Source organism: Schistocerca serialis, chromosome 1 (genome assembly GCF_023864345.2).
Source record: "Schistocerca serialis cubense isolate TAMUIC-IGC-003099 chromosome 1, iqSchSeri2.2, whole genome shotgun sequence".
Classification (NCBI taxonomy): domain Eukaryota; kingdom Metazoa; phylum Arthropoda; class Insecta; order Orthoptera; family Acrididae; genus Schistocerca; species Schistocerca serialis.
The window spans coordinates 717,896,614-718,302,847 of record NC_064638.1 but is presented as its reverse complement, the minus strand read 5'-3'; the positions used below and the strand labels follow the sequence as shown (position 1 = coordinate 718,302,847).

At 42.7% G+C, this 406,234-nt stretch overlaps 1 protein-coding gene and 1 non-coding gene across 5 annotated transcripts; both read left to right on the top strand.

Annotated features, from left to right (window-relative positions):
• The first annotated feature begins 4,599 nt into the window (after positions 1 to 4,599).
• Positions 4,600 to 4,674, top strand: Trnat-ugu (transfer RNA threonine (anticodon UGU)). Its single transcript has one exon. It is a non-coding gene; the product is annotated as a tRNA-Thr (tRNA).
• Positions 4,675 to 24,459: 19,785 nt separating this feature from the next.
• On the top strand, positions 24,460 to 346,711 carry LOC126481220 (proton-coupled amino acid transporter-like protein pathetic). 4 transcript variants are annotated; one of them, XM_050104836.1, is made up of 11 exons: positions 24,460 to 24,562; positions 104,734 to 104,810; positions 173,200 to 173,255; positions 209,000 to 209,094; positions 283,018 to 283,140; positions 300,169 to 300,441; positions 309,633 to 309,717; positions 322,359 to 322,634; positions 324,639 to 324,817; positions 330,290 to 330,456; positions 345,953 to 346,711. In XM_050104836.1, the coding sequence occupies exons 3-11, from the start codon at positions 173,244 to 173,246 to the stop codon at positions 346,207 to 346,209; spliced, it is 1,467 nt and encodes a 488-aa protein (XP_049960793.1). In that variant the 5' UTR covers positions 24,460 to 24,562; positions 104,734 to 104,810; positions 173,200 to 173,243; the 3' UTR covers positions 346,210 to 346,711. The 4 variants fall into 4 exon arrangements, with proteins under 4 accessions (XP_049960793.1, XP_049960785.1, XP_049960801.1 ...); XM_050104828.1 differs by lacking the exon at positions 104,734 to 104,810 and having other exon boundaries at positions 24,463 to 24,562; XM_050104844.1 differs by lacking the exons at positions 24,460 to 24,562; positions 104,734 to 104,810 and adding an exon at positions 147,081 to 147,171.
• Positions 346,712 to 406,234: the final 59,523 nt, after the last annotated feature.

Below are 406,234 nucleotides of genomic sequence, written 5' to 3'. Positions count from 1 at the left end.
TCCACTATTAGTTATCTTTTCGCATCAATAAACCAAGAGCACAATATCTGTACTGAAAATGTTTTAAAAAATCTGCAAGAAATTAGCAAAGTCTGCTCCTATTAGTAAATATACGCCCTCAAAAGGAAGAGATTTCCCAAAGGACTGGGGTTCACAATCTACTGTACAGCGTTCATGTACAGTCGTGGACAAAACGAGCGAGACCCCTCGCCTTTTCGTTATGCTGATCCGCACAGCTTTAAAGTCTGCTACACAGCATAACAGGCAAGGCGACGAAGTGCTACCAACATACTATGCACAAGCATGAAATTGAAAAACTATCCGAACTCTGTCAGACTGTTTTCAATCATGTCTAAGACTATATTAATGCTGATTAGTGTGTTAAACACAACACGTAAATATAAGATATAAATGAAAGAAGAAACGCTAATTAGTATGAACTGTACTAATAAAAATGAATTTCAGCTTATCGAGATAACATAACTGTTTTAGTAAGACAAAGTACCCCACATCGTTACGAATGCACATTCGGCCGCGAAACGGTCTGTGTCCACGTTCAGACCAGTCATACTGGATTTCTGTTGCGTAAATTTTCTTTACATAAACAGCCTTATCTTTAGATTGCGTTCACATAGAAGCTCACTTTTTTACATCACCAAGGGACCGTATACGCAGGAAGTGCGATACATTCCCGCTTATTATGTCTACCCGTACTCGAGGTAAACGGGTTTTAACGGTTGGTAGAAAGATAGACGGTCAAGAAAGTGAGACTTATAGGGTTCCATTTTTGCCGATTTAGGTGACTAAATCCGAACAACGAAAATACCTACGATAGTTACTGAAGATCAGGGCCGCAGAAATAATTCCCCCTACTCTTTATTTAAAATGTTCTAGTTGCAGTCGATACATCAACATATTAATCGTAGCTACGCTTTCGATCCAAATTACGTTTACAGGAAAGCAAATAAAACCCATTTGCCTATACACGTGATAATTCAGATCCTAGTATTAATGCCACCACATTTTAGAAGTGCAAGCATTCCCATAGCTTAAGAAACACTTCGGCTAATGAACGTTTCCTGGGTGTGGCGAGTTTAATGGAGAATTCGAAACATTGTAGAATACGTTTGGCAGCTATGTCGCCGCTTATTTCCTGGGGTGGTGCAGAATTATCCTACTACATTTACTCGCTAATAACAGTATTTGGTCTTTCGATAAACATCCCTAATGCCTCTGAGCACTATGGGACTTAACTACTGTGGTCATCAGTCCCCTAGAACTTAGAACTACTTAAACCTAACTAACCTAAGGACATCACACACATCCATGGCCGAGACAGGATTCGAACCTGCGACCGTAGCAGTCGCGCGGTTCCGGACTGCGCGCCTAGAACCGCTAGACCACCGCGGCCGGCAAACAAATGGTTCAAATGGCTCTGAGCACTATGGGACTCAACTGCTGAGGTCATTAGTCCCCTAGAACTTAGAACTAGTTAAACCTAACTAACCTAAGGACATCACAAACATCCATGCCCGAGGCAGGATTCGAACCTGCGACCGTAGCGGTCTTGCGGTTCCAGACTGCAGCGCCTTTAACCGCACGGCCACTTCGGCCGGCCGGCAAACATCCCTAATGATTGTCACATAAGCGGAGACATAAAGATAGAAAATTCATGTTTTTGAGTCCAGAAAGCTCTATGCAACAGAAACTGCAGATCATTTTGCCATTTTCGTTGCGAAATTTCCTGCTTATTCGTGTCTGGGGTAATAATAGAGGGCTGTTTGCCTGGGTTGTCTGCTAACTTAGTGAAAGATGTTTGCTACTGCAAAGGAGGTCTGGTTTGTTTTCGGTTCTAATCTCGATGGAGGCAGATAGACTATCAATAAAGCAATTTTAAGAATTTCTCGGTCCCCCAATACGTTTTTTTTTTTTTTTTGCTACGTTTATTCTGTACCGGTGCCCTGTGGATGTCAATATGAAACTCTTGTAGAATTTCATACTTGTTACTGCCTACTTTTTCCGCTTCCGTCAATAATTGAATTTATTTTTAACTGAATTTCGTTATGAATCTTCACGCATTGCTAAATTTGCACACTTTAATGGTAGGTCAGCAACGGTAATCCAGTATGACTGGTCTGAACATTGACACAGACCGTTTCGCGGCCGAATGTGCATAACATTTTGCTAATTCGTATCGATCTGGGGTACTTTGCCTTGCTAAAACAGTTATGTTATCTCGATAAGCTGAAATTCACTTTTGTTAGTACAGTTCATACTAGTTAGCCTTTCTTCTTTCATTTATATCTTATAATTACGCGTTGTGTTTAACAAACTAATCAGCATTAATATAGTCTTAGACATGATTGAAAACAGTCTGACAAAGTTCGGATAGTTTTTCAATTTCACGCCTGTGCATAGTATGTTGGTAGCACTTCGTCGCCTTGCCTGTTATGCTGTGTAGCAGACTTTAAAGCTATGCGGATCAGCATAACGAAAAGGCGAGGGGTCTCGCTCGTTTTGTCCACGACTGTACACTGAGATGACAACAGTCATGGCATAGCGACATGCACATATCCAGACGGTGGCAGCATCGCATACACAAGATATAAAAAGGCAGCGCATTGGCGGAGCTGTCATTTGTACTCAGGTCATTCAATGGGAAAAGGTTCCCCACGTTATTATGGCTACACAACAGGAACTAGTAGACTTTAAACGTGGAATGCTAATTGCGGCTGGACGTCTGGAACATTACATTTCGGAAATTGTTGGGAATTCAATATTCAGAGATACACAGTGTCAAGTGTATGTCGAGAATGCCACATTTCAGGCATTACCGCTCATCACGGGCTATGGAGTGGCCGGCGGCCTCCACTTAACGACCGAGAGCAGTGGCGTCTGCGTAGAGTTGTCAGTGCTAACAGACAAGCAACAAGGCGTGAAATAACCGCAGAAAACAACGTGGGACGTACGGCGAACGTATCATCCATGAGGACAGTGCGGCGAAATTTGGAGTTAATGAGCTACGGCAGCAGACGACCGACGCGAGTGCCTTTGCGAACACCACGATATCGCCTGCAGCGTCTCTCCTGTGCACGTGACCATTTCGTCTGGAAAACCGTCGCTTGGTCAGATGAGTCCGATTTCAATTGGTAAGAGACGATGGTAGGGTTCGAGTGTGGTGCAGACCCCATGAAGCGATGGGCCTAAGTTGTCAACAAGGCACTGTGCAAGCTGGTGGTGGCTCCCTAATGGTGTGCGCTGTTTTTACATGGAGTAGACTGGGTCCTCTGGTCCAACTGAACGGATCATTGACTGGAATTAGTCATGTTCGTCTGCTTGGAGACGATCTGCAGCCATTTATGGACTTCACGTTCCCAAACAATGATGGAATTTTTATGGATGACGATGCGCCATATCACGGGACGCAATTGTTCGCGAATGGTTTGAAGAACATTCTGGACAGTTCGAGCGACATGAATCCCATCCAAAATTTATGGGACATAATCGAGGGGTCACTTCGTGAACAAAATCTTGCACCTTCAACACTTTTGCAATTATTACGGGTATAGAGACAGCATGACTCAATTTTTCTGAAAGGGACTTCAACAACTTGTTGAATCTGTATCGCGTAGATCTGCAGCACTACGCCGGGTGAGCAGAAGTCCGACACGATGTTAGGAGGCACCCCATGACTTTTGTCAACTCAGTGTAAATCCACATTTGCAATCGCTGCAGTATCAGAGTCAGTTTCACGATTTTCATGAGGCAGTTCGTTACGCACGAGCAAACAATCAACCCTGTCTGCTGCATCTGTACTGGATGTTTCACTCACTGGTCCACTTGACACTGTGTTACACAGACTGTGTTACCATCAGTTGCTGTAGTAGTGTTGAATAAGGTGGACGGCTGCGACTGTTAAAAATCTTCGTTCAAACACACCACCGATTTTGCAAACTATATTGCATCATCGGGTGTTTATAGTCAATCCATAGAAGTGATTTGTTTTACATCCGGAAAAGCACATTCCCCGACATTCTCTTCAAGATGGGGAATCTGATTTTTCCGGCTTTTAAACAGATTGTTTCTATGGATTGACTATTAACAACTGATGATATCAATATAGTTTGCGAGAAAATGAAAATTAAATGGACACCCTAGCTGCAAACAGGCGTTGATGTACTTCATTGGGGACATGTTGAAAATGTGTGCCCCGACCAGGATTCGAACCCGGGACCTCCTGCTTACATGGCAGACGCTCTATCCATCTCAGCCAGCGCAGGCACAGAGAAAAGGCCGTCTGGAGGGACCTATCCCTTGCATGCTCCCCGTGAGATCCACATTCCCAAAATGTCCACACGACTACATTCGTAGTGCGCCTAATAGATGTTTGCCCATAATACTCATTACTCGTGGCAGATTAATCTACCAAGTCCCGTACGAGTTCGGGCATAGCGTATGCGTTTTGCACAAGAAGTAATGAGTATTATGGGCAAACATCTATTAGGCGCACTACGAATGTAGTGGTGTGGACATGTTGGGAATGTGGATCTCACGGGGAGCGTGCAAGGGATAGGTCCCTGCAGACGCACTGACCTCTGTGCCTGCGGTGGCTCAGATGGATAGAGCGTCTGCCATGTAAGCAGGAGATCCCGGGTTCGAATCCTGGTCGGGGCACACATTTTCAACATGTCCCCAATGAAGTACATCAACGCCTGTTTGCAGCTAGGGTGTCCATTTAATTATCATTTTCATTTTTTAGCAAAGCTGCATGGTCATCCACGGTAACTGTTCCTTCGGGAACAGATACTACCGTCATATATAATATAGTTTGCAAAACTGGTCGTGTCTTTGAATAATGGCTTTTAACAGTCGCAATGGTCCTTCTCATTCAACACGGAATATTTCGACTGTGGATGCCCTGCATACAAAGCGTCATACTGAAGTACTGTTTCAAGCTGTAGAAACAGCAGTTGTGTCATCTGCATCAGGGTCTCCATCAAATGCTGAGTCTTCTACGTAACCCCTCTACGTAACCCCTTCCCAGCAGTTCATTACACAATCAACTAGAACTTTATTTGTAACAGAATATGCCATCTCTATGAAATCATTCTTGCAGATATAAAGAAATATTCACGAATGTCCGCGTGTTCCCTCTAACTATAAAGAACAACCGAAAATAGATAAATAATACGCCTGTTACATTCAAAGTGTGTGCATAAACAGTTTCAGTCATGTTGTATATTTTCAATAATCATCCAACACTTGCACTGTCAGCGTAAATAATTTATATTACATCAGCGGCTAAAATTTTGGGATAATTTGTTTTACAACATTATCTGCAATCTTGATCTTTCATTAGAAGAAGCATTGCACAGCATTTAATCAGTAAAATTGAATGTAACTAGGAACTGAATTCATGACAATTTGTTTGCTTACATGCACTGAGCGGAAGAAAACTAACTAATATGCTTAGCTTGGAAACGACTCCCGTATTGAATTTACATTTTATACCGCAGAAAGTGTTACAATGAAATGAACTTATCATCTTTCAAAAATGGTTCAAATGGCTCTGAGCACTAAGGGACTTAACATCTGAGGTCATCAGTCCCCTAGAACTTAGAACTACTTAAACCCATCTAACCTAGGGACAACACACACATCCAAACCCGAGGCAGGATTCGAACCTGTGACTGTAGCGCCTAGAACCGTTCGGCCACATCGGTCGGCTATCATCTTTCACATCTGAAGAGTAAATTCATGTTTCACATCAGAAGAGTAAATCCACAGGTGACAAATGCTAGCTGAATGCAAAACCAGCTCTGACGACGAGTGCCTGAAGGGCCAGCGGTAAATACTCATGCCGTAACTTGCTTCCCTGATATCTCAAGTCTGCCGACAGAAACGTGCATGGTTCCCATACTTAACAGAGAAATTATTCCGAATATGTTACGGTAACACCAATAAAATCGATTGTTTTTTACAAATAAAGTAACAAAAAGCAATTAAGTTCAGTGATATAAATATTTCTCAATGTCACCTAAAGGTGTAAGTGAGTACTTTATTACGAAATTTATTCCATTTTTTATGTTCACGATACACAAATAGCATCATTACTGATTTAGACTTCTTAGGAATTTATCAACAAATGATCTGTTTTAATAGAAAGAGGAGGACAGTAGAACACTCTGAAACCAAATTACAAATCAGAAAAATTTCTATACACAACTACACGCACTTGAATACGTTACACAGTAACTCGTCAGCTGATCACGTCTGGGGAGGCATTTGCAGTGTGAACATCTCTGCACTCTGATTATTGGAATCGAAGGCTACAGTCGGCTTTCTAGAAGTATTTTCTGATGTGTCACGACACCTGTTCTCCCGGTTCTTTGTCTTTTCCTTCGTTAGCGTTCCTTTCTCTGGTAGATCACGCTTGTTTAACTTAATAGCTTGATTCAACAGTTCTTTCATTCTGGTTGTTTAGTGTACGCTTGCGACCGCCAGCTACCAGTTTGCTACTACCGGATCATGTCAACAAGCGGGCGTCAACTAGTGTGTCTCTAGTGTACGTGTAGTTTGTCTACATCACTAGTTAAGTTTTCATTTTGAGATTGTTTTGTCCCACGATCAGTTTTATACGGTGAATATTTTTTGTTCTGTCCGTCGGTGTAATCAGATGGATGAGCACTCCAAAACACATCACCACTATGTAGGTATGAAAACATAATGTATTTATATACAGTGCATTCGATGTACATAATACATAAATTTATATCCATAAGTTTCTTTACACTCTCTCCCTCCCCCCCCCCCCTCTCTCTCTCTCTCTCTCTCTCTGCTATTTTGATAGGTTCGTGAAGTTCTCACTCGCTTCGTGTTACGTTCGTTGAGATCTCACTGCAGTGTCGTTCATACACTTGGTGTGATCCGACAGCAGTGAGATGATAGAGCTCTGAGTGCGGCAGTTTAGAAGAACGCGCTGACCAATCAGAACCTCAGGCAGTGACGTGATGCGAATTCGGCGTCTACGCAAGGGAGATGACGACAATATTATAGAAAGGGAAGAAGACATAGATGAAGACGAGAAGAGAGGTATGATTCTACGTCATGAATCTGACACAGCACTGAAAAACCTAAGTCGAAACAAAGCCCCTGGAGTAACTGACATTCCGTCAGAACTATTGACACCCTTGGGAGAGCCAGCCATGAAAAAATTGTGCCGGTGTGCAACATGTACGAGACAGGTGAAATACCCTCGGACTTCAAGAAGAATGATATTTTCTACGAGGAATTAGAAACGGTTTTAGACAATGTACCAAGTGAACATTACAAAATTATCCTTGGAGATTTTAATGCGAAAATAGGGAAAGAAGCAGCCTTCATGGGGACCATCGGAAAGCACAGTTTACATGATGTGAGCAGTGATAACGGCACTAGGCTGGTTAGCTTTGCGACTGCAAAAGGCTTGTTTATAAGTAGTACTGATTTCGACAGGAAGAGAATATATAAAGGAACCTGGGTGTCTCCAGATGGGAAAACAGTGAACCAAATTGACCACCTAATTGTAGAGAAGAGAATAAAGAAGTGGATACAAAATGTTAGAACGGCAAGAGGTGCGGAATGTGGATCAGACCACTTCCTTGTCAGAGGAAGGATGAAAACAATATGGAGAGCCAGGAAGCACAAAAGAATGCAAAGAGTCACTCGATATGACCATGAGAGTTTGACTGAAGATAATATAAGAAGAACTTTCAAGATAGCACTAACAAACCGTTTTGAGGCTTTGAATGAAGAGGAAGGAGATACTGTGGTAGATCAGAACTGGAAGGCGATTGCAGAGACCATTAAAGAAACAGCCCAAGAAGTAATCCCAAAGCGAACTAGGGGAAAAAGAGTGTGATTCAATGAGGAGTGTGAGGGAGCTATCAGGGAGAGACAACGGGCCAAACTACTGTGGATACAAAGCAATATGCAAGAAGAAGAAAAATCGAAGTTTGAAGAAACACGACGGCAGACCCAAGCCACATTGAGGAAAGCAAAGAGAAAATATGTTAAAAGTATCATGGAGGAAGCTGAACAAGACTTTCATGGAAATAGGTATAAAGAACTTTATAGAAAAGTGAAAAGTTTTAAAGGAGGGACATACCATCAACACAGATTTATAAAAGATGCCAATCGAAGAATGTTAACAGAAGATCAAAAAACTGGAAGAAGATGGATGGAATACTTCAGAGAATCACTAAACTCTGATGAACCAACCGAACTATTTGAGTTTGATGAACCAGTAACAGTAGACCCATAATATCCTCCACCCACCATTGAAGAGATAAGGAACGAGATTAAAAACCTTAAGAATGGTAAAAATCCAGGTGAGGACTGTATTCCTGCTGAACTTCTCAAGGCTGGAGACGAAATCCTCTGTTTCAAAATCCACAAGCTAATCGAGCAAATTTGGGTAAAACATGAAATACCAGAGGAATGGAAGGTAGCTGTGATATGCCCCATATATAAAAAGAAAGACAAATCCGTATGTGACAACTACAGGGGCATAGCGCTACTCAACACCTGTTATAAGATCTTCTCCAACTGCCTATTAGAACGAATAAAACCTATAGCAACAGACATAATTGGAGAATACCAAGGAGGTTTCCAGGCAGGGCGATCAACCACGGACCAGATTTTTGTCCTAAAACAGGTCTGTGAAAAAATGTACGAATACGGACGAGAGATACATCTCCTGTTTGTAGACTTCAAGAAGGCTTACGACAGTATACATAGACCTAGCCTGATTAGAACTATGACAGAGTTTGGTATACCAAAGAAGTTGGTCAAACTGATAGAGGTATGCCTAAATGACACAAAACTTGAGGTTAAGGTAGGCAATCAAATGACAGAAAGCTTACAAGTTGTAACAGGATTACGCCAAGGAGATGGGCTATCACCTGTCCTCTTCAACCTGGCACTTGAGAAGGTAATGCGGGATTTCAACAAAGAAATCATCAAGGGCATTCAAATTGGTAATGAACACATTACATATCTGGCCTATGCAGACGACATTGCACTATTAGCATGCACACAAGAAGATCTGAAGAGAAGTATCCAGACCTTGGAGTTATTGGCAACTAGGATCGGTCTACAAATTAGCTCTGAAAAGACAGAGTATATGACCATAGGAAGAAAGATCCAGAACTCTCAAGATTTAATTGTGAACAACACCAGGTATAAACATGTGAAAGAGTTCAAATACCTTGGATCATTTTTTACAGAAGTAACATCAACTGATGCAGAGATAAAACCACGACTGCAGGCGGGAAACAGATACTATCACTCTCTAGACCCTATATTAAAATGTAGAAGTGTCTCGCAACAACTAAAGCTACGGTTGTATAAGACACTAATAATGCCAGTAGTACTTTATGGTTCGCAAACCTGGAGCACTCGAAAACAAGACCTTAAGCGACTGCTAACATTTGAAAGGAAAGTCCTCAGGAAAATATTTGGACCAGTCAGAGATCAGACTACTGGAGAATGGAGAAGACGCCATAACACTGAATTAGAAGAGCTGTACAAGGAGCCTAACATCTTGGGAGTGATGAGAAGACTGCAATGGGCTGGACATGTTGTTAGAATGGAGGCAACAAGATGACCCAAAATCACAATGGACTGGATCTCGTCAGGCTGCAGACCAGTGGGAAGACCTAGAAAGAGGTGGATCGATGGAGTGAGAGAAGACCTGTTGCAGCTGGGAGTCACGGAAAGCTGGAGACAGATAGCAGAAGACAGAGACAGATGGAGAGCTCTAACTGTGGCGGCGCGCGGTCCTCTGGGCCTGATCGCGTGAATGATAATGATGAATGATGATGACTTCAAGAAGAATGTAATAATTACAACTGCAAAGCAAACAGTCATGGTTGAAAAGTACTACCACGAATTCTTTACAAAAGAATGGAAAAACTGGTAGAAGCCGAAGTCAGGGAAGATCAGTTTGGATCCCAAAGGTAAGACAAAGATAATGGAATGCAGTCGTATTAAATCCGTCGAATGTAGATTTAAGTGTTCGGTAGTCTTTTCTGAGGGCATCTGTGTGGAAGTGAAATATAGATGATAAACAATGTAGACAAGAAGACAGTAGAAGCTTTTGAAATGTGGTGCTACAGAAGAATGCTGAAGATTAGATGGCTTGATAGCGTTAACTAGTGAGGAAATACTCAATAGAATTGGAGAGAAAAGAAATTTGCGCACAACTTGACTAAAAGAAGGGATTGGTTGGTAGAACACATTCTGAGACATCAAGAGATCATCAGTTTAGTACTGGAAGCAACTGTGGGGAGGGTAGCGGGTAAAAATCGTAGAGAGAAACCAAGAGATGAATGCAGTAAGCAGTCTGAGAAGGATGTAAGCTGCAGTAGGTATTCGGAGATGAAGAAGCTGTCGCAAGAAAGAGTAGTGCGGAAGGCTGCATCAAATCTAACCTCGAACTGAAGACAACAACAACAACAACATTTCTGATTTGAGAGTTACCTCTTTATGTTATTACGTAGTTGACTGAAGCCATGAGTTCTAACACTCAGAGCACAGAATAGATGGTTATAGAAGTTGTAAGCTGCCACTCTTTAGAAACTAAACAAGTGTTCATGCAAGATTATGATCCTGGTCTATGCCCTGAAATATCCCTACTGACAATGAATATACGCGATCTGACTTAGGAATTGAATGAGGAGATAGGGAAGCTTATATAAAGCGTAACGAAAGGGGAAGTTACCCGGAAGTAGTACAGTTGAGTATTCACCTAGAACATCAATGGCAAACCTCACACTACACGTCCTTAACCTTAAGGACTACACTACTACCTAATAGCCTGAAAAAGTTTGTATGGTAAAAGCAATCATTTTCTGTAACGTTATCTCTGCAGTCGTACATCTCGAACTCCTTCAGTGTCACCTTATCTGCATTGCTACAGTTTCCTACGAAAAATAAAATGGAAGAGTGGCATGCATGTGAAATGTAGCCCCTGACCAAAAATGAAGTGTAAGTGAATGAAGAATGTTTTGCATGTAACAGAGCTAAGGAACTCAAACATGAAGGCAAGGCACGTGTGGTTGAATTAGGTAAAAAAGAAAGTGTGTTAGATAATTTAATTCGCGAAGTCAAAATGTACGAGAAACCCAATATAATGAGTAAACATATCAGGGGTACAAACATAATTACATAAAATTTAGTGAAAATAATCTCACAAGACTTTCAGATGAATACTTGTAAGAGAAGCTGTTTGTAAGTCACTTGAACTTACAGATCGTTAACGCATAGAAAGATATGAATCACCCTTTATTCTGAAGCAACTGAAAACGAGAAAAGAGCCAGTATTATGCACGGCAAGACCACATGCGTAAGCTAACGCCAAAAGAAAACAATTTCACTTAACTGCAGTACTATTGTGGTTTCGAATCATGTGAATGGAACACTGCTGCTCGGTGCTATCTCAGCATTAGGTTGAGAGTTTCTGGTCGAATGCGCCTATATCAAATACACAAGACAGTTGTATGAATACTTGAGCTTCAGTGTGCCGGCCAAGTCGAGAGACGAGACGAAAGTGCCTGCATGAGGCAACCAACCCCACTATGTGCGCCTAGCAGCCTGGTCGGCCAGCCCCCGTCTAAGCTCTAACCTTGCGGTAAGAGATCCCTGGTCTTTTCTGTTTAGCAAAAACGTACTTTTCTCGTAGATAGGGACTACTAGTGACCGATCGCCTTTGCAACAAGTGCCTTACGCATAGCGCGGGTGAGCGAAGCGTGAAAGGCACTCGCTACTCGCTACGAAACGGCAGTCTTAGTTTGCTCTGTAACATAATTTCCTAGAACTTTACCGTTACTCTTTACCTTTTTAAATGGATCGATCGATGATGACTTGCTAGGAAGTCAAAACCGGTAGTGCTGCCATTTGTGTGAGACGAGACTGAAAAACAGAATAAAAGAATTCTCTTTATACGGCGGTGATGGGTTGCCCTTAAGTGGTAGGCGCAGTTTGTGTTATGTTATTAACCACAGGTAGCCAGCCGTGAAAGAGTGCTCATTTTAAAGTGCACAAATGGGTGTTGATACGTGGTTTCCTGATATTTATTTAGAGGTTGTTTCCATTGACGAGAGTGTCATGTGAGATTTCATACGAGGAGCGCTCAATAAGTAAGGCAACACATTTTTTTCTGAAAGCAGGTTGATTTTATTCATGATTACAATACACCATGTTATTCCCCACTCTTTTGGCTACAAAAACATATTTTTCAACGCAATCTCCGTTGAATGAGACGGCCTTACCCCACCTCTGGGAGACTTGTATGCCCGCATGGTACCACTTTACTGTCGACGATGGAGCCAACATCTTGCTGCATCAATAATCTCCCCATCACCCACGTACTGCTCCCCGCGGAGTGTATCCTTCATTCGGCTAAACAGATGGAAGTCGGATGGTGAGAGATCTTGGCTGTAGAGTGGATGAGGAAGAACAGTCCAATGAAGTTCTGTGAGCTCCTTACTGTTGCCCAGACTTGTGTGAGGACTTGAGTCATGGAGAAGGAGAAGTTCGTTTGCATTTTTGTGGCGAAGAACGCGCTGAAGTCGTTTCTTCAGTTCCCTGAGGGAAGGACAATATATTTCAGAAATGATCATGAAACCATGAGCGCAGACATTGTAAGTAGGCTGTTTAGGTTTTTATGTTGGTAACGTCACCTAGCGTTCTGTATGAAAATCACTGGCTGTGCTGTGTCCAGTCTGTGGCTGGTGGGCATTGTTGAAATAGTCGGTATTGTAGTGTTGGGCAGTTGGCTGTTAGCAGCGCGTAGCGTTGCGCAGTTGGAGGTGAGCCCCCAGCAGTGGTAGATGTGGGGAGAAAGATGGCGGAGTTTTGAGAGCGGATGATCTGGACGTGTATCCATCAGAGACAGTAAATTTGTAAGACTGGATGTCATGACTTTTGAACACTATTAAGGTAAATACATTGTTTGTTCTTTATCAAAATCTTTCATTTGCTAACTATGCCTATCAGTAGTTAGTGCCTTCAATAGTTAGAAGCTTTTATTTAGCTGGCAGTAGTGGCGCTCGCTGTATTGCAGTAATTCGAGTAACGAAGATTTTTGTTAGGTAAATGATTTGTGAAAGGTATAGGTTAATGTTAGTCAGGGCCATTCTTTTGTAGGGATTATTGAAAGTCATACTGCGTTACGCTAAATATATTGTGTCAGTTTAGTGATGATCAGAATAAGTAAAGAGAGGAATGTCTGAGTACGTTCACTGTTTGAAAATAAAATAAAGCAAGGGGTTTACCAGCACAGTAATTCAAAAAATTTTCTAAGGGGACGTTTCAACATCAAACAGAGTCCCGGAAGACCGTCGCAGTTAATTTACCGGCCGAGGGTGCGGCTTTGAACTTTTTCTTCGGAGGACAGATAGTATGACCATCACTCCATGGATTGCCGTTTTGTGTCCAGTTCGAAGTAATGAACCATTTGTGTCCAGTTCGAAGTAATGAACCAGTGTTTCATCGCCTGTGACGATGTCCGACAAACATTGTCATGGTCATCCTCGTAACGCGCAAGCAATTACCTATAGACGGTCGTCTGTGGTTCTTTATGGTCTTCAATAAGGCGGCGAGGAACCCAGGGGGCACGCGCCTTTGAGTAACCCAGCTGGTGGACGACTGTTTCAGCACTACCAACAGAGACATCCAGCGGAGCAGCGAGGTGTCTCTTTGTGATCCTTCTATCACCTCGAATGAGAGTTTTTTGATGCAATAATTTACCAACAGCCGTATGTATTGTAGAAATTTATTTTATGAACTTTTTACTTGCTACCAGTTTCGGCATTATATTTGTGCCATCTTGAGGCCCTACACGTCATAGTCGTAAAATCGCAAACATATTGGCTAACCGCCTCTGTCTGTGTCGCCTGGCCACCAAGAGCTGTTGCACAACGATTTGATTCACGGATCCAGTTATATGGCTCCTTCCGTGCATAGCGATTTTACGACTATGACGTGTGGGGCCTGAAGATGGCATCAATGTAATGCCGTAACTGGTAGCACGTAAGAAGTTCATAAAATAAATTTCTACAATACATACGGGTGTTCATAAATTATTGCATCAAGAAATACATGACAGCCGTTGTCCCATGGTCCACAATGGATCAACAAAGATCGAATGAGAGTGTCGCCACTTTCCAACATTGCAGGAGTAACCGTTGTTTGCGGCCAGCCGGCACGCGGGAGATGGTTGGTTCAAATGGCTCTGAGCACTATGGGACTCAACTTCAGAGGTCATTAGTCCCCTAGAACTTAGAACTAGTTAAACCTAACTAACCTAGGGACATCACACATATCCATGCCCGAGGCAGGATTCGAACCTGCGACCGTAGCGGTCTCGCGGTTCCAGACTGCAGCGCCTAGAACCGCACGGCCACACGGGAGATCGAAGAGGTTTGCGCGACACTGTTCGATGATGACAGGCGCCTCGCCGAACGACTCACCGTGTGTTTGTTCACTGCTAGATCTCCGTAGACATTCTGCAAGCGCCGATGAATATTGCGATGCTCTTGTTTCCCGCCAAAAGAAACTCAATGAAGTTCTCTCTGCTTGGAACGCAACTGGGTTGCAGACCCTATTTTGAACGCTACGTATAGCGGCACCTCCTATCGGAACTTCATGAAACTAGAGGGGCTGATGTCTCATAACAACTCCCGCATTTTTTCAACCGAAACTGGCCGAGAAAAAAAAAACGTATTCCATTACTAATAGAACGCGCCACGTACATACAGCGTGAATCACGTTAAGCTGTGACACTCCTATTTCGTGAGAGGGTCAAAATATCGAAACGAGGTTTTCAACAATTGTAGTACGGATATCGGCACGTAATTGTACTATACTGCAAATCGTGTAACCTCTTGAAACGACAGAAATATTGAAACAAATACTATTTGATCGAACTACATAGCTACTTTTTAGTGGAGCCAGAAAGCTCTTTAACAAGAGAATAGTGATGTAACGCTTACTGATACTGGCATTGAAACTTTTCGCAAAAGCAGCCAAGAAATGAGCTAAAATTGAAAGACAAGGCGAAAGGACTCAGGTATTGCGGTGTAACATCTACAGGTATGGATCTCATACCAGACCCAGGCTGTGTATTTAACCTTTCCACTCACCCTCCATCTGCGTCGTATAAAGTAGGGCCAAAAGGAAACTCTATTTTTTCACCATAGTAGCGTAGGCCTACAGTCTTGCTCTATATGAAACGATGGAATTTTCACGCCTTGCCACATACTTTCATTGTGTTTCAAGGATACTTTTGTGAAATAGTTCACGCCAACATCGACTAGCGTTACATCACTGCACTCGTCTTTTTAAGAGCTTTCCAACACTGCTAAAAAGTATATCGATTCACTTAAAAAACTGTATTTGCTTCAATGTCTCGGTTGGTTAGAATTACGAATATAGACTGTGTAACTACATTAGGTATCCCCCTGAGTACTATCATCTATCGGAAACCTCGTTTCAGTATCTTGAACGGATCAGGAAACAAAAGGGGTGTTGCGTCTTATGCGATTCACTCACTCTATGTGCCAAAATGTGTTCACATCCATTCGTGCAACTGAAAATCAGCACACGCTCGAAACTGACTAAAAGAGCTTGGTAAAGTATTCATTTAAACTAACGGCCTGGTAGAAATCATCATGTTCTTTAATATACACTCCTGGAAATGGAAAAAAGAACACATTGACACCGGTGTGTCAGACCCACCATACTTGCTCCGGACACTGCGAGAGGGCTGTACAAGCAATGATCACACGCACGGCACAGCGGACACACCAGGAACCGCGGTGTTGGCCGTCGAATGGCGCTAGCTGCGCAGCATTTGTGCACCGCCGCCGTCAGTGCCAGCCAGTTTGCCGTGGCATACGGAGCTCCATCGCAGTCTTTAACACTGGTAGCATGCCGCGACAGCGTGGACGTGAACCGTATGTGCAGTTGACGGACTTTGAGCGAGGGCGTATAGTGGGCATGCGGGAGGCCGGGTGGACGTACCGCCGAATTGCTCAACACGTGGGGCGTGAGGTCTCCACAGTACATCGATGTTGTCGCCAGTGGTCGGCGGAAGGTGCACGTGCCCGTCGACCTGGGACCGGACCGCAGCGACGCACGGATGCGCGCCAAGACCGTAGGATCCTACGCAGTGCCGTAGGGGACCGCACCGCCACTTCCCAGCAAATTAGGGAGACTGTTGCTCCTGGGGTATCGGCGAGGACCATTCGCAACCGTCTCCATGAAGCTGGGCTACGGTCCCGCACACCGTTAGGCCGTCTTCCGCTCACGCCCCAACATCGTGCAGCCCGCCTCCAGTGGTGTCGCGACAGGCGTGAATGGAGGGACGAATGGAGACGTGTCGTCTTCAGTGATGAGAGTCGCTTCTGCCTTGGTGCCAATGATGGTCGTATGCGTGTTTGGCGCCGTGCAGGTGAGCGCCACAATCAGGACTGCATACGACCGAGGCACACAGGGCCAACACCCGGCATCATGGTGTGGGGAGCGATCTCCTACACTGGCCGTACACCACTGGTGATCGTCGAGGGGACACTGAATAGTGCACGGTACATCCAAACCGTCATCGAACCCATCGCTCTACCATTCCTAGACCGGCAAGGGAACTTGCTGTTCCAACAGGACAATGCACGTCCGCATGTATCCCGTGCCCCCTACGTGCTCTAGAAGGTGTAAGTCAACTACCCTGGCCAGCAAGATCTCCGGATCTGTCCCCCATTGAGCATGTTTGGGACTGGATGAAGCGTCGTCTCACGCGGTCTGCACGTCCAGCACGAACGCTGGTCCAACTGAGGCGCCAGGTGGAAATGGCATGGCAAGCCGTCCCACAGGACTACATCCAGCATCTCTACGATCGTCTCCATGGGAGAATAGCAGCCTGCATTGCTGCGAAAGGTGGATATACACTGTACTAGTGCCGACATTGTGCATGCTCTGTTGCCTGTGTCTATGTGCCTGTGGTTCTGTCAGTGTGATCATGTGATGTATCTGACCCCAGGAATGTGTCAATAAAGTTTCCCCTTCCTGGGACAATGAATTCACGGTGTTCTTATTTCAATTTCCAGGAGTGTACATGTAACGACATTCAGTCCGCCTCCATTGCCGACGTCACTAACGCACCTATGAAAACAAAAGTAGTGCAATGGCGTTCATATCCTCAGTAAACAGTTTTAATTCTGACGGTGGATTAAAGATCAATCATCTGCGATTTGACGGCGTACAGTTCCTGGTCGCGTAAAAATCTCCTGGATTAAACTATCAACATACGTAGAAATTTATCCACGGGGAAAAAAAGAGTCTAAAATCGCCATTTTTTAGATAAATGAGCCGGTTTGTTTCGAGACGTGCCGTCCAACTACAATTAAATTTTATAGGTGACACAAAAAAATTATGTCTTCCCAGAGAATTGATAGTTATCCGCTCAATATTTGTTATTGGTAGATTAATTTTGATACTTAAAAAGAAAGTATGATTTCATTAGCATCTTCAAAGTACACGTTTTGTGTTATTAAGGTGATAATGCCTGTGACACATTTTTGAAGTTGATCTGAAATTGCATCCTTATATATCTATATCTGTCATGTATCCAATAAAATGATCAATGAGTTAGTAAATAAAGCAGCTAGCTTTCAAGGGTGTTCAGGGGACGCTGCAGTCATGGACTGTGCGGCTGGTCCCGGCGGAGGTTCGAGATCTCCCTCGGGCATGGTTGTGTGTGTTTGTCCTTAGGATAATTTAGGTTAAGTAGTGTGTAAGCTTAGGGGCTGATGACCTTAGCAATTAGCAGTTAAGTCCCATAAGATTTCACACACATTTGAACACTTTTTGTTCAGGGGGGTGGGGGAGGGGGATAGCGTTAGCTGGGGTTGGGGTGGGAGGGGGGAGGGCCTATCTTGCCCTTCCCTCCTCCCTTGTGATCGTCTACGGGGTAAGCTGTTAAGATGTGAATCTCTCTCCAATGTCCTTCTGCATAAACCGATTTCTCAAAACCGTTCTCGTTGGTCATGTTGTAAGATGACCACATCCTCGCAAACCCCAGATGTCACCTCGCGTTTCTGTTAAGTTGCAGATGATTAAAATTTTTTATATGTAAATGAGTATCTGAATTTTCCCCTAAACTCATTATCCCTTTGACGTAGCTGTTTGATTATAAAGTGACGTAAGTAAAAAGTGTTGTTCATAAGTGTATTCATCTCCTCTGACGCTCGCGTGAAAAACCCATGTTTTGTTGTTCCGAATCTCTGCGTGCTGTTCCCGTGTTCACAGCGTGTAATACAGGCAGAGACACCTGGCTGAAGGGGTGCCATGACAACGTGAGTCGGACGGTAGCAGCGAAGGGACAGAGTTGGATGTGGATATGTGGATGCTATGGGAGTGTGTGCGAAGAACTGATGATATTATCATTTGTCATGGGATGTCGAGGTGTCGAGGGTGCAAGGAAGACGCGAAATAAGTACACAAATTATTTCCATACTCCGCAAAGTGTCTGACTTGACTGTTCAAGGTTGTTCAGTCTGTACTCGACTTCCATCTTAAAGTTGGTCCCGATAAGCAAAGTAAACAATAATAATTTATAACTCAAGAAAACAAGTAACTGTGGATTTCTTCTTTAATTTAATCTCCTTACCACGAAAAATACTGCAACGGAAGTTTCCAGCGATCTCACCATGAAAGGATTCGACGCCATGACGCAGGTTTAACAGAGCACATTATTGGCGTCGCAAACCATCATTTTAAGCGTAGAAGACAGACCAAGACCCACACTAACATAAACATTCTTCTACTGCAGTACGTAGTACATCCAAAAGTTATGCAATTAATTAGCTATACATGAACTGTAGAACGAACTTCACATCTCAGAACTGCAGTTGTAGTATTGTGTAAACACTCCTAATCAAACCTGGAAATCCAGATTTTGCTGCCGAATTTCAGCTTTTACTGTAGCTTTTATCATCATGTAACGCACTAACGCACCTGAATCGTCACTGGGTTGTCAGCTTGCTACTTGTTTTTTAAAATACTTGTTAATGAGGACAAACAAAGCGATTTTATGTAGGGTGCAGGAAAGGAAGAAACATAGGACTGGTCAGGAAGATACGCATTTCCTTTATTCGTTTGAACAGAAGCACATTTTATCTTTATTAGGCGGAAAAAAGGATACGCAACTTCTAATAAATTTCAAGAAACTTTTAATAGCCTAGCTCGTGTTCAGTACTATTTATTCCTGATGACCGGTTTCAACAGTTAAGATTATCTTTATAAAACTGGATGTTGTACGTCTGTTCCATTATGGCTATACCACACATGCCATGTTGACACTATAGTACAGTGTATGTAGCACAATCCACACAGATTCATTAAAAATAGCAACAGACTAGTCACAGATAAAAATAATACAGTTAAAAAGCACCTTGTGTAACTATGGATGTCCACACATATACATAACTGAAGTTTGCTAGATGCTGAATTGCGCAATAGGGCAGATATTTACGTTTTCTTGACGAGTTAAGTAGATAGTAGATTCACATTATTTGAAGTAAACAATTCTACTGACTGACAGTAATGCACAGATACAGCATGCAAATAATTGCTATCTCGACTATTAAAAGTGTCTTCAAAGCAAGTATAGATCGCTGCTTTAAACCTCTAATTACGTGAAATTTCAGTGTAATAAATATGCTGAATACCCCAAATCGAACTGTTTGGCAACAAGTAGTATATTATGTATCTGGCTTATAGCTAATCTCTCTTGTAATGGCAAAGGCTCTCGTAAACAGTCTATGGCTGGAGACAAATATTTGCAGCGCACAAAAATAGGAACGTGTGTTCATGTACTCAGAAGTTTCGTGGCCATTTTAAATATCCAAAACACTGGAGCGCTATAATGTTCCACTAATGGTTACCCAGCACTTTTTTCCACAGCGAGCTTGATCTATGTGTGTTCAGTAAAGCATTTCCGCATGCAGTAATTGACTAGGACAAGAGCCGCGCGGGATTAGCCGAGCGGTCTCAGGCGCTGCAGTCCTGGACTGTGCGGCTGGTCCCGGTGGAAGTTCGAGTTCTCCCTCGGGCATGGGTGTGTGTGTTTGCCCTTAGGATAATTTAGGGTAAGTAGCGTGTAAGCTTAGGGACTGATGACCTTAGCAGTTAAGTCCCATAAGATTTCACACACATTTGAACATTTTTGAACTAGGACAAGATTTTCAAAGGATAAGATTTTGAAACATATTTCCTTGTACAGACTCCCTCTTCTTCCCATTTAGCATTGATTGACACCTATAAGGAAATCATGCTCATTTACTAAAAATATCACTCTCACATCGTGCAGAACAAACACGAAAAGCAGATTTAGAGACACCATTCGTGTAGAACAACTGACGATGTAAAAACCAATATTTGATAGGCCTAATATAACTGTTGCAGGCCGAATACATAAACACGACAGCAAAATTCTGTTTCAGAGCTTCGATTTTTGTCTTTCGAAAGTTGTGTCGCAATTAAACCTAGTGTATGAAGCACTATTTATAGTGATCGAAACGTTGGTTGGGAACATTAGCTTGATGAAAAACAGTTGGACACTGAACAAACAAGGGTGGAAAAAGTGAAGGGTCGTCGCTTTGTCGAAGTGATCCAGTAAAACACCTGAAAACCAGAATCAAACTGGCCAGATCTGTAGTCGTTACGCCAGCTCGCATGTCAGTGTTTCTCGAATGAGGCAGCCTGTGAGCAGTACTGGTTTTCATCTTGTCCCATTTCCATTACCAATAACAGAGATACCACATCAGCACGTGCAGGCATTTAAAGTAATGATGAGCACAACACATCTGACACATAAGCCGCATAACCCCTCAAAATCTCATCAAGTCATGAGCAGTGGATGTGATTGTGAGCGACGTGGAAGATAAAGTAGCAAAACTGTAGCTTCCAGTTATGAATATTTCAGGAAACCTCACGAAAGAGGTACGTGCTATCTACTATCAAGCAGCTAAGCATTGCACGGTGGCTTCTGGAGAGTATACACTACTTGGAACAAAAAGCACCGAGTCCATTGCATTGAACTTTGCTAGAACGCCTTTTACAAGTTTTAATAATTTTTATAGTAATTGCTAGTTCATTTTTCTGGAGATTAATCACGTCAAAATTTGCGAAGACGCAGCTAAGTTTTCAAACTCAGGCTTTAAACTGTACAGTTGTTACCTGAGCTCAATGAAATTTGTCAGTTTTGAAACCTTCTTTTCCTGAGTTACAGTCAGTGTGTAAAACTGTAATTTGAGCTCAATTTCATAGGCGTTGTTATCAAGCTGTTAAGCTTTTGTTCTTGTAGCCTGGTGTGATTAGAAACTGTAATATGAGGTAACGGCATGTGACGTTTAATTGTGAGGAAAACTGATTTTGAGCTTCATTATTAACACCCAGTCCTCGAGTAATAAATTAATTTTTGGCAAAATGTGTAAAGTAATTCCAGCTCAGCATCTTAGCACTTCCTCCCCGCTCCCACCACTACACGAGTATTGCTTTGTTGTTTTCCCACTTGCAATGCCACATATTCACAATGGTGACTCCGCAAAGCGTTTTGTGTTCTGCTGTTTGCTAAGAGTGAATCTACAAATTCAATTCTACGTGCGTTTCGTTTAAAGTTTAGTTGTGATCCTCCATATGGCAAAAACATGTGCTCACTGCACAGTGAGTTCAAAAAGACTGCATGTCTGTGTAAAGGGAAAAGTACGGTGTGGTGTCACCGCCAGACACCACACTTGCTAGGTGGTAGCCTTTAAATCGGCCGCGGTCCGTTAGTATACGTCGGACCCGCGTGTCGCCACTATCAGTGATTGCAGACCGAGCGCCGCCACACGGCAGGTCTAGAGAGACTTAGAGAGACTTCCTAGCACTCGCCCCAGTTGTACAGCCGACTTTGCTAGCGATGGTTTACTGACAAATTACGCTCTCATTTGCCGAGAAGATAGTTAGCATAGCCTTCAGCTACGTCATTTGCTACGACCTAGCAAGGCGCCATTATCATTTGCTATTTATCTTGTGAAGCATGTACCGTCAGACTGATGTTTACCAATTATGGATTAAAGTTAAGTATTCCAGAAGCTACGTACTTTTTTACTAGACTCAACTCCTTTAACTGTTCCAGACCTCACGCCAGCCTGCGTGAGCTTAAACGCGTGCCTTTCGGCTACCTCCTAGTGGCTTGGCTGTCTTGCCAAGTCACAACATACGGGACGACCGAAGGTGTCTGAAGAGGATGTTAACAGTTACAAAATATCTTATCTTCGCAGTTCTAAGAAGTCTATTGCCAAAGATGACAATGTCGGAGGTTTTAAAAAAACCTCTACACATGCGTCCATACGTTTACAGTTGGTAGCCTTACATGCTTTAAAGCCAGATGAGTTCGCACGTAAGTGTCGCAAGAGGAAGATGACTTTCTTGATCCTGTGGTATTCAGTGATGAGGCACCTTTTCTTCTGAGTGGGAACGAAAATAGCCACAATGTTCGTGTATGGGAGTCAGAACGTCCTTATGAACCTATACAATATCAAACAGATCCCCTAAAAATAAACTTTTCTGTGCCGTGTCCCGACGTTTTCGGGGAGACTTACCTGAATATGTTTCAGGAATAGCTCTTTTCCCAGGTAATAGGTGAACATGAAAAATTTATTTGGCAATAAGGTGAACCGTTCCCCATTGGCATCTCTTTGTACAAGAGTGGTTTAACGTCGATGTCCCTGATCGTTGCACTGGTCGTAATGGTCAATATGACAGAGCTCTTTTTCTCCCGGTTTCCAAGTTCATCTGATCTTACGCTATGTGATTTTTTTCCTTTGGTGCTTTATAAGAGATCGTATCGACGTTCCATCACTACCTGATGATTTCCCAGAACTGAGCACAGAACTGAAGAGGCTATTGCTATTGCTTCCACTACTGCAGACTTGTTAACCAAAGTGTGGGAAGAATTGGATTTTAGCTTGAATGTGTGCCATATGAGTAAAGGTGCACGTAACTAAACATTTGTAGCCGGCCGCTGTGGCCTAGCTGTTCTAGGCGATTTAGTCCGGAACCGCGCTGCTGCTACGGTCGCAGGTTCGAATCCTGCCTCGGGCATGGATGTGTGTGATGTCCTTAGGTTAGTTAAGTTTAAGCAGTTCTAAGTCTAGGGGACTGATGACCTCAGATGTTAAGTCCCATAGTGCTTAGAGCCATTTGAACCATTTTTTTAAACATTTGTAAGAAAAGCTAGGTTATTTTTCCTTCAACGTGATGTATGAATCGTTGTAAACAGTCTAAAGTAAAGTGCTATACCACTGAAACTGGTACAGTCTTTTATGGACACCTTCTACGTAGAAAGATTGAAAAAAAAGTGCTCTCTTTCACTGTTTAAAGATAATTTATTTTCATTTTACCAGTTTCTGACCGTTTTGCCCATCTTCAGATGAAGTCTGGGTTAGTAAAAATGTGACCACGTGGTTGTGTGTTGGCGAAGCCAGCGAATGTCAAAGCAAAAAACCTGTGGAATGTGATAGTTTGTGATTTGGCCAAGCCAACGAATGTGAAAGCAAAGATCTACCTGAAGTTTTTTTGGCTCGGAAGAAATACCTACACATCCCAACTCCGCACAAGTATCACTTCGCACAATCATCACAAACTTCAAGCATTCCGCCTCTTCGTTTCATTGTGTTATTTATTTGAAGCCTTTCTCATTAGTTCGTTGCAAGACATCTTGTTTCGTTACTCGATGAGTCCCACTAGATCTTCAAAAATCGCCCGTAGTACATTTCAGCTTGTAATCTTTTCGTTTGTGGCTTCCCATTGTCCATGATTCGCACCCCGTCGACTAATAAATCAATCATGCGTGCGAACAGTTCTCACCCGATCCTCAGTGGTTCAATGGACGCTCATTTCCGCTCTCGGTCAGGTAAAGTCGGTCAAGCGCACCTAACCCATGGACGTGAACCTTACACCTTCAGGTCGTTAGACAGTCGCAAAAATGGCAAAGAAAAATTGTCAGTTCGTGCACCAGCTGGTGACACTGCTTGCAATTTGGCGGAGTACTTTCGCGAGTTCGCAGCCCTTTCCGCACCAGACTCGCGGGCAACAAGTGTCCCAGAGTGCTCAGCTCTCACCATTCATCGTTGCTCGACCGCCAAACGAAAGGGCGCGGCCCGACCTAATTCAGCGGGCCGCCTCGGCTCGTACGAGCGCGCCACGCTATTTTCGCACGTGCGTGCTCACGTGGAGGACAGACCCGCAATTCACGCTGCCTTTTTACGTTGCGCCGCGCGGCACAACCGGACGCCTTCGGGCAACGTCGGGCGACTTCGTACGGCGTCGGCACCGGCGCCGATCAGAGGCGCCGCTGGAGGGGCGCACACCTCAGAGCGGCGCGCCGCAGCGCCGAACACGCAGACACACACGTGGGCGCCTGCCGACCGGACGCTACGGCACGTGGCCGCTGCTGCAACATCCACCCGGCTCACAGGTGAGTAGCGCAGCTGCTTCCGTCTCTGTAGTGCTCTACGAGATCAGATTCACTAGAAAGGCGCCGGGAAGTTAGTAGCTGCCTTTTTCGGTGACTTGCGCCGAGTCCACGTTTTTGTAATGCCGCATTTTTCGTGCTGTCGCGACCGATGTGGCAGTTCCGTGCAGAAAGCTGATCGCGCAGAGTTCTTTCCGCACGTGTTAGGGCAGATTTCCAGTTCTCGTCGCGCCACAGACTATTTCAGTGCTGAAGGCTCCACGCTGCTCTGTCTCGTGCCACAGCGGCGCTTCCTTCTGTAACATTTGCCACGACTGTTTCCCTACGGTCTTAGCAAGTCGATCATATCACAAGGAAACCGTTATCTGTATGAAAAGAAAAACGGTAGTCTGATATCTGCATAGCCATTTTGCCTTACCTATTCTGGCGCTGTTGAAGCGACTACAATGCGTTCTTTGTTACCACTTGTGACCCATCGTATCGCAGAAAACATCGTCTGTAGTCCAAAAGTAATATTTTATTACCCGGAGACATAAAAAATCGCTTTCATGGTTACTGAAATGTGACTCCTGTGCTTAAGTTTATAAGACTAGTACAAGACTTATTGTCAAAAAAATCTAATAAACTCAAAGAGTAACACTAGAAAAGAAAATTCAATACAAAACTCTCATTGTCTTGCCAGTGAAAATGTGCACTTTGAGTGAAATGAAACATGTGCAGACTCAGAAAACGCTGAATTACAATGAAAGAAGAGCTCTTTATGTGTGATTAACTTTCTTGTATACATCAAATGCAGTGCGCAACAATGCGGCGAACCACGGCCAAAGAAAAAAAAACGAAGAAACCAAAATCGAATCTTGCAAGTGTACCATTTCCATAGTATGAACATTCGCAGTCGAGTGGTTACAATTTAAACAGCTGGCCATTATCTAGTTTCGTTACTTTTGACTGATAAGGTCAAATGTATAAACCGCATCAGATATCACGCAGACAGCTGTGATCCAAAACTGCAGATTTCTGATAGTGCTTGGCAGATCCGTTGTTTAGATTTTTTTCAAGGAGCAGATAGTATAAGTTCCTAATGAATGTGATTGTACTGCCCCATTCTCCTGCGAATCGTGTAGCTAGTCGTACTGGAAATTTATGTTACACATAATTCGTGTACTTTTTTTGTCGGCAAAAATTCCTATTTCTTGTCTGTATAAAACCGCTGAGGAGTCGACAACCACATGGAGGCGATCTTTCAGAGAATTCCTTGGGCAGAAGTTTCCTAGAACATAGTCAAGTATTTGGTGGTCAATACTGTGTGGGTCATTCATGTTTTGCTACAGCGTGAGATAGGAAACGCTGACCTAGAACAACGTGTTGCTCCGTGACAGTGCGGGTGTGCTGACGTCATAGATAAAGCATGTCACGGAGTGCCATAGCACTGACGTTAATGCGGAATAAATTGTCGAGCCAGCATATTTCGTCGCACAATTGCTGAACTTTTTTTTATGTACAGATATGAATTCAAAAGGACGTCATTCGGCTTAGCAAACTTCCATAGTGGACGGAATAGAGCAAAAGCGCATGAAACATCGGTACATAAAATTACTAGACGTTACTAGGAATTCACTCTGAAACGTTAGATAAGGAGAAGAGAATCGAGTACACCGATTTGTACCCACCATTTTAGTTATATTTCGTCTGATTAGTATCTAGCGTTTCAAGACACAGTGTTCGTAGATATTTAAATAGAAAAGTACACTGCGGAAAAAAGAAATATTTTTTGTGGAAGGCTACAGATGTTCTTCAAACTTCCACTGGTGATTTCAGCTTGCACTACTTATCCTAAACGGGAATCAAAATATCCCAATTTCTGTTCGGTTTTAACCATTCTAAGACATCGAATCTTCAAGTGTAGATGTTTGTTTGTGCTATATCAGGCATGGATGACTATGCATAATGCTATTGCCAATAATTTGACGAGACCTGTCTTGTCGCGCTAGTTGGAAGCATTGCATTTAATACTTGCACGGAATTCATTTCAATACCGGAAAATCTTGAGTTTAATACAAACAACAGTATGAGAAAAACGACAGCCATTCACCATAGAAAAGAAGGTTATATTAGCAGATGGACCCGTAAATAACGCGTGGGGAGTCACTAGCTTGGCTTACATAGTTACGTCATTTTTGAGAAATCATCGTACATACAATACGCATAGAATGGAATGATTTTATTGGGTACTGCGAATACGAGTAGATCACGCCTGCACAACTAATCAGTGACAAATGAAAATTTGTGCTGGACCGGGACTCGAACCCGGATCACCCGCTTCACGCCTGCGCACGCCTTAACCACTTCTTTTTTTTTTAAGATCTGTTTTTAGCAACGTGAATCAGATCTGTTTTCCACGAACAGTGTACCGGGAAACGAGTGAATGTAGCGAGATTTCGTTCGTACATACATACATTAATCCTTGTTCCATAGATCATGAATACGAAATTTCGTAATGATGTGAAAAATACCACTTCAACATAAATTTTCTTTATACAAAATAATTAATTTTTTTTACAGTTACCATTTCATGTGTGTTCCGCATGGTGCGAAAAATATTTGTTTTGCCTTTTTCTACGATAAGTAGATTGCGAGAACGTCCGCGAATAGACGACTAGTAAAGATTACCCAATAATATACTTTGGGTGTGTTATTGTACCACGCATCACGATAAAAGTAACTTCAACATATTATAATATAGCCGCGCGGGGTAACCATGCGGCCTCAGGCGCCTTGTGACGGTCAGGTCGGCTCCCTCCGTCGGAGGTTCGAGTCCTCCCTCAGGCATGGGTGTGTGTATTGTCCTTAGCGGAAGTTAGTTTAAGTCAGATTAAGTAGTGCGTAAACTTGGGGACCGATGACCTCAGCAGTTTGGTCCCATAAGAATTTGCCAGAAATTTCCAAATTATGATAATGCTTATCTGGTTGTTAATCACCCCCCCCCCCCTATTTTTTACTCTAAAGGAAGAAAAGATGAAGAAAATTATTAGGCTTATCAGATACACCGAAAAAAATATCGAATGAAAGAATCCCACACCGTAACATCGAACACGGAAGAGCGTTTTTTTTTTTTCGCGGGCAATTTTGGCTATCCGAGCACGCCTCCAGGACCGACCTAAACCTTCATACATCACTGAGTGTTCATGTGCTGCACTTTCACATTTTCGTGATTCTCACACAAGGAGACATTTTATTATTATTGTCGCTGCCAGTCTAGGCAAGTAGTACTATTTGCAGTGTGTGTTTTCCGATGTACTATGCTCGCTTGTCTGAAGGAACACACACTGCTACCATCGGCAGTTACTTGAAATAGAAGCTACATATTCGCACTTCCGACTATATTTCTTCCATTTCATATAGCTGTCGACCGTTGCAGTGTCTGTCCCTTTAGACATGCATGCAATTCCGAAGGATATTGCACAGTACACTGAAACGCAGCCGGCTGGACTGGCCGAACGGTTCTAGGCGCTACAGTCTGGAACCGCGCGACCGCTACGGTCGCAGGTTCGAATCCTGCCTCGGGCATGGATCTGTGTGATGTCCTTAGGTTAGTTAGGTTTAAGTCGTTCTAAGTTCTAGGGGACTGATGACCTCAGAAGTTAAGTCCCATAGTGCTCAGAGCCATTTGAACCATTTTTGAACCGAAACACACACACACACACACACATACACACACACACACACACATACACACACACACACACACACACACGGAGAGGGAGAGAGAGAGAGAGAGAGAGAGAGAGAGAAGAGAGACAGAGACATTGCAAATAGCAATAAGCGTGGGAACTACGCTATTCAACACGATAACTGTTTGCTCTTGGGTTTCTTCAGAAACGTAATAACACCGAGCAAAATCGGTTTTTCACTAGAAGTTGAGGCATAGCCTGCTGCATAGGAACACAAATATTAATTCACGTTTTGTCGTCACTCGAGCCTGAACTGTTTGTAAATGAAGTGATTCTCGGGCATGTTCCATTGCCTATCGTGTCGGACTGATCAAGTCCGGAGAGTCTCGATACATTTGAACGTGAGCAGTGGCAGCGCCGAAAGTTGACTCCTCCGGTTGCAGGAGGGGTGTGCGCCGCCTTTAGCAGTAGCGAGCGACCTAGCCTCGGCCGCCACGTAACGCCGCCCCGAAACCAGGTCGCGGCGTGGCGCGGCGCAGCTTTGAAAGCGGCGTCGACAGTTGCGTCACACCGCTGCCGCCGTCCTCCGATTCAGCGGCGCTCTATATTTACTCGTATGCTAGCACGGTGGCCGCACGCCGGTTGGACTCGGAGCACATGCAGCGAGCCCGCGCCACGACGCCAGCGCCTCCAGTGGCCGGGTACGCAGCCCTCTGACCTCCCACCCCTCTCATCAGAATTCAGCACAAGTTGCTTCCGGTATCTTTATCGCCGCACGCACTCTGGCAGAGTAGATGCTAATGGTGCCTGACGAACAGCACGCACAAACGAATTTGCCGTTCCGTCGGCAGATACTCGGGTGCATCGCCACCAGCGCCCCTGACGGCCGAGCGCGGCACAACTCTCCTGCGTGCCGATCTCGTGGGGGGGCAAGCGCTGCGAAGTGCCGCCGCTGCGAGAAACGGACGAAGGTTAGAGCACCGAAGGGCAGCGTGTTTGTTTGTCATTCACTGGTTACTGTGCAACACTGCGTGTTGATGCGAAAGGCAGCGTTTCCTCCTGCCTCAATCAGAATTCGGCACAGTTTGTTGGTTGTGTGTCGCGTACTTTTGCAAACCAAAGCGTTTCTCCTGGGATTTCAGACTCATCCAGCTCAACAATTCACAACTGCAAGATCTTACTACGCTAAAATTTTTGTTACTCTGCGTCAGTTCATCCTTGACACTTCTTACTATCTTAAAAGGCGCATCTTCAAGTTTAATTGGTGGTCCTCAAGCTCAGCTCTTAAACACTGTCAACAATTTTCCTAAATTATTCTCTACACTTGTTTATACACTCACGGTAAAAAAAAAGTAGAAACACCAAAATATGGTTAATGTAGAGAAATGAAATTTCGGGATTACGTATCATAACATACACACGTAACATAAGTAAGTGATTAATATTGCTAGATCACAGCATAATCTAAGTGCGAAATATGCCATTGCAAATGTGAAATGCTGGTACATTAATAACCCGTGTAACCGCCAGAATGTTGAATGCAAGCATGCAAACGTGCATGCATTGTGTTGTACAGATGCCGAATGTCAGTTTGAGGGATTGAGTTCCACGTCTGCCGGCCGCAGTGGCCGAGCGGTTCTAGGCGCTTCAGTCCGGAACCGCGCTGCTGCTATGGTCGCAGGTTCGAATCTTGCCCCGGGCATGGATCTGTGAGATGTCCTTAGGTTAGTTAGTGTTAATAATATTTATAACGTCATAACGTTACTATATTGCTGTGAAATGAGTCTTAAGATTTTGCTTTTGACTGGGCGCTAAACCAAAGAATACGGCTCAAAGATTTTACGTAGTATGTTCGTTTTAGAAACTGTTATTGCTGGAAATTAGAACTAGCAACTTAATGATTAATATAAACTTTGTTAGCAAACAGTAGCAACATTCACACGAGGCTTAACCCAAGGCAGGGTCTCATAAAGAAGACACAGAAATGAGCAAATGTAGCTATTTCAGTAAATTACTAGTTAAAATTTACACCAACGAACAGAAATTTAGAAAAGAGGATTGTCACACGTAAAGAAATGGTTGCCAAGGTGAGCAGTGCTTGTCGGTTGTTCAGTTTTTCACTGTGCTGTAACTTCTTGGCTGCTCTATTAAGGATATTATAGAAATAATAGAATAACAATATTGTATCCAGATACTAGCTCATTTGCATGGTGTTGCTCGGTTAACAATGTATCCCAGTAGAATAAGGAGATTAAGAAGTAATCAACTGTGACCATAGTGATAAAATCGTAATTGGTTCAAATGGCTCTGAGCACTATGGGACTTAACAGCTGAGGTCTTCAGTCCCGTAGAACTTAGAACTACTTAAACCTAACTAACCTAAGGACATCACACACATCCAAGCCCGAGACAGGATTCGAACCTGCGACCGTAGCGGTCGCGCGGTTCCAGACTGAAGCGCCTAGAACCGCTCGGCCACTCCGGCCGGCTAAAATCGTAGTAATTTTATTTACATATTTTCAGAAGTTAAAGTAAACAAATAATAAAGCAACATATTTTTGAAATATTAATGCAATACAAAAACTTCACAATAAATGATTTTTTTTTAATTTCTCCTCCAGAAGTAAGTCATGGATGAATTCTTCCGTGAGCATGCAACGTAGAGTTGTCTATGGAGAAAATACAGAGGTATCAAATCCAGTCTGTAGTATTTGGTAGACAGCTGCTGTGTTTGCTGATCGTGACTGAGATCGAAACTCTCACTGACAACTGGTATGTCTCAAGGTTAAAGAGGAGCTCCACCAGCGTTAATGGTATCTGTGTGATAAAAAATTTTACCATTTTCTTTTTCCGAGAAAATGGTCGCTTTAGCTATTTTGCCCAGCGACTTCCTTACACACCGCGTTGTGATATTGCAATTTTTGGGCGATTCAAGGTTACGCTGTACCGTAAGTAAATACCCCAGCTTCAAGTAAAATAGTATGGGGTGCCGACTAAGTGGGATCTTGCTCGTCGAGTACCTTCTAGATCGATCTAAGAGTTACGTTGTTCCGTAAAGGAGAGGTTTGTGTTCGATGAGCATCCAGTTCCACCTTCAGGGCTGCTAGAGGCGTTTTATACCCACAGTACTTATTTCAGACACATTATGGCACAAGTTTTGTCGAAGTAGGTTCTTGAGTTCGAGTTATGCTGAAAAATACACATTGTTGAATGTTTTCATTACTGAAAAGTTCCACTTACCTGAATAAACCATTTTTCCCGATAGCATTGTCGCACAAGTGTTATGTTGCAGTGACTGCAGGAGAGCACTTGTGAAATTTAGAAAAGTGAAACACAACTTTAGCAAGTAGAATAGTGTGTCGGTCCTCGAGTTCTGCTAGGATCTATACGTACAGGCTGAAACAGAAATCCGTTGACAAAATTTCGGAGACTGTTCTTGAATATTCTGCGAGTATTTTGGTGTGAGCGTCTTGCGATCTGTGGCGGCTCGTTACAGAGTAATTGCAACCCGTCTGATTTCTTACCCTCTATTCATCTTAGCATCTGTAGGGTCATGCAGTTAATTTAAGAACTGTAGCAGTGACAATCTCTCAAGACTTTGATAACGTCGTAATTTACACAATATGAAATCGAAATTTAGACTCACCGTTCTCAGTATGTCACTTAGCAGTACGATTGTGAATACAGGTCTGAAGACTATGGCTACCTCCACAAGGAATCTAACCATCATCTTAGGCAAAAAAGAGGTGCCATGAAAACCTTAGTGGACAGAGCCAACAAAATCTGCGAGCCGGCTTACTTACAAGATGAACTGAATCACCTTCGGTCTGCCTTCATGAAAAACGGATATACCAGCAAGGAAATTGATCGAGCCCTCCATCAAAGAAGAAAAGAAACGAGAAGTCCAGAGCAACAACGGTCACCTACGGGAAAAGTTTTCCTGCCGTTCATTAATAAGGTCACGGACCTTATCGGGAAAGTTCTGGCCAAGTATGGGACCGAAACAATCTTCAGACCCACCAAGAAGATTGAGGAATATTTAAGAACTGCAAAAGACGCCCGACATCCCCTAGCAACACCTGGGGTATACAAAATTCCATGCAGTTGTGGAGAAGTATATATTGGAACAACGAAAATAAGTGTAAACACTCGCTTAGCCGAACATAAAAGAAATTGTCGCTGAAGACACGTCGAAAAATCGCCCGTAGCTGAGCATGTTTTTCGAGATGGGAATCACGAAATTAAATTTAATGAGACAAGCGTTCTAGCACGAATATCCCATTATCACGCGCTCATGTATAGAGAAGCAATAGAAATTTGCAAACACCATAACAATTTCAATAGAAAAGAGGAAGTTTTAAAGTTGGACAAAATATGAATGTTGCGCCAGCAGAATGACAATCGATTACTCTTAATCGAGAATGATGACGCCTTCCAAAGATAGGCATACCGTCGGTATCAGGTGACGAATGATGATGCCCTCTATAAATGCGAGAATACCTGGAGCCTCAGCGGTAGTAGTCGGACGACCTTAGAAGATGTCTCCCGCAGATGGAGACGAAACGTCAGGTGGAAATTTTATACATCGACCAAGGCCTCTTCAGCACGGAAGTTTCAACTGAAGACAACACCGACCGTGAAAACCTACATTGTATGATTATTCTCTGAAAGTTAGCTGCGAATTTTGGAAATTGATATGCATAAAATATAAACGCTGCCACTGAAATGTGTTTTATTTTTATTTTATTTTATTTTATTTTATTTTTTTTTTGGAAGGAGGGGGACTGTCATGACACCCCATGTCTCTCTCGCCCTCTCCTCCCTCTCCCCCCGCCGCCACTTAGACCCGGGCGTGGCGTTGTCCCAGTACTTTACACGTGCGCTTTACTTACTATTGAGTGTGTGGTAAATGGGTCGATAGTGCCGTCTCGCAGAACGCACAGTTGGGGCTGCAGCGGTGGGCCTCGACCCGGCGGAAGCACAGCCGGTGAGTGAGGGGCGTCCTCGTGCCGCTGGTCCCTGACCCCGTCACGCCGGCCGCCCGCGGCAGCGGCTCGGCGGCGCCACGTGGTCTGCAGTCTGGTGCCGCCTGCTGTTCTGGCGGAGCGCGGCTCCGGCCATAGCATAGCGCTAGCTGCGGTACCCAGTCCCGCCTCGGGCGTGGGCGTGGCCCTTACTCTCGGCGTGGTCTCTAGACACACTATTCCAATGACTGTAAATAAGGAGATGTTGTAGTCAACAGCCTGACGACTGCTCATTACTGCGTCAGTATCTCTCGTGCAATGCTTTTCGCACCTGCGCTACTTCTGCAACCTGTATACATTTTAACATACACTGAACAGCCAGAACATTATGACCACCTACCTAATAGCCGGTATGTCCAGCTTTGCCACCGATAACAGCGGCGCCGTGTCGCTGGAGGGAGTTGGCACCACATCTGCACAAACCGTCACCTAATCCCTGTAAATTGCGGGGAGAGGGCCGATGAGTTCTGACGCAACGTTCAATCACATCACAGATGTGTTCCACAGGGTTCACGTCTGGCGAGATGGGGGCCAGCACATCAACTGGAACTCGCCACTGCGTTCCTCGGACCACACCATCACACTCCTGGCCTTGTGACAGAGCACATTATGATCCTGAAAAATATCACTACCGGCAGGTAACATGGTCGTCATGAAGGGGGTGTACGTGGTTTGCAACTAGTGTACGATACTCCTTGGCCGTCACCGTGCTTGCACCAGCTTCACTGCCGGCCGAAGTGGCCGCGCGGTTCTGGCGCTACAGTCTGGAACCGCGAGACCGCTACGGTCGCAGGTTCGAATCCTGCCTCGGGCATGGATGTGTGTGATGTCCTTAGGTTAGTTAGGTTTAACTAGTTCTAAGTTCTAGGGGACTGATGACCTCAGCAGTTGAGTCCCATAGTGCTCAGAGCTATTTGAACCATTTTTTGAACGAGCTTCACTGAACTCATGGGAACCCACGTGAATGTTCCCCAGAGCATAATGGAGCCGCCGCCAGCTTGTTTCCTTACCGCAGTACAAGTGCCAATCGTGTGATGAAGAAGGTATCGGGATTCATCAGAGCATGCAACGCTCTGCAACTGCGCCAACGCCCAGCTCCGATGGTCACCTACCCGTTTCAGTCACAGTTGCCGATGTCGTCGTGGTAACACGCGTGGGTCGTCGGGTGTGGAGGACCTTCGTTAGGAGTGTTCGGTGCACTGAGCCTGATTTTATTGGGCTACGTTCCGTTCCTTCCGTTTTCCTTTACTGACAGACTTATCTTAAGCCTACCTATTTTCAAGATGCCATCTATTCCGATCAATTGATCTTCCAGTACTTCGCTGTTTCTGACAGAATGGCAATGTTATCTGCAAACCGTACAGTTCGTAATTCGCCTACCTGAACCTTAGTTCGGCCGGCCGGAGTGGCCGAGCGGTTCTAGGCGCTACAGTCTGGAACTGTGCGACTGCTACGGTCGCAGGTTCGAATCCTGCCTCTGCATGGATGTGCGTGATGTCCTTAGGTTAGTCCTAGGTTCTAGGGTACTGATGACCTCCGATGTTAAGTCCCATAGTGCTCAGTGCCATTTGAACCCTAGTTCCCTTCTCAAACTTCTCCTTAGTTTCCTTTACTGCTTGCTCATTCTACAGACTGAATAACAACCCTCACTCGCTTCTTAATTTCTGCCTTTCTTTCTTTCTTTCTTGCCCTTCAGATGTTATAACTGCAATTTTGTTTCTCTTGTAGATAGCCTTTCACTTCCTGTATTTTATTCTTAAGAACTTCATAATTCCAAAGAATGTATTCCAGTCAGCATTTCTAAATATTTTTCTTAATGTCCACAAAGCATTTCCTCCTACTTACAATTATATTCGGTCAACAAACTTCTCTTGTTCAGACGCCTGTCTTACTATTGCATTTATATCCTCCTTATTTCGGTCACCGTCAGTTAGTCTGCCGAAGTAGTAATATGTGGTAAGAACGAATGACATGGCAGAATGGTCTACCAGTCAAATGACACTTTTCGCAATATATATTGGCATTATGATACGTATCTCAAAGGTCTGCTGTCAGTAATGTGCAGTTTGTAAGTAGATGGTTCAAAAGGCTCTAAGAACTATGGGACTTAAAATCTGAGGTCACCAGTCCCGTAGACTTAGAACTACTTAAACCTAACTAACCTAAGGATAAAACACATACGTCCATGTCCGAGGCATGATTCGAAACTGCGACCGTAGCAGCTGCGCGGTTCCGCCTAGAACCGCTCGGCCACAGCGGCCGGCTTCTAAGTAGAGTTTTGACAAAAGCGTCGTAAACCAGTAATGTTAACGAAACATATCTCTTTTTGCACTGCAAATTGTTAGCACTGACATTTGCGATTTCATAATTAGGGCGCTTTTTAACACACGTGTCAGGAATATGTACAGGTTCAGATAGAAGTAGGGCGATATTTAAACGACGGAGGACATTTTGGACTACATCAGGGACCTACCATAGTGCTTTCTTTTGCTTTGGGACGAAGCATACTGCTGTAATATACCAGGATCATTCAGAAAGTAATTTTTCTTTGTAGCGTACACAGAAGGAATAGGAAAATTGCTGGAAACGTTTACTGAAAGTAAAAATGCATTTAATGGGCTGCTTCTCAGCGGATTCACCACGGCAAGTAAGAAACTTACCGTACTATGGGATCAACATTTTCACTCGTGTGTCATGGAAGTCTGCAGCTTGCTGTTAGTAGCGATGTGTCCGAGCAAGGATTTCTTCACATGTAGTGGAAGACACGAATCAATGACAGAGACGTTAGTAGTATAGGATGGTTGGTTATACGCTTCTCAGTGCAAAGCTAGTAGCAACGCTGAGCCATTTGTCGTGGGTCATCACAATTCATGCACAGAAAATGCATGTTACATTTATCATGATGGGCGAATCTGCGGGAAATGTTTCTTGAGTTCCGTAATGGCAAGAAATAATGCACTGACTCAACTGCTCGACAGACTTATCACTCACTCCTGATGGGTGGCTGCCCACTCTGCTCTTCGTCGGCGATATTTACTCAGCTTTATTAAATTTTCAGCTTCATTAATGCAACAGGCGTCTTGTACAGTAGATACAGCTTACGATAAGTTCGAGTTTTGGTATGCTTATAAACTTTTTCATAGCCCTAACCTCGGATTTGGGGAGGGAAAGAATCAATCACCGTTTTCTGTAGCTGCAGCGCGGACATCACGTGCGATTTGGGAGTGTCAGATGTCCCATATGTTAGTCGCGCCTAAAATATATCTCATACACACTCGCCTTGCACAATGCATGGCCTACTAAGTCTCCACCTTGTGGAATACAATCACAGATATTAAAAAATCTCATTGATGATAATAATTAGGGTCAAAGATATAGAAAATTGACGTTCTTTTACAGTGGACACAATAAACGCCCCTTTGTCAACGTATCCGCTTACATATGAATTTTTCTGAGGGACCGCGAGTAATGAACACCGTTAAAGTAGTGATCCTCAAACTCCGGCCCGAGTCAAACGTTCGTGCGGTCCGCGGTCCTCAGACGTATTTTATAATAATATGCTTCTAGCAACTAACAGCAGAATCCAATACTGTCAATTAACGCTATCATCTTCTTAAGAGTGTATTTTTTCTGCTTAGTAGCAAACAAAAATGGTTACAAAGACTGTAATATTTTAAGATACTCTCAATTGTAATTGACGTTGGTGGACTAGGCCGTGAGCTAAGTAAAGTTTGCCGCTTACGTCAGCATAGCCACTGAGTGGTTAATAGAAGTAAGAGGGGGAATATTTTATTGTTTGTCTTCCAATGCCGACAACTCAAGAGCATGTGCACCTAGTACCGATCAGTTGCTGTGGTATGAATGTCAAACGGAAGTAACACGAATTCGTAAATGCGCATTACAGAGACAGTCATCATCAATTTTGGAACATTGCACCAGGAAACAGCGACCTAATAATATTGTAATTATTTAGTAAACACAACAACGTTCTCAACGCCAGCACGTCAGGGATTCCTAGCACTACTACCAAGGAATATAGATCTGATGATGATCTGAATAATAGATCAAAACCGGTCATCAACAAATAAAGAGCAACAACTTATACGCGACCACAATTCTGTTTACTAAATAAACAGATCAAAAAAAGTTTTGCATCACCTCGGTTCCGAGAGTTCCGGAAACCTGTACAGAAAATTGGAATAAAGATCAACGTAAACATCATTACCGCCCTTTTTATCGCTCATGAAAACTACACACTCCATACCACTAATACCCAGTAGCACGTCCTCTTGCATTGAAGCATGCCTGTATTCGTCGTGGCATACTATCCACAAGTTCATCAAGGCACTGTTTGTCCAGATTATCCCACTCCTCAACGGCGATTGGGAGTAGGTCCCCCAGAGTGAGTGGTGGATCACTCGTCCATAAACAGCCCTCTTCAATCGTTCGAGAGGATTCATGTCTGGAGAACATGCTGGCCACTCTAGTCGAGCGATGTCGTTATCCTGAAGGAAGTCATTCACAAGATGTGCACGACGGCGTGAATTTTCGTCCATGAAGACGAATGCCTCGCCAATACGCTGCCGATATCGTTGCGCTATCTGTCGGAGGATGGCGTTCACGTATCGTACTGCCGTTACGGCGCCTTCCATGACCACCATCAGCGTACGTCGGCCCCACATAATGCCACTCCAAAACAGCAAGGGAACTCCACCTTGCTGCGCTCGCTGAACAGTGTGTGTAAGGCGTTCAGCCTGACCGGGTTGTCTCCAAACACGTCTCCGACGACTGTCTGGTTGAAGGCACATGCGACACTCATCGGTGAAGAGAACGTGATGCCAATCCTGAGCGGTCCATTCGGCCTGTTGTTGGGCCCACCTGTAACGCGCTGCATGGTGCCATGGTTGCAAAGATGGACCTCGCCATGGACGTCGGGAGTGAAGCTGCGCACAGTTTGGGTCGTAACACTACGTCCTGTGAGTGCACGAAAAACATTATTCAACATGGTGGCGTTGCTGTCAGGGATCCTCCGAGCCATAATCCATAGGTAGCGGTCATCCACTGCAGTAGCCCTTGGGCGGCCTGAGCGGGTAATGTCATCGACAGCTCCTGTCTCTCTGTATCTCCTGCATGTCCGAATAACATCGCTTTGGTTCACTCCGAGACACCTGGACACTTCCCTAGCTGAAAGTCCTTCCTGGCACAAAGTAACAATGCGGACGCGATTGAACTAGACATTGTTGAAGTACAGACAGCATGGGCCAACTATATCCTTCCTGGTGGAAAGAGTGGAACTGATCGGCTGTCGGACCCACTCCGTCTAATAGGGGTTGCTCATACATGGTTGTTTTCATCTCTGGGCGGGTTTAGTGACATCTCTGAACAGTCAAAGGGACTGTGTCTGTAATGTGTCTGTAATACAATATCCACAGTCAACTTCTATCTTCAGGAGTTCTGGGAACCGGGGTGATGCAGAACTTTTTTTGATGTGTGTGAATGAAATTAAGGCAGTTATAACACAACGCAACGAGCAAAACGAAAAATGACATTCAAAACATTAAGTAGATATTCGTGATCTTGCGTCATAGTGTAATTTCTGTTTTAACTAATACAACATTCTAAACTATGTAGGTTAGTAGTTAATAGTGAGATCGGTAGGGGAAGGTGAGGTAATGTGGCCAGGACGGGAAAAATGGCCATTGCATATTTTGTGCCATGAACAGCGCTGCTGCCTTGAAAGAAGTGGTCAGATTAATTCTAATATACGTCGCCATTGTTAGCTCTACTGACAGTAGAGGCTTGTTCCGTAATTTTTTTAGTAAGAATTTTTATGTTTTTGAGTCACATGACGCAAGGTAAGTCGTTGGTATTGTTCTTGTTACCTCACTTGTATGGAGAGTACAAGCTTTTTGCAGTATCAATGTTTAAACAACGCCTTTTGTCCTGAAAATATAGTTACTTGTTATTTATTTCAGTTTAAAAGTTTATTTGGTATACCACTAATGCCGACATGCCGTCCTATCGGGAAAGTGGCCACACTACTCGTCGAGCAAAAGTGGCCAAGGTGTCACCTCAATACGAGTTAGTTACTTCCAAACGCGTAATACAACATACAAAAGTGGCTTCCAAACCCTTTTATACACAAACCCTTTTACATAAATTCACCATTCTATCCCTTTATGATAATTTTGAATTAATTAAGTTACAATATTTAATCTGTTCTGTTATATTTGGCCCAGTAAAAAAGTTCCGATTGAAAACGGTCTGCTGCTGTCGCTTGGTATTCTTTCAGATACTAGAGCGTGAAGATGTCTGGAAAATGGGTTGGAAATCAGAAAAACAAACATGGGATCCTGCTACATTGGCACTGTACCCGTTTCGGTACAAAAAAACTGGTCACTATGTAAGCCTTCAGAGAAATGCATGTAGTTCCAATACATTATTTTCTTTTTCACTTAAAAGTATATGATGTTATATGTTATTATATTTAGTTTTGAAATGTGTAAGTGGTAAGCTTTTATCAATAACTATGGTTTGGTGAAAAATGTATTTATGTCTGAGTGGCAAGTGGTCACTTTACACCGGCCCCTCCCTTTCCTATGGGGCCCGGGGTATCACCTAAAATGTCAATATTGGCTCTTAAACAGAAACGTTTGACGACCACTGGTCCAAAGAGTTCCGTAATAGGAGTTACGAATTTTTTATTCATGACTGTAACGTTTTTCGGCAAGTGTTACAAAACTGCATCATCGGTCTGCAGAAGTGCTCATGTGTCCTACAGGGTTTATCTTGAATCCTTCAAAGTTGACAAATGTGAACGATATCGCGTATATATTCCCGAATCATCGAAGGAACAACAAACGAAGAAAGGACGCTGGAAAAAGTTGGCGTTAATTAACTGTAATGCGTAATGCTTGTCACGCTATTCCAGATTTTTTTCTTCGGTCTTGGAGTAGCCTCTAAAACAGCCAGGAACAAAGACAAATTACAACAAATTTAAATAATAATAATGAAGTAAAATTTTTTGTACTCTGTATTTGTGCAGTTCACTGCCCGGTACCACATTGTTTCTGGTGAGTGGGATCTTAGGGAAGTGCAACGACTGAGGAGAGCGAAAATAGAGATTTTTTGGTCGTCACTGTGCGTTGCAGCACTACCAGTGCGACACCAGTTCCTCACTTTTCGCGATTCTGCTAGCCTTGCAGTGACGGTGCAGAACTCGTGCTGACGTCATACAGCTGCTGCGCGGGCGATGGTAAACGTGACGTAGGTTACGGCCTGTTTAAACATACACACCTCCGCTGAGAGGCAACACGAAAACACGTGCACTGTGTTGCGCTCAGTGTGGCAACAGAAAATAACGACACACATACACGTATTCATTGACTTTCATTAACGACCGTAGAGGACTGCGCTTCCTGTGAGGTTGACGTGGCGCTCGAACGCCTTGGTCGAGTCTTTTGTATGATTTAGTGAACACTCAATTTTAGGGCAGTTGACTTCATTGATTTGACCACTAAACAGTTTGGTCGCAAAAAAACACCGTATATACTGACGTCGGACATAATAATATGTACCCTATACGAAAAAAAATTCTAGAGCTAGTTTCCTGACTTATCTTTAAAGTATTGGAATTTTCATTTGCGTTTCCCTTCTTTGATATCTCTTACGTTTGTGAACGTTGTAGATAACTGCTGATCTGTCATGATGTTGGAACGACCGAATTTCCAATGAGGACAAATTTTCGGTGCCCGCGAAGTTGATGCGTGGGTGGCAACAATAACATGTCCATGTACTCAGACCATAGTGAAACAAAAACTAAAGTCACTAACACAGACAAGAGGTAATTAAAAATAGTTGCTACCTAAATTACGAAGAGCCGTGCCACTGTACTGTACGACTACTGAGTACTCTCACATGACAACTAAAAGACAGCTGAGAACTCCACAAACAAAAAGCGAAAATACATGTAAGTAATTATAATTATTATATCTTTAGAAATAGTAACCAGCCACAAGTAAGACAGAAAACATTTGTGTAACACATCACCATAACCGAACTGGTATTTAAAAAATCTGTCTTCTGATGAATGGTACACGTTTTTTTTTTTTTTTTTCTTGAAGCCTACTTTTGCTGCCAGTTAGTAGCGTAGTATCCTTCGCTGAACAAAATATGTCACATTTCTAAATGAGCAATCAATGGAAATGCGCTGTAAAAAGGAATCATGTCGTCAATGGTGTGTTTGATGACAATTCAGTTTTACAGGTAACTTATATGGCGTATATTTCTGAGTGACACACTCGTATATTTCGAATGCACCACCCTGATTTCTTTGGCACCAAATGTTGTTAAATAGTCTCACGACACCTGCTCCTACTTCACATGACGAAAGAGAACAGCAATTCCTGTCTTTGGCAATACGGAGCCATCTGAATATGGATTTTCAGTCTGAAGCAGGTTATGGTGACTCTGAAATAATAGTTTTAAATCTTACTTATGTCTTTTTTTTTATAACCTATAGGCGTTAAAACTAAAAGCTAATGGTAGAGATGCAATTTCCAAAACTCTTGTACATTATATGAGGTAAAAGAAGATTCTTTTATCGCGCAAGATTCACAAAATGTAGACTACTAATTGTGGAAACATGTGCTATAATCGTTGATTTTACGTTTGGTCTGTGTTAACGTGTTTATTAAAGGAAGCTTGCACTCTTAACGACACGCATGGTGCATTAAACATTTCTGGATGGTCTTGTTCATTCATTTCGCACTAACACTGTTTCCACCTGGGAATTGTACGCTTCAACGTGACTCTGGCCCCGTTCAATCTGCTCGGAATAACACGAATTTCGTTTTATTGACGATGAGATAATACTGATTCCCTTATATCCTCAAATCATTTGATTATGATATTATTGAGATATTCAGGTTCGTATACGGGAAACAATTGACTACTTTTTATCGTGCAAGAAACTTTAAGCATAGCTTTGAGAGGAATTATGTGCAGACTCACTGTGCATACTTCTGAGTTTATAAGCATGGATCCCGTGGAGGGTCAATTTGTTTGGGGCTTCCATAGCATGTTAGGTGGCTGTTTATACTTTTTCCGCTCGTGTATCCTTTTCTTTTCTATCTTTTCACGATTGGTAGATTGATTCTAACACCTTATATTTACTTTATTTTTCTGCGGATACGTGTCTGTGTTACTGGTACAGCGACGTAGAATACATCATAACCGTGCCATAACATATTAAACCAAGTAAAATAGAATAGTGAAACGTGAGACTGTAATATTGAAAACGACAACAACAATGAAAATAAACATACATATGAGAACGTACCTCATTTAGCACATTTTAATAGTGGCCGAGGAAGGGTGAAGAAAGAAGCTACTTGCACAGTCCTGAGACTGCCTGTGCTTGAAGTTGCAAACTCTTTCTGCCTGCAAAATAGGAAGAGTGTAGAACAAGTACGTAGAGCTTAATGATGAAGTGAGTTGGCGTAATCACTACATTTTTCGTTAACGGTACCCATGATGACAAATAGCAGAGTGGTGGACAATATAATTGAGTAACTCGTTGGACTTACGTATTCTTCCGCTGTCTATTTTGCAGCTAGAGATGGTAGCCTACGCCATACGTGTTCTACTTTGTATTTCCAGAAGTACCATCAGTGGTTGATTTTTGTCAACGCCTGTCTGTCAAAGTTCCTGTTACACTATACAGTCGTAGAGCTGAGATTAGATATGCTCATCGGTGATATAACGATCAGTCATTACAAAAGAAGAGCAGACAGTTTGGCAGTAGAGTAAATCTATCCGATTGTAGAAAATCATCGCGAATGTTACGTTTGAAAATAAAGTTCGAATTTTGTATGATGTTATTAAACATTGTAGATTCCACTTGTGCAACATGATGACATAAGCTCAACGAATTACGCAAATGAGGAGCAAAATATAAAAAATATACCAAAACATATTTTAATTTCCAGTATGATGGCAAGCACCTCGATAGGCGAAAAAGATGCGCGTTGTGATGTAAAAGTATCACTGTAAAAACTGTTCACTAAGTTCGGATATCCCTCCACTGACTGTCAACTACATCAGCAAAAACATCTGTTCTGTAATGGATATTCGACCAACAGAGTATTTGATACTCCACGTTCTACTATCTACCTCAGTGACGTTCTTCTGTACCCTTTGCGATCCACATCGACCACATTATATTATATTGAAGTTTTAAGGAAGGCACTTGGCCAGTGACGTAATGTAATACATAAGATGCTTTTTTCCTAAGATTTGCTAACTAACGTTTTTCGTAAGAAGGAAGTATTCAACGTGTTTATCATCTTGTTAGTCCGGCTTCTCAAAGATCTCAGGTTTGGTCGCCCTGGCGTGCAGGACACAACACAATTTTGGCCTCTAGCAAGAAGCTGCAGATCGGAAAATTGGCATTGTATATTCCTGTTAATCTTATGTTCTCCGACAACAACAGGATTCCTACAGCGGAGAAATAAAGAACATATCATGTTTTATAGACCATACATATGGTACTAAAGTCAGCTTTTGGGTTTATAATGCATTACTATCTTTTTCATTTGTCAAAACACAGATGCAACAGCTGTGAAAAAACGTTGCTTATCGTACAGTCTTCCTGTTGAGAAGGAACGTATGTTTTTACACTGTAATATCAATGCGTTGGTGATAGTTGCCGTAGTGCAAAGTATAAGATGATAAGGGCTGTGGGAGTACTGATTAAATAACTTTACATGATGGAATTACGAACATACTGAATATTGACACTTTATTAACTATAATTTGCACAGTTTTGTAGGAAGGTATCGTAGGGATCCCCCACGCCCAGGCTGGAAACCCCCTACTGTTTCATTAGGATGGAGGCTGTGGAATCTGTGTGGCATCGTCAGACACAATAAAACAAGGTAAAATATTACTTCTCTTATTCCTCAGACTACATTTTGTCGCCATGTCTTCCGTGGCAGCTGGTGGTTTCGTTAGCTGGAGTGGAATTTTCTGAATCCAGGCGCAGACTCAAGGCCTGCAAAGATCCTTGCATCAGCCCCAAGCGCAGGCTGGTGACTTAGTGCGTGCTGGGTCGCCCACCCCTTGGTTCAGAAGGCGCTTCCCGTCGGCTGGTCTGCTACGGATCAGGCTGTGACCACGGTACGAGTGTGTTTGGCCCACATGCCATCTCTTGAGAATAATCTATCCCTGCCCGGTCACGGACTAGGTTGTTCCATGAGGTGCACTGCGATGTTGGAGGCCATGCAAGTATTGCAAGTACTATACAATAATTTTGTCAACTGTGTGGGCATACAGGTTCCAGGATTATTGTACACATTGTAACATATTATAGGCCTTCTCTTAGTACAGTTTTGAACATCTCAATTTTGAACTAGAAGCAGTTAACATGCCATCCACTTTCTCAGCACCTATGACCAATACAGGAGAAGTCAGCTATTTTTCGCTGGTAAAGTCGTCTAATCATAGATTGTCAGTAGGGAGGACGAAAATTTTTCTAAGTCCCTACAGCGCAGCATTCCTCAAGCACTTGGAAGTATCAACACGAACCAGCTGCTACGTGTAAACGTTTCGACATGGCTAGCAGCTCACCAAGACTGCGACATCAACACTTGTCTATGGGTGTAAGCGAGCTCAGTGGAAAAGCGTAAGACAAGTGCAGATCAGTCTGCCTCCATTACTGTCGTAACATTATGTAAGAAGCACTAGGTAGGATAAAACAATACCTATCAGGGGTTTGACAAAGCAGTTGTGATACTAAAACAAGTTGTAACCACAGACGACTGCAGACCAGCATCCAGTATTGAAGCCGCCACTGATGAATAGTCCACGAGTCTACCGACACCACTCCAGTTCAGGGCACCAGCTGCTCTGAAACCAGCATCGTTTAGGTCAGACAGCCTACTGAACCGGTGACCCAGGATCAGCATTCAACGAGTCGTCAGCGGTCTCCCGTTTTGCTGTTATTGGCTTAATCAATTTGTTTTAGTATCTTAACTGCTTCGTCAAACCCCTGATAGGTATTGTTTTATCCTACCTAGTGCTTCTTACATAATGTTACGACAGTAATGGAGGCTGGTTGGTCTCCACTTGTCTTACACTTTTCCGCTGAGCACGCTTGCATTCATACACAGTCGAATTGAAGTCGCGTCTTTGGCGACCTACTAACCGTGTCGAAATGTTTACTTCTGGCAGCTGGCACGAGTCGATACTTCCGTGTGCTTGAGCAATGCTGGGCAGAGAAAAATATTCTGCTCCTATTCCCTTACAATCTTGATGCGTAACAGTATGTACTTATGGATGAAAGTGGGCTCAGTATCGGCCACCCGTTAAGCATACTCACAAAAGGATAATATGTGCAAGGAGCCATGTCTGCTCGTCCCACTAATATTCGTTTCTTGTTCTGTACATCCATTTCCTCCATACTGACTAACTAAGGCTAGATGACCCACTGCTAGCGAAAAGCAACTGACTGCTCCTGTACAGGGCTAAAAAAAAAAAAAAAAAAAAAAAAAAAAAAAAAAAAAAAAAAAAAAAAAAGTGGTTCAAATGACTCTGAGCACTATGGGACTAAACTTCTAAGGTCATCAGTCCCCTAGAACTTAGAACTACTGAAACCTAATTAACCTAAGGACATCACACACATCCATGCCCGATGCAGGATTTGAACCTGCGACCGTAGCGGTCGCGCGGTTCCAGACCGTAGCGCCTAGAACCGCTCGGCCACCCCGGCCGGCTTCTGTACAGGACATAGGTGCTGAGTAAGTGGATGGCATGTTATGTGCTTCTAGTGCAATGTTCAGTTGTTAGAAACTGTATGCGGAGAAGATGTATAATGCATTACATCGTGTATAATAGTCCTAGAGCATGTATGCCCACACAGTTGTCAAAATTATTTTATAGTGCTTGCAAGTTCGAGCAGGTGCTGACATTCAGCTGCATTTTTGTAGTGGTACGAAAGGAAACTTGCAAAAGTCCCTAGGCCACCCAGAATTAATAGGCTATGGCTAGACACGCACACTCATACACCGTTAACGATATATGTGCTTTAGATAATGTTATATAATGTGCAGCGAAACATTAATTCAATGGAGCACTCGCACGTTTTAAAACTGTTACGTCGCTCCCCCATAGTTTCAGGCCGTTTCTGAGGATCGGTTCGTGATGTGAATGACTCGCTGTTTAGCAACGTTGTGGCGTTATGCAACGGCTCCTGTTGGCCAGAAAGTAGGTTTGTCAAAACCTGTTTGCCTTCCCTTCTCAAACTGACAGACGTGTGTCAGCCATGCTCATTTACGGCACCGAAAGGTAGGTGACGGCAGGAGAAGAAAAGGGGAGAGAGCCGCACCAGATCACAGGAAGTAACAAGTGCCGAGCTGTTGCTCTCCTCTGCGTGATTCTGAAAACGCCTTTTATGAAAATCGGACATTAGTACTCGAAACAAATGTCCATAATCTACAAAATCGATGCTTTCTGGTTATTAATGACTAATAATTTCTTTCCCTCTCTGTTCACTGAAATATTATCTTCATCATGATAGACAAGAAGTCATTGAGGAGATCTGCTACCATGTTGGCATATTTTATTTTTAATTTCTCATGACGCATTTTGGGTTACCCCCTCATTGGACACAGTATCTTATCACAATCATTCCATTCTCACATAAGTGCCCAACATCAGGTTTGGCACAGATGTTGTAATGGCATGATTATAAGTGAAAAGATACTGTGATCGACGTTAAAGAGCAGATGATGGGGTAACCTGAAACGCATCATGAAGTCAAAAATAAAGGAAAAAAGATTTTAGGCGACCAACACAAACGTACAATCGCCCGTGCTAGAAATACATACAGCGTGTCCCAGGAGGAATGGTCAGTATTGAGGGATACGACAAGGACGACCATTCGAAGCTAAGAAGTCTAGTAAACATGGGCTCTAAAAGGCATACACAAGAACTACTAGCGCCTCTTCATCATCGATAGTGTGAAACAAATCTCTTCTATTCCAAGCTCTTTGCTTTTCATATTTTGGGAGAAAGTATTACAGACCAAAACAACAAAAGACCGTCTAGTGAACGTGGTCTCCAAAAGGCATACCTTAAGAGTTATGAGCACTTGTTCAGTAGAAGAGATATTTCACAGTAGCAAAGATGAACAAGTCCTAATAGCTCTTTAAATATTCACTGTAGAAATTAAGTTTACTGGACATTTTTTCCTTGTTTTGGTACATACTACTACCTCTCAAAATATGCAAAGAAAAGAGCTTGCAGTAGAAGAGCTTCGTTTAACAGTATCGAAAATGAAGTGCTCATAGCTCTTAAGGCATGTACTTTAGAGCCCATGTTTACTTAACATTTTTGCTTCGAATGATCGTTCTTGTTGTGGTGTCACCGCCAGACACCACACTTGCTAGGTGGTAGCCTTTAAATCGGCCGCGGTCCGGTAGTATGCGTCGGACCCGCGTGTCGCCACTATCAGTGATTGCAGACCGAGCGCCGCCACACGGCAGGTCTAGAGAGACTTCCTAGCACTCGCCCCAGCTGTACAGCCGACTTAGCAATGGTTCACTGATAAATTACGTTCTCATTTGCCGAGACGATAGTTAGCATAGCCGTCAGCTACGTCATTTGCTACGACCTAGCAAGGCGCCATTATCAATTGCTATTTATCTTGTGATGCATGTACCGTCAGACCGATGTTCACCAATTATGGATTAAAGTTAAGTATTCCAGCAGCTACGTACTTTTCTTGCTAGTATAACTCCTTTAACTGTTCCAGACCTCACGCCAGCCTGCGTGAGCTTAAACGCGTGCCTTTCGGCTACCCGTCACTGTGGATTGGCTGTCTTGCCAGTCCACAACACTTGTCATACCTCTGAATAGTGACATTGTCCTGGGACACCCTGTATACATATAAACAACCTCGACGTTGAATATGTCAATTGTGTCAAACTGGTAACTGCAATTTGACTACAAAGATTCCAAGTTCATCCGAGCGGTTCTAGGCACTTCGGTCTGGAACCGCCCGACCACTACGGTCGCAGGTTCGAATCCTGCCTCGGTCATGGATGTGTGTGATGTCCTTAGGTTAGTTAGGTTTAAGTAGTTCTGTTAAGTCCCATAGTGCTCAGAGCCATTTGAACCATTTCAAGTTGGTGGTCACACAAAAATTGTTCATTAGTTAAGCTGGATCGACACTTTAGTCATTTTCATTAGCCCAGTGAGACGAAAAACAATATGCGAAATCAGTTTACACAGTAACAAAAATTAATAAACACCTAACTACACTTCAAAATTCAGTGACCATAGCGTCGTACACGGTATAGCCGATAAGCAATACTGATGTGCGTTCACTGACTGACAACCTTCGAAGTGAGCTCACGGACGCTCTGTGCCTGCAACATGGGCAATACGATCTGATTATTACATGGTAAAGCCTGTTTCAAAAGTATCCTCGGGAATAACAAGTATCATCAAATTGAAACTGAGATAACATCATGGTCAACTCGTGTTTGATTGCCAATGCTGTTATCGTGGATAAAATTATCTGAATCAGATTTGACCTTGTCGTCACTAATTTGATACACAATGGTCATTTCAGTCGTCAAATGGTTCAGATGGCTCTAAGCACTATGGGAGTTAACATCTGAGGTCATCAGTCCCCTAGACTTAGAACTACTTAAACCTAACTAACCTAAGGACATCACACACATCCATGCCCGAGGCAGGATTCGAACCTGCGACCATAGCAGCAGCGCGGTTCCGGACTGTAGCGCCTACAACCGCTCGGAAACAGAGGCCGGCATTTCAGTCGTCATTACTGTTTTCACATAGGGATGCAAAGGCGGCGTCTGACTCGTCTGTCGTTCAATCCGAGCCTGTGCTCCGTCTCTTAGTTATATTATCGCTTACGGGGCGGCTAACCTTAATTTCATTTCACTTTTGATGCTTTTTTTGAATTGCAAATCGTCCTGTTTTCCGGGGCAACAGCATGATGGAAATTGGTCTGTGGGACTCGTGATACTGTTCTGGGGAAGGACACTGCACACTTCACTTGGCATCGCTGCCCTCTGCATGTAAAGCGGCAACAGAGGCAGGGAGTGTGTGGACACCTCGAAGAAGGCTTATCTCCCTCCACACTGACCTGCCGGAATTACGGCGAATAAGTTCTTCTCACGAATGAAATCCAGCCATGCGCTCTGAAGACCTGCTTCATTTATTAATAATTGAAAATCGGTTGAAGGAACACAAATAAGAAGACTTTACATCTTACTGGCCGTTTGCTCTCTTCGTTATTTGTTGCTCTTTCACAAGAAACTGGACACGATTTTCTGTTCTAAGCATTGCATGGATATTCCACTCCTATACTGGTAGTTCAGTCCCGCACAACTGGCAAATCTTACTTAAAATGATCAATGATCCCCACCTCTCTCTTTCTCTCGTATATATATATATATATATATATATATATATATATATATATATATATATATATATATGTGTGTGTGTGTGTGTGTCGTTTGTGTGGTGACGAGAGCCCGTACGTGTGACATCGATCGTCAGTTTGAATGTTTGATTCGATCTACATTTGAACTAATCATCTGAAGGCTAGACGCTCAAAGATGGTGCAATACAGCTATCACTGCCAAATTAGCTATCAAGACGAACAATTTTTGACTAAGAGAAAGAAACAATGGGCTTTAAGTCGCATGCGCGCTCATACACACACGCTGCAGGGACACGTCGTTAGGACAGTCAATTTTAATATTGTACAAATTCTGTTTCCTTGTCATACAGTATCTAGACGAACTGGAAGGGAGTCAAGAAGCGAAGGCTCGAGTGTAATATTACGACAAGATTGTTAAGAGACGATGGGCAGGTTCTGATTGGAGACAGGTCTCAAGTGAATTACGCAACCCAAAGAATACCTAAATCAGGAACATTGTTCCCTGATCCAGTATTCTGATACAATGCCACGTGTTGTGCAGGCCTGCGATAATTAAGAAAGGCGTTGGTTGGTGATTAAGCGAACGGATACGATGATGAACACTAGAGGAAACGAAACTGTGCAGATTTTCCGATTGATTTGTCCTCGTTATCCATACTCGTGTAGCGCAGCATACGTTTAACCTGTTGAATGTATTGATTTGACAAGCTCTTATTGTCTATGCTTGTTGCCTGCGTCATATTTTTTTCTCGTTCTGGAACAATGTGGAACAAACTCCATCCTGCCATCCAATTTTGTGAGCTTTAATTGCTTCCCTGAATCACTGACGGAGGCTTTTGATAAAAGATCACTGCAAATATCCTGCCCCACCCAAGTGAAATCTCAGCTTGGGTTCTGACTAACGACCTTATCGTCGACAAGACTATAAAATCCTTTCGTTTTTCCTTGTGTTAGTTGTCTTTCGTTAACTCTCATAATTATTAGTGTGTTGCAAGGTGGAACAGGAAACTACAGAATGCTCTGACAATAAAATCATATGACTGGATGCACCGCTGATTAATTGTGTAATACTTTGTTACAAAAAGGTGTGAGCGTAACATTTGTAAAGTATTTCTTAGTGCTATCGTACTGTCGAAACTTTCAACCCACAGAGATTTCGCAATAACTCTGCTGCCTCATGAAGACCAGTAGGCTTTTAAGATGGCGCTGTGTGTGTGTGTGTGTGTGTGTGTGTGTGTGTGTGTGTGTGTGTGTGTGTGTGTGCATGTAATCAAGGCTTGGGATAAAGAAGTGGAAAGAGAAACTGCTGACAGCCGATGTGAAAATAAAATTAATTTTGGCCTCAAATAGAACCTAGCAGTTCTCTCCAGTAACATAATGCGCAACAAAATTAAAGGGTCACATTTTTGAAACTTCGTCATTTATACTCCCATTGCGACGCAGAAGTTCAAAATTTTGGTCAACTGTGCCTACACTTTTTCTCTCTAATGGTGCAAGAGCTTGGCGCCCTGTGACGTGTCGACAAAAAAATGACGAGGTCAGAACCGTGACAGAGTTTAAATCTTATGGCTAGCTGACGAAATCATGTCACATTGTCATAAAATTTCTCCAGAGTTCTGCGAAACGTTGCTTTGCACATTTTACACCATGGGAAGGTCGCAAGATCTCCCTTTATCCACAACTCATTCTTCTCTTGATGTCTCTGCAATGGAGGTCAGAACCACGATGCCCAGCACTTTAAAAATGTCTCTGTACACAGGCACCCATCCACCGAACCCTGTCTGCCAGCTGTACAGGCAACCTTTTCGACACTGGAGGCAGCTGTCAATATGCAAAATCAGAGGGGTGTCGAAAGGGTTGCCTATACCGTCGGCTGATAGGGCTCGGTCAATGGGTGTCTCCATAAAGCCATTTTTAAAGCGCCCAGAAAGGCGTGCAGGTGGACTGAGAGCGTCACCAGGCTGGGGTCTTAGAAGGACTCTTTGCCGTTTTATTAATACACATGTCAATGTCGCAAACCCCCACCACCCTCTACCTCTGTGGAAACGCTACAGAAGGACAAGTAAAATAAAAAAAATGAGGAATGAAAAAGCAAAACACCCTTTCTGCTTCGGATAGTGTTCAAATTTCGTCGAATGGTCCTGAACGGTCCTTAGTGTTTCCACCTTGTATACCAGGGGAAAAATGCAGTCGGGCTACACTCAAAAGCAGTCCGATCACGTTCAGCGGCGTTGCATCCCCGTCATGCCCTTTGAGAACATTTGAATCGTCCGGGGGTTTTATCAGTGTCATAGATTGTCAGACTGTCAACCTGTTACTCGTCGTACTGCAAACTGTCTTTTTCGAAGACGATGCGTGTGAAAATGAACGCCCCAAGGGAAGGGGTGCTTTCAGTCAGGCGCTCTATAACATCCCCTGAGCTCTTTTCGGATAGATTCTCAGCGGCAATATGTCCGAAATTATTTCCCATGATTTGATACGTTCACAGTGGTGTTATGCATAATTGTGGTAACATTTGATACTGTGTGACATTTTTTCACCTTAGACCTCACATGAACTTCTGAGTTCTGGCCTGTTTTGGTCGACATCTTGCTGTGTGAGGCGTCGCCGAGCATGAGGATGATGCCGTAGGGCGCCACGCTATTCCACCATTACAGAGGTAGGTTTTAGGCACCTTCGAGCCAAATTTCGAATTTATGCGTCGCAACGGGAGAAAATGACAGAGTTTCTAAAAACAGGTACTTTAAGTTTGTTGCACAGAATAGAAAAGAAGCGATTTACTTCCTACAGAAACGTCATGGTATTTCAGCCATTACTGGATGCCAAATCTTACACGTAGAAATTCAGTACACGGAGAAAACTCCCTTTTAGTAGCTCAGTTGGGTAAAACATCTCAGGTACCTTAATTCACATAACTAGAGCAAATCTCCTAACCTTCAAATATATTATACTAGAACTGACATGTGATTCCATTTTCACGCAATTTGGGTGTATAGATCCTGAGAAATCAGTACCCAGAACAACCACCTTTGGCCGTAATAACGGCCTTGATACGCCTAGATATTGAGTCAAACAGAGCTTGCATGGCGCGTACTGGTACTGCCCATGCAGCTCCAATACGATACCACAGTTCATCAAGAGTAGTGACTGGCGTATTGCTCGGCCACCATTGACCAGACGTTTTCAATTGGTGAGAGATCTGGAGAATGTGCTGGCCAGGGCAGCAATCGAATATTTTCTGTATCCAGAAAGGTCCATACAGGACCTGCAACATGCGGTCGTGCATTATTCTGCTGAAATGTAGGGTTTCGCAGGTATCGAATGGAGGGTAGAGCCACGGGCCGTAAAATATCTGAAATGTAACGTCCACTGTTCAAAGTGCCGTCAATGCGAACAAGAGGTGACCGAGACGTGTAACCAATCACACCCCATACCATCACGCCGGGTGATACGCCAGTATGGCGATGACGAATACACACTTCCAATATGCGCTCACCGCGATATCGCCAAACACGGATGCGACCATCATGATGCTGTAAACAGAACCTGGATTCATCCGAAAAAATGACGTTTTGCCATTCGTGCACCCAGGTTCGTCGTTGAGTACACCATCGCAGGCGCTCCTGTCTGTGATGCAGCGTCAAGGGTAACCGCGGCCATGGTCTCCGAGCTGATAGTCCATGCTGCTGCAAACGTCGTCGAACTGTTCGTGCAGATGGTTGTTGTCTTGCAAAATGGTTCAAATGGCTCTGAGCACTATGCGACTTAACTACTGAGGTCATCAGTCGCCTAGAACTTAGAACTAATTAAACCTAACTAACCTAAGGACATCACACACATCCATGCCCGAGGCAGGATTTGAACCTGCGACCGTAGCGTCGCTCGGCTCCAGACTGCAGCGCCTAGAACCGCACGGCCACTCCGGCCGGCCTGTTGTCTTGCAAACGTCCCCATCTGTTGACTCAGGGATCGAGACGTGGCTGCACGATCCGTTACAGCCACGCGGATAAGATGCCTGTCATCTCGACTGCTAGTGATACGAGGCCGTTGGGATCCAGCACGGCGTTCCATATTACCCTCCTGCACCCACCGATTCCGTATTCTGCTAACAGTCATTGGATCTCGACCGACGCGAGCAGCTATGTTGCGATACGATAAACCGCAATCGCGATAGGCTACAATCCGACCTTTATCAAAGTCGGAAATGTGATGGTACACATTTCTCCTCCTTACACGAGGCATCACTACAACGTTTCACCAGGCAACGCCGGTCAACTGCTGTTTGTGTATGAGAAATCGGTTGGAAACTGTCCTCATGTCAGAACTTTGTAGGTGTCGCCACCGGCGCCAACCATGTGTGAATGCTCTGAAAAGGTAATCATTTTCATATCACAGCATCTTCTTCCTGTCGGTTAAATTTCGCGTCTGTAGCACGTCATCTTCGTGGTGTAGCAATTTAATGGCCAGTAGCGTATGTTAGTAACAAAAATTCACAGAACCACCTGGTACAGAAATAACAAAAAATCAGTATCCTGAAATGAAAAACAAAACACTGCTACACAGTAAGCAAATGGCAAGTGTTATACGCATCGGTAACCTTGGTCATTGGAGGTAGGACTTCACTTCAACACGTAGAAAAACAAAAAGAGTTATTCCAACGATGATTTTTGCGCCAGTTTGCACCGTGGAATTTAGGTAGAAAAGTACGTGGATGCTAAAAAAGGAAAAGATAATAATGTTGAAGCGTCACAGGCAGTGGCTGTTGAGGCTCAGGGCGCCTGTCGCTACCTCTTCCCGCGCTTGACTGCACGTGGCCAGCGTACGCCCCCTTCCTGGTGACGGCTGTACGGACAGGGGCCTCTGCCATTGGCCTGGCTTTGCTGTACAGCGCACGGGGCAGCGGACATCCTGGTGGGGGCTGACCGCTTCCGGCCACCGTGCCCTGCCTCACAGGAACCGCGCTCGGCGAGAGGCCTTCATGTCTTCGTGGACGGGTAACTTTCGCACTTCCTCTACAGCGTCCCGTCCGTATTTAGAAACACAAATACACTGACTGTTAAAAAATTGCAACACCAAGAAATAACATAGAGTAATGAAATTTCGGGGATACATTTGCCTAGGTATCATATTTAAGTAACTATCACTGCAAGATCACAGGTCGATGTAAGAGTGAGATAACCCATTGCAAAAGTGAAATGCTGGTACATTAATAACGCGTATAACCGCCAGAGTGTTGAAAGCAAGTGTGCAGACGTGCATACATTGTGTAATATAGGTGCCGGATATCAGTTCGTGGGACTGAGTTTCACGCCTGTTGCACTTGGTCAGTCAGTACAGGGATGGTTAACAGTGTTTGTAGATGACGCTGGAGTTGTCGGCCGATGATGTCCCATATCTGCTCCATTAGTGACAAATGTGATAACTGAGTAGGCCAAGCCAACATGTCGACACTCTGTAGAGTATGTTGGGTTACAACAGCCGTATGTGGGCGAACGTTATACTGCTGGACAACACCCCCTGGAATGCTGTTCATGCCGGCCAGAGTGGCCGAATGGTTCTAGGCGCTACAGTCTGGAACCGCGTGACCGCTACGGTCGCAGGTTCGAATCCTGCCTCGGGCATGGATGTGTGTGATGTCCTTAGTTAGGTTTAAGTAGTTCTAAGTTCTAGGGGACTAATGACCTCAGAAGTTAAGTCCCATAGTCACACAATGAAGGCTTTCACGACCGGATGGTACTGTTGTTGATAATTCTTCCGGGTTATATGGCCGTGGTCCATGGAATTCTTCTATTCCTAACGTTTCGTCCAATACTACGTTGGACATCCTCAGAGGTATGGCTGGTCCTGCTGAGTCCTGCCGACTGACGAGTCGGGCGCCGGAGAGCGGCCTAAATACCGAGGAAAGTGGGCGTGGTCTAGCTTGCACATAGTAGCAGAGAGAAAACTAGTCAAAGATAAAATGTAACTATCGATAATAGTCCGTCACAGATAAAAATCACTTATCGATTCTGTAACGCCACTGTCCATACCTCGCTTAATTTCAAGGCCTCTTCTTTTCTATTAAAATTATCTTCATGTTTATAAATTTCGATAGCCTCCCTATACAGTCGTGGATAATAGTTCGTGGTAACACTTAAAACTATAGTTTCAGAAAACTTAACTACATGGTCACCTGACTGAAGTGCATGTTCCGCAACGGTCGATTTATCTATTTTTCCCAGTCGGCAAAGACTTTTATGCTCCTTTACCCTCGTATTCACACTTCTTTTCGTAGTACCAATATAGACTTTGCCACAAGTACATGGAATTTTATACACACCGCTAGATGATAATGGTGGCCTTCTATCTTTAACAGAACGAAGTACTTGTCCTATTTTTCTGGTAGGTTTGAATACCGGTTTCACTTTATGTTTCAGCAAAATTTTGCCGATTCGATCTGCAACCTTACTAATGAAAGGTAAAGACACCGTGTTCTTCCATTGTGCTCAGAGCCATTTGAATGCTGTTCATGAATAGGAGCATAACAGGTCGAATCACCAGACTGAGGAATAAATTTGCAGTCAGGGTGCGTGGCATGCGCACGAGAGTGTATCTGTTGTCACACATAATCGCATCCCAGGTGTAGGTCAAATGTGTCTAGCACGCAGACAGGTTGGTTGCAGCCTCTCAACCGATCTCCTTCTAATCAACACACGACCATCACTGGCACGGGGCAGAATCGTCTCTCATCATGAAACGCAGCAGATCTCCGCACTGCCCTCCACTGAGCTCTCGCCTGACAGGACTGAGTCGCAAGTGGCGGTGGTTTGGGGTCACTGGAATGCACGCTACAGGGAGTCTGGCTCGGAGCTGTCCTTGAAGTAACCGATTTTTAACAATTCGTTGTGTCATTGTGGTGCAAACTGCAGCTCAAATTGCTGCTGCAGATGCAGTACTATTCGCCAGAGTCGTATGCAGAACACGACGGTCTTCCCTCTCGGTTTGCCACGTAGGCATCCGGAGTATCGGTATTCTTGCGATCGTACATTCTCGTTACCATCGCTGCCAGCAACCATACCAAGTCTTTCTGTAATATCGCAGAAGGAACATCCAGCTTCTCGCAGCCATATTGTACGACCTCGTTCAAACTCGGTAAGTTGTTGATAATTGTGCCTTTGTCGCTTTAAAGGCATTGTTGACTAACATCAACTCGTCACATCCAATCTCTAAGGTAACTGACACTCACGACCGTTACAGCGATCATACCTGATTTGATCCTCATGGTGGAGCTACAATCGCCACTCTCACGCGACTGGCGCGAAATTGGAACAGGTGTCATGTTTCAGATATATAAACACGTCTACCAACTTTCTTCTTTGTCGCACACCTCCTTCTTGGTGTAGCGATTTTTTTCGACAGTGTACACCCATCCTGTTAGCTCTGTACAATTCAACAAAGTAGTACAGTTTTATGGGAAATACCGTTTAGCAATAGGAATTTAATCTAAGGGAGAGGAACAACAAAACACGTCAGCCAGGGATGAACAAACGCTCTACTTAAAATTTCGGCCAACTCCGCTTGTAGGCCTATGCTGAGGACCACTGTGGTTTCTAACATACGTAAAGCCTCATATGTCGGAAGTGTAGTATCATTTGAGTCACAAAACAATTAGGTAAAGGGAGAAAATTCTGTACAGGGAGCTGGTAGGTGGAAATTCATCGAGGTGTGGCGCTCCGGAACATTCTCTTAAACATTCGACTGGTTTAAAATGTTCAAATGTGTGTGAATTCCTAAAGGACCAAACTGCTTAGGTCATCGGTCCCTAGACTTACACACTACTTAAACTAACTTATGCTAAGAACAACACACACACCATACCCGAGGGAGGACTCGAACGTGCGGCGGGAGGGGCCGCGCAGTCAGTGACATGACGCCTCAAACCGCGCCGCCACTCCGCGCGGCCGACAGGTTTCGAATAAGATGTTCTAAAAGGACAGAGTATAACTTTTTTTCTTATTGTGGTATTCATGATGGATATTAGCGATCCCTGTGACTTTTCTTCAGTAGGAAAAATGCAAAAAAATATCGTAAGAAATCAGAAATGCTTTTTAAGAGCTGTCCAGTAGTAAACAACTTTGACGATGTTGTTTATATGATGAGAAGTGGTTGACTACATTTAGCAGTTGCCATTGGAGGAAGGGTGATCACGGTGAATTTCTTCATACGCAACGGTCAACTTTTCTTAAATTCGTATGTTTTCCTCTCTTTTTTGATACTGTTTGATCACTCGTCACATGTGATTTTACTAAACTAATGATGCTGTAGCTATTAATTTGCGCTGTATTAAGTAACATGAATATTGGCATAACTTTTTTACAAAAGGAGTCATGGAAGTTCTTCGAGTCACATTTTTCGATATATGTATCTAATATTTGATGGTGCCCTCTGAAATGACTGGAAATTAACAAGGTTCGTACTTTCTCATTCAATTTATTGTCAAGCACAACTCCCAAGTGTTTCAAGACGTGGATGTCCAAAGGAACCAAACAGACGCAGAAGTGACACACTGACAGAATGGACTAAACGGTCTCTTTTCTGAGCCACAAAGAGAACCCGCTCTAGAAACGGGAATGGACGGTTCTGTGGCATTCGCTGACAAGGTCAGATGGTTCAGTGCGATCGTCGTAAGAAGCTGACGCGGCTGGTGTTAGCGATCGTTCAAACACTCATATGTAAAGGTCCGATTTCACGGTCAAGTCAAAATAGACTAATATCATAAGGCCGAAGGTGACCAAGCCGACCACGTATTTTGATATCAGAAGACAGTCAGCCTTCGGAAAAGTTCATTTGACATATGGTGTTTCTAGCAGCGTGACATTTGTGTGCTACGGACGTGTAAGTGGCTAGTTACTTGTTAGGACGAGTAGCAGCCGATAAGCCACTATCGTACCGAGAGATGCTAGGTGGCTGGCTCAAATGGCATACTGGACGAAGCTGTGGGACTGTGGAATCGTGTGAAGATGTTTTGTGTGGAGATGGATAACGGTAGACCACGTCCAGCTCTGATGGAAGCGCGTCGAGTTGAAAAATATTTAAATTTTGTCCCTCCCCCCTCCCCCCCCCCCCCCCAACACACACACACACCATACACTTTTTCTAATGCACTCGTCCGCAGCTCGTGGTCTAGTGTAGCGGCTGGCGCTGCTGCTTTGATTCGATTCCAGGCCGGGCTGGGGATTTTCTGTGCCCGGGAATGGGTGTTTGTGTTGTCCTAATCATTTGATCATCATCATTATCCTCATTCGTGACAATCCGTAACACCGTGCATGGAGCAGACCCTCCGGGTTGTCAGTACTGCATCTCCCTGTAGTTTTATCCCTAGAGAAGTGGCTCTGAGCACTGTGGGACTTAGCTGCTGTGGTCATCAGTCCCCTAGAACTTAGAACTACTTAAACCTAACTAACCTAAGGACATCACACACATCCATGCCCGAGGCAGGATTCGAACCTGCGACCGTAGCGGTCGCCCGGTTCCAGACTGTAGCGCCTAGAACCGCACGGCCACTCCAGCCGGCCTTCCGAAACGACTACGGTGCAATTCCTTCACTAATCACCATCAGCTACAACACTACAGTACCTGCGTTAATCACCTCTTTGTCATGTAGACTTGTTTGGCCACACTGGAAGTTCCTGTTCAACTAACCACTGTGTCGTATGATGTTTTACGCTGTTGCTGTACACTACAGCCGATTCAGTGTGGATGGGTACAGCGTAGTTCCCCTTCAAACGCAGACAACGTATTACTGCACCGTACTCCACTTTATCGATGGGCTGCACCATTTTACTTTTGCCATACTAACGGCATGCTACGGTCGGTGGCGCCAAGATTTCTGTGTGTACCAGCAAAGGCGCCCATACGATAGTTTGTAGGAGGCGGGGAAGGGGATAGAACTGGAGTATGGAGTATTTTCAATATTTTGGGAGACGAATCACGACTTGTAAGAAGTCATGAAAGTTCCAACTCCGACTCTGTTAAAAACCTACCTAATACCGACTTTAAATCATTTTCTTGAAAGAAAAGCTTCTGACTACACTATTTTTTTTTTTTCTCTTCCTGAGAGCTAGAGGGAGAGGCCTATTGTCCGCGGGCATTGCCCTTGTGTGCCAGGACCGCAGAGATGTACCTGAAAATAAACCAAAAATTAATTACGTAACTTTATTTTTTGAAGCGATAGTGAAAACTGTATGGCTACAACCTATATTTTTTATCCAGACACTTTCGTACACATATCTATTTATCAGACATACATAACTGTTCTGTAACATGTTCATGGTGAACAAATCCGCCACAACTGTAAAATACTTTTATGAGCCGACGTGTTACGTGACGGAAGTCGCTATACACTACCAGCGTTTCGGTGTCATAGCCTCAGCATCAGGTGTATCGGAAATCTAGCAGCACTACTACTACTGCTGCTACTGCTACTACTTCTGCTGGTGCTGCTGCTAGATTTCAGATACAACAGATGAGGGTGCTAAGGTTCCGTAACCGTGGTAGTGTATAGCGACTTCTGTCTCACTCTTTTTCTTAAAATAGGCAAAATTTTCGCGTCCGAAAAGTTGCTTACTGTGGAACAGCCAGGCACAATGATTTGCGCAGCGGAACTAGCAGCACAATGGGGGCCGACAACACCAGGCTTGCGCAGTGGGGTGTCTAAGATGAAAGAATGAAAGTATTAACAAGAAAATATTTTGTCGAAGACAGTTCTAATAGAAATAAATGCAGTTAGCTACTTTCACTCTACAATATTTCTTCCTCTGTTGCTAACCGTAGCATGGCAGTTATCTTCGACTCTCTAGTCTGCGATCACAGTTTTCGCGAATATCAGTCTGGCAGTAATATTTATAACTGACAGCCTGCATTGTTTCGGGGACCTAAATTTTAGAAAAAACAGTACGTTATTGCTTTATACGCTTGCGTCTGCATTTGTGAAGCTGCTGCTACAGACGAATTTAGCTTCCATCCTCTCGCCACAACGCTATCATAAGAAAAGATGTTTGTGTGCTGTATTTCTGTCAACTGAGAAAATGCAATAGTAATGCAAGGGTTCATAAAACCTGCTGTCGTCGTGAATTTATGGTGTGGAATAAATCATCAATGCTTTCTTGCGGCTAGTGTAAATATGAAAAGGAGTTACCGACAAACACAATTGCGTAATCGTGGAATGTGCTGTTCGCAGCGTCTCATAACCATCACGCCTCGTGTAGACAGCTTTTCTTCCCGGAATAGTTAGTGAGATGTATGTAAACAAACGTCGTTGCGTTGTTTTGGCTGGGGAATATGCATCGAAATGAGCAAGCAGTGCGTTACGACCATAGAGTGGACCTGTTCTCAGTGTTTTCAGTACAGTCGTACTGAATGACATTTATTTTCAGTTCCTTTGAAAGTGTAAATACACACAATTTAAATAAATTAATTTCAGTGGTAGTCATGGCATAAAAATTCTATGCTGCTGCTTTTAAAAAAATGAGATAAAAATAGCCAGTACTTTGTTTCGATTAATGTAGAAACATTGCGAAACAGCGTAGACATGTACTGCATTAATTACTCGAAAGGAGACTGCCATTGTCCCTACTAAGAAACATTCCGAAACTCGCCTTAAGTAATACTGGGAAACAATGGAAAGTGTTGGTCACGGTGACCTCTTTACCAAATGAGATTGCATTGTCTTAACCACCGAATTATTTCACTCGGTTTTTTTTACGCACAGAGGCGCAATAGACACCTGCAGACTTGGAATGATGACATTTTCTCTGTTACGGTATCTGACCTGTCATCTTGTAAGTGGAAAAATATGGGAGGCGTGTAGTGTTTATAAGAAATAAATATGCAGATTAACCTAACAAATGGTTACTGGAATCGTTAATCAATCTGTAAACGAGCATCACTCCTGAGGAACTTCAGACTGCCATTGATGAAGACACTGCTCGGCAGATGGAGGACAAGGAATCGCAAAAGCGCCACGAATTCATTCACTTTCTACACATCAGTTTTACTGCGAATGCGGACTTGTTAAAATCGATCGCGAACATTTTCACATATGCAAACTGTCTGCACCACGAGGCTCTCCCGCTGCTCACACTTTTTACGAGCAGAAGCAAGTTGTGTGTTACCCAAATCTTGTAGCCGGACGTGAAAAATAAGAAGCTGTCTCTCTCACACTCCATATCTCTCTCTCCCTCTTTCTGTTTCTCCTACCCCACAATTCTCTAGCTCTCTACGAAAAATGCTCTTGCTCAACGCTTGAAAGGTTGTGTCACATTTGAGGGTTTTTAGGAACCATTACAGAGCAGTAATGGACGATTTCCTGGTGAACAGTACGAATATAACGTGTTCTTAGCAATCTTTGTTGATAAGACAGCAGCATTAGTTATAAAAAGACAGAGAGGCGTGGCGTGCTCAGCGAAGGCCACGGCCAGCTGTGAGGCAACGCCCAGATGACGGTTCGCATGTTGGCCAGCTGCAGCTCGGCCTCGTGGTTGCGATACATCCCCCCAGCTCCTTCGTCCTGAACCGGTGCCATATTAACCAGCATGCCACTGAACGCGGGCATAACTGTCTGAAAGCTGTCGTTACAGTATAATAAAAGCATTTTGGTCTTCTACGATAAGAACTCTTAGTGATTCTTCCTGGCGGATTAAAAATGTGTGCTAGACCGAGACTCGAACTCGGCACTTGCCCGCAAAAGGCAAAGGTCCCGAGTTCGGGTCTCGGTCTAGCACACATTTTTAATCCACCAGGAAGTTTCATATCAGCGCACACTGCGCTGCAGAGTGAAAATCTCACTCTGGAAGAACTTTGTCTTCATCTCAGTTTGTCAGTGAGAAGAACCTAACAGCGGTAACACTTAATCTACCGCTGCTCTTTAGCCAAGGGATTAACACAAAGCACAAAAACTTTTTTTATTTAATAATTCTAAAAATACATCCGATAATTTTAAATTTTAAACACAAATGAGTCGGTTGATGGTAAGCACATCCGCCACAGCTGTGAAATACTTCCATTGACCGACGTTTTGCTGAGAACAGGGGGAAACTTAACATCAGAATTGGTGATAAAGTACAGAAAGTTAAGGAATTCTGCTACCTAGGTAACAAAATAACCCATGACAGATGGAGTAGGGAAGACATAGGAAGCAGACTAGCTCTAGCAAAAATAGCATTCCTGGCCAAGGGAAGTCTGGTAGTAACAAACATAGATCGTAATTTGCGGAAGAAATTTCTGAGAATGTACAACTGGTGTACAGCATTATCTGGCAGTGAGTCATGGACTATAGGAAAACCAGAAAATAAGAGTATCGAAGTATTTGAGATGTGGTGCTACAGAATAATATTGAAAATTAGGTGGACTAATAGGATAAGAAATGAGGAGTTTCTTTGGAGAATTGGCGAAAAAACGAAATGTGGAAAACACTGAAAAGAAGAAGGGACAGGATGATAGGGCATCTGTTAAGACTCCCAACATGCTACTGCAGGCGGGTGTAAAATGAATGTGCGCAACGGAAATACTGACCGCGAGAATGAAGATTTGGCCCTGTTTGACTACCCCCTGAAACAGGTTTTAGGATCTCTTAATGCTGATTATATCCTCCTTCTTGCAGTTTAACATATAAATTACAACATAAACATAAATGAATGATTAAGGGAATTGGTAACTACCAAATGATAAATGCTGTCTCCACTTACACGTTTATTGTAGATTAAAACCCCTTTATATTACAAATGTTTATGTATCAATGTCCAATGGACATAAAGGGATACGTGATGACTGGGTGTTGTGTGATGTCCTTAGGTTAGTTAGGTTTAAGTAGTTCTAAGTTCTAGGGGACTGATGACCATAGATGTTAAGTCCCATAGTGCTCAGAGCCATTTGAACCATTTGAACATAAAGGGATACAGATGAATTTCCTAACTAATACGATTGATCAATTGTCCTAATCTGGCCCTTTTATGGCCACGCGATCTAATATGAGTAACGCGAGACGACTGACATCACCTACGTACCAAATACTAGATGACATTACTTTCAAAGATGATCTGTAGTGGTATGCAACCTCGGTGGAAATAAAATTTACGTGGTCACAGCTGTTTAGCTTTATGGACCTCATAAGCCAAAGCAAATAGCAATATCACCGTATGCACTGCGTCCGGTGCGTCGGAGTGATGGTTCTTGTACTCGTCTGCGATGACGGAAGAACTCCAGCCACAAAAATTATATAAAAAAACTCATTCAAACACTAGGACGGGCAAGACGGTTCTCTGACTAATACACTCCTGGAAATTGAAATAAGAACACCGTGAATTCATTGTCCCAGGAAGGGGAAACTTTATTGACACATTCCTGGGGTCAGATACATCACATGATCACACTGACAGAACCACAGGCACATAGACACAGGCAACAGAGCATGCACAATGTCGGCACTAGTACAGTGTATATCCACCTTTCGCAGCAATGCAGGCTGCTATTCTCTCATGGAGACGATCGTAGAGATGCTGGACGTAGTCCTGTGGAACGGCTTGCCATGCCATTTCCACCTGGCGCCTCAGTTGGACCAGCGTTCGTGCTGGACGTGCAGACCGCGTGAGACGACGCTTCATCCAGTCCCAAACATGCTCAATGGGGGACAGATCCGGAGATCTTGCTGGCCAGGGTAGTTGACTTACACCTTCTAGAGCACGTTGGGTGGCACGGGATACATGCGGACGTGCATTGTCCTGTTGGAACAGCAAGTTCCCTTGCCGGTCTAGGAATGGTAGAACGATGGGTTCGATGACGGTTTGGATGTACCGTGCACTATTCAGTGTCCCCTCGACGATCACCAGTGGTGTACGGCCAGTGTAGGAGATCGCTCCCCACACCATGATGCCGGGTGTTGGCCCTGTGTGCCTCGGTCGTATGCAGTCCTGATTGTGGCGCTCACCTGCACGGCGCCAAACACGCATACGACCATCATTGGCACCAAGGCAGAAGCGACTCTCATCGCTGAAGACGACACGTCTCCATTCGTCCCTCCATTCACGCCTGTCGCGACACCATTGGAGGCGGGCTGCACGATGTTGGGGCGTGAGCGGAAGACGGCCAAACGGTGTGCGGGACCGTAGCCCAGCTTCATGGAGACGGTTGCGAATGGTCCTCGCCGATACCCCAGGAGCAACAGTGTCGCTAATTTGCTGGGAAGTGGCGGTGCGGTCCCCTACGGCACTGCGTAGGATCCTACAGTCTTGGCGTGCATCTGTGCGTCGCTGCGGTCCGGTCCCAGGTCGACGGGCACGTACACCTTCCGCCGACCACTGGCGACAACATCGATGTACTGTGGAGACCTCACGCCCCACGTGTTGAGCAATTCGGCGGTACGTCCACCCGGCCTCCCGCATGCCCACTATATGCCCTCGCTGAAAGTCCGTCAACTGCACATACGGTTCACGTCCACGCTGTCGCGGCATGCTACCAGTGTTAAAGACTGCGATGGAGCTCCGTATGCCACGGCAAACTGGCTGACACTGACGGCGGCGGTGCACAAATGCTGCGCAGCTAGCGCCATTCGACGGCCAACACCGCGGTTCCTGGTGTGTCCGCTGTGCCGTGCGTGTGATCATTGCTTGTACAGCCCTCTCGCAGTGTCCGGAGCAAGTATGGTGGGTCTGACACACTGGTGTCAATGTGTTCTTTTTTCCATTTCCAGGAGTGTATAATCTAATACTGTATTCTCCTCTCTGTGTTCTACAGATGAGAAACGCGAACTCCCAGCCACAAGGACGGAGTTCAGATGACGTTTCAACGTGAGTATAGGCAGAAGTGCTCTCAAGTCACTGAACGCTGCGTACACAATGACTCCCAACGAGGCGAAGTCCAGAATCGTATAAGTTCGCGACAGTACAGTGCCTAACCGTTCTAATTATAAAATCTCCTGAGAGCAAAGACAGCAAGTCCATCTGTACCAACAAAAGCTGATATTGAGCGACCGTCCAACATAGGCGCTCAAAACGGAAGATCTCTTCTCTCCACCGCTGACTTCCCAGCAAAGCTCGGCTCCTCTCCCTAGTAACTTAGAAGGCGAATCATATTCTCGAAACTACGAAATATTCTCCCTCTCTACAGATTCTCCCGAACGCCGACCAACCATCTTTTAGTCTTTTGTCGTCCAGCGCGGAAAGTTTGCGAGGAAATACCTATACTCACACAATGGTAAGCTTCTCAGTGTAAAAAATCCTCGGAAATAACCTAGCCTGCGATTTCTGAGGTAACGCTTCCTCGTTCCTCTCTGCTGCGTCCAAGATTTTCAGATTTTCCGAAATATTACGCAGTTATCCTTCTGGCCATACTACAAGACCGGCCGGCCACCGCTGTATTGTGCTTCCGCGCTCAGGTGCCCAGACCGTCTGTCTTGGCACTTCCTGTGTGAAGCACGACCAACACACCTATCTGGGCTTTTACACCCAGGGCTTGAGTTACGCCTGGCGTTTCATTTCCACTGGCGTGGCAATCATTCATTACGGCATTTTGATAATAAAGACACTCGTCACCTTTCATGCAATAAGCGTTAACAACTATTTACAAGGTGTACGTGATAATGTCAGTCTTCTTTAATTATTCATATATACAATATACAACCTCTCAAATGATACCTAACTGCAGTTGTAAATAACGGCAAAGTATGTAGATGAGTGCCTGTAAGATGCGAAATTATAGCCACGTTACAAGACATCAGGGAATAACCTTCATTGTACTAGAGGAAACTGTAGAGGATAAAAACTGTATGGGAAGACAGAGATTGAAATACATCCAGCAAATAATTGAGGATGAAGGTAGCAAGTGCTACTCTGAGAGGAAAAGGTTGGCACAGGAAAGGAATTAGTGGCGGGCAGCATCAAACCAGTAGCAAGTGCTACTCTGAGAGGAAAAGGTTGGCACAGGAAAGGAATTAGTGGCGGGCAGCATCAAACCAGTCAAAAGACTGATATATCACTGTGCTTCACTTTAACCAGCTGTACTTTGACAGGTGTCAAGAAAATGATTATGCGAAACAGTCCCCTGAATCACGGTAGCAGCTTCTATATGATCTTGTCGACTGCCCTGCTTGTTTCTTGATAATTATTAACGAATATCACAACTCCCACGCGATTTGTATTTATTTACAGACCCGCACTGTACTTCTTAGCTCGATGTCGATGCGCTCAATGGATGCTAGCTTTAGATGTCTTCCACTGCTGTACAATTTCATCAGCAGTAATCTTATTTGGCAAGAAATCCTCCTTGCCCCATAGGTTGCTGACAGGTGAATTGAATTAAAGGTAAATAGCAATTGTGACTAAATCCGGTTTTCTCTGCTGTTTTATCTACCAGTATTCCTCTCCTCTCAGCGCCGATCTAAAACTAGACCACCACAGATACATCGTGAAACGATTGTCTTGCATCTTCAGCAACCGAGATCGATTAGAAGTGAGTTTGGTCACCAAAAACAAACCCTTAATTCTGTGCCTATAATGTTCCATCTTCACACCCAGCTTCCAGATTTGACCTGCGGATGGAACACTACTATCCATTAGATCACGACAAATATCAAGCTCTTCCAACGCCTTCTCGATTATCGGAAGTGCCTATTTCTTGTTCCTCCTTGGGTGACGCTACCAGTGGTTCCGACTGGACCTACTGCACCGGCACCAACATTTCCGAAACAGTAGTCTAGGGTTTAGCCCCTCTAATTGTAATTTCATGCATCAGTTTCTTCTTACGGATCAACCTTGCTTCCATCTTGTGAGTTTAAATAGCTTCACAATGACGCGATCAAATCGGCTACACTAGTAACCTTACCGCCTTTGACAGTAGCGAACAGTCATAACACTAACGCTGCAACCACTCCCACTATCCATTCTTGAGTGGAGGGCTGGGGAAGTATCTCTGTTACCTTAAGAACCATCGTATCAACACCCGAATGATCGGCCAGAGTCGACAACTAACTTGGGCCACAAGGGCACACAGTAATTGCAAATACGGAAGCCTGAAGGAAATACCTCGTCCACAGCACTCTAAAACTGTCATCACCACGTCTTCCGACCCCGACGGATTTCAATCGACAAATCACGGGCGATTTCGTAATTGCTGATATAATCTCCGTTGAGTGCACCGCATACTACTGCGGCCTTAACAGAAATGGTAAATATTGGTAACAGCTCCCTTCAGTTCACAACAGCTATGAGTACCACCAATATCAACCTGCAGCCTCGCTAATCAACTCAAAAGCAGCTAGTGTGATCTGCGCAGCAATTAAATCCACATTAATATATAACAAGCAAAATCTGCAGCAACGTCAGTCATGTCAACAGCTGCGTAGTTAATCTGTGCAGCATTTAAACTACATGAAAATTTGGTCAACAACTCAACAACTGCCCAGAAGATCCTTGCAACACTTAAAACCATATTCGTATTTGCATACAAGTCCAAAGCCACACAAGACAACAGTCAAAGAACTGCCTACGAGGAATGGAAGGGCCAGCACAAAGCCTCCAGGTGCCCCACAGCACAAACAACGAAGCACACATTTGCCAACCACCTCCTCCTACGTGTCGACCCCGGAGCTCTACACGTCCGTTGCCCTAACCAAGAGCACATCACCTGTTTACCTTGCGCTCGACCGACTGAACCAGCAGATCTTTCAAACTAAACTTCTAGCATGCCCGAGCCGAAAGGCGAGAGATACGCTCCCGGCAAGTGCCGTATGGTACAACTGCTACACACTTTCTGTTTCAGTCTCTCTCTCTCTTCTGTTTTTATTCAACAAATAAACTCACGCCGACAGTCAGTAGTACCGTAACATCTTTAGTTGCTTGTATTATGTTATGTCATTACAATAAGCTTTCATGTCACACGTATTGTTCTAAAACTCGACGTATTTATTGGCCTCGCACCTTAGGCCAAAAACGTTGCCCCAACGTTACAAGAGCCGTAGCATAAAAATACGTCGCATTTAATGTCTTGGATAAAGTTAACGCAATTAAATAATTTATTTTGTACACCTGAGGATGGCAAAATTCTAGCGAAACTTGTCATGAGAATTTATTTGGTGAGCAAAAAGTAACAGCTGCAGAATGTGCGCTGTTTTATTTAAAGTCATAATTGCAGTCTAAGACTATAGAAAAGCTGAAGCCAAAATTATTTTCGTCGCTGAAGGCCACAGAGACGCGTTGTTTACTTTTGACACGTGTTTCCTCCTACTGCATATGTTCTTGGCTCGAACGCAACAGTTCGTCCGCGCCACAGAGATACTAGACCTTAAGATGAGGTGACGCAGAATGTAGCAAATGACGTCCATGGGTAGTTGTCTGTTTCCTGCACTGCACAGAGTTGTAAGACATGTTAGGCACTCCAGGTTCAACATACGTCCCGGTGAAGGCATCTAGTGGACTGGCACACTTGTTTGTGTTGGTACATAAACGATTTGCTCCCCATAACTTAAGGATCGTACGTTAATAAACGGAATTCGAACTATGCTAGCAGTGCTGCGCAAACTTTTTATTGTAAACGTGGTTAATAACCAATTCCAAAACAACACTACGTTTCTCGTCAAATTGTGTGGAAAAATTCCAACATAATGTTTCTCGTTTAGTTGTGTGAGAAAATTCATTCTTTAGAGCAGCGTTTCTTATCTTTTCGACAAGTGGAACGCTTTTTGATGTCCACTTTCATCGTGGAACCGCTGGTTTGTTCCCGCAGTACAATGTTATTCGCTGTCATTGGCGCATTCGTTCCGATTATCCAAATTAGTGAGCGCAGGCGAAGGTTAGTTATACTATCTTTTTTAATTTCGCAGAGGAGATCATTTTTATTGGTTTTTGTAAATTACTTTCTTGGATACTATGGAAAGAATCACGTAATTTTTTGCGGAACCGTTGAAAATAATGACGGAAGTTTCGTGAAGTTGTTGAATGATCTCACAATTTAAGAAATGCTGCTTTACAGGAGCGTGATTATTCCTCACCTAAACACGGCAGTCTTTGCGATCATCAGCGGCATGGTTACATTCGCATATCGAGCAGGGCATAGACGTAACTCTGTATACAACCTACAGTTGTTGTTGTTGTTGTTGTGGTCTTCAGTCGGAAGACTGGTTTGTTGTTTCACATTTTCTCTAGCACCACATTTGAAAAGCTTCTATTCTCATCTTGTCTCAATGTTTATCGTCCACGATTCATTTCCATTACAAGGCTACTCTCCAGAGCAATACCTTCAGAAAAGCCTTCCTAACAACAAATTTCTCTTCTTCAGAAACGCTTTCCTTGCCATTGCCGATCTACATTTTATATCCTTTCTACTTCGGCCTTCATCAGTTATTTTACTGCCCAAATAACAAAACTCATCAACTACTTTTAGTGTCTCATTTTAAGATGTAATTCCGACAATATCACCCGATTTAAGTCAGTTACATATAAAAAAAATCGGAAAACACTCTCACATTTTTGGTGGGGACTATTTCCCCAGAATTAAATTAAAAAAAGTCTCATGTTCCAGTTCTAAGCAAGGGGTTACTCTGGTTGTAATGCGGATTCGGAAAGGGAAATCCCCTCCGAGTTATTCCCAACTGGGACTCCTGCCGCGCACCAACTCGTCCGGTATTTGGGTGAAGTGTACCTGATTGTGCAGTGGATCATAAGTCGAAAGGTCTGCTTTACCTTTAGGGCTAGAGAATGAGTCGGAGAAAAATAGAATACTCAGCTTGATACTTTAATGACTGTGAGGTTAAAAGCTATACCTGTACAGGGCGAGCCAGGAAGAACTGTAGATATTTAGGGATATGACAAAAACGATCTTTCGAGGTTAAAAAAATTCTAGTGAACAAGGGCTGTAAAATGTAAACCTTAAGAACTACGAGCCCTTTTTTTTTATCTTCGATACTGGGAAACAAATCTCTTCTGCTGCAGGCTCTTTCCTTATTGTGGTGGTTCAAATGGTTCAAATGGCTCTGAGCACTATGGGACTTAACATCTATGGTCATCAGTCCCCTAGAACTTAGAACTACTTAAACCTAACTAACCTAAGGACATCACACAACACCCAGTCATCACGAGGCAGAGAAAATCCCCCTGATTGTGGTGGTATGGTCAAAAACAAGGAAAAAATGTCGAGTAAACATAAGCTCTAAAATGCGTATTTTGAGCTAAGAAGACTTGTTCATCTTCGCCATTATAAAACACATCTATTCTAGTGATAGGTACCTATAACTCTGACGATATGAGTCCGCAGCTCGTGGTCTCGCGGTAGTATTCTCGCTTCCCGAGAACGGGGTCTCGGGTTCGATTCCTGCCGAGGTCAGGGAATTTGCACCCGCCTCGAGATGAGTGGGTGTTTGTGTTGTCATCAAAGAAAATGGTTCAAATGGCTCTGAGCACTATGGGACTCAACTGCTGTGGTCATCAGTCCCCTAGAACTTAGAACTACTTAAACCTAACTAACCTAAGGACATCACACACATCCATGCCCGAGGCAGGATTCGAACCTGCGACCGTAGCAGTCGCACGGTTCCGGACTGCGTGCCTAGAACCGCGAGACCACCGCGGCCGGCTGTGTTGTCATCATCATTCATGAAAGTGGCGAAATTGGGCTGTGCAAAGGTTAGGAATTTGTATGGGCGCTGATAACCGCGCAGTTGAGCGCCCCTCAAATCAAACATCATCATCATTGACTTACGGTATGCACTTGCTTTTTTTTTGAATTGTCGTTCCTGACGCTCATCGATGTGCAAACGTGTGAAGGAGGCTGGCAACCATGCCACGGAGACGCACTCGTGCTTCCTACAGCCAACTGAACGAGTCTGAAAGGGGTCAAATTGTGGCCTTCCCAGTGGCGGGATGGTTCTCTCGGAGAATTGCCACACAAGTTGGACGTCCTGCGTCTGGTGTGCAGCGGATGCTGGTATCAGTGGTCACATGAACATTCTCACACCCGTAGACGAGGTTCTGGACATCCACGCAGCACAGAGACCCTCCAAGATCTTTGTATTGTAATGGGCAGCAGTGGCAGATCGTACAGCTACCACAGCACAGATAAGAGAGCTTGTGAGCCCAGACGTGTCGACACGAACTGTTGCGAACCGGTTATTAGCACTGGGACTATGGGCACACACACGTCCGGACTGGTGCCGGCAGAGGGTCACTTGGAAGACGGAATGGCGCGCCGTGGTCTTCAGCGATGAAAGCAGATTCTGCCTGCACGCAAGTGACGGTCGTTTGCGCGTACGACGTTGGCCTGGTGGCAGCGTCTCGTACAGTGCATTCGTCCGAGACACACTGGCTCCACCCCAGCTCTTATGGTCTGGGGTAAGATAAGCTGCAACCCTCGTTCACTTGTGGTGTTTCTGGAGGCGAAGCTAACCAGCGCTCGGTACGTGCAGAGTGTTGTTACACATGTTCCTTTGCCATTCTGGCAGCAGTAAGGTGATGTATGGTTTCAACGGGATGATGCTCACCCACATACTACCCGTGAAACTCAGCATCCTCCGCAAGACGTGCAGCAGCTTCCCTGGCCAGCACTATCTCTGGAATTGTCACCAGTAGTGGAAATGTGGGATATGGTGGGACGAGAAGTGATTCGTGCAACCCGTCAACCAACAACTATTACAGAACTACGTGCAGACGTCGAGCAGGCTTGGCATAACTTATCCCAGGACATTATTCGCCATCTGTACGACTTACTGGATGCAAGAGTCAGCTCGCGCAGCGCCACCTGTGCAGGTTACCCCACATACTAATATCAGTGTTTCAGCATGGGCCAAAACCTGGCACCTCAGAACCGCCTATGGCTCAAATGGCTCTGAGCCCTATGCGACTTAACTTCTGAGGTCATCAGTCGCCTAGAACTAATTAAACCTAACTAACCTAAGGACATCACATACATCCATGCCCGAGGCAGGATTCGAACCTGCGACCGTAACGGTCGCTCGGCTTCAGACTGTAGCGCCTAGAACCGCACGGCCACTCCGGCCGGCGAACTACCTATGCTATTGATCTGTAAATGTAATCATTTCATGTACTCCATATGCACTGTTGCAACAATATGTCTAGAGTGAAATGGAAAGCACTAAAAGGATGTACTAATTTTTTCCGGCAGTGTGTAAGGACGCCATTAGAATTGTAACTCCAGGGATGATAGCACTTTATCAATAATTTACTTATTGTGAATGTGCTGTATAGTACCAAGAATACCTGATAAAATTTGTAGGTAATTTGGGGGTATACAGTGCGAGAACTTTAGTATACAGATTTGCGAAGTCTGACAGCAACAATGGTTCTAATGCAGCAACGTTCGTTCCCCTCGGATTCTCCACGCACGGGAACATCCACTGTGATGCTGTTCGAGGAACAAGGACTCATTTGAAAAGTCGACATGGTGCCACTCATGTGTCCGGTGTCGTCGTTGGCTGCAGCACTTTCTGCGTGCTTCTCTGCTGTCGCGTCAAGGAATCACTACACAACGGCCGCCGTGCTGACGGTCTGTGCTGCAGCGGACGTTGTCGCGCTGTCCGCGTCGGTATTGCATTGCTACAAAAAAGCCCGTTTGCTGATTCTAGGTACGTGGCGTGGCCGTACGATACTGCACGTCCGAGCGAACCGTGGATCTGTCCTCTCGCGCGCTAGTCGTGAGACCAATGGCTGTCCCGAACGTATACATTCAATATTCGTGAAGCAGCTGTGAAATCCCGAGCAACGCGAGCACCTATATAGCGAAACGATAAGCCGTAATCTGGATAGGCCTCGGCGTTGCTGCTGTCGCATACCCTTAAGTGCTGGTAGACGTTTCTCCTTCTTACGCGAGGCAACACAGTATCATTTCACAAACGAACAACAATCAAATGCGATTTCTATTGGAGAAACCCGCTGCGTAATGTTTGTTTATATATCAAACTAGTTTAGCGCCCTCTGCTTCGCTAGAGTTGAATGTATAGTATGCACATTTTTTCGTTTTCTTTAATCGAATTTTTATGTTATTCACAAACTACAAGGTCTTCTAAACTTTTCATTATAATTAAGGCCATTTAAGGTCTTTTCCGAATGTACTTCCGGCCAAAAAGCGACTCTGGCAGCTGGAGACGGAGGTCCCTGTTAATCCTGCCTTTTGAGTTCTTGTGGTGATATTTCCATAGAAATTTCACCCCCTAACACATATTTCTTTAGAAGTCAAATACAAATTGTCATAGCTTTAAAAATGTTTTAATATAACGAAATGTTTTCATAAAAGTTTTCATTCTCTATTTCATCCCCTTAGGCTTTGAATTTCCAGTTAACAGTGCAACACGTATTTTTTTAGTTTCTAACCAAACAGAGATTTAATTTCAAATATTTTTTTGTAACGAAATATTTCCATAAAAACTTTCATCCCCTATTTTACCCCTTTGGGACTTGAATTTCCAAAAACAATGAAAGATGTATATTTTTATTTCTAACCGAGAAGCCAAATACAGATTTTCTTAGATTTAGTAAAATATACTTTCGTAATGAAATATGTTCATAAAAATTTTCATCCGGCCTCTGCCGCCGAAGGTTCGAGTCCTCCCTTGGGCATGGGTGAGTGTGTTGTTCTTAGCATAAGTTAGTTTAACTAGTACGTAAGTCTAGGGACCGATGACCTTAGCAGTTTGGTCCCTTAGGAATTCACACACATTTGAATATTTTTTAAATTTTGATCTCCTATTTTTCCCCCTTAGAAATTGAATTTCCAAAAACACTTAAACAGTTATTTTTTTATTTCCAACCGAGAACCCAAATAAGCATTTTCGTAGATGAAGCTTTAAAAATGCGTTATTAGGACTTTAATAATGATTTGTTTAAAAAATCAGCCCCATGGGGTTTAAATTTCTAAGACTGCTGAAACATGCACGTCTTTATTTTTGACCAAAAAACCAGATACTAGTTTCATAGTTCTAGCTTCAAAATTCCATTAATAGCGTCATATTAAAAAAAAGTTTCATTCCCCACTTCACCCCCTTAGGGGTGGAATTTCGAAAAATTTCTTGTTAAACGATACGTACATTATAAGATTAGCACACTCTCCAAATCTCAAATTTCTGTCCTTAGCGCTTTCGGCTGGGCGATAATGAGGCAGTCAGTCAGGGTCTACATATAGAGATGTACGTAACCGTTTGGTCCTCCTCCTTTGTGCGGATGTGTTGAAACGCTAATCATTCGCATCTACTCGACAAAGAGGTGTGACTCCGGAAGAGAGGTTGCCGCAGTTGCAGCGCTAGAGAATTTACAAATCAAAGCATTAGGGCGTGTTTTCTCTGTGCGCTTGGCGCTTCCGGAGACGAGATGAAAATAGCGCAGAGAGTCAAGGGCGAGCACAACCGTGGGAGGCCGCGACAATGCGCCGACGCCCGGCTCTATATACAGTACGTGCGCACGCGTTACCGCCAGCTTCAAAATACACTTGGAGGGCATTCCTCGCTGCACTTGCCGTACGGCCCCCGCCGCGCTCACCCCTCTCCGCCAGCTGCTTCGAGGACAACGGCCCGCTAACTCTATCCGTACACCCAAGTACTAAACCGTGGCGTTGCTACAAACCACGCTGAGAGGTTCAAGGAAGAAGGAAAGAGCTTAATCCTTCTTCGCCATCAAGGTCATTACAGACTCCGCTCTAAATCACTTGAGCATGGACGAGAGCTGCAATCGGCCGTGGCGTTACTGGACGTACCGTCGCTTTCTCAGACTGAATCACTTAAGCGGAAAGAATATACAAATTAGAACGGGCCGATATTAATGCAGTACGTTAACCATAGCTCCTCCTCGCTTTGTCAAAGGATAGGTATATAGCGCTAATAGTAGCAAACCTGCTTTGGAACATGCGTTTTTGTTGAATGTGAAACTTGGTAGGTGTACGAGCGTGGTTCAAGTGGGAAGGCACCAGTAACTCTGAAAGACAGTTTACAGGGGGTTTGAATATGATTCCTCCGACTACTCAAGATTACGAGAATTTTAACTTACGCATCGAAACTAAAAGTTTACCTTGACACCAACTGCCTTAATCCGATGAAAAAATTTCTGTCACCGTCTGTTTGGAGCGCAGCATTGTATGATAGTGAGTCATGGACTGTCCGAAAACCGTAAAAAACAGAATCGAAACGCTTGATATACGCTGCTGTAGAAGGATGCTGAAAATTGGGTAAAATGATAAAGCATGAGGAGGTTCTGAGTGGAATCAGCTAATAAAGGAACACGTGGAAAACACTAACAAGGAGAAGAGACAGGATGCTATGGCATGTGTTGTGACATCATGAAATGACCTCTGTGGTACTAGAGGGAGGAGAAATTACGGGGGATGTACATTTGGTGCACAGTATTACCTGGTTGTGAGACATGGACCATAGGAAAACCAGAAAATAAGAGAATCGAGGAAATGAGACACTTAAAGTGGTAAAGGAGTTTTGCTATTTGGGGAGCAAAATAACTGATGTAGTCGAAGTAGAGAGGATATCAAATGTAGACTGGCAATGGCAAGGAAAGCGTTTCTGAAGAAGAGAGATTTGTTAAAATCGAGTATTGATTTAAGTGTCAGGAAGTCGTTTCTGAAAGTATACGTATGGAGTGTAGCCACGTATGGAAGTGAAACATGGACGATAAATAGTTTGGGAAAGAAGAGAATAGAAGCTTTCGAAATGTGGTGCTACAGAAGAATGCTGAAGATTAGATGGGTAGATCATATAACTAATAAGGAGGTTTGAATAGGATTGGGGAGAAGAGAAGTTTACGGCACAGCTTGACTAGAAGAAGGGATCGGTTGGTAGGACATGTTCTGAGGCATCAAAGGATTACCAATTTAGTATTGGAGGGCAGCGTGGAGGGTAAAAATCGTAGAGGGAGACCAAGAGATGAATACACTAAACAGATTCAGAAGGATGTAGGTTGCAGTAGGTACTGGGAGATGAAGAAGCTTTCACAGGATAGAGTAGCATGGAGAGCTGCATCAAACCAGTCTCAGGACTGAAGACCACAACAACAACAACAAGAGAATCGAAGCATATGAGATTTGGTGCTACAGGTGGACTAATTGGATAAGGAATGAGGAGGTTCTTTGGAGAATTGGCGAAAAAAGGAAATGTGGAAAACACTGACAAGAAAAGGGACAGGATGATAGGACATCTGTTAAGACATCAGGGAATAACCTTCATTGTACTAGTGGGAACTGTAGAGGATAAAAACTCTAGGGGAAGACAGAGATTGGAATACAACCAACAAGTAATTGAGGGCATAGGCTGCAAGTGCTACTCTGAAATGAAGAGGCTGGTACTAAGAGAGAAATTAGTGACGGGCTGCATAGAACCAGTCAGAAGACTGATGACTCAAACAATTTGAAAAAAGTCTTTTTTGAAAAAAACTTCCTTTTTATTCAACGCTTAATTGTGGTGATATAGCATATGTACTCACTGATTTAAACATAATTACGGTATTTGCAAAAGTTTGTTCCATGACCAGACTAAGGCAACAGTCCTACACATAAGAAATCTGCGTGTAGCCTCTATACCTAATCAGGAGGGAGTGCTGGAACGTCTGTCGCATTAAACAACAACCGTTCAGCCAACATCGTTTTCACTGATCAGTAAATACAGTAACCTGAGCATGCTGGGTCAACTCTCAGGTCACGATCATCCAATACCTCCCACACGAACCTTGTTGACAATACACGGGGTAGCCGCGCGGTTTTGGGCGCCTTGCCACGGTTCGCGCGGCTCTCCCCGTCGGAGGTTCGAGTACTCCCTCGGGCATGGGTGTGTGTTGTCCTTAGCATGAGTTAGTTTAAGTTAGATTAAGTAGTGTGTAAACCTACGGACCGATGGCCTCAGCAGTTTGGTCCGGTAGGAACTTGCCACAAATTTCCAATTTCCAACTGGTCCGCCCCGACAGCCGACTCGTCAGCGCGACGGACTGTCATGCCAAGAAGCCTGGGTCGGAGATTTTCTTCGCTCAGGGACTGGATGTTGTGTTGTCCTCATCATCATCATCTCATTCCCAGCAACACTCAAGTCGCCGAAGTGGCGTCATCTAGAAAGACTTGCATCATGCGACCGGTCTACCCGACAGGAAGCCCTAGCCACACGACATTTCATTTCATTTTCCAACAATTAATCGAGCAACAACGATTTTCAATCCGTTTGGATAACTGAAGCAGGGTTTGAGATACAGAGCTTCTGAGATCTGTACTCTGTCTGCAATGAAAGGCATCTATATAACTAGAAAATTTTTCTCAATATTGGCTCTATAGACGGAAGCCAGTCCAATGTGAGCAAATGCATCGCGCAGTAAGCCAGCAGCAACGGCTGCCCTCACTTCGCCGTCTCGGCGCGCTGCAAGCGATCGAAGTCATCACGGTCAAGTAGGCACCTTTTTTTCTATAACAGCTCAGCCGTAAATATTTTATCAGTCCCACTGTCACATTTTAACCCCGAGTGACCTAATTTTTTTGCCTATCCCAACTGTTTGTGGTACGTCTGACATCTCTACATTTCTTTATACAATTATGTAGTTCGTTCCACCATTCGGAAACATGCTTTTTCGACTGCTTCTCGTCTATCCGCTCTCCTCACTCAACTTATATTTCTAGAAAACGTCTTATGGTCTTTGACTTTGGTTAATTGAATTAAATATTCTTAGAAAACAGGGAAACTTTTATTAACTGGCGCAGTGTTCAGTAGTTACTAAGGATCATCCTTGAACGAATGTAATCACGCTGTTATCCGTTGTGTATCGATCACATTTTCCCGTTGCGTAAGAAGAGCAAGATAATTGTTACTACTGAGCATGTGCCAGCAATCCACGTCAAGCCATCATCCACTCGTATATCTGCCTGCATTTTTATCTTATCGCTGATGTAATTGGAAATACTCGACAGCTACAGCTTGTCCCTGGCGTACACGACAGACTCGTAACAAGCTTGTTCCCGTATCGCGTAAATTAATCGCGGTAACGACTCTGGAGCAGAATAAATGGATTATACCGACTCATCACTCACATCGCTGGTTATTTGTCACTTCTACAAGCCAAATACAGCCCTGGAGGAAGTGGATACTTATTCCCATGTAGATATTTGAACATCTTTATTTGCTGCTTACTTATACTGTGAATTTGATTTACAGATGTACGTACATGGTAGAAAACACGAGAGAATAACCCAGGGGGTTGGCGCTCATGTGTTGGCGGTGCTGGATTCAAAATCTGACTAGCTATTCTGATTCACTGTCAATGCCACTCTACGTTTAACACGCTACCTTCAGCTGCCTAACCTGAACAATTAATTGTGCTTGGCGTTTCAGTCAAACTTCGCAGGAGGCAGCGGCACGAGTCCAAAACTTGTCGACTCTTTATCACACAACTGGTCACACGCAGGCAGAGCTCTACAATAAAGCTCTGCAACTTTAAACTTGGTCGGGTTGTTGAAGCACAGAAAGTTGTGTAGCAGTGTCACTATGTCGGGCATATCTATAGCAGCACCGGCTGAAGATGATATCTGCGCAGAAGACTCGAGATCAGACGACATTGCTGAAGAGCACGACTGGTTTTAGCGATCAGGACCTCCGAACATTGCGAGATTGTGAGGAAAAGAATGAATAGTTAAGGCTGCACAAGTTACGTGAGGACTCATTTAGCGCCTGGAACAATTTGATCCTGAAATCCGAGTCCAATGAAAGCTACAAAAAAAACTTCTGATTTCGTGTAGCAGAATCCATCTTTCGATCTCCAGCAAGCACGCCGTAATTCCCCACAAACTGTATAGATATGTCGTTTGGGCCAGTGATAACGTCATTATGTGAGGTATACTCCCAAAGTGAGATTACGTATCAGATATATTTACTGACCCACAATATGCAGGCATCTATGTAATGACGGCGAATGCAGTACGTTTAATTCCTTTCGTACTTTGTTTCTTACCAAAGAGAAGTTGCAAGTAAAGTGTATACGGGCGTGTAAAGTGATAATGTGTGATGTAATGTGTGATGTTCTCCAAGAATGACGTTGGTTCATAAAGTGGCAGTGCACCTACACTAAAACAAGAGTGTTCAGGCTACGTTCACAAATACGTGTACAAACTAAAACACTTCCTTTGCCGTTTCTCAACAGCGTTCTTGAAATTTATCAAGTATTTCTGTCTTAAAGCAAGATCCTCAAAGTGATTTCCTCCTCCACCGCCACCATCACAGACGGAACTACTTGCTGCACTGCTAGTACAAGCAAGTACGGTGGCACTTGACCCGTAGGCAGCCAGTTTGTATCAGAAATCTGAAATCAATTTTCATTACTTTAGCTGGAAAGGGACAGAGAGATGGTACAATATAGTGTCTGACTTCCAGACTATGTGCCAATATCCTCGGTTAAACCCTAAATACGGCTCACAGTGTCTCATAAAATGAGGCATATGATGTTAATGGTGACTCGTCGTTGGCACGGGGATATTAAATTCGACGTCACCCTTAGTGTTATTTGAAAAGAATAAGGTAAATGCAGGCACTAGCTCTTCATCTACGTCCTGGCTATCATTTCGTACTCAACCATGACAATACAAACACAGCAGAAAACTGTAACATGCTGAAGCTAAGCATGCTCCTAGAGTAGACCTGCCATAACTTAACTTACCGACCCCGGACAAAGACTTCGAAAACCTCGGATATTTGGATCAAATTGGATCATTTTTCGGGACACATACAGTCTGTCTACGAGAAGTTGTACGATGATTATTAGCACGCGTACAAATAAATAAACAGGCAAGAACTACAAATAAAACCACGAAAATTTAAAAAATCTCAAAAAATATAAATGACAAACTTATGCAAGTCCTTCTACTGCAGTACCGGAGACTGTTTGCCGCAACGATGTGTGAAGAAATTCGAGCGCAGGCGAAGGTTTAGTGGCGATCGTTCTTCACGCGAACCATTCGCTATTGGACCAGGAAAGGGCGTAAGTTAAAGTGGTACACAAAGTACCCTCCGCCACACACCAAAAGTTGTGCTTACAACCGACCGCGCGGTGCACGCGATAGTCGATTGTCGGACTTCTCACTGTCCTCAATAAAGAAGTATGAGAAATACACTGACGGAAAACAATCGCACCACCAAATAATAATGTAGAGTAATGTAATTTCGGAACACATTTGTCTAGGTAACAAATTTAAATGATTAATATTGCAAGATCACAGGTTAATGTAAGCACGAGATAAGACATTGCAAATGTGAAATGCAGTAATAACCGATGCAAACGCAAATAGGTTGAATGCAAGCATGCAAACATGCACGCATTTCGTTGTACAGGTACTGGATGTCATTTTCCGGGATAGAGTTCCACGCTTATTGCACTTCGTCAGTACAGGGACTGTTAATGCTGGTTGTGGATGATTACGTCCCATATATGCTCCACTGGAGACAGATCTGGTCATCGAGCAGGCCAAGGCAACATATCCACTCTCTGTAGCGCATGTTGGGTTACAACAGCGGTATATGAGAGAGCATTATCCTATTGGAAATCACCCGCTGGAATGCAGTTCGTGAATGACAGCACAACAGGGCAAATCGCCAGATTGACGTACAAATTTGCAGTCAGGGTGCGTGGGATAACCACGAGAAAACTCCTGCTGTCATAGGAAATCGCACCCCAGACCGTAGATCCAGGTGTAGACCCAGGTTGGGTGCATATCCTCAACTGGCCTCCTATCATCACACGACCATCACTAGCACCGAGGCAGAACCAGCTTTCATCAGAAAACACAACGGACCTCCATCCTGCCCTTCAGTGAGTTCTCGCTTGACACCACTGAAGTTGGAAATGACGGTGGTTTGGGATAAGTGGAACGCATGCTACAGGGGGTTTGGCTCGGAGCTGTCCTTGAAGTAATCGATTTGTGACAGTTCGTTGTGCCATAGTGGTGCCAACTGCTGCTCAAATTGCCTCTGCAGATGCAGTACGATGCGCTATGGCCATACGCTGAACGCGATGGTCCTCCCTCTGGGTTTGCCACGTGGCCGTCCGTAGTCCGTTCTTCTTGCGACCGCGCATTCTCGTCAGCCCCGCCACCAGCAAGCATGTACAGTGGCTACATTACTGCCAACTCTTTCTCGCAATATCACAGAGGGCACATTCAGCTTCTCGTAGCCCTATTACGCTACCTCGTTCAGACGCAGTGAGGTGTTGATAATGACGTCGTAGTCGCCTTTAAGGCGTTCTTGACTTACATCAATTCACCTAATCTCAAAGGTAACCAACAGCGTCTGTCCGCCTGCTTAGCTGAGTGCTAACTTGCTTGCCTACCATGCCGCGGGCCCGGGTTCGGGATTTTCTCCGCCAGTGGACTGGGTGTTGTGTTGTCCTCGTCCTCATCTCATCCTCACCGACGCACAAGTCGCCCAGTGTACCGTCACCTGAAATAAGACTCGCTCCCGGCGGCCAGACTTCCCCGGACGGGGCTTCCCGGCCAACATTGCCACACGACCATTTCATTTAATTACAACGTGTATAAAAGCAAACCTGATCTCATCCTCACAGTGGCACTACTAGCGCTACTGTTTTCCAACTGGGGCGAAATTTAAACAGCTATCATCTCTGAGATGTAACAACACACTTGCCAACTTTCGTTTATGTCGCACAGCTCCTTGGTGCTGCGAGTTAGTAACTTTTAACAAAGATTTATTAAAGTCTATTTATAGATGATATCGAATTTGTCTATGCAGCAGAAAGGTCCGAGTTCACCCCGGACGGTTGAATAAAATCTCCGGCAGGACGCCCCCGGACGCCTTCAGAATTAGGACGAGTGGGGGAAACCCTGGTGTATTGCAACTCTGGTCTGGACCAACAACGACCAATAACTGATAACCAAACTAACCATTCCGCGAGTCGGTTGTGTTGAATAACTGGAACTGCGCGCTCAACAGAACAAGGCTAGAACAAAACCAAACTGTAGTATTTCATTTTATTTTTGCTGTATTATACTACATCTCTTCTGTCATATTTTGGAAATAAATTGTTGTGTTCAGTTTTCCTAAGAAAACTGGTACTTGTGTACGTTACTGCTACTTCTCCGTTTTCGATTTGTGCTGAGCATGCAAACACTACACTCTGCTATCTCTAAAACACTTAATATGGATAACACGATTCGAAACATTTATTAACGTAATATACAATGTTTAACTTGGAGTGCTGACGGCTGCGTGGCACTTAAAGTCCTATCCTCTAACTAACATAATACACTGAAAGTTAATTCTCTACTCCAGGAGTCTCCAAATTAATACACCAAGAGGGCCACATATCAAGTTTTGAATCTCAGTGGAGGCCAGATAATATATTTTTTCAGAATTTAAACAATAAAACTATAACAAAATATATAGTTGTTTAGCACAACACAATATTCAGTGAAAACTCAGGTACACTTCGTTACTCGTTAGCACACTTAGTGAGAGGTACAAAATTTGTCTTTTTAATTCAAAATGTTCTCGAACAGTGGCTCTAACTTATTCTGCTGTGTGAGTAAAATATCTGGTAAATGTTCGTCATTAAACTTACTCTCCGCACAGGGACTGGGTGCTGTGTTGTCTTCATCATCATTTCATCAAATCCGGCGCGCAGGTCGCCCAATGTGGCGTCGAATGTAATAAGACCTGCACCAAGGCGGCCGGACCTGCTTCGCAAGGGGCCTCCCGGCCAATGACGCCGAACGCACATTTCCCTTTTTCCTTAATATTGTCCTTCATGGTGTCAATCTTGTAGATCAATGTCTTCCATTTGCAGTGCTGCCCGAACATCTTCCACTTCGCAAGAAAAGGGTTGGTGGGAAGCATGGACTTCCTTGGAATGCGCATCTAAATTTGATAACCTGGGAGAGAACTCTTTCTTCAGATCACCAAGAAGTTCCACTGAAAAAAGAGTGGGCAACGTGGACCAAGTTCACCTTCCAACGATACTGGGAATTGGTGAGGTTTGAGAAAATTTTCTATTTGACGTTGTGTCCAAGAAGTACCAGTTTTTGTTGGAAAACTTTAACATGTGTGTTAAGGTGACCAATAATATTGCCCTCCTCATGAAGATTTTTATTCAATTCATTGAGCGACGTCAACAGATAAAGCTAGTTTCCAAAGCCGTTCTTTGTCAAACAGGGCTTTCAAAGGATTTTTTTTCCTCATTCAGGAATATAGCAGTCTCAGTTCTAACCACTTTTCTGCCGTGAGGTAGATCACGTGATAAAGATCCTAATTCTTCTAGGAAAGACCTAAACTAGCAGAGTTTCAGTCCATGACATCTAAAGAAATTGACAACAGATATTATACGCTTCATTACACAGGACATACCCTCTGAATTTGAGAAAAGCACTTTCTGCTTAATAGCGCAATGTATTGTCAAGAGTTTGGTAACACCACTGGCTTCGCATTCTGGGTTTAGTCTTCCATCGAAACCCGCATTTTTGCCACATATTTTTCTCCGCCAATCTGTTCCAACACAATTCAGCTGAGAAAGAGGGAGGTTGCACCTTTCAGCTAAAGTTAACTGTACCCTTTGAAAAATATTCTCACTTCTTGTTGCACCGTGGGAGGACATTAGATCTGATAGTTCTTCGGTAACTTAGAGTTACACGAGCAGGAAGAATCGCCCGTTACTTTAAAAAACTTTCGTTCAATCGCGGGGCGGATTCAGTGCCTTCGTGGGCCGGATGTGTCCCGCGGACCGTATTTTGTAGATCCCTGACTTCTAATCTATGGATTTCCCTTTGGACTGCTGTCTATGACAATTATTGTGTTCAGTCTTTGCATTTGTATTTCAGTAGACACTCGGCGTTTAACTGACCGACGTATACGCTATTACGGCGGCAACTGTTGATCTGATTACGGTTCACTGGAACGATAACACGGATCAACTGGTGAACCGCAACTGCGGCATTGAAGGAACTGGCTGAGTGTGGTCGCGCGTCTCCACTTAACCGCGACCAGCGGAGTAATCTTCCACCTGGCATATCGCTGACGAAAGCAGAACTCGTTTCCGCTTTCAGCGTCCCCTGTAGCGGCTGGCATTACAATCGGCGGATGGATCTGACGTCATGAAGGACCCGTAACGGAAGCATAAATTAGTTCCAGAATGTGAGCGCCATCTTGAAGACGATTGGTCGGAACTTTGAGGAACCTGGCGGTAGTGTGTGTCTGCTTGATGGCGCCCTCTGGTGCTGTCGCTGGGTACCTCACGACTGCGGACACAGCACTGTACATTCGTACCGGTTAAAGGGGGTGTTTCGGGCGCCGTCTTCGCATTTGGATGCAGCACTGCAATCGACTATAATGTGAGTTACGAATTCTTTCAAACATCCCCGGATCGTCTTGTAAATCTTGACAACACTACTCTGGTTCTTCAACCGTAGCAGCGGGAGTGCTGTACACTTCAGTTTTGAGATGATTTCAGATATAAAAGTCGACAGAATTGAGGTCTGATGTTCTTGGAGTCCAGTATACAATAGGACCATATTGACACGTAAGATGTCTTCTTGAATTAGTAGCAGAAAGTGCTGTGCCCAATCATTCACCTACCACGTATCCAGAACATCGGCCATGGGTGAAATTTGACCCCAATTAGATCGGGACTTACACGAAAAGTTTACATTTCAAACACCTTTGCCCGCATCTCGTGGTCGTGCGGTAGCGTTCTCGCTTCCCACGCCCGGGTTCCCGGGTTCGATTCCCGGCGGGGTCAGGGATTTTCTCTGCCTCGTGATGGCTGGGTGTTGTGTGCTGTCCTTAGGTTAGTTAGGTTTAAGTAGTTCTAAGTTCTAGGGGACTGATGACCACGGATGTTAAGTCCCATAGTGCTCAGAGCCATTTGAACCATTTGAACCAAACACCTTTTCACTAAATTGGACGATATGTTCATCCTGAAGCCAGTGCCGGCTCGTAAACATACATTCGCAGTTATCTCGCAAACGGCTCGACATTCGACCCGTGTTCACTGCGACGTTTCTAAAATCGGCAGTCTTGTGATAACGAGAGAGATGGGAAAAGTAAATAAACTGTTTATTATTTCAAAAGTAATCGCCATAACTGTTAATACATTTATCCTATTGTGAAACAAGACGGTGAATGCCTTCGTGGAAAAGTATTTACGGTTCTAAAGCGACTGTCTACACTACGCTTGTTCGTCCTCTGCTTGACTATTGCTGTACGTATGGGCTTCTTACCCGACAGGATTGACAGAGGATATTGAAAAAGTCCAAAGAAAAACGGCTCTTTCTACACTACTGCGAATTAGGAGAGAAAGCGTCACGGATATGATAATCGTTTAAACAAAGGCGATCTTCGTCGCGAAATTGGATTTAACAACTTTCACCTCTAAATTTGACAATATTTTACTGTCGACAGTGTACACAGGGAGAAAATATCACAGTAATAAAATAAGATAAAGCAGAGCTCGTACGGAAAGATTTGAGTATTCGTTTTTCCCGCGCGTTGTTCGAGAGCGAAACAGTAGACAAATAGTTTGAAAGTGGTCCGAAGAACCTTCTGCTAGGCACTTAAGTGTGAATTGTAGAATAATGATGTAGATGCCTGCGAAACCATGATTGAACGGAGGCGCGCACCCCTTCGTCCCAAGCAAATCGACGGCCACGAATGTATTACGTCGAGGCTCCAAAAATATGGAAATCGCATGGGGACGGATCTGGAATGTACGGATGTGTAAGGATTTCCAGCGCAACCTCTGCAGCGTAGTCGAAACAAACTTGGCAACATGTGGGCACTCCCCATGCGATTTCCATTTTCGATTTCCATATTTTTGGAGCCCTGAAAACAGACATTCGTGGCCGTCGACTTGCTTCGGACGAAGATGTGCACGTCTGGGTACAATAATGGTTCTGTAGGCAACCATACACATTCTTCCATGAAGTTTAGTTCCTTTTTCCCATCGGTTTCGTTCTCATTTGATTGCCCCTTATACTTCTACTTGATATATCTTTAACCGCGTCAGTCTCTCATTATTCGCCTGTATACATCTTATACTTGGCAGCAGATCGTAGTCAGGCACTCACTTCCACAACGCTTATTGACGAGCATGGGGCTAACGTGGCATGTGGGACTGTAGTCTGTTTCTCAGTGCTCGCGACTGGCAGGCAGTGCAAATAATTGTCGAGAGAACAAGCAGTCCCCTGCTATGGTTACGCTGTCAGCTAACAGGTTGCTCCGCTCTGGACAAGAGCCGTGGCCGCAGTCTCGCGCACTGGAGCGCGCAGCTGCAGACGCTGCAGTCCCGCCTGGAGCTGGAGGCGTCTGGAGCGCCGTTCACACGGAAGCCGACACGTGGCGCGGCGCTACAAAGGCGACGACAAGTCGCGAGTCCACGTGGCGGCCGGTCCGGCCGGATGCTTACGTCACGCGGGGACAGGCCCACAAAGAGGCACAGTTCACCAGCGGGACGCATCTCGCAGCGACGGAATGGACTGACAATTAGGCACATTGACCGCCGGGTTACGCATGGCACGCTGTGTAGTAGCCGGCTCTTAAGCCGTCACCACACGGGACGTGTTTCTGATCTCCAGGCACGCCAGACGTGGTTCACATCGTGGTCGGTTCGCACTTAGCAACGAGATGGTGCATCAAACGGTACGTTCTCCTCACCGTGATTTGGGACGGCAGCGATCTTTTGGGGCAGTCGTCTGGCACGCTAATCACACAGTTTCTTTGTAAAATTAACGCGCTTAAAATTGAGACGTTAGCTCTATTAAAACTCATATTTCCTCCCCTGTCGACAGACTAATCATATGGTTCTGTTTGTAGTATCTTAGATAAAAAAATCAATATAACTAAATTTAAGGTAAAACGGAAAGTTCCACGTCCAGTCAGTGAGAACACTGGCTTTTAAAACTTCCAGTACAAATAGTGCGATACTAATTAACAACAATCGCTCACATAAGATAAAAATTATTTCATCATTCTCACTTTTCACTAAAACCCAAAGTTCATTCTTACTAGATCACTGCTTCTGTTCAGTAGTGGCATTTCTAGAACATGTGAAATACAAGATCTGACACAAGAAGGTGCAAAATATAGTGTGTGTGTGTGTGTGTGTGTGTGTGTGTCTGGATTCATGTGTGTACATGCATGTTTTTGCTATTATGTGTCTTACAAACTGAAAACGTTTTTGGATGAACAATGAACAATGAACCGAATGGCAGTCGAATCAGGCGGTGATGTAGAAGGCAATCTTCCAGTTCATTGGTCCATATTTTCTGGAAATCACTCCTGAAAGGGGGCTCTCTTATATATGCGTAACACTGAATATTAACAGAATGTTTTACACATGCGAAGATGAAACAAATATATAATTGGATATAGCAAGTTGTGACTTCATAAGTCTACGTCTTTATTCATTACATTATGAGGAACTTTCGTAACCTGCGAACACGTCTTTCGTCTTATGATCTCCTGGTTTTAACCGCTGATATGTAATTAACTGACATTTAATTAAATTTAGTGTAGGAAGAACTACGTATTTTTCATTAATCTTCAAATCATCATTGCCTTGAAACAGGATGATATCATGACACACAAGTTATAATACGAAAACATGCAAATATGAAAAGTCTTTAACAACCAATATGATGTTTTTTGACATTTCATTATATCAAATCGTACCAATATCGACGCGTTCTCGAGTAATCCTCAGTGTCCTGGTGCTTTGAAATAGCATATATTCGTAGGACTCACCAACTACGAGCTTAAACAATAACTGACGAAATCCAATATGGCGTCTCCCAAGTTCCACTTGTTATTAGGAACGTTATCTTGCAGCTCGTTGTCCACGTTCCTCCCCACTAAGCAAAAACTTGACTTATTCATTCTTTTAAACTATTGAATGCTGAGGAACGTAAAATTTCGCATTGTGACGTAATAAAACTTGAACAAATTCTCGTCCACGAACGCTTTCTCGACTTGTGTGAGGACGGCTTTAGAACAAGCGAGACCAGTCTAGCGTGCTGTGTTGTTGTCCTTGTGGTTACTTCTCAAGTAACTATTGCTCTATTTTAATTGCAGCTACAAGCTGCGTTAGTCGCTAGCGTTAACGTGAGTTGCAGTTAGCCAAAAGCGCGGGTTAAAGACGTGACCTTGGTTGTAAAGTCAATTCTCTTTTTCTGTGACATGTCCATTTTGCTTCTTGGCAGTGGATATGGCCGTGGTAAGCCCGTTGTCATAGACACAGAGCAAGAGACGACTCTGAGCCGTTAAAATTTTTACATGTCGAGTCACACGATAAGGTCAGTTGACAAAATACGAGTCGCCACCTTGACAGAACTCGTACCAGGTGATCATGTGACCCTCCACCAACGACGAAATTCATGGCAGTGAAGCCAGGTTTTCGTGCTGGAATCAATGGACTAATACGCGTCTACGATGTGGAGACACGACGAATGGCAGAAAGGAGCTATCAATTCAGGATGTGGCCCTGAATAAATTCGCCCGATTTGTTGGTGTACCAAAACAGGATGTTCGACATGTCTACAAGGCATGGTGTACCACTCGCAGGTATGTAACACGGCCCAGGAACAGCGCTAACCGGTAGCGAGGGGGGACGAGTGTCACACTCTGTCAAGTGTCAGTCAGTCTCAAACACGACAGGTGATGCTGCTGTCAGTGGACGCAGGTCCACCTCAACCCGTCTCCGAGCGAACATTGTGAATCCTCCAAGACGACAGCTGTGTTCACAGGGCTGCTCACAAACGTTCTGATCTGACGAACATTCAGGCACTTTGTCACATTTCGACTTGACCGGTAATTCACCAAATCTTAATGTCATAGAAAATATGCGGAACTATGTGGAAGAGCAAGTGAAACGTAGCTGTCAACAACCTCAAAATGTGGTAGTTGTACGGAATATATGCGGTAATTACCAACGAGTAGCTTTAGCTGGATATGGCGTACACGGGGAAAACTGTGCCCTACCTTCCTCAACAAATTAAGGCTATTATTAAGGCTGCAGGTGGTGCTGCACGGTATTAGCGTGATGTTTCCGTGGGGTGACTATCTTTTGTCCAGTGTGGTTACTCTCATGTAATTTGCACAGGTGAATGAAACCCTAGTCCGCCTATAGAGATTTAAATTTCTTGTGATTTCTCTAGCTTGTTAAATCGATTTTTAGGATGATGCCTCCCTCAAGGCCGTGAATCTTTTTCACAGCCTTGCGCGCTGAGCATGTCTCGTTATTTTAATGGCAGGATGTGAAACTCCGACCTAGCTTCCTTTTCCCATGTAGAGTAAGCAGCAAAATCAGAGAAACCACTTAATGCTTGAAAAGGTGATGTATAGTCAGATATGGCAGTCTGACTCCACGGTACGCTTTATCCCTTTCTAGTTGTTGTACCCTGCACATTCCAGAACTCAGCCCCGGGAGCTAACTTTCAGACGTATACCATCGCCTCTTCTAGGCTTCTATTTCTCATAACTGAACACCCCCACAAGCCTTTCAGCCAACGACGGCAGCAGGCCATCATTCTTTGGTTAGCATCAAGATACAAGACAAGATACATACCAGCGCTACCTTTGTGCTCTAACAGGTAAAATCCTAAACAATTCTTCTTCTTATTGAGCATCAATCTTGCTCTTAGCGTCCGCTTTACACTTGCATAGAAAGTTAATACGATACCCTTCGTCAGAATGCCAACTGGTCTGGCCTTCAGTCCCATCCATTAAGAGTGCGTGCGTTGCAGCTGTTCTAATAAAGTTCCCAGGCTCCTTTAATGAGTTGCCGAAGTATTGTATACGCCACACCGACATGATCGTTCTGCACAAGGACAACCTCAGTTTCATTTCTTCCCTCATACGTAAAACCTGGTGCTTCTGTTATTTCATCATTCGTTGCTTGTTTTAAGAACGCATACTGCGTTACATTAAAACGAATAATACAATTGTTCACATCATCAATTGATATATGTATATCTGGCTTTCATACTTTTCACTGCAATCATGCGGCAGTGAGGAGTTTCTTTCCAAACCTAACAAATTACGGTTTAAGCAAGTATAAACAAATTTTGTTTCGCTGTTTTTCTCCGCGTTGAGGTTAACTTGTAGATTATTCCCGCACTTCGATATTATGCTGTGGCGCTAGTGGATATCTTCGTTGACTATCGACGCAGTGGTTCCAGGTTTTCTGGGGTAGAACTGACTGTCAAAGACTCCATTCAATCTGCGTCTCAATATGAGAATCTGTTTGGAAAAAAGTAATCATATTAACGTAAAAACGGTGAAGTGAGATCAAATAGAAACGCGTGAACTAGGCAGGGTGGTATTAAAATTAACTCACGAATTCTACTCCACTGGCAAACGAAAGGAAAATTCTACACACATAAAAAAAAGTGTTGCATCACCACGGTTCCCAGAACTCCTGAAGATAGACGTTGACTGTGGACATTGTATCACAGATACAGTCCCTTTGACTGTTCAAAGATGTCACTAAGCCCGCCCAAAGATGTAAACAACCATGTTTGACCAGCACTTATTAGACGGAGGGGGTCCGACAACCGATCAGTTCCAGCCATTCCACCAGGAAGGAAGTACCCGAGTCGTGTCGTCTGTAGTTCAACCATGCCTAGACGGTCAACACAGCGGTTCGATCGCGTCCGCATTGTTACTTTGGGCCAGGAAGGGCTCTCAACAAGGGAAGTGTCCAGGCGTCTCGGAATGAACCAAAGCGATGTTTTTCGGACATGGAGGAGATACAGAGAAACAGGAACTCTTAATGGCATGCCTCGCTGAGGCCGCCCAAAGGCTGGTACTGCAGTTGATGACCGCTACCTACGCATTATGGTTCGGAGGCACCCTGACAGCAACGTCACCATATTGAATAATGCTTTTCGTGCAGCCACAGGACGTCGTGTTAAGACTCAAACTGTGCGCAATAGGCTGTATGATAGGCCTCGTCCATGGAGAGGTCCATCTTTGCAACCACGACACCATGCAGCGCAGTGCAGATGGGCCCAACAACATGCCGAATGGACCGCTCAGGATTGGCATCACGTTCTGTTCACCGGTGAGTGTCGCACATGCCTTCAACCAGACAGTCTACGGAGATGTGTTTTGAGGCAACCCTGTCAGTCTGAACGCCTTAGACACATTGTCCAGCGAGTGCAGCAAGGTGGAGGTTCCCTGCTGTTTTGGGGTGGCATTATGTGGGGCCGACGTACGCCGCTTGTGGTTATGGAAAGCACTGTAACGGCTGTACGATACGTGAATGCCATCCTCCGACCGATAATGCTACCATATCGGCAGCATATTGGCGAGACATTCGTCTTCACGGACAACAATACGCGCCGCCATCGTGCACATCTTGTGAATGTCTTCCTTCAGGATAACGACGTCTCTCGACTAGAGTGGCCAGCATGTTCTCCAGACATGAACCCTATCGAACATGCCTGGGATAGATTGAAAAGGGCTGTTTATGGATGGCGTGACCCACCAACCACTCTGAGGGATCTACGCCGAATCGCCGTTGAGGAGTGGAACAATCTGTACCAACAGAGGCTTGATGAACTTGTGGATAGTATGCCACGACGAATACAGACACGCATCAATGCAAGAGGACGTGGTACTGGGTATTAGAGGTACCGGTGTGTACATCAGTCTGGACTACCACCTCTAAAAGTCTCGCTGTATGGTGGTACAACATGCAATGTTGTTTCATGAGCAACAAAAAGGACGAAAATGACGTTTATGTTTGATCTCTATTCCAATTCTGTGTACAGGTTCCGGAACTCTCGGAACCGAGGTGATTCAAAACTTTTTTTGATGTGTGTATTATAACGTCCTGTGCATGCCGAGTTGTTTAGAGACGGATTCTGCACTCGTAGCTCATAAAGTTAGGCGTTTTTGAGCGAATCAGTTCGAAGTGATGACACTGTGCTGTTCATGGTGTCACACTGCATTTATCTCCAGCTCTGGCCCAGTAGCATGTTAAATTATGCACACTCGAAACAAAACTCTTCCAAGTAGATTAGTAATACCGCGGTCAATCATGGCAAACGTAGCAGTAGTAGTAGATACCTATTGCACTCGAAATACATGAAGGTTCGATGTACGAATCACGAAAATTCCGTTGTTATTGTGAGAGTTTCAAAACAATAAGAAAACTGAAACGACCCGGCTACGATTGTTAAAGTGTACATACCGGAAATAATGAAGAGGTAACGGAACCATTAAACCGAAGGGACAGGGTATTTAAAGCAGGAACTGGATTAGTGTTAAGTAAAATAAAGAGCGAAGCGATAAGAGAGTAAGTGTAACGGGGACTGCAAGTGATCAACGCGTGAAACGAAGAGCGACAGCTGATCCTCAAATAAGCAAATTTAGCTTTAATAGTGGAAAAAGTCAGATTGAAAATTATCGGAATAATCATATTTATGTGTAACTGAAACCATGAATTGACAAAACTTTCTTCCACAGATTATTAAATATTGTTAGTTAGTATTTGAATTTTACTATTTTGGACTACCGTAAAAAGTAGAAAAGTCCTAGAAAAGAGAAGCACAAATCTCATGGAGTTGTCTGTTCAGCACCAGAACGTCCAAAACTGGTCAGAGAACTCCAGTGGGAGACGCCACAAGAAAAGCGATGCGCTACACGTGAAAACCTGCTCTACAAATTCCAAAACGGTCTTGCAGGGCGAATCAATAAAATAGCCATGGAAGAGAAACAGGGAAAGTCCGGATTGTATAGAGGTATATTAAAAATAGTGGCGAGATTTACAAATTGAAGAAATTGAACGCAGACATTCAACTGTACCATGACTTGGAGAGTACACGTATAGATTAGGTGTAGAGTATTAGGGAGGGTTTGTGTACTTAGCGTTGACAATATTAGCACAAGGTGAGAAGCATAGCAGCCGTAAAAAGTAATATAAAGGGTTAACCAGACCTCCAGTGACGAGCCTTCAAGGTGGCAGCATGGACGAAAACTTGGGGTCTAAAATGTGTGTCTTAAGATCTATGAACACTGCTTCATCTTCGATACTGTAAACATATTTCTTCTACTGCGAGCTCTTTTCTTTTTACGTCGTGGTAGTAGGGCCGAAAACAAGAAACAATGTCCAAAAACATGGGCTCTAAAGTGCATACCTTATAGGCTACAAGCGTTTGTTCAGTAGAAGAGATGTGTTTCACAGTATCAAAGATGAACAAGTGGTCATAGCTTTTAAGATATGCACGCCAGAGTCCATGTTAAATGTCATATTTTCCTTGGTTTGGTCCATACTGTTGAATATTTGTCGCTGGAGTTCAGGTTCATCCTGTATAATCTGTGAAAAAGTTTGTGATGGCGGCACTTACTGGTCAGGGCTCGTGGCAGAGGAGACTCACAGCGCGCTACGTCCTTAACCCCAGCGCAGAAGAGGAGGGAAGAGAGCGGAGCGTCGCGGTACGAGGCTTTCTCTCTCTGCCTGACGCATCTCACCCTGCACCGCTTTGCTCCTCTGTTTCCGTCCGTTCTATGGAGTAAACAACCCTACTCTAATCTAATACAGTAACACAGCTACCGCTTGATATGGGTGGCGGGAGGGAAGGAGGAAAGTCCGACGGCAACTCCTCAGGGTGCGTCAGCCATGCAAGTTCCTCGCCTCTCCGAATTCGCCTGCATACCACACTGTTGCTCATCCGCTTCTGGAACGCCTTTTCTTCAGTCGTCCAGTGACAACAAGGCCATTTGGGATCTGAGTGCGGTATGCGCTGGAGTGGGGAAAGTAGAACCCCAAATCCAAGGATTTAACCATCTGCCACCGTGGTTACTGCAGAGGAATGTAGTAGATTTAGATTTAGAGCAGTACAGGAGGTGTTGCACTCCCGCGTATGTTTTCAGTACGTTATTAAAGGACATGTTAACTGACCACCACGACTCTGCAGTTGTCTTTACGGATGTGCCTAAATGGGGCCTTCTGTTAGTCGCTCTGTTGTTTTCCCTGATTGTATCTCCAAGGTCCGACTGTCTCGAGACTTTACTGTCAACAATGCAGAATTATATGCGATCTTTCGGGCACTGGTTTAGATGACACATGATTCGATTATTAAAATTTCTGCTCATGTTCTCCGAGTGATTTTCACTCTATGCAACGATTGCATCCATCAGATAAAGTAGTGCAGGAATACGTAGGATGTCCTCCAAATACAACGCCTGGGGAAGGAGGTGTCTTTTTGCTGGGTGCCAGGGCACATGGGTATTGTGGGGAATGAAAAGGTAGGTGTAGTAACCAAGGAGACGCGTTGCAACCCTCAGTTAGTTCGGTGTGCCATCCCCTGCTTTCTATCGCCTCGCTGTTGAGATAAAGAGTCTTATGTCGATGGCAGGATGAACGGCTGATACTGACAGACAGTACGCCACCTCTAGTGAAGCCCACATCGCTGCCGTGGCGCACTTCCTTCCACCCACGTCGACGGGACGAGGTCCTCCTTAGTCGTCTTCGCATCGGCCACAGCCGTATAACGCATGGCTTCTTGCTCTAGTGAGAGCACCCTCCAATGTGTGGTGCTTGTGGCGTACATATTTCATTAGGCTATGTTTTATTTTCAGACCAGGGGGTGGCCCTAGATCTGCCGACAGATCTGCCTTCTATATTAAGTGCCTTTCCATCGAGTATGGTTAGAGTCGTAAAGTTTTGTGGGTTCTCCAACATTTTCCCATGAGTTTAGGGATATATGTTGAAAGGACTCATGTATTTTGTAAGTGGTCCACAAGTTACCTTTCCCTGTGTAATTGTTTTAGCTGCTCTGTCGTTTTACTTGTGTGTGTTCCCTGGTGTAGAACCAGTCACCCTTTCTCCGTTGTCTTAAGGCGTGTGAGACTGATTGTGTGAGAGAGTCCGAGTGAGGTGGGAGTGTCTGCAAAAGAGTCTTTTTGTAGGTTTACATCCTCACTGTGTAAATCAATTTTAACGATTTCACATTTTGTTTCCTTTAAAAATCTGTCAGAGCGCTGGTAATCACGCCGTTGAGCGCCCATAAGGTCGAAATACACACACACACAGGAAAGGAGAACGAAATAAAAGTCGTGCGTAGGCTGTTAAGATGTCACAACAAATCAGTTAAGCGAAAAAAATTCTCATGTGAGGTCCTCTTTATTTTCAAAGCAATGTTAACAAAGCACATCGATGAAATCACAAAATTGTGTGTTTTCGTGTGACGCACGATACCTATGTACCGACAATTTCCAAGCACTTTTGGCGCTCTGTAATGTCCGCAAAAGAGAAATCGAAAATGAACGCAAGAATGAAGTAACTCATAGCATCACTTTTTAATTTTTTTTTATTTGGCGCTCATTTGGCAATCATACAGCCACACGAATTCTAACATCACAGCTCTTACTGCTGCACATCCATTTTGAGGGGACCGCAGGTTGGGGTCTGATAGGCTTGATTCAGCCACTCGCTGTCATACCTCCACACCGTCTGCCTTCGGCAGTAAGGGTGTTCTATAGTAGTTTTAAAGCTGAGTTTGACTCCATAGAATCCATCAGCTACGCAATTTGAGACCTTCAACATCCTTTTTTGTATGTCGTGTCATCTATACGGGAGGAATTCGGAACTCAGGCAGAGCTGCGACTTGATGTATGCTAACTATTGTGGCTCCTGAAATGGCATTTGATATTACCGATAACGCTCGAGAACTAACATTCTAGCAAGATGGGAATTCTACACATACATAACTTCAACAAATTTGACAACAAGCCCCAGTAATTCTTTTATGCACGCGAATCTTTGCCAGACTGGATTTATTACTAAAATTCATTTACAGATCGCATAAATTTTTTTTATGGACTCAGAACAATGTGGCGCAGTGCTTATCACACTGGACCCGCAGTCGGGAGGAGCCTCCTAGCATTCAGATTTAGGTTTTTCATGATTTCCCTGAATCGCTCCAGGCAGAAACCAAGATGGTTCCATTGAAACGGCATGGCCGATTTGCTTCCCCATCCTTAATGAAACAATCCCAGCTTGTCCTGATAATGCCGCCGTCGGGATTTGTTCTTTAATCATAGTGATTTGTTAAAATTATGACAGTGAAAGCATCGTACTACCCAACGTCATGTTATAAAAAAAAACTTCAAATACATGTCGTAATAATATTTCATTTTTATGTGCACGTATTGATAATCTGAAAATAGAAGGAAATAAAACGTTTATGACAATAGGAAGGTTGACGTAGGTTTGCTGGTCCCCTCGGGGAAAAAATCAACCTACCCACACACTAACCCTCGTTTTAGCGTCGCCCCCGGAACAAATCTACACCGAGAAATTTTATCATCCCGAAAAACTTTTTTGGCTGTTACGTATATGATCCTCATCCATACGATGTTATACATTGTTACAATGACTGGCGAATCTTTTGGATTTTGGGCACAAGATCATGGACTCCAGGGAATATCTGCAAGATGCAGGTGTGAGATGTGCGCTGCAAGATGGAGGTGTGAGATGTACCACTACCTTGCAGCTAAGAGGGCTCACTTTGGTGGGAAAGTACCGTTAACTCGTAAAAAAGCGAAAGATGTCGAGATATTTTGATGTCTTTGAAGCTACCAGATAAGTCGGAAAGCTAATTCTCTGCTTTTGCATCTCTAACTCTGCTCAGGACATCACTTCGAAAGTGTGCTTATTTAAATGTATGTTACAATCTTGACTGTGTCGTTACATGCTCCGTCTCTAAGTACCTCGTTGTCAACTGAACCCCTGTTCTTCCTTCCTTACTTTATTTGTTTCGCTTCGTGGACAAAATGGCTCAAATGGCTCTGAGCACCAAGGGACTTAACTGCTGAGGTCATCAGTCCCCTAGAACTTAGAACTACTTAAACCTAACTAACCTAAGGACATCACACACATCCATTCCCGAGGCAGGATTCGAACCTGCGACCGTAGCAGTCGCTCGGTTCCAGACTGTAGCACCTAGAACCGCTCGGCCACTCCGGCCGTCGCTTCGTGGACATTCTCCGATATAACTACAGTGCTCCCGAGTCTGCAGAGTTTTGCAGTAGTTCACTATTGTAACTGTAAAACTTTGTGAAGAAATTTAGCATGTCGCCACAGAAGAAAATGAACATCAGGTCAGAGCAAGCGATAAAAGTGAAATTTAGTGGAGTTACTCGGATCTTGAACTGGTTATAGGCCATAGCATAGGGTGAAACACTACTGAGAAAATTTACATAACAAGTATTTGCAGCTGGCTTCACAATGATTCTACTGCCGCCATTGGAGATAGCGCGTGAGCGACAGCGAAGACAAGTACGAGAAATTAGGGCACTTACGGAGGCATATAGACAGTCGTTCTTCTCTCACTCCACTTGCGAGTGGAACAGGAAAGAAAATTTTTAACTAGTAGATGTGTAGATGTAGATAGGTAAACGGAGCTTCATTACAAATGTAAATGACATTGCCAGCATTAGGATTGCTGTGTGCAGCACAGTGAACACACTACGTCAGTCCCGAAGTCTCAGTACTCTCTGTCTGAGTTGTTTTTGGAGAGAAGCGAAACTAATTAGAATGAATCTTTCACTCCGCAGCGGAATTTGCTGTGTTAAGAAACTTCCTGACAGATTAAAACTGTGTTCCAGGCAGGAACTCGAACCCGGGACCTCCGGTTCCGCGGGCATTGCTCTCACCAGAAAGAAGTAGAAGGGTACTGAGCCTACGGCACCGAGTACCGGTCCTGTAGATAGTTTTAATCTGCCAGAAAGCTACAGGCAAAACTATGATTGCCCGTGCGGACTCCTTGTACTGTTTGCACTACAAGGATATTGACGCTAGATGTTGATGAACATAACGACAAATTCATTCCCGACAAGTAAACAGATACCGAGGTAATCTGTCGGGCTACAAAAAACCCGCTCATGTGTGCAAAGACTTGGCTGGATCGTCGTTCCGGCTATCCACAACGAGAACCGGATCCGTAGAACCTCCTCCTTTCTCGGACGAGCTACCGCCCAAGTGCCCCTCATTCAGAGCTCGTTTCGGAGTGCGCTCAGCGTGCTACAGGCAGTGCTAAACGGCGTCTGAATTACGGGCGAGCCGGCTTGTTCTGCCGTATCCAGACTCCCCAAGGCCGCCGGTGGGAGTCGAATCTTGTCTGCGACTCGTTGCCTTTCCCGCGTAGCTGGACAGAGCCTCAATGGACTACGCACCTTGCTGCACTAACAGCTTCATTTAACCTGACCGGAGATATTCCCTCTTGGCATGAAAAATGATTTGTTTAACGTCTGTAAAGCAGGTTCTTTCACGTTATTGCGCAGCAGACAATTTAGTTCTATATAGCAACTCAAGAGAAAATTGCATGTCGCCTCTGATGGAAAATTTTGCGTCCTGTTTTCCTCTCAGTTTTAGCGCTCTGTAGGTGGTTTTTTGAATGCGAAAACTTATTATTAAAGAAACTGACTTTTCAGCTCATTTGGCTTCTCTTTCAATCTCAGTCTGTGTGATACATGGTATGTTGCAACACGTTTTCTGTGAAAAAGCCCAATACACACAAAATTTAAACCTACTTTATGCCAATCATTAGTTTTTATGTATACAATATGCGCTCACACAGCAGATATCAGGCTGTAACACACAAGTTGAAGTTGTTCTCAAGCCAAAGATTAGTTTGAACACCACAGTGCTTTACTAGGCATGTTCCTGCTGCACGTGGATGTCCCCGCCTCCCTCAGTCATTTTTACGGACTTACAAGCCTCCGGAGATGTGTAGGAACACGCTAGGCAGTACTGACCCTATGACTTATCTCAGAAAACAAGTCAAGGAAAGGCAAATCTACGATTATAGCATTTGCAGTCTTGGGAAAGCTTTTGACAATGTTGAATGGAACACTCTGTTTGAAATTCTGAAGGTCGCAGGGATAAAACACAGTGGGCGAAAGGCTATTAACGACTGGTACTGAAATCAGACGGCAGTTATGAGAGTCGAGGGGCATGAATGGAAGCGGTGGTTGAGAACGGAGTGAAACAGAGTTGTAGCCTATCTTTGATGTTATTCAATCTGTACACTGAGCAAGCAGTAAAGGATATCAAAGAAAAATTTGGAGTAGGGAATAAAGTTGAGAGAGAAGAAACAAAAACTTTAGGGTTGCCAATGACATTGTAATTCTCAAATGTTCAAATGTGTGTGAATTCCTAAGGGACCAAACTGCTGAGGTCATCGGTTCCTAGACTTACACACTACTTAAACAAACTTATGCTAAGAGCCACACACACACACACACACACACACACACACACACACACACACACACACACGCCCGATGGAGGACTCGAACCTCCGGCGGGAGTGGTCGCGCAATCCCACTGTAAGTCTGTCAGTGACACCAAAAGACTTGGAAGATCATCTGAACGGAATGGACAGTGTCTTGAAAGGAGGATATAAGATGAACAGCAACAAAAGCAAAAGAAGGGTAATGGAATGTAGTCGAATTAAACCAGGTGATAGTGAGGGAATTAGATTAGGAAATGAGACACTTAAAGTTTGAGGTTTGGTATTTTGGCAGCAAAATAAATAATGAGAGGTGATAAAACGTAGACTGGCAATGGCAAGGAAAGCGTTTTTTAAGAAGAGAAGTTTGTTACCATAAAATATAGATTTCAGGCTTAGGTAGTTTTTTTCTTAAGATTTTCCTGGAGTGTATGGAAGTCAAACATGGACATTAAACAGTTTAGACAAGAAGAAAATAGAAGTTTTGAAACGCGACGGTACTTAAGAATGCTGAAAATTAGATTGTTAGAGCACTTAACTAATGAGAGTATTGAACAGAACTGGAAAGTAAAGAAATTTGTGGCATAACCTAGTTCGAAGAAAGGATCGGTTGTTAGAACACATTCTAAGACGTCAGGGGATCAGCAATCTATTATTGAAGTGAAGTGTGAGGGGTGGAAATCGTAGAGGGAGACCAAGACATAAATACAGTAAGCACATTCAGAAGGATGTAAGTTGCAATAGTTATACGAGATGAAGACCGTTGCACAGGATAGAGTAGCGTGTAGAGCTGAGTCTAATCAGTCTTCGGACTGAAGACCACAACAATAACAGTCAGCCAGCCAGCCATACGGGGACCAACGATGTTAGGTGGATTCCTAACAACAAGGCAACTTGAATTTACAAACATAAAATCTTAGTTAGTTGGTTGATTAGTATACGTTCTCTCTAGATTAGTATATGAAACCTACGTTACTTGGGAATCCAAAATTGACTGCATTTGAAAAATTTATAAAGTAGTTCAGCATTTAATTACTAATGTAAAATATTGGTAATTGCCGTACTCTCAAGGCGCAAAGTGATGGATTCTTAGGTCTGAAGGAAGCGAAATTACAGTCTCCCGTCTCTTCGACGACCATATCATTAGAGATGGAGCACAAGCTCGCGTTGGGGAAGAAAATCATCCGTGTTCTTTTTTCAAACGAACCAACCAGACTTTGCCTGAAGTTATTTAGATAAACTAAACGGGATGGCAGGATGCGGTTTGAACTGCTGTCCCTCAGTATGCCCGTCCAGTGTCTTCGCCACTGCGCCAGCTTACTCGATTTCTTAGTTTCACAGGTTGGATAAAATGTAATGGTAACACTGTTATAATTCATCAGTGTCTTCACCACTGTGGCAGCTTACTCGGTTTGTTAGTTAGACAGGCTGGATAAAAAGTAGTGGCAACACGGTTATAATTCATACCGCAATTTATTGAGAGTCGTTCACCGTATTGCATGCCCTCAATATAATCGCCCCGCATCTCAGCTACCTTTCCACATACAGATGGAAGGCGGCGTATATCGTCAGCCCATACATCTCTGTCGATGTCTCGCAAGCACCGCCCTATAGCACTGATGATATCTTCTCTTGTGTTTTTGGCGAACGTGTCGCTTGGATGCTGATCTGATGTATACGGTGGATGTTCCAGTACCTGACGCCCCCACGTACGCAGCAGATCCTACGCGGGGTCTGCCGTGTGGCATCGTGCATTGTCACGAAGAATAATAGGATGCAGTGCCAGAACGTGCGGTTGCTTTCTTCTCAGTGCGGGACGAGAGCGATAATGTAAGAAACTGCAGTACTAGGCTGTAGTGATCGTGTGCCCCTGCGGCGCAGCGTGATGCAGAAAGCCCAATAATGCAATTCCTTACATTACCTTCGTCTCCCACTGAGAAGAAAGTGACAACAGTTACTGACACTGCAACCCGTCATCCTTCATCACAATGCACGATGCCACAGAGTGAAACCCGTGCAGGAGCTCCTGCGTACGAGGGGTGGGAGATACTGGAACATTCACCGTGAGTCCGTGCAATTACGATCTGTTCGCCAAAATGGAGGAACCTCTTCGTGGCACGAGTTACACCACACGAGAAGACCTCATCCACGCCAATAGGGCGGTCCTTGTGACATTGACAGAGATGGACGTGCTGACGATGTACAGCAGCTTCCATCTGAGTGGGAGGAGGTGATCGAGATGCGGAGCGATTATACTAAGGGCATATAATACAGCGAACGTCTGTCGGTAAAGGCTGGTACAAGTTACAGCAGTGTTGCCCCTACTTTTTATCCAACATACGTACTTCGGTGCGTGCTTAGCTGTAATCGCCGTCACTTTAGCACGGCCAGCGACGAATCACACACTCGATACAGCATAGGCCGTCCTGAAATCACGCAGTCGACAGAGGACGCCGCAGCAAAAGAACCGAAAAGTTGCTGCATTTGGAATTCAGATGCTGCAGCTCATACGGCGGCTTTCTGCAAACTGCACTGTTGTAAGATTGCCAGAACTAAGGACCATTACTTCACGCATGAGTTTCGCCACGACAATTGGTCTTTTTCCAGCAATACATACCACTGCCTGAAGACGATACGCTGGCGCTTAGACGAAATCCCCCTCGTGCTTTACGTCACCATCCCATCTAACGCACGAGATCCTCTGCAATTATTACTACGACTGGAAAGACTGAAACAGTACATATTTTATGCTCACCGTATATCTTCATTTTCCAGATTATATGAATTAAGAACCAAAAGGTGACGCCAAAACTCTTAATAAACATCTTTTGGAAGAAACTGAAACAAGTGTTCTGCGAAAAGAGCAGCTCTCCAAGACCACATGACGGTCAAAAACCACACCACAATTAAATTTCCAACAGGGAATATTCGATTATACACTCCTGGAAATTGAAATAAGAACACCGTGAATTCATTGTACCAGGAAGGGGAAACTTTATTGACACATTCCTGGGGTCAGATACATCACATGATCACACTGACAGAACCACAGGCACATAGACACAGGCAACAGAGCATGCACAATGTCGGCACTAGTACAGTGTATATCCGCCTTTCGCAGCAATGCAGGCTGCTATTCTCCCATGGAGACGATCGTAGAGATGCTGGATGTAGTCCTGTGGAACGGCTTGCCATGCCATTTCCACCTGGCGCCTCAGTTGGACCAGCGTTCGTGCTGGACGTGCAGACCGCGTGAGACGACGCTTCATCCTGTCCCAAACATGCTCAATGGGGGACAGATCCGGAGATCTTGCTGGCCAGGGTAGTTGACTTACACCTTCTAGAGCACGTTGGGTGGCACGGGATACATGCGGACGTGCATTGTCCTGTTGGAACAGCAAGTTCCCTTGCCGGTCTAGGAATGGTAGAACGATGGGTTCGATGACGGTTTGGATGTACCGTGCACTATTCAGTGTCCCCTCGACGATCACCAGTGGTGTACGGCCAGTGTAGGAGATCGCTCCCCACACCATGATGCCGGGTGTTGGCCCTGTGTGCCTCGGTCGTTTGCAGTCCCGATTGTGGCGCTCACCTGCACGGCGCCAAACACGCATACGACCATCATTGGCACCAAGGCAGAAGCGACTCTCATCGCTGAAGACGACACGTCTCCATTCGTCCCTCCATTCACGCCTGTCGCGACACCACTGCAGGCGGGCTGCACGATGTTGGGGCGTGAGCGGAAGACGGCCTAACGGTGTGCGGGACCGTAGCCCAGCTTCATGGAGACGGTTGCGAATGGTCCTCGCCGATACCCCAGGAGCAACAGTGTCCCTAATTTGCTGGGAAGTGGCGGTGCGGTCCCCTACGGCACTGCGTAGGATCCTACGGTCTTGGCGCGCATCCGTGCGTCGCTGCGGTCCGGTCCCAGGTCGACGGGCACGTGCACCTTCCGCCGACCACTGGCGACAACATCGATGTACTGTGGAGACCTCACGCCCCACGTGTTGAGCAATTCGGCGGTACGTCCACCCGGCCTCCCGCATGCCCACTATACGCCCTCGCTCAAAGTCCGTCAACTGCACATACGGTTCACGTCCACGCTGTCGCGGCATGCTACCAGTGTTAAAGACTGCGATGGAGCTCCGTATGCCACGGCAAACTGGCTGACACTGACGGCGGCGGTGCACAAATGCTGCGCAGCTAGCGCCATTCGACGGCCAACACCGCGGTTCCTGGTGTGTCCGCTGTGCCGTGCGTGTGATCATTGCTTGTACAGCCCTCTCGCAGTGTCCGGAGCAAGTATGGTGGGTCTGACACACCGGTGTCAATGTGTTCTTTTTTCCATTTCCAGGAGTGTATGTACGTATCACTATAAGATTGTCGTGTCATCAACCCAACGTACCAGGATAAAAATTTTTAATTTAGAAATTCCTCAGCGTTGTTTATAACAGCTGCACCCTAGTTGAGTACATTCCATCACAACCACAGGTGGAAACACAAGCGGCCAAAGACACTGCTAGCTAGGGCATAACCACCTATGGTAAACTAACATACGCAAACAGCGACAAACGCCGGTAAGCCCCTGCACATCAGCAACACTGACTGGCAACTACCAGCTGCTATTAGAGCCAACCAACAGGCCACAGCAGGGACACCGACGAGCTCGCCCACAGACGCACGAACAATCTGCCAACACTCCCTCACACTGTGCCTCCGGTATATGACCTATCGGACACAAGACCGATAACAAACCTACTGTTGCAGGTTGCAGGACGCTGAACGAGGACTCTGTACCAGCACCCAGCGCCAGCCGCCGAGCAGCACAAACGCACAACGTCAAGGTATCGACATGCATGATACCCACTACTAACAAAGCCTATCCTTACACAACCTATCGCAGGCAGCAAGACAACCGCTACTGCTCTTGCCGCCCGACCTAACTTTCGCAGAGGTTTTTTTCCCTTGGCTCTTGCTTTGGCACTTTTTTTCCTCTGCCCTTCAAACCGCTACCCTTCGTCAGATTTCGACCAATCTATCTCCAGATGAGCGCGTATTAATGGTTAATCCTAACCAGACGTACGCAGACATCGCAGTACCCACATCCTGCGACACCTCACTTTAGTGAATACTAACCCTTATGCAGAGATGGCAGTAGACCTTTTGTGTTGGCCATCATGCCGGTGTGGGCGTGGAGGGGCTCCACCTCTTTTTTTAAAAAAAAATTGGGTACATTCCTCACGAGAAATGTTTTAAGCGCTTCAGTGGGTGGCAGTAGACTGATGAGGTCTCTGTTTCATACGAAGGATGTTGCCACATGGGTTTCACGTCCCCGTCTAGTACTGGGATTTTGGACCTATGTAGTCTAGATAATTTTGACACGTTTCACCCACTAGCGGACAGTAACTCTCGCAGATACTGATTTCCTAGTCTTCAACAATGGTAGATTATAATATCGGCGGTTCACCGTCAAACAACCATCTTCATGTTATTCGGATTAATAGGCCCTATACAGATGGCACACTCTGAGTGTGCCATCTCTTTGTATAATGAGACTAATATCCATAATACGTCGTTAATTTGTATCCAATCAAATCGCGTTTTTTGTTCCTAGAAGGCAGAACTGATACAAATCGCACGATATTATGAGTTCAATGAGTATATGACTTAAGTTTCTTACAATAGCCGGAAAATTCTGACATTCTTACTGCAGTTGTCCTTATCGACAGGGAAGCGCCACACTTAGTGTTGTCAGTGGCTAATGGTGCATGTGCATTGTGTTCACTTTCAATAGTGACTCTTGTTTATCAGATGTTCTTGAATCTGAATCACCAAGGGCGGAAGGAAGGTAACGGTTTAAAGTCCCGCCGACAAACAGACGAAACACAAGCTCGTATTGGACCATAGTTTGTAAGGAAATGTGTCACGTTCTTTACAAATGAAGAATATTGGCATTCACCTTAATCGATCTGGTGTACCACACAAAACATACACTGAGGTGACAAAAGTCAAGGAATACCTCCTAATAGCCTGTCGGACCTCCTTCTGGCAGGCGTACTGCCGCATCTCGACGTGGCTTGGACTCAACAGCTCGTTGGAAGTCCCCTGCAGAAATACTGAACCATGCTGCCATTTTAGCCATTCTTAATTGCGAAAGTGTTGCCGGTGCAGCACTTTGTGCACTAACTGACATGTCGATTATGTAATATTAATGTTCGGTGGGATTCATGTCGGGAGTGCGTAAATCATTCGCTCGAACTGTCCGGAATGTTCTTCAAACCAACCGTGAACAATTGTGCCGCGATTGCAAGGCGCATTGTCATCCAAAATAATTCAATCATTGTTTCGGAGCATTCAATCTGCGAATGGCTGCAAATGTTCTCGAAGCAGTCGAACATAATCATTTCCAGTAAGTGATCGGTTGAGACCTGCAGCCAGTCCATTCCATGTAAACACAGTCCACACTATTATAGAGCCACCACCAGCTTGCACAGTGCCTTGTTGACAACTTGGGTTTGCGCCACGCTCGAACCCTACCATCAGCTCTTACCAGCTAGAATCGGGACTCATCTAACCAAGCTACGGTTTTCCAGTCGTCTGGAGTCCAACCGACAAGGTCGCGATAGCAGGAGAGGTACTGTAGGCGATGTCGTGCTGTTAGCAAAGGCACTCGCTTCGGTCGCCTGCTGCCATAGCCTATTAACGCCAAATGTCAATGCACCGTCTTAATCCATACGGTCGTCGTACGTCCCAGATTGATTTCTTCGGTTATTTCTGTAGTGTCGCTTGTCTGTTAACACTGACAACTCTGCGCTAACGCTGTTGTTCTCGGTCGGTAAGTGAACGCCTTCAGTCTCTGCGTTGTCAGTGGTGTGAGGTAATGCTTGAATTTGTATTCTAGGCACACTGTTGACACTGTGGATCTCGGAATATCGAATTCCCTAATGATTTCCGAAATGGAATGTCCAATAGGTCTTGCTCCAGATAGTATTCCGCCTTCAAAGTCTGTTAATTCCCCTCGTGCGGCCTTACCCAGTCGGAAACCTTCTCACGTGAATCACTTGAGTACAAATGACAGCTCCACCGATGCACTGCCCTTTTATACCTTGTGTACGCGATGCTACCGCCATCTGTATGCGTGCACATCGCTGTGCCATGAGTTTTGTCACCTCAGTGTAAACCTGGGTGACCTGACGACTGCTTGTTGCCTGCACTTCGAGCACGGGAGTGGATGTTTCGTCAATACCGTCCTCCGCAGACAAGGACTTTAACGCGCGCTGGTGCGAAAATGGTTCAAATGGCTCTAAGCACCATGGGACTTAACATCAGTCCCTTAGACTTAGAACTACTTAAACTTAACTAATCTAAAGACATCACACACATCCCTGCCCGAGGCAGGATTCGAACCTGCGACCGTAGTAGCCGCGCAAGGTTTCGGACTGAGGCACCTAGAACCGCTCGGCCACAGCGGCCGGCCGCGCTGGTGGGCTGGGCCTCCATGCGGAGGTAGCCGATCGATATATAGCGGCAGAAAAAGAGTCAGCAGAATTAATGTGTGTGGGAGGTGGCTCCACATGGGTGATGGCCTGCAGACCTGATGCCTCTACCGTGACTTAAGGCGAAAACTCTCCGAAGTGTACGTTACGTTTTCTGCTGTCCAGTCGAGTTGTCGATCGTTTCCACGCAAATATTTCCATGACTAGCCTAGCCATCTTCGCCAAAGCCCAGTGACCTGGGCTAAATCGCAAACTTCCCGCAGTGCGTCATGGCATGGAGGCATCCGTCGGATGCGGCCGACAAGCTCAGCGATCTCCTTCGTCGCTATTCGAAAGAGAGGGTTCCGAACGTCACCGGATTTCAGCTCTGTTATTTCTCCTAAAATGCTGCAGGCACTCACCGCGATCATCTGTGTCTAGCAGTAAGATTTACAAATTCGTGGAAAAAGGTGCCAATGTACGTAGAAAAATTACGAATCTTCATTGCGGTTGAGAATACTTTTTATGTTTCTTTGTGACATAGATTATTAGATTCGTTTCTTGCTTCGAGTTGTTTCCTTCTAAATCGTTGAAACGCTATCATGCGGATTCAGCAGAAGGTGGTCCAGTCACATTAATGTGACCACATGTCAATAGCGTGAATAAACACCTTTTGCAGCGCGTAAGTGCAGGAAGAGAGGGAGCGAGGTTCTGGAAGACACCGACAGGGACGTAGAGCCATGCCGACTTCAGCGCAGTGTCCAGCTGCGCTGGGTTTCTCGGTTGAGCATCCGTGGCGCGAACAGCCCGATCTACGTGGGCCTATAGATTCTGGACTGGATTTAAATCCGGGAAGTTCGGTTGCCAGGGGATTACCGCAAACTCATCCTGGTGCTCCACCAGCCACGCTCGTACACCGCGAGGTGTGTGGCACGTTGCATTGTCCTGCGGTAAATGCCGTTCTGTCGAGGAAAAAAAAACAGCATGTTGTGGTGGACAGGATCCCCGAGAGCAGATATGCATACTTGTGTAGATCCATAGTGCCTTTCAGAATGACGAGATTACCCAGGGAGTATGACAACAACATTCCCAACACCATAACGCTCCATCATCCGGTTTGGAACCTTCCGACAATTGTTGCAGGGTCGTACTCGCACTGACACGTGTTCGATGGGGGGGGGGGGGGGGGCGCTAAAACGTGATTCATATGAAAATGCCACCTGCTGGCACTCCGTGGACGTCTAGTTGCGCCTTTGGAGTGCAAATTCAGTCTTCGTTGCCGTTGAACAGCAGTCAGCTTGGGTGAACAAACCACGCGCCTATTACAGAGGCCCATAAGAGCAACGTTGGGTGAATTCTGGTTGAGGACACGCTACTGGTAGCCCTTTGGTTCATTTGGGAGGTCAGTTGCTCAACCGTTGCACGTCTTTTCGCCTGTACACACCTCCACAGCCTTGGTTTGTTCAACCCTGTCATTTATGGCCCTTGGTGCACCACAGTCGCCTCAGCGCCAGTTTTGGATAGCACCATTTTGCCGTGCACGATATACTTTAACCACGGCTGCACGCGAACAGGTTACAAACTTCGGAAATGCTTGTACACTTGGCCCGAGAGCCAATGAACATCCTCTTCTGGACGTCGGATAAATCGCTCCTTTTCCGCATTACGATAACGACTGAACTATTTTCCACGTCCCACTGACACACGTTATACACACTCCACTGTCGGTGCTGGTCCCTGCCGCCTGTGAGTGGTCATTGCACGTCGAAGTCGAACACAGACGGTGGCCACATTAATGTGACTGGACCGAGTATGTACAATATAAGTTATTGAGCTACTCGGTAACGATGCAGGCTCCATGAGGTTACTGGGTTGGGTTGTTTTGGGGAAGGAGACCAGACAGCGAGGTCATCGGTCTCATCGGATTAGGGAAGGACGGGAAAGGAAGTCCGCCGTGCCCTTTTAAAAGAACCATCCCGGCATTTGTCTGGAGCGATTTAGGGAAATCACGGAAAACCTAAATCAGGATGGCCGGACGCGGGATTGAACCGTCGTCCTCCCGAATGCGAGTCCTTGGGCGGAGTAAAGATCGCAGAGAATGACAGTAATGGAGAGCATCTTGCGGAGAGGTGAAGCTTAGAGCCGGCGCAAGAGGTGCGCTCGTATAACGAGAGCATTAAGTGGCGTACTGCCGAAGGCTGGATTGAATCCCAGTACATGAAATATGAAATATAATTTTGTCATGTCAGAAATGTTCATGAGCAATATGGTTTATAATTCTGAAACATAAAATGTAACCACTGCGCCACCTCGCTCGGTCATGAGGTTATTCGCGGATGATCCATCCTATTGACGGTAGCGAACCAAGAGGATTCGAGCAAAATGCAGGAAGACCTGCAGCAGATCGCCGACTGACGCAGGGACTGGCAGTAATAATGTAACACATTGCGCACAGATGAAGAAATCCACTGGTATTCATTAGCAATAAATCACTGGAAATAGTAACTTCTGTAAAATACCTGGGAGTAAACATCCGGCGCGACCTAAAGAAGAGTGACAAGTGAAAGTAGATGCCGTATTGGGAGAGTCTTAAGAAAAAGAAGTGGCTTGTAAAACACACCTTCGACCGATTCTTGACTACTGTTCACAAGACAGACTTACCATTTACAATTAATAGAAGTGACAGAAGAAGATCCAACGAAGAGCGGCGCTTTTCGTCACGAGATCGTTTACTTGGCGCGTAAGCGCTACGGAGATGTTCAACAAACTCCAGTGCCAGACGGATGTGGTGTATCACGAAGAGGTTTACCGCTGATATTCCGAAAGATTACAATCCAACAGGAATCGGGCAACATAATTATTACATCCTCCAACATACGTCCTGCGAAATGATTACTATGAGAGAGCCAGAGGAAATAGAGCTCAAACGGAGATTTCGACAATTATTCTTCCGTCGCGCCATTCGTAATTGGAACAGGAAAGGTGGGAACAAATGCTGGTAACAGAAGTACCTTCCGTCACGCACCTAATGTGGCTTGAGGAGTATACGTAGAAGTAATTGAAACCAGAATTCATACTGTCTTTTAGGACAGCATCAAATTTCTAAGAGAATGTTGTGGGCGTCTATTATACGTGTTGTGTGAGACATTAGGAGAAAAATATGACAGTTCGGGAGGTGCCGTGGTTTTGGCGGAGTAAAGATTGCGGAGAATGACAGTAATGGAGAGCATCTTGCGGAGAGGTGAAGCTTAGAGCCGGCGCACGAGAGCATTCAGTGGCGTACTGCCGAAGGTGCGACGGAATGCCAATTATCATGCAAATGCCGTCTCGTTTGCTTGCTTCTGTCTCCTTTACGCGTATTAAGCTGACGCCTCAAACAGCGCATTCAGTTCAGCTATCGACTGGTGAGAAACAGGTTAGTAGGGCTTGCCTAGTGGCGAGATCCTGTTTCAGGCGCCCCGCCAACGATCGATGTCAGCCAAGTCGCTGGCGATACCGTGAATCACGTGGGCGGTGCCGAGTTTTGTGCTAGCTGCTGATCTCGTGTCATTTCCATAGTCGTTTATGACAGCGTAGGTATTAGACTGCAGTCAACGCGCTCTAGTCACGAACATACACTTTGAACAGCCGCTCGATGGTGAACTGTTGGAGGCAGGCGGTGGAAAACTTGTTTCCTTAGCACAGTTCTGCCGATTTCTGTGTATGTGACAACGGCGCCTTGTTACGCTTCCCCTTTGTCATTTTTATCGCAAAATGTAAACTTGGGCGAAACTTTCTCGAGATAAACCGCCGGCATTCACTCACGTTCGGCGCCATCCTACCACAAACACCGCTAGTCACTATAAACTCATTTAGTGTGAACGAAGTCAACTGTGCTCTACTGCTTGTCCGAAACCATATCACTTACCGAAGAAACACAGCAGTAGATGTCCTTTTTATGGGGTCTTTTAAAATGTTTTCATTTCCTTCACATAATAGGAAAAAAAACAGCCCAATACAAAGAATAGAATCGTCTTGGCACGATAAGGCAAACCAAAGCAAACTTCCGCATTGTGGCCCAGACAGGCCAATCGAGACCGACCGACCACCGTGTCACCCTGTGCCACTGGCATCATTTGGATAGGGGAGTGAGGTCATCACACCGCTCTCCGGCCGTTGTCGGACTCGTTGACCGTGGAGGCGCAACTAATCCGTCGAGTAGCTTCCCAATTGCCCTCAAAAGGCTGAGTGCACCCCTTCCCGTCCTCTCAACAAGGAAAAAATCGTTGATATTACTGGGAATCGAACCCAGGTCCTCCGCTTAGCAGCTGGACGCATAGACCAAACAACTACGGCGACGGACACTGAAAAGGGATTGATACCAGTAAACACTGATTTTGTTATAGTGGGACGTGTCGCACAGTAGAGTTAGTCTAGAGCCAGTCTGGTAAGCGACTCTTTCAAACAACTGCGATGCATATATTTTATTCGGAACTAGCGAACGCTACAATGCTTCGCAGTTGGTAAACATCTATGGGAGTTGGATATAAATTCTTATCTCCTTCTCTCCTCCTCTCTCTATCCCTCACCTGCTGCCCACGCCTTTTGCGCATCTCCTTCTCGTCCCCCTGTCTCCCTTCATCACTCCCCCCCCCCTCCCCCCCCCCCGCTCCTTTTATCCCAGACTCTCTACCCATCTCTTCCTCCCTCATCTCTCTGTCCATATCCTCCCTCCCCTGATTTATATCTATTTCTTCCCCTTTCTCTGTCCAGTTCCTCATACCCCTACCTCTGACCATATATACAGTATTGTTACTGCAAACGGAACATTGATTGGGAATAGAAGTCAAAATGAATGGGCCAATCGGTTGGAATCATTAGTTCACGAGGTATGAGAAAGACCTTTCCAGCTGCTGCGTCTGTGAGGGTAGTAGCTTTAATGATACTATTTCACATTGTTTTAATCTACGAACAGGTAGGATTTAAAGTTAGCCATATACACAACTTTCCGCTTTTCTGTTAAACATGACTGCAAAAAGGAAAACAAAACCGCACATTTTCACAGCACAGCTTAGCGTGTTCTTTCTCGCAGCCAGGTTAACAGAAAATGTTTATTGTATAATAAGTCTGTATCTCCAGTGGTTGTCGGATGGCCAGTTGGTCGAAAGGGGATTCATCCATTCTAATCTTTCCTTCAGTTTGTGTTAATTGAAAACAAAACCAAATTAGAACGAATCGATTCAGCCCTTGCAATACACCGAAGTTATGATCACCACCGATAACACACTGAAATACTGCTATCAATTGTATTCTTTTTTGCAAAACATCAATATTCAATACGAATTTGTTGTTATGAAAAGGAAAAGCATGCGACAGCAGAAGTGTCAAACTGAACGCACATTTCTTTCTCATGAAAATATGTAACAGCAGAACTGCCAAACGAACGTCACATTTCTTTCACTGAAATTTTCATACAAATGATTTTTTTGCATACAGATGAAAACTGGTAATACCGTGCCAGAATGAATTTATTTCGAAAACTTTACCGCCAAAGAAAATTTATTCAGATTTAGCGAATGTTTATAAGCAGTATACGTTTTTATTTCCTACAGAAAAAAATTGATGAATTCAGATGTAACCGTACTTCTCTAGAAGATGGGCCACATAAAGGAAGTTGCAAAAGTTCTACTACTGATGAAAATATCGGGAAAGTGTATAGTTTTGGGTTGGGCGATCGGCGATTGAAAATGTACGAAATAACTGACAGCGTAGGCGTGTCGGGAGAACGAGCGCGGTTCATTTTACACGGAGAATTAAATATGTAAGATCTCGGCGCAAGGTGAGGGCAGCAGTAGCCGAATGCTGGGTAAAATCAAACACAGAAACGAATTATCGAGTAATTTTTGGAGTGTATTAAAAAGAGAACAAGGATTTCGTGTATCGATCGTGTATTGGACGAGTCGTGACTCCATCACGATAGAAACGAAACAGCCATAAATGTATTTGGTCGTCACCGGAGAGTAAAAAGTGACGAAGTCGATTTAATTTTTCGCAAAATTTATTGCCAGTTTTCTTTCTAGAATGTGAAAATGATGGTTCTTAACGATGATTTCGCAAAGGTTTTATGTGACCTTTGCTCTTGGTAGCTCCCGATATGCCATCTCTTGCTTAGGTCAGCGTATAGTATAAGCTGTAAATATGGCTTGAAAAGTAGGCTGTGACCACTGAAAAGTGTTTATATTTAAAAATGCTCACAAAATTGTTCAGTCTTCTAGTAGAAGCCTCACTGAAACGTTGACTTCTAGAATGTTTTGACGTGGTTATCGGGCAAGCAATATTTATGGCCAGCTGATAATGACTACAGTTGAAATTGATATAGCCAATAAACAGTTGCATGAGTATTGACTGAAATATAATTTCTAGTTATTATGTTATTGTTGACATGTGTAATCAAAACATTCACGTAACTTGGAGCTTAAACATTTTTCTTACACCCATCCTTCTTAACAAACATAAATCCACATGATTAGGTGGGTGAAATCCGCCGAAACGTATAGTGGAAAGTTTAATATCATAAATAAGAGTGGTTAAAGCAATTTAAGTTTTCGGTTAATATTCATAACGGTCACTGCGAAGCTTAACCCAAAATGTCCGCATTTAAAACAATAACTGCTATATACTACGCAAGTCTTCTGGTCAAACTGAATGAAAATGTTGCTGGGAAGAGGTAGGAAAACACAAATTTGTCTTCATCGGGACACTGCATTACTGCACCTGCCCGAAAAGGTGTTTTGCCAGTGGAATATCCGAAGGGTTTGGAGGAGGAATTGTTGGAACATGCATCCTCTTCATCAAATATGGCAACATCTGATTCTCTCCTGAAGAAACCTCACACTTAAAGAAATTTGTGGACGTAAGGCATCGTTGATGGTTAGTTTGCAGACCTCTGACGAAGGAAAAACATTGGAAAATGTGCATTGGCCTATATGGTTCTACGTCAAAACACAGTGCTTTTTTTTACTGTTTCATTTTCCCCTATTTTTTAATTCTTATCTTGAAAACAGGCAAAGCAGTAGACTGCCCTGCTGTATACCGAAACGAAAGGAGGCGAAATCGTCGGCTACCCAAACGGCCTCTAGGGTGGAAGAGGATATCAGTTATGAATTAGTTGAAGTGACTTAGAGCAGTGTCTCTCAACCGCCGTGTCACGTCACGTTGGTGTGTCGCGGATACATGTCAGGTGTGTTGCGAGATTTGTAATGTCTTCTAATCTTCCGCAGATAAAATATCTAAAACGTAAAAGATTTATCGCCACATCGTTTGTTGGAGTAATAAATATGTAAGATTTGTATTACGTTTACGACTTTTCTTCCTCCGTTTTTTTTCTCGAAGTTCGAGGCTTCATAGCAAAAAAATTACAAAAAATTTACGATTCAAAGTATTAGCCATCATTGGCTACAACTTTCTCCAGTCTTTAGGGCAGCATACGAATCCCGCGGCCGATGAACTACTGGGCGTCTTTTGAGGACATCCATGAATTGATCAAATTTTGCACTTGTTAACATGACCGGAAGTGCTGGTCAGCCAGGTCCTGTGCCGCTGACCGAAAATGGAGTAAGAGGGAGGAATGTCTGGAGAATACAGCGGATGGGGCAGGACTTCCTGTTTCAACGTTTGTAAGTGTGTTTTGACGGGTTTTGCGATTCGAGGCCGAGCACTGTCATGTTGTAAAATCACCTTTTCATGTCTGTCGCTGTACTGTGGCCGTTTGTCTTTCAGTGCTCGGCTCGGATGCATCAATTGCTTTCGGTAACGTTCCCCTGTGATTGTTCCCGTCGGTTTCAGTAGCTTCGAAAACATTACCTCTTCTACCGCCATGCCGGTCTTCGACGTCAAAATCACTGTTCTTGAAGCGTTGAAAAATTTTCTGCGCATTCTTTCACCAACAAGCGCTTCATCGTAGGTCGTACCCAATATTTTATGAGCCTCAGCGCCACGCGGTATTAGCCGAGCGGTCTGAGGCGCTGCAGTCATGGACTGTGATGCTGGTCCCGGCGGAGGTTCGAGTCCTCCCTCGGGCGTGGGTGTGTGTGTTTGTCCTTAGGATAATTTAGGTTAAGTAGTGTGTAAGCTTAGGGACTGATGACCTTAGCAGTCAAGTCCCTTACGATTTCACACACATTTGAATATTTATGAGCCTCAGCCGCAGGTTTCCTCATGCTAAAGTAGAAAATTCGAACTTCTGCAAATAACGAGAATTGGGCTCGTAAGCTGACATTCAATCGACAATAACTTTATGATTCAGTCACAAATCGACTAATATTATAATGGCGTTATGTTTACAAATGTCCGCAGCTCGTGGTCGTGCGGTAGCGTTCTCGCTTCCCGGGTTCGATTCCCGGCGGGGTCAGGGATTTTCTCTGCCTCGTGATGACTGGGTGTTGTGTGATATCCTTAGGTTAGTTAGGTTTAAGTAGTTCTAAGTTCTAGGGGACTGATGGCCATAGATGTTAGGTCCCATAGTGCTCAGAGCCATTTGAACCAGAAGAAAAATGTTAAGAAACGGTTTTTTAGAGAATCCACGGAAAACCTAACTCACTATTTCTGTAAGTCTATCTTTGTACAAAATGGTTGATGAACTTCTGCTGTTCAACATAAAACGTAGAATTAAAAATACCTTCAGCCGTCTATACAGATGACTGAAGGTGTATTTAATTTTACATTCTAACTGAATTCGGTCAGGCGGAAATTTGAGCCCTGTTCGCCTGTACACACTGAAATGCTTCGTGCGCTTCCCTGGAGAGACAGACAGCGGTTTTTGATTAGAGCTCTGCATTTTGCCAAAAATTTCTCCACTCCGCTCAACTTCAATAGGAACATAGCGCTGGCAGAATGCAAACACTTACTCTTATGTCCCGGAACTGTCAGTTGCAGTCTGGGCTTTCAAGACGCTTGTGAAGAACTCCTCGGCAAACTGGCGCGCTGGCCGAGCACCAAGTCGCTTTGCATCGACGGTCGCTGCGGCTCCCGCGATCACCTAGACGACGCAGTCCGCCTCGGCATGAGCGCATGCATGCGGAGCCCTTTTAAAGTACAGAGCAACCACGAACGAGATTTCAAGTTTTTAAATTGACTGAAAATTGACCTACCACTGGATTCCAAGCTTCCTTGTGTTTCTCTGTCCAACCATATTGCACAATAAATTGTCCAAAGAGATTAAACGGATTACAAAAACGAACTTAAGAAAGGCATTTACAAAGGACCTAATCTACAATAAATTCTGTACGATGAAAGATTACTTAAATACCACAGAAATGTAACACAAGTAAATAATAATTATAACCATAATAATAGTAATCATCATTCATTCCACATTACACTTTACAACTATGATACCTTTCTTTTATTTTCTAGAAAATCTTACTCCACAGCTCTAGAACAGATAATACTAAAATTTCATCCTGTTCCTGAGGTCAACATCTCATTCGTTATGGGGGGGGGGGGATACTGAATTAATTTTTCGGACAAGCAACGGCAAGTTGTGGTACACAAAATGGAAACCAATCATCGTTGAAATTTTGCTGATATCAGTCGACAGTGTGTGTAATAACGTTTGTATAGTGTCTGTAGAGTGTATGGTGATGGGTACAGAGAACCGAACGTGTAACAGTGTGGCACTAGCTTAGGTCCATTATAAAATAAGTTGCAAAACAGTCTTGTACATTAGAGATAAACCGAATGAAGTTCCATTCTTTTGAACTGACTGATCCTGTATTCAGAATAATCGTCGTCTTTGCCTTTGTGCAGCATCCCGCATTGGTGCAGGGTCGGCACGGTTAGGAACAGATTTGGCATGCTTAATTTAAGATGTGGCCGGATGCCCTTCCTGTCGCCACCTAGATACCCCCCGAGACGGAATATGTGTCTGCGAGTAGTCAAAGTGAGCCATTTCTAAATGTCTGCGAATCGTGTAACCGAGACGTGGCTTGGGTACCAGCCCGGTATTCACCTCGTGGTATGTGGGAAAGCCCCCAACAATAGCTTGGGGAAAGCGCCGAACAATAGCTTCTAGGCTGGCCAGCACACTGACCCTCGTCGTTAATCTACCAGGCGGGTTCGATCTGCGGCCGGCGCATCTCCCAGTCCGGGAAGCGGCGCTTTAACACGCACAGCTGTCCGAGCAAATGTGTGTGTGTGAAATCTTATGGGACTTAACTGCTAAGGTCATCCGTCCCTAAGCTCACACACTACTTAACCTAAATTATCCTAAGGACAAACACACACACCCATGCCCGAGGGAGGACTCGAACCTCCGCCGAGACCAGCCGTACAGTCTCTGACTGCAGCGCCTAGACCGCTCGGCTAATCCCGCGCGGCAACTGTACGAGCGGGTTTTGCATTCGGGAGAATGGAGGCTCCAATTCAGCCATCCTAATTTAGGTTTCTTTTGGTTTCCCTAAATTACTTCAGGCAAACGCCGGGATGCATTTGAAGCTGACCGCCGAACGATTCTATTGCCGCCAACATACAGAAATTACGGATCATAGGAGACATACAGGTAGTCGTTTTTTCCTCGCTCTATTTGCGAGTGGAACAGTAAAGGAAATGACTAGTAGTGGTACTTGGTACCCTGCGCCACGCACCGTACGGTGGCTTGCGGAGTATGTATGTAGATGTGGATGTAGATGTAATACAGAGAAAAATAATGATACATACATCAAAAGTGTAAATATGGCAAATCGGAATAACATTAAGAAGAATGGAGAAGGAAAAAGTTGATATTGCGCAATAAAATATAATCTAGTACGCTTCTGAAATTGAGCTGAACCATATTACTAGTGTTTACAGAGGCGCTTCGAATCGAATAAAAAACAAGTTCTGAAATTGACAAAATCTACTTATCTGCAAACAGATGTTTCACAGTACACTTAACAACATTAAGTAACAGATTCGGTCTCCTTGCCGATAACTGTTTCTTCACAAGTCATCGGTGTTAATGTCAATTTGTGTTGCCGTGAAAGCATAAATCTTCAAAATGGTTCAAATGGCTCTGAGCACTATGGGACTCAACTGTTGTTGTGCGAGATTTTACACCTAAGCGTATTTCAAGCCAAACGTGTTCAAAGCAGACAAGATGAATACGAACCATCTCTGCTTGTTGAATAAAGAGGAAGAATTTTGGGATAGCGTAGCTATTGCTTAAAAATGATTTAAAATACAATGAACAGCTTCGTGAAGGATAGAAATTTGAAAAGTAGGAGGGGAAGTAGTGAGAGAGTTGTAAGGGCGCACCATGATTAGTGACGGTGATCTCAGTTGGTGAGAGCGTTGCCCTCGAAAGGCAACGTTCCGAGATACAGTCACGGTTTGGCACAAAGTTTCTTTTTTAGACCTCTTGCATTAACAATTTGTAATCTCTCCACTACATTCGTCTATGTCTGAATTTTATCCGAACTTAACCTCCCATTCTATAAAATCTACGTGTTACTTTGTTATTATGTACCCACTAACTGTTATCCAACTCTTATGCTAATCTTTAAGCAAACAAAACCTTATTTGTACTGAACAGCAGCTGATCTGAATGCGGCTTGTTTTTCTATTAAATGCGCAACTGAAGTCAATTATCTGGCCCTAATCAAAATTTCCAATTACCTGGGGTCTTGACAACATTGTTGAAGATTTCTCGAAAGCACAACAGCAAACAGCAAGCAGACAGCGGCGAAGATATGTCTCTACTCCTAAATAAAACTTCCAAAATGTACTCAACTCTTTCATACCACATGGTACAATGTGGTAATGCGTAATAACAAACAGTGGGATAGGAAGAGTAAATATTACTATGAACTGATATCCCAACACAACGATTTTAGAATGAAATATGTATTCAAAAAGTCGGGGTAAAACTTCTCGAGATCTTCATACATAACGTAAGTCTGAACAACACTATGCTTAACAAAGTAAACAGTGATTTAGAAAGGGTATAATATTAACAGAGAATTTCTATAAAAATGAAACAACTTAATTAATACGTTAATCCTTAACTCAGGGAAGGGGGGTGGTCTTTCTATCAGCTCTGAGCACGTTAACTAGCTGACAATAATTATTCTAACGAACTAGCTGCGCAGTGCTGCAGGCTTACTTCACACTCCTTCCTTTCAAAAAATTAATAACTTTATTGAAAATGTATATTCTCTTCGCTTTCTATATATATATATCTTATTTATCCTTGCTATCCTTTACAATCAATCTTTCTTCATCTAACAGAGACAATCACAAGTCCAAACAGCACTACTAAATACTTTCATTTGTGTCCGACTTATTACCGGGTATCCACTTCTTGCAGAAACTGGGGAATGCTGACATGGTCCCTTGTGGACAGCTGTCGAAACAGGTCCGTCACAGATGTAGGTTGGCGAATCCATGCTCTGATCAAGGCTTTAAGAAACCTTTCGGTGTTGTCTGTCATAGCGTAATCCTAGTATCACATAGTTGGGATCTGCAATCTCAGTTGGGTGGACTTCGCAGTACGCAGATGGTCGAGGCACACAGCTTTTATCGGTCGATAAGTCTTAAAATAACGTACAGTCCGCTGCGAGGTTATAAATTCTTTCTAGCAACAACCAGCAACGCCTCGGCTGGGGATAAGCCTGTTCGCCGCAACACTATTTTTTCCGAGGGTGATAATTTAGCTAGATACGAAGGAGAACTAGTGTGAAGTTTCGAAAGTAGGAGGCAGGTACAGACAGGAAGGAAGCTATGGAGATGGTCCGTGAGTCGTAGCCGGACGGCTCATTCCGTAAGAGCAATGCCTGCACAAAGGCAGGGATAGATAATCGAGTACCGGTGTGACACAGTTTTTTAACCTGCCAGGAAGTTTTGAAACAGCGCACGTTCCGCTGCAGAGTGAAAAATTCGTTGCGGACATAATAGTAATAGGCAGCTGACCACAAAGCGCCGTTTAGTACTCAGCTTTCTTCCCGCAGCGGCAACAGAAAAGCGTTTGGTGTCCAGCGTTGGCACTCATCACTCAGTCACGCCGTTCGCCCACGCTTTGGCGCTGCGTCGGCGTGTGTGTGTGGACGGAGCTGACTGTATCTGCCGGCGATAGCGCGCCGTAGCGCAGGTGCTGACCTGCCTCTGAGAGACCGGGGCAGCGATAGGCGGTCGGAAGCGATGGGCCAGCTATCGATGCTCTGCCGCTCACCCGATTTTTGACGCTCTCTCCAGTCAACTGCTTTCCTCTCTCTCAACGTTGGTACAACTCAAGGTCTCTGTGTTTTAGTCAGGGAATAAACGAAAAGCGAAAATGTCTAACGCTATAGGTGCTATTTTTTCACAAAACACATTTTCAATTGTTATTGCCCTCTCGGTACTTTGTTTCATGTTGCTGGACGTGTTCCAAAAGAACATTCATTACTAGACGGTGCATGGTCTTCGTGCCAAGCAGTGCCTCCCCCTGGAGTTCGAAGTGCTAAGCGACTTCTCCACTTAGTTGATGCATAGTTTGTGTGGAAACAAGAGTGCATATGAGCTTTGTTTTGTATCAACGAAACATCTCGTAATGGACGGAGATGATTTTGGTTTCAGAAATAGTCTTTTTAATTTAAAACCTTCAATTTGACACTAAATATGCCTAAGAAACTTGTCATCTGGTATGACAATTGTGGTGACTAAAAGAAAAATAGCACGGTTGTGTTTTAATGACGTGTCTGGTACGGCTGGGAAGGCTTGAAGAGATAAAATACTAGCTCTCGGTAAGAGAGATTTTGCAATTATAGAGAAACAGATAAAGGTAATCACGGCCTTTTTTGACACCGTTCTGACTTCTCTGACTGCTGAAACAATGCCTTCAATGGAGGCTTGTAAGATCTCCAAATGCAGCGTGTTCAAAGTGTCTAATACTCTACCATATTAAATAGCTACTAAAAATTTTTCTGTGAAACAGATGAACGAAAAAAGTCAATGTATTCAAAAGAGGGAAGTCCATGGCTGATGTGTATCATGCCGTACTTTATCTGCAAGACTAGCCATGACTACCAGTTCCAAAATAGAAAGACGTGTTGACAATGTTGACATGTATTCCTCAACAGCACAGGGAGCTCTACAGTAAATTTTGCAACATCTGTTCCCTTGAGTGGAGTTGTGTAAGAAATAGAAGTCAGTACTGAGAGGTCTTTTCCCTAAATTTAATTTTATTATTTTCTTCTAAAAACGTTAAAGATATGAGAAATGGATTTTGTTGACTATAGTTCAAATAGTTAAAACATTAGTGCTGTGTTTCTGTACTTGTGTTATCACAAGTAAAATGTAGTCTCTCAGTATTAATAACACTTAAAACAAAAGCTTTCTTATTGGCCTTTATAACAAGTCAGACCCCTGGCATGACACATACAACGTTTTTAATAAATTATTTATTTCTTAAATTCTCTCACTTTTGCAGTGATTATGTGAGCAGCTTAATTCTGTGGTATCAGAATACTTTCTAAATTTTTGGGATGCAAATAAGTTACGTACAAAAAGAGAGAAATTGGCTCCTCTGAAAAATGTGAGATTGGTTACTTAAAACTTTTGACGTCTCTACTCTTCAAATATCGAAATGAGATAAAGAGAGAGTGGCCGGCCGAGGTGGTTGAGCGGCTCTAGGCGCTACAGTCTGGAACCGAGCGACCGCTACGGTCGCAGGTTCGAATCCTGCCTCGGGCATGGATGTGTGTGATGTCCTTAGGTTAGTTAGGTTTAAGTAGTTCTAAGTTCTAGGGGACTGATGAACACAGATGTTAAGTCAAATAGTGCTCAGAGCCATTTGAACAATTTTTTAAAGAGAGAGTGTATGGCACGGTTGGCTGGGAAATCCGAGAGGTTGACAGTTATGGAAACGATCGTTGATACCTTGCTTCCGCAAAATGTGAGCATTATGTCTTGACCATACATGTTGAATGTAAGAGACTGTGATAAGTATATCTACCGAGGCCAACGACAAAGACAGGCCGCGGCGCGTACGTCACGAAGGTAGGCCGAGCTCGCTCAGCTCAGCAGCCAAACTGCGCTTCTACACCTGTTAACACGTAACTAGAACTGTTAAGTACAAACGAGAATTGTATCTTCCACTGGAAGCCACTATTATGGAGTCTTACTGTTATTGATAGGAAGTCCACAAGCACACTGATAGTTTATTACGGCTATACTGGTGTATAATAAAATTAGAATCATACTAAAATGATTGTTTGTTGCATAAGACGCCACATCTTGCATGACACGAGGACTGTTAGCCAGAAGAAACATTTATGTCGAAAATTGATCTTAAATTTTTTTGTACGACTAGTAGTCAGTAAGACGTCATAATGGCACACTCCAGTAGAAATTACAGTTATCGTTAGTACGTACAACCCAGTTGCGAGTTAACAGGTTTAAAAACGCATTCTGTCTGCTGTGATGAGCGAGCGAGCGAGCTAGCTCAGCCTATCTTCGCGACGTACGCGCCGCGGCCTGTCTTTCTCGTAGGCCTCGATATCTACAGTGTGGCGTCATATTTGTGTTGTATAATGACGAGAGAAATGGAGGGGAGGCGGAGGGGCTGTGTGAAATCCAGTGTCGACACAAAGCATACTCCTCTAGAATAGCACCAGGACAGGCGGATCAGCATCAACAATGTCACAAAAATGGCTCTGAGCACTATGGGACTCAACTGCTGTGGTCATCAGTCCCCTAGAACTTAGAACTAATTAAACCTAACTAACCTAAGGACATCACACACATCCATGCCCGAGGCAGGATTCGAACCTGCGACCGTAGCAGCAGCGCGGCTCCGGACTGGAGCGCCTAGAACTGCACGACCACCACGGCCGGCAACAACAATGTCACATGGGGGTTTGGATTTTATCAATTGAAGACATAAATCCTCTATATGAGTCCGCGATAATTTTATTTCTAGCACTTTCATTTTCACAAATCCGTCTTGATCACATAGATTTCTTTACTCTTTGTGACCGGTTTCGGTTTATCGCCATCTTCAGATCGTTAAAATATTCGGATATAAATCATCGTCAACTTGAGGATGATTTATATCAGAATATTTTAACGATCTGAAGATGGCGATAAGCCGAAACCGCTTATAAAGTGTGAAGAAACCTATGTGATCAAGACGGACTTGTGAAAATAAAAGTTTTGAATATGGTTCAAATGGCTCTGAGCACTATGGGACTTAACTTCTGAGGTAATCAGTCCCCTAGAACTTAGACCTACTTAAACCTAACTAACCTAAGGACATCATACACATCCATGCCCGAGGCAGGATTCGAACCTGCGACCGTAGCGGTCGCTCGGTTCCAGACTGTAGCGCCTAGAACCGCTCGGCCACACCGGCAATAAAAGTTTTGATTTTAATTTAAGACATTGATGCCAAGTCTGGTAGTCAGGAACTTCATGCCTTCACTTCTTGTCTTGCCCGCCAAATACTAGCAGTGAGAATTTCTGCTGCCATCAAATATTCGAACAGGCTACCTCAGAGCCGATTGTCATGTGTGTGCGTGTCCTACCATGGATGAAGTGAGTGCCACCCCACCACCACCACTCCGCCTACAAGCCACAAGTGGCCCATCAGGATCATCCCACCACTCCTCAGAGGAGGATGCGGATAGGAGGGGCATGGGGTCAGCACACCGCTCTCCCGGTCGTTATGATGGTATTCTTGACCGAAGCCGCTACTATTCGGTCGAGTAGCTCCTCAATTGCCATCACGAGGCTGAGTGCACCCCGAAAAATGGCAACAGCGCATGGCGGCCTGAATGGTCACCCATCCAAGTGCCGACCACGCCCGACATCGCTTAACTTCGGTGATCTCATGGGAACCGGTGCATCCACTGCGGCTGTCGCCTATGTTCTTTCTTCTCTGCCTGTTCGTCGATTCTGAGGCAGTTGCGCGATTCCTGCTTGAAAAAAATGATGGGAAATCCTACAACCCACCGAGAAAAATACGTGAAACCATCCGGAAATCGTGTTCAGGTGAAGCAGCGCATTTTGGTGAGCGTGCTGTAAGAATCTGACTTGGTTCAAGTACTCGCCTAAACAAACAGTCCCAAAATGTAGTTCTCTGCTATGGCCGTCCTTGTTACGTCTCGTTGTTATGCCGAGAAAGTGCAATGGTGACACATATCAAAATATATGAATACATGTAAGCGCCTTTCAAACGAATATTAATTTCATTTTGACTGCGCCGATGACCGCGCAGTTGAGCGCCCCACAAACCAAACGTCATCATCATTTTGACTTGCGATACCGTTGCCTAAAACAATTGGGATGAAATACAGATTGATTTCGAACTCTACAGCCCAATTTTACAGAGCTTTATCGAGGTTGTTTGTTGACCTTTTGATATAAGGGACCATTTGTCTGCAGAGGTCCAACGCACAGTGATTTTTTCAGTTTCTTATCCCAAACAGTCTCTGTGACTGTATTAAACTGAAGATGCACAGAAGGGCAAATACTAAGTGATGTCTTTTGACAAAACAGTCAGATGTCCTCTTCCCTCTCTCGCTGTCCCTGCCTCCCCCAACTCCCCCCTCCCCCTCCATCCCTCCTCCGCCCCCCTCCACCCCCCCCCCCCCCGAACTGGCGTGAACCGTGTCAACTATGGTGCACCGTGATGTATGGAGCAACGGATGACGAAACTAAAAAGAAAAATTTAAAAAGAAACTGTGAGAATGCAACAAACATGTTAGCCCACAGTACTCATAACGATATGTGACTACTTTGTGCTGGAGCTATTCATAGCATTGACCGCAAAAATGGCAAAATGGGAATCAGGGTAAAAATGAAAGAAAGAAGGAATGACCTTGTATGTAACAGGTCGCTGTAGGCCGTGCCGATCACATCAAGCTTTAAACAAATAACAGTGACCAAGTTCTGAAAGTTCTTCGCTAGAGTTTCGACATAGTCTGAACAGGTGTATCACAGTTACGATTCTAACGAATCGAGAACCTATCCAGACTTGAATACAAGAAGAGTTTGGTGTCAGTGTATCTTCCAGACGTCATACATGGATTGTACAGAAAAGAGTCAATTTCGAACTACACTTGGCGAGACTTGAGCTTCGTTTGACTTAATAATCATGTACGGTGAAGCTACGCATAAGCTTCAATGAACAACCGCCTAAAAATTTATCAGAGGAACGGAAACAAGTCAGAAACCTCGTATTCCACCCTAACCCAGTAGTCGCACACTTACCCAGGGAGCTGACCTTCCGCCTCCGAAGGCGCATACCGCTGATGAAATCAGAATAGTGTCGATCTTCTTCGTAAAGAAAATAGGTTAAGTGTAATTTCGATATCAGACCAGTTTTCAGGTAACGAATATAGATACGCTTCAAATGTGATTTATTCAGTCTCTAAACTGCATTTTGCATCAGGTGATAGCCAACTTCATTTGTGCTCTGCCATTGTTACGGAATTCGTCGGAGCCACCATAACTGATTGAGTGCCGAAGAAGTTTGCCTCGCTGAGCTGAGCTCGATCCAAACCCCAGTAATTCAAAAGAATTGGGGAACGGCCTACAGACGCTTGTGGCAATAATGAACTATATCCTTCAGAACATGTATCATTGTATATTACTAAGTATGTGGTCGTATCAAACGGAGACTGCTCCAAATATTATATTGGCCAATGGATAAGGAAACATGAGAATTGCGCGAAAAAAGTAGCATGTTCAAGTCGTGAATGTGGTGCGTATGTTACCCAAGATGAGGGGGCTGGAGAAAATGGAAGAAACAGATAATAGCAGTGGAACTGGAGGTAACAGCACTCGAAATGAAACGGCAACAATATCTGTGACAGCGTCGATAACGCCGTTGATGAAGACCAGGAGATCAGTTATTGTTTCATTTCATCTGAATAATAGTTACCTCTCTTCCGGAAATAGCTACTGTAGTATCATCGATACTACCTTTCAGCTTATTGTCAGAAAAGTGCTGCTGGTTTAATTTGAGCTTATTAGAATTTTGACTTTAACAGCTGGAACTGCCGACTGATGGGTCGTATCAGAGTACGAAATATAGACATCCTTCTAGAGACAAATATGCTTGATTATCTATTGATGCCTTCTACTACGCTCTTTTATAAGTTATTAATAACAGGTGGCGTCAACAGATAAGTCTGCGATAGCCGTTTCAGATTCCTCAAATTCGAAACTGACCATGGTATTCTTGTGTAGAACTTTTAAAGGTAGCATGTAGTTTTAAATTCTCAATAGGTGTACTACAGCAATGCTTTTTAAAAGATACTTTACAGATAAAGTAATTCTTACTCCTGCATTCACTTAATGATCTGAACGTTGTGTTCCGGTAACTAGATGAGTTTTGTGATATTTGTGCACATAGGACAGTCTCAGTTACGAAAGCACGTAGTAGGACGTTATTGATAGAGGTCTGAGACTCGAAGTACCGCAAAGGCAGGAGATTAATCCACACGATACTATCAGCCTTAGGATCACCGTACCTGTTTTCTGAGGCTTGACAGAAGCCGTGCCGAGACCTGTTGCAGAGTTCAAACGTAGCAGCCCAAACTGTTTGCAGACAGCTCGCTAATGTTTCGCTTACACATCTGAGCCGTCTACCACACTGCCGGCCGCTAATCCATCTTGTCTCGTTGTTTATGCAGCCGCGGAATCTGACGTCAGGCACACGAAGGTCACCAAAGACAAGCGCGTCAGGATACTGAGCAGAAAGAGCGTGCAAAACGTAGTAGTTCTTTTGTCGTTTTTTTATCCATATCGAATTATTTTCACACGAACTACCCTCTGACCATGCGGTGGAGCATCCAATATATTTGACACACACTGAATTGGCAAAAGTCTTGGAATTGCAAAGTGCGAATAAGTAAGTGATGCCGATATCTCGTGAGAGAGGCATAAATAAAGTCCGTTATTCTTTTTCCAATTTGTCTATTTTTTGTGCTGTGAAACAACGTGCACGGTTTTATCAACACACGACAAGATTTGTCATTTAGCAGTCTTCGTAATTAGTTCAAGCTCGAAGGCTACAGATATTGAGCAACCTTGTCGCCTGATTTGCAGCTTGATTAGGAACACACTCATTTTTGTTCCACCAAGATGATTGCTTCATGGATACTAACAGAAATCCAGAGCACGGAACGGGGGATATACCCCGATCAGGCACTTTAATCCTCACTTCGCTGTAGTCAAAGATTATGGTAGAGAATTCTATATATGAGTAGATACAGCGTCATCCAAGATTGTTTGGATCTAAATATCAGAGCGTGGGATCAACTCACCCAGTTCACAAGCTGCTCGTGTTCCAGCATATCCATGTCAATATACTGTAGCTGTATTCGTAAAACCCCGCCAATTGTGTGTAAAAATGACTTTGATTGAAACCATACATATTTACGAGGGTACTGAGCCACTTAAAATCTGTGAACTCTAAGAATGGAGCTACCGCTTTCGACTCACTAAAACTTGATTTTATACATGGTTGTCCTACTTTTACTAATAAAATATGTATTCTGTGAAAGCCTGTACAGGGGTATTCCACTATTACTGTTACACCCTTCTATGGTTTGTAGAGGGAACTTAGGAGATGAAGTTTGATAAGCAACCTATTTCCAGAAATATACCTTTTGGATGTAAAATTAGTTTGAAGATCGGATCACTTTCAAACCATCTGCTTCACGTAATGGTAGAGCTGCACACCGCATGCATCGAGTAAGTTTTCCGGATCGCGTTAAGTCCATCACAGACCATTTTCACCCAACTACAACGACTGCAAGAGGTTAGTACGTTCGCGACGCTCACGAGGGTTTGTGGACCGTGTGTACGCAAGCGTGCTTCCCAGATACACCTTGTGCAACGAATAGCAGAGCTGCCTTATGGAGCAGCTCCTGTACGGTACACAGGACAGAGCACACAGGCCATAGCTCATTGTCTTCTCCGTGTGCGTACCGTCAAGCGGGAGATTTGAATGTGATCCGGTCTTCAAACTTACTTTATATCCAAATTATACATTTTCTGACGTGGGCTCTTAATCAAAATTTTATCTTTTAAGTTCGCTCTACAACCGAGACTGTAACAGACATTGTGAAACATCCAGTAGAGTCGTTTTCAACTTTCAAGGTACAGTACAATATACTGATTCAGGCACTCTGCAAATTTTGCTGTTTGACTCAAGGTATACGGAAACAATTTTTTTTTTACAAATTATCTTAGCTTAGCAGCGAATTATACTCTGAACATGGGAAGCGGTCACTGTAAAAGATCTAACCTTACATAACTGATTTGATCGGCTTCAGTGAGATTATTGGTGAATCTTGTAGCTATGGAATTGTCGTGATAGTTCCTTACTCGGCATTAATCCATTACCAAAAGAAACTCAGTTGTTTTTGCTAGGATTTCAGATTCAGGGGACACACTGGTCATAATATTCAAGTGGTACTCACATTTTGCAATTTGTGCAAGGCCTCGGAATAGAATAAAAAAGTTGGAGGATTTCGTCATTATGTCTTCTAGCCATGGATGATCAGTTCCTAATGACGTACAGGTCAATATCTCCGCCCATACAGAATTCTTCTCACATCTTCAGTCAGGCAGAATGATACTGTGTGTTTCACGCACAAATGTGGAGTGAGTGCGAGCCGCATGCTTCTTTTTCGAGATGTAAACGTTGCAGTTGTCAGGCTCAACACTGTACAAGAGAACGACTCAAGGCTCCATTCTATGTGGCACACTCACGAAACCCCTCTTTTCACTGTTTTCGGGCTGTAAGTCTGCAAGCAACAAGCGACTTTCGCGAAGACTGTTATGTGTGGTTCTTTTATGTTGGGTTACAATCTGCTTCTTGCTCGAAACACAAAGCCGGAAGAAGTGGATATAGTTGCTCTTGGATAAACTTATCCTACTTAAGTTCCACTTAAGTCTGTCCTATCAGGCTTGCCATGGCAGGAATTTCAGTAAACGACACTTTATGTGTCACTCATGTTGATAAGACATTAGCATGTAACGTAAATGAGATATGTCTCCACTTAACATCGACTTGGTCAGCTGACATATTCATGTGAACAGAACGAGCCCTATGCTCTTCTTGTCGTAGTGATGGGCGGCCGTGCTCCAAGCTCTCCCACGTAAAATATTAATTCCAGCTTTAAGAAATCGGTGTAGCTGGAAGCTACTACTAATAGAAATGTCCTAATTTCCAATTAAGGCAAGCAGGGTAATTCACCTGGGCGTTCTTAATGGTGATAACGGGAAGTACGTGTACTCTTTGTGGAACTAAGCATATTGTCGTGATAACGTCACTATCTGATCGAAAGTTTCCTCACACACATTAGCGGACGTTGAAACACGTATGTAACATAGCAGCGATGGCGAGGCATTGTAGCATCTGTGACCAGAGAGTTTGCGCTTGACCGCGCGAGTGTTGCGAGCGGTTCTCAGTCAGTCAGTTAGTCGTTGCGAGTCTGTAGCTCAGTTTAGTTGCAGAGCAGTACTCTGTCAGTAGTCGTCGCGTGCTGTATGCTAATAGTCGTCATGCAGAGCGGTCGGTCAGTAGTAGCAGCCCAGTGCGGTTGTGTGATGTAGGCGGTCGGCAACACTGGTCAAGATGGTGAATAAGGTATACTATTAATTAATATAATCATTAGATAATGAAAAAATTTATTTATTGTAATTATTCTCCAACAAGTTCCCCAATAATAATTTTTATTTCAAAAGCATTTTTTTTTTTCAAAAATTTAATTTTTTATTGAACTAAAGATTTCGTTGCACTTCCCATTTCACTCCACTTCTTTTGAAGAAACATTTCACTAGAATCACAAAAAAAGAGAATATTATTATTTGCAATGCAGTTCCTCCAAGCGGTGCGCAACAACAAGAGCAGAAATGTGACATCCATTTATTCTGAGGTAAGACTTTAACTCTGATTGTTTTACACAGGGCCAAAGACCGATGTTTCGGTTTAATTGAATTTCCTTATCACTGAATGGACTTTAATTTTTTTTGAAGGATTTACATTCGAGTCAGATTGCGAATTTCACATTTTTGTTGCCATTGTCAGTACATTTCATTGTGGGCAGGTTACGCATAGCGCAATGTCTATTGGCATTCATAAATAATGTTTCTGTCTTGTAAATTTTTGTGGGGAGGTTACACTCGGCTCCCATTTCTATATAATATTGTCATTACATTTCTTTTAAATTTCGGTGGGGAGGTTACAACGTTAATGTGGAGTGCACCCGCGCTTAGCCTTTATGGCGGTTGAACTCTGCTGCTGACACTTTCAGTGAGGCGTCTGAATGTCTGTGGAGGAAGGCAGTCCATTCTTCATCAAAAGCCGAAACCAGAGACGTTACTGATGTTGGACGCTAGGTCTGGAGCGAAGTCGACGTTCGAACGTATCCAGAAGGCGTTCCATTGGGTTCAAGTCCCGATTCTGGGCAGGTCAGTCCATTTCAGGAATGTTATTGTCTAGAAACCATTACCTCACAGATACTGTTTCATGACAGGCTGTATTCTCAAGCTAATACAAACGGCCATCGACTCCGAAATGCTCCTCTGCTGTACGCAGTACACATTGCTGTAGAATGTTTTTGTGGTATTCCTCATTTAGCGTGTTCTTAAACGCAGTGAGGGAACTATACCGCAACCACGGAACACTCTCCCATACCGTAACACCACCACCCCTATACTTCACCGTTGGCGCTACAAATGTCAGACAGCGTTCTCCAGACCTTGGACAAAACCGAACCCTCCCATTGCATTACCCCTTACCACAGGGTATAGCCTGATCCGTCACTCCAAATAAGTCGATTGCAGTCACCCAGTGCTCAGTGGCGTCTCTTTTACACCATCTCAAGTGTCGCTTAACACTGACTTCAGAAACGTGTGGCTTACGAGGAGCTGCTCCACCGCTGTACCCGGTTCTTTTTAATCCTCTACATACAGTCATTGTGCTAGCCAGACTGCCGCTAGCACTTTCGAACTCGCGAGTGATTCCTTCCGCTGATTTCATGCGATTTTTTTTTTTACAACCGCCCTCCGCAATGTTCTACGGCCCCTGTCCATGAATACATGAGGTCTACCTGGTCTTCGTTCGGCTGTTGTTGAATATTCACATTTCCATTTCACAATTATATCACCATCATTTGGCAGCTTTAGGAGGGCTGAAATGTCCATGTTGGGCGTTTTACTCAGGTTCGAAGGCACTAAAGTCTAATGTCAGACCCATTCTGCTGTTGCGCTTCTCTAGTGACAATGCAGTACTGCCTGCCTCCTTCTATACTGCCGTGTCCACCTGTCGTGACATCTAGTGGTCAGTTCCGCATGAGGTTTCCGGATACTCTCGATCAAACAGCGTACTTTACGAAAGAGGGTCGGCAGTTTGGCGTAACGAAAGAACGGCGAGCGCATGTTGTCACGGCAACTGCGTCAACATTTGCTGCGTCGGCGTGGCGCGGCATCCCACGTCGGAGCGCCGAGCGGCAGCCTGTGGCGGCGGCCGTGGCGTGGCGTGGCGTGGGCGCGACCTGTCCGCACGTGGGCCGCGGTGGGCGGCGAGCGGCGCGCAGCAGGTAGCATGCACCGGCGTGGGCGGCGGGGCCTCGCCAACCGACTCGCGGTTCAGCCTTTGCGCAGGTCACTTCAGCTGCTCCAACTGCTTCCAGTCCTAGCCAACGACGGTAACGGCACACCGGCAAATACGCCGGAGTGCCACACCCCAGTGACTTTTGTAAATTGGGAGAAATCAGAAGAATTAGCGCTGACTCGGGAAAATACAGAACATGACTCCAGTGTTGAGTGTACCTACTGTTATTTCAGTACCGCTCACAAAATTACCTGTAGCAAACCGGTGGCGCTACAGCAGGCTTGCGTCATCTGAATGCAGAAGATGGACCGGTGTTTGAAAGCAGGAAGGGTTCTGGTATACTGAGAGCAAGAAGCGTCATTTGTGTTGGTCATGTGGATCGATTGGTGTCGAGTCGTCGTTTACAGGACGAACTGCGACGGATGGGCACTGGCCTATTACAGGCAAGTCAATTGCAGGTGGCTAAGTTTTAGTCCTTATGTTGATCCTAAATCGTGGCTTCACTTTCTGACCACGGGTTAGTTATTCAGAAGCTTCGCTCAGGAGGGATGGGAGAAACGATATCCGTCGATAACCTATATTTACTTACATTCTGTCGAACAAGCAGGACCACGACCTCATTCCAACTCGCTTGCACGTACTGCAGCCACAGGAAAGTAATATCAGTACTGTGCGCAGAATCCATCAAGACGGTAGTGAATATGCGGTCAGTCAGCTATACATCCGGAATGAATTTTCACTCTAGAGCACAGTGTGCGCTAGTATGATACTTCGTGACAAGTTAAAACTGTGTGCCATACCGGGAATCGTACTCGGAGCCTTTACCTTTCGCGGACAAGAGCTCTGCCCGTGAAAGATAAAGATCCCGAGTTTAAGTCCCGGTCTGGCACGCATTGTTAATCTATCAGGAGTTTTCATGTGTGAATCATTCGTCACAGAAGGAAGCCGTTTTCAGCAGGGACGACTTGTTCGTTCAGTGGTTCGTCAGCCGTGCGCTGTTGCCTACACGAGTGAGTCCCTGGTCAGCATCCCTACAGACGTTACGATAGTCGGGTCAGTATCAGAGCCAGTATCGGGCCGATTGTACACACAAGTATATGATCCAATATTGGGGACGAGGAGAGGATTGGTAGGATGGCGGGGCGACTGTCCACAAATTTCTGTTTCATAATGGCTCTGAGCACTATGCGGCTAAACTTCTGTGGTCATCAGTCCCCTAGAACTTAGAACTACTTAAACCCAACTAACCTAAGGACATCACACACATCCATGCCAGAGGCAGGATTCGAACCTGCGACCGTAGCGGTCACGCGGTTCCAGACTGAAACGTGTTTCATAATGTTCGCATTTTTATGAATTAATTAAATGACCTAAAAACAGCTCTAGTAGCTTTTGAGAACTTTATCGCGTCGACTACCGGTTTCAGGCTTTATATTAGGTCATTTATTATTTACTTTGCCTTCCTTGCATCAACTGAAACGGGCTGTAATCAATTTAACTTTTTTAGTTGCTGCATTGCTGGTATTTTAACATCGTCTCCAGGTTTACCTACTGTCATGCCATAAATGTAACAATTTGGTTAACAAGTTCATTTCTTTTAGCTTATCAACCTCACCAAATTATTTATTCCTGCCCCAGTTTCCACTCGAACTCGCCTTTGTATGGGACGTTAAAACGCCAATATTTTAATGAATTGATACGTATTGCATGTATCGTTTGAGTAGGTTTACCAGATATTCGGAAAATTCTGGACATGCCTGGCGTCCTGGAGGTACTTAACAAAATCTCGCATGTCCAATATTTTGTGGTATTTTATTGTTGTTGTTACTGTCATCAGTATTATTGAATTCACAGAAAGGCATCCTGGATATTGTTGGAGCAAAACTGTTATCTCACTCGCCGCCTCACCAGTCGCTGCCGTTCCTTTGAGTTACCTGCATTGCACACGCCTCAAAAGATAGGCAGGAGTCGGGCCGATCCGGTTAGTCGTGAGATTTTGCTATCGCGACCATCTCATAGCGGGATGCTCATCATCCATTCGGTGACTAGCTTATACGCGTCATCATATTGCGGTGCAACGTTTGTCGGATCACATCTGCAACAAAAGCAAGCAGTCTACGCTACACTTAGGCTTTGTGTAACCTACTGTGAAGTGCGTCTGACCAGGCAGGTGTGGGAGACCTCCCTGACGTAGAGCAAGAGAGTCATTACGCGTACTGGTTCATGCAGAGCGAGTGCGTTATTAGCTGAACTGAGAAAACAGTGACGGCTTTGTGCTGTAACGTGTCTGCTGAGCCCCGGCCTCGTACATTACTGAGATATGTGCGGCTGAAGTGCGAGACGGCGAACCGCATACGGTGACACCTACGACCTGGCCATGATGTTCATCCTCCAAGGCGCAGAGGTGACTACTCTCTTACACACGGCGCTTGAGGCATGCTTTCTTTTAAAAGAAGAGGGCACCCAATATTTCCATGATCTGTGTGGTGACTTGCACTTTACTCTGAGTATTGACACACAAAAATTCAAACAACATAAAGTTACTGCCTTTCTTCCCAGTTCTTTACAAAAGAACAGTTCGTAAGTCCCACATGCTGCCTATAACAGGCAAGTTCTAGTTCTGAAGCTTTTCATACATTTTCAGACAGTTTTTTATGCAACTGTCAACTTGAGTATTGGTTTATGTTACAACAGGAAGCCGACCGCTGTGGCCGAGCGGTTCTAGGCGCTTCAGTCCGGAACCGCGCTGCTGCAGGTTCGAATCCTGCCTCGGGCATGGATGTGTGTGATGTCCTTAGGTTAGTTAGGTTTAAGTAGTTCTAAGTCTAGGGGACTGATGACCTCAGATATTCAGTCCCGTAGTGGCTAGAGCCATTTTACAACAGGAACTGTAACATTAAGAATGGCAATTATGACAGTTGTGGTGCGTACAGGACTCGTGGCAAGGCATCGACAAGATATAGTAGTGGTGAGTAAAAAATTAATATCCAGTTTGTGTGGTATCCCCAAGCATTGAAGAGGACTGTAACAAAGTTACACGGATTGCAAATGCGGTGACAGAAAAACATATATTCTCTGAAACCCTTTTTTAGTAAACAAAACACACCTCGAGCTACACAAACGAAAATTTCCGGTTGAATGTAAAACCAATGATAATCGCCAGTAACACATTAATTCTACGCAAATTGATCCGTGATCAAACAGCAGCGCCGGTTCTAACTCGAAAAAAAGTTGGCACATCCTTCACCTCGCTTCCGACAATTGAACTGATATCTATATAGCGTAAGCACAGAGAAATTTCTGCGTCCGACTGACTAATACTCGGCACTTCTATGCGAACTAATTTTTGCTCTAGTCTGTTGATTTTCATGTCATCAGCTGTTCTGCTTCGTCGTATATTTGTAGTATATTTCACCTCCCACTAATATTAATTAAAGGATCTTAAGTAACAATCTATCTCGATTGCTTCTGAGCTGCCGGCCGTGGTAGCCGAGCGGCTCTAGGCGCTTCAATCTGGAACCGCGCGACCGCTACGGTCGCAGGTTCGAATCCTGACTCGGGCATGGCTGTGTGTGATGTCCTTAGGTTAGTTAGGTGTAAGTAGTTCTAAGTTCTAGGGGACTGATGACCTCAAATGTTAAGTCCCATAGTGCTCAGAGCCATTTTTTGCTTCTGAGCTGCCAACAAAGCATATGAAAAACGAGTGTTGAATCCACTATTTGTCGCGCCTCAGCTTGTTGACGTTATCAAAATCGAAGTGTTAAAGGCAAAGGGAACAAATGGGAAGAATTTTTAGAAATAATTACAACACTGCGCGTGTGTGAAAAGGAACGTCCTCATTTAAAAGAACAACGATTCTACGACTGACAGAAGCTAAACGCATAATGTATTCGCAGTTGCGAGTATGCATAACCATCAGCTGTATAATGGAATGACGACAATGAAAATTTGTGGCGGGCCGGGACTCGAACCTGGTTTTCCCAGTTACCGCGAGCGGTCGCCTTACAATTTGACTAGCCGAGCTTGACTCGCTGCCATACCCAAACTTCCGTATATCGTCAAGAACCTGTACTCGTACATACATTATATATAATATACTCTCTTACAGGAAAGACATTTTGCTTGAAAGTCGCTTGCCCAGTGACGGCGGATAAATACGATATTTCATTGCCTGCACGTCCTAATAAACTTTGCATCGTAATCCAGAAGAGCGCAGGCGCTGCAATATTGTATGAATTCGAACACATTGAGATCACATCGAATTTTCTAATTTTAAATTGCCAAAAGTCTTTGTACTAGTAGGATTTATTACGTATAGATAAACAAAACTGTGCAATTCATAATGAAGATTTATATCATCTATTTAACTATACATTTTGGAGACCAAATTTACTGGAGAATGCTTCAATTACAGCTGCGAGAAAACGACAGTGTTATGAATGGGAATTTGTCGCAGCGTTTCGTCCTATTCATTTGGCACAGATATTTGCTTTATTGGAATACAATGTAATTTTATCTATCAGATCTCTTAAGAGACACCAAATCTTCAGATTACACATGTAATTTTAGAACGTAAACATTACGCAAACTCTTAATTTAAGCAGAAATAAAAAAGCACTCTCAGGTTGCAGATGAGGTCCTGTAGACGCAATGCACAATAGGCCCGTAATGACAAAGGAAGGTAGCAGGTGCTGTATTCAACGTTAACGAAAAATTATTTCAAAGCAATATTTAAAAATTAACATGTTCCAATAGGTAACATTTCTATATTTCGAATATTGCAGAATGAAAGAAAACCAGTTGACAATGTCGAGGTTTCCTCGAAATTAGTTTGGGGGGAACAAAGTGTTCGGATCGAGGCGGACCCACAACTCCCACATTTTTTACTTACCACAGCTGTTCAGTACTTGATATTCTCACAGAATAAAGCTCAACTATAACACTGAACAAATTAGTTGTGGTGAATCATACAACTGTCATTTATTAAGTAGGTGCTTAATTTTGTATCGTTTTTCCATAAGTTTAATAAACACAACAGATACACGTAATACAGACTTCACTATTTACATCAGTCTGTCAACGCTGGCGTAACTTTTCGATTCCGCGAGTGAGGAAATCAGGTGGTTTTGAGGCGAAGAACTCGTCGAGGCATGTTTCGAGTGCATTTACGTCCGAAAAGGAAGTTCCTTCAAGGTTGTTCGATAGAAAACGGAAAAGGTGAAAGTCTGAGGGCACAAGATCAGGTGAATAAAGTGGGTGCGGATGACTCCCCAACCCCACTACTGTGTAATATTTCTTGTCAGTCTAGCAGAATGCGGCTCGGTGTTATCATGGAGTAGCATCACTTCATGCAGTCTTCCAGGCCGTTGTTCTTGGATTGCGTCCGCAAGACGTCTCAGTTGTTAGCAATAAATGTCAGCAGTGACTGTTCCACATCAGAGAAACAATTCATAGTGCTCCGCACCGTCGCTGTTCCACCAGATGCATAACATTATCTCTTGTGAATGCCATAACATTATCTCCTGTGAATGCGCCAAGTTAGTATACGGGGAGTTGGTGTTTGGTCTTAACCATTCCTTTCTTTTACTTGTGTTAGCATAAAAACACCATTTCTCATCACCAGTAACGATACAGAATAGGAATGGTCGGTGTTGTTCACGAGCCAATTGATGACGAGCAAACAGAAATGCACATATTTCCATCCGCTGATATTTATGAGTTTGGCTTAGAGCATGAGGTACCCACACACACGATTACTGAATTTTCCCCATTGGGTGCAAATATCACACGATGATGGAATGATCACGGTTCATCAAATTTGCCATTTCTGGAATACACTGATGTGGATCATTGTGGATCGATACCCTTAAACGATCTTCATCAAAACCCAAACATCATCCTAAACGTGGAGAGTCACTAACGTCAAAACGATCCTCCTTAAAACAAGAAACGAGTTTCTTTCCGTGTTCTGTCCAATGGCATTACCCCCATACACAGCGCAATGTTTCTGGGCGCCTCCGCTGCTGTCACCCCTCTGTAGGACAGAAACAGAAGAATACATCGGAGTATGTACGATTTCTCCACTTGGAACTCCATTTTGTAGCGTCCATAGCGCCGCTCAGTATCTCAAAATGACAAAATGTCAATGTGTAAACTCATACAGTAACAATGGTCAAAATGACAATGTGTAAGCCCAAAAAGTATGAGTGAACTACAAATAAAAAATGACAATCGATAAATAAACCCATAGTAACTGGAATACCAACATGCAAACGAAAAACGCTACGAAATTATGCACCACTCTAATAATTAGGTTCAATTGTCAATGCTTGTATAAGAAGGTTCCACAGGAAGAAGTTTGACAATGGAGCATTTAACGATCGTAGATTCTCTACGTAGCAAATGAGTTAAGACTGACGTACCAAGAAACACGTCTGCCTTATCCCTCCCACGCGCGAATGACGAAGCAAAAGATCCTTTAAACTTAGACGTCCGTCTGGTAATTTCGTTTCCTTATATATTCCTTGATACCGCAGCGGATTACCACTTAAGAGAAGCTTATGACGCCATCATGCATATGCTACCGGTGCGTGAGTTTCCTGCTGTGTCGATTGGCGTCTTTCTTGCTTAGATGAGCAGAATTGAGATCCGGATACTTGACCAAATAACCAGCTCATATTAGTAACATATTTATTTCTGTCATACTGCACTCGTCACACTTACACCCGTATTTCTACATATATGACCATTCTTTGTGGTAGGGCGTGCTGGGGAACGGATGTTTGAAAATTCACCGCCGTGCTCGAACTGACGCCTCGTACTTCTTCAGATAACGGCGGTAGGCCTCCCCGAAATCACGCAGCTGGCACCGAATTACGTTCTGTTATATTCTTGTCCTAAATGCCATTGGTTCCAAAGTCCTTTTTCTATAAAAACAGGCAGAGAGAAGAGTGCCTCAGTTGTACCTGCCCATCAAATACCAGAACAGATCCTTCGAGCTCTGTCTTGTGTGTGGTTGCTAGCAACAACATATTTTTCAACGCTGTAAGAGCATAGATATGTCATTTGCAATCTAATGTAGAAAATGTTAGGACAGCACTCTACAGATACATAATTAAATATTTATGATTACACCAAACGTAGCATACTCATTCAAAACTTCCGTGACGTAAGATGAAGTAACAAAGGAAGTTTGAAAGTGTAACGTCCTGTCAACGACACAGCTGCATAGAGACGAAACATTATGCTTGGGCGGAACAAGGCGGGTAATGGAATCGCCCGTGTCCTTTCCGATGGAACCATACCAACGTTCACTTTAATTAATTTAGAGAAACCACGGAAAACGTAAATCTAGATGGCTGGAAGGGAATTTACCCGCCGCTCTTTCAGATTACGAATGAACGCTCTTAATCACTGCTCCCTCTCAGTTCGCCCGATGGTGGAGTACGGTACAAAAGTAGAGATGGTGAATAGGAATACCACTGTACTCAGTGTTTACGTTGTTAGTGTGCTTGAACGAGGTTGTCCGTCTACAGCACGGCGCGACGAGGAACTGTGGGACAGTGATTCGTTACTAACCGGTGACATACTGAACCATAAATGGATCCGGTTTCAATCTCTAGAATAAGCGCCATCCATGTTTAGACAGACGCTCTATGTTGCTTGTTAGGGGACCAAGTTGTGCGAAATTGGCTGTATTAAGAGACGACGACTGTATCCTGCGGGTCCCGTTTCACATAATAGCCGGTTGAACACGATACCTGGAAAACAGCTACAATGATAAGTTGACCATGCGCTGTTGGAAATTGCCTAGATGGAGTGGAAGTGCTTCTTCTCCGGTGACCCACATATCGATCCAGAGTTCAGCCATGCGTACACACACACACACACACACACACACACACACGCACTCGTCACACACACAGATAAGACAATGTTGGAGAGCTGTGCTAACATAATTTCTCGCAATCTCTCTCACAGAAAGCCAGGGTCTTGTGACAAATGAATGTCGTGCCGCAGACATATCTGTGACTGAACATGTTTGCCAAGGGCGTCGCCTACAGGCGTTGCTCCAGCTGAGGAGGGGAACAGGTAGACCAGTGCCAGAGTCGGGTGGAGACTTAGAGCAGCCAGTTTCCGTTGTTTTTATTCCATTTACCATCACGCGATGCCTATTGTTGTACAAGGACGGAAACCATTCGATGCAGGGTCGTAATGTGGCGGGGAAAATAATGCAAGGAAATATCAAAGAAGTAAGTCTAGATGGAAACGTTACTTTTATTTTTGAAATTTTTGGTTAAATTGTGGGAGGTTAAATGCAGGGAAAACATATCGATTATGGTGCAGGAGCTACGGAATGTGCACTACTATTCTAAAGTACTGCACGCCCTTGATTGCAATGATGTTCTTTTGTCAGTCACACATTTACGTAGAAATGTGTATGTGTCTGTTTTTGGCGGGGGGGGGGGGGGGGGGGGGGGAAGGCCTCGCGACAATGCCTAGCAACAATGTGATCGATTATTGCCTCAAAAGTGCTCCGTGTTAAATGAGGTTTGGCTTTCGCTAGCTATGATATGGAAGTAGTGCTGTATTTTTTAAAAATTTTCGTCCTCAGCGCGTGTGCACTTTCCATCATGGTGAAAGCTTGTGAAGGAGAAAAAGTGCATCGAGTCCTACACAACGAAGGCCTAAACAACACTGAAGTTGCGAAGAGAGTAAACTGTCCGAGGTCAGCTGTGAGTCGAAATCTGCAGAAGCTGAAAATGGAAAATTTACGGCCGCGCGGGATTAGCCGAGCGGTCTTAGGCACTGCAGTCATGGACCGTGCGGCTGGTCCCGGAGGAGGTTCGAGTCCTCCCTCGGGCATGGGTGTGTGTGTTTGTCCTTACGATAATTTAGGTTAAGTAGTGTGTAAGCTTAGCGACTGATGACCTTAGCAGTTAAGTCTCATAAGATTTCACACACATTTCAACATTTTTGAAAATTTACGACGAAGCGGACGTCCACGCAATTCTTCGTCCTGGGAGGACACAATACATTGTCGACAATGCCGGAAAAACAGGAGTCCTACGTCAGTTGAACTGCCAGAAGAATGATAAGAGAAAACAGCAGTTGATTCCAGCTCATCAGTTGTTAGGAAAAGATTCTGTGCAATGGGAATGTTGGCTAGAGTCGCCAGGAAGAAGACGTTTTTAATTGCTTCAAAGAGGAAAAGGAGACTGGCTTAGGACAGATTGCACGTAAACTGGACAAAAGAACCTTGGAAAATTGTAGTATTTTCAGGTGAGAGCCCATTTTCCACGGTGCGTGACAGACAACAGCCCGACAGGTATGAATACAATGAAAAATTGTATCCTGAGTGCCGTAGCGAACCATGAAACGTGCTCCATCGGTAATGATAAACATGCCAAGGTGTCGCGAGACTACTCTTTATTCAGGGAACAATAACCGTGATCAATAAAGAGTTGTGATTCCGCGATGCGCAGTGGATTTTCCTACAAGACCTGGCTCCATGCCACATAAAAAAAAGTGAGTTTTTGGTTATTCTATCTTGGCAATACAATTTCAATTGTTACTGCAGTTACATATCCTTGAAATCTATCATTTCAGATTCGTTCTTCATGACTGAACTGGGTATCAGAAAACGTCCGTGGCCGGAAAATTCGGTATTGAGAATTTGTGGCGACTAGTTGGGAGATGGGTTCAGAAGAAGAAGCCTGCGGCCGGCCGCGGTGGTCTAGCGGTTCTAGGCGCTCAGTCCGGAACCGCGCGACTGCTGCGGTCGCAGGTTCGAATCCTGCCTCGGGCATGGATGTGTGTGATGTCCTTAGGTTAGTTAGGTTTAAGTAGTTCTAAGTTCTAGGGCACTGATGACCACAGATGTTAAGTCCCATAGTGCTCAGAGCCATTTGAATCATTTTGAAGCCTGCGATAAAACAGGAGCTGCTGAAGGGGCCTGTGAAAGTATGGCACCATGAAGCTAACATTAGTACCATTAGAAAATTGATCGACTCCCCGCCCCATTAGCTGAATGGTCAGCGCGTTGGATTGCCATGCACGGGGGCCCGGGTTCGATTCCCGGCTGGGGAAGGAGATTTTCTCCCCTCAGGACTGGGTGTTGTGCTGTCCTCATCGTCATTTCACCCCCACTGTCGACGCGCAGGTCGCCCAATGTGGCGTCGCACTCAATAAGACCTGCGCTTGGCGGCCGAACTTCCCGACTGGGAACTCCCGGCCACTGACGCCGTAAGCTCATTTCCATTGATCGACTCCGTGCCCAACAGGGTGAAGGCTGTTGTAAGGACCAAGGAAGGTCCAACAAAACACTAAGTTCATTTAAAGTGTGACTACTGAGTAATGTACTTGTGATACACAATATTTTACACTACGGCCAAATTAAATGGAAATTTCATCAAAATATTTGATATTTAATTTCGATATCATCAATGACATGGCACGTCATTGGACAGATACAGTATTCATTCTCACTTGTAGGCGATCCAGCTTTCATAATTATTTGAAATTTGAGAGACAAATGGATTTTTAGAGGTTCTGCACTAAAATTCTGTACGCATGTGCAATACTTTAGAACAGTAGTGTACATGGTGGAGGTATAAATGAAAATTTGTCTCTTACAATAACAGTCGGATTTCAACGCATCAAAAGGAAATGATCGCCTGAACAGTACGTACCAAAGAAACGTAGACATCCCAACACTCTTCTGATCATACAAAAGAAATGCTGAAAGAGGTCAGAAGTGGCTAGACAAAAAATGACATTAATAAGCGGATGGTTATAGCTACGTGCCGTGAAGTACTGATTGCTATTGTGGCAAAACATACTGCTGTCTAGCGTTCTCGCTTCCCACACCCGGGTTCCCGGGTTCGATTCCCGGCGGGGTCAGGGATTTTCTCTGCCTCGTGATGGCTGGGTGTTGTGTGATGTCATTAGGTTAGTTAGGTTTAAGTAGTTCTAAGTTCTAGGGGACTGATGACCATAGATGTTAAGTCCCATAGTGCTCAGAGCCATTTGAACCATACTGCTGTCAACAATATTCGCATTATGAGGCAAACTACAAATTGTATATACGAGAGGAAGGTTCTGAAAATACCAGAAAACTGCTACGAAATCTGTGTCACCGCAACAGCTGAAGTTTCCCAGAAGGCGCCCGCCGCAGCCGTGATAACAGTTCGCGTGCCACGGCGGCCCGCAAGCGGAGACCGGCTGACTCAGGGACTCTGCGTATGCAGTCTCGCAAGTTTCACCGCTTCCCGCAACCCCGCTCTTCTGTCTCATCATTATCAGCACCCCGAGCGCATGGTCATCCATGAATCGTTACGGTAGTCATACATACTCGAAATCAAGTGTCATATTGTGTACACACTGTCGAAAATGGGAATTAATTTATAACCACTGCTGTTAGTGTTTCTTCCGTGACTGTATTACTTTCGTAAAATAAAGACGAACCGCCTTCAGTCACAATAGTCACTGTATTTCAATAAACGTTCAGTCTGGTCCTGGTAAGATTACAACTAACCTAAATCTGAAAAAAATCAATGTAGACTGTCAAAGCACCTGAAGATGAGCCCTAGTGCTCGACTGAAGGTAGTTATTCTTTATTTTACGAAAATGAAAATTTTTGCATCTTGAGCGCTTTGACTCCGAAAGCTACGAAATATGCTCCAGTATTTCCGTGCCAGTAAAACAGGTTAGTTAAAATTTAGTCAAAACACGAGACTGACTTCAGTATTTTCAGTACAGGAAAAAGCCATTCCTACACATACAGAATGGTGCGAGTGCATTATGGCTGCTCAGTGTGTCCACCGTTTCTGACTCTTTTCAGACAGCGATCGCCGCGCGGGATTAGCCGAGCGGTCTAACGCGCTGCAGTCATGGACTGTGGGGCTGGTCCCGGCGGAGGTTCGAGTCGTCCCTAGGGCATGGGTGTGCGTGTTTGTCCTTAGGATAATTTGGGTTAAGTAGTGTATAAGCTTAGGGACTGATGACATTAGCAGTTGAGTCCCATAAGATTTCACACACATTTGAACATTTTGAACAGACAGAGATCGCAACACAGCGTGCACAGATGCGCCCGTGCAGTTTCCCACCATTTACGAACTTTCTTAGAAAAGTCGAATCTTTGGCATGAGGGTCATGAGAGCATCACACCGACATATCGCACAGTTGGCTGTACTACGAAGACTGGAGAGCGAGTGCTGGTGGGATGGAGTCAGAACTACAATGTGGCAAGTGCAGTAGGATTGAACTTTCCAGAAGGTCTACACCACAAGTAGGTCGTAGAATTGTCCAATTGGTTCTGACAAATAGACGGATGACAACAGATGACATCTGGGTAAAGCTTACACAGGCAGAATGTCACAACGAACCATTGGAAACGAAGCTGAGTTCAGATCTTTAGTTGCTGTGCGTCGTTTACCATGCCACAGGTAACACATAACTTGCATGGTGTACAGCCAGAGTCAACTGGAACACTGAGTGGCCGTCTGTGGTGTTCGGCGATGAGTTCGCTTGTGTTTCTGGCGTCCGTTCTACGACAACGTGTTCGTAGACGACCTTGTGAAAGGTCACAGAAATCAGTGATTCTCGAGACTCTCATGTGTCCGACTCTGGGAATCGTGGTGTGCGGCGCTACTCGATACAACAGGACCGACTTGGTAGCAGTTGCAGGAAGGTTGGATGCTCGACAGAATGTAGAAAGAATAGTGAACACTGTTGTCGTTGCCTTCACGAGCAGAGCACGAAACGGTATATTCTAGCAAGATAACGCAAGATCTCACAACACTGTTCACATCACGAACTCCGTGAAGAGTGTACGGATCACTAACAGACGTGGCTGGTTCCTGATGTCACTCGTAGAACATACCTGCGGGGCTGTGGGAAGATATATACTTGCATACCAGCCCACAGCCATCAAGATTCATGAAGTGACATAGCATGCCTTTCTCGCATGCTAAGAAATTCCTCTAGATGAATTCGGAGGCTGCTTGCTTCCATTCCATTACGAAAAAAAAGTGTTTTTGTGCCCTCGGGGTCACAACTCATAGTGGTGTTGATGATGGACGTTAGTTCCGTGCCGGCCGGTGCGACCGTGCGGTTCTAGGCGCAACTGTCTGGAACGGAGCGACCGCTACGGTCGCAGGTTCGAATCCTGCCTCGGGCATGAATGTGTGTGATGTCCTTAGGTTAGTTAGGTTTAATTAGTTGTAAGTTATAGGCGACTGATGATCTCAGAAGTTAAGTCGCATAGTGCTCAGAGCCATTTGAACCACTTCTGTTAGTTCCGTTTAGAACGAAAGATTAATACTCGTTATGTGAATAACATCTTCAAAACTCTTGATAAATATCGCAGTGGTGCTTGATGGTGCAACACTTTCTACTTTCGTCAGCGTATTACGCCCATCCAGTAAGACTTTGAGTAGTCAACAGGTTCCCTATTTCGACGTTAGATTCCGGTGTTAACCCCTTTCATGACTTGGTCAACTGTTTAGGAGCTGCTCGAACAGTGTTTGAACACTTAGCGAAGTGTATAGTGTTTCGGACTTACTTTATTTGATGTCTGCTTCGATAGAAGTATTCAGGATTTGTGACTGCACACATTCTGAGATGTAGATCACTTAATGGATGAAACTTTCGACATTTTGCTTAAATACAATATAATAAAATGACTTTAGATTAAAAAGAATTATTGTAATACAGAGATCATAAAATAAAATAACCTAAGTAAGTGTCATCCGTCTGAAGTGCAAGTGATGGCAGCGAGTGTGCGTGCGTGTGCGTGCGCGCGCGTGTGTGTGTGTGTGTTTGTGTGTGTGTGTGTGTGTGTGTGTGTGTGTGTTTGTGTGTGTGTGTGTGTGTGTGTGTGTGTGTGTGTGTGTGTGGTGTAAGAGTTTAGAGTCATGTTTGTGAGCCGGCCGGAGTGGCCCCAGCGGTTCTAGGCGCTTCAGTCTGGAACCGCGCGACCGCTACGGTCGCAGGTTCGAATCCTGCCCCGGGCATGGATGTGTGTCATGTCCTTAGGTTAGTTAGTTTGAAGTAGTTCTAAGTTCTAGGGGACTGATGACCTCAGATGTTAAGTCCCATAGTGCTCAAAGCCATTTGAACCATTTTTTTTTTTTCATGTTTGTGTTGTTGATGACAACGAGAGAAAGGGTGAGAGTGAAAGTCGGTACCGCCACATAGGCTGTTCCTTTAGAATAGCACCATGTGGCGCGCCGAGCACAAGTACCCATCGACACTAGCTCATGCACTCATTGCATCTGACCCTGCTCCGGACATAGGTGCCAAGGCATGGTTCAAATGGCTCTGAGCACTATGAGAGTTAACTTATGAGGTCATCAGTCCCCTAGGACTTAGAACTACTTTAACCTAACTAACGTAAGGACATCGCACACATCCATGCCCGAGGCAGGATTCGTACCTGCGACCGTAGCGGTCGCTCCGTTCCAGACGGTAGCGCCTAGAACCGCTCGGCCACTCCGGCTGGCTGCCAAGGCATGGTGATCGGTAACAGTACGTCGCAACCCTTTCCCCCTTGTCGGATTTACCATTTGAACAGGCGAATCACAGTCGAGCGCCACCTTAAAGCCGTGGATTAGCGACCTCGTCTAGGGGGTGGATTATGAAGATGATAATATGAAGCAACAGAATCCGTTTTCATTTTGTGGGAAAGATGGAATGCCGACATGTACATGAAAGCAGAGTTGCAGTCTTACATTAGACTAGACCACATTCCTCGTTTTCGCTGCTGTTGCGGTCCTACTGATAAGGCAGTGTAAATAGTTACGTGCGTTTGGCTGTGTGAGGTTAGGTGGGGTGGGGTGAGGTACGCCCGTGAGGTGACATTCCGTGCTGCGCCACCTGTCTGCGGTCGCAGTTTGCTGTCGACCCTGTTTCTCTCGCTGCATATTTATTGCTCCGTCAGTTGACATACTCATATTGTTTGTTATCTGCCTCCTCCGAGCCGTTTTCCTCGTTAGTCGCGCCTCCTCTGAGGCAGTTTGGTTCCAGCAGTCGCTGGGAACACGAACGTTAAATAACACTTCAGCCACAGACGGTATTATGGTCATTCGGCCGTAATTTCTGACGGAATTCGCGCACGGAGTAGCCAGGTGTTCGTTAAGACTCATTTTTTCGCTGCCGTTCATTGAGGTAAGGAATACTCCCCGCTTTTCTTCGACAGTACCTGTTAGAAGCAATTAATCTTTTTGCCTCTGTCATAGCACTTTCCTTGGCTTGCTTCGAAACATAATTGAATGCAAAAGGAATTGTTAGAGATTTGGACAAAATGACTACTTGCGGTAGTGAACGTATAACGACGGATATCGCCCGAATTCTGAGACCCAATGCTGTGATCGTAATAAGTCGGTGACAATACGAAAATGTGGCAGTAATGCTCGGTGAACACAAGGGGAATCTGTGGAAGAAATACGACGTAGTTCTCTCGAAAAGCTCTTGGGTAAATTTAGCCTCCATTTGAAGATGGCTGTGCGGTGATTATGCTACAATCACCGTGTATCTCGCGTAGGGACCTTGAGAAAGGTCAGAGACAGTAGGGCGTCTGCAGAGGCATACAGACAGTCGTTTTTTCGCTCAATCCTCGGACGGAATAGGGAAGAACATTGAAGATACTGGATCGACGCACCCTCCGCCATACCCTCTACAATGGCTTACGGAGTATTTATGTAAACGTAGAAAACTAACTTCAAAATCTGACATTTAACATTATATTCGGCAGCTGTCTTCACCCCAGTCCAAGCGTCCTCTAACTACGTCCAGAGTCTGATGCTATTTCAGAGAACAGTGTCGTCAGCGATCCGCCGACGTCGCAGAGTCTATGAATTTGAGGACGTAGGTGACGCAGTTGTAGTGATTACTGAAATTTTGCACCCCGATTCCCTGTTTATAGCGAGCATTCGCTTTAACCGTTTGGCGCCCTTGTCACACCTCTAGGCTTGACACAAATTTTCGTTATCACCAGACACTTTACACTGACACCATTTCGTATCATTGCACCTAAGTGATTTATAGCCATTCATCCATTCATTCCATTTCAACACATTTAATTCCCTCCATTTTAAGTGAAGCAGTCTTTTTCATATACGCTTTTCATAACAAAAAAACTTCTATAACTATAAAGATTTATCAACAGCAGCCCTCGAGCAAACATGATTGTAGCCCTGGTGTCTGGAACGCGGAGAGCACTACAGAAAGTTAATATAAATCCGGACCAATGACTTTATATTAGAGTCTGAGTGAGAGCAAGCCGTAACTCCCTTCTACTAGTATCTGTTTTTTGCTAACATAATGATAGGGCCGGCCGTTTTGTGGCCGAGCGGTTCTAGGCGCTTCAGTCTGGAACCGCACTGCCGCTAGAGTCGCAGGTTCGAATCGTGCCTCGGGCATGGATGTGTGTGATGTCCTTAGGTTAGTTAGGTTTAAGTAGTTCTAATTCTAGGGGACTGATGACCTCAGATGTTAAGTCCCATAGTGCTTAGAGCCATTTTGAATAATGATAAGCTTTCGACACTACATTGTTTGTAATTCATAATACGCGTTCATATTTGTCTCAAACTACATGACATTATTACATAAAAACAGAAGAGACATTGGCAAAACAACTGAAAGTTAAAAGGGCTTCATCAGTTGTGGTGAACGACTTGCTCAATGATGCGAATTTAATAAACATTGTCTGTCCAAAAAATTCCGAGACTGATGATTTTATTTGTAGCGTATAAGCAAAGTCAGTTGGGAGCAGCCAGTCTTAAGTAGTAGAAGTGCGACTGTGATGTGTCAACGTTTGTTGTGTCACAGATCGCAATGGGGCAACATCTCTAAGTTAACTATTCAAGGCACTCTCCAGAATGTTCTCAAGAAGAGAATAGTGTGTGTAAAGTTTGGCTTGTGCACCATGAATTCCGAACAAAAACAACGACGCTTGGACGCCTGCCCCGACATGATTGGAATGAAAAACGCGGACAGCTCTTTTCTGTCAAAACTCTTCACGGCTGATGAGACTTGAACTTATCGACATGAATCCAACTTAAAACGATGAAGTGCAGAAACTCACTTGAAGGGCCAACGCTTTGACGACATTCAAGCTAATGTGAAGCACGACTTGAACAGCGTCCAAAAGAAGAATTTTTCTGACAATTTCACTTTATTGTATAAATACTCTATGCATTGTACTGAAGTGCGGGGAGAATATGTCTCAAGTTTCCGAACCACCAACAATGATTCCCTATTTTTTATTAATTCGTCTCGAAAGTTTTTGGACTGACGGGGTATGTGTTATTCATGGAATATTTCTTCGGCACTAGAAAGAACATAGACACATTACAAACTGAAATACACAGTATTAATGTTGCACAATATTTACTTTATACCTCGCTCTGAAACGGCTTTTTAGCTTTCTAGGCCAGCATTAGCCACGACTGAAGAGATGTTAACACAACAGAGACAGCTTCTAACTGTACATAGATTGTCATTTTCAAAGATATGTGACTGTTTTACGCCCATATACACAAATTACGATGCCTCATTTTATGTGGGTACAAAACAAGAAATATTCTGTAATAACGCATTATGTGATTTAAACTCTAAAGATATGAAGATGAATTCCTAAACCCACTGACTGACTGACGTAAAAGTATTGTACGAAACAGGTGGTGCAGATATTGGTTAAGATCGCTCAGCTATACACAAACTGGTAAACTGTCAATGAGCATATTGATAAGGATCCTCCCGACCAGCTGTGCGTGTTAAAGCACCACTTCAGGGACAGGAAGATACCCAGGCGTCGGATCGAACCACCCGGCGGATTAACATCGAGGGCCGGTGTGCCGGTCAGTCTTCACGTGATTTTTAGGCGGTTTTCCACATCCTACTAGGTGAATACCGAGCTTGTACCAAAGTCCCGGTCAACCACGATATTATTGCCCTGGTCGTTATCGGAAGCACGCGGTGACGTTACAGAAAACAAGTAGAGTGGCGGCTAAGAAAAACACATTCCACTATCAATGCTTTCAGGTATGTTGTATATATATTATCAACACCAATTACACCGTAACTCAAGGTAAGCCGACCGAAGCACCCTCACACTCAGGTGCAATAATACTGTGGTCAACTACTACACGAGTTGCAAACATTTACTAAACTTTCGCTTACTTTCTTGTGAATTACACTACCCACAGAGACAGCTGGGTTACTCTTATTCCGTCCTGGCAGGGGCGAGAAGAGGGAGGTAACGGGATGGCTACAGGAAGGGCATCCGGCCACCCCTTAAACTAACCACGCCAAATCCGTTAATAGCCGTGCCAACTCCGCGCCGATGCAGGACAAAGGCACAAGAAAAAAAAAACTTACTGATAACCATATCGAAATAGACACAAAGAAGTTATGGAGAAATAAATGTAATATTACGTTCAAAGATTAGAAGTACAGGAATATAAGGCTCAAAACCCAACTGAGTATTGGCACAGACCACCATTTTACGAGTATATCTACAAAACGTTTTTCTTCATCATAAAAAAAACATGCCTAGTATAAATAGTATATCTGTCCACCATTTATCACAACGCATTGACTCCTTCCTCTCTTCTGCCCCCCTTCGTTTTGCCTGTTCATCACTTCCACCAGTAATTTTGTGCATACAAGAGCCATTTGAAAAATCCTGCACATTGCGCTTGCTTGATCGTTACGGTGGCGTGTTCAAGTTGAAATTCATGTCAGTTTAGAGCAACATTTTAGGTATCACGGTTGCATATGTGGTTGCTGGTTCGCTTGGCTGCGCCGTGAGTAATTCAGTTGTAAAATGGAAGCTGAAACCGAGTTAGGTTTATAGCGAAATACGGGAAAGAGTGTCATTGAAATGATACAGGATTTGGGCTGGACATCATTAAAAGAAAGGCGTTTTTCATTGCGACGGAATCTTCTCTCGAAATTCCAATCACCAGCTTTCTCCTCCGAAGGCGAAAATATTTTGTTGACACCAACCTACATAGGGAGAAACGATCACCATGATACAATAAGGAAAATCAGAGCTCGTTCTTTCCGCGCGCTATACGAGATTGGAATAATAGAGAATTGTGAAGGTGGTTGGATGAACATTCTGCCAGGTACTTAAATGCGATTTGCAGAGTATCCATGTAGATGTAGATGAGGTCGGATTACATGTAGCGACCAGCGTTCCTACATTAAAATCGAATCCTAATGTGGAAAGAAACCTACGGAAATTTTCAACGCTTTGAGGGAGGTGTGTGGGAATAGTGTAGTGGGTCGTAGCACAATATCACGGTGATCTTCTCGTTTCCGTGAAGGTAGGGTAAGCACAGAGCACAATCCAAGAAGTGAAAGACCGTCAACTTCAACAGACGACATCTATTATATTATTGTTAATGGCATTCTGAGAGAGGATCAACGACAATCATGTGAGAAAATTGCATAGGAGGCCAGAAGCAGCTTCTGCAAAATGTTTTGAGACAGAAAATTAGCAAAGAAGGCCTGATGCGAGTAAACAGACAGCTCAACAGTGAGGGTGCCCTATCCGGAACACAGAAGATTCCAAAACATTGGGAAGCTGTAATAAACAAGAATGAAGATTATATTGAAGCCATGGAAATGTATTCAGTAAAATAATTATTTTCTTTAATTCTACCTTACAGTATGCAGAAGTTTTGGAATGGCCCTCGTTTAATATAGAAGTCGGTGACGGTAATCACATGGTGTTTTGTGGAGGTGAACGGCAATATCATCAATCATATGGTATACTGGTTTGGTGGCGTTAGCGCTTCCAGTGCCGTCAAGCAAGTCTGAATGACGAATAACGAAACGGCAGACCACCTCTCTATGAGGAACCGCAAATCTCAAGAGAAGTGGAGGCCCTGGTGTCAGAAGACCGACGTATCACGTAGCAGAAGAGGTGGAAATCCTTCACGGATCAGTTTTCAACATGTTACACGACATTATGAACATAACAAACCCCTCCGCCCGCTGGGTTCAACTGTTCATAACCCACTGAAACAGCCCTCTGGATGGAGACTGCAGTGGAGGAAATGTCGCAATTCGCAGCTGCATTAGGGAAATCCAGATGGCTTCTCTATCCGTCTAAGACAAAGGAGTAAAGCGAGCACTGGAAACATGTTGATTCATCACCGCCGAAAAAGACGAAGTCCCAACATCGGACAAGGTGATGCTTAGCTTTTTTTGGGACTGCCACGGCTATGCACGTAAGGGATAAACCGTCCCTGGCGAATACCACCTGACGAGGTTACGGGAGGATGTAAATGGGAAGCGTCGTAGAAAGTTGCCAGAGATGGTACTGTTGCTCCAGAACGCTCTAGCTCTATTCCCCACAGGACACGGCCACACGTGCTGCATGTTTGGGCCATCGATTGCCTCACCTCCCTTGTGATCCTGCCATGGCATCCAGTGGCTTCCTTCTCTTTCCTCGGAAGAATAAAACACTGCGTGGCAGACATTCTCACAAAGGCGACGACGTGATTTTCGAGGTGGAACGTGTCCTCAATAGCCACATTGCAGACTGCTACAACCAAGGCCGGGGTCACGTCTTTAATCGTTTGGGAAAAAAATATGTCGCAACGACGAGTGAATATGTAGAGAAGGATTATCATTATCACCAATATCGTACTCGCAGATTGAGTTTTTTCGAGGTTAAAATTGAAACTTAATGAGTGCCCCTCATATGATTGTTACATTCCATCAACATTGCGGAGAAACTGGCGCACAGTCTAGATTCGATAAGTTTACGTCCCACCTACCATACTCTGATCGAGTAAATATTACCAGTAAAACTTTCTTCTACCGCTGAGATTCGAAACGGCTACCTCCAAGTCGACCAGCAGTGCTGAAACGTGCGTCAGTGTGCGCAGTTACGTAGGTCGGTACTCCTCACGGATCGATGGGTCCATCAGATTGCGTAATACGACGTTTTTAATGTAAACGACCAACGTCTTGCCCGTCAAAGGGTATCGCCAGATAGGGCAGGCTGCAGATATGGTTTCCATGGTAACAGCAGCAGATAGCCCGCGTGGCCCCGGCGCTGGCCGGCCAGTCCCCCAGGGCGGGCAGTGGCGGCTGGCGGCTGTGCAGTTTACCGCCACATCTCAGAGGCGCCGACACTCTGCCCCTCACTGGTCAGTTCTTTCGCTCTCTGTTGACTTCCAGCTGTCTGCCCTGCGAAAGCCGTTGGCCGTCATCTCCTAAATGTCGCTGACAGGGCTACTTTTTTTAAATAATATACGGGCTGTTCTAGGAGGATAGTCGATACTCAGGGATATGACAGGACCGATCATTCGAAGCAAAACAGTCTAGTAAATATGGCTTCTAAAATACATACCTTAAACGCTACAGTATCTTCGATACTGTGAAACAAATCTCTTCAACTGTAATCTCTTTGCTTTCAATATTTTGGGAGAAGGGAGTACGGACAAAAACAAGGAAAAAATGTCCAATAAACATGGGCTGTATAGCCCATATTTTAAGAGCTACGGCCACTTCTTCACTAGAGGAAACGTGTTTCGCAGTAGGAAAGACGAACAACTGCTCATATCTCTTAATGTATGCATATCAGAGCTCATGTTTACTAGAATTTTGTACTTCGAATGATCGTTCCTGCCATATCCCTGAATGTTGACCATTGCTCGTGGGACACCCTAAGTTTAGTCTAGCAAAGTTTCATGAAAATAAACCATCTTTTTCCATTTGTAGTGCACATTTTACTGGAACTTGCCGACACGCTTTTACTTCATTTACTGATTATTTAAGTGAACATATATAATTGTTGAAATATCGGAAGTCTATCACCTGCAGATTACAAGTGAACAACCGCGCTGTGTCAATTTCTTTTATTTTCTAAATCCAGCAGGAGCTGTCCTGAAACCGGCCGACACTTACTCAGTTGGCACACTGTATTGTAAACTGTAAGTACTGACAGTGTCGTACTTCTCCGAGTGCTCGGGTGAAAAGGAAGAGTCGTACAGCATGTTGGCTGGAAGAGTGTGGACAGTTGTTCAGCCGCTTAATCGTGAAGAATCTCTTCCTTCGGACGCAGTGGCTCTATTCCTTCTCACCGCGTTGAAGGCGAAAAGAGAGAGTGTAGGCTAAATCCATTTCTATCACCTAACACCAGCGGGCCAACCACGTCCGGTATCCACGTCCTGCGACGGATCACTTTCAACAATGAGAGTTTTGGGTGAACTTGGACACTGACGTACGATCGGATTGTCGAGAAATCTACTTCGCCATATCTCGTGCACTTGCCGGCCAAATACCAGTGTTGTTAATGTCGTCGTGGCGTCGCTACCTCCAGATCAATGATACTCCACTGCAGTGCTTTGTTTATCTAACTTAGGCGAATAATGCTTAGCAGTTCGACGGTAAAAGGTGAGTTAAAAAGCCCCGCAATTAATATAACGCCAACTACTTTCTATTTTTCTTTCTTAAAATTTTCGTACGTGATAACTATTTGTGATGTGATCACACACGTTCACGACGACTATTCAAATGATAGTTTTTGGGCACCAGCGTTAGCACCTCCTGCTGGCTTGACTAGTGTGAGGCTTTCGTTAGCCTCCAGGTCAACTAAAACTCCTATTCTTTTCTAACTGATCGCATCGCGAATTCAACTGACCCCCAAGGCCGGTGATATCGCTGCGCATACTGCATCCACGCAGATGTTCTTGTGACCTTGCTGGTGCCTTGCAGTATTAACACAACGATGATTACGACTTCAGTGAGATAACGACATTAATTCGTTTGCTTCTGACTAGCAATGATAAAGCCGTTTACATTAGTCGTCAAATACCTTTGCAAGTTGAAATTAATTCTTCTTTTCTTGCTTCAGTCGCCTAATGCTGCAACATTCGGATTTTATCACGGATTTAGCCTTATTTTTGTATTCGTTTCCCAACTTGTTCAAATTCATATTCTCTTCAAATTTCGTTACACAACGACTTCCGAATCATCCAGTTTACTACACCTGCGAGTGTGTCCTCGTTTGTACGGAGCTGCACTCATTACGTTTTTAATCGGAAAGGTCATAATGCGTTTCATGACGCTATGATAACTTATCATTGCACTCTAAGGGCCAATCAGGCCGTTTAGCTACAGGGAAACATTAGTATAACCCATTCTTACTTTCGGGAGAAACAAGACGAAACGAACTCTGTAGGTTCATCTTGTCAAGCAGCATAGAGTTACTGGTGTTGGAAACGAAGGTACTGTCACCATTACAAGAGCCTTTCGGTAATAACTGGATGTAATTCCAACTGTGGAAAGCCTTCTTCCTGCTCGCATTTATCAACAGATGCGAAATTCGTGCACTCGTTGCTTCCGACACTGCAGCGACAAACTTTCTAAACTATTATGAGCGGACTGTGTCAATAGTTATACACTCATGTTCAGAAAAAAAACAGAACACCTTGAACGACTGGAGATAGGGCGTTCACATTTACAGGAATGTACATTAGCATGTTGTGCAGAAATGATTAGCACTTCAGTCACCGCGCTTCAGCATGTGTCCTGTTACCTAGTAAGCACAGGGTCCGCCATGGGTCCTGACAACTTGTTCCACGCGTGATGGCGACGACGCGTATAAGGTTCGAATAGCTCCCTGTCGTATAGCCATCCTTGCCGCATTTACCTGGTTCCAAACTTTATCTGTGGTGGTTGGCACTGGGTCACAGCGTCGCACCTGTCATTTCACCATATCCCACACATTATCGATCGGCGACATGCGTAGTGATCTGGCGTGTTCGTACAGCAACATGTGGTCGTGCATTGTCTTGCTGAAAAATGGCGTCTGGGGTTTTGTGCAAAAAGGATATGGCTATGGGTCGCAGGATGTCATTCGCGTAGGTCATACTGGTCACAGTGCCCTGGTCTCGCACCAGCTGTGATTTGTGGTTGTACCCAATAGCACCGCGCACCATAAGGCCTCGAGTTGACACTGTGTGAGTCACTGTGGTGCCACTCCCCCTGTCGGCGTCGAACCAAAATGCGTCCATTATTTTCAGACAAACAGAACATGGATTCGTCCGAACACAGTATCTGATGCCATTCTGTCCGCAGTGACGTCATTCCATACAGCATTGCCGTCTAGCATGTTTCTATACGTTCGTCAAAGGTAGGCGGGCCCGCCCGGTTGGCTGTGCGGTCTAACGCACGGTTTTCCGGGCGTGAAGGAGCACCTGGTCCGCGGCACGAATTCGCCCGGCGGATTTGCGTCGAGGTCCGGTGAGCCGGCCAGTCTGTGGATGGTTTTTTGGCGGTTTTCCATCTGCCTCGTCAAATGCGGGCTGTTCCCTTTATTCCGCCTCAGCTACACTATCGGCGATTGCTGTGCAAACAAGTTCTCCACGTACGCGTTCACCACCATTACTCTACCACACAAACATAGTGGTTACACTCGTCTGGTGTGAGACGTTCCCTGGGGGATCCACCGGGGGCTGAACCGCACAATAACCCTGGGTTCGGTGTGGGGCGGCGGAGGGGTGAAGTGGACTGCGGTAGTCGTCGTGGGGTTGTGGACCACTGCGGCTGCGGCGGGGACGGAGCCTCTCCGTCTTTTCTAGGTCCCCGGTTAACATAACGTAACATAATATAAGGTAGGCGGAGAAGTGACTGACTCGCACCTAACCTATGCCGCAATAAACGGCGACGGACTGTCACGTCTAATAGTGTACGATGTCTTACACTGTTCCACTGTTGCACCAGAGCCAAGGAGCACGCAGATCTGTCCTGCAGTGCCATTCGGATGACGTGTCGATCTTCTCGTGGGGTGGTGCGACCTGACCCGTCTCGCACATGTTCTACGACCCTCCGCTAACCATTCTGCACACACCCGGCTGCACTGCCGAAACACTTCGTCCCACACGAGTAGCAATTTCCCGGCTGGATGCATGACATGGTGTCATGCTAACAATGCGCCCTCTTTCAAACTCACTGATTTGACGGTACGGTTCGCGCATATGTCTGCGAGGCATCCTGCGTGTCTCCTCGAGTCACATCGATCGCTTACCTTCGGTTTATAGCGACAACGAGAGCCGCAGTCACATTTTACCCCTAAGTTGGTTCAAATGGCTCTGAGCACTATGGGACTTAACTGCTGTGGTCATCAGTCCCCTAGAACTTAGAACTACTTAAACCTAACTAACCTAAGGACATCACACACATTCATGCCTGAGGCAGGATTCGAACCTGCGACCGTAGCGGTCGCGCGGTTCCAGACTGTAGCGCCTAGAACCGCATGGCCACTCCGGCCGGTCCCCTAAGTTGTGTCACGCCATAATATTGATATTGCTCTTGAACCGGCGGACCGACATGGTTCAAATGCTATTCATTTCTGCGGACCATAATAATGTACATGCCCTGTGAGTACGAACGTCCTATCCGTAGTCGTTAAAGGTGTTCGTCTTTTTCTGAACATGAGTGTATAAAGACGTAAAAATGAACACCAGGAAAAGAAGCTCAGTGTGTAGGATATGAAAAGTACATATGAAGCGCGAACCTGTTACTTCTGAACAGTCTCTTGACTTTTGCAATAGACTCACTTGGACTTTACTGTCGTCAAAGACGTTATCCACGACGATAAACAATGCGGTTGGGAGGAAGACTTACGATCGCAAGAATGTTGCCTGCATCGGCGTTCTGGATTAAATCACAAATATTTGCGTAGCATCTTACGAAGAGGGAACATGGTATCGTTATTTTTGTCCTGTCTGTTAAAATGTTGGTCAGTCATGTGTTATGCGAGTGAAGTAAGCAACGTACAGGTATAATGTCAACACGACATGCGTCGCCACTGTCGTACAAGAAAGTTTCATGATGAATACGCACGTGGATTTCCCATTTTACGCCAGCACTATACGACCATTTTTGTTGAGGTTGAGAAAAACCATAATCTTCGTTAATCTGTGACTTATTTCCAAGGACTGATACATGTTTGTTGAGGTCAACAGAATCAAAACGACTTCCGCATACAACAACTGCGCGGTGGGTGGTTTTCTCGCAAGCGCAACATACAGCAGAATACATACATCTCAGACCTGTGAAGATCACTCGGGCAAGTTATTGTGTGAATCAGCGGTTCTAAGACGTGTTCGAATGTCCAAGACATGAGATGAGTGAGGTGGTGAGAGAAGCGACTAATAAGGAAGCAAATGAGTAACTTCGTAAACTGAATTACTGCTGCAATTGAAGAGAACAGATGTAGCACGATGACGACACTTGCGATTTCATGATGCGGTAAGAAACATCGTTACCAGATGGTTGTCACAAACAAAGCTTAATACTCGTAAATATTCGATAAGCTCAATGATACTTGTTTTGAAAGAGTGTAGAAAAATAATGCATCGTATGATGGGGCATGTACAACAAATGTAATTCTTATTGCTATGTCTCCGTGTATTGTTTTTTTGTATTTTTTTGCTTTCCCTGTTTTCTTCCATTACATGGGTCAGGTGTCTGTCCCACACGTGCACTCTCCAGGCCACTTTCCGGCGTGTGGCGGAGGGCACGTATCGCACTAATACCACCCTCCCTCCCTCCTTACATTTCAATTCGCAATTGATACTCAGGAAGAAAGACTATCGATTCCCTTTTGTATGGAACCAAATTTCTTTCCTTGCAGCGTCGTGATCAGCACGTGAGATGTTATGATGGAGGAAGTAGTGCGTTTGTTGGCTCATTTTGTAATGTGTATGCTTGTAATTTTGTTAGTCTATGCGGTACACAGTGTCTTTCTCGTAAAGTGTGCCTCTGCATTTTGTTGATCATCTCAGCGACACAAATCCTTCACGAGTCGTGCAGCTCTTCTTTGAAGCACTTTTATCTCTCCATTAATGTGCACCCCGATAGCTGAATGGTCATCATGATGGACTGCCGTCCTAAGGGGCCCGGGTTCGATTCCGGGCTGGGTCGGGGATTTTCTCCGCTCATGGACTGGGTGTTGTGTTGTCTTCATCATCATTTCATCCCCATCTGGCGCGCATGTCGCCCAATGTGGCGTCGAATGTACCTGCACCAAGGTGGCCGGACCTGCCCCGTAAAGGGCCTCCCGGTCATTGACGCCAAACGTTCATTTCCATTTTCTCCATTAATCCAACTTGGTAGAGGTCCCCGGCTAGGAATAATACCCAAGAATTGTGCGTGATTCTTCCATTAAATCTGATTCTGGCACGTGCTTTCCTCGTGGCTGCACTTGTATGCACACTATCTGGTCAAAAGTATCCGGACACCCCTGTATAATGCGGAATTAACCGTTAGACGTCCCAAGAGTGGCACTCACCGGTACAAAAGAAGGCGGGAAGTACTGTGTCGTCAATAGAAAAGCAGTAAGAGCAGAATGGATAGGTCAGGAGCGCTCATTGACTTCAAACGTGAACCAGTCATTGGATGCCAGCTAGGACAATGACTGCGTAATGAATTAGAAATAATGCGGTACAGTGGTCGAACAGCTCCTCATAAGTCACAGATTTCTCCAGTCAGTACTAAACGACGGTTGAGATGATGTAAAGGGCGACGACACTGTACAGTGGGTGACTAAAAAGGAGTAGTCTGGAGTGGTGAGTCAAGCTGTACGCTGTGGTAATCCGATGAAAGGATCTGAGTTTCCCTGGAGAACGTTACCTCCCGTCGTATGTAGACCCAACAGTGAAGTACAGAGGAGACGCTATCACGGTAGAGGGTGTTTTTAGAGGTCAGGATGGGGCTCCTTATTGCTCTAAAGTAAATGCTAAATATGAAAGAATGTGAATACATTGTACAGCATCGTGCAATTCATGTAGTAGAGAAAGAGTTCTGAGACGATGACTGAGTCAGCTTGACACTGCACAAGCAGCATCTGTGAGGCAGTAGTTTGTGGACAATAATATTCCTGAAATGTTCTGGTCTGCCCGGAGTCTGCACCTGTGCCCAGTGGCCTTGGGGTGAGATAGAACGTCGATTTCGCTCCAGCATTATTGCCTTCTCTGGTTTAGGCTCTTGACAAAGAATGGGCTGCAATTCCTCCAGACATTCACACGCCTCACTGAAAGTGTTCCCAGTACAGTTGAAGCCATCATAAAGGCGCGTGGTGGACACACTCAGTGGTAAAGTACTACACCAATAGATATCTGGATGCTTTTGGTCAGGTAGTGCATTTGGCACACCTTGAATAGCGCCGGGCAGGTACTTATCGATACTAGACCTTCCTGATTGATATCTCTAATAGCAACGACGGGAACAGAGCGCTACGCTTAGAAATGTCTCTTTTTTGCGCTGCAGAATAAATTATTTCTTAGAGATGCACTGAAGGTATCGCCTCATTTTTTAAGTTTCGTAGGTGGTTTCACATACGCGCTATTGCCTTTGGTATTCTAATTCGGCCATTGACTGCAGTTAATCCGATACCTGGCTGAAGGAAAACGCCGTGCATAGTAATTCGCCATGTATTTAAAGTTTAATGAAGGTACACCAAAACATTTCTGAGTGTATGTCTAGGCCTATCACGTCAGCCAGAACACATTGGGAGCAAGCTATGTGCCAGATTGATGATGGTATGGTATGGAACTGGAGACCTAGAAACGACAGAGAGGCTTCGTCCCCGCCGTAGCCCGCAGTGGTACACAACCCCACAACAGGCTACAGCAGTCCACTCACACCACCGCCGCCGCACACCGAACCCAGGGTTATTGTATGGTTCGGCCCTCAGTGGATACGGATTCGTGCCGAGGACTGGCATGCCTTCCTGCCCGGAAAGCAGTGCGTTAGATCGCACGGCTAACCGTGCGGGCTGATTGATGATACACTTACTACATTTAACAAATGCCGGACATATAACTTCTGAATCACTGCCGTTTAAAAAGACATACCGCACTGTGTTAAAGAAATATGAATAGTGCAAAAGAATATCAGAACTATCTATTTTTAACAGAAGGTGGCATTTGCCTCTTCTGCTGTATTTATTTTATTGGTACAGAGTAGTTTTTAGACCATTTCAACGGATTTTCTGTATAAACATTACCACAGCGGGTAGAAATGCAATTATATGACTGTAACTTATCAGAAAGATAATTACCTGCAGTATAAATTTGCATTAAAATTGCCGGCCGCGGTGGTCTCGCGGTTCTAGGCGCGCAGTCAAGAACCGTGCGACTGCTACGGTCGCAGGTTCGAATCATGCCTCGGGCATGGATGTGTGTGATGTCCTTAGGTTAGTTAGGTTTAAGTAGTTCTAAGTTCTAGTGGACTGATGACCACAGCAGTTGAGTCCCATAGTGCTCAGAGCCATTTGAATCAATTTTTTGCATTAAAATTGCACCGCCTTTAAATTTACGTGTTCTGTTCCTTTTGGTTCACACATTTGCTCTGTCATTACCGTCTCATAGATGCAAAAAGTTTTCTTAAATACAAAACAGAATAGGGGAAGACAGGGGAGGGGAGGAGAGTTGATTAAGATTTTAGCTGCCACATTTCTGGTGGCGGCAATCAAGATATAAATGAATTCGAGTGATAAAATATTTAGAGCTATTATCTTAGTTTTCTGTGGCGCTCTTCAGTAATTGAGTGAGAAGATTACGACACAAGTTGCGTTCGTTTGAACTTTTCATATATGATCTGTACTTTTTTGGAGAGGAAAAGGCGTTCGTGTTTCCCTGCTCTTGTACGTGCCAGATAACCGGCACTGAACAGCTTGATAAGCCGGTATCTCCGGCGATAACATTTCATTTCGTCGTTTTCATGGTCATTCGTGTGCCGGACCTAAAAATGAAACGATAAAATAGTGCAAGGTTATTTTTTCTGCAGTCAATCCGTTTATTCATAGAGCATGCGACATATTCGGATTGCGTGAATTATTCAATTCTCAAGTTCATACTTTAAGGTATTATAGCCTGCATGTTACATTTACGCACACAATTGGCTATGAGATTGTTTCATAGCAAAACGTAAATATTCCCGCAAACGCACAAACACACACACACACACACACACACACACACACACACACACACACACACACGCTCGCGCTCGAGGTCTTTTGTCCAGAATTATTTTAGTGTTTTTACAAAGTTACTTCCCAAGGTCCGTAAACAGAAAGGAAACATAATTGCCTGGAAGTACTTGCTTTTGGTCGCTTAACACTATTTATTTTAGAAAATCCACAACTTGAAGACGACAATGATGTCTTTAAAAACGTTTTCTATGACTATGAACCCCAGCCACCAAAAAAAGTAATTAAACGTACTAGATCAGACAAAGTATCACTGAGCAGTAAGTTCAGTACCGGAACTAAGAAGCTTATTAGAAAATGGTTCAAACGGCTCTGAGCACTTTGGGACTTAACTTCTGAGGTCATCAGTCCCCCAGAACTTAGAACTATTTAAACCTAATTAACCTAAGGACATCACACACATCCATGCCCGAGGCAGGATTCGAACCTGCGACCGTAGCGGTCACGCGGTTCCCGACTGTAGCGCCTAGAACCACTCGACCACACCGGCCGGCAACTTATTAGGTTGTGAGATCTACTCTTATCCTCTTGAGAGATAAGCTTCTACCTTCTGGAATTACAACTAGTCATTTGTACCTTTTTGTCGCTATGAAGATGTTTACCGAACAAAAATTCCTCCGTATGCTCAAACATAAGGAAATTGTTAGTGAGAAGGTCATTGCTACTGTAAAACAAATGATCAGCCACTTTCCAGTACAACTGCTGCAGAAAATGTGTTGTGCGCTGTGGCCTATCTGATTTCTGCAAGAAATATTTGCTGGCTTCCGTCACCACAAGGCCGCGGTTCTCCAGAATACTCTACCATACCTGCTCTTTGACCACCTCATTCATAAAAGACGGATATTGTGAGGGTATGAGATTTTCCAGATATTTTGTAGCTAAAGTCTTTGGAAATAATTCATTTAGTTGATTGAAGTTGAGGTCTCATACGAATTCTGAATATAACTGAACGACCTTTATTAGCAGAAGATATTTTCGTTTGCAGTTTGTTAAAAATGAGTTGTACCTAAATGATTAACCTCTGAACAGGTTTTGTAATTAAAAGCATAATAAAAGTCTTCCCATAAATCGGAGTTGATGAGTCCTGGTTTCAGCGGAAATTGAGTTCCTCTACAGACATAAGAAGAATTATCAGAGTCGGAGGTTCGCAGACTTCTTGAAGCTGAAGGCGAGCGACGAGGTAATTTATAAATTAACTCAACCCTCGCAACATCCGTTGTACTCTTTGGCACACGCTATTTTACGCTATTCAGAAAATTGTCTGCACTATTAAGGGATTGTGAGGTTTTTCTGTTTGAGTACACCCCTTCCACCTCTTGGACAGATCTGATATAGAATTTCGATCGGTGATATGTTCCTCACTGGGGAAAGCTTTATCGCTTATTTAATCTTGCAATTACTGAGAGAAAGAATAAAGGTCAGTGTTACCAGCTGCTCCTATGGCGATAATGAGAAAAATCCAGAAGTGCCAACTGTTTCTGTGATAGCCGCATGGTCGGCCGCGGTGGCCGTGCGGTTCTAGGCGCTCCAGTCCGCAGCCGCGCTGCTGCTACGGTCGCAGGCTCGAATCCTGCCTCGGGCATGGCGGCAGCGCGTTGGGCCATCGATTCGACGAGTCATCCAAAGTGTTGTCGAATCATCCTGGCCCGTGACTGCTCAACCGGTCCCACAACTCACGAAGATTGTGTTAGCTGAGTCTCCAGCCACCTCTTGGTAGAACAACATAATAATAAATGAAAATCACTATACAGCGTCTGCTCTACAGGATCAAATTATTCAGGTTAACCGGTTTTCGGCTTACAAGGCCATCAGACTTTATCTGAGAATCGTCGTCAAATAAAGTACAATGTTTGTAAATAATACTGGAAAAAATGTTACTCGCCTAGACTGAGGCACAAACACACAATAAACGTCATCTTCGACAGTGCGGTGGTAATATAATTGTTTACTTTTTAAATTGTGTTACGACCACACTGTCAAAGGGACATTTAGTGTGTGTTTGTGTCTCAGTCTAGAAGAGTGACATATTTTTCCAGTCTTCTTTACAAACATTGTAATTTCTTTGACAACGATTGCCTTTTAAGGTCTGATGATGGCCTTGGAAGCCGAAAACCGGTTAATCTGAGTAATAACATACGCAGTATAGTGCTTTTCATTTTATAACCGAGGCTGATTAGAGTCGAGTCCGAGCAGCGTACATCTCTCTCGATACCGTCCCAGGTATATTCAACAGAATCTTAAGAGAAGCATTGTTACAACGACGCAGTCTTTGTTTTGGTACCTTCAGAGGGTCAGAGTTGCGTCGACGCTTGGGGCACCTCAAGGGAGTCCACCTATGAAGAGTTTCTGGAATAATTACGACACAATTCGCGACCGATGGGGCGTTGAAATGTCCTGATTATGTAGAGGTCTCCTGAAGGGTGCCGCAGAGGAGCAAACGGATCCATAGGGCCGGATACGTTCCTGTGCCGCTCACCGATCAGGGGCGGTGGCGGACGTAACGGAGGCCCCATTTCATCGTCTGTAAACATTCCCCAAATTACCTCTCCGCCTGCTTGAATAGTGCCTAGTTGGAAAGTGTGACGCATAGACTGATTTAGTTTTTGATGTGCTTGGGCCGTGCCATCAGCATTTGTGGATATGTAACGTGACTCTCCATACTTCGGGCGGTGTTCCTACAGTCGTGCTAAAGTCAGTACCCTGTGAAACGAGACAGACAGGCACACGTATGGAGCGGTGACTTCTGAACCCACAGTGAGGAGCTGTTTCTGGGTGGCATGGTTGTTGTCCGACACTGAATTTTCAAGTGTTTTGTTATACTGTCGCTAGTCTATCGGCCGCCACAGTTCGCCATAATCGACGGCGCACCTGTCGTCAACACGTTCGTACTATTGACACTGGAGATATCTAGAAAGATAGGAGAGGGGATGGCCATGCTTTATGAAACCAAAGTATTCTTGGTAGGCGCTTCACATCATGGCATTTGAAAAGACAAGTACTTCCAATATCTCAGCGATGCGGTGATATCACACGTTATTACCCATCATGTACACAACTGTCGCACCGACGACCCGTATGAGTGTGAAGACATCCCAGTCGTGAAACCCGAAACTGGCAATTTACTGTGGCAGCAAGGGAGCTCTCTTCGTCTAACGCAACAGCTATCTCCAACTCAGTTAAGAACATGTTTCCAATTGGAGCCCTTATGTCACTGTCACTTTACTGGGACCTGGCTGAAAAGAACACAATTGTTCAACTCTTCTCACTACCGTCGAATGAGCAACGAATAGTGCAAATATTGATAAGTATTTATATCGGGGTGCCAACAGGTAAGTATTACAAAGAAACTGAAACGGGAAGTGATGATCTGTGAAAGTCTTTGGCTCCCAAAGCGTCTGAGAGCCTTGACTTCTTACTGGAAACCGATGCTCTCAGTATGTGGCTCAAATATCATTCCCTTTTGTTACTAACAATGTCGCTACTGGCCTTTCCTTACAGAGAATCTGGTCACGAGTTTCTACTTTCATTCACAGTTTTAAGAATAAAAGGTATGTAGTAGGTTACACGAAACAAATACAAAAAGAAAAAAATCCCGTACCTCTCATCAGCGCTGCACAGGCAGAGATTTTGCACTCGTCACTGATGCGATACAGCTTACGTGTACGTTTCTATCTTATCAGGCTTGTCCGACATGACAGATGAGCGTATTTAGATTCGAGTTACATGGAAGTGCTCCACAAAAAGCCGCAATAAAAGGGTCCTCTAGCGTAATGAATACAAATCACCTTATCAGCAAAATCACGTGGTCGTATGTAGTAAGAACAACTTTTATACAGAATGATTCCGAATTGCTACAAGCACCCGGCATTTTTTTAAGGTCTTATGACTGCAGAGTATGTGTTTATAAACAGCGCTAGAGTAGCAGATAACTCCAAGATGCAGAAAGATTGCATTGTCAGGTGCATTTAATACAGCTGGACGGATACTTTATTTCTCAGATACAATATTAAGAGCAAAATGCTCTACATTCGGGGTAAATAGTGCTTAGTTTGTAAATAGCAGTTTCCATATTGAAATATGACAGTATATTAATATGAATAAGACATATCTTTCAAGAAGACAAATCTCAATGAAATACTCCAAAATATGCAACTAATCAAAGTCGTAATTTGTTTTAATGGATTTTTCAGAGCTTAGCGGTTTCAAGTAGAGTGACTGACTTGTTCTGCAAATTGAGTACTATATTCTGTTCCTTGCGTCATTAGCTGTCTTCCCCGTTCACTACGTCTAGTGTAACCTCTGTGTGCCAGTCCCTAATGTCGTTAAATATGAATAGCTTATTTAACTCTTCTATTCTTAATCGTATTCCCCAAATTGTTTTGCCGGCCGCGGTGGTCTAGTGGTTCTAGGCGCGCAGTCCGGAACCGCGGGACTGCTACGGTCGCAGGTTCGAATCCTGCCATGGGCATGGATGTGTGTGATGTCCTTAGGTTAGTTAGGTTTAAGTAGTTCTAAGTTCTAGGGGACTGATGACCACAGAAGTTAAGTTCCATAGTGCTCAGAGCCATTTTAACCATTTGAACCCAAATTGTTTAATCGTTAATTTTGTGCTGGCTTTTGTGCGGCTCTTCATAGTCTCTCGGCCTATACAAAAAACCTTCAAATTTCTTCTATAACGCCTTGTTTGCTTCAGTTCTTCCACGTCTTACAATCCCACAGCTCACATCTCACTACCGTACAACGTTACACTCAGACTATAATTTTAAAAGAAGTTTCTAGTTCCTAGACCACTACTTTGAAAGTCAGTATGCATCTTTTAGTTCAATATTAACTTCGATGCGTGTACCTAACAAGCGAATTGTTGCAGTGGCTAAGCCTCGTATAGAAAGGCTACGAAGGATTAGTCTGGTTTTCCGCATTGTTTCTTACGGTCTGGGCCGAAGCTGCCGAGCGAGGTTCTCAGCAGTTAAGAGGACCAGAGTGCAAATCTTCGTCCAGCCATCTAGATCCAGGTTTCCTGCGGTTTCTCTAAAATCACGTAGGTGAATAGGGCGATAACTTGGACAGTTCCTCAAATAAAGTTGCTGATGGTATATTCCCTGTCGCTGCGTAATACGAACTTATTCCCCGTCTCTAATAACCTCGACGTAGAGGCAGTCCAGTCTTCAACACTCCTTTTGCTGTTGTAGTTGTTTACGTTACTGCACATCTCTCACATTGTCTCCATCATCAAGATACGTAAACAAAGGGTCAATAAAGAAGTATAACAAATCAGTCGATGATAAGAATTTTTCTACTTTGTGAATTGATGTCAGCTTCATTAACACAGTCTGTAGTATAATACTGCTCGTATGTTCGAAGTTTTTATTTTGGTTTTGCTTTCGGAGACTACTGTAGAAAGCTGAAATCCAAATGTTTATAATATTATATTTAAACAACAAAACCGCTATAGTGATAGATGGCAATGCAGCGTATATAGGTCTTAGGCTTATGTAAAGATTCGCGGGTGCGCACCGTACCGTTATTGTGTGTGTGTGTGTGTGTATGTGTGTGTGTGTGTGTGTGTGTGTGGATGGGTGATCGGGTGGTTTGATGGGAGGAAGAGGTTGGTTCACACTTGCGTGTGTTTTGTATGATTAGAGTATCTTTCTTATTTTCTCTGTAATACACGGTACCATACCGTTGTGTCGTCCATTTTCGTCTGTGATTTGGAAACTGCGACTGTTCCTAATATGAAAGATTGGTTGAAACGGTTTTCTGTACCAGGCGCTTCTATTTTATCCCATTACGTGTTTGAATCTCAGGACTGTTTTTTATTTTGTTCCGAGTTTCTATGGTACTGAGTGATACAAATGTGTATTTATAATGGCGCTCCAGTTTTCTTTCGCCAGAACATCTTCGAAACGAAGATTAAGAGAGATAATTGGCTACATTCAGTAAAATGAATTGTAATGTAATGCATGATCCACTTGAAGATGAGGGCGTAAGCCCTCGTAACGCGTCATGGAAGAAATTAAAAGTGATTGAATCAGATAATTCCTTTAACTTGTCTTTTACACAGTACTGTCATAATAAGTGTACATTTAGGCTTCCAAACTTATTCAGACTGCTACCTCTATTTTCTGTCACCTTTACTGACACAAAATTACGTCATTAGGCTAATATGACTTGATAAGCTGTAACAGATGCACGTAATAATCACCTTGCACAAAAATGAAACAGAAGCAATCCGGCTATAAGATATCATCTTCATTATATTGTGAAGAATATACGTGTGTCAAGTCTGCAGCAAAGAAAAAATAAGGAAGGAAAACTTGGCTCTCTTCAAACCAGCATCAGATGCTGATTCTGGAACCACAATATAGTATATCTGCAAATGAGTATGATTATGTAAACGTTCCTCCTGTTATTTGGATGACTTTATCTGACAATTTACGTTAGTATGTGTGCCCTAAAGGCGTGGCGTAACTGCATAATGTAGAACACGCAATCCCCAAGAGCTAGGTTCAGATGTTGGTCGAGCAATTTAGTTATCCAGAATTCACTAAATCACTTCAGGCGTATGCCGGAATTATTGTTTCAACAATGTGGCGCAGGGTTTGAGATACTGACACACAGTGTGGTTTTCCAGACTCAGCTCAGGCGAATGGAATATTGATTTCCTCGAAACGGCCTCGACCTAAAGCCTTCCCCATCCTTAACTAGTCCTAGCTTGTGCTTCCTTTCCTAATGACCTTAGTATTGATAACACGTAAGCCTCCAATATTCCTTTCATTTGTCAATACTGAACTTATTGAATAAAGATGTCTCATTAAAAACTGGTTCCGTTACTCCCAGCCCAGAGGAAACGATGTTCGTTTGTACGCAAAAAATGATGGTGTTTGTTGCGCTTAAAATGGTGACCACTTAATGCGGCTTTTGAATCAATCTCAGCTACATGCTGTCCTTAGCTTACATTTTTCATCAAGTACAAAATGGTACTTTTTTTCTCACCACAGCTATTTGTATCGTCATAAACAGTGTCATGACTAAGACCGATTTAGTATATAAACATACATTTCCAAATATGTTAACGTTAATAAGACTATCAACGTATCTTTCCTGCGACTAAACTTAAAGTTGTCCTCAAGCCAAACGTTGGTTTGAACACCACATTACTTCACTTGGCATTTTCCTGTTGGAGGTGGCATGTCCTTGGCTTCACGCAACCCTTCCGCTCCATACCTACCACCCACGCAGTTAAATTATAATTTAGTGTGGTCTCCGAATCAGGTTGAAACTCGTAACTTCTTACCAAAAAACAAAAGTTTTAAAGTAATCGGAAGTTAGTTGCCTAAATAGTCACAAAGTCCTGAACTTATATAAGTAAAATGCTTTAATATCCGGACTGACTAATGGGTGCTACTGTAAAACCGTATGCTCCAGATTTCCACAATTTCCTATGTCTGTTGGTTTACTAAAGGAACCCAAGAGAATTCCGAAGCATATACATCTACATCTGCATTTATACTCCACAAGCCACCCAACGGTGTGTGGCAGAGGGCACTTTACGTGCCACTGTCATTACCTCCCTTTCCTGTTCCAGTCGCGTATGGTTCGCGGGAAGAACGACTGTCTGAAAGCCTCCGTGCGCGCTCTGATCTCTCTAATTTCACATTCGTGATCTCCTCGGGAGGTATAAGTAGGGGGAAGCAATATATTCGATACCTCATCCAGAAACGCACCCTCTCGAAACCTGGCGAGCAAGCTACACCGCGATGCAGAGCGCCTCTCTTGCGGAGTCTGCCACTTGAGTTTGCTAAACATCTCCGTAACGCTATCACGGTTGCCAAATAACCCTGTGACGAAACGCGCCGCTCTTCTTTGGATCTTCTCTATCTCCTCCGTCAACCCGATCTGGTACGGATCCCACACTGATGAGCAATACTCAAGTATAGGTCGAACGAGTGTTTTGTAAGCCACCTCCTTTGTTGATGGACTACGAGGGCAGTTCAATAAGTAATGCAACACATTTTTTTTCTCGGACAATTTTGGTTGAAAAAACCGGAAATTTCTTGTGGAATATTTTCAAACATTCCCGCTTCGTCTCGTATAGTTTCATTGACTTCCGACAGGTGGCAGCGCTGTACGGAGATGTTAAAATGGCGTCTGTAACGGATGTGCGTTGCAAACAACGGGCAGTGATCGAGTTTCTTTTGGCGGAAAACCAGGGCATCTCAGATATTCATAGGCGCTTGCAGAATGTCTACGGTGATCTGGCAGTGGACAAAAGCACGGTGAGTCGTTGGGCAAAGCGTGTGTCATCATCGCCGCAAGGTCAAGCAAGACTGTCTGATCTCCCGCGTGCGGGCCGGCCGTGCACAGCTGTGACTCCTGCAATGGCGGAGCGTGCGAACACACTCGTTCGAGATGATCGACGGATCACCATCAAACAACTCAGTGCTCAACTTGACATCTCTGTTGGTAGTGCTGTCACAATTGTTCACCAGTTGGGATATTCAAAGGTTTGTTCCCGCTGGGTCCCTCGTTGTCTAACCGAACACCATAAAGAGCAAAGGAGAACCATCTGTGCGGAATTGCATGCTCGTCATGTGGCTGAGGGTGACAATTTCTTGTCAAAGATTGTTACAGGCGATGAAACATGGGTTCATCACTTCGAACCTGAAATAAAACGGCAATCAATGGAGTGGCGCCACACCCACTCCCCTACCAAGAAAAAGTTTAAAGCCATACCCTCAGCCGGTAAAGTCATGGTTACAGTCTTCTGGGACGCTGAAGGGGTTATTCTGTTCGATGTCCTTCCCCATGGTCAAACGATCAACTCCGAAGTGTATTGTGCTACTCTTCAGAAACTGAAGAAACGACTTCAGCGTGTTCGTAGGCACAAAAATCTGAACGAACTTCTCCTTCTTCATGACAACGCAAGACCTCACACAAGTCTTCGCACCCGAGAGGAGCTCACAAAACTTCAGTGGACTATTCTTCCTCATGCACCCTACAGCCCCGATCTCGCACCGTCGGATTTCCATACGTTTGGCCCAATGAAGGACGCAATCCGTGGGAGGCACTACGCGGATGATGAAGAAGTTATTGATGCAGTACGACGTTGGCTCCGACATCGACCAGTGGAATGGTACCGTGCAGGCATACAGGCCCTCATTTCAAGGTGGCGTAAGGCCGTAGCATTGAATGGAGATTACGTTGAAAAATAGTGTTGTGTAGCTAAAAGATTGGGGAATAACCTGGTGTATTTCAATGCTGCATAAAACAACCCCTGTTTCAGAAAAAAATGTGTTGCATTACTTATTGAACTGCCCTCGTACATTTTCTAAGGACTCTCCCAATGAATCTCAACCTGGTACCCGCTTTACCAACAATTAATTTTATATGATCGTTCCACTTCAAATCGTTCCGCACGCATACTCCCAGATATTTTACAGAAGTAACTGCTACCAGTGTTTGTTCCGCTATCATATAATCATACAATAAAGGATCCTTCTTTCTATGTATTCGCAATATATTACATTTGTCTATGTTAAGGGTCAGTTGCCACTCCCTGCACCAAGTGCCTATCCGCTGCAGATCTTCCTGCATTTCGCTACAATTTTCTAATGCTACAACTTCTCTGTATACTACAGCATCATCCGCGAAAAGCTGCATGGGACTTCCGACACTATCTACTAGGTCATTTATATATATTGTGAAAAGCAATGGTCCCATAACACTCCCCTGTGGCACGCCAGAGGTTACTTTAACGTCTGTAGACGTCTCTCCATTGATAACAACATGCTGTGTTCTGTTTGCTAAAAACTCTTCAATCCAGCCACACAGCTGGTCTGATATTCCGTAGGCTCTTACTTTGTTTATCAGGCGACAGTGCGGAACTGTATCGAACGCCTTCGGAAGTCAAGAAAAATAGCATCTACCTGGGAGCCTGTATCTAATATTTTCTGGGTCTCATGAACAAATAAAGCGAGTTGGGTCTCACACGATCGCTGTTTCCGGAATCCATGTTGATTCCTACATAGTAGATTCTGGGTTTCCAAAAACGACATGATACTATGAAACTCTACACTGCGAATGCACAATGGCACTAACGATTCATATTTCACAAATAAATCTGCGATATAAAAATTTTAATTGAGACAGAAAACTGTTGAATTAACGGAGTAAAATATAAGAAACGTGGTGCTACAGAGTAGGAACACATAATATTAATAAAAATGATGAATGAAGAATGTTTACAAAAGTTTAAACAACGAAATAATATTAGTTAGTCATTGGACTTTCCAGTTCCTTGTTAGTATCATGAAGATATTCTTTGTCGATTGATGCCGAAGTATAAAACACACTGGTTTGTACATATTTTCTTTCTTTTTTTAAAACAATTTGAACGAAAAAATCAGCTTAAAAGAGGGTATATTTTTTAGTACTTTTACAAAGGTCATTCAGCGAAAGCAGAAAAAAACTGCAAAATCTTTAATGTGGTTTGCAAATGAAACACACGTATGTCCCCATATTCTGCCGCTGACACAAACTAGCACTTGTGCCTGTAGTATACTCGTTATATTACACTAGCGCTGTGAATAAAATCTGTATTCCGGAGTAACGCAGACTTCATTGCTGTTTCTTGGTCTTAGCTGTGAATCTTCGAACCACGTCATGGCTCCTTTGTCGAGTTAATCTAGGTAATAACGTTTCAGCCCGATATTTCAGTAGTTTTGTGTGTTGGTGGTGTAATACATGTGTCAGCGTTGGTGTCATAAGTTCATCAGTGATAGATCTAAAGTTTTTTTTTGGGGGGGGGGGGGGGGGGGAGGGAATATGAGTGTTAATGATTAGGCTAATTGTTCCTTGGAATGCATTTATGTTACACCCATTATTCATGCTAGTAACATCCGCTTACGAGACAGAACTCAATATATTCTGAGACCACAATAGATTCCAATGATGGAATTCAAAACTGTGTTCCATCTTCCCCGTGTTGCGGTTCACACACTCTGTTGCGGAAATACTTAAAAAGCAGAGAAAATAAATGACCTTCGCAAATATCACGTACCTTTCGGTTCACATGTCTTTCAACAGCTTTCTCAATGTTATCTGCTAGATATAATTGATAATTAGTTAATTTCCTAAACCAATAACTAACATTATTCTTCTTCCTATTTCAGAACCTGTAATTCATCACTGAAGGTCATTTGAACACCGCTTCAGCATGGACAAAGAGGTGAGTTTGTATTTGTTACATTATCCAACATCCATGTCTATATACATACTCCACAAGCAAACGTACAGCGCGTGGTGGAGGGTACCCTGTGCCACTACAGTCATTTCCTTTCCTGTTACACTCGCAAATAGAGCGAGGGAAGAAGACTGTCTGTATGCCTCCGTAAGGGCCTATTTTCTCGTATCTTACCTTCTTGGTCCTTACTCGCTACGTACGTCGCTTGCAGTAGAATCGCTCGGCAGTCAGCTTCAAATGCCGGTTCTCTAAATTTTCTCAGCAGTGTTTCTCGAAAAGAACGTCGTTTTCCCCCCAGGGTTTCCTATCTGAGTTCCCGAAGCATCTCCGTAACACTTACATGTTGTTCGAACCTACCGGTAACAGATCCAGCAACCCGCCTCTGAATTGCTTCGATGTCTTCCTTCAAACCGACCTGGTACAGATCCCAAACATTCGAGCAGTACTCAAGAATAGGTTGCGTCAGAGTCCTATACGCGGTCTCCTTTACAGGTGAACCATTATTTCCTAAAATTCTCCCAATGAACCGAAATCGACCATTCGCCTTCCCTACCACAGTTCTCATATGCTGGTTCCATTTCATATCCTTCGTGAAACTCGGAATACTGATCTTTACTACGAGAAATGTGCTGATAGACTGAAGTTTCGAAAAAAATGAACGGCGCTGTCGACATCCAGAATATAAGAAAGAACAGAGTCCATCTCCGATTGGATGAGGACGGGAAGGGCTTCGATCGAGGTCTTATTTTAAGGGGCCATCCGGGCATTTGCCTGAAGAGACTCGGTTCAATGGCTTGATGGGATGAGTCTGTTGGACGAGAATGGAAAATTCATGGTACGACTTCGGGTTCTCTGTACGGTTCTAATCTGCCAGGAAGCCCAGTTTGTCAATTGAACACAAACAAAAGTTACCATCAGTAATATTCAACATACGTCAATTTCATTGTCGTCTTTGAATAAGACTAAAAAATCTAGTGAGACTTTTGCCAGTTCTTATTGACTCACAACGTGCACTAACTCAGATAGTAAGGTAGTGTGTAAGATGAAACTGTGGGTCGCTGTATGCAAGGCGGTACTCTTAAATTTACGTTTTTAAAACTCTTTCTTTTGCAAAACACAATGTTTTTTCCTTTGTTTAAGTCCTTACGCAAACATATTAGGACGTCTATGAGTCATCTTAGTAAGACTCGTTTTATTTCTGAAAGTACATTAATTTTAGAGATGGGATTGTACAGGCTGGACTGCATTTACGCGTTTTCTGTCTTGACAGTATGTCATGTTTTCCGTGGTGGTTTTTTTGTGGGTTATAATTATATTCACTGTTTTCAACACTTTTTGCTTTAAACTCATCTGATATCCCAAGTTTATATACAGGAAAACGATATTTAGCACAATTTGTCTTCCCACTTATGTTAACCGCTGAAGATTACACGTAGATGTCCATACATTTTTATATTTATATTTAGATTACTAGCCTTTTCCCCATTGCTTTGCCCATACATGCGTTTGAGACATATATTGAATACACCTCCTCGTCCCCCTGTCTGTGTCTATCTCTTCCTCCCTCTGTCTGACCACCTCATCCTCCCAGCTTTCTCTGTCTCCTCCTCCTCCTCACTCTCTCTGGCTCTTCATTTATTTATTTATTTACACGTCTAGTTCCGTAGGACCAAATTGAGGAGCAAATCTTCAAGGTCATGGAACGTGTCAGTACATGAAATTACAAAAAAGTAAAAACAGATAAAATAAAATCTTTACGAACCAAAAAGAAGTCAAGCCATAAGTAAACACAATCAACAATATAACATAAGAATCAAGTTAATTTTTCAAGGAATTCCTCGACAGAATAGATAGAGTGACTCATGACGAAACTCTTCAGTTTCCATTTGAAAGCGCATGAATTACTGCAAAGTTTTTTGAATTCTTGTGGTAGCTTATTGAAAATGGATGCAGCAGTGTACTGCACATCTTTCTGCAGCACAAGAGTTAAGGAAGTGCGATCCAAATGCAGATTGGATTTCTGCTGAGAATTAACTGAGTGAAAGCTGCTAATTCTTGGGAATGAGCTGATATTCTTAACAAGAAACGACATTAAAGAATATATATATATTGAGAAGCCAATATCAAAATACCCTGGGGTCGACAAGAGGTTCGCGAACTTACACCATTTATTGCCCGAACTGCCCGTTTCTGAGCCAAAAATATCCTTTTCGAATGGGAAGAGTTACCTCAAAATATAATACCATACGACATAAGCGAATGAAAATAAGCAAAGTAGACTAATTTTCGTGTCGAACGATAACTTACTTCAGTACCGTTTGAATAGTAAAAATTGCAGCATTAAGTATTTGAACAAGATCCTGAACGTGGGCTTCCCACGACAGTTTACTATCTATCTGAAAACCTAAAAATTTCAACTGTTCAGTTTCATTAATCATTCTGTGAAATTAAAACGTCGGGTTTAGTTGAACTGTGTTTTAGAAACTGTAAAAATTGAGTCTTACCGTTATTTAGCATGAGTGGCCCCGACGCTGATCGCTGGGGCAACCCCCCCCCCCCCCCCCATTTGACCGTACCCCACTCAGACCCCACATCGCAGCCACTGTGAATAATGACCTTTTACAGTCTGTTGTTCTGTTGTTAAAGTAAGAGGTGAACCAATTGTGAGCTACTCCCCGTATCCTGTAATGGTCCAACTTCTGAAGCAATATTTTGTGGTTTACACAATCAAACGCCTTAGTTAAATCAAAAAATATGCCTAGCGTTCGAAACCTTTTGTTTATTATATCTAGTATCTCACAGAGAAAAGAGAATATAGCATTTTCAGTTGTTAAACCGCTTCTAAAGTCGAACTGTACATTTGATAGCAAATTATGTGATATAAAATGATCAATTATCCTTACAAAACAGCCTTTTGAATAACTTTAGCAAACACAGATGGCTTAGAAATAGGTCTAAATTTGTCTACATTATCCCCTTCTCCTTTTTTATAAAGCGGCTTTGCTATTGAGTACTTTAATCGTTCAGGAAACCACCCATTCTTAAAGGAAAAAATTACAAATATGTCTAAGTACAGGGCTAACAAGAGCAGTATAGTACTTTAATATTGTTCATGAGAGTCCTTAGTCCTTAGTGATTTAATTATTGACTCAATCTCCCCATTTTCAGTATCGCAGAGGCGCATTTCAGACATCAATCTCGGAAAGGCATTTTCCGAGAGAGTTGTATGATTCCTCGTAAGAACTAAATTTTTATTTAACTCACCAGAAATACTCAGAAAATGATTGTTAAATGCCGTACATATATCTGACTCAACAGAAACAGAAATATTTTTCTACGAACTGGCTTTATACCGTCCGTCGACCTTGTGCTGCTGGCCACACACTTCCTTCACAACTGACCTTATGGTCTTAATTTTCTCCTGTGAATAAGCTATTCTATTTGCGTACCACATACTCTTTGCCTTCCTAATAACATTTTTAAGCACCTTTCAATACTGTTTGTAATGGGTTACTTTAGCTTGATTGTGAGTACTTCTAACATTTTGATATAATTCCCACTTTGTTCTACATGATATCCTTATCCCACTACTCAGCCACCCAGGCAGCCTTTTATTGCTGGTATCCCATTTAGAACGTTCCAATGGAAAGTAACTCTCAAAGAGCATGAGAAATGCGTTAAGGAAAGCATTATATTTGTCATCTATGTTATCGGCACTACAAACATCCTGCCACTCTTGTTCCTTAACGAGGTTTAAAAAGCTGCCTATTGCCGTTGGATCAGCTTTCCTACATAGTTTGTAATTATCAGTGACATTTGTTTGAGTACAAAAGCCTTTTAGTGTTAAAATTTGTGCATTGCGGTCTGAAAGGACATTCATCCTCTTACTAACAGGATGCCCATTTAGTAATGGAGAATGAATAAAAATATTGTCTATTGCTGTGCTGCTGTTCCCCTGCTCCATAGTTGGAAGAAACAGTCGGTATCGGATCATATGAGTTTCGGAGATCTACCAAAATCCTTTTTCTTACGCAATCATACACAAAATTAATATTGAAGTCACCACATATAACTAATTTTTGGTACTGCCTATAAGTGAACCAAGAACCCTATCTAGCTTCAGCAGAAATCCTCTGAAGTTAGAGTTAGGGGTCCTATAAACAACAATAATTTGAAGTCTGGTTTCACTAAATTCAACTGCCCTGCACAACATTCAAATATCTATTCAGTACACTGCCATGATACGTCTATGGACTCAAACAGAATACTGTTTTTTACATTCATGGCCACTCCCCCACTCTGCAAGGAACTCTTTGAAACACAGCCAGCAAATCTGCATCCTGGTAAAGGAAGCCTCTGAATTGTCAAATTATTTAAGTGGTGCTCTGATATACCAATAATGTCAGAGTCAACATCTATAAGCAGTTCACTAACTTTATCTCTAATACTTCTTATATTTTGATGAAATATGCTAATTCCTTCTCTACTTGGTAACGTGACGTCCTCTGAAGGTGATTTCTTAGTTAGACTGACTTCCTTTAAGCAGTTATACCTATCAGCTGCCTTCAGTCTAAAAAGGGTTCAGCTCTAACGCCAACTACCACAGGAATTTTTCCTCCCCCCTCTCTTTGTCAGACTCCTCCACCCCCTTTCTCTAACCATATCTTCCTCTCCCCTTCCTCTGACCATATCCTCCTACTTCTCTCTGTTTCCATCTCTGTCTCCCCCTCTTCCTTTTCCATCTGCCCACTACGCCTCTTACCTTCCACCTTCCTCACGCCTCTCCCGCTCCTCCCCTTTCTATGTGCATTTTCTCCTCCGCCTTGCTCTGCTCACCCTGTCCTCTATCCATTTCAACCTGTCCCCAGCCAGCCTGTTCAGCACATAGTCTATATTTCAATAACGCAGGCAGATACTACTTCAACACACCTGTCATGCAGGGCAGACTTCACATCAGGGGCTTGGAAATCATTTATTTGTCGCTGATACACGGACCGTCATACAAACTAGGACGACCCTATTCAAACTCAACACGCTTGTAATGCAGAGCAGCCTATACGTGAGGCCCCAGAAAACTATGTTGCCCTAACATGTGGTCTGCCCTGGCAAGCAGCTTGAGTTGGCAGGCTGATTCTGTTCCCACACAACATGCATGACATGTAGGCAAGCATGTATGCTAGTAAATCACGTTATTGCCCATATCTCTGCCCCTATTAGAGCTAGGAGGTTACAAAACCCGCACTGCTGATACTCATGTGCCAAATTTAGTTGATATCGATCCACAGGTTTGGGAGGCGATTCCAGACATACACACATATACATTTAGATTTTATAGGTGTCCAAAATTAAAGCAACAAACGAAATTTTTCAAGGTTCCTTTCTTTGCCTCAAAACAGTATAAACAGGTGATAGTAAAGTAGAAAAAATGAAATGAACATAATCAGCTGTAACATGCATAACGGTAGACAAAAATGTTCTTCGTTTTTTCCCACCTCAACGGATTTTCACACACATTCTGACAACTGGTTGATGTGCTCAGTATGGCGTGTGGCCACCTCTGGCACTAGTACAGGCCTGACAACGACGGGACATGCATCTCATGTTGAGGCGGTAACGTCCATTCTTCCTGCAACACTGCCCGAAAGTCTTGGAGAGCGGTTGGTGGGTGCTGACGTGGTCACCCTGTCTCCCTAGTGCATACCAGACATTCTCTATGGGATTCATGTGTGCAGTATCTTCCGTTTCCAAAATAACATCAACCACCTGTGCTCTATGAGGTCAAGCATTATCGCCCATTAAAACGAAGTCTGGGCCTGCAGAACTTCGCAACAACCTTGCGTGAGATCCTAAGATCTCCTCACTGTACCTGACAGCAATTAAATCTTGCTGATCCACCCATACAACTTCATGAAGAGGCGCTCGAGTGGCCAACATAATTCCTGCCCACACCATTAGTGACCCTCCACGATATCGGTCTCCTTTCACAATGTTTGGATCCTGAAATCATGTTTCACGGGCACGGATGCGAATCCTCGAGAATCACTCTCCAGACCAAATTGGGACTCAGCCTTGAAAAGAACATTGGCCCACCATTCGACCGTCCAGGTGGCATGTTGATGGCTGCACGCTAGATGTTCCCTTCTGTGAAGACGCGCCGGAGGTAAACAACAGCAAATCTCCAACAGTAAAAGCAACTCTGCTGAAGCCTTCTGTAAACCGTTCGCCTACATACAACACATCCAGGGGATGCTGCGAGATCAGATGCCAGTTGCACTGCAGTACTAAGGCCTTGCCGTCGTGCCCTTACAGCCAAATAACGGTCCACTGTTTCTGACGTCACACGTGTTCGGCCCTGTCCTGGTCTCCAGGATACAGTTTCGGTCTCTATACACTGTCGCCTCATCCGAGAAACAGCAGAATGATTCACATTAAGCCATCGGGCAACATCAGTTTGCGACTCTCCTGCTTCTATTCTTCCTATGGCCCTCAACTGCAGATAGTCTGTAAGCATCTTCTTTGTGTCATACTGCACTGTCTGTGACTGTGTACACAGCGATTGCGAATGTGGGTTCAAAATGGCTCTGAGCACTATGGGACTTAACATCTGAGGTCATCAGTCCCCTAGAACTTAGAACTACTTAAACCTAACTAACCTAAGGACATCACACACATCCATGCCCGTGGCAGGATTCGAACCTCCGACCGTAGCGGTCGCGTGTTTCCAGACTGTAGCGCCTAGAACCGCTCGGCCACCCCGGCCGGCTGCGGATGTGGGGCTACCCTGCAAACACTACCCTGCATGATGGGTGCCTTGACGTCATTGCTGGTTGTCCGTTGATCGAAGTGCCTTCTTCTGTGCAGAAAACGATCGTAACGTCATTTATTGATGGTTTGTATGATTATATCGTGAATTAGACACAGGATAACAGTTTGTTTCTTACATAAATCTTCCTGATCTGGAGAAGATCAAGTTTTGAATATGCAAATTCCATTTGCAAACATGAAACAGCAGTAACAAAAACTTCCAACGACAGAATATTCAGTGTTTCCTACTCGTGCCATTGTTTTTGGTACAACGAAACGTCGACAGTATGTAATGAAAAAAGTCTAATGTGTAGCTGTTTCTCCTTGCGTTGTTTTCAAAAACCTGCAGCAGTCACAGAAACTAGGAGATTATGTACTAATATATTCCCAGAGCTTTGTCTAACGCAACGGAAATGCATTAGATTGCTGGTAAATAAACATTTTTCGATGCTTTCATTCCTTCATAGTTTTCCAGGATGGGATATGCCTCTGTTCTGAATATTTCGAACATTTGATTTTGATTTTTGTACTTTGTCCGTCATATTTCTGTAATAAACACGTTAAAAATTATGTTCCACTTGACAATACTAGTATAGTATTATTATATCACTAACAGCTTGCCCAACGTACCCCACTTTCTTATTCATTCTATGTTTACCTGTTTTTAAAATGTATGAATACAGTATACAAATAATAAAATAATTCATTTCACAAATTCATTGTAGCAAATCTAACTGAAAACTTGTTTACGTACAATATTTTTAGTTCTGTCTTCTGGAGCAAGAGCGAATAAATTCTTGCATGAACACACTCTTGAGAAAGCAACATAATGAACTCGTGAGAGAAACATCGTTCGTTTTTGGTTATTTATATCTGTACCCCTCCTCCCCCCTCGCTGTCTTGATTGGCACACCACCCTCACCACAAAGGGAGAAATGTCATCACAGCTGTCACAAGACTGTTGAGCAACCTCGAAACCTTCAAATCTGACACTAATGTTAATTCTTCCCGATTACTTCTACGAGCCTTCTTCTTCTCACTTTACACCACTCCCAACAGTGCTGGGACTATCCTATACACACACTATTTTCTCTAGACAGTAAATCACTTTTGTACTAAGTCTGATCGAAATTTCTCCTGGAGTTTCAGACTTAAGTTTACATGTTACCATTTCCTGCCCCTAAATCCAACCCTATTCCCAAGAGTTCTACTGGTGTGCTAGCCCCACGGTGTTTTTTTTCTGTATAGTAAGCCATATGAGTATTAAATGTGGTTGAAATTGCTCAGATAATTCCAGAATCATGCTCAAAACGTCACCCTTCATATCTGACCCCCACCTCTAGGGGTTAAATGTCATTGGGACCGACACCAATCAGTCCAGCAATCCGCAAACCTATGTATGCGACACTACTATAACTTTTCCTTCTGATTATCTTTATATGCCACTTCCGTCACACCCCCATTCCTTGTAGAGCAAGGGGTGTTTTACTCTCACAGGACATTTTTCGAGACAGAATGTTATATGTGCGCTAGGTTCGGGTGACAGTGTTCGTAGCATTCCAGAGACTTGGTTCCTTGTTACCTCTTTCCCATCCTCGCCCCAAACAATAAGGTTGTTACACGTGACTCACTCCATAGTGGCGGTCATCTGGTACGAAGTCATACCTGTAACAAACTTGCGTTAAATTGCTGAAGGCATTCCAGAGCTGTGCAGCAGAAGACACACACACACACACACACACACACACACACACACACACACCGACGCTTACCTGCTTACATACAATTAGTTACTTATAACTTCAAATCGCTGACGATTTCAGACAACAGCTCTACTAAACGTTTAGTAACCATTTGTGGGAGGGGGGGGGGGCAGGTCAGGTGATAATTCTTTCTAGCGTCCACTAAAGGCGCAGTTTTGTTGACGTGCCCCTCCTTTAATTCGACTAAGTTCAAACAAGTGCACAAAGTAAACAAACTTTTTGTTTCACTTATCAGCTGAGATGCGTCTTCTGGTCTCTTAGGTATTGTGCACGAGGAATTTTCGCCTCCGCTGGTAGGTTCCCCAGACCGTCTGAAGCACTTCCTGTAACCCAGGATAGGCGCGGCAGTTGTCTGTCAGCTTCACACTTCGTTAGACAGTAATTACACCTAATTTCTCGGCAGACGTATTTCCAACAAACAGAACACGTTAACTTAATGGCGCTCCATGTCAATGACCGAGACATATGGCTGAACCCTCGAGCAACTACCGAAACAATCAAAGTGCATGGCTGACAAGTTCCTGCTGATAAGAAACTTACAAGAATTGAACAAAACGGTTTTCAGTTGATACTACAGAACTATTCATTTGATGCTCTTTTCCTGTATTTTTTTATGTACTACTCGGCAAATTAGTGACTGTAATGCAGTTGATAAGCGTTTTGTTTTTCCACCAGCCTCTACAAAACTAACAGACACCTTTTCTTCTTTCCTCCAGTCCTTTCATTTTCAAAGCTTTGGCTTGGAATCCACACATAGACAGTCGTAAGCCCATGTCACCCACGCCAAAGATCTTCACTCAAAATCCGTAACACCGTGCATGGAGCAGAACCTCCAAGTTGTCAGTACTGCTCCTCTCTGTAGTTTTATCTCTGGAGAGTAGCAGCAAGGACGATGTACCTCCTGTGAGTAGGAAATGCCACTCACTCCTTACCTGCCGAGTTTCCTGGTTTCTGAGGTTCTACAGTCGTGTATGTAGATTTCATAAAGTTGTCATGTGGACGCAGGATATATAGAGTTCAGTCTGAGGTTGCTAGTAAAATTTATGGAATACTTTGGTAAATAATTATTGTTTTGCGCGTGAAGTGGAATTCATTTGAGGCAATGTTCTGTGTATCAGAAGTGTCAAGTTGCACTACAGTTTGGTTTGTCCAGTAAATAACTGGTAGGGCGAACCGGCCACCAGTTGGAAGAGCGCAAGGAAATACCTCCCCCAGCAGGACTATGCCTAGTGAAGCACTGTTAGCCATGTCCGAAAGAACAGAACAAATTCATATAGCTCATTCACCTCGCTGGGAAATGAACAATCTTCAGTGCGGGTGCACATTTACATTCGACCTCCGGCAGGGGTTTAAAATTAGCGAGCATGGACGACATGGACGGGGACCGCCGGTAAGTGGCTCTAGGTGGGATTGTGAGTCGGCTGGGGAGCGTGACGAGACAGTCTGCGCATTTGCGATCAACTGTGTCCGGGTGGCGCAGTGCTTAACACAACTGCCCAGTAAGCAGGAGATCCCAGGTTCGAGTCCCGGTCCGGCACACATTTTCACTCGTCGTCGCTGATTCCACACAAAGTCCCGAAGCAGCTGATATCAGTAGTTTCTTCCATTTCCTTTCCTTTCTCCATCTCCCTCTTCAATTTACATAATAAACACCGTTAGTGTTCGAACCGAGTTTAGCGCTCACTACAGCTGTGCTCTACCCTTCCAAAACGAGCTACCAGGCGCACAGATTTTTTAGTTGGGGCGCCAGTTGTTTTGACTCAGAGCAGACATCGCTCGCAGGTCAGAAATCAACATCCAACGCATAGTTCGCCTATAATTATCAGACACTTGTCTCTGTTGCACATGGACCTGAACTCCAAAAAAACTCTATTTGAGTAACACGCTTTAATGTTCGTTTTAAAAAATCTGAATATTTAAGCGAAATTTTCACGATCTTAACAACCGTCCACACTATAATAACCAACAAACCCAAAGCAAATTTATCAAGTAGAAAACGAAAGCCAGCCGTTGTGACCGAGCGGTTCTAGGCCCTTCAGTCCAGAACCGCGCTGCTGCTACGGCCGCAGGTTCGAATCCTGCATGGATGTGTGTGATGTCCTTAGGTTAGTTAGGTTTAAGTAGTTCTAAGTCTAGGGGACTGATGACCTTAGATGTTAAGTCCCTTACTGCCCAGATCCATTTGAACCATTTGAACCAGAATACGAAAGGAGACAGTTACTTGAGAAAAGAAACATTTCACCATACGGTAGGGTAGAAAAAAATAGGTTCACACTCTAATGCACCTATACATTACTTTTACCTTTACATTTTTCAGAAGCATGGACTCACTGCCGATAGCAGCCATTTGTTGAAACGTATGTAGGGCGAAAAAATTATAGTGTTTTTCACAAAGGCGGGCTACATATCGAACATTCCACACGAATCATCAGTAGCGTGAATTAACGTATCGCTCCATCCTTCAGTTGAAAAACGCCCCAAGTTTAAAAAACTAGATCGAAAATGAATAGCAAGTCTCCTCGAAAACGCGTCCAGGTTTGAAGAGTTGTATGATCGTATCACCGAACGAACGGATGAGATGCGCGATCGCCCATTCGTGACATCAGCAGTTGAGCGAGCTGCCACGACGGGCACTCTCCTCCGTGACGTCAAGCAAGACCTGCAGGGCGCGAGGCAACTTTCCCGTCACGATCCCGATCCCAGATGCGCCGCTTCCCCACTCATCTGCTTGCATCACCACCTGTAATATGTGCGCTTCTCTCGCATCGCTCTTCCGGGGAGGCAGCAGAGAGATACAGCCGTGAAAGTTTGGCATCGGAGGAGGTTTCGCATCGTGAGGCTCCACCTTGATAAGTCGCAGTCTGTCTGCGTGTTTATTTAGATGTTTCTCTGCTACAAGGTCGGCATCACTACTAAACGAACTGGACAATCGCCTAGAAATTTTGGCAAACACAATTTTTTTTTTTTTTTTTTTGCAATATTACCTCATGACCAGCATACTATAAAAGTGTACATCCTACGGCCAAGCGATAGGAATGGCAGCTACCGCTGAAACAAATAGTTTTCTGTTATATCATATTTCCCTCCCAGTATAACCTGCCGCTGAAAATAATCTACACTACTGGCTATTAAAATTGTTACACCAAGAAGAATTGCAGATGATAAACGGGTATTCATTAGACAAATATATTATACTAGAATTGACATGTGATTACATTTTCAACCAATTTGGGTGCACAGATCCTGAAAAATCAGTGCCCATAACAACCACCTCTGTCCGTAATACCGGCCTTGATACGCCTGGGCATTCAGTCAAACAGAGCTTGGATGGCGTGTACAGGTACAGCAGCCCATGCAGCTTCAACACGATACCACAGTTCATCAGGAGTAGTCACTGGCGTATTGCGACGAGCCAGTTGCTCGGCCACCATTGACCAGACGTTTTCAATTGGTGAGAGATCTGGAGAATGTGCTGGACAGGGCAGCAGTCGAACATTTTCTGTATCCAGAAATGCCCGTACAGGATCTGCAACATGCGGTCGCGCATTATCCTGCTGAAATGTAGGGTTTCGCAGGGATCGAATGAAGGGTAGAGCCACGGGTCGTCCTACACATCTGAAATGTAACGTCCACTGTTGAAAGTGCCGTCAGTGCGAACAAGAGGTGACCGAGACGTGTAACCAATGGCACCCCATACCATCATGCCGGGTGAAATGCCAGTACGGCGATGACGAATACACGCTTCCAATGTGCGTTCACCGCGATGTCGCCAAACACGGCTGCGACCATCATTATGCTGTAAAGAGAACCTGGATTCATCCGAAAAAATGACGTTTTACCATTCGTGTACCCAGGTTCGTCGTTGAGTACACCATCGCAGGCACTCCTGTCTGTGATGCAGCGTCAAGGGTAAACGCAGCTACGGTTTCCGAGCTGATAGTCCATGCTGCTGCAAACGTCGTCGAACTTCTCGTGCAGATGGTTGTTATCTTGCAAACGTCCCCATCTGTTGACTCAAGGATCGAGACGTGGCTGCACGATCCGTTACAGCCATGCGGATAAGACGCCTTCATCTCGACTGCTAGTGATACGAGGCCGTTGGGATCCAGCACGGCGTTCCGTATTACCCTCCCGAACCCACCGATTCCATATTCTGCTATCAGTCATTGGATCTCGACCAACGCGAACAGCAATGTCGCGATACGATATACCGCAATCGCGATAGGCTACAATCCGACCTTTATCAAAGTCGGAAACGTGATGGTGCGCATTTCTGCTCCTTACACGAGGCATCACAACAACGTTTCACCAGGCAACGCCGGTCAACTGCTGTTTGTGTATGAGAAATCGGTTGGAAACTTTCATGTCAGCACGTTGTAGGTGTCGCCACCGGCGCCAACTTTGTATGAATGCTCTGAAAAGCTGATCATTTGCATGTCACAGCATCTTCTTCCTGTCGGTTAAATTTCGCGTCTGTAGCACGTCATCTTCGTGGTGTAGCAATTTTAATGGCCAGTAGTGTATTTCTTAAGTAGCCGATTTTCAGTTTTTTATTCATGTTATTTCCTGTAAAAAACGTATAAATCGAACTAAGGAAGATTTTAACACGTACTCAGTCTCAAGATACACAGAATGAAAATGCTTAATTAAATAGGCAAATAAACGAAGACCTGGTCTGTTCGCCGTTCGCTGCTCTTCTCGATCGGGGATCACGCCACTGTATGGCATTACAAATAGTCACTGGTAAAGCGTGCAAACTGAGTTTGAAGAACTCTATTTCTAATGTTAATTTATCAGTTTTCATGGGCTACAAGCAGATTAAGGAATATTGTGTACTGACAGGCAACAGCTCAGCTGCTTTCTATTTTTATTGTATACTTTGAATGAATTGCCTTTAAGTTTTTAATTTGTTAGTGTTTCCATAATTTCCTTTCTGTTTTATCATTCCGAAGAAATAGCAGACAAATCTGTAATGCGTTTTATTTCACTGCTACGTCACTTCGTTAAAACATTTCAGATTAGGGTTGGTAACATTCCGCAATACAACGTATTGTCGGCAACGACAGCGAGCAACTGCCGTGTAGAGCATGTGTGAGTAAATCTTGCACACTGCACATACACGCGTACCTATTTTTATCAAAATGGTTCAAATGGCTCTGAGCACCATGGGACTTAACATCTGAGGTCATCAGTCCCCTAGAACTTAGAACTACTGAAACCTAACTAACCTAAGGACATCACACACATCCATGCCCGACGTAGGATTCGAAACTGCGACCGTAGCGGTCGCGCGGTTCCAGAATGAAGCGCCTAGAACCGCTCGGCCACACCGGCCGGCCCTATTTTTATCCCGTATGTTTGTTGCTCGTCTTTGTCAGCATTGTTATTAAAATGGCACTGAGCACTTTTCCCGTTTTCCATAATAACTCAATACCGTATTTCGAACCAATGCAAATTCTGCGAATAAAAATTACTCCTTTCTTTAAAAAAAATTTAAAAACGAAAAATTTTACCACAGCTGCTAAGGCTAATTTTTATTTCGTCTTTTTACTCGGTTGATACTAAAAAATAACTGTTATAACTGTGACCAAACAAATACCAAAAACTATCTGTTACCCAGAACTAAAATACCGGTATCGGTTTTACCCTGTCGCTTCTTTCCATCGACACCTAGCAACAACCACACACAGACAACATGAGTGAGTGTGACTCACGCTGTCAACAATACCCCGGTAAAAGCCCAAACAAATTGGAAACAGGATTCCTGATTTGATTGTAGCCCTAGACCTACTTGTTCAGTAGGACATCTGCAGTTGCAACTGCGGACGGACGCTTTGACTGATTATTATTACTTTTTTTTATCTAATCAGTCGCAGCCCTCCACTATCGATGACATATTTGTCCAGAACGGTCTGTTAGGGCTTCCGACAACTTCAATAGCAAGCGACATGATAGTAAAAACTTTTATAGACTACAAGGTGCGTGGTTCCTCGTCTAGCGTTTAGCGTCGCTGCCTGTAGCTTCCGAGGTCTAGGATTCGATTCCCGACCGGACACGAGATTTTTTCGCTCGGGAACTGGGTGTTTGTGTTGTTCTAATCATTTAATTTCATCTTCATGGACACGTAAGTCGCCGAAACGGTGTCAAACAGAAAGACTTGCACCAGGCGGTCCAACAACCCATATGGCGTCTCCCGGCCCATAATGCCACCATTATAGAATAAAAGTACGATTAGCTCGATGACTCCCTTCAAGTCATTCGTGGTAAATTGATTATGTGGCGATACGGGATTTCAATACCTCCATTCTCTCTCTGTTCTTCTCCTCATTGTTTTCGACAATAAAAAGGTAACTTTACGCTCTAAACGCGTTCATATTAACGATAAAGACTTGATACTTTTTAGAAACGAAAGTTGCGAAAGGCCGGGACTATATTAAAGTGATAAGTGTGCAGGCACTCCATGAGTTTATAAGAGCGCGGGCAAACTACTACGCCTCGGGGAAACAGAGAGAGAGAGAGATTGCACATCATGTTTGAAGATAGTGTCGCATAAATACCAGTGCTACAGGCGAATTAAACAGGCTTTATTACTACCACGATCCAACGAAGTTATGAAACAAGAAATGGGCGTTTGATGGTGAGCGTTCACTGTCGCTGTCCGGATGTCACACAGAAATAACGCGCGTCTGTAACGACACGACGTCGACGATTTCCTTGAAGTTACAAAGGAAAATGCGCAGTTTTCTGTTGTGTGATAAAAGGAACTTTGCGACACAGGAATTTTACTTGCAAAAACGTCGAGGTTTAGTTTGATAACGATCTGTACTTAAGTAAACATGTGAGACAGATACAAAACTGGGTAAAATAATCCAAACTGTCTCACATACTTAATTGTCAGCTCACGAACAGGGCTATGGAGATAAACCCGGATAGAACTTGGTACATAAATTATAAAATGTGGGAGGATAAACCATTTTTTCCTTTTTACAGCACTCATTTTTTTTATGAGGAAAGGTTCCTAAGTAGATGTCGATACTATTTGGGTAGTTTCTTTGAAACGTAGCTCTGTTTGAGTCCAGTGGGATGCAAAACTGAAAAGAATCTTTTGCTTTGCACTGCAAAAAAATGTTCACATGTGTGTGAAATCTTATGGGACTTAACTGCTAAGGTCATCAGTCCCTAAGCTTACACACTACTTAACCTAAATTATCCTAAGGACAAACACACGCACCCATGCCCGAGGGAGGACTCGAGCCTCCGCCGGGACCAGCCGCACAGTCCATGAATGCAGCGCCTGAGACCGCTCGGCTAATCCCGCGCGGCTTTGCAGTGCAAGACAGCTGCGGTCATAGGCGCCCAGACTCAAAAATTCCTCCACGCTATTCAGTGATCAGTGTACGAGGTGCATTCAAGTTCTAAGGCCTCCGATTTTTTTTTCTCCGGACTGGAAAGAGATAGAAACATGCGCATTGTTTTAAAATGAGGCCGCGTTCATTGTCAATGCGTCCCAGAGATGGCAGCACCGTACGGCAGATGGAATTTTACCGCCCGCGGCGAGAATGAGAACTGTTTTAAATACTTAAAATGGCGACGTTTTCCTTACTTGAACAGCGTGCAATCATTCGTTTTCTGAATTTGCGTGGTGTGAAACCAATTGAAATTCATCGACAGTTGAAGGAGACATGTGGTGATGAGAGTTATGGATGTGTCGAAAGTGCGTTCGTGGGTGCGACAGTTTAATGAAGGCAGAACATCGTGTGACAACAAACCGAAACAACCTCGGGCTCGCACAAGCCGGTCTGACGACATGATCGAGAAAGTGGAGAGAATTGTTTTGGGGGATCGCCGAATGAATGTTGAATTGATCGCCTCCAGAGTTGGCATTTCTGTGGGTTCTGTGCACACAATCCTGCATGACGACCTGAAAATGCGAAAAGTGTCATCCAGGTGGGTGCATCGAATGCTGACGGACCACCACATGGCTGCCCGTGTGGCATGTTGCCAAACAATGTTGACATGCAACGACAGCATGAATGGGACTTTCTTTTTGTCGGTTGTGACAATGGATGAGACGTGGATGCCATTTTTCAATCTAGAAACAAAGCGCCAGTCAGCTCAATGGAAGCACACAGATTCACCGCCACCAAAAAAATTTCGGGTAACTGCCAGTGCTGAAAAAATGATGGTGCTCATGTTCTGGGACAGCGAGGGCGTAATCCTTACCCATTGCGTTCCAAAGGACACTACAGTAACAGGTGCATCCTACGAAAATGTTTTGAAGAACAAATTCCTTCCTGCACTGCAACAAAAACGTCCGGGAAGGGCTGCGTGTGTGCTGTTTCACCAAGACAACGCACCCGCACATCGAGCTAACGTTACGCAACAGTTTCTTCGTGATAACAACTTTGAAGTGATTCCTCATGCTCCCTACTCACCTGACCTCGCTCCTAGTGACTTTTGGCTTTTTCCAACAATGACAGACACTCTCCGTGGCCGCACATTCACCAGCCGTGCTGCTATTGCCTCAGCGATTTTCCAGTGGCCAAAACAGTCTCCTAAAGAAGCCTTCGCCGCTGCCATGGCGTCACCGTTGTGAAAAATGTGTACGTCTGCAGGGCGATTATGCCGAGAAGTAACGCCAGTTTCATCGATTTCGGGTGAGTAGTTAATTAGAAAAAAAAATAGGAGACTTTAGAACTTGAATGCACCTCGTACAACACCATCCCATATTAGTCAATAAATCCATTTTAGACTTAAAGGGCTACGTTTCCACGAATTACTAAATAATGTAAAACACAAATTACATTGATATTGGCATAACACATGAATAAATTAGATCTCTGTATCTTAGGTTATCAGAATAATTTCTAAATAGGCAAAATAAACACACACAAACTCTCTCTCTTTATCTCTCTCTCTCTCTCTCTCTCTCTCTCTCTCACACGCACACGCACACGCACACACACACACACACACACACACACACACACACAGAAACTGACCGATTATATTTTAATGCTAAGAATGCTACTACGAGCAAAGTATAAATGTTTATATTTATTGCTGCAAGAAGCAACAGTGCATTCGAGGGTCCTTCTTGTTCATTTTAACGAACTTCACAAGTAACCATTCTGATTCCTATCCATGTCGAGGAAAGCATGTGGTTGACGTACTGCATCTTACCACAGTCGCAGTGTGGCGATGGTACGGCAGAAATACTATGAAGATGTCGGTAGCAGCCATGGATGAATTTGTTTGGCACTGCTCACTATGGAGCGCCTCTTGTTATTTTCGCCACTGGAGCTACGTTTCATGTCTCACTTTTCACTGTCCTATTGTGCCTTCTGTATAATGGGATGTACTTGTACGTACGATGCCCCATTGTTTATTCATCGGTCTCTCACTCCTTGTTCCACTCGGTGCTAGCCATGTCTGTGACTACAGCATTTAGAATGATTCTCTCTTGTGTTTCTTTCTTAGCTACGTTTTAGTCATTTTGTCAGCCTTCTCATTCCCCACCTTGACAATACAAATCACAGCTATGTACCGTTTCTTGGTAGTTCTGATATAGTAACAAAATGGCTCTGAGCACTGTGGGACTTAACATCTGTGGTCATCAGTCCCCTAGAACTTAGAACTACTTAAACCTAACTAACCTAAGGACATCACACACATCCATGCCCGAGGCAGGATTCGAACCTGCGACCGTAGCAGTCGCGCGGATCCGGACTGAGCGCTTAGAACCGCTAGATCACCGCGGCCGGCGATGATATAGTAACAGCTATTTCGTATGGTAGATAGTTGTTCTCTTTGTACTTGCCAATTTATGTTATTGTTTGCAACGTGGAGAGCGAATGAACTATTACTAATATGTTATCGACCTAGATCGTCATATTGTATCTCTGCGGTCTTTCGACGGCCAACAGTTCCGCAGCGTAAACTGATACATCTGTAGACAGCTGGAATAGGCATCTCTTTTAATTTTTACTATATTCATAGGCACAGCCAACAGAGTCTCATATTTGAATCCATCAGTATACAAAAAACACACAGGACTTGGCCATTATTGGAGAATATATTCTAAATTGATGTTATTAATTACTTAATTATATTCAGAGTCTCTCTACACATTGCTTTCCTACGATGTACGTCCACATACACGTACACCTTTCACAGGCCACCGTATGACGCGTGGCAGAGGCTACCCTCTACCACTACCAGTCGTTTCCTTTCCTGATCCACTCGCAAACAGAGCGAGTCTGTATGACTCAGTACGAACCCAATTTTCTCTTTTCTTATCATCGTACGTACGATAGCAACAGCAAAATCGTTCTGCAGCCAGTATCAAATGCCGGTTCTAGAAATATTCTCAGTAGTGTATCTCGAAAATAACTTCATCTTCCCTGCAGGGATTTCCAATTGAGTTCATGAAACTTCTCCGTAATACTCGCGATATAATGGAACGTACCGGTAACACATACAGCAGTCCGCCCCTGAACTGCTTCGATATCTTCCCTTAACCCGACTTCCCAAACACTCGAGAAGTTCTAATGTCCTACAGGCTGCCTCCTTAACAGAAGAACCAGACTATCCTAAAATTAGCTCAATAAACCGAAGTCGACCATTCGTCTTCCGTACTACACTTCTTTCGTGCTCGTTCCATTTCATATCGTTTTGCAACGTTATGCCTAGGTGTTCAATCGTCGTGACTTTGTCATGCAGCACACTACTAATGCCGTATTCGAAGATTATGCGGTTGTTTTTCCCATTCATCTGCATTAAGTTACTTTTTTCTTCCTTTTGAGGAACCTGCCATTCAGCACACTAACTAGAAATTTTGACTGTCAACTTGTATCCTCCGACAGTCGCTTAACGACATCATTCCGTACACCACAGTGTCGTCTACAGACAGCAGCAGGTCGCTGCAACCCTGCCTGTCAGATTATTTATATATATGAGAATGAGCGTAGTTCTATCACACTTCCCTGGAGCACTCCGATGAACACTCGCCGTCGAGGGGAACGTACAGGGTTGTATTACTTAAGAAGTTCTCGAACCAATCACATATTTGCGAAACTAAACCGTATGCTATTGCCTTCGTTAGTCTGCAGTGGGTCACCGTGTCAAACGCTTCCCGGAAATTTAGGAACATGGAATCTGCCTGTTGCCCTTCATCCATAGTTCGAAAGATACCGTGCGAGAACAGAGCAAGCTGAGCTTCGCACGACCGATGCTTTCTGTATCCGTGTTGATTTGTGAACAGAAGCTTTTCCGTTTCGAGGAAATTATTTATATTCGAACTGGGAATACGTTCAAGAATTTTGCGTGTCCGTTCTTTTACTCTTCTTACATACAGGAGTCACCAGCGATTTTTTCCAGTCGCTTGGGACTTTGCGCTGGTCGAGAGATTCGCGATAAATGCAAGCTAAGTAAGGGGCCAACGCCTTAGAGTATTCTCTGTAAAACCGAACTGATTTCCCATTCCACCTGGTGATTTAACTATTTTCAGCTGTTTCTCTACGCCAAGAATTGTTATTACTATGTACTTCACGCGGCTGTCTGTGCGACGGTCACTCGATGGTAAGCTTGTACGGTACTTCTGTGTGAATGATTTCTTAAAACGAAAATGGAAAACTTCATATTTCCTTTTGTTGTCTTCTATTGCCACATCAGACTGACCAGCAAGTGACTGGATAAAAACATTCGACGCGCTTAGCGATTTCACAGACGAGCAGAATTTTCTCGGATTCTCGGCAAGATCTTTTGCTAGCATCGACCTTTTTTATTATCTGTCGTCATTTGTACGTTCTTTTTTGAACCCAGCGTGCACCAGTCTCTGCCTCCTTAGTATTTTACGAATTTTGTTAGTAAGCCATGGTAGGTTGCTTCTGTCCTTAATCCATTTCTCGGCACGTAACTCTCCAAAACGCGATTTACAGTCCGTTTAAGCTTTGCCCACAATTCTTCTGTGTCCATCATATTGGACCTAAATGATGTCCATTCATTATCTAACAGAGATACTAACAACTACTTATTTGCTCTTCTTAGCAAAAATTCTCTCCTAGCCTCTTATGGATTTATTAATTTTAAGATCGATCATCACTGTGATGCTATGATCACAAATCCCTCTCACTATACTGACACCATCGATAAGGTCAGACCTGTTTGTAGCTACAAGGTCTAAAATACTTCTATTGCATGTGGGCTGTCGAACTAACTGCTCAAGACAGTTTTCGGAAAACTTGTTAACAAGACACCCTATCCGTATCACCTGCAATGAATCCATAGACGTCCCAGTCTATACACGGCAGATTAAAGACGCCTCCAACTAACATTACATGATCTGTGTACTTCCACGCTACTGAGGATGGACTTCTTGGAATTATTCTGAAACAGTCAAGGGCTGGTAAAAAACATCACATAATTGAATTCGCCTAGACCTGTTACTTGCATCCATGTAACTTCACAGTCAGACTCAATTTCGACCTTGAAAGACACAATATTTTTGTCGACTGAAATGAACACTCCCCCACCTATGGCGTCTAATTTGTCTTTACTGTATACATTCCATACCTCGCTAATTGTTGCATAACTTTCTACTTCGGATTTCAGCCCGCTCTCGGTTCCGAGAATAAATTGAGCTCGACAGCTTTCCTGGAAGGCAGTAAACTCAGGAAATTTGTTACGATTACTTCGACAGTTTATTATTAAAATTTTGAAAGTCGAAGTGTCTTTACTTTGTACGCGGTCAGATTTCGCTCTCTTCGACTGGTGAGCATTCATCAAAGGACCTCGAACTAGCGCCTAGATTAAAAACAACCTCAGTGCATTCCACAAGTGCTCTGCTATCCAAGTAGCTGCGTCCTTCACCAGATAACGCAGGACCAGAAATATGCAGCCAAAACCATGACAGAATCAATGTAAATGCAGCCAAAACCATGACAGAATCAATGTAGCCTTTGGTTGAGATCCTCTACTCGGCTTCGAACCAAAGGCCCCGTTCTGGGAACGATACTGCAATTTGCAAGATTTGCTTGTACCCCGCAAAAGAGGCCAGCAGTCCTCACCACCTCTGCCAGCCGCCCATACGAACTGAGGATGGCCTCAGAATCCAAGCGACAGGCGTCGTCACTAGCGCCAACACGAGCCACAACTCGCAGACGACTGCACCCTACACGCACGAGAGCCGCAGGCAGGGCCTCCTCCACATCCCCGACGAATTTTTTTTTTCCGGTCCTAGACGCTATTTCCCTAACTGGCTCCATAATACCTCTAACATTGGAGCTCCTGATAACTAGCAAACCCTTCTCTGCGTCTGCCAGCTCAGATCCTGCTGGTGGAGCGGCCATCTGTCCACTCACGTGGTTCGAGTAAGGCCAGCCGTCCAGCTTCCGCATCAATTGTCCGCCTCGAGGGACATGAAAGCGTTACCACTAGCCACTCACATTACTGTGAGGGCTGGTCCTCGCTTAGGTACACTGCAAGGTGCCTCGAAAGCAGAGCCTGTAGCAAAACAAGCGACACGTGCAGTGGCCCATGCGACACGCCAGATACTCCGCCACTGCAACACCTCGAGGCAGCAACCTGAAGACGGCTGACCGTGACCAAAAGCGTGTTATAGTATCCGCAAAATGTGGCCAGCTCCATCTGTATCTACACGGAGTGTACACGCCCCACCCATCGCAGCACTCCTAGCTTAGGAATTACTTATAAAAGCCCACAGAGAAAGTTAAATATGTAACTTGCTACCGTTGTGGTGGTCACAAACGGAGGCTTATCCATTACTGAGCTGCATAGCTGGCCGTTTAAAAGACATGACAACTGTGCCACGGACTGCGAAAATATATACTTTAAAGCTACTAAGACGCTAGATTACACCTCTTAAGCTTCAGTCTGGAACCACGTGGCTGCTACGGTCGTAGGTTCGAATCCTGCCTCGGGCATGGATGTGTTTGATGTCATTAGGATGGTTAGGTTTACGTAGTTCTAAGTCTAGGGGTCTGATGACCTCAGATGTTAAGTCCCATAGTGCTTAGAGTCGTTTGGACACCTCTTAAATACAAAAAATGCAAGAGCTTAAGAATTAAACTGATAAAAAACACGGATTAAGTCAAATATGTAACTTGCTCCTCTGCTGGTGTGTCACAGGTGGTAGCTGGGACCGAATGTACCGGGACTATAGAAGTTTATTTCCTGCACGACTTCTAACACATTCTGCCTGACAAAAAGTGAAGTACTTCTTACATGCACACGCCATCTCTGTGACACCAGAACGGCCACCAGAGTGCGTTAGTGTTATTCAGGTTTAACGCTATTACCAACTTGAGGCCGTGTATAAGGAGCGTGCATAGTCTGAGCTACTGAGTGACCACTTTTCAGGACACAGGGATGCCACGTAATCGGGAGAGATAGCGTTATCAGCAAGTGTCAGAGTCTGAAAGGGGTCGCATTGTGGGCGTGGGTTTGGCTAGCCGGTGGAATCGCGTAACATCTAGATCTGTGGTGCGCTTGGATGTGACAGTCCCCAGTGCTGGACAGCATGGGAACGTGAGGGCAGGTATACTCATCAACATTCCATCTGACCACTTTTGACCACCATGAGGGAGGATCGCCATATCGTCCACTAAGCACATCGTAAAGCCCTCACATATGTGTCGTACCGCACCATTGGTCAGAGACTAGCAGCAACTGGATTAGGAAGTTACCGTCCAACGCGTAGGCTACCGTTAGCACCAACGGCTGCATTTGCAGTGATGCCGCGTCCGAGAAGTATGGGCTGAAGATGAATGGCGTCTCATTCTGTTCAGCTATGAGCTGTGGTTCTACAGTAGCCTGGATGACCATCGTCGGTGAGTATTACGGCGACCTGGCAGGCGTCCCATTTTTCCAATGTTTCGGAGAGGCACTCCTGATGTAGGAAGCCATTGGGCATGACTTCAGGTCACGGCTGATAGTGTCTGAGGGAACTGTGACGGCATATCGTACGTCAATGACATCCTGAGTCCCCAATAGTTATCTCTCATGCGACAGTATCATGATGCCAGTTTTCAATAGGACAATGCTTGTCCACACATGGTACATGTCTCTAAGAACTATGTACATCGTATTGAGGTCCTGCCTTGGCCAGGCAGATCCACAGATCTGTCCCAATAGAACAAGTGTGGGACCGTCTAGGACGTGAACCTCCTCCCAGTGCCACATCCAGGATATCAAGGACCAGTTACAACAGTTGTTGGCCAGCTTGTCTTAGGAGAAGATACAACGTCTTTATGTCACCTTTCCCGACTGAATCAGTGAGTGCATCCAGGCTGGAGGAGCTGCAACGGCACAGTGATAAGTGGGCTCGTACTGCCAAGTTCTTTGTAAATTTGATTCGATTTTGAAATCACTGGAATAACAGCACATACCCTCTCAACCCATGAAGTTTCAATCCGCTTCTTTCTCCTCTTCTGCATGCTTCACTGTTTTGTCAGGTAGTGTATTTCAAATACTCTCTATAGGGCATTTATTCCAAACCACATCTGAATGACCCCATTGGTAAAGGATGACGCGGCGGTCGGTTCGCCCCACTTGGTCCGTCTGGGCCAAAACGCGGAACTTGCTTTGTTATACGGCATTTGGTAAGCACCTACTAGTACGGATTCAGTCGCTGTGGTTCTGCGTCATGAGTACATGCTTATGACGACTTACTAGATGTTATAAGTATGTCGAAACAGTTGTAGCCAATGTCGAAAGTTAAGTATTGTTTCATCCAAATTATCTAGTCACATATGTACCGACTTTAATGAGCCTTTTATTTCAGATTTTATTTCACATGAAGTAAGTGGTGCTTTCATACGTTGCTTTCCTTTCCGCATTTTGCTCATGTAGGACGCTAGCAGCCTCCGGTAATTGTAGTCCACTGGCGTGGAAGCAAGTGCGCTGTCGTCCGTAGCTAAACGTCACTCCTGAAGGAAACTATAAAAGCTTCAACGTAAATTTGCTCGTAACGACAAACATTACGCTCTAATCGTTAATTTGCTGGAGATACAGAACAGGTCATAAGGACCATATTTTCACCATTCGCAAAGATGCCAGATCATGCAAACAGTCACAGAATTCCTGTCTAGTATATGAAGTATGCATTGCACTCTCCGCCGCACAGTACTGCTGTTACTGTCTCTAAACATGGACTGATTAAATAAGATCAAATGAGATATAATCGAATTACCGGCGAGAGCGAAGAGTAAAAGAATTAGAATAAGGACGTATCTTTTACTGCAGCAGAACATTGCTCTGTGGAAACTTAAGTACACACTTTATTGTAAATAAGAAAATTAAAAACAGTATTACATAAATTGAAGTATATGAAGGAGAATGGTAGCACTAGTTTTAAAAATAAACGGGCTCTATGTATCAACGTTCCCAAATTCTGATCGAAAGGTACACATCTATGAAGAGTCACAGAAACAGACAAGTGACAGCAAACACCATTATAAGAATGTAATGGGGGATTTTAATGCGAAAGTAGGACATAAACTAAAAACTGATTCTTCAATGAGAAATTTCATAAACGACAACAGAAACAACGAAGGTCTTACGTTAGCAGAATTTATCAAGAAGAAATTATGTTCACAATAAATTCTGTCAGAAGGAGAATACAGCTGGAAAAAAAACAAAAAGGGAATGGACTATAAAATAATTTACAGTATATAACGGTCCTAAAACACTTTTAAACTGCGAGTGGTCGCGGATTTCGAGTAAAAGTAGATTCAAAGCGAGAAAGAATCAGATTCTTCAGACGTTAACTCAAAAACGAATATTATGAAAATATATTTAAAAATAATGATATACGCCAGATTAAATTAAGCATAAAGTTTAACCCCTTATAAAAAAGAAGGTTAAATAGATACGGATGAAAGAGACAATTATTTAAGAATAGTAATTATGTAAACAGCAAACGTGTTGCATATACGGAGAAAGAAAAAGGAAAGAAAATCTCAAACGAAGATAGAAACTATTAAAGAGAATGTGAGATTTTCAAGCAAACGATAGTACGAACATGATATACCACACCCAGTTAAACAAAAATTTTCGGAAATGTCTTCTAGAGGATGTAAGAAGATAAAATGAAAACTTGATAACATAAATATGCGGAAAGATTCCAGTTGTTTCACTAAACGACTGCCGAAAAAACACTATAAAAGTTAAAACCATGAAACATCTCGGAGTATGCATTCGGAACGATCTGAAGTGGAATAACCGCATAAAATATTAAACGTGATTCACTGGAAGAAACCTCGGAAGTGTAGTCTATCCACAAAAACGAGACTTTTGAGCTAATAGATGGGTTTAATAAGAAGTTTTCTTCCCGGAATCATCCGTGACTGGAACAGGAAAGGAGAAGAGATAGTGGTACATGAAATACCATCCGCCATAAATCGTAGGGTGGCTTGCCAAGTAGAGGCGTAGGTGTAGAGATGAGTCAGAAACGCATTGATGACGAGATGGTTAGAGATGGACATCACTAGAGGTGTGTAGAAAGAAAAGGCGTCTGTAAAAGACTGGATAAAGTTGGAGGGAAAGTAATGCAAAAGGAATTGGAAAAATGCGTTTTCAGAAGATATGCAGAGGATGATATCGCCCAAAACAAGAACAGTGCTATAACTGCTCTATATCCTCAGAAAATAAATGAAAAAAAATGTAAAACAACTATAGACATCTCAGCCTCCTCTCCGCAGTGTCAAAGATATTCACTAAAATTACCGCAGCCCCATATAAAGAAACAACAGGACTTGCTCAGGTGAAGGAACAAGCTAGCTTTCAGGAATCGGCGTAGCACAGTGGACCATCATCGTGTCATTGACATAATTGTAGAATGGAGGGACTAGAATGAGTGTGATAGATTTCGAGAAAGACAAGAAATCAAATAAGTGGACCAGCAAATAGGATGAAATGGAAGACATCATTACGACTTCAGTGAAAATTAAAGAGCCTCCATCAGCTTGAACATTCCCGTGCTGAGATGCAGGGACCGTGGATTCAAGAGGTTGTCTCCATACCCGTACACGTCCATCCGGTTGGTACTACTTGAAACGAGTCTCGTCCGAGCACGCGATACGTTTCCAGTCATCAACAGTCCAATGTCGGTGTCGACGGGCCCAGGCGACGCGTAAAGCCTTGTATCGTGCAGTCATCAAGTGTACACGAGTGGGCCTTCGGCTCCGAAAGCCTATATCGATGATGTTTCGTTGAATGGTTCGCTCGCTGACACTTGTTGACGGCCCAGCATTGAAATCTGTAGCAATTTGCGGAAGGGTTGCAATTCTGTCACATTGAACGATTCTCTTCAGTCGTCTTTGGTCCCGCTCTTGCTGGATCTTTTTCCGGCCGCGGCGATGTCGGAGATTTGCTGTTTTACCGGATTCCTAATATTCACGGTACACTCGTGAAATAGTCGTACGGGAAGATCCCCACTTTACCGCTACCTCGGAGATGCTGTGTCCCATCGCTGGTGCGCCGAGTATAACACTACGTCCAAACTCACTAAATTCTTGATAACCTGCCATTATAGCAGCAGTAACCGATCAAACAACTGCGCCAGACACTTGTCTTACATAGGCGTTGCCGACCACAGCGCTGTATTCTGTATGTTTACATGTCTCTATATTTGAATACGCATGCCATTACCAGTTTCTGTGACTCTTCAGTGTAGAATCAATGTATAAAAATGTAATTAAAATAAGTGAACATATAACAATAAATGCGTAATTTAGTATCCATTAATGCATACATAAAAAGGCGAAATCGGTGTATTGGTGTTCCAGCCAGAAGCCAAAATAAAGTTTACAGAGTTACACGTATATTGACAGAAAACACTTTTAGTATGTAACAGTTTTGCGGAGGTAAGGACCACTGTCTGCAATAAAGTACAAAATGTAATATATCTAAGGCTAGAAATACACCAGATGAGTTAATGTACAGTTCAAGATAAACAGCAAATATTAGCATCTGTCAAATCTTGTGGCCATGCACAATGCGCAACTTACTATTCGAAGGTTGTGAGCGTACCCTTAAAAGTGATTCAGATCGTACCGTTCAGCGCACATTGTTGAACGCAGGTCTCCGCAGTACACGACCCTACGCGTTCCCATACTGACTCGACAGTCCCGTCAATTACGATTGCAGAGGGCACGGGATCGTCGCGATTGCACAGTGGATCAATGGAAACGTCTCGCCCCGTCGAATGAATCGTAACGGCTGCCCGAAACATACACCACCCCAGTACACAGCTCAATAGGAGCAGTATTACGCTATGGAGGACAGTCACTTGGACCTCCATGGGACCTGCGGTAATAGTCGAAGTCACCATGGTAGCTGTGAGCTAGTGAACGTTACTGTTGACTACCTGCATCTGTTTTTGCTGGGTTCTCCCGCGACGGCGATAGCATCTTCCGGCAGCACAACTGTCCTTGCCACAAGGTCGAAATCATAGTACAGTGATTTAAGGTGCATGATAGTGAACTCACGTTAATGTCTTGCCCAACACATTCTCCTGTTCTGAAACAGATGGAGCACTTCTGGGACGCTAATGGATGCCAGCCCACAAACCACCAGCTCATAACCTACCAGAAATGTTGCAATACGAGTATACCTTTAGAAACCTATCGAGAACTTGTCTAATCCATGCCACGCAGAATTGCTGTAATATTCCAATCCAGAGGTGGCCCATGACACACTAATTAGTAGGTAAGTTTCAATTCATTAGTGTACTCTAATTTATTTCGAGAATATTTTTGGTTGGTACACTTAGAAGACACAAGTATTCGTCTCCGTATCTGAATACTCTTAGTCGACGTGGAACACATACAGTAACAGCACATTTAACACCCACATCAGTGCCAATGCACGAGTCGGGACCGGGATCCACGATCAACACATTAGCTGAGATCTCGGAAGCAGGCAACAACTGGGCGATAACATTTCGTATGGTTCAAATGGCTCTGAGCACTATGGGACTTAACTTCCGAGGTCATCAGTCCCCTATAACTTGGAACTACTTAAACGTAACTAATCTAAGGACATCACATACATCCATGCCCGGGACAGGATTCGAACCTGCGATCGTAGCGGTCGCGCGGTTTCAGACTGTAGTGCCTAGAACCGCTTGGCCACTCCGGCCGGCCACTTCGTATGGTTGTAGCTCATTGGTTGAGTTAAGGTATCAGACAACATATCAAAATCTTTTGGTTCCGATCTTCTCTGATTCGAATTATTTTTCTTTTCCTTGATAGTTTCGTTCTGTCGGTGGTTTGCGCCATCGTTTGCATTCCACATCAAACTATAATTTTCACAAGAGACTTAAAATCAAATCTGGGGACCTCTTAATAAGCACGGAATAGGAATTCACCAACCGTGAAAGCAAAATAAAGCATGGTGAAGGAAGTCAAAATACTCGATAGAGTATGTATTAGTGAAATCATTCTTTCTGTACTTTATTTTTAGTCATTCCACCTAATTACAACCAGAAATAAATTTCTTTATTTTAATTACAACAAAAATTCGTAGTTTTCAGTAAAGAAGAGTAGGGAGGATGTAACTTACGATCTAGCAATTTGACTACGTAACAAAAACGAATTATGTTATTAGATGAAATAATCGCAGTAAATACTGTTTTTTGCTACAAGAGGCTACTTAATATGCCACATGTTCTCCAAAATTAACAACAGTTCGAGCTCCACAATCTACCATAAATTGTAGCAATAGTGCTTCAAGAGAACGTAATTTTAGACTTATGTGCAAATAAGAATAAGTAAATACTGTGTGTAATCTTTTTTCATTGAGGCACCATATTTCGAGAAATCAAAATTTTCATTTAATTCTGTTATGTCTGTAATGGCAGTAGGTAGCCCAGAGAGAATGAGCCTGCAACAAGACAACTTTGTAACAGTCAGCCACATCGCCGTTGCCGTACACGCTACGCGCTACGTCATAAAGCAATTTATTCGGGATGGATCGTTCTGCTTGCCGAAATGATTAACACGCTATAGGAGATCTGCTCGCAAAAAGATTCGTGCATCTGTGCTAAACACGTTTTTTTTTTTTTTTTTTTTTTTTTTTTTTTTTTTTTTTTTTTTTTTTTTTTTTTTTTTTTTAACAAGACGACGTAAATAAGAACCGAACAGACTGTTACGCATCTCTGCATTTTTACTTGCCCTTCCCCCTCCCACTGACTCTCAATCTCAACGTCCTTCCTCATTTCGCTTCTTCTGTCAGTCGGATGATATTTGTCTCTAACACAGGTCGCTGTTATTTTCGGTTTTTTTTTCTCCTTCCCTTAAGTAAGCTTGTACAGGCAAAGTGAATGTCATATGCCACGTGCGACTGAGTGAAGCGACGCAGTGGTTACTGTATGGCACTCGAGAGGACGGGTCGTCATCTCCCTGTCCCGTCACCCAGATTTATGGTTTTCTGCAGTTTTTCTATTCCTTTTCTCACATTACTTTCTCATGAGCGTGCACCACGGACTCCAGTCGACAGATCGGAAAATTCATACAATGTTGACACACTATTCTACGCTTACCCACTGATCTCTGTGATCCAATATTAACACCGATAACGATATGTTATTATCAGCGACTTAACAGAACGACTCAAATTTATAGCACTTGACCTGCTGCCAATCACCAGCGATAATCAATCTGCACCTATGTTACAGATATTCCGTTCGCTGTACGAGTATAAATTGTGTGTGTGTATTTTAGTGTTATCTCTACGATTGTAATTTTTATTTTCTAAATTTGTATTACCTGGTTAGCGTAATGTAAAACACGTAGGATGGCTGATTTAATATAAGAGGGGGTTGACGGTCCTAATTTCACAAGGGTAAATAAATAAGCAAATAAATATTTTGATCGGTATTTATATACTTCTTTGTAATGTTTCTTTCTAATGTTTTTTTTCTTATAAACTACTATAGTAGATTCAATTTTCTAAACATTTTAACGTCTCCCGTGTCTACTACCATTAACAAAATCATTTATCTGGAGCTGCTAATGTGAAGACATTATTTATCGTATATTCGCCTTTTCTTCGATCCTCCTAAAAAGCACCTCAGAATTACAACAAATCCAAGTAGTCCCACTAACTGGAGGCCATGTCTGTTTCCGTCACTGAGTAACTGAACTTTAAAAGTAATTCGATCAAAGAGGCGAACAAGAAACAGACTGAAGAGCTGCGTCTGTGACGATTACTTAATAACTGGCTATAATGTTATGCATTGATGTAAGTAGGATGATTTACATGCCGATTCACTGTAGACGTCACTGCCCCCTCTGTAGAGGGTATGTCGATGCCATTGCTTTGTGCATCTGTCGCTAACAGACCATCTCCTCTTCTCCCTTCTATCAGTCCTCCTCCTCCCCCATCCTTTGTCAATCTCGTCCTTCTTCTCTCTGTCCATCTCCTCCTCATCCCCCTCTCTCTGTCAACCTCGTCAACGCACCTCTGTCTATCTCCTACTCTCCCCATGGATATGTTCATTCTTTCCCATTCCCTGTCTTTCTATCTACCTACTCATTCCCCTACCTCTGACCGTCTCCTCTTCCCCCCTCTCTCCGTCCATCTCCTCATTCTCCTCTCTATCTTTCTCTCAATCTCCTCACCCCTCTCTCACTGCCAATCCCCACATCCCCCCCGCTCTCTGTCCATCTCCCACTCGACCCCTCGTTCTTTCCATCTCTTCCCATACTGTCTCTCTCTGTTTACCTCCTCCTGCACCTCCTTGTGACTATCTCCTCCTTCTTCTCTCTCTATCCATCTCCTCCTTCCCCTCTCTCTGTCCATCTGCTCCATCTCCCCCACTCTCTGTCGATCTCCCCCCTCCCCCAACTGTCTCTGCCTATACTCTCCTTCTCCCCTCTCTCTTTCCATCTCCTCCTTATCCTTTCGTTCTGTCCAACAATTCCCACCCTCAGTCTCTCTCTGTAGATTGCTTCCTTCCTCAAGTGTCTGTCCATCTCTTCCTAACCCTCTCTCAGTCAATCTCTTCCTCTCCTCTCTATTTCCATCTCGACCTTCCCTCTTTCTATCCTTATATTCCTCCTCCACCCTCTGTCTATCCATATCCTCCTCCTCTCCCCTCTCTCTGACGACATCCTATGTATATCCACTCCAAGGGTGCTAGGTGGCTCTTACCACTACACTGATTTTTTCCGTACTATAAGTGGTATGTGTACCACTTTTAGTTGAACTCAATAAGAGATGTGGAAAACACACACACACGCACACACACACACACACACACACACACACACACAAACATACCTGCATACATACATACACTACTGGACATTAAAACTGCTACACCACGAAGATGACGTGCTACAGACGCGAAATTTAACCGACAGGAAGAAGATGCTGTGATATGCAAATGATTAGCTTTTCAGAGCATTCACACAAGGTTGACGCCGGTGGCGACACCTACAACGTGTTGACATGAGGAAAGTTTCCAACCGATTTCTCATACACAAACAGCAGTTGACCGGCGTTGTCTGGTGAAACGTTGTTGTGATGCCTCGTGCAAGGAGAAGAAATGCGTATGATCACGTTTCCGATTTTGATGATGGTCGGATTGTAGCCTATCGCGATTGCGGTTTATCGTATCGCAACATTGCTGCTCGCGTTGGTCGAGATCCAATGGCTGTTAGCAGAATATGGAATCGGTGGGTTCGGGAGGGTAATACGGAACGCCGTGCTGGATCCCAACGGCCTCGTATCTCTAGCAGTCGAGATGACAGGCATCTTATCCGCATGGCTGTAACGGATCGTGCAGCCACGTCTCGATCCCTGAGTCAACAGATGGGGACGTTTGCAAGACAACAGCCATCTGCACGAGAAGTTCGACGACGTTTGCAGCAGCATGGACTACCAGCTCGGAGACCGTGGCTGCGTTTACCCTTGACGCTGCATCACAGACAGGAGCGCCTGCGATGGTGTAATCAACGACGAACCTGGGTGCACGAATGGTAAAACGTCATTTTTTCGGATGAATCCGGTTCTGTTTACAGCATCATGATGGTCGCATCCGTGTTTGGCGACATCGCCGTGAACACACATTAGAAGCGTGTATTCGTCATCGCCATACTGGCGTATCACCCGGCGTGATGGTATGGGGTGCCACTGGTTACACGTGTCGGTCACCTCTTTTGGCATTGACGGCACTTTGAACAGTGGACGTTACATTTCAGATGTGTTACAGCCCGTGGCTCTACCCTTCATTCGATCCCTGCGAAACCCTACATTTCAGAAGGATAATGCACGACCGCATTTTGCAGGTCCTGTGCGGGCCTTTCTGGATCCAGAAAATGTTCGACTGCTGCCCTGTCCAGCACATTCTCCAAATCTCTCACCAATTGAAAACATCTGGTCAATGGTGGCCGAGCAACTGGCTCGTCACAATATGCCAGCCATTACCCCTGATGAACTGAGGTATCGTGTTGAAGCTGTGTCGACAGCTGTACCTGTACGCGCCATCCAAGCTCTGTTTGACTGAATGCCCAGGCGTATCAAGGCCGTTATTACTGCTAGAGGAGGTTGTTCTGGATACTGATTTCTCAGGATCTATGCACCCAAATTGCGTTAAAATGTAATAACATGTCAGATCTAGTAAAATATATTTGTCCAATGAATACCCGTTTATCATCTGCATTTCTTCCTGGTGTAGCAATTTTAATGGCCTGTAGTGTATATACTTACAAACATTCATCTTTGTTTTCTTGCGAGCCTTGTATTTTGTTATTGTGTCTCTGAATTTTCTTTCCCTGCCAAACTGGGCTCTAATATCTCCTAGTAATACTTTTACGTGCTTCGTGGGGATTTTGATCATTTCTTTCAGATCTTCCCAGAATTCTTCTATCATCTGCAGATTTTTCTTCTTATAATTATTTGTGGAACATCTACGTTGCTAAGTGCATAGTAGTTTTTTATCAGATCGTATCGTGAGTGTTGCTGTTTTTTGTGAAAATGAGGTGAAAGCTATTACAAAGTCCTGTTTCTGCCTGAAATGTTTATGGCTGGTTTCCTATGATGTATTCTGTAGTTTTGTGAGTCAAAGTGATTCTCATCTGAGAATCGAATTTCCTGCATTTTCAGTATGTTAATACTGGATTGATTTACGCTGTTTGCCAGCTATTAATTTTGTGTGTTCGGTGTCCTTGCTAAGAATCAATATGCGCATTTTCTCTGCGGTTTCTACAGATATTTGCGACTTGGAGTTACCCCAAACAAATATTGCCCATCACGTCTTTAATGCGACGCCTACTTTCGATGGAAAGCGTCAGTTTATTTTGCGTTACAAACAAAATGATTTTTAAAGAGAAATTTTACGATACCTTTCGACAGAACTGTTCCGAATTAGTCTTGTGCAAGAACGGGACCAACGATGATTGAAGAGAATCATTCAACGTGACAGAAATGCAGCCCTTCCGCAAATTGCTGCAGATTTCAATGCTAGGCCATCAACAAGTGTCAGCGTGCGAACCATTCAACGAAACATCATCGATACGGCCTTTTGGAGCCAAAGACTCACTCGTGTACCCTTGATGGGTGCACGATACAAAGCTTTACGCCTCGCCTGGGCCCGTCAATACAGACGTTGTACTGTTGGTGAGTGGAAACATGTTGCATGGCCGGACGTGTCGCGTTTCAAATTGGATCGATCGGATGGACGAGTACGCGTATAGAGACAACCTCATGAATCCGCGGACCTTGCATGTCAGCAGGGGACTATTCCAGCTGGTGGAGGCTCTGTAATGGCATGGGACGTGTGCAGTTGGAGTGATATGGAACACGTGATACGTGTAGATACGACTCTGAGAGGTGACACGTACATAAGCATCCTGTCACATTACCTGCACTCATTTAAGTCCATTGCGCATTCCGACGGGCTTGGGCAGTTCCAGCAGGACAATGCGACATTGCAGGCGTCCTGAATTGCTACATAGTAGCTCCAGGAATACTCTCCTGAGTTCAAACAATTCCGCTGGCCACCAGCAGGATTCATGGTGTCAGTTCCATTCAGCACCACTTTAGACATTAGTCGACTCCATGCCACGTCGTGTAGCGGCACTTTTGCGTGCTCGCGGGGGCACTACACGATATTAGGCAGGTGTACCAAGTTTTTTGCTCTTCAGTGCATATGGCACTACAGTGTGTCGAAGCTATAGGCACCGGCGCGTACAGCCTCTCTGAAGCATCGGTGGATGACTTTTCCGTACAGGGGTTCTTATCCTCATTTTGTTCCTCAACACAGCGTCTACAGCTCCTCGAAGTTAGTCGAAGCCACCTTGTACAGTGTTGTTAGAAACAGTCTGAAAAGCGTGTAAGGGTCTTACAGGGTAGGTTGTGCTGAGAAATCACAATTAAGAAAATAATTCAGTACGTTGTGCCGTTTCCGTCTTAATTAGCATTGACGTTAGCCAATCAGATCCTTGCGCGAGAAAATTACAGCGACCAGCCAGATACAATTAGTGTTAGCTATTCTCGTAGCGTAGATGATAGTGCACAAGACTGCTCGTCTTTGGCCCGACCGTTACTACCGTCCCATTCCAATTTTGTATCGCTCTCTTGTTCGGTTTTAGGAAACCAAAGGCGGGTCGCTTGAATCTGCGCGCGCAATGGCGTGATTTGCTGACTTTAGTGCTTATTAACTCGGAAACGGCACAACGTATCGAATTCTTTCTTGACAATTACTTCTTAGCACAACACTCCCTGCAACACCCTTACAAGCTTCTTAGACTCTCTGTGACAACGATGTATGGAAAATCTTAATTGGCAGACGCTTGACGACATGCGTCGTTTATCCCGTGAAAGCCTACTTACAAATTTCAGGAAGCAGTATTACGTCAGGACGCTACAGATACTCTTCAGCTCACTAAGTATCTCTCTAGCAGGTGCCGCATAGACAAGATTAAACTATACAGTGCTCACAGTGGCATTGAAGCAGTCATTCCCCCATACACAATTGCAACGGTGAAAAACGCCAACAGGTTGTAGCGGTAAATACTGTCTCCCACGCACTATACAGCTGTTTGCCTAGTATATACGTAGATGTGCATAAAATGGTAAATTCCTTTGTTTTTTATATATTGGTGATAAAATGGTGTCCCATCACTTTCTTTGCAGGGCATAGTGGCCAACAACCACACTTCCGCCATGGAGATGGAAGAGTTCCTGCCGAAGGACGGCTCCGACATGAAGGACAACGCGTACACTGGCAAGTGAGTACATCTGCCACCGTGACACCGTGTTCGCCTTCTCCGCCTCGCCTCATTCCTGCTGGTTGCAAAGTCTCTTCACAAGTCCATAAAATGCCACATATCCCTCAATGTTCAGCTCTTTCCCCACAATTAACTCAGAAGGAACGCAATCGTCTCGGTATTTCTCGAATCCGAGGTTTAAGATATTCTTGTCTTACACGCCACGTCATTCTTTTAGCTTTGTGCAAAACTCTTGCATTGTTGTGTAAACTAAGAAGAGCATCATGTAGCAAGAGCATAGCAAGTACACCCTGTTTCGGTTAATCACGTACAGTACCAGGGTCAAAAATTGTCCCACCTAATATACTGAGAGAAGATGCTGCCGAAGTAGAAACGACATAAGAGACGACAAAGACAACTCATTCGTAAGAGTGACCAGCAAATAGATAAACCTAAACTTTGTTCATTCTGCAGCTTATTAATAAGAATACGTCTGTCAGGAAATTGATAAGCTACAGGGATTTAGAAATGAGTAACTGAGAGACAGTACCCTATCATTCGACTAAAGGAAATGTTACGTCCAGGACACAATCTGCTTTTTTCCATATAGAAACTTTATGTTGTTATGAAGGATGTCGAAGCACAGGAAGAGAATCGTAGTGTGACACAAATGAAACTGACAACAGAGATGTAGATGGCTCCTACCTTGAGATTTTCAACAATAAAGGACGTAAACATCTCTGTCAGTATCAGCATGATTTATCCGGTTCCTCCTCTGATCGATTAAATGAAATTCAATAATGTGCTTAGCACTTAGTCTGTTCCGGAGCCGGCGCTGGGTTTCTGTGAATCATTACTTTCGAAAATGTTGCATGTGAGACAACCTGTAATGAAAATGAAAATATTAAAAATGCGCCAACACACTAAAAGTCAGAGGGATGGTCAGGTGTGTGCTGTACGGTTTAGTAATAACTAAGCGTCACAAATTTAACAAGAGCTGGATGCACAATCTGGAACGGGAAACGTGTAATGGTTGATGTGTATGAAATACTTACTAGCGTAGGTACAGAAACTTATGGACGATTTACTGCGTTTCCTTTTTCTTACCATTGGTTACTGGAGTGCACAAGGCAGAAGGGAAACTGCTTTTAAGAATACATTTTGGTAATGCCGATGCCATTACCGGAATAGTAGTACAGTCAGTGGTAACTGAATCAGATACAGCTACTGTACTGAGTCACGGTGAACGAAGTTGCTCGACCTGTCTCGGCGCGACAGTAGGCTCCAGTTCTGGCTGTCAGGGCATGGGACACGCTATCTCTGAGCTCTTGTAAAAAATGGTTCAAATGCCTCTGAGCACTATGGGACTTGACTTCTGAGGTCATCAGTCCCCTAGAACTTAGAACTACTGAAACCTAACTAACCTAAGGACATCACACACACCCATGCCCGAGGCAGGATTCGAACCTGCGACCGTAGCGATCGCGCGGCTCCAGACTGTAGCGCCTAGAACCGCTCGGCCACTTTGGCCGGCTGAGCTCTTGCAGACACTGGCTCTTCTACCATTACGAAGGAACCGTGGTCCTTACAGTTATTTTGGCATTAAGCAAATACGGTGAACGTTTTAACGACGGACCAAGATACACTTTTTTCGTTTATGTACACTTTATCCCGTTTAAGAGGGCATATTTTTGGTTCAAATGGTTCAAATGGCTCTGAGCACTATGGGACTAAACATCTATGGTCATCAGTTCCCTAGAACTTAGAACTACTTAAACCTAACTAACCTAAGGACATCAGACACATCCATGCCCGAGGCAGGATTCGAACCTGCGACCGTAGCAGTCGCGCGGTTCCGGACTGAGCGCCTAGAACCGCTAGACCATCGCGGCCGGCGGGCATATTTTTCTTTTGATATCTAGTCATTAATTTTTGAAGACATTACCACTACATAAACGTAACATCTGGTTAGCTCTGTGATAACGCCAAGGACCATCTTATGCCGACTGAGTTGTCGCTTCGTCTTTCGACAAATCTTCTGAACCGCAGCCATTACATCTTTGTCCAGATTGTTGCATTGGCTCCACGGTTGTTCACACAAGGCTCGGATTGCCTGTAATAGGTATCTTAACCGACCCACTCCTATCAGTACAAATCCTGTAAAAATGTATAATATTATTTTTGTTCCATCAATCTTCTGATTTCGGTGATGCGGCCCGCCATAAATTTCTCCCCTGTGCCGACCTCTTCACCTCACAGTAACGCTTGCGAACATTATCCTCAATTATTTGCAGCATATTTTCCAATATCTCTTTTTCCTAACTGTTATTACCCTTGATAGCTCTCTCAAGTACCATGGAAGTTATTCGTTCATGTCCTGTCTTCTTGTCCGTTACTCTGGTCAGTGTTTTTCATATGTTCCCGTATTTGTCGATTCTGCAAAAAAACTCGTCATTTTTTATCTTATCAGTCCAACTAATTTTTAACATCTTTCTACAGCGCCACACCTCAAACACTTCGATTCTTTTCTTTTCCGGTTTACCCACAGTCCATGATACTCTACCATATAATTTTTCGCTCAAACGTACCTTCTCAGAATTTCTTCCTCAAATTAGGGATTATGCTTAATACTAGTAGACTTCTTTTGGCTAGTAATGCTCCATTCGCCTGTGCTGGCATACTTTTGATATGCTCCTTGCTTCGTATGTCACGTGTTTTTGCTTCCAAGGTAGCACAATTCCTTACGTTCATCCACTCCGTGGTCATCAGTTTTGATGTTAAATTTATTGCTAATGTCATTTCTGCTACTCTTGATTACTCTCGTCTTTTGTCGGGTAACTTTCAATACATATTCAGTACAAATTATACCGTTCACTCCATTCAACAGGACCTGTAATAATTCTTCCCTTTCACTGACAAAAGCAATGTCGTCAGAGTATCTTATCGTTGACATCTTTTCACCCTGAATTTTACTCACACTCCTGAACATTTCTTTTATATCCGTTATTGCTTCTCCGTGGTGTATAATGAACAGCAGGAGCGAAAGACTACATTCCTGTATTATATTCTTCCTAATTTGAGGACTTTCTTCTTGGTCTTACTTTCTTATTTTTCCATCCTGTTTCTTGTACATATTGTATATTACCCGTCTTTCCTTGTACGTTACATGAACTTTCTTGATAATTTCGAATGTCTTGCATCATTTTAAAGTTATTTGAAATTAAATAACTGCGAGTTACGCTTCTTTGGAAAGCGTATTCTAAGTCTTTTTGTTTTCTCTGCAGCACCTACCATCTTGGGTCATATTAAACACAGTTTTAATACAATTGGATCTCTAATCGGTAAACAGTGTATGAACATAGGTGTCAATTATTATCTGAAAATGTTTCACTCAGTCTACAAGTCTGTGAGTTAGACGGTCTATTCATGTCAGAGAAAAGTTTGAGGTCGTCTGAGAGCTGTTTCTAGATGTGAATCTTAAGCTCGTGGCGTATATTCCGAACGTAACCCTTCTAAACAACCGAGTCCCACAGTCCAAGAAAAGATAAAGAAATAGACATAGATATGATTTGTTCACTTTGCGGGACTTAGGTTGCAGATCATGTTTCTGAACAAAATTCACAGTTCCATATATTTCATGCGATCAAGTTCAGAACAAATCTTCAGTTTGTTCACTTTTATACATCTTCCAAACCTTACAAAATGTGTTACATAATTGCATTGAGTAAAGGTCCCAGGCTTGCCTCCCTACTTCTGCCCAATATCATCACTTGAAACAGACTCCCTTATGACTACTACCTCTCTCTACGCACGAACTTCAGAGTTACCAAAGCATACAACGGTACTGCGTTTCAACAAGTCACAGACTTTCATTAATTTCGATATATTCTAACGGAGATAATATTTACTTAGAAAATAATTTTTAACTCATGAGCATATTTTGTAAAATATAGTTTGTTAGGCAATTTTTGAATATAATTTTATATAACGGATTTTTAATAACTTATGTTTGCTGGAGATAAGTTTAGTTGCTGATATATTGTATAGAAAGCAAGACAGTTAACATAAGATAATTAATGTTTTCGGATAAAAAGCGAAAATATGAAGGAACAGATAATCAAAAAATGTAACGAAAAAAATAAAAATAAAATTTCAAATATAGTTCCCCAAACATCAAAATGGCTCCGCAAACAAACGCAGAGAAAATATGTTTTGTAAATGCTAAAAAACATCGCAAGGATAATGGTTGTATCGGGATGTTCATTAGACACAGCTGCATAGTTGCCCACTATGGCACAGGAGGTACCAAAGTACAGATCCATTTTAGCTTACATACTGTAAAATTTCGTTTCGAACGGTTCAATTGTGCTCAAAATGTGATCTTCGATGAAAGTGCTCAGCGTGTCCACACGCCATAGGTAGACACGAATACCTCGCACGCCGCTTAGCTTACTCCTCCGGTGGTAACAGTCTGTAGTAACTCTCAGACAAACCACCAGCTAAAAATAGACTCTGCCTGGCGTCTGAGAAGCGTCAAGGCCCCGTCCTACTCGACGACGGGGTTTGAATTGCAAACACTGACGCAGAGTAGCGTTTCCTCGAACACTTTTTGTTCATTGTGAACAGCAGTACGGCGCTGCAGGTGCAGTAGTTTGCAGGACGCGTCTTCAGAGCTTTGCACTCTTACTGACGAATCTGAACGCACGAGCGCCCTCACCCAGGTAGCATTACATACTTTCTCTGTGTCCGGTGTAGACAAGTCGTAGTTCATTTCTTTCCCCACTCAGCTATTGACAGCATGATTCTCTGGAACGCTTCCTCCACTACTGGCACGGCATAAAAGAGGGAAAGCACCTACAATGGCGTGTTCTTCATCTGGTGTCGAGCCAGTCACTCTTCGTTTGAAATGAGACAGAATATGAAGGGAGATGTGGGTGCACCCGAATATAAGCTTCGTTTCCATCCAAAGTAAACGTCGTTCAGAGCTTAACATCTCATCAACAGCGGTATCATACGAGACGAAGCCACGTTCAACTGGGATAGGATTTTACCGAGTAAGGTGGATCAATGGATAAGGCCATGGAAATGTATTTTTTAGCAGTGGTGGCAGGCTCTCTAGGGGTCACACATTACTCATGGTTTTCCTGACATTTCAGACGTTCATAGTGGTCGGAAGTAAAGAGATACTGTTCTTCTTTTATGTGACTGTAGGCTTTCCCGGCGTAAACTATTGATGAAGGTTTCTCGGGCCTCCAGCCGGGTCTCTTCGCCAGAAGATGGGTAGTATGACACTTCCCGAAACGTCGCGAGATATCAACGCTACCACCCGGCTGGAGACCCGAGAAACCTTCATCAATGTTCTTCTTTTGTTCGTCCGTAGAGTAGCCAGCTTACATGGGTTGGTTCAAATGGCTCTGAGCACTACAGGACTTAACTGCTGTGGTCATCAGTTCCCTAAAACTTAGAACTACTTAAACCTAGCTAACCTAAGGACATCACACACACTCATGCCCGAGGCAGGATTCGAACCTGCGACCGTAGCGGTCGCGCGGTTCCAGACTGTAGCGCCTAGAACCGCTCGGCCACTCCGGCCGGCGCTTACATGGGAACTCTCGTTTTACTTGGCGTGACTTTGTTTCTTGGCCAAAGAGACTTGGCCTTAAGAGGTTCATTTCACAAAACTGCGGAACCAAATAATGGAAATTTCCTCCGAATATTAGAGCTCTCAAGTCACTGAGATCCCGAGTCACTGTGATCCAGTTCTCGCAAAATAAACTAGCAAGGTCAGAGATGGACAAGATGCTGGAAATCTTTTAGCAGTACGTTATGATGCTATCGACTGATACTCAGGATGGATTTATTTCTAGTTGTGGCAATCTGCAGATTGCGTAGTAGAAATAAAGCTACTAGCATAAATATCCAATAACTCCATGTGATGTATGTAAACATGTGTATGCATACGTACACTTCATTTTCAAATGCACTATAAAACTAGAAACCATAGACACATCGGAAATAAACAACACATAATACCTCAGCTCAATGATACAAGTTATATGCTCCCTTCTCCTTTGGAGATTATATGGGTTAATTAATGATTATTATGTTACAATCCTCTTGTTGTAGTTGACCGTGTATGTCGAGACTTCGTTCATTATTAAATGCAATGGTGTGGTACTAACTGAAGGGGAAGCATTAGGAACTGGTAAAATTTAATTAATTTCCTTTATCACACAGCTCAAACTTAAACACACTATTATTCAAACTGTGTGCCACTGCTATTAAACATATAGATAAATCCTTCGCTACGCAATCGCCTTTGGCTCACGCAGCCTACACTTTCCACGGGCTCTGAACAACTGCCTCTGCTTGCGACTCTGCGCCACTGGGCATTGTCGCCCTCCAAAGAACAACCACTTACAGATACTACACACCAGTACCCTCACAATGTCTCAACTGTGTACTGTATGCAAACCATTGTGAAAAATATTTGACAATAATCACTTATTTTACAAATGTTTTGTACCAAAATTTTCTCGAAAGGTTAACATGTAACAATTCTGCAGAAGGAAAATAAACAAATAAACACATTGAACATAGTACAAAAAGTGCTGAAACCTCTATGGGTGGAAAACAAAACGACAAGGGTGTCTTGTGTAAAGCGGAATTTCTCTCCAATTATCTTAGCAAGCACGGAAATAAGAAGAACTGGATCATTCATAAGATTCAAAACAGAAAAGCGGTAAGTGCCCAATTCGGCAAGTCCATGGGGTGGAAACAGGTGACACACGGCAAAGAAAAGTTCGCCTTCGGAAGCAAACCGCCAGTGAGCTAGCGCGCCGCCACTAATGAGGTCGACGTCGACGCGACGTGGATTCAGAGCTTCCTGTTTTGGACCGTGGTGACTCAGCGCGCCCCCGCGGCTCACACCGCGCACGTGAGCCAGGAGAGCACCGTCTGTCTGTTCGTGGCGTTGGGGTCGCCTGGCAGGGCGCACTGCCACCGGTAGGCATTCGCGCCCGGCGAATCTCGCCAACACGTCCACGGGGCTCTGCCCGACGTCTGTGTCGTTCGCCCGTTCCACAACAGGGCGATTCGAAGCAGTTGCCACTTGACAGCTGACGGGATGGTCTGCCTCCGCCGCCGGAACACCAAAGGCAGCCTTCACCCGGCGCAGAAAGTTCGCCTTCTTAAAACACCCAGCGCGTCTCTCGCCACATTCAAAATGAAAAACAAATTTTTGACATATGTAGAGCCACGATAAAGGTATACAATATTTGCGAATTTCAAAATTTTACTGATTTTTGCAGTGGATTGAGATTTAGAACTTCCTTCTTGTACGACTTTTACACTCCATCCGAACATGTCTCGGAAGTCCTAACGACCGACCGTCGTGTCATCCTCAGATTATAAGCGTCACTGCGTGCGGGTATGGAGGGGCAGGTGGTCAGCGCACCGCTCTCCCCGCCGTTGAGCCGGCCGGTGTGGCCGAGCGGTTCTAGGCGCTTCAGTCTGGAACCGCGTGACCGCTACGGTCGCAGGTTCGAATCCTGCCTCGAGCATGGATGTGTGTGATGTCCTTAGGTTAGTTAGGTTTAAATAGTTCTAAGTTCTAGGGGACTGATGACCTCAGAAGTTAAGTCCCATAGTGCTCAGAGCCATTTGATTATTTTAAAACATTTGAAGCAGGCCTTCGAGAAAAATGGCTACTCACGGGAAGAGGTAAAGAGAATTTTGCGACCAAGGAACAGAAGATGCCCAGCGCAGTCCTGGACGAAACGTCAGAAACAGAAGGGTACTTGGACCATGACCTCACATCCCGAAAGGTTTACCAGCAGCTGTGTCATCCGGTCGTGAAAGCCTTCAGTCTATGCACACCAATATTGCTGTTGTTTTGATAAAAACAACTTTACGAGTAAAGCCCTGCTCACCTTGTCCAGAACTTGCTACGCGACCACCGTTGCGTTGTTCTTCGGAGCGTTGCTGGGCAAGAACAATATGTACCGTGTTGATGTGGCGGGAAAAAATTTGCATTGATGTTGGAAAACGGTCGATACATTCGATAATAGTGCGATAAAATGAATTCTAACAATAATAATGATAATAGTGATATGGATAAAAGAATAATAATAATAAAGTTAAAACATAAACATTCATTGGTTTGTAAAACTAAACATTCACTGATATGTAAAACTACGAACTCTTGAAGAGCTAACTGGTCAGAATGAGAACGCCTTCCACAGTCTGTATGACAACACTGAGCTGTATACGCAAGTTTGTTCGAATGTTCCAGGTGAACTTCAACGCTGTACTGTTTATGATGAAAGAAGCAGTTTGAATATTGCACTATTTATGATGAAAGAAACAGTTTGAATATAAAAAGAAATGATGTGTACTGTAATTTGTTGCTAGGTCGGTATCGTGCTGAAATGATTAAAAATCAACATAAATTACATAATAAATATGTAGTGACTTTTGCACCATTTAGAGCATCATGAAGGCGGTACGGAACAGACGTCAAATTGGGATGACATGCGTTACGTACTTGCTTATGCAAATAATTACATTTCAGTGTACCCACAAAATGAAGTAAAAATCGTGTGGCATGTTTGGCTGGAAGACCCCGAAGGACAGGTTCAGCCGCTAGAATTGGAAAGGTGTTTTCTACCCTTCGCGAAGTGTGAGCGTTACGTGTTGTTTTAAGTGGAACTGTTAAGTGTATTTGACTCTAATGGTCGTGTGTGTAGTATGAATCCGAGTAGGTGTCGGATAACGATGGGAGAATGATTGAGGTGTAACCCAGTGCCCGCACATAGACTACTTCTCTCGAATAGCACCAAAGCTCCCGCCGACTTAATGTCCTTCTCCAATAGACGGCTCTCTATCAAGAGCGTCGCATGCCCTCACTTCACACAACACTGGGGAGAGGTTAATAAGTTCATGCAGGGCATTTGCGCCAAGACTGGTGATCGGGGACATCACGCAACCACCCTCCTGTCCCCTCTGCTTTGAAGGTAAAGGGAAAAGTGCGGACAGCGCGGCCTATCTGGCAGTCACCCGTCAAGTGTTGGCGACGCCTGACAGTGCTTAACTTCGGTGATCTGACGGAAAGCGGTATACCTATTGCGTCACGACCGTTGGCACCGCACGAAGTTGTTAGAAGTAACGCCATCTATATTCCTTGTATAAGGGAGTTGCATCTGAATGTTGGCTGTTTATGAGAAGATCGTGCTACGCCTCGTGTAAGAAAATGAAACGCTGGCCAGCACGTGTCGGAATTCGGCGGTGCAGAATCATGGCCTATCGCGACTGCCGTTTATCGTTCCGCAATATCACTGTCTGCGTTAGTCTGGAACCCACAGCTGTCATGTGAATATGGAATCAATGGGTTCAGAAGATAAGCACGCGACTAGCGCCCAAGAGGACATTTATGTTGACCACTCTGTCGTGCAGGATTCTACAGCCATGTCACGTCCCTCGAGTAAGGAAATGCCTTTTTATGCAGCAAACGGGAAGTACGAGTGTAACATCTGGAGCACCACGCTCTGTCAACCCAACGAGCATTTTCGTGGCTACCCTAGACGCGGAAGCCGATAGAGGTGCGTCGACAGTGGTGCGCCCAACCACAACGCAGTACACCTGAGTGGTATCATGACTTTCCAGACGAGTCCCACTTCTGTGCACAGCATCACGACCTACGTATACGTGTGTGGAGACTCCCAGGAAAACACACATTGCCAGATTGCATTCGTCATCATCATACGTGCCCAGCACCTGGCGTGAGTGTATGGGCTGCCACTGGGCACACAATACTGACACCTCTTTTTGATACAGTTGGTAATTTGGACAAGAACCGTTACATTTCTGGCGCATTGACGCCGGTGACTGTGCCACATCTTCGAGGTGTCTGTAGCGTTATCTTTCAATAATATAACGAAAAACAGCATGATGCCCGTCCTGCCCTTATCGATATCGATACAAAATATGTCCGACTGTTTCCCTGGCCACCACGTTCTCCAGATCCCTCAAACAACTGAAAACATCTGCTGATGGGTTGCCTAGAGTCTGACACACCACTACTCGCCAGCCATTACCATTGAACAACTCTGGCATACAATGGAAGCAGCATGGAACGGCGTTCCTGCGTCTGTTGACCAAGATTAGTTCAACTCCACCCCCAGCTTGCTTATGGCCAGGAGTGACATCACTCTGTACTTAATTTTCCTCCTGCCCCCTCTCTCCGTAGCCGGCCACTGTGGCCAAGCGGTTCTAGGCGCTTCAGTCTGGAACCGCGCGACCGCTACGGTCGCAGGTTCAAATCCTGCCTCCGGCATGGATGTATGTGATGTCCTTAGTTTAGTTAGGTTTAAGTAGTTCTAAGTTCTAAGGTACTGATGACCTCAGTCTTAAGTCCCATAATGCTCAGAGCCATTTGAACCATTCGAACCTCTCTCCATCCGAACAGGCCTCGGGAGGCTGCTGCGTTATTCTCAGCCGATAGGCGTCACTGGATGCAGTTATGGAGGGGCATGTGGTCAGCACACCGCTCTCGTGGCCGTTGTTAGTTTTCGTAACAGGAGGCGCTACTTCTCAATCAAGTAGCTCCTCAAGTGATCTCACAACGGCTGAGTGCACCTCGCTTCTTAACAGCACTTGGCAGACCCGGACGTTCACCCATCCTAGTGCCAGCAAAGCCCGACAGCGCTTAACTTCGGTGATCTGATGGGAACCGCTGTTACCACTGCGACAAGGCCATTAGCACAATTTCCTACGCTGTATACTCTCTAATCACCTACAAATTTAATCATGTATTATTCTTACTACAACGTACAAGTACAATAAGTGATATTCGATACTTGCTATGCTTCCAAGCGTTGTAACTTCAATGGCGAGAGGCGTACTTTGACTCGGGCTTCCAGTGAGACTGAAGCACTCGCAGCGCCACCGTCTCTGTAATTGGCAGAACCTGTCGTTAGTTCCGCCAGCCACGGCCATCTTCTCTGTTTTCTCGGTGGCTGGACCTACTCTTCACAATCACGCCGTGTCATTGTTACACCCACTCGTGTTCTGACTCTAAGGTGGCAGCTCTTTGAACTCGAGCCGACCAAAAATTAGGCCGCAGTACTGTTGTTGCAAGTCACACAAAATCTAGTGTGAAGTAGCGTTTAAATTTAGATGTCCCATTATACGACTTTCTAATAGCGAAGTCTGTCGTGGCTAGCTAATGCATACGTGACAGTACGCAGCGTGAAAACAGAGTCCTGCATGCAGACGTGGACTTTGACTTCTAGTGGAAATAGGTCCTTTATCATCCCAGCTTTAAAGCCAAACTCAGTATTAATGGCACGGTGCACTTTAATATTATCACCGCCTTCCAGGCGCTAATGAAACTATAGAGGCAGGTTTGTGGAACTCTGTAGAGCTTTGTTCTTCCTTTTTGTATATACCACGCAGAGTCCACAACTATGTAATAGTAGCGTACAAATCTTTGAAAAGATTTATACAAATCATTGTGGAAGTGTTACTTTCTGTTATTGAGTCGTTCTCCTACTTTCTCTTGTCTTCATGCTTGTTTCAGATCAGCTCACTGTTCCACTTTCTTAAAAAAAAATGTATGTATTTAAAACGATAAGTAAAGGAAAAAACACTTTCATCAGGAGGAAATGACAGGTAACAAACAAGTTTTTTTTACCAAGTGACTAAGCGAATACGACGCCTTATTAAGTTGTGTCTCCTAACTGAAACATCGCGCCGGCCGCTGTGACCGAGCGTTTCAGTCCGAAACCGCGCTGCTGCTACGGTCACAGGTTCGAATCCTGCCTCGGGCATGGATGTGTGTGATGTCCTTAGGTTAGTTAGGTTTAAGTAGTTCTCAGTCTATGGGACTGATGACTTCAGATGTTAAGTCCCATAGTGCTTGGAGCCATTTGAACAATTTTTGAAACATCGCATACGGGACTACTTATTACGCAAAGCGTTTAGGAATTCATTGCATATTCGGGCTTACACACATACTATATCATTGTGTATGACGGAGAGTGCACTTTCTTCCACGTGTGCTAAACGGGGAAACTGTCATCTATATGGTAATGCATTCATACAGCTTCTGAGTGTTTTTTTTTTGTTTTTTGTTTTTTTTTTTTTTTTTCGTCGTAATCCTTCCACAGTGTATACGCAGCGGTGATTAATCTGTTCTTAGAATTATGTTTTATACGCCCATAGGATTTTGAAATCATACAACGGTAGCCATGACCTCGTTCTTGTAATTTTTCTGTTGGGTATCTCCGCAACACTCAGACAGCGTTTACACAATCCAGAAACTAAACGGGCTGTTATCTGCACGCCTCCAATTTCTTTATTCAATTCGACTTAGACAGACAACCGGTATTTGATAAACGTAAGATACTTGTTTCCTAGATAGGATATGTCCCTCATCATTTTTGAAATTGACAACAAAGAAGCATTTGTGTTTCCCACTACACGTTTTCATATAATTTTCCAATCTCGTCACTGTACATGGTCAAGCGATCAGCTTTCAGTCTACTTAAGCCAATATTGTGCGTTTACTTGTATCTGGGACTGTTTCCAGTCAGTATACGAAGCAGCAAATCACCTAAAATTTCACATTAACTCTTTCTAGATCCAGTCTCTCTGTAAACGTGCTAGTGGCATTGCAAATAAACTATTCATGCTGAGTATTTACATGATGAACGAATAAAGTTTCGAAAATGATGTAGCAGAACATACCTAATGAAATCAGGCAACAAATTTCGATCAGGAAACAACCCAGTCAAAACTACATATCCATGAGGAACGGGCAACCTGGTTTAGGTCTCCATAGTTTTCTTTAATCATGACAAGGAGCTTGAGAACTTGAGCACCAAAACCTGCGTTTATAGCTATTTTGCACATTTTGTGAACAGGGAGTACTGGGTATCGATTTTGTTCTGGGATTACCTCCATACAAAATAGTAAATGTTGTTAAAAAAGTGATTATTGTATTACTATTCAATGGGCATTCGTTCATTTGGGACACTTTGCAGCACCGGTAGTTGAGGTTGTGAAATATTAGTTTCGGCTGTAATGCCACTCAGAACTGCCTTCACATTCCATTCAAGCGATTTAACGCCCTGACAATGCTTACCCTTAAAGCCAGGGTTGAGTTTGATGCAGAGTATGAAGTCTGCTGGCGCCAAATCAGGCGAATGTTGGGGTTGTTCGATGACTGCTATGTATCTTTAGGCCAAAAATCCGACATACAATAACGCTACTGGTGAGCTGGAAACAATAACAAAGCTTCTGGACACCCTTACCATCCATGGGATGTTTTGGGTTTCTTCAAACTCATACTGAACTGATACGTCTGTGTCTTCCGTGAAGTAGAATGCGATTTCGGTTTTCAGAGATTTTCTTATTCTGGGGAGGGCCGTGGGGTGTCGCTGCCCTTGCCAGTGGCAAGATATGTCCTTGGAGAAGAAAGTAAGGGCACAGAGAGAAATACCTATATACAATTAACGAAATCATGACTGGTGTAACATCGCCACAGCCAAAAACTTCCCATTCTTCATTCCAGCATGGGGATGCAGGAGATGTCCAACGCATGTATGGCGCTAGCCAGTACTAGCAACCCCTTGGGCCGCATTACAGGATTCATTTGTCCACTTTCGAGGGTGCTGGAGGCCAGCTGCGGAAACCACAGCTGTAACAATGATCGTCACGTACATAATGTAAGAATTTTCAAAAGAAAAAAAGTAAAAAATAAATAGAATTATCTGGTGAAGCAAGAGCTAAACCCTATTACTTGTCATTAAATAAGCGGCTTCCAAAGGAAAGAGACTTCTGCGCTTACATCTACATCTACACTCTGCGAACCACTGTAGAGCGCATGACAGAGGGTACATTCCACTGTATCGGTTATTAGGGCTTTTTCTCGTTACATTCACTTCTGTAACGTGAAAAAAATGATTGTTCAAATGTCTGTGCGCGTGCTGTAATTAATCTCATCTTATCCTCTCATTTAAAGTCAGTTCTTGAAACTTGTTTAGCAGACTTTCTCGGATTAATTGCCGCCTATTTTTAAGGGTCTGGCACTTCAGTTCTTGCAGAACCTCAGTGAAACTCCTCCGGGGTCAAACAAACCTGTGGCCGTCCATGCCGCCCTTCTCTGTATACGTTCAATATCCCCTGTTATTCCTATTTGGCACGGGTCCCACACACTAACTTGAACAATAGTCTGTATGGTTCGGACGAGCGGTCTGTAAGCAGTCTGCTTTGTAGAATGACTGCATTTCCCTAGTATTCTACCAATAAACCGAAGTCTGCTATCTGCTTTACCCACGACTGAGTCTACGTGAACGTTCCACGTCATATCCCTACCTGGTGTTACACCCAAGTATTTGCGTGAGCTTACCGATTCCGTCTGTGACTCAGTAATACTAAACCTGCGTAGTACACGGCTTCGGTTGCCACAGCAGGCGTCGTCTCGCCAATACAATGATCCACAAGTGACGTACGGGCGAGACTGGAGACAGCTGGCAATGACTGCCCTCCGACCCGCGGCCGTGCTGCGCAGAATTAGAGGTGGTTGCCGCAACCTGTAATTTTCAGCCACGCTAACGGGGCCGCAACACACGAGGCGAGGACACCGCCTGGCAGCGTCTCGGCATTCGTGCTGGTGACGGGCTCGCGAGCCATGTCCCCCGCTCAAGGAGCCCCGCTCCCTGTCTCCCCGCTCCACCACAGCATAACGCCAAAGACAACACGGCTGCTACTGCACTGCCTGCTAACCACATTATTTATTCTGTCGTGACATTCGTCCTACCTGTGAGACGATCGGTTCCTCAACTCCCTTACGGTTTATGATGGGGGTGGGGGGGGGGGTGCTTTGCACTGTCACTTCCCCCTTTTTTCTGACCCAGTTGCGAATAGTGCGCGGGAAGAACAACTGTTGGCAGACCTCCGTGAGAGCTCGAATGTCTCTGACATAACAAACCTTCGTGGTCTTTCCGCGGGTTATTCATAGGAGGAAGCGATATATTGGTTGACTCTGCTCGCAAAGTATGTTCTCGGTTTTTTTCCAGTAAACCACGCAGTAATACACAAACCCTCTCTTGTAACACCAGCCACTGGAGTTACGAGGACATTTTATTTTATTTTTTCAGCCACCGATCGGACGCGAAATCCGGTGAAGCTTTTTGCAGATGGGCCGGCCGCTGTGGCCGAGCGGTTCTAGGCGCTACAGTCTGGAACCGCGCGACCGCTACGGTCGCAGGTTCGAATCCTGCCTCAGGCATTACCTCATAACGGTCGCTTGTTTTGCGTATGCGATCAATGTCTCACCAGATTCCGCTAAAAATCAGAAACGGTGAACCGTCTAGAAACTTCGTGAGGAAGTATAAGGGGCCAGGTAACCCACGGAACGCCGCGCGGGATTAGCCGAGCCACAGTCGTGGACTGTGCGGCTGGTCCCGGCGGAGGTTCGAGTCCTCCCTCGGGCAAGGGTGTGTGTGTTTGTCCTTAGGATAATTTAGGTTAAGTAGTGTGTAAGCTTAGGGACTGATGACATTAGCAGTTAAATCCCATAAGATTTCACACACATTTGAACATAACCCACGGAACAGTTTCGTTCTACATAGTTATCCTCCTGTCACTTAAGAATAAACAGTATTTATGGGAAAACTGAAATTGCCAATGTTTTAATTCAGGTTTTATTTCAAAACTGTTGATTTGTAATGTGAAACAATGGGATGTTGTAGTAAAAATAAGGAAAGCATACAGATGTATCATATAGCGCTGGAGAATGCAGTTCCCCCAACAAAAAGGTAAAATAATAAAATTAACGTAAAACAAAAATATGTCAAAAATCGTTTCAATAATTCGTCGGACTTAAATGAAATATTTTTCCGTTATTCATAGACAACTTTCGCTTTTACCAGTAATAACTGGAAACTCTTGCTTTTGATCATGATGAAGAACGTTCTGTTCAGGACAAAATAACAACACTAATTGCTTATATCTTTTTATGTTTGTCCACTTAAACTATAATGGCATCAAAATTAATTTCTTTGGTTACATAAAAGCGCAGAAGTTACGCGATCAACTAATTAACTAATTTTATCACTTATAAAACGCAGTTTGTATTCCGGAATTATACAAAATACACAATGGAGTAGCACTGAATGATGTGCAAATCTATGTGAAGAGAGAGAGAGAGAGAAGGAGAGAAAGAAAGACAAGTTGTCGACTCGCAGTTTCTCTCTAACACATTCCTTTACGTTTCATCCCTACCAATTCTATCAATCCTATTGGTAATACTACTATACACTACGTCGTTTATGCAGTGTACCAAAACTACCACATAGTATTTTCGGTCGACCGCAACTCTACTTAGAACAGTAAAGTCTCCCACCAAGTGCGCAGTGCCTGCGGAGAGATTTCGCCTGATTATTTACACAAAGCGCTGGCTTCTAAGACACCATTTTGGCACAGACGAGCTGCAGACCAGCATACGGAAGTGGCGAAAACCACAGGCGGCTGCCTTCAACGATGAAGGTATTGGAAAGTTGGTACCACGCTACAATAAATGTCGAAGTCGGAGCTGCGACAGTGTTGTGAAGTATAAAACGTTGCAAATAACAAAATTTTGATATTCACTGCAGTTTCCATTTCACAACTGATCGGAGATTGAAATAGAAAATAGCCTTCTGTCACGCTTACTGAACGAACACGTGACGAAACATGGTGTTCAGTCCTTTGTGGTACTGGTCTCAGACTGATGAACAATATTCAGGTATCGGTAGATCGAGGGTCTCCGTCGTGGGTGGGCTGCTTCCTGAGGATTCTACCAGCCAATCTTAGCGTGACATTTGCCTTTCATGCGATTAGTTCCCGGCCAATTGACTGCCTATATATTTAACTCTATGACAGATCAAACCAAAACAGCGAAGGTTACACTGAATTTTGGCAAGGATTACCGAATGTATTTGAACTGAAACTATCCGAAATTTGCGAGTTTCTGTTAATGCATAAAATTTACTGTTACTAAAATGCGATCTGTCTCAGCTACTACATGCGGTCGTCTTCAGACCTATTAATGAAAAAAAAAGACGCGAAAATTAACAAACAAAGCTAATGGAATCCATCTAAGTCTATACAAACTCTTAGGGAAAAATACCGCGCCTTTCGTATGCAGTGATGACTCCAGCCTCAGCAGCCAAAGTAGCGTCCCACGCCCCTGCGGCGGCCCTTGATTAGGAGGTAGCCGTTTCGAGTCCTGGTGACGCACAAAATTTCCTACGATCGTATTAACCGGTAAGGTAAGGGAAGGACGTTGTGTTCAGGTTCTAAATACCAGACTCTGCACCAGTGCCCTAGGTTACATTCCACACCTCTCCACAGTGATTCACAGAGTCAGGGTTAATGACACTGTCGATAGTGGTCCAGCGGCACTAGCTTCGTCTCCCGGTAAGTCTTCTGTTTATCGTCCGTACAACTGATAGCTCTTCATATACTTCTGCAAAACTGCGTCTAGTTATTTAATCGAATTAACAAAGCCCAGTATTATATTTTTACGCATATGAAGTACGCCGTTAAATATATACTTAATCGGACAGAGCAACGAATAAACAAAAAAAAAAAAAAAAAAAAAAGAGAAATGGCTGGCAGACCACTTTCAAATAACACACTACTGGCCATTAACATTGCTACACCAAGAAGAAATGCAGATGATAAACGGGTATTCATTGGACAAGTATATTATACTAGAACTGACATGTGATTACATTTTCACGTAAATTGGGTGGATAGATCCTGAGAAATCAGTACCCAGAACAACCACCTCTGGCCGTAATAACGGCCTTGATACGCCTGGGCATTGAGTCAAACAGAGCTTGGATGGCGTGTACAGGTACAGCTGCCCATGCAGCTTCAACACGATACCTCAGTTCATCAAGAGTAGTGACTGGAGTATTGTGACGAGCCAGTTGCTCGGCCACCATTGACCAGACGTTTTCAGTTCGTGAGAGATCTGGAGAATGTGCTGGCCAGGGCAGCAGTCGAACATTTTCTGTATCGATAAAGGCCCGTACAGGACCTGAGACATGCGATAGTGCATTATCCTGCTGAAATGTAGGGTTTCGCAGGGATCGAATGAAGGGTAGAGCCACGGGTCGTAACACATCTGAAATGTAACGTCCACTGTTCAAAGTGCCGTCAATGCGAACAAGAGGTGACCGAGACGTGTAACCAGTGGCACCCCATACCATCACGCTGGATGATAACGCCAGTATGACGATGACAAATACACGCTTCCAATGTGCGTTCACCACGATGTTGCCAAACACGGAAGCGACCATCATGATGCTGTGAACAGAAACTGGATTCATCCCAAAAAATGACGTTTTGTCTTTCGTGCACCCACGTTCGTCGTTGAGTACACCATCGCAGGCGCTCCTGTCTGTGATGCAGCGTCAAGGGTAACCGCAGGCATGGCCTCCGAGCTGACAGTCCATGCTGCTGCATACGTCATCGAACTGTTCGTACAGATGGTTGTTGTCTTGCAAACGTCCCCATCTGTTGACTCAAGAATCGAGACGTGGCTGCACGATCCGTTACAGCCATGCGGGTAAGACGCTTTCATCTCGACTGCTAGTGATACGAGGCCGTTGGGATCCAGAACGGCGTTCCGCATTACCCTCCTGAACCCACCGATTCCATATTCTGCTAACAGTTATTGGATCTCGACCAACGCGAGCAGCAATGTCGCGATACGATAAACCGCAATCGCGATAGGCTACAATCCGACCTTTATCAAAGTCGGAAACGTGGTGGTACACATTTCTCCTCCTTACACGAGACATCACAACAACGTTTCACCAGGCAACGCCGGTCAACTGCTGTTTGTGTATGAGAAATCGATTGGAAAGTTTCCTCATGTCAGCACGTTGTAGGTGTCGCCGCCGGCACCAACCTTGTGTGAATGCTCTGAAAAGCTAATCATTTGCATATCACAGCATCTTCTTCCTGTCGGTTAAATTTGGCGTCTGTAGCACGTCATCTTCGTGGTGTAGCAATTTTAATGGCCAGTAGTGTAGATAAAGCAGCTGTTCTTGTAGTTGGACAGGTGAAAGCATGGTTGCGAAACCGGCTTAAGACTTCTTCAGACGAAGCAAGTGCTGCAATTCAGCTCGTAAAAGCAAATTACGTCCAGCGTTCCGCGGAAGTGACATAGCAGCTGACGCAACAACAACGAACGAAATGAGAGGCGCCACTCGCGCCCATATGGCGTGCATCCACACGTCGACGCCAGTGCCTCAGGAATGTCTAAAGGCCGTACCACTGATTAGCCATCTGTCTGCGAGTAGGCATCACGGAATATCGAGAACGTTGAACCATACCACTACTGGACTGAGCAAACCCCCAGAAATTTGGGTCATATGCGGCACAAAACTCAGTGTCGCGTTGCTTTATTAGAAGAGATAGGAATCGAAACAGAAAATAGCGAAACACTGTCGTAAAAACGTTGATTTTTATCTTCAAACGTTACTTCACAAAGTAAAATCAAGGAATCATTCAAAAACAACGACCCTGCTAAGATGGATCGTATAGTGGTGTTAAAAAGTAGTTTAAATTGCTATAACTGAATAAGGCGCCAAGGCCAGATGGAATCTTTGTCAATTTCGATACAGAATTTGCGAAAGAGGCAGCTTCGTTTTTGACCATAATGTACTGCAGATCCCATGACAGAAACATTTTTCCCGTGACTGAAAAATAGCACAGGTCACACCTATCTATAAAAAAGCAATTAGAACTGATCCACAGAACTACCGTCCTTATCTTTAACGACTACCAGGAGCAAAATGATAGAACTTCTCATGGGTTCAAACATTATGACCTACATAGAGCAAATAACCTTCTCCATAGAAGTTAACATGGGTTCCGAAAACATTGATAAAGCGAAATTCGCCTCGCGCACTTCACACATGATATCCTCAGTGATATGGACGAAGGAAACCAGGTTGATTTGGTGTTTCTAGACTCCCCGAAAGTTATTGATTCGCTACCGCATCGACACATTCAAAAGAAATAACGCCCCTACTGGACATTTAACCAGGTTTTAACCAGAATTTTCTGACAGGAGCGAAGTAGCATGTTTTTTTATCTGGACGGAAAGTCATCTACGGATACTAAAGTAATGTCTGGTGCGATGTGCCTCAGTGGAGTATAATAGGACCATTGCTGTCCATGTTATATGTTAATAATTTAGGAGTTACTTGTAATCTCATACTTTTTCCAGATACACTATCTGATCTGTGGGGAAGGCGAACCAAACACTGTGGTTTGTTGGCAGAACACTCAGAAGATGCAACAGATCTGCTAAAGAGACTGCCTACACTACGCTTGTTCGACCTCTGATAGAGTATTGCTGCGCGGTATGGAAACCTTACAAGACGGGATTGACGGAAGACATCGAGAAAGTTCAGAGCAGGGCAACTCGTTTTGTATTACCGCAAAATAGAGGGAGTGTCACGGACGTGATGTACGAGTTAGGATGGCTATCATTAAGACATAGGAGTTTTTTTTCTGGGGTGATATCTCTTCACAGAATTTCAGTCACCAACTTTTTCCTCTGAATGCGAAAATATTTTGTTGACTCCCACCTACATGGGGAGAAAGATTTAAGTGTCACGGAAAGATTTAGATGCTCATTTTTCTCCCGTGCTATTCGAGAGTGAAACAGTCGAGAAATGGCCTGAAAGTTCGCAAAAGAGAGAAAAGAGATGGCGTACAAAATACCTGTACGACTCACACTGGGAAATAGCTCAAGTGTATAGGATGCATATTAGGTCTATCTAACACAGGGTATAAACCACGTAACAAGAAGGGCGGTGCAAATGGCCGCATGCTTGTTCGACTGGCGCGATAATGTAACAGAAATATTGAATAACGTTACAAATGAAAATAATTTGTAATATAACACGTTTTTAAATCTGGCTAGCCCTGTACAGATCCCTATCCCACACAGATAGTCTTGAAAATTTGTGCTTGTGAATCTGTTATAGGTACGACAACACTTGTAAGATTTATAATGGAAACCGTGGAGCACATGCTATACATAACTTATGCCTGAATAGTTGACCCCCTAACCATTATCTAATACACCTCACGTATTTTTTTCCACGTCTTACAAGTATTATCACAGCTATTAAAAATTTATAACCACATATTTTCACTTCTATCTCTATGGGGCTAGGAGAAATTATTTTGTACTTTTTAATTCAATTTAAATAGGCCTTACATTAAAAACTTATTTTTATTTAACTAATTACTTTCTGGTTGTAAGTCTTGTGTGCGAAATTTCTCAATCGATTCTGGCGAAATTGTACTTTTTATTTAAATAATTAACACACACACAAAATGGTTCAAATGGCTCTGAGTACTATGCGACTTAACTTCTGAGGTCATCAGTCGCCTAGAACTTAGAACTAATTAAACCTAACTAACCTAAGGACATCACACACATCCATGCCCGAGGCAGGATTCGAACCTGCGACCGTAGCGGTCGCTCGGCTCCAGACTGTAGCGCCTAGAACCGCACGGCCACTCTGGCCGGTACACACACACACACACACACACACACACACACACACACACACACACACACACACACACACACAAACAAGCTTTTTTACCCACAGCCTTGTCCACGTATGTATATAAAGATAATATTGAACTGTCATCCAGTTCTGAGCTATGTTTGAAATTCAAGTCTCTAGCTTATCGGAAAGTTAGTTTAATATTTACTGCAAAATTTTTAGCTAACACACAAACAGACAAGAAAGCGACGTAATGTAAACGTCTTAAAATCTTACCTGGCAGACGCTCGAAGAAAGCCTTCGTGCATCTCCCGCGAACCTGCTTGGAGCATTTCAGGACCCATCTTTCAAGGCAGAAGCTACCAACATTCTTCAGCCACCTACATAGCTATCCCATAAAGGTCGCGCGGGATATGTCTAGCAAATAACAGATCGCGCAGAGGCGCTACAGCCACACTCTTCGCACGCACCTTCCGTGGACAGAGCGGGGAGATATCTTAATGTTAGGCTCACTCTATGCCCAACACCTCACAAGGATCCGCACAGTATAGACACAAAGTAGGTCGCTGTACAAGCCGTACCTGTGCGTAACTGACACCGTTGTTTATCTTAGCTCCGTGAAAGAGACGTACCTCGCACGGGCGCCGCAGTATGATCATGTATACAGCACCGCATTGGGGTCGCGTAATGCAAGCGCCCCCCCCCCCCCCCCCCCCCCGCCCCCACCGTTATTACGTAGTGATCGCCGTAAGAGGCAGTGAAGGTTCCCTATCCAGGTCAACTGATTCTCATCTCTGCTACGTAAATTCATTACGAAATCGCAATGTGCCTTCCATATGGCGCCTACAGCTCTCTACACTGCACACGTCGGTGTGGCTGAGGCACATCAAACCACATGACTTGCAAAAGTGGCGAAACAGAAGCAAATCTTCGCCCTCAAGTCCTGCAGAGTAAGTCGCAGCTTTTCAGCGCCAGATGAGTTACGCCATTCCACTTCCAAACTCTTCTGATCATAGGGAAACAAACATGGGAACTGGCACGTTTCCGTTGTGAACTAAGCCACGATGGAAGAGATGTTTAGTGAAAGACGACGGAAGGATCAGGGATGCGTGTAAGAACAGGAGAACAGGTTCAAATGGCTCTGAGCACATCTGTGGTCATCAGTCCCCTAGAACTTAGAACTACTTAAACCTAACTAACCTAAGGACATCACACACATCCATGCCCGAGGCAGGATTCGAAACTGCGACCGCAGCTGTCGCGCTGTTCCAGACTAATCGAATTAATAAAGCCCAGTATTATATTTTTACGCATATGAAGTATGCCGTTTAATATACACTTAATCGGACAGAGCAACGAATAAACAAAAAGAATTGGATGGCTGACCAGTTTCTTCGTTACACTTCGTTGTTCTGCAAACAATCGGTTAATCATGACACGTGAGTATGATGTTCATCCTGTTCTTATGTACCGCCTCATTATAAGGTTGTTAAACTTTGCCGTTAATTGACATCAACAGGAGATCTCCTTTTTGCTATACATACACGCAGAAATCGATGTTCCGCCGAATTTGCGCGTCTTTTATTGGCGCCGCAGGACATCGGTCCACAGACCGCCACACTGGTGCTAGAGTCGGCCTGTATCCGTCATTACGTGAATTAAGTGACCCCTGACGAGGAGCTGCTGCAGAGAGTTTAACTGTCATTCCATCTGAAGTACGACCTACTAAGTTCACATATCACTGCGAAGTGTCTCGCTTCCCGCGGTATTGTATACTTGGAATAATCACACCATAAGGAGTACACTGATACGCGGTAAGATTAGGGAGCTGAACCAAAATACGGAAACAATAAGAAAACACCAAAACTACAGCGCATTATAATGCCTAATACAGTGTAGGAAAAATGCCAGCATTTAAAACAGCTCCCAGTCGTTTAGGAAGGGGTATACGCAGGTCACGTATGCTTTTGAAGGGAATCTTGTACCTTTCTTCCTGTAGCAAGCTCAGGTAACGATTGTGGAGATGGATAGCTAACGCGCACTCTTCTCTCCGAAGTAGACCACAAAGGCTCAATAACAGTGAGATCCGGTAACTGTGATGGGCGGCGGAGGGGTCTGTCGCCTTGGAACACTGCATCGCCAACATTGTACCATGGGATGGAGCCGATCAGTCAAAACAGTCACACAATTCTTGGCAGTAATGCGACCTTGCAGAGTGACAGCGCAGCCCATGGAATGACACGATATGGTTGCCCAAATCATCACCGAACTTCCGCCATGTTTCCATCTTGGTGCGTAAAATCGGCCGATAGTTGGAAACTGTGTGAGATAAGACTCATCCGACTAAATGATATTATTAGATTGATTTGATTCATAAACCAGGTTTCATCACTGTGACAGTCAGTTTTACAGTGACTTATTCTTGGTCAGTGCTCATCAGTGTCCGTTCGTAACGCTCACTCAACATACACTTTCTTCCGCGTTGTGACTTAGCGGATGGCGTTTTTCTGCTTTCCCTGTATGCGGCGTAAAAATCGGTCATTGTGTCTCTTGAAACACGAAAGACTTCGCCTACGTTGGTTAGGGGAACACCCACCTTACTAGCACCAACAATTTGCCCACGTTGGAATGCAGAGAGGTCCAACACAACAAGCTCACAACTCAGCAGGACACTGTTCCGACTGCAGCTGACACTTGCAACGTATTGAGGACATTGCGCAGATGCCGTTCACGGTCGAATGCAACAGTGCAACCTGCAGGTTTGGCTAGCATCTCGCATTTACGTTCAAGCATACATTTCAGGCCTAGTTTCCATATTTTTGACCACATCCTGTAAGTATATCTGCAGAAGGACTCGAAAATACTTACAAAGGGTGGTGCAGGATTTCAATGAACGATTGATTTTTTTTATAAATTCAAGAAATACATTTTCTTTACAAGAACATACTTCCCACATTAAAGCTTCCTTTATTTCTGTACAGAACCTACTCTATTACTCAATCATTTGTCATATTTGTCCACGGGCTTTAGAATTCTTGCGTCACAGTCCGCTATTCATTAAGTCAGTTGTTCACCGTATTCTTCAACTCAGCACTTCCCAGACGCATCCCTCCCTCCAACGCTTTGAGACCCATAAATGGTGAAAATCGCTAGGAGCAACGTACGGGCTGTTGGGGTTGGTGAGCAAAAATTTCCCATCCAGCAGTAGTGTAAGGTCGGGCATTGCGTGCTAGCATTCCATGCATAAGATTTAGGGCTGCCTCACAATTGTTTTCTTAGGGTGCCACAATATCGATATGCATTGATCGTGACGTCTTATGGAACGAAAACTGCCAGTAAAACGCCCCTACGAGCCCAAAGAGCCGTCTCTATGAGTTTTCGTACTTGCAGTTTGTTTGACTTTTCTTTTCTTTTGGAGCGAGGAAGGATGATGCCATTCGAGTGATTGGTGCTTCGTCTGCTGATTAAGTGAGACGCCTGTGTCAAGATACGTACGAAGACCATGCTCCGTTGCCCCGTCCGAATAGGCCTTGCAAGGCCCAACGGTACCGACTGATCGCCGTGTCATCTTCGGCCGACAGGCGTAAAAAAAAAAAAAGGTTCAAATGGCTGTGAGCACTATGGGACTTAACATCTGAGGTTATCAGTCCCCTAGCACTTAGAACTACTTAAACCTAACTAACCTAAGGACATCACACACATCCATGCCCGAAGCAGGATTCGAACCTTCGACCGTAGCGGTCGCGCGGTTCCAGACTGAAGCGCCGCATACCGTTCTCCCGACCTTTGTCAGTTTTCGTGACCGGAGCCGTTTCTTCTCTGTCAAGTAGCTCGTCAGTGGCCTCAAAATGGTTGGGTACATCCTGCTTGACAACAGCGCTCGGCAGACCCTGATGGTCACCCTTCCAAGTGCTAGCCAAGCCGTACAGCACTCAACTTCGGCGATGTGACGGGAACCCATGTTATCAGTGCGACACGGCTGTTTCCTACTGAGACCATAACGGACACATATTAGAGAGGAACGAAAGGAGAAAGCCTAGACTTCAGCGACGTAACAGAGGCGGAGCACTGGATGAGTTGAAAAAGGTGAACGAAGGAATTGGCCTTGATCTTGTCGAAAGAACCACCCTGGCCTCCGTCTCAAATTCTTAGAAGAAATTTAGAGAGAGACTTGAAGTAGGTTGACCCATGGAGAGTTTGAACCCCTACTCCTTTCGAAAGCGTAACCAGCGCCTTTAACTTCTGCCTCACCACTTCCCAGGCTATCTCGTATTTGTGACGAGCGGGGTTCAAGTACGCATACGACCACACTCAGACAGCTTTCGTACCTAATTTCCAGTGCGAATGAACGTTACTACCTGATATTTAATCTAAATTGCAGAACACATCCTTTTAAACACTCGACTTGTGTTTAAGTGTCTATGTTAGATTACCCATACTAACATATTAGTTTATATTTCTAGCAGTTTTAAATAATTTTTAAAAAAGGAAGGAAAAGGAGATAATTAGAAATTCAACACGAACTCAGATGGAAGAAGACAGGGAAAGAAATCGTCCTTGACTTTTTAATTCTACATAAAGGCATTCGCCTGAAATGGTTTCAGGCAAGTCACGCATTACTCCACGTGACCATTCAAGAATATGATGGCCGTTCCTACAGAATAAGAGTCTTAAGTCTGCGTCATTTCGTTCGGTTTAAAAATATAGGCCACGTGGTGATGAGGAGTCAGATATGCTCTTGTAAAAACAAACATCGTCACTCATGTTCGTTACGAGTATTTCGCAGAACTTTAAACTAAACCACAAACATAATTTTTGGATACAGAAAAGGAGCGAGACAATAGACAAACTGACTCCATTAACCAGATATTACATTCTTTTTTCCTTTTTCCTGCCCTTATCCCGTTTCTTCATGAGATCGGCATGTTAATCTGGCAATGTTGTGGTAAAGGGTCGGAAGGTTGCCCTTTCTCTCGCCGCCTCGTTCGAAGACTACAATATTTACGACGAAAGATTATAGGACTCACTTACAACATATTTAGGACGCTGACCTTTTCACTGTTCTTAAGATAGTGTTATTTTATGGCTCTGTGTGACGCAATTCGGAACCGTAAATGGCGCTCCTAGACGAGACAGCGCTGCGCGCGGAATGCTTAATTAACCGTCTTGTTTCTTGCACTCAGACCGGCAACAACTGGTGTACTGGCCGAGGAGCCTAACGAATAATGCTGTGATATGAAATGTAAAGCCGTCTGGTCTGATAATGAAAGGCTGAATGTATCAAATACACATTTTAAGCTGCGCTTTCTTTCCAGACGTAACCCGTGGTACTGATACTGATACCTATGATATTTTGTCAAGTAACCGCGTTATAGGAGGACTGTAACTGTTATTTAATACAGAAAGTTGATGGCACAGCAGTGACTGGCCTCAATTTGCCTTTGATTTACTTTATTAAAAAGATGCTATTCGCAGCTCCAAACTGATTCAATCACCTTCAGACTACTTGCACGCTTTTATCACAACACTGGGTCTTTGGGTTAAATATGAGTCACCCTAGGATGGCTGAGATATTTGTGTTGTTGTCAAACGGCCGGCCGAGGTGGCCGAGCGGTTCTAGGCGCTACAGTCTGGAACCGTGCGACCGCTACGGTGGCAGGTTCGAATCCTGCCTCGGGCATGGATGTGTTGTGACGTCCTTAGGTTAGTTAGGTTTAAGTAGTTCTACGTTCTAGGGGACCGATACCCTCAGAAGTTAAGTCCCATAGTGCTCAGAGCCATTTGAACCATTTTGTTGTCTAACGAACTTGGATAGGAATCAAGACATCAGTGACAGTATGTGTATACGCCCTAAAGACCAGCATAAATGTTTTTCTTTCAAGAAAGCGGACAAAAAAATTTCTGCTGGTGATTTCCCGTAAGTTGCATTCTAACACGATCTTATAGTGCAGCCATCATTTTCTTTAAAACAACGTCCACATGTTTTGATAAAAGCATGTAAGCCGTCAATTCGAATCCCATAATTGTTTTTTTCTTTTTCTTTTTTAGTAAAAGAAGTTGCTGTTGTTGTTGTCTATCATCAACATTCTATGGAGATATACTTGGGAGTGGTAACTTTGACATCGATCTTCGAATGTCCAGGAAGATGTGCGCCTTAATTGTCATATGTATTCGCTTCATAGCACACGACATGTTAAGAGAAGGATGAAATTCTGAACTTCGTATTATGGGACCTAATTTGAAGAAACAGAATAGCTATTGTATGAAGTAATAAATCCTATAAGCAATACAATTTACAATTATTGCTCTAAAATGTATCTGATTGAAAATACAGAACAATTAGGTACAAACACTGTAAAGCTAGTTGCAAGAATTGCTCAACCAAACTTTTTTACACACTAATAGGATTTTTTTAACTTCGCTGAGTTTAAAGGACATGTTTTACTAGTGTAGGAAGGCGTCTTTTCAGAGTTCAAAATCATCACAGTGATAGCCTGCAAAAAGTTACATGCAATTGTACAAGAACAATAGGGAATTTGTTTTCGCACGCTCCCAGTTCACAAAAATAAATAACCGGCATTGTAGAAATCAAGGATGAGAATATTTGTAATACACTCACAACCTAGATTTGCCTTTTTTTAATTTCAAATGGTTTCATAAGTACGTTTTTGCTTCAGAGACGTTGAATCCACTAATAAGACTTCATTACAAGAATTAAATTTCCATCGCGAACTAGAGCAGGTAAAAAGAACAGTGGAGTAAAAGATCCCGAAGGCATTCCAGGAGAGTGTAAGAACAGTAGTAGTAACAGCAGAAGAACTGGAGGAGCGTTTAAGAGCAAAATAATAACAGCAGTGCTTACCACTTAACATTCTAAAAAAAGTGACTATGAAGTAAAGAGATAGATAAATAAACTACGAACCTACAAAAATAAAGTGGGATAATAAAAGAGGAAATTCGAAAAAATGAGCTTCGGTTGGAACTGATTTAAATCACTTTTGTAAGATGTCGCCACTGTTGCTTAACTTTCTATATCGAAGAGGCAATCAGGAAAGTGAAAGAAGTTTCAGGACATTATTAAATGTGCAAGATGAACTAACAAATTTCTCAGTTGCCACAGACCTTCAAATCGGAAACAAGCAACATGCAGAAATATTACAAGGGATGATGCTGACTAAATATAACATATATAACAGGAAAAACAAGTGTTTAAGTGCTACAGAAAGTAAAATAACGACCTACCGAAATTTCAGCAGGTATGCAGGGTGTCCGTATATTAGTTGTACAACTTAAGAAATTATACCTTTAAAACTGTGCTAGGCATCAAGGTTTTCAACATGTGATTAGATAACTCATTAAGTTTTGTGTCCTTATTCATACACACCCTTGTGCACACCATTAGTGGCACGGATAATGTATAGTAGGAATTCCGTTTCTCTCCACGTACTATTCGAAATCTCTATGGTGACATGTTCAGATGCATTACGAATGCTGCCTTCAAGTCCTGTAGGTCCCCAACTTTGGTTCGATACAGCAGATCCTTTACATAACCCCGCAGGAAGAAGTACAGTGACGGGAGGTCAGTGTGAGGTTGTCTGTATGAATCAGACCACACAATGAGTTTTTTCCTGTGCGTCCACATTTTATTAGGTTTTGAGGATCAATTTTGAGTCTAAACTGCGGTACCTGGAAGGTAAAAAAAACTTTGTGAGTTATCTTATTACATGCTGAAAAAAAAAAAGGTTCGAGATGGCTCTGAGCACTATGGGACTCAACATCTGAGGTCATAAGTCCCCTAGAACTTAGATCTACTTAAACCTAACTAACCTGAGGACATCACACACATCCATGCCCGAGGCAGGATTCGAACCTGCGACCGTAGCAGTCACACGGTTCCGGACTTCGCACCTAGAACCGCTCGGCCACACAAGCTGAAATCTATTTGTTATTATCTAGTATAGTTTCAAAGTTATTAAAGACTTAAATTATACAGATGATTTATGTACACCTCGTAGTTTAATAAGTGAAATATATTCTGCTATCTAAGAAACCAGATTATACACAAGGCTGAAGTAAAGATGAAATCGGAAGATCGGTACAGGTTAACAAAATTTTCTTCAACAAAACTGCTTTACTGGCTTAAACCATTATAGAGAACTAAGGAAGAAGTTCCAGAGATTGTATACCTTGAGCACATCATTGCATTTAAATGAAACGAAAACCGTAGAAAAGCCACAAAAAAGCAAAAAATTGGGAGCATTAGAAATCCAATTCCATTGATTTCTTTTTAAAATATTGATTGGAGAGCTTAAGTATGAAATGAGGAGGCACTAGGAAAAATAAGTGAGGACAGATCTGCGGAAAATAAGTGAGGAAAGAAGTCTGCAGGACTTTCTTAGGAGCAGAGGGAAAGAATTGGTGGGACATGGGCGAAGATATCCTGAAATAGTTAATTCTGCACTAAGATATGTAGCAGAGGGTAGAAAATGAAAAGAGCACAAACAGATTAGATAACGTAAAGCACGTTATAAAAATGTTTGTCGCTATAGTTACGCAAAAATAGAAAAAACGTGTAAGAAGACGAAGACAAGGAAAATAACATCGCACCACGTGAACGTCTGAAGACAAAAAAATATAGTTTAAAATTACTGATTCTTTCGATTTTTCTGGCAAAATACATAATTTGCAAGCTTATGTACAATTTGAGTGGATGCAGGTTGTTTCTGTAACTTGGGCAGCCACGGCAAATCATATCATGCGGACACAGTCAAAGCAGCGTCAGTGGAGTAATGTGTAAACACAGGTGAAGCAGAAAGACCAAGCCATAAAGCAGGAACGCTTCGGTATCTCTTGTCTGACGAGACTTTACCACTGAGCAGTGTGTGCGCTGGTTGTTTCCACAGATGTGACATGATTCTCCAAGCAAGTTGGGGCTGGGGTTCAGCGTTGTTCACATTGGTAGAGCGTACGTACAGTGCGCTTGTAAGTTTTTTTTTTGTTTCTATAACTCTTAAACTTGAGTTGCAACGTTGTAAACACTATAGCTTTTTTGACCAGTGGCTGTATAGTTGAATTAGTGTCTGGATTTCGCACCATCATTTCTTGCTATCAATGCGTTTATACTAATGGATAAATGTTGCCCATACTTGACTATATGCTTTAGTAAAAAAGTTGTTTGTTGTGACTGCGGAGGACGGTCCTTCGCTGATCGCGCAATCATAAATGCCGCAGGTAATGATGAGTAGCGCAAGTGACACCGTTATAAGCGGAACGACTGACTGACTGCCGTGTTGTTACGAGCATAGAACACAGCTGCATTTCCTTTCTCTTTGCAGCTTACAATGTTTCGATGGCAGTTATTTTCTATGCAGATTTTCGCCGTATGTGACCACTCAACTACCTTCTGCTGGTCCAGTTAAGGACAGTAATGATAATCACATGCATTAAACTGATGTTACTTTCTCTTCAGTATCATCGGCCTTGAAGAGAAGCATGACCTAATAATTATTGAACACAATTAATGCTTTCAATATGTCTCTTTGCAGGTCGCCTAACATAATTAAAATAAAGGCACAAGTCGTTGCTTTATTGCACCTCATCCGCAAGCTTTTCCCTCGGCATGTTTTACTCGTCGTCAGTAAACATACTACCTCAAACATAAAGCCATAATGCCTGTCGATGTAAGCGTTTTCTGTGATCACTTTCTACGCTTCCACTGCGAATAATGAAAAGGAAAACCACCACTGCGCAAGTGAAAGCAGTTTTACTTCGAAATGTAGTCGAGTTTAGTTTCTTTTACGGGTACGACTACAGTCAGTATACAAAGGAATAGATTTTTGTGGCTGGCAGAAGGCAGGTTGCTGAGTCACTTGAAGTCGCTTGTTTTTAAGGAGAGAGGCAGTGAGAATGAAAAACAAAAGAGTTAACACCTTACACTATCAACACCACATACATGAGCAGATACTATTAAAAAATGACAGCATAAACAGTGCACTCCACAAGCAGAGGACTGCAGATGCTTTGCATCTGTCAGAGATATAATATTTGGATGGAGGAGCTGTGGTTTATTTTAGAGTAACTTCTTTGATCTTTGAAATGTTTGATCATGAATATTCAGTGGAGAGAATATGAGCACAATTGACTACCGTGATGCGCGCGAACTAGATTTATCCCGTGCAAGTTTACTCGAAAGTAATCCATGGAAGTGTTGTCAAGTGAAATAGAATTGAAGTGTTGCTTCAAAAATTGGACGTGACGGGAAGGTCGCGTCAGACATTTAATTATTTTTTTCAGGCACTTCGGATGCGATTTCATCATTGAAACTTCGGGAACTTATTGTCTATGCGTTCCACTAGTAAGCCAACGGCCTTGTCGCAGTGGTAACATCGGTTCCCGTCAGATCACCAAAGTTAAGCTGGGCTAGCAGGGTCACCATCTGGTCTGACGAGCGCTCTTGGCTAAAGGGATGCTCTCGGGCCTTGTGAGGTAAACTGAGGAGCTACTTGATTGAGAAGTAGCGGCTCAGATCTCGTAAGCTGACAAAGGCCGGGAGTGGGGTGCGTTGACCACATGCCCCTCCATATCCGCATCCAGTGACGCCTGTGGGTTGAGGATGACACGGCGGCCGATCGGTACCGTTGGGACTTCGTGGTCGGCTCGGGCGGCGTTTGGTTTAGTTTTTTTATTTTGATAATGAATAAAAAATAAATTGAAAATTGACATTTTCGGTCAATTTCATGGACGTCCCCCTTTAATACACCGCCTCCAGCCTTGGTAATACCTTCCGTTCGGCGAGAAAGAGTGGCCACAAGTTTGCCGGCCGCGGTGGTCTCGTGGTTCTAGGCGCGCAGTCCGGAACCGTGCGACTGCTACGATCGCAGGTTCGAATCCTGCCTCGGGCATGGATGTGTGTGATGTCCTTAGGTTAGTTAGGTTTAAGTAGTTCTAAGTTCTAGGGGACTGATGACCACAGCAGTTGAGTCCCATAGTGCTCAGAGCCATTTGAACCATTTTTTGGCCACAAGTTTCTTCAGATATTCCATATTTAGGTGAAGCCACTCGTTGACGGTTAGATCCAGCAGAACTACCAAACTGCACGGATGTTGATGGCTATGTTTCGCCCGCTGTTCCAAATAGTCCTAAACATTTTCTATGCGATTAAGTTCGGCTGACTTAGCGGCCCAGTCGAGTGCAGTACGGTGTATGACCGTTCGTCAGATCAGGCTTATAAACATGCCTGTTGCCATCCTGGAAGACATGTATCTCCACAGCATACTCGTCATGGAGATGTAGAACAACGAGGACCACTTGTTCGCCAAAAATGTTGAAATAAACATCCTGTTTCGTATTAACGGCAACCTGAATGACTAGGTCCAAGTCGTAATACATTTTAAAAAATTAATAAAAAAAACAGAGCATCGTAGAACCAACTCCCACCTGAAGTACAGCTCAAATGGTTCAAATGGCTCTGAGCACTATGGGACTTAACATCTGACGTCATCAGTCCCCTAGGACTTAGAACTACTTAAACCTAAGTAACCTAAGGACATCACACATATTCATGCCCGAGGCAGGATTCGAACCTGCGACCGTAGCAGTCGCGCGGTTCCGGAATAAAGCGCCTAGGACTGCTCGGTCACCGCGGCCAGCTGAAGTACCGCCTCCACACACTGCAGGTTAAATGCCTCATTGGTAAGGCGGTGCACTTGAGGCCTTGCATCATTTGAAGAGAGAAAAAACCAAAATCGTTACTCGTCGGACCATACTACACGCCTCCAGTTAGCTGTCGTCCAGTTTCTGTATTGTCTGATCCACTGAAGACACTGCAGTTTTTTGTTCGGCTGTAATGGCCTTTCGATGTGTTCACGTTTATTACATGAAGTTCCTTACGCAATGTTCACTCAGAAACTGGTCTAGGTCGACTTGCAGTCACTGACATCAGTAAGTGCTGTCGGTTTTGAAACTCATTGTCGTTGACAAGGCGTCTCACTAGTATCTATTTCTATGGGTTGGTGTATAACTTTGTACCGTTTTTCCACAAGTTTAATAAACACAACACATACAAGTGACAGAGACTTTAGTAATCAATAATATATTCTCCTTCACTATTTACAACAGTTTGTTAGCGCTTTCCGATTCCACGACTATAGAAATCACATGGTTTTGAGGCGAAGAACTCTTCGAGCCATATTCGAAGTGCATTTTCATCTGGAAAGGAAGTTCCTTGAAGGTTGTTCGACAAAGAGCGGGAAAGGTGAAAATCTGAGCGCGCAAAACCAGCTGAATAACGTAGGTGCGGGACGACTTCCCAACCCAACTACTGTATAGTTTTTTTGCCAGTCTAGCTGACTTCGGGCAGGCGTTATCGTGGAGTAGCATGACTTCACGCAAACTTCCTGGTCGTTTTCTTCGGCTACATCATCAAGACGTTTCACTTGTTGGCAATAAATGTCAGCAGTGATGGCTACACCTCGGAGAAGCAATTCGTAGTACACCACAACGTCGCTTGTCCACCGTATGCATAGAATTATCTTTTGTGCACATGCGCAGGTCTTTGTATGGGGAGTTGCTGCTTTGTTTGGACACAGTCATCCGTTTGTTTTCCTTATTTTAGCATAAAGACATCTTTTCTCGTCACCAGTAAAGATATAGGATATGTGTGGTCGATATTGTTTACGAGCTACTTGATGACGAGCAATCAGAGATGCAGATGTGGCCACTCGCTTATTTTTGTGACTTTCGCTTAGAGTATGAGGTACCGACACACCCGATTTTTGAACTTTCCACATTGCAAGCAAATGTCGCACGCTGGTAGAATGACCATAGTTCTGACGCGGATCATTGTGGACTAATGCGTTTAAACTATCTTCATCAAACCCCGAAGACCTTCCTGAACACGGGGAGTCGCTACTGTCAAAACGATCCTAATTTTTCTTGCCGTGTTCTGTTCAGTGGCATTATCCTCATACACAATGCAAATGTTTCTAGCTGCCTCCGCTGCTCTTACCCCTCAACTGATCTCAAACAGAGGACTACGTCGAAAATGTTCCGATTTCTCCATTTGACACTCCATTTTCTAGCATCCGCCGCTCCATTGACTATCTTCAGGTGAGAGAATGGTGACATGTAAACTCAAATACACTATTGGTTATTAAAATTGCTACACCAAGAAAAATGCAGATGATAAACGGGTATTCATTGGACAAATATATTATACTAGAACTGACATGTGATTACATTTTCACGCAATTTGGGTGCATAGACCTTAGAAATCAGTACCCAGAACAACCACCTCTGTCCGTAATAACGGCCTTGATACGCCTGGGCATTGAGTCAAACAGAGCTTGGATGGCGTGTACAGGTACAGCTGCCCATGCAGCTTCAACACAACACCACAGTTCATCAAGAGTAGTGATTGGCGTATTGTGACGAGCCAGTTGCTCGGCCACCAGTCACCAGACGTTTTCAATTGATGAGAGATCTGGAGAATGTGCTGGCCAGGGTAGCAGTCGAACATTTTCTGTATCCAGAAAGGCCCGTACAGGACCTGCAACATGCGGTCGTGCATTACCCTGCTGAAATGTAGAGTTTCACAGGGATCGAATGAACGGTAGAGCCACGGGTCGTAACACATCTAAAATGTAGCGTCCACTGTTCAAAGTGCCGTCATTGCGAACAAGAGGTGACCGAAACGTGTAATCAGTGGCACACCATACCATCACGCAGGGCGATGACGAATACACGCTTCCAATGTGCGTTCACCGCGAAATCGCCAAACACGGATGCGACCATCATGATGCTGTAAACAGAAACTGGATTCATCCGCAAAAACGACGTTTTGCCATTCGTGCACCCAGGGTCGCCTATGAGTAAACCATCGCAGGTGCTCCTGTCTGTGATGCGGCGTCAAGGGTAACCGCAGCCATGGTCTCCGAGCTGATAGTCCATGCTGCTGCTAACGTCGTCGAAATGTTCGTGCAGATGGTTGTTGTCTTGCAAACGTCCCCATCTATTGGCTCATGGATCGAGACGTGGCTGCACGATCCGTTACAGTTATGCGGATAAAATGCCTGTCATCTCGACTGTTAGTGATACGAGGCTGTTGGGATCCAGCACGGCGTTCCGTATTACTCTCCTGAACCCACAGATTCCATATTCTGCTAACAGTCATTGGATCTCGACCAACGCGAGCAGCAATGTCGCTATGCGATTAACCGCAATCGCGATAGGCTTCAATCCGACCTTTATCAAAGTCGGAAACGTGATGGTACGCATTTCACCTCCTTACTCGGGGCATCAGAAAAACGTTTCACCAAGCAACGCCGGTCAACTGCTGTTTGTGTATGAGAAATCGGTTGGAAACTTTCCTCATGTCAGCACGTTGTAGGTGTGGCCATCGGCGCCATCCTTGTGTGAATGCTCTGAAAAGCTAATCATTTGCATATCACAGCATCTTCTTCCTGTCGGTTAAATTTCGCGCCTGTAGCTCGTCATCTTTGTGGTGTAGCAATTTTAATGAGTTACGGCGTCGAGAAAAACAGGGTCGGATCCAGGAGTTTGCTAAATTTTTATCCATCTTCCCCTTTTGTAACAGATTCTGGGGCCAGGAGTCACATTATATTCGTCCTTGTGCGAAGTTAACACGCAACATTTTGTGGTTCCTGTATTTACACTTGCGTATTACGAAAATAGTCACTTTTAGTGACACAGCGCATTAAATATTCCGGCAAAACACATCATTTTTAGTATGGTCTGTTCGCCTAAAGTATCGAGAAATGTACGTCAACGTTAAATGGGTGGCGGCAGTGCTCCGAGAACTGAAGTTAAAGCTCAGAATCGAACATATGTAGCTTGACACGTGTTGTTGGCTGCTCAACACATCTGAGGAGGCACAATAGTTACTGACGACCAACGTAATCTGAAGAGAGACTGCCATTAACACTGTGGTTATTAGCTATCGGAGACATTTACATTAGTGATTGTTTCGCATGTCAGTAGCTGAGCTAGTTTCTGATGTCTGCAGCGATATACGTGAAACACCTCAAATACGTCATTGAAGTAACTTACATAAACAGTCTCGACTGCAAGAAACTTTTATTTTTGTGGTTGCCGGTTTCTGTCAGCTACTAACCATCTTCAGACCTCATATCTTGGTAGGCGGTGGCGGTGAACGGAGCATGCGTTATGAACTCCACGAACGTCAATTGTTCGTGGAGTTCGTAACGCGTGCTCCGTTCACCGCCACCGCCTACCAGCGTGGTATGAGATCTGAAGATGGTTAGTAACTGGCCGAAACCGGCAACCACAAAAATAAAAGTTTCTTGCAGTCGAGACTTTTTAAGTTCACTAAAAGTACTAAGGATAATCGCAGTTCCAATGGTTCAAATGGCTCTGAGCACTATGGGACTCGACTGCTGAGGTCATTAGTCCCCTAGAACTTAGAACTAGTTAAACCTAACTAACCTAAGGACATCACAAACATCCATGCCCGAGGCAGGATTCGAACCTGCGACTGTAGCGGTCTTGCGGTTCCAGACTGCAGCGCCTTTAACCGCACGGCCACTTCGGCCGGCCAATCGCAGTTCTCCACGAGCAATATTCTCAAAAATTAAAGTAACTTACGTATAAGGAATGTAATGTCAATCAAATGTGATTAATAAAATGTGAAATAGGCATACGACGTGTCACATAGGTTACTTGATAACATCTGCTACATAGTTTCTTAGAGGGCAGATAACTTTGCTTTGGATAAACCATTTTATTTATCATAACAAATCTCATACATAACAGTGATACATCAGCCGTATAGTTACAGATATCATGAATGTATGCAACGACAATATATTCGCACTTGTGTACTTTCACGGAAATTGATTTGTGATTTTCCTTTCGAATAAAAGTATGCGCTTATTTGCCCCGTTTCTGCCTGGTGCAAGCAAGTAAATGGAAGTTTTCGTCTTTCTTACGTCGCCGGTTCGACCAAATTGCTGTGAATGAAAAGTTTAGATGCTGTTTCTGCAATTTCTGTTCACCCACGGGACAAGGTGGTGTCAATGTCGCGCTCAGCTCATTCGAACTGTGCGGCTGGCCACGTACAAATCATTCTGTCGTCATTTCCGGGTATCCGGAGCCGCAGCGTGTCACCTCGGCCGGTAAGGACTCAGCAGAAGCCGCGGGCCAGGTCTCGAGCCGACAATCGCCATTCGCCGGCGCAGCAGCTTGAGCGGAAGGGCGGCCGATGACCTCTGCGGCCACAGTGCGCCCGCTTCCGGAAACGTTCTTTTTCAGCTCCGCTGACGACGCAGGGGCCCGAGTCGGCACTGCAATGAAAATGTGCCATACGAATTTGTAGCCCGGCTAACACACCGTGGCAGACTTCGCTGAGTCGTGTGTGGCAGCGCTCGCTACGTATGCGGAGATGCGCTCTAGCGGCGAACAACCGTATCAGTTGCCCTCACGCGCAATGCCGGGCGCGGCTCGCACAGGTTGCACACCTGAGTCGCCGCTTGCGTGCCGCCGTCACTGTTCTTGTCGTAGGTGGCATATCAGTGACAGCGGATCTCCAAATGACGAGTCTTCTGAGGGTGATGATTCATAAAAATATCCGTTGTGTTATTAAAAAAGTATTTAATAAAATGTGTGCAAATAGTATATACGATTCTTTTTCTTTTCTCAGAATAAAAACAGTCCTGGTTGAGAAGTTATTTAATATCAATGACACATTTCATCCTTTTGAGGCATTATCAGATTGTCTACAAAGAAAAGAAAGTGTTCAATTACAAACAAGCAGCGGAAGGGGCATGGACTTATCTTGTACGAGTACACAGGTAAAATGAACTAAAAGAAACAGAAACTTACATAAAAGTAGGTCAATATGTAACCCATCCGTCATAAAGCCACATAAAAACGAAAATGGATGCAACAGTAACTGGATATGTAATCCATCAGTCATTAAGGTGTATAAAATATCAGTGACGGGTGGTTTACATATCCAGTTACCGTTGCGTCCATTTTCCATTTTATATGGCTTTCTGAACTTTCACGTAAGTTTTTATTACTTTAAGCTCATTTGAGCCGCGTAGTCGTACAAGATATGTCCATGTCCCTTGTCCTGTTTGTTTCTAATTGATTGTTTCTTGTTTTTATAGACAAGCTGATAATGCCCCAAAAGGGTGAAACGAATCATTGATATTAAATAACTTCGCAACCAGTACTGCTTTTATTCCTAAATAATGTGAAACTGGTTGCTGTAGGACCCTGCCACAATTAATTGAGTAAACTGTAGTTATTTAAATTCGATGAAGACTATCATGCCCCTACGGCGTGCACCTGCAATAGGCTTTAGAAAACTTCTCTTTCAGGCAGTCGCGAAGTACCTTACCGAAGTTACGTCGCACATCGTTATACCAGCAAATGTCGTCATTGGTAGTGTAAATGAATTATTTTTACAATTTTAACATGTAGGTAAGAGTAACTATTATCCCTCTTGTGGAACTGGATTTTTAATATTGTTCTTAACCAAACGTGTTTCACATAATTGCTTTAGGAATCTTCAGTGGTTCTTAGTTCTCCTATACCTGGTTGGGCAAAACGACCAGTTGGAATCTAGCAAAATTTTCCAGATAACCACAGGTCGGAAGTGCACTGTGCACGGCCATAAAACGGCACCCAATCAGCGACGAGCCAACGAAAGTACGTACATTTGAATTAACTTGCCCAGTTAATACTTGTTACGCTAAAGAGCCCTGTTACACTTAAATTAGCTGAAGATAATAGTTTCAACTGAATAGTCAAACCTAGGCAAATTTTAAATCCGTGTACAAGGCTGGTCGCGTCAGATGCGAAGTTTCTGCAATGTTTGCTGGGTGAAGCTAGACATTAAACTGACTACGCTAAAAGCAAAGTAATGCCATTAAGTTGTTAATGGCAATTAACTCGTTAACTGTAGAAGGAGCAATGGAGTAAGATAATCAACCTTTGCTATTGTGAGGTGTAATGTTATTAATAATGAAATGTACATGCTACATGTTTTAATATTTACTAATATTCAGAGAGTATGAATGAAGTTATCTTCCAACGAGTACAATACGTCACTAAGTATTAACTAAGAAAATGATGAAAAAAAAAACAGAAATTATATTGTAAACTCTTTTTTTTCTTAAATCACATTTTTTACTGGAAATGCTCGAAATTCCTGCTTTCAGCATCGCCACAAAGCTGACATCGTCGAAGACATGACAGCATCAGTCGAACGAAACCGCACTGCTGGATACCTAACAGGCCGTTCAGGTACCTGACGAAGTTTCGCGCTTGTCTCTAATTGTCTGTCTCTAATGGCCGTAGCTCCATTAAGCCGTCTCCCTCATTAATATTTATTACTACGCAATACTTGTATGTAAAGTGTCGGTTATTGTGAGTTTGTAATTACCTTAATCAAAAGCTGTGTGCTATGTGCTGGATTCGACCAGATGTCTTGATCAACACAGGTAACCGACTGTAAATGCCGTTATAACAGACTTTCTTTCTGCAAGTACCAAGTTTCGGTTGTTTTATACTATTTCTAACCCTTAAGAGTAAGAGGGCAAATGACACGAAACTTGCAGTCTTCGCTTTTACCGTTTAGTCGCCTCTCAGGACTTCAGCAAAATGTCAGTTTTCTAACTTTACGGGAAATAAGGTATGATTTGCCAACATTTATTAAAGTTATCAAATAACATGACCTCTTCCCTCGTTACCTACAACCGGTCGTACATGTCTTTCTGTTTGCACCGTATTTTTCATTACCAATCCTGAAAGCAATTCTAACCTTAAACACAACTGCCCAACGGTTCTGTGGCCAGACTCGGAACATTTTGAGTCTCAGCATTCCCTGTGGTATTCGTAGTATGTTTTCATTTGTTGTTTCTTTTCGTTTCTAGTATGACATCCCCATGCCGAAGACGTTCCCGTGAATTTGTCCAACTTCCAAACTGTCATTAGAACGGGAAGGAAGTCAAAGAGAGAAACGGTTTCAGCCTACTGCAACTTCCACACAGCTCGAGACATCTCCGTCCAGTGCCGCAACACCTATCTTAATCTCTACAGTCCCGTGGGTACAAATACGGGAACTTATAGGTTTCACTTCGTAAAACTAATAAACAGTTTTCACCAACTCACAACCTACAGTGCACCTTCGTGTAGGTGCGCAGGTACACTTTGCCACTAGATCACACCACGTGAGCTGGTAAAAACCGTTCATTAATTTTACGAAGTGGAACCTCGACGTCTTCATATCGCATCCCAGCAAGGGAAGTGGCAAGTTGCAAAACGGCATCTTTAGTTCATGTCAATGAAACATACGTGTGAAGTGCCCCAACGTGCACGTGAAATGTAATGGAATTTACAGCCAAGAATACTTAATTGGAATTTAAAGGAAGCTTATAGTATTTCAATACAAATTTTAGAGAATTAATTTTTTAAGTCGACTTTTCTCAAGTACTTTTTAGTTATGTTGCTGCTCTTGCGGGGGTGCGATATGTCTACCCACGTACTGAAGAGGATAAAGGAACAAATTAATCCAAGCGCCGATATATTAGTTAAAATTATATCAAAAGGTTTCTGGTATTTCTGAATGGTGCAGAAGTGAAAGGAAGTTTCGAGTGGAACGTCTCGTTGGCGACATCGGATGCGTAATACGGGCTCTACTGGACGAGGGTGATGGAGAAAATCGCCTATGGTCTTGTTGAAGGATCCTTTCCGGCATTTATTTATGAAGGAATCCACAACGGCCTTACAACAGGAACGAACTTGAAAATCGCTCCTTCAGTGCGTTAAATGGTGCGCCACCGCAATGGGTGAGAGAACATGTTACTCAGTCGATGTTTTTATTTCCCTTCATGGTCAAAAACGCATAAACAGATTATCTAAAAAAAATTAAACATATAAAATGCGAGGTTTTGAAATTATTAAAAAGGCTACTGAACGTTGAATATTTTAAGTAAAATATTGGTTGAATATTTTAAGTAAAATATTGGTGTGTGTTCCTTTTTTGCTAATACAGACAGCTGTTAAAAGTTTTGTTAAAAACAGAATACTTTACTGCAGGCAAAAGAAATAATCAATAGATAAGAAGGCTGCTTAGAAGAAGAAAGTTTTGGAAATCATTTGGGATGGAAGTGCTTAGGAGGAGTGCAGCAAACCAAGCGTCTGGAAATGGAAAGCACTAAACTGTAACTAAAAGCTGAAGGACCTGCCGTTACAATAAACAGTCCGCTCTTGAGAGAAAAATGTCAGGCGTTTAGTATGGTAGGATGTGCGTATATGCACAGAGGGAGCAGTGGACGCTGGAGTGACAGGAAGTGAAGAACAGTTACGGGTGCCGGTAAGGCTATAATAGAAACGGAGGAAAGGTATATGGGAAGATGGAGGAGAAAGCGGAAAAGGGGTACGAAGACATGGAGAGAGAAAGTTCAAAAAATGTTCAAATGTGTGTAAAGTCTTATGGGACTTAAGTGCTAAGGTCATCAGTCCCTAAGCTTACACACTACCTAACCTAAATTATCCTAAGGACAAATACACACCCCCATGCCCGAGGAAGGACTCGAACCTCCGCCGGGACCAGCTGCACAGTCCATGACTGCAGCATCTTAGACCGCTTGGCTAATCCCACGCGGCAAGAGAAAGTAAGGGAGCCAGAATTGAAGTTGGTAGGATGGGTGAATGAGTGGACGGATTTCATTGTCTGGGAGACGCAGAAGATTGAAATTTCGTTAGGAGAGGTTGTAGAAATTGTGCAGCTGTAGGGTTTGTGGAATACGTCGGTATAGGAGCAGCATTGTACAGGGAATGCAAATTAGATTAAAACAATAGGATCATTGGAGTCGAGTTTGCGGAGGGTGTAGATCGCTCGAAGATGTTCAGTGTGAGTGAGGAGAGGTGAAAATTCGATGAGTTTGTAAAGAATCCACTTGGGGGAAGATAAACAGTTGCGAAGAGGAAGCCGGAGTGCATAAAGATCAAGTATTTGGAATGACTATTACATATATTCACGCATGATTGGCTGAGAGATCCCAAGGGGCAGGTTCGACCGCCTAATTGGCGTACACTGGCACCTTTCCTTCGTGGAAGTGTGAGATTTGTGTGTTAAGTGTACCTGGTACAAGTATATGACTGTAATATGTGTGTGTGTGTGTGTGTGTGTGTGTGTGTGTGTGTGTGATGACATTTCTGCGTTGTACGATGATGAGAGAAGGGAGGTCGTGAAACCCTTTGCCGGCACATAGCTTACTCCTCGCGTATAGAACCAAGGGACACGCCAAGTTTAACGTCGCCATCCGACGGACGGATGGATCACAACCAACTGCGTCACATGACCTCACTCCATGAGATACTGTAGAGGTGTTTGTTACTTAATCCAGGACAATGAAGCAAAGTCTGATCATCAGAAACTTTACGCTAGCACCTCCCCTCCCCTTTCGCCGAGAGGCAGAGGGAAAATTGCGAACATCACGTGACGTATACTGGCGGTTTCCAATCCAAATGCCGGCCATTCCCGGCGTTACTTAACTTCAGATCAGTCTCCTGGCTGGTTTGACGCGGCCCGCCACGAATTCCTCTCCTGTGCCACCCTCTTCATCTCAGAGTAGCATTTGCAAGCTACGTACTCACTTATTTGCTGCATGTATTCCAATCTCTGTCTGCCTCTACAGTTTTTGCCCTCTATAGCTCCCTCTAGTACCATGGAAGTCAGTCCTTGATGTCTTAACAAATGTCCTATTATCGTGTCCCTTCTCCTTATCAGTGTTTCCCACACATTTCTTTCCTCTCCGATCCTGCGCAGAGGCCGGCCGTTGTGGCCGAGCGGTTCTAGGCGCTTCAGTCTGGAACCGCGCGGCCGATACGGTCGCAGGTTAGAATCCTGCCTCGGGCATGGATGTGTGTGATGTCCTTAGGTTAGTTAGGTTTAAGTAGTTCTAAGTTCTAGGGGACTGATGACCTCAGATATTAAGTCCCATAGTGCTCAGAGCCATTTTTGATTCTGCGCAGAACCTCCTCATTCCTAACCTTATCAGTCCACCTAATTTTCAACATTCATCTGTAGCACTACATCTCAAATGCTTCGATTCTCTTCTGTTCCGGTTTACCCACAGTCCATGTTTCGCTACCATACAATTCTGTACTCCAGACGTACATTCTCAGAACTTTCTTCCACAGATTAAGGCCTATGTGTCATACTAGTAGACTTCTCTTGGCCAGGAATACCCTTTTTCCATTGCTAGTCTGCCTTTAATGTCCTCCCTGCTCCGCCCGTCATTGGTTATTTTACTGCCTAGGTAGCAGAATTCCTTAACTTCACATACCTCGTGACCACCAGTCCTAATGTTAACTTTCTCGCTGTTCTCATTTCTGCTATTTCTCATTACTTTCAACTTTCTTAGATTTACTGTCAATCCATATTCTGTATCAGTGATATCCTTTCACCTAGAATTTTAGTTCCACTCCTGAACCTTTCTTTTATTCCAATCACTGTTTCTTCGATGTACAGATTGAACAGTAGGAGGGAAAGACTACATCCCTGTCGTACTCCCTTTTTAACCCTAGCGCTTCGTTGTTGGTCGTCCACTCTAATATTGCCTCTTGGGTCTTGTACGTATTGTACATTGCCCGTCTATCCCTGCAGCTTACCCCAGTTTTTCTCAGAATTTCGAACATCTTGCACCATTTCACATTGTCGAACGCTTTTTCCAGGTCGACAAATTCTGTAAACGTGTCTTGATTTCTCTTTAGTTCTGCTTCCATTGTCAACTGCAACGTCAGAACTGCCTCTCTCAAGCCTTTACCTTTCCTAAAGCCAAACTGATCGACTTCTAACAAATCCTCAATTTTCTTTTCCATTCTTCTGTGTATTATTCTTGTCAGCAACTTGGATGCATGAGCTGTTAAGCTGATTGTGCGATGATTCATGCACTTGTCAGCTATTGCAGATTTCGGAATTGTGTGGATAATATTTTTCCGAAAGTCAGACGGTATGTCGCCAGACACATACATTCTGCACATCAAAGTGAATAGTCGTTTTTTGCCACTTCCCCCGATGATTTTAGAAATTCTGATGGAATGTTATCGATTCCTTCTGCCTTGTTTGATCTTAAGTTGTCCGAAGCTTTTTTTTTAAATTCTGATTCTAATACTGGATCCCCTATCTCTTCTAAATCGACTCCTGTTTCTTCTTCTTCTATCACAGCCGGCAGATGTGACCGAGCGGTTCTAGGCACTTCAGTCTGGAAACGTGCGACCGCTACGGTCGCAGGTTTGAATCCTGCGTCGGGCACGGATGTGTGTGATGTCCTTAGGTTAGTTAGGTTCAACTAGTTCTAAGTTCTAGGGGACTGATGACCACAGACTTTAAGTCCCATAGTGCTCAGAGCCATTTGAACCATTTGAACCTTCAATCACATCAGACAAATCTTCTCCCTCATAGAGGCTTTCAGTGTATTCTTTCCACCTATCTGCTCTCTTCTCAGTATTTAACGGTAAACGGTATAGTCAAGGAGTCAAGGACGTTGGCGTTTTGTAGGTGTGGAATATAATGGGGGTGTGTCCTGTCTGTGGTACCCAGGGTGGTTTTTATTCAGGGAAGTGCAGAGACTGCGTGTGGAGCCCAGCAGATGTCGTCCTGCCTCAGTGAGCGTGAGCTCTGGTGCTTCACGCATACTGTCCACCAAAGCACGTAAAACTTTGACGAGGTGACATGTTGCATCTTCGTAAGCCAGACAGCAGCAATAATTTCTCTAATCCGGCGGAATAATCACACGAATCAGTGCGATTACCGGCAACGTGACAGAAAGCTATCTCCAGTCCGCCTGCTGCGCCCTCTGCAATACGTGCTTCACACCAAGGCTATACCCGCATACACGTTTCTCCCGCTCTAGTAAACGCATCCGTTCTGCTCTACTCGCGTTTCCCCTCACGCAGACATGGTTTGGTGAGTCCATAGGACAATAATCTATCTTACACTCGAGTTAGGAATACATTTTTCAGCTTCATGTAAGTATTGTGTCGAAGAGTTATTGATTTTCGTTGTTTAAACGACACAAAGAATTTATTGTTATAATTTGAAGAATTGGCTGCTGAGTCTTTGCTATTATATTTTATTATAAAAAAAGTTACATAAATGAAGACCACCAACAGTGTTTTCTAAAACTCTTGCAGACTTAATTTCGCTTTAAGTGTCATGAGCGAATGGTATTAATAAAAGAAGTTCCGGTCACTAACATAATTGTTGTAGTTTTCGAAATATGTTATTTATATTTATTTGATATCAGAGTAAACAATTTTATCAGACAGCAGACATTAACACAACAGCAATATTTAAACCACTTTAATACGCAGCCTTCGACTTCTCTCTCTCTCTCTCAGACCAAGCACAAGAGACACTCATGAATATAAGAAGAGATCGTAAACAGCCTACATACCTTCCCTTCTTTCTTTCTGTGCCCCCTTTCCCCCTTAGACACGCATGAATATAAGCAGAGATCGTAAACAGCCTACATACCTTTCCTTCTCTCTCTCTCTCTCTCTCTCTCTCTCTCTCTCTCTCTCTCTCTCTCTCTTTCCCCCTTGCTACTCCGTTCCACACACAGCGCCAAGTACAAAGTGCTTGAAATCATGAAATCACGTTAACTGGAAGTATAATAATTAGTACTTGCTGCTGAAACCATAAATAAGACAAGAACGTGTGAACACACCCGTTATTCCACGCAATATCAGTGGAGAGATTGTATAGGAAAAAACTCTAAATGCAAAATCACTGATTCATGTACAAGAAAATATAGACTTAAAAATCGACAAAACCAAGGCAAACACTTCTGCAGCCTCCTGAAGTGCTTTGTTTTGAGGTTTTCTGGACGGTCAGCTGTCAGTTACTTTCTGATAAGAAGACTGCGTAAATATATCCTTATGCCCTTACATAAAGTTATCACGTTATGTAATAGTGAATAACCGTACATCAAGCTCTGTGTCGCTTCAAGGAGACAAGCCATATATCTACACAGTATGTCAACTTTGCTTTATGCAAATTGTTTCTTTGGCTCTTATTTAAACAAACAAAAACGACAAAAAACTTAAAATAGTCAAATGTTCTTTGGAGTGTAGAGTGATGATAGTATTATCATCATTTTAGAGAAATAAAGGTAAAATATTTGTTTCACAAAAATAGGCAATTCGTACATGTGGCGCAGGTTCTCTAGCTATTTTTCGGCAGCTCTTTAAGTGGGTTTATTTTATGCTTGTGTTCGACACTTTTTTTTCTTAAAAAATGTTTTTCTACAAATCTTTATTAACAAAAAAGTACGTATCTTAAATACTATTTAAATTATTATTTTACCGGTAAATTGAGGAGGTTATGCAGCAAAAAACTGCGATCAAAATACCTCTGCGCTTATTGCGGAACTGAAAGGTACGCACGATTGCGGGTAAAGTGTCGGTCTGCAATAATATTAAACTTATGTATATTATCAGAATTTAGTTCTCTGTGGCATGAATCTCGAAAAACAAATTTCCTGAAGTGGCTTTCAAAATGGCTGCAAGTTGGAAACGTAGGTTCTGAAAATCGACCAATTTTGTTGCCTTTACATGTAAATAAATAACGAAAATTACGAAAAATATTTTGTTTTTGTTCTAGATTTACGCCGAACATACAAGTTTCTATTTTATCAAAACCAAAACGGCATCCAATTTTACCGAATAGTTTGTTTTGAACCGTGCGAACCAGTTTAAAAACGTTATCTCAATAAATATGCTATTAAAGTTTTGAGTTCTATTTTTGTGTATAAAACTTTAAAATATTCAGCTTACCAGTAATTTAATATTCCTGTGTCATACTGTAAACCTCCCTCTTCTTCGAAGATCTCATTTTCTACAGCACGAGTCTCTCTCCAGCCGCAACTCAACCCGCGACGCTGCTCTGGAACGAGTGTCGGAGCGAACGCTTGAGGCGTTTATCGTCCCTTTTCGTGGCGAATGGGCAAGCCTTGGTGCTATTAGCGTCTGCCACGGCTTTCATGTTATGCAGGACACGCGCCAGATTGTTAGCAATTTGGACGGCTTTTACACTCTAAACAATGTGTTTTGGAGCATAGGTGCAAATTAGTGATCTGAATGCTTCATTGTTGTTCTGCGTAGACAGACTGCAGGGTATCTCTCCATTAAATTGTCCCCAGTCAGATGTTTGTACACATCAGCAGTAGCTTCAATAACGTCGCTTCTCAGTGATTATGATCAGAAGTATCCAGTGTTCCGCTCATCTCAGTTTGCTTCCATTCACACCAACTTTCAGAACAGTAATCGTGCTGCGTATTGTCATTCGTTGAACTCCTCTGATAAAGTGTCTCCCTAACCGCTTTTTTCATCTCACTTTTGCATATTTGAGACACCTGGTGGACAATTGCAACATCTATGTTGATATTTTCTTCGACCTAGAACGTTTACAGAGAAAGAGGTATCCATCGGAATTGTAAATGGCTGCAAGCACCGAGAGCGGCTAGAGTGGGCGTGTGCGTGCTTCCTCTGAAACGTGATTTTTCAGGTATAAAGAATAATTTTCAGACGATGTACTTTTGATCACATACTCTTAAGACAGTTAGGAGTCAAAATATTCGAAAAAGAACGGTTTTTTGAAACCTCGATTCTGGAAAGCTGTTAAACAGTTTGGCGTACCAACAGCCTTAGAATCAATGAAATACGTGCACAGCAAACAATGCACACTTCAGAAAAACGTGTAGGATGTAGGGTCTACACCATAGTCCACAGTACAATTTAGTGATCCACAGCGGTGAGAAACGGGAACGTCTATCAACATTCTACATTACAACGCATCTACGTTGAATGTAGTCTATTCCAGCAAGGCTGGAAATGCTTCCTTTCTGGCCACGTAAATCCATAAACCAAAACTATTTTCATTGCGGTTGCCAGACCCACGAAGGACAGTGTGTCAACTTTCAATGTTGAAAATGTAAATGACATCATAGATGGTCAAGAATTTTAGATACTGTATTTCATGCCTCATAATATATCGATCTGACACCTTCGACTGCACCTCATTCGTGTTATTGAGTCTGCGATGTTCCCGCCACACGTTGCAGCATTACCGGCAGCAGAATTCCGAACACGAATTACCGCTGACAATGCTTCCTGAGCCAATCTCAGCAAAGCTGCCGGTAGTTGTTAATCTTGCTACAAACATTGATTTTATTTCGGTGCTAGGGATCTTAATAATAATGAAGGTTTTTAATGCAGCAGGGTGTTGCCGTAAAAAAGACTGCAATGGTATTTCGCTCCGGCCATTATAATTCACTCTTTATGTTATTCCTCTAAATCATCTCAGAGAAATTCTGGAGCTGTTCCTTTCACATAGCGCACTGCCAATTTTTTTTCAGCATATGAACGACTGAACAAGTTCTCCGTTTCTAATGACGTAGTTACAACTGTAGGCTTGTCTGTCTCTTTATTGTATACCTCCGTTTCCATTTTACACCCCTGTCCTGGTACTGAAGATTTCGAACGGTACAGGAGACTCCTTGAGTCCCAACAATATGAAAAAATATAATTTAAAAATTTTTCTTATAACTAACCTTTATTACCGTAGCAAACAAACAATACAAGAAGAAACTACCAAAAGTAAACAATTTTAAGGAAGTGGTTTCACTATGGAACCACTAGGTCATACAGTTTTCAACCACCCATCATTTCATGTGTTATATTTGAAAGAAAATTTGCATTTTAACTAGATATATTCCCACATCTCGAAACGTCCATGAACTCATAAGGTCTAAAACAAATCATAGTCCTAAATTATATGCAAAAATGGGCATAGAATTCAATAAATTTTGTATCAAAACTACATGCTGCCACTCATAAAGGCAGTAGTATAAATTCAGATTTACTGTACAGTAACTTTATATATACTCGTACTTACCTTCATTGTCAGAGATCTCCTCAACGCACACTCCCCCCCCCCCCCCAAAAAAAAAGAAAGAGGGGTTTCACAATCTCCTACAGTCACATAGTACAATCACTGTGCCAACTGTCGCTTTGAATGCTATGAGCGAAGTACTTCAGTGTACCACTAGATGCCTCTGTCTTGCAACAGAATCGTTGGTTTCATGCTAAAGGCACTGGTACTTTAAAAAAAAATATATAATAAAATGGTGATTTCAGGCAGAAATCACTAGTACTCAAAGGATTAATAGTACCAGGTGGTTTTCTTTCCTTCCTAGATTTTCTTAAAGTTGTTCATTTTTGGCGCAAAAGTTAAGGTAATTTAAGGTGTCTAACAAATCAAAGATAGATTTGAACACGTATATGCAAGCTCTTTGAAGGTGCCATGGTTGAATTTTCTTAGGCACACCTATAAAAACGTATCGCGAAATATCTAAAATGCTTTCACGAGTCGAACACCCAATGGGAACGACCAAATACACATACTACAATGTGTGCAGTTCTTCTTTGACCAATTTCTTGTTATCCCAACTAAAAGTGCACCCCATATCAAGAAGAGGCAGCCACTCGATCGCGGATCATACGAGTGTACGCCAAGGTGCTTCTTTCGTTGAAGTCACTCCTCAGATTTCTCCCAAAGAGTCAGAGTCTAACACTCACTTCTCTACCATCATTCAGGTTGGTTGTTTGGACAACATGGTTATGGATTAACAGCGATTAATATAAATTAACTTAGTATTAAGAAAACGCGATTAAGATTGTTTTCTTAATACTAAATTCAGGTTGGTGTTCGCCACTCGTATCCTCTGTTCCGTGCAGTTACCTCATCCTTCTAGACTAACGATATTCTGTTCACACAACCTCGCCACAGATGTATTACGAAAGATGCTGGTGATTGATATCCTCGTTATATCACCGCCACACATTTATCAGGCGGGTTAACGACCTGTGGGCCCGTCGTTCGTGTACACTAACAAGATCACGGCCTACTTTGGAGCTGCCCTCAAAATCATCGCGGCTTAAATGAACGTATTCCCTCACGTGCACTGTGGCCGCAAGGTCTCGTCTAATTGAAGTCAACTGCTCATAGGGTTACGACAATAATTGCCCCCGTGGAATCGACACGCCTCCAATCAAGAGCATTTTGTATTCACGTCGTATACGCTATTTAAAGAAACTGTTTCAACCATCTGTCTCACTCTAAAGCTGCAAGCAAAATACTTGCAACAGGCACAGGAGTATGGAAGGAAATTGTGATGTTGAGAAGAGGGCAGTTTGTTCATTGGTATGATTGTTAGATATTGTGTAAGAGACTGTACGAAGAGAGCAACCTTTGACATTTAGAAAGCTCCAGCATGAAATGTCAGAAGTGGATACAATGCAATTTGTGCAACGACGCAGAGTAAAGGGAATAAATTCGCCAAAGTTTGCAGGAGTGCAGTGCAGCGAGGAGGTCAGCAGCTCAGTATTCGTCATGAAAAAACTAGCTTCTTGATCTTTTCACCAGATGGTGAAACACCACTCTGCACTGCGATTGCGTTGTACACCTTTTTAGTGAGGAAATCGTCTGAAGAGAATAGACGATTCTACGTAAATCGTTTAAAAATTACCTATCCAGAAAAGAATCATGCCTCCGTAGAGCAATTATCGAAGAGAGAGAGAGAGAGAGAGAGAGAGAGAGAGAGAGAGAACTGTAGGTATTGGATGTCTAAGATACCTCTATGTACAGAAAAAGTCAGCTACAAATAGACGCCACGCGACGTACATATGGAAGTCCAAATAAGTCGCGCCTATCCTTAACACAATAGCACTTAAAGTAAAAAGATGTAATTGCGCTTTGCATAGCAGAACTGCCAAACTCATCTGATGCTTGATATATCGACACTCTAAAATGACTCATTCATAGGACATGTCTCAATATATACGCGATTCAGATATACAATTCAAACAGAATGCTGAGTCACACGCTCAGAATTAATCATATGACTGAAAATGGCCAAAGGTGTGAATGGAGTAAATCTTCTAGGACAATATAAATTACATTTACATGCTGCTGTCCTTTCCATTGCTCATTTCTAAAGTACTGCAAAATAATAGACATTATCAAAACACATCCTGTATTGTGAACGCAGAATATGAACAAGTACAGAAAAAAAAATGGCTCTGAGCACTATGGGACTCAACATCTTAGGTCATAAGTCCCCTAGAACTTAGAACTGCTTAAACCTAACTAACCTAAGGACATCACACACACCCATGCCTGAGGCAGGATTCGAACCTGCGACCGTAGCAGTCCCGCGGTTCCGGACTGCAGCGCCAGAACCGCTAGACCACCGCGGCCGGCCAAGTACAGATCACCGAGTCGTATGAAAGAATGCCGGTATGAGCATGCCGGTACCATTGCTGCGCGAACAGTTCAGTGATAGGGTTTTTCTCATCAAAACTAACAGCAATCCCCACCGATAACAATACCCCAGGATACATGTCGAAGTCGCGAGCAGAAGATGCACAGACAGAGAAAGTATATGACGTTATTGAACGTGTAATTCAGCACGTAAAGGGAGATGAAAACCTAATAGCCTTGGGGGATGGAAATGCTGTTGTAGGGGGAAGAGTAGAAGAAAGCGATACGGGAGAATATGGATTTCGTAATACGAATGAGAGAGGACAAAGGCTAAATAAGTTCTGCATTAAATTCCAGCAAGTAATAGCGAATTCCCTGTTCAAGGATCACAAGACGGGGCGATTTCAGTTAGATTACGTCATGGTCAGACAGAGATTCCGAAATCAGATGTTGGATTGCAAGGGATACCCAGGAGCAGATATAAACTCATAACATTTTAGTAGGCTGAAATTTAAGACTAGTCAAGAAGAATCATTGCGCAAAAGAATGGGATACGGAAGCGCTGAGGAATGAAGTTCTCTGAGGCTTAAGATACCGCGATAATGAAAAGCTCAGCAGGCAGCTCAGTTGAAGAGGAATGGACATCTCTAAAAAGGGTAATCGCAGAAGTTGGAAAGAAAAATGTAGGTACTGGGAAGGCAACTGCGAATAAACCATGGACAGCAGAAGAAATACTTCAGCTGAGCGACGAAAGAATGAAGTACAAAAATGTTTAGGGAAATTCAGGGATACAGAAATACAAATCACTTAGGAATGAACTAAATAGGAACTGCAGGGAAGCTAAGGTGAAATGTCTACATGAAAAATATGAAGAAATCGAAAAGTTGGAAGATCCTTTGATGAAATTAAAAGCAAGGGGGTAACATTAAGTGTTCCACAGGAATTCCACTGTTAAATGAAGAGTTCAAATGGTTCAAATGGCTCTGAGCACTATGGGACTCAACTTCTGAGGTCATCAGTCCCCTAGAACTTAGAACTAGTTAAACCTAACTAACCTAAGGACATCACACACATCCATGCCCGAGGCAGGATTCGAACCTGCGACCGTAGCGGTCGCGCGGTTCCAGACTGCAGCGCCTAGAACCGCACGGCCACTTCGGCTGGCTAAATGAAGAGGAGGGAGTGGATAGATGGAAAGAATGCATTGAAGGTCTCTGTGAGGGGGAGGATTTCTCTGATGACGTGATAGAAGAAGAAACAGGAGTAGGCAGGGAAGAAAAAAATGGTTCAAATGGCTCTGAGCACTATGGGACTTAACATCTATGGTCATCAGTCCCCTAGAACTTAGAACTAATTAAGCCTAACTAACCTAAGGACAGCACACAACACCCAGCCATCATGAGGCAGAGAAAATCCCTGACCCCGCCGGGAATCGAACCCGGGAACCCGGGCGTGGGAAGCGAGAACGCTACCGCACGACCACGAGATTCGGGCAGGCAGGGAAGAGATAAGTGACACAGTATTAGAATCAGAACTTAAAAGAGCTTTGGAAGACTTTCAGGGTTTGGTGAACATCTTTTAAACGCATTAATCCACAATGATCCACGTCACCGTATTCGAGAACTGGCAAATGTGACGCACTATGATTGTTCTACCAGCGTGCGACATTTGCATACAATGGGGGAGACTCAAAAGCCAAAATCACAAAAATCAGCGAATGACCAAATATGCACCTCTGCTTACTCATCATCAATTTTCTCGTGAAGAATACCGACCATTTCTATCCTGTATCGTTACTGGTGATGAGAAATGGTGTCTTTATGCTAATATAAGGAAAAGAAAGGAATGGCTGAGCACAAACAAAGACTTGCGCGCATCCGGAAAGGATAATGCATCTGGTGGAACAGCGACGGTGTGGTGTACTACGAATTCCTTCCCCGAGGTGTAACCATCACTACTGACATTTATTGTCAACAATTGAGACGTCTTGCAGACGCAACCCAAGAACAACGACTTGGAGACTGCGTGAAGTGATGCTACTCCACGATAACACTTGCCCGAATTCTGCTGTAGACTGACAAAAAACACTATACAGGAGTTGTGTTGAGAAGTCATTCCGCACCTATCTTATTCACCTGATCTTGCGCGCTCGGATTTCACCTTTCCCGCTCTCTATCGAGCAGCCTTCAAGCAACTTCCTTTCCGGATGACAACGCGCTTCGGACATCGCTCGCCGAGTACTTCGCCTCGAAACTAAGTGATTACTACAGTCACGGAATCAAAAAGTTGCCCCAGCGTTGGCAGACTGTTGTAAATAGTGTTGGATAATATATTATTGATGACTAAAATCTCGTTATGTGTATCTGTTGTGCTTATTAAACTTACAGAAAGACGCTACGAAGCTGCGCATCTGCAATCCTGGCATACAGCGAAATCCCCGCGCCACCATTACTGTAGCAAGCCGATAGAGGAGCTAAAACAAGAAGGGTGCATTGATACAGTGGATATGGACCGCGCAACATTGATTTGGATCTCTAGCGCTGTGATACGGGGATGTCAGTGTGTCCAACCCTTTTAATCGTATAGCGATATACAGGGTGAAATGTCTCAATATTTGTTCTGGATGTTGGGGTTGATCGTTTGATTACACTTCATGAACAATCTTAAAAAAAATCGCATCGTAACATAACAAAAAAATCTACAGATGTTTCAGTTTCTCAGTATATGTTATTACATAGCAGTAATCGTAGAGGAGAGTAATCTCCATGTTTTTGTTTTTGGGTATTATCAGTTGCTGGAAGCCAAGTTCTAGTATCTTCCTGCGTTTATGAAATACGTAGCGTATTCACGTTCCGCGGTACCCCTTGTATACCAACTGAGAGCCTTGTGATCGTCAGCGACTCCGCAGTTGTAGCTAGTGTTTTACGTACTTCAAAATTATGCATAGTACGACATGTGTGGGTAGCTCTCCAGGTTACAAACCCTGCGATTCTACGACGGAGAACGCAGAGCTCTAGAGGCCTGCCATCCTGTTTACGGAGGCGTCTCGCGTAATTTGAGTGCTCCGCGTAATTCAATATTGAACGGCTCTGTGCGTACGCGCATTCCGCGGCGTCACGCAACCCAAACTCGATTGACTCTGCGCGCTTAAATGGCAGCAAGCCTGCCTCCATCTCGTAAACCAATGACTGACCTGACCTCTGCCTTCGTACCCGGAAGCGCTTTAATTTCTTCGTCGTCACGTTGTTAGTTTCTCAGATGCGGATGGCGTGTTCTTGACCGTGTTTATTGACTGGTTAATTGGTTTCCAGATGCGCTTTTAGGTGCTTGTCGGATCTGCCTCTGTGCTAGTGGAACTATTTACATTGTTTGTGAACGTGTAATCAGGTATTTAACCTCAAACAATATGTTTATAGCTTATAAGGAGGAACACTCCTGCAATAGGTTTTTAATCGCGACAGCTTTGGTGTAGATACTACGAAAGGGACGTGATCAGACAAAATTTTAATAGCAATGAGACTGAATAATTGGCAAGTGTCAAACCTCAACACACGACGCAAATAAAGTAATGACAATCCTGCAATAACATTAGATAGATAACTATCGTTAAGCAGAAATACCTTAAATTAAAACTACTGAAAGCTTTAGTTTACAAAATGTAGAAATTACACGCCTGTCTCAACCAAAACAGACAGACATATAGGCAGCCAAATGCAGAAATAAAGCAAAAGTTTGTAAATATTAACCGAATGTGAGACTTCCGGCAATTTAAAACATTGTTTTCTGGACTGTGGCTCAGCCTGGGCGCTTGCCTTTCGCAGGCAATCCTTTTACCGACTGATTCATTCTCACAGCTTCACTTCTGTCAGTACTTGTTCGCTAAAATGTATGCCCCGCCCTCCTCACTCTCTCTCTCTCTCTCTCTCTCTCTCTCTCTCTCATATAAAGGGCAGTAAAATTAAATCGAGACAAATGGAAAAAAAGTAAACTGTTTATTATTTCCACAGTAATCACCATAGCTCCACAACTGTTACATTTATTCCATTGTGAGACAAGACGGTCAATACTTTCGTGGAAAAAATGTTTGCGGTTGACTACGGAACCATGATTGTAGCCAGGAGTGCATATCTCGTCTGCAGTAAATCGACCCCCACTAATATCTTTCTTCAGGGCTCCAAAAATATGGAAATCGCATGGGGAGAGATCGGGACTGTGTGGAGGATGTGCAAGGGTTTCCCACTGAAATTTCTACAGCGCTCACGTGTTGCAAAGTTCGGTGAAATCTCATCGTCCAGGACCAGCGAATACTAAAGAATACTTAGTGTTGCCGGGAGGCGTCGTCGAATATTTTGTCTGTAACGCACTGAGGATGGTGCAATGGCAGTGCAATATTTTTGAATCGGAACATGAAAGAAGATACCGTTTCGCTCAGAACTGTGCGACCACAAAGGACTTTACTGTTATGGCAATGGAGACCTACAGTAATTAACTCAAAAAATTTCAAACAGGTGTTCTTTAGAAAGCAGATTGTTCCTGTGGCAGATGACTTCCTTTTGCTATAATCACTCAGTTAGGATCCCACTGTAATGATGCTGCACGTCAAATTGACAGTTTTTGTTTCATCTTGATGTTGAAGCTCTTTCGTCTGTGTTTGCTTTAACAATAACATGATTTTTTGAGTGAGGTCCGCCTTTAGCAAAACACAATTTAGTTTTTTGTCCCAGACATGTTTCACTGCAGTTGTAGCATCGTCAGTGGGTTTTTTATTATTATGGCTGCTAAACATGAGGAATGTTCTTTACTGTTTAAATACATATAAATATTAGTTTCTAAATCGTAATTACAGGTTTTTGAAGAGCAAATGTTCAAATGTGTGTGAAATCGTATGGGACTTAACTGCTAAGGCCATCAGTCCCTAAGCTTACACACTACTTAACCTAAATTAGCCTAAGGACAAAAACACACACCCATGCTTCAGGTAGGACTCGAACCTCCGCCGAGACCAGCCGCACAGTTTTTTGAAGAGCACATAAAATTGTGTATTCATACCTTCTTACCACATGGTGTGGTTTACCTGCTGTATTACGTTTTGACAGTGACTGTTTTTCTTTACAGTTTGTCACCTGCAATTATATACAAGTTAATGTAGGCAAAACATTTACGCAAAAATTACGATTTCTAAACTGCAATGGCTATGTTTGAGATTAATAAGTCGTGTGAAAGGTTGTGTGTGTAAGGTTGTGTGCGTATCTATTTACATTATGTTTCACTTATGGTTTCTTTTTTCGTCATCTTCTTCATTGTCAAGTTCTATGTATTGCGTTGTCACTGTCACTGTTTACCAGCTGTAATAACAAGATGGCGGACAGTGGAACAGTAGAAGGTGTGAAAACAAGATGGCAGACAGTGGAACAGTTGAAGATGTCATTGGCAGTTGTTTTGAATTTCTCAGAGATGTGTGTGTTGTGTGTGTGTGAAAAGAAAGAAAGAAAAAGAGAGAGAGAGAGAGAGAGAGAGAGAGAGAGAGAGAGAGAGAGAGAGAGAGAGGGAGGGAGGGAGAGAGAGGGGGGGAGGGAGGTAGAGAGTAGGACTGAGGATTTATCGTTGTTATTATAATTATATTTATTTATTTACCTATAGTTTCATGTGTATGTATGTGTCTGTGTGTACGTGTGTGTGTGTGTGTGTGTGTGTGTGTGTGTGTGTGCTGGGGGGAGTTCCATAGGTTGGTATTATCTAATAATTCTTTGAGGGCTTGTTTCGTTTATCCCAACCCCTTGTTTCGTTTATCAGAGAGTAATTTAGTAATTTTACTACCACATTCTAGTTTTTAAGAGCAGACGCCACTAATGTGTACTGGTGTGCAAGACTTAAGGACGAAAATAACTTTCACATGATGTGTCAGTGCAACGTAACGCAGCTCGATGCAACTTGGATCATACATGAAAAGAACTATACTGTATAGTGAAGAAGGTAAGTGATAGAAGCAAAAAATCAGACGAAAAGAAATGAAACTTTTATTCAAAGACGATAATTACAATGAAACCACTGCGATTTATGATTGTTCCCTGGACGTTGGAAAGAGCGACACGTGGTCTCAATCACGGATGGCTGTACGCGCTCTGCAACGTGATCTCATGCTGGGCACAAGGTTGGTAAGGAGTTATTGTGGCAGTGCGTTCCATACCTCCGACAGCGCTGTTGACAACTACTGGCGCTTGTGGACGTGCCGCAATACGTCTCACCAAAGCATCCCCAACCCGCTCGTAGGGATTTTAGTCGGGGAACGGTCAATCCAGTCCACTCGCCGAATATCTTCCCTTTCCAAGAGCTTATCTATCTTCGCATTTCAGTGCGATCGTGCATCGTCAACCACAGAAATGAAGTCAGGGCCGAATGCACCCCTAAAAAGACAAACATGCGGAAGGACTACGGTGTCAAATGACGTTGACCGGTGAATGTACCACGTTGAAATATCTAGAGGTCAGTACGCCCATGCGACATTAGGCCTACCCACTCCGTAATAACTAGGCCATCAAAACGATCATATTCAAAAAGTTGGGCGTACTCTCATGTGGCGAGAGTAGTGCTCCCAGTAACATCGTTCATGATTCAGGTGTTATGGTGTGGGAACGCATAATATTGCACGGGCATATATACCTTCAGATATCTGAAACAGTACATTTGCCAGTCAGCGTTATTGTGAACCTGTACTCCTTTCCCGTGTGCGACTCTTGAGACGTGCGTTCGGCCCTGACCACATTTTTATAGAAAAAATGCGCGACCACATTGAACTGCGCAGGTGCAGGAGCTCTTGGAATATGAGGATATTCGGCGCATGGACTGGCCTGCCCGTTTCCCATCGAGGACGTGTGGGATGCGTCGGGGCGACATACGTCCTCATACTCTGACGATCCTCCACCAGTTGTCAATAGCTCTGGTGAAGGAACAGTACGCCATATCACAAGAACTCCTTGCCAGCTTTATGGCCAGCGTGAAATCACGTTGCTGAGCATGCACTGCCGTACGTGGCGATCATACACCCAACTAAGAACCATGTCCTGCGTTTCTTAATGTTCAGAGGACCTTCATAAATCGCGGTGACTTCAGTGTTATTCTTGTCTTTGAATAAAAGTGTCATTTCTGTCCGTCTCATTGCGTATTTACGAGGCGTGTTTTTTTAAGTAAGTACCGTTTTGAAATTAAAAAAAGATGTGCTAAGATATCTCAATAATTTTATTTTACATGAAAGCCTGTACCTTAATCTACGCACTGACGCCATTAAAATCTGATTCTTCCTTGTGTAGGTTGTGTACTGAGTGTTTAAGATGCCTCCCATAATCGTGAGTCCCGCCGACTGTGAAGTAAGGGCTGTTATAAGATTTCTTAGTGCTAAAGGCCTAAAAGCGATCGATATTCACCGTGAGATCTGTGCAGTTTACGAAGAAAACATTATGAGTGATGGAATGGTAAGAAAGTGGGTGAGAGCATTTAAAGATGGCAGCACAAATGTGCATGATGAACAACGGAGTGGGCGTCCTTCGGTCGTTAATGAAAGTTTGGTGCAAGAAGTGGACAATAAGATGAGAGAAAACAGACGCTTTACGATTTCCTCCTTGCCGGATGACTTTCCTAATGTTTCTCGTAGTGTTTTGTATGGCATTGTGATAGAGCACTTGAATTATCGAAAATTGTGCGCACATTGGGTACCGAAAATGTTGACAGATGCGCACAAAACCAAACGTTTAGACAGTGCATTGACTTTCCTTGAGCAGTACCACAACGACGGTGATGATTTCTTAAGCCAAATTGTTACGGGCGATGAAACATGGGCGGTCTACGTCACACCAGAATCAAAGCAACAGTCCAAGGAAGTTGAGCAAGGGCATCGTTTTGCTGCAAGACTATGCCCGTCCGCATGTGGCGAATCAGACCAAATATCTCATCACATCTTTTCGCTGGGAAACTCTAGATCGTCCTCCGCACAGCCCCGATCTTGCGCCCAGTGACTACCATCTGTTCCTGCACTTGAAGAAACACCTGAGCGGTCAGCGTCTTGAAGACGATGACGAAGTCAAAACAGTGGTGATGAAGTGGTTAACAAGTCAGGCGGCAGACTTCTATGAGAAAGGTATTCAAAAACTGGTACAACGTTATGACAAGTGCCTCAATATTGACGGAAATTATGTAGAAAGGTAGATTAAGGTACAGGCTTTCAAGTAAAAATAAAATTATTGAGATATCTTAGCACGTCTTGTTTTAAATTTCAAAACGGTACTTACTTAAAAAACACGCCTCGTATTTCAGTTATCGTGTATACTGCACTGTACTATATTGCAGCAGTTTTTTCTATGTATGGTTCAACGTTCACCGACCTAGTTTACGTGGCAGTGACACATAAGTTGCGGACACTAGTATAATATAGTGCCATGATCTAGTGATGAATGTACTAAAGAGCTTATAGAATGCATTATCAGATTTATGCAAGGTGATGGTTCAAATGGCTCTGAGCACTATGGGACTTAACTTCTGAGGTCATCAGTCCCCTAGAGCTTAGAACTACTTAAACCTAACTAAACTAAGGACATCACACACATCCATGCCCGAGGCAGGATTCGAACCTGCGACCGTAGCGGTCGCGCGGTTCCAGACTGAAGCGCCTAGAACCCCTCGGCCACATGGCCGGCTGCAAGGTGATTCATAGTTCCTATTACACAGTTATAGGTGTTCTAGACGGGTCTCAGAACAGCAATATTTGGTAGTAACCCATGTCTGGAAATGCACCTTTTGGGAGATAAACGGCATTGAACGATGGAAGGTAATACAGATTGATATAGACTGTGCTTTGTCTCGTGGTGTCTTCTGTGACCTAAAGCCACGTGTCATCAGAGAATAACCCAATGAACTGAAGTGCATATACATCAGTTGGCACTGACTAACCGAGAAAGCCAGCGCTTTACAAAATGGCAGACTACTTGTTTTCCTAGTATACGGACGTGTTGCTCATCTACGGTGAAAGTGGACGAAATGGTCAGTTAGGACAACGCCTGTATCACGAACGATTTCGGGTCGTCCCTGTCCACCACATGCCAATTTTGCGAGATTGGAACAACGGCTTCGGGAAACCGGCACTTTCAAGGCTAATACGGGCGATTGCGGTCGTGGCCGGACGCGCCGCACTGTTTACGTGGAAGACGACGTCCTCCAACTGGTCGACCAGAACCCGCCGACGAGTGCCAGCAACATCGCAAGTTTCGTGGATGTATCCCAGAGCAGCTTCTGGCAAGTTCACCATAAACAGCAACTTCACCCATCCCTCCTCCAATGGGCGCAGGTAATGTGTCCAACTGATTTAGCGCAGATAACTATACATGGTGCCTACACCATTTCAACGACTTTCCTCGGATTATTCTTTTCATAGATCAAGCGCATTTTACAAAAGATGGTCTGCTCAATTGTCCTAAAGCCACATTTGGTATGAGGAAAACCCTCATGCCACACATCCCTACATAATTCAACATCGTTTCGATATTAACGTGTGAGCTTGTAACATCCACGGTCGTCTGATTGGCCCGTGTATTCTACCGCCTCCTCTAAGGGATCACAACTACTTGGCCTTCCTGCAGGATGTACTAGTGCAGCAATTGGGGGATGTGCCATTGCATACCCGTCGGACGATGTGGTTCCAGCATGATGGCGCGCCGGCCCACTTTTCACGTAGCGTCCGTCAGCACCTTCACCAAACATTCGCGGCCAGGTCGATAGGTTGCTGTGGTCCGATTCGTTGTTCACCACTATCGCCCGACTTTAACACCTGTGGATGTTTCCTGTGGGACTACCAGACGAGTATTGTTTACGAGGCTCCTGTGAAGTCACAGGAACATCTCCTTGCCCGTCTAATGGCTACAGCGGAGGTCGTTCGGGACACTGCAGGACTTTTGGACGGTGTGCGTGTGAATAGTGTTCATAGGTACACTTTGTGCACCGAAACTCGTGGTCGCCACTTCGAGCATATGTCGTAGTTCAGGCAGATACAATTTGGTTGATGCACACGCAGTGTACCTTTTACCATTCTTTCAAAGTCGTTTATCTTACAAACGCCGCATTTTCGTTCACGGGTTTACTACCAAATACTGCTGTTCATATCCTTTTCTATGACACGTATAACCGTGTAATAGGAATTCTGTACCATCCTGATTTGAGGTTATGTAAGGTGTGAAGTTTAGTACACACAGATCCCACCTCTGTCAGGAACAATGGCTCTAACCTGACAGGGCATCAAGTCGAACTGATCTTGGAAAACAGACACGAGTACGACATTATATGCTGCTTCATTTCTACAGCAGACACACCAGTGTGGCTGTTGAGTGTGGTGTACCAGTCAGTGGGCAACCCGTGTTCAGACATTTGCTTTGGGTAACAAAAAATGTTCAAATGTGTGTGAATTCCTATGGAACCAAACTGCTCAGGTCATCGGTCCCTAGACTTACACACTACTTAAACTAACTTACACTAAAGACAAGACACACACCCATGCCCGAGGGAGGACTCGAACCTCCGGCGTGAGTGGCCGCCCGATTCGTGACATGGCGCCTCTAACCGAGCGGCCTTTGGGTAACAGATCTGGTGAACGTTTGGCCAGAACACCAGTTGAACTCCTTCAGTGTCGAGATGGATCAATGGGCAACATTTGGTCTTGCACTATCTCGTTGAGCCGGCCGGGGTGGCCGAGCGGTTCTAGGCGCTACAGTCTGGAACCGCGCGACCACTACGGTCGCAGGCTCGAATCCTGCCTCGGGCATGGATGTGTGTGATGTCCTTAGGTTAGTTAGGTTTAAGTAGTTCTAAGTTCTATGGGACTGATGATCTCAGAAGTTAAGTCCCATAGTGCTCAGAGCCATTTGAACCATTTGAACTATCTCGTTGAAACAAAATGTCGTGGAGACCTCAAAGATAGGACATGGCCATCAGCCTTAATACATCAGAAATGCAATGGCTGCTGTCGAGTTTACTAGCTATGCAAACTGGAGGTACTCGTATTGTGTACCCAGTGGCATACCCAGTCCAGTTTACTGGCCATGCAAACTGGAGATGAACGTGTTGTCTACCTGATGGCACCCCTCAACCATCACGTCAGATGCTGGTCTGTTACGATTATGACAAAGACAATCTGCCATCGTTCTCCTTGGTGCCCCCGCACACTGCCATATCCTTTGTAAAGCTGAATGCAGAACCAGAATTCATGTGAAAATCTGACATGTTGCCACTTCTGCGTCCAATACTGTCGCTGCTGGGTCACTGAGATCCTATATGGCACTGAGTATGGCCTCCTGACTACACTGATTTCATGTCCACGTGACAGTTACGGTATCCCGTCCAATACAAGCAGCAACATCACAGAAAAATAAACTGCAGTCTCGTTATGCCACAATCCTGCCCTGCATAATACTGACGCATTGTGGTAGACATTTCTCTTTATGTGACGCAAACAACCAACACTGAGATGCGATTCTGTATGAGAAACACAATTTGTAATCTTTTCTTATGTACAGAAATGTTGCTTCAAGCCGGCCGGAGTGGTCGTGTGGTTCTAGGCGCTACAATCTGGAGCCGAGCGACCGCTACGGTCGCAGGTTCGAATCCTGCCTCAGGCATGAATGTGTGTGATGTCCTTAGGTTAGTTAGGTTTAATTAATTCTAAGTTCTAGGCGACTGATGACCTCAGAAGTTAAGTCGCATAGTGCTCAGAGCCATTTGAACCATTTTTGTTGCTTCAAACTTCTAGGGGCTGTATAGGGTGTTTTGAGGAACAAATCAAGGATAGGAATCCCTGTCTGTAATCGCCATACAACGATGCTACTGAGCGTCGAAGTTACGGGCGCCGTCGCCTGCCACTAGGCTAGTTCTTGTGCAACAAACGTGAGTTTGTACGCTGAGGGACCGTAAGCGGAACGTTTCGCAATGTTGTTTGTTATTCAGTGATCGTGACTGATTTCCACGATTGCCAGTGGAGAAAATCGAGCTAGCTTCTGCGAAGACAGACGTTGTCTCCTCTGAATTCCGATGCTGTGCTGCTTCAGTAGATTACAGTTTCGGACGCAAGTTTCCAGCCGAAGTTTATTTTTCTGCTGTATACCGAGAAACTCTGGAGATTTTAGAGGGTTTCAGGAGAAAATAAACTGCAGATCCAGTTTGCATGAACATGCTGTGAGACGATGCGGCCATTTGGATGCACTTACGGAAAATTTTCGTATATCTTGACCACACTTTCATGATACGTTTCGACTTTCCATCATCTTCAAAGGCGGTGTTATGTCGGTCATATGAACAATTTTATGTGACTGACATAACACTGCCTTTGGAAATGACGTAATGTCGCAGCGCGTGATGCTGTTGGAAAAATAAAAGTGTGGTCAAAGCATAAGGAAAGTTATCAAAACTGCAAATGGAAACCCTTGTCTGAAACAGTTATTCACCGAGGCAACAGAGCATCTAATTCATAGGAGACAAGATCTGTCTATACAGCAGCTAGCTTTTTTTTCTCCACTGGCGATCGTGGCAATCAGTTGCCATAAACAACATTGCTAGTCGTTCCGCCAACATTTTGTCAGTATACAATGTCACGTTTGCTGTCGAAGGCGTAGCTAGTGGCGGGTGCCTGTGGCTTTATCTCCGACGGTCTATAGCGTCATTGGATGACGTTTCCGGGCACGACTTACTGTCCTCGATTTGTTCCTCAGGACACCCTGTATAGCTCCCGGGAAGTCTGTCGCGACATTTCTGGAATACTCTGAACACAAGGAGTGATCAAAAAGTTTCCGTCTCAGGACGTTGCTGCAGCGTGTGTGGAATCCAGCGCGACTCCGATGTAGGTACACAGGGTGTTCATTTTAACTGAAGACATTGAAAAATCTCAAAAACTACACATCGGATCAAAAAAAGTTAGAATTCCAATTTGTTTGTCCCCGAAATGGACATCTAACGTTGCGACACACTCGACTCGCCATCCCAACCCGTGCGTGGGTAGCAGGGGGCAACTTTGAAATCATCAATGGACCCTTTTTTATTTTTGCAGATTACGATTCTACGGAAAGTCTGCACACGTTTTGTCTGAAGCATTTCCTTCGTGCCGCCAGAGATGGCGCTATAATCCAGGTCCGCTTTCTCGTCTCAAGTAGTGCTTTCTCTTCCCTTCCCCGCCTCCCACTTGACCTACGTTGTCCCTCTTCAGTGTCTAGACAAGTCGACGCGCCGGTAAGTTCCTGTTTCATCCTTAGAGGGTGGTCGGGAACGGCCTGAAAAGCTTGCAAGGGAATTGCAGAGTAGGCTGTGCTGAGAAATAATTGTTAAGAAAAAAATTGGGTATATGGCGCCGTTTCTGAGTCACTTAGCACTGAAGTTAGCCACTCAGGCCGCTGCGCGTGGAAATTCAAGCGTCCCGCCTGTGACGGTGTCACCAAACGTGTTCTTCATTTGGTTTCCTAAAACCGAACATGAGAGCATACAAAGACTGGACACGGGGCCGTAGCAGGGATCGAGCCCGAGCCAAGGGCTGACCAGCCCCGTGAGCCATCACATCATCTGCACTATGAGAGCGACTGACAGCAATTGTATCGGCGGGCCGCTTGAATTTGCGCGCACAGCGGCCTGATCATGTAACTTCAGTGTTAATTAGCTTGGAAACGGTACAGCGTGTCGAATTTTCTGTTAGCAATTATTTCTCAGTACAACCGACCTGCAAGTTGAAATGATATGTGTGTGAATTCCTATGGGACCAAACTGCTGAAGTCATCGGTCCTTAGACTTAACCACTACTTAAACTAACTTATGCTAAGAGCAACGCACACACACCCATGCCCGAAGGACGACTCGAGCCTCCGGCGGGAGGAGCTGCGCGATCCGTGATATGGCGCCTTATACTACCTGCAAAGCTCTTCAGACTTTTTCTGTCCACCCTGGCCAAAAAGTACGGTTCATAAATACCTTCTGGTTCCAGAAGACGACTGCGCGAAAACTACAATACATACAGAGAGACACATACCAGTGAATAGAGTACCTCCTGTTTTAAACTCACAATACGGTGCTCAGTATGGTCACGGTTTGTGACACGGCGAATACCGATACGAGCGTGCAATTGAAGAAGGTATTGCGCCTGAGTGACACGGCAAATCTCAATATGAGTGTGCAATTAACTGAAGTTGCTGACATTAACTGCCCAAGAAGATGCGACAGCACCCCACTTCGGAAGTCTGTTCATTGGGTCGCCTATCTGCTGGTGGAAACTTATTCGATGTGACAGTATCAGGTGGATGATTTGTCTGTATGTTCTAACACGCCTGTCCCCCATGGCGCGTATTACGAATCGAAACTTTGAAAAATGCTACATCTAACGATGTGTGTAATTTTTCTGTATGTTTTGTAGTTTTTGTGCAGTCGTCTTCTGAAACCCAATAGATATCTGTGAATAACCTTGTACATACTCCTAGCCATTAAAATTGCAACATCATGACGAGAACATGCAACAAACGTCGAATTAGTATGAATTGTACTACATTCTTGAACATGAAAATGAATGCATTTCAGCGCAACTGCATAAAGTAGTTAGGACTAACGCCATCCATATGTATAAGGGGCGATCAAAAAGTTTCAGTTCGAAGGCCTCACCAACACCTTGCCTACATGTCGTTGTGTTTATACATGGTGTTCGGTTTAAATGAAGACATTGAAATATCTCGAAAACTACATATCGGATCAAAAAAAGTATAATTTCAATTTGTTTGTCTCGGAGGGGGGCACCTAATGATACCGCACTCGACCTCCACCACACCCCCTACGTGGGTGGCATGGGGCAACTTTGAAATCTTCAATGGGAACCCCATTTTTTATTGCAGATTACGGTTCTACGGAAAAATCTATATACGTTTTGTCTGACGCATTTTCTTCGCTTTGCCACAGATGGCGCTGTAATCAGAGGCACAGAAAGGATACACAATCGCAATTTACGACATGCTACTCAATAGCCTTTGAATACCTAATGTCACGAGGGACCCCATTTCCCTGCTGCGAGAACAGGACAGGCGAGTATTTCGCGACTTAAAATCGGAAACCCAATTCGCAACGTTTCATTCCTCCGACGTGTCGAACAGGGGAACTACTCGCCACTGTGGCTGTGGCTCGAGGCGAACACTACTCTACTTTTCCAGTCAGAGCAAGAGTTCAAACGTAGTACCACCAACTTCAATACACTTAGCACTCCGTGGTCGCTCTTCAAACGACCGTACGCAGGACAGAAGCGTATCAGCAGGAATGTCAGCGCAGGCGTTTCTGATGCAGTTGACCATGTCTCCACGGCCTGTGGGCACTTACTGGTACACCTTATCTTTTAAATAATCCCACAGAAAGAAATCTGGTGACGTCAAATCCGGCTACCTACCGGGCCAATTAATAGGGCCACCTATGCCGATCCACCGAACAGTATAAACAAGGTCTAATACATCCTGTGCTTCAATTACGTAATGCGCTGGACAACCGTCATGCTGAAACCACGTACGTTGTCGAACGTCCAGGGCAATACGCTGCAGTAGTACCGGTAGTTCCTGTTCCAAAAACGTTCGATATCTGCGTCCATTCAACGCGCCGTCGGTAAAATATGTTCCCCATGATGCCACATCATACATTAACCGACCAAAGGCGTTCATGGTCATCTTGCCGTAACCGGTAGGGACTGTCTACGTTTCAGTAATGCATACTATGCCGGTTAACGCTACCATGGTTTGTGAATGTAGACTCATCGGAAAATAACACCTCGGCAAAGAACGTGACGGTCATTTGCATTCGTTGACCTTCCCAATCACATAACACCGCCCGGTTATGGAAAGCGACGCCACGAAGTTCTTCATGTAGTGGCACGTGGTAAGGAAGGTACTTATGACGTTGCACTATTGTGACAATACTACCTACGGACGTAGAGCAATCGCAGTGTAATTGCTGAGCGCTTATCCCTGAGTTGTGGTCCTCTGCCGCTGGTACAGCTATTTAATTCATTTCTCCTGTAACACGTTTTCTTCCTTTCATTTTGCTGTTCTGTACGCTGCACTCTTACCTAAAGGGGTTCACAACTTTGAACGAACGAGAGCGATATTTCTCTGGAAAGCGCTTGGCATGCAAGGCAGCAGCACCCTCAACATTTCTGCTACGTCCTTCGTAAATCACTATCATTTCAGTTTTTTCTTCTACGGTTGCAACGTCCTTTGTCAACTTGCACATCTATCCTCCAGATGACATGTAGCTGTGCAAGCAGTAAACAATGCGCAAGTATTGTAATGTTTAGAATCCGCTGTCTGCTCTACGTCTGCGCAATACATGAGCTCCGGTCGCAGTATCCTGTCTGTTATGATACGTCGTAGTTCGCTACGCGGCCACAATGGCGCTTCGAGTAGTTTCCTGTTCGATATGTCGAAGCAATGCAACGTTGCGAATGGGATTTCCTATTAGAAGTTATGAAATACTGGCCCGTCCTACCTTCGTAGCATGGAAATGAGGTCCCAAGTGCCACTGGATCTTCAACGGGCATTGAGTAGCATGTCGAAAATTATGATTGTGTAACCATTTCTATTCCTCCGACAACAACCATCTGCCCAAACAGTTCGACGACGTTTGCAGCAGCATGGACTATCAGCTCGGAGACCATGGCTGCGGTTACCCTTGACGCTGCATCACAGACAGGAGCGTCTGCGATGGTGTACTCAACGCCGAACCTGGGTTCACGAATGGCAAAACGTCATTTTTTCGGATGAATCCAGGTTCTGTTTACAGCATCATGATGGTCGCATCCATGTTTGGTGACATCGCGGTGAACGCACATTGGAAGCGTGTATTCGTCATCGCCATACTGGCGTATCACCCGGCGTAATGGTATGGGGTGCCATTGGTTACATGTCTCGGTCACCTCTTGTTCACTTTGACGGCACTTTGAACAGTGGACGTTACATTTCAGATGTGTTACGACCCGTGGCTCTTCCCTTCATTCGATCCCTGCGAAACCCTACATTTCAGCAGGATAATGCACGGCGGCATGTTGCGGGTCCTGTATGGGCCTTTCTGGATACAGAAAATGTTCGACTGCTGCCCTGGCCAGCACATTTTCCAGATCTCTCACCAACTGAAAATGTCTGGTCAATGGTGGCTCAGCAACTGCCTCGTCACAATACGCCAGCCACTACTGTTGATGAACTGTGGTATCGTGTTGAAGCTGCATGGGCAGCTGTACCTGTACACGCCATCCAAGCTCTGTTTGACTCAGTGCCCAAGCGTATCAAGGCCGTTATTACGGCCAGAGGTAGTTGTTCTGGGTACTGATTTCTCAGGATCTATGCACCCAAATTGCGTGAAAATGTAATCACATGTCAGTTCTCGTATAATATATTTGTCCAATGAATACCCGTTTATCATCTGCATTTCTTCTTGGTGTAGCAATTTTAATGGCCAGTAGCGTATGTAGTACTTGTCGATTTGCGCTCCCTCCGTTAAACAGCATATTCTACATAGGATGGACAATTCTGATAGTAGACTACCAATTGAAACAAGTTGCTTGCGAAGGTTATTTGAGAAAGTTAAGCAAATGGAAAATCTGACGACCTGTATGGAAGGATACACATTATATGCATCTGATACCATGTTCTGGTAGACCGTTAGGGCCCTAGCCCAAACTACGTGCAAAGCCAGCTTGAAAGAAATGTGGGAGTAATGTTTCTTCCAGAAAATCTTGGAAATGAAAAAGAAAGGATTATTAATTCAGATAGAGCGTACTCCAGTCTGATACAGATTTGGATCTCACCCATCATCTCCAACGAAGTCAAAATAAAATCATTTAATGCTACAATACTTCCATTGTCGTTATGTGGAACTAAGAAGCTGAGAAACTATTAACATAGCGGTTCTAGGCGCGCAGTCCGGAACCGCGCAGCTACTACGGTCGCAGGTTCGAATCCTGCCTCGGGCATGGGTGTGTGTGATGTCCTTAGGTTAGTTAGGTTTAAGTAGTTCTAAGTTCTTGGGGACTGATGACCACAGATGTTAAGTCCCATAGTGCTCAGAGCCATTTGAACCATTTTTTGAACTATTAACATCCGAGTGCGGTTTCTTGAAGGGTCTTCGCTCTAGAGTAAGATACTGTTGGCTGTTTAAGAAAGGAGAACCAACAATTGTTTCGAAGTGATGCGACAACCAAATATTGGCTATAATACGGACAGGAGAGAGTTATCTTGGACAGAATATGTTGCTTGCATGTTTGAACACTTTAGAACTAACTTTTTCACGGTGGGATGGTTAGAGGGAATATTCCTGATTGTCCAACCCCAGAAACTATACGTGGAACAAGTACACTATCAGTGTCAGCTGGAAATTCAAAGACAAACAAATGGAACCAACTCAACAGTGGGTTTACTGGAGGCAGCATGTGAGGTTGGTACACTACCTTCAATATCGATTACGTCGAGAAGACGATGATATTAGGGAACTAATTACAACAGTACAATGATTACAGGTGTTAAAGAGACCGGAGATCGCTGAAGCAAAACACACTCAGGTTCCGTGTCATGTGACCATCATCTGAGGTCATTCTGATCCTTCCAGAATGTTCCTTTATTCGTGAATATTCGAAATCAACACTGGCTGTCTAACAGATGCATCGCTACCTGTTTTCTAGCAGCTTCTTACTATACCGCGACTTACGTTTAATATTCTCTTCTAGTTGGTATCCTCTGTTCGCTGTTGTACGGAGCTTGTAGCTGATAAGTTCGTGTACCATGGAACATTTTTAAGTTGGAAAGTAATGGATATATCAGAACAAGACAAACAAGTTGAGTGAGTTCTTGTTGTCGAGCGTCGTGATAGCCCTGGACCTCCCACATTTTTCTCGTGGCAAGAAGTAGCTGTTCAGTGTATGCGATTCCGTTCCCCCGACCTGTAAGTGACAGGAAAATTTGAGACTTCATTAACAATGTGACCTTCTCAAGCACATGCCCAACTTCCTCAAAAAGTGGAGTAATTTCCTCATCACATTGCACCTGTCTCGGTACATGGTCAGACTTAAACGCTTACAGTAACTCCAGCCGATAAGGGTTGAAGATTTTTTCTGAATACGTTGTGTACTGTCATATCAATGCGAGAGATCTGTTTCCAATGTGCTGAGTCAAAAGCTACACTTTTTGCTGCAGTGTGTGCGCACTTACACATACGCACACACACATAGCTCTTAAACATATTTCAAAACAACTCGATTCGTCGTGCCAAGCCAAGGTGACTTTTGCGGCATGAAGTTAAAAGTAATAGCGTATAGATTCTTTCTTGGGTATACAATGCTGTATAATCTGGTCTGTCAGTTGGATACTCAGAAAGGAGCTCATCTATGAACCAAACTACAAGTAGAATGTTTATATTTTGACATCGTTACCAAAAATACTCACTTCAGTCAACAACAGGCAACAGCTGTTTGAGATCGGTACAGCATTTTTTTTAAATATTTGTTGTCACAGTCCCAGCTGCATTTCGCAGCTTCTTACAAGTGAGATTGGTACAATAAATAATTTAAATGTATATACAGTTGCAGTATGTCTCTGATAAAATGTTGGCCATAATTCGGCTAATTTTATTGAACAGTTCTGAAAAAATTCGGATTATTGGGTAAGCCCGCTTGTGAAAACCCTCGCGCACGTACGCATGCACACGCACACACGCACGCACGCACACACGCACACACACACACACACACACACACACACACACACACACACACAGAGCTGTGGAACATGGTTCAGAGCGACTTGATTCGTCGTCCCAAGCTAATGGTTTTTTACGAGGCGTTTTCAAGTTCTAAGGCCTCCGATTTTTTTTCTTCAGACTGGAAAAAGATAGAAACATGCGCATTGTTTTAAAATGAGGCCGCATTCATTGTCAATACATCCCAGAGATGGCAGCACCGTACGGCAGATGGAATTTTACCGCCAGCGGCGAGAATGAGAACTGTTTTAAATACTTAAAATGGCGACGTTTTCCTTACTTGAACAGTGTGCAATCATTCGTTTTCTGAATTTGCGTGGTGTGAAACCAATTGAAATTCATCGACAGTTGAAGGAGACATGTGGTGATGGAGTTATGGATGTGTCGAAAGTGCGTTCGTGGGTGCGACAGTTTAATGAAGGCAGAACATCGTGTGACAACAAACCGAAACAACCTCGGGCTCGCACAAGCCGGTCTGATGACATGATCGAGAAAGTGGAGAGAATTGTTTTGGGGGATCGCCGAATGACTTTTAAACAGATCCCCTCCAGAGTTGGCATTTCTGTGGGTTCTGTGCACACAATCCTGCATGACGACCTGAAAATGCAAAAAGTGTCATCCAGATGGGTGCCACAAATGCTGACGGACGACCAAATGGCTGCCCATGTGGCATGTTGCCAAGCAATGTTGACGTGCAACGACAGCATGAATGGGACTTTCTTTTCGTCGGTTGTGACAATGGATGAGACGTGGATGCCATTTTTCAATCCAAAAACAAAGCACTAGTCAGCTCAATGGAAGCACACAGATTCACCGCCACCAAAAAAATTTCGGGTAACCGCCAGTGCTGAAAAAATGATGGTGTCCATGTTCTGGGACAGCGAGGGCGTAATCCTTACCCATTGCGTTCCAAAGGGCACTACGGTAACAGGTGCATCCTACGAAAATGTTTTGTAGAACAAATTCCTTCCTGCACTGCAACAAAAACGTCTGGGAAGGGCTGCGCGTGTGCTGTTTCACCAAGACAACGCACCCGCACATCGAGCTAATGTTACGCAACAGTTTCTTCGTGATAACTTTGAAGTGATTCCTCATGTTCCATACTCACCTGACCTGGTTCCTAGTGACTTTTTCCAACAAGGAAAGACACCCTCCGTGGCCGCACATTCACCAGCCGTGCTGCTATTGCCTCAGCGATTTTCCAGTGGTCAAAACAGACCCCTAAAGAAGCCTTCGCCGCTGCCATGGAATCATGGCGTCAGCGTCGTGAAAAATGTGTACGTCTGCAGGGCGATTACGTCGAGAAGTAACGCCAGTTTCATCGATTTCGGGTGAGTAGTTAATTAGAAAAAAAATCGGAGGCCTTAGAACTTGAATGCACCTCGTACTTAAAGCTGTAGGAGCTTTGCTTGCGATGACAAAGCAGCTGTCTAGGCAGGTACCACTTATCCAGAACCATGAGCTCGGGGTGTGCCTTGCTTTCGCTGCTGAGCTGGGTTCTTTCTGATATCCACCAGTTCTTAGCTCCCTCAGAATGCTACATAATTACTCTCGGACATCAGACAGTAGCGCTGCGCGTGCACTTTTTTCTACTTTTCATTCAATTCCTTCGTCCTGAAAGAAAGAGAGAGAGAGAGAGAGAGAGAGAGAGAGAGAGAGAGAGAGAGAGAGAGAGAGAGAGGTACTGATGTATAAGTATGATCCTAAATTGAAAATATCTTTCAGCTCAGTCTTAACAATATAAACATGTTTTAGTAGTAGTAGTAGCAGCAGCTTTATTCATTCGTAGATCTCTTTTTACAAGGATATAGGACATGTCAAAGTATTTGCAAGTTTAGACCAATTTAAAATAAGCTAATACGTATACACATATATTTAAGACTTCTAGTTAAAAACAATCATTAGATTTACTCTTGGTATACAATACTTTTTTTTACAAATAACTTATTAAATAATGTAGTGCCACACTGTTCACTCATATCTCACTATCAGTCACTGCACACACTACACACACGTTGTTTCATAACACTTCACTCACTACACACACACACACACACACACACACACAAACACAAACACACCGGTGATCTCTGGGTCATTTTCTGTACCGCAACTTCCCATTTGCTATCTTGAAAAACTGGCTCAGCATCCTTCCATAATGAGTTAATGAGTGAGATGTTGAGCTCAGAAAGAGGAAGAATTGTCAGTATTTCCTTAGAGAAAGATATGGGGATTGACGTTCGGCTCCTGTTGCAGGTATAAAGTGACGGTCGCGCCGGCTGCCCCGAAAGATGTGGAGGCGTCGGAACCGCTTTCGCCGGACGGTCGGCTCCCACCTTGGGACCCTCTCACCGACCGTAAGATTGCTGGCGCCACAAGGTGAGTACGGTTGAAACCTGGTACCAAAGGAGGTTTACGAAAGTGGTAGACCAGCTGGCAGATACAAGTGAATACTAGGTATCTTGATTCAAGCTACGCGAGGAAACTCTGAAAGCTACAGTATTTCAGTGTAAGTGACGAGGGGCAATGACGACGATTAAAGTATGTCTCGTTGATGTCTGTGTCATTAAAGACCCAGCACTACTTCAGATGGAACAGAACTCTTCAAGGAAGCAACCCAGCATTTTCCTGTAGGTGATTTACCAAGTCAGAAGGCGCACTAAGATGCAGAACTCCTGGTCAGGAGGAACAGGGTTGAAATCCTACTCAAGGCCGCTTCTACCATTAGGGAAGATTATGCAGCCGATAGGGCGGCAAAATTTTAGGGGCGCCAAAGATTAATTTCAAATCAAACAGAAAAAAATTGAGCAAATGAGGAGAAAAAATGAAAAAGAGGAAAAATTAAAACACCGAATTGTTTTCAGAAGCATAAGGAACATTACTTAAGCCTTTCAACACTAAAGCATTTTCCATAATGTGAGAAAAGGTAACTGTTGTTAAGTTTTATTTTTAAAAACTCATTTTTAAATAGGTACTGATGTGTAAGTATCGTCCAAAACTGAAAATATATTTCACATTAATCTTAACAATACCAATGTTTTCCATAGTGCGTACACAGAGAAGAAGGGTGCTTTATGACCACCACAAAAAAATTTAAAAATACAAATATCGTTAATTGTTGTTGAGTTTATGCACAACATACTCTTTAAAGATGTATTAATGTGTAAGGAGGATTCTGAACTTCAAAATATGAATGTGGCATTTGTTGCAAGTCACATTCACTACGAGGACTTAAATTTTTGGGTTACGTTTTACTAAAAAATTCAAAACAATTACGGAATCTGGCATAAGAAATCGTTAAAAATAAGAAACAGTTTTTTTCAAAATTTTAAACTGTGATGTACATGACAAGTTTACAATATTTTTAAACATGCGGGCGTGAAGTACCCATTCTCTTCCCCCTTGGGTATTGCTTTGGCATGTCTCCCATTATAGTATAATTTCTAAATTCAAGGAAAAATTCATTCGCACCAGAAAATAGTTCCACACCTATATTAGTCCATTTTCTTATTGTTAAACAAACTAAATAATTGATGCTGAATTTGGTTGTACTGGTATATTCAGTTGAGTTCCAGCTTAAAATGTTAAGCACATTCTTCCTATTTCAGTTATTTTCGGAAATTTCAAAAACTGGGGACAAAAAATAAGAAATTGAGGACATTTATTTCCTCAATAAGTTTTAAGGGAATTGAGGACAAAATATGAAAATTGAGGACTGTTCCCAGAAAATGAGGACGTCTGATCACCTTAGTTTAATGATTAAAAATATAATAAAAGATTCGCATTTTTGTGCCATTGATTGTTAGCGGTGGTGGAGGGGCGCGGGTGACATGGGGATACTGATGGTACTGAAAATGAGAGGACGTCATTTTTTCGATTCCCGTAGGGCGTTAAAACACCTAGAAACTGCCCTGATCCTACTCCGGGCTTTCACATTTAGGGTTACGTGCTTTCCCTAAGTCGATTAAGGTGATGGTTCCTTTGTAAAAGACGTGGGCGTTTTCTGACCCTGTTATTGTTTTACTTGATGTTGTGTTTTATCTGTAATGGCCTCGTTATCGACCAGATGGAAACGAAGTAAATTTTTCCATGGATTCAAAATTTTCGTTTGAAACATCGATATTTTTCACCACACCTGTGATCAAATATTTCTCTCCATTAATTGAAGTCTTTGATGTCGACCTAAAAGTGAGGAAACAGTCCATTGAGAATCACAGAGACACTACTCTCTTTTCCACTCATCTCTAGGAACGTTGGGGTGTTGTGAAAATTGTCTTCTGTCATTCCTGTTGCTGCTTTTCCAGTGACGGTTTATGAAACACTCTGCATGGCCTCCAAAATCATACGAAAAAGGAAAGTACGCTTATTCAAAGATAAACAATGCGGCCTCTGTACTCTTCCATTTTTGGACAATTACGTACGTTTAGCAGTACAACAATATTCTTTCTCCGTCGCAAAGCATTTTTATTAAAATATGAGCGGCTAGCAGTGCCTCATGCACACCCATCAGATATGCAAGGGACGTTCAATAAGTAATGAAACACATTTTTTTCTCGGCCAATGTCGGTTGAAAAAAACCTCGATTTTGTTGTGGGACTTCGTGGAATATACCCACTTCAGCCCCTTTAGTTTCATGAAGTTCCTATGTAAACTTCAGGATGGCGTCTGTAACAAAGGTGCGTTCCAAGTAGAGAGCTGTTATTGAGTTTCTTTTGGTGCAAAATCAGAGCATCTCAGATATTAATAAGCGTTTGCGGATTGCCTACGAGGATCTGGCAGTGAACAAAAGCACGGTGAGTCATTGGGCAAAGCATCTGTCACCATCACAACCAGGTTGCGCAACACTGTTTGATCTCCTGCATGCTGGTCAGCTACCTACAATTGTGACTCCTGGAATGTTAGTGCGTCTGGACAGTCTCATTTGAGCTGATAAGCGGATCACAAACAAACATTTCACTGCACTACTGGACATGTCTGTTGGTAATGCTGACAAACTCATCCACCAGATGGAGTACTCAAAGTTTTGTGTCTGCTTGGTTCCTCAGCTCCTAAAATAAGACCATAAAGAGCAACAAAGGACCATCAGTGTCCCAATGAAGGGTGAACTCCATGGGAAGCAGTGTGGGGATGATGGGAAGCAGTGTGGGGATGATGGGAAGGTTAGCGATACAGCAAGATGTTGGCTCTGACATCGACCAGTAGAGTGTTACCATGTGGACATACTGGCCATCCCAGTAAGGTGGCGTGAGGTCATTGCACTGCATGGGATTATGTTGAGAAACAGATTTTTGTAGCCAAAAGAGTGGGGAATAACATGTTGTATTGGGATTCTGAATAAAACCAATCTGCAACAGGAAAAAAGTGTGTTGCACTACTTATTGAATGCCCCTCGTAAAATGCTTCACCACAAATAATGCAATGTGAACTACAATATCATAAGTGATAGCGCCTTGAGGAAGCTATCAAATTGGATGCTCATCAATGCTTCTAGAATGCTGCACAACCAGCTTCCTGTGTTCTGACACTGTGGCAGCAGCCACGTTATGACCACTGATGCATCTATTCTAAAGCCATCAAGCCATCTAAAAGGATTACTTGTCTGCTGGTGAAATGAGGAGGGCTATTCCGCTGTTTGGGGTAGGCATACAGCTCTAAAATGGTTAGAACACTGACTAATTGCAGAAAACCTTGTGGCATAGAAGGATGTAAGAGCAAAATCTGAAAGAACTATTGAGGAGAGCAAACGGATATCATAGTTTGATATTTCTTGAAAACCCTTGAAGTTCCCACTAAATCCACTTTGATACAGCAAATTATCAAGAAGATTGCTGGGAGAGGGGGAGGTGGACACATATTGGTGCAATGTGCAATGGAACTATTCAGCTGAGGTCTGCAGATATTGCACAGGCAGTGGTGAAATACTGCAGATACATGACTGCCATGATCAGCTAGGCTCCGGCCCTTAGGTAGCAAAGAGTCATGGAAGAGTGGTGTAATTAGGACCTTTGTTTTAACAACAAGAAATTTTCAAATTGCTTCTCTTGGCAGCAGAATTCAGCACTGTCTGCTGGTCATTATATGGCTGGGTACAGTCCATTACACCATGTTGGGGCACATTATGAGCCAGAGTGGAAAGGATTATTGTTTAAACACCTTTATGCACTCTGTAATTAGCCTACCCTTTACTTTATATGTCTTAAAGGAGTGGTACATAGGGAGCCATAGTATATTCCTAGATTCTGCTTGCAAGAATGTTCCTTAAAACATTGGGTAGTTGGTTTATGTCTTCAAGTCTCTACCACTTCAGTGTTTTCCATGGTTTATTTAAAGAATCAAACTCCCATACACAAGACAGCTTTGAGCTTAAGGTTTTTTGGAACTTGCTAAGTGCTCTCATTTTCAAATACTAGGTGGGTATAGTCTAGGTAATTTGCACTCCATTTTTAGAAAAGCTAGTTTTTCATGCAAGTCAATGTTCATGACATATCTCCTGAACTTTGTGTTGTACAGTGGTATAATTGTGCTGGTACGTTCTGTGGATCTATGCAGATACTGTTTGCAAAATGTCTTGTGAATAGAGTTAGTGATAAAAATGAAACAAATTAAAATGTCATACCTGATGCTGAACTTTTACAGCATACACAGTGAAAATAAAGTATGTGCCTAACTTTTTTCTTTCAATATTTTGTGGGGGATGTCAGAGAGAAAAATTTTCAAAAAGCTTTGAAATTATGCATCAAGTTTATTCGAAGTTCCTAAGTGCTCCCAATCTAAAATACTGGACAGTTTGTGCTCTGTGAGTTACATTGCCACAAGACATATCCATAGTTTCTAATTTTAATACTTGATTTATTGTGTTAAGCCTGTAATGTCAGATCATGTCTTAGTGAATAGATTATGACACCAATTGTAATTTTTAAATTTGGTCAATAATTACATGACATACTTAAAAGGCTGGCCGCGGTGGCCGTGCGGTTCTAGGCACTTCAACCCGGAACCGCGTGACTGCTACGGTCGCAGGTTCAAATCCTGCCTCGGGCATGGGTGTGTGTGATGTCATTAGGTTAGTTAGGTTTAAGTAGTTCTAAGTTCTAGGGGACTGATGACCTCAGATGTTGAGTCCCATAGTGCTCAGAGCCATTTGAACCTACTTAAAATCAAATTTTTCTTTCCCCGGAAGTTGTTAGATAGCCAACCCGTAACTGTGACCTGGTGACTTAGCCATTTAGTAACATACTAAGTATCTATGGCCAGAGGACTTATGTGCCGTTGCACCTTTTCCTCATGAATCAGTCAATCTATTCCTATCAAAATCTCTACATTAGTTCCTGGCATTATCCTTTCCACACTCACAGACAAATCTTTGTGGGGGCCTTAATTTATTAATATGTCTAGATGTGTAGGTATAGATGGAATGCACAAATGTTTTGCAAGCAGTTTCCTTTGTCATCTAGCTGCATTTTCCCAGTATCCTACCAAAGAAAAAAATCTGCCACCAACTTTACCCACAACTGAGCCCATGTTATTGTTTCATTTCATATCCTTGCAGATATTGCACTAAGGATATGGTTTGGATTGTGGATGTTTCACTTCTTAAGTGATAAGAGGCAATTTCCTCATGGCAAGCCATGCATCCTGCACTCTCCCCAATCGTTAGTTTGCCATATTATTGCTAACCCTCCATTGGAGTTAATTTCTGTCAATTGTCTGACAGTAACAAGGCCTTCAGTGATCTTTTCATCCCATGACTTATTGGCATTAGATCTCATTCTGAGTGAGAGTGGAGCTGCTCACAACTGATTGTTGAAGAGGCTGGAGTTTGTGTTAGATTTACTGTTGCACAAGTGGAAACATTTCCACATTACATTTTTAGGTCCATGTTTGTTCAGATGTTAAACAAACATCATAACAATGTCATAGCACATACTGAGAAATTTACATGAAGTGGTATCATAGGCTGCTCAGCTGCATTCCCCATGATGAATCTCAAGATGCATTCACTTTCACATCATGATCTGTAAATTCCATCATGAAGTAGAGATCCTTCAGAGATTAAGAATGAGTCAAGGTATAATTAACAGGCATAAGCACACATACCTGGAAACTTCTGTAAAATACAGGGTTTTTCAGAAAGAATCATCCAATTAAAAAAAATCATAACTATTGTGTTACTTGAGATACATGCATGAACAACATGCTGTTGGAAGGAGCAAACTCTTGATTTCCACGTGGTTGCTGCTAGGTAGCAGCGGAGTGTGCCCACTTTAGTTCTAGTAAAAATGGTGTTGGGACAACATAAAGTGTTTTGTGTTCTATATTTTGCACAGTGTGGGTCAGTAATAACTGTTCAGCACAACTTTCGTACTAGGAATGGTGTGGATCTACCTACAGCACAGAGCATTAGACAATGGGATGAAAAATTCTGAGAAACAGATTGTTTGTGTACAGGCAAATTGCTGGGCCATACTTGAGCGTCTATAGAGACATTCACTGCATCCTCCATAGTTTCATAAGGAGCCCGCAGAAATCTATTTGCCATGCAGCTCGACAGTTCAGCATGCCACCTATGTCCATCTGGCATCTGTTGCACTGACATTTACACATAAAACCATACAAAATTCAGCTACTGCAAGCTCTTCATGAAGGTGACAAACAACAACATATGGAGTTCTGTTCAAAATGGCTCTGAGCACTATGGGACTCAACTGCTGAGGTCATTAGTCCCCTAGAACTTAGAACTAGTTAAACCTAACTAACCTAAGGACATCACAAACATCCATGCCCGAGGCAGGATTCGAACCTGCGACCGTAGCGGTCTTGCGGTTCCAGACTGCAGCGCCTTTAACCGCACGGCCACTTCGGCCGGCATGGAGTTCTGTAATTCTGTTCTTAGCAAGATGGAGGATGACAGTTATCTTCCAAGCTTAGTGTTTAGTGACGAGGCAACATTCCATTTAAACAAAAAGATGAACTGTCATAATGTGAGAATATCGGGTATGGAACAACCACATGAAGCTTTACAACATGAGAGGAGCTCTCCAAAATTTAATGTGTTTTGTGCAGTTTCACGGGAAAATGTGTGTAGTCCATTTTTATTTGTCAAAAATTCTGCTACAGGAAGCACGTATCTCAAAATACTTGAGCACTTTCTTTTCCCACAGTTGGAGACTGATTCAAATGACTTTGTTTACCAACAGGATAGAGCACCACCACACTGACATCCGGAAGTGCAGGAATTTTTAAATGAAAGGATTATTGAACAATGGATGATTCAGCATTACATTACTGACATCCAACATCACCGCACCTAACTGTATGTGATTATTTCTTGTTGGGGTTTATAAAAGACTCTGTTTATGTGCCTCACTTACCAAAAACAATGAATTAACTGAGACACCACATAACAGCAGATGTAGAAGCTGCAACTCAAGAAATGCCCACTGCAATGTGGGAACAGTTTGAATACTGCATTGACATATGCCATTCATCTCAAGGGAGCCATGTTGAACACCTATGGAAAGGTATGAAAAAACTTTTTGAGTTTCCCGTTCATCAAAAAACAAAATTCATTGTATTTATTAGTTTCAGAAATATAGACTTGCCAACTCGGATGGTTCTTTTTGATACACCCTGTATACTAACTGGTACTAACATGCCCATACTGATATGTAAATGGATACATTTCTCAATGACAATGGCACAGTTATCATGTATTTAAGTGCATAGGCACATTTTGCTTTTGTGAGCATTCATAGCAATCAGAATGCGATTTTCACTCTGCAGTGGAGTGTGCGCTGATATGAAACTTCCTGAACTGTAGGTATTCTGGACCACCATGCAGCTCTCCATCTTTCACATCAATAAACATTGCCAGAGGTGAAAAAAGTGATAAGTGACAGACAAAAATCTGCCAGGAAGTTTCATTCATAGCAATCAACTGTACTTCAGACATCTTGCTGACTCTCTTTATATGTGTTATGAGCCCAGCCTAGGGCATTAGCTTTGTCACTGCACATAATGTGTTTTTCACCTTGAACTGAGAATGTTTGTGTGCTTTATTTAACAGTGGAAACATTATTTTGCTTAAAAATACCAGTTTTTGTAAGAGTTTGTATGCTTCATTCAAAAAACATACTCTGCAACAAACAATTAGTTCTTCATAAAATGTTTCTTTACTCCTTTTGCTCTTTGCATTATATGTTGTGATTCAGAGTCCAGAGTATATGCTACTGTTCTTATTCATTCATTTGCCATATGAATTTACAACATGTAACACTGAGATGCCTGTGACCTTGAGGCCACAGGAACAGACAAGATGACAGTGTTTCTGTCACCTTGAAGCGACAGGAGAAGACAAGATGACAGTGTTCTGAGAAAATCCCAATACACTTAAGTTCAATAAGTCCACTTTAGGCTATTCAACGTATGTACAGAGTGCCAAGGAATCCCTCCTTTCCTTGTAGGGGGAAAAAAGGGTAATGATGCTAGTACACATTCACGCTGATAAATTACCTGATCTGCCATGACAAAGGCAATGCTTCCCACAGTAGGTAGAAGGTAGTGCTTCATTGTGTGGAACCTTAGCAATAAATAAGAGACAACAGACTGCATTTGGAAAAACCAACAATCCAGCCATCACATTAATTAATTAATCAATTAATTTGTTCATGATGTTCCATTGACCCCATCAAGAAGGTAAACTGTTAGTGGTGGGAACAATCAAGGTATCATCAACAAAAAATAAAAATAAATTGTACAATGTATTAAGAATAAACTGTCATAACTTTGCTTAATACTATTTATACTTCAAGTAAAGCAGTTATTAGTCTGAAGGTTATTTTGTACTACTCAGTGTCCTGTTGGAGGTGGAATGCCTTAGACTTTCTCTGACTTTTGAACTGACTGATCCAGCCATTTATAGGGGGACCTACAGTCGTTGAACTGTAGGTATTCTGGACCACCATGCAGCTCTCCATCTTTCACATCAATAAACATTGCCAGAGGTGAAAGAAGTGATAAGTGACAGACAAAAATCCTAAGATTGATTGGGGACCAAATCAGAGACCTTTGGATTTGTAGTTTGGCACTTTACCACTTTTTTTCTTTTTTCTTTTTTTTTCATTTTCTTAACTGTTGTTCATTGCATTTGGTTGGGGCAGATGTCATCTGACACTCATTCAAGTTCATCACTGATCACTTTACTCAGCTTTTTTTACTGCAGAGGGTAGCCTGCCCTCTGACCAAATATGCTGACCTACCACTGAGCCACCACACTATACCACATGTACCAGCTAAATTTCAGCTAGTAAATTAGCTCTTTATGATCTCTGTGGTATTTTCCTGTCTGGAACAAGAGGTGCCTGTAAACAGTACACTACTAGTTAGCCAGCCAGGTTTACAATAAAACACTCTTACTTGCCATGTGGTTAACAGGTACTTTAAATCCTCAAATCTAGATGACCTGAAAATTTCTCGGAGTAGCTAATGAGGTATTTGTTTTTTTGAAACTGGTAGGTATTTTAACATTAAACTGACACAATCCAAGAAACAAAAATAACCATAAGAGAAACATACATGACAAAACTATTCAGTCAATGTAAATAGCACAAAATTTTAATGAATTTGGCTCCAGAATGATATTACATAGGACAAAAACATTCCAATGAGTCATTGACAATAGTGTAACAAACTTGACTGAAAAACTATTTATTTTGTTTTTGTTTACTCTGAGTTACAATATGATCTTACATTTTGGCATAACACAGCACACTGTCTGCAGCTTTTTTAGATGAATCTTTCTTTTTAAATTATAGAAAAGAAGGAAAAGAACTTTCTGTGAAGCACTATTCAGGAAAAGAGGATTGTCTGCTTGGCATGAGTGTATGTTTAGGAGGCTGCTGTGTTTGTTAAGAAGTATGCAATTAAAAATCCAAGTCTTTTGTGTAGAAGAATCTCCTGACATTAGAGCAAGTTTGGGCATCCCCTAAGGGAGTCTCATACGATTATCAATTTTCAAAGAATATGTGAATCACCTAGCAGATAACGTTGGAAATTACACAAGGCTTTTCACAGATGATGCTGTTGTAGACAGAGAAAAATGACAACACTAGAAAATTGTTCTGAAATGCATGAAGTCACATAGGATTGGCAGTTGGTGCAGGGATTGGCAGTTGACCATCAACATAAAAAACAAAAAATAATGTACTGTGCATAAATATGCAGAAAGACCCATTAATGTATGATTACATGATTGCAGAACAATCACTGGAAGAAATTACATCCATAAAATATCTAGGCATATGCACACAGAGGGATTTAAAGTGAAACAACCATATAAAACTAACTGCAGATAAGGCAGATGTCAGACTGAGATTCATTGGAAGAAGCCTTAGAAAGTGTAGACTACCCACATAGGAGGAAGCTTACAAAATTGTTCTTCAAGCAACACTGGTGTTTGAATATTGCTAGTCATTTTGGAATGTGTACCATATCGGACTGATAGAGGAAATAGGATTGAAAGAAGAGCAGCACTTTTTGTTATAAGTTCATTTAGTAACCACAAAAGTATCATGGATATGCTCAGCCAACTCCTGTGGAAGATGCTGGAAGAGATGCTTTCTGCATGAAGATGTGGCTACTGTTAAAATTTTGAGAGTTCATGTTCCTAGAAGAGTCAAACAACATATTGCTTCCTCCTATGTATATCTCAAGTAAAGATCGTGAACATAAAATTAGAGAGATTGAAGCTCACATGGGGGCTTTCCAAAAATTTTCTTCTCACAAACTGTTTGACACTAGAACAGGAAAGGAAAGAAGTGAGTCATACACAAAGTACCTTCCGCCACATACTGTAAGGTAGTTTGCAGAGTATAGAAGTGATGTAGATCTAGAATTATACATAGATGGTTCATTGACAATAATATGAGACAAAAGAAAGAGTGCCCACTGAACAAGTAACGTTTACCCCTGTTAGGGGGAACATTTTAGTAAAATATAAAAATTTACAATAGACTGTCCAGAAATGAAATCACTAGACACTTTAGGAAGTCTTAAAGTCAGACTGAAGGCATATTCAATTGACTACTGCCTCTATAGCATAGAGGAATTTACCAGGGAGCAACAAATAAACAGCAGTTTCAAATTTCAATATGTCTTTGGACTTTGCACTGGGTGTGAGATATGAAAATTCATACCTTAGGTCTCCAAACAGGTATCTAGATGGGAATTTTCATTTATTCTTTAAGATACTAGCACAGTAGGCTGTGTGTGTATTTTGAATTCCACTTACTAGTATTTTTAGTTGTCATTGTAATGCAAATGCAAGTGGAAGACTCTGCTGACATCTGTACAATACCCAGAAAAATAAAAAATAAATCTTTATAAGTGTGAGTAGAACTCACACACAAAGGGTTCTCTATAAAGTTAATTATGTATGTAAATAGTTTGTCCAACCTCAACAGTTTTTGCTTGTTATCGATATCGATAGTGATGAGATATCAGTCCTAGGAATTCCAACACTTTCAGAGTTTTTCTCTTATTCGTACTGTGAAACCTGGCTTCTTGCCAAATTTCATTATTCTAGGTCAATGAGAAGTACCCTACAGGTTTTGATGAATGAGTTTATGAGTGTTAAAATTTGTGACCTAAATGGCCATATATTTTGACTGCATTGATTTAGAAGCTTAAATGTTTTACACCACCAAGGGACATTAGACTTCAGAATGTGAAATAAATTTCACTTGATGTGCCTACCCATTCCTAAGAAAGAGGGCTCCAACGTGTTGGGCAGACAGGCACATAGACGAACAGATGGACAACAAAGTGATACTATAATGGTTACTTTTTTACTGATAGAAGTAAAGAACACTAAAAATAATTAAAACAGTAAAGTGTCTGAAAAATGACAATAGCCAAAACTTTTGAAAATGCCATCTGGAACTTAAAACACCAAAATAGGAATATTTTGATGTGCAAATACAACCTCTGACAATAAAGTTTGGTGAATGTAATCAGAACAGTCAATCAGGCAGCCCTGGCGATTCACAACACTGCACCTGCATAGCGGCTGGTGTTGACAACCTGCCCCCCACCGTAGTTCAGTTGACCATTGTGTGTATTCCGCGTTAGACCTGTTGGACTAAGTGCTTGTTCAGTGCATTGGTTGTGAACTGAGAACAGGGGAATGAATAAGCGAAGGATCAATTTAAAGTTTTGTTTTAAGTTTGGCAAGACCCTGAAAGAAATTCGTGCAATGTTGGTACATGTTTATGGCGATCAAGCACTGTCCATGAAGTGTGTGTAAGAGTGGTTTGCCCATTTGTGATGAGGCTGGGGAAGTGTTTCTGACAATCCCCAGATCAGATGACTAGTGACTGCTGTCAGTGACAAAAATACTGAGAAAGTGAGGACATTAATCACGAAGACCATTGATTAACTGTGTGCATGATAGTGGATGAACTGCAGATGAACAGTGAATCTGTGTGACAAATCCTTACCCAGGAGTTAGGGAAGAGGAAAACATGTTGTTGTCTTGTGCCTCATCACCTGACTGATGATCAGAAGCAGGCGTGTTTAGAGGCTTCACAGGATTTTGTCGAAACGGTGGATATGACACCCAATTTCTTGAACTGAGGAAGAAACCTGGTGTCTTTGGTATGACTTTGAAATGAAACGGCAAAGCATGGAATACCGTTCTCTGAAGAGGGTCCGAGGCCCGGCCTGGAGGTCGGGACGAACACCCCTGCTGAACGAGGTGAACTACTTGCCGGATAACCGGGTCCACTGCCGTTTCCCTGGCGACTCTAGAACTAGTGATTGGGAAGCCATCAACCCCTTGGCGGGACGCCACATCCAAATGGAAACACATAATCTCCTCCCGATCGAACTTAGGATCCGGGCCCACCGGAAGACGGGAAAGAGCGTAGGCATTGGCATGCTGTCCGGTAGGGTGAAATGAATGTCATAATGGTATTTAGAGAGGAACAAGGCCCAGCGCTGCAGTCTGTGGGCTGCCCTATCCAGAATCTGAGAGGTGGGGCCAAATAACGATATTAATGGTTTATGGTCAGTGATTAACCGAAACTTCGTGCCATACAAGAAAGGGTGAAGCTTGGTAACAGCGTAGACAATGGCCAAAGACTCTTTTTCCCACCTGGGAGTAATGGGCGTGTGCGGGACTAAGAGTTTTAGACGCAAACGCCAGTGGCTGCTCGGAGCCATCCGCACTGCGATGGGCCAGGACCGCCCCCACCCCATACTGCGAAGCATCTGTAGCCAGGACCAACGGCTTATTGGGGTCAAATGTAGCCAAACATGGCGCTGATGTAAGGAGGCCCTTCAACGAGGTGAACACTCGCTTGCATGCAGGCGACCAATCAAAAGGAACACTCTTGCGCAGAAGGCAGTACAGGGGGCGGGCTATGGTGGGAGCCCTGGGAATGAACAGATGGTAATAGGCAATCTTGTCTAAAAAAGCTTGTAACTCCTTCAGCAAAGTGGGCTGCGGAAGGTCGACAATACCTTGGACCAAACTTCCTAGTGGCTGGACGCTGTGCCGAGAGATGGTGTAGCCCACATACTCAATGGACGGTTGGAAGAAGTTTGACTTACGCAGGTTGCAACGCAGGCCCACAGACCTGAATTTGAGAAAGAGGGTTCGAAGGTTGTGCAAGTGTTCCTTCGTGCTGCGGCCTATGAAAATTATGTCGTCCAGGTAATTAATACAATGACATATTGTCAACGTGACGTGCTCAAGATAACGCTGAAATATCACCGGGGCACTGCATATTCCGAAGGCCAACCGCTGGTATTGGTAAAGGCCAAATGGGGTGTTGACGACCGCCAGCCGTTTGGAGTACTCATCAAGTGGTATCTGATGATAAGCCTCCGAAAGATCGATTTTCGAAAAATATTGGCCTCCCGCCACATCGGAGAACAATTCATCAGAACAAGGCAAGGGATATGTGTCCACCACCAATTGGGAATTAATGGTGGCCTTGAAATCGCCACAAAGACGTAATTTTCCCGAGGGTTTCTTGACAATAACGAGGGGCGAAGCCCACTCACTAGAATAAATGAGAAGAACGACCCCAAAGGCTGTCAGCTGGTCTAGCTCTGCTTTTACCTGAGGGTGGAGAGCCAAGGGGATCTGCCTTGCATGTAGAAAATGCGGGTTAGCCGACGCCTTCAACGTTAAGTGAGCTTCAAAATCTGAGACATGCCCCAGGCCCTCCTCAAAGATATCCTTAAAGTCAGAGGTCAAAGATTCCAATGATTGATAGGGAACGTCTGCGGAGACCAACTGTAAGGTGTCTGCGATAGAAAAACCGAAAGCTTGAAAGGCATCCAATCCAAAAAGGTTAGCGGAGCTCGCATCACTGACAACAATAAAAGTAAGAGGCCAAGTGACTGATTTGTAAGTAACGTCGGTAGTGAATTGGCCCAGTAGGGGAATGAACTGTTTACCATAACCGCGGAGACGCCGGTAAACTGGTGCCAACGGGGGCGACCCAAGGTCGGAGTAAGTTTGTGCATTCAACAAGGAAACTGCCGTGCCCGTATCTACTTGCAGTTGTAGTCGGTGCGACCGAACCGATACCTCGATAAAGAGTTTGTGTGCCGATGTGTCAGGAGCCTGGCCCAATGAAACTTCCTGAATGTCATTGTCCATGTCCTCTGTACCTGCTTCCTTTGATTCTTTTGAGGCTGAGCAGCAAACTTTAGCAATGTGTCCTTTTTTATTACATTTGCGACAAATGGCCCAACGCTGGGGTCGCTCTGACTGATCACGATGTATATAGCACGACGCACAGGACGGTAACAGGGGCCAGCGGCTGGAACTCAGTTTACGCGCCGTGCGGGAGCGGCCATAACGGCCGGATTGTACCGCTCGCACGTCGTCCATCCCGGACGCAGTGGATGTGGCCGCGCCACCCTGAACCGCCGCGACGCCGCACCACATTTCCAACTGTTGACCTGCGGCATGAGAGACTTCATACAATTGAGCAATGGACAGTACTTCCTCAAGGGACGGGGCTTCCAACTGCAGGGCTCATTGCCGGACCTCCCTATCAGGGGCCGAACGAACAATGACGTCTCGCACCATAACGCGGGCAAACGACTCTCGCGACTGCTCCGTGGCAAGATGACACTTGTGACTAAGACCGTGCAGGGTAGTGGCCCACGCCCGGGAAGACTGATGGGGCTGTTTCTTGCATTGATAGAACTCGACCCTAGCCACCACAACATGCGTGCGGCGGCAATAATATGAAGACAGCATTGAACACAATGCATCGAAAGACAAGGATGAGGGCTCCTGCCGAAGGTGATGTTCATATGTGTCCCAATCCTCCACCGTCCCCTCATACGGAGAAAGGGAGGAGGGAATGGCACTGGAGCAGACTGCTTGGAGAGCAACGCCGGAAGCGGTTGTGTCGTGGTTGCCATGAGCTCCTTCTGCTGCTCAACCAAAACCCACACTAAATCCTCCATGCCGTGGATAAGCTGCGAAACTGGAACAACAACGCAACATGTGAAAGAACGACCCTACTCATCGCCAATTGTGTATTAACACGATTCACGTTGTCCATCACATTTCACATAGTGTAGACCAGGAACTGTCTGCTAGGCATGCCTCATGTAAAACTGACTGGGCACAGCCAGTGCTGCCTGAGTTATTGTTGTTCCGCTGGCAGAGGGCGCGGTCGAATTCTTGCTTGCCCTCTGGTGGACGGGACTTTACTTGCGGCAACTACTGTCCGTAACGTGCCGTGCCGATGTGCGCCTCCTGCGATCTTTCTGGTGGCTACTGCAGTGAGTATTTTGAAGGACAGTAAGATAACTGTAGTTCATAGTTCATCTATGTTAATGTTATAGGACTATTCACCGAACTTTATTGTCAGAGGTTGTATGTTGGACGTTTAATTCATGAAAAGTACAAAACCGACAAAAAAGGTGCAAAATTAACAGTAAAGGTACAAAATTGGGAAGAAAAGTGAGAAGTAATTGAATAATAAAGAAAATTTTAAAATTACTGCTGTCAGGTCTTGTTCTTAAACAAATAGAGCAGTTACTGCTTATAAATTATCTGGGAAGATGAAAATGGTGACATTAGTCAAAACTGTGAAACAATGCCATTGTTGAGACTTCATTCCCAACCTGAACTACATCTGTTCTTGTTTGTGTGGTAAGACATTTAACCCCAACAGGGAGGTAAGTAGAAGAATACTTAAAGTTGACATAAAATTTTCAGCTTACGACAAGGGAACCACTTTCTGATTTTGCTACCAAAATTTTAATGTACTTTTATTTTTACTTACTGTAAATTGGCTGAAGATGGTGAGCAGATTAGGGTAAAGGGGTTGAGGGGATATGACTTTGGGGTTCTCCAAGGGAATGCACTGGAAATGCAAAATTAATTGTATCATGTTTGTTTCACCAAGCTCCCTGTACTGCTTTCACCAAGCTCCCTGTACTGCCCAAATATAAACAGAATCAACATTCCTTGTTAATCCTCAACAACTGCCAAGGTTGCTTTGACCTTATCACTTTACCCCTAACTGAAGATATAGGCAGCTCATTACAAAAACATTTAACTTACCAGTATTGCTAGAATATTCGCAGTTCTCTTAATGTAATGTCTAAAACCTGAATAAAATCTGAAGTGTTGCCAATACTGACTCCACAGTCTTTTCAGGGAACTGACTGTCAGTTTCTTGCTGTTAATGAAGGCAGTAGAAGCAATAATCAACATACTGAGTATCTATACACATAAAAAAGGAGAGTGATTTTACCCAAAAATTATGCATCAAAAGGGCTTTGTAACCAGTGGACATGTGTACATGTATTTCAGGAAACAATAATCAAATCTCCTTCTTGTTTAGGTTTTCCACTTCTTGGGCAGATATGATCCACTTATTTGAGCAGATATGGACCATACATTTTTGCTGATGGGACACCCACAACTGTTATATGTAATATTCATGATTAAAACATCTGCTACAGTTGGACACTCATTTTCTGTCTGACAGGTTTAGTGGTCTCAGCCCAATCTTCAAGTGTACCTGAAAGTTAAAGTAAAACAGTATCTTGTATTTTTAGTTACATATACACCTGAAGATGGGTCTGAGTCCCTGAAACCTAGTAGCAAAAAAACTTCAATCAATAGATCACTACGTAACTGTAGTCCATAAACATTAACATTATATACATACACATAAACATAAACATTAGATATGGACCAGTTTATTACTCTATTACTGCATGGCTTGTTATTTCATTATAACATATTGAAGGTACTTCTAAGCTAAAAGAGAGAGATTTTTTTATTTGGATTTGCACAAATCACTTGAAACATATCCCTCACATCCTCATGTAACTTATGTTTTGTCCATTATGTGCCTGTTTCAGTGACTGTGATACACTGACACATCTCCTGAAGGCAGCACTAGGCACAGGCATCTTGGCGATGCCAATTGGCTTCAAGAATGCTGGCTTGTCAATGGGTGTGCTGGGGACCGTTCTGGCTGCTGTCGTCTGCACACACTGTGCATATATACTTGTCAAGTGTGCACATGAGTTGTATGTCCGCACCCGAGTTAGTGCCATGAGCTTCCCAGATGTTGGTGAGGTTGCCTTCGCCAATGGTCCTGAGTGGGCCAAGAAGTTCAGCCGCACAGCTAGGTGAGTGACCCATCTTAGCATCCAGTGATGTGCATCACATAGTACTTGTAAGCAAAAGAACCCAAGAAATGATTAGAACACAGAGTTTTCTGAATTAGATGAAAGACATTAATATAGATCCACAAGGTCTCATATTGCCATGAGCTCTGTTCAGTGCACCGCAGCATACCAGTTAGCATCACTGGCTTGTGTGTTGCAGTTTTCCAGTTCAAACACGACCACCAGCAATTACCTGTTATTTAGTATCACTCATTTCTGGAAGCTCCTTGAAATAACTTATGTTTGTAAATTCTGGAATATTTGATATTTGTATACATCTTAGCATTTTGGAATATTTTGTGGTTGTATAAATAGCTGCACTCTTCATGCTGTAGTTCAGTTCTGTCCTGGCTGTACTTTGGTGTCAGCAATAAATTTGCTTTCAGTTCTAAATCTTGTACTTTACTGACAACACTGCCTCGGGATCTGACTCTATTGTAGTTTTTGTGTGACATGATTTGTGGAAACACTACATGTTTCAAGACATCTGCATCACCATGGCTTCAATTAGGCAACATTAAAACTGTTGGCTACATGGACAGTGGCCAGAATCCATAAAGTTCGTCATTCCTAAGATCTGTGTACTCAGGTGACATTTGGATTCCAAGACAGCAGCAAGTCAGCTGTGCATTAAGCACATCAGGCATGTATCAATGGTGGTCACAACCCTGCAAAATGGCTGACAGAATTAGACTGAGTCACTAAATACAAGTGGAATAATATGAAGTGTTTGGGAAATATTACTCCTGCTTGCACATAACAGACCACCAGTGGTTTAAGAACAATGAAGAAAAGCTCAATAGCTGAGATAGATTCCAGGAAGTAAATGTTTTGCAACAAACAACAAGAAGTATGCTTAGCAGATAGGCAATTGAAGGACAGAGTGCAATGTCATGGGGAAATGACAAAGTCGAATGTACAGAATATTGCCCTATGTCACATTGTGAAACTGAGCATGACAGAAGCCAACAACATCTAACACTTAGTGAAAGACGTTGCAGAATACATATACCAAACTATTGTGGTAATGGATGACACAACAACAGAAGAAACCATCAAGTAGTGCCAGTGAATTGAGAAATACAACAGAAAAGAGTCAGGCATAAGAGGTATGACTGCCAAATGTAGTCCCTAATGCAGTTGTGGAAGACCACCATGATCTCACCTGTCTCATTCACCAGGTAGTAGGAGGAGAGATACAGCAGTGTATGGCAGTCAGAAATGTCAGAGTGAGTACACAAGTGATAGAAGTTGTGAATATTGGAAGTGTATGTTCGGAGGTAACGGAGAATGTTGAAGAAAATGTGTATTGATCTTTAGCACCAATCTCTGTCACTTGCCAAATGTACCAGTAACAATGGACTCATCTAACTCAGACTTAGGCCACAATCATCAAATAGTAACCCAGCATCCAATCAATGCAGGTGCAACCATTTCCTCCTCCAAGTACAACACCTTGTAGAAGAAGAGGTAATTGGAGGGCAAAGGATAACACAACTGTGTGTTTACAGACATGTTATACTCTACAGCAGAGAGAAATGATGAGATTCTGATTATTACTATCGCGCCAGACAACAACCATCAAAACATTTCTGTGGTGTCACCGCCAGACGCCACACTTGCTAGGTGGTAGCTTTAAATCGGCCGCGGTCCATTAGTACATGTCGGACCCGCGTGTCGCCACTGTCAGTGATCGCAGACCGAGTGCCACCACACGGCAGGTCTCGAGAGACTTACTAGCACTCGCCCCAGTTGTACGGACGACTGAGCTAGCGATGCAACACTGACGAAGCCTCGTTTATTTGCAGAGAAGATAGTTAGAATAGCCTTCAGCTAAGTCAATGGCTACGACCTAGCAAGGCGCCATAGCAATTGATAGTTATCGTATGAAGCATGTCTCATCAAGAACGATGTATACAAATGATGGATTAAAGTTAAGTATTCCAGAAGCTACGTACTTTTCTTTATAGCATTCATTATGTATCCTGTTTCAGACCTCACGCCATCCTGCGTGAGTTTAAGTGCGTGCCTTTCGGTTACCCGTCACTGTGGACTGGCTGTCTTGTCAGTCCACAACAATTTCCATTCATGCCAGTCAACTACAGATGAGCTGCAGGACGAAATCCATTGCCATACCCTGGACAAAACTGTCCTCCAACACCCCATAGCCGTTCCACATTGCTGTGGAGAGGCACCAACCAGTCACCTAGCCACTGACTTCAGGAAAATTAAGTGAGATGACCATCTACTGAGAGGAGGATGTCCATGGATGACAGTCCCCAAGATGTCAGGAAATCTCATTGATGTCATCATTGACAACCAACCTGTGTGGGTGCTAGTTGGCTCAGGGGCTTTTTTTTTTCTGTACTATCATATGATTATCATTGTCAGCTAAAAAGGACCTGTTCCATAATATGAAAGCGATTGTGCTGAAAGTCGCAACTGGGAAATATGTCCAGCAAACAGGAAGATGTACTGCAAGAATAACAATCAATGACAGAACACAGCTATTCAAATGTTTCATTTTACAGGACATAATCATAACATTATTCTGTGATGGGATATTTTGCAGGCATCACAAGCAGTCACGTGTGGAAGGTCAGAGCTCCAGATTAATGAAGCTATTCCAGCAAGCACACATAGCAAAGTTTGCTCTTGTGGTTGTTTGATGTGTAAGACATTGTTATCCCACCATCAACAACAAGATGAGTTCCAGTCATCATTTTGGGATGTTGAGTTAAGCAGTGAAGCTTTATTCAATCACAAAAAGCTACTCAGCCTCACAAAGGAAATCTATGCTACAGTGACAATAACAAACATTGCAGATGGATCACCATCATGAGCAGATACCACTCATACCTAAAGGTATGTGTGTAAGGATAGCTGAATCAGTCCAGGAAGGGCAACTTAGTGTTATTGACCAAGAATTGTGCTCCAACACCAATATAGACATTGCAGGGGAGGAAGCTATTATTAAACTGCCAGTAGAATCTGGCCTGACCAAGGAACAACATCAATGACAGCCATTTTGCACCAGTTTTTGGATGCTTCCAAATATGCCAAAGACCCATGCTAAAACACCCTGTCAACACTGGGGTTCAGACACCAATTAGCCAGTGCTCACATAGACTGTCACTAGGTAAATGACAGATCAACCAGGAGGAAGTGGAGTAGATGCTGCAAGATAACATTATCGACTTTCTGATAGTCTTTAGTCCTCTACTGTGAGGCTTGTTAAGAAGAAGGGTAGCACATGGCATTTCTGCATCAATTATCAATGAATGAATGAAACCATTCATCAAATGTACAGTTCGGCTTTAGAAGTCGTTTGACAACTCAAAATTCTATATTCTCTTTTCTCTGTGAGGTACTGGATGGGCTAAACAAAAAGTTTCGAATGATTGGCATATTTTTAGATTTAACAAAGGCATTTGACTGTGTTGATCTCACAATATTGCTCCAGAAGTTGGACCATTACGGAATAAGGGGAGTAGCTCACAATTGGTTCACCTCTTACTTTAGCAACAGGCAGCAAAAGGTCATTATTCACAATGTTGATAACGGCTGTGATGTGGGATCTAAGTGGGGTACTGTCAAGTGGGGGGTGCCCCAGGGATCAATGTTGGGGCCACTCCTGTTCCTTATTTATATAAATGATATGCCCTCTAGTATTATGGGTAAATCTAAAATATTTCTGTTTGCTGATGACACTAGCTTGGTAGTAAAGGATGTTGTGTGCAACATTGACTCGGTTTCAAGTAGTGCAGTACATGACCTCAGTTCATGGCTTGTAGAAAATAAACTAACGTTAAATCACAGTAAGACTCAGTTTTTACAGTTTCTAACACACAATTCAACAAAACCCGATGAATTAATCTCACAGAACAGGCATATGATTAGTGAAACTGAACAGTTCAAATTCCTAGGTGTTCAGATAGATAGTAAGCTGTCGTGGAAAGCCCACATTCAGGCTCTTGTTCAAAGACTTAATACTGCCATTTTCACTATTCGAACGGTATCGAAAGTGAGTGATACTTCGACACATAAATTAGTCTACTTTGCTTATTTTCATTCACTTATGTTGTATGGTATTATGTTTTGGGGTAACTCTTCCCATTCTAGAAGGATATTTTTGGCTCAGAAACAGGCGGTTTGGGCAATAAGTGGTGTGAGTTCACGAACCTCTTGTCGACCTCTGTTCACGAGTCTGGGTATTTTGACATTGGCCTCTCAATATGTATATTCATTATTATCGTTTCTTGTTACCAATATTAGTTTGTTCCCAACAATAAGCAGCTTTCACTTGGTTAATACTTGACAGAAGTCAAACCTCCATTTGGATCGGACTTCCTTAACTCTTGCGCAAAAAGGTGTGCAGTATACTGCTGCATCCATTTTCAATAAGCTGCCACTCGAATTCAAAAATCTTAGCAGTAATCCACGCGCTTTCAAATCGAAACTGAAGAGTTTCCTCAAGGGTCACTCCTTGTATTCTGTCGAGGAGTTACTTGAAAAATTAAGCTGATTCTCATTGTATTGCTGATAGCGTTTGCTTAAACTTATGGACTGATTTTCTTTCAGGTTCATGAACATTTATTTTTATCTGTTATTACTTTTATGTTGTAAGTTCATATACTGACACGTTCCATGATCTTGGAGATTTGCTCCTCAATTTGGTCCTACGGAACTTGACATGTAAATAAATAAATAACTATGTACATCCATTGCCATGCACTGATGACATGGTTGTTGTTGTTGTTGTTGTTGTTGTCTTCAGTCCTGAGACTGGTTTGATGCAGCTCTCCACGCTACTCTATCCTGTGAAAGCTTCTTCATCTCCCAGTACCTACTGCAACCTACATCCTTCTGAATCTGCTTAGTGTATTCATCTCTTGGTCTCCCTCTACGATGTTTACCCTATACGCTGCCCTCCAATGCTAAATTGGTGATCCTTTGATGCCTCAGAACATGTCCTACCAACCGGTCCCTTCTTCTAGTCAAGTTTTGCCACAAACTCCTCTTCTCCCCAATTCTATTCAATACCTCCTCATTAGTTATGTGATCTACCCATCTAATCTTCAGCATTCTTCTGTAGCACCATATTTCGAAAGCTTCTATTCTCTTCTTGTCCAAACTATTTATCGTCCATGCTTCACTTCCATACATAGTTACACTCCATACAAATACTTTCAGAAACAACTTCCTGACACTGAAATCTATACTTGATGTTAACAAATTTCTCTTCTTCAGAAACACTTTCGTTGCCATTGCCAGTCTACATTTTATATAATCTCTACTTCGACCATCATCAGTTATTTTGCTCCCCAAATAGCAAAATTCCTTTACTACTTTAAGTGTCTCATTTCTAATCTAATTCCCTCAGTATCACCCGACTTAATTCGACTACATTCCATTATCCTTGTTTTGCTTTTGTTGATGTTCATCTTATATCCTCCTTTCAAGACATGGTCCATTCCATTCAACTGGTCTTCCATGTCCTTTGCTGTCTCTGACAGAATTACCTCAAGGTTTTTATTTCTTCTCCATGGACTTTAATACCTACTCCGAATTTTTCTTTTGTTTCCTTCACTGCTTGCTCAGTATACAGATTGAATAACATCGGGGAGAGGCTACAACCCTGTCTCACTCGCTTCGCAACCAGTGCTCCCTTTCATGCCCCTCGACTCTTATAACTGCCATCTGGTTTCTGTACAAATTGTAAATAGCCTTTCGCTCCCTGTATTTTACCCCTGCCACCTTTAGAATTTGAAAGAGAGTATTCCAGTCAACATTGTCAAAAGCTTTCTCTAAGTCTACAAATGCTAGAAATGTAGGTTTGCCTTTCATTACTTTAGCTTCTAAGATAAGTCGTAGGGTCAGTATTGCCTCATGTGTTCCAACATTTCTGCAGAATCCAAACTGATCTTCAGCAAAGTCGGCTTCCACCAGTTTTTCCATTTGTCTGTAAAGAATTCGTGTTAGTATTTTGCAGCTGTGACTTATTAAACTGATAGTTCGGTAATTTTCACAGCTGTCAACACCTGCTTTCTTTGGGATTGGAATTATTATATTCTTCTTGAAGTCTGGGGGTATTTCACCTGTCTCATACATCTTGCTCACCAGATGGTAGAGTTTTGTCATGACTGGCTCTCCCAAGGCCATCAGTAGTTCCAATGGAATGTTGTCTACTTCTGGGGCCTTGTTTCAACTTAGGTCTTTCAGTGCTCTGTCAAACTCTTCACGCAGTATCTTATCTCCCATTTCATCTTCATCTACATCCTCTTCCATTTCCATAATTTGTCCTCAAGTACATCGCCCTTGTATAGACCCTCTATATACTCCTTCCACCTTTCTGCTTTCCCTTCTTTGCTTAGAACTGGGTTTCCATCTGAGCTCTTGATATTCATACAAGTGGTTCTCTTATCTCCAAAGGTCTTTTTAATTTTCCTGTAGGCAGTATCTATCTTACCCCTAGTGAGATAAGCCTCTACATCCTTACATTTGTCCTCTAGCCACCCCTGCTTAGCCATTTTGCACTTCCTGTCGATGTCATTTTTGAGACGTTTGTATTCCTTTTTGCCTGCTTCGTTTACTGTGTTTTTATATTTTCTCCTTTCATCAATTAAATTCAATATGTCTTCTCTTACCCAAGGATTTCTACCAGCCCTTGTCTTCTTACCTACTTGATCGTCTGCTGCCTTCACTACTTCATCCCTCAGAGCTACTCATTCTTCTTCTACTGTATTTCTTTCCCCCATTCCTGTCAATTGTTCCCTTATGCTCTCCCTGAAACTCTGTACAACCTCTAACCTCTGGTTCTTTCAGTTTATCCAGGTCCCATCTCCATAAATTCCCACCTTTTTGCAGTTTCTTCAGTTTTAATCTACAGTTCATAACCAACAGACTGTGGTCAGAGTCCATATCTGCCCCTGGAAATGTCTTACAATTTAAAACCTGGTTCCTAAATCTCTGTCTTACCATTATATAATCTTTCTGATACCTTCTAGTATCTCCAGGATTCTTCCATGTATACAACCTTCTTTTATGATTCTTGAACCAAGTGTTAGCTATGATTAAGTTATGTTCTGTGCAAAATTCTACCAGATGGCTTCCTCTTTCACTTCTCTCCCCCAATCCAAATTCATCCACTATGTTTCCTTCTCTCCCTTTTCCTACTCTCGAATTCCGGTCACCCATGATTATTAAATTTTTGTCTCCCTTCAGTACCTGAATAATTTCTTTTATCTCATCATACATTTCATCAATTTCTTCATCATCTGCAAAGTTAGTTGGCATATAAACTTGTACTACTGTAGTAGGTGTGGGCTTCGTGTCTATCTTGGCCACAATAATGTGTTCACTATGCTGTTGGTAGTAGCTTACCTGCACTCCTATTTTTTTATTCATTATTAAACCTACTCCTGCATTACCCCTATTTGATTTTGTATTTATAACCCTGTATTCACCTGACCAAAAGTCTTGTTCCTCCTGCCACCGAACTTCACTAATTCCCACTATATCTAACTTCAACCTATCCATTTCCCGTTTTAAATTTTCTAACCTACCTGCCCAATTAAGTGATCTGACATTCCACAGTGGACTGTTTGAAAGGAGCAAATTATTTCCCAACTATGGACATGTGGCAAGGCTACTGGCAAATCAAGATTCATGAGGATGACTGAGAAAATACTGCCTTCATAAGACATGATGGCCTCTATGACTTTAAAGTTAGGTCATTTGGCTTGTGGAATGTTCAAGTCCCCTTCGAACATATGACTGGAAATCTTTGCTATCTAGATGACAGGGACATTTTTTTCAAAGACATCTGAAGAACATATAAGCACCTGACAACTGCATTGAAGTGTATTCAGACTGCAGACATCTGCCTGAATCAAGGAAAGTGTCTCTTTATCACTCAAGAAATAAAAATCTTGGGGCACTAGCAAATGGCTATAGGGTTCATTCTAATTCAGAGCAAATAAAAGCAGTCACAGTTTTTCTGATACCTTGCCAAACCCGTGATTTGAGAAATTTCTTCATAATGGCTCATACTACTGGCAATTGATAAAGGACTTTGTGCCAAGGCACATTTCATGCAAGAACTACTCCAGGGAGATGCCAAATTTTCCTGGAATAGGCTGCAAGAAATCTTTTCCATGTCCTTAAGGAGGAGCTAACATGTTCTCTAGTTCTAGCATTGTATGACAAAAATGTTGAGACAGAGCTTCACACAAATTCAAGCATACATAAGCCAAGTAAGCAAGAATCTGTGCTAATACTAGCATGCAACTGACTTTATAGTCCACATGGTCGCACCAGGAAAGCTACAATTCCAATGACACTGTCCAGTGCAAGCAATATTGATGCTACTTATTGTGGAATCATGGATCAGTCCAACATTTGACCATGAAGCAACTATTCATCTGTCATACAGGAATCTGGCAAGGGTACCAACCACCCATAATTTGATCAAATTTCTGGCTGATGTCACCAGAGCCAGATGAACTCTCCAATAGCCAAGGGCTGATGACCTTGCTGTTTATTCCCTTAATTCCCAACCAACCAACCAACCAACATGTAAATATTCAAGTCTGTGCACTCACAAGCTCATATTCTGGTGAAGGGTTAATGATCTCCTTGAAGAGTTACAGCAACTGATACGTGGTAGCAAATCCCATTACAAGATGACTTTGTGATTTTGGTAGAAAAGTAGGACAGAAACTAAACAAAGATTTCTCACTGGGAAACCTTGGAGATGATACAGCTAATGTCAGAGTTCAAATATTAGTAGAATTCTCTGAAAATATATTTTTTTAGATAATAAATCCATAAGACAACACAGAGATAAAGTATGAAAAAAGTTAATACCCTGACCTTCAAGTCAACACAAATTATTGTAAACATATCATCAATGTAGCTGTTGAGCAACACAAAAACCTGCAAAATACAATCTGCTTCATTGGTGCTATGTGTGCTGTAAAAGTTTAGTGGGGCTGTAATTGTTTGCAGGAAGCCAAAGTTTCATGAGAACTTAAATTATATTTTTCTGTTAGTTTTTATGCTGTACATTGAAATGACACTTAAGAACATCAAATCTGCACCAAGAAAACTCAATTTTGTGGTCATAACTGATGATGTTTGATTATTTACAGGCTCACCATCATTATAGGTTTGTTTGCAACATACTTCGGCACCTGCAGTGTGTACACAGTCATTGTGGCCAACAACATTCAACAGGTATGTCCCATCATCAAAGGTATATTACAGACCAAATTTGCAAACTAAATGACTTTCCCCTCTTTTAGTTGAAGCAGTAATCAGTTGAATTGTACCGATAATAAAATTTCTCAATTAGAATTTATTTCAGATCATGTTTCTGAACTTTTCCCACTTCTTTGCCTAATCCTATCTACTATACTAGTATGAGAGGGTGACAGAATGTGCACAGTAAAATTTCCCAAGGCTTCCTAACTGATTCTACATTAATATCAAGGTTAATGTTTGATAATGACTGAGATTAATCCCAGTAGCTGGGGCACTTACGGTAAATACTCAGTTTAGGTGTGGTAAAAAATTTAGTTGTTGGAAGATAACAAAGTGTGCGTGCAAACCCCCTGCCATTATCCCAAACCCCCAGCTCCACCATGGTTTCACTATGAAGCATCATAATGGGGCATAAATCCACTAAACTCATAGAAATAATGTGATTCTCTCAAATGCTCAGATATCCTTATAAAGCCTTTGTCAGTGCCTAGATTCAGAAAAGTGCTTAAACCATGAAGGAAACTTTCAGAAAAATAACATTACATCAAGGCTTTCTAGATGTAACATATTGGAAAATAGTGAATGCTTCTTCCATAAACATTTATCATTGAAACTGCATATAGTAGTAAATATATAAATATAATAAGAAAATTAATTCCTACAAATATTACTTAAATGGAAGAAGCCTTGTGATAACATTGATTGGGATGCAAATTACTTTCAAACATTGTGGAAGTTAATGACAAGTGTGTTTGTTCATTTTCATTCCTTGTTATCTTGTACAATTATCTTCTGAGGCAATGGTTCTAAAGTAAAAAGTGAACAGTAGGAACAATGTGTGAAGTAAGTAGCCACACATATTGTAGAGTGGCCTTCTTAAGGTTTTCCACATTCCAACACACATTTCCCAATACATTTACTCCTTAAAAATATTTGTTGCTGATAATTAAAATCAGTTTCACCTTGTGAATTACTCAGTCACAATACATGCAGTCCTTGCCTCATTGTGTAGGGTTGAGAGTCAAATTGTAAACTTTGATGGAAAGATATTAAATGAATTCCTGTCTAACACAAAACAAAAAACTGGGAATCCCCAGCAGTTTAAAAAACCATTAAAAACCTATCTCATTACTCTGTCCTTTTAATTATCTGATTATCTAGGTTCAAGGGATGAACACTCCTTCAGCTTTTTATTCTTTTTTGTGTAAAACATTGTCATAGGCTTCTGTAGAGCCATAAGACTTACTTTTTTTTATTTTTATTTTTTTTAATTACTGCATAGAGGCATTTCCTGTCTACATGTGAACATTCTGGTTTAATTATATTCAATTTTTGTATCTATATTTTCAGTTTTAGTTTCTCTCAGAAAAATTCCTGTAATAAATGGTCAAAAAAAATCACGCATTTGATTTTGTGCAAGCTAACAATACAGAAATGTCTGTGATAATATCTGATCCATGCACATCTGAGGTAGAAAACTGATGTCAAAGAATAGAAACTTGGCAACACAGTAATGACATGTATGACCATTACCTTCATTCAGTGGTATTGATGGCAATGAGGGCTACAATATTGAGTGTGACCTGGCAAAAATAGCATCTGCAACGAACCGTACAAATGTTGGCTTGGTTCCTGCTTTCATGTGGTATGATCAGCCCCAATTGAACAGTTCTGTCAGGAGGGTCAATATGGAGCTAGATCAGCTGCTTCGGGTGGCTACTTTGTCAGGTGTAGGTTTGGTTCCTGTTGATGGTATTGGTAGGTGGGACTTTGCAAGACATGGCCTGCATCTCAGTAGGAAAGGGAAGGGTAAACTGGCTGAGCTCATAGCAAAATCCGTAAGGAGGCGCACTGAAACTTATGGGAGTCCTTTTTTAGGCTAAGATCAATGTTCAGTCATCAAACATTGATTGAAATTAAGCTCAATGGGAAATTCAGACGGGCAGTTACTAGAGATGTTAAAATATCACAAGATTCTCATAAGAGTACAGTGAAAAATAATGTTAGTATGTCACAAGATTCACATAAAAGCACGGTGAAAAATAATGTTAGTATATTGCAGCAAAATATAAGGGGATTAAAAAACAAAGTAGGTGAGCTTCTTGTTTGTTTAGAAGATTTAGAAACTAAGGGTGGAACAGATGTACTATGCCTATCTGAACATCATATAGTCACAGGTATGGAAATGGTAAATACAGGTGGATATAAGCTTTCAGGACAAGTAGAGACACTATGGTGAGAGGAGTTGCCATATATGCTAAAATCTGTGGTAGTGTGAAAAATGTGGAAATTAAAATTTTTTGCATAGAGCAACATACAGAAGCACAGGCATGTGAGCTTAAACTAGATAATGGCACTTTTATAATTGTAGCTGTGTATAGGTCCCCACTAGGAAATTTTCAACTATTTTTGAAAAACTTGAATTCTTTGTTGTGCTATCTGTCAGACAGAGGAATGCAAATTATTGTTTGTGGGGATTTCAGTCTAGATTTTCTGATAGAGTCCGCTAGAAAGCTTGACCTTGAAGTATTACTTGGTTCTTTCAAATTGACATCAGTTATTAATTTTCCTACTTGGGTGGTACAGGAAAGCAGCCCACTGGTAGATAATGTTTTAATAGACCAAGATAAATTAATCAAATAAAAACGTTTCCTGTTAAGAAAGGTCTGTCTGATCATGATGCACAGCTAGTTATAGTATATGACATAGCTCCATACAATAATTCAATACAGTCCTCCAAAATAGTGCATTCAATTAACGATTTAACAACTCAAAATTTTGGGGAAAACTTGCAACAGTTAGACTGGGATGAGATGTACAGGGAACATGATGCAAATTTAAAATTTGACCTATCTCATGATGCATTTGTGAGTATATTTGAAAACAGTTTCCCTAAGAAAACAGTAAAATATAATTACAAGAAACCACGTAAAAAGCCATGGCTTACTAAAAAGATAAAAATATCTTGTGAACAGAAAAGGGAAATGTATCTTATAGTTAGGAGGAGTAATGATTCTGAAACAGTGAAACATTATAAAAACTTCTGCACTGTATTAAGAAAAGTTATTAAAAAGTCCAGAAGTATGTGCATTATGTCTAAGATTAGCACATCTAATAATAAAATTAGAACAATTTGGAATATTGTTAAAAGGGAAACAGGTCAACCCAGAGTACAGGAAGACTGTATTTCTATCAAACTGAATGAAAAGTTTGTTAACAAGAAGTCAGAAGTAGAAAACATTTTTAATAATCATTTTTAAGTAGAGAAAATAGGATCCAGCTATTCATTAGAAAATGCAAGGCAGTATACGGAAGAGGCAGTACCTATGCAATTTGATAGAATTGAAATTCAACGCATCTCTCCTCTTGAAATTACGAAAATAGTAAATTCACTCAAAAGTAAAAGCACACATGGAATTGATGGCATTTCCAGCAGAGTACTAAAAGCTTGTTCCCAACAAATAAGTAGGATTCTCAGCCACATCTGAAGTAGCTCACTGAAACAGGGTATTTTTCCAGGTAGACTGAAATACACTATTGTTAAACTATTGCATAAAAAAGGGGATAGGTCTGATGCTAACAACTACTGCTCAATATCACTTCTGACAGCTTTATCCAAAATTCTTGAAAAAGTAATGTATTCAAGAGTAGCATCACATATTTGTAAAAATGAAGTACTAACAAAATCTCAGTTTGGTTTTCAGAAAGGCTTTTCAACAGAAACTGCTATATACGCTTTCACTGATCAAATATTAAATGCACTGAATAACCAAACATCACCCATTGGGATATTTTGTGATCTCTCAAAGGCTTTTGATTTTGTGAATCATGAAATTCTTATAGATAAACGTAGGTATTGTAGTATGAGTGGGACAGTGCACAAATGGTTTAATTCTTACTTAACTGGAAGAATGCAGAAGGTTGAAATTAACAGTACAGATAGTGTTCAAAAATCAGCAGAGTCCTCTAACTGGGGAGGTATCAAGAATGGTGTCCCACAGTGTTCAGTCTTGGGTCCCCTATTGTTCTTAATATATATTAACGACTTGCCACTCTATATTCATGAAGATGCAGAGCTAGTTCTTTTTGCTGATGATGCAAGTATAGTAATCACACCCAAAAAGCAAGAATCAGCTGAGGAAACTGTAAATAATGTCTTTCAGAAAATTATTAAGCGGTTCTCTGAAAATGGACTCTCACCAAATTTTGAGACAACACAGTTTATATAATTCTGTACAGTAAATGGCATAACAACAATGATAAATATAGATTATGAACAGAAGTCTGTTTCTAAGGCAGAATACTCAAAATTTCTGGGAGTGTGCATTGATGAGAAATTGAATTGGAAGAAACACATCAATGATCTGCTGAAATGGTTAGGTTCAGTTACTTATGCTATTAGGGTTATTGCAAATTTTTGTGATAAACATATCAGTAAATTAGCCTACTATGTTTACTTTCATTCACTGCTTTCATATGGTATCATATTTTGGGGCAATTCATCATTAAGAGAGGAAGTATTCATTGCACAGAAGTGTGTAATCAGAATAATAGCTGGAGCCCACCCAAGATCACCTCACAGACATTTACTTAAGGAATTCAAGATATTCGCAGTATATATTTACTTATGAAATTTGTCATTAACAATGCATCCCAATTCAAAAATAACAGTGAAGTGCATAGCTACAGCACTAGAAAAAGGGATGATCTTCGCTATTCTGCATTAAATCTCAGTTTGTCACAGAAAGGGGTGAATTATGCTACCACAAAAACCATTTGCCAAATAATATTAAAAGTCTGACAGATAGCCAAGCAACATTTAAAAGCAAATTAACTGAATGACAACTCCTGCTACTCAGTAGATGAATTTTTAGATATGAATTGATAACTGTAAAAAAAATTAATTAATTATATTGTGTAAAGAAAACTTATGTTAAAGTGACACGTCCCACATCATTACAAAATGTCGTATTCATGATCTATGGAACAAGGATTAATGTATTTATTTATGTAACATAATACAAAAGAGCTGTCCAGTTGCCACAGTGAGTATGTTATTAAGTTAAAAATTGGAGATAATAGGTTTGGTTCCTAATATAGTACACTGGCCCAAGTAGGTACACTTATTCTGGCAAGTGGTTTTTTATTTACAGTTCAGAAATTACTGCATATCCTGTACAAAACATGTACAATTACTTAATGCTAATACACAAATGAGGATACAGTGGTTTCACTAGTAAACTTTTAAATAAATATTTTGCTATAAACAGTCACTCAGTCCATCAGTATTGGATGCCCCTTCTTCAATTATTTCCTTCTCCCTATGATCACATAACTAACTCTTACCATTTTCTTTCTGACCTACCTCTACTTTTCCCTTGCTGCACTATGTAGTTCATATTTAACTTAAGCAGTGAGCCTTTATATGTATAATCTAAACAGATTACCGTAGTGTATTATTGTTTTGCTTCACTTCCTTTGCTAAATGTACACTCAAATTTCCACTTTACATGTATACCCATTCCCAGGTGCAGCACATGGTTTCCATGGTGGGGAAGGCTGTGAAATTTATCAATTGGAACTAAAACATATCGTGAGCTATGCTACAGATCAGTCTTCCATCACAACCAAGGTTTCAGGTGACAGACAGGAGCAGTACAATATCAAATCTATCCAAAAGTTTACATAATGTATCTTCTTTTCATTCCATACTCAACTATTAAATAACACCAAAAGTTAACTCCAAAGAAGGAATCTTAGGGTTTAATGCCCCATAGAATTAACTCCCAAATCATATCTATAGGTAGCATATTTATCTACCAACTTCATGTTTCATGACACTTCATCACAATGAATTGTACAAAAGTACAAATTTTGAAGAGATCTTAGCTTCTTCATGCTTAATGTTTTTCCTGTTTTCAGTTCTAAACTTGAGATGTTTAATGTTTTTATGAGTTCAATCTGCAGCATTCATGAGTTCATGCAATGCTGCAGAGACATTTCTGTGATGACATATGTCTTTTGCTATGACTATGATTTCTCGATGAATAAAAAAAATACCAAATTGCAATCAAATCAGGCAGTGATGTACAAAACTATCTTGCAGTTAGTGGATCCATATTTCCTGTTATGTTTACACAATGGGAGAAACTCGCTCATGAGAGAGATCTCTTTCATGTACATAACATCTAACGTTGAAGAACATACTTCTATTAAATTAATGAAAAAGTTTTAGAATCTTTTAGAAACACTCTACTGTGCGCTGAACCGACACAATATATTTGTCTATCCCTACACAACTCCTGCTCCCAACATCTTACCTCATGGTACATATCCCTGAAATAGATCTAGAAGCAATGCGTGTCCCATATATGCTTCCACCACCACCTACTCCAGTCTGGTCACAAACATCACATATCCCATCAAAGGCAGTGTGACCTGTGAAACCAGCCATGTGGTCTACAAGCTCAGCTGCAACCACTGTGCTGAATTCTATGTGGGCATGAAAACAATAAGCTGTCTGTCTGCATGAACAGCCACCAACAAACTGTGGCTGAACACGCTGGCAAACATTACATCCTTCATTTCAATGACTGCTTCACAGTCTGTGCCATATGGATTCTTCCCACAAACACCAGGTTTTCTGAATTGCAGAGGTGAGAACTTTCCCTGTTATATGTGCTACGTTCCCTCCTGGCCTCAACCTTCAGTAGTCATTGTCCTCACCCACCCAGCCCCTTTCCTGTTTCCATTCCAGCATTACACAGCCCTCATTCCACCATCACACCCAGTCTTTTTACTTCTTTTCTTTTGCACTGTAATGACATTAACTAACATTTAATTATAACTAATCATACCAAGAATTACGCATTTTTGATACATTTTCAGCATATTATTGTCTTTCATGACATGCAAGCTATGATGAACAAGACACAAACATTCCTTAACATCCAGTATGATGTTCCCTGTTATTTTCTTACAACAAATCATACCAATGACTTGCTTTCAAGAAACCCTTAATGTTCTGGCAGTCTGAAATAGCATATACTCATAGGATGCAAGTTTTAATGTAAAAAAAAAACTATATATGGGCTTGTAACACTTAGGACCAAAAGGTATCTCAAGTTCTACCAGTGATGTAGATGATATGCATGACAGCTAGGCTCAAGGATCTGAGACTTTGGGAGACAAAAAAGGAGCTGTACTCTGTAGAAGCCACACCCTCAAACCTTTGCTAAATAGAGCAGGCAGAATTTAAAGACACTGCCTTGAGACTAGCTACCGCCTGTTCGAAAAACATCATCTGATACCACATAAAAACTGTTCCAAAAATGTTGACTGTCATTACATGAATTTGTGTCAGAAATATTTGAAATGCTTCCTGATAATTTAAATTCTGTAATCCAAAAGAAGAAATAAAAACTTTGAGGTTCGCTGATGGCATTGTAATTCTGTCAGAGACAGCAAAGGACTTGGAAGAGCAGTTGAACGGAATGGACAGTGTCTTGAAAGGAGGGTATAAGATGAACATCAACAAAAGGAAAACGAGGATAATGGTATGTAGTCGAATTAAGACGGGCGATGCTGAGGGAATTAGATTAGGAAATGAGAGACAAAGTAGTAAAGGAGTTTTGCTATTTGGGGAGCAAAATAACTGATGATGGTCGAAGTAGAGAGGATATAAAATGTAGACTGGCAATGGCAAGGAAAGCGTTTCTGAAGAAGAGAAGTTTGTTAACATCGAGTATAGGTTTAAGTGTCAGGAAGTCATTTCTGAAAGTATTTGTATGGAGTGTGGCCATGTATGGAAGTGAAACACGGATGATAAATAGTTTAGACAAGAAGAGAATAGAAGCTTTCAAAATGTGGTGCTACAGAAGAATGCTGAAGATTAGACGGGTAGATCACATAACTAATGAGGAGGTATTGAATAGAATTGGGGAGAAGAGGAGTTTGTGGCACAACTTGACTAGAAGAAGGGATCAGTTGGTAGGACATGTTCTGAGGCATCAAGGGATCACAAATTTAGCATTGGAGGGCAGTGTGGAGGGTAAAAATCATAGAGGGAGACCAAGAGATGAATACACTAAGCAGATTCAGAAGGATGTAGGTTGCAGTAGGTACTGGGAGATGAAGTAGCTTCCTCAAGATAGAGTAGCATGGAGAGCTGCATCAAACCAGTCTCAGGACTAAAGACCACAACAGCAACAACAACAACAACAACAATGCATTATTGAAAAATGTATTTTAACATATATGCCTAAGAGCTTTTAACTATGAGCTGGGCCTGCTCCTTCCATCGATTAGTACCAAATAGCATCTTTCCAGTTTCATGACCATTACTTTTATTGCTTGAAAAATATATGGTTATTGTAGAGTGGCAGTAGCCTTTTCAGTAGTTGGAGGGGAACAATCTGAATGATTGACTTATCTGTCCTTCCAACTTTAACCAATATGGCCTTGCTATGTTGGTACTGCAATATCTAAAAGCAAAGGGAACCACAGCTGTTATGTATCCTTAGGACATGTAGTTCTTCTGTATGGTTTCATAATTATGACATTCTCATGTAAGAAACATTCTCAAGGTAAAGTAGCCCCCACCCTCATTTGGCACTCTATTCAAGGGCTACTCTAGACTAGAGCATGTTATCATAAAAAAACAAGTCCACCATTCTATGGTCTGGTGCATGGGATGTTAAATTCTTTAATTAGGTAGGTATGTTAGAAAACTTAAAACAAGAAATGACACATGGAAAGTAAACATACTGTAAACCACTGGTTATCAGCACAAAATGAAATAGGGATAATGTAGAAATAGGATTAGTAATGAATAGGGAAATAAGAATGTGGGTGAACTACTATGAGCATCATAGTGAATGTGTTATTATAGCCAAGATAAACACAAAAGCAACACCCACTTCAACTAAGCAAGATTCATAATAGCTGTACATATTTCAGAGTTAAACTGTTGAATGCATTGTCACCAGAAGCCCACACTACCTCATTAAAAAACCTTCAGAAATGTTATACAAAACTGGCTAAGAAATAAAGCATTTTATGCTACAGAAAATACTTTGATTGTGCAACAGATGATCTTTAATTTTAATTACACTCATTGTATATCTGTTCCCAAATCTATATGAGTTAACTGTTATCTTATTATTGTCTTATTTTCTTATATGTATCTTTGTGTATAATTTAATTTGTACAAACTATTGACATGAATAGCATGCAAAAGGCTTGAAAATTGAAATAAATATTCAAAATTAAATAAGTCTTACTGACAGAAACAGATCAGGAAGTGTCACTATTGCTGTCCGTGCAGAAAAATATCTTATGATGGCAGAATTAGAGAGGATATAAAATGCAGATTGACAATCTTAAGAAAATTGTTTCTGAAAAAAAAAAAAAAATAAAATAAATTGTAACACTGAGTATAAATTTAAGTGTTTTGAAATCTCCTCTGGCAGTATTTATCTGGAGTGTAGCCTTCTACAGAAGGTAAATGTGGGCAATAAACAGTTTAGACAAGAAGAGAATAGAAGCTTTTGAAATGTGTTGCATGTATTCCTCACAAGCAGTTTACTTCATGAGCTACAAAATATTCCATTTCACATTTAGGAGAGGTTATGGTTACAACACAATGTTACACCCTCAGGCTTGTGAATCAATATGTAGAGGTATTTAAGGAGAGCTTACCCCAGGAAATGGCTCAACAGTTGTGATATTTTACAACCTCCACACTCACTTGACTGAAATCCACTGAGTGTCTTTCTGTTGAGACAGTTGAATAACCATTTTTTACTCCACCTAAGAATGTGAAGAAACTTATGCATCAGTGCTGCTATTGTATCTTCAGATGCAGCTATGATGTGAAGAGTTTTTGCAGCTAATCACTAAGGGTGTGTAGGTGCAGGGAGGTAGCTCTGAATTTCTATTGGGAAGACAATATATGTGTCATGAAAGACCTGTTGCAATGGTGAGACTATTCATAGTATTATATTTGACTCATGAAGTGTGACATTTTGGCAGTCATATTTTATATTCTGTAGAGTATATGATGAGCAGATTCTGAGTTGCTCAAATATGAATTTTGTTTAAGCCTTTGACAGCTATGGACTGGCACAGCAATTAAAGCATGCTGCCCTAAGAGCAGTTGATTGCTACAGTGGCACCAATGTGCATGTAATGCAGTGCACTGGTTACAAAAGTTTTGTAGCATACATTTGTTTATTTTTTTTAGTTGTGGTGAAATTAAAGCATCATTTGATCATAGTGCTACTAGTAGGGTCTTGCCACTCCATATCATTTACTTTGAGCCCAACAGGTAGTGCTACAATGTTTTTGTAGACAATTTTCATCTCAGTTTGTGATTTGAACCCTTTTGGCAGTCTTGTGATACTGTTTGTAGTTTTCTATAAATCCAATAGATGTTGTTTCAAAATAAAGTTCAAGGTTTCAGTGACAGTACTTTTGATAGACCAGTGCCACTCTATTCAGTCTGCTGTAGATCTAACAGATGATTTTCATTGATCATCCTGGTTTTTTTTTTTTAAATCTGTGTTTTCCTATTTTGCTGTGAGACTATATTGTTGTTGTGGACTGGAGTAAATACTTTAAATAAATGTTCTTAAACCCTCCCAGTACCTGTCCAAAGCCCAAAACACCAAAAAATCTGAGAAATGGCAAGAATTTATCAGTATTCAACACCCAATGCATGAGAAGTCTCATACATAGTAAAGGGTTAATTTCTCTATATTGATTAGTTTTATAGTTATTTCTGTCCTGCAACAGGCAATTTCTAACAGACTTACTCTTCACAATTATTTACATTTTTCTGATGAATCATAGGCTTCCTCATCATTAAAATACTGTACTACACAGTTTAAGGGTGTGGATGGTTTAAGAAACAGTACTGCAGTATTATAGGACAGAACAAAATTAGTAAGCAAAAATAAAGATAGCTATACCCAGATATGAACCCCCACACCTTATATAAAATAGCAAGATGTGCTGCACACTGTACTCAGTGGCCACCTCTGTCATACTGTACTGAACGAGGATAGTTACTATGGATTTTGATACAATGTTGTTGTTGTTGTTGTTGTTGTGGTCTTCAGTCCTGAGACTGGTTTGATGCAGCTCTCCATGCTACTCTATCCTGTGCAAGCTCCATCTCCCAGTACCTACTGCAACCTACATCCTTCTGAGTCTGCTTAGTGTATTCATCTCTTGGTCTCCCTCTATGATTTTTACCCTCCACGCTGCCCTCCAGTACTAAACTGGTGATCCCTTGATGCCTCAGAACATGTCCTACCAACCGATCCCTTCTTCTAGTCAAGTTGTGCCACAAACTTTTCTTCTCCCCAATCCTATTCAATACTTCCTCATTAGTTATGTGATCTACCCATCTAATCTTCAGCATTCTTCTGTAGCACCACATTTCGAAAGCTTCTATTCTCTTCTTGTCCAAACTATTTATCATCCATGTTTCACTTCCATACATGGCTACACTCCATACAAATACTTTCAGAAATGACTTCCTGACACTTAAACCTATACTCAATGTTAACAAACTTCTCTTCTTCAGAAACGCTTTCCTTGCCATTGCCAGTCTACATTTTATATCCTCTCTACTTCGACCATCATCAGTTATTTTGCTCCCCAAATAGCAAAACTCCTTTACTACTTTAAGTCTCTCATTTCCTAATCTAATTCCCTCAGCATCACCCTATTTAATTCGACTACATTCCATTATCCTTGTTTTGCTTTTGTTGATGTTCATCTTATATCCTCCTTTCAAGACACTATCCATTCCGTTCAACTGCACTTCCAAGTCCTTTGCTGTCTCTGACATAATTACAATGTCATCGGCGAACCTCAAAGTTTTTATTTCTTCTCCATGGATTTTAATACCTACTCCAAATTTTTCTTTTGTTTCCTTCACTGCTCGCTCAATATAGAGATTGAATAACATCGGGGAGAGGCTACAACCCTGTCTCATTTCCTTCCCAACCACTGCTTCCTTTCATGTCCCTCGACTCTTTTAATACCTACTCCAAATTTTTCTTTTGTTTCCTTCACTGCTCGCTCAATATAGAGATTGAATAACATCGGGGAGAGGCTACAACCCTGTCTCATTTCCTTCCCAACCACTGCTTCCTTTCATGTCCCTCGACTCTTATAACTGCCATCTGGTTTCTGTTCCTGTTACAGTGTTATCAAGTCGCAATTCTTTGTCATCCATGCAAAGGATGAATATTTATTACAGAAAATTTTGCATTGTTAGTCTACAAACACTAGCACTATTTAAATATGTGATTTTTTTCCCTCCACTATTTGTCTTATACTTTGCAATCCTCTGTGATTATTTTAATGAATGTGAACTGTAGAGAAAATGAAGGGAAATTACAGCAGAGTGGAAAGGAACAAGAACCAGAATGAAATATGTAATAAATTTAGTATCGTGGTTTCAATTTTAAGAAGTTCTTAAAATAGAGTCATGTTACAATCAATACATTGGTACTATGATTTTAGCATAATTTACATGGAACATTTGTAGTATGTCTTTCAATTAATAGAAGATATTGAGTTGGCTGTCTCTATTTTTGTAGGTAGTGGAGCACCACACAAATTCAACATTAGACCAACGCTGGTATATAGCAGGAACACTGCCACCACTTCTCCTGCTTGGCTTTGTACCCAACCTGAAATGGCTTGCGCCAATATCCATGATTGCCAATTTATTCATGGGTGCTGGCTTGGGTATTACAGTGTATTATCTGGTCCAGGACCTACCATCTATTTGGGATCGTGTGCACTTTGGCCACCCTTATGGCCTGCCTCAGTTCTTCAGCATTGTCATTTTTGCCATGGAAGCAGTCGGGGTTGTAAGTATGTATTTTAGTGTCTTGTAATTGCCCCCCCACTCACCCTTTTTCTCAACCTATATTTCTGTTCCCATCTACTAGTTTCCATCACAGTAATTTTTCCAATTTTGCATTTAAATTTCCTTTCAGTCTTACCTGTGGACTAACTAAACTACTCATATAGAGAATCAAAATGACAACTTGTTAGCCACATCAGAGATAGTTGTCTGCTGTGCAACAAATTTCAGATGAAAAAGTTTAAAAATATAATAAAAACTATGTTTTGGAAGTAGCACACCAAGTCCTGTGCAACAGCAGTTTCCTTTTATCAGGTTCACTGCCAGAGTATAAAACTAATTATTGAATTACATAACAGATGATTTGAATCAGTCATAATGCTGCTATCATCTTTAAAATGAATCTCATAGGTGTATGTCATTGTTTTCTATTTGTTTGTTATTTACTAACTTCAGTACTATTCGGCCTTTGTTCTTGGAGTGTTTTATTTTTTTATAAGATGGGAAGAAAATAAGAAGGGAAGATTTTACAGTAATGTTAATAAAATAGATATAGCTCTAGTTTATGGGCTGTTCTCTCCTTTTTGTGGCACAAGATGCTCTAATACCCTGTTTTGTCCTATCTCTCTGCTCCTGTTTCAGTATACCCTCATATAACTTAGAGGAAACAGTAGTACCAAAGGTTTTAGGAATATACTATTGAAGAAAGAGTTTTATTTCTCATCTACAGTGTCAGTCTACCAAATTCAATCAAATTGTTCTTTCTGTGATGTCTTTCAAAACATTCTGAGTGAGTTGTGTGTTAATCTATCATTACTTAAACTTAATTGTTATGATAAACATTTGAACACCATGCTGAGAAAATAATATTTTTTTCTTTACATCCAAACCACATAATGAAGTTTGGTCGAAAAATAAATTGTCAATGAATGAAGTGCTATGTGCTAAACCTCTGTTTGGGAAGTCTGGTGATAAGAAAATAAGCACATGCAATTTGCAGTGGTTTGCAGAGAATAGATGTAGATGTAGAAAAGCTGGATATCAGCATACCTAGTCACTAGTATCTGCCAGAAAGTAAACATGAAAGTGTCATAGCAAGTACACTGTAATTAATTTCATGTAACCGTATTAATATGCTGTTAACATCATGATTCCAGATTTAAATCACATCAAAGACTTCCATAATTGTGGTACAGAATTCAAAGAATTTTCTGACATGTAATAAGTGTAATACTTGGAAAGGGCTTTTTTTGGCATAGCACTAACTCAACTTCCTATAAATTTAGTCACTCTTCGCAGTCCATGCCCTCACCCTCTCCCCATCTCACACCTTTTTATCTGTCTCCCCACTACCAATCCGCTAGTTCTGTGATACTGTGTTATTAATTTGCATCAAAACAGATATATCTGACAAAATTTGAATGTTATTCTAGGGTGGTTTGCTTTCTTTTCATAACATCGTGCTCTTATTGAACCATTTCCTTGATTATACTGTGAAAACCTCCAAAATTAAAGGTATTCAGTTTTATTCTGCAAGGCATGCACAGCATACCTATCTACACAGGAGAGCACACTCAAGTAATAAAACTGTAATTCTAGAAATTTATTTCTTATTGATTTTATGTTTTGAAATATTCAGAATCAACCCACCATCTCATGCAACTGTGAGCATCCTCAATTTGATTTATTTGCGTTTCTAATATTGACCCAGTATGTAACACTACCTGCATGTTTTTACTGTTGCTTGTCAGTGTATACTGATGCTAATAATGCCTACAATCTTTTAATTATTGAGTTTAATTAAATTTTTGTGGTTATTAACATTATACACTTGCTAAAGCTGTTGTGACTTGGAAGAAAAATTAGTAAAAAACATTGGTGCATTCAGATGGCATTTAGAAAGTTTAAAAAACACTTTAAAATCATGTGAATACAGAGCTACAAAACATATTCCTGAGACATACCTGGTTCAAACAGCTAACAGTTAATGCAACCTTCTTGTACACAGGTAATGCCACTTGAGAACAACATGAAGACTCCTAGGCACTTTCTTGGATTGTGTGGTGTCCTTAACCAGGGCATGACTGCAATTTGTTTGATTTATACACTGATTGGGTTCCTTGGATACCTCAAATATGGTGATGATACTAAAGGCAGCATCACACTCAACTTACCTGTGGAGGAAATGTAAGTATTAAATCACATTCATAAACTTTTATAGATTATATTCCATTAGATATGTTATTACCCCAGAGACCCATTGTGAGGAGATTATGATTGATGTGGAACATTAAAGAATACACCTTTTATACAAGAAATAATTTGCATAAATTTAATGAACAGCCCCAGATCCTAAGAGAAGAGATCTCAAGGATATGGATCAGATCAAAAATATGAACACACATTTTCATTCCCATATTAATACCGTTTCCATGTTAATAATACAGTTAGCAGATACATGTAAATATATACATGCTAAAGTACCCACAATAATGCCTGTACTACCATATTTTGGCATATATTATGAATTTAAAAGAATTTATGTTTATTTACAGCAATTATATTCTTGCATTAAGATGTTCAGAATTTTAATTAGTTCTGCTAAGAAATTTGTCACTGGATTGGCCATAAAAATCACAAATAAATCTCAAATAAAAATGTATCTTCCTGTACAACTGACAACTGATTGGAGCAAACTAAATGACTTTAATGTTTTGTGTAGATTATTCTTACTAACAGAATTGTTTGCTGCTGACCGTAAAGATAACACAGCTACTTATCATAAAGATGACACACAGAGTTGCAGACAGGCATGTCAAAAAACTGTTACACTTGTGAGCTATTGGTCAAAGCCTTCTTCAGCAAAGAAAACACACACATACGAATACTACCAAGCACGCCTCACACACCCATGACCACTATCTTTGGCCACTTTGGCCAGAATGCAGCTGTGTCACAGCAAATGCAAGCAGCAATCCACAGTGGGACAGGGAAGAAGGAGGGATAGCAGGGTATGAGTGAGGGGAGAGAAGAGTGATGTCTGGCAGTGTGTGCAGGGACTAGGAGGAGGCTTGACGAGACTGCCACCAGCCGCAGTGTCAGGAGGATGTGGGGCAGGGAGAGAGAAAGGGGGGGGGGATGGGTGGGAGAAAAGGAGATGAGCAGGGAAGGGGAAAGATGGGTGGTTGTGTTGGCAGAGGGTTGCACACAAAGAGAATGAGGGGCATGAATAGGGATGAGGTGACAGGACAGAAGGAAAATTGTTGGGTGGAGGGTGGGGGGACAGTAGGTTATCATAGGTTGAGAATGGGATGATCTTGGGAGCAGAGAATGTGTTGTAAGTATAACACCTGTCCATACAGTTTAGGAAAGGCTGGTGCTGGAGGGGAGGATCTAGAGGGCCCGCACTGTGAAGCAGCCATTGAAATCAAGTACACCATGCTCAGCTGCATGTTGAAATTCCTTACCTCCAAATTTTCCTTGCCATCCTTCCCCATGTCCCTTCCTAAGAACACTACTTTTCAGCAGAAGAAAGGACAGCCATACACAGCCTCAAAACAAGATCATGACCTAATCATATTACCTGCAGACAAAGGCTCCACCACTGTCATTATGAATCGCAGTGACCACCAGGCAGAATGCCTCTGCCATTTATCTGACTCCTCTACCTATAAACTCTGCCAGAGTCATCCCATCCTAGAAGTCCAACATAACTTCTAGTCCCTGCTTAAAACCTTAGATCCTTCCCAGAACATCTCCTCTGAATCCATTTTCCTCCTCACCACTATGACACTTCACCCACTCACTTTCTACATGCTGCCCAAAATCCACAAACCCAGCAATTGAGGCTGTCCCATTGTAGCTAGCTATTGTGCTCCCACTGAAAGAATTTCAGCTCTCATAGATCAACACCTTGAATCCATTGCCTGAAATCCAGCCTTCCACATCAAAGATATCAACCACATGCTTCACCAACTCTCTACCATCCCCAACCCTTTACCTTCTGAAGCCATGCTTATTAGTGTTGATATGCCACTTTCCTATACACCAACATCACTTATGCCCATTGTAATGTTGCTACTGAATTCTACCTTTTCCAATGCCCTTCATGTTCCAAAACACTACCTCATTCCTCATATATCTTACTAACTGCATCCTGACACATAACTCCTATGAAGCGAAGGTTGTTGTTGTTGTGGTCTTCAGTCCAGAGACTGGTTTGATGCAGCTCTACATGCTACTCTACCCTGTGCAAGCTTCTTCATCTCTCAGTACCTACTGCAACCTACATTCTTCTGAATCTGTTTAGTGTACTCATCTCTTGGTCTCCCTCTACGATTTTTACCCTCAACACTGCCCTCCAATACTAAATTGGTGATCCCTTGATGCCTCCGAATATGCCCTACCAACCTATCCCTTCTTCTAGTTGTTGTGCCACAAATTTCTCTTCTCTCCAATTCTATTCAATACCCCCTCGTTAGTTATGTGATCTACCCATCTTATCTTCAGCATTCTTCTGTAGCACCACATTTCGAAAGCTTCTATTCTCTTCTTGTCTAAACTATTGAAGCGAAGGTATATAAACAATTCTGTGGCAAAACCCTGGGCACCTACATGGCACTCTCCTAAGCTAACTTGTTTATGGGACACCTAGAGGAAACTATCCTAAGCTTAGAAAACCCCTAACCACTGATCTGGTTCGGGTTCAGCATTGATGATATCATCATGATCTGCACTCAGGGTCAAGACAATCTATCCTCATTCCTTCAGAACTTCCCATCTGCTTCACCTGGTTCTCCTCAACACAGTATGCCACCTTCTTAGACATTGACCCCATCCTCTCTTTTGGGTCCATGGCTCTGTCTGTATTAAACCCACCAACTACTAACAGTAACTGAATTTTGGCAGTTCCCATCCCTTCCACACCAAAAAATTTGTCCTATATAGTACCTGCAGTGAGAAGAACTCCCTTACCCAGTCTGCTGGAGGTCTCACAATGGATTTCACATACAAGCACAATCCCCTTAACCTAGTCTGCAAACAGATTTCCCATGACATATGCTCACACACCCCCAACCCTCCCACAACCCCCAAGAATCAGCTCTAAAGGAATGCTGCCCCACATCACCCTGCACCACCCAGAATGATACAACTGAACCACATCCTTTAACCAAGCTTTGATTATCATGTCCTGAAATGAGACACATCCTACCCAAGATCTTTCCCGTACCTCCTAAAATGATGTTTTTCCACCCAGCCTACCTCCACAACATCTTTGTCCCTGCCTATGCAACTCCCCTTCCCAACTCCTTGCCACAGATCGAATCCCCGTGGAAGGCCCTAGTGAAAGACCTGCCCAATCCACCCACACGGTGCTTCCTATTCCAGTCCTGTCACAGGCTTATCCTACACCATCAGAGACCAGGCCACCCGTGAAAGCAGCCATCTCATATTCCAGCTCAGCTGCAATCATTGCACAGTGTTTTACATTGGTATGGCTATCAATCAGCTGTCCACCAGGATGAGTGGCCACCACCAAATTGTGGACAAGAGCAATGTACAAGACCATGGTACAACATGCAGCTGAACATAACGTACTTGACTTCAAGGGCTGCTTTGCAACCCATACCATCTGGATCCTCCCCTCCACCACCACCTTGTCTGAACTGCACAGATGGGAGTCATCCATACAACACATTCTTTTCTGCCAAATTCATCCTGGCCTCAATATATGGTAACTCACTCTCCCCCCTTCCTCCACCCAATGGTCTCTTCCCCCTCAGTTCTGTCACTTCCTCCCAGTTTACATCCCTTACCCTCATTGTGCCTCACTCTCTGCCAATGAACCCACCAACCTTTTTCCCTTCTCTTTTTCTGATCTTTCCTGCTCCCCATTCTGCTGCCCTCCTCTCTCCTTTTGCCATTGTCTCCTGTTGCTGTGCCTGGTAGCCTTGTCTTGCCACCATCCAGTCCTTGGCACAATCTGCCAGGCAGGGCAGACTTCTCTGCCCCCACCTGCATCCTGCTATCCCTTCCCATTTCCCAACCAACTCTGGACTGATGCTTTTGTTCAACATGACACAGTCAAATTCTGGCTGGAGACAGTGGTCATGTGAGTTTGAGCTGTGCTTGCTTGTGTGTATGTGTGTCTTTTGTTTGTGAAGAAGGCTTTGGCTGAAACTCAAATGTGTAACAGTCTTTTTGTCATGCCTGTCTGCAACTCAATATGTCATCTTTATGGTGAGTAGCAATTGATTCTTTTCATAATATTGTAGATATTTGAACCTGCAACTTTTATTGTTTAACAGAATTGTTCTTGTGACCTGAGCTATTGCTTTAAAAATGGAGTACATCATTACACAGATTTGCTCCAGTGTTTCAGCAGTTACAGAGCATGGTTTTTTTGAATTAATTTATTAGTAAGTTATAATAACAAGAGCTTAATGCTGGAAATTTCTTCTGTCCAGACATCTTCACATTTCATAAGTAGGCCTACCATGGATGGAAAAGTCTTTCAAATTTCAAATCCATATCGTAAGTCTTTCCATGGTTCAAAGACTATTAATCAGCTATGAAGTGCTTATTAATGTTCACAAACATTTCCTTAGTAACCCTTTCCAAAACTACATTTGACAAAATTGTATCATTATCATCAGTTTAATTTTTAGTTTGAAAGTGAAGACTGCACAACACATGTGTAGTAACCGAGTAATACGGAAAACCAATCTAAGTCACATAAATCTTCTTTTACTTGTAACATGTGAACAATAACAGAAAAGCCTCTCAGGACTCCACAACAGACACAACAAATGATGTGCATGGTACTAACTAGAATAACATTGAGAGGTCAGTTAGCACTGCTCCTTTCATATGTATATGTGAGGCCTTGCCGCGCCCACACCTGTGGCTGGCCCACTGATACAGTTGGTGGCCAATTCAAACACACACATTCAGTGACACCACATTCTGCGCACTCAGGCTCGTATGCACTAGTAGCAGCCCTGTATTTATTGGCTGAAATGCTATAACTGTCATTATAGTCACAGATACATTCACAGTGTGAATAAATTATCCTACACATTTTTTGAATGCATTATTTGAGTGCAGAAATATAAAACATAAACTTAAAATTTTCACGCATTCAAAATGAGATTCAATATTTTTTGTCGATGCCAGAAAATAAGCTTAAAATTTTTGTGCACTCAAAATGAGATTCAATATTTAATGTTGATGTCTCCAACAAATTGTGAGAATATTTATATTTGTAAATCAATTTCATGTGTTTTACAGTAGACAAAAAGAACTTTCTTTTAACCTCTGTGAAAACTAGCCCTTTAAATTTTTCATAGCGATATATAAACAGAAAAATTTTAAGCACTGTCTCTGTAACCATCAGTAACAGTCTAGGCTAGTATATTTTAATATCACTAATAGTGTAAACTTATAGTAGAGGATACAATTATAGATATTTACACATATTGGTTTGATTGAATGTAGCCATAAAATATTCCATCAGTTGCAGATAGCTGATGTGTGAAGTACTCAGATCAATCCATCTTCAGGCAATGTTGTTCAGTGTTTTGTACAGTTTACATTGCCACTATTTTAACCAAAAAATGAATAAAACTTTCACCTAATGCTGTATGTATTTTGTTTCAGCGCTGCTCAGTCTGTAAAAATTCTAATTGCACTCGGAGTTTACTGCACGTATGGCCTGCAGTTCGTTGTGCCACTTGAAGTGTCCCTAAATGCTGTGAAAGACAAGTTTCCTAACAGACCTGTCCTAGTTTCATATACTGTGAGGACAATCCTTGTTATTGCATCAGGTATGTTCACATTTTCTTCTTTATTAAATTATTAGATTTTTTTCTATATTACAGTTTCAGTTCTCAAGAAAACAGGTGTCCAAACTTTTACAATATTTGTTAGTGTCTAACGATAAGCACATCTACAGAATGGCCAATGAGGATTTTAGCTCTTGCCTGAGACTGATATTAACAAATTTTAAAGGATAGTTACTAAAGCCATTCGCCATTATATTTCAAAATCTGGTTTCTGATAGTCACTCAGAATGTTTCAGGAATGACTGGGTTCTTGTCCACTGACTGACTCTACTGAAACAGAAACCAAGCCAGTGAGACTCACTTCACCTCTTGGGAAACATACGTAGTCCCTTGTCAAGTGGAGGCAAACACAAATGGGTAGGGCTCTATTAATCATTGGCAATTCAAAAGTATGGTGAATAAAGGTACCCTGCAGGGGAATGGCAGTAAGGGTATTAGGAACATCAAGTGCACTCACTGTTTTATCCTGGCGGCCACATTCCACTGGTTAAAGAGGCTATTCCAATAGCCACTGAAGAAACAAAGTGCAAACAACTGTAGGTTGTAGTACTGGTAGTGACAAACAATGCCTCTCATATAGACTCTGACATCACACTTGGATCATTCTAGTGGCTGCTAGAGAAGTTTGAGAGTCATGGGGAAGGCTTGAACCCAGAGACTGCAAAGGGTCTGTAACAAGTCAAGCTGTGATTTCTTAGACTTGAGCCATAGGTTTAAGACCTGTAAAGTTTCACTAAATGGGTTAGGTATGCACTACACATCAAAACCTACTACCCAGGCAGCTGTCGGTGTGTGGAATGCACACAAGGATATTTTAGACTGTGCAAATCTCCATCTGGTCCAGATAATGATACCTGCAAGAGACTCAGAAGTATCAGTGTAAGATAAAAAGAAATTCCTGCCACAGGCAAGAGTAATAAAATCCTAGTAGGCATTCACAATAGAGAGCCACAGTTTATCATGTTCCTGAAAAGTACTAGTTACAGAAAGCTGGTTAAAAAAGCTGGTTAAAATCTGAAGTAGGCAGCAGTGAGATTTTTTAGGAAAATTTAAGCATACATCAAAGGGGTAAACAAATGGGAAATGAATGTGGTGTATTGGTTGCAGTAGACAAGAAACTCATCCTCCGAAATAGAAACTGAAGCTGCCTGAAAGATTGTTTGGGCAAGATTTAGTATCACACATGGGCTTAAAATGATAACTAGTTCCTTCTTTCAACCACCAAACTCATCTCATAATGTACCTAAAAACTTTAGAGAAAACCTCAGTTCACTAGTTCATGAAGTCCCCAATTATACTTTAATCATTGGACAAGACTTCAGTCATCTAAATAATCAACTGGGATAGTAACAGTTTTGTTAGAGCTGTGCATGACAACACATAGAGTGAAATGTTACTAAATGCCTTCTCTGAAAACTAGCTAGAACAGGTGAATCAGAACCCCTCTCATGATGGAAGTACATTGGATCTAATGGCAACAAATAGACAAGATCTCATGGAGAATGGCCACATCAAAGCTCGTATCAGAGACCACGATGATGATGATGATGATGATGATGATGATGATGATGATGAAGTCCCATACTCCTTGACAGAGCGTAGGGGAACAATGCAGGAGACCCACTCGGCCGTACTAGGCAAGGTCCTAGTGGAGGTGGTTTGCCATTGCCTTCCTCCAACCATAATGGGGATGAAATCACAGACAATATGGCAGTTATAATGATTACCAAAGTGCAACTGAACCAAGTAGAAAGATTTATAAGTTCAGTAAACTAGATAAATAAGCTGTAATGTCATGTCTCAGGGAGTAACCTGAAATATATAGCTCAGGGCAGGAGTATGTAGAGGAACTATGGCTCATTTTTAAAAGAACAGTTGACCATGCCATGGATAGATATGTACCAGCAGAACAGTTGTGATACTGGGGTCTCTGCTTGATATACAGTCACTGTAAAGAAACTTCTGAAGAAACGGAGACACTGCATACTAGATGTGAAAACAAAGCATAGGATTCTATGAGCCTAGAGAGATGCTCAATGAAACTTGTTTAGTTGTCAAGAGCAATGGGTGAAGCCTTCAGTGGCTGCCATAGCAGAATATTGTCAAAAGGTCTTTCACAGGGCCCAAAGAAAATATGATTATTTGTAAACACTGTTAGTGGCACTAAAGTTAGTGTCCAGTCACTTACGGACAAAACAGGGATGGAAACTGAGGATATAAAATCAAAATCAGAAAGCTTAACTTCATTTCAAAAATTTCCTTTACAATGGAAACCCCAGGAGTACTAACTCAACTTAATTCCTGTACCACAGAAAAGATGAGTGAAATAGATATTACTGTTAGTGGTGTTTACAAACAGCTGACATCACTAAAACTGAACAAAGCCCCAGCATCCAACGGAATCCTGATCAGATTCTATGCTGAATTTTAGGATGAGTTAGCCTCTCTTTTAACTATAATTTACCATAGAGCCCTTGAACAAAAATCTGTGCCCAGTAATTGAAAGAAAGTACAGATCACACCCATTTATGAAAGAGTAGCAGAAGCAATCCACAAAACTACTGTCCAATATCCTTGACATCCATTTGTTGTAGAATCTTAGAAAATGTTCTCAGCTCAAAAATACTGAGGTATGTGAAACTGAATGAGTTTCTCAAAGACAATCAGCATGGATTCCGGAAACACTGGTCATGTGAAACCCAGCTTGCACTTTTATCACAACACTGAAATATATGGGTCATTGCAGTCAGGTAGATGCAATATTCCTTGATTTGCAAAAGGTATTTGACTCACTACCAGATTTGTGCCTATTATCAAAACATGGTTATATGGGGTGTCAAGCAAAATTTGTGACCAGATTAAGGATTTTTTGGTAGGTAGGATGCAGCAAGTTACCTTGGATGGAGAGTTATCGAAAGATGTAGAAGCATCTTCAAGTATGCCCTACTGAACTGTGTTGGGACCCTTGCTGTTCATGTTGTATATTAATTACTTTTCAGACAATATGAATAGTAATCACAGACTTTTCACAGATGTGTACTTATCTGTAATGAAATACAGTCTGAAAGAAGTTGCACAAATATTCAGTCAGATCTTGATAAGGTTTCAAAATACTGCAATATTGGCAGCTTATTTTAAATGTTCGGAAATTTAAAATTGTGCATTTCACATAATGAAAATATAGTGTCCTATAACTATACATGCAGTATCTTATAACTATAACACAATTTAGTCACAGATGGAATCAGTCAATTCATACAAATTTGTGGGAGTAATGTTTTGAAGGGATATGAAATGGAATGATCATATAGTCTCAGCTCTAGGTAAAGCAGGTGGAAGACTGCCATTCACTGGTTGGTTAAAAATATGACTGCATACAAAACTCTCCTGTGATCCATCTCAGAATGTTGCTGAAGTGTATAGGATCTGTTCCATATGGGACTAACAGGAGACATTGAATGGATACAAATAAGGTCAGCATGAATGCTCACATTTATTTGACCCATGGGAGAGAGAAGATCCTGAAAGAACTGAACTAATGGGCACCTGAAGATAGACAAAACTGTTACCTGAGAACATCATTTGGAAGTTTTTAGAACGAAATTTAAGTGATGAATCTAGAACTATAATAAAATGCCCTATGTACTGCAAAGACTAGACTAATTACAGTGTACACAGAGACATTTAAGCAATCCTTCTTCCATGCTCCATGTGTCAATCAGATGAGGAAAAGGTAAATTACTGATGCTCTGGGATGTTCCCTCTGTCATGCAGTTCAGTGGTTTGCAGAGTGTAGATGTCAATGTTGATGTAGATGTAGATATTTAACTATAGAATTCAGAGTACTATCTATTTTTCCAAGTTTCAAAATATTTAATTGTTGTTGTTGTTGTTGTGGTCTTCAGTCCTGAGACTGGTTTGACGCAGCTCTCCATGCTACTCTAGCCTGTGCAAGCTTCTTCATCTCCCAGTACTTACTGCAACCTACATCCTTCTGAATCTGCTTAATGTATCCATCTCTTGGTCTCCTTATACAATTTTTACCCTCCACACTGCCCTCCAATGCTAAATTTGTGATCCCTTGATGCCTCAGAACATGCCCTACCAATTGGTCCCTTCTTCTAGTCAAGTTGTGCCACAAACTCCTCTTCTCCCCTATTCTATTCAATACCTCCTCATTAGTTATGTGATCTACCCATCTAATCTTCAGCATTCTTCTGTAGCAACACATTTCGAAAGCTTCTATTCTCTTCCCGTCCAAACTATTTATCGTCCATGTTTCACTACCATACATGGCTACACTCCATACAAATACTTTCAGAAACGACTTCCTGACACTTAAATCTATACAAGAAGTTAACAAAGTCCTCTTCTTCAGAAACACTTTCCTTGCCATTGCCAGTCTACATTTTATATCCTCTCTACTTTGACCATCATCAGTTATTTTACTCCCCAAATAGCAAAACTCCTTTACTACTTTAAGTCTCTCATTTCCTAATCTAATTCCCTCAGCATCACCCAACTTAATTCCACTACATTCCATTATCCTCATTTTGCTTTTGTTGATGTTCATCTTATATCCTCCTTTCAAGACACTGTCCATTCCGTTCAACTGCACTTCCTAGTCCTTTGCTGTCTCTGACAGAATTACAATGTCATCGGCGAACCTCAACGTTTTTATTTCTTCTCCATGAATTTTAATACCTACTCCGAATTTTTCTTTTGTTTCCTTTACTGCTTGCTCAATATACAGATTGAATAACATCGGGGAGAGGCTACAACCCTGTCTCACTCCCTTCCCAGTCACTGCTTCCCTTTCATGCCCCTCTACTCTTATAACTACCATCTGGTTTCTGTACAAATTGTAAATAGCCTTTCGCTCCCTGTATTTTACCCCTGCCACCTTTAGAATTTGAAAGAGAGTATTCCTGTCAACATTGTCAAAAGCCTTCTCTAAGTCTACAAATGCTAGAAACGTAGGTTTGCCTTTCCTTAATCTTTCTTCTAATATAAGGCATAAGGTCAGTATTGCCTCATGTGTTCCAACATTTTTACGGAATCCAAACTGATCTTCCTCGAGGTCGACTTCTACCAGTTTTTCCATTCGTCATAAAGAATTCGTGTTAGTATTTTGCAGCTGTGACTTACTAAACTGATAGTTTGGTAATTTTCACAGCTGTCAACACCTGCTTTCTTTGGGATTGGAATTATTATATTCTTCTTGAAGTCTGTGGGTATTTTGCCTGTCTCATACATCTTGCTCACCAGATGGTAGAGTTTTGTCATGACTGGCTCTCCCAAGGCCATCAGTAGTTCTAATGGAATGTTGTCTACTCCTGGGGCCTTGTTTTGACTTAGGTCTTTCAGTGCTCTGTCAAAATCTTCACGCAGTATCTTATCTCCCATTTCATCTTCATCTACATCCTCTTCCATTTCCATAATTTGTCCTCAAGTACATCGCCCTTGTATAGACCCTCTATATACTCCTTCCACCTTTCTGCTTTCCCTTCTTTGCTTAGAACTGGATTTCCATCTGAGCTCTTGATATTCATACAAGTGGTTCTCTTGTCTCCAAAGGTCTCTTTAATTCTCCTGCAGGCAGTATCTATCTTACCCCTAGTGAAATAAGCATCTACATCCTTACATTTGTCCTCTAGCCATCCCTGCTTAGCCATTTTGCAATTCCTGTCGATCTCATTTTGAGACATTTGTATTCCTTTTTGCCTGCTTCATTTACTGTGTTTTTATATTTTCTCCTTTCATAAATTAAATTCAATATGTCTTCTGTTACCCAAGGATTTCTACCAGCCCTCGTCTTTTTACCTACTTGATCGTCTGCTGCCTTCACTACTTCATCCCACAGAGCTACCCATTCTTCTTCTACTGTATTTCTTTCCCCCATTCCTGTCAATTGTTCCCTTATGCTCTCCCTGAAACTCTGTACAACATCTAACCTCTGGTTCTTTCAGTTTATCCAGGTCCCATCTCCTTGAATTCCCATCTTTTTGCAGTTTCTTCAGTTTTAATCTACAGTTCATAACCAATAAATTGTGGTCAGGGTCCACATCTGCCCCTGGAAATGTCTTACAATTTAAAACCTGGTTCCTAAATCTCTGTCTTACCATTATATAATCTATCTGATACCTTCTAATATCTCCAGGATTCTTCCATGTATACAACCTTCTTTTATGATTCTTGAACCAAGTGTTAGCTATGATTAAGTTATGTTCTGTGCAAAATTCCACCAGATGGCTTCCTCTTTCACTTCTCTCCCCCAATCCATATTCACCCACTATGTTTCCTTCTCTCCCTTTTCCTATTCTCGAATTCCGGTCACCCATGACTATTAAATTTTCGTCTCCCTTCACTACCTGAATAATTTCTTTTATCTCATCATACATTTCATCAATTTCTTCATCATCTGCAGAGTTAGTTGGCATATAAACTTGTACTACTGTAGTAGGTGTGGGATTCGTGTCTATCTTGGCCACCATAATGTGTTCACTATGCTGTTTGTAGTATCTTACCTGCACTCCTATTTCTTTTATTCATTGTTAAACCTACTCCTGCATTACCCCTATTTGATTTTGTATTTATAACCCTGTATTCACCTGACCAAAAGTCTTGTTCCTCCTGCCACCAAACTTCGCTAATCCCCACTATATCTAACTTTAACCTATCCATTTCACTTTTTAAATTTTGTAACCTACCTGCCTGATTAAGGCATCTGAATTCCACGCTCCAATCCGTAGAACGCCAGTTTTCTTTCTCCTGATAACGACGTCCTCCTGAGTAGTCCCCGACCGGAGATCCGAATGGGGGACTATTTTATCTCCGGAATATTTTACCCAAGAGGACGCCATCTTCATTTTACCATACAGTAAAGCTGTATGCCCTCGGGAAAAATTACGACTGTAGTTTCCCCTTGCTTTCAGCCGTTCGCAGTACCAGAACAGCAAGGCCGTTTTGGTTAGTGTTACAAGGCCAGATCAGTCAGTCATCCAGACTGTTCCCCTGCAACTACTGAAAAGGCTGCTGCCCCTCTTCTACATCTAGATCTACATTTATACTCCGCAAGCCACCCAACGGTGTGTGGTGGAGGGCACTTTACGTGCCACTGTCATTACCTCCCTTTCCTGGTCCAGTCGCATATGGTTCGTGGGAAGAACGACTGTCTGAAAGCCTCCGTGCGCACTCTAATCTCTCTAATTTTACATTCGTGATCTCCTCGGGAGGTATAAGTAGGGGGAAGCAATATATTCGATACCTCATCCAGAAACGCACCCGCTCGAAACCTGGCGAGCAAGCTACACCGCGATGCAGAGCGCCTCTCTTGCAGAGTCTGCCACTTGAGTTTATTAAACATCTCCATAACGCTATCACAGTTACTAAATAACCCTGTGGCGAAATGCGCCGCTCTTCTTTGGATCTTCTCTATCTACTCCGTCAGACCGACCTGGTACGGATCCCACACTGATGAGCAATACTCAAGTATAGGTCGAACGAGTGTTTTGTAAGCCACCTCCTTTGTTGATGGACTACATTTTCTAAGGACTCTCCCAATTAATCTCAACCTGGTACCCGCCTTACCAACAATTAATTTTATATGATCATTCCACTTCAAATCGTTCCGCACGCATACTCCCAGATATTTTACAGAATTAACTGCTACCAGTGTTTGTTCCGCTATCATATAATCATACAATAAAGGATCCTTCTTTCTATGTAGTTGCAATACATTACATTTGTCTATGTTAAGGGTCAGTTGCCACTCCCTGCACCAAGTGCCTATCCGCTGCAGATCTTCCTGCATTTCGCTACAATTTTCTAATGCTGCAACTTCTCTGTATACTACAGCATCATCCCCAAAAAGCCGCATGGAACTTCCGACACTATCTACTAGGTCATTTATATATATTGTGAAAAGCAATGGTCCCATAACACTCCCCTGTGGCACGCCAGAGGTTACTTTAACGTCTGTAGACGCCTCTCCATTGATAACAACATGCTGTGTTCTGTTTGCTGAAAACTCTTCAATCCAGCCACACAGCTGGTCTGATATTCCGTAGGCTCTTACTTTGTTTATCAGGCGACAGTGCAGAACTGTATCGAACACCTTTCGGAAGTCAAGAAAAATAGCATCTACCTGGGAGCCTGTATCTAATATTTTCTGGGTCTCATGAACAAATAAAGCGAGTTGGGTCTCACACGATCGCTGTTTCCGGAATCCATGTTGATTCCTACATAGTAGATTCTGGGTTTCCAAAAACGACATGATACTCGAGCAAAAAACATGTTCTAAAATTCTACAACAGATCGACGTCAGAGATATAGGTCTATAGTTTTGCGCATCTGCTCGACGACCCTTCTTGAAGTAATCTGAAGTAATGGTAGAATGTCTACATCTACACTCCACAAGCAGTGTTTAGCAGAGTGTACTTACGATAGCACTACCATTTCCCCCATTTCCCACTCCATTCATGAATGGTGCATAGAGCAACTGTCAGTAGGCCTTGTGCAAGCCCATTTTTTTATTTTCCCCCCATCATGGCTATTTTTGTAATATGAAGAAATATTATGATTGTTACTCTTTTTTTAATGTAAAGTCTCAGAACTTTACTGTAATCCCCTCTGTGATGCATGAACCTCTCTTTCAGCACCTCCTGCTGTTGTTTAACATGCATCTGTAACACTCTTGTGTGTATCAAACAAACTGATGACTTAACACACCTCTTCTTTGGATGTTCTCTACTCTACATCTACATTTATACTCTGCAAGCCACCCAACGGTGTGTGGCGGAGGCAATCCTATGTGGTGACTGTCCCACACTGACAAACCATAGTCAAGAATTAGTGAATAAAGTGTTTTGCAAGTACAGGGTGCATACGACCTGGGACAACCGGGAGATCCGGAAAAACACGGGAATTTTTTCATCTGGAGAAAACCGGGAAATATCCGGGAATTTTTTAGAATTCCGGAAATTCTCATAATTCCGGGAATTTTTTATTGTTTTAGTTTTTAGTTACATTTTTGTAGCTTTGACTAGTATGAACCAATACTCTAACAAAGAATATTACTGTATCTCGCTAATGCAGAATAATACTGCAGCAATAAAACACGAACGAGAGAAAAAAACGAAAATAAAACTTAAGTTGCAAAGGAAATGCACCATATACAAGAACAAAGCACAGTGCTCATGCAAGTGTCTGCCAACAGCAAAATGTGTCAAAGCCTTTAGGAAGACTATGCAGTGTTTCACAATAGATTCGTTTGAGTGGTTGCGAGCGAGCTTATGCACATGTGCAGTTGAGTCGCGTATGAGTAGTACCTTCTCCCGCTTCTGGCTACACAAGTGTGGCAGTTAGCTGTACAGGGAATTGCAGGAAGCAGCCAGATGCTATCCGGAAAAATTTTGCTGGTGCACCTAAGCTACAGATTCACGTATGCGCAACAGGCGGGAACAAACCGGGGTATCTGCCCCGGAGGCAGTTTCAGTGAGGGGAGGGGAGGCGCCAAATTCATATTATTGAGGAAAAAGACCTTGTTTCACAAATTGTCCAGCATCTGTCGCATCTAGCAATAAACTTTCCAGTAGACAAAAGGGGACAGGGCTATACAAGCTGAGCGAATAAAGTTGAAAGGGTGAATGACAATCGCTGTTTATGTGGTTGACTGGGTTTGCAAATGATCAGCGTTGTTATAATCACAAGCGAATTCCATAGATTCAGACTACCAGAGTGGAAATAAATGACTAACAGGAATAACAGACAACTAAGATTACGTATTGTTTTCTCCGTGTATCCAAGAAAATGAAATTTGGCAAAACATTTTTGGCCAGACCGCTACACTATTAAGGGCCAGTTATACAGTCACCGGCTAGCAGCTGCTAAAGTTCTATTCTGGGAGTAGCGTGGAAAATGCGTTGTACAAACACGTAATAACGCCGAATCTGAGAACAAATGCGGGATAACTAAACTGGTGATTGTGGCAGGGTAAGTGAAGTTAACCAGAGAATAAATTTTGACACTGGCAGGAATAGTTACAGAATTAGTGATAACAAGATTGTTTGTTAGAACGAGGAAGGAGAAGAAATGGAGACTCTCACAGATTATGGAAGAATATGACGATTCCAAATTTATATAAATTTCGTAGTACTACTTTTCGATCTCATGCTTCAGAAGCTAGAGAGTATGAATGAAATGTGAAACTATTTCCTAACATAAAACTTTTTGCTTGTAGTAGGCCTAATAGGCATTTGATATTGGTACTTCGTGAATTATATTCTGTCATGTTATAAAAATGACCATTTGTGCCAAGACAGTCTCGTTTATTTGGTGTGTGTAACAATTGCTGCAATATTAGGCTGGCCTGTTTTGTTTTATCTAGCACACAGTGACAAAATACATGTAATCAGATCGAGAAACCACTCGGGTACTATTTGCATTAACAGCAGACAACGATATTTCGATTTTTCATGTAGGAAAACGATTGACGAACTTTGATGAGGTAATAGATTCTTTCCCAGAAAGGAAAGTACGCCATATAAAGCCGTGGCAAGGTTAGAGAGAAAAAAATGCTAGGACTTAAGGATTGATGAAATGTGTACTGTCTTGCTTATCTCTTGTCTTTACTAGTTTTATGTATCCTATATTTAATTTTATGTCACTCGAAACAGCAAGTTATTAGCTAATAGGCAGTAAAGACTGCAAATTTTCTCAAGAATTCTTGTTGTCCTGGTTACAAATAATCCCATCCACTATTATTTGCGAGATTTTTTTAAGAGGGGCAGGATGTCAAATCGGCCAACTAGGAGCAGGAGAGGCACCACAGGTCATTTTAATTTCTAGTGGCCTGAATATAGTTTGACGGCTTGCATTACAAAATACTACATGTTTGAATTTCACAGAGCGAAATACAGAGACGTGCGATGGAAAAATGCTGTGTGGAGAGGCGTGGCACTTGGCACACTTTAAGACCAAATAACATGTCTTACGTTCCCTCGAACATATATGTTTTATGTATCAGACTCTTCAGAAAGATGCGCGCTACAAAATGAAGATATTTTTGAAAAGTCGATATTTAAAATTTTCGGCATCCTACATCAAACGCTCGAGGGAGGAGGAGCGCCACTATCTAATACTGCCCCAGTTCGGAAATATCATAGATCCAGACCTGATGCGCAGAGCAGTCTCAGTTGTAGTGGGGAGGTGGTAGTCTCCAAGTGAACCGTGTTTGTGTTTAGTGATTTTGCTGTTTCCTCTTCGTTTATTGCTCTTGCGTCAAATGAAAGCAAAATGGATTTCTGTGGCCAGGAGCTATCAAGTGAATTAAAATAAATTCACATAATTATGGAAGGCCAAAATATTTTATTAGTTTCAGATTTTATTTTGTTTCCACCTTTCTGACACGTCAAGCGTTAATTGCCTTGCAGAACAATGAAGTTATTTTTGTTGGTTTGTTAAAGAAATTTGACTTTTATTAATCTTTTCTGCTGAGACAATCAATTTATATGAAACGAAGTGTTTAATTCCACACTATTGGCTAGTTTCAACTGTTCGCTACCTTTCAAGTTCACATTTTCATCTTCTAGCACGTATGGCATTATACCGTAATAAAGGACCAAACATGAGATAATGCAGTACTGGTACTCCAAGGAAATTTACATCTGAATCTGGGCATATGAATGTGCACTTTAAGCTGAATGGTGCATTTCAGTATGATCCACAAAATTTCCATGCTCTTGGAGTATCCTCTCATGTCTTGTTTCTTTTATGACATAATGTAAGATATTTTAATGTTTTACACGTACGAACGTACAGGCTTCCTGCGCGTCATGATGCCATCTGTTTTTCATACAACTAGGTTTATTTCCCCATTACACTTCATGTTGCTTAAAATGGTTACTCTATCATATGACTATTACTGTGTCATCGTAGCTGCGCAAGTGCGGTGACGCCTGTCATCTGGTGCTACTGCTGAAACGAATCTATTTCTACAAGTCGCAGGAAAATATTCCGAATGGTTATTCGAAAAGCGTTACTTTCAAGTAAATTAAATTTCCTTTTACACAAGATGAACTCTGTGCACGAATGTCCGATGAATTTCTTAAATCACAGAGCGTTTGACTCTCATTCAAAATTCAAATCTTTGAGGACGACCATTTAGAATATTTTTGAGCCCAGAAGATCAGACATTTATGTCATTAAGAATTTTACTGGCACATTTCTGTGTGCAAAAAAGATAAACATTATGTGTGAAAGCTTAGCTTTCCTTGCAGCTTATTAATCTCAGAGGCCAATATTATATGTGAAAGCTTTCCTTTTCTTGTAGAAACACTATGTACATTAATTTAAACCATAACTTTTCTTATTTGTGTGTTCGCACTACTTAACAGTGATGTTGCTATTGGCTGACTACATCAAGTGTCCGAAGCTCAATATCCACTGACGTCGACTGGCAAGATCGCTTGACATGAGCTATGACTGGCTTACAAAAGCGCATTGCAATCTCGATTTCAATCCTTCGGAAAGTAACATGCGGTGTTTGGTGGAATTCCAATTTATACTTTAGTAATACGAAAATATGCAGTGTACATGTTGCTGCACATCAAAAATCTTTCCTAAACGTGTTTTTTCCCCTGAGTTTCGTTTTCTAAAGTGCCGGGAAATTCTACGCCGGTGTATAAAACAACAAGCACTGAAAGGATTGATAAGTTTTACAGTTCCAAGAAAAAGTATACTGTTACTTAACATGGAAAAAGTGTATTTTCATCCAGGACAAAGTGTATTTTTAACCAGGAAATCTGGGAAAAATCTGGGAATTTTTTTTCCTTGTCCACGTATACACCCTGAAGTAGTTTATTTTCTGAGTAGTCAAATTTACTTAAGATTCTTCCAAAAAAACTCAGATGTCATCTGTTTTTCATACAACTAGGTTTATTTCCCCATTACACTTCATGTTGCTTAAAACGGTTACTCTATCATATGACTATTACTGTGTCATTGATTTATTGCCAATGTTGATGTGGGTCTTTCCACCTATTTAAGTTTGTCCCACCTTCAATGCTTACCTTCACCCAAATTAACCTCAGTAGATATTACCGAGTTTTTTTATGACAATAAGTATTTTGCCACCCCTGATCCATGCATTAAATTTCAGTCTGAATTTAATATGTAGTTTATATTTATTTCTGGATTCAGCCAGCTCTCTGTTCACAATACAGTGTGGGAATTATTAACTTTAACATATGAGTCAAATTCTGGGATCTTGTCAAAGTTGTTCCTCCACTTAATGTAGTATTAACATTTTCATTTTGTGATAAGCAAACATGACTGTTTCCTTTTGTCATTAACATGGTTGATTTACTTTTCTCTTATAGAATGGTACACAGTTCATCACAAAGCCTATGAAGGGTGCCTCAACCTAAAAACAATACCCATGTGTGCTTGCCATATATATTCAGCTACTCAAGTAGAAACTTTATGTTGTACACACCTGACTTATTGAAGGGGGGCCTCTGATTCTCCACCCAATAGGAGAGATCAAGAATCCTGTATCTTTGACCGTAGCAGAATCACGCAAGACTCTGGTTTAAGCCCTCTGCTTTGCTTCAAACCAGAGGAATTCAGTTGGTTCTGGGTATAATACTGCAAATAATGAGCGATGCTTTCCACCCTGCATGTGAAACTATGTTTCTTCAGCTATCCATATAACTGTCTAAGTGACTGTGGATGGCTGCAGAACCCATGAGTCAGGCAGCATTCGTGCTGACATGACCTATGATTTGCCACCAGCTGGATCCAGCGCAGTCAATAGGTGCTGAAAGAACCTCTTGCACATCTCATATGAGACTTCTTGGTGAACATAGCAAGTGCAAATTATTGTTCTTTGCCACTCAGCTTGCTGTTTCCCTCAGGGACTCCATTATATGGTTAAAGCTGGGGTGCCCAATGACCATCACACTCAACCTCTATAATTATTTGGGCTTTGCAGGAGAATTGGGCAGAAGCCCAACTTATGTGACTTCATGAGCTGGTCCAGGTGCCTTATCAACAGTGCACAGCACTTCATAACTGTAGATAAGGCATAAGGGCACAGCTATGCAGCAAGTACCTACATTCTCCTTTTGCTCACATATATAGTCATATGTGAGTGCACCACTGTCGGCCGTTCATCTTTGGGTGAGAACAAACCAGTCATATTGTGCAGATTGGTAGATGCAGTGACACTTAGGGTTTTAGGGGATACCATGGGTACCAGGGGTCTCACAGGTTTCACCAGAGGTGTTCCAGTGATACTGCAGCCCAGGGATGCAGCCTCAAGCTTGTTATGGCTTTTACTTGTTTCCAGACAGAGGCCAATCTATGAAACACAACATTTTTCCAACTCTCACAGATGAAATGGTCAGTGAGATTTGTAAATTGAAACTATTGCCTGGATTATTAAATATTATGACTACTTTACTGTGGTAAACTGCTTAATTATGCTGGTTCAGAAACTTGGCATTTGCACCTTTATACTGGTCTCATCATATTTCATTGCATCATAATATTTGTGGAAATGGTTGAAATCAGCTGATTGCTTGGTTGTTTTAATCATTCATATCACTTATGTTCCTTATACCTCTCCTCGAGTATTGTAATAGTCTGCCCCACATAAGACATGCCACATTTGCATGGAATTCGGAAAACATCAAGTTTTTTGAGACATAGAGCATTTTTAGTATTACAAAGAAGACTTTTTATTTTAGTTGACAGGAGCAAAACATGCTGGTTGGCATGTTTCCATAAGAGTCTTCTGGTCTCTGCATAGAATGGGCCAGCATAAGTTAGATGAATGATTCTTAGCTCCTCTTTTTCTGTCTCTGTCTCAACATCTTCCTCAGGCTTTGTTGATTTTGACTACAATGACCATTCAGTTTGTTGACATGAGTATTCATTCCTTCAGAACACTCTTTGTAGTTGTTGTAAGTTTTCAGTGAGCTTCTCCTTGTTTAACAGCTGCATCACTGTGATGTATACTATGATTCACTTCACGTCCATGAAGGGGATCTATGAAACAATGATTGTATGTATGAACTAAAATAAATAGTAAAAATAAGTGGGATGTGTGAAGAAACTGCCTATTGCTACTAGCAAGATTTTATGTCGGGTTAATGACCAGCATGTAGGTAAAGTTCTGAATTCTGGCCTTAGAGGCCCAATCAGGCCTGACTGACCACCGTGTCATCCTCTGACAATGGTGTCATTGGATGTGGTCTGGAGAGGCATGGGGTCAGAACACCCTCTCCCAGTCATTGTCAGATTTCTTGGCCTTGGAACCACTACTAATTGATTGAGCAGCTCTTCAGTTGGCCTCATGAGGCTGACTGCACCCCGTAATGACCATTAGAATAGCACTAAATTAAAATGTTGTTAATGCAGAATTTGGAAATATTGATGTTATATTATTTGCATTTATCATCTTATTCTTTTGCAGTTGTTCTGGCGGTTGCAGTGCCCACAATAGGTCCTTTCATTTCTCTTATTGGTTCTCTATGCTTCTCCTTGCTGGGTCTCATAATACCAGCATTTATTGAAGTCATCACATACTGGGATAATGGACTAGGACCATTCAGATGGCGACTTTGGAAAAATGTGCTGGTCAGTGTGTTTGGATTAATGGCACTGGTGTTTGGTACCTATACAAGCCTGGAAGAAATCATTGAACTATATACAAGTACTGAGAAATTATAGATGTTGTTAAACCTGAAGACTGACTTTAACCATTTAAAAGATGCTGACATGATGTAATTTCAAAAGTTACATGCATCTGCAGGATCTATATTGCAGTTCTTGGTACTTATCCAATGAGACTGTAAGGATGGAATGTGTTTGGTGGAACTGTAAAGACTCAGTGTTTATTTGGTGGAACTGTGATGTATGATGAAACATTGAGTATTGGTGGAAATAAAAGGACACAGAAAGATTCAAGCAAACTGCATTGGATATGCAGTTTTAATGAAGTTCCCAGGATTTTTTATCCTGGATTAATTTAATAAATGAGAATGGTGGTGTACTAAGCACATAAATATTTGTGTGTGTGTATGTGTGTGTGTGTGTGTGTGTGTGTGTGTGTAAATTGAAATAAATACATCTGTGTGTTGTTGGAAGGAGTGATTTAATTGCAAGTGGCTTTTTAATATCTCAAATATATCTTTTTAATATGTATGATTTCATGGCAATATATTGTTATATTTTAAAGAAAATGCAGTCAAAATATTGATTTCATTGATTGTTTAATGAAAATCCTCTTTTTCTATTACAGTTACCAGTATGGTAAGATCTAAAATATGGGTAGTGGCATTATCTAAAGTGTTTTGTGGAGCAATATTGTAATGAATAAATATGTGATGAAAATGTGTGGGGAGTGTCAACAGATGGTTCTAAATAGCCATCGAGAGAGTAATAATGTGTTACATAGTAATGAGTTATGCAGTTGTTCTAGAACATGACATGAATATAACTACAGTATGCATAATAGATCAAGAAAAAGGTGGTTTTAAACCCATAAGTATGCAAATGGTTGCAGTATGAATGGTTTGCCAAATAAATACAGCTGGAATTTGTTGATGGCCCAAACAGCTGCAAGGCCTTCTTTCTCTTTTATACATTATTTCATCTCGGGCTGGAAACATAAACTATCACCTTCTCACAGTCTTCCTGAATTGAAAGTAGAACTATACCAATCCCATAATGAGATGGCATGAAGTTCCATCTTTGGAAGTAAAGATCTCTCGTGTGCCTCATTCCAGGAAAATTTGGCAACTACCTGGAGTAGTTCTTGCAACAGACATGCCTGATACAGAAGTCCTTTATAAATCACTAATAATATGAGCTCATTGCAAGAAAAATCCTTGCATCATGAAGAAGCCAAGGAGTCAGAAAATCTATGACTGCTCTTATTTTCTCTGGATTGGAATGGACTCCATTGCCATTCAGTAGGTACACCAGTTTTTGTTTCTTGGGTAATGAAGAGACACGTCTTTGAATTAGGAGAAGCCTGCTGTCCGAACACACTTCAGCATGGTTGTCAAGTGGCTTAGAAATTCTTCAAATGTCTTTGAAAAAATGACATTGTCATCCAGATAGCAAAGTCATATCATCCATTTAAGCTGACAAAGTATTTGCTTGAAGATGGATGGAGAATTACAGAATCCAAACAGCAAAAATATGAACTCATAGAACCCTTCAGATTTTATGAATGCAGTCTTTTTCCCAGTCAGCATTGCCAAACTTGATTTGACAATAGCCTGTCTGCACATCAATAATTGTGAAATACTTTACTCCTTTGAAGCAGTTCAGGGTGCCATCAACACATGGCAATGAGTAGACAACTTTTTTCATGATTTTGTTCAGCTGTTAGTATTTAATGGAGAAAAGCCATGTGCCCTTCTCCACCTTCATAAGGACCACAGGAGATGCTTAAGTACCCTCTGAACGTTTGTTGATGTCATCTTGCAACATCTTCTCTATTCCTCTAAAATTATGCATCATTCAGCCAGTGACACCCTAAACAAGTACTTGCTAAATGATGGCTAATGTGCAGCATCAATATGGAGTTCAGCCATGGGCTGCTTGGTCTCTCTTCTGCAGTCCAGTTCTGAGAACATCTGAAAACTGCCACAGAAAGGCTAGTCCTCCCTGATGTTGTTGATCAGTTAGGCCAATAATTCCAAATAATTTTAGTTTAATTGTGTATCGCTATGTGTTAAGTGTATTTAATGAAATAACTTACTGCATTACCAAAAAAATATTCTCCAAATACGACAAGTGCACTTGAAAACTCTGTGTTTGTCTGCTAATTTAAAATAATCTATAAAAATGCTAATGTTCATTTCCATTCTTAAATCTTCGAAATTAGTTCACCAATTGCATTCATATGACAGAATGTTGCCATCGAATTCACGCATGTGTTTATACGCAGCAATGATGATACGACTGCGAAAAGTTATAATAGGGTATTTGACTGTGTTCAGGAAATCATCTTATATTGTTAATTATGTCAGCATCTGTTTGAATCTGCTGACCGTAACATTTATATTCTTACTGTATGAGGGAATGGATTGTGAATGAATCCACAGATGTTATTTTCGTGTACATTATTACAGGGCTATTACAAATTATTGAAGCAATTTCATAAATTCACTGTAGCTCCATTCATTGACATATGGTCACGACACACTACAGATACGTAGAAAAACTCATAAAGTTTTGTTCGGCTGAAGCCGCACTTCAGGTTTCTGCCGCCAGAGCGCTTGAGAGCGCAGTGAGATAAAATGGCGACAGGAGCCGAGAAAGCGTATGTCGTGCTTGAAATGCACTCACATCAGTCAGTCATAACAGTGCAACGACACTTCAGGACGAAGTTCAACAAAGATCCACCAACTGCTAACTCCATTCGGCGGTGCTATGCGCAGTTTAAAGCTTCTGGATGCCTCTGTAAGGGGAAATCAACGGGTCAGCCTGCAGTGAGCGAAGAAACGGTTGAATGTGTGCGTGCAAGTTTCACGCGTAGCCCACGGAAGTTGACGAATAAAGCAAGCAGGGAGCTAAACGTACCACAGCCGACGGTTTGGAAAATCTTACGGAAAAGGCTAAAGCAGAAGCCTTACCGTTTACAATTGCTACAAGCCCTGACACCCGATGACAAAGTCAAACGCTTTGAATTTTCGGCGCAGTTGCAACAGCTCATGGAAGAGGATGCGTTCAGTGCGAAACTTGTTTTCAGTGATGAAGCAACATTTTTTCTTAATGGTGAAGTGAACAGACACAATGTGCGAATCTGGGCGGTAGAGAATCCTCACGCATTCGTGCAGTAAATTCTCAATTCACCAAAAGTTAACATGTTTTGTGCAATCTCACGGTTTAAAGTTTACGGCCCCTTTTTCTTCTGCGAAAAAAACGTTACAGAACACGTGTATCTGGACATGCTGGAAAATTGGCTCATGCCACAACTGGAGACCGGCAGCGCCGACTTCATCTTTCAACAGGATGGTGCTCCACCGCACTTTCATCATGATGTTCGGCATTTCTTAAACAGGTGATTGGAAAACCGATGGATCGGTCGTGGTGGAGATCATGATCAGCAATTCATGTCATGGCCTCCACGCTCTCCCGACTTAACCCCATGCAATTTCTTTCTGTGGGGTTATGTGAAAGATTCAGTGTTTAAACCTCCTCTACCAAGAAACGTGCCAGAACTGCGAGCTCGCATCAGTGATGCTTTCGAACTCATGGGGCACATATCGAACATTTGTGAATGCCTAAAAAAACTTTTTGAGTTTTTGTATGTGTGTGCAAAGCATTGTGAAAATATCTCAACTAATAAAGTTATTGTAGAGCTGTGAAATCGCTTCAATCATTTGTAATAACCCTGTACATTTGGCTAATTAATGTTTGTTCACATTCCACATCAAAAGTGAGAAGAAAGCCAAAATGGGGGAGAAGCGTTCATCCAGATCAAAAACGTGCAATTGCAGAATAAAAGGGACTGTCGTAAGGTTCTCACTATTTGCAACTAATGAGAATATTTTCAAGTATCCTTTCGGTGTTTATCGCTTAATTATCAACATCATCTCTTTGCAAATTGCCACTAGAAACAAAATCTTGCATATGCACTGCAGGGAAAGTGCTAAAAAAGGGACACAGATCGCTCAAGCGAATATTATCATTTTATTCGTAAGTATAGTTGTTTCTTCTGTAGTTTATTCACTAAATGGAAGAGGCTTCAAGGTCTCTTTTTGAATTGTTACATCAAACTGCGTGCCATTGTTTACATCTTCGACTTCAAGTAAAACATACTAGATAGGCCGATGTAATCAGCCCCTGCACTGAGCTACCCATCCTGGACTGGTTCAATTATTACTCCACACATGACTTTTAGGGGTGAGGTATAGCTCTTTGTATTAGTGATCCAAAATTCCCCTTGACCTCCTGCAATGTTTATGATTACTGCTGCATCTAAGCAGCTTTTTGTAAACAACAAATCATCTAGGTTGATGACAGGAACTCATCTCATTGATGATGGCAGAATAACATCATCTTCAACTGCACACAGCAACCCAAAGCAATCACTGTGATGTGTGCTTGTAGGAGTAGCTTCATCAGTCTGGACATTGATCTTCCACAGTCTATGATTGCTTGTGATGCCTGCAAGATGTCCCATCCAAAAATAACATCGACTAAATTCTGCTGAAATGACAAATTCAAAGGCCTGTATTTTGTCACTGATAGATATTATTGCAATACATGTCCCTGTCAGCTGGACATATTTTCCATTTGTGACCTTTAGCCTTATTGCTTCTGTATCATGGGTCAGTCTCCTTTAGCTGGTGACTACAAGCATTCATCATTACAGAGTCATTACTTAGTCAACTGGCAGCCATGAGAGGTTGGCTGTTGATGATGACATCAATGAGATTTGCTGGTAACTGTCGTCCATGGAGTATTTCGTGGCAGTCTCTCTCCAAAGACGGTCACCTCATTTACTGGCCCAGGTGAAGCAGCTGGTACCTATGTACAGCAATGGAGAACAGACGCGGCATCTTGGGAGTGACCTTGTCCATAGTAGAGCGATGGACTTCATCCCACAAGTTGACTATACTCATCTGCAGTTACTGGCATGAATATATCCATTGTGCTGATTGATGTTTAGCAATATAGTAATCATTGAACACTCATTTCCTTTTTCCACACTTTTGTACAATGTGTCCAGGAGATCCACAGTGGAAATGTAGTAAAGTTTTGTCCACTGTCATCCAAATTTCTGTTCTTCTGCAGTGTGTTATACATGATATGAGGAGTTGGTTGCATTTGTATTGGTCAGATGCTGGTTTATCATTTGATGGTTGTACCATAAATCCCTGTTGGTCAAATCTATTCATCCTGGTATATTTGACTAGTAGCGGAAATTGATTCTAGATCAATACACCTCTTCTTCAAAATTCTCTGTTACGTCCTGAAGTAAGGGCTCAATTTTTATGGCTGCTATCTCTTGCTTTCTGGGTCCATCATTTCTGGCTGTCTCTCTTCTCTTACTATCTGGCATATGAGAGAGATGAGATCAGTGAGTCTTTCACAGCTGCTGTAGCAACCACATTCTGGAGTTGTTCATACCTCTTTCACTTGACTTCTCTCTCTCTCTCTCTCTCTCTCTCTCTCTCTCTCTCTCTCTCCCCTTCTGTTGCATAATATCCTTGATGTGCTGGCACCATTTGATGAAATCCTTGATTATTGTGACAGCCTTTATCAGAAGAGCTTTTTACATATATTCTGCAACTCCTCTCATCAGGTGTGAAGTTTTGTTGGCTTCTGTCATATTCAGATTCAAAATGTGGCATAGGGCCAAACATTTTGTGTCATTTTCCCATGATGCTGGATCCTTCTCTTCAGTTGTTTTTCTGCTAAGTGGACTTTCTGCTCATTGTTACCAAAAGTTTTCTTCAATTCGGCCTGGAATTTTTTCCCGACTATCCAGCTTCTCATTGTTCTCAAACCACTGTTGGGCTGGGTTGTCCATACAGTTTTTACACACACCATGTCAACCCCCCCTGTTGTACTTAGCAACTTTGTCAAATCCATTCAGCTATTTTGTTTAATCATGAACAGTATCTCTGGAAATGTTGCTGCTGTTCTGAAACCCATTGGTTTTCTGAATACATGAACATTCAGAGTGATTTACAGCTTGAATTCCAGTTCCTGTTCTTGTAGATGACAGTTTTTATGTTGCCTAATTGGATGTATATGTTACAAACTATGGGCATCTCCAGCAAACAGTGGGACACTGTAACAAATAAAGTCCAAACTGAAAACAGCGTCATCAATGAAGTACAACATTTAGCACTGAAAGCACATTTATTGTGAATGCAAACATACAAACAGAAGAGAGAAGAACTAAACTGTTGGATGGAGAGTTTCCCTACTTATGTAGATATTGAATATACCAGAATATACAAACTGTAAAAACATTAGAAATTTTGAAAATCTTCCAGAAATGATAAATTCTACACAACAAATAACTGCTAGTGATCAGATATGAACTGGCAACCCACAAAATGTCAGCCAGTGATGCATGCAGCACTGCTTGCATCAATAGGAATACTATTAAAAACTACATGCAAACAATGGAAAATCCAGGATGGAATGTAACAATATTATGAAAAGGAAAGTTGCTACTAACTATATCAGCATCTCTGCTATATGGTGAGTAGCAACTTTCCTTTTCATAATATTATTAAAAACTACACCTTTTTTTCTATAATCATATAGAAATTAACAATGAATTGCACTGAACATTCTAACATCGCAGGCCTTTCAAACATAGTCATAGTCCTTCAAAATTAATTCACTGACTGTGAATTCCTTGACGTCATCTATATTAGGTATACATCTACAACCCAGTAGTGACATAAGAAAAGTTATGCTGGATTGAGGCTCGAATACAGATATCCCACTTATCACAAGCAGTTGCCTTAACCACTTCAGCGTGTGATAAGCGGGAGATCTGGGTTCAAGTCCCAGTCCAGCACAAATTCTCATATGTCACTACTAGGTACTCGATCTATACCTAATACAGCTGATGTCAAGAAATTTGCAGTCAGAAAATTAATTTTGAAGTATTTTGTACAGCTGTGGGTTGTCAACTGTGTCTGTTCTTTCAGAAATGCATGTAAGTACAATCAAAATCATTGTGGGGTATGATTCTATAAAATTCTACATGTTCTTGTGGGACCTATTGGGCAAGTTGCGGTGGTCAGCATACTTATTGAAACTTTGACCTTTACTCCAGTATATACAGGGTGACAAGAATTAAACTTTTGTCACTGGAGCCAGTGTAGATGAAGAACTATTTACTGTACAAGTACCCAACTTGAATGATGTTCAGACTGCGCGCTCCAGGATTTGTGTTGTCAGTAGTCATGACTTGCCATTAGGCACCAGAATTGGGATGGCAATGTAGGAGAAACTTGGACCCCAAGGACAAAGCATACGCATTGTGAATGGCACACATTACTGTGATCTGCTTTGCCAACATTGATCCCAGAAGTATGGGCAAGAGGTGCTTTGGAACCAACTGCTGTGGTGCACAATGGAGCCCCCACCTCACATTACTCATGAGGTCACCCAATTACTCTGTAACTCATATGGAGAAAACTGTATTATTGGCCGACAGTTCCAAACTGTATAGCCACTGAGATCACCAGATTTGAACCAGCTTGATTTCTAGGTAGGGGATTTATTGATGGGGCTGTAACACATCTTGGAGGTTGAATATGAGCATAGTGAGGGAGGTATCCAACATATCACCTGAGATGTTTTGAGCAGCAGTAGAGGAATCTCTAGTGAGGTTTCAAGCTGTCAAGGACACAGATGGTGATCACACTGATAACATTTGCAACATGGAATGTAAATATGGTATGCAGTTAACAAATCTATCCTCTCATGGGAATTAAAATGTGTTTCTTTTAATGGTTTATTCTTTATTTCTCTTCTGCATGTCCTTAAAAATTTTTCCACATAGTTTCATTGTCCTAAAATCATTTCTTTTTCATAAAAGGGGGGGGGGGGGTCTCAAGTAGTTCCTCATGTAGGAAAAAAAGCAATAGTTCCTCACGTACCAAATATCCACTTGTGTCTGTTTACTTGGTGGGAGGGGAGGGGGGGGGGGACGATCTTGGAACAAGTGAGCCCAATAGTAGCTGGAAGTATTTTAATATTTTGAGGACAAAACTGGATATTCATTTAGAGTTCTGGTAGAAAAATGTTGTTAATATCACAGGAATTACTTTCAGTACTGAGAAAGAGGTATTCATGTTCTATATTACCAGCAACTGGGGTATATGTTGTGGGAATAGCAGACAGTAAAGGAAAATACATTAAAAAATAAATATATCTACCTGTTACAACTGAAATCAAACAATGGAAAATCCAGGATGGAATGTAACAATACGAGAGAAGGAAAGTTGCTACTCACCATATAGCGGAGGTGCTGAGTTGCGATAGGCACAATAAAAATATTCACACAATCATAGCTTTCGGCCATTAAGGCTTTTATTAGCTGTTTCACTTGTGTTAGTGTGTGTGTGCGTGTGTGTATGTGCGTCTACTGCTGACAAAGGCCTTAATGGCCGAAAGCTATGATTGTGTGAATCTTTTTATTGTGCCTATCACGACTCAGCACCTCCGGTATATGGTGAGTAGCAACTTTCCTTCTCTCGTATTGTTACAACTGAAACATTGACTTGCATCTTCTCAGGGATGCATTCAGCCCTGACTTCATTTCTGTGGATGAAAATGCACAACCACGTAGAACCGTGCAGATGAATGAGCTGTTGGAATGAGAGAATATTCAGCAAATGTAATGATCCTCCCATTCCCCTGACTTAATCCCATAAAGAACATGTGGGATGCATTAGGGGGACACACTGTAGCATGTCCACATGCACCAATGACCATACACCAGTTGTCAACTGCACTAGTGGAGGAATGGAATGTTCTACCACAAGAACTCCTTACCAACCTTGTGACCAACATGGGAGCACATTACAAAGCATGCATTGATATCTGTGGTGATCACACACTCTATCAACTACCATGTCCCACCTTTTGTAATGCCCAGGGGACAATTATTGTCTTTGAATAAAAGTATCATTTCCATTCATTTCATTGTGTATTTCTTTCAGTTACCTCATGTACTATACTGTAGCATTTATTTCTATGTACTTCCAGGGGACCATGATAAATCATTGTCTCCTCAGTGTAATTATTGTCGCTGAATAAAAGTATTATGTCCATTCATCTCATTGTGTATTTCTTCAGTTACCTCCTGTACTATACTTTAGCAGTTCTTTCTATGTATGGTTCACGTTTCATCAAGCTATGCTACTTGGCAGTGACACATCATATGAAAGTTACTTTTATCCTTAAGTATTATAGTGGACAAACATGAAAAGATAGAGAAAAATTATTAGAAAATATGAAATGAAGATACAGGAATCATACATATTAGCAAAAGAACAAAAGATTCAACTAGAAGGTATCTTATTGTAGCACAAAAATTTATTTTCAAATGAGTGAGGTATTTCTTAATTACCTGGAGATTGAAGAAGTCTGATTCAGTCTTTGCAGAACATTGCCTGAACAATAACCACAAATACACAATAGATGGACAAGTCTTACACACAGAGGAAACGTTGGCCAAACTCAACCAACTAGAAATTTTAGAAATTAAATGATAGATGTGCATATCCCCACACCTATAAATAAACAAGCAAACCCAATTCAGTTATTCACCTCTTTGAGATGAGATCACAACCCCAGGATAGAAGCAAAACTTTGGGCCCCAGTCCACTGTAGTTAAAATGTTCTTGGCTGATGCATAACTTTAGTCCGGTCATTGTAGTGTAATCATCAGGTTTATCTGTGCATTATCATCTTTGGGAATCAGTAACGTACTTGAAAATGGGCTTATAACCTGAAACCTAGGTTGTGCAATAACATTAATAATAAAATTGTGAAAATAGGCCAAAAACAGTGTTTATTTAGTTAAATAGGTTTGACCAACAAAAGCATAAAATGATGCAACTACAAAACGTTGTTTCTCAGCACATTAATGGTAGTGTGTGAAGTTAGTTGTGAGGATGGCATTGCAATGGTTTCATCAGCTAGTGATGAATTTTATTATGTATTGGTGGAAGTGGGTGATTTATTGTTGAAGGGAAGTGAAGGTGATGTTTTAGGCACTAATGCCATGAAAGTTGAAGCTAATGGTTTAGATACTTCCGAGGAAGGAATTTATGCATTTATTTCTATTGTCAGAAGTGAACGAATGGCTCTTGATGAAAGTATGAATTATAAGTGGATGTGGAAGGATGAATGTGAAAGCAATCTGTTAAGTAGTAGATCAGAAAGCAAAGTGTTGGAGAAATCCATGAATAGAGAAAATGTAATGGAGACAGGGGTAGATCTGAGTTTGGCAAAATTTAATTGTATTGTGAATTCTAATGTGGAGCAATAAAGTAGCAACAATCTATATGGTTTATCAGTGAAAGTTTATGGAGCTATTGGTGGTGATTTCTGTAATATGTGGTGGCAAGTGACATCGATCAGTGGACATAGGTAGCAGTGATATGTTTAGTGTGTTTTATCTTTATGTATGTATTTCTTTGTTCCATTGTTCTGGTGCTTGCTCTCAATATGTTTTGCTGCTAACTCACCAAGTTTGTAATTTGTGGTTCAAATGGCTCTGAGCACTATGGGACTTAACTGCTGTGGTCATCAGTCCCCTAGAACTTAGAACTACTTAAACCTAACTAACCTAAGGACATCACACACATCCATGCCCGAGGCAGGATTCGAACCTGCAACCGTAGCGGTCACGCGGTTCCAGACTGAAGCGCCTTTAACCGCACGGCCACACAGGCCGGCTGTAATTTGTGCCTTACTGTAAATATGTTAAGTTATCATGCAAGTGCAGAGTTTATTCTTTCTTGGCATCAGTTCTATTCACTTAAAGGTACATAGCTAAAGCGGTGACCCCGACGTAATTTGAACACACTACCTCCTGATATAGAGTCAAACTGGTTTCAGACTTTTCTTCTAACTGACTCCTAGAAGTGGCTCAATTGGCACAAATTTCCAGTGGATGTGAAGCGATACTGCAAAAATTTCCACATATTACAGAATTCAGGAAACCGGGAATGGCTTGCAAACACAACACTCAGCATTACATTTGGACTTCACCTAATACTCCAGTAGTGGCCTGCCCATGCAGCCTTATGCCAAAGAAGCTAAGGATTACATAGACAGACAAATTGTTGAAGGTATTGTGTCTCTGTCAGATAGAGCATCACCTACCCACCTAGTTAAAAAAAAAAAAAAAAAAAAAAAAAAAAAAAAAAAAAAAAAAAAAAAAAAAAACAGATATTATCGCGTGTGTGTGGATTATAGTGTCTTAAATTCCTATACTATTCCTGATAAATGTACATTACCTCAGGCAGTACACTGCAACAATGCCATAGCAGAAGTGGGAGTTTTCGGTGTTATCGCTTTTCACTAGGCTTATACACAAATTCCGGTCATAAAGGGTGCCAGGAAGAAGACTGTTGACACTACTCTGTTTGGTTTGTTCCATTTCAACTTTATGTCCTTTGGTCTAAAAATGCCACACAATCATGGCAAAGGTTTGTCCACCAGGTTCTTAGAGGGCTTCCATTCCTGATTTGTTACACAAACAATATTCTTGTCTTCTCCAACGATATGGAACAACATAAGCTGCAACTATGAATGCTTTTCCAGAAGCTTAAAAACTTTGGAGTGGTAATCAACAAACACAAGTGCAAAGACATACAGCATACAGTTTCTTGGGTTCATCATTTCTGCAAATAATCTTTCTCCAAACACGGAAAGAGGAGAACTCCACATTGATTTCCCAGTTCTGGGGACTTTCAAAGATTCTTGGGAATTTTCTACTGACACCATCTTCCACAGACAGCTGTGAAACAGGCTCCTTTGACTGTACTTGTGAAGAGAAAGTTCATTTCAAGGAACAAGAAGATACTGTGGAAAGAGAATGTACTAGAGATGCAATGGCAGAGGCTGCACTATTCATAATAATGTAGTGGCTTATTATTTATCACATAGATGCACAAGGGTCAAGGCAGTCTGCTGGGAGAAAATAGTGGTTGATCAAAAGGAAGACTCTGAGTTGGTTAAGTTGTAAGCTCATCAGTCTCAAGGTTTCATGTTTGATAAGCATAGGTGAAAGAGCTGGGACTTACCTTGGGGTGTGATACATCACAGGGTAGATTATGTCCTTATGTTCCACTGAGACACAGGAAAGAGGTTTTCTGCATCTTTCATAATTTAGCACACTTCAGAGTCAGGGCTTCAACTAAACTGCTGGCCACATGAATAATGAATGTCTGGTGATGGGATGACACTGCGCATTCCCTTTTCTGCCAACCATATACAGATACGTTCCGAGAGCTACACAGACTGCTGAATGACTTCATGATAGATTGGAATGGAAAGCATGAAACAGTGTCCATGGAGTTGCTGAAACCTGCTCACCTCAACACACAAGACAAGGGGACTTCAAGTGTAGCTGCTACAAATCATGACCTTCAGGAGCCACACAGACATCAGGCTACAAACCACACTCTACCACCTACAGATCCTCCATCTATTGCTCTAGTGGTCATACGGGCTGGATAAACTGTTTTGTCACCATTACCCTGATATAACTGAGACACAAAACTTCAAAAAGGGGGGTTGGTACAGTTGCAAGTGGTATCTGTCAATGGACACAAAAGGCATGATCTGTTTCAGTGTATTTTATTTTTATGTATGAACTTATTTGTTCTATTGTTCTAGTGCTTCCTCTTGATGTGTTTTGGTGCTAACTCACTGTGTTTGTAATTTGTGATTTAGTGTAAATGTATTAAGTTATCTTGCAAGTGTGGAGCTTATTCTTTCTCACCATCAGTTCTATTCACTTTAGGTAGTCATAGCTAAAAATGTATTGATGGATATAATGAATGTTTTAAGTAATGAAGCTTATGAGTTATCAGTGAATGTTGATGGAGTTATTTGTTATAAAGTATATGATGACTCAGCAGAAATAAGTGAGGTTTTGTTTATGGGGGATGAAGTTTTGAGTTGTGGAGTTAATTGCATGAATAGTGCAGCTACTGATATTGTTACTTCAGAGGAAGGGAACAAAATATTTGATGCTAATGAGGACAATGAAATGAAGAGTTTTGAGGGTGATTTAAATTCTACAAATGATATAGAGATTGATTGGGAGAATACAGAAATGGGTAATGGGGAAAATATTGGTTTAGGAGATGAGATTAGTACTGAACTGTAAGTAAGGAAGAATGTGAGTACTCAGTTAATGATTGGAGGTAGTATGAAAAATATTGAAGTCATTACTACTTCACTGGTGTGTAAAGGAGAAACATGAAGTAGTGAGAGGTCTTGAAGGGAGGAAAGGTGAAATCATGGCATAGAAAGTGTTTAATGAATTGTCTGAGTGTGATCAAGATATTGTGGGTTTCTCTGATGTAATAGTGTATCCAACAGATCTGGAGGAGGAAGGAAGGACTATTGAAAATGATCTTTTGAGGGTGTAGTTTTTAGAGAGGGAAGAAATCATCAATGAGCAACCTATATTAGAAACTGAGGTGTGTAATGAAAAAATAAGTGTACTTTTGGATTCTGGTAGTAATGAGTTGGCCATATCAGAGTAATTTTTAGTAGAAATAAGAATAAGACACTCATAATTTTTCCACTCAACAGTGTTAAGATTAAGACTGCATCTGGTGGGCTAGAAATGCATCTAGAGTTTAAGTTTAGTGGTTACTGTTTTAGTGGGAATTTTATTGTCTCATAACGTACATGTTAAATAATTGATTTTATGTACAGGAAACTCGTCAGCTTATAGCTATGATAAATTATACATGGAATACAATATTTTTATATAATCACAATAAAATCTGAATATTATTTGTTGTTATTGTTTTTATCCTGCTCAGATGGTCAGATCATTAAAAAATTCATCAACAAAGTAACAACATTTCTGCACCTATTTTCTTTACTTGTTTATATAGGAGACACTGGACTTATCTAAGAATAATATATTTACATCACTACCAGGAATTTTGTATACAGAGATGATAATGATATTCTGTTGTTCTAGCTCTACACAACAACTTTCAAACACAAGCTCTTCATTTAGAAATTTAAAATCGTCTCTTTCTTTATATTCCAACGAATTGTTAATCAATATACAGGAGCCAACATGAGTACTGTTTTGCCTACAAAAACAACTAGCTATCCTAAATTTTTTTAACTTATTTAAAACTATGATTGAATCTTTTGTACGCCAGTGTTCATTTAGGCAAATGACTTTGATATTCCTTCCTTGTGAAAGAATAATTTGCAGCTCATCAATTTTTGTGGTTTTACTGTGAGGATATGTTGCATTTAGGCCATTTATGTTCCAGTGCATTAGGAATGCAGACTTACACTTACTTAAAGTTTCCAAAATATCTTCCCTTGAATATCCCCCTTCACTTTTACTCTTGAAGTTTTCTTTCCAGAGCGATGTTTTACACAGTTGATGTAACATTTCTCTGGAACCACTTACCATAAAAAATGTTGTGGTTCTCTCCTTTTATGAGTGGTGCAGGTTGATGCCTAGTGAGTTGGTGTTTACATGTGATTTTTGAAGTTTGAACCTGGGGCACTGTAGCTAAACCTGTTGGAGATCCTCTTCTTGTTTCTTCAGCTTTGTCTCGAATCACTGGAGTGTCTGGCTCTTCAGTTGAAGCTGATGATTTCGTTGCTGTTGCTATAATTGTAGGTCACATTAAGCCAGGTTGATTTTGATTCAATTGTTTCATTATTACAATGCATAGTTCTTCTTTGCCTTTCATGTTTCTATGCATTCCATGGGTAGTGAAGTTTTCCCTTTTTCGGCTGTCTGTGTTAATATATGTTGCATTGCTGAAAAACTTACAAATTTTTTCGATCTTTCGGTTAGTTGCTTCAATTTCTGTGTTTACACATGATGTTATCATGAGGGCATGTCTCATAGGTATGCTTGTAGTGAATTTCGTGCTGGGTATGGATCTTCTGCGTTAATATAAAACTTCTCTGAATTTTGATGAGAAGTACCTTGTGTTTGAACTAGAGAGTAAGAGAAGAAAATTAAAATCAAGAAATCTGCTAATTGGAGACCAGCAATTGCTTGTACAGTAGTTGCTGAAGGTTGGGACAATTGTAATTTTATATCTGACTAAATAAAAGAAACTAGTGAAGAAGCTAAAGATATTTTGAGTGTGGAAAAGGAGAAACTGTAATTTGTTGTGTCATTTTGAGCATATTTTATCAGACAGGCCTGGCAGAGTGATGGACCTTGAATGTTCAGTTAAGATGGAGCCATGTGAGTCTATCAAATCAAAATCATATGTGAATGCTACTGCTGATTAAGAAGCAGGGCAGTCTAGATTAAAGCACATGTTAGAATGGAATGTTGTGAAACAATGTAGGAGTGATTCCTGCAATATGATTGTAATTGTTAAAAAGAAGGATAGCTCAGGTCTAGATCAGCCACAAAACATGGAAGACCACTTACAGAATTTTTGCAATATAAAACTGATATCGAGTGTCAACGTGACCTCTTGACTTTTGGCTAATTCTGTTGGCTGGAGGGAGTAGGGTGAAGCTATTTCTTAAAGTGGTGCCATTTGGATTAACAACATCTGTTGCAGTTTTTGTGAAAGTGCAAAATCACATTCTGGGAGATCGAAAAATGAAAAAATTTGTCATCTATGTGGACAATATTTTGATTGCTATGGAATCTTGGCATGAGCATTGCGAGTTGCTGGAGGAGGTGTTCTTAGCCTCTAGTGGCCTTCAGAAAGGGAGGAATAACCATAAAACCCTCTCAAGTGTGAAGTTTTTAGAGCAGAAATTCAGTTTTTATGTCATAAACTCTTGTCCAAAGGTATTTTTCTGGGCAGTGAAATACTTAAAGCAGTTCCAGATTGCAAGAATCCAACTACCAGAAAACAACTAAAATCACACCTAGGACTGTGTGGTTTTTACAAAAAATTTCTTGGTAAATGGGGGTGAGGATGAAGTCTCTAAACCCCTGCAAAATATTAAAGTACTCCACATGTAAATGGAGTGATGAAAGTGAGAGGGAATTCTTAGCTGTAGATAACGACTTGCATGGTAGTAAAATGTTACACTACCCAATATGTCGTTGACATCCTGTGTAGCTACAGGCAATTCAGATTACGACATCAAATGACAGGTGTTCCAGGAAAAATTGGGAGGAGGAGTGATGGAACACAGGAGTGTAGCTTTTGACAGCCATATATTAAATAATCATGAACACAGCTGTAGCATTTCTGAAAAAGAGTTACTCACTATTGTGTATGGGTTCAAAAAGTTCCAGCTGTATCTAGAAGGTTGTGAGGTGACTGTACTATCTGATCATAAAGCTCTTAGTTCTCTGCTGGATAGGTCACTAATGACCGTCTTATGCCCCGAGCAATGGTTCTGCAGCAATTCAATTATAGCATAAGATACATAAAAGGAACTGAAAACTGCATAGCTAGTGCAATGTCACATGTGCCTGTTAGGAAAGAAGGCAGTGATGAGGAAGAAGTAGATGAAGATTTTCGACACTTATACATGAAACGAGTAGAGGGGGAATGAGATATTCATGCTGTCTGTGAGGACATGTAATGAACATAAGATGATGACCCTGAACTGAAAAATATAAAAAAAAAATTGGTAGCAAGGATATGATAAGATACTCTGGTACTACAAAATTAATAAGGTTGTTTTATTTCATAGGAAAGATGGAAAAATGGAATGGCGGCGACTGTGTTTTACAGAAAAGTATGCTGAGCAGCTGATGGGCTATGGTCACTTAAGTTACGGGTATTATGGGACACAAAAGTGTGTAGAAATCATTGAGGAGTATGTGCATGTAAACAATATAGACAGACAGGTATGTGCTCATTTGGCCACTTGTGACAAATGCTAGTGGGTGAAACATTGCACTGTCTCACACCAGGGAGAAATGCAAGGTATCAACCCTAGCAAAGTTGGCAAGCTATTGACCATAGATAATTATGAGTCACTTCTAACTGACCATGTTGGTATGTAGTATATATTTGTGGTTGTTGATGTGTCTTTGAAGTATCCAATATGGAAAACTAATAACAAATCTCTGATTACCAGTGTGGAAAAGGACTTCTTTACTAAAGTAATAAAACCAGAGAGGCTGTTGTCTGTCAACAGATAATAGTTTACTTCTAATATGTGGAATGACTTCATGAATAATCAAGGCATGAAACACATAAAGATATCAGTATACTAAATGGCAAGTAACATGTGTGAATGCTATATGTGAGAAATTGGCATATGCAAACAACTAACATTGTAAATGGATGAAGTTTGAATATGTACAATTAAATAGTGTTAAGAGTAAGGATACAGTGTACTTACCATTAGAAGTAATGATAGGAAGCAAGCCAAAGTTCTTAATGAGGACATGGTAACATTAAGGATACTGTGTACATACCATTAGAAGTAATGATAAGAAGCAAGCCAAAGTTGTTAATGAGGTCATGGATTTTCCACCATGCCAAGCAGTAACAGCAGCTGAAGGAGAGACAGCAGTAAAGGCTTGTTTGGAGAAGACGGCAAATGAAAGAAAAATGTGGTATGATGAGCATTATAAGATTATTAAGTACAAGTTTGAGGAGTGTGTCTCAGTAAAAACCAAGGAAAAATCTAGTGAAGTAGATGGAGAAATAAAAAATCTTTGTGAATACACTGTGGGCCATTTGTTGTCTCTCTGATGTCCACATCCAGTGTGTATAGGCTCAAATATACTGTACTGGGAAAGTTATTGGGACTACAAAATGTGACAGCATTGTGATTGTTCATAGAAAGAAGAACATAATAAATGTGTAAAAATGTGTGTGTATATATGTGTAATTTTAAATGTAGTATGTAAGAATTTTTGGGGTTATTTCTGTTTTGTGTAAGGGGTAATGTGGTGAATTGAAGAAGTGTGTTATAAAGTATGGAAGCACAACTTAGTGGAAAAAGAGATTAAATGTTGGTGAAACAAACCTTGGTATGAGAAGGTCATCAGAATGTAATTAATCTTGTTATTTACATGAGAGCAGAATATGAACTCTTTGCATGTACTATTTGGAGAATAAAACTTCAAGGGTTCATTTAAGTGTGTTACTTGGAGTATTTTGGATGGGTTTCTCATTTGATATGTGTAGTTTAAATGTAGTTATTATTTGCACAAAATGTGGTGCATTGAGGTCAACAGACCTCACTAAAATTGTAATTGCTTCTGGGAGTAGAATGTGTAGTTATGTGCAAAGTATAAGCTAAGCTTCTGGGTGTATATTATATGGGTTAATTCTATAATGTATGTTATTTTGGAAGTGTTTTGAATAGATTTACATATGTAAAATTCTGAGGATAAATGGCACTATAGTACAAATAATGAGTGAACATTTGCTGAATTTACGATCCAGTTATCCGCTAAGTTAAAATGAAAGTTAAAAGGAAGAATTCTGCCCAGAGTAGCTTCAGTTTTCTTTAGAGATTCTGATTATATATAGTAAAATAGTGACAGAAATGATAAAGAGTTCATTGATTTATGGTGTTGAACAAATTTCATTGCGTGAAAGACATATTTTCTAGTGGGAACATGGGCAGAGTGTTTCAAGTGTTGAGATGAATCAAATGTACTTTGCCAATACTATAAATTTGTTTTTGCTTCACTAGTCAGTTTGTGAATGTATCCGTTCCACTGGGTAGGTCATTCAGTGCCTACCTATGGTGATTTTGGAAGTCATATGATTACTGGTAACTAATTCACAGTTGTATTTGAACAGCTATCCTCCTCCAACAGTGATGGTGTCTGCAAATTGACACATGTTTTGGTGTATTACATGGCCAAGGGGGTCATGAATTCCTACAGATGCAGCTGGACTGCAGACTATGTAAACTTTGACTCCAGAACAATGACCATGTGCTGTGTTTGTGATAGTAAAATGCAACAATGTGGTCAAAGCAAAAAGTGCTATCGAATGAGCACAATAGCACTAAAACCTCCATACAAGTCAATCTGACTCAAAAGGTTCTTTAAATTAATGTTTTCTATCTTTTTGGTATTTAATTAATATGTTGCAATTTTTATAATATGAATTATATTTAGAAAATTTATGCTGATAACAGATGTTATATCCTAGGAGGTACATGCTGTTTTAGACACTACCACAAAGGTACTTACACTATTCTTCAGACACACAAATAGTATATTCAATTTATTATGGTATATAGTTATTTATTATTAGGTATGTAAGTCTAATATCATGTGACTTAATACGCTAAGTTAGTGAGCTACTGCGCCATATTAAGTAGAGGTGTGTAATGTTACCTGTATGTGGAAAAGCTAATTGGCCACTTAGAATTGGTACAAGGTGAGGTGAATTTGTTTGTGAAGCTATATAGCCCCAGCACTGAGAGCTTGCCATGACGGTTCTAGCTAAGTGACTAGTATGGGCCAGCCAGGTATGAAGATGAGCAACATGGCCAGAAATGGGGAAAATCCCACAAGAGGGAGCTGGACAGTGGTCGCTAGCTTAGTGGAATGTGGAATTGACCAAAAATGATGAACTTTGAGATAATCTCAGAGAAGGCTAAGTTACAATTCTTAAAAAATCTACAATAATGCACAGCTAATTTGAATACATCTGCAATCTCAGAAAAATGAGGTGCATCCAATGACATAACAATATTTTCACTATCTTCAAAACTACAGGAGTTAATATTTCACATTGACTAAATACTTACACAGTGAACCTTCGAATTAAAAAAATTTAAATGGTTCATGCAATTCTGGACATTTATACAATAGATCTCAAAGAAGGACACTTTTATGTTTGTTCTGAAAGAAGGCAAACCTGGCAGTAGTAATGTGTGTGATTCAGTCATATAAGCAATTGATTCTGGGCAGTGAACGGCCACTACAAGATTTTAACTTTGAGACACTTATCTCAGATGATAGAACTGTACTATAGCTATCATCTCTGAAAGCTATACCTCTGTGTTTAATGTATTTATGGATCTATTATGTATTTATATTATTTCATTACGCAAATGTTGGTCTGAACATTGTATGACTACATCTACATCTACATAGATACTCCACAAGCCCCATATGGTGCATAGTGGAGGGAACCCTGTACCACTACTTGTCATTTCCTTTCCTGTTCCACTCACAAACAGAACGAGGGAAAAACAACTGTGCATGTATCTCTATATGAGCACTAATTTCTTGTGTCTTATCTTTGTGGTTTTTACTTGCAATGTATGTTGGCAGCAGTAGAATCATTCACAGTCAGCTTCAAATGCTGGTTCTCTACATTTTCTCAATTGTGTTTCTCAAAAGGAATGTCGCATCCCTCCAGGGATGCCCATTTGAGTTCCTGAAACATCTCTGCAACACTTGCGTGTTGCTTGAACCTACCAGTAGCTAATCTAGCAGCCCACCTCTGACTTGCATCGATGTCTTTCCTCAGTCCAACCTGGTACGGATCCCAAAAACTCGAGCAATACTCAAGAATAGGTTGAAACTTCCTGGCAGATTAAAACTGTGTGCTGGACTGAGATTCGAACTTGGGACCTTTGCCTTTTAGGGGCAAGTGCTCTACCATCTGAGCTACACAAGCACGACTGATGCCACATCCTCACAGCTTTAGTTTTGCCAGTACCTCATCTCCTACCTTCCAAACCTCACAGAAGCTCTCCTGAAAACCTTGCAGAACTAGCACTCGTGCAAGAAAGGATATTGTGAAGACATGGCCTAGCCACAGCCTGGGGGATGTTTCCAGAATCTCATTTAAGAACAGGTTGAATCAGAATCCTACATGTGGTCTCCTTTACAGGTGAACCACTGTTCCTAAAATTCTCCAATAAATCAAGGTCGACCATTCACCTTCCCTACCTACAGGTCTCGTATGTTCATTCCATCTCACATCACTTTGCGACATTATGCCCAGATATTTAAATGACTTGACTGTGTCAAGCAGGACACTAGTAATACTGTATCCGAACATGACATGATTGAACTTCCTACTCATACACATTAACTTATATTTTTCCACATTTAGAGCTAGCTGCCATTCATCACACCAACTGGAAATTTTGTCTAAGTCTTCTTGTATCTTCTTACAGTCACTGAACTTTGACGCCTTACTGTACACCATACAATTATCAGCAAACAACTGGAGATTGCTGCCCACCGTGTCAGTCAAATCATTTATGTATATAGAGAACAACAGTGGTCCTATCACACTTTCCTGGGGTCCTCCTGATAATACCCTTGTCTCTGATGAGCACTCGCTGTCAAGGACAACATATTGGGTTCTATTATTGAAGGAGTCTTCAAGCCACTCCCATACCTGTGACCGTATTCCATATGTTCGTACCTTTGTTAACTGCCTGCAAACGGGAACCAAGTCAAATGCTTTCCGGCAATCTACAAATATCAATTCACCTGTTGCCCTTCATCCATAGTTCCCAGTATATCATGTAAGAAAAGTGCAAGCTGAGTTTCACACAAGCAGTACTTTCTAAAACCATGCCAATTCATGCACATAAGCTTCTCAGTTTCAAAAAGGTTTATTACATCTGAACTGAGATTATGTTCAATGATTCTGCAGCAAACAGAAGTTAGGGATATTGATCTGTAATTTTCTGAATCCATTCTTTTACCTTTGTTATATGCTGGAGCCACCTGCACCCTTTCCAGTTGCTTGGGACTTATCATTTGGTGAGAGATTCATGATAAATGCAAGCTGGGTAAGGGGCAAATGCCATAGAGTACTCTTTGTAAAATCAAACTGAGTTCCACCTTTACTTCCTCAGCTTGTGTTATCCCCAATAGAACAGCAAATGAATGCACCATAGATACCTCAATCTTGTCATACTTGTGTAGTTATTTAATGAATAGTTTACTATTTTGCCAGTAATTTTTTCTAAATGTTAATTACAAATGCTATTAAAAACCATGATAATTTAACAGTTGTCAGTCACATTTGGTAGCTAACATTACCACTTAAAAGAGAACCAAAAAGGCCCTTCTATTGAGCACATGTACATAGTTGTTTAAACAATATTTAATGAGAATTTGTTGTCATTTAACATGAGTACATTTAACACTGCTTACAAATCACCCATACAACCATCATAGAATATTGTTCTAGTGAGTGGGACTTATACCAGAGAGGACAAACAGGAGATATTGAATGTATAAAAAGAGTGCAGCACCAGTAGTCACAGGTTTGTTTAATCAGAGGGAGAATGCCACAGAGACACTGGAGGAACTGAAGTGGTATATTATAATTCGGATGCAGATCTAAGATGAAATTTAATGATGAGGCAGTGGTGGAATGAGAGAGGGAAACCACATTTTTATTGTTTTGTGTGTGTGTGTGTGTGTGTGTGTGTGTGTGTGTGTGTGTGTGTGTGTGTGTGTGTGTGTGTGTGTGCACTTGCACACGCACAGTTCAATACATAATTTTATGTAAATAATGCATATCTTTGACCTTGAAATAACTTTAATATTACATCACAGGCATATGTGGGTATGCATGTATGTGTAGACCCTCAGGGAACTGTGTAGCTTGATAACATTTTTATGTATCATTTTAATGCCATGCTCTGATTGCTTTGAGAGGAGGGGGTAGGGGTTGTGGGGAATAAAGTATGGCTGAGCTACTTGAATGTTTTCTAAAATTTGTTTTATTGCTTGACTGATTTCATTTATTGACTGGCGATATCCCTGAGAATGCTGATAAATTAATTGATTACAATATGACATCATGTACACAGAACAAAGAATGGCAGCACATAATGTGACTGTTTTCTATTCAGTATGCTCAATGCATACCTACTAGCAAACTGACATTTATGTTCTTGTTTGTCACAATGATTTCGCTGTTTATTTCTGAAAATGATGCAATTTCCAAGGATGTGATTATGCAGGAAGCTAAGAGCACAGCTTAAAATTGTTATGCGTGTAACAAGCAGCAATAACAATTATAGTCTTGTTCCATAAAATTTTGGAATGCAGCAGCATTAATTTCACTTCTTCTTCTTCTGATACAGTACAGCTGCATACAGTACAGCTATCTTCAGAACGAGTCCGGTAACTGACACTCCAGCACTTGCTCTGTCCTTTTGAACCCATGGACCACGCCACTGTGCATGCGACCACAGATACAAAAGGCGCCAGAGACGTTGATTGGCGCCAAAGAAGTACAACATATGATTGAAATTAGATCGATGGTTGTACGGTCGAGCCACACGGTGATACTGATGTATCACTATGAGATGCACCATTGCAAAGTCTTTGTGAGTTTATTATAGAAAGTGCCAATTCCATGATTTGTCGAAGCAGTTATGTCTATTTATTAAATTCATCACCAACCAAATTTCAATTGCTTCTTTCACTAATGAGTCCCAGAAAGATGAAGTCGATGCCACAATTTCGACATCATCATACACCACAGAGTACCCATTGTCAGTAATGCTCTGCCACTGCTGATTTATTAGGCTGTAAGAGCCGGGTGTACCTGTGGTGCTGTGTGGATCTCTCACGAACTGCATGTGTTGTCTACCTGATGTATGAAGTCGAGGCTACAATTTCGAAATTATTGTACACAATAGAGTGCCCAGAATCAATAATGCTCTGCCAATATTGATTCATTAAGCTCTAACAGCCGAGTGTACCTGTGGTGCTCTGTGCATGTCCCATGGACCGTATGTGTCGTCTATCTGATGTATGAATGGCCAAACTCACTGGGGATCTTGTGAACCCCAGGTTTCTGAAGCATCTAATCATCTTTAATGGAACCCAAGAGTGCTGCTGTCTTTAGTGGAGAGCGAAAAATCAGTTTCACTTTGATTTGCTGAAGATTCGTCCTATTTTTGACAATAGGCTTCCCACGTATGGCAGAAGAACAATGGATTTAAAAATTTCCGTGTCTTCTTCTGCATCCCTTATGCCCACTGTTGGTTTCATTTGTAGTGCCTTACATATCTGTTGTGAATACCCATTGGCTTCAAAAACTCTTCTCAAGTGTGAAAGCCTGTCCTTCAGACTCCTCTGCATGCGTATGTTGTAATTCTTTGGCACCAATTGAAGACTCTGGCATCTTGTGTATCTGTGGCTGCATGCGAAGTGGCTCGGTCCATGAATTTAAAAGGATGAAGCAAGTGCTGGACTGCCAGTCACCCAGCTCACTCTGAAGACAGTTGGATGGTTTACAGCCGAAATATCGGAAGAAGAAGTGAAATTTATGCAGTTCACGCCCGAAATTTTATGGAACAACCATTGCGCCAGGAAAATATGAAGATGCACAACTATATTCTTACTTGCTGCAAATATTAAGGTGCTTTTCCTGAATATTTCGCTGGCCGCGGTGGTCGTGCGGTTCTAGGCGCTGCAGTCCGGAACCGCGGGACTGCTACGGTCGCAGGTTCGAATCCTGCCTTGGGCATGGATGTGTGTGATGTCCTTAGGTTAGTTAGGTTTAATTAGTTCTAAGCTCTAGGGGACTGATGACCTAAGATGTTGAGTCCCATAGTGCTCAGAACCATTTGAACCATTTGAATCTGAATATTTCACGATTTCTGAGGCTCCACTCACACACATTACTTCCATAAAACTTGATGTGATCATTAAACAGTTAGTTCAGAACCCCACTCATGATGGATATGTATTAGATCTAATGGAAACAAACAGACCTGACCTCTTTGAGGATGTCCACATGAAATTGGAATCAGTGACTGGGAGTTGGTTGTGGCAACAATGATTACCAAAGTACAAAGGGCAACTAAAGCATGTAGAAAGATTTATACATTCAATACACTAGATAAAAAAGCAGTAGTGTCATATCTCACTGAGGAAACAGAAATTTTTAGCTCAGGGCAGGTGCATGAAGAGGAACTATGGCTCGGGTTTAAAGGAAAAGTTAACATGCAATGGATAGAAATGTACCAAGTATAATAGTTCATGATGAAAGGGAATGTCCATGGTTTACAGTCACTGTAAAGAAAATTCTGAGGAAACAGAGACTACTGCTTCATAGGTGTAAAAGAAAGCAGAGGGCTATAGGTCAAGAGAATGAACTGCATCTAGCTGTCAAGAAAGCAATGTGTGAAGCCTTCAATGACATACACAAAATGGAAAGAAATTCTAGTCATATGTAACAGCTGTTAATGGCACCAAAGTTAGCATCCAGTCAATACTGGATGAGACCAAAAATGAAACTGAGAGAAGCAAAGTAAAAGCAGAAATGTTTAACTCTCTTTTAAAATGTTACTTTACAAATGAAGACACTGGGGTATAGTCCCAATTTATTTCTCAAAGCACAGCAAAGATGAGTGAAATAGATCTAATGTCAGTGGTACTGAGAAACAGCTGAAATCGTTAAAACTGGACAAAGCTCAAGGGCCCAATGGAATCTCTGAGCTCAAAAATAATGAGGTGTCTCAGACAGAATGACCTCCTCCATGCCAACCATCATGGATTCTGAACACATCGATCGTGAAAAACCAACTCGCACTTTCCTCACGTGACATACTGAATGTCTTGGAACAAGGCAGTTAGACACATGCAATTTCTTCTCAATTTCGGATGTGCATATGACTCACAAATAAAACAACCCAAGACATACACTTCAATTTTGATTGGCTATGATATACTGTAGTGTAGAGAAAAATAAGAGAGACTGTTTTTTATACATGCCCATACAGCCGATAGGGGGGTGAAACACCACTTAAAAAAGATTGAGTTTAATATTTCTGAATGAATACCATTAAAACAATAACAGATATTAAAAACCCTTCAAATAAAAGTTCTATGGTTTTTAATCTACACTGAAGAACCAAAGAAACTGCTACAGCTGCTTAACATTGTGTAGGGCCCTTGAGAGCAATCAGAAGTGCCACAACATGATGTGGGATGGACTCGACTAATGTCTGAAGCAGTGCTGGAGGAAACTGACACCATGAATACTGGAGGGCTGTCCATAAAACCATAAGAGTATGAGATGGTGAAGATCTCTGCAGGTGATCAGATAGGAAGTTTAAGTATGTGTCACCTGTCAGAGTCATGCCTAGGCATATCAGGGTCCCATCTCTCTCTAACTGCACACACTTCACACCATTACAGAGCCTCCAGTGTCCATGGATTCATGCGATTGTCTCCACACCCATATACTTCCATCCACACAATACAATTTGAAACGAGACTCGTCCGACTGGGCAACAGTTTCCAATCATCAACAGTCCAATGTCAGTGACAAAGGGCCTAGACGAGGCCTAAGGCTTTGTGTCGTGCAGTCATCAAGAGTACATGAGTGGGCCTTCGGCTCCGAAAGCCCATATCAAAGATGTTTCGTTGAATGGTTCGCACGCTGACACTTGTTGATGGCCCAGCATTAAAATCTGCAGCAATTTTCGGAAGGGCTGCACTTCTTTTATGTTGAACAGTTCTCTTCAGTCATCGTTAGTCCTGTTCTTGCAGGTTTTTCTGATCGCAGCGATGTCAGAGATTTGATGTTTTGCCGGATTCCTGATATTCACGATAAACTCGTGAAATGGTCATAAGGGAAAATCTCCATTTCATCACTACTTTGGAGATGCTGTGCTCCATCACTCGTGCCCTTAAATCTAGATAGCCTGCCATTGTATCAGCAGTAATCAGTCTAACAACTGCTCCAGGCACTTGTTGTCTAACATTATGTGATCAAAAGTATCTGGACACCACCCAAAACATACGTTTTTATATTGGGTGCATTGTGCCGCCACCTACTGCCAGGTACTCCATATCAGCGACCTGAGTAGTCATTAGACATTGTGAGAGAGCGGAATGGGGCACTCCACAGACCTCATGGACTTCGAACATGGTCAGGTCATTGGGTGTCACTTGTGTCATACGTCCGTACACGAGATATCCACACTCCTAAACTTCCCTAGGTCCACTGTTTCTGATTTTATACTGAAGTGGAAACGTGAAGGGATGCATACAGCACAAAAGCCAACCTCGTCTGTTGACTGACAGAGACTGCTGGCAGTTGAAGAGGGTTGTAATGTGCAATAGGCAGACATCTGTCCAGACCATCACACAGGAATTGCAAACTGCATCAGGATCCACTGCAAATACTATGACAGTTAGGCGGGAGGTGAGAAAACTTGGATTTCATGGTTGAGCGGCTGCTCATAAGCCACACATCACGGCAGTAAATGCCAAACGACGCCTCGCTTGGCATAAGGAGTGTAAACATTGGACGAATGAACAGTGGAAAAATGTTGTATGGGTTGACGAATCATGGTACCCAATGTGGCGATCCGATGGCAGGGTGTGGTTATGACGAATGCCTGGTGAATGTCATCTGCCAGCGTGTGTAGTGCCAACAGTAAAATTCGAAGGCGGTGGTCTTATGGTGTGGTCGTGTTTTTCATGGAGGGGGCTTGCACCCCTTCTTGTTTTACGTAGCACTATCACAGCACAGGCCTATAGCGATGTTTTAAGCACCTTCTTGCGTCCCACTGTTGAAGAGCAATTCGGGGATGGCGATTGCATCTTTCAACATGATAGAGCACCTGTTCATAATGCACGGCCTGTGGCGAAGCGGTTACACGACAATAACATCCCTGTAATGGACTGGTCTGTACAGAGCTCTGACCTGAATCCCATAGAACAACTTTGGGATATTTTGGAACGCCGACCTCATGCCAGGCTTCACCAACCAACATCAATACCTCTCCTCAGTACAGCACTCCGTGAAGAATGGGCTGCCATTCCCCAAGAAACCTTCCAGCACCTGATGGAACATGTGCCTGCGAGAGTGGAAGCTACCATCCAGGCTAAGGATAGGCCAATACCATATTGAATTCCAGCACTACCGATGGAAGGCGCCACGAACTTGTAAGTCATTTTCAGCCAGGTGTCTGGATACTTTTGATCACATAATGTATATAGGCGTTGCCGACCGCAGCGCCGTATTCTGCCTGTTTACATATCTCTGTATTTGAATATGCATGCCTATAACAGTTTCTTTGGCGCTTCAGTGCAGGTTCCAATGGACACTCAGATTTGCAAAAAAGTCACTTTTAGCGAAATCCCCACATTCCACTATTTTGTTTTTCAATTCGACATTTGACTAAGAGTGAAACATACAGCACCATTAATACCAAATTCAAACATATATGATGAAGTGGTGTTTCAAAGATGCATTTGTCAGAAATAAGTAAGAAATATCTTGGTATCACTGTATGCATGCCTGAAATGTGTCCCATTCAATGCCAGTTATCTTTTTGCGTTGTTTAATAGCTCTTTCCTATGTAAATATATTCAAAATGTTTATTCTATGTACCTGTCTTTGAATATAAAATGTAAAAGATCTTGTGTTGAAGGTAATGATGTTTGGTTTGTGGGGCACTCAACTGCGCGGTCTTCAGTGCCCATACGAAGTCCCACTTTTTACCAGACCAATTTTTTCACAGTCCAACCTAGCCACTATTACGAATGAAATGATGAGGACACCACAAACACCCAGACACCAGGCACAGAAAATCCCCAACCTGGCTGGGAGTCGAACCTGGGACCCCATGATCCAGAGTCAGAAACGCTAGCCATTAGACCACGAGTTTCGGACATGTCTTGTGTTGTATTTAGGGTTTTCTTTTTACATTTGGTGTATTTTTTCTTTTAAAGTTGAAACCTTTTCAGATTTAATTATATTATATTTGAAATTATTTGTACATTATTGTTGTAATATTACTGTAAATCTGCACAATGGTGAGTGACCACCTCTAGCAGCAATACAGGCCTGACAACGATGGCGTATGCTGTGAATGACGTCATGAGTCTCATGTTGAGGCAACAATGCCTGTTCTTCCTGCAGAACTGCTCACAGTCTTGGAGAGTTGTTGGTGGATGCTACCGACTACCTGTGCTCCATGCAGCCGAGCATTATCGTCCATCATCCATCAGTACGAAGTCTGGGCCCACAGCACCTCGTAACAACCACAAATAAGGTCCAAGATCTCGTCACAATACCTAACAGCAATTATACCTTGCCGATTCACCCGCTCAATTTCATGAGGATGGGTTCGAGTGGTCAATGTAATCCCTGCCCACAACATTAGGGATCCTCCTCGACATCGGTCTGTTTCCACAATGTTTGGGTCCCTAAATCTTGTTCCACATTCCCTCCAGATGCGAATCCATCGACAATCACTCTCCAGACCAAGCTGGGCCTCACCTGTGAAAATAACATTGGCCCACTGTTTGACTGCCCAGGTGGCATGTTGATGACTCCACTCTAGACGTTTCCTTCTGTGAAGACGCGTCAGAGGTAGACATACAGCAGGTCTTCGACAACAAAGGCCACTCTGCCGAAGCCTTCTGCACACAGTTTGCCTCGATATAACACGTCCAGTGGATGTTGCGAGCTCACATGCCAGTTGTTGTGCAGCACTAGGGCGGTAATGTCGTGTCCTTAACAGCCAAATAACGGTCCTCTTCTGAAGTCACAAGTGGTCGGCCCTGCCCTGGTCTTCGGAACACAGTTTCAGTCTCTATACACTGTCGCCACATCAGAGAAACAACAGAACGATTCGTACTATGCCATCGGGCCACATCATTTTGCGACTGTCCTGCTTCCTTTCTTTCTCTGCCCCCCACCACAGATTGTCTGGTATACATCTTCTCTGTGCCATACTGCACTGTCTGTGCCTGTGTACTCAGCGATAGTGGATTTGTGGCTACCCGGAAAACACTACCTTGTTTCATAGGTGCCCTGACGTCATCATCGGCACGGTTATCCGCTGACTGGAATGCCATCATAAAGACGTCTGGTTGATGGTTTGTATGATTATATCGTGAATTAGGCACAGGATGGGGAAACAGCTGTTTGCTGAATTTTGGCCTAGTGTATAGTTCTACATCTACTCCTAAACCACTGGACCTATTCCAACCAAACTTGCTACACACGTCACTTACTGTCTGGGAAGAATCACTGAGAGGATAAGAACCACCTATCAGGGTTGGGAGTCAAAAACCAATGTAACCCACGACGCACAAAAATCCACACTTTAAGTCACCTAGTATTTAAAACTGTTAGCATGTAGAGACTTGCAACAAACTTTACATATAATTTCAAACCTTAAAGAAACTTTTTCTCGCTGATAACCCTCACAAAATGACGAAAGGAAAAAGTTTATCGCTTACTACATTTTCGCCGTTCACGCAGTAAAACAGCTGTATCGGGCATGATTTTTAAATTTATTACTTCTGTGCTACTAACATTATTTACAACAAATGTCACAGACAGTATTACGTACACCATCAAATGTACTAGAAAAATTACATCGGTGTGCAACACTTAGTTCAGGCGGTATGAAGTCATAAACACTGAGACGCGAGAAACGCTGACGCATCATGCATAATTTTTTAATTTATTACTTCTTTACTACTAACTCTATTTGCACTAATTTTGGCAGACAGCATCCACATGTATTTCTGAGTGTACTTACAAAGATATATCATACTACGACACATCACTCAGGAAATATGATGCGAAATACTGAGATGCGTAAAAAACTGGGGCATCATGTAATACGTTTTAATTTATTACTTCTTTGCTACTCACTCTATTCGCAACACATTTCGCGGACAGTATCTACACATGCCACTGAATATACTTAGACAAATATGTCTTTTTATATCACGCTCAGATGACGTTTTTATTTATCACTTATGTACTACTAATTCTATTCACAACACATTTCACAAAGAGTAGCCGCATATAACACTGGATGTACCTACGAAATGATGGCATCGTATAGCACATAGTTCAAGAGATACAACATCATAATCCAGAATGAGATTTTCACTCTGTAGCGGAATGTGCGCTGATATGAAACTTCCTGTCAGATTAAAACAGTGTGCCGAACCAAGACTCGAACTCGGGACCTTTACCTTTCGCAGGCAAGTGTTCTACCACCTGCGCTACCCAAGCATGACCCACGCCCCGTCCTCACAGCTTAGGAGACGAAGTACTGGCAGAAGTAAAGCTTGGGTAGCTCAGTTGGTACAGCACTTGCACGCGAAAGGCAAAGGTCCTGAATTCGAGTCTCGATCTCGCACACAGTTTTAATCTGCCAGGAAGTTACAACGTCATAATGTTATCTGTGTGAAAATGAAACAGTGGGGTGAAACTGGTTAGACATAGAGGTGAAATATACGCACAAATACGTTTGAAATGTTTCAAATATGTGTGAAATACATTTGACATGTGCATATATGGGCAAAGCTACGAGTAAATAGCTCATCCTTATCCCTGAAACGATCAGATTTTGTACAAATATTAGTTACAATTTGGAAAGAAATACTATAGGGGTAAAAACCACCAGTTTCCTGCTGAGATGAGCGTGATAAAGATAAGAGCTGAGGAGGAGAGTGTGCAAGACAGTGAGGGGGAAGGAGGAAACATGCACAGATAGAAGGATTAGAAGGAGTTGGACAGAGGCAGTGGAGGGTATATATATATATATATATATATATATATATATATATATATATATATATATATATATATATATATTGCAAGTTGAAATGTGTAAACTACTCCGCTGTCATCTAGCGAACGGCCGACGTAACTCGAGAGAGCAGCACTGCATTGAGGAAAGCGTGACGAAACCCGCATCTGGTGTGTTGCTACAGTGGTAGAGTCTTTGTCTAGGAATAGAAAGATTTTAGGATCGAATCTCAGTTGGATAACTTTCTTCCAGTCTGCTTTTTAATCTATTATTCACTTTAAAATGTCGTGGAGATTCGCCAGGAACGAAACATTGTTCGAATTCCACGTTTCATTGTTGCTCCCCTTTGCCCATTTGGATAAGTGGTTAAGGACGCGGAAGTCATCTAAGTGACATCCTGGTGATTGCTGTCGTTCCAGAACAGCAGTGTAGCGAAGTAACATGCGAGTCCAAAACTTGTGTTTTTCAATTATTTGTGAATAGAGTAAAACGCAGTGTGGGATGGAGCTTTACTTCGTTTATACACACATCAAAAAAAGTTTTGCAGCACCTCGGTTCCGAGTGTTCCGGATCCTGTACAGAAAATTGGAACAGAGATCAACATAAACATCATTGCATGTTTTACCGCCATACAGCGAGACCTTCAGAGGTAGTGGTCCAGATTGCTGTGCACACTGGTACCTCTTATACCCCATAGCACGTCCTCTTGCACTGATGCATGCCTGTATTCGTCGTGGCATACTATCCACAAGTTCATTTAGGCACTGTTAGTCCAGATTGTCCCACTCCTCAACGGCGATTCGGCGTAAATCCCTTAGAGTGATTGGTGGGTCACAGCCCTTTTCAATCTATCCCAGACATGTTCAATAAGGTTCATGTCTCGAGAACATGCTGGCGATTTCTTTATCCTGAAGGAAGTCATTCACAAGATGTGTACGATGGGGGCGCGAATTGTCGTCCATGAAGACTAATGCCTCGGCAATATGCTGAAGATATGGTTGCACTATCTGCCCGAGGATGGCATTCACGACTCGTACATCTGTTACGGCGCCTTCCATGACAACCAGCGGCGTACATCGACCCTACATAATCATGATGATGATGTTGATGATGTTTGGTTTGTGGGGCGCTCAACTGCACGGTTGTCAGCGCCCATACAAATTCCAAACTTTTGTTCAGCCCAATCTCGCCACATTCATTAATGATGATGAAATGATGAGGACAACACAAACACCCAGTCATCTCGTAGCAGGTGAAAATCCATGACCCCGCCGGGAATCGAACATGGGACCTCATGCTCAGGAAGCGAGAACGCTACCGCGAGACCACGAGCTGCAGACCTCCACACAATGCCACCGCAAAACAGCAGCGAACCTGCACCTTGCTGCACTCGCTGGACAGTGTGTCTAAGGCGTTCAGCCTGACCGGGTCACCCTCAAACACGTCACTAACGATTGTCTGGTTGAAGGCATATGCGACACTCATTGGTGAAGAGAACGTGATGCCAATCCTGAGTGGTCCATTCGGCGTGTTGTTGGGCCCATCTGTACCGCGCTGCTTGGTGTCGTGGTTACAAAGATGGACTTCGCCATTGACGTCGGGAGTGAAGATGCGCATGATGCAGCCTATTGCGTACAATCATACAACGTAGGCTTTCACGGCCGGTGTTGTCTTCACTTGAAACTTCCGGGCGGACGACCTCAGAAGATGGCTCCCGAGATGGAGACGAAACGTTAGGTGGAAATTTTATATATCGACCACGGCCTGTCAGCCCGGAAGTTTCAACTGAAGACTATTTCGTACAGTTTGAGTCGTAACACGACGTCCTGCGGCTGCACGCAAAGCTTTATTCAATACGATGGCGTTGCTGTCAGGGTTCCTCAGAGCCAGAATCCGTAGGTAGCGGTCATCCACTGCAGTAGTAGCCCTTGGGCGGCCTGAGCGAGGCATGTCATCGGCAGTTCCTGTCTCTCTGTGTCTCCTCCATGTCTGAACAACGTCGCTTTGGTGCACTGCGAGACGCCTGGACACTTCCCTTGTTGAGAGCCCTTCCTGGTACAAAGGAACAATGCGGACGCGATCGAACGTCGGTATTGGCCGTCGAAGTATGGTTGAACTTCAGACAACACGAGCCGTGTACCTACTTCCTGGTGGAATGACTGGAATTGATCGGCTGTCGGACATCCTCCGTCTAATAGGCGCTGCTCATGCATTGTTTACATCTGTGAGCGGGTTTAGTGACATCTCTGAACAGTCAAAGGGACTGTGTCTGTGATACAATATCCACAGTCAACGTATATCTTCCGGAGTTCTGGGAACCAGAGTGATGCAAAACTTTTTTTTATGTGTTTTTCAGCAGCGCAACTAATGATTCAGCTTTTAGCTTTCTCTGAATCAAACCTAGATGTGGAGACGACTCTTTACATAGCAAAAAAATGGTTCAAATGGCTCTGAGCACTATGGGACTTAACTTCTGTGGTCATCAGTCCCCTAGAACTTAGAACTACTTAAACCTAACTAACCTAAGGACATCACACACATCCATGCCCGAGGCAGGATTCGAACCTGCGACCGTAGCAGTCGCGCGGTTCCGGACTGAGCGCCTTAACCGCGAGACCACCGCGGCCGGCCTTTACATAGCAAATCGAAGAAGTCTTCCATGTAGACTCCATGACAAACAATCTCAGTGCATCACACTGTGAACTAAGCTTCATAAGATGAGTGCTGTAACACTGGCTAATCATGTAGATCATTTGTATTTTTGCTTATTTTTTCTTTTATTTGTGCCACCTCACCCAGCCTCCAAAAGATATTGAATGACACACACACACACACACACACACACACACACGTATACTCATGATTCGCATCCAATATTTACACTGGTTGTACACATATCAGCCTACTTACGTCATGATGTGCTCGCATCATTGCTATGACATGTCACTCCAAAGGCCAATTCGACATGGAGCACATAACATTCATGACTTCAGGCAACTTTACTGGTGTCGCTGCTTACATCGGGTAAGTTATACGAAAGTGATGACACGTACTGTGATGAACCATATGATTATTATTATTTTCTCTTTTTTTCCTCTCGTTCTTTAAAATATGTACAGTAATTTTGTACCAGTGATACTATAGGGTCACAAACAAAACGAGGAGAGAAATGCTCTTCAGTTTTTTAATTCCTATAGATTCAGCTGTACGTCTCTACACGATATAGCGACGCACGTATTACGAGCTCCGCTGAGTTAATATTGTTAAAAACCTGTCCGTCTCCATAAGTGATAGTGGGCGGACGTATTGCGAGTTCCGCCGAGTTAATATTGTCAAAAAAAATGTGTATTCCAATTGTACATTAAAAAGTGTTATCAAGATAGCAAAGTTTATTCGCATAGTCATTTTCCGCACATTATTCCGCGACGCGCCGAGAATCCTGCATGAAGAGGACAGAAGCTAACAAGAAGAATTCGCGTGAGCAGAGGAGGGGCTATCTGGAACCAGTATTGTCATACCAATCTCCATGTACAGTAGCGGTAACAAAAAAAGGATGAACGTAAATTTAAGAATGTTAAATCCTGAATATATGTATTGAATATTGAAGGTCTGTTTATATTAGCGCCAGTTAAAGTTCATTCAGAATATGAATACTTTCCAATTTTTTTCAATTATTCTTTCAAAATTTTCCTTTTAATTATTTAAGCAGCAAATTTTTATTAAGATTTCCAATATATTTCACATTTCTAGTCCCCCCCCTCCGCCACTATTCAATGGGGACCGTTCAAAGAACGGCGCCGAGTGGAATATGAACAGACCTTTCAATTGTTGATATAATTTTTTTTAATAAAATTATCCATTTTATCATTTCAAGAAACAAAAGAGGCCTTTGTTCAATTTGTTACATGTCCGTGAGATTGGAACTATTAACAATTTGAAGGAGCAAATCAAAAATCAATAATTAAATACTGCCTACAAACGAGACGGGCCGGGAATGCGGATTTCAACGGTGAAGATAGGAAGCTGCTACACTGTATGCTTATATGGCCGCGGTTGGCGCCGTCTCGCTCGCAGTAGATAATCTCTTTTCCTTCCAATTAATATCCTTCACGGAAAGTGCATTTCTCTATAGAAGACAAAAATCTGTGTAAAGTGCTTATTAAGGTGCAAAATAATTCTTTCAAACTCTGTAAGACTGTGTCAATAAGACTGTATCAAAGAATAATTCGGTTCATTAATGAAAACGCACATAACACTAGTTTAATTGAAGGATACTGATACAAACAAAATTACGTTTCTGAAAATCATTTTTTCTATTTTCATAATTTTGTTAAACACTTTACACAATGGAGTAAAGGGAAATGGCCCTTCTTGAAAACTCATTAAAAAATGCAGTATGCCAAAATGGCGGAAATCCGAGCTTGGCAACAGTTGAGAGTAACGCGCCAACTCGGGAACTGGTCGATGGCTACCAAAATAACCAGGCTGGCGTCACACTATTAATAATTAATGACGATGGTTATATACCTAATCATGATGTCGCTTTTATCACGCTCGATAAGACAATTTCTCAGTTCTCACCGGGAAACATTTTTTCAAATAGTGAAACTGAAATGCGCGACAGCAAAAATTCCTTTGATTATATGCTCATGACGTCGCGAACGCAAGCACAGGAAACAGTTCACAATAGCAACGCAAATACTACTGAGACACACACTTTGACAGAGCTAATGCAAATAACAACAAAACAGTTTGCAAAGAAAAACCAGGCGTTTAACGATTTCAAGAATAGTATTCGTCAACAGTTCAGTGAGGTGAGCAAAACTATACGCACTGATTTAACTGACGAATTATCCGGTAAGCTCACAGAGCTCGGTAAACAACTAAAACAAGAAACAATTACCGACAAACAGGAACAACTTGCAGATGAGTTATAAAACCTCAGTGAGGCATATTCTCAAATTCAGGTTCAAAAATGGCTCTGAGCACTATGGGACTTAACTTCTGGGGTCATCAGTCCCCTAGTACTTAGAACTCTCTCTCTCTCTCTCTCTATTCGTTTAGTCGGTTCCGACTCTTCGTGACCCCATGAACCAAATCACGCCACTTTTTCCTGTCTTGCACTTTCTCCCGTAGACCTTCCAGGTTGGAACACATTGCTTCTGTGATGCCATCGATCCATCTCATCCTCTGACGTCCTCTTCTTCTAGTTCCTTCAATCTTCCCCAGCATTAATGTTTTTTTCCAGCGAGGCATGCCTTCGCATTGTGTGTCCAAAATAGGTCAGCTTTTGTCTTAAGATTAGACCTTCCAGAGAGAAATCTGGTTTAATTTGCTCCATTATTGATCTGTTGGTTCTCTTTGCAGTCCATGGAACTCTAAGAAGTTTCCTCCAACACCACAATTCGAAGGAGTCAATTCTTCGCCGTTCAGCCTTTCTAATGGTCCAGGTCCCACATCCATACATCACAACTGGAAAGACCATAGCCCTCACAATACGGATCTTTGTTGCTAGTGTTATATCTCTGGACCTTATAACCTTGTCAAGGTTTGACATCGCCTATCTACCGAGCAGCAGGCGTCTCCGGATTTCATGGCTGCAGTCACCGTCAGCAGAGATCTGGGAACCGAGATAACTGAATGTGGTCACTACCTCCATGGTACTTAGAACTACTTAAACCTAACTAACCTAAGGATATCACACACATCCATGCCCGAGGCAGGTTTCGAACCTGCGACTGTAGCGGTCGCGCGGTTCCAGACTGTAGCGCCTAGAACCGCTCGGCCACCTCGGCCGGCTCAAATTCAGGAGACGCAATCCCAAGTGGATGCGTCGGTAAAAAATGTCACGAACGCAGTAGCGAGCTGCAAGACGTATGCAAAAACCTACCTACAGAAATACACAAGTCGAGTCTAAGAGTAGATCATTTAAGTTTAGAGTCAGAATTTGCCAACAAACAGAGATAAGTTATGTGCAGATGTAAAGGAAATTACTGAAAAAACTGAAGCCTGGATGCTGGATAAGGGCAGCACCCTTGCTGAAAAGGTAGTGTCAGAATGCAGAACTTATGTAGGTACTGTAGAAGAAGCTCTAAAAGAGAAAGAAAGCCAACTTCTAGCTAAAATAGACTCGGGTTGGAAGGAAGCAGAGGAAAGGTTGCGAGGCAGTGTCAAAACGACTGACATTCCAAAACAACATGACAGAAAACAAACCTATGCTTTTGGAGAAGTTAGATATCTTCACTGGTTGCCCAAAATACAGGGTTAGCCCGTCGAAGGAAAATAGCGAAGATTGCACAATGCAACAACGCATGCCGGCAGTTGCACCTGTCGAGCAAGCACAGTTGCCATGCGCTACCCCACAAGCGGACATTAACACGCCTGCCACTGACAGAGCGGCGTGTATTGTCAACATTACTTGCCGATGAGGGATTACTTAAGGCATCGACAATTTACTTCTGAAGCGAAAAGAACACTCCCTGTGGTCTTTATCAGAGCATTTCGAAATGTTTAACATTGTACCTGAACCAAAGCCCAGAAAATTAGATTTGTTATTGGATACACACACGGTGTCGTTCTGCTATGGGCTACGGACATGGCGGAACATTGCCACTATTATGAACAGTTTGAGAGAGCATTTCTGGATAAGTATTGGTTCAAATGGCTCTGAGCACTATAGGACTTAACTTCTGAGGTCATCAGTGCCCCAGAACTTAGACCTACTTAAACCTCTAACTAACCTAAGGACATCACACACATCCTTGCCCGAGGCAGGATTCGAACCGGCGACCGTAGCGGTCGCGCAGTTCCGGACTGAAGCGCCTAGAACCGCTCGGCCACCGCGGCCGGCGATAAGTATTGGTCTGAGGCCGTACAATAGAGGCTCTGGAGTATTCAACGCAGCCCCGTTCAATAGCAAGTACGGAAGCTTGAGGGGCTATTATGAAAAATATTGAAAAAGAAACTGGATACTGGATGAACCCGGTATCTCAAGTAGACGTGCTGAAAATTTTAAAATTTCGTCGTCTTCCTGCCCACATTAGGGAAAAACTCATTACCATCCCGCAACTCGACACTGAATACTTTCTATCTGTACTGGACTCATTAGATTTAACATACAAAGAGAGACCAGTACAACCGAAGCCTGTTAATACGCCGATAGCGACACAGAGATTTACGGGGGCCGGCCGGTGTGGCCGAGCGGTTCTAGGCGCTACTGTCTGGAGCCGCGCGACCGCTACGGTCGCAGGTTCGAATCCTGCCTCGGGCATGGATGTGTGTGATGTCCTTAGGTTAGTTAGATTTAAGTAGTTCTAAGTTCTAGGGGACTGATGACCTCAGATGTTAAGTCCCATAGTGCTCAGAGCCATTTGAACCATTTTGTCGTGTGATTTCTGCCTCCCGTCGAGTAGACCGTTCGCCGGGTGCAAGTCTTTCGATTTGACGCCACTTCGGCGACTTGCGCGTCGATGGGTATGAAATGATGGTGATTAGAACAACACAACACCCAGTCCCTGAGCAGAGAAAATCTCCAACCCACCCTGGAATAGAACCCGGGCCCTTACGAGTGACATTCTGTCGCGCTGACCACTTTTTTTTTTCAAATCTCATTTTGTTAGCTTTTGTTCGTAACATCTGCTCGGGGCGGACGTCGTAAGACATCCATTTAAGTTCGTTGTTGATCGATTAACTCAGTTTTTATTATTATATAGGGCAGCTAACCCTCTGACCGAACACGCTGAGCTACCGTGCCGGCACCACTCAGCTACCGGGGGCGGACGGCAACGGAGAAAGCCGTAAATGCAAAAGTGGATATAAAAGAAATGGTCAAAAGTTTAGCAAAAACAATTACACTGGGCGAGTAGCATATGGCCAGCCCGTACAATGTGTGCAGACACAAGCTACCGGCAATAATCAGACGAGCGCATGGCAAACGCAGAACAGACAATCGACTAACCCACAGACAGCGGAATTCGGCCAGCAAAGTAACACACATATGCCGAATAACACGCAGAGGCAAAGAGAATTTCAGTCAGGAGCCTCTCAGGGCACTAATTGACGTAACCAAATTTCAAGGGTCAACACAGTGGAAGTTACGCCTAACCTAGAGGTCAATGCCACCGCGAAAACTTGAACTGGTCACGGTAGACGCCTCTTCTGTGACCTTGGAGGGGAGTGGTGCCACGAGGTTGATCAAGACTTGCTTTATCAGGTACGTTGATGGTAATGTTGTGAGATATGATCTGTATCAAGGTAATGATGGTACACAGAAAATTTGACAGAGAGTAAGGTACAAGTTACTATTAAAGCCAAAATATTTGACCTTGATGTACCGATTGCGCTTGACACAGGTGCTAAGACTAATTTGATGCCATAGGAATTCTTTCAAGAATTGATGAAACGTGAGCGTATACCTACACTGCCAGTGCAAAATTGCAAGATCCAAACTGCCACTGGTCAGAAATTGAAAGGAGACAAGATACAAGCCTTAATTCCCATACAATTAGGACAGTTTTCTGTACGATGCAATTTATTGATAGTAGAGAAATTAATAGTTGATTTTTTAATCGGTATGGATACATTTAGGACATACCAAGTACAAACTGATATAGGAAAGGACCCATGTCATTTCACTGTAAATAACCAATTATTTGTGATAGACCTGATCAGGGTAAGTACTAATAGATGTAAAACTGAAGTTACTCAAGACCTTGAAGTTCAATTGGTAAATCCCATAGTTATGTCTGTCTACACATACAGTAACGAACGGTCATCAGCAGAACCAAATAAACGTCGACACAATAAGCACAAAGGTAAGTGAATCAAAGTGCTTGTCTAAAGAACACCAAGCGAAACTTAGGGAATTGATATTTGCTTATAGTCCTATACATGTATTCGAAAAAAGACCAGGTATTATTAAGGATTTCGTGTACAAAATGGAAGTGTTATTAACATCTCAAAGAAGAGGGTATGCAGCCATTTGTACACCTCTAAGTTGTACATATGTACAGTAATATTAAATTTAGGATGCTGGAAAATCACATTCCAGAATTTATGTTGTTAGCTGTTAAGGAAAGTTTTTGTTTAGGTATTTTCTTTTAGCCGGCCGCTGTGACCGAGCGATTCTAGGCGCTGCTGCTATGGTCGCAGGTTCGGATCCTGCCTCTGGCATGGATGTGTGTGATGTTCTTAGGTTAGTTAGGTTTAAGTAGTTCTAAGTCTAGGAGACTGATGACCTCAGATGTTAAGTCCCATAGTGCTTAGAGCCCATTTTTTCTTCTTATATTTCAAATGTGTAAATGATAAGGTAAGTGGACGTAACAAGGAAGAATTTTTACTTTCATGCGTCTAGCGATGACGATACTTTAAACACAACGCTTCGCCTTGCGTGTAGCCCAGTTGTAAATGAATAAACGGACTTGCGAAACACACGACAGCGCGCACTGCAATACACGACGTTAGTGCTAACAGAGCGACGCAGCACATACGCATTGGGGAGAAAGTTAGTCAACAAACCGCAAGCGCGTCGCGCCAGACACAGCTGACAGTGTTGGACCATCCAAAACCTACGAGCCCTACGAGCTACAGCCTGCACTAGCATTTTTAGAGCCTATTGCATAAAATGGGACATGGAAAATTAAGGGAAGGTCTGTACTACAACTACGACCATCTACACAATACACACAAACAAAGATAAGTTAAGGGATTGTATACACAGAAAGGGATCTATACTACGAAATATTTACTGAAGTTATGTTGCTATGTACACTGTATCTATATGTTTACAAATTTAAATAGTGAAAGTATATGCACTAATTATAATTGAGGGACCAGAAAAATCTTGCTGCAGGTAAACAAGCGAGTACAATATATGTGGCAAGCTGAATGAGAGGTCGCACCACGCCTATATTACGCTTTATCTTCAGATTTATGAGGTACGTAGAGATGCACACACAGGACATTAAATGAGTTTGTGATAGCACAACTGCACACTAAGGTAAATGAATACATGCTTATATACGTAAAAGAGGTATTATGAAGATTTTGTTTTAAGTTAGTATTAAGGTTTTTTTTTTTCTTCCAGGGAATGATGCATCGAGATGTCCCATTGTGAAGAAAGGTAAATGCTTGTCTAGTGTTAGGTACCACATAAACATAAGATTGGACCACACCGCAAGTAAGTATAGTTCTAATTTGATGTTATGTATGAATGTGACAGTGTAAAAATTATTTGTACAAGAATACTGTTGCAGTACGTCACATATCATGATGCTGAACTAAGGTGGAGCGCTACCAAATAATCAAGGGGTCAAAACCTAACTACTGTGAGCGTCGACTACTCATGACAGTGTCAAACACCAGATTTACATTGAACTTTTTTTTGTACGTTTGTTACCTATATAAACACTATTTTACGCTTATTGTACATGACATATAGTATTGATGATATAACCCTGTATTTCTTTACAGACGAATGGAAAAACTAGTAGAAGCCAACCTCGGGGAAGATCAGTTTGGATTCCGTAGAAACACTGGAACACGTGAGGCAATACTGACCTTACGACTTATCTTAGAAGAAAGATTAAGGAAAGGCAAACCTACGTTTCTAGCATTTGTAGACTTAGAGAAAGCTTTTTACAATGTTGACTGGAATACTCTCTTTCAAATTCTAAAGGTGGCAGGGGTAAAATACAGGGAGCGAAAGGCTATTTACAATTTGTACAGAAACCAGATGGCAGTTATAAGAGTCGAGGGACATGAAAGGGAAGCAGTGGTTGGGAAGGGAGTAAGACAGGGTTGTAGCCTCTCCCCGATGTTGTTCAATCCGTATATTGAGCAAGCAGTAAAGGAAACAAAAGAAAAATTCGGAGTAGGTATTAAAATTCATGGAGAAGAAATAAAAACTTTGAGGTTCGCCGATGACATTGTAATTCTGTCAGAGACAGCAAAGGACTTGGAAGAGCAGTTGAATGGAATGGACAGTGTCTTGAAAGGGGGATATAAGATGAACATCAACAAAAGCAAAACAAGGATAATGGAATGTAGTCTAATTAAGTCGGGTGATGCTGAGGGAATTAGATTAGGAAATGAGGCACTTAAAGTAGTAAAGGAGTTTTGCTATTTGGGGAGCAAAATAACTGATGATGGTCGAAGTAGAGAGGATATAAAATGTAGGCTGGCAATGGCAAGGAAAGCGTTTCTGAAGAAGAGAAATTTGTTAACATCCAGTATAGATTTAAGTGTCAGGAAGTCATTTCTGAAAGTATTCGTATGGAGTGTAGCGATGTATGGAAGTGAAACATGGACGATAAATAGTTTGGACAAGAAGAGAATAGAAGCTTTCGAAATGTGGTGCTACAGAAGAATGCTGAAGATTAGATGGGTAGATCACATAACTAATGAGGAAGTATTGAATAGGATTGGGGAGAAGAGAAGTTTGTGGCACAACTTGACCAGAAGAAGGGATCGGTTGGTAGGACATGTTCTGAGGCATCAAGGGATCACCAATTTAGTATTGGAGGGCAGCGTGGAGGGTAAAAATCGTAGAGGGAGACCAAGAGATGAATACACTAAGCAGATTCAGAAGGATGTAGGTTGCAGTAGGTACTGGGAGATGAAAAAGCTTGCACAGGATAGAGTAGCATGGAGAGCTGCATCAAACCAGTCTCAGGACTGAAGACCACAACAACAACAACCCTGTATACCTCAGCATATGAAATAATTATCCTTTATATGCTGAACATAACAAGTAAATACTGAGGTGCACCTTAAACACTGAATAAGTACTTGATGCAATTGGTATCGTAAGGTTCTGTTTATAAACAACAAACTATTTTGGGGAATCACAATTAAGTCTAGTAAAGAGACGTAACTGAGCACATAAATGCCTTTCCGTGAAATTTCCTCAACCTGTAGTGTGTAGATCCTTCCAGGAGAATGCTAGAGAGGCGAGGCCACGCGTAGTTATGTAAGCAGCATGTAGAATCTGTTGTAGTGACTATTGTTTACTTCTTTAATTCTTTGAAACTGATAAATATGCTCCAACAAGAAGTCATTGTAAACTGAAATGAAATGTATGACAATTTATGCCATAAAGGAAAACAGAATATATTACTGTATGAATGTTATGTAAAGAATGTAAAACCAAACGAGATGAAACAGTGTACGCACATGATTGGAATTGAACAATGTAACGAAATTATTATGTAACAAAATGCACTAAACAAAATGACAATTAGACAATAATGTATTTTATTATTTCTTTCGTTATGTGTATAGTATGTGGAACAGCCACTACAGGAATTTTGTGTAATGCAATAGTATGAAAGACGCTCAAAAACAAAGCGCAAAAACATACGAAACTTGCCTGCAAAGTATTAAGTGTCCCTGTGAGATACGTGGGTGTGCGCGTGATGAACTAAAAAAAATGACAATACTTCGTAAAAACATGAAATTTCTGTGCTCGACAACGTCGTAGAAACAAGAATTTTCTATGCTCGACTGCGTCCTAAAAACATGAATTTTCTGTGCTCGACGACGTCTTAGAAACGGCAAGAAACTTCCCTCGTTGGTGGATGTCGGATGTACGGCTGGTATCCCCACTGAATAAGAGCGAGCGACAAGGTGAAATACTTTCCTCGGGCCGCTGATATGGTAACCAGTTACTACCGCATCGAAGATTCCATGAAGGATCTCGTCGCTAAACACGAGCTTCACGAATTTGTGCAGTGAGGACTGTATGAACGCACGACACGGGCACTCTGGCTACGTATTAAACACGTGAAAGCTAGCAGCGTCAGTAACGTAAGTCGAGCTGCACGCGCATGCTTCACAAGCTAAACACTGGGCAGATAGATATTGACTGACGATAATGGGAATATGCGTTTACAGCAAGCACTTCGTTATGAAGTTTGGCGGGGGGGGGGGGGGAGCCACCCCCTAATAATTTAAGAAAATTATTAGTTATATTATGCTTTGTAAAATCACAAAATTATGTTGGTATTTTTTATTTTCCTTCTTTGACGATAGTTCCCTTTGAAATACTTTCAGTAACGAGTTGACACAAATAATTATTACGGCAGTAAACAGGTCAACTGAAAACGAGTGGCGTGAATCATGATAGTGTTACGGTGCTGCGGGCACACTTAGATATTGTCCTGGTGCGCGAAGCTTGGGTAAAGTCTGGCACCGGCGGGCCAGCGCTGCGGCCGTGGCGACAATTGGTGGGTGGGGTAGAATGCTGCACTGTTATTGGCACCCTGGATAAAATGGTGAGCCGGCCGTCGTGGCCGAGCGGTTCTAGGCGCTTCAGTCTGGAACCGCGCGACCGCTACGGTCGCCGATTCGAATCCTCCCTCGGGCATGGATGTGTGTGGTGTCCTTAGGTTAGTTATGTTTAAGTAGTTCTAAGTTCTAGGGGACTGATGACCTCAGCTGTTAAGTCCCATAGTGCTCAGTCATTTGAACCATAAGATGGTGGATGGAGGTGGCAGAGATTATATAAACCATTGTCGTGGTGCAGTCGCTCTCATTCTGTCTTCATCAGTTTGCCTGTGTGGTTGATTGTGTGTTCTTGTGCCAGGCTTTTTTCTTTTTTTGAGGGGGGGGGGGGGATGGGAAAAGATGAAGTGTACAGTTTCCAGTGCCAGTATCAGCAGTGGCAGCAGCAGCAGCAAATGCCATCGCCAGAACAGTCTCCCATTTTCTAAGTTAATTGTTCTAATCATTCAGTGTACCTGTGTGCCCCGTATTTTTGGTATACCTTGCAGCAATTTTTTAGGTCGTAGTCGGTAGAGGCATACCCCTGTGCTAACGAGCTTTTGAATGGCTCGCTGCTGTTATTTTAGTGTGACGAATTTTTATCCCACATCTGGTATTACAGTCCTTTTTTTCTTGTCATTGTTGCCTTCGTCCCTGATATGATGGATGGTTGATTTAGATTGACAGTTGGAGGCTGAGAGACTATTTCAACAGCCTCCAGCAATAATAACCGCGTCGGCGCAGCAGAAACGTAAGTACATTTATCTTTTACCTTTTTTTTTAGCATGTGGCTGTTTCGTTCACGAAATGTACTGTGGTTCTAATGATGAGGGCTGTGGAATGTACATTCATTTTATTTCGTAACATGGTATATTCAATTGTCTGAGACTCATTCTTTGCTTTTCTATGGATGAGGAAGGAGACGTAGGGATATGTGATGAGGTAAAGAGCCAGGAGCAATCGATTCAGTTTTGTAAGTAGCACAGTACGATTTTCAAATTCAGTGTGTTTCATATGTAAATAATTTTAGTGAACTACAGAATACGATTCCCTGTTTATATTCCAGTGAGTAAAAGTAAACGATTTTCAGTTCGATATTCTGTGTGTATGTGTCTTAATATTTTTATGAAATAATTACATTCAGTGTCTTATTGTTGTAGCTAGCGTCAGTGAACAAGATAAATGGCCCTGAGGCGAGGGTGAAATACCAGAGTGGGTGCATGAGATGGCGGCTGATGCAGAGGAAGCTGAAAGACAGCGCCATCTCGCCGTTTTGGGGGAGGATGAGGAAATACTGGGTTGGATGGGAGAGCTACTGGAAAACCCGACTGAACTTCTCAATCCTTGGATTCAGAGTAGGAAAGGTGATTATAAAGCAACCGTCATTGTTACAGCATATAATTATTATTATTCTCAATTGTTGTTATTTGTTTACAGCATATATTTTACAAAATCTTGAGCATTGTACTTAATTTTCTTTCGTTATTTCTATGTTACAGAGGCACCACAGTTGCTACCAGCACCACAACAGTTAGATGTGGCACGGGCGTCTAGAGCAGTGGTTGTGGGGGAAGGAATGAACCACTAGCAACTGCACAAGCGGCGGTGGCATAAACTGCGGCCGCTGCAGCGCCAGCCCCCGCCCCCTGCACCATTGCCTACGCTGTGACATCATTGGGGGGGTTCAGTCGGAAGGAGAATGAGAAGTGGAAGAATAGCAATAATCTAACAATCCCCCCCATCCCCGTCAGGCTGATGGTGGTGAAGGCTACAGCATACAGCAGCAGCATGGACTCTGATTCCCACTGACCCTCACTCCCGCCACCTCATCCTACTCCAGCCCTGACTGTTCGCTCTTGGTGGCAATGGAAGGTGTGTGTGCCTCGGCACATACCCATATGCACCTCATCAACTCAATCATCAAATGAGCTCCTCAAAGCAGTCAATGATCTGTGGTATCCCGCATTGAATTCAGTGTAGTGCTCTGCATCGAATTATCAGCCCCCCTCCCCAAAGTTGCCTCTGTCATTGAAGAGACAAGTCTTCATTATCTTTGGGGAGATAATGGCAAAATAACGCTGAGCACGTCATTAACTGAGAGGTTTTGTGAATCCACTTTGGGTTGCTATACTGACCTGATTTTCTGAGATGGAAGTGAGAGGGTCAGCTAAAGCACTCAACTGAATATTGCACCTGCACATCCATAAACACATCTATGATCCGTTAAAAGGAGGGCGCAGCTATCTGAAGTTCCCTGAGGATACATCTGATAAGATCAGGCTTATTTTGCATGGTCAATCCGGGCTTGCGGGAGAAATTACAATCATAGGGGTTATCCTGAGTGTCCCGATACATACCACGTAGGTGATAATATTCGTGGATGTTATAACTTTGATGGTATCGAGTTCCCAGTCAAGATCCAAGCCATACCTACATTTGAGGCACAGAATATCTGAATAGCGGTTCATGTTTATGGCCAGAGAAGAAAAAGAAGTCAGATGAACAGGAGAAGCATGTAGTCATTGGCCTCCCCCTTTTCTCAAAATTTGCCAGTGAGCATGAGATATGTGTAAACATGCAACTCTTCTCGGAAAGTGATAATTATCATTATCTTTGGATCAAAGACATGTCCTGACTCCTTTCCACCTAACTGAGTAATCATAATGGTAAATGGCATATTTGCTTAAGGTGCCTCAATGCCTTTAGACAAGTTATCAGTAGAGCAGTTTGCATTTCCAAGAACCTGGTACATGTTATTATACCTACTGAGGAAATCAAATACAGTAAGTTTAAAAATGTTTACCACCAGGAGCAATGCCTGTTTGTAGTGTATGCCTCCTCGCTCCTGTGACCCACTGCGAAGGTGACCCTGAGACCACACATATTACCTTTAAAGAAAAACACGTACCATATGCGGCAGCATACCAAATTGTATCATCCTACGATTGTAGACTTAACTGCTACGAATCTTATGTTGAGGATAATCTTGCAGTTTGGCTGCTGACCAAGTTCGAAAAACTTTCATGGGAGGTTGGTAAGCTTAACAGTGACAACGTTCTCATGACCAAATCGAAGAAGAATGAATATTTGTACAATAATGCGATTGACTGTCATATTTGTCGGCTTCTGTTAGATAGAGAAGGGGAAACTCCTCATAGGGATCACGGTCATCTTATGGGAAAGTTCCATGGTGCAGCTCACAATAAATACAATTTGAAATAACAGCTACCAAGGCACATATCGGTTTGCTTCCATAATTTAAGTGGGTATGATGCTCACTTTTTTGTTGCGCCCTTGGCTGATTTTGGCACGGAGAATGATCAGATCACACCGGTAAGGCGAATGTCCGTGGGAGTACGAGCTGAATAATACTCTGTAGCCATCTGCTGATTGATGTAGCGCTCTGCGTGATATATTTCATTCCAATCGAACTCAAAAATAGGCACTTTAACACCCTTTGGTGCATTTTCAATTTCTATGCTCACATGTAAGCCCCAGTCATGATGTGCTTCTATACCCATGTTTACACATTTCATTCCACTGGGAGTTAAACTGTATGTGGAACTGAAAAGCATGGGTACACTTGACACCTTCTTCTCCACAGCATCCGCACTCTGTGCCTGCACCAGCACAGGAATGTTCTGCTGGGATGGGTCGTGTGTTGGTAATGAGTACTGTCCATCTTGCTGTTGTTTAGGACCACCAGCAGCTTACGATATGTTGGGAGCAGACCGATTGTCCTCATCACTCACCCCTGCAGGCTTGGATGTGTCAAAGGCACTGCTGAACAAAAATGAGGAGGAAGCATTACATATGGACCAAGACATGAAAACAACCAATAATAATAACGCTAACTACAGACAGATCAAGATGTGATATGGGATACTCACATTTCCGTTTCGTCTTGTTCTGCTGGGCTGCGCCAGAACGCGACTGCTGTTGATGCTTCATGGTTCTTCTTCTTCTGCTGCTGCTGCTGGCTGACTGAGCGAGACTTAAGTCGCAGAGCTGCTGAGCCTGCCCTATATCCCCTGATGACGTCACCAGATCCTGCATTCCTATTGGCTGAAGCCTAACACATGCTCAGATTCAGGGTTCCTATTGGTTCCCGCCCTTTTTTTCTGGACAGCCATCTTTAACTACATCACGGGAAGAAGGGGGTGATGGAGAGCTGATAGTGCACTAGGTGGCGGTGTTGTAAACTAGTCCACTTGGTCTCCAACCCTCAAGATGGACACCTATGGTTCACTGTGGAATAGGGTGGAGTTGATGTGCCGTATTATGCAATTTCAAAAAAGGTAGGCGGTTCCAACACAAGCATGTATCTGTGTGAGTACTGAAATGCTTGTTCATGCCATCCCACTGCATTGCCATTATTTGTCAAAAAGTAGTCACCACATGCTCGTCCATTATCTTTTCTTTCCACTCAATGTGTAGGGTGCTGTGGATGTAGTCCTCAGCTGTGTGCTTGCATGTAGTACACATATTAAATTCGCCCCTGCTCGCCACCAGCATTTCATCAGTTGTACACATGTATGCTTGAGCTGGAATGGGCTAACATCTTGCCTATTGCAGTTCAGTATACTGACTGACTGGACCTTTCTCGAATGATCTACATTTACAGCACACACATTTATCAGCATGAGTTGCAAAGCCTAACTTAGCCCATATTCTTTATTTCATTAAGCATATTCGTCTTCACCAAAATATCAATGCCATTGACACAGTCCTCAGATGCTAATATACCCCTCCTTCTCCAGCACAGACATCTCATCCACACTGTACACAGATACGTCCGTCCTCCCAGAACAGTAGCTAGACACAGACAGAGTCCATTTCCCACCATTTTTCCCCAGACCGCCATACTGGATTATGTCACTGGAGGGGAGAGGGGGAAGGATGACAGCACCCTTTGGTGGCAGTGTTGTGAATTAGGTCAGTTGGCATCTGGACCTCACGGTGAACACAATGGATGGAGCTACTGCCAATGACAATTCAAATTGTTTAAATAAATAATGCACGCAAAATGAAGACTTACATCATCCTATCTGGCAACCCAGCACAGACTGAGTAAGGGGACGGGAGGCGGAAGAGGAGGGGAGGGGTTTAGGTTAGTGGAGATAGCCCAACTGACCTATTTTTTTGCCAAAATTTGAACTTCCTGATATGACGTCACTGTGACATTGCCACATTTATGGCCGTCTTCTTGGATCCGTCATCTTGATTAAATTTTGCGACGATACAGAGTGAAGCCATAGCCCCTTTGTTTTTCTGCTCCTCATTACTACATATGGATCACAGTTCTTCACCAAATAGATGAAGCTATCTGTATCTGTATAAAGTAATTTAGGATCTGCTAAATGAGTTTTCACAATCTCATAATGAAAGCGATACATAATAAAATAGAGTATGTACATCACCACATAAATAGGTTTTGTAAACTCTACTGCAGTCTTCACCATCTCAACAGCAACAAAGTTCTTATTGAATATGGTGACCAACTTAAAATTTGGTTTGGCAATGCATTTTCTTACCACAAAATGCACATCGCATTTGGATTTAATCTACATTTCATGTTGTTCCCTCAAAATCTCCAGTTTTGCCAAAAATTGAACTATTTATCAATTTATAAATATATTTCTCAAAATCACATGTTGCATAAGCTCTTTGACTCCTATTCAAATCAATATACTCCTTCAACCAAGGGAACTACTTGAAATATATAGCCCAAGTGATTCTAACCAACTCCACTCCCAGGTTAAGGCACTGTTGGAGATTGCGATTAAGAATAATGTATCCCCAATTATCCCCAGCGTTGTCATCAGTTTTTGGGTGGAGCATCCTCCTGAAACACTTGCCCTGGAACAGCGGCGCGCATCATGCAAAGTAACAGGGTATGTGAGTCCTGCCTCTACCAGATACCCCACATCAAAATCAGCTGCCATACCCCTCATGATTTTTGCACCTAACCCCTTGCATTCATCTTCGCAGACCCATCAAAACTCATCAATTGGCAATGTTTGTTGCAGGGTGTGCACATATAAATTATTTACATCCAAGTACATTATGTAACTTGAATCAAGGGCTGCATTGAACCTGGCACCCATCCGTGGGTTCTTAGCCTTAGTATGCCTATGGACACATTGGCAAAGTCCCCCACCGATCCCTCGCTCAAAGAAAAGATGCGTGTCAGCATCAATGCTGCACTTCGTTTTCTCGAGCATTGCGTTCCAAGACAAACCAGGCACGGAGTAATAAAAGGCGGGATCCAGAGAGTATGTGCTCATCCATAGACTACAGAATTTCTCGAAAACATCCGCAAGCAAGTGCACGTCTGTGTCCATGTAAAGCTGTGTATACTCCCCTAAAGTGGAGATGTTGAATTCCCACCAGACATTCATGGCATTCTCATTGATGAATTCACGCTCATGTCTAGCTCTCAACCTGAGAAAATGGAAGCACATAGACAGAACATTCACTTGTACATGGATGCGAAAATTCAGGCTATTGTGCATAAAGTTGGAGTTATGCGCATGGAGCTAGAGACGTATTACCGGCTCTTCTGAGAATGATCAATGCATATTTGGGTTATTTACTGACAAGGGGAGGCCGCCAATTGTGAAATTCAGATTCGATTCGTACTGCGCATAATAAAAGCTCATGGCCAGAGGTGTAATGTGGCAAAGCACCAAGATGCACTTCTCAGCCGTTGTCGAGAAAATCGACAGTTAAAAGAAACCGTTGCGGTGAAATGCTCTCTATGATTAACAATTTTCTACAGCGTCGTGGCGCAGCGGAAAGCGCTCGGGTTCGTAATCCGAAGGTCGCCGGATCTAATCTCGCGCTATGCAACTTTTTTTTTTAATTATTAGTTTTTTGTAATTCATATATATATATATATATATATATATATATATACTATTAATGAATTGCTTATGCATGTTGGTGAAGGTGGATCGCTCTACAATTGTTCCGCCTCCATTTTTCCCTTTTTTTTAACAGGGTGTACCAAAGCTCTCCCGTCCGCACTGATTTTCGACGATGTTATAAGTTGCGCTAGGGACCGCATCTACCTTCTTCCGAAGTTAGCACGCAACAACGCTTGTATGCGGCGGCTCGTTTCGGCCCATTCAACATCTGTCCTTCAAGTGTAACGAGCGAGTAACGGAGTTTATATTTCATACCTGCCACAGCAAATTTGTGTTCGTGGTGTCAATATTCTAATTCGAACGTTTGACTTACGCTATACGTATTCGTTTCCGAATATCTTTTCTACGTCTTCCCTTAACTATACGTGGATAACATTATGAAGATAATTAATAACATTTGTGAAATACAACTTTGTTTGCGGAAAACATAATGGTGAATTACAAAAAACAAATACTAAAAAAAGGTTGCTTTTTTTAGTATTTGTTTTTTTGTAATTCATATATATATATATATATATATATATATATATATATATATATATATATATATATATATATATAAAAATTACAAAAAACAAATACTACTAAAAAAAAAAGAGGTTGCATGCCACGAGATTTGATCCAGCGACCTTCGGATTACGCACCGGAGCGCTTACCGCTGCGCCACGACGCCGTAGATAATTATTGATCGTAGAGAGTATTTCACCGGAACGGTTTCTTTTAACTGTCGATTTTTTCGACAACGGCTGAGAAGTGCATCTTGGTGCTTTGCCACATTACACCTCTGGCCATGAGCTTTTATTACGCGCAGTATGAATCGAATCTGAATTTCACAACTGGCGGCCTCCCCTTGTGAAATCGGTAAGAAAGCAACTGACCATTGGAAGGGTCGAGGCTATTGAGAGGAAAATAGATGTAGAGGTCCTTGTTGTTGAGATGCGGGTGCAGTCACATAATAAAAGGAAGAAGAAAGGATATATATAAGCCTCACGCTGCAGAGACGTCTAATTAGTATACACCGAGCAGAAAGTCATTGAAGAGCGGAAAGTCGTTTGAGAGAAATGACGGTTGCTAAGGTTAGGGCATATGAATCGACAGCAAACACTAAGAGAGACCTTTAAGTCGTTTACTGAATCTCTCAGGCAGCTCTCGCAAAAACAAAACCACACGATAACGATGGTGTTGCCACAGACGAATTCATTAGCTGTCACGTCCCTGGCCAGACAGATAGGAGAACATTCGGCGTTAGCATGGGAAGTCCATATATGTTGGGCATGCAGACTATAAATGTACTGAGGACATAATACAGATTGGCGATAGGCGGTTTGAGAGAACACCTGGATTAATGAACCTTATTTCCTAAGACCCACAAAAAAGAAACCTAAATTCTTCGGTTAATGATAGGGAAATGTACCGTGAAATAATGCATTTGACTGATGTTCATAAGATCGCAAAATGCCAGAGCAACAAGAAGTAGAAAACCATTATAAAACCAATACTTGATGTTTAAAATAACAACAGCAGCAGCAGGGGTGATGATACTGGCATTGAGCAAATAAAGCACTGAACAATCGAATCATGCGGTATATATATATTAGGACGACCCCAACGAGCTAATAGATCGACTACGTCTGCTCATGCCATCAGCTGCTGCAGGTAATGCAGCTCATTCGAATGGACTGTTTCAGTAACCTGTGAACTTAGAGAGATAGGCATCACCGAATAAGTGTGGCGACAGTAGTTCGAGAACTGCACAAACCAGCACGCAAAACGTACCCTTGTAGGTATGTTATGATTAAAGGTTTGGATGACTTGTTGCAGGCTGATCTTGTAGATATCAAGGGAGTGTTAACACGAGAATAAGGGATTCAAATATATTTTAATGGTTATTGATACATACTCCAAATTTGCCTGGACATTACCTGTTAAAACAAAAACGGGTAGAAATTTTGCTGATGTGTTTGAGCATTTGCTACAGACAGGGACGAATCTTGCCCAGACAACCTCCAAACCGATCAGAGTAGACAGTTTTACAATCTTCACATAGAATTCTGCTATTGGACGTCACTGTATTTTGCTGTGTGGAATTCAAACGTGTATATTTTGTAATGGAAGCCAAAAACCTATAGGCTATTCATGACAGTGGGCATTAAAATGTCCTGCGACGCCTCTCCTGCCTCTAGTCGACAGGTTTGACATCCTACCCCCTCCCTCCCTTTTCTTAAAAAAAAAAAAAACTCACAATTCAATACTAGATGAGATTAGTTGTAAGTGGGAGAATAAGAAATAAGAACTCAGCAGAAAACTTGCACTCTGTACTGCCTGTTAGATAACAACTTTCTCTTCTGTATGACACAAAATGAAATATAGGAAACATAACAGCGATAAAGACAAGAGGCAAGCAAGACTGTACGCATTTCTTCAATTCTTAGGTCCCAGCGCTTTTTTTCTTTCTAATCTTGCTACAGCTTCGCACAGCATGCTTTGCTTTCTGCGAAAGAATCTGTTACCTCATCAAAGTTCGTCAAACGGTTTGCTACATAAAAAACCAAGATGTCGTTGTCTAACACTGAAGAAGATGTCAATAAGAATATTACTCAAGATTATTGAGGTTTCTCGATTTGATTACGTCCCTCTTCTCACGAACGAAATAGGCCTTTCTGATATTGCAGCGACTGTAATACATGCCAAATAGCAAGGCTGTTTTGGCACAAATGGTCATTTTTACCTACCTCATTTACATAAATAACACGACAGAATATAGTTCCCAAAATACCAATATCAAATGCCTATTAGGCCTACTATTAGCAAAAAATATTATCTTCGGAAATAGTTTCACATTTCATTCATACGCTCCAGTTTCTCAAGCATGAGTTCGAAAAGTAGCAGTACGAAGTTGTTATATAAATTTGGAATGGTCATAGTCTTCCATATAATTTGTGTGACGTCCGTGTTTCTTCTCCGTCCTCGTTCTAACAGACAATCTTACTGTAATTACTCCTGCCATTGTCAAAACTTATTCTCCAGTTAACTTCACTAACCCTTCCACAATCACTGGTTCAGTTAACCCGCGCTTATTCTCCGGTTAGGCATTATTACGTGTTCGTACAACGGGTTTCCCGAGAATAGAACTTTAGCGGCTGCTAAACGGGGACTGTACAGCTGACTCTCAGTAGTGTAGCCATCTGGCAATAATTTTCTGTCTAATTTCATTTTATTGGATACACTGAGAATATAATAGGTAATCTTTCTTACCTGTTATTCCTGTAAGTCGCTTATTTCCACTCTGGTAGTCCGAATGTATTGATTTCGCTAATAATTATAGCAACACTGATCATTTGCACAGCGTAAACACACAGCGATTGCCATTCACCCGTTCGGGTGTATTCAGCCCAGCTCGTATAGTTCCGTCCTCTTTTGTCGGCGCGAACGTTCGTTATTTCTAGATGCGACGGGGACTCCCTTGGCCGAATCACCTACACTATGCAGGCATTCAAAAATCACCTTACGTTTCGTTCAGAAATGAACTTCGAATGTATTCAAAAATGTTTAGAAACCAACAGGGATGCGTTTCAAAATCATATGAATAATCGATAGACCAGCGTGCGCTGGATGCTAGGCGCTTAGTGAGACAAGGCTTTTTCTTCAAGAAAATGAATTTGGCGCCTCCTGAAACTGCCGCCTGGGGTAGATACCCCGGTTACCCGCCCCTCCCCCTTTATATGGGCTTAAAACCGTGAAAGAGTGAAAAACTACTCTTTCCCTGCCTACCGAGAGAACTTCCATATTACAGGATCGTAAATAAATAACCACTTCAGTATCATCGGGAATCGTACGGATGTCTAATGCGGAAATATTAGCTTCCATGCTGGCAAATGAATTTCGTGGTTGTGTTACCGGTACTCGATCTTCACAGCATATCCGACGCTAAAGATCTACACAGCTAGCAAATAATGCCGAGTGAGTCTAAAACTTGGCGAAAGCTGAATTGTAGCTTCATAAACTTTTTTGAGACTACACGTAGTAAGACGTTTAGCTAATAAGGAAACTGCAGAACATTGTTCGTGGTTTAATCGTTGGAGGATGTTTTTCATTAGCATGACGCTGCAAAACCAAGATTTAAACATTTAGTTTGAGTTTACATTCCGAATGGAATGAAAATTTTCTTTAAGAAGTGTAATAATTTTACACATCGTTACGAATAAGTAAAATATCTTTTTACGAATGAAAAACCCTTGAAAGAACGGTAAGTCCTTCATTCAAGCAGTATTATTGTCTTGGGACAAAAATTTCGAATTAGGTTGAGAAGATATCTCTCCCCTCAGACAGAAAAAAGAAAGAAAACGAAAAAGTTTTGAACGCTACATTTAAATTTATTGTAAATAATCTGTTTATTAGCGAGTTTCTTCAGAGATGTTACTGTTGCCGGTGTGAAAACTATAACCAGCTCAACGCTAAAATGAAACAATTGAAAAGTTGGCTCGTAGCAAGAGCTTACAGCACCGAACCAAAACAGAAATATCATTTTTAAAGTTTTAACATAGTTTAGTGTATAACTAGCAGCAACGCCATGGCATCGGAAGAAGAGTTTATGAGCACTTTCCAACCTTTAATAGACTCGCGGGACTGGCCGCTTATGGGGTAAGTACGGACTGATTGGAAGCAGCGCGTTCTTTGAAATGAACCTTTAGCGAGAGACGGATGGATATCTTTCCTTGTTGTTTTTTCGTATTACCTAAGGCCTGGGGAAAAGGCAGCTTCTTGCAAAGCTTTGGCGAAAATACGTGTCTTTCTTATCCATTCGTCGTATTCTCATGTAAGTCGTGCAACTGTTAATATTCGGTACTGGCATTTTTCTAAAATATCCACAGTTATATCTGCACCTGTACTCTACAAGCGACTTTGAAGTGCACGGCAGAGGGTACTTCCTATTGTACCTTTTATTACATCTTCCTATTCCAGTCGCGTCTGCAGCGCTAGAAGAGTTACCTCTGTGTGCACTATAAAGCGTCTAACCTTGTCTTCGTGGTCGCTGATAATACGTAGATGGTAATAATATATTCCAAGATTCCTCCCATAACACTGGGTCTTGAACATTGTAATCAGAGTAGGCGTTTGTGGTCATTTCGCATCTTTTCTTCAACTGTCTGTCAGTTCAGATATTTCAGTATTTCCACGTCGCTCTTCCATGGATGAAACAATCTTGTGATCTTTCAAGTTGCCGTTCTCTGAATGCATTTAATATCCCCCATTAGTCATGTTTGATACAGATCATGGTAATTTCCAAGCCCATTTGGAAGCTACGTATACCGAGCGCGAGACTGTCATGGTGTCAGCTATCGATTTTGTTTACGATCTAGAAAACAACAATGACAAAAGGTGACAGTAATTTAATATACCTCACTCGTCATCCACATCTTCGTCATTGATAATTCCGCAAGTTGTGTACGCAGCCGGAAGCAATCCTTTTTTTTTTTTTTTTTGCCTTAGCTATACCTACCAAGAAAACTGAGAGAGTCTCACAGAGTGACCAGTTAAAAATACCACTAAGGCTCATGCACTTAAACATACAGTACCTTAGAAATAAGCTTAATATATTACAGGTTTTTGCAAATGAACAGTCACCTCATATAGTAGTGCTAACTGAGCATGGATTAAAATCTGATGAAATTATTTGCTGTAAACTAGAGGGCTACTCCTTAGCAAATAGTTATTGTAGACAGCAACATAAGGGTGGTGGTGTGGCAGTTTACATTAGTGAGAATCTTGAGTACAAGAAATTAAACTATCTAGACCAGTACAACAAAGAAGGCTCCATTGAAGTGACAGGCATCGAAGTCCACACCAAAGAGTGTAGAGAGGTTATGAGAAAACATAAAGTTATTGGGATTTATCATCCACCAAAGGCTGATGTAGTTAGCTTCATAGACATACTTAGTAGAGCAGTGGGACGCTGTGGTCCCAGTGATCTAACTATACTTGGTGATCTGAATATTGAGGCAAAATCTTCCAGTTTGTGTAATATGAGGTTAATAGATACTCTTAACTCATATAATCTCGTAAATGTAGTAAACAGTGATACCAGGGTAACAAAATCCACATCTAGCAGAATTGATTACGTTATACTATGTAAACATATTAAAAACAGTGTTAGGTGCTGGAATATGGATTTTCACTACTCTGACCACAAATGCCAGCTTGTAGAGTATGTAAACACAAGCATCCCAAAAATGACAAAAGTTACCGCAAATAAAAGAATCCTAAAAGAGGATAACATCCTTGCCCTAAGAAATAAATTAGCTATAGAGGACTGGGATCTGGTTTACCAGACTGAAGGATCTGAAAACAAATGGGCCAAATTCTATGATACTATGCTAAGACACTTCGACAGATGCTGCCCTGTTAAAAAAATACAAAGAGTGTTCACCCATAACCAAAGTGCAAAAACCAACAGACTGATACTTCCAGCAAATATGATAAAACTCAGGCAAAACATCCAGGACCTGGATGTGTTACACAAGTCAACAAACCTGCAGGTTTTTAAGGCCAAGCACAATGAAGCCAAGAAAATCTTTAAGAAAGAGCTTTCAAATCTAAGAAAACAGATATACAGCAGTGAAATAGCTCAGTCAGACAATATAGCCAAGACCTCATGGAGAATTGAAAATCAATTTCACAAAGCCACACCGAAGCCTGAAACTGAAATTGTAAATATAAGACATGAAGGAACCACAATTAAAGATACTAATAAAGTCTGCAATGTTTTCAATAAATACTTTATATCTGCAGCTGTTAGTCCAGTTAATAACACAATTGCGAGTAGTGAGGTAAGACTCTGCCCCTTTGAAGAGCCACCTTTTGAATTCAAACAAGTGAAAAAGAAATAGGCAGGATAATAAATAACCTAAAGAATAAGTACTCATCTGGATGGGATGGTTTGAGTAGTATCGTGATTGAAAAATGTAATAAGGAATTAGTTAAAATAATCACCCACCTGGTAAACTGCAGTATTAGAGAACATACATTTCCAAATGTATTGAAATGGAGCACAGTTAAACCAGTGCATAAAAAAGGATCCAAGAAAGAGGTTTCAAATTTCAGGCCCATATCATTAATACCTGTCTTCAGCAAAGTATTTGAAGTTGTGCTGCTGACACAACTTAGTGACTATTTCTTGAAAAATAAGTTCCTAACAGGCACACAACACGGATTACGAAAGGATCATAGTACTATCACAGCAATTACGGGATTTCTTCACAAAACGTATGGTGCCCTTGATCAAGGAATGCAAACGGCTGGCATATTTCTAGACCTCACTAAAGCCTTTGACTCGGTAACCATGAGTTACTTTTAAGTAAACTTGAGTCATACAATGTAAATGCTGCATCCATGCAATTGCTGGCTACATATTTATTTAACTGCAAGCAGTGTACAAAGCTGACTTCAAAATCAATAATCAGATCATTAATTTCCAGTCCAAATATGAGACAGTCACGCAAGGTGTACCCCAGGGCTCAATTTTGGGCCCTTTCCTTTTCCTAGTGTACATAAATGATATAGAGCAACCTTTCAACTCCCAATTGGTAACCTATGCAGACGATACCTCACTGTTATTTCTTGGTAAACAAAATGATGAGTTAACGTTGGTAGCAACTGAGGGCCTACGTCAAATAACTACTTATTTCCAAGATCAAGGTTTGAAAGTTAATATCAGTAAATCTCAGTTATTGCCATTTAAACTTACAAACTCACACCAAACCTCTATCAGTGACATAGGTGGAATTGAAGTAGTGGACACAGAAGGCTGCAGATTTCTAGGTATTCACCTAGATGAAAATCTAAGATGGGTAAACCATATCAAATTTTTATGCAATAAAATCAGCAGTTCATTACATCTAATCAGCCAGTTATCAAAAGTAGTCCCACATCAGACATTAAAAACAATTTATTATGGAACCATTTTTGCACAGATTAATTACAGGATAGAGATATAGGGTTGTGCTGCCAACATACATATGAACAGAATATTAACCCTACAGATAAGAGCAATCAGAATTATCCATGGATTAGGGTATAGAGATTCATGCAGGGAAATCTTTGTTCATCATAAATACCTCACAGTCTACTCACTGTATCTTTACAAATTAATTATATTTTTTGTGACACATCAAAACAAAGCAACAAAGTGCTCTGATATGCATGCCTATAATACAAGAAATAAAGACTGCTACTACAGACAATGAACAAAATTAAAAAGAACAGACCATAGCCCATGCATTAGTGGTCAAATATGGTACAACAGATTACCGAGTTCTATAAGGTGACACAAAGGGAACTTATTCAAAGTGAAACTGAAATAT

Excerpts from the sequence above, each read along its gene's own strand:
- LOC126481220 (XM_050104836.1), top strand. Across the intron at positions 309,718-322,358 it reads TGGCCAACAACATTCAACAG|GTAGTGGAGCACCACACAAA; the intron begins GTATGTCCCATC and ends CTATTTTTGTAG. Across the intron at positions 330,457-345,952 it reads AATCCTTGTTATTGCATCAG|TTGTTCTGGCGGTTGCAGTG; the intron begins GTATGTTCACAT and ends ATTCTTTTGCAG.